The following is a 576,716-nucleotide window of genomic DNA, read 5'->3' on the forward strand; positions in this document are numbered from 1 at the left end:
CAGTTCACCACTGCTGCACGGAAGACATGGCCCTGAAACTGAAGAAGACTGTAGCCCCCAGGTCTCTCGAGCCGTGGATGCCGTGGAGGCCCGGTGGGATGTCCTCTACCCCCACTCTGGCCGCAGGATGGGCGGCAACAGCATTAACCCAGCTTGGGAGATGGTGGCAGCAGTGGTCAGTGCCAACATCCTGCAGAAGAGGACAGCCACCCAGTGCCATAAGAGGATGAATAATCTCATCTGTTCCGCCAGGGTAAGTCACTCATCTCATCATTCAACTCACACACTCATAAAACCTATCACACATCCACACGGCCCTCACTCACTGCCAGTTCAAGGGCCATCACCATTCACTGTCTCACACACACCTTCATTGTCCTCATCCTGTCCATGAGACCACTCACCACCCTCACAGGCAAGGCATACTTGTCATCTGGCCTGGCAGGCATCCTGCTTACACTTTCTCCATCTCTATCCATGTAGGACAAGCTGGCACACAACAGCAGGGAGAGGTCGCTGACCGGTGGCAGAATGCCCGAAATCAAGGTCCTCACAGAAAACAGAGCCATCCAGCTGGCCGGCCACAATCTGGACCGGTCCTGATGGTGAGGTTGGCGCTGCCCTACCAAATGAGGATCCAGCAGTGCAACATCCATCAGACAATCATGTGATGTGTCCCCTTTCACAGGTACTGCCATGCACTAATTATCTTCCTTTGCTTTCACAGGCACGTCTGGGAAACAGCTGACAGAGTCCATGACCGAGGGCCCAGAGGAATCTGGAGGCACCCTCCCTGAAGTCCCGTCACAGCGCTCACCCACACCCTCCATCAGCGCAGAGACACATACCTTGGTGGGACCTAGCTTTAGAGTTGTCTCAGGGTCACAACCTGGTGAGCACATTGCACTGTCTGATCCACAGCAGGTGGAGACAGGGACTTCCCAGGTCCCCGGCACTCAGAGGGCTGCTGGAAACCAGACGTTTGCTGCGTCCGAGTCAGATGACGAGCCTCTGGACTCGGTCATGTCACAGTTTCTGGAGCTGCAAAGGCAAACTCGGGAACATCAGGAAGGGATATCCACTGCACTCCTCAGCTTGCAAGGTATGATGGAGGAGTCCGTCCGTCTTCAGTCTGAGGTGATAGCACCGGCATTGCAATGCACCACCAAGGTCAACACTGGCAGGATGGCAGCCGCCAAGGAGACCTTGGTCCAGGACATCACTCCTGCACTGCTGCGCGGGCTTAACTCCATCGCTGATGCCATAGTTGGCCTCCAACAGTGTGTACGCGAGAGGGGTGCTGGGCAGCTCGATCTCACTCCAGCTACCCCTTCCGCTCACGCAGTCAGCCAGGGGCCCTCAGGCACCCATAGGGGGGAGGGTCAGCAGGTGCACGCTCCGGGGCCATCCATCCAGGTGACTCTGGGAGTGTCCGGCCCATCCGAATCCCATCTTCCTGTGACCTCAGCAGCTCCAGTTCCACAGGCTGAGGAGGGTGCCACTGCCACACAGCAGGACAATGAAAGCAGGCTGGGGCCCTCCAGAGAACACCCGCCAAAGTCATCACAGACAGGGCGTAGCAGTCAGCACGCTGCCTCCACCTCCGCTGTGGATGTCCAGGGAGTACCAAGACGTAGTGGCAGGGTTAGGAAAGTTAAGGAGAATTAGTTGCACAGCCTGGGCATGGGTGTTAATCACTTGTACATAATGTTCACTATTGTCAATAAACTCCCAAGAATGTCTCCCTGGCTATGGGGTTCCTTGTTCTGATGAGCAGTGTTTGTATCACTCAGATTTGAAACCTTTCTGCACAAGATAAAGGCAGGTGTCTCAGTCCAGGGCCTCTTCCCTGTGCTTTGTGCAGCCTTCAGACCAAAGTGATGGTCCGGCCTCACACTCTCTGGATATTACTGATGCCTGCACCTCGACGGTGCTTGTCATTGCTACCAGAATGTAATGGGCAGGCACCACAGAGTTCTCTCATTCTCTCTGTGTGCTCTCAGCACCTTTAAGGTGGGGCTGGCCCCCACCTCTTCAGCATCTGTATCTAGTGATGCTGTGCTCCTGAAGGACTCAAGTGTTGAAGGTGGACAAAGGATCAGATGCTTCTAAAGTTTCATGGCTGCATCTCTATGATATGACCCTGATCATGGAGCGTAAGGGAGCTGCCCTCGGCTAGACAGGAGTCAGATATTCTCAGAGGCTATGTGAAGATTTATGGAGTATCCTCAATGCATGTTGTCATCATCCTCCTGCAATTGAGCGACTATTAGGGCCTCCACTGCATCTCCATGAGAGGAGCATTCTCACAGAGGGTATTCACGCTGCCATAAGCCAGTCTGGAGTCAAATGTTCACAAATGCAATGTGAGGAGCTATGGAGTCACCTCACTGCATGTCGTCATCATCCTCCACAAATCTGGCAGCTATGAGGGCCTCCCATGTGCGCCTGCCTTGTCTAGCCAGTGTGAGGGCCTCGTCCCCATCATTGTTACCTCCGAAGACCTCTTCACCCTCATCCCTGTCGGCATCCTCCTCATCGGAGGAGACTTCCAGCTCCTCCATCTCCTCAGCCAGCTCCTCTCCCTGTTGCAGCACCAGGTTGTAAAGGGCACAGCAGGCAACGATGATGCATGACCCCCTCTGTGGACAGTATTGCAGGGTTCCACCAGACCGGTCCAGGCACCGGAACCGCACCTTCAGCATCCCGATTGTCTGCTCCACCAAGTTCTGAGCTGCAGCATGAGCCTCATTATAGCGTCGCTCTGCTGCAGTCTGAGGCCACCGCACAGGTATCATCAGCCACATCCTCTGCGGGTAGCCCTTGTCCCCAAGGAGCCATCCCCGCATCTTCTGTGGACCTAGGAAGACTCCAGGGATCTGTGACCGATTGAGGATGTAGGCATCGTGCACACTCCCTGGAAACAGTGCGCACATCTGCAGGATGCGTTTCTGGTGGTCGCAGACCAGTTGCATGTTCAGCGAATGAAACCCCTTGTGGTTGATGTATTTCAGCGTGTGCTACAATGGAGATCTGAGCGCCACATAAGTGCAGTGATAGCATCCTGCACCTGTGAGAAACATGAAATCAGGGCAAATCCAATTGCTTTTGCATCTTGGCTCCCTTAGTCCTGGGCAAAATGCACAAAGTTGTGTGCCCTCGTGAAGATGGTATCTGTGACCTCATGGATGCATTTGTGGGTGGAGGCTTTTGATATCCCACAGAGGTCACCTGTGGAGCCCTGAAAGGAGCCACTGGCATAGAAATTGAGCACCATGGTCACTATCGCAGCCAATGGTAGTGGATGCCCTCCATGTCCCCATGGCGCCAAATCCTGCAGCAGCTGATATATACGACTGACCAGTTCCCTAGACATGGGCTATCTTCGGCGACACTGGCTCTCAGTCATCTACAGGAATGAAAGGTGGTGTCTATAGACCCTGGGTGTCACTAGGCACCGACCAGCGAAGGCTCACTGTGGCTCTTGGATGGCGTGTGCAGGAGCCACAGCTGCCCCTTCTTCCTGAGGTTGCTGCTCCTGCCTCTGCACAGCCAGGAGCCTCAGTTGCTTTCTCCTTCATCTTCTTCACTCTCTGTAGGCCATCAGGCATACAGCGAGCTTACCAGGCTCCATGATCCTGATGTAGTCCTCCTGCAGGATGAGCGAGAGACACGTGTTTAGCATGGGTGTACTAAGAACCTGTCCTGGTTAAGCGTGATGGCCTCTCAATACTTCCCAGAGGGTGCTGTCTACCACTTAGATGGCCAGAGATTAGGTGCTGCATGGCTGCCATGTTAGCTTGAACCATGGGGGAGACTGGTTCAAACCGGGATGGTGACATTGCAAGGGGCTGTGAGTGTCTCCAGTTTTAGTGAGGAGATTGCACAACGTGTGCAGTCCAGCTGCTCTGCAGTCTACTAAAGCGCTCATGAATTTGCAGTCTCTGCCATGCAGAACTTGGTGGCACTTTGATGTCTCTGCGTTGCTTGAGTGGGCAGATAAGCTAGGAGCCCAACCCCAAGCATATCAATGTGGCTGCACCTGAACTGTCTCAGTTGTAGAGGAATGGTCACTTTCTACAGGTTTCCCGAATGCATGGCCACTTTCCTTGCCCACCCTACCCCCCCCACCCCGAATGCTTGTTCAACGGCAGGGCTGCCTTTGTAACCCCCACCCCTGCCACCAGTCACCTCAATGGCAAGGCTGCACCTACCCCCTGTTCCCCCCCACCCTCAAAAGTCGCCTCCAAGGCAGGGCAGCACTTAACCCCGACCCTCTGGTGTCCCTGAAGCCTGCAAAGCAGCAGGCGACCCTGGTGAGCTCTACAGAACATTGCTGTGCACTCACATCCAGTTCACCCAAAGTGAAGGCTGCCAAGTGCATGTCGCCTCTGTGGTGTTGTGAAACATGTCAGCGTGCTTTCCCACCTACATGGATGGACGATCCAGCGGGGGTGCAAGAGCCTGGCAGGCTGGCCTGATAATGATATGCTGATGTATTACAATGGGATTCCCGACGATCAATGGCGTGAAACGCGGCCCACTGTTGGTGGGCTGAGTGGATAATTGCGGCCTGCCTTCCTGCTGTTGTGAAACCGATCACGCTATATTGTCCGTACACGCCACCTATCACGCCCGCCACCGGTGGGCATGGAAAATTCCGCCCTTTGTGTCACCCTTACCACTTGTCTTCCCACCTATTTTTATGTCATCCGCAAACTTGGCGATAGTACATTCACTTCCCTCATCTAAGTCATTAATATATATTGTAAATAATTGTGGCCCCAGCACTGATCCCTGTGGCACTCCACTCCATCCTGAAAATGCCCCCCTTATTCCAACTCTCTGTCTTCTATTAATTAGCCAATCCTCTATCCATGCTAATATGCTACCCCCAACACCATGGGCTCTCAACTTATTAAGTAGCCTTATGTGCGGTACCTTATTGAATGCCTTTTGGAAATCCAAATATATTACATCTACTGGTTCCCCTTTGTCTATCCTGCTTGTTACCTCCTCAAAGAATTCTAATAAAATTGTCAGGCAAGATTTCCCATTCATGAAGGCATGCTGACTCTGCTTGATTATATTGTGCATTTCTAAATGCTCTGCTATTACATCCTTTATAATAGACTCCAACATTTTCCCAATGACAGATGTTAAGCTAACTGGCCTATAGTTACCTGTTTTTTGTCTCCCTCCTTTTTGAATAAGGGTGTTACATTGGCAGTTTTCCAATCTTCTGGGACTTTTCCAGAATCTAAGGATTCTTGGAAGACTACTACCAGTGCATCCATTATTTGTGTAGATACTTACTTTAATGAGGATGCAACCCATCAGCTCCAGGGGACTTATCGACCTTTTGCCCCATTAGTTTCCTTAGTATTTTTTCTCTAGTGCTAGTTATTGTATTTATTTCCTCCCCCATTTTTGCCCCTTGATTATTTAGCATTTTTGGAATGCTATTAGTGTCTTCTACCATGAAGACTAAAGCAAAGTATTTATTCAACTTCTCTGCCATTTCCGTGTTCCCCATTATTATTTCCCCAGCCTCATTCTCTGTGGGGCCTATGTTGACTTTGGCCTCTCTCTTTTATATAATTAAAGAAACTCTGACTGTCCATTTTTATATAGCTTGCTCGTTTACCCTCAAAATTTATTGTCTCCCTCTATTATTTTTTGGTCATCTTTTGTTGGTTTTTAAAACTTTCCCAATTCTCTGGCTTACCACTAATCTTTGCCACATTGTATGTTTTTTCTTTCAATTTGATACTATCCTTAACTTCCATGGTTGGTTTATGCCCTTTCTAGAATCCTTCTTTTTCACTGGGATACATCTTTGTTGTGAGTCATGAACTGTTTTCTTAATTGGATGGGTCTATTTTTGAAAAGATTGCTCAGGAGGAGAAGGTTAGAGAGAGTGAGGCTGAGATGATTAGCCCACTGAATTTGGTGGAGTTACAGAAGAAGGACCCAGACCTAAAACAGCTATATCAGACAGCTTATTCTGAGACTGAGGCAGAACACATTCCAGAGTGTTATAACCTTAAAGACAATGTGCTAATGAGGAAATGGAGACCACCTCGTGTCTCTGCAGATGAGAAGTGGGCCATAGTTCACCAGTAGTAATTCCATCTGGATGTTAGAATGAAATTTTAAGAGTGGTTCACGAAATCCCAATGGCTGGACATTTGGGAATTAGGAAAACTCAAGCTAAGATATAAAAATATTTCTATTGGCCTGGACTACATAAAGATGTAGTTAAATTTTGTCAGACATGCCACACACGTTGTGCTAGGAAAACCTCAAGCAGTGATTAAACCTGCCCCTTTAATTCCTATTCCAGCATTTGAGGGCCCTTTTAACAGGGTACTGGTTGATTGTGTAGGACCCCTCTCTAAGACTAAAAGTGGGAATCAGTACTTACTGACAAACATGGATGTACCCACGAGATTTCCAGAAGCAAGACCTTTAAGGAAAATCACAGCAAAGGTGATTGTAGAAGAGTTAACCACATTCTTTACAAGATACGGGTTGCCAAAAGAAATACAATCTGATCAGGGTTTGAATTTCATGTCGCAGCTATTTAAAGAAGTAATGAACAGCCTGGGAATAAAGCAATTGAGGTCGTCAGCTTATCACCCTGAATCACAAGGGGCTTTGGAAAGGTGGCATCAAACTTTAAAAACCATGATTAGAGCATATAGTCAAGTCCTACCCTCATGATTGGGATCGGAAAATTCCATTTTTGTTGCTTGCTATTAGGGACCCCCTCCTAGTGAGTCAACAGGGTTCAGTCCTTTCAAGTTAATTTATGGTGACAAAGTATGGGGACCACGCGAACTGATTCAGGAGAAATTAGTGAATCAGAGTTCTGAAACTACTCTCCTGGATTATGTAGCAAAATTCAGAAAAAGATTAGGTACTACATGTGAGTTGGCCAGGAAACATTTAAAGGTATATCAGCAAGTAATGTAGGCCAATGCAAATAGAAGAGCGAAAGCTCGTAGTTTTTTAACTGGGGGAAAAGTGCTGGTATTGTTGCCGGTCTCAGGCAAACCATTGAAGGCAAGGCTTAGTGGACCTTACCAGATCAAAAAGAAACTGAATGAGGTCAACTATGTAGTGAATATTCCAGATAGGAGAAAGAGTCAGCGTGTGTGCCATGTGAACATGCTCAAATGGTACTTCGACAGGGAGGATGAACAACAGGAGGTACTAGCAACTGTAGGTAAAGAGGAGGATACAAAAATTAAAGATTCTGAAATTGACCTTCCTCTTATTAAATTGGACGATGAGGAAGTACTTAAGAATTTAAATCTAATATTAAGTTACCTTCCAGAGAATTGGTGAAGTGACTTACAAAAGCTGTTGCAGTCACACAAAGCTTTGTGGGAATAGACCAGGAAAGATTATTTTGGCTATTCATGATGTTAATGTGGGGGATTCAGTTTCAATAAGGCAACACCAATGTAGATTAAATCCAATAAAATTGGCTCAAGTGCAGAAAGAAATTGAATTTATGCTTCAAAATGACATAATAGAACCCAGTCACACTAATTGGAGTTTACCCATCGTAATGTGCCAAAACTGGATGGACTGCAAAGACTGTGCATTGATTACCACAAAGTAAATGCAGCAACAAAGGTGGATTCATATCCTATTCCACAGTTCGAGGATTGCATCGAAAGAGTTGGGCAGTCAATATTTATTACAAAAATTGACTTACTTCGGGGATACTGGCAAGTACCATTATCGGAAAAGGCAAAAGAGATATCAGCTTTTGCGACTCCTGATTGATACAGACTATGTAAGATAATGCCTTTGGCATGAAAAATGCACCAGCAACATTTCTGAGACTGACAAACAAAGTGATTGAAGGACTGAGCAATTGTATAGTTTATATTAATAACTTAGTGGTATTCAGTAAGACCTGGAAAGAACATCTACAACATTTGAAGGAACTATTTGACCAACTACTAGAAGCCAATTTGGTTATAAAGTTGGCTGAAAGTTATTTGCAAAGACAAAAGTCACATATTTAGGGCACACTGTTGGACATGGTCAAGTAGTCCCATGGGATGCAAAAGTAAAAGCTATTGTAGAGTTCCAAGTGCCTAAAACAAAATGGGAAGTTTTGCGATTTATTGGCATGAGTGGATTTGATTGAAAATTTGTGCCAAATTTCAGCAGTGTAGTTACTCCACTAACTGGCTTGTTAAAGAAGAACAGAAGATTTGAATGGGTACAGGAGTGTCAGACTGTGTTTGACAACTTAAAAGCTGTACTGATTACTCTACCTGTTCTAGCAGCACCTGATTATACAAAACAGTTTAGAATAGCAGTTGACACCAGTGATGTGGGTGTTGGTGCTGTTTTGCTGCAGGAGGATGAAATGGGAATTGAGAACCAGCAAATATTTTTCACAGAAGTTGAATGTGCATCAGAAGAAATAGTCATCTGCGGAAAAAGAGACTTTAAGTTTGGTTCTGTCTCTGCAGCACTTTGAAGTTTATGTTGCAAACAACTCTTCAGAGACGATTGTATCCTTTGAAGTTTCTGGAGAAATGTTGCCAGACTGTTCCGGTGGAGTTTATTATTTCAACCATTCAATTTGAAAATTATACATTTGGCTGGACGGGAGAATACCATTGCAGATGCATTGTTGAGCTTAAATTCAAAAGGACTTAGATATCAGAAATTTTAAAATGGACTGGAATGAACTTTATTCTTGTCATGGACTTGTGTATATTTTCATGTTTGATGCATGTACACTATAGTGTGATAGTATTTTGCATAGATAAGTATAGTGAGTAATAAGTAGGTTATGAAAATGAAAATGTCTTTAGAAATATGACATTTCATTTTTTGCTTTGAGGGAGGTGTGATGAGAGATGTATATTTTTATATTTTTGTGATTATATTTTCTGTGTAGAAAGCTATGGGATTGAGTGTGCATCCAGGGTTAATTAAACAGGGTCACCCTGAAGAAGGGTCACAATGACTCAAAATGTTAACTCTGTTTCTCTCTCCACAGATGCTGTCAGACCTGCTGACTTCTTCCAGCATTTTCCGTTTTTATTTATTATTGATTAAACAGGGGGAAGATTACTAGAGACAGGTTGCCTGTGGGGGTCCAAGAGATGAAAGGTTAAAGGTGTTAGGTTTGTGCATTTGTAATGCAAGGTTATGCTGGGTTTGAGTTACAAGTAAATAGGTTGGATGGGAAATTTGTATTTTGAGGTAAGTTGAGAAATTGATTTTTCAGCTGTTGAATTTCAAAAGGAAGTTCAGAGATGACAGGGAACATTTGCATCTTACAGGGGCTTTATGAGTAAACAGGGGAAGGTATATTAAATTTTATTGACCCAAAAGTATTGGTAAATTAGAAAACATGAACATTTTTTATATTTGGAGAGGTTGAGTTTCAAAGAGGTGTTTGAGGACAATGGAACCTGAGATAAAAGAGGAAAAGATATTTGAGGAAAGGGACGTTTAACTGTTGGGAGTTGCTGTGGGGGAACCCAGTGAAGGCCAGCTTCCTTGTGTGTGAGCTGCTGAGAAGCTGTGAAAATTTTGAATTGGAAACAGTCAGGAGTGTCTTTGTTTTAGTAAACACTTTGTTTCTGAATCTCCTTTTGGAATTCCACATCAGAGTGGAAGTGTCTGAGAAGTCGTGAGGTGTACCTTTATTAAAGTGACAAAAATTCCTTGACTTGGGTAATATTTACTGGATTTTTATGGTTAAAAATCTATAAGCGGTTGTTGTCAGAAAAGTAGTTTAATTTTCTACTTTTGACCAAGCATGTTTTGGGGGTGGTTGCTGTTGTTGTTGTCATGTTTTGGGAGTTGCTCTGCAAGACTGTGTTAACTGTGTAACTTTTACCTTGGTGCTTAAGTTTGTTTTCCTTTCTAATAAATCTTTTAATTTTTAAAATTCTAAAGGTGTTACTGGAGTTCCATGTTTTTGAGGTCAGTGGCTCTTCCTCCTCATTTTCACAATTAAAAAAAATGATTTATGATCTGCAGACAGACTTCAATCTGGGGTCTGGCTTGCTCAGCAATAACATCAGCTGTGGTTGTAACAGTAAGTAATTGGGCACATAGTGACAATCTGATGTTGATTGCCACTCCGAGGAAGTTCAGGCCTATTAATGCGTCAGCTGCGGCTCACTGGATAACAATCTTGCCTGAGTCAGATTGTCATGGGGTCAAGCCCGCTCCAAAGATTATAGGCACATAATCTAACTTGACACACCAATGCAATACTGAGGGAGTGCAGCTCTGTCTGACTTGCTGTCTTTTAGATGAGACATTAATCGTAGGTGGACATAAAAGATCCCATCACACTATCCAAAAGGGGAGCATGGGGGCTTATTTATCCCCCAACAAACATTATTAAAATAGATTAGTCATTATCACAATGCTGATTGTGGCAGCTTGCCTTCTGCATATTGGCTGCTGTTTTTCCCATATTACATCAGTGACACTTCAAAGAATCCTGCATTGGTTTCAGACTGCTTTGGGATGATTCTATAGACAGTTTCTTGTCAGGGGTCTTGTCTGACTCAAATTCTTCTAAGAAGAATTCTTCTTACTTTTTTAAACTAATAGCTGATAGATTTACCAGAATGCTAGCAGGTCTGCTGATGGATTTCAGTTATGTGGACACTGGAGAAACTGTGATTGTCCTTTGAGTGGAAAGATTGAAGGGGGATTGAATAAAGATGTATAAAATTAATGAGGAAATTGCAATAAATAAGGAGAAACTGGCTTCCACTGGCAGGAGGGCCAGTAACCAGAGTCCACAGATTTAAGGTAACTGGCAAAAGACTCAGAGTTCATACGAGATTTTTTTTAAAGCAATGAATTGCTATGATGACAAAACTCTGCCTGAAACGGTGGTGGAAACAAATTCAATAGTAACTTTTGAAAGGGAATCAGATAAATACCTGACAAAGAAAATTAATTGCAGGTCTTCAGCAAAAGAACAAGGGAGTGTGATTAATTGGATATCTCTTTAAAAGAAATCTCCTTCTGTGCTGTATGTTTCTATGAATTTGACCTGACGGAGGAGTTACCCAAGTTTTCAGTTTTCTCTCTCATACCAGGTTCTGAATTCACTTGAACTGATTCCTCCTGGGAACTTGCTGTTGTCCTGATTGGGGGAAATGGATTGTGAGATACAGTGGGCAATTTAGGAAGACACAGGCTCTCCAGTTGCAAGTGATAATGGGGAAGTTATTGGTTTCTCTGAAGACACGAGTGGGTTGTAAAAGAAAACTCCTGACCCAGATACTTGGATGCTTCAAAGGATTCCTCTGACAAACACAAAGTAAATAAATTATACATGTAAATGTGCATTTTTGAGAATGTAATGTAAATAAATATTTTTTTTCTGTCATGCCAGCATTCAACCAGAAGATGGTAGGAAAGAGGCACAAATTCAACAGGTTAAATTTTCCAAAGCTCTGTTTTTTGCTCTTCTGAAAACACTCGGCTCCTGTTAGCTGTAGTTCCGCGCACTCGATGCCCCACAGTGTCTGCGGGTCACTTCAAAACTGGCAGCAACCAAACTCAGCCAGAAAAGAGTCACACATTGAGCTGGAAGCTGCAAACAATGCTATATTCTTCTCACTATAAAAAATCCTGCCTTTTTTAGAAATAAAAATGGGAATGATTAAGCAGATTATGTATTATTGCACAAGATTGAGACAGTTCCTGAGATAACCATTTCAAGATGTGACTGTAATGCTCCAGAAAGCAACTTTTTTTTTATAGCTAATGGAAGACCGTTGGGTATTTTGACAATTTTAGTGGACAGTGTGCTGCTTTTCTCTATATCTAATCCATGTTGTATCTTTCCTGGGGAGTGTGCAATACTACAATGTACAGGGCAGTTTCCTCTGTGTGTTACGATTCCTGTTGAGACTAACAACTTTTAAAGAGAGATATGAAATTCCCAGTGACTGACTCAAAGAATCACACAACAAGAGTCAGGTTTTAAGACCCTTACAAACTAAAATCAATGCCATTAATTAGTAGGCAACTAATATGCTAAGCTACAGAAAAGGTATTCCAATTAATTTCTTAACACAACCAAAAACCCCACACCGCGTTTATACATTACACTACACTCTCTACAGAGATGTAGTCTTGTGATTAAAGTTCTAAGCTCCTCCAGACTCTAACTGGATCTCTTTTCCCTGCTTCACCAGGATTAACCTTCCAGTATTGTTTTAAACAGAGTCCCCTTCACTCTATCCTTTCAGCATAATCAAATGGACTTCCTGTTGCAAGGAATGATGCTTCCAAGGTCTTTAACTCTTCACAATTCTTGCTTCCTTAAACATGGCTTCCATCTCACCAGCACTCTGCTTGGTGATTAACTCAAAAGCAGTCCTATTCTTTTGCCCTGCAGGGTAGCACCTGATATGGGTATTCTTCCCCAAATCTTTCCTATCTGGCTGCCTCTGAAAGTTTGTGAGTCTGAAAGCAGCAAGAACAACTGCCTTCTTCTTTGTGTTCAGATGTTAAAACTTGCAGCTTATTTTCAATAAGTATCAACCTGGTCTTCTGTCCCCATGGCAACCAGGTCACATGAGCTTGTCTCCAAACAGATTTCATGAGGTGACAAGCCCCTTTCCATTACTCCATTTTACCTTGAATTAAAGGAGGCAATTTAAAACATAAACATCTTATAAAGTCTCAATCATAATATCTGTCTAACTTGTGCTGTAAGTGCAGGAGGCAGGGGAAAGCTAGGGCTCGGGAGTGGGACTGCAAGCAAGAGGCAGTGAAGGCTTGGACCAGCTGCTGGGTGCATAATGACATCAGCAGGGGTGAGAGAAAACGCACATGCACCAGTGCTCACAGTGGGTGATAAAGTGCACATGCTGCGTGCAGCAGATGCTGCCAGACCTGCTGAGTATTTCCAGGTATTTTTGTTTTTGTTTTAAAAGATGCGATGTTGGTTGGGGGAGAAACGTTGGCCATGGCACCAAGGAGAAATCCTCTGCTCCTCCAGTGCAGTGGTCTTATCCAAAAGACAAAAAAACACATTCTGCTTTCTTACCTTTATGCCACTATCAGGACCTTATTTAGCTTTCATTATGCTCCCTTTCTCCTGTGTCTTTGACATCTTTGTCAATCTCTCCTGAGCTCCTACCTATCCCTGACCTTCTATTTTGCTCCATCTGCTCGACCCCCTCTTAAACAGTATAAAATCCATCACATTTCTACTTCTCTTTAGCTCGCACGGACTTGAAACATTAACTCTGTTTGTCTCTCCACAGATGCTGCCAGATCTGCTGAGTTTTTCCACCATTTTCTGTTTTTATTTCAGATTTCTGGCATCTGCAGTATTTTGATTTTATCAAAGCTCAGTATTGCTTTGGGAGTATCAGTCTAGATAATGTACTTGGGTCTCTTGAGTGGCTCTCAACCTCCTGACTCAGAAGCAATAGTGTTACCACTGAACTGCAGTGATGGGTATTAACAATAGGAAGGGGACCATTCCACTTATTTGCCTAATGGTAAACATTACCTGCTGTGTTTGAGCCACACCAAGCAAGAAGGCTCAGTCCCAGGTCTGTGATCAGTTAGCTGATGTCAGCAGGGATTGCAATAGAGAAACAGTGATTGCCTTGTGGATGCACTAATTCCATTGCACCACAGCAAGGATCAGGGTTTTCAGGGAGGAAGAAAATAGAGAGTTTAGAAAATTAGTTCATTGTGTTAATGGCTCTTTCTTTCCATCTGTTGGTTGAACCCTGATGTAGAAACATAGAAAATAGGAGGAGTAGGTCATTCGGCCCTTTTAGCCTGCTCTGCCATTCAATATGATCATTGCTGATACTCTATCTTAATGCCATACTCCCACTCTTTCCCCATACCCCTTGACGCCTTTAGTATCTAGAAATCTATTTATTTCTTTCTTAAATATATTCAGTGACTTGGCCTCCAAGGTCTTCTGTGGTAGGGAATTCCATAGGTTCACCACCCTCTGAATGAAGAAGCTTTTCCCCCTCTCAGTCCCAAATGGTCTACCCATATCCTGAGAATGTGACCGTTTGTTCTCGATCCCCCAGCCAGAGGAAATATCGTCCCTGCATCCAGTCTGTCCATCCCTGTCAGAATTTTATATGTTTCAATGAGATCATCCCTCATTCTTCTAAACTCCAGTGAATACAGTCAGTCCAATTTCTCCTCATACAACAATCCTGCCATCCCAGGAATCAGTCTGGTGAACCTTCGCTGCATTCCCTCTATGGCAAGTATATCCTTTCTTAGGTAAGGAGACCAAAACTGCACACAATACTCCAGGTGTGGTCTCACCATGTACAGCCGCAGTAAGACATCCTTGTTCCTGTACTCAAGTCCTCTCACAACAAAGGCCAACATACCATTTGCCGCCTTAATGCTGCACCCGCATGTTTGCTTTCAGTGATTGGTGTACGAGGACACCCAGGTCCCTTTTGCATCAACATTTCCCAATCTATCACCATTTAAATAATACTCTGCCATTCTGTTTTTCCTACCGAAGTGGATAACTTCACATTTATCCACATTATACTGCATCTACCATGTATTTGCCCACTCACTCAACCTGTCTAAATCGCTTTGAAGCCTCTTAACACCATCTTCATTGCTCACATTCCCACCAAGTTTCATGCCATCAGCAAACTTGGAAATGTTACATTTGGTTCCCTCATCCAAATCATTGATATATATCGTGAATAGCTGGGGCCCAAGCATTGAACCCTGTGGTACCCCACTAGTCATCACATGCCACTCTGAAAAAGACTCATTTATTCCTACTCTCTATTTCCTGTCTGCTAACCAATTTTCAATCCATGCCAATATATTACTCCCAACCCGTGCTTTAACTTTACACATTAATTTCTTAAAAGCTTTCCGAAAATCCAAAAACCACATCCACTTATCTATTCTGCTAATTACATCCTCAAAAAACTCCAGGAGGTTTGTCAAACATGATTTCCCTTTCAGAAATCCATGTTGACTTTGTCTAATCCCATTGATATTTTCTAAGTGTCCTGTTATCACGTTGTTTATAATAGACTTTAGCATTTTCCCCACTACTGATGTTCAGTTAACCGATCTGTGATTTGCTGTTTTTTTCCCTCCCTCCTTTTTTAAATAGTGGGGTTACAATTGCTACCCTCCAATCTGCTGTGACTTTTCCAGAATCTACAGAATTTTGGAAGATGACAACCAATGCACTCACTATTTCCATGGCCACCTCCTTTAGTACCCTGGGATGTAGATTATTGGGCCCTGGGGATTTATTGCCTCTCAATCCTATTAATTTCTCCAGCACTATTGTTTTAGTAATAGTGATTTCCTTCACTTCCTCCTTCTCACTAGACCTTTGGTTCCATAGTATTTCCAGGAAGTTATTTGTGTCTTTCTCTATGAAGGCAGAACTAAAGTAGTTGTTTAATTGCTCTACTGTTTCCTTGTTCTCTATTATAAATTCTCCCGCTACAGACTGTAAGGGATCTACATTTGTCTTCACTAATCTTTTTCTTTTTACATACTTATAGAACCTATTACAGTCCAGTTTTATGTTCCTTGCAAGTTCACTCTCATACTCTATTTTTCCCCTCTTAATCAATCTCTTGGTCCTCCTTTGCTGAATTATAAACTGCTCCCAATCCTCAGGCTTGCTACTTTTTCTAGCAACTTTATATGACTCCTATTTAGATTTAATACTATCCTTAATTTATTTTGTTAGCCATGGTTGAGCCACTTTTCCTGTTGTGTTTTTGCATCAGAAAGGAATGTATAACTGTTGCAATGCATACAGTCATTCTTTAAATATTAGCCATTGTCTATCCACCTTTTAATGAAGTTCCCCAATCTATCTTAGCCAATCCACGCCTCATACCTTCATAGTTTACTTTTTTAAGATTTAGGACCCTAGTTTCAGATCGGACTACTTCACCTTCCATCCTAATGAAGAATTCTATCATGTTATGGTCACTGTTCCTTAAAGGATGCCACACAACAAAATTATTAATTAATCCCTTCTCATTGCACAATACCAAATCCAGGAAAGCCTGTTCCCTAGTCAGTTCCTCGACATAGTGTTATAAAAAACTATCTCGTACACACTCCAGGAATTCATCCACCACAGTATTATTGCTAATTTGGTTTGCCCAGTCTATATGTAGATTAAAGTCACCCATGATTACTGTAGCACCCTTGTTACATACATCTCTAATTTCCTGTTTAATGCCGTCCCCTACCTTATTGTTACTGTTTGGAGGCCTATAGACAACTCCCACTAATATTTTCCGCCTTTGTTGCTTCTTTGCTCCGCCCAGACTGATTCTATATCTAGATTTTCTGAGCCAATATTCTCTCACTATTGCACTGATTTCATCCTTAACTAACAACGCCACCCTGCTTCCTTTTCCTTTTTGTCTGCCCATCCTAAATATAGAATACCCTTGGATATTCTGTTCCTAGCCTTGGTCACCCTGTAGCCATGTCTCCGTAATTGCAATCATATCGTACCTATTTACACCTATTTATGCTGTTAATTCATCTGCATTATTGTGAATGCTCTGTGCTTTCAGATACGGTGCCTTTAGACTTATCTAACATTTTTACACATCCTTTTTGTACTGTGGCCCTAGTTGCTGCTAGCCCTGGTTTCCTCTGCCTTCTATTTTTGCTTTTTACTTTTCATTCTTTCATTCCTATCTTTGTTTCCCTCTCTTGTGTCTCCCAGTTCACGTTCCTATCCCCCTGCCAATCTAGCTTAAATCCTCCCCCACAGTACTAGTGAGTACCCGTGAGGATATTGATCCTGGTCCTGGAAAAACTCAGCAAGTCTGGCAGCATCTGCAGAGAGGAACACAGTTAACGTTTCGAGTCCGAATGACCCTTCAACAGAACTAAGTAAAAATAGAAATAAAAATTTGGGCTCTACTTGTCCCACACCCCCTTTTTTGTTTTTGTTTTGGATTTCCCGCATCCGCAGTTTTTTGCTTTTATTTTGGTCCCGGTCCTGCTGGGGTGCAACCTATCCAGTTTGTATAGGTGACATTGCAGCTGTGCTGTAAATCCAATATTAAATAATCAATCTTTTAAACTGCAGGTTTAAAACCACAAGAAAAACAGTAGCTCTTTTCACCTCTTGTCCCAAAGAGGAATAGATTAATGAAACTCACATAGCTAGGTAGGTAGTGAAAAAATGAGGCTTTGTGGGGTGGGGATGGGGTGCAGGGTTGAGTCACACTGATCAGTGTTAGCTGGACATAGTTTTCTAAAGAAAGCTCCATCAATAAGAAAGGTGTTTCTTTTTGATTCTTTATGATTTTTCTCTTGTGTTGCTCGTAGCTGTGGCCAGATCAATCTTTAATTCCTGGAGACTTTGGACAATCTTGAAGTGTTGGTAATGCTATCTGTTCCACCCAAAGTTGGATTTGCTTCACCAGGTCAATACATGCTGATTATTCTAATCTCCCACATTTAGCAGGGTCCAGATTTTATCACTTCATGTCACAAGGTGGAATAACTGTTAACCACTGAAAATAGTTGGCATGCATTTATGTAGCCCAAGGCATAAACCACAGCTGATTGCTCAAGCTTATGTTTGGACAGTTCATCCACAGAGTTCAGATATCCTAAGACTCACATCATCTTAAAACAAACTACAGATTCCCATCCTAAAGTTAGGTTGCTTAATGGACATGTAAAAAGGATGGAAACACAAGTCTGAAAACCAAATGCAGGAAAAGGCCAGCCGTGAACCATCATGGAGAAACTTAGGCAGACCATTCCCATCTCCAGGGAGACCTCTCCTTCCCGCAACCCCCAACCCCCCGAGAAAATAGAGGGAAAAACAATGGACAAGTCTGGCGGGGGGGCGGAGAAATCAATGAAATTCCTCTCCAACCTCCAGTTAAAGCAAGCATCAGGAAATTACAGTAACTGAGACACATCCTCCAATACCCCATCCACATTTTATCATCAGGTTATATTGGCCACACTCAGTCCAGTTACCTTCTGAACGGAGCGTCTGTTAGCATAATGGTTATGTTAGAGAGGTCTGGACTGATGATCCGCAGACATGAGTTCAAATCCTGCCAAGGTAGCTGGGAATTTAAATAATTAAATAAAATTTAAATTCAAAGATGAGCATTGGCAATGGTGACCATGAAATTACTGAACTGAACCTAAACCGATTTACTCATGTCCTTTAGAGAAGGGAAATCTGCTATCTCTACCAGGTCTGGCCTATTGGATATTCCAGACCCACCAGGTGAAGCTTTTCGCAAGGCTGCGCTCCATTATTTTTGAAAATGTGATTTCAAAACTTTGGACTGACCGGAAGTTTTGCAATTTGAACTGAGACAGAGCACACTGCTTAAAAGCTCAGGGCACATTCCAAGGTGAAGGTTATAAACAAACTAATCACCCTCAGGGGAGTGTGGAGAGAGACACATTTCCTAAAATCCAGACACCCATTGAAACTTGTAATAGTCTAAGGAAGAGACATTAAAAATGCAAAGTACTGGATATTGAAACAATGGCTGCCACAGACCGACACACCCAAAACTTCTTGGAAATAAACGTGAAGTGTTTCAGGGCAAGGTTGGCAAGCCACTAGAGAGATGTTGCAAGTGACACAGGGGCTGTCGAGAAAGTCTTCAGCAGAGGAAACAGTCTGAGGGCCATTCTCTCTCCAGCTCTCTCTTTTGGAATAAGGGTGTTGCCCGGTTCAAGAAGTCAACCATACCAGAAACCTACCAGCAAACCGAGATCTTCTAATAATTGCAAAATCTTCTACATGACTTGCACAGTTTACCCAAATGGCATACCCAAATACCAGTCCAACATCCAAGCCAACAACAGGAACCAGAACCACCAGAGCCTACTACTCTCCCAATAGAATGGTGAACAAAATGTGGAAGGGTTATAAGACCTCCAGATCACCTGAACCTCTAACTTCAAGAACTTGAAGGGGAGAGATGAGGTAGCGAAGTTGTTGTTAATGTTAATACCATAATAGCATTAATGTTGGAATAGCATTAATGTTGTAACAATAAGGTAAATGCACAAAACATAAAATGTAAGACTTGAAGTAAACTAAAGTAAAACTATTTCCATGGGATAAAGACTTGGTGGGAGTGGTGTAGTAGCAGGGTCTGGTACATAACAGGGTTAATGTGGGACTGAGCACAGTGCTGCCCACACAGTGATGTAAGAAGGCACAAGACCAAGAGCCCAGGGCAGTTCAGAGATAGGCAGAAGAGTGTTAAGGTCTAGGATAGAGTCAGCTCCATACCTGTGTGTGTATATGTATTAATAACTCAATTATATATAAAGGCTTGCTGTTAATATGCTCAACATTATGAAGCCTGCTTCCTGGTGTCCAAAGCAGGATTTTTCAGTATGTCCTGTCCACAAAAAGCAGGACAAATCTAATCTGGCCAATCACCACCCTATCAGTCTACTCTCAATCAACAGCAAAATGATGGAAGGTGTTGTTGATAGTGCTATCAAGCAGTACTTGCTCACCAATGCATAGTTTGGGTTCTGCCAGTGGCACTTGGCTCCAGATCTCATTACAGCCTTGGGCCAAACAGATAAAACAGCTGAATTCTAGAAGTGAGGTGATTAACTGCCCTTGATGTCAAGACAGAATTTGACCAAGTGTCGAAGTGCCTTGATGTGTTGCTTTTACTGTCACATATCAAGATTTAAGATTCGTGGCATCAAGGTGTCCTAGCAAAATTGAAGTATATGGGAATCAGGGGAAACCTCTCCCCCCACCCCCCCTCCCCCCCAATGCTCTTTGGCATGGAACAAAAGTGACAAAGGAACAAACTTGAAAGAAAAAATGGTTTCCCAGAGGACCTCAAATTCCAAAAGGCTACTTTTGAATAAGGCAGTCTAGAAAAACCAAATGATAGTTGCAATTTGACTAGAGGAACAATGAATGCTGATCAAAATTTTGGAATCCAGCGAGTTCAATGCCAGTCAAAAAAACAGAATGCTGCAAATCCTGGAAGTTCAATGTCAAATTGATTGAACAACCTGGTTTAATGGACACACAGACTGACTTTCAATAACCCTTGGGCACAACAGAGATTCTTTGGGAGAGGGAGAGCTTTGGCGAATTGGATTAGTAAAAGTCTGTTTAACGTTTGTCCCTTGTTTTCCAAGAAGGACCCAACAGATACATCGTTTTCCTTCACAAGTCACTGCATTTCAAAGATAAAATCGTTGCACGAAGCATGCACTTTCCAAACCTGCGACCTCTATTGCCTAGAAGGACAAGTGCAGAAGATGCAAGGGAACACCACCACATGCAAGTTGTCCTCCAAGCCACACACTATCCTGACTTGGAGCCATATCCCTATTGCTGGGTCAAAATTCTGAACTCCCTTCCTAACCGCACTATGGGTGTACCTACAACACATAGGCTGCAGCGGTTCAAGAAGGCAGCTCACCATGACCTTCTCAAGGGCAACTTGGGATGGGTAATAAATGCTGGCCTAGCCAGCGGCACCCACCTCCTGCAAATGAATAAATAACCTTTCAGAAGTGGCGTGCTGAGACTTCATTTATTCTCTAATTTAAGGTTTTGCTTGCCAGTAATACATTTCAATGTTTCTACGGTCTCTATATATATTTATATCATCTCCCCTGTCAGGAAGATATAATAATTTTCATAATGTTATTGGAATTTATTGTAGAGTAATAGTGGGGTCTGTGCCTGTGTGCGCGTGTTTTGGACTTAATTGAATTAAAGGCAGCTGGTCTGAAGATGTATCAGAAGATAAGTTAGGTTTGAAATGTTAAGTAGGTAGACAAGGAAGAAGTTTTAGAATGTAAGTTGTAAAAGGAACATTTGCATTTTAAAATAAACCAGACTAGCTTGAATTCAAAGGAGGGGTTGAAATGTCACACCTAGCCTGGGGAAGTTAAGAAACAGTGTGTTTATTTTTCCCAAAGATTACTGGTAAAATTAGTGCTATGATGGATTTCTAATTATTAGAGGTAAAAGTCCAAAGACATGGTGAAACAATGGGAATTTACATTCAAAGGGGAAAATATGTATAAAGGAGAGAAGGCTGTGTGCAAGGGATGGCATTCTAAGATCTTACACAAGTGTGAAAAGCCTCCAGCATCTAAGCCTCAAACTGTCCGCAAGGAACTGAAGCTCAGAAAAACTTCCTTTGAATTCAACTGTTCAGGGTATTGTGCATTTCTTTGCCTGGGTCTTTTAAAATATGTCTCACTGTTGCCTTAATGGAGGTGTAACTGGGGTTAAGATTGATTAGGAGATTTAGATGTCACCATAGTAGTAATTTGTCAACCCATGTATGTGCTCAAAATCATTTATTCTATTAAGAAAGGTTTAATTTAGTTTTGTAAGAAACCTATAAGACTTGGTGGCCTTCTTTTACTGAATTCAAAGCCCACATCTCGAATGAAGTACAAATTGCAAATAGTTGTGGCAGCTGCTTCAAGTTTCCCTCTGGGATTTGGGCAGCTTGGCATTTACCATCTGCCTGCCATAACAGCCCCACCCCTCCAACCTCCCCGCACCCCCCTTACGTACACATCATCCAATTGGTTTGAAAACTACCATTTTTCAACCAAGAACTCTCTCTTGATAGTTGCCGTGCTGCTGCTGACCTTCGGGCAACTTTGGCTTTTTGGCGGGCTTTCAAAAAAAGCCAAAAAACCGGAGCCACGCTGCTGCTTGAAGGTTGGAAACTGACAGACTGGCTTTAAAAAGATCGGAACTCTCCGGTTCCGATTTCTTAAAGCTGGTCTGCCAAGTTTGCGGCTCCAGCTGCTCAGACTGGACGATCATCTCGTTGTCACTGAAAACCATCTCGCATTGCCATAGGTTGCCGACCCCTGTTCTAGACCTTCACAGAGAGGCTGTATTTTCTGTTTCTCTACTTCTCGACTGAGAGAAACATTTTAAACGCAAGAGCAAAACAAACATGCTCATCACAAACTTAAGTCAAACAGTTTAACGAGAGCTTTCCTTGATTTTTGCTGGTTGACTCTCCATAACTCTACAGAAGACTATTGGTGACTTTAGTACTGTGTTCACAGGATAAACAGTGTCTGTAGTGCTACCTACCAGCATAACAAAAACTGTACTAAAACAGAAATCACCGCCACTGGGAGAGGCTGGGGTGGTTGAGAGAGAATTACCTTCTCACAGTCTCCTAAATGATGAGCATGGAGACAAGAGATTGCAAAATTATGACAACTGAAAACTTTTCTTGGGTAACTTGCACAGCTGGTTAGCTAAAGAGACAAAAATAATTGGCTTAGAAAAACTTCTGTTTGAATTATTCCATAGAGCACTCTGCTATGACTAACACTATATTTGGCAAAATAGCCAAAATCACAAGAAGAATTTATTTGGCATATTCCAGCAAAGTTGCTTCTTCAAGCCTGAATCAGATACTGGCCTTGATGACACTGGATACCAAGTTTCAGCCCTGAAAACATAAGCCCAACAATGGGTTGCTATCTCTGATCCAGGCAAATAGATTTTGATGACTTTAGTGGAGGTGACACCATCACTATTACCACCACTACAACCATCAGGCTATGGAGCATTTGACATCTAGACATTGATTGGGGAGCTAGATTATACAACAAACACCACAATTTACTCCAAATGTACAGGACTTCAATTTTATTGACCATCCAATTCTCTCCTTCAATGGCTTTTAAAAGGCAATGAATTATGCCAGGATGCAGTTCAATGGATGACGCTGACTCTCCAGCAAACATTCTTCACATGCAATTCTAGACAGTGTCTAAAGGAATACTCAGCTATTGAGACTTGAGGTCAAACACTACATTATCCTCACGTGACACTTTCCAGTTTGTAGGCCATTGGGTTGTGATCATTACATAGATATGGCACAGAAACAGGCCATTCAGTCCAACCAGCCCATGCCAGTGTCCACTCAAGCCTCCTCCCATTTTTCCTAATCTAAATCTACCATTGTAACCATCTGTTCCCTTCTCCCTCATATGCTTATCTAGTTTCCCCTAAAATGCATATATACTATTCGCTTCAACCTCCTCCTGTGGTAATGAATTCCGCATCCCCACCACTCTTGGGGCGAAGGAGGTTATTCCGAATTCTCTATTCTTGGTGACTATCTTACATTGATGGCCTCTTGTTATGCTCTTTCCCACAAAAGGAAACATTCTCTCTGTATTCACTAGATCAAAACCATTCATAATTTTAAACAGATCTATTAGATCACCTGTCAACCTTTTTTCAGGGGAGACCTAGCCAGTCAATCCTTTCCTGATAGGTATACCCATACATTTATGGTATCATCCTCGTAAACCTTCTCTGTGCTCTCTCCAATGCCTCCCGATCCCTTTAATAATATATTGGCCAGAACTTAAGTGTGCTCTAACCAGGATTCAATACAGGTTTAGCACAACTTCCTAATTTTTCAATTCTATCCCTCTAAAAATAAGGCCTAGTGCTTGTTTGCTTTTTATTTAATGGCCTTGTCAACCTATGGCACAACTTTTGGTGATTGATGTATTGGTACTCCAAGATCCTTTTGTTCCTCCACCCCATTTAGACTTGCACCTTCCAAGTAATAAGCAACCTCCCTATTCTTCCTAACAGAATATATCACCTCACATTTATCAAGTATGGAAACCTTAGTTTATTCTTCCCATTCCCACTCTGAACTGAGAAATGTACTTATTTCCCATCTGAGTCAGGAAGCATCACAGACAAGGGATCAAACTAGCGCCTTAATCAAATGACAAATTTATTCACTAAGCTGTCAAGGCAGCCTACGTAGCTCTTTCACAGAGCACCTTTGGTTCAGGATGACTCTGGGCTGAATCTTCCTCATAATCCTCCATAGAGGATACTTGCACTGATCTAACTGAACGTCAAATGAAAGTAAAATGCTGCAGATGCTGGAAATCTGAAAGAGAGAGAAAATGCTGGGATCATTGCAGGTCTGACAGCATCTGTGCAGAAAGAAGCAGAGTTAACAGAGCTCTGAAGAGTCAAACAGAATTGAAATGTTAACTCTGTTTCTCTCTCCACAGGTGCTGCCAGACATGCTGAGTTTTTCTAGAATTTCTGCTTTTATTTCGAACTAAAGCCTGTTCTGTAATGATTCATGATCAAACCACATCTAGAGATTCTACAGAGGACCTACAGAATGAGACTAGTACAGAATTAGCCATTTACCCAAAAGATCATTGCTTCCCTTCTTTCTGCTCTAAGTCTGGAAAGCTCATCAGAGACCAAACATTCCACCAAACATCACTGGCTTCCATAAAGGAGACATGATTTATGTGCCTCGGACATAGAGAATCTTTTGGTAGTACAGAACTCGAGTATTGCTGAGAAAAAGAGACATGCACTCTTGATCTGCAGGAATTCAGCATCTCCATTCCACACCTTGTCAGGCCTGGTGCACTCATCAGGATACTTCGCAAGAATACCAATATAAGGGGAAAACAATAATTTATGCTGTATGAGAAGTGTGCGCTGATTGGTTGGCAATTGGACTCTGACATGTTGCCATGGAGAATGCACCAATTGATAGTGACTGACAGTTAACTGCCATGCATTGTTTGATATTTAAACCAGGCAGTTTGACCCTGATTGGTCAAAGCATTGCATTAAGGAATGAGTCAGCGGATGGCTCTCGCTTATTTTGTTTAATTGAAACAGGCGTAATTGTGTGTATGTGTTCTTTTTGTCTGCAAAGAACAGGGCCTCAACACGCTACCCTGATCAGATCACTTCACACTGTATATCACACAAACTCATGAAAGGGCCTAAGGCTGTCAATTTTGACCCTGAAAAGTGCCCAGGCTACCTCAGATTACCCTGGAAGGGCAAGGTATCTCAAAATTTGAGCAACATGGCTGCTACTATGCAGTAGCAATACAAGTGGCATTTGCCACTAACAAGAATGCTGCCATCAAGCCAAAAAATCATTCTGCTTATCACACACAAATGTTGTATATGAAACAGAGTGATATATGCCAGTGTGATGCTAGGTATGTAGGCTCTACGTCCCAAAGACTGGCAGATCATATCAAACAGCATGTCCCAGCTGTTGTTTGCAATGGGCAAGGTACAGACTGTACCCAGTCAGCCCGTGCTTGCAAAATTCAAAAGTGTCCAACATTAATGTGATTCCGTGATTGGACAACATTTGTTAAATAATCCTCAGTGTGCTAATAATTACCCTGTCAACCAATTTAAGATCATCAGTCAGGCTTGTAGTGTGGCGCATTTGCGTGTACTGGAAACTACATATTAATAAACAGGGCCCTGTTCTTTTCATGTACACACATTGCACCTGTTTCAGCCAAACAAAGTGAGTGACAGTCATTTGCTGACTCGTTCCTCAGAGCAATGTCTTGACCAATCAAGAGTCAAGCTACCTGGTTTAAATTTCAAACAATGCTTGGCAATTAACTGTCAGTCACCATCAATTGGTGCATTCTCCATGTCAATACCTCTACCAGAGTCCACTTGCCAACCAACCAGCACTCTCTTCTCATACAATATAAAACTATTGTTTTCCCCTTATATTGGTATTCTTGCGAAGTGTCCTGATGAGGGCAAGATGAAAGGCTTCATGTCTCTTTTTTCAGCAATATAAAGAGCCTTATTTCACCAAGTCTTCTAACAGAAGATAAACTTCCATTTTAAAAAAATCACAGCTGGCTTGTATCCAAAGAAAATTCTGCTTACTTAAACACTTGGGAGATTGCTTTTGCTACCCTTTGGTTTTAAGTGAACATACCACCCAAATGGTGCTGAACCATACAGACAAATAAGTACTAGGTTTCATTCTTGATTAGTGCCAAGTTAGTTGGTCTCAACAGGCAACAGTTAGCTTGCTGCAATTAGCTTTACTATTCCTGGTTGGCAGTTAGGGAGGGAAATTAGCTAATTTCAAATATAACAACAGATTCTCCTGCAGTAAACATCTATAGTAGAGTCCTTCTGTGGGAACATGAGATAAGGGTATCAGTGTGTTTGGCCCTCCTACTTACACAATAGATCAGATGGACGACCCTCACTTTGTGGTGTGCCTGTGAAACCATATCAAGCAACTGTTCATGCCTGCAGGGAGGAGGACTGGGAAGAAAACTAGAGAACATTTGCATCAAGAGGACATTTAGTGAGGGCAGTATATTATAGCAAATTGGCAATAGGGAAAAAAAATAGGTTTTGGTGTGTCAAGGTTCAACTACAATACAGCTTTTAGATGATTTCATCCTTTGGCATATTGATTTGTAGGCAAGCTTATGGTATGTACTGATGGCTAGAAGCAAAGGAAAAATTCATAAGCAATTGTATGATCAGTTGGTCACCCTCTGTGCCCATTCTATGCAATAGCAGGATACAAAGGTATCTTGGCCATATGTGGCCTTTGTAAATACATTTTTTCAGTGGTCATTTGTTGCTTGGGCAAGTAGTCATGTTATTGAATTTTATAAATTCCTCAGTGGCAGCACTCTCGCCTCGATGAGGTCAAGCACTATTACAAAGACTTGAGTACAAAATCAGCACTGAAATAGAGTGTCGAAGGAGTGCTAAACTGTTAATGTGTTTTCTGTTGAGACAAAGCTGAGGCTCTTCAGGCCTCTCAGATAGATGTAAAAGATCCCTTAGCACTATTTCTAAGAGGAGCAGGGGAGTTCTCCCCAGTGTCCTAGCCAGTTTTTATACCTCAGCTAACATGAAACAGAAAGAAAAATCACATGTTTGTGGGATCTTGCTGTGTGCAAATCGGTCACCTTGTTTTCTACATTACAATAGTAGCTACATTTCAAAGGTACTTCATTGGCTGAAAAGCATTTTAGGATGATGCCAAGGCTGTGACTTGATTTGGAATGTATTGGTCATCAGAAAAGTTGCAAATTTAAAACTTCTAGATTGTGTAGCTCTGTACTTCACTCAAATGTTAAATCACCTACTCTTTATCTCAGCGGTTCCCATTTACTTAACATTGTTTCATCAGACATGTCCATATCTTCACTGAAACAGAATCACAACCGTGCTTTATATACCTTCTGCGACGAGTAACAGATTTAGTAGTGCATAGTACTAATTGCGTGCTGAAATAAACTGGGGGAGTGGGGGGGGGGGAAAGAGGAGAGAAGACAGGTTGGGAGGGGGAGGTGAGTAATATAGGCTAACACTGTACTAGATCTGTTATTACAACTGTAATTTTAGACTTTGTACAAATTGTACAGGTAATCTTAAGACACATGAAAAAGTAACATACTCACAGAGACATAAAACACCTAGGTATAAAATATAAAGCAGTGTAGTAGTTACTAAAATTACATGCTTTCTTATTGCTACAGTGATTTTTGCTTTTTGTACTGTACCACAACTTGTTCTGAGCATATAATTTGCATAAATTATTCAAGTTTAAGAAAAAATCCACACGTCTTCACTTGATGCTACTGTATAGTTAATATATAAACAAAATTTTCTAAGGTATCTCTTTATTAAAAGAGAAATAAAAATGTCATTTGCAACTGGAATTCTGAGGCCAAATACAAGGGGTTACACCTTGCTTTGTATTAACTATACCAACATAGTACACCTGCTGTTGGTTGGACCAGAGGAGCCAGATCTACTGATGATCACCATATTCACACAATGCCTACATTAAAAAAAAACTATTTTTTTTAAAAGGACTATGAATGACCAAAGACTAACATTTATAATTTGTAGCAAAATTTGGTTTATGTAGAAACAAGCCATGTTTGCATTTGGATAGACTGAAATGAGTTAAAGCTAAAATTAAAAAAAGCAAATGATGCTGCAATGTCTGGTCACTTGTTAAAGACCTCACTTCTTAAGTGGTTAATTTGCACAATTTTGTACTTTTTTTTTATATACTAAACAGCATTTTTCCTTCTTTATAAACCAGAAAAAAAAACTAAACTACAGATAAATTCCCTACCTTGAGCTAGTGCTGCAGATAGGGCTGACAAAGCTGTACAGCGCAATCAAACATACTTACATCTTAGCTCATTTTACAGGTACAGCCATAATCAAGGCACAAAGATCTTCTACAAGTTATTTTCAATAAAGTTGTACAAAATAATACATTTTACAGTCTGTACAAGAATAATAATCCAGAAGTAAAATAAACAAAAATGGAGGGAAGAGAAGAGGAATGAAGGGGAAGGGAAGAGGGGAAACCAGAAGAGATAGGAAACAGAAATAATTGGACCAAAGTCCAGTTAATGAACAAAGCTGAAAGGTTCATCTGTGGAGAACTAAAACAGTGTGTGGTTAATTCTTTCTACAATCACAGGCCAAAAGCAGTTCATCACGCTCTAGGTCCAAGGACTGCCAGACTTTATTTTTTTTTTTAAAAACTCCCCTCTAAAAAGCAGTGGGGCTTTATCAGATTTCTCTCTATTTTTTGCACTGTTCAGATCTGCAGGAATTCAGCATCTCCATTCCACACCTTGTCAGGCCTGGATAACATCACAGAGGAGGTCTAGTCTTCAGCGTGGACTTGGCACCTTCGCATTTTCTGTTGCTGTGAATGGATACAGGATCGATATTATGAGCCCACAACAGCGTCGATTACCCTGGAACAGATTTTTCCCAATTGTGTGTGGGTTTTTGTTTGAGTCTTTTTTAAATCCTTCAAGTACTCCTTGTTCATGGCGTTTTTTTGTTTTTCAATTTTGTTAAAGTAGTAGGGAAACCCACACAGAAATGGCCATTTAGGTGATGCCATCTCACACTGTCCGGGGGACAGAGGCAAGCAAGAAGTTCTGCTGTTGTCCAGCAGGGAGAAAAGTGGAGGGGTGCATTCGGAGAGAGACCGCACCAGTTCTCTTCCACCCTGTGTGGGCAAGTTAAATGAGGAATAAAGAGTCCAAGACACAAAGACAAGTGCTCTCCATCACAATAACTCATACTGACGAAGGTGCATACGTTGAATAATGTCCCGACAGTCATTAAACACCCTGCGGATATTCTCGGTATCCACTGCACATGTGAAATGAGGGTAGCAGTAGTGCCTTCCATCACCGCTTGCTGTGCTGATTCTCTGTAAGACAATGTATACAAGTTTAAGACAGCTCAGATAAACTGCAACAAGGTATTTTTGCAAAGACAATTTGCTACAAACACCAGTGGTATAAAATAACCATTCTTTGATTTTCTTGGTAAACATCTTTGTGCTGTAGGTAAATATTTCACTATACTGTAGCCTTTTTAGAAATACATATTGCTGTGCTTTTCACTAGTACAATCCCACAGATCCCTTTAAGCCATTTATTTTTAAACTGGGCTCCAACAGTGGATTTTGAAATTTCCTTTGCTCCAGGTCAATAATGAGGTACGAGTAAAATATGGACAATAACATTTTTTGTTTTGTTTTATTTTTGTGTTAAATGTATTTTCTGTAAACTTAGTACTGTTTCACTTTTGGCAGTGCATTTATTTTGTTTTAGAAGGTATGAAATGGGGTATCCAGAAGTGCATCAATATTTGTGGGAAGCTCTGCCCACAGAACACCTCACATAGTCTAATGCCTATTAATTTCTTTATCTATTTTTCTATTCATCCACTTACAATGGAAATTAAGGATTGCATATTAAAATACTCAGTAGATAGGAAACATCCACCTTTTGGGCTTTTTGGTTGTTCTTTTCTAGTTTTCCGAACCTAGGGGCTGAGCATCATCTGAAAAGTCCTTTTAATGAGCAGGCATCTGGCCAACCACACGTGTAGTAGGAGCTGCCATTTTAAAGAAAGTTTAGAAATTGTCCTTAAATACTCTGAAGAAAGCTTTTCATAAAATTTTCTAGTTTGCCTTCAACTGCAAAGGGCAATTGAAATGGATTGTTGGAACTGTTTTAATGTTTGCACTGTAAAATTCATACAGCGGAAGTGATCTCAAACGGCAGCAGAATGTTGAGCTATCATCATCTGTGTCAGCTGCTGGTGAACAAACAATCCAAGACTTGTATGTTGACCCAAGACTTAATTTGAGATGTGTGTAGAAAGGCTAAAATCAATCAGTAAGGGCTAGGGAAGCACCCCTCAAGCAGCATGGTTGTGGCTAAGGTGCCAAACGTTTCAACAGATGGGGTTCCAGAGTTTCATCCCCTGCTTTGATGACGATCTGTTCATTGTGGAATTTAAACAAGTAAAACCGTCATTTTGAGCATGACTTGTGCAGATAGTTACCAAGGGCATTTACTTCCACCTCTAAATCATTGCCTGTTTCTACATCAACCTATCCAGCAATGAATTCTTTATTCATGCCTTTGTGATCTCCAGGTCTAATGCTCTCCTTGTTTTCTCATCTTTTGACTCCAACTTACACAAAACAGTAAACATTCCATCTCTCACACTATAATTTGTTCACCCATTGCCCTTTTCTCACTGAACTCTGTCTTGATGCATTTAATTCACAGCACTTGTCTTCATCTATAAATGCCTCTATGGCCTTGCAATCTCCTCCAACAAGCATTGTGCACCCATCTGTAGATGAAGATTCCTAGTTCATCAAGCTGTTTCTCATTGCCCATTCTTTCGACTCTGGGGATCAGCCTTGCTATTCTGTGTGGAAGGAACAACACAGGGTATCCTCATATTTATTTCAAACCATTAAGATAGTGTTAGTTACCATTCCATTGTGTTTTTATATAGGTAACAACTCGCATTTACTAGCCACCTTTAACACAGAAAATTGTTCCAAATGCACTTGACAGAGATATCAACAAATTAAGGAGGCCAAAACAAAGATGATGATGTTAGGAGGGGTGACTAAAATCTTGATTGAAGCGTATTTTAAATGGAGGAGGTGGCGAGATTTAGGAAAGTAATTGCAAAGCATGGTGCCCAATGATGGAATGGAGATATATGAGAGGGCGGATTCAGAAGAATGGAAAGTGGGGAAAAATAGGGTAGTTGTAGGGCTGGAGTAGGTTACAAATGTAAAGAGAATGGTACTCATTAAGGGCTTTAATCATGAGGACACAAACCTTAAATTTGATCATAATTATAAAAATTACACTGCACATTTGACTGGCATTCCATCCACCACCCTAAACATTCACTCTCTCCACTACTAGCACGCAGGGTAAGGTTTACAAGATACAATGCAGAAACTTGCCAAGGCTCCACTGACAACATCTTCCAAACCCGCAACCTCTAAAAACTAGAACAAGGGCAGCAGATGCATGGGAACACCACCACTGCATGGGAACACCACCACTGCATGATCCCCAAGTCACACACCACCTTGGCTTGGAAATATATTGGCATTCCTTCACTGTCGCTGAACTAAAATTCTGGAATTCCTTCCGTAATAGCACAGTGATATAACTACACCATATGGACTGCAGCACTTCAAGGCGAAGGCTAACATCCAGCTTCTCAAGAGAAATTATCAGCGTTCACCTAATTCTGGCCTCTTGAGCATTCCTGATTTTAAATGCTCTGCCACTGGTGCCTGTGCCTTCAGCTGCCTAGACCCTAAGCTCTGGAATTCCCACCCTAAACCCATCCAACTCTCTGTTTCTTCCTTTAAGAGCAACTTTAAAACCTACTTCTTTGACAAAGCTTTTGGTCACCTACCCTATCATCATCATCTTATGAGGCTCGGTATCTAATTTTGCTTTATAATACTCCTGTTAAGCATCTTGGGATGTTTTATTACATTAAAGCTGCTATATAAATTCTTGCTGCAATTAGGGATGGCAATAAATGATGACCTTGCCAGTGACATCTGCACTCCCTGCATGAATAAAAAACAATTCCAGGGCTCAAAAACATAACTGCAGGTATACTTACCAGGAACTCATCTCTGATGAAGTACTTGGCCCTTGTGACCCTCGGATCTTCATCAGGCTCTGGTGATGCTGTTATAAATAAGGTAAAAAGAAATTATGCTAATAAAAAGAATTTAGACTTCTGTACCAACTAAACCTGGTTGTATTATTTCTTTTTGAAGTGAGAAGTTAAATATCACTACAAAACACACAGTATTTCTGGAATTTGGAGGTAACCCCCATGTGATCGACAAATCTGCATGACTCACACAGGCAACAGGTTTTGATACTTCCAGTTTTAATCACCCCAAATGTTACTAAGGTAGGCTATTCTACTTGTATCAAAACTTTGCAACATTTACCTACACAGTATCAGTAATTAAAGTGCATGCTTAATGGCAGCTTAGGTTTTAAGAACCTGGTTTCCAATGAAACAGAGCAGACTGCTAAAGCTATTTTTAAATTTTGGGTGGTGTTCCAGAAGAGCGATGTTGAAGTGACCCACAATCTAAGTGTACCACTCTCCCTGTTCTTCCACCACCACTCCAAACCAAGGCTTGTATAAATGCAAGTAGCTTTTGAAGGCTAGATGGGCCATAAAAGCTCTGCTGCATGTGACCCACAAAAATGAAAGCTGCCAGCTGTCACAAGGGGCCGTAACCTCCGACTAGTGTCGGAAAGTGCAGGCCTGCAGAAATTAGAAGATATAAATACCTACTCACCTGGTATTGAAAATTACATTGCTGCTTCCGTTCGCCAGAGCTGCTTGGGGCCTGCATCGAAAGACTCCTTGCAGGCCTCAAGTGCAGCTCCAGCATATTCAAGGAGGCCCCAGAAAGTTTAAAGGGGTAGGGAAATTGGCCAGGACAGGGAGAAGATAAGCGTCTAGGCTAAGTGCATAGGGTTTGTAGGGGCTGTCTGGATGGGGTCGGTCGGAGGTCCAGGGGGGTGGGGGTTGTTGGAGGAGTGGGTAGTGTAGGAGGTCGGGGGGTGGGTGGGTCGGTCGGAAGTCATGGAGGTGGAGGGGACAGTTGGAGGGGGTGGAGGGGACAGTCGGAGGTCGGGGTGGTGTTGGAGGGGGAGTGGCGGGGATGGTGGGAGGTTGGGGCAGTGGGAGGTTTGGGGTTTGGGATTGTCGGAGCTGCGTGGGGTGAGAGGGGTGTCGGAGGAGTGGGAGGGGTGTTGCAGTTCGGGGGGGTTGGGGAGTATCGGAGCTGGGAGGTGTCGGAGGTCAGGGAGGATGGGGGTGCCAGAGGTCAGGGGGGTTGGGGGGCTGTCAGAGGTCGGGGGGGTTTGGTGGGGATGCCGGGGGCTCGGTCGGACGTCAAGGAGGGTTTGGAGAGGTGTCGGTTGTCAGGGGGATGTTGGAGATTGTGGGGGGGCTCAGTCGGAAGGTGGGAGGGTGTCAGAGGTCAAGGGATTTTGGGGGGTGTTGGAGTTCAGGGGTTTGGGGGTTATCGGAGATCAGTGCATTGGGGGTGTCAGAGGTCCGGCGGGGGGGTGGGGCGTTGGGTGGGGGGGGTTGAGGTGTGTCGGAGGTCAGAGGGAGTCCCCTAGGGTTGGTCTGGGTCTTTACAATAGTTATTCAGAAGTTAGAATAGGTTTTAATTCTTCTAACTTTTTCTGATTAACTATTGGTACAATCCCAGTGGAACTATCTGAAGTTAGCGAATTTTCAGATGGTTCCCAGCGCAGTGCAATTGTCCAGAGGAAGTGAGCACTTCTGGGCAATTGCCGTGCAAACCCTTACCTGGGAACTTCCCAGAGGGATTCCCCAGTGCATCTTTGGGGTACCCCCAAATTTGACACTGGGGAGCTCAGAAGTTAGGGCCAATATAATTACCCTCCTTGCTACTGGTCGTACTACAGCACCTTAGTATTACATTGTTTAGCTCGTACAGGAGAAATTCTTTTGCTCCAAACAACTTTTAAGTACAATACATAATAAAACTCAAGTATAAAAATAAGGACACATGCATGATTTCTAAATAGGGGACTGAACATTGACTTCAATTATCCCCCAGCCTCCAAACGCAACTTCACTTGGGTCTGGCAACACCGTGGGAGACTGAATAGCAGTGTGACAAAAGTGAAATATTTTTAGTCTATAATAAATTATTTATTAGATTCTTCAAATGTTGCACAAGGTGGAGGGTTAGAAATTTGGATCAGTTAGCTGTTTCCACAGAATGAAAATAGGATGGCTGATTTATACACCTCAGGACAAGGCAGAGATATAGCCTACTTCAGTGAGCTTACTTCTTTAGTGAAGAAGTATTTGATTGAATTTTACTAATTTCCTTGGGTAGGGATGTGCTTATGGAAACACATGTTTAGAACTGGTCAATGGGGCAAGTTATTCCATTCAGTATATTATGGGGCTGTTTGTGATTGGCCATCTAAAATAACTAAGCATGTAGGATTGGTAACTATTCCAAGCAGTTCAGTTATATTTAAGAACATCTTTGGATAGTTAGCAAAAAGGGCTATAGTAACAGAGAAAATATAGATAATGTATACACTTTGGCACAAGGTTTAGAAATTTAAGAAATGAGTTAGGACGATGAATACAGAAGCCAGTTTCAAGTCAGCTGCACATTAGTGGAAATCAAAATTAGGGGAAATATATAACCAGGAGATGCATAATAGGCAGCTAATTCAATATTACCCATTACAGACTATCGCTCAAAATCAAAATTACCCCAATATGTCTGAACTGGGCTGCTAGTATACTGGAAACAGAGTGGGTATTTACATTGTGCGTATTTCTCTCACGTAAGAAATAAAACTTAAATAAGTATACATGGTGCAACACTGTCACCTACTGGTGTAGTAGCATATTAGAATCATGTCACAGTAGCCTTAGAGTTACTAGGTTCAAAGTAAGTCACCCAACCTTCCTTAGGAACTATTCATTCTAAACAGTGAGGTTTAGAAAAACACATGGCTTAAGTTTGCAAACTGCCTGGTGAGGTGAGAGTTTGCATTCTTAACCCCACTGCTGCCTACTCTCTGTACTTATTTTAAACAAACGTATATCAGATCCCTTGCCGATACATAGCTTTTACAGGAAAAAATCTTAGCCTCCACAAAATGGCAGCTCTGGTTGAAAGGAACATTATTCTCTTTGAATTCAGAACAAAATGATTTTCAGTTGAAATTTCTGATGGTCAGAAAAAGTACAATGAATATTAAGCATATCTCACTGAAACTAGAGTTAATCAAAATTGTTTTATGTCCATGTGGTTCAATAACTTAAATCAGCTTGTTAACAGCACTATAAGAAAAAGGGGAGGGTGAGGAGAAGGGTGAGACAAAAAAAAAAGTTTTTAAATCCACATCTTGTTTTATTTCTCTTTGGGGAGCGGGAAGAAGGGACAAACTGTAAGTAATCTTATTCTTTTCCATGCCTTGCCACTAATACAGTACCAACCCTGAGTTAGAGCATAGGTAACTTGGCCTGCATTCTTCATGTAGGGAAGCTCCTGGCTTCTATTTAGTGCTGCTGGAAATGAATCCCATGTGTGGAAAATCATAAGTCTGCACATCACTCCTGGACAAGGGACTGGAATTGACACAAGAAACATCTTTTAAAGTAAAAGTGCTCACCATCATCAGGTGTAGTGTAACGAGCAAACTCAGGAAAGTAGTCCTCGATTTTAGATTTTCCTGCCAACACCTTCTCTGCCAGCAAATCCTGTTTATTTAGGAAGAGAATTACAGAAATGGTCCGCAGCCACCTAGATTCAAAAAGAAGCTTCATTCAGTGACCAATATCCCACATAAAAAGAACAATTTTTAACATGTATGCCGAATTTGGCTGATCTACAAGTTTGGGTTTTATTGCAGACTTGCAGTATCAATCATTCTCCCATTTCTTGTAATTCAAGCAGCTCAGGATTGCTTCACCTTTACTGCCAATTTCATGAAACCGTTTTACCACCAGTACCCACCCCTTATCACCTCTCCAGTTAAACATTTGATGATCACCTGTAGTGACTGACAATTGCCAATGCTAACACTACCCTGAATAAATTATGCCACCAATTAATAAGTTGTGATGCACCTTGCTGTCTTGCCATTTTCACAGATACTTATGTCTGTTAGCATCGATGGTATTGATTTGACTGGCTTTGACATTGTTTATGCACAGCCAAAAGAACAGGAGTCAATTTCACAAAATAAGTTCCAGTGGATGGCAACTTCATCAAACTACCCAGCTTAGTCCATAAATCATGTAAAAAAAAACTGGAGTTTTGCCACAGTGGCAACTATAGAGTACTCATGTATTGCTAGCACCTGCCAAAGTAAGGGATGTGGAATTGTGCATCTGATGAAATGATTCCAGGATGAGAAACTTGAGTTATGAAGATAGTTTGGAGAGGCTGGGACAGTTCTCCTTAGAGAGAAGGCTAAAAGGACATTTGATAGGTGTTCAAAATCATGAGGGGGCTGGATAGAGTAGAAAGGGGGAAAGTGTTCCAGTTTGTCAAGGGATCAAGAATGAGAGGGTACAGATTTCAAGTGATTTGCAAAAGAAGCAAACGTGATGACAGAAAAATCTTTTTCACACAGCGAGTGATTCGAGTCTGGAATGCACTGCCTGGAAGTGTGGTGGAGGCAGGTTCAATCGAGGCATTCAAGAGGACATTAGATGATTATTTGAATAGAAACAATGTGCAAGGGTACAGGGAAAAAACAGGAGAATGGCACTAAGTCATGATGCTCATTTGAAGACACAATGGGCCAAATGGCCTCCTTCTGCACTGTAAAAATTCTGTGATTCTAGGGCCTGTTTTTCCCACTGCAATTGACACAATGGCAGATTAAGGTCTCCACAACAACCGGTCTCCAAGAGACTAAATAAGGAACAGCAACACACTGCAAAGGTAAATAGGAGATCTTTGTAAATTGTGGATCTCCACTTCAGCATCCTCTACTGAGATACTGAAAGATATAGCAAATGGCATTCATTCAATGAAATGGCAAACAATTTCATTGATTCAATTTTAATTTGGAGGTAGCTTTCAATGCATAATCTTAAAATTACAGCTAGGTCAATCAGGAGTGCAATCAGGATGCACTTTTTAAAAACATGAGAGTATTGAAAATCTCAAACTCTTTCTTCTTCCTCACTCCTCTCCAAAAGAAAGGCTGTGGTGCTGGGTCAATTGGAAATTTTAACACTGAGATTGAGATTGATAACACTGGGTGTTACGTAAGGGTCTGAGGCTCATGAACAAACAAGGAGCGGTGACATAGTGATAATGTCACTGGACAGATAAGCCAAAGGCCCAGGCTAATGCTCTGGGAACATGGGTTCAAATCCCACCACTGCAGCTGGTGGAATTTAAATTCAATTAATAAAAAAAATCTGGAATATAAACATAGTGTAATAGTGATCATGAAACCATTGTTGATTGCTGTAAAAACCCATCTGGTTCACCAATGTCCTTCAGGGAAGAAAATCCACTGTCCTTGCCTGGTTTGGGTCCAGGAACACGGCAGTCCTGTCACATCCAGTTTTGAATGGTGGTAGATAATTAAACAACTAACTGGATGAGGCGGCTCCACAACAATCCCCATCTCAAATGATGGGAGGAGCCCAGCACATCAGGCAAGAGACTAGGCTGAGGCATCTGCAACCATCTTCAGCCAGGAGTGCTGGGTGGATGATCCATCTCGGCCTCCTCCTGAAGTCCCCAGCATCACAGATGCCAGCCATTAGTCAATTCGATTCACTCTATATGATGTCAAGAAATGACCGAAGGCACTGGATACTGCAAAGGCTATGGGCCCTGACAATATTCTGGCAGTAGTACTGAAGACTTGTGCTCCAGAACTAGCCACGCCCCTAGCCAAGCTGTACCAGTACAGCTACAACACTGGCATCTACCCAGCAATGTGGAAAATTGCTCAGGTATGTCCAGTCGATAAAAAATAGGACAGATCCAACCTAGCTATTTACTGCCCCATCACTCTACTCTTGATCACCAGCAGAGTGATGGATGGTGTCGGCGATAATGCTAACAAGCAGCACTTACACAGCAATAACCTGCGCATTGATGCTCAGTTTGGGTTCCACAAGGGCCAGTCAGTTCCTGACCTCGTCACAGCCTTGGTCCAAATATGGACAAAAGAGTAGAATTCGAGAGATGAGGTGAGAGTGACTGCCATTGATATCAAGGCCACATTTGACCCAGTTTGGCATCAAGGAGCCCTATCAAAATTTAAGTCAATGGGAATCAGCTCTCCACTAGTTGGAGTCATACCTAGTACAAAGGAAGATGGTTGTGGCTGTCGGAGGTCAATCATCTCAGTCCCAGAACATTGTTGCAGGAGTTCCTCAGGGTACTGTCCTAGGCCCAAACATCTTCAGCTGCTTCATCAATGACCTTCCTTCCATCATAAGTCAGAAGTGCGGATGGTCGCTGATGATTGCACAATGTTCAGCATCATTACCGACTTCTCAGATATTGAAGTAGTCCATGTCCAAATGCAGCAAGACTTGGACAACATTCAGGCTGGACTGGACTTTGAACATTCGCTCCTCGTAAGTGGGAGGCAATGACCATCTCCAACAAGAGAGAATCTAGCCATCTCCCCATGACATCCATTAGCATTAGCATCGCTGAATCCCCCACTATCCACATCCTGGGGGTTACCATTGACCAGAAACTGAACTGGACCAGCCATATAAATACTGTGACTACAAGAGCAGGTCAGAGGCTGGGAATTCTGCAGCAAGTAACTCACCACCTGACTCACCAAAGGCTGACCACCATCAATAAGGCACAAGTCAGGAGTGTGGTGGAATACTCTCAACTTGTCTGGATGAGTGCATCTCCAATAACACAAGAAGCTCAGCACCATCCAGGACAAAGCAGCTCACTTGATTGACAGTCCATCGACCACCTTAAAAATTCACTTCCTCCACCAATGACGCAATGTGTCCCATCTACAAGATGCACTGCAGCAACACACCAAGGTCTCTTTGACAGCATCTTCCAAAACCATGACCTCTACCACCTAGAAAGACAAAGGTAGCAGATACATGGGAACACCACCTGCAAGTTCCTCTCCAAGTCATACACCATCCAAACTTGGAAACATATTGTCGTTCCTACCCTGCTGCTGGATCAAAATCCTGGAACTCCCTTCCTAACAGCATTGTACGTGTACCTACATCAGAAGGACTGCAGTGTTTCAAGAAGGCGGCTCATCACCAACTTCTTGGGGGCAATTAATAATGGGCAAATGCTGGCCTAGCCAGTGACGCCCATGCCCTTTGAAAGAATAAAGAAAAGTGCAGGTAAATGAAGTGGAGGTACAGATCAACAATAATCCAATTGAAATGATTAACCCTTGTAAAAATAGTATAAATGTGACAGTTATAAATTTACCTGTTGTTCCAGATGCTTTTGAACAGATTGAGCGCTTCTTGTAGGCGATTGGTCTGATTATCTTCTCGTATAACCATGTTGTAGCTACTGCTAGCCACCACAAATATGATAGCAGTGACATCTGAGAAACAAAAAGAGGATCAGAGGTAAATCAATTAGAAAAAGTCAAGAAATCAACTCTATTATATGGCATGAGATAGTATGACACATTTATTCAAGTCAGTATGAAACAAGAATAAGCGCTTATTGTTTAGTAATAGATGTGTTCAGAAAGAACAGAAAGCAACGTTAATATTGCCAAAACATGTTATATTATCAGTGTGATAAGCAAAATAGCTTTTAAGTCAGCAGTTTAGTTCTCCAGTAACTTGAAAAAAAGTCTTTGAGTTTCAAGAAGTGGAGACAATGGAATGCCACAGATCTTGGCAAAGTGAGGAGAGATTAAAGATTGCAGTTCAGACACCCAAAAGGAAGCTAAGAAAATAAACGTGAAGCTCGTAAAAGTAAAACTGAGGAGTACAGAATTAGCATGACAGAAATACATGTAAATAGGAGCTCTTGAAAAATATCAGAAGACAATGTTGAGAGAAGGAAGCATGGAAGCAACGGTTGTTGGCTATGGTAAGATCTATGGTTATTGCTCACTGTGCATTTGATGTTTTCTAAATTTTTCAATATTATATGCATTTATGCCATAAACATTATTTGTAGTGATAAACGTATATTCAGTGAAGGAGCAATATGGCCACCAATTATGTTTTCTACTTGTACAAATTTCAACCAACTACATGGTTATTTGAGGCAATCAGAAAAGTGTAACTTCGTGCTTATGTGACACTGGCTATACACAAGTCATGGAGTTGGCATTGAGGTTGGTATTAACATTTTGCATAAATATTAAGATTAGTTACACAAATTAAAAATAACTTAAGTGACATGTATAATATCAAACACTGGGAGAAGGAATGATCAGTAGTGCACAATGAAGGGAATAGAGCTGGCACTGGGACCTTTCAAAGAGTCAAGACAATATGAAGTAGTAATTAAAAATAAACAAACTGAATAATGGAATACATGCCGATGGAGTACAAATTATGCTTAGGGTTTATAATGCATTAGTCAGGCCACATTGGGGGTGTGAGCACATTCTTATTTGGCATTATTTCAAAAATGACACTCATGGCGGTGAGCGAAGAGAGCATAAATGATTTAAAGTATAAACTTCAGTTCTACAGTCTGAAGAGGTGATCATAAAAGGTGGGAGAGGGCAACTAATAATGTAAATTATTGAAGGCAACAGATGAGCTGAACTGAGAGCATTACTTCAATGAAAGCCAGCCAATGGGACAAATGTAAATTAGTGAATGATAAATTTAAAACAGGTTTTGAGGAAGTTTAGTGGCCTGACCAATTGGAATAATCTCTGATGGAATAAAAGACATTAGAAGAATATAAGATATATTTGGATGCTAGAATATGTGGGATGGAGTAGGGTAGGATGAGTTTATCTTTCTCATTGTTTCTCCTGCCGATGCAATACGGCTGGCTGGAACCAGTCTACCTGCACGCTGATCCGTGCATGTATAGAAATCCAATGACGTGCACACATCAGTTTACCCAGCACACTGCCAACTGATTTTGCTTTCTAACTCGGTCATTGCAATATGCTCTTAATTCGTGAATTCCATGGATCCCACACATCATTTAGTCGGCAGGTTGCTCAGAATATCTAGCTCACAAGCATTTTGTTGACACTTGGAGAAAGTGTTACAGAATTTTACGAGGGGTGACAGGGACAATCCAGAGTCGTTATTGAACGCTGATGCTTCAACTCACTTTAATAATTTCTGTTGTCACTCAATTTATAAGCACTGTGAACATATGCTGCTGAATATTCAGTGATCTGAAAGATTCAGTCAAGATTGGAAAGAAAACTGTTGCAATGTTGTACTGAGCTCACTAATTCCAGCGGTTTTGCGAAGGGGCAGAATCCTGCCTTAAAATGTCTGCATATTTTGTCACATTCTCAAATCTCTTCAGTATAAGGATCAATTAATTAATGATGTTGCGGAACTAAATATGATTTTGTAAAGTACTGACAGCCATTTTATTTTGATGCATGGGAAATAGTTTTTGAAACAAAATAAGCTGGCTCATGTCACATATTGCCTCCTATTAAAGATGGCGGCCACGCATACACTCTGCTGCACATTGCCTCTTATAATGATGGTAGCCGCGCATACAACTACACATACATGGCATTGGCAGCAAACACAGCCTGTCTTTATAGAACACCATTAAGGCTGATGAAATTCCCCAAAGAACTTCATATAGGAAGAAATGGGTGCTGTGCCTTAAGGAGAGGTGACTAAAAGCTGTTTGAGAAGACAAGACCTTTTAAGATAGAGGCTGAGGTTGAATGGCTCAGGGACGAAATTGTACAGAATAAAAGCAATGCAACTGAAGGTTCCATTACCCACCATAGATTGGAGACAGGTGCACAGAAGGCCAGAATCCAAGTCCTGCAGGATCTGGGTCCTGACAAAGGAGCTGGTGCAATAATTCAGGAGGTTGTAGGAGAAAGAGGGGTACAAGCGGATACATACATCTACGATACAGATGAGGATTATATTTGTGATACACTGGAAACAGGGAATTAATGTTCATCATTGAAGATGGCCTAAAATACTTTGTGTGGACAGGATGTGGATATCGGAATTTTTGCTGAGTTGGAGTCGATGGAGTGGGACGTTGGGAAGCAAGCACAGCCAATGTCGGAGCAACCAAGTCTGGAGGTGACAGCGGAATGGATAAGGGTTTTGGTGGTGGTAGGTAGAGGCAGAGATTGATGATAATATGAAGATGGAAATAAGCCATCTTGACAGATGGACAAAATATGGCAATTGAAGTCCAATTCTATGATGAGCAGAATGCCAAATTTGCAAAAGGCCTTTAGGAAAGGAACATAAACACAAATTGCTGGAAAAACTCAGCAGATCTGACGGCATCTGTGGAGAGAAAGACACAGTTAACGTTTTGAGTCCATGTGACTCTTCTTCAGAACTGAAGAGAAGTAAAAATGTGGTGAAATATATACTGTTTAAGGGGTTGGAACAGGTGAAGCTGGAAAGAAGGCCAGCGATAGGTGGAGGCAAAGAAGAGATTGTGAAAGATGTCATAAACTGAAGGTGAAAGGGGTGTTGATACTGGCTAAAGGACATTAAAGGACTGGCTAATGGTGACATTAAGAGTAGAAAGCAGGATGAGCAAGTGACAGATGGCCCTGGGGGGTGGGGGGAGGGCATGGTGTGGGAGAAAAGGTCAGAATAGGTTAGAAGGTGGGGATAAAACAATAAATGGAAATAAATTAAAAAATAATAATAGAAGTAGGTGGGAAAAAATATATATAAAAATTTAAAAATAAATATTTGAAAAAAGGGGATCAAAAAGGGGTGAGGACGAAAGAAAGTTCATGATCTGAAGTTGTTGAACTCGATGTTAAGTTCAGAAGACTGTGAAGTACCTAATTGGAAGATGAGGTGCTGTTCCTCCAGTTTGTGTTGAGCTTCACTGGAACATTGCAGCAGGCCAAGGACGGACACGTGGGCATGAGAGCAGGGTGGTGTGTTGGAATGGCAAGCGACAGGAAGGTCTGGGTCATGCTTGTGGACAGACCGAAGGTATTCCGTAAAGCGGTCACCCAGTCTGCGTTTGGTCTCTCCAATGTAGAAGAGGCCGCATTGGGAGCAGCGAATGCAGTAGACCAAATTGAGGGAAGTGCAAGTGAAGCGCTGTTTCAGTTGAAAGGAATGTTTGGGCCCTTGGACGGTGGGGAGGGGGGAAAGTAAAGGGGCAGGTGTTGCACCTTCTGCGATTGCATGGGAAGGTGCCGTGGGAGGAGGTTGAGGTGTTGGGGGTGATGGAGGAATGGACCAGGGTGTTCCAGAGGGAACTGCCCCTATGGAATGCCGACATGGTCGGGGGGGGGGGGGGGGGGGGGGTGGTGAAGGGAAGATGTGTTTGGTGTTGGCATCATGCTGGAGTTGGCGGAGGATGATCCTTTGAATGCGGAGGTTGGTGGGGTGAAAAGTGAGGACAAGGGGGACCCTATCATGGTTCTGGGAGGGAGAGGAAGGTGTGAGGGCAGAGGTGCGGGAGATGGGTCGGACATGGTTGAGGGCCCCGTCAACCACCATGGATGGGAAACCTCAGTTAAGGAGGAAGGAAGATATGTCAGAAGCACTGTTTTGAAAAGTGGCATCATCGGAACAGATGCGACGGAGGCGAAGGAAGTTGTAGTCGAGGTAGCTGTGGGAGTCGGTGGGCTTGTAATGAATATTGGTGGTCAGTCTACCACCAGAAATTGAGACAGAGAGGTCAAGGAAGGGAAGGGAAATGTTAGTGACCATGTGAAAGTAATGGAGGGGTGGAAATTGGAAGTGAAATTAATAAATTTTTCCAGGTCCAGACGAGAGCATGAAGCGGCACCGAAACAGTCATCGATGTACCGGGGAAAGAGTTGTGGGAGAGGGCCTGAGTAAGACTGGAACAAGGAATGTTCCACATACCCTATAAAGAGACAGGCATAACTGGGGCCCATGTGGGTACCCAAAGCCACACCTTTTATTTGGAGGAAGTGAGATGAGCTTAAGGAGAAATTGTTCAGTGAGAGAACAAGTTCAGCCAGATGGAGGTGCTTGGTGGTGGCGGATGGGGATTGTTCGGGCCTCTGTTCAAGGAAGAAGCGGAGAGCCCTCAGACCATCCTGGTGAGGGATGGAGGTGCAGAGGGATTGGATGTCCATGGTGAAGAGGAGGTGGTTGGGGCCAGGGAACTGGAAATTGTTGACATGATATCGGGCACCAGAGGAATCGTGGATGTAGGTGGGAAGAGACTGGACAAGGGGAGAGAGAACAGGGTGAAGACAGGAAGAAATGAGTTCCGTGGGGCAAGAACAGGCTGACACGATCGGTCTACCGGGGCAGTCCTGTTTGTGGACTTTGGGGAGGTAGAAGCGGGCTGTCCAATGGTACACCTCCATTCCCACCAGGATGATGAGGGCTCTCTGCTTCTTCCTTGATCAGAGGCCCGGACAATCCCCATCCACCACCACTACTCTCCTCCGTCTGGCTGAACTTGTTCTCTCACTGACTATGGGTACCCGCATGGGCCCCAGTTATGCCTGTCTCTTTATGGGGTATGTGGAACACTCCTTGCTCCAGTCCTACTCAGGCCCCCTCCCACGACTCTTTCTCCGGTACATTGATGACTGTTTAGGTGCTGCTTCATGCTCTCGTCTGGACCTGGAAAAATTTATTAATTTCACTTCCAATTTCCACCCCTCCATCAGTTTCACATGGTCCATTACTGACACTTCTCTTCCCTTCCTGTCTCTGTTTCTGGTGATAGACTGTCCCACTAATGTTCATTACAAGGCGACTCCCACAGCTACCTCGATTACAACTCCTCACACCTTGCTTCCTGTAAGGGCTCCATCCCATTCTCTCAGTTCCTTCGTCCCTCTTGCATCTGCTCCGATGATGCCCATTTCCAAAACAGTGCTTCTGACATGTCTTCCTTCCTTCTTAACCGAGGTTTCCCACCCACGGTGGTTGACAGGGCCCTCAACCATGTCTGACCCATCTCCCGTGCCTCTGCCCTCACACCCTCCTCTCCCTATCAGAACCATGATAGGGTCCCCCTTGTCCTCACTTATCACCCCAGCAGCCTCCGCATTCAAAGGATCATCCTCTGCCATTTCCGCCAACTGCAACATGATGCCATCACCAAACACACCTTCCCTTCAACCCCCACATAGGCATTCCGTAGGGACCATTCCCTCTGGGACACCCTGGTCCATTCCTCCATCACCCCTAACGCCTCAACCCTGTCCCACTGCACCTTCCCATGCAATCGCAGAAGGTGCAACACCTGTCCCTTTACTTCCCCCCTCCTCACCGTCCAAGGGCCAAAACACTCCTTTCAACTGAAGCAGCTCTTCACTTGCATTTCCCTCAATTTGATCTACTGCATTCGCTGCTCCTAATGCGGTCTCAACAACATTGGAGACGCCAAACGCAAACTGGGTGACTGCTTTGCGGAACACCTTCGGTCTGTCCGCAAGCTTGACCCAGGCCTTCCTGTCGCTTGCCATTTCAACACACCGCTCTGCTCTCATGCCCACATGTCTGTCCTTGGCCTGCTGCAGTGTTCCAGTGAAGCTCAACGCAAACTGGAGGAACAGCACCTTATCTTCAGATTAGGCACTTTACAGCCTTCTGGACTTAACATCGAGTTCAACAACTTCAGATCATGAACTTGCTCCTCCATCCTCACCCCTTTTTCGAATATTTATTTTAAAATTTTTATATATATATATATATATATATATATATTTCCCCCCCCCCCACCTATTTCTATTATTTAAAAAATTTATTTCCATTCATTGTTTTATCCGCACCTTTTAGCCTATTCTGATCTTTTCTCCCACACTGTCCCCTCCCCCCACCCCCACTAGGGCCATCTGTCACTTCTTCATTCTGCTTTCTACTCTTAATGTCACCAATAGCACCTTCTTTAGCCAGTATCACCACCATCAACACCCCTTTCACCTTCAGTTTATGACATCTTTCACAATCTCTTCTTTGTCTCCACCTATCGCTGGCCTTCTTTCCAGCTTCACCTGTTCCACCCCCCTTAAAACAGTATATATTTCACCACATATTTACTTCTCTTTAGTTCTGAAGAAGAGTCATATGAACTCAAAATGTTAACTCTGTCTTTCTCTCCACAGATGCTGTCAGGCCTGCTGAGTTTTTCCAGCAACTTTTGTTTTTGTTTCAGATTTCCAGTATCTACAGTATTTTGCTTTTATCTTTAGGAAAGGAAGCCTGCCTTCCTCACCTGGTGGCTTATGTCAGACGACTGATCCACACAAGTGAATTTAAAAAGTGATTGTGTCTGAGAGAAGGAAGTGGAGCTTTTAGTAAAGGCTGAAAACGATGGCTTTTATCTGCCCAACGTTCAAATGAAGGAAATTCTGGTTCATCCATGACAATCTCAGATAGGCACTCTTGACAGCAGGTGAGCTGTCATGGCAGACTCTAGCTTAGCACTGATATATAGTCGATAATTGTGTCAAATCTGTGGTTTTGCAATATCTGAATTTAAAATGGTTTACAATGGAAGTAGCTACATGTATGTATTTTGTGCACAGTACATTATAGGTCTCTATTTGTAAATATCATGCATGTCCCAATCCTTTCCTGTTCAACCTACTCGCTGACATTCACTCACTTTCTTCTCTACCAAATTTTTTTGTCAGCTTGCTCCTCTCTTGCATGTATCCATCTTTTTTTCTGATCTGTCCCTTGCTAAACCTGGTTTCTCTCTCTTTCAGGAAGTTCTTGCTTCTCACTGCTCTTCATTTGGTTTCATTTTATAGGGTTCATTGATGGAAACAGTGGGGCCTGTAAACACAGATTAGACTTCCAAAAACATTGATTGCATAACTTCAACTTCCTCTGAAGCAACGTAACATACTAAACAAATCTTACAAAGCAACATTTAAAAAAAATACACACATAGCAGTTGTGGCATATTTCTTATATGTCCAACTTCCTGTGTAATAAGGTTTCCCAATGGTTCAGCATATTTATTCAGCCAGCAGGTCCCAGGTTAAGTACCCAGTTTGAGTTGTATTAGCTGGATTTAGCAGTAGGGGACTCAAATTGATGTCAGTGCCAGTTGAGTTAGCAGTGTAAATCAGCCAGCGTTCTCACCCCTAATGCAATCTCCATGATATTTCTGGAAGTGGAGATGTGAATATTACATAAAAACAGGACTGGGTTTGGCTGTGTTGGACCACCCATGAACACGTCTAGTTTTGGTACAAGGTCCTGTGGAAACCTGCAGAGGCATGAATGCTGGGGGGATTCTCCCATCTTTCAGGATTTACTATGTTATTTACTGTATAAATGACAACAACATAATGCTGCAGATTTTAGGTGCGGTATTCTGCTTACTGACAACCATTACTCTAGAGCTGGGAACAGCCATGTTTCTTCAAGCTCCATCAATTTGTTTATTCAAGATTTATTCAAGCAAAATGAACTGGGTCTACATCAATCTCTTATTTCCAAACAGATGGATTAGTGTGTTGGGCAAAAGCCCAACTGATATCTGGTGAAACCTACCAAACCAAGCTAGATGAACTAGCAGACATAAAACTAGCGACATTAAAACTCATGCACTCTGCCTCCTTGGATTGTTGCTCGTCTTCCTGTCCCCAAACTAACGGATATAGTATTCTTCTTGTCATGGATATGCCCCTGTAAAATACTTCACTACCAGATCTTACCATTGAAACACTGAATCCATTTCCTGCGCTCGTCTCGTTGCCCTCCGACATCAAACATGCTGCAAAAGGAAAGTGGTTGAACCCATTTTATAATCAAATCAGACAAGATTACGCTGTAGGTAAGATCAGTTACCTTAAATGAAGGCTATTCACATTCAAAGAAGTTTAACCGATGCTGACCAGCAAAAAAAAAGACAGAAGAACAAATGAGCTTTGCTAATTTTGTCCCATCAACATTCTAGCTGGCAACCTTATCTCATGGTCAAGGTTAAAACATTCCAGTGTTCGGTTGTTGATTCTTCAACCTGAGACATTGGATTTTCTGGTACTAGAGTCAGTTATAGCTCCTTATAACAATTCCAGTAGATATTGGAACTAAAGTTCCATGTATTCTATATGGACAAAACCAAAGGCATCCTACATAGTTCTAATTTTAATGAAACATGAAGTAAAACATTACAATACAGTATCTGACTGAATGAGTTCCAGAATGGACCTCATTGTTACTTAGCTGCATGGAACGTTACCTTGTTCTGACAGCTTAAAAAGCCATGGCACAATTCATTTGCATATACACAGCTGAAGAAATGAGAAGTGTTAACTACCTATTGTAGGTCTTCTCTTCCTCATTTTTCAAACAAAAATTTCAATCTGTGTGTGACCTGACACAAAATATAATTTTCTTTTTGGGTACATTTAAATTCCTTGTTCTGACTGCTGGTGCCTTTTTTCCAGAAAGAAATTTGAGCAATACTTATAGAATGAAGCTTGCAGCCATCGGAGCAGTGAAGGAAGAACATTACCATATAATGATCCCTTCAAAAAAAAGTCTCTCCCTCTTGCCCAACTCCTTCAATATTCATTTATATGCCTAGACTAGCTACTTGTTTTTGTAGAATTGCTACACTACATTAATTTATTAGAATTCATAATTTTGAAAAAATTTGGGGGTGCTCCATCTTTTTATTAAATTCTCAAAATGGCCTTGTTCACCCAAATACTACAGCCCAAGTTTGATTATTACGCGAGATAAAGTTTCTTACAGCTCCTACGTCAACTTGTATTTCTGGCTTCCACTAAATTCTCCGTCTTAGGTTCTGCACTATAGAGATGAATTACTATGATGGGTGAAGACTGCTAATTGAAGATGAAGGCTACCTTTGTGTTGATTCTTTTAAATGATGTGCAACCTCCGCATACTACAATCCCACCTAATCAGGCTTCCTGGGTTTAAGTTTTGGGATCTTTATTAATTGGTCTGTTTCTATCTGGCTTCAGGTAAAAAGTGTGCTGGCTCTGGACTTTATAAGGCACAAAGTTAAAAACTGATGTGTGGCACGGGACAACAAATGACATTATTTTGTTATGTGTGCGCTAAATCACACGGCCACTTTACAAATATGCCCAGCAAATCATGTACAGTTGATCTGTTCAGACAAAGAAAGAGAACAGCCAATCTTAGCTCATCCATCCTGAGACAAGTCTATAGTTTCATCAAAGCCTCCAACTGTTCTTTTTAAATGATACCAGGGTTGTTGCCTCCATCACCCTGTTTGGAATGTCATTCCATGTGCTGATTATGCTATGGGAAATGTAAATGTGCCTTTTTCCAGATTGAAACTGTGCCCTCATCCTGTCATGATTTAACTTGAATGCTTTAGTGCTACCGATTTATTTCCTTGATCCCGCAATATGAGTGGTCAACCTGCAGCTTCCAAGCCCTGGCAAATGGATCACTGAAATCCCAACAGCAAGATCCTACTTGGACATTCTTATTTTATTTTCTGGTTTATTCTGTTTGACGTCTGTTACAAATTTTTTATTGGCACCTTTTCTTCAATGGTGGATAAATCTGATCCATTAGTCTCAGCAATTTGACTTAAATGGTGAAATTTATATAAAGCTCTATAAGAAGTACTAATGTAACACACTTGATGTAACACCATTGTTTTATGAGAGTCCCTTTATTAGCCTCCAGTTAGCTGGCGGTGTTTGGCAAGGCCAGCGACGATGGAAGCCGCATAGATGAGCATTGGACAACTCGAGTTTGTGATCAGGACATTGCCAACGTGGGTGTATTTGGGGATTAAAATCAGTGTATGTTGGTTGGGCGGGTGTGCAAAAGGAAAGGCTATATAAAGGAGGGCTGCATAGGGAGACAACAAAAGGAACAGATGCATTTATGGACGCGAACATACAAAATCTTATGACAGGAAAAGACCAGCTGGTCCAGCCAGCCAACCCATATATTTGTAAAATCTTACGCAACACAACAACTAATTATATTCATATAGCACCTTTAATGTAAAGAAGCACCCCAAGGTGCATCACAGGAGCAATATCAAACAAAGTATGACACTGAGCCACATAAAGCATAAGGTGATATTAAGGTCACATGACCAAAAGCTTGGTCAAAGAGATCGGTTTTAATGAGTGTCTCAAAGGAGGAAATCAAGGTAGAGAGGTGTAGAGAGAGAATTCCAGTGCTTGGGACCTAGGCAACTGAAGGTATGGCCACCAATGATGCAGCAATTTCTTTTCCATTCATTTAAATGACGTGGGCTTCACTGGCTAGGCCAGCATTTATTGCCCATCCCTAGTTGCCCCTGAGAAGGCTGTGGTGAGCTGCCTTCTTGAACTGCTGCAGTCCCTGTGGTATAGGTAAACCCACGGGGTGCTGTTAGGGAGGGAGTTCCAGGATTTTGACCCAGTGACAATGAAGGAACAGCAATATATTTCCAAGTCAGGATGGTGAGTGGCTTGGAGGGGAACTTCCAGGTGGCGGTGTTCCCATCTGTCCGCTGCCCTTGTCCTTCTAGTTGGTAGAGGTCGTGGGTTTGGAAGGTGCTGCCTATGGACCCTTGGTGAACTTTTGCAGTGCATCTTGTAGATGGTACGCACTGCTGTTACTGTTCGTTGGTGATGGAGGGGGTGAATGTTTGTGGAAGGGGTGCCAATCAAATGGGCTGCTTTGTCCTGGATGGTGTCAAGCTTCTTGAGTGTTGTTGGAGCTGCGCTCATCCAGGCAAGTGGAGAGTATTCCATCACACTCCTTGTGCCTTGTAGATGGTGGACAGGCTTTGGGAAATCAGGTGGTGAGTTACTCGTCACATGATTCCTAGCCTCTGACCTGTTCTCATAGCCACAGTATTTATATGGCTAGTCCAGTTCAGTTTCTGGTCAAGATGTTGATAGTGGGGGATTCAGTGATGGTAGTGCCATTGAATGTCAAGGAGCAATGGTTAGATTCTCTCTTGTTGGAGATGGTCATTGCCTGGCACTTGCGTGGTGTGAATACTACATGGCACTTGTCAGCCTAAGCCTGGATATTGTCCAGGTCTTGCTGCATTTGGGCATGGACTGCTTCAGTATCTGAGGAGTCATGAATGGTGCTGAACATTGTGCATTCATAAGCAAACATCCTTATTCTGACATTATGATAGAAGGAAGATCATTGATGAAACAGTTGAAGGTGATTGGGCCTAGGAAACCACCCTGAGGAATTCCTGCAGTGATGGCCTGGAACTGAGGTGATTGATCTCCAACAACCACAACCATCCTCCTTTGTGCTAGATATGACTCCAACCAGCGGAGAGTTTTCCCCCAGTTCCTATTGACTCCAGTTTGCTTGGGCTCCTTGATGCTACACCAGGTCAAACGCTGCCTTGACGTCAAGGGCAGTCACTCTCACCTCACCTTGGGAGTTCAGCTTTTTTGTCTCTGAACCAAGGCTTTAATGAGATCAGAAGCTTAGTGACCCTGGGGGAACCCAAACTGAGCATCAGTGAGCAGGTTATTGCTAAGCAAATGCAGCTTGGTGGCACCATTGATGACCCCTTGCATCACTTTACTGATGATCGAGAGTAGACTGATGGGGCAGTAATGGCCAGGTTGGATTTGTCCTGCTTTTTGTGTACAGGACATACCTGGGCAATTTTCCAAATTGCTGGGTAGATGCCAATGTTGTAGCTGTACTGGAACAGCTTGGCTAGGAGTGCGGCAAGTTCTGGAGCACAACTCTTTTGTTCTAATGCAGTTACATTGTTAGGGCCCATAGCCTTTGCAGTGTCCAATGCCTTCAGCTGTTTCCTGATATCACGTTGAGTGAATCAAACTGGCTGAAGACTGGCATCTGTGATGCTGGAGACCTCCGCAGGAGGTCGAGATGGATCATCCACTTCGCACTTTTGGCTGAAGGTTGCTGCGAGTGCTCGGCCTCATCTTTTCTATGGTGTGCTGGGCTCCTCCATCATTGAGGATGTGGGGATATTTGTCACATCTGGTAAGGGATAGACAGTCAAGCACTTGCCATGTGCCTCCCCAATTTCGAAAACACAAGAGGCCAGTATTGGAGGAGCACAGATATCTGAGGTTTGTAAGGCTGTAGGAAATGGGGAGGGACAAGGAGATAAGAAGGATTTGAAAACAAGGCTGTGAATTTTAAAATCAAGATGTTATTTGACCTGGAACCAATGTTGGTCAGCGAGCACAGGGACGATAGGCAAATGGTCTTGCTGTAAGTTAAATAATGGGCAGCAGAGTTTTGGATGACCTCAAGTTTACTGAAGGTAGAATGAGAGAGACTAGCTAAGAGTGAGTTAGAATAGTTGAGTCTGAAGGTATGGATGAGGGTTTCAGCGGCGGATGAGCTGGGAAAGGGCGAAGTTGGGCAATATTATGGAAGCGGAAATAGGTGGATGATGGCATGAATGAGGTTGGAAGCTCATCTCAGAATCAAACATGACAGAAAGGTTGCAAACAGACTGGCTTAATTTCAAAATGTTGCTAGTGATCTGTCAAGAGATGTCTTATTCTTTAGGTGCCAAGCTGTCTGCAGGGAGAAGTGATAAAACAGATTGCCAATTCGTGGAGGGGGTTGGTGGATGGAATCTGGAAATTCTCTCTCATCCCTCTAGCCAATGAAGGCAATTAGGAGACCAAAGAGGGGATATGAGAAAGCTCTGGCTCGTAAAAGTAGGGAAAATTCCAAGATATTCTATAAGTATATCAATGAGAAGAGGATAACCAGGGAAAGTGTAGGGCCCATAAGCGACCAAGTGGGCAATCTATGGGTGGAGCCAGAGGACATCGCTAGAGTGTTGAATGAATATTTCACATCCGTCTTCACCCAAGAGAATGAGGATGAAGGTATCAAACTCGGGGAGAGAGACTGCGAGGTTCTTAAGCAAATTGATATAGGGAGTGACAAGGTATTGGAGGTGTTGTGTTGGCAGGCTTAAAAATGGACAAATCTCCAGGTCCAGATGATTTGTGTCCCAGACTGCTGAGGGAGGCAAGGGAGGCGATCGCAGGGGCTCTGACCCAAATTTTTAATTCCTCTCTGGCCACGGTAGGAGGTGCCAGAGGACTGGAGAACAGCTAATGTAGTTCCGCTATTTAAGAAGGGTTGCAGAGTTAAGCTATGGAACTACAGGCCAGTGAGTCTCACGTCAGTAGTAGGGAAACTATTGGAGAAAGTTCTGAAGGAGACTATCTATCTTCACTTGGAGAGGCAAGGTTTGATCAGGGATAGTCAGCATGGCTTTGTCAGAGGGAGGTCATGCCTAACAAATTTGATTGAATTTTTTGAGGAGGTGACCAGGTGTGTAGATGAGGGTAGTGCAGTTGATGTAGTTTATATAGATTTCAGCAAAGCCTTTGACAAGGTCCCACATGGGAGACTTATAAAGAAGCAAATGCACATGGGATACAGGGTAATTTGATAAGGTGGATTCAAAATTGGTTTACTTGTAGGAGACAGAGGGTGATGACAGAAGGATGCTTTAGTGACTGGAAGCCAGTGTTGTACCACAGGGATCTGTGCTGGGTCCGCTATTATTTGTCATTTATATAAGCGACATAGATGACTATGTGGGGGGTAGGATTAGTAAGTTTGCAGATGACACAAAGATTGGCCGGGTGGTTAATAGTGAGGTTGAGTGTCTTGGGCTACAGGAAGATATAGATGGGATGGTCAAATGGGCAGATAAATGGCAGATGGAATTTAACCCTGAAAAGTGTGAGGTGATACACTTTTGGAAGGAGTAATTTGACAAGGAAGTATTCAATGAACGGCATGACACTAGGAAGGTCTGAGGATCAAAGGGACCTTGGCGTGGGCGTTATTAGATCTCTGAAGGCAGAGGGGCATGTTAGTGGGGTGGTGAAAAAGGCATATGGGACACTTGCCTTTATCAATCGAGGCATAGATTACAAAAGTAGGGAGGTCATGTTGGAGTTGTATAGAACATTGGTGAGGCCACAGCTGGAGTACTGTGTGCAGTTCTGATCGCCACATTGTAGGAAGGATGTGATTGCACTGGAGGGGATGCAGAGGAGATTCACCAGGATGTTGCCTGGGATGAAACATTTAAGTTATGAAGAGAGGTTGGATAGATTTGGGTTGTTTTCGTTGGAGCAGAGAAGACTGAGGGGCGACCTGACCGAGGTGTACAAGATTATGAGGGGCATGGATATGGTGGATAGGGAGCAGCTGTTCCCCTTAGTTGAAGGGTTAGTCACGAGGGGACATAAGTTCAAGGTGAGGGGCAGGTGGTTTCGGGGGGATGTGAGGAAAAGCTTTTTTATCCAGAGGGCGGTGACAGTCTGAAATGTGCTGCCTGGGAGGGTGGTGGAGGCGGATTGCCTCACATCCTTTAAAAAGTACCTGGATGAGCACTTGGCACGTCATAACATTCAACGCTATGGGCCAAGTGCTGGTAAATGGGATTAGGTAGGTAGGTCAGGTGTTTCTTACATGTCGGTGCAGACTCGATGGGCTGAAGGGCCTCTTCTACACTGTGATTGTGTGAGAGATTCAGGAATTCCTTTTGTCCAAAGTGAGCACAGTGGGCACTGTGGGGGATGATCAAAGGACATGGCAGCAGAGGAAGATGAGAGGAGATAAAGGTTGGAATTGTTCCTGCTCTCCAGACTGAATTTGGTGTATTAAAAAAATTTCACAAAGGAAGAGAAGTAAAATTATAATTTGAGCTAATGAAGTCAGATCTGGTTAAGGGATAGACAGTCGAGCACTTGCCGTGAGTTTTCAAGTTCACAGCCATAAACTGAGGATACAAATAAATTAACAAAGCTAAAGGTTACGTGTGTAAAAGCCTAGTTAACAGCTGGCTACATCACATTCTTACAACCGATTTTCCTTGGCTGAATCGCAAATTAATGCAACAACTAGTTGTGGGATCATGCAATGATTGCACTCTTTTGATGTTACATACCTTTAGCTGTCACTTAGGCAAACAGCTGGGAAAGTAGAGTTGAAGTTTTCATTGGTTGAATGAACAAAGTGCTGATTAAATAGTTGCAATGAATAAATTTGGTTATCAAGTGGGAATTCAAAACTGCACCGGTCATAAGTTAAGTAAAAATAAGTAATATTCCCTCTTACAGTAATCAGTTGGAGGGGGTCAGGAAACACTGTCTTAATTAAGTGAAAGTGATTGCAAGGGAGAGCAGTTGGATTAACAGTAACCTAGGATTCATAACTCATGACATTGTGATTAATTTACTCATGTTTTCTCTTACTCCCACTTTACCTCCACTGGCCCACTTAAGTCATATTTATGTTACCTTCCCAATAGATGACCCATTCCTAAACGTGTGCCAACATCTCATAGAGCAAAACATTTTTGGGAGTACAAGAGGCATTCACGATGACCTGCTAACTAATTTTCATTTCCTGTGTCCATTCATCACCTCCCCATGATGGGAAAGCAGACTACAAATGCACAAATACTTCATCAGCACCCTAATGGCTCTATCTATACATTGACAACTATTCACAAATCAAGACAAAATGACACTTTCCTACACATCATTACCATGCACAGGATAAAATATCAGCCAAGGAATACTCACTGAAAGTTTACTTTTTCAACTTGAAACCTGGTTTCAAAAATTCCCGATGTCAAAACTCTGCATCGCAGGAGGTCCTTAAAAAAGAAAAGGGAACGTCAGCATAACTAGAAAAGCAAAGAACCTGTTGTTACCAAGTTGCATGTTACTGATTCTTAAATTACAGAAATATGAGTATGTGGCAATGCTTTGAGCCTTGATGTACAGTCACCATATCAGTAAACTTGATTACTTTTTTAAAAAAAAAATCCATCGACTTATTTTGTTTAAGTTACCACCCTTTAATACTGGGTCACACATGGCTAAATATAATTGGATCAATCACTGGGATAGAGATCTGGTCTAACTGTTACTGGCCGCCATGGGTCATCAGCAGCTTTACTGGTCCCAACCCAGGAAACTCTGCAAGGGCTCCCGCTCATGCTGAGTCTGCGTGAACCGACACAGCCTGATCCGGAAATATGGCCTCAACATGTGCTGCCAGTGCTTCAGACAATACGCTAAAGATATCGGCTTCATCAAGCTGGACTAAATTCCAAAAGGAGCAAGAATGCAGTGTGAAATGGAAATGCAGCATGTGTTGAACAACTTTCTACTGTCTTCACCTGGAAGGAGCAAACTTGTGATGCTCCATTTTTGTAAATAAAATTAAATTGTCCTTTGAAAAAAAAGTGATCCAGCAGAGAGACTTAGCAAGACATAACTAAGATCAGATATTGGGACGTAACGAAGTATAACAAGGATGTTTTTTAAATTTCTGTTTTGATGCAGACTTGCAAGCAAAAGGCAAACAACTGATTTAGTCATTTACTTCCAGATCTGACTGGCCCACAAAACACTACTGGGTCCTGTTCTTGTCTGCTGGAAGTTCTCTCTATTCCAAGATTATCCAGAATGCAAAAATAACCCTCTCAACTTTTCTCTACTGTAAACCATCTTAAATCCCTCTCCTCTTTATCCTCACCTCCAACAATAAGTGCGAGGAGCTCATGGCTTTTTTTTGTTACTAAGATTGAGACTATCTGATCAGCTGCCTCTGCAGCTTTCCTCTCTCCCACAAGCCCATGCTTCCCCTAAGGTTTCTCCCTGCCTGAGCCCTGCACTTGCATCATTGTTTCTCTTCTATCTCCCCTCATGCCCTCTTTGTGCTCTTCTTTCCCATGGCACACATGTGCTGTTCCCTCAACCCTATTCCCACAAAACTGCTAGCCAACTTCCCTTCCTGGTCCCCATGTTAGCTGATACAGTTCTCTCTCTTCAGGTGCTGTCTGTACATCTGTTGTCACCACCCCTCTCTTCAAAACACCAACCCTTGTCCCCACCATCCTTGCAAACAACCACCCCAATCTCCAACCCCCAACCTTCCTAAATCTGTGCCCTTCTTTCCCAGAGCTCCATGCTTCAATTCTCCAATGTGGTTTCCACTCATACCACGATGCAGAAATTGCTCTTATCAAATCATAAATGACATCCTACGTGAGTATGACAATGTTCTATTCAGAACTCGGTCCTGGCAGCAGGCTCCCAGGAAGGGGATGGAAATGCTCCAGGGATTTTCCTCAAAGCATCCCTGAAGAAGTCAAACAACCTCGCTGACTCATGGGAGTCCTTGGCTTGTGATTGACCAAAATGGAAAAAAGTCATTTGTGAAGGCCCTGAACAGAGACTTCGTCGAGAGTACACTGAGGCACAGTCAAGACGTCGGACAGACCTCCCAACAACTCATCTACCCAACCCTCCGAGCACGTGGCAGAATCATGCATTGGACTCATCAGCCATCTTAGAACCCGTGGAACCAGAGTGGAAGCGAGTCATCCTCGATCCCGAGAGACTGCCTAAGAAGAAACTTTCCATCCTCGTTTTTCTTGACCTGTCTGCAGCCTTCGATACAGCTGACCACATCATCCTCCTCCAACTCACCTCTGCTGCTGTCCAGCTGGGGACTGCTCTCACATGGTTTCATTCTTACCTATTTAATCATAGCCAGAGAATCACTTTCAATGGTTTCTCTTCCTGCTCTGTTACCTCTGAGGTCGCCCAGGGATCTATCCTTGGCCCCACTCCTGTTTCGCATCTACATGTTGCTTCTTGATGACATCATCCAAAGGCACGGCGTTAATTTACGCTGATGACGCCCACCATAATCCCTCTCGTCTACTCCACTGTTGCTAAATTATCAAACTGCTTATCTGACATCCAGTAGTGGACGAGTGGAGATTTCATCCAATTAAATATTGGGAAAACTGAACCCATTGTTTTTGGTACCTGTTACAAAATCTGCTCCCTAGCTACCAACTCCATCCCTCTCCCTAGCAACATTCTGAGACTAAGCCACTATGTTCACAACCTTGGTGTCACCTTTGAACCCGAGATGAGCTTTCAACCTCATATTTGCGCCATCACTAAGACCGCCTATTTCCATCTCTGTAACATTGCCTGACTCCATCCGTCTCAGCTATCTGCTGCTGAAAGCATCATTCATGCCTTCGCTACCTCTAGACTGGAGTATTCCAACTCCTAGCTGGTCTCCCACATTCCATAAACTTGGTCATCCAAAATACAGCTGCCTGTCTCTCAACTCGCAGTGGTCCCATTCCCCCATCACTACTGTGCTCGGTGACCCACATTCTCGCTTGGTCAAGCAACATCTTGACTTTATAATTCTCATCTTTGTTTTCAAATCCCTCCATGGCCATGCCCCTCACTAATTCTAAACTCTGCCAGTTCCACAAGCCTCCGAGACACTTGCACTCCTCTAATTCTAGCCTCTTGTGCATTCTAAATTATAATTGCTCAACCACTGGAGGCTGTGCCTTCAGTTGCCTTGGCCCCAAGTTCTGGAATTCCCTCTCTACATCTCTCTTCCTCTCTCTCCTCCTCTAAGACACTCCTTAAAAACCTCTGACCAATCTTTTGGTCATCTGACCTAACATCACTTTTTGGGCCTTGGTGTCATACTTTGTTTTATAATACTTCTTTGAAGTGTCTAAAGATGTCTGATTACATTAAAAGTGTCATATAGAAGCTGTTCCTTTTGAGAGGCCTGGGAGCATCGCTATAGATCTAGCTTTGAAGGATATAGTTGTCAGAAAGAACAAACACAAGGGGAAAATCTACTTGACCTCGGTCATACAAATCTATCTGTCACATATGTATCTGTCCATGTCAGTATTTGTAGGAGTGACTACTTCACAGAAATTGTGGAGATAAAATTCCTTCTCACATGGTGGGCACCCTCTATCACACAGTGTGGCACTACCACCATGCTCAAATGGGACATATTCAGATCAAGTTCAGCAGTTCAAACCTGGGGATACTTGAGCCGCTGCAGACCATCATCAACAGCAGAACTATACTCTACCCAATCTGTAGCCTCATGGCTTGGCATATCCATCATCACCATGCCAAGGAACAAATCCCTGATTCAATAAGTAGTATAAAAGAGCATGCCAAGAGCAGCACCAGGTGTACCTAAAATTTAGGGCCATACTTGAAGCAGCTACAGGACAAGACTATATACACACAAAACAGCAGAAACTGCATGTCATAAGCATAGCTAAGTGATCCCACAACCAATGGATCAGAACAAAGCTCTATAGTTCTGCCACATCCAATTGTGACTGATGGTAGACAATTTAACAACCAACAAGAGGCAGCAATTCATGAACATCCCTATGTGTAATGATGGGAGAGCCCAGAAGGTGAGTGCAAAAGACAAGGCTGAACACTTGGAACCATCTTCAGCCAGAAGAGCCAAATGGATGATCCATTTCTGTCTTCTTGAGGTCCCCACCATTGTAGATGCCAGACTTCAGTCAATTTGATTCACTCCATGTGATATCAACAAATTGCAGAGCACACTGGGTACAGCAAAATCTATGAACCCTGACAATATCCCAGCTGCAGTGCTGAATTCTTGCGCCATGCCTCTAGCCATGATGTTCCTGCAAAGCAATAAATTGACATCTATCTGACAAAGTGGAAAATTCCCCAGGTATGCCCTGTTCAGAAAAAGCAGAACAAATCCAATCCAGCCAATTACTGCCCCATTAGCCTATTCTCAATCATCAAATTGATGGAAGAGGTCATCAGCTATTCAGTAGCACTTACTCACTGAAATGCAGTTTGGGTTCTACCAGTACCACTTGGCTCCAGATCTCATTATAGCCTTGGTCCAAACATGGACAAGAGCTGTACTCCAGAGATGCTGAGAGAGTAACTACCCTTGACATCAAGGCAGCATTTGACCGAACCCTAGTAATATTGAAGTCAATGAAAATAAGGGTGAAAATTCTCCAATGATTGGTGTCATATACCAATCACAAAGGGAAAATGGATGTGATTGTTGGAGGCCAATCATCTGTCCCAGGACATCAGTGCAGGGATATCCTCAGGGTGGTGTCCTAGACCAACCATCTTCAGATGCTTCATCAATGGCCTACTTTCTACCATTAGGTCATTCAAGATACTCGCTGATGATTGCACAGTACTCAGTTTCATTTGCAACTCATCAGATAATGAAGCAGTCTGTGCTTGCATGTAAAATGACCTAGGTAACATTCAGACTTGGACTGCGAGGTAGCAAATAACAATTGTGCCACAGCAGTGCCAGGCAAGGAGCATCTCCAACAAGTGAGTCTAACCACCTTACCTTAAAATTCAAAGACATTACCATCATCGAATCGTGCACATTCAACATCCTGGGGGTCACCACCAACCAGAAACTTAGCTGGACCAGCCATATAAACAATGTGGCTACAAGAACAGGTCAGAGGTTGGATATCCTGAGACAAGTGACTCACCTCTTGACTCCTTAGTCTTTTCAACATCTACAAGGCACAAGTTGGCATTGTGCTGGAACACACTCCACTTGCCTGGATGAGTGCGGCTCCAACACTGGAAGCTTGAATCCATCTGGGACAAGTAACTTGTCTTAACATCTACCACCTTAAACTTTAATTTCCTCTTCCACCAGCACTGTGTGGCTGCAGTGTGCACCATCTACAAAATGCAAGGCTTTTTCAGTACCCCTTAAACAGGCAACCTCTACCAAGAAGGGCAGCAAGCGCATTGGGACACAACCACCTTCAAGTTCCTCTCCAGATCATACACCATTCTGACTTGGAAATATATCACTGGTCCTTCATCATTGATGGGTCGAAATCCTGGAACTCCCTATCTAACAGCAGTACGGGGGTACCTTCGCCACACAGACCGCAGCAGTTCAAGGTGGTGGCTCACCACCACTTTCCCAAGGACAATTAGAGCTGGCCAATAAATGCTGGCTTTGCCAATGATGACCACATTGCATGACTGAATACAAAATTGAAAAGATACAGTGCATTTCAACGGAGGTGTTCCTAGTAATGAGGAGTCACAGTTGGGCATTGAAAATTAGAGCTTATTTCACTGGAGCTGAGAAGGCTGAAGGGTGGACCTAATAGGGAGGTTGAAAATTCATGACAGAGTAAATAGTAATAGATTGATTCTGCTGGTCAGTGAAATAATAATGAAAGGGCCAAGTTTAACAATCACAAAAACAGTAAAGAGGAAGTTAGAAAAATATCATGTGAAACAAAATTCTCTGCTGCTATTGTTGAAATAGAGTATAAAAGGGATTAGCTAGTTGGCTGAAAAAGAATACTAGAGAGTATGGATAGCAAGCAAGAGTGGATTAGATTAGATAGTCCATTTAGAAAGAAGCACGTTAGTGCAGACTTGATAGGCTGGACAGCCTGTTTTGAAATATTCTATGATTCTATGTATGGAAATAAGTGACAAAATAGCAATACCAGTTGCAAACCGGAGTTGTGCTTTAATTCAATTTAGACCAAAGCGCCTCACTATCACCTAAAAGCACAACACTATCCACTTAACTAAATGGCAACTTGGACTGTAAAGTAAAAAACATTGTTTCTGAGAATCATGCGTATAGCAGGTGAGAGACCATCATGCTTGGAAATAGGACACTTCTGAATTGCAGCCATCCGGTGTTTGATTCAGGTACTCCCATAGAGGAGAGTGCGAGAGAAGGATCCCGGGACAGGCAGTCAGCAGCACCTAGAGAAGAGTGCGAGAGGAGGGCCTTGGGTCAGGCAGTCAGTTGCACCTCGAGGATCTAGTCTATCTAGAGGATCTAGCATCTAGTCTATACTCAAGTGGGAATAAGGATAAAATAAATGCAATGGTCCATATTCTATTTAGTTAAGATATATCTGGGGAGCTCAGTCCCGTGATTTGCACATCCTGCACTATGTGGGAAACCTTAGACTCTCCTGGCGGTCTGGATGACCATGTGTGCAGGAGGTGTCTCCGACTGGAGCAACTCAAGCTCCGGGTTTTGGAGCTTGAGCAGCAGCTGGGGGCACTACGGTGCATTCACGAGGCTGAGAGGTGGATAGCACATTTCAGGACATAGTCACCCCACAGCTTAAGGAAGTGCAAGACACCAGACAGAAGAAGGGGGACCAGACAGGTAGTGAGGGAATCCCCCGAATGCATCTCGCTTGCAAACCGTTTTTCGACCTTGGAAAACAGCGAGAGTGATGGTTCCTCTGTGGAGGTCAACCAGAGCCAAGGCCATGGCGCTGTGTGCTTGGGGGGGAGGAAGAAATGTGGAATGGCAATAGTGGTAGGAGATTCATTAGTGAGGGGTGTAGACAGGCGCTTCTGTGGCCGTAGACATGACTCCAGGTTGGTATGTTGCCTCCTGGGTGCCAGAGTCAAGGATGTCATGGAACGGCTGCAGGGCATTCTGAAGGGTGAGGGTTATCAGGTCACAGTCCATGTTGGGACCAATGACATAGGAAGAAAGAGAAATGAGGTCCTGCAAGTAGACTTTAGGGAGTCAGGTAGGAAATTGAAAAGCAGGACTTCAAAAGGTAGAAATCTCCAGATTACTCCTGGTGCCATGCAGTAGTGAGTATAGGAACAGAAGGATAGAGCAGATGGATGCGTGGCTGGAGAGATGGGACCTGTACGAGTTGGGCAGGTTACATCTGCTCAGGAACGGGACCAACATTCTCGCGGGGAGGTTTGCTAGTGTTGTAGGGGTGGATTTGAACTAAATTGGTAGGGGGATGAGATCCTGAAAAGTAGTTCAGAGGGGAGAGGAGCTGAGATGGAATTAGAAGTTAAAACAATCGTGAGTGAGTCTGGAAGGCAGAGGAAACATTGGCTAGATAAGAAAGAAGAGAGTATAGCAAGGCTAAATGAAATACATTTTAATTCAAGGAGCTTGAGGAATAAGACAGAGGAGCTGAGGGCACAGATAGGTACATGGGAGTATGATATCACAGATATGACCAAGACTTGGCTAAAAGGGTAGGATTGGCAGCTCAATGTTCCTGGTTATAGGGTATTCAGGTGAGATAGAGCGGGGGATAGAAGAGGAGGGGGTGTCACAATATTGATTAAAGAATCAATTATAGCTATGAGGAGGGATGATATCCTGGAAGGATCATCAAATGAGGCCATATAGGTACAAGTAAAAAACACAAAAAGGGCAAGCACGCTGTTGGGTGTGTACTATAGGCCCCCAAACAGTCAGGGAGAGATAGAGGATCAAATATGTAGTCAAATTTCAGGGAAGCGTAAGAATAATAAGGCAGTAATAGTAGAGCATTTGAATTACTCAAATTTTAACTGGGATAGTATTAGTGTGCAAGGTAGAGAGGGAGCAAATTTCTTAAGTTGCATCCAGGAGAACTGTTTTAGCCAGTTCGTAGAAAGCCCAACAAGGGAGGGGGCAGTTCTGGGCCTAATATTTGGAAATGAGTCCGGGCAGGTGGAAGGCGTATCATCAGGGGAGCATTTTGGAGATAGAGACCATAACTCAGTTGGATTTAGGATAGTTATGGAAAAGGATAGGGTTGAGCTGGGAACAAAAGTTCTAAACTGAGGAAAGGTGAATTTTACTAAGATGAGATACTATTTGGACCAAGTGGACTGGGAGCAGCTACTTGCAGATAAAACAGTGTCAGAGCAGTGGGAGGCATTCAAAGAGGAAATAGCGAGAGTACAGGGCAAGTATGTTCCCGTAAAGATAAAGTGGGGAGACGAAGTCCGGAGAACCCTGGGTGTTAAGGGACATAATGGTTAGGATTAAGAAAAAAAGAGGTATAGGCATCAGGGTGGAGGACTGTGAGACAGCGCGCGTGAGCGAGAGCGCGAGAGAGAGAGAGCGCGAGAGAGAGAGAGCGCGAGAGAGAGAGAGCGCGCGCGCGAGAGCGAGAACAAGAGAGATACAAGCAGATTTAGACGCCTTAAAAAGTGGATAAATCCGCAGGCCTGTTGAGGGAGGCAAGAGAAGAGATACCAGGGGCCCTGGCAGTAATTTTAAAATCCTCTCTGGCCACAGGTGAGGTGCCAGAGGACTGGAGGACTGTTAATGTTGTCCCATTATTAAAAAAGATAGGAAGGGATAGGCCAGGAAATTACAGGCCAGTCAGTCTAACCTCAGTGGTGGGGAAGTTACTAGAAAGAATTCTGAAGGGCAGAATATATCTGCACTTGGAGAGGCACAGATTAATCAGGGATAGTCAGCATGGATTTGCCAAGGGAAGGTCATGTTTGGCAAATTTGATCAAATTTTTTGAAGAGGTAACCTTTTGATAAGGTCCCTCATGGCATACTGGTCAAGGAAGTAAGTAAATGCCCATGGGATCCAAGGCAAAGTGGCATGTTGGATCCAAACTTGGCTGAGAGGCAGGAAGCAGAGGGTGATGGTAGAGGGATGTTTCTATGAATGGAAGTCTGTTTCCAGTGGGATTCCACTGGGGTCGGTGCTGGGGCCCTTGCTGTTTGTGGTGTACATAAATGATTTGGATTTAAATGTAGGGGGTATGATCAAGTAGTTTGTGGATGACATGAAAATTGGTAGGGAGGTAAATAGTGAGGAGGATAGCCACAAACTGCAAGAGGATATCAATGGACTGGTCAGGTGGGCAGAGCAGTGGCAAACAGAATTCAACTCAGAAAAGTGTGAGGTAATGCACTTGGGAAGGGCTAACAAGGCAAGGGATTACACTATGAAGTGTAGGACTCTGGAAAGTACTGAAGATCAGAGGGACCTTGGCGTGCATATCCACAGATCCCTGAGGGTAGCAGGACAGGTAGATAAGGTGGTTAAGAAGGCATATGGGCTACTTGCCTTTATTAGCAAAGGCGTAGAATACAAGAGCAAGGAGGTTATGCTGGAACTGTATAAAACGCTGGTTAGGCCACAACTGGAGTACTGCATGCAGTTCTGGTCACCACGTTATAGGGAGGATGTGGTTGCACTGGAAAGGGTGCAGAGGAGATTTACCAGGATGCTGCCTGGGCTGGAGGGTCTGAGCTATGATGAAAGATCGAATAGGCTGGGGTTGTTTTCCTTGGAGCAGCGAAGGTTGAGCGGGGACCTGATAGAGTTGTATAAGATTATGAGGGGCATAGATAGGGTGGATAGGAAGGCACTTTTTCCATTAGTAGGGACGTCAATAACCAGGGGGCATAGATTTAAGTTAAGAGGTAGGAGGTAAAAGGGGAGTTGAGGAGAAATTTTTTTACCCAGAGGGTGATGGGAGTCTGGAACCACACTTTCAGGCAGTGAGTTAAGAAGTATTTAGATATTCACGTGCATTGCCATAGCCTCCAGTGCTATAGCCCGAGTGCTGGAAATGGGATGAGTGTTGTCAGATCATTGTTGAACGGCACAGACACGATGGGCCGAATGGCCTCCTTCTGTGCTGTAAACATCTATGAGTTTATGTAATACAGTTAGATTCAGAACAATGCTACCTCCACACATCATAAACATGACCAATGCGCCAAGTACAGAGTAGAAATCCAACCTCACAACAGCACCCTTTACTACACTGGTATGCAGTCGTTCTATTTCCTACACAACTGCCGAATGGGATTGCTGATTTAGTATCAAACTACAGGTAGGCCCTTGTGTTGTGGGCCCAAGATTGAAGGGAAGTGAACTGAGACCGACTACATGTCTTCACATAGGGACACTTATACTCCACCCAGCAGATATAAAAGACTTTAATCCCACTGGTCTGCGATTTGAATTCAGGCCACTGCAATGAAGAAACAGCATCAAATCTATTGTAAACTTGCACATTCAACGAATGCTTGTTACCATAAAACAGCACTTCATGAGGCTTCAGGGGCAAAGATGCATAAAATTACTGGCTGTGACTAGTGGTTTAAATATAAAAACCATGGAATTGCAGAAAACATTATAACAGGAATTTTGCTGGACTTTGTTCTGAGTCATGGTGGATACAAGTTACAGCTGTATTGTTTTAAAAACAGAAAATGCTGGAAATACTCAGCATGTCTGGCAGCATATGCGGAGAGAGTAAAAGATATAACTCTTCAGGCTGATGACCTTTCCTCAGAACTGGGAAAGGTCAGAAATGTAACAGGTTTTCAGCAGTGAAAGAGGGAGGGATGGAAACAAAAGGTGAGGCCAAAGGGAGTGGTAATGGGGTGAGTAAAGAAACAAAAGACGTATCTAAAGGGGGGTGTGAATGGCAGGATGATAAATAGTTGCTGTCTGAAAGTAAAAGAGAAAAAAAGAGGGAAATAGCCAATCTAGCTGAAAAAAAGGAAACAAATGGAGATAGAGATTACAAGGTTATGTGGCCTTGTACCCTGAACACTTTAGTCATTTAATCTCTCCTGCCCTCCACTCAATCACAAACCTTCACTTTTGATTTTTCTCCCACTCTCCCCATTTTCACTTGGCCAAAATCTATGACATTTTGAAAAAACTTTTTCCAGTTCTGATCAAAGGTCACAGATCTGAAGCATTAATTCTGTTCCCCTCCTCAGAGATGCTGCCAGACCTGCTGAGTATCTCCAGCATTTTCTGTTTTTATTTTTGATTTCCAGTATCTGCAGTATTTTGCTTTTGTAGCTGAACTATTTTGCCTTGTAGTTTGGAAATGACAACAGAATCTGATTTTCAGCTCATATGAATGCCTGCAGGGTGAGGGGAAGGACCATTGCAATTTCTGCACTGGCACTGTTTTAACTCAGATTCCAGGAAGCCTGATGCCCAAAGACCTGGCTCCAAGTCTTTCTGCTGTTAAATCTGGCTCGTTTATTCTGGTGGCAGACTCATAGACTAGAGATTTTTGTGGATCTAAAAGCTTGGCTCCAGGGCCAGGGAGCTGACTTACGACATGGAATCCAAACTGAACACTAGTATAAAAGCAGATTATGTGCCGTCATGGTTGAAAGCATATGACAATCCTATGGCCAAAAGCTTTTTGCTTATTGCATTTCAGATCTTTCAACATAGCAATTTGATCAAGTCAGTGCTCCAGCTGATCCATTTCAAAAATAGAAAATTTGAGCTGACCACAGTCAAAGTTAATTTTACCATGCCTTACAGGAGAAGAACAATATACAACAGAAAAGTAAAATCGCCAAAATATTAAGTACAGGGCATAGGCCAAAATAATTTCAACTGCTTTGTCTCAGTCAGGGAATGGTGCATGTTACAATGGAGAAATTAAAATGAACAGGGGAACATTAATAAATCAGCTTACCTGGTCTGGAGGTATGTAGTCATTTTGTTTGACTATGTCAATCCGGTCTAGAAAGCTGCAAGACAAAACAAATAAATACACTATTAACAGAACATGCCTATTTGGTGAAGGGAAGGTAGTTACAGCTGATATTTAAATAATTTACTCTGCAACAAATTAATTTAAAAAAAAACAACCTCAGTTAACTCCAGTTGAGCATATTGAAATGCTCCGTTTCCCTTATGCGCATTTTTAAAAGTTATTCTTGGAACTCCCTTGTGTTGCAACAGAAAGAATTATGTCATAAACTTTCAAACTGGGGCCTCTGTACCTTGGGCTGAGGGGTGCACAAGGGAATCCCAGGAGTCTGACAGGTCATCAGATTTCTGTACTGGGTGACTTACTGATAAATTACTTCTGTTGCTGTTATTAAAAGACATTTTCTGCAGCAATACTGTTTCCTTTGGCTAGCTGATGCCATTGCTCAGATAAAAATGATCACACGTGTACTAGAAAATCAATAAGACAAACTTAAAACAAGGCATATGTGCTAATGTTAAATACAGGTCGAGCATCCTTTATGTGAAACCCCCAGGCCTGATTGCATTTCAGATAATTTCAGTTTTCGGATACCGCATATAAGCTTACATTACAATAGCCTGAACCTAGGCTAGCTATCGTCTTAAGTAAATAAAATTGCTAGAAAAGTAAGGTGTATCACTAAATAATAAATACAGGTACCTGTAATAAGTTTCTTTTTGACATGTTCACCGCAAAAATCGCAAGGTAAACAGTACAGACAAACTAGACTTCCCATGCTAAAGGTCGATGAGGTTCAAAAAAAGTGTGTCTTTTGGATGTGTTCAGTTTTCAGATTTTCGGATAAAGGATACGCGACCAGTAGTGTTATATACATGTCATGTTCCATAAGTATCTTGCATTTGATTCTTGCCACAAAAGTAGCAGAAATAGGGCAAATATTAACCTAGCTAAATTTGTCAACATTCACATACATTGTGCACACCTTTGCGCATTCCCTTAACTTTTGAAAAGTCACAACAGCGCTAGGTGTAGGATTCAGCAGCAGCCTGTTTCTATTGTTTATTGCTAGTGCCCTGGTAGCTGGGTGATATCTATTTTGGCCAATGTTATTCAAGCTCAGAAGGTCCTCTTCTTTTGCATAACTGGTCACTAATCCTATTCCATTCAGTATACAAGGGTTTCAGCTAAAAGGCCCGACAATGACACATTTACACTTTGCTAGTGCTGTTGGGGAAGGTTTAAACTAACTTGGTAGGGTAAATAAGGTGTACAAAAGATTTGGAAAAGCAGACAGAACTACAGTAAGAAATAGTAAGGTATTAGGTAGGGTCAGGCTAAGAGGTCGAAATTAGATTTACAGTGCATGAACATAAATGCATGAAGTGTGGTAAATAAAGCTGGTGAGATACTGGTGCAGGTACATGGGAATATGATGTTGTGGATATAGCAGAGATCTGGCTCCAAAAAGGGCAGGGCTGGGTACTAAATATTCCTGGATACAAGGTGTTCAGGAAAGACTGGGAAGGGAAGAAATGAGAGAAAGGAGGGAAGCTATAATGATTAAGGAGAATGGTGGGGAAACTATTGGAAGAAATTCTGAGGGACAGAATTAATCTACACTTGGAGAGGCAGGGATTAATCAAGGATAGTCAGCATGGCTTTGTTAAGGGGAGGTCATGTCTGACCAATTTGATTGAATTTTTCGAAGAGGTGACCAGGTGTGCAGATGAAGGCAATGCATTTGATGTAGTCTACTTTGACTTCAGCAAGACTTTTGATAAGGTACCGCATGGGTGACTGATAAAGAAGGTAAGAGCCCATGGGATCCAAGGCAATTTGGCAAATTGGATCCAGAATTGGCTGAGTGGCAGGAAGCAGAGGGTGATGGTCGAGGGGTGTTTTTGTGACTGGATGCCCGTGTCCAGTGAGGTTTCACAGGGATCGGTGTTAGGTCCCTTGCTGTTTGTGGTATATATAAACAATTTAGACTTGACTATAGGACGCTTGATCAGTGAGTTCGCGGATGACATGAAAATTGGTGGGGTGGTAAATAGTGAGGAGGATAGCCTTAGATTACAGAAGGATATAGAAGGGCTGGTTAGATGGAATGATCAGTGGCTAATGGAATTTAATCTGGATAAGTGTGAGGTGATGCACTTGGGCAGGACAAACAAGGCACGGGAATACAAGATGAATGGTAGGACGCTGGGAAGTACTGAGGATCAGAGGGGCCTTAGTTTGCATGTCCACCTGTCCCTTAAGGTAGCAGGACAGGTAGGTAAGGTGGTTAAGAAGGCATATGGGATACTTGCCTTTATTAGCCGAGACATAGAATATAAGAGCAGGGAGGTTATGCTGGAACTGTATTAAACGCTGGTTAGGCCACAGCTAGAGTATTGCGTGCAGTTCTGGAATCGCATTATAGGAAGGGTGCGATTGCACTAGAGAGAGTGCAGAGGAGATTTACCAGGATGTTACCTGGGCTGGAGAGTTTTAGTTATGTGGAGAGATTGGATAGACTGGGGTTATTTTCCCTGGAGCAGAGGAGATTGAGGGGGGACATGATTGACGTGTATAAAATTATGAGGGGCATAGATAGGGTATTCAGAATAGAACCTTTCCCCTTGGTGCAGGGATCAATAACCAAGGGGCGCAGATTTAAGGTAAGGGGCAGGAGGTTTAGAGCGGATGTGAGGAAGAATTTTTTCACCCAGAGAGCGATGGGAATCTGAAACTCACTGCCTGAAAGGGTGGTAGAGGCAGAAACCCTCATAACATTTAAGAAGTATTTGGATGTGCACTTGCGATGCCATGGCATGCAAGGCTATAGGCCTAGTGCTGGAAAATGGGATTAGAATAGTTAGGTACTTATTTGACCGGCGCAGACTCAATGGGCCGAAGGGCCCTTTTCTGTGCTGTAGGCCTCTATGACTGAGAATATTACTGTACTAGAGAAAGGATGTCCTGGAGAGATCAATGACTGAACCTGTTTGGTTAATGAGTTAAGAAATAATAGGACAATTCTATACTGGGTGCATTCTATAGGCCACCAACTAGTGGAAGGATATAGAGGAGCAAATTTGCAAAGATATTATGACAGGTACAGAAACTATGGAGTAGTCATAATGGGGGGTTTCAATTATCCTAATATAGACTGTGATAGTAATAGCGTAAGGGCAGAGGTGGGGAAGAGTTCCTGAATCATGAGAATTTTCTTCATCAGTGTGTTTTTGGCCCAATGAGGAAGAGTCTTTGCAGAATCTGGTTCTGTTGATTGAGGTGGGCCAAGTCAATTAAATGGCAATAGGGGAACATATGGGAAACAGTGTTCCTAGTATAGGTTAAGGTTAACCATGGAAAAGGACAAGAGGCAATCTAAAATAAAACGGAATCCAAAAGTCTTCCACAGGCATGTAAACACTAAAAGCATGGTAAATGGAGGAGGGGGGCCGATTAGAGGCTATAAAGGAAATTTATGCAGTAGGCATAGTTCAGGTGCTAAACGAGTACTTTGCATCTGTCTTTGCCAAGGGAGATGAAGCTGCAAAAATCAAAGAGGAATATTTTGAGATGCTAGATAGGCCAAAAGTTGTTAAAGAGGAGGTTTTAGAATAGCTGGCTGTGCTTAAAGTTGATAGGTCATCAGGACTAGATGGGATACGCCTGAGGATGTTCAGGATGTTAGGGAGGAAATTGCAAAGGCACTGGTCATAATCTTCCAAATCTCCTTAAATATAGGCATGGTGCCAGGGGACTAGAGAATCACAAATGCTACAGCCTTGTTCAAAAATGAGTTTAAGGATAAATCCACCAACTACAGGCCAACCAGTTTAACCTGGTACAAAAACAAGAAAATACTGGAAAAACTCAGCAGGTCTGACAGCATCTGCGGAGAGAAAGACAGAGTTAATGTTTCAAGTCCATATGACTCTTCTTCAGAGCTCTGAAGATTCATACGGATTCAAAACTTTAACTCTGTCTTTCTCTCCACAGATGCTGTCAGACCTACTGAGTTTTTCCAGCATTTTTTGTTTTTGTTTCAGATTTCCAGCATCCGGATTGAGTATTTTCAAAAGATAACATCACGAGGTTGATAAGGGTAATGCTGTTGATGTGGTGTAGGTGGACTTCCAAAAGGTTGTTGATAAAGTGCCATATATAAACTTTCCAGCAAAGGTGAAGTCCATGGAATCTAAAAGGAGAGCAGCAACATGAGTATGAAGTTGGCTGAATGACAGGAAACAGAGAGAAGTTGAGGTTATTTTCTGGACTGGAGGAAGGGATACAGTTTCCCAGAGGTGAATCCTAAGGACTACTGCTTTTCCTGATACATATTCATGACCTAGACCTGGGTACACAGGGCACAAAACTTGGAACTGTGAACTATGAGAAAGATAGACTTCAAGAGGGCAGAGACATATTAACTAGTGGAATGAGCAGACACCTGGCACGTGAAATTTAATGCCGTGTTGTGTGAAGTGATACATTTTGTTAGAAAGAATGAAGAGACAATACAAAATAAAGGACACAATTCTAAAGGGAGTGTAGGAAGATAGAGACCTGAAGGCATGCGTGCATAAATTGTTGAAAGTGGCAGGGCAGGTTGAGAAAGTGGTTAATAAGGCATACAGATCCTGCACTTTATAAATAGTGGCATAGAGTACAAAAGCAAGGAAGCTATGATGAAAGCAAAATACTGCGGATGCTGGAAATCTGAAACAAAAACAAAAAACGCTGGAAAAACTCAGCAGGTCTGACAGCATCTGTGGAGAGAAAGACAGAGTTAACATTTCAAGTCCATATGACTCTTCTTCAGAGCTAAAGGGAAGTAGAAATGTGGTGAAATATATACTGTTAAGGGGGGTGGAACAGGTGAAGCTGGATAGAAGGCCAGCGATAGGTGGAGGTAAAGAAGAGATTGCAAAAGACATCATAAACAAAAGTTCAAAGGGGTGTTAATGGTAGTGATACTGGCTAAAGGAGGTGACATTAAGGAAATTGCAAAGAAAGCAGAATGTGAATGGCCGGACCAAGGTAAGCACTCTGGAAAGAACAACATGAGCAAGTGAAAGATGGTCCTAGTAGGGGTGGGATGGGGGGGAGGGGACGGTGGTGGCATAAAAGATCGAAAATAGGCTAAAAGCTCAGGTTAAAACAATTAATAAAAATGGAAATAAAATATTAAAATAATAATGTTTGTGGGAAAAAATAAAAATAAAAAAGAATATTGAAAAAAGAGGATCAAAAAGGGGTGAGGATGGAGGAGAGAGTTCATGGTCTGAAGTTGTTGAACTCCATGTTAAGTCCGGAAGGCTGTAAAGTGCCTAATCAGAAGATGAGGTGCTGTTCCTCCAGTTTGCGTTGAGCTTCACTGGAACATTGCAGCAGGCCAAGGAAGGACATGTGGGCCTGAGAGCAGGGTGGTGTGTTGAAATGGCAAGCGGCAAGAAGGTCTGGGTCATGCTTGCGGACAGACTGAAGGTCCGCAAAGCGGTCACCCAGTCTGCGTTTGGTCTCTCCAATGTAGAAGAGGCCGCATTGGGAGCAGCGAATGCAGTAGACCAAATTGAGGGAATGAGGGAAGTGCAAGTGAAGCGCTGCTTCATTTGAAATGAGTGTTTGGGCCCTTGGATGGTGAGGAGGGGAGCAGGGGCAAGTGTTGCACAGGTTCTGTGATTGCATGGGAAGGTGCCATGGGGGGGGGGGGGCGGGGTTTGAGGTGTTGGGGGTGATGGAGGAATGGACCAGGGTGTCCCAGAGGGAACGGTCCCTACGGAATGCCGGTTGGGGGGTGATATTTGGTGGTGGCATGATGCTGCAGTTGGCAGAAATTGCGGAGGATGATCCTTTGAATGCGGAGACTGGTGGGGTGAGAAGTGAGGACAAGGGGGACCCCATCATGGTTCTGGGAGGAAGAGGAAGGCGTGAGGGCAGAGGCTCGGGAGATGGGTCAACATGGTTGAGGGCCCTGTCAACCACCGTGGGTGGAGAACCTCGGTTAAGGAAGAAGGAAGACATGTCAGGAGCGCTGTTTTGGAAAGTGGCATCAACGGAACAGAGAGCTATGATGAACCTTTGTAAACCTTTGGTTTGGCCTCAACTGGGGTATTATGTTCAATTCTGAGCACCACAATTTAAGAAGGGTGCGAAGGCTTTAGAGAGGGTGCAGTAAAGATTTGCAAGACTGGTTACAGGGATGAGGGATTTCAGTTACTTGGATAAATTGGAAAAGCTGGAATTGTTCTCCTTTTGAGTAGAGAAGGCTGAATGGAGATTTCATAGAACGTCAAAATCATGAGGGGTCCAAACAGAATAGATATAGAGAAGCTGTTCACATTGGCAGAAGGGTGAAGAAACAGTGGACACCGATTTAAGGTGACTGGCAAAAGAACGAACAGTAACATGAGGAAATACTTGTTTACATAGCACGCAGTTAGAATCTGGTATACATTCCCTGTGTTGTGGAGGCAGATACAATTGAAGCTTTCAAAGGGAACTGGATAAGCACCTTGAGAGAAAAAAATTAAAGGATTAAAGGGAAAGGGCAGGGGAGTGGGACTAGCTGAGTTGGTCTTGCAGAGAGCTAGAATGGACATGACAGGCCAAATGGCCTCTTCCTTCTATGCTCTAACCATTTTATCATTATGGAGTGGAGCTCACAGCGAGATATATTTCCATAGTTTCTTGGTAAAATCTTATTTTAAAACCATCGAATATTTTAAGAACATACAAAATCTTTCCGAAACTGGAAATGCTTAAAAGCCAATACCTCAACTCTTCAGACCAGAAAGATCCCAAGTTCAGTTGATCTTAGTAAGGACATTATAACCAACCTCTCTTCCCTATGACTGAAGCGTAGCTAAATATGAGAGCTCCTACTCCTCACTGCCGTAATCATTATCTAAGGATCTCACTGAAAAATTTCTACACATATGTCAGGCAGCATCCAGGCTGGTCACCATGCCTTCCATGATTGACAGTCCTTCCCCTCAGCATAAGACATAGACCATAAGACATAGGAGCAGAAATTAGGCCATTCGGCCCATCGAGTCTGCTCCGCCATTCAATCATGGCTGATATGTTTCTCAAACCCATTCTCCCGCCTTCTCCCCGTAACCTTTGATCCCCTTACCAATCAAGAACCTACCTATCTCGGTCTTAAATACACAATGACCTGGCCTCCACAGCCTTCTGTGGCAATGAATTCCATAGATTCACCACTCTCTAGCTAAAGAAGTTTCTCCTCATCTCTGTTCTAAAAGGTCTTCCCTTTACTCTGCGGCTGTGCTCTTGGGTCCTAGTCTCTCCTACTAATGGAAACATCTTCCCCACGTCCACTCTATCCAGGCCTTTCAGTATTCTGTAAGTTTCAATCAGATCCCCCCATATCCTTCTAAACTTTATCGAGTATAGACTCAGAGTCCTCAAACATTCCTCATATGTTAAGCCTTTCATTCCTGGGATCGTTCTCGTGAACCACCTCTAGACCCTCTCCAGGGCCAGCACATCCTTCCTGAGATACGGGGCCCAAAATTGCTCACAATATTCTAAATGTGGTCTGACCAGAGCCTTATAAAGCCTCAGCAGCACATCCCTGCTTTTATATTCTAGTCCTCTCAAAATAAATGCCAACATTGCATTTGCCTTCTTAACTACCGACTCAACCTGCAAATTAACCTTAAGAGAATCCCTAGGACTCCCAAGTCCTTGGCATTCCAGATTTCTGAATTCTCTCCCCATTTAGGAAATAGTCTATGCCTCTATTCTTCCTACCAAAGTGCATGACCTCACACTTCCCCACGTTGTATTCCATCTGCCACTTCTTTGCCCATTCTCCTAACTTGTCCAAATCCTTCTGCAGCCTCCCCACCTCCTCAATACTACCTGTCCCTCCACCTATCTTTGTATCATCTGCAAACTTAGCCAGGATGCCCTCAGTTCCTTCATCTAGATCATTAATATATAAAGTGAAAAGTTGTGGTCCCAACACTGACCCGTGCGGAACTCCACTAGTCACCAGCCGCCATCCTGAGAAGGTACCCTTATCCCCACTCTCTGCCTCCTGCCAGACAGCCAATCTTCTATCCATGCTAGTACCTTGCCTCTAACACCATCTTATCTTACTGAGCAGCCTTCTGTGTGGCACCTTGTCAAAGGCCTTCTGGAAGTCCATGTAGATAACATCCATTGGCTCTCCTTTGTCTAACCTACTCGTTACCTCCTCAAAGAATTCTAACAGATTTGTCAGGCATGACCTCCCCGTGATGAAACCATGCTGGCTTTGCTCTATTTTACCATGCACTTCTAAGTATTCTGAAATCTCATCCTTAATAATGGACTCTATAATCTTACCAACGACCGAGGTCAGGCTAATCAGCCTGTAATTTCCCGTCTTTTGCCTCACTCCCTTCTTAAACGGGGTGTTACATTAGCGATTTTCCAGTCCTCTGGGACCCTCCCTGACTCCAGTGATTCCTGAAAGATCACCACTAATGCCTCCATTATCTCTTCAGCTATCTCCTTCAGAACTCTGGGGTGTAATCCATCTGGTCCAGGTGATTCACCTTCAGACCTTTCAGTTTTCCTAGCACCTTCTCCTGGGTAATGGCCACCATACTCACCTCTGCCCCCCCAACTCTCTTGAACTTTGGGGATGTTACTCGTGTCTTCCACTGTGAAGACTGACGCAAAGTACCTATTCAGTTCCTCTGCCATTTCTTTGTTCCCCACTACTACTTCTCCAGCGTCATTTTCCAACGGCCCAATGTCCACTTTTGCCTCTCTCTTACCCTTTATATATCTAAAAAATCTCTTGCAATCTTCTTTTATATTACTGGCTAGTCTACTCTCATATTTAATCTTCTCCCTCCTTATTTCTTTTTTAGTTGTCCTCTGTTGGTCTTTGTAGGCTTCCCAATCCCCTGGTTTCCCACTGCTCTTCGCCGCATTGTATGCTTTCTCTTTAGCTTTTATGCTGTCCCTGACTTCCCTTGTCAGCCATGGTTGCCTCGTCATCCCTTTAGTATGCTTCTTCTTCCTAGGGATGAATTTTTGCTGTGTCTCCCAAATTACTCCCAGAAACTCCTGCCATTGCTGTTCCACTGTCTTTCCTGCTAGGCTCATCTCCCAGTCAATTCTGGCCAGCTCCTCCCTCATGCCTCTGTAGTTGCCTTTATTCAACTGTAATACTGTTAAATCTTATTCCAGCTTTTTCCTCTCAAATTGCAGGGTAAATTCTATCATATTATGGTCACTTCCTCCTAAGGATTTCTTCACTTTAAGCTCCCTTATCAAATCTGCCTCATTACACATCACTAAATCTAGAATTGCCTATTCCCTAGTGGGCTCCACCACAAGCTGCTCCAAAAATCCATCTCGTAGACATTCCACAAATTCCTTTTCTTGGGATCCACTACCAACCTGATTTTCCCAGTCTACCTGCATATTGAAATCCCCCATGATCACTGTAACCTTGCCTTTCTTACACGCCTTTTCTATCTCCTGGTGTATCTTGTGCCCCGCATGCTGACTACTGTTCGGAGGCCTGTACATAACTCCCATTATGGTTTCTTTACCGTTGCGATTCCTCAAGTCTACCCACACAGATTCTACATCATCTGACACTACGTCGTTTCTTGCTATCGATTTAATTTAATTTCTTACTAACAAAGCAACCCCACCCCCTCTGCCAACCTGCCTATCTTTTCGATAGGATGTATATCCTTGGATATTTAGCTCCCAGTCCTGATCCCCTTGTAGCCATGTCTCCGTGATGCCCACCACATCATACCTGCCAATTTCAAACTGCGCCACAAGCTCATTTATCTTATTTCATATACTGTGTGCATTCAGATACAACACCTTCAGTCCTGTATTTCCCGTCCCCTTTCTCATTGTCGTCCCTTTATCTGATGTGCTTGAAGTTAGATTCCTAGACCTTTCCAAACACTCTGTCCTGTTTTGTGTTCTGGAGAATTTAATAGCCTCTCCTGGGCTCTCCTTTCTTTTCAGTTTTTCCATAATTTTCCATGAAGTTGAATCCACCCCCCCCCACACGCTAACCTGCTGCTTTGTTTCCCATTAGTCGTACTTCTTGGAGTTTTACCCTTCCCTGCCCCCCCACTTTCTAGTTTAAAGTCCTGTTGACCACCCTATTTACCCTTTTCGCTAGAACATTGGTCCCAGATCGGTTCAGGTGGAGACCGTCCCAATGGTACAGATCCCTCCTGTTCCAATACTGATGCCAGTGTCCCATGAAATGGAACCCCTCTTTCCTGCACCACTCCTTTAGCCACGTGTTTACTTCCCTTATTCTCGCGTCCCTATGCCAATTTGCACGTGGTTTGGGTAGTAATCCGGAGATTATAACCCTTGAGGACCTGTTCTTTAATTTAGTTCCTAGTTCCTGATAATCCCCAAACAGGTCCTCTTTCCTAATCTTACCTATGTTATTTGTCCCAACGTGGATCCTCCCCCTCCCTCTCCAAAATCCTTTCAAGCCGGTCAGAGATGTCCCTCACCCTGGCACTGGACAGGCAACATACCATGCGGGACTCTCGATCCTGCTTACAAAGGATGCTATCAATTCCCCTAATTATAGAATCCCCTACAACTACCACTTGTCTTTTTGCACCCCCCTCTTGAATGGCCTCCTGTGCCACGATGCCATGGTCAGCTGACTCATCCTCCCTACAGCCCTGTTCCTCATCCACACAGGGAGCAAGTACCTCATACCTGTTGGACAAGGTGAAGAGCTGAGGCTCCTTTGTTCCTGAACACAGGATCCCTCTACCTGCCTCACTTGCAGTCACACCCTGCTGACCCTGACCACTGACCGAATTTGAGGTACTTAATCTACCGGGTGTGACCGCCTCCTGAAACAAAGTGTCCAAGTAACTCTCCCCCTCCCGGATGTGCCGCAGCTTCCGGAGCTTGGACTCCAGCTCATCAATTCTGAGCTGGAGTTCCTCCAGCAACCAACACTTGCTGCAGATGTGGTCACTATGGCTCGCAATGGGATCTGCCAGCTCCCACATCATACAGCTACAGCACATCACCTGCCCAGCCATCTCGACTTAGTTAATTAATTTATTAATTAGATTTGCAGTGTTTTTTTTTCAAAATTTGGTGCAGATTTCCTACCAACCAATCAGGTCACAGCTTTCCTGTGATGTAACTTTTTCAGTTTTGGCTTCAGTTACTCTGTGCCCCAAAGTCACCGCTTCGGTGCTCCTCCCTCCGAGTATGCTCCCTGGAGACAAGGCCGCGAATCCCCGAGGTAAGCTAGCATACACTGACATGGCTCACAAATAAAGAATGGAAACATGAGGGAAGATATTCAAAGGCATCTGTTGAATTGCACTATAGCAAGTGCCATGTCCTCCCAGGGAGAAGGAACAGAACCCTTCCAGAAAAACATCTAATAGTCTGCTTAATCTATATATACTGTCAGTTTTAGTGATTTCCCTGGTATTTTAGCCCATAACTCTATTATCCTCTGAATGGAAGAAGTTCCACTTGGGTTTCCTTCTTGCTGACTTGGAAATTTTTGGCTTCTGGTATTAAAATCCTCTACCATAGTGAACAATTTGACCTGATTAACTTGGTCAATTCCCTTTGCAATTTTGGAAAGCTTCAACATTGCTTTTCCTGTCAAGGCCATCATTCTGATGCAGGGTTTGTTTGTAGCACTGCTACTAATTTACCAAATTAAACAAGCATTTCCTTCAAATATTAAAACTCTCTTCCTGTGAGGATGGCAATAAGAGCAGATAGCCAGTTTCCAATGAGAAAGACAGGGCAGCACTTCCAAAACACTGTCACACTAAATTGTGATGTGAACAAATTGGTCTCATTATACAAAATACTAAATTCAACATTAAGCTTTTAGTATTAAAAACTGTTAAAAAAAATTCTTACTAGTAATTGGTCTCACCCTGGGTATAGGGTGAGCTTGTACCATAGAGGCACGGAGTGTTCTGGGGAAGGCAAAAGTGAAAGGTCATAGGGCTGGAGGAGGAAGCAGAGATATTGGCATTGACACCATGAAGGAATTTAAATATTTGAGTCTGAATTTTCATTTTGAGGCATTGGGGAACCGGTACAATGAGGACAGAAATAATAGGTGGGCGGGACTTGGCATGGGATAGGATACTGAAGAGTTCTGGATAAGCTGAAGTTTAGAGAGTGCAGGATGGGATGCAAGACAAGAGAACATTGTAATAGTAGAATCCAGAGATGACACAGGTGTGAATGAAAGTTTGGCAGCATGTAGTCGGAAACAGGGAAGGAGGCGGGCAATGTTAGGGAGGGGGAAGTAGGCAGTCTCTGTGATGGAAGAAAATATAGGGTGGCAAGCTCTCAGGAGTAGGGAGAGTTCAAGATTTGACTTAGTGATTGGGGTAAGTGGTGGGAGATATAGTCAGGCGTTTGACTTTAGGAAGAAGTAAGGTGACATCAACTATGAGCCAAGTTTCAGTGAAAGTTATGATGCCAATGTCATCCATATAAAGGTCATGGAAAACAAGTACATGTTTTGTATGTAAATGGACATGTAGCAAACCACAGAGACGGGCAGTGATTGGTGATGTGCTGGTACAGTTCCAAGGTAAGTGGGGTGAACAGGGTAGAAAATAAATTGATGAGATTTGTGCCCAACAGGCAGGCTGGTTGGGAAGGTCAGCAATTGAGGAGTTCGAGGTAATTTGGGGCTTTTTGCTACTAAAGCAGCAGCGGCAGGTGCCTTAATGTTATTCAAAAAATGCTGTTACAGCTGTGAGCTTCATCACAGGTAATTGAGATGGTGGCAGGAGAATTGGAGTTCTGAGGCATACTGATGGATTGGATCAGCAATTTTTTCTTTTATTCATTTATGGGATGTGGGCATCGCTGACCAGGCCAGCATTTATTGCCCATCCCTAACTGCAGGTGGTGGTGAGCTGTCTTCTTGATCCGCTACAGTCCATGTGGTGTAGGTACACTCACGGTGCTGTTAGGGAGGGAGTTCCAGGATTTTGACCCAGCGACAGTGAGGGGATGGCGATATATTTCCAAGTCAGAATGGTGAGTAGCTTGGAGGGGAACTTCCAGATGGTGGTGTTCCCATGTATCTACTGCCCTTAGTCTTCTAGATGGCAGCAGTCGTGGGTTTGGAAGGTGCTGCCTAAGAAGCCTTGGTGAGTTTCTGCAGTGCAGCTTGTAGATGGTGTAACACTGCTGCCACTGTTAGTCAGTGGTGGAGGAACTGAATGTTTGTGGAAGGGGTTGCTTTATCTAGATGGTGTCAAGCTTCTTGAGTGTTATTGGAGCTGCACTCATCCAGGCAAGTGGAGAGTATTCCATCACAGTCCTGACTTGTGCCTTGTAGATGTTGGACAGGCTTTGGGGAGCTAGGAGGTGAGTTACTCGCTGCAGGATTCCCAGTCTCTGATCCAGGGCACAAGGTATGGCAGAGGGGAGGAATGAAAGGTTGGAATAGTGGGTGACAGGAAAGGTGGCAAGAGAAAAAGTCCCTATGAGGAACCAAGGGGAAAAAATTGGTGGAGAGAGAAGTAATGGTTTGGGTCAGGAAGGCAGGCATAATATACATGTTAATGTCCACAGAGAGAATTTAGGTTACACAGGGTTATGGCAGGGATCGTAGAAACCTGCCCTGGGCATAAAGAGGATCGGGAGAAGATATGAGAGATTCCAAGGTTGACTTGTAGATAGAGTGGAGTCAGTTTGAAAATTGCTAATCCAATGTCCCAGTTCAGAGACGGTTGCGAAGAGTGACAGGGAATCCAGGAGGTCAAGGGATAGGGCCACAGTGCACATATTGCTGGAGATTGTCCAGTGGTAAGAGGGCTGAGGAAGAGTTGACCATGAGCCAGAGGTTGTTACTTTCATTACTCTCAATTTTAAATACATGTGTGCACTTCTGTAGTATAAATACTTTTTCCTCATTAAAACTACAATCAGGTAGCAATTTCTGTGTCCTGACACTGTTAAAGGATATCAGCTATAGCCAGAACCTTGGAATTAAAATATGAACAATACTTCTAAGGCTATTTTTAATTTAAGAGTTGCATTATATAAGCCACAGTGATAGTTTCACCAATTATGAAGATTTGAAAATTAAGTGCATTGGAAAAGAATCTTACAAAATCTACTGCAATGTTAAAACATTCTCTATTTCTGTTTTTTGCAGTTGTGACTTTGGCCTGACTCCTGATTTACTTCAATTGAAACCGTGTTCCATTTTCTCTCAGATCCTAATACAAATAGTTAATGTACAGATTTACATTTTCATAGAGCTCCTAACAAGCATTTGAGCTTATCATTCCCTCCAAATGATCCAGAGTACCTGTGTTACCTTGCTGCCCCTATTTCCCTACAGTGTTGGTTGATTACAGTGCTTGTGCACTGGATATGGCTTGAATTTCACAGACCTGACATTATGATGTAAGTTTGTTGCCTCAATAATGATTTTCAGAATTACCCACCAACATAAGAGAAGCACTGGGAACAGATTTGTCCAATCCACTGTGCTATTGAAGTTTAAACATGGCAAAACTCATGAAAACAAATCACTATAGCTAAAGCTCAAGGCTTGCCATTCAGATACTTCAGGCCCAAATGTTGAGTGAGTGGTATGGATGGGTTCTGCACAGCCATTGTCAGTCGCCTTGATGCTTAGTCATCAACATCTGCATCCATGTTTTGCGTAAATATGAAACACGTGCTATTACAGCAAGTGTTTGGACCTAGTTTAAATCTGCTGCCATGCTAACAAGAACGAGCATTTCCTTTATTTAATACAGTATAATGTCCATGTAGTTCACAGGAGTATTTAAGTATTAAAATAAAACTAGACACCGAATAAAATAGGAAATATTAGGTCAGGCGACCAAAAGCTTGGTCAAAAAGTTAGGTTTTAAGAAGAGGTAGAGAGGTTTAGGGAGGGAATTCCAGAGCTTATGGCTGGAAGTGAGCTTCATAAAGGGTAATAGAACTGAAAGACACGAGTGCTTTTTGTGATCAGAACTCTGCAGAGACTTTATGACATCCTTTTGTATAGTCATAAAAGAGACAGACTGATCACAGTAGATTGCAATGTGGATCTGAGGGTTACACGGTATCATGTATTTACGTTTTTTAAATCTCATGGATTACAAAGAAATGAAATATATATTACAGATCTTATCAAAGAACTTAAATCTATTGATACTGAAGCTAAGTCTTACAATGTGAGCCATTTCCCCAGAATTGCACATCATTTTAACAGCACAAAAACAGGCCATTTGGCCCATCAGGTAAAACTGGTGATTATGTCCCACAAGGTTCTCTTCCCACCTCATTTTATGTCACCATATCAATATATCCTTATATTCCTTTCTCCCTCACGTGTTTATCTAGCTTTGCCTTCAATGCACCTCCACTATCCACCTCAACGACTCCACATGAAGCGAGTTCCACTTTTCAGACAGATTACATGCCTTTAAAATAATGTAATCTTGTTCAGCACACCACAATTAGAATGTTTTAATGACATATGCTCTTCAACTGCATGATCTTTTGCTGTGTTTCAACAGTCAAGTCAAACACAGCATTTTAAACAGCTGCAAAATCAAACTTTCCAGCAGAGGGCGAGATGTGTACACTTCTTAAAAAAAAACCAAATATATTCCGCCACATTTTCCACCCTTCAGAGATGTGGTTTGGCAATGCTAGATATGACAAATGCACGCTCACTGTCATAAATAAGCCAAGAAATGGAAGAGAAATGATACTGCCAGGCATTTAAGCATGCCGTACTATTAAATTACCTATCAATCTGGTTGGTAAATCCTAAACAAAGACAACATATTTTGAAGAGTGGTCATTTGTTATAACTAAAAATTTTTTAAAATCAAATCCACTACTATACATCAATTATTTGTTGTTTCAAATGCTGAGCTATTATTGCAGTTGTGATGTCACTGTTGTACTGTGAATTGAGGCACCTAACAAACTGCTATTTTTAATCCCCACCAGAGTTGCTAACCAGAATAGTTTCAGCAGCACCCAATTGTTTACATTTCCAGGAAAATACAGAATTCTGAAAGACACTGTTTACTTTGAATGAGATATGTCAAGGTACAGTAATATGTTTCTGATATGTTAAGAATGATTGTGATGCCACAGGGAGGTGGTGGCGTAATGGCAGTGTCACTGGGCTAATAATATTAGTAATAATACTAGAGGGCCATAGAGGGCCAGGCAAATGCTCTGGGAACACGGGTTCAAATCCCACCAACGCTGGCATCTACCCAGCAAGGTGGATAATTGCCCAGGTATGTCCTATCCATAAAAAGCAGGACAAATTACTGCCCCAAGTGGCACTTATTCAGCAATAACAACTCACTTATGTTCAGTTTGGTTTCCACCAGTGCAACTCAGCTCCTGACCTCATTACAGCCTTGGAGTGACAGCATTTGACCATGCGTGGCATCAAGGAGCCGCAGCAAATGGGAAAATCAGGGGGAAACTCTCCTAGCACAAAGGAAGATAGATGGCTGAGATTGTTGGAGGTCCAGGACATCACTGCAGGAGTTCCTCAGGCCTAACCATTTTCAGCTATTTCATAAATACCTTTCCTGTCATCATAAGGTCAGAAGTGGGGATGTTCACGGAGGATTGCACAATGTTCAGCACCATTTGTGACTCCTCAGATACTGAAGCAGTCCATGTCCAAATGCAGCAAGACCTGGGCTATATTTCGATGGCAAGTAACATTTGCGTCACACAAGTGCCAGGAAATGACCATCCCCAACAAGAGAGAATCTAACCATCTCCCCATGACATTCAATGGCATTACCATTGCTGAATCTCTCATTATCAACATCCTGGGGATTGCCATTGACCAGAAACTGAACTGGACCAGCCATATAAATTCTGTGGCTACAAGAGTAGGTCAGAGGCTGGGAATTCCATGGAGATTAACTCATCTCCTGACTCCCAAAGCCCGCCACCATCTACAAAGCACAAGTCAGGAGTGTGATGGAACACTCTCCACTTGCCTGGAAGAGCGCAGCTCTAATAACATGAAGAGACTCAACACTCTCCAGGACAAAGCAGCCTGTTTGATTAGCGCCCCATCGATCACCTTCAACATCCACTTCCTCCATCACTGACATACAGTGGCACCAGTGTGTACCATCAACAAGATGCACTGCACCAACTCACAAAGCCTCCTTCGGCAGCACCTTCCAAACCCACAACCTCTACCACCTAGAAGGACAAGGACAACAGATGCTTGGGAACACCACCACCTGCAAGTTCCCCTCCAGGTGCTCCCTCATAAAAATGCCCTCACAGCAAGTTGCATGTTTCATCGGAGCCCGGATAGCTCAGTTGGTAAAGCATCAGCCTTTTAATCTGAGGGCCCAGGGTTCCTGTTCATATCTAAGTGCTGCCTTGACGGCAGGTTAACTCAGGTGGTTAGAGCGTGGTGATAATAATGCCAAGGTCGTGGGTTCGATACGCACACTGGCCACGAGACTAACCCACACTGAAGCATGTTGCTGCTGATTCCGTTCAGTTGCTTGTCACACAATAGGACCATTTGAAATTGGGGCATCTACACCTTGCAAAATTTCAAGTCACACACCATCCTGGCTTGGAACTACATTGCTGTTCCTTCACTGGGTCAAAATCCTAGAACTTCCTTCCTAACAGTACTGTGGGTGTACCTACACCACATGGACTGCAGCGGTTCAATGTGGCAGCACACACCACCTTCTCAAGGGCAATTAGGGGTGGGCAATAAATGCTGGCCTAGCCAGTGATGTCCCCATCCCATGGACAAATAAAAAGTCATGTGGCCACTTTAAAAAAAAGCTTTCTAAATTAAAGCAAATGCTCAGCCAGCAATAAATTGTTCTTAAACAAAAACAGAATTACCTGGAAAAACTCAGCAGGTCTGGCAGCATCGGCAGAGAAGAATAAAGTTGACGTTTCGAGTCCTTATGACCCTTCAACAGAACTGAGTACAATTAGGAGAGGGGTGAAATATAAGCTGGTTTAAGGTGGGGGGGGGGGGTGGGGGGAGAGAAGTGGGGGGTGGTTGTAGGGACAAGCAAGCAGTGATAGGAGCAGATAATCAAAAGATGTCACAGACAAAAGAACAAAGGGATGTTGAAGGTGGTGATATTATCTAAGAGAATGTGCTAATTAAGAATGGATGGCAGGACACTCAACGTATAGCTCTAGTGGGGTGGGGTGAAATAAGACTAACAGGGCATAAAAGGTATAAATTTAAAAATAATGGAAATAGGTGGGAAAAGGAAAATCTATATAAATTATTGGAAAAAACAAAAGGGAGGGGGAAGAAATGGAAAGGGGGTGGGGATGGAGGAGGGAGTTCAAGATCTAAAGTTGTTGAATTCAATATTCAGTCCGGAAGGCTGTAAAGTGCCTAGTCGGAAGATGAGGTGCTGTTCCTCCAGTTTGCGTTGAGCTTCACTGGAACAATGCAGCAAGCCAAGGACAGACATGTGGGCAAGAGAGCAGGGTGGAGTGTTAAAATGGCAAGCGACAGGGAGGTTTGGGTCTTTCTTGCAGACAGACCGCAGGTGTTCTGCAAAGCAGTCGCCCAGTTTGCGTTTGGTCTCTTCAATGTAGAGGAGACCGCATTGGGAGCAATGAATGCAGTAGACTAAGTTGGGGGAAATGCAAGTGAAATGCTGCTTCACTTGAATGGAGTGTTTGGGCCCTTGGACGGTGAGGAGAGAGGAAGTGAAGGGGCAGATGTTGCATCTTTTGCGTGTGCATGGGGAGGTGGCGTAGGTGGGGGTTGAGGAGCAGGGGGTGATGGAGGAGTGGACCAGGGTGTCCCTGAGGGAACGATCCCTACGGAATGCCGCCGGGGGGGTGAAGGGAAGATGTGTTTGGTGGTGGCATCATGCTGGAGTTGGCGGAAATGGCGGAGGATGATCCTTTGAATGCGGAGGCTGGTGGGGTGATAAGTGAGGACAAGGGGGACCCTATCATGTTTCTGGGAGGGAGGAGAAGGCGTGAGGGCGGATGCGCGGGAGATGGGCCGGACACGGTTGAGGGCCCTGTCAACGACCGTGGGTGGAAAACCTCGGTTAAGGAAGGAGGAGGACATGTCAGAGGAACTGTTTTTGAAGGTAGCATCATCAGAACAGATGCGACGGAGGCGAAGGAACTGAGAGAATGGGATGGAGTCCTTACAGGAAGCGGGGTGTGAGGAGCTGTAGTCGAGGTAGCTGTGGGAGTCGGTAGGCTTGTAATGGATATTGGTGGACAGTCTATCACCAGAAATTGAGACAGAGAGGTCGAGACAGAGCAATAAATTGTTCTTCATTGAAAAAGGCATATTACTTCCTGGAATTTGTTATTGTCATTCTACAGTTAGTGTGAACTGCCCAAAGAGAAATCTGTAATTTGTATCCCTCCCTTTTTCTACTGTCACATTGGTTTCAGATCTCTGCTTGAGTGTGGCAGTGGGCAATAATCTGCGTTCTATGATTAGGTGGTGCTTCATCACGTGCATTACTGAAATATTGCTGCTTGGACATTAAAGGCAGCCTTACACCAAAGGATCATTGGCAGGAACATGCCATCCCACCATCAACAGCACCCCCTAGTATGAATAAAAGGACCTCCAAGGAACCTACATTGAGAGATCCGGATTTACTCAATTCCTTTAAATGTGCGGAGCTGGTTACATTCCCTTATAGGTGTGCGTTTGGAGCCACAAGAAAAATATATGTAAGAAAGATAAAGGACAGCAGCGCATAGATATCACTGGCTTCTGTTTCAGCTCCTACAGAGAAGGTGCAAGGGTACACTAAGCATCATCCACTGTGGTAGAAAGAACGAGTTTTCTTTAAAAAAAGCTGCAATTGGAATTTTGCAGGGACACTCAAGCACCTGTTTTGGGAGTTTCAAGAGTTACATCATCTGTTCATTGTTTACCTATTCACTAGCAATTAGTAAGTAGACATTTAAATGGGGTGGGGCAAAGCAAAGGGGTGGAAAAGATTGAGAGAGTGAAAGAACAGCACTGGATACAGAAAGAAATACATGCAAGCACATGGTAAAATTATGAATTTATAGCAGTTCTTGTATTGTTATTAGCCTATCACTGGGTCAGTATTACTTTCACACAACTCAATTTTTACTGAATTGCCCTGACTGTATAGTTTGTATGGTCCACATATAAAGCACATAGAACTCCAGAATTTTATTATAAAGGTTACAATATATGGTAAAACACTACTTTTCAGTCAAAAATATAATACAAATTGTTGGCCAGATCAGCTTACAAAACATGTTTCTACTAGGTAATCCAGGGACAGTGCAAGTGGTAATTTTAGGAAATTTGCATTCAGCACTGAACAACTTTTGAAAGACATCAAACATTTCAAGTTGAAATGCATGGTTCAAACTGATGTTATAGGTGAAAGGGATGCATTGGCTAGGTACCTGCTTTTCAGTTTTGACGTGGGAGCATTCAATGGAAAAGTGGTTATGGTGTCAGGCTAGCAACCCAAAAATTTAGAGCTCAAATCCTATCCTAACAACTTGTAAACCCAAATTCAATAAATTTGACTTTTGGCACCAGAAACAACTGGGTTGTCATAAAAATTCAAATGGCTTACAAAATACCCTTCAAAAAATAACCTGCCACCTCTACTAAGGTTAATGCTCTTTGCAGTAGTTTTAGAAAGTTACTTAGTTATGGAAAGGAAAAGAACTGTTTCATTGTCATGGCATCACCAAAAGGACTGCAATTCCAGAAGGTAGTTCACCACAATTAACCTTCTGAAGGCATGATACCTTGACAGAAACAAATTTATACAATCAAACTCCAAGTGAAGGGATGAAAACCACTTCTGCCAGAAGGGTCATGGCACAAAACTATGCTATTTCTGGCACTGACCAAGAATCAGAGACCACCAATCGGATGATATTGTAATAATTTTCCTGGCACCTAGTCTGGGAGTGCTAGATATTAAAGGCCCAAAACTAAAAATGTCCATTCCTGAACATCCTCATTTTGGTGAATATAAAAGAAAATATTACAAGATTTTCTCCCATTTGATCCAATAAATTATTCCTAAAGGCCACTGAACAGGAAGAAATACTTTCATCAGTTAGATTATGCATAATCATAATTTCTGTGCCTGTGATGACCTTTAATTAATATATTTACAGGTTTTTTTCTTCCATTAAAAAAATCAATGTGGTATAATATATATTAAAGCTTCAAGTATTGAACTGCAAAGGAAACAACTTCAGATCCTTTAATTTTATTTTGATAGTTTAATTTATTTCCTGTATGGCTTAGCTCTTATGTAACCAAGAGAACAGTCAATACAAGCTTCTCCCAAGCATCCACCAATACAGCCTTAGTAACTGGTTGACAGGCAGTAGCACAAGGAGGACATGGTTTGAGTTGGGCATTCAATTGGTTGTCCCCATAGCGAAGCACTCAATACCTGCTTGTTGCCTTCCCAATGACACTGCTGAAGAACTGAACTGAGAATACTCCATTATGGACACTGCAGATTGTGAGATAAATGACAGAACAGGTTTGAAGGACTGAGTGGCCTGGTCCTACACTCCCTGCCTATTCATGGCCTTAATATCAATAATTCATTGGATAGTGCAGATACAGAATGGTAAAATACGTTCCTTTTATTAGCATCAAGCTCCATAAGGAGAAAAAAAAGACTTACTTCTACTACAAATATGGATCCAACAGCCCAAACATCACTAACTTGTTTAGATAAACAAGTTTACCCTTTGTTTCTGAGAGGTTAGTTACCTGTTCCCAGACCACTAACACTGCACACTCAGGCCAGCATATGTACCTCCCAGAAAGGTTAGTCTCTTCAGAGTGCAGAGAAGTATCACAGCTTTTTCCCAATACAGCTGAGAAGCTCAATGGAGCAGGTGGTCTATCCACAGCATTGAATGCTTTTGATCAATGTCCCAATTTTTTGCCTATTGCTTTTCAATATTGTCTAGCTCACAATAATGCCCGTCTCAAACATACAAAGATTTTTCAGAAGCAAGCTACCACAATCTTTCCCATGTCTGCGATACATGCTCAAATGATAAACAATCTCATGCTGCTCTTTTTTGATCAAATGATATTATTTATTTTGAGAATAGCAGGAAGGGAAAAAGTTTCTTTTCCCTGCTACAAATTAATTAAAGACGGGGAACAAAATCAAGTCACATTAATTGCGTAAAGATCGTTCCAAGTGCTCAATATTCTCTACTCATTCTGAATACACACTGGAAACCTTAGAGATCACAGTCTCATAGCAATTATAGCAGATCTACGCAAAAGTTAATGCCTCATAAACATGCTATATTCCACTGCATAAAAAAAAGTATGGAAATTACCCAATAGGTCAGCATTGGGTACGTCCAAGACTTCATTAACACAACTACCACTTCATTTCAATGTCCTGGGCAGGAATTGCCTACACAAAAAATAAAATATAATGAAAAATATATGTTTTCAAAATAATAAATTCTTTCTTCTAAACCCTTAAATTAAAATCAACTCAAATTTTGAAGAACCAGCAGTACAGCCACTGTCACATTACGTTGACCCAGAATTTGTGGCCAATGGCAAAGCAAGAAAGCTTACCATTGATCTCAAAGAAAGCTGCCTACAAAGAAGTTATTGTCAGTTTTGTTATACTCCAGATAGCCAGTTGGTGAAGAAAGAATCCAAAGCTAGCCTTTGCTTCACAGAGTGAAGCATTTTTTTTACAGTATACATTTGTTTCCCCCTTTGGGGAATAGTGGGGGAGGTGGTGGAAGGATTTCTGGGCTGATCATCTGTCCGTTGAACCGGGTCAGGAATGCTTTTTATGTGGCCAACAAGTCCTGGCGTGGGACTTGAACTCGGAACTTCTGGCCCAGAGGCGGGGACGTCACCACTGTGCCATAAGACCTCACATAGTGAAACGTTACAGGTATATATTCTTGACTTCACTCAACTTGTGTCAGTAGTCTCTCTTTATATGAGGTCAAGTAACCATCCAATCAATGCCCTCCACCTGTATGAACTTCACTTCAATTAATATAATTAACAAGTTTAAGTGAAGTAATGACAGCAAATGTTTACAGTTTACCATCATTAACACCCTCTTAGAGATCCCCAAAAATACTGAAAGACTCATTGGATGTGACTCAACTGTCAAAACTGGATCAAGAACTAGTAATATCTCCAATTACAGGCCTCTGTTGAACCATGGTCCTGCAGATAAGATCTCAAAGCAACAGCACAATCATTCTCTCTTAAGCCAAGAACATTGGTGTTAGAAGAAATTATTTTCTCATTAATTTTCTCCACAGCCCTTTCTGAATCAGTTGACTGATTCCACAAGTATCTCAGCAAAGTGTGTATTTATTCCTGTGAGCACTGATGGCAAGTGTGAACAGGCTATTTGCTCACAGCGGGAAAATCCACAGCATGGCATAACTCTTTCCTCGCCAGATATTCACATTCACAATTTCAGATGTTGCTGGAACTTCAGTGTGTTTCATAAACAGCAACATTTCTAAAGTGTCAATCATTAAGGAGGGCTTGGAGTTTAATTTTATTCTAATCAGAAATATTCGCAAGCCATCGCCACTCAACACTAACTACAAGATTCTGCTTACTACATTGGATAAAGCCACCCTTTTTCTTATCCATACTTGGCACATAGGCTTTATATGGGCCTGCCATTGGGAGGAGTACATCAGGAAGAGTTATCCTGTGCCTATGTTGCCTATTCAACATTATCACCATCTGAGAACCAACAAGACACCTGCCAGAATAATTTTCTGGGCATGGAGCTGGAATTTGAGCAGATGCAGTGGGAATTTTTTGTCATAGTAAGTAGATAATTGGCCTATGGTGATACACTCAGTTGACTAGAATCCTAAACTCCAACCCCATACATATTCTGTGCACTAATTGGCTCTCCTTCATACAAGAGTTGAGCGATAATTGCCCTCTAATCTCACCTTTTCTCTTTGTGTGAGTTGCAGAGTCCCTAACAGGAAGCACAAGTCAGCTCAGTGAAGGCTGGAGAAGCAGTGTATATAGTGTCATCGTGTGCTACTGACGGTCTACTTTATGCAACTACATAAACACAGTTGGAACAATGCCTAGATTGGGCATGGAAACAAGGGCCTCCCATGCAATTCTCCTACACAGCTTTTTCCTCGAATATGGCCAGGCATCCAGAAACACCCATAACACTTTCCACCCAGAAAGAGGTCTTCTTGAAAATTTGTGGTCCATTGGTCCTTTTCCCTCATCTGGCATAAATGGGCACTCCAACTAAGTCTCTTAACTTGGCACCAGGGCAGACATTGCAGAAAACACTTAACAGAGATGATTACATTTTCTGAAAATTAATTATTGCATTGAAAATCCAATCACAACCTCTCCTTGTTAGAAATGTACCTCTCTTTGCTAACAACTACCTGTAAAGCATATTTTCAAATTAACAAAGCAATACAGAAAACCCAGTAAAGGCTTAGAAGCAAGATGCAGGTACACTGCCAGAAAACAGACCGAATGGAGAGGAATATGGAGGCAAGCCCTCACAACCATAACTTTGGCAGAATAATACATCAAGTGTGGCACTCCCTCTAATCGGCCCACAAAATCCTATCTCTGGACATAGACTAGTGGATCTGCAACAGAGCGATAACACTGCTGCACATGATTTGCCTCCTGCTCAATTCTGGGCAGCAATCAAGATGGCCACAAGAGAGCATAAATGACTTTGCAATCCTCAATCCTACGCCAATCAACTAATGACACCCTTCTCCTTCAGCATGAGTTAGTGTAACTCTCTTGACTAGCTTTAAAACTGTGCACGCCTTATTGTGGAAGAACATAATCCTTTCCACTGGAAATATACATTAAACATCTATACAACAAGTGCCAGTTGGAAACTAACATATGGATTCATCCAATTTTGGGAAATGCCAAGCTGTCTGGAACTAATTTCTAGGATCTCACACAACTCATGGAACTCAGAAAGACCCAGATCATCACTAACAAAATCAGAATGGAGCCACAAACTAGCAACCTCCATAAAGTGGAATGCTCCAATTTGACAAAACCCATCACTGTATGTGCAGTCTTGGATTTCTCCCAGCCAAACCCCAGGAACATTTGAAGTTATTCTGACCCTCCAACCTCTTCTTTATGTCTATAGCATACCAGCAAGCCAATGTGCTAATATATTCCTCTGGAATTACAGCAACTTTACAAAAAATGTAAATAAAAAAAGTTGGAGGAAAAAAATGCACTCATTAAATTGGATAGGAAGCTCAGCAAATTTTGCTCATTGGGACCAGAAAACAGCCAACAATTGGGGCTTTAACAAATGAAAGAAGCACAAGTTAGCTTATTTTTGATATCAGATAACAAAACTTGATTTTTATTTGGAAATTCACAGTTGAGTCGGTGATCTGCTCCACCATATTTCACTCACTTGGCAGGAGGCCTTCATCACTTTGTTTTCAGCCTATTTAACGTAAACGTCACAAAACAAAGACTCATCTGGCGTTACCAAGATTACAGTACCATATAAGCCATATATAACATTAAGGGATGTAACTTCTGTGCTTCACACAAGATTTCAAACCTATACTATTTTTATGATTCAGCCCTGGAAGGAACTAAACCAGTTAACATTCAGGGCACAACATTTAGCTGAGGGTATACTTCTGGTTGTTTGTTCACAAGGTCTTACTGTATTTATAGTAATTGCTACACAGTAACTACAACTCTTTTCTGTAAGGGTCCAGTTACTCTTCTAAGAACTAGCTTGTAAAACTAAACCCAGAAACAGAACAGAAATTAATGTAGTTTAAGATTTGGATAGGGTGGAAATTCTTTGATTTGACACAAAGTACTATATACTCTGTACAAAATCTAGAGCTACATGTCTGATTTGTAACAATATATATTCTAAAGGCATGAACAATCCAAGCCAGCAGTTGTCATATACATATTACATGCACAAAACACAAAACATAATTTTCGGTCCTAAAAAGTTGCTTTTCTTTCTCAAGTTAGCTTAATTCAGACTGCATACTAACTTTTCAAATCAGTTAAACATTACAGCACATGCCAAAAATAGCTTGCAGCCACCCTGGCCTCTGGCTCTATTGCCATGGAGATGGAACCACAAAATCTATAAATAGGCCATCAGCGCCAAATCTTGTGAGACACTGTTGGAATAGATCCAACCCAGCCTAAGCTCCACAAACAGAAAACAGGCCACGTCTGAAAAGTATTTAAGAAGATATTATGGTGGAATGTTTGCTACAACCAGGTACTGTGTTCAGGTTAGTGGTGGCAACAGGTCACAGAGGTTTCATTAAAAAAAAAGTTCAGTTGCACAAAGTCAGAGTTCTGTACAGGTGCCCTAAAAACTTGGGAGGGCAAGAACAATCTGGATGATCTTATCCCCTCCTTCCAACGACACACCATACTGAAACTTTGCAATCTTAAAGGTTTTTTGGGTCAAGTCAGCTGCAAGGCACTGAATTTACTTGCAAAAGACCATGAGCCTTTTGTTTTTATCCACAGTAGATGAAAGCTCTCCCTCTTCCTCAACGCGTCTGCCACCCAACAAGGAAGTTTAATACTTTTGAGACTGATTCTCAAGGATTTAAAGTTATATTCATACACCGCAAAAATTCTACTTTTTGTAACAAATCTTAAGAATTCAGGGTACCCAGCTAAACGTTTTGAACACCTAGCCAATGTACTATTGTGTCAGATGCACCATTATTCAGGCAAAATAACTATGTATGTTTGAAACATTGCAGTATTAATTCTCTTGATAATTTTGGAGGGCAGTGATGTACTATAGGCATTTGTTTGTAATCTACACCACTAGGCCACAAGGTTCTTAATGGTCCCTTCTGTGAAACTAGATTCAGAATTTAGTTAGGAAGTTCGTACATAATGCTTTTGTGCTACTAATAAGGAAGTACTGTAACACAGGAACATACAAAATATGAGTAGGTCCTTTGGCCCCTTGAGCCTACTCCACCATTCAATAAGATCATGGCTGATCTGTTTGTGTTTTGAGTTCCACATTCCCATCTACCCCTGATAATCTTTGATTCCCTTGCCTAACAAGAATCTATCTACCTCTGCCTTAAAAATATTCAATGCTACCACCACCTTCTGAGGCAGAGTTCCAAAGTTGCACAACCCTCAGAAAAAATTTCTCCTCATCTATGTCCTATAAGGGTGACCCCTAATTTTAAAACAGGACCCCAGTTCTGGACCCACCCACATCCTCTCCACATCCACCTTGTCAAGACCATTCAGGATCAATTCAGTTCAATCAAGTCACCCCTCACTCTTTTAAACTCAAGTGGAAACAAGCCCAGCTTGTCCAACCGATCCTCACATGACAACCCACTAATTCCAGCTATCAATCTAGTAAACTTCCTCTGAACTGCTTCCAATGCATTTATTTACATCCTTCTTTCAATATGGAAATCAAAACTGCACACAGTATTCGAGATGTGGTCTCACCAACGCCCTGTATAACCGAAGCATCACATCCTTACTTTTATGTTCAATTCCTCCCGGAATAAATAATAGCATTCCATTAGCCTTCTTGATTACATGCTGTACCTGCATACTAACTTTTTGTGACTTGTGTACTGGAACACCTAGACCCCTCTGCACCACGGAGTTCTGCAATCGTTCTCCGTTTAAGTAATACTCTGCTTTTTTATTCTTCCTGCCAAAGTGAACAACTTCACATTTTTCCACATTATACTCCATCTGCCAGATGCTTGCCCACTCTTAATTTATCTATTTCCGTTTGCAAACTCCTTATGTCTTCTTCACAACATACTTTCCTAACCTATCTTTGTGTCATCTGGAAATTTAGTTACCATGCCTTTGCTCCCCTCATCTAAGTCATTGATGTAAATTGTAAAAAGTTGAGGCCTCAGCACAGACCCCTGTGGGACTCCACTCGTCACATCCTGCCAATCAGAAAAAGACCCATTTATGCATACTCTCTGTTTTTTGCCAGCCAATCTTCTATTCATGCTAATATGTTGCCCTCTACACTGAGCTTTTATTTTCCACAACAACCTCTGATGAGGCACCTTATCAAATGCCTTCTTGAAATCCAAGTACAGTACATCGACAGACTCCCCTTTATCCACAGCACATGTTACTCCTTCAAGGAACTCTAAAAAAATTGGTTCAACATGATTTCCCTTTCACAAAACCATGCTGACTCTTCTCAATTGCCTTGAGTTTTTTTGAGTGCCTAGCTATAACCTCTTTAATGATCAATTCTAACACCTTCGCTCCTCTCATCTAAATCATTGATGTAAATTGTAAAATTTTGTGGTACCCACACAGGGGTGGTGGCATAGTGGTATTGTCACTGGACAGTAGGGGAGGGAGGTGGTGGCGGAATAGTATTGTCACTGGGCTAGTAATCCAGAGATCAAGAGTAATGCTCTGGGACCCGGGTTCAAATCCACCATGACAGATGGTGAAATTCGAATTCAATAAAAAGCCTAATGGTGAGCATGAAGCCATTGTCGATTGTTGTAAAAACCCATCTAGTTTACTATTGCCCTTTAGGGAAGGAAATCTGCTGTCTGGCCTACATGTGACTCCAGACCCACAACAATGTGGTTGACTCTTAAACGCCCTCTAAATTAGCCTAGCAAGCCACTCCAAGTTATAGCAAACCATGACAAAGTCTAAAAGGAATGAAACTGGATGGACCACCTAGCATCGATCTAGGCACTGGAAATGACAATGGCAAACTCAGCCCTGACAACCCTGGAAAGTCTTCCTTACTAACATCTGGGGGCTGTGCCAAAATTGGGAGAGCTGTCTCACCGACTAGTCAAGCAACAGCCTGACATAGTCATACTCACAGAATCATATCTTATAGACAATGTCCCAGGCACCACTATCACCATCCCTGTGTATGTCCTGTCCCACTGGCAGGGCAGACACACCAGAGGCAGCAGCACAGTGGTATACAGTCGGGAGGGAGCTGTCCTGGGGGTCCTCAACATTGTGTCCGGACCCCATGCAGTCTCATGGTATCAGGTTAAACATGGGCAAGGAAACCTCCTGCTGATTACCACGTGCCACTCTCCCTCAGCTGAGTATTCCTCCATGTTGCACACCACTAGGTGGAAGCACTGAGAGTGGCAAGGGCGTAGAATGGTGGGGGACCTCAATGTCCACCACCAAGAGTGGCTTGGTAGCACCACTACAGACGAGCCATAAGGGACACAGCTGCTAGATTGTGTCTATGGTAGTTGCTGTGGGAACTATGAGGGAAAAACATACTTGACCTCATCTGCACCAACATGACTGCCACAGCTGCATCTGTCCATAACAGTATTAGTAGGAGTGCCCACCGCACAGTCCTCGTGGAGGCGAAGTCCCATCTTCACACTGAGAATACTATCGTGTTGTGTTGCACTATTACCAGGCTAAATGGGAATGATTTCAAACAGGTCTAGCGACTCAAGACTGGGCAACCATGAGGGGCTGTGGGCCATTAGCCGCAGCAGAATTGTACTCGATCACGATCTGTAACCTCATGGCTTGGCATATTCCTCACTCTATGATTACCACCAAGCCGGGGATCAACTCTGGTTCAATGAAGGGTGCAGAAGAGTATGCCAGGAGCAGCACCAGGCATACCTAAAAATGAGGTGTCAACCTGGTGAAGCTATAACACAGGACTACTTGCATGCTAAAAAGCATAAGCAGCAAGTGATAGACAGAGCTAAGCAATTCCACAACCAACGGATCAGATCTAAGCTCTGCAGCCCTGCTACGTCCAGTCGTGAATGGTGGTGGACAATTAAACAACTCACTGGAGGCGGAGGTTCCACAAACAACACCACCCTCAATGATGAGGGAGCCCAACGCATCAGTGCAAAAGATAAGGCTGAAGCATCTGCAACAATCATCAGCCAGAAGTGCCAAGTGGCTGATCCATCTTAGCCTCCTCTGGAGGTCCCCAGTATTACAGATGCCAGTCTTCAGCCAATTCCATTCACTTCAAGCGATCTCAAGAAATGGTTGAAGGCATTGGATACTGCAAATGCTATGGGCCCTGACAATATTCCAGCAATAGTATTGAAGACTTGTGTTCCAGAACTTGCTGCGCCCCTATCCAAGCTGTTCCAGTACAGCTTCAACACTGGCATCTACCCAGCAGTGTGGAAAATTGCCCAGCTATGTTCTGTACACAAAAAGCAGGATAAATCCAACCTGGCCAATTACCACCCCATCCGCCTACTCTAGTAAAGTGATGGAAGGGGTCATCAACTTTGCTATCAAGTGGCACTTGCTCAATAATAACTTGCTCAATGTTGCTCAGTTTGGGTTCCGCCAGGGTCACTCACCTCCTGACCTCATTACAGCCTTGGTTCACACATGGACAAAAGAGATGAACTCCAGAGGTGAGGCGAGAATGACTGCCCTTGACATCAAGGCAGCATTTGACAAAGTGTGGCATCAAGGAGCCCTAGCAAAGCTGGAGTCAATGGGAATCAGGGGCAAAACTCTGCTGGCTGGAGTCATTCCGAGCACAAAGGAAGATAGTTGTGGTTGTTGGAGATCAATCATCTCAGTTCCAGGACATCACTGTAGGAGTTCCTCAGGGTAGTGACCTAAGCCCAACCATCTTCAGCTGCTTCATCAATGACCTTCTTTCCATCATAAGGTCAGAAGGGGAGATATTCGCTGATGATTGCACAATGTTCACCATTCGTGACTCCTCAGATACTGAAGCAGTCCATATCCAAATGCAGCAAGACCTGGACAATATCCAGGCTTGGGCTGACAAGTGGCAAGTAACATTCATGCCACACAAGTGCCAGGCAATGGCCATCTCCAACAAGAGAGAATCTAACCATTGCCCCTTAACATTCAATGGAATTACCATTGCAGAATCCCCCACTATCACCATTGACCAGAAATTGAATTGGACTAGCCATATAAATACAATGGCTACAAGAGCAGGTCAGAGGCCAGGAATCCTGCAGCGATTTACACACCTCCTGACTCCCCAAAGCCTGTTTACCATATACAAGGCATGAGTCAGGAGTGTGATGGAATACTCTTCACTGGCCTGGATGAGTGCATCTCCAACAACACTCAAGAAGCTTGACGCCATCCAGGGCAAAGCAGCCCACTTGATTGACACCCCATCCACAAACATTCACTCCCTCCACCATTGACGTACAGTGGCAACAGTGTACACCATCTACAAGATGCACTGCAGGAACCCATCAAGGCTCCTTAGGCAGCACTTTCTAAACCCACGATCACTACCATCTAGAAGGACAAGGGCAGCGGGCAGATGGGAACACCACCACCTGTAAGTTCCCCTCCAAGCCACTCACCATCCTGACTTGGAAATATATTGCCATTCCTTCATTGTCGTTGGGTCGAAATCCTGGAACTCTTTCCCTAACAGCACTGTGTGTGCACCTACACCACATGGAGTGCAGCAGTTCAAGAAGGCAGCTCATCACCACTTTCTCAAGGGCAATTAGGGATGGATGGGCAATAAACGCTGGCGTAGCCAGCGAAACCCACATCCCATGAATGAATAAACAAAGCTTCCCCAATACAGAAGTCAAGCTAACTGGCCTATAGTTTCCTGCTTTCTGCCTTCCTACCCCTCCCTTCTTGAATAGAGGGGTTGTATTTGCTGCTTTTCAGTCTGATGGAACCTTTCCAGAATCTAGGGAATTTTGGAAAATTAACACCAATGCATTTGCTACCTCATTAGTCACCTCTTAAGAACATAGCTGAAAGAACCATTCTCTGCAATCAGTAGTTCTCACCTATTAGCCTTTTATACAAATGGATTTTCAAGTAGTAAAACAAAGCAATCTTTTCTGATTTCCTACATTTAATAAATTTTGGTTTTAAGTTAGGGCAGTTTGAAACCTTGGCTAAAATTTTGTAACCTCAACTGTAACAAATGGACAGGTACACAAACATTTAGAATTTCTATAGCGCTTCTAATGTGAAAAAATGTTCCATATTAGAGGTATAATCAGACAAAAATGGAAGGCAAGACAAAGAGATATTTAAAGCAACCACTAAAGACTTCTTCAAAGAGGTGGATTTTGAGAAGGATCTGAAAATGAGAGGATGAAATAGAAAAGTATGAGAAGAATTTCTAGAGCATGGGCCTAGATAGCTGACGGTACAACCATCAATGGTGGGAGGAGACACAAAACGTAGCATTTAGTAAATTTATTTTTCCAATGCATATATCACATCACATTTGATTTTAGAAATACTAATTTTGTCAACTAGTGGTCAAAATTTCCCTTAAAGTAAATACTGTTGAGCCATACAGGCCAGAAAAATCCAAGATCCAGTCTCTGCTCTATTCAGTGATTTCAACTAAGGCCATAACTGTGATGGGTTTGGGATGGGGGGGAAAGAAAAAAAAAAATCAGTCACAGCTGGCACTCCTAATCACTATCCAGTGACTACTGCTGTAATGCCCTCTGTGATGGAACTGCCTGCCAAAGCTGGCTGTGTAGGTTGACACAAAGGATTGCCACTTGAAGCTAACCAGTGTCCATAAAGATGTAACATGGGTCAGTATTTTTAGGGTGGGGGGAAAGGTGGTGAAAAAAATTTAGAAAAAAGCAGGGTGACTGATATAAATTTGTTACAAGCATAAAATTTCAAGGTTGCAGGAATGACTACACTCTGAAAACCACTCCTGTAATGCAGGGGACTGTAGTAAACAACTTAACAAAATAATTGTTGTACTGATGATCAATGTTTTCCTTAGTTGCAATTTGATTTTTTTAATTTAGCGTTTAGCTCAAAGGAAATTCCTGCTCACCAGTGCAAAGGGCAGTCATTTGACTAACATATGATAGAAGTAACAGCATTTTTCTGTTACTTCTAAAAACTTGCCATATGTATTTTGGAACGTAAAAGCATTGTCCAGCAACTAATACAGTTGGGTAAGTTAAAGCTTTGTCAACTCAACAAGCAGAACTTTCATGGATTGTTAACAGCAGCATTATGCCATGTCACATACTATGTTTTACTTTGTACTTTTGTGTGTTTCGTAAGTCGTTTCATGGCACATTGTATAACTGCTGTAAATAGACACATCCTAAGATCAATTATAAGTTAAGTTGCGAGAACTTTATAGATCAGCAGTTGCTTATAAATTTCAAGCTTCATGTCACAAGAAACCAGAGGGAAATGAATGGCTTTTTGTTAATAAAAAATGGATACACACAAAAATAAATATACTACAAACATGCAAAATTATGACATGTTACAGAAAGCAAGCCATTCAGTTCACTTAGACTACTGGCATTTTTCTCCACAAAGCTACAAATATAATTCCATTCACATGCTACTTTTCCATAGCCCTCTTTATCAACCATCTATTTAGTTCCCTTTTAAAAGTACTTAAGTACTTTGCTTCAACGGTTTGTAGCTGAAAATGTCAAATTCTAATCGCTCTCTGTACAAAGAAGCTTATTTCTCACCTCTCCTTTGATTGTATTTGCAATTCTTTAGTCACATATAGGTGAGTTTTACAACTCATTATAAAATGCACACACACATTGTCATCATGACACCTTTGCCGACATCTTTTACCATCTCAGAAAAAGGTAATCATGGACACAAATGACACTTTGATTACCTGTCACATCATGTCCCTCAACCTCATACAATACTCATTCCTGACCAAGTACTCTATTCCACTCTCACTCATTTTGCCTCAGTACCAATGAAGTAATTAAAGCTAAGAGAAGAAAAAGCACTGGAGAAATTAATAGGATTAAATGCTAACGGAACCAATGGGACAAATCCACTGGATCTGATGGCTTATATCGAGGGTTTTAAAAACAGAAGCTGCAGAAAATACGGGTGCATTGATTTTGATCCTCTAGAATTTCCTAGATTCTAGAATTGTCCACATGAATTGAAAGGTAGTAAATGTATCACTGCTCTTCAAGGAAGGCAAGAGAAAACAAAGAACTAGAGGTTAGTAAGCCTGAAACCAGTGTCAGGAAAGTGCTAGAATCTATTACTATGGACATAGTAACATGGCACTTGGAAAATCACTACGAATAGGCAGAATCAGGGTGGCTTTACGATAGGGAAACCATATTTTGCAAATCTCTTATCAAGTTTTATTTTAAGGGTGCAACTCGGAGCCTGTGGATTTTTAAGATGGCATTTGATATGGTAACACACAAGATGCATTGCACAAGATTAGGGTTCATGGAATTTGGGGTAATATATCAACATGGGTAGTGTGAAGGTGGATTTTTAAAAATATTTTGGAAATACTTTGATGGATGATTCTGCAAAAGATTCAAATATTTAAACTGAAGAAAGGTAGGAAAACCCCAGACATTTTAAATGTGATTCCGACAATACTCTAGTCCTTTAATTGCTCATATTAACTTCAATTTCATCTGCACCAGAAGTTTCCAAGTACACATTTTTCACTAAAATTAAAGTAAAATACTGTGGATGCTGGAGATCCAAAATAAAAGCAAAAAGTGCTGGAAAAACTCAGCAGCTCTGGCAGCATCTGTGGAGAGTTAATGCCTTCTTCCGAAGAAGTGTCTTATTGGATTCGAAACATTAACTCTGTTTCTCTCTCCACAGATGTTGCCAAACCTGCTGAGTTTTTCCGGTACTTTTTTATTTCACATTTTTCATTAGACTGCTTTGAAGAGATGGTTTGTCGCTTTTTGTTTCCATTTGGGTTATTTTGATCAGCATTATAACTTTGAGCTTTACCCCTACTCCACAGGGTGTAGAACAATCATTTGCTGTGAACTCCTGTTTAAGCATCAGTGGAAAACAGCATTTGGTTAACGTTTTTAGATTTTCCTGAGCATTTCTCCCAGCATTGTGACTGAAGAGGTGGTCAGATGCAAAGGCTCGCAAATTATCCTTGCCATCAGCAAGTTAAACATTTACTTTGAAACTTTGGTTTTACTCTGTAAAGATATTAATTAGTGCTAGGGAACAAAGTGTTGAAGGAATAGTCTTCATGTTAGACCGATTGGGAACAATTTTACCTCTTAAGTGAATGGGTTTTGAGTGAGTTAAAATCGGGCCCATTGTGTTTGCAACATCAAATTTTCCTTAATGGTAGATAATACTTTTCTTTGCAATGAAATTATGACACAGCTTATAACCAGCATGACATCGGGGATACATCAAGAAGAACTGCTGGATAGAGTTTAAAATGTACACTATGCAACCAATTAGTATTCTTTACTAGATTAATGCTTCATCAGATTAGGGCATTCGAGGATGCTTAAGGCTGCAATTCGTCCAACAGCTTCTTCTAAAAAGTGTGATTAGTTGTACTATACCCATAATCACATTGTTAAAAACTTTAATGTGTCAGGACTTATTCCAGGTATTTTATTTGGAGTTTATGCAGGAGGATAATAGGTTCTTATTCTATGCAATATTTCTTGAATAACCATCTTTGGTAATTGGGACTATTAAATTATTTTTGGCTAAAGGAGATAGAGGTTTTTTCAAGCTAACCTCAATGGTATTTCTGTACTTGACAGAAGTTGGACTAGCACCTATCAAATTGTCTACTGTGTTATCAGTTGGCCATTCATACTTTATAAGATTTAATTCAGATTACATTATACTCCAGATGGTATTTCATACAAAACTGCTCAATATTGAATAAAAAGGACTCCATCCTAGTTTTTGGGTGGTAGCATCTCATTATTGGGAAGACCCATGTTTCTGATCAGATCTTACCGAGGTACAGTGAGTGCTCTTCAAAAAAAAATGAAGCTGCGATTTCAAGATTTATCAACAACTTTCTTCTAAGTCCATAATTCATAGCAATACTTGACACCATGCAGGATATCACAAACATAAACACACTATGGATCTGTACAGTTGATATACACCTGGAAACAAAAACAGAAAAGGCTGGAAATACTTAGCAGGGTAGACAGCATCAGTGGAGAAACAGAAGTCAATCATTCAAGATTTCAGGTCCATGATCCTGCCTCAACAGCTGCAGTATTGTGTTTTTAGTTCCAGTTGTAGGTGACCCAGGACTCCTCAATAACAACACTAGGCACAAACAGTGAAAATTCTCTGCTCTATCATTCAGTTATAAAAGGCATATGGGGTACTTGTATTCCATGCCTCGGCTAATAAAGGCAAGAGCAGAGAGGTTATGTTGGAACTGTACAAAACGCTGGTTAGGCCCACAGCTGGAGTACTGCGTGTAGTTCTGGTCACCACATAATAGGAAAGATGTGATTGCACTGAAGGGGATGCAGAGTGGAAATTTACCAGGATGCTGCCTGGACTGGAGGATCTGAGCTATGAGGAAAGATTGGATAGGCTGGCATTGTTCTCCTTGGAGCAGCGAAGGTTGAGAGGGGACCTGATAGAGGTGTATAAGATTATGAGGGGCAAAGATAGGGTGGATAGGAAGGCACTTTTTCCATTAGTAGAGGGGTCAGTAACCAGGGGGCATAGATTTAAATTAAGAGGTAGAAGGCTAAGAGAGGAGTTGGGGAGAAATCTTTTCACCCAGAGGGTGGTGGGAGTCTGGGACTCACTGCCTGAAAGTCTTGTAACATTTAAGAAGTATTTAGATATTCACTTGTGCTCCCAAAGCCTCCAGGGCTATGGGCCAAGCCCTGGAAAATGTGATTAGTGTTGTCAGATCTTTGTTGACCAGTGCAGACATGATGGGCTGAATGGCCTTCTTCTGTGCTGTAAACGTCTATGAGCTATCATGAACAGTATTAAAGCATTGCAGTATTTACGAAAAAAATGTAAGCCTCATTAAAGTAATCATGGACAATCAGAATAATGAAATAGTTATAACAATTAAGAAAACCAAAATGTAAATTATTACAAAACTTCCTTATCCAAAGACTTCAGAACAAAACTCATTAAAATGGTCCATCTCCACTATTTTGTGCAGGAATATAGTTAGTTAAAATCCACAAGCTACTGTACAATTTAGCATTTAATAAAAGGATCAAGTCAGAATCCTTTTCATTTAAACAAAATAATTTCCCTAGCTTTTCCCAAAGCCAAAAATGTGCCTAGCCTAATGGAAAATTAATCCCGGCAGCAGCAGAGAAGTGTAGATTAGAAATGGCTTAGATGGGTTTCCAACAAAAATAATCACATTCTTTTTTAAGTCACATTTTAAGCTTGCTTCTCTACTCATTAAAGTTACTTTTGATATTAGGTTTTAGTCAGCATCAGTAATGCTAATGGTAAAAACTTGGGTTAGGAATGCCATTCTCAAGTTCCCCAAAAGGGGAAGCCCATTCAAAATTAACATTTAAAAAAGAACTGAACCAAGAAAACTCCCAATTTATAACTATCCATCTGTAGTAGAAACCTAGTTAAGTGAACTGTAACCCACATTTAATGTCGCATGCCATTGATTTTTTATCAGCACTTTCATTGTAGCACCTATAAACCCAAATCTTCTGTCACATAGATAGCTGACTGACCAGGAGACAGGAGAGAAGCCCCAGTTTCAAAATTATCTATTTCTGGAAATAGATAATATGGGATATAGCAATTTTGCAGATTTAGACTTATAAAGTGCCATCTACCAAACACCCAAATGCATTTGAACCTAGCAGCATAGTCCAGAGACGACGCATCTTTTTGTTGCAGGTTATTAAAATGAGCCATATTGCTGCAATGTTGGCAGTAATTTTTGTCTGTGCTGAATACTCTCTTCTGGGAAATCAGGGAACTAGATTGGAAAAAATCGCTAGGTGCCAAAGATTAAAAGGATTCAGAATGGATTCCAGACATTCTCACCGTCAGCCAAAAAGAAAAGACTGAAGCATGAAGTAACAACCGCTTCATTTTAAATACGAGGTAAATTTCTTCAGGAAAAAAATATCAGCTTGAATTATTTTCCATTAAACAAATCTAATATGCTACTATAATTTCACCAGTATTTTGTGTAAACTGCTTATTTGGGCAGAATTGTGAAGACTTGTCCATGACTGGCAGAGCAGCAAAGAGACCTGTGTAGAATAGAGCAATAAACTATAATTTCAATAGTGCGCTCTTGGAGTAAATGGAACAGCTCACAAGAGAACACTAGGACTGAAAAGGTTAAATGGCAGTTAAAGTCAAAGCAAATAGAATTCACTGGCTTCTGAAAATCAGAATTTAGGGCAATACTAGTTTGCTATGTCATTTTTTTCAGGCTGTTCTACTTTTTTGTCCCACACAGGCCTCGTTTTGATTTTCCCCTTACAGGTACCTAATTACTGCTATCACTCTGATTAAAGAACACTAGCAACAGTAAAGCAGCAATCAAACAATATACATTAGCAAAGATGCTTGCACAAGAAAGGCAAACGTTCTGCAATTCCTATAGATATTATTCCATGCTATTCCATCACTTTAGAACATTTAGCCAAGAAGGAAAACAATCCAATTTTTTTTTTTTTAGCAACTAATGTTAACACACACTGACGAAAACATCAAAACAGCAAACTGAAAACACCTGATAAACTCATCATGTGAAATGTTACATTTTTGTTTGACCAGTAATATTTTATCAGCTTCTAGTCATTAATCCAACATTTCCCTCCAATTGGAATCTATAAATATTATTTGGCCTGCAAACAGAAAAGCTGATTCTTCCGCAGAAACAGAAACTATGGGGAGTATTTGAGCCCTACCAAGGTAGGGAATGGAGGCGACTGGGGCCCAAAAATACAGAACCCGGCTGGCTTCTGTTTCCTTCTCTCAAAGCGAAAATCCTGCCTTGTGTGTCATTTTCCTCCTAATCCTTAGGTTTTACAACTCTGTACTTTAAACATTTCAAATTCGTAGTATATTATTAATTAAAATAATTTAACTGAGTAATTCAAAATATCCGAGGTTTTCATTTTGTTAAATTGCTTAATTCAGGTTAGTGGGTAATTTGAATTTTCTTTAGATCTTAATTGACTGAATTATTGGGAGTAGATCGCACACAAAAAGGCAACACACTATTCAGTTTGCCCAACTTCTATATAATACCGAAACATAATTGTTTTTTTAAAAATTTAATGGTCAATATAGCTGGTTTTAGTTTTTGGCATAGTTTATCATTTTTTTGCATCAACACATGACATAACATTTATGTCACAGAAACATTGGCACAATGTCATTATTTTGTTCGCACGTTGGGCAGTGTTTATGATAATAGCCGACTGTGGCTGTGGACTCCAGTATTCGATACTATACAGTACTCTGCACTATATATGGGGTCACGACCTGGGGGTTGAAGGTCAGATAGCACATATTGGAGTCTATCTTGATAGAGTTCTGACACTGCAGATATATGTTCATGTTAGGAAAATGTGTTGTCAATAAAGTTAACTCAGCTACAATGTCAACGGCCTGTGTGCATCATTAAAAAAGAAACAAGAATCAAGACATGGTGTCAGAAGTAAACTCAATGCAATAATGGAGGTTCTGAAACCACCGACACAGCTCAGTTTGAAACAAAATGCCTTGAAAGAAATGAGGGAAAAATTTGAAGCCTACTGCAGCCTTAAGAAAAACATCACATATGAAAGATGCGTAACTAAGCTGACGAAGCGAGCTAAACCGTGTGAATTTGGAGAGCTTGAAGAATCACTCATCCGAGATAGAATAATTTGCAGCATCGCAAATGACTCTCCGAGAGAAGTTGATCTCACACTGGCGAAAGCAATAAATATCTGCAGAGTGGCAGAGGCAATGAAATGCCAGATTAAACAGATGATATAGAAGATGATAAGCCACACACGGTCAAGCAGTTAGATGCAGTTAAACTGAATCAGTCCTGGGAAAGAACAAATAGACAGCCTGAAGGTAAAATGAACAAAACTGCTATTAAAACATTTAAATGCAGCCAACATGGAACAAAGCATTTACCATATAGCTGTCCAGCCTACAGAAAGCAGTGTAAGAATGGTGATAAATCACTTCGCTAAGATGTGTAAAATCGAAGAAAGTGCATATGATTGCAGATGATAACACAGACACTGGAACTAAACTTTTCATTGGTGCGTAACAATAAATTCCAAAGGCAACAAATGGAAGGTTGATTTAAAAATTGTGAACATGGTGAATTGAGCTTGACACAGATGCACAAGGAAATGTCATTCTCATAAGCCTGTATTGTAAGATAAGCAATGAAAAACAGCTAACCAAAACAAAAATGAAGCTGTCTACTTATACAGGTGAAAGAAATGCTGCAGAAGGCAAGTGCACACTTAAAAAGCGAACTACAAAAAACAGCTTCAAACACTTCCATTCATAGTGGTGAAAACTGATGTAAAACCCATTTTTGGAATCAAAGCTTGTGAAAATCTGAAGCTAATCAAGAAAATAATGACTGTCATCATTGATGACATCCTGAGTGAGTATAAAGATGTGTTCCAGGGGATTCTGCCTAAAGGGAGAACACACCATTAAGATTGACGAACTGTGACACCCAAAATGCACCAGCCCGGGAAAATGCCTGTAATGCTGAGAGATCAACTGAAAGCAGAGATGGACAGAATGGAGAAACCTTACATCATCAAGAAAATTGAAGAACCGACAAAGTGGGTTAATCCAATTATAATTGTAGAAAAATCAGATGTGAATCTGTGAGTCTGTCTGGATTCCAGGGACCTAAACCAGGCAGTACAAAGAGAGCATTACCAGCTTCCCACAGTAGAAGAGATCACATGTAAGCTAGCTGATGCTAAATACTATTCAGTCTTGAATGAGAGTTCAGGCTTCTGGCAGGTCAAACTGGATGAACACAGCTCCTGTCTCTGCACCTTCAACACATCATACAGGTGATAAATGTTTTTACGCTTACCTTTTGGTGTTAATTCAGCTCCAGAGGTGTTCCACAGAATAATAAAGCAGCTGTTTGAAGGGTTAGAGGACTTGGAAACCTATATTGATGATGTGTTGGCCTGGGGAGCCTCACGTGAAGAACATGACCACAGACTGAGGCAGGTGCTGGCCAGAGCTAGAGAAAGAAGCCTCAAGTTGAAGAAGGAAAAGTGTCAAATAGTTCATGAAATCAAGTACTTGGGACACGTACCAACAAGTGAGGGACTGAAGCCGGACCCGAGTAAAATTGAAACAGTCGTGAACATGTCACTCCCAGAATGTGAGAAAGACTTGGAGAGGTTTTTGGGAATGGTCACCTATCTTGGGAAATTCATTCCGAACATGTCAGACCTGAAAGCACCACTCAGAGAACTTCTACAAAATGATATGGAATGGCATTGGGAACAAAGTCACCAGGAAACTTTGACCAGTCTGAAGAGAAGACTGACCCAGGCACCAGTGTTAAAGTGTTACGATGTCAGTCAGCCAGCCGGTCAATTTCTCAGTGGACACTTCACAGACTGGCCTAGGAGCTGCCCTCTTGCAAAATGAGGCACCAGTGGCATACACTTCAAAGGTAATGACTGAAACATAATAACGGTATGCCCAGAGAAAAGAATGCTAGGAATTGTGTTTGGCCTAGAATGCTTCCACCAGTCTGTCTATGGCAAAGACATGGGGAATAGAGACTGATCATAAGCCTTTGGAAGCTATACTTAAAGAGCCCATGAACTGTGCACCACCGAAAATCCAAAGATTACTAACGCATCTGAAGAAGTACCAGGTCAGAGTTGAATACAAACCGAGCAAGGAAATGTACGTTGCAGACACTCTGTCACGTGCATACCTACCCATCACGGAGGAAAAGGGTAAAGAAATGGAAGCACAGGTTCACATGCTGACAAAGAACTTACCTGTGGCTGTAACCAAACCGGATGAGATCAAGGAAGCAACAAAGAATGACGCCACCCTGAGAAAACAGCAGCAGATGGTGCAAACTGATGGGTCCACACATCGGAACAGAGCCTATTCTGTTGTAAAGAGTACTGGAGTTTTTGTGAGGAAATTAGTGTAGCAGAAGGAATGCTTTTCAAGGGAGAGACAGTGAGGATTCAGCATGAAGGGATCTGGAATCCTGCTGTTGTCACAGGAATCACAGGAGAACCAAGGTCTTCCATAGCGCAGACTCCAAACGGACAACAGTACAGGAGAAACTGGAATTTCTTATGGAAAACAAATGAAACACAACCCTGCTCTGAACCAGAAAGTGTAGCTGAAGATCAAAAACCAGAATGTACCAATGAAGCAACAGATAACCAGACAAAGCCTGAGAGTCCAGAAAACTATCCAAGGGGTGATAGTGACACAGAGAAGGAGAAGGCCCCATGTCCTTCAAAATCACCTCTGTCACCATTCAGAACATCCAGTGGAAGAATTCTGAAAAAACTCTGCTGCACTCTGGGCCCTGAATGGAGGTGCTGGAGCTCCGGTCAGGGAGTCGCCCTCAGTGTTAATGGGAGTTGCCACTGGCTCGTGGGCATTGCAATGAAGAACTCTGACGTAGGGTCATTAATATGATAAAACTGAAGGAGTGCAACATAGGCAACATCCTTTGCAACAATGAGCCAAATATTTATTTTCTATTTGAATTTATGTTGGTCACTATCTGTAGGCGCTTTAGCAGTGGTCAGATGTTAGATAACAAGATACTTTTGTAGCCATGTCATTATAGAATGGTTAATGAATGGGAGGAGGCCATTTGGCCTAATCGGGTCAGTGCCAGCCCTCTGCAACAGCAACTCGGCTAGTCCCATACTCACTCTTTCCCCCTAGTCCTGAAAATGTTTTCTCTTCGAAGGTTTATCCAATTCCCTTTAAAAATCACAACTGAATCTGACTCCACCCAATTAGAACAATTACTACCTTATCCACTCTGACTAGGCATCTCATGATTTTGAGCATCTCTATCAAATCTTCTCTTCTCCAAGAAGGAGCAGTCCCAGCTTTACTAATTCATCCGCAGTACTGAAATCCTTCATCCCTGAGACCATTCTCGTAAATCTTTTCCACATCCTTCCTAAAGTATGCCCATTACTGGACACAGTACTCCAGTTGAAGCTGACCAATGGTTTATAAAGATGCATCATAACTTGCTTGCTTTTGTACTCTACGCCTCTATTTATAAAGCCCAAGGATCCATATGTCTTTTTTTAACAACTTTCTTAATCTGCACTTCCACCTTCAATGAAAGGGGCATTTGATAAGGTGCCACATCAAAGGTTCCTACGCAAAATAAGAGCCCATGGTGTTGGGGGTAACATAGTTTGGCAGAGGATTGGTTAGCCAACAGGAGACAGAGCAGTCATTTTCAGGTTGGCAAGATGCGACAATCGGAGTACCACAGGGATCTGTGCTGGGGCCTCAACTATTTACAATTTATATCAATTACTTTGATGAAGGGATTAAATGTATGGTTCGTAAATTTGCTGATGATACAAGGACAAGTAGGAAAGTAAGTTGTGAAGAGGACATAAGGAGTCTGCAAAGGGGCATAGATAGGTTAAATGAGTGGGCAAGAATTTGGCAGATGGAGTATAATGTGGGCAAATGTGAACCTGTCCACTTTGACAGGAAGAATAGAAAGGCAGCATATTATTTAAATGGAGAGAGATTGCAGAACTCTTGAGGTACAGAGGGATCTGGGAGTCTGGTACATGAATCACAAGAAGTTAGTACAGCAAGTCATTAGGAAGGTAAATGGAATGTTATTGTTTATTGCAAGGGAAATGGAATATAACAGTAAAGATGTTTTGTTACAGTTGTACAGGGTGTTGGTGAGACCACATCTAGATACACTTTGTCTCCTTATTTAAGGAAAGATATAAATAATTTTGAAGCACTTCAGAACATTTTCACTTGACTGATGACTGGGATGGGGTGGGGGTGGGGGGGTGTGTGGGTTATCCTATGAGGAAAGGCTGGACAGGCTGGGCTGTATCCATTAGAATTTAGAAGAATGAGAGGTGACCTTATTGAAACATGTCAGATCCTGAGGGGACTTGACAGGGTGGATGTTGAAAGGATGTTTCCCCTTCTGGGACAGACTAGAACTAGGGGACACAGCTTAAATTAAGAGGTCTCCCATTTATGGTGGCGATGAAAAGATTTTCTCTCTCTGAGGGTCATAAGTCTTTGGAACTCTCTTCCCCGAACAACGTTCGAGACAGGGTCACTGAATATTTTCAAGGCAGAGGCAGATAGGTTTTTGACTAACAAGGGAGTCAAAGGTTATTGGGGGTAGGCGGAATGTGGAGTTGAGGCCACAATGAATGGTGGAGCAGACTTGCTGGGCTGAATAGCCTACTCCTGCTCCTAATTTGGATGTTTGTATTTGTGTACATCAAAACATCCATGCTTCTCTGTTCCTGCACCCCCTCCTGCTTTCAAATAGTACCCTCTATTTTATATTGCCTCTCCTTGCTTTTTCTACCAAAATATATCACTTCACAGTTATCTGCATTGAGTTTCATTTATCACGTGTCTGTCCATTCTATCAACCCATCTGTGTTCTTCTGAAGTCCATCACTAACCTCCTTACATTTCACAATACTTTCAAAGTTTGTATCATCTTTAAAATTTCAAATTGTGCCCTGTGCACCCAAGTCTAGGTCCATAATATATTCAAGAAAAGCACTGGTTCTTGTTAGTGTCAACCCCTGGGAACACCGCCTTTCCCCAATTGGAAAAACAACCGCTTACACTGCTCTCTGCATCCATTCTGCCAGTGTTCCTTTTATTCCAAGTTATGCTATTAATCATACTTGAATGAAGCAAAAAAATTAAAGAACTTACTCTAATCACGACAAAACATTTGATCTTGATATGTAATACAAACTCTTGAGTGAATGTTTGCCAAAAAATTCACTGAGCATTTTTAGAGAAGTGCTCCATCACTTCCAGGGTCCCACAAGATTTCATCCATGGCCCTTGCCTTTTCTTCATCTATATATTGGCGTTTACCATAATCTACAGCTATGGGATCAACTTTCATACGTGTGCTGGTGAGATCCTGTTTTATCTACTACTCTTCTTGACCCAGTTACCACCTCCTATACTATAAATCTGCTTATCCAACATCAAGCCATGGATAGGATGATACTTCCTCCAACTTAGCAAGGCGAACTAAACAACTTTTTTTGTTCCCTGATACAAACCATGCCCCCTTAACTTCATCCTTCCTGGTCACTTGCTTAGATCGAATTAGACTGTGTGAAAACCTGGTATTTCATTCAACACCTAACTGAGCTTTAAACTTCACATCCTATCTGTCATCAATCTGCCAACGTTACCCATCTCTGACCCAAAACCCTTATACATGCTTTTATAACCTCTAGTTTTGATTATTTCAATGTCCTTCTTTCTAGTAGTCAATCCTTCATAATTTTCCAAACGTAACCACTTGCAAATCATTCCTTGTCTTTGCTGGCCTACACTGGTTCCTTCAACCTTGATTTCAAATCCCTGCAAGGCCTTACCCAAGCTAGTTCTCCAAACTCCTCCAACTTTATATACCCTCTGCCTCGAGTCTTTCATGTGCACCTGTATTTCCTTCATCCCATTAATGGCAGCAGAGCTTTCAGCCACATAAGCTTCACTCTCAAATTCATTCGCCAAATCCTTCACAACTCATTTCTCTGTCCTTTAAAGGCTTTCTCAGAAAATATTTGTTCAGTCAATCTTTGGTTCTTTCACACTTTATTTCCATTTGTGAAATGCTTTTCAACATGTTTTAACTTAAAAAACGTGTTATAAGTGCATTTCATTGTTGGCAAGCCTGTCACCTAGTTGCTTACTACATCTGCAGATTTGTGTACGTACAGAGAAGGCACGCGCAGTTTTAGATGGATTAATTTGCCACTATTCCACCTTGCATTCAACTAAGTTTATTGGTAGTTTGCTCTTGCTCTAGAAAATACAACCCAGCAGAGGTTACCAGAAACTATATCACAGAATCACAGGGCAGAAGAGGCCCTTCGGCCCATCGAGTCTGCACCAACACGTGAGAAACACCTGACCTACCTACCTAATCTCATTTACCAGCACTTGGCCCATAGCCTTGAATGTTATGACATTGTGTGGTGTTATGTGGTGATAAAACTGAAGATCATGCCCTAGACTTAGAATTAACAGTGAAATACATTATTTGCAGGAGAGAAATTTTGTTGAGATTTCAAGACATTCAATGTACCAAGTTTTTTTATGTTATTGATAAAAATGTGTATCTTCAAGGGATTTAAATGTCAAACGAATATCAAAATTGCAAATATATCAGGTATTCCACATAAATCACCAAAACCTTATAGCAGAGGGAAAGGCTGAGGCAATGCTACATAATCATCTACTACAGAAAAATGGTGGAAAACATTCTCAAGTAGGTATACATTTCATTGGAATTGCATGGGGTTTGCTTGCAAAAGGTAGATATATTAGTGCCGAATGTTAGCACCATGTGATGTTAGGGATAAGTAACAACTTGCATTTATATAGCACCTTTAATGTAGAAGACATACCAAGATATTTAATAGAGGTGTACGGCAAAACAATGATTAGTAAAACAATAGTGATATCAAGAGGGATGCTGAGAAGAATGGTCAAAGGTGCCAGTTTTAACAAATACTTTTTAACAAGGTTCTTAAGGTAAAGAGAAAGGTGAAGTGACACAGATTTTAGGGAGGAAATTTTATGAGAGGCCGAGGCAGCTGAAGACACAGCCAATGGTGGGATGAAGGGAGAGGAAATGCTAGAAGTGTGGAGCATTTGGAAGATAAGGGAGGAGTTTGTAGGCCAGAGGGTACAGGAATAGGCAAGGGCAAGCTATGGAGGGATTCAAATATAAAGGATGAGAGTTTTAAATCTGAGGCTTTGGAGCACCAACACAGGTCAGGGAGGGCAGGAATGATAGAGGAAGACAAAGTGGTGTGGAACACAATTAGGGTAGCAGTCTTTTGGATAAGCTAAGTTTGTGGAAGATGTGATGCCAACAAGGAATGTAGAGTTATTGAGTCAGGAGTTGGTAATAGCATGGATAAAGGGTTTTAACAGCAGGTAGGTTGAGGTGAGTAATTTTACAAATGTCACAACAAGCGCTCCTCATGATGAAAAGCATGTAGAGTTTAAAGCCAACGTAGGACAATCATTTATCCTCATTCTGAGCATCATCTGCACTATCCTCTGTCTAAAGTAATTACATTATTCTCATAGTCTGGAGCTCATGCTGCACAGAGTACTCTATTAGAGTTCTTAAGGTTCTGACAGAGGTCTTAAACTCATCACTTCTTGACATTCTCTCTCTCTTCTGATGAAACCTAAAATTTTACAAATATTTTATAACCTTATCTACCTTAGGTGCTGTCTCTAATGCCTGTAAATCTGTACCCACAAATCCATTTGCTCTTCCACGGCACTGAGCATATTTTGACTCAGTAGAATTACTGAAATTATATATTTTTAAACACAATGGTTTAACAGAATTCCATCTGCCACTGGTTAGTCTACTTCCCCCAACTTATCAGTATCCCTTTGTGGTCTTCTAAAAAATTAAGTATAGCTCCTATTTTGGAGTGGTAGCAGAAGGGTACGCTTGGCACAAATCGGCTTAATGGATGAGATGATGTCAAAATGCCACTTTGCTGTAGCTTTGCGGTACAACAAATAGAGAGGTGACAGTTGGGAATTAATCTTCCAGGATACCTAGTTGGTCTCACTGCAGAAACTACAGTTTGTACATGGATTAGGCCACAAAAGCAAGAACATAGGTGACAGTTCTTCTGTTCAAGAAAATACTCATTCTTTTTACAGTTGATCACAAGAAAGAAAATGCGGTTTAATATGTGCGTAAGATCTTAGATTTATAACTAATGTAATAATGACGCAAGGATAAAAGTGCTTTAAGTTTCACTAGCACATGTGCTACCAGATGAGTCCTAATGTCTTCCATAAGAATTCATCTAAGCTGTTATGATTTACAAAAAATGGGAATTTTATGTTTTTATAATCCTTTGTAAACATTGGATCGTTTTAACTTGTGCTCACTATCAAAGATTAGTCTATTAGAAATATGGACATGATGCAAAATCCATAGCTAACAGCCAAATCCACAAGAAGCCTCTTCCCCTCCACTAAAATAGTTAAATATTTCCTTTGTTACTGATGGAGTGATCACTACATCCCAAATAAAATATTGTACGTAGTGCAGTCTGCCCGATAGGAGGGATGATGAACTTTAAAGTATTTTCTTATTGGACAAAAAGCGTTACCAGACTAATAACATACAGAAACCCGTTTCAGGTTAGCTTCAGGCTGATGTGTTTGGTCCCTTGCAAGTGTCTTCAGTTTTATCAACAAGAATTCCTTCCACAAGATAGGAAGTTCAAGGACATTGGTGCATGAGACCATTGGGGAACTCCACAAAGATAGCATGGATGCAGTCATGGTCTATGCAACGAAGTTGTCCAAGATGGAATGTTGGGAGAAATTTAGTTAAATTATCTATATTAGCCTGGAAACTGTTCCCATTGCATTTTATTATTTCTGTTGTAGCTGCATTAATCTGGGTTAAATACAGAAAATGCTGCAATCATACATTAGGTAGGCATCTGTGTAGAGATGAAAGCGGGGTTAATGCTTTAGGCCAAAGATCTTGGTTTGGGTGTTTTGATTATTTAAAATTGACTGATTGAGCTTTGTACAACTATATTCTTATTTTTAGAACGTTTTGTGTTGTCAAACCGGGAATGCTTAGCACGAGTAGGAATTTGGCAACAAGCTAAGTAAACAAGCTTTTTGAGAGGCTTTGCTGGTCCAGTTGAAAGTTATACCAGTTCTCCCACATTATTTTAGCAGTAGAGTGCACAAGTGAATTGAGCTGTGATCTTGAGATGCCTTAACTGTGGGATAACCGAGCCAGGTCTGGAATAGAGTTACAACACTCAGGGGTTGCATGTGGGAAGACATGTGAGAATTAAATACATTGGATATGTGACTGTAACCTTAAATGAAGGAATGTTCACACTGTTTCCTTTTTCTCCATGTATTCTTCAGGACCATAATACTTCCCTTAACCTTCTCTTCTCCTTCAACAAAGATGGTTTCTTAGTCCTACCATAATGGATAAATCCCACTGGCTTCAAATGAGTCAGTCTGCATTCTAGGATCAACAAAATTAGATGGTGTAGACACAAATTTGAGGCTACCAGGACCACACATTACACTCAATGTCAAAAGAATAAATCGGTCCTTTAAAAAGCAAAACTTATACGTGCCATTTGCTGAGATACTTCACACAGCCAGTGTTGACATGTGATTGCCATTTTACTGGATATTATTTTCTCAGTCCTACTTGTATTTGTAGGTGCTAACACCTCGAACCTAGGGGAGAATTTGTCAACCAAGGTAAACCTGCATAATTATTACACAGCCACAATTGATTTTCTATTTTCATCCACATGGGAGTTTCTCTAATTTTCAATTGAAACTAATTATGCTGTGGAATGTAGTCTACTGATCCTCAGTGTACAGGCCACCCAAAGGAATTTAAGGCAAGTAATGAGTTACTAGTTCTGGTACCTTCATACCATTACTGCAGCACACCTGAGCCTCTTTCAAAGCAATCGCGAACAAGAGCATCATTGTAAGTCAGAAAATGGAACAAAAAGGCATATCAATCTGTTTAGCTCTTGGATAAACTAAGCATTACAAAATTTACGATCATCATCAACTATTCAGATTAAAAGCATTGCCATGATGTATTTACGTATTGCAATGCTATGTACTAGATCATGTTAACTGCTCTGTTATGAACCTTGGCCAGACCCCAGGTCGTGGGGGGAGATACTGTTAGGGACCAATAAGGTTTTGTTTAAAGTGGGTAAAGTTTGAAATTCAAGATGCTTACCAAGTGAATAAAGCCACAAGGTTCCATGGGTTTTGAATAGACAGCAATAAACTTTACAAGTTCAGAAAGATATTCAGGGTAAGCATAAGGTACATGTGAATTAGCAGGGAAACTATGGTTGAACACACCACAATATACAATAAAAGACAGACGCGACCAAAACAGATTCCATGGATTTCTCAATAACCCATCCAGATGTTTAATCCATTGTGAGCCAACTAATCTCACTGTAAGTTAGTCTTTCTCACGAGGGTTTCCAATCTCCACATTTGAAGATAATACCTTGGAATTCTCTGCTAAAATTGCTCCCACTCAGATGGCTTCAACAATGGCCCATCTTGCGGGGTTTCAATCTCGCCTTCCGACATTCCTTTCCCCCGGATCTTCGAGTATACTCAGGCTTCACCTTCTGGGCACAATTTCAGACCTTCAGCCCTGCCAAGCGGAATACCACTGCTCCAAAGGGATACCTTTGCCCTGACGGCCCACAGCACCAAGTGACCAACCATCGGCTGCCTTCTCAGGTCTTCAGGGGTTCTCTCAAGCCCACTTTGTTTAAAGTCTACCCTCTGCAGCTCTTTCTTTAGCCTATTTCTCTGCTCCTGTCTTTTAACTTAATAGGGCCTATTTCTGTCCCCTGTCTTTGTCCCTTGCCTGGGACTTCTCCCTGCCCCCCATCCCTGCTCCCCTCATGTGACACTCAAGTCAACAACGGCACTCCGTTCCAGGTCATTTGACCTGGGTTTTTACGCTGTTCTTTTTTTCTTCTGTGCAGGGCTGGTCCTTGGCCTGAAGAGCCTAAAATAACAGCACTGCGCATGCGCAGCCAGTTCCTGCTGGCGCATGCGCAAAAGGCCTGAGGCACGTCAGGAATCAAAGTTCCTGACCTCCGAACTCAGGTAAGTATAGGTTTCATCACAGCTCAAACTGTGAATCTTGGCGGTGGCGAACCATTTTTGGTTGATCAAAAGAATGGACTACCACAACCAGGCAGGAAAGGTAGTTCAATTAATACAACATTGCATCGAAGCTTCGTTCAGGGGCTGAGGTTGCGGCCAAAGCCTTAAATGACATTTAAACTTGCCTACTACTGATGTAGGTATAGCTTGTTTTTAGTGAGATGGATAAAGAACACACTTGTTAAATAGATGGTTACAGATCACATTTCCAAGTGTCCACGATGACCTACAAATAGGCTCAACAACACTGCATTCTTCAGTGATGTGAAAGTTTCAGGGGCATTGCCTCACTGAGAATTGTCCGCAATTCCATGCTGAGACTGCCTCCAGAACTCCTGTGGCTCCAGCTTTTCTTTACTGTTCCTTGCTACTTCTTTAACCAGTTAGAAGAGTTAGGGTTATATTGCTTCGATAGTTGATCGCGTTCATCACCAGCGTTCTTTACTCATTTCCGTTTAATAACTAATTCAGTTTAAAGTCACTGGAGAATAGAGATCATATACCAAGCATCTCAGTGATTTGTGCAAATTATTTTGGATTCTAAAGTTCCATTTGAACAACGAGACTGCAGAAAAGTCCAAAAATGCAAAACTAATCTCAACAGGTTTGACTGCAATAGGTTAAAGAAAACCTTTTGTAACAATGGAGTTGATTACACGTGTGAAGTCCCGGTGCCATGCTAACACACTGGCACCTATGATGTGTGTCTCACTTTGTCAAAAAAGGTTAGCTACTGCCACAGTAATGTATTGAGTGAAATAATCATTTATTTTAGGAACACAGAAACAGGAGCAAGTCATTCAGCCTCTTATGCCAGCTCCATTGTTCAAATAGATCATGGCTGATCTGTATCTCTATTCCATTAACTCGGCTATGCGCTATACCCCTCGACACCTTTACACAATGGAAATCTACTGAACTCAAGTCTTAAAAAAATTCAAATGACCAAGTATCCATAACTTTTTGGGGGACAAATTCTAGATTTTCACTATCTTTTGTGTGGAAAAAGTGCTTCCTGATTTCACTCCTAAGTGGCCTAGCTCTAATTTTATCATTTCACCTTGTTCTGGATTCTCCCACTAGAAGAAATAATTTCTCTGCATTGATCTTAACGAGTGCTTTTTATTATTTTAAATGCCTCAGATAGATCATCCCTCGCCCTTCTCGACTGAAGGGGATACAAGAAAAGGTTTTGCAAATTATACTCAGAAGCCCTTGTGCTAATCTGGTGAATCTGTGCTGTGCTCCTTTTTCCTAAGCCACAATTCCCCAAACAGAAGTGTTCAGGTAGGGTTGATCAAGGCTCTAAAACTGAAACATCACTTCTTGACTTTTCATACAAGACCAATGTTCCATTAGCTAGCCTTGCTAATTACTTTTGTGTCTGTGCACCAACTTTTACCTCGAGCACTAGTTAGTTTTTGAATTGCAACCCAAACTGCTGAAAGTCCAATGGATTTTCTGGAGCTTGTTACTGTTCATAAGCTTTATTTTTGAAACGTGCTTTTAATATAAATGGTCAGAATTTCTGAAAGCTGACTCAGCTCCTGTGAAATTAAATCTATGCCTGTTTTGTGCTGCACCAACTTATCATCTCTCAGGTCTATAAATTAATTATGATCATGGGTAAAACCAACTACTGCCACATAGGTACACAATGTAGTAGATGCTCCATGTACAAATATCACAATGTTATGCTGCTTTGAAGAGTAGTTTACCCTGGGCAAACTATATTCACAATTTAAAGTACTTTACAGAAGTAAATCAAAACTACTAAACAGGACAATACTTATAAACGAAATGCAAGAGTTAATCTTCCCTTTTCAAATATTGGGCTTTCAATGGTTAAAGTCAATCAAGGCGATACATGCTGCTTTCCGCTTTTCTTACAGGTTACTGGCTGAATCAGGTGAGTTTTCTCTTGCTCCTTGGTAAAGAGCATGCAGTTTCAAAGTCAATCTCTCAGGATGCGGTGCAAAACACAAGCTCTAAATGCTCAGGAAATTTGATCTGTTCTGAACATCTATTCAGCTTCCATACCATCAAAATTACACTTCTCATCACTTTGAAGAAAACTGTCAATCAACAGTGACAAAAGGCGCAAACTGTCCTTATCTGCACTATTAAATACAATGATCATATGGAGTGCTCAGAAGTAAAACAAACATCGTCTTCGATCCAACTACTAGACATTTACTCCAGTCCCTATAGCATACAATTCAATTCACAACCAGATCAAAGGACATTGATTTTAATCAAACCTTTATGAAGGTTTTCTTTTTCTTGCATGATTCCATGGGTGAATCAAGACATAAGGGAACAATTGAGAGCTGGGAAAGAGTCATACATTAAGCACAAAGACAGCAGAGGCATGCATGATAAGAGAGAGTATAACGCTATAAGGAGAGAAGTCAAAAAAAATTAAGAAAAACAAAGAGGAGCTACGAAATTAAATTATCAAGGAACATAGAACAAATTTTTAAATATTTTACAGATAGATCAATAAAAAAGGCAGGCTGTGATCATTTCGGATAATACCACAGGTAATGATAGGGAGGTGGCAGAAATGTTAAATAATTATTTCAATTTGGTATTTAAAAGCAAGATAGGATAGATAGACATGACATTGAATGTGGAGTTGAGTAATGAGCGCATTTAAAATGAACAAAAAAATGTCAATATATTGAATAAATTAATCATACTCAGGATAAAATCCCTGGTCCAGGTGGATTGCATCCATGCACTTTAAATGAATCTAGGGAAGAGGTAACAGAGATATTACTACACATATTTAATAATTTTTTAGAAAAAGATGTAGTGCCAGGGGACTTGCAGATATGGGGGACGGAACATGTTCAGGAAGTTTTATGCCGGTCAGCTTAACATTGGTGATAGGTAAAGGAATGGAATCCCTACTAAAGAAGAAAACAGAAGAACATCGAAGAATGAAAAATGTAATAATGAATAGCCAGCATGGATTCCACAAGGGAAAATCTTTCTTGACCAACCGTATTGAATTTTTTTGAGGTGGTAACAGAGAAAGTAGGCAATGGTTAGGCCGTAGATTCAATTTATCTGGATTTTCAAAAGGGCTTTGATTAGTAACCCCATAATAGACTAAGGCATAAGGTCAGAGAACGTGGTGTCAGGTGATAAGTTGCAAAATAGACTGGCAGTGATTGCAAGACTGAAAGCAGAATGGGAGTAAAGGGTAGTTATTCAGAGTGGTAGAAGTGGGAAATCTTCCACTGGCTAGTGCTGGGACCACTGCTGTTCACAATTTACATTAACAATTTAACTTTGGAATCAAAAACACAATTGCTTAAGTTTCAGGTGTCACCAGTTTGGGGGTATAGTTAATACTGAGGAGTCATACAACAAATTACACAAGGACATTAATACAGTTGCAGAATGGGCAAATAATTTGCCACTGAAGTTCAACACAGATTAATATGAGGTAGTACATTTTGTAAGAAAGAATAGGCAGGTCACATTACTTGGAAGGTGCGAGTCTAGGTGGGGTAAAGGAACAAAGGAATCAGAGTACAATTGCAACAATCTTTAAAACCTGTGTCACAATTAGCAAGGCCATTAAAAAAAAGCAAATCAGGCACTCTGCTTTATTTCTAGAGGGATAGAATTGAAGGGAAAATAAGTGATGCTGAACCTGTATGGAACCGTCGTTTGGCCACACTTAAGAGTACTGCACGCAGTTCTGGTTGCCATATTACAAAATGGATATAGAGGCACTGCAGAGGATGGAGAGAAGATTTACAAGGATGATACCAGAAATGCGTGGGTGTACATATCAGGGAAGGATGGTCAGGCTGGGTCTCTTTTCTCTTGAAGGCTGAGGGGTGACCTTATAGAGGTCTTTAAAATTATGAAAGGTTTTGATAGGATGGTTACAGAGAGAATGTTTCGTCTTGTGGGGAAGAGCATAACTAGAGGCAATCAATATAAGATAGTCACCAAATAAAAATAGGGAAATCAGAAGAAATTTTTTCATCCAAAGAATGGCAAGAATGTGGAACTTGCGACCACAGAAAATGGTTGAAGCAAATAGTATAGATACAATTAAGGGGAAGCTAGGCAAGCACATGAGGGAAAAAGGAATAGATGGTTATGATGGTAGATTTAGATTAGAAAAGATAGGAGGGGGCTTGCGTGGAACATAAACACCAGCATGGACTGATTGGGCAAGTGATCTATTTCTCTATGGTGATGGATATATAAAACATGGTCCCTGTGTGGTTAAAGGTTTTCTTCAGAGAGTTAAGGTGCTTGGTTCAGTATAACAGAATTAAGGTCCCAAATGAATGAAAGCACAACTTCTAAACTGCATAAATCACACCACCAATTTTAGATATTTATCAAACAAGTCTGGAACATCCAAATTAGTCACAAAATAAGCCCATACAGAACTGGGTTAAAAAGTACTAACTGTAAATCAGAATGTGGGAAACTCGTTATCCCACTTCATAGATTACTACACAAACTTGGTCCATCTTCTAAGACCTATTATTCAATGTCCTAAATTAACCAAGTAGTTATTTACAAAGGTTGAAAATCTTGTCCTAACTATTGCTGCATTTCAACAACTAAACCATCAACTGGAATGCCCAAATGTAAATAACCCTTCGGTTAAAGAGGAGGATTTTCACGGGGGACAATGAGACCCTACAGCTGTTCAATGTCAGGATATTTAATATCCACAGATTGCAAGGGTAGGATGTTCCCTTCAATGCTTTTTTTTATTATTCATGGGATCAGAAGGATTATATATTAAAAAAATGTTTTCAAGGAAAGAAGGCTGGAGGCAGCATGCAGCCTTCATGTAGGGCATCCTTAAATAAACATGCGGTAGTTACCTGAAACAATGAACGGAACCATCGAGGGGCATCTTAATTCCTGAATATGTTTTGAACCATCTCAGGGTAAATTCCGAGTGTGAAATGCAATTTGGTTGCAAGAATCTACTGTTATTTTGTCCATTTCGGCTAAATGATAAGTTAGAAGCGTGATCGCTTAGATCCTTTCAAGCTAACTTTACTATATGCTAACAGATTAAAAGTGAGCCTTTTCCTACTTGCTACCGCAGCACGCTATCGCAATTCCTACACATACCCATGTGGCCCCATACTAAGAATTTGGGATGGTCCAGAGCCAATCTGACAAAATTCAGACAATTGATAAGTCAGGTGGATTGTTCTGTTGTTCGCCGCCCTGAACAATCAACACTGACCAGGACAAATCTGTTACCAATTGCAGAAAAGGTCTTTCCTTAGATAGGGTACAAAAATAGCCACATGTTGAAAGGCTGAAACATCTGAGCAAGGAATGTTTTGTTAGATGTCCCGCTTCTCACTGCCATTCCAGAAATTCTATTGAGACTATTTTCTTTAAATTTAGTGACTCCTCCACTTGCCTGCCAAAAATATAATTGCTGTGGGAACTCAGAGCCAGGAGCACACCATTCAGTCCTTTGACTCTCTTCTGCCATTCAATTTGATTATGCCGAATCTGTATCTCAACCCCAATTGACCAGCATTGCTTCATATCCCTTGATACCTTATGTAACAAAAATCCATAAATCTATCTCAAAGTTCAATTGACCCAGCTTCCACTGTATTTTGGGAAAGCATGTTCCATAATTCCACTACGTTCTGTGTGAAAAAGCATTTCCTGATTTCACTCCTGAATGGCCTAAACTGGACATTTATGCCTACTTGACTAGGGATTCCCCAACAGAGGAAGTAGTTTCTCTGCATCTGTGCTATCAAATCCCTTTATTGTTTCAAAGATCTCAATTAGATCATTGTCTAAACATAAGGGAGTACATACCAAATTCATGCAACCTGCCCTCATAATTTAACCCTTTAAACAAGGAATGAAGTCATTCTGCCAAATCACATCACTGAATGGAATGTATCTCATCCCAAATCCAAGGTGTGAAATGTGGTCATTAGTGCAGCAATCGGAGTTTGTTTCCACTGATGGGCAGTGAAAAGGGATAGACTTTGTTTAAGCAGCTACCTGTACTTAAGTGCATCTTTGATGAAGAACTGTGCCCATCAGGTCAAGATCTAATTAAACCCTTTCCAAGTAAATCCTTCACCCAAGTGTAGCCATACAATGAGGGAATCAAGATTTAGCAACCAGCATGATGAATTTCCCATGCTGGACGTGATGGAAGGGGAAAATCAGCTTAAGTTTAACTCTTGCAGTTATGGTGGATGCTTAAATGAAGAATTAAAATTTAGAGCTCACTGATCATCTTGCAGAAAATTCCATAATCACAACAAACTGTTTCCTGTTGGACTTCATACCAATGTAATAAGAGTTTGGCATTCTTCCATGATGAGGAACCTGTATTTCAGCCATTAGAGGCAAACCATCATAACTCAGATGATCAAAATTTTTTTCATGAAGCAGTTCAGGATTCTGCCAATTCCATCACTAATTGGGTAATTATCATGAACCAGCTGACAGAAAGTTCAGATGGCTTGAACTTTATGCCTAGTCACCTTCAACTGTTGGTATAAAAATTTCAAATATTCAAAATGGTTTAACTATTTTTTTTTAAAGCCACAAAAAGATAGACACAAAGTGCAACGTAATAGCATATACAAAAGTTTTACTCTAAAATAAAAGCAAAATACTGCAGTTGCTGAAAATCTGAAATAAAAACAGAAAATGCTGGGAAAACTCAGCAGTCTGGTAGCATCTGTGGAGAGAGAAACAGGGTTAATGTGTCGAGTCCGTATGACTCTTCTTCAGAGCTGAAGTGAGGTAGAAATGTGATGGATTTTATATTGTTGAAGAGATGGGGTGGAGCAGATGGAGCAAGTAGAAGGTCAGGGGTAGGTCGGAGCTCAGGGGAGATTTGACAAAGATGTCATGGACACAAGGCAAAGGGAGTGGTAATGATAGTGTTAAAGACTGAGGCAGGTGTTAATAGTGGCATAAAGATCAGAAAGTAGAATGTGTTAATAGCAGAACAAGGGTTGGTGCTCTCTGAAAACAAAACATAAGAACAATTTATGGACTGCCCTTGTGGGGGGAGGGGGTTGGGAAAAAAAATCAAAATGGAGGATAGAGTTCATGGTCTGAAATTTTTGAACTCAATGTTAATTCCAGAAGGCTGTAAAATGCCCAACTGGAAGGTGAGGTGCTATTCTTCCAGTTTGCGTTTGGCTTCACTGGTATATTGTAGCAGGCCAAGGACAGAAAAGTGGGCATGAGAGCAAGATGGTGAATTGAAATGGCAAGTGACAGGGAGGTTGGGGCCACGCTTTCAGATTGCGCATAGATGTTCCACAAAGCAGTAACTAAGTCTGCGTTTAGTCTCTCCAATGTAGAGACCACAATGTGAGCAGCAAATGCAGTAGACTACACTGAAAGAAGTGCGAATGAACTGCTGCTTCACCCAAAAGGAGTGTTTGGGGCCTTGGATGGTGAGGAGGGAAGTGGTAAAGGAGGTGTTACACCTCTTCTGTTTGCATGGGGAAGGTTCCATGGAAGGGGTTGAGTGGACCAGGGTGTTATGGAGGGAATCGTTCCTAAGGAATGCTGACAGGGGAGGTGGGGGAAGATGTGTTTGGTGATGGCATCATGCTGGAGTTGGCGGAAGGTGATCCTTTGAATGTGGAAGCTGGTGGGGTGAAATGTGAGGATGAGGCTGGTGGCATAAAATAAAGAAAACACTGCAAATACAGAGAAAGTCTGTCTAAATTTAAAGAGGGAAAAAAAAGATTAATGTCTTGGTGGTAGACCCTCACCAGAAGATAAAAGGGAGCATTTTTATAGAAAACGAATGCGAAGAGGTGAGAGGAGAACAGCAAGTAAAAGTCTAGAAACAGACAGTAGTTGACAGCCTTGAATACCTTTTGGAACAAAATGACTTATTCAGTCTAGTAAACCAATGCATGTATTTATTTGTTATTCCCTCCCCTCTTCATTCAAAGTCCTTACAGGTGTCTTCATATTTGTAGGTTTTATAGAAAGCAACACTCATGTGCCAGCTACGTGCGATTACCTCACGTAAACAAATTCCCTTATTTGACAGAAGATTCACCCACAAATATGCGAGTCCACGATTCCCCTTTTGGGGTAGAAAGGGACTTCCACGTCTTCTAACAGTCCTCTGATGAAGAATCTGTATTGCACCTGAAATGCTAACCTGTCTTTTCACAGGTTCACAGAACATTCTCTTTTATGCCAAACACATAGCACAAATGCTTATCAACAGAATTTAAACCCACACAAGATCGACTGTGATCCCATTAAAAATACAATGTTCAAAACCTTATAAAAGTTCATTGAGCTGTTGAAATTTACATGTGTTGTACACAAAAATACTCCAATTTCCTGCACCCCCTTTCATAAATCAATTTCTTTTCCTAGAATACATTTATTTTCCCCAAATAAATGAGCTTTCTGGCAGGTTGACAGCAAGTTTTTTGTGTGTTAAATTCTAAGCCAGTGTAGGCCTGTGAATATGCAGCTTGATCTCCTTGACATCTTCCTCCCAATGATAGGACTGCTGGATGCATTTTCGATGTCAAAGAAAAAATGAAACTAACAAGTTTCACAGGTGCAGAAGATGATGCAAGGGACGGTGTGGTGAGTAGTTATGGAGGGGGAAAGGGGTTCAAGAAATCCACGTTTAAGGCAAATTTGGCTTTACTCAAGATCTAAGACTGCAGCACCACAAGCCCATCTGACTGCTGCTTGTTAAAGCAGACTGCAGGGATACTCGCTTTGATTTGCCCTCCTACATGACCCTAGGATTTCTCCTCCCGCTTCTGCAGCAAAGCTGCTAAAAATAGATCTTCACTGGCTTTGGATCTGCCTTTAGTTTACATAAACACTTTGGGAAAGGGAGCTTTCCGATGGATGACTTACTTAATAGTGTGCACACAGAGAGCCCCTCAGACTGCCCTTCCTGCTACATTGCAAGCAGGCATTACACAAAATATCTTCTGATTTAAAAATAAAGGCCTGCACATTACATGCATATTGGTCAAATACCATCTTGCGGACTTTAATGAAAATACAGCCTTGTATGCAAATATTTCACACACACGGTTCTACGCAATATTACAGGCTTTGAATATTTTGTATTACTTGTTCCTCCCTCTCCACAAACCAGCTCCTGATAGTGGCCATTAATGACCACTAAGACTGAAGTATATACTACCATGATCAAAAGGGAACAAAAATAATGCAATCTACTTGCATACTTCTCATCATGATATGAAGTTGTTACATAAGCATTTCAAAGAAATAAATCCTGCCTAAAATTAGCAACATTAACAGGGGATTAACAATGGTGAAAATAGAACTCTAAAGCTTGATTGGAGACTGTAAGGATTAACAGTTTAACCATTACTGCTTGATATCAGTAAACCAATAACTCAAGTCATTCTATTGTGCTATGCTAGGCAACAAAAACAATGAAAAAACACTGTCCAATAACTAATAAGCCTTGCTCAGCAGACCATTTTAACGAAATAGCACACCTAGGAAAGTAAAATATAGAAACTTGGCATAGAAACCTATTGTACACTTATGAAAATAGATCATTAATCTGCACTCAAATGGATAAACAGTCAGAAGTGAATCCATCTTTAAACATACAACTCCTAACATTATGTTTTTAAATTACATGTTTACTAACTTCTTACTCTGCTGTTACTGCAGTACCGATTTCCAATGGCAGATACAAACAGCCATCTTTGTAGTGCAAGGTGGCACATTTTTCAGTCTATAAGTCGACCAAGCTTTCCACCCACCTACACAATATAGTTTTTACATCACTGGCTTTACAGAACTTCTCCTGACAGCAGGCTGAGTCCTCCAAACTGGCATTTATAGAAGGTGCAAAACAATAATTGAGCGACTACACTTTTTCTTCAACAATGCCACTGCTCTGAACCCAATACTCAAATTAAATATTTCCAAATCAGAGTACCAGTTGCCTGGCAATCATTGTAACTGAAGATAATAACTTTATGAAATGATATGCATTCAGTTAAGAACCTGGAGGAATATTCCATGAGTTAAGCTATTTGGGAATGTAAAGCAAGGTTGTAAAACCACCTTCATTAACAATTGTTAAACATAATCAAAAGCTTGATTTACTTAAAAAAGCACCTGCACCTGTATTAACCAACATCTGAGCATATTCAGAAGCATGAGCATATTCAGAAGCATAGGGAGAAGTTAAGACAGGTTAAACAAATCTTAAGACATTGTTAACAAAACAAAAATAAAAATACCTGGAAATACTCAGCAGGTCTGGCAGCATCTGTGGAGAGGAACACAGTTAATGTCGAGTCCGTATGACTCTTCAACAGAACAAAGTAAAAATAAAAGAGGGTTAAATATAAGCTGGTTTAACGGGGGGTTGTGGGACAAGTAGAGCTGGATAGAGGGCCAATGATAGGTGGAGATTGCCAAAAGATGTCATAGACAAAAGGACAAAGAGGTGTTGAAGGTGGTGATATTATCTAAGGAATGTGCTAATTAATGGTAGAAAGCAGGACAAGCAAGGTACAGACAGCCCTAGTGGGGTGAGGTGAAGGAATCGAAATAGGCTAAAAGGTAGAAATAAAACAATGGATGGAAATACATTTAAAAATAATGGAAATAGGTGGGAAAAGAAGATGCCACACCTGCCCCTTTACTTCCCCTCTCCTCACCGTCCAAGGGCCCAAACACTCCTTTCAAGTGAAGCAGCATTTCACTTGCACTTCCCTCAATTTAATCTATTGCATTCGTTGCTGCCAATGCGGTTTCCTCTACATTGGAGAGACCAAATGCAGACAGGGTGACCGCTTTACAGAACACCTTCGGTCTGTCCACAAGCATGACCCAGGCCTCCCTGTCGCTTGCCATTTCAACACTCCACCCTGCTCTCATGCCTACATGTCTGTCCTTGGCCTGCTGCATTGCTCCAGTGAAGCTCAACGCAAACTGGAGGAACAGCACCTCATCTTCCGACTAGGCACTTTACAGCCTTCCGGACCGAATATTGAGTTCAACAATTTTAGATCATGAACTCTCTCCTCCATCCCCACCCCCTTTTTTCCCCCCAATAATTTATATAGATTTTTCTTTTCCCATCTATTTCCATTATTTAAAAATATATTTCCATCCATTGTTTTATCTCTACCTTTTAGCCTATTTCGATTCCTTCACCCCACCCCCACTAGGGCTATCTGTACCTTGCTTGTCCTGCTTTCGACCCTTAAAAAGCACATTCCTTAGATAATATCACCACCTTCAACACCTCTTTGTCCTTTTGTCTATGACATCTTTTGGTTATCTCTACCTATCACTGGCCCTCTATCCAGCTCTACTTGTCCCACACCCCCTTAAACCAGTTTATATTTCACCTCTCTTCTATTTTTACTTAGTTCTGTTGAAGAGTCATATGGACTCGAAACGTTAACTGTGTTCCTCTCCGCAGATACTGCCAAACCTGCTGCGTTTTTCCAGGTATTTCTATTTTTATTTTTGTTTTGGATTTCCAGCATCCGCAGTTTTTTTGCTTTTAAGACATTGTTAACTTGATTTGGGCCCTTGGCACAGGTCTCGGGGGAAATGACCTATGTGTAATAATGGAACAAAAACCCATGACTCCTTTCTGCTAGCCCGTGAGCACTGACTTATGCAAGGGGGGGGGGGGGGTAATTTCACTGTAGATTGGACCCATGTGTCAGTGTGGTTAAGTTAGAATCTTTCTTTGCATGATGAGATAAAGCATGTCATCAGCACTTTTGCAAGGTTAACTAAAATGTAATGAGTGCAACAAGTTCAGAAAAAACAGGGGGGAAAAAAAAGACACTGCTGATGTTGGGTGAAATTAACTCATTATTTTTGGCGATATGGGTGTCAGGAGTCAATAGCAGATACTATAATATAAAAATATATTTAAATCATATGGGAATTGGATTAGTCTGAAAAAAATGCATGCCTCATTAGAAAACAGCTCTCAGTGCTCACCATTTATATTTAATAACCACCTGCTTTGAGCAACTAGCTCTGTTAGATTGAGTGTACAATTTAAAGCAAATTTCCTTCATGCAGCCGGTGAATAATTTAGGGCAAACAAGAAAGCACCTAGAAATTTGCCATTTCTCCAGTGCATTCTGGCAACATTTGAATTGAAGTAAGTTTCACATTAAGTGCTTGAGCGGAGAATAAACACTGACATAGACTGGTTGCGCCAAATGGCCTGTTTCTGTACCATATATGCTATGTAGGGGCTACTGAAGAGGCTCTCTGTGTTGAAGGATGAACTCTCTACCCTCTTTTGTGATGCAGTAATGTCATACAAGGCAATTGAATAGCTTACATCTTAAAGAAAAAACTCGATGCTCAGTTCATTATTTACAAATCAGCACTCGGTAAAGTCTAAACCTAAATAAGTTCAGCAGTTCTGTGGTGAAGGTCCAGCCCTTCCCACCAAAAATGCACACTATAAAATTCCATCTGAAACTTTAAACATATTCATGAATTAAGAGCCTCTTTAAAGGTCTCGGCGTCCAGTAAGAAAGAATTAAAGAGAATATACAGCACATAAACTGGTCATTCAGGTTGCACAACAGTTGTCTGCTATTTGCAACAGCTGCCATTCCACACAAAGCTAATGTGAGTCAGCGAGCATTGGATGATAGATGAATGGGACTTTGTGCTAGGTATGGCCAGATTCTAGCCAGCAGAGAGCTGCACTCCACAACACGATTCCCACAGACTTCAATTTTCTAGGGATCCTTGATGCCACATTCAGTCAAATGCTGCCTGATATCAAGGGTAGTCACTCTCACCTCATTCATGAAATTCAGCTTTTTTTTCCCCCATGTTTGGACCAAAGCTGTGATGAAGACTGGAGCCAAAACCAAAACTGAGTGTTGTCAGGCAGTTTATTGGTGATTAAGTGCTGCTTGGTAGCAATGCCGATGACACTTTCCATCACTTTGCTAATCTTCGAGAGTAGTGTTACTTGGCTGGATTGGTTTTATCCTGTTTTTGTGGACAGGACAAATCAGGGCAGTTTTCCACTTTGTTGCCTAGATGCCAGTGTTGTAGCTACACTGGAAAAGCTTGGTTAGAGTTGCAGCTAGTTCTGGAGCCCAGGTTATTAGGGCCCTAGGCTTTGCTGTGTTCAGCTTACTCAGCCATTTCTTGATATCACGTGGAATGAATCAAATTGGCTGAAGGTTGGTATCTGTGATGATGGCGACCTCAGGAGGCAACTGAGGTGTTTCATCCATTAGCATTTCTGGCTGAAGATGGCCACAAACGCATCTGCTTCGCCTTCCAGTGCTGGGCACTGTCATCAGTCGATGGGGAAGTTTGTGAAGCTCCTTAAGCTAGTTGCTTAACTGTTCAGCAAGACTGCAGAGCTTTGATCTGATCCATTGGTTGTGGGATCGCTTAGCTCTATTAGCTTAGCTCTAGCATTCTACTTCTGCTTTTAAGCATGCACGTAATCCTGTATTGTAGCTTTACCAGGTTGGCATCTCATTTTTAGATATGCCTGAATCTGCTCCTGGCATGTTTATCCACACTCCTTATTGAACCAAGGTTGGTTCCCTGGCTTGATGCTAGAGTGAAGGATATGCCAGGATACAAGGTTACAGATTGTGACTGAATACAATTCTGCTGCTGATGGCCTGCAGAGTTTCATGGCTGCCTAGTTTTGAGCTACCAGATCTGTTCTGAAGCTATTCCATTTAGCACGGTGGATGTGCCACACAGCAAGATAGAAGGATACCCTTAGTGTGAAGATGGAACTTTGTCTCTTCAAGGGTTGTGCGGCGGTTACGTCTACCAATGCTGCCATGGATAGGTGTAGCTGCAACAGGCAAACTGGTGAGCATGAGGTCAAGTCAGTTTTTCCCTCCTGCTGGTTCTCTCATCACCTGGTGGTGCTACTGAGCTGCTCTTGGTGATGGACATTGAAGTCCTCCACTGACAATACATTCTCTGCCCTAATACAGTTTGCCATTCTAAAGTGACATACTAAGTGCAACAAGGACTATTAAAGGCAATACTCCACAGTAAGAATCAGCAACACTTTACAGACCCATTTGTAAACTAGGAAAAGGGAAGAGTGCGAAACTATCATAGTTTACATTATATAAGCAATCTTTACTCTGAGATAAGGCAGAGAAATAATTAGAATAAATCAATTTCCTTCCCAAAAACAAATCTGGGGATGCTTGAGTATCAAAGTTTCAGTCCACAATTCACCTTTTTTCAAGCACAACCAACCAATTCAGGTCCCCAAGTAATGATATTGTAGATATGTACTGTAGATCACAGCACATAAGTCAACCCGGCATTTAAGACAACCCCATTTTGCAGCCCAAAATTCATGTTTTAGCATATACTCGGGGTATAAGTCTACCCCTGTTTTCAGCCACAACATATTATACTTGCACTGGTAGTCAGACAAATGGCATGCTGGCCTTTACTGCAAGGGGTTGGAGTACAAGAATAAAGAATACAATTGTACAAGGTTTTGGTGAGACCATAGCTGGAATACTGTGTGCAAATTTGGTCTCCATAATAAAGGAAAGATATACTTGCATTGTAAGTGGTGCAATGAAGGTTCACTAAATTGGTCCTTGGGATGAGGGGATTGCCCTATAACGAGACACTGAGTAAATTGGGCTATATTCTCTGGATTTCAGAAGAACGAGAGGCGGTCTCATTGAAACATAGAAAATTTTGAAGAGGCTTAGTAGGGTGGAGGCTGAGAGATTGTTACTGCTGGTCGGGGAATCTAAAACATGAGGCACAGTATCAGGATAAGGGGTCGATCATTTAGGACTGAGATGAGGAGAAATTTCTTCACTCAAAGTGTTGTGAACCTTTAGAACTCTCTAACCCAGAGGGTTGTGAATACTCTATTGTTAAAATATTTAAGGCTGGGGTAGACAGATTTTTGGTTTCTCAGGGAACTAAGGAAAATGGGAAGCGGTCAGGAAAATGGAGCTGAAGCCCAAAATCAGCCATGATTGTATTGAATGGCTGAGCAAGCTCGATGGGCTATGTGGTCTACTCCTGCTCCTATTTCAGCCTCAACGTTTCACCTCCCAAATGTACGTCTTACTTACCAGTACCTTGTAAGCGCAAGGTATCAGATACGCAATACTGTATTGTGCACTCTGGCACAGCAGAATGTGCAAGGCAAACAACAAAGAGAATGAGTCTTCCACTATATCTATGAAGTTGGTTTCAAGCTAAAAGTCGTAGCATTTGCTAACTCATCAAATAATTGTGCTGCAGTGAAGGAATTCAGTTTTAGTGAAAAACTGGTACGAGAATGAAAGGAGGAACCCGCCCTGAAGATGATGCCCAAGGCCAAATATGCTATCAGAACAGGGACCAGCCAATGGCCTTATCTTGAGAGGCATGTATTGGAATGGGTCCTTGAAAATTATTGAACGGTTACATAGTCATTAGAAATGCAATGCACATTAAGAAGGCCAAATGAAACCCCAAGTCCACCAAAGATTTCAGAGCAACAGCTAGTTGGTGTAGCTGCTTTAAGAAACAAAAATGTCTAGCTTTGTGGCAGAAGACAATGGTTTCTCAGAGACTGCCAAAAGACCAATGTCAAAATTACCAGTTTCCAGCGATTAATCATCAGGCAGTGGCAAAAAATTGAGTACCACATTATGCCACATCATCAAAATGGATGAAACACCTACGAATTTTGATATATCCAGCAATCGAACTGCAGAGTGGAAAGGTTAGAAAACAGTTCTAGTGAAAACCACGGGGCATGAGAAGACACGCTACACGGTTGTTACTAGCTGGCATGGCCGATGGAACGAAATTAAAGCCTATGGTAATTTTCAAACATAAAACCATGCTGAAAATCAAGTTCCCTGCAGGAGATTTTGTGCACGTCCATGACAATGATTGGAAGCCTGAGGATGGTGTGAAGCTGCGGGTTGATACTGTGCGGAAGAGGAGGCCCAGGGGCCTATGCAAAGAATGCAGCTTACTAGGGTGGGACACGTTCAGATCCCATTTATCCAATGACATCAAGAGGCACCTTTGAAGAAATAACACCTAAATTGCAGTTATACCGGAAGGTCTAACATCCGTAGTTTAATCTTTGGATGTGTGCCTCAACAAGCCATTCAGGGATCATGTTCATGCTGAATGGAATAGGGGATAGTTGACAGAGGGAAAAACCTTCATAAAGAGTGGAAATATCACGCTGCCCCACTTGATATTGTGTGTGATTTCTTCACCAAATCGTGGGATACTATTAATGCACAAACTGTCAACAAATCATTCAAAAACTGTGGAATGTCCAATTCAATGGATGGATGGGAAGATTTGCTGCGGACGGATGATTATGAAACCAAAAGTACCACATCTAATCCAGAGTGGAACCCTTATGACGATGACATAGCCAAAGCGACTCAATGAATTCATTGAACTCTTTGCATCGGATGCCGAAGACAATGAACTTGATGGTTTTTAAAACATTTTGATTGTGGTTAAAGGCATCTTTTAGAATTAATTAATTCAATAAACTGTGCCACATTAATTTTACATGAATTACCGGTGTTACATTTTTTTTCTTTCACATTTCAAAATGGCCACCATCCACACCGGCACTTAACATCTTATAAATAGTCAAACAATTGAAGTAGCCTCTTAAAGATCAAAAAAAACAGCGCAACGACATAACTTTTATATTACAACAATGTGCTTCCAACTCGAGTATTGGTGCTGCGATAGTTAATAGTTAAAATAGAAAACTGTAGAGAATGGATGTCTCAAGAGGGAATTAGAAGATGCCCTTGGAGGAATGAGGCATAAACACAGTCCAGGCACTGATCACTCCCAGTGCCAATTAAAAATCTGAGTTAGAAGGAAAACTAAGGAGATAACCAGCTCTAGTATCAACCATTACAGTAGGCACCACAACATCACAGGGGCCAGAGAATGATGTGAATCATAACTCTGAGTTCAGCTCAGAAGTTAAACACATTGTAATATGAAAATTATGTTGTTGCACTGTTGTTTTTGATCCTTAAGAGGCTATTTCAATTGTTTGAATGGGTCGGATTGTCTCTTCCACACACTTTGCTCCTCCATTCAAACTCTGAACTCTTTTCCGCTCTCACCGAGACACCTGAACCTGCAGCTATTCAGCCATAATATACACTAATATGCATGAGGGCAATCTTTCTTCAATTTTGCACCCGTCTTTGGTTTCTCACGGCTCATTGCCCCCATGTATTTTGAACCCTGATAGTTGCCATCTGAAATGAAAGGAAAGAGAGAAACAACAGAGAAAAAAGGTAAAGAGAAACAAAACAAAATGGAGGCAGAGGTCATGAAAGTTAGAAAAACTAATTGGGTGGGTGAGGTGTGGTTTATTGGATACAAAAGAAGCGCACAAAGCTGTGGAGAGTTAATTATACTTAACTAGAAATTCATTGACGTCAGGAGGTAAACAAAACTTCCACGTTAAGAAAAAGGCATTGGACAGAATGCATATTTTCAGAGTGGCAGATTCAAGTCGACAACTTAGTAACATGTTGGAATGCTTTCGTACAAGGATTGCTCACAAATATAAAACTCCTGAGAATGAGGCTTTGATGACCAGACGAGAAAGTCTGGTGAACAAAGCCAGAAAGTCAACCATGTGATATAATAATTGCTTAAAATAAAACAATTCTAACAACATATTTTTAACAAGATAATGCATACCACCATAACTGCCCCCTTCCCCCATGAAATAGTGGAGTTTCCTTTTTATATTATTCACTCAAGATGGAGGGAATGGGTGTAATGTGCCTCAGCTGTAGCAAAGTCTTTGGCAATTTCTAATGTTTTATTCAGGAAAAGTTGCTGAATTTATTTTGAGAGAGAGAGAGAGAGAGAGAGAGAGAAAATATTCATATACACTTGGTATAGCTTTAATTCATTTTATGAACTTATTTTTCTCACGCTCATTTGAGTAATTTTCCCTTTTGTTTAAAGAAGAGTAAAGGCATTGAATTGTAAAAGCACACAGAAAAGCCTTCATCATCTGTTCAACATTCCAACAAGGCATGGCATTGAGATAGAGATAGAGAGAAATAAAATTATTACAGCCATGAGGTTACAAATGGAACTGGTTGACAATGCCAGTGATGGGAGGTCTCCAATTCCAGGCTGATGATTCAAAGCAGTAAAGTTATGAAATAAGTAATTTTGCTTAATGTCTTATTTTGGACAATTGAAATTTCGATTAATGAGGAAAAAAACTGCCAGTATAAAATTTTCAAATGTAAAGTTTCATAAAGCACCAAGTGATTCAGATGAAAAGTCACTCAATGGCAATACAGAGCGATGAATTTACAATGGTGATTTCCATTAACCATGTGGGCATGGAAATTTATAAGTAGAAAAATGTTGGCTTTTGACTGAAATATTGAGAACAAAAGTAAAATCTTGTAGACAGAAAGTGCATCCAGGCATTATCTTACCTTCTGAAAAAGCATAATGTAGGTATAATGAGCTTAAATTATTAGCTTGGAAAATTCTGAATACCAGAGACTTGGAGCTGTTGCATTCTGAAATATACTGTATCGGGGGCATGTATAAACTTTGGATATTGTTATGACATGGTAGATGATGTGCGCCAGGCGGACCAAATCCACAAGGGAAACTTGGCCACGCCATCACAACAGTTTTGCAATTTGTATTTATTATGAGATGTGTGCACTGAATTCAGAAGTAATGAGTCCACTGAGACCTTTAAAGATTTTAAAAATTAAAGTAAAATATTTATTAACAAAATAAAAGATTTCAAGCACATACAAAAGACTACTCCTAAAGTTCCTAATTAACCTGACTCCCAGTTACACACCCTCTTAAGACAACAGTCCAAAATAGATTTTAAATTTAAAAAAAGCAAGCTAACACAGCACCCATTTGACAATGGAATTCCAAATGGCTTTCTCCAACTTCAGTTACTGGACATAACAGACTTATGCACAAATGGCTGGAGGCTTCTTCAAGGTTGTTTCACACACTCCTGTTAGATTTTACATGGCCTCCAACATAGCCTTTCATTCTCCTTTATATATGTTTCTCTCTCTTCAATATGTAAATTCCATTGTTCCATATGTCTTTGGAACTATACCTTTCCCATAATATAAAAACCCGCATGATGCCAATATTGTCAGCAACCTTTGGGAAAAATAAATACACTCCTTAGCCTCGCTTATCTGGCTAGTTGTAAACAGACTAACATCCCTTTGAAATCCAAACAATCCCTTCACTTATCTAAAAATGCAAATTCCCTTCACACCTTACATGCTAAGATAGCATCATGTTTACTCATTAGCATTTCAAGTACATTTCTACACCTAGCTTCTTTAGATAATTTCAAACTTGCAGTCTCCCTGACTCCAAATGTAATTAAATCACACAGACAGAACCATCTACACTCACACCCATAAACCTACTTTACACAGCCAGAAATTTATGATGCAAATTATTGTTCTTTCATAATAATATTGAAGAGAGGCCAAATTAGTTAGTGCTCGAAATTGAAACAAAAACTGTATTCTCCCAACCTTTTTTGGGGGCTATCTTTAGAAGAAGCCTGTCCTCTGCTGCTCGGCAAATCCTTTAGATTGCACCTCATACTAGTGACTTTTCAATCTTGGCAGACACTGCCACATTCATTGAATTACCCAGCAAAACTTCGAAATCATGATAAAGAAATTAGCAAAACATTAGTGTCAGACCTACAAATTTGTAAATGACTATTCCTCACTTGATTATGAATTGCTGGAGAAACTCTGGCCACCACCGACCCTCACCCCCAACCCAATGTAGTTCCTTGGGAAGCAGGTGTTAATCAGGTAGTCTTCGCTTCAAAGAAGCCTGGAGCCATGCTGAATGCCACTTGGTGTAGCTATCATCCTAAAGTGGTAGGCCATTCTACATTGTGGGGCTCAAAAAATCCAGGCAGTGATATTAACTGCTGTTGTGCTAGAAAAAATTGTATCATAAGAGTGGAGAACACCAATGAAAGTCATCCTGTTTTTATGGAAATTTCCCAATTATCTGCATGGTTTCCTGGTATTTAATAAAAGCTTTCAGATACTCCTCCCTGTTAAAAATAACCTTCCTATCTAAAGATAATTGCTGTTGCAAATTCTATAGGAGTAACTTCAAAAGTCATGCCACAAACAGAATAGCAAAAGCCTTGAAGACAAGCAAAGAAGCACTCTGCATATGCTCTTCGTTAGGAGTATGGATTGATTGCAAAGGCATCACGTGGAACAAAATTTGCTTTGAAGGTATGTTATCGGAAGCTGGTTATGCCATCATAGGGGGTTAGTCAACCTAATGCATCCACATTGTTAAAAATCACAGTTGAGGAATTTAAGATCAGTATCTTGTGTGGTGTTTATTCCACATCAGGAAACCAAATGCATGACCAGATTACCAAACAAATGTACCATTATCTCCTGGTGGATGTTGAATGCTTGCTGTTTTCTAGAAGTGGCTAATAATTGTTACAATTATCATAAACAGCTATTGACCACATTCTAAATGACAGTGGGCATAACAAATATACAGAGGAGTTGGCATCTGCATCTATGATAGATCAGTAGGAGTTTCAGCATCAGGGACTTCAAGAGTGAGCTTTTGAGTGCTTTGAGTGCTCAGTCAGTTCCCTTGTCCAATATGTACGAGGTTCTTGCTCCTAGTGTGGACGATGGCACAGACTGCAGGGAAGATGAGCGAACTGACCGCAGCACCGTGGTACAGAGTGCCAATCAAGTGGTGGGAGAAAAGAGAAATGTAGTAGTAATAGGGGATAGCACAGTTAGAGGAATAGATACTGTTCTCTGCAGCAAAGACAGAGAGTCCCGAAGGTTATGTTGCCTACCTGGTGCCAAGGTGTAGGGCATCTCTTCTGAGCTGGAGAGGAACTTGGAGTAGGAGGGGCAGGACCAGTTGTCGTAGTCCACGTAAGTACCAACGATATAGGTAGGACTAGGAAAGAGGTTCTGCTGAGGGACTACAAGTAGCTCGGGGCTAAATTAAAAAGCAGAACCACAAAAGTAATAATCTCCGGATTACTACCTGAACCACATGCAAATTGGCGTAGGGTAAATAAGATTAGAGAGGTAAATGCGTGGCTCAAAGATTGGTGTGGGAGAAATGGGTTCTGATTCATGGGACACTGGCACCAATACTGGGGAAGGAGAGTGCTGTTCCATTGAGACGGGCTTCATTTGAACCATGCTGGGACCAGTGTCCTAGCGAATTGTATAATTAGGGTTGTAGATAGGACTTTAAACTAATTAGTGGGGTGGAGGGCTCAAGTGAAGGGAGGTTTAAAAAAATCAAAAAGAAACGAGAGAGAGCAAAGATGCAGGGTAGTGAAGAGGCGAATGATAATCAAAGTGCGACAGGAAGGGGCAGAAAATATAAGCAGAGTGCAGCAGAAATCAGAACCAGAATGAGTAATAATGGTAGAAAGTCAAAGCTTAAAACTCTTTATCTGAATGCATGCAGCATTTGTAACAAGATAGATGAGTTGACTGCACAAATAGAAATAAATTAATATGATTTGATAGCTATTACAGAGATGTGGCTGCAGGGTGATCAAGGCTGGGAACTCAATATTCAAGGGTATTCGACGTTCTGGAGAAATAGGCAAAAAAGAAAAGGAGGCGGGGTAGCGTTGTTAATAAAGGAAGGAATCAGTGGGGAGGTGAGTAGTGATTTAGGTGCAATAGATCACGATGTGGAATCAGGTTGGGTGCAAATAAGGAATAGCAAGCAGAACAAGTCACGGGTGGAAGTTGTCTTTAGGCCCCCGAAGAGTTGGCTCACTGTAGGACAAAGTATAAATCGGGAAATAATGGAAGCATGTAAGAAGGGCGTTACAATTGTCATGGGCGATATTAATCTGTATATTGACTGGACAAATTAGATTGGCAGGGGTAACGTGGAAGACAAGTTTGTTGAGTGCATCAGGGATTGTTTCTTAGAGCAATACGCTGCAGAACCTATCCGGGAACAGGATATTTTAGATCTAGTAATGTGTAATGAGGCAGGATTAATAACAGATATCGTAGTTAAGGATCCTCTAGGAGGTAGCGATCACAGCATGGTAGAAGTTCAAATTCAGTTTGAGGGCGAGCAACTTGGTTTCAAACCAGTGTCCTCAACTTAAATAAGGGCAATTACAGAGGTATGAAGAAAGGGCTGTCTTAAAGTGGGCTGGGGAAATAGATTAAGGGGAAGGTCAGTGGCAGTGGCAGATATTTCATAATGCTCAGCAAAAAAATGTTCCCGGTCAAAAAGAAGAACTCGATGAGAAGGATGAACCACCCGTGGTTAACAAAGGTGGTCAAGGAGAGCATTCAATCAAAAACTAAGGCATACAAAGTACTGGCCAGGGAACTGGGAATTTTTTAAGAACCAGCAGCAGATGACTAAAAAGCTAATAAAGAGGGAGAAAATTATGAAAGTAAATTGGCAAGAAATATGAAAACAAACAGCAAGAGCTTCTACAGGTATATAAGGAAGAGAATGGCTAAAGTGAGCGTGGGACACTTGGAGAATGCAACTGGAGAATTGATAACAGGGTACAGGGAAATGGCAGATAAGTTAAACCAATATTTTGCATCGGTCTTCATGGTGGAGGACACTATAAACATCACAAAGATATCAGGTAAGCTAAGAGCTAATGGGAGGAAAGATCTTGTAACAGTCTCTATCACGAGGAACAAAGCAGTTGACAAACTAATGGGACTAAAGGCAGACAAGTCGCCAGGACCTGATGGCCTGCATCCAAGGGTTTTGAAGGAAGTGGCTGCAGAGATAGTGGAGGCATTGGTCGAAATATTCCAGAACTCACTGGATTCCGGGAGGATTGTAAAACCGCTAATGTGTCACCCCTGTTCAAGAAGGGAGGGAGACAAAAAAGCAGGAAACTATAGGCCAGTCAGCCTAACATCTGTATTTGGGAAAATGCTAGAGTCCATTATTAAGGAAGAAATAGGACATTTAGAAAAGTTTAAGACAATTAAATAGAGTCAACATGGTTTTGTGAAAGGGGAATCATGTTTGAAAAATTTGCTAGAGTTCTTTGAGGATATAACAAGCAGAGTTGATTAAGGGGAACCGGTAGATGTAGTGTATTTGGATTTCCAGAAGGCATTCGATAAGGTGCCACATAAAAGGTTATTGCACAAGATAGGAGCTCACGGCATTAGGGGTAATGTATTAGCACGGATTGAGGATTGGTTAACACACAGAAGACAGAGTCAGGATTAGAAGGTCTTTTTCACGTTGGAAAGATGTAACTAGTGGAGTGCCACAAGGATCAGTCCTAGGGCCTCAATTATTTACTATCTATATTAATAGACTTGGAGGGGGCAGAGTGTAATGGATCCAAATTTGCTGACGATACAAAAATAGGTGGGAGGACATGTTGTGATGAGAACATAAGGAATCTGCAAGGTGATACAGATCGGTTGAGTGAGTGGGTGAAAATTTGGCAGATGGGAGTTTAATGTAGGAAATTGAATGGTCATGCACTTTAGTAGGAAGAATCAAAAAGCAGACTATTATTTAAATGGAGAGAGACTCCAAACAAGTGCAGAACAGAGGGATCTGAGTGTTCTTGTGTACGAAACACAAAAAGTTAGCATGTAGGTGCAGCAAGTAATTAAGAAGGCAAATAGAATTTTGGCCTCTATTGCTAGGGGGTTGGAGTTTGAAACTAAGGAAATCTTGTAACAACTGTGCAGGGTGTTGATGAGGTTGCACCTGGAGTACAGTGTGCAGTTTTGGCCCCCGTATTTAAGAAAGGATACACTGGCATTGGAGGCAGTTCAAAAGAAATTCACTAGACTGATTCCTGGGATGAAGAAGTTGACTGATCAAGAACGGCCAAACAGGTTAGGCCTTTATTCATTAGAGTTTAGAAGAATGATGGATGATCTTATTGAATAGATTCTGAGGGGGCTTGCCAGGTGTTTCCACTAGTGGGGGAATCTCGAACTAGAGGACAAAGTTACAGAATAAGGGAACACTCATTTAAAACTGAGATGCGAAGGAATTTCTTCTCTTAGAGGGTAGTGAATGTCTGGAATTCTCTACCCCAGTGAGTTGTGGAGGCTAGATCACTGAAAGTATTTAAAGAGGAGGTAGATAGATTTTTGAAATATCAGGGAGTTGAGGGCTATGAGGAGCTGGCATGAAAGAGGAGTTGAGGCTTGGGGCAGATCAGCCATGATCTCATTGAATGGGGGGGCAGGCTTGAGGAGCTGAATGGCTTACTCCTGCTCCTATTTCTTGTGTTATGTACGTTGATTGACTCTTCACATATGGAATTTGGTCTGGCAAGTTTGATTCAGGCAATTTATCAACTTCCTCCTCGCATACATCCTGTTCCCAAATGCATGAAGCTGAAAGGAAAGTTACCGAGTGAACCTTTATGGATTAGCTAACTGGGGAAATCTACCAATGGGAGTACAGCTCTCGCTGGTGACCTCGAGTACAAATAGATTGATTAAGGGGATTAAATCCTGTAACAGAACTTCATCATTCTAGTCTTTTTTTTTACTAGAAATCCCACCATCCTCCATGGGCCTAATCAACTGTACTTAGATTCAACTCAGGACTCGTTTTAAGCAAGCTAATGGGTGCATGGGACATTAGTTTTTGACTCCAACTAATTTTTTCCTAGAAAAGGTGCCAGGTTAGCATTGCCTTTTTCAACTTCCTGTTCCCAGCATCCACCTTTTAAGGGGGAATCTATGAGTGCTTTGGAGCACTGCCAGTGGATAACATGTTCACTGTTACTTATTTGATGCTGTAGCACTGTTACTCAGCATGAGTTCAACAATTTTATTCACTACTGATAGAATGAGATCACTAATATGTTACGTCTGGTCAATGTCACTCTACGGATGCAAAAGTTGGATGCAAGACAGTGGAAGATAAATTAAAGGCAACAGAGATGTGGTTTCTGAACCAGCTGATAAGGATTACACACACAACCAATGAGAAGTTTTGAGCAAGAAAACAAGAAAAACTTTTACAGGTAATCACCAAGCGACAACTACAATTCTTTGGGAATGTACATTGTAGAGAGAAATTAGAACACCTGGTGGCGACTGATAAAATTGAGGTTATTAAAGTAAGAACATGACAAAGTAGGAAACACACTGATAATTCAAAAAGCAGAACAAGTATAAGATTTGAGAACACCACCAAGTTGTTGGCTGCTATCAGGTTGGAGAGCCATGATCACTGATGTTGTACCACATGGGACCTGAAGATGACGATGTCTGATAAAAAATACCCACATGCCTGTGGTTACCTGGATCAGATTTGCATCTCTTTTAAATATTGACAATATATTTGCATTTTTTCAATCCGGGAGGACTTTTCCAGTAACCAATTAATCCACTGTAACTGTGTCTGGACCTCACAAATTTCCTCCGAAGTTTTTTGCCCAAGGCATTTATTAGCCTTCTGTGCTTTTAACTGTTCAGGCATCTCCTCCTCACATTACAAAATATATATTTCTTCTTGTATAATAATAAATTGGAAAACTAATATTTTTCTCATTAATGAATAATCACTTCGCAAGTCTATTTTCCTTGAACCTAATTTGATCTTTTTGAAGATCTACTCAAATCATTCTTACTGTTGCAATACTGAAAAAGTCCTTAAAAGTCCTGCACTATATTTCTCCAGTGCCCTTTTGCATCTGCAGTTGAGTTTAACCCATTTCAATGTTCTTTCGCTTAGCTTACACCAACTTCTTTGAACATTGTCTATTCAGGTATGAAGTGCTAAAGCTTCAACAGGCTGCATTAATGTTCCATATTTCAACTTTATCCATCATTGTAAATTCTATCCGAATTGAAAACTAACCATTAAAAACAAATGCTCGACTCTACCCTTACCTCATCTCAACTACTGCTAAAACCCTCAGCCATACCTTTGCTACCTCTAGTCTGGGCTATTCCAGTGCTCTCCTGGCCAGACTTCCACCCTACATAAACCTGAACTCTTTCAAAACTCTGCTGCCTGTATCCTAACTTGCACCAAATCACCCTTCATATCTGTGCTCACTGATCTACTTCAGCTCCTGGTCCTATACGGCCTCAATTTTAACATTTTTGCTTTCAAATCCCTCCATGACCTTATCCATCCTTTACTCTGTTGCCTCCTCCAGTCTTACAAGCCTTCAGGATCTCTGCACTCCTCCAATTCTGGCCTTATGCATCCTAGATTTTAATTGCTCCACAGTTGGTGGGCATACATTCAGCTGTTAGGTTCCTAAGAGCTGGGGTTTTTTCCACAAACCATCACTCATTCCTCCTTTAAGTTGTTCCTTAAAATCTACTGTATTTTCCATGCTTTTAATCTAGCCTAATATATCATGTGACTTGGTGCTAAATTTTGATAATACTCCTGTGAAACATCTTAGCACATTTACCTTAAAGGCGCTGTATAAATGCAAATTGTTATTGCCCTCTTACATCCTTCAAAAAGGATTGACATTAACTTTAGAATTCTTGAATTCTGCACCAAGTATACTTATCCAGACATTTTTTCATTACATAATGTAGCATAATCATTTTTCTAGAATATTTGTATTGTAGAATATTTCCACTGCACAGAGCGCAGTGAAAAGCTGTGCAGCACATGGTGTTCAGTCTATAATGTGAATATTTTGAAGCATGCTGTGAAGAATTAATGTTATTTAGGATAGGACCATTTCTACCAAAACAAACTGCAAATTATCTTAATGTCAAACCGTAAATTTTTTTGTAACAACCAACTCAGCAAGGTTGCATGAGCTGCTACTCTTTGCTGCATCTAGTTTTCCCCTACTATTAAATATCATAATGCAAGAATAAGATAAAATACTGTGTTACTGAATTACTTTATAGTTCATGTGCCATTATAGATAGTACGGACTATCAAGAAACATATCCATTGGAAACTGCTATAGGAAAAAGATCTGGGTAAATAATGTTCCAACCGTAATATGCAACCAATTTTACAAATCCAAGTGTTTAAATAGTTTTAATGATTTTTGCCCTAAATCTCATTTCTAATACTGCCACTAATTTTCTCCTCTACATAGATCATTAATTTATTAGCACAATACAGTAAGCTTTAACCTAACTAAACACCCCAAGGCATTTAACAGGAGAGTTATAAAATGAAATTGGACGTCAAGCCACAAAGAAGATATTAAGGAGGGTGACCAAAAGTTTGGCCAAAGAGGTAGGTTTTAACAAGCATTTTAAAGGAGGAAATCTGTTAGAAGTCTTTGAGGAGGTAACGAGTAGGTTAGACAAAGGAGAGCCAATGGATGTTATCTACTTGGACTTCCAGAAGACCTTTGACAAGGTACCACACAGGAGGCTGCTCAATAAGATAAGAGCCCATGGTGTTAGAGGCAAGGTACTAGCATGGATAGAAGATTGGCTGTCTGGCAGGAGGCAGAGAGTGGGGATAAGGGGGTCCTTCTCAGGATGGCGGCCGGTGACTAGTGGAGTTCCGCAGGGGTCAGTGTTGGGACCACAACTTTTCACTTTATACATTAATATCTAGATGAAGGAACTGAGGGCATCCTGGCTAAGTTTGCAGATGATACAAAGATAGGTGGAGGGACAGGTAGTATTGAGGAGGCGGGGAGGCTGCAGAAGGATTTGGACAGGTTAGGAGAATGGGCAAAGAAGTGGCAGATGGAATACAATGTGAGCAAGTGTGAGGTCATGCACTTTGGTAGGAAGAATAGAGACATAGGCTATTTTCTAAATGGGGAGAGAATTCAGAAATCTGGAATGCAAAGGGACTTGGGAGTCCTAGTCTAGGATTCTTTTAAGGTTAATTTGCAGGTTGAGTCAGTAGTTAGGAAGGCAAATGCAATGTTGGCATTTATTTCGAAAGGACTAGAATACAAAAGCAGGGATGTGCTGCTGAGGTTTTATAAGGCTCTGATCAGACCACATTTAGAATATTGTGAGCAATTTTGGGCCCCGTATCTCAGGAAGGATGTGCTGGCCCTGGAGAGGGTCCAGAGGAGGTTCACGAGAATGATCCCAGGAATGAAAGGCTTAACATATGAGGGATGTTTGAGGACTCTGGGTCTGTACTCGATGGAGTTTAGAAGGATGATGGGGGATCTGATTGAAACTTACAGAATACTGAAAGGCCTGGATAGCGTGGACGTGGGGAAGATGTTTCCATTAGTAGGAGAGACTAGGACCCGAGGGCACAGTCTCAGTGTAAAGGGAAGACCTTTTAGAACAGAGGTAAGGAGAAACTTCTTTAGCCAGAGAGTGGTGAATCTATGGAATTCATTGCCACAGAAGGCTGTGGAGGCCAGGTCATTGAGTGTATTTAAGACCGAGGTAGATAGGTTCTTGATTGGTAAGGGGATTAAAGGTTATGGGGAGAAGGCGGGAGAATGGGGTTGAGAAACTTATCAGCCATGATTGAATGGCGGAGCAGACTCGATGGGCCGAATGGCCTAATTTCTGCTCCTGTGTCTTATGGTCTTATCAAATCCTTTTAAACAGAGTACTTAGTCCCTTAGACAACATACAGCAGTTCAGCTTCTTCAAGTTACTGTTGTCAGGCTTTCGAGTTTAACTAATAAACTACAGGTAAACACTTTTCAGTGTTGGTTTCAGAAGTAATGTCAGCAAACATCAACAAAACAGGAATTAGATTACCAGATTCCTCTGAGTGTTTTTTTGTTAAATTGCCCAACATATTGCATTAGTTTCTGTCTACAACATTTTATTCAAGTTTTTGTATTCCTAGTTGAGTCCTTTCCTGATTACCAATTTGCCAAGCACCAAAAGTACTTACTAGTGTGCGCAGTCAATGAGCTGATACTCATTCGACCTTTCGTAGCATGCTTTCACACCTTCATCCTGCCAGAGGACTGTTGTATGTTCATAAAACTCCTAAAACAAAAACATTAAAAAATTTATTAGCATCTTGACAAGCACAAATCAGAATTGAATAGCAGATAAAATAATACACAAGCATGGTACTTTATGCACTGGTGGTTACTTTCACACAATGACTGGTTTTAGATATTAATATCAGAATGGTGTTGCATAACCAAGTGGTCCTGCACGATAAGTTGCACAAAGAAACAGGAATAGGCCATTTAGCCCCTCAAGCCTGTTCCGTCATTCAAAGAAATCATGGCTGATCTGCCACCTAACTGTATACACCTGCCTTTCATCAATCTCAGATTTTAAATCACCAACTGATCTAGTATCAGTTGCTGTTTGTGGAAGTGTGTTCCAAACTTATGCCAACCTTTGCATGCAGAAGTGTTTCCCAATTTCACCCCTCAAAAGGTCTGGCTCTAACTTTTAGATTATGGTCTCTAGTAATAGACTACGCAGCCAGAGGAAATTGTTTTTCTCTATCTCCCCTCTCTATTTCTCTTATCTTGAAAACTTTGATCAAATCACCCCATAACCTTCTAAATTCTAGGGAATACAACCCTAGTTTGTGCAACCTTTCCTCGAAGCTTAATCTTTGGAGTCCAAATATCATTCTGGTAAATCTATACTGCACTTCCTCCAATACACCTTTCCTGGGGTGTGGTACATGCATTATCTCACACAGACAGACATATGTATATTTGTACTTATAAATGTAAAGCAAAAAAATTGTGTATGCTGGAAATATGAAACAAAACCAATTAGGATGGAAATAGTGAGATCAGTCAGCATCTGTAGGGAGAATGGATAAGCTACCTTTTCATGAATTTAATCCCTCAGTTAACCAACCTCAAATGTCAGCTCATCGGTTTTTGTCATAAATGCTGATCAACCTGCTGTGAGATACCAGCATTATCTGCTTTTATGCACAAATACACAATATTTGTTTGCTCCAGAACTTCAAGAGCACACTAAAATTGTGTTGAAAGTATTCCCAGAAGACAACTTCAAACACGCTGAGTGTAACGAATCCTTATTGCCCAACCCCCAAGGTGGGAGAGGTTGAAACTCTTCACACCACCCCCCGCTTCAAAAGCCTTCTAAAAATCTGGCTACAATTTTGGAATCCTTCCTTTCTTCCCTTCTAAAGTTGTCCAAGATCATCTTGTACCCGGGGGCTATATGAATGCAAGTGGTTATTGTTCTGAAACAAAATGATCAATAAACAAGCTGGAGAATGGGACTAATGCAACAGCTCTTTCAAAAAGAGCTGGGACAGAGATGATGGGTCGAATGGCTTCCTCCTGTCCTACATCATTCTATAAGTACTCCTCAAAAATTGATCACATTCAAGGAAAAATTAGTTCCTGTGGCAATTTTGGATGATTGCACTGGATATTTTCTTCAAATCTGCACCAGACACTCCTGGAAGCAGACCTCTTATCCCTGATCCAGAGTGTGCAATAATCTGCCAACCTTTAAGGTAAACAATAAATAGACCCAAGGATCACAACAGTGAACCCTGGAATGCATCACATGACTCTCCTCTCGTTGAAAACCAGACTAAATATACACCAACAAACCACAACTCAGTTTCTAAAGATAGGATTTAAAGAAAAACAAATAACTGAGCAATATAATAGTGAATCATACACTTTCGCTAGCCTTCATATATAAAGGTGCCACTCATTTTCTCTCTACAGAAATTCTTTGAAACAGAAACTCCCTTCCTACAGTGTGAAATATACTGTAGTTTCCAAATTAGTTCACTGCTGGTCAACACAATCTTAAACACAAGTTTCGACAAAACAAAACAGTTTCATTGTGACTCTGACTTTTAGGTAAATAGGTTTCCCTTCCTTGAAAGGACATTAGTCCAGATGGGTTTTTATTAAAATGACAATTGACAATGGTTTCATGGTCATCATTATACGTTTAATTCTATACATTTATTGAATTCAATTTTGAATACTGAATTCAAATTCTACCATCTGCTGTGGTGGGATTTGAACCCTGAGTCTCTGGATTACCAGTCTAGTGACAATACCACTATGTCACCGCCTCCCCCTAAACTTTCCTCTGAAATGGCCAAGCTTCAAGCGCTTGTATCAAACCGCTACAAAGTCTAAAAGGAATGAAACTGGACAGATCACCCGGCATCAACCTGGGCACCGGAAGCAACAAAGGCATACCAGCCCTCTCGATCCTGCAAAGTCCTCATTGCTAACATCTGGGGACTTGTGCCAAAATTGGGAAAGATGTCTCACAGACTAGTCAAGCAACAATCTAGCAGTCTTACTCATGGAATCATACCTTACAGACAATGTCCTAGACACCACCATCACTGGATATGTTTTGTCCCACTGACAGACCCAACAGAGTGGTATACAGTCGGGAGGGAGTTGCTCTAGCAGTCCTCAACATTGACCGGACTCTATGAAATCTCATGACGTCAGGTCAAACAGGGGCAAGGAAACCGCCTGCTGATTAACACTTACCGCCTGTTATGACAGATGCAGTTGGGAAAGGGGAGTTATTTTAAAAAATCCCAGAGGGAAACTTTAAACAACTGTCATAATCTATAATTATAAGTGTTATGTTTGAGGTGCGACTCTAAATTCAGGAATCAGACCATTAGTTCTTGAGGTTTTACATTAAACTAAGTGAAACATTTTATTAATTTACAGAGGTTAAAATATATGTACACATGGCTACAAATTACGACTAACATAACTTTCAACAAATTCCCAAACTAATTTCCATTAAGGCAACAGCAACCCATAGACTTAACTGAACACCAGGCAAAGCATTTTCACCTTACGAATTCAAAATGAAGTTCTTTTCACTGTGGAGCCAGTTGGAGGCTTACCTTTTGATCTTATATTGCCTCTGCCCTGCACACCCGAAAACTACTGAAAGTTATACCTACCAACATTGATTGAATTCAAATTCTCACTGTCTCAACAGTCTCTTTGAATTTTACCTTTTAACAATGAAACCCCATTCATTGTACCAATTTTATTAGTAATATAAACATATTGCTTGGTAGCTGCGAGACAGAAGTCAAGTTTTCACCCCACTTCTTGAATGCTCCATTTAAAATTGCAAATGCAAAACGCTATCTCTCTTACATATCAAAACTAGTACATATCAAAGCACCTAAGCTAGCTGGCTTTAATCCAATTAAGACAGACTATAGACTAAACTTGTATTTTAAAAGAAAAATACTTTCCAAAATATTATATACATTAATAACTTCATAACACCGTCCCACCTCAGCTGATGAATCAGTACTCCTCTGTTGAACACCACTTGGAAGAAGCGCTGAAGGTGGCAAGGGCACAGAATGTACGCTGGGTGGGGGACTTCAATGTCCATCACCAAGAATGACTCAGTAGCACCACTACTGACCGATCTGGCTGAGTCGTAAAGGACATAGCTGCTAGACTGGGTCTGCAGCAGGTGGTGAGGGAACCAACAAAAGGGAAAAAACTATTTGACCTCATGCTCATCAATCTACCTGTCACAGATGCATCTGTCCACAATAGCAATGATCGGAGTGACCACCGCACACTCCTTGTGGAGACAAAATCTCACCTTCACATTGAGGGTACCCTCCAAAGTGTTGGAATTATCTAGCTGGGATCGGTTTTGAACTCAAGCAACTCAAAACTGGGCATCTACTAGGCACTGTGATCCATCACCAGCAGCAGGATTGTTTTCAACCACAATCTGTAAACTCATGGCCTGGCATGTTGCCCACTCCATCATTACCATCAAGCTGGTGCATCAACCCTGGTTCAATTGAGCGCGCAGGAGGGCATGCCAAGAGCAGAACCAGGCATACCTAAAATTGAGGCGTCAACTTGCAGAAGCTACACGACAGAACTACCTGCATGCAACTGTCAGAATAAGTGACCCCACAACCAACGGGTCAGTTCTAAGCTCTGAAGTCCTGCAACATCCAATCATGAATGGCAGTGGACAATTTAACAACTCACTGGAGGAGGAGGCTCCATAAATATCCCCATCCTCAATGATGGGGGAGCCCAGCACTTCAGTGCAAAAGGCAAGGCTGAAGCATTCACAACCATCTTCAGTCAGAAGTGACAGGTGGATGATCCTCCTCCTGAAGTCCCCAGCATCATAGATGCCAGTCTTCAGCCAGTTCAATTCACTCCACGTGATATCAAGAAATGGTTGAGGGCACTGGATACTGCAAAGGCTATGAGCCCTGACAACAGTGCTCCAGAGCTAGCTGTACCCCTAGCCAAGCTGTTTCAAAGCATGTACAAGACTGGCATCTACCCAGCAACATGGGAAATTGCCCAGATATGTCCTGTACACAAAAAGCAGGACAAATCCAACCCGACCAATTACCGCCCCATCAATCTACTCTCGATTATCAGCAAAGTAATGGAAGATGTCGTTGACAGTGTTATCAAGAGCAGTTCCACAGCAATAACATGCTCATCTATGCTCAGTTTGGGTTCTACCTGGATCATTCAGCTCCCGATCCAATTTCAGTCTTGCTCCAAACATGGACAAAAGAGCTGAACTCAAGAGGTAAGGTGTAAGTGACTGCCCTTGGCATCAAGGCTGCATTTGACCAGGCATGGCATCAAGAAGCCCTAGCAAAGCTAAAGTCAATAGGAATCAGGGGGGAAAACCGTCCACTGATTGGAGTCATACTTAGCACAAAGGGAGATAGCTGTGGTTGTTGGAAGTCAAGAATCTCAGTCACAGGACATCGCTGCAGCAGTTCCCCAGGGTAGTGGCCTAGGCCCAACCCTCTCCAGCTGCTCCATCAATGACTTTCCCTGCATTATAAGGTCAGAAGTGAGGATGCTTGCTGATGATTGCGCAATGTTCAACACCATTCACGACTCCTTAGCTACTGAAGCAGTCCATGTCCAATTGTAGCAGGACCTGGACAATATTCAGGTTTGGGCTAACAAGTAGCAAATAACATTCGCCCCACACAATTGCCAGGCATTGACCGTCTCCAACAAGAGAGAATCTAACATTTCCCCTTCACATTCAATGGAATTATGATTGCTGAATCCCCCACTAACAACATCCCGACCAGAAACCGAACTGCACTAGCCACATAAATGCTGTGGCTACGAGAGCAGATCAGAGGCTGGCAATTCTGCGGAAAGTAACTCGACTTCTGACTTCCTAAAGCCTGTCTGCTATCTACAAGTCAGGAGTGTGATGGAATACTCTCCACATGCCTGGATGAGCGCAGCTCCAGCAACACTCAAGAAATTTGACACCAACCATAAGGGGGCGTGCAAGGAGGCAGGCGACTAAGCTGGACTGAGACAGAGACTGAGAGAGTAGCAAATTAGGTTCACGTGGGAATTTGGTGCACGGGGGAAAGAGGTGTGGTATACATCAGAATTGTTCTAAGTTAATTAAGTGAGTAATTAAATTAAGTAGACTAAATAACATAAGTAACAATGGCAGGACCGGTGTTATGTTGCAGCTGTGAAATGTGGGGGCTTTTGGACGCCAAGGCGATCCAGGACAAACACTTCTGCAGAAAACGTAAGCAGCTAGGGGAATTCCAGATCAGAATTATTCATCTGGAAACAGAACTGCAAGCACTGCACAACATAAGGGAGGGGGAGAAATACCTGGACACTTTGTTCCAGAAGATGGTCACGCCTCTTAGAATAGAGTCATCTGTTTTGGTCAGCAGTGAGAGACAGGAGGATGTGACCATGAGTAAGGCAGGTAATGGGACCGAGCAGACAGTAGCAGAGGAGCCCCAGGCTTTGCAATTGTCAAACAGATTTGAAGTGCTCACAACCTGTGGACAAAAGCGAGGTCTGCAAGGTGGATGAGCAGGAACGTGGTGGTAGTAGGGGATAGTATAGTGAGGGGGGGGGGTGGTTAACACTTGTTCTCTGCAGCAAAGAACAAGAGTCCAGAAGGCTGTGCTGCCTGCTGGTGCCAGGGTTCAGGACATCTACTCAGAACTGGAGAGGAAACTGCAGTGGGAGGGGTGGATCCAGTTGTTGTGGTCCATGAAGGTACCAACAACACAGGCAGGACAAGGAAGGAGGTTCTGCATAGTCAGCATGAGAAGCTGGGTACCAAATTAAGAAGCACATCCTCAAAAGGTAATAATCTCCGGATTATTACCTGAGCCACGTGCAAATTGGCATAGGGCAAATAAGATTAGACAGATGAATGAGTGGCTCAAACACTGGTGTGGGAGAAGTGGGTTCCAGTTTGTGGGACACTGACGCCAGTATTGAGCAAAGTGGAGGTTGTACTGTTGGGACGGTGCTGGGGATGAGTGTTCTTGCAAATCACAAAATTAGGGAAGTAGAGAGGGCTTTAAACTAAACAAGGGGGTGGGGTGAGGGATCAAGCTTGGGTAGATGTGGCAAATCAAGGGGGCTGCAGGATGACAAAGATTGGGTCCTGAATATTGAGGGGTATGAAACATTGAAGAAGAATAGGAAGCTAGGTAAAGGTGGAGGGGTAGCACTGTTGATCAAGGATGGAATTTGTGCAATAATTAGAGATGGCCTTGGTTCAGGAGATCAGGATGTATAATCAGTTTGAGTGGAGATGAGGAATAGTAGGGGAACCACAATTCAGGACAAAGTATACAAGAAGAAATATTGGGTGCCTGTTAAAGGGACAGCAATAATCAGGGGTGATTTTAATCTACATATAAATTAGAAAAACAGTCTGGCAGCAGTAGCCTGGATGAGGAGTTCATAGAATGCTTTCGAGCTAGTTTCTTAGAGCAGGATGTTTTGGAACCAACCAGAGAGCATATTAGACTTGGTGTTGTGTAATGTGACAGGATTAATTAATGGCCTCAGAGTGAAGGCACCCCTATATAGCAGCGAGCGCAATATGATTGAATTTTACATCCAGTTTGAAAGGGAGAAGAGTGGATCTAAGACTAGTATTTTAAATTAAAATAAGGGCAACTATGTGGGCATGAAAGTTGAGCTAGCTGAAGTGAACTGGGACACTAGGTTAGGGGATAGATCAACAGAAAAGCAGTGGCAGACATTTAAGGAGATATTTCAGAATAAGTATATTCCTACCGTAAAGAAAAATTCTAAAGGGAAGACCCACCATCCGTGATTCACCAAAGTAGTTAAGGAAAGCATCAAATTTAAGGAAAAAGCACATAACTGCACAAAGATGAGTGGCAGGTCAGATGATTGGTCAGAATATAAAGACCGGCAGAGAATGACTGAAAGGTTAATCAGAAGGAAAAAATTAAGAGTATGAGAGGAAGCTAGCTAGAAATATAAAAACAGATAGAAAGAGTTTCTACAGGTATTTAAAAAGGAAAAGAGTAAGTAAAGTGAGTGCTGGTCCTCCAGAGAGTGATAATGTGGAGTTAATGGTATATAATAAGGAAATGGCAGATGAAATGAACAAATATTTTGCTTCTGTCTTCACTGTAGAGGATATAAAAAACATTCCAGTAATAGCTGTAAATCAGATGGTGGATGGGAGAGGGGAACTTGGTAAAATTACAATCACTGGAAAGCAGTACTGAGCTGTAGGCTGACCAGTCTCCAGGTCCTGATAGATTTCACCCTAGGGACTTGAAAGACATGGCTAATGAGGTAGCTATGTTGGTGTTAATTTTCCAAAATTCCATAGATTCTGGAAAGGTTCCATGAGGCTGGGAAGTAGCAAATATAACCCCTCTATGCAAGAAGGGAAGGAGGCAGAAAACAGGGAACTACAGGCTAGTTCGCTTGACGTCTGTCGTGGGGAAGGTGTTAGAATCGATAATTCAAGCGGTTATAGCTGGGCACTTAGAGAAACTCAAGGTAATCGGGAAGAATCAGCATAGTTTTGTGAAAGGGAAATCATGTTTAACTAATTTATTGGAGCTCTTTGAAGCAGTAACATGCGCTGTGGCTTAAAGGGGGGCCTGTAAACGTGCTGTATTTGGATTTCCAGAAAGCATTTGATAAGGTGCCACATCAAAGTTTATTGTGGAAAATAAAAGCTCATGGTGTAGGGGGTAACGTGTTAGCATGGACAGAAGATTGGCTGGCTGGCAGAACACAGTATGCATAAATGGGTCTTTTTCTGATTGGCAGGATGTGACAAGTGGAGTCTTGCAGGGGTCTGAGCTGGGGCCTCAACTTTTTTACAATTTATATCGATAACTTAGATCAGGGGAGTGAAGGCATGACGCAAAATTTGCAGATCGCATAAAGGTAGGTAGGAAAGTGTGTTTTGAAGAGGTCATGGGGGGTTGCAGACGGATATAGATAGGTTGAGTGAGTGGGCAAAGATCTGACAAATGGAATATAATGTGGGAAAATGTGAAATTGTTCACTTTGGCAGGAATATTAAAAAAAATCAGAATTCCAAGCTGCAGAGGGATCTAGGCGTTCTAGTGCATGAGTCACAACAAGTTAGTATGCAGGTACACCAAGTAATTAAGAAGGCTAATGGAATGCTATCCTTTATTATGAGAGGAATTGAACATAAAAGGATGTTTTCTTTCAGTTATACAGGGCATTGGTGAGACGACATTTCAAATAGTGTGTGCAGTTTTGGTCTCCTTATTTAAGGAAGGATGTAAGTGCGTTGGAGGCAGATCAGAGGAGGTTTGCTAGATTGATACCTGGAATGAATGAGTTGTCTGGTGAGGAAAGGTTAGACAGGCTGGGCTTGTTTCCACTGGAGTTTAGAAGAGTGAGGGGTGATTTTATTGAAGTGCACAAGATCCTGAACGGTATTGACAAGGTGGACGTGGAAAAGATGTTTCCTCTTGTGGATGAGTCCAGCACTAGGAGGCACTGTTTTAAAATTAGGGGTTGCCCTTTCAGAACAGAGATGAGGAAAAATATTTCCTCTGAGGGCTGTGCGACTTTGGAACTCTGTCTCAGAAGGCGGTGGAAGCAGGGTCATTGAATATTTTTAAGGTGGAGGTAGCTGATTCTCTTGCCTAACAAGAATCTAAGGTTATCGGGGATCAATGGCAATGTGGAATTCGAAACACAAACAGATCAGCCATGATCTTAATGAATGCCGGAGCAGGCTCGAAGGGCTGAATGGCCTACTTTTGCTCCTATTCCACAAGTTCATATCCAGGACAAAGCAGCCCACTTGACTGGCACCCATCCACCACCTTCAACATTCACTCCCTCCACCAGCGTTGCACAGTGACAGCAGTGTGTACCATCCACAAGATTCACTGCAGCAATTCACCTAGGCTCCTTCAACAGTATCTTCCAAACCCATGACCTCCATCACGTAGAAGGTCAAGGGGAGCAGATACATGGGAACACCACCACCTGGAAGTTCCCTTCCAAGCCACATGCTATCCTGACTTGGAACTATACTGCCATTCATTCACTGTCGATGGGACAAAATCCTGGAACTCCCTTTACAACAGCACTGTGGGTGGTCTTACAACACATGGATTACAGCGATTTGAGAAGGCAGCTCACCACCACCTCCTCAAGGAAAATTAGGGATGGGCAATAAATTCTGGCCTAGCCAACTCTGCCTGCATCCCATGAATGAATAAACAAAAAAATCCCATTGCAAGTTAAATTAAAACAAAAGGCTGCATTTTCTTATCAAAATTAAAGGTAAAATCAACTTTGGAAATGGGAACAAAAATTTGCCTTGGAGAAATCTGTGACCATTTAACCAGATTAGCATCTTATATCAGTCATGGCCCAGGAGTAGCAGTCTTAGCTTTAAATCAGAAAGGTATTGCATTCTAGCCCCATTCTGGAACCACATGCATATATGCATACACTTTATTGCTGTGCTGAAGGAGTGCTGCCTTGTCAGAAGTACTTCCCACTTTTTGAATGAGACATTAAATCAAGCCCATGTCTCTGCCTCCCATCTGATGGATGTAAAAAAATACCCTGACACTGTGAAGAGCAGCAGAAGCATTGTCCTGGGAGCATCCAACACCACTAATGATGACGTGGTGTTATGACATGGCAGATGATGTGTGCCAGGTGGATCAAATCCATGAAGGAAACTTGGCCACACGGTCACAACGATTTTGCAATTTGTATTTTATTTCAAGATGCGTGCCTTGAATTCAGTAGTAATAAGTCCACCAAGACTTAGAGATTTTTAACAAAACTAAATTAAATATTTATTAACAAAATAAAAGATTTCAAGCACAAACATAGGTCTACAAATTACATCTATAATAACTCCTAAAACCCCTAATTAATCTGGCTCCTGGTTACAACTCCGTTAAGGCAACAATGAAAACAAATAGATTTAAACAGATCCAGGCAAAGCCACAAATACCCTGAACAGTCGAATTCAAAGTAAATTTTCTTAGCTTCGGTTCCTGTAAACAGCAAATTGATGCACAGAGGCTGGAGGCTTTTCACACTTGTTAGATCTTAGAATTCCTTTTCTTCTGACACATAGACCCATCTCCTTTATACATGTTTCTCCCTTTTTAATGTAAATTCCATTGTTCCCATATGTTTCTGCAACTTTACTTTTCTCATAATATAAATCTTTCATGATACTAATTTTACCAGTAAACGTTGAGAAAAATATACACACAGTTTGGCTTGGTTTCTTCTGGCTAGATGTAATATCTTACCATCTCTTTGAAATTCAAACTACTCTGGTTTATCTAAAAATGCAAATTTTCCTTACACCTCACATTCTAAAACTTCAGCCATGTTTATGAATTTAGCATTTCAAACCGAGCTTCCTTTTTGATAACTCAAAACCTCCAGACCAGCTGTCTCCAACCCAATTAAATTCCCCCCACACACATATACACAGAGAAACTAATCCAAACCCCGCTATTAATCTACCTTTACAATAAATCATCCAATATTATGAAGATCATTATATTTCCATGACAGTGGTCACCTATTTAATTTGTCTTTTGGGCCCAGTGCACTAATTGACTGCTGCATTTGCCTAAATTACAAATGACAATACTTCAAGGATGCGACTGGCGCTATAGAAATACAAAGTATTTCTTCATGTGCATTCATAACACATCATACCTTGCGAGGTCAAACACACACACACACAGTCAGACACATAATTTAACAGGTTAAAAAAGACATTTTGTCACAGTGCTCACTGCAATGTTAAATTAAATTGTTCAAAAATTAATCCAAGCTGCAGGCAGAACAGGAACAACGAAATTCTTTCTTGGTAGCAGCTCCCGATTTCAAAGTTACGAAAATTGTAAACACTCCACAAATATCCCCATCCTCAATGATGGCTGAGCCCAGCACATCAGTGCAACAGATAAGGCTGAAGCATTTGCTACAATCTTCAGCCAGAAATGTTGAGTGGATGATCCATTTCGGCCTCCTCCAGAGGTCCCCAACATCACAGGTGCCAGTCTTCAGCCAATTCAACTCACTCCACGTGATATCAAGAAACGGCTGAAGGCACTGGATACTGCAAAGGCTATGAGCCTCGACAACATTCCGGCAATAGTACTGAAGACTTGTGCTCCAGAATTTGCCACGCCCCTAGCCGAGCTATTCCAGTACAGCGACAACACTGGCCTCTACCCAGCAATGTGGAAAATTGCCCAGGTATGTCCCATACACAAAAGGCAGAACAAATCCAACCCAGCCAATTACCGCCTCATCAGTCTATTCACGATCATCAGTAAAGTGATGGAAGGGGTCATCAACAGTGCTATCAAGCAGCGCTTGCATAGCAATAACCTGCTCACTGATGCTCAGTTTGGGGTTCGCCAGGGCCACTCAGTTCCTGACCTCATTACAGCCTTGGACAAACATGGACGAAAGAGCCGAACTCCAGAGGTGAGGTGGGAGTGACTGCCCTTGACATCAAGGCTGCATTTGACCAAGTGTGCTATCAAGGAGCTGTAGCAAATCAGGGGGAAAACTCTCCACTGGTTGGAGTCACACCTAGCACAAAGGAGGATGGTTGTGGTAATTGGTGGTCAGTCATCTCAGCTCCAGGACATCATTGCAGGAGTTCCTCAGGGTAGTTTCCTAGGCCCAACCATCTTCAACTGCTTCATCAATGACCTTCCTTTCATCATAAGGTCAGAAATGGGGATGCTCGCTGATGTTGCACAATGTTCAGCATCATTCGCAATTCCTCAGATACTGAAGCAGCCCATGTGCAAATGCAGCAAGACCTGGACAACATCCAGGCTTGGGCTGACAAGTGGCATTTGTGCCACACAAGTGCCAGGCAATGACCATCTCCAACAAGAGAGAATTGAACCGACATTCAATGCCATTACCATCGCTGAAGCCCCAACTATCAACATCCTGGGGTTACCATTGATCAGAAAAAGAACTGGACTAGCCATATAACTACTGTGGCTACAAGAGCAGGTCAGAGGCTAGGAATCCTGTCACGAGTAACTCACCTCCTGACTCCCTAAAGCCTGTCCACAATCTACAAGGCACAAGTCAGTATTGTGATGGAATACTCTCCACTTGCCTGGATGAGTACAACTCCCACAACACTTAAGAAGTTTGACACCTTCCAGGACAAAGCAGCCAGTTTGATTGGCACCCCATTCACAAACATTTACTCCCTCCAAAACTGACACACAGTAGCAGCAGTGTGTACCATCTACAAGATGCACTGCAGAAACTCACCAAAGCTCCTTAGACAGCACCTTCCAAACCCATGACCACTACCATCTAGAAGGACAAGGGGGCAGCAGATACATGGGAACACCACCACCTGGATGTCCCACCCTCCCACAAGCCACTCACCAACCTGACTTGGAAATTTATTACCGTTCCTTCACTGTTCCTGGGTCAAATCATGGAACTCCCTACCTAACAGCACTGTGGGTGTACAACACATGGACAGCAGCGGTTCAAGAAGGCAGCTCACCACCACCTTCTCAAGGGCAATCAGGAGTGGGAAATAATTGTTGGCTTAGCCAGCGAAGTCCACATACCAATGAATACATTTTTAAAAATGATTACTTTGGGGCAGTTTAACATTTAATGTCAAACAATTTCTGTGTCTCTGGACTCGAGAGAGCAGAAAAACAGAAAAAAGCTAGCATTCATGGCTCTGCTCATTTACCACAACTTCTGCTGGAAAGAACACATGTGAACATTGTCTGAAGATAGATCAGACTCAGCTGTAAAGCTCTTTCTGATCAAATAGTCTGCTACACATACTATGTAGGCTCACACTTGAAAAACAATTCCTTTGCCGAGAAACCAAAGGATTTTAGTAGAGTACGGAAAACAATAGGCAAATTAATTCCGGGTTAATGCACATAAACAATAGTTGAGAATTCAGATCCCACCATGACAAGTTGGGAAATTGCATCCAGCATCGTCGATTGCAGTGTATAAGTCGACCCTGTGCATAGAACGACCTCAATTTTTTGGTGGCAGAAACCCCCATGTTAAAACCTATGTTGGGCGTAAAAGTCAACCTCCCTGTTCTGCTAAGACATGTTATTCTCGCATTCGGGGTTGACCTCAAATTTTCACCTCAGAAATCCATGCTTTACTCAACTTATAAGAAGATGCATGAGATCAGGCAGGCAATAAGGGCCAAGGCCATGCATGGGGAGTTTAAGATGCCCACACAGAGCAGACCGTGTATGGCAATGATTAGAAGTAGGTACCCCAGCAAAAAGAATTGGTTTCAAGCTATAAGTCATAACATTGCTAACTCATTATATAATTGTGCTGCAATGAGGGAATTCAAGGGCAGTGAAAAAATGAATGGAAAGTGGAGGAATGGGCCCTGAATATGATGCCCAAAACCAAATGTGCTATGAGAAGAGGGACCAGTCAACTGCCTGTTCTTGAGAGGCATCCATTAGAATGAAACAGTTTCGATATGCCCAGCAACCAAACTGTTTGAGAGGAAAGGCTCGAAAACAGTTCTGGTGAAAACCACAGGACATGAAATGGTTCATGGTGGAAGTAGCCTGCATGGCCGACAGAGCGAAATTAAAGCCTACAGTAATTGTCACATGTAAAACTATGCTGAACTCCAAGTTCCCTGCAGGAGATTTTGTGTAAGTCCATGACAACAGTTGGATGGATGAGGATAGAGAAAATAATGGATTGAAAATGTGTAGAAGAGGTGCCCCGATGGCCTAAGCAAAGAATGCAGCCTATATAGTGTGGGACATGTTCAGATCCATTACAACTGATGAGACCAAGTGACACCTGCAAATAAATAACACCCAAATTGCAGTTGTACCATTAAAAACATAGAAAATAGGAGGAGGTCATTCGGCCCTTCAAGCTTGCTCCGCCATTCAATATGACCGTGGCTGATCCTCTATCTCAACGCCATACTCCCACTCTCTTCCCTTGATGCCTTTAGAGTCCAGAAATCTATTCAGTAGCTTGGCCTTCACAGTCTTCTGTGGTAGAGAATTCCTTAGGTTCACCACCCTCTGAGTGAAGAAATGTTTCCTCAACTCAGCCTCAAATGGCTTATCCCCTATCCTGAGACAGTGACCCCTTGTTCTGGACCCCACAGCCAGAGGAAATATCATTCCTGCATCCTGTCTGTCCACCCCTGTCAGAATTTTACATATTTCAATGAGATCCCCTTTCATTCTTCTAAATTCCAATGAATACAAGCTTAGTCAGTCCAAGGTCTCCTCATATGACAATCCTGCCATCCCAGGAATCAGTCTGGTGAACCTTTGCTGCACTCCCTCTATGGCAAGTATAACATTACTTTGGTAAGGAGGCCAAAACTACACACAATATTCCAGGTGGTCTCACCAAGGCCCTCTATAGCTGCAGTAAGACATCCTTGTTCCTGTACTCAAGTCTTCTCGCAATAAAGGCCAACATGCCATTTGCTTGCTTGTTTTCAGTGATTGGTGTACAAGGACACCCAAGTCCCTTTGTACATCAGCATTTCCCAATCTATCACCATTTAAATAATATTCTACTATTCTGTTTTCCCCACCAAAGAGGATAACTTCACACTTATCCACATTATACTACATCTGCCATGTATTTGCCTACTCACTCAACTTGTCTAATTGGCCTTGATTGCTCTTAGCACCCTCCTCACCGTTCACATTCCCACCAAGTTTTGTGTCGTCAGCAAACTTGGAAATATTACATTTGGTTTCCTCATCCAAATCATTGATATGTATTATGAATAGTTCGGGCCCATGCACTGATCCCCATGGTACCCCACTAGTCACCGCCTGCCACTCCAAAAAAGACTCGTTTATTCCTACTGTTTTCTGTCTGCTAACCAATTCTCAATCCATGCCAGTAAATTACCCCCAATCCCATGTGCTTTAATCTTACACACCTCTTACGTGGGACTTTATCAAAAGCTTTCCAAAAAACCAAACACACCACATTCACTGGTTCTCCCTTATCTATTCTGCTAGTTACGTCTTCAAAAAACTCCAGTAGGTTTGTCAAACTTGATTTCCCTTTCATAAATCCATGTTGACTTTGTCTAATCCCGTTGATATTTTTTAACTTGGCTCTTACTGATTCCCCCAAGAAACCATCTCCCCATCTGTATCCAAAACAGAAAATCTGTTGGAGAGGAAGATGGACCCAGGGGTCTCCTGCATTACCTGCCTAGTGCTTTTACTCTGACAGGCAGTCACCCATTCCCTTTCTCCCTGTGCACTCTTTACCTGCGGTGTGACCACCTCACTGTACATTCTATCCACGAAGATCTCATCCTTGCTGATGCTCTACAGTGACTCCAGGCGGAACTCCAGCTCTGAAAGATGGATTTTGAGTAGCTGCAGCTGGAGAAACCTCCAGCACACATGGTTGCCCTGGTCACTGGAAGTATCCCTGACTTCTCACAGCATACAGGAGAAACATTCCATTTGGCCGAGCTGACCTGCCATGATTTACCCTTAAATTACTCCCTTTATCTTTTCTTCCTCTAGTTTAGAAAATATGAAGGACAGATGAAATACTTACCAGGTCCTACTTGCTAAGGTTATCGCTCTTCTAACTGACAAAAGGTAGGAAATGAAAGGCTCACTTCCTTCCCTCTTCACCAAACTCCAACTGAAGCACTCTAATGCAGCCCAAAGCAGCACTCCAGTGCAGACAAAGCTTTCAGCTGTTTTCTTGGATCTTCAGGGCTTCTTCTGAGCTCTCTTGGATTACCAGAGCTTTATTTGCCACATGAGCCCTCTTCACTTCTGTGCCCGCAGCCCTTTTCTTATTTGGAGCCACTTATTCTCTGCTCCTCTGTTTTTAACTGAGCTGGGACCTTTTCGTGCCTGTGCCCTCTCTGAGACTCTTCTTTTAGGACCTCTCCATGTCCCCTCTCACTTTGGGACCTCTCCCTATCCCCTGCCTGGGACTCTTCTTCTTGATGGCACAGTGCTCCCGATCACCTGGCCCCGGTTTTCCTTTTCTTTCTTCATGTGCAACTGCTCTGGGCCTCTCTTGGCCCCAAAGAAGTTACACTGCAGAAATGTGCACATGCAACCCGTTCCCAGCCTGTGCATGTGCGGAAAGTCCGAAATCCGTCCTGAGTTCAAGTTCCCGACTTCAATTCTCAACACAAAGTTTGGGTTTCATAACAAATGGGGCATTTTCATTGCTAAAATTGTTCTGTTGTTGCAGCTCTGAAGACAAACCTGTTTGAACAACTGACATGTCTTTTCATCTGATACTAGCTTGAGTATTTCTCATGTTTTTAGCTTTGGTTTTAAGTTTCCAGTATTTGAGTTTTTTTTTAAAAAGTTGTATATCATTCACTAGCACGAATCCCTTCCCAGCCTTTTAAAAAGCCTTTCTAAACATGCATCAACTACCTCTCTGCAATAGGATTCAGAGGCTTGAATCTCAAGATCCATCAGTTCTCTTCCCCCACTCTCCTACTTCTTCATTCCCTTGTTTTTGTTCAGTCTATAAAATACTTTAAACTTGACTTTTCTCTTTTGAAGTGGTAATGCACCCAAGTATCTTTATATTCATGTAAGGGAAAGAATGAGGCATCGTTGTCCACTGGCACCCATCCTGATCATCGTCACGTATCAATGATGCAGTGAATGGTAGCAGAAATGGTTTCAAAGTCTCCGTTCCCAGCATTCTTGAAATAGTGGTGTAGCTTCTCAGAAACAGAATGTATTGTCGGGAGACTTGCCGAAGGAACCATCTTGCTCAGTCTCACCAGTAGAATACAGTAGTGGATAATTATAGATTTATATGAAATAACTTACATTTATATTCTACCTTTAATGCAAGGGAATATCCTCAGGCTCTTCAGAAGTACACAAAACAAAACCAGACATTGAAACAGGAAGAAAGATACCAGGAGGGGTGACCGAAGCTAAATCAAAGTGATAGATTTTTAGAATTTAAAAAAAAAAGATGGACAATGTCTTAGCAAGGCCTTGACCGAAAAGAGCAAGGCTGTGGAAGGTTTTAGAAGCCAATGATGGATCACGATTTAGTGGAGGGTGGGGGCGGAGCAGAATGCACAGCAGGCAAAGAATCAAATTAAAGATTTATTCAGGAGCGGATTTCAAACTGGACAGATTGAAATTAGGGCAGGCCACAGAAGGATTTAAAGATGAAGGAAACGATGTGGAAGTTAATGGTGGTATGGCCAGGTAGGTCAAAAATGATGAAAGTCTTGGGTCAGTGACACTTTATGGGAGGCAGGAATAATATTGTGAATTTTGGAGGGATTGAAACTCATGAAGCTGGAGGTCAGAAGGCCATCAAACAAGTGTTAAGGACAAGTGGAGTGTTAAGGAGTTTGCAGATTACTAAGGATTGCAAGAGGGTTTAGGCAGCGGAGTCAGGCATGGAGTTGGACAACATTATACAAGCATGTAAGGTGGTACGTGATACAACAGGGTTACCTGGAGTCAAATGTTAAGTGCAATGCAATATAACATGCAAGCCAAGTATCATAGGTAGCAATTTTAAAAAAGTATTAAAAAGTACAAAATTAAGAGTTCTTGCTATTTTTTTTTTCTCTCCCTAAAGTTCCACAAGGACCAACAGGCTTACTGAGCATTTTCTTGCTGGAGTCACTGTACAGCCAATGCCTGATCAATCTTTCTCCCTTCTTTAATTCTCTAAGAATAACACAAAGCAGACTGTAGCACTCATCAGGGATCAGCTAAGTCAGCAGAGATCAAGAATCAAACCTTCAATCAGGTTTGCAGACTATGAATTAGGGATATTAAAGAGAGATAATGTACTTTCACTAACTTGTTGCCTGATTTTTTTCCCACTACTTTTATAAGTAACATTTAGAGCGTTGGTGTATCAACTGCCATGTGTTTTAGCACCCTTTGTGTTTTAAATATAATGCAAAAAGGTCTGCAGCCTGAAGTGTTAATAAGCAATTGTGAGTCTTCATAAGTCACAGGTATTTTGAACATGCGAGTGAATCATAACGTTGGGTGGATTATTTGTTACTTAAACTGTGGTTAAATGTGATGGAAAGGATGGAATACACTAAAATGCTATAAAGTTAATCAAATGCAAGAACTTAACTTTGCTTGTGGGGGGATTTTGGGGTGGGGGGGGGGGGGCGGTTGGAGGATATGATTTAACAGTGTTGAGAACTGCTATACTGCTTGCTCAATTCCACTGAACTTTCTGCCTATTTCCCGAGTGCCAAGTAAGTGCTTTAAACTCTACGTTATATCGAACTAAATCAATACTAAACTTAAGGAAAACCACCTTGCACCCCCCCCCCAAAAACACAAAAAAGATGCAGTTATCGTATTATGATTACAGTTCTGCACTATTAGTGGTCAGCCTTGGATTTATGATCCAGACTAAAACAGATCTCATTATGGTAATTTGAATTTGAATTCAATTTCAGAGGAAAAAAATGATCATGAAGTTACCCGATTGTCGTAGAAGTCCAACTGGTTCACAAATATTCTTCAGTGAAGTGTCCCTGTTTTGACCTATGTAACCATAAGTCTGCATGCAGCAAAATTGGTTGACTCTTAGTCAGCCACACAGTTGTATCAAACTGCTTCAAAGAAGGGCCGCCATCACCGCCTCTTCAGAACATCTAGGAAAGGGTAATAAATGTTGGACTTGCCAGCAATACCTACATCCCTGGAGAGGATTATAAAAGATAAAAGCAAAATACTGTGGATGCTGGAAATCTGAAATAAAAACAAAAAATGCTGGAAAGACTCAGCAGGTCTGGCAGCATCTGTGGAGAGGGAAACAGAGTTAATGTTTCAAGTCCTTATGATTCTTCAGAGCTCTGTTGCTAACAGGAGGGGGTGGTATTTTAAACCACAAGCATCGCTTTCTACATTGCCAGCCCTTAGGTCAGTTTGAACCCCTACCCTGCTGTTTGCAGTGGAGCTGCTCAAGGACACTGCCCAGAATTGCACTGCGTTCTTCAAGAAAGTGAGACTATTTTTCTTGCTAATTCCAACTAAAGGGCAGACTCAAAAGTGTTATTTTACCTGCTGATTTGCCTGTTTCTGCTCTAACATTCCATGATTCTGTTCATTAAATATTCCAACTATAAATATTTCTGCATTGCAACAAAGAATATGTAACAGTTTTACGAACCATTAATGATCCAGCATATTTTCTCATTTCTGCCTGTCAAAAACCTGGATAATCGCTAAGTTAATTACATCTGATGCTACTCAAACCAGACCAAAGTACCTTGATTTAATTTCTGCTGGTACCCAATTGCATAAACTCAAGATATTCAGCATTAAATTCAGATGAAACATCTACTGAACCATATTAATATTCTCAAGTGATCATCTGTTAATTTGAAGTATGATGGAGACTTCCATTCAACCAGCCCATTGGGCTAAAGAGCATTTCATAAGAACATGAACTAAGGTCAGCAGACCATACTTGTGCACATGCAAAGCTCTGTTGCCTATCTTAACTTGCTCCAAGTCTTTTCAACCATTATTCTTGCACTTGTTGACCTGCGCTTGCTCCCATTCAAATAATTAGACCTTGTGTCTGTAACCTCGCCTAGCTTTTCAAAATCTCTGTGCTCCTCCAATTTTGACCTCTTGCACATCCCCGATTTTAATCGCTACATCATTGCTAGCGGTGCTTTTAGCTGCCTTGACCTGAAGCTCTGGTATTTCCCCCTCTGAACCTCTCCACCTTTGTCTCCTCCTTTAAGATTCTAGGTAAAACCTACTTCTTTAACCAGTGTCTCCTTCTGTGGTTCAGTGCCAAAAATGAATTTGTTGGTATCACGCTTGTTAAGCATCTTGGGATATTTTGTTACTTTAAAGGTGCTATATAAATGAAGGCTGCTGTTGCATTTTAAAATATCCATAATAAGAAGTCCCATCAAGATGCACATTTCAAACTCAAATCTTTGTTTGTCAGATGCTACAATGCCACAGATAATATGCATCGACACCCAGCATGTTTCACATCTGCTCCTAAACACATCCAATTCTGCTCGAAATGCGTGTACATGGTATACGTGCATTATTTCTGACTACCCGTAAGCCAAAATTGTCAAGACAGAGCATGTGCAGGCAATTTTTAAACAGAAACTCTGATTTTGATTATTTACAAAATCCAGAAATTGAAAACAATTCTGACAGTCCAAAGTTGTGCCAGTCAGAAATGCTGCAGTTGGTATATGGATTCATGCCAACGATTTTCAGCATTGCATTTCTGTCAATAGGGGATACTTGCAAAATATTTTGAAGTGAGACACAGGGTTTATGCATAATGAACGTTGGTATCAAGTCAGAGTTTTAGTTTAGCAATAGAACAAAGGATTTTTTTCCTGTGTTTTTTAAAACCTCAAAGCGCCGAGTGGTGGAATGGATAAACACAATGTCAGTTAATCACTAGGTTCAAATTGCACATTTAAGTAGCATCCTGAAGATAAAAACACCACAGAACCCATCACAGATAAAGGCAGATATGGGAACATATATGCAACGAGGGAAGAATTGAGGTGACCATTAGCCTAGTCAAACAAGAGGATTTTCAGAGGCAGAGAAAGTCCTTTGAGGTCAAGGAAGCTGAAGTTCAGTTATCAATTACTGGCTAAAGGGGAGAAGGGCTGAACGCAATTTTAGAATCTATGTACTGGGTGGCGTAGGAGTAGGGGCAAGGCCCCTGATGGCTTTGTAGATGAAATCGTTAACTGTAGTACTTTGGGTGACGGAGCCAGTAGGTGAGTGAGGAAAGGAGACAGACATTTAAGTTTTGAACTTTGTGAAGTTTTGTGAAGTCTAAACTTTATGAAGGATGGGAGACCAGCAAGGATAGCCCTGGAGCAATGGAATGCACGTATCTTAAAAGTGCCAATAGTGATTTCTGCTGCAGATGGGATTGAAGAGGCAAACAATGTTGTAGTACTGGAAATAAGTGATCTTGCTGAAGGACAGAATGTGGCAGTTGAAGTACATCTTAGGGCTGAATCAAACATGTTTCACAGGACTATCATGCACCATTACTTCACAGAAGACTGACTGAAAAACACCATCAAGGCAATGCAGAATTTTAGACCTCCAGCTGTTTTTTAAACTACACAAAATACATGACTGCATGATTTTCATGGAGAAAAATCAATTTCCCTACATTCCTTAGTAATGGAAAACAAAAACTAAACTTGCTATCAATATGGGTTCACTATTTCCAGATGCTGCAGTGCACGGGAGCAAGGAGAAAGTGTGCGAATGACAAGAAAGAAAAAAAAAACTTGCATTTATATAACACCTTTCATGACTAATGATGTGCAAAAGTGGTTTACAACCAATAAAGTGCTTTTGAAATGTAGTCACTGTTGTAATGTAGGAAATATGGCAGCCAATATGTACAGCAAATGCCCACAAACAGCAAAGTGATAATACAGATAATTTTGTAATGTTTAGTGATGTTGGTTGACAGATAAATATTGGCCAGGACACCGAGAAGTCAAAAGATCTTCTGCAAAATAACACACACACACACACACAGGTTCTTTTCTTTCCCCCACCTTAAGGTGAAGAAATGTACGCTTGATATGCCAAGCTGAAAATCACAGTTGCTAGTCCGAAATGCACACCTACCCTTTGATGCCATCGCCCCCACAATGTACAATGAAATAGAACATTTGGACTCCGAAGTCACACAAGGCACTCTGTCATAACATGGATTGTTTGAGAACTGCCCACAAGTACCCTATTCTCTGTACACTAATTGCAACAAATCCCCATTGCAAGCCTAAAGGAACATACAGGCTTCTGACATTCCTGAGAAAAATGGTAGTATAGTGTTCAGCCACCACTGATCACTTCTTTGCATCTCTCAAAACCCATATCCCCCAGGCCCTTCTAATTGCATCATCCATGAAAAAAACTTCAATCACTTCCAACTGCACCCTCAAACTTCCAACTGCCTAGTCCTTGGCCTTCTGTATGTTACAATACATCTGCTCAACCACTCCCTCATTTTCACCTTTGGTGTCTTACATCCCCTCTCCATAGCATACCAGTTTATCCACTGTCCAAATACAATCCCACACCAAGCTCTGTTAACCAATCGCTCCTCACCTACAATGGGTCCTCGGCTGTCCAGGCCCCGAGAAATAGGAATAAATCATTTGGTCCATCAAGCATGCTCCACCATTCACTAAGATCATAGCTGATCTGTCTGGCTTTAATGCCATTTTCCTGCCAGCCCCCCTATAACTGTTGACTCGCCTGTCAATCAAAATTCCTGTCTAACTCAGCCTTGAATATATTCAATGACCCAGCATCCACACTCTGTGGAAGAGAATTCCAAAGGCTAACAACTCTTGAGAAGAAATTACTCCTCCTCTCCATCTTAAATGGGTGACGTCTTATTCTGAAACTATGCCCCCTAGTTAAGATTCCACTCGAGGGGGTAACATCTTCTCAGAATCCACCTGGACAAGCTGCCTCAAAACCTTATAAGCTTGAATAAGGTTCTGTCATTTTCCTAAACTTCAATGAGTGTAGGTCCAACCTGCTCAACCTTTCCCCACAAGACAGGAATCAAACTTCTCTGACCTGCTTCCAATGCAAGTATATGTCTCCTTAAGTAAGAGGCCCAAATAGTGTACATTAGGTGCGGTCTCACCAATGCCATGTACAATTGTACCAAGACTTCCCTACTTTTCTACACCACCCTTGCAGTAAAGGCCAACATTCCATTTGCCTTCTTAATTACTTGCTGTACCTGCAGGCTAACTTTTTGTGATTCATGTACAAGGGCACCTGGATCCCTCCATACTGCTGTATTCTGCGGTCTCTCTCAATTCAAATAATATTCTGCTTTCCTAGCCTTCCTGCCAAAGTGGACAGCCTCACATTTTCCCAAATTATACTCCATCTGCCAAATTTTAGCCCACTCACTTAATCTATCTGTATTCCTTTGCAGACTCTTTGTATCCTTTCTCACAACATGTTTCCCTACCTATCTTTGTATCATCGGAAAATTTGGCTACAATGCAGTCGGACCCGTCAAAATCATTAATCTAGATCGTTAATAGTTGTGAACCCAGCACTGATCCCTGCAAACTAGTTACAGTTTGTCAACCTGAAAAAAGCCCATTTACTCCAAATGCTTTCTGTTAGTTAGACAATCCTCTATCCATGCTAATATATCGCCCCCAACACCATGAGCTCTTATCATGTGCAGTAACCTTTTTAATGTGGCATCTTATTGGAATGCCTTTTGGAAATCCAAATACACCACATCTATTGGTTCTCCTTTCTTCACCCTGCTGGTTATAAACTTGTGAAATCTGGCTTCCATTTCACAAAACCATGCTGACTCTGCCCGATTGTGTTATGATTTTCTACATGCCCTGCTATTACTTCCTTAATAATGGATTCTAGCATTTTCCCAATGACCGATATTAAACTGACTGGCCAATGATTTCCTGTTTTCTGTCTCCCTCCTTTCTTGAATAGTGCTGCTACATTTATGGTTTTCTAACTCTAGGGACCTTTCCAGAATCTAAGGAATTTTGGGAGATTACAATCAATGCATCCACGATCTCTGCAGCCACTTCTTTTAAGACCCTAGGATGTAGACCATCAGGTCCAGGGTACTTGTCTGCTTTTAACCCCTGAGTACTTTTTCCTCTCATGATCATGATTGTTTTAAGTTCCTCCCTTCCTTTGGTCCCCTTTTTTTTGTGTCTTCTACTGTGAAGGCTGACAAAACACACTTGTTCAAAGCCTCTATCATTTCCTGTTTCCCATTAATTTCCCAGTCTCATCCTCTAAGGCACCAACACTCACTTTAGTTACTCTTTCCCTTCTTATACACTTGTTGAAGTCTTTACTGCCTGTTTTTATATTTCTTGCTAGTTTTCTCTCATACTCCACTTTCTATCATTTTTCTAGTCATCCTTTGTTGGTTTCCAAAATGTTTCCAATTTTCTGGACTACCATTAATGTTTGTACTATTGTACATCTTTTCTTTCAATATGATACCATCCTTAACTTCCTCAGTTAGCCACGGATGGTACATCCTTCTCATAGAGCCTTCCTTTTTCAATGGAACATATATCTTTGTTGAGTTACGAAATATCTCCTTAAATGTCTCCGCTGTGACGTGCCTCGGGTGATTTTCTAAATTAAAGGTGCTTTATAAACAAAAGTTGTTTTACCTGAGTTCAAAAAAGGCACAAGTCAGGAGTGTGACGGAATACTCTCCACTTGCCTGGAAGAGTGCAGGTCCAATAACACTCAAGAAGCCCAACACCACCCAGAACACCCCATCCACAAACATTCACTCCCTCCATCACCGACACACAGTGGCAGCAGTGTATGCCACCTACAAGACACACTGCAGGAACTCACCAAGCCTCCTTAAAGAGTACATTCCAAACCCACGACCACTACCAACTGGAAGAACAACGGCAGCAGACAGATGGAAATACCACCAGCTGGAAGTTTCCCTCCAAGTCACTCACCATCTTGACTTGCAAATATATCACTGTTGCTGGGTCAAAATCCCGGAACTCCCTCCCTAACAGCATTGTGGGTGTACCTACACCACATGGGCTGCAGTGGTTCAAGAAGGTAACTCACCATCTTCTCAAGGGCAATTTGTGATGTGCAATAAATGCTGGCCTAGCCAGCGACACCCACATCCCATGAACGAATAAAATACATACAGGACATTCAGCCCAGCTAAAATCAAATTTGCTACAGATGGCTTTGGTATTTCCACATTGAGTTTATAAACCAAATTGTGACTCAACTGCGATAAAAGTCAGACAATGCAGTCTGCAAGAATAATGGTGAGGTGAAGAAATAGTAGAAGCAGAATTGAGTGAATGATTTTTCTCCTGTTAGATTTCCAGTTTAATCTAGGTACCACAGGGGTATGAATTCAGCATAAAACTGCATCTAACTTGGCACTATTTCACAATTCACTCAAAAAGCAGAGGATGGCTGATACAAATGCAAGAAGCTGCAGATGCTGGAAATCTGAAATGAAAACAGAAAATGCTGGAAGCACTCAGCAGGTCTGTGGCAACACCTGTGAAGAAATAAACAGAGCTAATAATGTTTCAGGTCTGTGACATCCCATCAAAATAGATGAAAGGTCACAGAACTGAAACATTAACTCTGTTTCTCTCTACACAGATGCTGCCACAGACCTGCTGAGTAGTTCTAGAGTTCTGCTTTTATTACAGAATGGCTGATGCTGGATATCCTGAAATGCCATGGCAATGGAGACAGGCTTGTCATTCTGAGCTTGGGTTTAAGGGAAATTGCTGGGTTAGAGAGCACTTAATTCTACTCTAACCATAATGCAGCTGATCCAGGAGTGTCAAGCTGATTTTGGGTGGCTGAAATGGCAGTGTTCTATCTCTTGGTGCTAAAGTTCTTAACTTAAGGCGAGCAAAATAAAAATCTTTCTGCTCAGATCTTGCATTTGATTACATTTCACTTTGTTGAATAGTCGTGAAAGTTGAAATGTAACCATTTTAGATAAACAGGGGGGCAGGAGAATGAAAGTGCGATCATATTCAAGTAAACTTTTACATAGCTCAGTATGCCAATACCTCCACTTTTGGTTCATTAGCAGCAAAACTGGTGGGCTTGGTACAATGCATTCCATTTTGTAGTGTCACTATTACATATTGAGTTCAATTTTCATAAGCTAACCGTGGCTACCTCACTATAATTCTACAGTGCTAAAATCGCTATCATATTAGAACATCCTTCACAAAACCTGCAATTTTCCTATAATTACATTTGTTAGCAACTTAAAAGTTAGAAAATGATGCATGGAAGGTCAGTTATTAAATTACTCTAAATAAGTGCCAATAAAATCTGAATCTCCCACCATCAATTAGATAGCACCGCACAGAGGAGTTTATTCACAAGGATTTACATTACTGTAATTTTAGATCACAAAAGCACGCACCATTTCTTGAGAAGACTGCAAAACGCACCAAGTTGTGGCATTGTGCAAGAATTCTGGTTATTTTCGATATATTTTGTGCCTCTATGTTGTGGGATTTACTGACATTCTAAGTCCTAGGTGATTTATAAGTAAAAGTAAACAGGCAGGAGCATATTGCCACAAGCAGAAAGAGGGACTGCAGCATAGGAATTGCTAGAAGACCAAAGACCATGGCCCACCTCGTTCATTTACCATCCTCATAGTCAAACGATGTGATAACGGTGTTTTTGGTTAATCATGGCAATCAGTTTCTTTCAAGTAGTTACAACAGATCCAGACATGAAAGTCTCCTATATGGTGGAGAGGCTTTGGGAACCTTAGGTCCAAAGTCACCTGTCTTTCCCAAGCACAATGCATTTGCCATGTCTCAAGTTACTCATACTCATTCCAAAATATTAATTTCTATGAATCAACAATATACATCTGCTTTCACCATCCCACTAGCAAGACTTCCATATATTGACCACTTGCTCACTGAAGAAATGCTTCCATAGAATAATTCTGAAACAACACACAAGGCACAGGCCATGTCCTCTGGATCGAATGTTTTGGGCAGGCTGAAACATCATGATCCACATTATTAGTCCCTTCAGAGTCCTAAAATCAGCAATCATATTGTCTCTCATCTGGTTACTCAAACATTTAGGGGAGAAAAGTTGGTGTAGATAGTAGAGGGGAGCAAAAGGCATGAGAAAGTGAAACATCCACATAGTGAGCCCCAATCACAGATTCTGCTAAGAGACACCGCAACATTTAGCAATATTTTTTAGTGCTTGGAAAAAAAATTTCTCCCCACTACTTGCACGAAAAAATGTGCTCAACTCCAACACTTTAGGCCTAATATCCAGGATCATCACTTTAAACGCAAATATCAGAAAACAAAGAATTTCACTGTAGACATGTACATTGCGCAGAGTATAAAGGACCCAGTAAAAACATTTCTGGCTTCACTACCAGTATATGCATTATTGAAAATAGCTTCCAGGATACAGTGGAGCTATTATACATTTAAACCCCTTTTACAGTAAAGTATATTATTGATTTCAAGGGCAGCACTTTTCATTGTTGGGTTATTTTTAAAAGAAGGAGACTCAAGATCAAAGTTAGCTGAGAAAAACTTCAGTCACAAAAGAAATTTAGTGTAGTGAGAAAAATCGCTGTTCCTACGACAATAATTTGTATTTATATAATGCTCCTAACATAATAAAACATCCCAAGGAACTTCACAGAAGGGCTATCAAACAAAATTTGACACTGAACCACATTGTAACACATTAGGACAGATGGTCAAAAGTTTGGTCAAAGATCTTTAACGAGGCAAGTCCAACAGCTTCGGATCTTGGGGGTGGAAAAGGTTGGCTGATGTTATGGAGTTGGAAATAGGCACAGATATATGGTTGGAAGTTTATCTTTGAACAAATATGACACCAAGGTTGTGAACAATCTGGTTCAGCTTCAGACAGTTGCCAGGGAGAGGAATGGGGTTGGTGGCTATGGAACAGAGTTTGTGGCAGGGACCAAAGACAAAGACTTCTGTGTTTATAATATTTTGTTGGAGAAAACTTTTGCTCATCCAGTACTGGAAGGTCAAGCAATCTTACAATTTACAGACGGTGGAGGATGTTAACTGTATAAATTAATGTTAAGTTTATACAGGTTGAGGGTCTCAATTGGGTGATTACATGAACATATATAAAAAAACATTCATTCATTCACACTGGTGTGGGAGCAGAGTTAGGAGCTATTCACTTGTAATGTTTCACACTGCTGATTAATGCTAAAACTGCACAAAGACTGGATTCTGGTTTCCTACTTCACTGTGGCTGTTAAGTGGCTGTTACGAGTTTAACAGAAGGGTTGAGACAGGTAGTAGTGAGGTGGTACATATAAGTGAAAAATGGTGCTGTGTCTTTTTATTATGTCACCAAAAGGCCAACATTTAAATGAGGAGTTTCTGGCCAATGGTAACCCCTAGATGCTAATGGCAGGGGAATCAGCGATGATAACTCCTTTGACATTCAATGGCATGACCATCACTGAATGCCCCAAAGTCTAGGGGGTTACCATTGGCCAGAAATTTAACTAGGTGAGCCACATAAATACTTTGGGTACAAAAGCAGGTCAGTGGCCAGGAATCCTTCAGCAAGCATCTCAGTTTCTGGCTCCCCAAAGGCTGTTCCCTATCTCCAAGGCACAAGTCAGGGACTTGATGGAATATTCTCCATTTACCTGGATGAGTGCAACTCCAACAACACTCAATGAGCTCAACACCATCCAGGTGTTGCAAATATCTAGTTCATAATTCATTTGATTTAGAATATAACTTTCAGTTGTTGAAGGTAAAATAATCAATTTACATGTCTATTTGAGGACATCCCAAACTATACAACATTGTCACAGAGATGGGGTGTGGGGGTTAGAAGGTTCTTTTGTTTATTGTTTTTTCCCTCACAGAAGGCAGTTGCAGTTTTGGTTTTGGTGTAGGCTGCAACTCACTGAGCTGGGAGAGCCCAAGGAAATTAATGTTAATTAGGCCTGCATCTTTAGTAGAGAAAATACCAATTTTATTGTTCACTGCACCGAAAGCAGGTGAGGTTTGAGCTCAGTTTGGAATTCATGAGGGGTAAAGAAGCTGGAAGATTTGCCTAGCTTGATGATAAATGAAGAAATCTACAGTGGTCCTCACAGTGAAAGGCAGTTAGCCTTGTGGCAGAAGTCAGTCAGTTTGGAGACGTGGGATCCGTGAGCAGGAAAGGACCTGGAAGGTTTGCCTAGCTTGGAGCTACAGAAAATTTACAGAAACCCGCATAGTAAAAACGAACAGTCAGCTTAGAGAATGGAGTGAAGCTGATGTTTGAACTGATAAATCCAGTCATGAGGTACTAAAAGTTGGAGGGTCGCTTTGCCAAAAAGCTATGGAAGGATCCCCATGAAATTTCACACCTCGGAGAAATCTGGAATACTGAGGAGAACTAGTGAATTCCAGAAGGCAGTAGCATAACTTGTTGGTTGATCCCTAATGAAGTGAGGTTGGGGTGGGGGTGGAAATAAGAAGTAGAAATTAGTTCATAGCATTAGTGCCTTCTTTGTTTGATTCTTAAATGCAATACAGTTTGTTTTTGTTTAAAAACATGACATCTTGTGGCATAGTTCTCTCAGTTAATTAGGGGGCATTTGGATTTCTCTTTAAACATTAATCTCAAACAGAAGCAACACGCTTGTTTGGTGCCCCATACATCACATTAAACATTCCATTCTTCCACCAACAGCACACCATGGCTAGTGTATGCCATCTGCAAGATACACTGCAACTCAAAGGCTCTTTTGACAGCACCATCCAAACTCACGACCTCCAATCCAAGGAGGACAAGGGCAGCAGGCACATGGAAACAACCTCACCTCTAAGTTCCCCTGCAAGTCACACACCATCCTGACTTGGAAATATATTGCTGTTCCTTCCCTGACATTACAGTGGGTGTTACCTACAGCACAAGAACTGCAGCAGTTCAAGGCAGTGGCTCACTGGACAACTAGGGACACACAATAAATGCTGACCTTGTCAGTGATGCCCACATTCCACAAATGAATAACAAAAATGCTGGCCAAGGATAGATTCTTGAGGGAAATCAGAGGTAAGTGTGCGCACAGGAAGTAAGTCATTGTAGGTATAAAATTAGAAAATGCTGGAAATACTCAAGTTGGCCCAGCAGAATCTCTGAAAAGAGAAACAGGAGTTAGTGTTCCAAGTCTGTGACCTTTCATCAGAACTGGGTAAAGTTAGGAGCATAAAAGGTTTTAAGCAACTGAAAAAGGGGAGAAAAACAACAAAAGGGGGAGGTCTATGAAAGGATGGAGAGGAGAGATTTTCCAGATCAGGGTGAGAACACTAGGAAATTTCAAATTTGTTTCCAATTTCCACCCTTTTATAGCCTCCACATAGTCCCTCACTGACTAGGCTCTTTCCTTCGAAAAACAGAATACTGCATATTATGGAAACTGGAAATAAAAACACAATACACTACAAATACTCAGCAAGTCAGGCAGCATAGGTGGAGAGAGTAACAGAGTTGTGTTTCAGGTCGATGACCTTTCATAAGTGGGAAAATTTGAGATGTAATAGGTTCTGAGCCAGGGGTGACTCAAACAAGGACAAAAGGAAGGTCTGTGACTGGGTGAAAGATGGAGGGTGAATGACAAAAGAATTAGTCTTACAGGACCAAAGGGGGTGGTTATGGGGCAAGAAAGGAAACAAAGAAACAAAAAGATGTGCCTAAAGCAAGCTCGCTACTGTCTGAAAGTGAAAATGAGGGGAAAAATCAAAACATGCAAAGAAAAGGAAACAAAACAGACCTTAAACTCTGTCCCCCATTTTATTTCCTTTGCATGTTTTGGCTTTGATCTTATTTTCTCACTGAAGAGGTTTTGTATCAATTCGCATCCAACAATCTGCTCTGAAAACTCTGCTCACATTTTGACAGCTGTGGCAAATTACATCACATTTTCCTTTCTCCCAATGTTAACAATCCTTTTAAAAATTCCAGGATCCGGATTTGTATATTCATCAAGTCAGTTCTTCCTTGGGCAATACCCTGTGTACCAAGTTTCGTTGAAATCAGTGTATCAACTTTTGAGATAAATTGTTTGCAAACAGACTAACAAACAGGGGTGAAAACATTACCTCTGCAATGGTGAAGGTAATTAGGAAGGTCTGTTGGCCTTTATTGCAAGGGGACTAAAGCACAATAATAAAGAATTTTTGCTACAAGTGTACAGGGCTTTGGTGACACCACACCTGGAATTTTGCACGCATTTTGGTCTCCAAATTTAAAGAAGGATATTCTTGCACTGGAGGCAGTACAGCAAAAGTTCATCAGACTGATCCCTAGGATGAGAAAGATGTCTTATGATGAAAGGTTGAGTAAATTAGGTCTATATTCTCTGGAATTTAGAAGAATGAGAGGTGAACTGACTAAAGCATAGATGATCCTGAAAGGGCTTGATAAGGTAGACATGGGAGAGATTCTTATCCCGGGCTGGAGAATCTAGAACAAGGGGCATAGTCTCAGGATATGGGGACAATTATTTAGCTCTGTGATGAGGAGAAATTTCTTCACTTAATGGGTTATGAATCTTCGGAATCCTCTACCCCAAAGGGCTGGCGATGCTCCATTATTGATTACATTTAAGGCTGAGATGGACAGATTTTAGTTGTCTCAAGGAATCAGGGGTTATGGGGAGCGGGCAGTAAAAGAGTTGAACTGAAGTTCAGCCATGAATGGCAGAGAAGGTTTGACAGGCTGTATTGTCTACTTTTACTCCTATTTCAATATTCTTACTTGTTGCTGAAGGTGAGAATAGAAGAGACAAGGATGTAAAAACAACTGAAATGGTGGGTCAAAAGTACATCTCCAGCCTCAAGCATGGCTATTTTTAAGAGGAAGTCAGGCATAAAGCATCAAGTCTATCAAAAAGGTTTAGGAGGCATACAAAATGGGAACAAACACAAAATCCTCCATTCATTTCAAAATAGATGGAGATATACATTAAATTTGTTTAAAATGGAGTCACATTTTTGTTAACAAGACAGAAGTCAAAGATAAAGTGAACAGTATGGATTCCCCTCTAATATCCAAGTCCCGAAAATGCCAAAACCACAAATGAAAGCTAATAAGCAAGTAACGTTCTGAAGTTAGCTTATATGGTTTAAGTTAACTGTATGGCTTGACTAGTAATTGCTTTGTGACCCACTCACACTATACGAAAATCTTACTTAACCATTTATCAGGTTCGTCAACCATATAAGATTTAGTTTTGTGATTCCACAGGCCAGCCTCTGAATTCTGAAGCACGTATTTAATAATAATTTACTGCATTCTAGTAAAATAAGATTCTTCCTAGTTGCTGTCCACTATTGCTTCAACCAGAGTTGTTCAAGCTGCTATTTAAGTAGCAGGCTTTTTCTTCATCTTTCACTAAACATTTATTCCATCTCAACAGAATGATTGGCAAATCCAGATTGATCAGTGCAGCTATGACAGGATTGCAGCAGTATATATTCATTAACTGTTAAATCAATACTTATAAATGGTGCGGTTTCCACAGGTCTACCAGATCAAAAGGGAAATGAATTCTTTCTGAGGCAAACCAAGGGAAGAAACGCAGTATGAATTGTTGCCAGGATTGGCTTTGAGGTAAGCAAGTGTGGCACTCTGTGGTTGCTAATGGCTCACTGACCTGAGGTCACCAACAACAGCGGCAACTCCCCAGCTACCTGAAAGCATTGAAAGCAAGACAGCTTATTCGCCTGGCCAACATTTATGCTGCAACCTAGTTGTTGTTCATTCTAGATATTTTTCATTACTATACAGTATAATCTCTAAGCGTCCAATGTCTTACAACAGTCCAGCAAGGAGACCACACTGATTTAAACACAATTTGCGACTTCTGCTCTCAGGTCAGCAATATGCAGAGAAACAGTTGAACCTCAAGGTTGAGAGGGTGTGGAATATTGCTTCCTGGATTTAACTAGTGGCATTTTAAGGGACTATTAGAGCAGTCACTAGTTGCATGAAGCTTTTACAATTTTTATAAACCGACAGAACTATATTTCTTCCAGCACATTTAATATTCATAACAGGGGTTAGAAAAGTGAATTTAGTCTCAGTATCTCAGGAAATTCTAAGCTGAAGTTTGAAGTTTGAACCACACAAGCCCAAATAATATTTTTAAATCCTTATTATAAAGCTTACAGTCGGTGCAAACAACTTCGTGGAATGGAAGTATTGTTGGGGGAAAAAAAATCAAACCTCTGTTTAAAAGCTACACAAAAAGTTGCAAAAGTAAAAATTATAAAAACACTATGACTTAGTAGGTCATCCTATAAAATACAATATTTTATCCAAGTTTGCAAACAGTAAAGATGTAGCAATGGGAAAAGGTAGCCAGGTAGTTTCCAATACAAGGCTCCTGTAAGCATCAAAGGAATGAACTGACCTCCACATGGATGTTAAACTTAAGAAACTGCTCCAGTACCATCTCCACCCCTCAGGGCAAACTTTCTCCCCCTCCTTCACTCAACATCCATTCCATTTCAGCAGGAAATGAGTAAACTCTGATATTACAACAATGGCAGAATTACAGCATAAGGCATAATGGCCTTGCTTGCATAGCTAGTTTAAACAGAGAAATTGGGTAACCATAGACAAATAAACCTGAGAACATTAGTGGGCAAGTTTCTAGAGGCTATGAAATGCTCTAAATTAACACACTCAAAGTCATGTATTATTTCAGGGCTACGAGTATGAACTTGTAACAGGCAGGTTGTATCTTACATAAGTTAAGATTTTTTGAAAGAAATAAAAGTGCACTGATAAAAGAAATACAGTTGACATTGTGTACATGGATTTTCAAACATGCGTTTTAAGGTACTGCACAAGAGGCTTGCTGGTAAAATGAAGATACAGTATGAAAGGCAATGTGACAACATGGAGAAGAGGTTGATTTGTGGACAGAAAACCTTGGGCAGGGATTAATGAATATTTTGTTGAACTTCTGGAATGTTAATAGAGCCGATCCCAGGAATCAAATGTTGGGGCCACTGCTCTTTCTGATACAAAAATAAGGAGCAAGGTTAACTGTGAATGGAGTCTTAAATGACTTCAGGACACAGTGTGGGCCTGAGCAGGAGCAGCATCGAAAAAAAGAGCAGGAGACAGGGCCCAGGAAACACAGAGCACAGAAGCAGTAGTAGCAATGAATGGAAATGGGACTCTGGACATGCAGACTGCAGGCTGGCAGCAGCAGAAGTAGAGCAGGAAACAGAACTTCAGACACAGTGCGGACTGGAGTGGCGCAGAGTACATTCAATGAATAAAAAAAAAATCAAGGACTGACACATCACAGAGGAACAGGTATGGCAATTGGTTAATGAGTATTACCATTGTCTATTTCTCTAAGTGCAGGCATTGGGTTCAACTAAGGAATTTAGTTGATTGCCAAATAGGCTTTAAAGATTGATCAGTTTTAAATTTGACACATTTAAGTAGGTTTAAGTCTAACCAAGTCTTATGTTTTATTTAAATTGATCTCCCTATAAAATAAAATTGTTCTAGCACAAGGGAAGTAGCTGATTGGCGAGTAGCTGATGAGTGTTTCTTTAAGTTTTTTCTGTTAAGTCAGTTAATAGTCTAATAAATTGAGTCATGGCAAAGCACCTTGGTCCCATTCAATGCGCATTAGCTCTTTGTAGGGACTCCAGGAACCTTCTCGTGGTTGTCCAGGACACATGTTCAGCAAGTTTTGTCAGCTGAAGGAGTCTGAGCTCCAGGTTTCGAAGCTTGAGCAGCAGCTGGTGTCACTACGGTGCATCGTGATGCTAAGAGCTACATAGGAAGCAAGCTTCTGGATATGGTCACCCCGCAACTTAAGGATGCGCAGACAGGCTGGGAATGGGTCACTGCCAGGTGATCAATGAGGGCCAAGCAGGTAGTGCAGGAGTCCCCAGAGTGCAAGGCACTCACCAACTGGTATTCAGATTTGAATACTTGTGACAGTGATGGTTCCTCTGGGAGGGAGGGGTGGGTGGGTGGGAGGCAGCCAGAGCCAGATCCATGGCACCGTGGGTGACTCAGCTCTACAGGCTAGCGGAAGGAAAATTGGGGAAGAAATAATGTTCGGTGATTCTATACTTAGGGGAACAGACAAGTATTTCTGCAGCCACAGATGTGAATCCAGGTTGCATCCCAGGTGGTAGGGTCAAGGACGTTACTCAGCGGCTGCAGAAAACTGATGAGGGTAGATGAACAGCCAGTGGTTGTGGTCCATATAAGTAGGAAGGAGGATGAGGCCCTGAGGTAGAGTTTAGGGAGCTAGGAAATAACCTAGCAAGCAGATACTCAAAATAGTAGTCGTCTCTGGATTACTCCCCAGCTTAAAGTATAGAAATGAAGAGGATAGAGCAGATGAATGCGTGGCTGGTGAGATGGTACAGGAGGGAAGGTTTTAATTCCTGTGGCATTTGGACCAGACCACCAAAGGCCAGACGGGTTGTACGTCAACTGAGCCGGATCAATGTCCTTGCAGGTGGTTTGCTAGTGGTACTGGGGGAGTTTAAACTATAAGAAGATTTACATTAGCTTTGGAGAAGGATGAGGAACAATACAAAGCAAAAAATAATGAATTGAGGGGGTGCCACATTTCAGTGGGGTGAGAATGGATCTGGTCCAGGTAAATTGGAATTAAAGATTGGGAGGCAAAACTGGAACAAAACAATGGGCTACTTTTAAAGATAAGAAAGTTTGTGCACAGTCGAGGTACATTGCCATGAAGGGGAAAATTAGGACAAATAGGCCTAGAGTTCCCTGGATTGTGAAAGAGATAGAGAGGAAGATGAAGCAGGAACAGCATGCTTACTTCGAATGTCAGGTTGGTAATACAAGTGAGGACCAGGTTGAATATAGAAAGTTGAGAGGGAAAATGGAAATAGAATAAGAGAAGCAAAGACAGAGTACGAGAAGAGACTGGCAGCCAATACAAGAGGGAATCCAAAAGTCTTCTATGGGCATATAAATAATAAAATAGTAAGAGATGGAGTGGGGCCGATTAGGGATTAAAAGGGGGTGCTACACACAGAGACAGAGGGCACAGCTGAGGTACTAAATGAGTACTTTGCATTTATCTTTACCTAGGAAGACAACACTGCCAAAAGAGAAGCTAACTGAAACACTGAATGGGTTAAAAATTGATAAAGAGGTATTAGAAAGGCTGGATGTACTTTGTCAAGTCACCTGGGCTGGATTAAACGCATCCAAGGATACTGTGGGGACTAAGGGTGGAAAATGCAGAGGTACTGGCCATAATCTTCCAATCCTCTTTAGATACAGCAGCAGTGCGAGAGGACTGGAGAATTGCAAATGTTACACCCTTGTTCAAAAAAGCTACAACAGGCAAGTCAGTTTAATCTCGAAGGCGGGAAAGATTTTAGGAACAATAATTCAGGGTAAAATTTTAAAAATTAAGGAAAGTCAGCAGGGATTTGTCAAAGACAAATTATGTCTAATTAACTTGATTTGAGTTTTTTGATGAGGTAACAGAGTGTTGATGTGGTGTGCATGGACTTGCAAAAGACATTTAAGTGCCACATAATAAGTTTGTCAGCAAAGTCAAAGCCCGTGGAATAAAAGGGACAGTAGCAACACGGATACAAAGATAGCTGAGTGACAGGAGACAGAGAAGTGGACAACAGTTGCTTTTTAGGCTTGAGGAAGATAAACAGTGGAGTTCCCCAGGGGTCAGTATTAGGACCAATGCTTGATCCATTTTAACGTAGACTCGGAAGCAAAGGCCATAAGTTCAAAAATTTGCAGATGACACAAAGCTTGGAAGCACTGTGAACTGAAGAGTGTTCAACTTCAAAAATATATAGACAGGCTGGTGGAATGGGTGAAAACATGGTAAAATGAAATTTAATGCAGAGAACCGCAAGTGATATATTTTGCTAGGAAGAATAAAACAAAGCACACAATGTTGAAAAGTGCAGGAGCAGAGGGACACAAATTGCTGATGTCAGCAGGGCAAGCTGAGAAAATGGTTAGAAAGGCATTAGGGATCCTGTTTAAGTAGAGACATAATGTACAAAAGCAATAAAGTTATGATGTCCCTTTATAAAACATTGGTTCGGCCTCAACTGGACTATTGCTCCTAACTCTGGGCACCATGCTTTAGGAATGATGTGAAGGCATTGGAAAGAGTGCAGGAAAGATCCATGAGAATGGTTCCTGGGTGAGGAGCTTCAGTTAGGTGGAAAAATTGCAGAAACTCAGATGTTCTCTTTAGAAAAGAGGAGATTGAGAGGAGATTTGATAGAGGTGTGCAAAATCATGAGTCTAGACAGAGTAGACAGGGAGAAACTTCTCACTGACAAAATGGTCAAGAACCACAGGGGAGAGATTTAAGCTGAATGGCAAAAAACCCAAAAACAACATGATGGAAACTGTTCTTTTTTATGCAAGTAGTTTAGGATCTGGAATCCATTGCCTGACAGTGTGGTGGAGGCAGATTTAATCTTGGCTTTCTAAAGGGAATTGGATAATTATCTGAACAGAAAAAAGTTGCAGGGCTATGGGGAAAGAGCAGGGGAATGGGATTAGCTGAGTTGCTCTTAGACAGCAAGCACAGACGCGACAGAATGAAAGGTCTCTATGCTGTAATCACGCTACGATTCTGGGAGGTTATGGATAGGTTAATCATTTAGATAGATAAATGTCAGATTAAACTTAATGTGGAGAAATACAAGGCAATATATTTTGGGAGAGGAATAAGGAAGGAACATATAAATGTAAGACTTCAAAATAAACAAAAGCAGACAGAAAGCAGTGACATGAGCTTTCTATAATAAAAGGATACGTTCAAAGATGTTTTAAAAAAAATCAAAATGGGGCACAATGTACAAAAGAGAGGGAATATTAAACTAAATAAATTATTTATTGGTTAAGTCATGTTATATCACCTACAATTTTGAACTCTACTTTAGAAAGAATGCAAGGGAAAAGGAGAGAAAACAAAGGTAGTTAAGGGTGTGACAGAAATTCAAAAAATTGTGAAGTTTTCATTTAACAAATCAGAAAAACCTATTTCCATTAGTTGATTGGTTTGTAACTAAATTACTGATTTACAAAAGAATGGAGGAGAGGTGAAGAGATTTTTTGTAAAACCACAGGGCTTTATTAGTCATGGGAGTGCTCTACGAGAAGCAGTAGTGACATCAGAATTCATGAAGTGAAATTAGATAAATATTTGAAAACATTTGTAGACAATGAACAAGGGAATGAGACCAGATGTACTGCTCTTTCAAAGAACCTGCATAGGTGAATTGGGTCGAATAGCTTCCTTCTGTACAGCAAAATTTTACAATTATAATAAACAATACTCTACATGACTACTGTAATTGGCTCACCCTTCAGATGTTAATCAATCATTCCATAATTCAAAGCACCTATAGGACACCATGGGTACTTAAAGAGGTGAAGAAGTGACTAAGGAGGAACGTTTGATACAAAGTTGTCAAGTCTGCCTCTATTATTTTGAAATTTTTCCATCACATTGCTTACCATGGCCAGGAACAGGGCTTTTGGGATTTCCTGGATTAAGGGGAGCAGATATCGGCAGTCAGGTTGAGCGGGACATGGGCGGGTAAGGGTAAAGATCACATTAGAGTGGAACTGAAGGCCAGGGAGAACACAATTTTGGGTCAACAAGAGAAATGGCAGGAGGAAGCGTCTTCTGCTCAGTGGGAGGGAAATATAATGAACAGATTAAATTTACGCACGACAGTAGGTTGCTGATGGAGCTGGCAGCGGGAGGAGGAGCTGCCGATGGATGGATGGAGCCAGAGGAGGAGGGGGCCACCAATGCAGCCAAAGGAGTGGAGGCTGGGGGCAACGGTGGAACCGGGGCAACTTAAAGCGAGGACTTACTGTACTGGGAAGGCATATTACACTCAGACTAATTGATCTGCCTTGGCGTAGCATACAGAGTCAAGACCAGTGCAATATCGAAAAGTTTTATTGCCATGTGCCCAAAAATCGTTTACAAGTTACAACAGATCAGCCATGACCTTAAAAGGGTAGAGCAGGCTCAACAGGCTGAATGGCCTACTTCAGCTCCTAAGTCCCATGTTTCTAAGAGTGGACGCTACTATAACAAAGAAATTACAAATCAACATGATAAAACTGAGGAAATTAGATTACAAAATGTATTTTTTTTTATCCTGCAACCGCAACAGTAAAACTGGACCCATATTATTCAACTTATAATAAATGTAGCACCACATACCAAGTGGTTACTTATAAATAACATAGCATTGCTAAACAAGTAATGAATTCATAAATTTATAGGGCAACAACTCTGAATTCAATAATTCAGAGAAATTGGCATGAACAAATTAAGACAGCAGAAAATTAATGAAGCAATATGCACCAACAAATCAATAAATTAATAGAGCTATGACAGCTGTGCATTAGTGGAACACCAGACATCATGAATCAATAAATTAATTTGAGCAACAGGTACCAATAAATTAATATGGCAGTGAATTAATAAATTAATGGAATGGCATACACTAGGGAAATAATGGAGCAGCAGCATCCAATAATGGATACAGAACAGAAGGCAGAACCAAACAACAAGCAGCACATTATCATAAATAAAAGCAAAATACCGCGGATGCTGGAAACATGAAACAAAAGCAGAAAATGCTGGAAAAACTCAGCAGGTCTGGCAGCATCTGTGGAGAGAGAAACAGAGTTTATGTTTTGAGTCCGTATGACCATAAGACATAGGAGCAGAAATTAGGCCATTCGGCCCATCGAGTCTGCTCCGCCATTCAATCATGGCTGATAAGTTTCTCAACCCCATTCTCCCGCCTTCTCCCCATAACCTTTGATCCCCTTACCAATCAAGAACCTATCTACCTCGGTCTTAAATACACTCAATGACCTGGCCTCCACAGCCTTCTGTGGCAATGAATTCCATAGATTCACCACTCTCTGGCTAAAGAAGTTTCTCCTTACCTCTGTTCTAAAAGGTCTTCCCTTTACTCTGAGACTGTGCCCTCGGGTCCTAGTCTCTCCTACTAATGGAAACATCTTCCCCACGTCCACTCTATCCAGGCCTTTCAGTATTCTGTAAGTTTCAATCAGATCCCCCATCATCCTTCTAAACTCCATCGAGTACAGACCCAGAGTCCTCAAACATCCCTCATATGTTAAGCCTTTCATTCCTGGGATCATTCTCGTGAACCTCCTATGGACCTTCTCCAGGGCCAGCACATCCTTCCTGAGATACGGGGCCCAAAATTGCTCACAATATTCTAAATGTGGTCTGATCAGAGCCTTATAAAACCTCAGCAGCACATCCCTGCTTTTATATTCTAGTCCTTTCGAAATAAATGCCAACATTGCATTTGCCTTCCTAACTACTGACTCAACCTGCAAGTTAACCTCAAGAGAATCCTGGACTAGGACTCCCAAGTCCCTTTGCATTCCAGATTTCTGAATTCTCTCCCCATTTAGAAAATAATCTATGTCTCTATTCTTCCTACCAAAGTGCATGACCTCACACTTGCCCACGTTGTATTCCATCACCACTTCTTTGCCCATTCTCCTAACCTGTCCAAATCCTTCTGCAGCCTCCCCGCCTCCTCAATACTACCTGTCCCTCCACCTATCTTTGTATCATCTGCAAACTTAGCCAGGATGCCCTCAGTTCCTTCATCTAGATCATTAGTGTATAAAGTGAAAAGTTGTGGTCCCAACACTGACCCCTGCGGAACTCCACTAGTCACCGGCCGCCATCCTGAGAAGGACCCCCTTATCCCCACTCTCTGCCTCCTGCCAGACAGCCAATCTTCTATCTATGCTAGTACCTTGCCTCTAACACCATGGGCTCTTATCTTACTGAGCAGCCTCCTGTGTGGCACCTTGTCAAAGGCCTTCTGGAGGTCCAAGTAGATAACATCCATTGGCTCTCCTTTGTCTAACCTACTTGTTACCTCCTCAAAGAATTCTAACAGATTTGTTAGGCATGACCTCCCCTTGATGAAACCATGCTGACTTTGCCCGATTTTACCATGCACTTCCAAGTATTCTGAAATCTCATCCTTAATAATGGGCTCTAAAATCTTACCAACGACCGAGGTCAGGCTAATCGGCCTGTAATTTCCCGTCTTTTGCTTCGCTCCCTTCTTAAACAGAGGGGTTACATTAGCGATTTTCCAGTCCTCTGGGACCCTCCCTGACTCCAGTGATTCCTGAAAGTTCACCACTAATGCCTCCACTATCTCTTCAGCTATCTCCTTCAGAACTCTGGGGTGTAATCCATCTGGTCCGGGTGATTTATCCACCTTCAGACCTTTCAGTTTTCCTAGCACCTTCTCCTTGGTAATGGCCACCATACTCACCTCTGCCCCCCGCCAACTCTCTTGAACTTTGGGGATGTTACTCGTGTCTTCCACTGTGAAGACTGACGCAAAGTACCTATTCAGTTCCTCCGCCATTTCTTTGTTCCCCACTACTACTTCTCCAGCATAATTTTCCAGCGGCCCAATGTCCACTTTTGCCTCTCTCTTACCCTTTATATATCTACAAAAACTCTTGCAATCTTCTTTTATATTACTTGCTAGTTTACCCTCATATTTAATCTTCTCCCTCCTTATTTCTTTTTTAGTTGTCCTCTGTCGGTCTTTGTAGGCTTCCCAATCCCCTGGTTTCCCACTGCTCTTCGCCGCATTGTATGCTTTCTCTTTAGCTTTTATGCTGTCCCTGACTTCCCTTGTCAGCCATAGTTGCCTCGTCCTCCCTTTAGTATGCTTCTTCTTCCTAGGGATGAATTTTTGCTGTGTCTCCCAAATTACTCCCAGAAACTCCTGCCATTGCTGTTCCACTGTCTTTCCTGCTAGGCTCATCTCCCAGTCAATTCTGGCCAGCTCCTCCCTCATGCCTATGTAGTTGCCTTTATTCAACTGTAATACCGTTACATCTGATTCCAGCTTTTTCCTCTCAAATTGCAGGGTAAATTCGATCATATTATGGTCACTTCCTCCTAAGGGTTCCTTCACCTTAAGCTCCCTTATCAAATCTGCCGCTTTACACATCACTAAATCTGGAATTGCCTGTTCCCTACTGGGCTCCACCACTATGACTCTTCTTCAGAGCTAAAGAGTAGAAATGTGATGGATTTTATACTGTTTAAGAAGGGGTGGTGCAAGTGGAACATGATAGAAGGTCAGGGATAGGTGACAGAGATTAACAAAGATGTCATGGACACAAGACAAATGGAGTGTTAATGGTAGTGGTAAAGAGTAAAGAAGGTGCAGATAGTGGCATAAAGGAAAGGTAGCAGACGGTGTTAATAACAGAACAAGGGTCAGCACTCTGAAAGCAAAACATAAAAACAAGTGACAGATGGCCCTATGGGGAGAGAGGGGTTTAGGGAAAAATGATTTAAAAATGAACAAATAAACAGAAGAATAAAATAAAATTTAAAAAATAAAAAAATACATAAAAATTGGATTTAAAAAGGGGTCAAGTTTGAGAAGAGAGTTCATGGTCTAAAGTTGTTGAACTCAATGTTAAGTCTGGAAGGCTGAGATATCTAATCCGAAGATGAGGTGCTGTTCCTCCAGTTTGTGTTGGGCTTCACTGGAACATTGCAGTAGACCAAGGACAGGCATGTGGACATGAGAGCAGGATGGTGTGTTCAAATAGCAAGCAATAGAAGGTCTGGGTCATGCTTGCGGCCTTAGCAGCCAGTGCTTCCTGACAGGGAGCATAACTGACTTTCGGGCACATTGCTTTTCTCGTTATAGTTAGCCAACAGATTTTTATAAACTATAAAAACTCTTTGACCAAGCCAAAATGTTTTTCTTTGCTGACACAAACAGTTAAAACAGTAAATTCATCTAGTGTTAAGGAGTTTAAGTACTTTCAAATTCTTCCTTTCCTATCATAATACAACTGTAGTATAGTGAAGAAGAAAGGATGCTGGAAAGAAACAACTCAGGGAGCTGAGATGCAGGTAAGAAGAGGCCTCAGGACATTATGTGCTTGAGCCTAACCAAAATGGCACCAACAAAGAAAGCTGAGCAGGTTGATAGGTTTCAGCCAGAAATTGGATCATCATAAACAAGTTGAGTGGGAGGCCCATAACTTGGCATTGGGTACATTTATTGAGTGAGAAACATACATACACAAAAAAATCAGGTTTTAAGTACTGGAAAAACAGGGAACCAATAAATGAAAACTCAAAGAAAAATACAAAATGGCAGGCAGACCTATCTAGCTCAGCACAGCACGATGGACCTACAACTGCATCTTGACAGGTAGAATGATGTTTCCCACAATATAATTAACTACTGGCAGAGAATGTTAGAAAACATAATAAAATGTTCACCTGTTGAGAGATAATTTCAGCATTATAAAGTGCTGCCAAATCTTCAAAAAATTGTAACAAAAAGCCTAAGTGACACTTGCAGGACTTACTGAATTAAAAAGCTACATTCATTTGAAAAAAATATCCTATTGTACTTAAAAGTTCAAATCATACAACCTAAAAGGTTTTTAATTTGACTGACAAAATTTATTACTTCATATTCTTCTAGTTTTGTTTAAAAACTGGGAAAAATTTAGAATTAAAATGGAAAAAAAGTGACAAACATTTATACAAGCCCTAAATTGAGGTAGCAAATTTGATATTGGCATGATTTGGCTGGTACTTCAAATTGACACTCTCAAGTTAGCCTGCAGAGGAATCTCGATCACAATGAACTACCTTCTGAAGCCTGCACATTCCATCGCTCGAAAAGTGGTTAGATTCATCCAAGGACTGAACTGGCCCGAGCTCCACTCCCTAACCTAATAAAAATGCAACAGTCTTTGCTTTCAAGAATGTATAACTGGAGTGTTTTTTTTCAAAAGCAATGTGCAGAAAGGGAATACTCTGGAGGGGAAGGTGTAAAGATGCTGGTGCAACGTGGAGAACACTGAAATCCAGACAATACAAAAAAAAAATTTATTAGAGAAAAATAGTTTACAATGTTTCAGTATACAGTACCTTACATTCACATAGCAAAATTTCCCAAGGCGTTTAAGCATATCATCAATAAAAATGTTCTAACACTGAGCCATGAGGAGGAAGAATCGGGGAAGATGACCAGAAGCTTGATGGAAAAGGTAGGTTTTTAGCAAAGTCTTAAAAGAGGAGAGAGGTACAGAAGTTTAGGGAGGGAATTCCAGAGCTTAGGGTGAATGGTAAAGCGATTAAGACCTGGAGGTCAGAATTGAAGGATCACAAGATTCAAAACTTGTAAGGCTGGAGGAATGGAAGGAATTGAAAATAAAGATGAGGATTTTTAAAGTTGGACAGGGAGCCAGGTGTGATGGGTGAATGAGTTTTAGTTGGGTCTATATACCTCAGACAAAAGACGAAGAGGCAACTATCAGCTTGTCCTATTACTATTTGTATTCCCATCTAAATTGCTCAAACTACTTCATACAAAGAATTACTTTTGGAATGCAGATTATACCGGCCAAGAAAAGTCATTCTTCTCCATCAGTGTGCCACAAGTAGCAATCAGGCAGATTTGCTTTTTTTTTGTATTGGCTGAAGGCATACTTTTGACTAAGGCACCATAAACACTGAAGTCTCACTAAAGGAAGGCACTTTTGACAATGCAGCACTCCCTCAATGCACAGCACTGAAGTGGAGCCCAGATTCTCAGCTCAAGATCAGTGCCTGAATCCACAACCACCTGACCCTCAGGCAAAAGTGATAATCGATGAGGCAAGGTGACACAACTAGCATAATAAGAAAAGCAAAATACTCTGAATACTGCAAATCTGAAATAAAAACTAAATGCTGGAAAAACTCAGCAGGTCTGCAGCATCCATGGAGAGAGAAACAAAGTCAATGTTTTGAGTCAGAATCGAAAAAGACTAATTCAACTCTAAACGTCAACTCTTTCTCTCTCTACAGATGCTGCCAGGCCCAGAGTTTTTCTTGTTTTTAATGACACAACTAGCATCCTGAAATCACTACAATTATGATCTTCACGAAATACATTCCGTTACTTCAATATACATAATCAACAAAAGGAAACCATATTTAATATTAGAATAATTAAATGGACAGTAACTTATAGGAAGCATTTAACAGTATTGTGTGGTAAAATAGTACATTAAATTGCATGTTGCCTGTGTTTTTGACTGGTTAATGTGATAACACATGAAAGCTTGAAACATTTTGGCAAACAGTTCAATCAAGAGTATTACGTCACTGTCCCACAACCAGAACTTACAAAATATTTATTTCCATGCATTTTAAACCATCAAAGTAAGCTATTTTCCTCAAACCAAAGGAATATAAAACATTATATTTGAGAATAATTTTCAAACAGAAATTTACTCAGAGTGCATCATTTTCAAAAGCAATTTACACTCCTATCATTAAGCTCTGTGTGATATATTATAGTTAACCATAAAAGGATCATCATTGTAGATCGTAAAGCATTGTGGCTTGAAGAAAACTGACAACAGCTCACGATAGCGTTACAACTTCGTACTATAGAATTTAATTGTATGGGGAGGTCCATACAAGAAGCAAACTTGCATATAATTCTTCTGCCCGCTACCCCCGAACCAACTCCTGTATGGAATGTCAGCCTTTCAATGAAGTTACAAAGCATGAACTATTTTCATCCATGGTTAATCAGAGACCAAGTATACCCTAACTGAACTATTAGCATGTATATCAACATATGGGTGTGTACGTCTTGCTTTAATCTCTTTCTTTGCTGCCATGGCTTTGGCATTTGCAGATTACGAAGCACTGGTATTGAGGGACAATTAATGGCCTCAACTGCAGCAAAAAGATGATACCAAAACCAAGAGACCAAGTGCCAATGGTTTATAATATGATTAGACTTCCAAGATCGAGTTCTAGCTGATATGTTTCCTGTTATTTTTATTGCTGGTCACATTTAGCTTTCGCCATACAGATTCAGTGAGTTTTGTCATGTAGACTTATAACAACACCAATCATGACATCATGGAGCAAAAAAGCAAAACTTACGCCTAAGTGTTTGTTTCCTATGCCTTTTGAACAATTACAAGGTAAGCTAGTTTACTCAAACCATTAAGGAAATAAACACTGCATTCCTATGTATAATTTTCCACCAAAAACTTTATGACTTCCACTATCACTGAATATTACTTGAATTGTTACCTCGTCATAGCTAAGTTTTGTCCACAGAATAAGAACACAAGACTCATGTTACAACACAGGTCAAGGAGATGACATTGTATCAAATGACATCTAACTTTTAGCAGTTTTGTGTGCAAAAGATATAACATCTAGATGAGGGGTGTGCCTAGATTCACATCTTTAGTTCAAGTTAAGGTAAAATCGGTGCGTTGAATTATTTTATGATTTGATTAGAAATTCAAACAACGAAGATATTAAGTTACATACAATAGGTTTGGTCTTCCCCATACTCTGAAAAACATTAATCTTGACATACAATTAAGACATTGGCCTCAATGGGAGATGGAACAAAAAGTGGCAACATTGTCCATTTCAGTAACTTGTGCTCTGCGCAGCCAGGTGTCCCACTCATCAATCTAAGGACTTGTTTCAGGTTGCACTCTTCAGCCTTTTGACTGCAAGAAGGAGCATTAATGCCCTAAGTGACAGCAAAAGTATTCAACCATTGAACTATAGAACAGAGCTCCATGGAAAATCATGACCTGTCAGCAAGAAAGTGTACCAGGAAGGAGCTTTGAATATGGAGGCTGAAGTACAAAAAAATAGTGTGCCCTCAATATTTAATGTAAAACGCTCTGTATATGGATACTGACATGCTTCTGTTTGCGTTCAGCCAAACTAGTATAAAAACTGGCAGCTGATACTCTCAGGGCCTACATCTCGAAGTTACCTTGAATGATCCCAATCAGTAAAGGAGAAAAACCATGCAAACTAAGTGCCTTCTGCGCACATTGTTTCAAGAGGAACTACTCCATTCCAGTCTTAGAAACAATCATCATTGCAGCAGCGAGAGTTCCTGCTTTCCATAGCGGGTAATGCATTCCTGGGAAGATGGTAACATAAAACATGAACAAATTAGTTGACTTTTTGTTCACTGGGTTTACCAAAGTCCACTGCACATGAATAAATACTTTCTTTTCAGAGAATAAACACAAGGTGGTACCTAATATTCAACATCATGATTTTCTGATTCAATTCGTAGATAATACTTTTTGTAAGAAGTTACTCTATCGTTGCAAATATGTACAGCAGCTTGCACTGGTTTGGACACCTGACCAATAATATTGTTTTTCCATTAACATACTGCAAAATATCAATGAGGATGATTTCAGAACTCAAAAATTTTAAATAATGTGGAGACTAGGTGTATTTATTTCCAATTGGAAAGATGAATTGAGTGGAGATAATATAGATTGTCAAAAAGCTAAGAGTTACAAATGCAGCAGGCTGTAACAGTGAGCACAGAACTGCTGGACAAAAGTGACTAAAGCAATTTCCCATAGAGCAGTATCGCATGTGAATCATTCTACCTGCAAGTTAGCTACTTCTAAACAGAAGCTAGAAAATATCTGGTTAGGAAAAAGATTGGAGATTGCAGAAATAGATACAGATAGATGGTTGCACAAATTATGATACGCAATGAGTCCTGCGCTGCTGGGGTGGGGGAAAGTGAGGCTGTCTGAGAGAGGGGCAGGTGAAAGGAGCGTAGGTGAAGAGTAGAGATTTGAAAAAGAATGATCAAGCATATTATGTAATTTGTTAGTGATTTAGGACAATACAGAAACTGGTAGATTACACATGCCTTATGGAAGTGACAAGCTTCATGGCCTTTTCTCAACCCAAGTTGCATTTTTTTTAATATCCACGTGTTCCCATCAATGTTTACTGAACAGAAACGGGAACCTTGGCTATGACTGTTCCTCCTGCCACCCCACCCCATTCACCAAACTAGGACTAGCATAGACGTAACAACCTCATTAGTGCATCTGTCACTCTAGCCGATTTTAGGGGAGCCAAAATCCGTCAATGGACAAACAATAAAATACATTCAACAGCCTATTTTGGTCAGGCAATGTTTAATAGTAAATTTACTTCATATTTTGTCACAAAACAAACCAAGTAACTTCCAAGATAGGCAATGGTCTTTAATTATTTTCACATAAAACAATGATGCACGGTGAGCATTGATGATAGATATTTCTTTCCAAGGGATGAACATGCTGTAGCAGATAACATTTTGGCACAATTTCTTGGTGCAAATGAAAATCGAAACAATTATACAATTTAAATTTCTATAGAACTAATGATATAACACCTGAAGGTGCTTCACAGGCAGGCACAAGGGTCACAGATGCTGAGCCATCAAAGTAAAAGGATTAGTAGGTTTGGCCAAAACCTTCAAAGGTATTAAATTTCAAGGCCATTTTTCAAAAAGGAGAGAAAAGTGGAGAGGTATGGGGTGTTTAGCAGTATGTCATTAAGGTTAACTTGGTAGCACCTCTCTTCTTATCCCACCCCCAGTGTGTCTTAAACTTAAATAAAGGCAATTATAAGGGCATAAAGAGGGAGTTGGCAAAATGGAATGGGAAAATATGTAAAAAGGAAGATAGCAGTGCCAGACATTTAAGGAGATACTTCATAAATCTCAAAAATATTTTCCATTGTGAAAGGAAGATGCTACAAGGAGGATATACTATCCTTGGCGAACTATGGAAATTAAGGATAGTATCAAATTGAAAAAAGATATACAATACTGCAATGATTAGTGGTAGCCCAAAAGATTTGGAAAATTTTAGAAACCAGCAAAGGATGACAAAAAAAAGGGGGAAATTGGAGTACAAGAGAAAATTAGCAAGAAATATAAAAAGTTAAAAGCTTCTACAATTATACAAAAAAACAGGGAGTAGGTCAAGTAAGCATTGGTCCCTTAGACAATAAGACTGAGGAATAATAGGAAACAAGGAAATGGCAGAGACTTTGAACAAGTATTTTGTATCTGTCTTCACAGTGGAAGACACAAAAAGCATCCCAAGAATAGTAGAAAGTCAAGGGGCAAAAGGGAGGTAGGAACTAATCATAATCATTAGAGAAAAAGTACTAGGGAAACTAATAGGACTAATGGCTGACAAGTCCCCTGGGCCTGATGGCCTGCATCCTAGGGTCTTAAAGGAAGTGGCTGCAGAGCTAGTAGATGCAAAGACTGGAATCTTCCAAAATTCCCTAGATTCTGGAAAGGTCCCAGGGGATTGGAAAGCTGCAAATATGATACCACCATTCAAGAATGGAGGCAGACAAAGCAGGAAACTATAGGCCAATTAGTCTAACATCTGTCATTGGGAAAATGCTAGAATCCAAATTAAGGAGATAGTAGCAGGACGTTTAGAAAATCATAATATAATCAGGGAGAGTTAACATGGTTTTGTAAAAGGGTAATAATGTTTCAGAAATTTATGAGAGTTCTAAAGCAGGTGGATGATGGGGAACCCATAGATGGAGTGTATTTGGATCTCCAAAAGGTATTCAATGAACTGCCACCATGGTTATTGCACAAGAGCTCATAGTGTTGGGGGCGATATATTAGCATTGATAGAGGATTGGCTAGCTGACAGGAAACAGAGAGTTGGGATAAAGGGGTCAATGTCAGTTTGGCAAACTGTAACTAGAAGAGTGCTGCAAGGATCAGTGCTGGGGCCTCAACTATTTATGATCTATATTAATGACTTGGTTGAATGGACAGGCTTGTTGAGTTTCACAGATGGAGTAAAATGTGGCGTTGTCTATTTTGGCAGTAAGAAAGGAAAGCAGTATTTTGTTTAAATGGAGAGGGACTGCAGAATGCTGCAGTTCAGAGAGATCTAGGTGTCCTTGCACATGAATCACAAAAAGCATGCAGGTACAGAAAGTAATTAAGGAGAGAAATAAAATGTTGGCCTTTATTGTAAAGGGGATGGAGTAAAAAAAGTAGGGAAGCCCTGCTACACTGTACAGGGCAATGGTGAGGCCACACCTAGAGTACTGTGTACCGTTTTGGTCTCCTTACTTAAGCAGGGATATACCTGCATTAGAAGCACTTCAGAGAAGGTTCAAGAGGCTCATTCCTAGGATGAAGGGATTGTCTTATGAGGAAAAGTTGAGCAGATTGGGCCTGCTCCTATACTCACTGAAGTTTAGCAGAATGAGAAGTGTCTTTATTGAAACATAAGCTTCTGAGGGGCTTGACAAAGTAGATGCTGAGAGGATGTTCATGGGACTAGTCCAGAACTAGGGGACACAGTTTAAAAATAAAAGGGTCTCCTATTTTCAATGGAGAAGAGGAGGAATTTCTTCTCTCAGAGGGCCGTTAGCATTTGGAATTCTCTTCCATGGAGAGCAATGGAGGCTGGGTCATCGAATATATTCGAGGCTGAAGCTAGACAGATTTACAATCCACAATGGAGTTGTGTTATGGGGGACAAGCAGGAATGTGGTGTTAAGATCACAATAAGATCAGCCAAGACCTTATCAAATGGCACAGTACCATTGATGGGCTGAATGGCCCACTCCTATTTTTTATGATCTTATTTCCTACTTAGCATCGCCATGGGAACACTATTGCCACAGGGACAACAGCAGTTCACATAGAAGGCCCACCACCACCTTTTCAGGACTCATCAACATCAACCACATCCCAAGAACAATGTTTTTTAAGTTTGACAGTGCAGAGCTGTTGAATGAGACAGTGGATAGATATGTTATATGTCAACAAACGTGCCTCTTCTAAGGAGCATTACGTAGAACAACAATTGAGGATAGATCCTCATGTGACGACAGTGGATGAATTGAACCCATCAAAATCAGTCTCATTTAGCTGGAGGACATAGAAGAGAGACTGGAAGATGGAGAAAAGTTGGAGAAGGAAGATCTGGTCAACTTTACTGGATGCTGTGGAGAGAGGCAGGAGGAGGACAATGCACCATAATCAGAAGATATCATTCGTGACCAGCAGGTTCTGATGAAAGGTCACAGACCCAAAACATTAACTCTGTTTCTCTCTCCATAGATGCTGCCTGACCCGCTGGGTATTTCGACATTTTATGGTTTTATATATATTCGATATCATTTATGACTGTAGTAAGAAATGTGAGTGGCAGAAATCAGGCTGAGGGATTCAAACAAAGAGTTTTCTTTATATTTGCTCTTGGGATGAGTGTGTCACTGACAAGGTCACCATTTATTGCCCATCCTTAATTGCCCTCGAGAAGGTGGTGGTGAGCTGCTTTCTTGAACAGCTGCAGTCCCTGTGGTGTAGGTACACCATAGGTGTTGCTCATGAGAGAGTCCCAGGATTTGACCCAGCAGCAGTGAAGGAACAGCAATATAGTCCCAAGTAGGGGTGGTGTGCAACATGGAGGGTGGTGTTCTCATGCGTCCGCTGCCCTTGTAGAGGTTGCAGGTTTGGAAAGTACTGTTGAAGAAGGTTCGAGTGAGTTGCTACGGCACATCTTGTACATGGCCTACACTGCTGCCACTGTCCGGTGGTGAAGGGAATGAATGTTTAAGGTAGTGGATGGGGTGTCGTTCAAGTAGGTTGCTTTGTCCTGGATGGTGTCAAGCTTCTTCAGTGCTGTTGGAGCTGCACTCATGCAGACAAGTGCAGAGTACTCCAACATACTCCTGACTTGTGCCTTGTAGGTAGCAGACAGTTTGAGGAGTCGGAGGTGAGATTCCCATCACAGAATTCCCTGCCTCTTCCAGTTAGGTTTCTAGTGAATGGTTATCCCCCAGGGTATTGATGGTGGGGTTTCAGTGATGGTAATACCATTGAATGCGAAGATGAGATTGTTTGATTCTCTCTTGCTGGTGATGGTCATTGTCTGGCACTTGTGTGGTGTGAGTGTTACTTGGCACTTATCAGCCCAAACCTGAACGTTGTCCAGGTCTTGCTGCACGCGGGCACCACTGATTCAGTATCTGAAATGTTGTCAATGGTACTGAACATTGTGTAATCATCAGCAAACATCCTAATTTCTGACCTTATGTTGAAGAGAAGGCCATTAATAAAGCAGTTGAAGATGGTTAGACGTGGGACACAATCCTAAGAAACCCCAGCCATGATGTCCTGGGGCTGAGATGATTGGCCTCCAGCAACCACAACCATCTTGACTAGGTGTGACTCCTGCCAGTTGAGAGCGCTTTCCCCAATTCCCACTGACTTCAACTTTTCTAGGGCTTTTCACCGTCCCCACTAGCAACGCATCAAGGCAATCACCTGGGATATTCAACAGGGGATTCCCAGACACCAACTGATTAAGTTACAAGGAGGAATACAATGGCTCTTTACTTAAATGCACGCAGTATTCAGAACAAAATTAATGAATTAACGACACTAAGAGAGGTTAATGGGTATGATCTTATAGCCATTGCAGAGACATGGTTACAAGATCATCAAAGCTGGGAACTAAATATTCAGGGGTAGGTGGCTTTTTTGAAATGACAGGCAGGAAGGAAAGGGTGGTGGGGTAGTTTGTTAGTATGAGATAGTAATGGGGAACAAAGAAATGGCAGAGGAGTTGAATAAATACTTTGCATCAGTCTTCGTGGTAGAAGATGCTAATAGCATTCCAAAAATACTAAATAATCAAGGGGTAAAAGGTGGTTGTGGGGGTGAAGAGAGAGAGAATAAATACAATAACCATCACTGGAGAAAAAGTACTAAGGAAACTAATGGAGCTAAAAGCCGATAAGTCCCCTGGATCTGAAGGGCCGCATCCTAGGATATTAAAGCAAGTAGCTACAGAGATAGTGGATCCACTGGTAGTAATCTTCCAAGAATCCTTAGATTCTTGAAAAGTTCCAGAGGAATGGAAAACTGCCAATGTAAGACCCTTTTTCAAAAAGGGAGGGAGACAAAAAACAGTTAACTATAGGCCAGTTAGCTTAACATCTGTTATTGGGAAAATATTAGAGTCTATTATAAAGGATGTAATAGCAAAGCATTTAGAAATGCATGATATAATCAAGCGCAGTCAGCATGGCTTAATCATGCCTGACAAATTTATTATAATTCTTTGAGGAGATAACAAGAGGGATAGATAAAGAGGAGCCAGAAAATGTAATATATTTGGATTTCCGAAAGGTGTTCGATAAGGTACCGCACATAAGGCTACTTAATAGGATAAGAGCCCATGGTGTTGGGGGTAGCATATTAGCATGGATAGAGGATTGGCTAACTAATAGAAGACAGAGAGTTGGCATAAGGGGTGCATTTTCAGGATGGCAACCTGTAACTAGTGGAGTACCACAGGGATCAGTGCTGGAGCCACAATTATTTACAACATATATTAATGACTTGGATGAGGGAAATGAATGTACTATTGCCAAGTTTGCGGATGACACAAAAACAGGTGGAAAGGCAAGTGGTGAGGATGACACAAAGAGTCTACGGAAGGATATAGACAGGTTAAGTGAGTGGGCAAAAACTGGGCAGATGGAATATAATGTGGGAAAATATGAGGTTATGCACTTTGGCAGGAAGAATAGAAGAGCTGAATATTACTTAAATGGAGAAAGATTGCAGAAAGCTGCAGCACAGAGGGATTTGGGGGTCCTTGTGCATGAATCTCAAAAAGCTAGCATACAAGTTCAGCACGTAATAGGGAAGACAAATGGAATGTTGGCCTTTATCTCAAAAGGAATGGAGTATAAAAATAGGGAAGTCTTGCTAAAACTATACAAGGCACTAGTTATATCACACCTAGAATACTGTGAACAATTTTGGTCCCCTTATCCAAGGAAAGATATACTGGCATTGGAGGCAGTCCGGAGAAGGTTCACTAGGTTGATCCTGGGTATGGAGGGATTTTCTTAAGAGGGGAGGTTGAGTAGGTTGGGCCTGTACTCATTGGAGTTCAGAAGAATGAGAGGCAACCTTATTCAAACTTAAGATTCTTAAGGGCTTGACAGGGTAGATGCTGAGAGGTTGTGTCCCCTTGTTGGAGAGTCTAGGATCAGATGGCATAATCTCAGAATAAGGGGTCGCCCATTTAAGACAGAGATGAGAAGGAATTTCTTCTGAGGGTAGTGAATCTGTGGAATTCTTTACCGCAGAGGGCTGTAGAGGCTGGGTCATTAAGTATATTTAAGGCTGAGATAGACAGATTTTTAATCAGTGAGGGAATCAAGGGTTATGGGGAAAAGGTAGGAAAGCAGAGTTGAGGGTTTTCAGATCAGCCATGATCTCACTGAATGGTGGAGCGGACTCAATGGGCCGAATGGTCGACTTCTGCTCCTATGTCTTACGGTCTTATATCTGAATCACTGGGTGATGGTCATCTGACAGCCCCACCCTTTTTGTGTTTAAGCTTCTGCTTTCTCTGCAGGTCAAGCAGCCAAGATGTCGTCTAGAGAACACCTGAGTGGGGTCCCCCCTTCCTCTCTCTTCAACCCAGCTTACAACCTTTCGAATAAAAGCAAAATACTGCGGATGCTAGAAATCTGAAACAAAAGGAGAAAACGCTGGAAAAACTTAGCAGGTCTAACAGCATCTGAAGAAGAGTCATACAGACTCGAAACATTAGCTGTTTTTCTCTCCAAAGATGCTGTTAGACCTGCTGCATTTTTCCAGAATTTTCTGTTTTTGTTACCACCTTTTGAACCTGGTTTGCTGACTGTGAGCATGCAGGCACACCCCTGGTGAAGACAGAGATTTCATGAAGGAAATCGACCCCATACTATTGTCTCTAGGAGGGCAGTCAAATCAGCCACATATATCCTTAAATCACCACAACCCTAGAAGCATTGGGACCACCAAAGGAAAGTCGCAAGACCGTCAAATTCAGCCTGAAGCCAGCTGAACCACCAACCTCCACAGGCCACATACCCCTTTTATTTCTGTGTGGGGGAAAGTGTATTATTTTCACTTAGATCAGGTTAAATGTACCAAAGATAGCCTCTTTCTTTGTTAAAGCTCAAGAAACGCTGTCTGATTGGTTCATTTATGATCACCATGCGTAAGCAGTTAAACACTGAATTGGCAAGTATATCCTGCTTGATAGCACTGTCGACAACACATTCCATCATTTTGCTGATGATTGAGTAGACATATGAGGCTGTTAATAGATGGATTGGTGTTGTCCTGCTTTTGTTGAACTGGACTTAGCTGGGCAATTTTCCACATTGTCAGGTAGATGCCAGTGTGGTAGCTGCACTGGAACAACTTGGTTAAAGGCACAGCTAGTTCTGGAGCACATGTCTTCAGTACTACAGCTAGGGTGTTGTCAGAGCCCACAGCTTTTGCTGTATCTCAACCTCGGCACAGACCTTGAAGCTAACACTGACTTCCTTCCATCCCCTAATCTTAATGATCTGGCTGCAGACCACATCCTGTCTTTGTTTCAGGTGAACACTGTCTACCACCACTACGAACAAGTATTTTTATATAGCCATACCTGGTATATTTGAAACACTCAAACCAATTTCCAGGTGCCTTAGCCCCAAACACCCTGATGTATATCTGCACATGAATAAACAACTGGCTTGGTCCAAGACTGCTATGCAAACCACAAAATCCAACTGCTGGACTCCCTTTCCTTCTACACCTAAGCTTCAGCTGGTGAAAATTTTACAGCATTGTGTACAATGGTAGCTGCCTCTGATCCAAGTTCCCCATGTCAAAGTCCTATCTTCTTCTCCTTCCTCACCTTTCAGCCCACTGCTACCATCGCCAGCTCCTACAAACCTGTAATTCTTCCCTTCATTTTCAGCAACTTCAGTATTCATTTGAACCCATGCTCGCCTTCCTCTACTATGCTCTGCTCTCTGTTCTCAACTCCCTTTCTACATTAACTCTCCATCCACCTTCCTTGTCCAACCCTATCTGATTTGATCTAGCCATCAAATAGAACAGGCTTTAGGGATATTCCAATCCTGGTGCTGATTTCTGCATCAAGGTACAGGTTGCTGGTAATTGTTTATCAAAGGTATGTGAAGCTGTCGACAACTGCCAGAGTGAGGTTTCCATCAACGCTGATGGAAAGTGGAGTCTCTATGTCCTGGCCCATAACTTTGGTGTTCCTGTCACTGATTGTCAGTCCAAACTCCTTGAAGGCTCTGGAGAACCGATCTACAAGCTATTGCAAGTGAACTTCAGTATCGGTGCCAGTGCTGTGTCATCAGCAAACAACAACTCACAAACACGGACATTTTGCACTTTGGTCTTGCCGTGCAGTCTTGCCAAGTTGAACAGCTCGCCGTCGGCTCTGGCATGCAGATAGACACCTTCATTTGAGTCGCTAAAAGTGAACCATAGCAGCATGGAGAAAAAATGCCAAAGAGAGTTGGGTGCCAGGACGCAGCTCTGCTTTACCCCGCTGCTGATTTTGAAAGCGTCTTTTGTTGCTCCACCGTAACTGACGAAACTGTGCATTTTCTCATGGAAAGAAGAAATGACGCCCAGGAGTCCAGGCAGGCAGTCTATTTTCCGCAGCAGTTTAAAGAGTCCGTCTCTGCTGACAAGATCGAAGGCCTTGGTGAAGTCTATGAGAAATGTAGAGTGGTCTGCGCTGTTCACAGCACTTTTCCTGTAACTGTCAAACTGTCGATCTGCCAGCTCTGAACTCGCACTGAGACTCAGGGTGGATGCGTGATGACAGGGTCTACAATCCGGCAGAGTAATGCGAGCCAAGGACGCAGCTGTCACGTCAAAGTTGAGAAGTCAAGTGTGGGCCAACAGAAAACTAACTGAAATAAAAGCTCTGTGTACCAGATTTGTGTTCTCAGCACCTTCTTTACAGTAGTGATGCATGGACAACTTATGCAAGCCAAGAAAAGTAACTGAACCATTTCCACCTCTGCTGCCTCAGACGAATATTGGGCATCTCCTGGCAAGTCGGGATGCCAAATATGGAAGTACACCAGCAAACAGGGATCCCCATCATGTTTGCCCTCGAGGCAGCGGTGACTCCACTGACTGGGTCACGTGAGCTGAATTGACGGCTGCATTCCCAAAGACATGCTTGATGGTGAGCTTGTTATCAGCACAAGACCAACAGGTTGCCCATCCATGATACAAGTCTGCAAACAAGATTTCAACCTGACCGTGATCAGTGTCGATGCATGGGAAGCCATTGCTCCTGAACAGAGTGCCTGGAGACAAGCAGTCAGGAAGGGCATGGAAAAAAAAAAGACAAAGGAAATGGCCAGATGGTGGAAAAAGAGAGCCTGCTGGAAGGAACTGCCACTTACAAATCAACCTCTAGAGCCACAACAGACGATGTTCAATATGGTAGTGACATACAACCCGGGCGCAGTCCATTTTCTCCCAAGATGGACGGATGCCAATAAATAGGGATATTACAATTGCCAAGAACATGCACTCCTAATTCATTCTGCATTTCCATACCCAAAATCTCCATCTACACCTAATTTCCAAACCTGTGAAGAAAAAAGCCTCAAAATTTCCCCTCGTGTCCTTTGATTTCCTACACCTCTGGCCTGCCACCTGCAAGGGCAATGACATCTCACACGTTTTCTCTAATCCTGACTAGGCTCCAACTTCACCTCCACTGTCTGCCTCAGATCCCAGCATTCACCAATTAGAATAGCCACCTCCATAATTTCATTTCAGCAGGCCATAAACTCAGGTGCTATTTGGACTTTTCTGTTCAACTGAGATTACAATAGTTCTGGTTGGATTGCCTCAAATTGTACCTTCCCTCTCTCTTCCCAGTTAAAATCACATGCTACTCCAACATTATTGAGAGCAAAAACAAATTCAAATTTATTTTCTCAGTAAATGAATCCTCTGACCTCAGCCCCACCTCAACCTTCAGGGGCAACGTTAAGAATGTACAATTAGTGCAATCATAAAGGGCCCAAGCAGATCCAGTGAAAGGATACCCAAGCAAATGCTAACAGCCAACTTCTGATAATTTTGTCAATTTTTTTTTGTATTAGTTATTGCAAGCATGCAATAGCTATCGTATATGCGTGGATCTGACATCAGATTAAGTAGGTGGTATTAAGTATTGTTTATTAAAACACAAGAACCCCAAACTGATCTTTGCATGGGCCCACACAAGGCAAATGCTACTGGAGTTGCAAAATCCAGGAGTAAAGATGTCTTGCTGCAATTGTAGACAGCCTTGGTGAGAGCACACCTGGAGGATTGTGGACAGTTTTGGTCTCCTTATCTGAAGGAGGATATACTTGCGATAGACAGAGTGCAATGGAGGTTCACCAGACTAAGTCCTGGGATGGCAGAATGGTCTTTTGAGGAGAGATTGAGGAAACTGTGCCTGCATTCTCTACAGTTTCAAAGAATGAGAAGTGATCTCATTGAAACTTTATAAAATTCTTACAGGGCATGACAGGGTAGAGGTGGATAGGATGTTTCCCCTGGCTGGTGAGTCTAGAACCAGAGGTCAAAGTCTCAAGCTAAGGGGCAGGTCATTTAAGACTGAGATGAGGAGGAATTTCTTCACTCAGAGGGTGGTGAATCTTTGCAATTCTCTACCCAGAGGGCTTTGGAAGCTCAATCATTGAGCATGTTCAAGGCAGATAGCGATAGATTTCTGGATACGAATGACATCAAAGGATATGGGGATAGTGGGGAAAATGGCATAAAGGTAGGTGGTCAGCCATGATCTATTTGAATGGCAGAGCAGGCTCGAAGGGTGAATGGCCTACTCCTATGTTCCTCAGTAATACATCTTGGACTTGTGACCAAAATCAAGACCATTAAAATTCCAGTTATTGCCAGCTTTAATGCATCCTGGCTACACATCCACCCCCAACTCTCCTCGTCTCCTAGCTCTCTGATGTGTGCTCCAAACTGTGCCCGCACTTTACCTTCCTTTGCACTTTACCACACCACCACCCCTCCCACCACGTCCACTTTAGCTCATCCATCTCAGCCACAAAACCAATTATCTGTTCCCTCAATCTCTTCCATTCCAACCTCATCTAACTTACACTCCCCACGTCCTTCTGAACAATTAGACCCCTGAAGAAATTTCAATCCTCCAACTAGCGCTTTATCAAAATCCTTAACTTTCTGCTTCAAAATCCAGAGACACTTCATTGCCTTGTAACCACATTACCCTTTCTCTATCCATTTGTTATTCCTTTCAATCTGGCTTTCACCCTACCCACAGTACTGAAACTGCACTGACACAACATTTCTATCATCTCCACATGGAGTTGGAACACTGAATAATTCATACACCTGACATTCAATTGCATTTCTAGTATCAGAATGTTAATTGTCCATCTATTGCATTTAATTGTTGGCAGGTGTTGGGCATTAATTGGGGATTCACTTGAACCCATATAAATAGACAGAACCCATGTTGTTTGTGGGCAAGGAGGTGTTAGCGTGTAACTCTAAATATAAAAGCATGTAAAAATTGGCTCCAGTTCTATCCTTCAATTGGCTTTCTGAAATAGAAAACCTAACTTTGCTTTATAAAACAAGTCTCAAAAGGTTCATAGAAAGCTAAAATGATACAATATGTAGACCCATTGTAATGTCAAAGTTCGTCTGTGGCTCTGGTCAAGCATCTTTTTCCAATCAGCAAGTTACCATGAAAACTTATTTTGGTGCAGTCAACGTGAGGCTAATATTTAGACAGCTCTCTCACTTTTAATTCATTTAAAAGAAAAAAATAAATCCATGTAAGCTATTGTAGTTAGTGATGGAAGTATTTTGAATGTTGCGATGTCAACAGAGCAGCGGTAACATACAGGTTCCTGCAGCTAAGGAAATGGGATTACATGAAACTAGTTTAAATATATAAAATATCCACTCATCATTTTATTACTGTAAATATAACAGTTTGTAACATAGGACTTCAAAGAGCCATGTGTGGCTTTAGTAATGGACCCATCATAATAGTTCATTTCCTGAATGAATTGTCATATATTGAACTGTGGATAGTTTCATGCTCAAAGGACAAATTCTGTATTTTACTAAACTTCAATATTTGTAGTTGAGTATACTTTGAGTTTCATATTTAACAGGCTATGTGTTAATAGAAAAATGAGAGAAAAGGGTGGGGGTGGGGGAAGGAGGGAGGAAAAATGTTTGAAATTGAAGATGGATAGATATGAGCAAAACAGGAAACAAAATCAGATTTAATGGTTAATTGCATTACATTGAAAAATTGATCATACTTCCGCAACAAGGCAAAAGTCAATATTTGATCTCAATAAATTTAAATTAGTTCTGCATTTTACCTGTGGCTCAGTGATAATGCTAAGGAAACAGATAACGCTAAGGAAAGCTTGCACTCCACATTAGGGTAACTCCTCCAGCATCCATGCTGGGAATTTGTTGATCTAATTGAAGAGTTTATTTTCTCACTATTCTGTTAATGCACAGTACCAAAAGTAGGTTTGACAGATCCTTATGCAAGGAAAAGTGCTTTTGTTTGCTTGGGATGATCTCAGTATGAGGTGATAATACCCAAAAGCTGTTGGATGTATAATGGCAACACAGAAACACTGTTCTGTCCTTCAGCTGCAGAGATGGCTGAGATTAAAAATCAGTGTTGACAGCCTCAAAATTTTAGTAAAGGCCAAACCCTGAAGTGCAAATCTATCTCAGTGGTCTAAATCTTGAGACTTCAATGAGCTTTCAAGCTAACTGTTAAAATTAAAATCAAGGGAATCTTCAACTGAACATGTAATTTCTCACCATTTAAAGAAGGGCTGACCATTTTCCTATACAATAGCTAGTTACTCTATGCTGGACTCTCTTCCATCAGTAGCATTTAGGCAGTTTGCAGTGAATGAGCAGAGGTTTTGTAACAACTCCTTCAGTTAAATGCCTTAGGAACTGAATAAGTTGGAAAAATTGTCTTGAATTCTTAATTTTGGCCTCTGGATTCATTTTTTTAAAAATTGGAGTTCATTAGGGTCAGAAAGTTCTGGCTTATTTTAGAACTCCTGGCTCTTAGTCAGTATACAACCTTTCTTTCTAGCTGTTTAGTTTTGAAAGATTATCATATTTAAATGATGATGGTTTAAAACTGTATAGTCCTGTAGAATATGGGATATTAGCTGTTTGACAGAGCAAGAGCTGCGTGGTTCCCCTCTTAGCACTCAAATAAGATAAGATTAAGTGATTTAGGCCATAAAGTAGTCACTTAACACGATCAAAGATTATTACATTCCAGATGACAGCTTTGGTCAGATAGTTCAGTGCTTTCAACTGTGTAACTTTTCAAAACATCAACGCTGTCCAATGTTCATTCTTCCCCAAGTCGCTGATCCTGATTTTTACTCTTGTTATATACTAGTTAATGTTTGGACTGGACCAGTAAAGATCCTATTAACTGTTTCTGAATGATGTTTAGTAAAAATTTTATAAAGGAATAGCATTTTAATTTTATGGATAATTTTTGCTACAGGATCAAAATGAGTTAATTCTGTACTAGGGAATGGAATCTTGTGTAATTCTTGCCATCCACAATGGCCAGGTACATCAGACATTACATCTGAAAAGTACTTCCGATCTCTAGTGGGGATATTACATTCATAATTTTAGGACAGTTTTCCATTGCAAAATAATTTAAAATGACAATTCAAATCAATGATCCAAAATTCAACTTTGTACATATCTGTACACATCTATACCATCTTTAGCTGACCTGCAGTCAAGTTTCAAGGTGCACCATTAATCTTTATTTTTAAACTGCATATAAAGATATATTCGGCCTTCATTTATCAGGTGTAGATCTTTATCCTATACTCGTGCTCTGCCCTGACGTACATCATCCCCAATCGCAAAATATACCTCCAAGCTCCACTAAAATGAACTTTACACTGTCCCCACACAAGCCACCTTGTGGTCTATTTGGAACTGGAGTTTCACTTAATGAAATAATTTTCTGTTTGGAATTTCACCAATAAGACAATACACAGTAATTTTACTTTGCAGCAAGTACAACTCCACCCAACCTAAACTGAATATAAATCTTTGACTCGGAGAAACAGGATGCAATGTTGACTCACTGTCCTACTAAATTTCCTTGCCTTAAAAAAAATCAATACTTTTCAACAAAAATGATGTAAATGCATACAATATCTACTGGAATGTGAAGGAGAAATAAAATCGAGTTCTGATGGAATCTTTCTTCTGAAATTTTCATCTTTTCCTCTGGCACACCTGAAATATACTTTGTTTCATATTTCCAGGAATTTTGGTTTAATTACTTACTTACTACTTTTTATTTCTTTGGGGAGTTTCCACTGGATGATGAGAATTTGTTTTAGTATTCACCTGTGGAAATGAAGGCAAGTCACTTCCCATTTGAATGAAGTTAGTGTTACCACTGCTCCAGTTGAAATTGACTAACTCAATCTATTAAGGATTATCCCTCAGCTTCTCATGGGGTGTTTTCAGCAACATTACAAAACATGCATTTGCCCACTGAAACTCACGAGTGCTAGGTAACCAAGCATCCAAACATCTGACCCACAGGACAACTAGCATTAACGGTTTTTAATGTGCACAATATTTAGAATGCTTTAATCAAAATTGACTAACAGATGCTCCACTGTATAGAATTGTACTAATACTTAAAATAATGAACACCATCATGGAATATACCACATGTACATCACATCAGATATGGGTGTTTGGTGCTGAGTCATTACTACTGTTGTTATTTAACAAAGGATTCAATCCCATAAAGACCCAACTCCTCCTGTAGATATGATTAACAGCAGCTTACTGAATGCCATAACTAGAAAAGCAGGCTTTTGACATAAAATACAACAATCTTTCTCATGAACTTCTGTCTTACTTTGCAATCCAAAATGTATTAGCATTTGAAATTAAAACTTTTAATGAATACTGTTTGGTTTCTTATCAATTTCCCAAGGTCCCCAAAGAGCAAGGCATAAACACAGCAGCACACCTGCAGGAAAGATTATACTGTCACCCACCACCAAGTAACCAAAATAGTAACTGTAATTTTGTCTAAGAGCTCAGAACATCCAATCTCAGGAATAAAATGTAGTATCCATTTTACTTTAAGGCTGAAGAGGAGCAAAGTAGTTTTTAAAAAAAAAAAAATCACAATATAATCTATACACAGGTTGCGAGAACAATGATAGGCCGACTTCAGTTTCCCTCATTAGCTAGTAAATCACAGTTCACAACAGTATTTTTGGTGGCACCAAGTATGTCTGAGTGCACGAGGACCCAACGTAAATCAGCAAGAACAGGAATGATGGGTGAGTGGAACTTAGTGCAGCAGAGTTTTAGCTGAACCAAGATTTACAGAGCATGGAGAATGGGAGGCAGGCCAGGTGAGCACTGGCATGAATGAGGGCTTCAGCAGTAGGTTGGCTGAGAAAGGAGCAGAACGAGCTGATTTTACAGAGGTGAAAGATGACTGCCTTTGTGCAAATACAGTAACTTAGAAAAACCCAGGAGGCATTTTATGATTTTCCTTTCAGTAACTGTAAACCTCAATACCCAAAATTAGTGTTTTAACAAAATATTAAATAGAATACATATTTCAGAATAACATGATTAAGTTTATCCATTCCACTTGTGTCTTTAAATCTATCCATTAACAATTTACTTTAGGCCTCGGAGTAAAGAAACAAATCGTGTTGTGTGGCGCTACCATCATGCTAAATGGGATAGATTTTGAACAGATCTAGCAACTCAAAACTGGGCATCCATGGAGGCGCTTTAGGCCAGCAGAATAGCATTCAACCTCAATCTGTAATCTCATGGTCCGGCATATCGCCCACTCTACCATTATCATCAAGCGAGGGGATCAACCACAGTTCAAAGCTCCTGGGCATGCCAGGAGCAGCACCAGGAATACTGAGAAATGAGGTGTCAACCTGGTGAAGCTACAACAGGGCTACTTGTATGCCAAACAGCGGGAGCAGTTAGCAACAAACATATCTAAGCAATCCCACAGCTAATGGATCAGATCAAAGCTCTGCAGTCCTGACACATCCAGTCGGGAATGGTGGTGGACAATTAAACAACTCACTGGAGGAAGAGACTCCATAAATGCCCCATCCTCAATGATAGGAAAGCCATCACATTAGTGCAAAGGACAAGGCTGGAGTATTTACAATCATCTTCAGCCAGAAGTGCTGGGTGAATGATCCATCTTGACCTTTTCGGAGGTCCCCATCATCACAGATGCCCTGCCTTCAGCCACTTCGCTTCACTCCATGCAGAATCAAGAAATAGCTGAAGGCACTGGATACTGCAAAGGCTATGGAGCCCTGACAACATTCCAGCAATGGTACTGAAGACTTGTGCTCCAGAATGAGCCACACCCTAGCCAAACTGTTCTAGCTACAACACTGGCATCTACCGGACAATGTGGAAAATCGCCCAGGAATATCCGGTCCACAAAAAGCAGGAGAAACACAACCCGGCCAATTACGCCCCATCAGTCTACTCTTGATCAGCAGCAAATTGATGGAAGGTGACATCGACAGTGCTATCAAGTGGCACTTACTCAGCAATAAACTCCTCAGTGACACTCAGTTTGGGTTCTGCCAGGGCCACTCAGCTCCTGACCTCATTACAGCCTCGAAACAAACATGAAGAAAAGAGCTGAACTCCAAAGGTGAGGCGTGAGTGACTGCCTTGTCATCAAGGCAACATTTGACCACGTGTTGCCTTAAGGAACCCAAGTAAAACTGAAGTCAATGGGAAACAGGGGGAAATCTCTCCTGTGGTTGGAGTCATACCTAGCACAAAGGAAGATGGTTGTGGTTGTTGGAGGGCAATCATTTCAGTCCCAGGATATTGCTGCAGAGTTCCTCAGGGTAGTGTCCTACACTAGTTGCCCAACAATCTTCAGCTGCTTCATCAATGCCCTTCCCTCCATCATAAGGTCAGAAGTAGAGATGCTTGCATTTGACTGCACGATGTTCAGCACCATTCGCTACTCTTTAGATACTGAAGCAGTCTATGTCCATGTGCAGCAAGACCTGGACAATAGTTAGGCTTGGGCTGAGAAGTGGCAATTAACAATTAACACGAGAGAATCTAATCATCTCCCCATGACACCCAATGATATTACCATTGCTGAATCCCCCACTATCAACATCCTGTGGATGACCATTGACCAGAAGCTGAAATGGTCCAGCCATTTAAATACTGTGGCTACAAGAACAGGTTAGAGGCTGGGAATTCTGCAAAGAGTAACTCACCTCCTGACTCCCCAAAGCCTGCCCACCATCTACAAGGCACAAGCCAGGAAACTGATGGAGTACTCTTCACTTGGCTGGATGGGTGCAGTTCCAATAACAATCAAGCAACTTGAGACCATCCAGGACAAAGCAGCCCACTTGATTGGCACCCCATCCACCACCTTCAACATTCACCCCTCCACCACCTACACGCAATGGCAGCAGTGTGTACTATCTACAGAAGCACTGTAGCAACTCACCAAGGCTCATTCGACAGCACCTTCCAAACCCACAACCTCTCCCTCCTAGAAGGTTAAGGGCAGCAGATGCATGAGAACACCACTACTTGCAAGTTCCCCTCCAAGCCACATATCATCCTGACTTGGAACTACACTGCTGCTCCTTCACTGTCACTGGGTCAAAATCCTGGAATTCCCTTCCTAACAGCATTATGGGTGTACATACACCCATACACATGGACTGCAGATGGCTCACCACAACCTTCTCGTGGGCAATTTGGGATGGGCAATAAATGCTGGCCTAGCCAGTGAGGCCCACATCCTGTGAATGAATTTTAAAAAAAGACAGAGAAGCATAAAGTTAGGATAAACTGGATAGATGAGACAGGGATAGAAATAGCATTAAGATGATGTCAGGCACATACATGTAAGATAGCATATTCCCTGACTTACCATCAAGATCAATGGAAACATTATATATTAAACCATTATGCTTGCATACACTTCCAGTCAACCTTTTCCATTATAAGAAAAACTCGTGTATGCCATCAGTTGAATGTCAGTAACATTATTTGCAATTTTTGATATTCATAAAACAGCAAATCACAACTTAATAGATAATTTATAAATCAAATGCAAGAAAAGTGGGGAGGTCTACAGGAGGACGGGACTTGTATTTATATGATGCCTTTGATAGCTTCTGGACATACTTAAGTGCTTTACATCGAACAAAGTACTTTTGAAGTGTAATTACTTATATAATGGAAGGAAATGCAGCAGCTAATTTGTGCCCAGCAAGGTTCCACAAACAGCAATTAAATAAATAGTTAGATCATGTGTTTTCGATGTTGGATGAGGGATAAGTTTTGCCCAGGACACTAGAAAAACTCTGCTATTCTTCTTAGAACAGTACCATGGTATCTTAATGTCCAGAAGAGGGCAGACAGGGCCCTCAGTTTAATGTCTCATCTGAAAGACTGCAACAACAACTGGTAAAATAGGCAAGAGACTATAATGGACGTAAACATATTGAAAAAATGCCAAGAAATGGATTAAACTGACAATATTATTTGTGTCTCAATACCTATATGTTTTCCATCACTGCTTTATGTCTTCATGAGAAGGTCATGCAAGTCCTTGTGATCCAATACTGTTGCGTGAAGTGACACTAAGAAGCTACAGTTTCGAAAAAGTATCTGCATGTACAATATCTTGAAACTTTTATAAGAAAGCATTCACAGGACTTGCGCGTCATAAGTTCTTCCCTCTTCCACTCGTGTGAATTAACAGAAAATTACTGTGAAATTCATTTTATTTGCATAAATTCTGACTTTTGCCTCCCTAGGTGGTTTCCATGAAATAACAACGCAAGTACTATATATTCAAGAGCTATTCACAGCATGTTACGTGACTTACTTTAAACAATGTGAAATTTCAAAATCTGATAAACATTTAACGTACATTGTTCCTGCAGCTGCCTTTCTTAAATTTGTTTAACGAGAACTCAAATTGAATTATTCATATAAACAAAGCAGGTAGCAAAAAAGGAATAACAGTACCATTATTCAAGTTTGCAGGGAGGTTCTGAACATGGGTTCTTAATTTTAAAAGATGTTTCCTGAAAATTCTGATTAAATAGAAGTCTTGTTTCAGAGCAATTTGGTGAAGGGAAAATGCAAGAAAAAGAAAATGAAGAATAGTTTAGGTTATTTCAAAACCTAAATATTTAGACAATAAAGATTCCTAAATGTTATGTAATTTAAGTGTTTATTTCTCTACTTGCAGTGGATAAGTAAAGACCATTCCAAAAATAATCTGGGTAGATCTTTCAGGAAGAAGTTTGGAAACAAGATTATAACAGATGTGCTGCCAGATCTAGTTATCCTTTTGTAATTGCGTAACCTTCGGCTTAACAGAAGCAAAGACGTGGGAGATTAACAAGTGTCTGCAAAAAGTACAATGTGTCAACCAACCTGAAAGGTTGAGGAAAGATCTTCCCAAAAATATCAAAAGGAAGTTTGTTGTAAACTTATTTCAGATCTTCTGGCTGGAAAAATTGCATTAAACTGAATTATCCACTGAATTATTCTTTGATGGAATGCCAGTACATAATTTTAAAATCAGCACACTTTCTGGTCTTGGATGTTGAATCTGGCTTCCACTGGCAAGTCATTCAGGCACTGTGTACTTTCCATGGCTCAGCTGCTGTCGTGCAAAAGCAACCATGATAGGAAAAGAACTCAAGAGGGAAGACTACACTTGTACATGTTCTATGAACTAGTTCTTAGCCTTAAAACACAAGTCACCTATCTGCCTTTTTTGGTTACAGTTAGTGAATGACCAGGGTAGGGACATAACTCTGAGGAGTGAGAGTAGAGACAAGTGTTAGTTTACGCACAAAAAAAAGCTAAACACCATATGGCCAGCTTCATGTGGAAAGTGTGTATATACACTGTGGCCTCTCCAGTCTGGAAATCTATTGTATAGAAACATCTGCTGCCCGCAAACTTTTTGAGCAGAATTATCTATTCCCTCGACATCGTTGGCTTCATTTCAGTACAGTACTTTGGGAGCAGAAACATAGAAGACTGGTGAGGTTACAGTGTATATCAAAGTTTGCAGTTAGGAAGCACATCAAGGTTTGTGGGTGGGAACAATAAATTACAAAAGGGGCTAAGTGACAGATAGGAACACATGACTTAGGAGCAGGAGTAGGCCATTCAGCCCTTCAAGCCCGCTCCACCATTCAATAAGATCATGGCTGATCTGGTTGTCTCTCAACTCCATTTTGCTGTCTGCCCCCCAAAACCCTTTACTCCCTTGCTTATCAAAAACGTGTCTAACTCTGCCTTGAATAAACTAAATCATCCAGCCTCCACTGCTTTCTGGGGAAGAGAATTCCACATACTAATGCCCCTAGAGAGAAAAAGATTCTCATCTCCACCTTAAACGGTAGACCTCTTATTCTTAAACTGTGTCCCCTGGTTCTAATCTCTCCCACATAAAACTATGACAAATAGAATTCAATGTGAGGAAGTAAAAAAATCAATCATTAGATCCGTGAAAGATAAATCTGAATATTTTCTTGACAGTGAGACACAAGATGTGGAAAAGCAAAGGATTTAGATGTCCATGTACACGAAATGACTAGAAGCTAGTGCACCTGCCCAAAAAAAGATTGTTAGCCTTTATCACAAAGGAGTTTGAATACAAAAGTGATATTTCAGGTGTACAGAGAATTAGATCCCAAGAACTGCATTCAGTTTTGGGCCCCAAACCTCAAGAAAGATTTAGTGCCCTTGGAGGGGGTACATTACAAATGAATCAGAATGATGCCAGGGCTCAAAGGGTTAAAATACAAGGATGGGCTGCATAAACTTGTTTGTATTTCAAGTTTAGATGGTTGAGGGATGACCCAACCAAGATGTCTAAAATAATTAAGATTGATAGGATACAAATAAACAATATCCTCTTTTGGGGGAAATCCAGTGCAATGGAGAATGATCTTAAAATCAGAGTTGGGCAATCTGAGATGCAATTTGGGATGAAACGAGTGAACGTTTTATCAGAAAAGAGGTTTGCGGATATCTGGCAGACTTGTCCTCAAAAGGTCGTGGATGCTTGGTTAGTTGGAATTTGCAAGACAGAAATCGATCGATTTTTAAGGGATACGGTGCAAAGCAAGTAAATGGAGATGATCAACAATGACCCAGTGAATGGCAGAAAATACAGAGGTGAATAGTCTATTCCTGCTCCTACACTCCTAAACATCTCTTCCACTTCTCCTTTTTGATATGTTGCCTTTCATTTTAATAAGTGGTGCACTGATGGGCTGAATTCAAGTGTTCAGTACACCATTTCCAATGATGATTCTTGTATCAATTACAGTCCAGTACAAAAGAACATCTGGATAGATCACTATGTATTTGCCAGCTTCAGTGGAGGCAATTTTCCAATCAAAAGTTGTTACTCTTCAACTAGAATTCTACACTGCATGAAATTTAAGCATAGTATTTCATCTGGCAGCTTTGTGTTTTTTTGAAAAAACACGCTCTCGTTATTTGCCACTGAGAAGTTACAGAATAATACTGTGGCAATTTTAAAACAAATTCTGCTCTCCCATCCCCAACTCAACTGACATTCAACCTCTCCTTAGTTAGTTGTAACTCTCCACTCCCTGTCTGTTGGATGGAGTGTTCCACATTAGCAGGCATGGAATGGAATCTGTCACATGGACTATTTCCACCTTGTAAGCACACCACTAGCTGGCTCTTTGTTCGTCTGCACTTAAGGCATTTACATAGGGCTATATGAGATATGTGGCACAGAAATAGGCCCAACCAATCCATGTCAGTGTTTATGCCCCAGTCAAGCCTCCACCCATCTTTCTTCATCTAAATCTACCATTGAAATCATGTATTGCCTTGTCTATCAAATGCTTGTCTTGCTTCCCCTTAAATTAATCTATACTGTTTGTTTCAATCAATCCCCTCCAGCAGCAAGTTCCACATTCTTACCATTCATGGGTAAAAAACTTTCTTCTGAATTCCCAACTGGGTTTCTTGGTTACTATCTCATTTCAATGGTGCCTAATTATGCTCTTTTCCCACAAAAGGAAACATTCTCTCTGTATCCGCTCTATCAAAACCTTCCATAATTTTAAAGACCTCTGTTAGGTCATCCCTCAGCTTTCCTTTTTCAAGAGAATAGACACGCAGCCTGGCCATCCTTTCCTGATATGTATACCCATGCATTCCTGATATCATCCTGGTAAATCATCTTCTCTTTGCCCCCTCTGGTGCCTCTATATCCCTTTGGTGACCAGAACTGCACACAGTCCTCTAAATGTGGTCTAACCAAGGATTGATACAGGTTCAGCATAACTTCCCTTTTCAATTCTAGCCCTCTAGAAACAAAACCTAGTGCTTGTTTTTTTTTAAAATGGCCTTTCTAACCTGTGGCACAACCTTTAGTGATAGGTGTATTTGCACACCGAGATTCCTTTGTTGTCCTGCCCCACCTAGACTTGTGCCTTCCAAGTAAAAAGTGATCTCCCTATTCTTCCTATCAAAATGTATGACCTCACATTATTTCTGTGCTGAACTTCATTAGCCAATTATTTGTCCATTATACATTAATGTCTTCCTGTAATTTGTTTCAGTGCTCCTCAATATTGACTATCCCCACCATCACCCTGAGAAAGTAGGCACTTGGATAAGAAATGGACTGAGTGACAGGAAACAGAGAGTAGTGATAAATGGTTGTTTTTCAGATTGGAGGAAGGTTTGTAGTGGGGTTCCCCAGGGAACCCCTGCTCTTCTTGATATATATATTTATGACCTAGACTGTGGTGTACAGGGCATGATTTTTAAATTTGCGGATGATAGGAAGATTGGAAATGTCATCAACTATGATGGGGATAGTCTTGAACTTCAAAAGGACATGTTGGGTAATTGGGCAGGCAAGTGGCAGCTGAAGTTCAATACAGAGAAGTCTGAGGTGATTCTTTTTGGCAGGAAAAATATGGTGAAACAGTATAAAGGGAGAGCCTCTAAAGGAGGTGCAGGAACAGAGGGACCTCGGTGTATTCGTACATAGGTCATTGAAGATGGAAGGCACGTTCAGAGAGCAGTTAATAAAGTATACAGTATCTTAGGCTTTATTAATAGGGGCATTAAGTGCAAGAGTAAGAAGGTCATGTTGAACTTGTATAAGACAGTTAAGCCTCATCTAGATTACTGCGTCCAGTTCCGGGCGCCATACTGGAGGAAGAATGTGAAAGTATTAGAAAGAGTACAGAGAGGGTTCACAAGAATGATTCCAGGGATAAAGAACTGTAGCTATGAGGACAGATTGGAGAGGCTGGGACTCTTTCCCTTGGAGAAAAGGCAGCTAAAAGGGGACTTGTTAGAGGTATTCAAGATCCTGAAGGGTATGCACAGGGTAAATAGTAAGAAACTGTTCCCACTCAAGAGAGCATAAAGGAGAGGGGGCACAGATTCAAAATAATTGGCAAAAGGAGTAAAGGTGAGAGGAAAAATTTTTTCATCTATGTTGGAGTCTGGAACAAACTTCATGAAAGGGTGGTGGAGGCAGGTTTTATTGAGGTACTCAAAAGGGAATTGAATTGCTACCTGAAAAGAATGAATGTGCAAGGTTACGCGGATAAGGATGGGGAGTGGAGCTAGGTGGAATGGTCTTTCAGAGAGCCAGTGCAGACTCGATGGACTGAATATCCTCCTTCTGCACTGTAAAGATAATGAGATACCGTGATCACCCTCAAGTTGGTGTCATCTGCAAATTTGGAAATTATGTTTTTGATTCCAAAGTCCAAATAGAATAAAAAGCTATGGTAAACAAAAACAGAATTACCTGGAAAAACTCAGCAGGTCTGGCAGCATCGGCGGAGAAGAAAAGAGTTGATGTTTTGAGTCCTCGTGACCCTTCAACAGAACTGTTCAGTTCTGTTGAAGGGTCACGAGGACTCGAAACGTCAACTCTTTTCTTCTCCGCCGATGCTGCCAGACCTGCTGAGTTTTTCCAGGTAATTCTGTTTTTGTTTTGGATTTCCAGCATGCGCAGTTTTTTGTTTTTAAAAAGCTATGGTAGTTTGGAAAGAAGTGAAAGGTGTTAAACAAAATTATCTGCTGCACTTTATTATGATAATTAAGTAGAAATAAGTGATAGATCAATAAATGCCTATTTACAGGAATAAAGATACTAATTACTGCTTGAGAAGAAAATAACTGGATATAACCTAAAAGCACACGGTTTTCACTGCAGAAAAAGGTTACTGTACAAGAACAGGCAAAACACAAATCTGACAAACGGACAGAGATTTAATGTCCTGGCAAACCCATCACCGCACCCCCCCCACCCCACTGCACCACACTAACCTTCCCCAAGATCCCCTCAGAGATCGCAGTTTAAAAATCTATCTGCAATTTTGGCAGGGTAAAGAGTAAACAAAGAGACAAATTGTTTCCTGGAAAAATCTTTCAACTAGAACTTTTCAGTGAAATCCTCATAATTTGTTCAATTCCTTCATCCTATATACTGCCATTTTAATTTTTCAATTGAGCTAACTACAGCATACAGTAGCAAAGAACTACAAATATTTAGTAAACACTGTATAAAATAAATGTATGAGAGTTAAATAGTGCTCCTATTCTGTGATTTAGAAACTGAATCTCCTGATTAAACTACAAGCTTGTAACTTTATCCCATGAGTATTTATATGGTATTCTCCATACATAAAATTGGTGCGCAGGCAAGACTTCTAAACTCATTTAATCTCCAAAAATATACTGCAATTCTGATTAATAACTGTACATAGACTAAATTTCAAGGCAAGTCAACTTACAAGCAACAGCGTTGAGAATATTATCAATAAATTTAAGATTTTAATTTAAAAATTCATACCCTACCCATAAATGTTTACTAGCTTGGCATTCCCATAAAAATATTTGTGTGCTCCACTGAATCTATGCAGTCAGTATTTTTTCACAACTTGCATTTTGATCAAACCCAAATAATGATTTCATGTTTTTAACGGGAATATTTTGTATAATAATTAGAATCTACAAAGAAAACAGATATTAGTGCAGATGACCTAAAGCTTAGTCAGAGGTGGTGGCATAGTGGTATTGTCAATGGACTAATATACCAGAGACCCATGATAATGCTCTGGGGGCTTGAGTTTGAATCCCACCATGGCAAATGGTGAAATTTGAATTCAATAAAAATCTGGAATCAAAAGTCTGATGATGACCATGATTGTGGTAAAAACACACCTGGTTCACTAATGCCCTTTAGGGAAGGAAATTTGCCGACCTTACCTGGTCTGGCCTACATGTGACTCCAGACCCACAGCAATGTGGTCGACACTTAAATGCCCTCTCAACAAGGGCAATTAGGGGGATGGGCAATATCCAGCAAAGCCCACATCCCATGGATGAATATTTTTTAAAAAGATAGGTTTTAATGAGTGTCCTAAAAGGGGGAGAAAGAGGCAGAGAGGCACAAATTCTTAGGGAGGGGATTCCAGAACTTAGGGCCTTAGCAGCTGAAGGTATAGCAACCAATGGTGGAGTAATTAAAATCAGGGATGCTCAAGAGGCCAGATTTAGAGGAGCACCGACATCCGAGTTGTAGGACTGAAGATTACAGTGATAGGAAAACAATACTGACACTGTTGAAATTGAGGCATTGCTTAACTGGGAGCTAATGTAGATCAGTTAACAGGCAGCAGAGTTTGCAATGACTTCAAGTTTACAGAGGGTAGAATGTGGGAGGCCAGCCAGGAGTGCATTGGGATATTTAGAAGTACCAAAGGCATGGATGAGGGTTTCAGCAGCAGATGAGCTGATGCAGGGGCAGAGTTGGATTGTGTCACAAGAGGTATAAATAGGTAGTCAAGTGAGGCTGTGGATTTGTGGTTGGAAGCCCATTTTGGGGTCAAATATGACACCAAGGTTACGAACAGTCTAGTTAAGTCTCAGGAAGCTGCCAGGGCGAGGGATGGAGTTAGTGGTCAGAGAGCAGATTTTGTGGCGGGGACAAAGGCAATGAATTCAGTCTTCCCAATATTTATCTGGAGGAAATTCCTGCTCATCCAGTACTGGATGTCAGACTGCTGTGGAGGAGTTGGGTAAGGTAGTGATGAGGTAGAATTGGATGGAGTCAACTGTGTTGACTCTGTTTTCAGGTGATGTTGCTGAGGGGCTAGACATCAATAAGAAAATGGAGAGGGCCAACAGAGGTAATACTACAGGAAAGGGAAAAGAAGCCATTCCAGTGATTCTCTGGCTATGGTCGGACAGATAAGAATGGAATCAGGCAATTGCACCCACCCAGCTTGAGGATGGTGGAGGCTTTGGAGGAAGATGGTGTGGCCAACCATGCCAAAGATTGCATTCAGGCCAGAAAGGACAAGACTCAGTTTTATCCCTCCACCTCCTTCTTCCTTTGCGCTCATGTCTTTAGGCAGGAATCCTCCTCCACCCCTCTTCACATACCCTTCATCCGTCTCCAATCCCCTCCCTCCACCTGGATCCCTCCCTCTGGTCTTTTACCGGTCCTTGATCTTTTCATTAAGAACCGTCATCAGTGTGGCGTCAGCCATCTTAATTTTTCTGCTCCCCTCACTCACTCAAACCTGTCCCTCTCTGAACTTGCTGCACTCTGTTCTGCCAGGTGGAGGGAGGGGATTGGAGACGGATGAAGGGTATGACTTCGTTATCAAACCTGCAGACAAGGCTTGTGCTGTTGTCTGGCATGCCAACCTCTGCCTTGCAGAGGCTGAGTGCCAACTCTCAGACATTTCTTCTAACCTACCCCTGGACCATGACCCCACCACCGAACATCAAGCCATTGTTTCAAAGGCTGTCGCTGACCTCATCTCCTCTGGAGATCTTTCCTCCACAGCCTCCAAACTCTCAGTTCCCCAAACCCGTAAAGCCCACTTCTGCCTCATTCCCAAAATCCACAAACAGGACTGTCCTGGTAGGCTCATCATTTTAGCCTGTACCTGCCCCAGTGAACTGATTTCTTCCTATCTTGACTATTATTTTTCCCTTTGTCCAGTCTCTTCCCACCTATGTTTGTGATTCTTCAGGCGCCCTATAGTGTCATTTTCCAGTTCCCTGGCCCTAACCGCCTCCTCTTCCCTATGGACACCTAACCCATATACATCGTTATCCCACACCAGGATGGTCTGAGGGCTCTCTGGAGGCCCGAACAGTCCTCAGCCACCACCCTCCTCCGTCTGGCTAAACTTGTTCTCTCATGAAATAATTTCTCCTTTAACTTTCTCTCACTTCCTCCAACTAAAACGTATGTCTATGAATACTGCATGAGCCCCAGTAATGCCTGTGTTTTTGGAGGGTAAGTAGGTCATTCCTTGTTCCAGCCCTACTCAGCCCCCTCCCCCGACTCTTTTTCTAGTACATTGATGACCGTATCGATACCATTTCCTGCTCTCATCCAGAGCTGGAAAATTCATAAATTTTGCTTCCAATGTCCACCCTTCTCTCACCTTCACAATGCCCATCTTTGACACTTCCCTTCCTTTTCTTGACTTCTATGTCTCCAATTCTGGGGATAGGCTGTCTACTAATATTCATTACAAGCCCACCGATTAGGCACTTCACAGCCTTCTGGTTTCAACATTGAGTTCAACAACTTCAGACCATGAACTCTGTCCCCCATTTTGAATATTCCACCCCCCCCCCCGCCCCACCAAAAATGCCAGTCTATATCTTGTTCTCATGTTTTTACTTTCAGACAGAATTGACCTTAATTCTGCTATTAACATCTACTTTGGATCAATGCTTTATGTTTCTTTACTACCATTATTAACACTCCCTTTGCCTTTTGTTCCATGACATCTTCTCACCCTCTAAACTATCCCTACCCTTTTGTTCCACTTGACCCTCCCATCTTTTTCAACATCATAAAACCCATCACATTTCTACCTCTTCTCTGTTCCAAAGAAGAATCATGTTGGACTTGAAGCATTAACTCTGGTTCTGTCTCCAATGCTGTTGCCAGACCTGCTGAGTTTTTCCAGCACTTGTTTTTTATTTCAGATCTCCAACATCCACAGTATTTTGCTTTTATTAAGGCCAAGGGGGGATAGTATGCCTTTGTCACGGTCACAAAGTATCATTTGTGGGAAATTTGATGTAAGGACTGTACACTAATAGGTATTCCAAGCTCTTAAATAAAAGCAAGCCTTTATAAATAGATTACCTCAAGTCTAATAAGTGCATTCATGAAGCATTTAATTCTACAATTATATGCTTTCATTGAGAACTTGATCCATCTAAAGATACTGCATTTACCTTGCATGGTGCAAGGCTATGGCCCTTTATTTTTGAAAATATGATTGTTCAACTTTCAAATGGCTGGAAATTTTGCATTTCAACTGAGACAGAGCAAACTGCTTAAAAATGCAAGGCCACATTCCAAGATGATGGCGAGAAACAAATAAATCCCCTTCAGGGCTGTGTGGTGTGACATTTCCTATAATCCAGACACCCATCGAAACCATAATTGTCTAAGAGACATTAAAAAAACAAAAGTACTGAATACTGAAACAATGGCTGCCAAAGACTGACACACCCAAAACCTCTTGGAAATACACAGTGGGTGAAGCACTTCAAGGCAAGGCTGCCCAGCCACGAGAGAGAGATTGCAAGTGACACAGGCAGTGTCAAGAAAGTCTTCAGCAGAGTAAAAAGACTGAGGGGTGCTCCCTCTCCCTCTTTTGGAATAAACGGGTTGCCTGGTTCGAGAAGCCAACCCTACCAGAAACCTGAAACAAAAATAAAAATAGCTGGAAAAACTCAGCAGGTCTGACAGCATCTGCGGAGAGGAACACAGTTAACGTTTCGAGTCTGTATGATCCTTCATCAGAACTGAGGAAATATAGAAATGAGGTGAAATATAAGCTGGTTGAGAGGGGTGGGACAGGTAGAGCTGGATAGAGGGCCAGTGATAGGTGGAGGCAAAGAAGAGATTGCCAAAGATGTCATAAACAAAAGGGCAAAGGGGTGTTGACGGTGGTGATATTAGCTAAGGAGTGTGCTAATGGTGACATTAAGGATAGAAAGCAGGACGAGCAAGTGACAGATGGCCCTAGTGGGGGGTGGGGTGGGGGGGAAGGGGTCGAAATAGGCTAAAAGGTGGAGATGAAACAATGGATGGAAATATATTTAAAAACAATGGAAATAGGTGGGAGAAGAAAAATATATATTTTTTAAAAATTATAAATTATTGGAAAAAGGAGGATCGGAAAGGGGGTGGGGATGGAGGAGAGAATTCATGATCTAAAGTTGTTGAACTCAATGTTAAGTCCGGCAGGCTGTAAAGTGCCTAGTCAGAAGATGAGGTGCTGCTCCTCCAGTTTGCGTTGAGCTTCACTGGAATATTGCAGCAGGCCAAGGACGGACATGTGGGCATGCGAGCAGGGTGGTGTGTTGAAATGGCAAGCGACAGGGAGGTCTGGGTCATGCCTGCAGACAGACCGAAGGTGTTGCGCAAAGTGGTCACCCAGTCTATGAATCGAGATCTTGTAATAATTGCAACATCATCTACATCTGACCGCATTCAAGAAACAAGCTAACCCAAATCAGCTGCAGCTTTTAAAACCTATGCTTCAAGGACAATCAAAGGGCACTTAACCATATATCCTTTTCCCTTTTTTTTATATACTGGACTCTAACTCCCCTTATTTCTGATGCCTCTGTGCATGTGTGCGTATAAGGGTATGCCCCCGAATGTGTTCATGAGGGCCCACAGCTTAACATCGCATTTTTATTATTTTTCTCAGGTTTAGTAGTTAATAAGTTTGCTCCTTTTTTGACTCAAGAAAACCTTGTTTAATTGGCTCCGCTCACAGCTTTAATAGTTATATACATCCTGATTTGGAAAAGGTACATCCTTGTGAAAAAGAAACTTACACCTTTGTTGTGATCAAATGAGGAGTTAAATAGAGAGGAGCCAGTTCACCCCTCCTTACCCAGTTGTAGCAATCTGCACTAAGCTTTTAAGGGTATGCACAAACTGATGGAGCATCAGTGGTCTGTGTTGATGGTCTGTGTTCATTAAAAAATGAGAGTGTAAAGCTAAAATATAGCATTAGGTCATTGGGCAGTTGGGTCCATACCACACAGGCCAAAATCAATATAGAGGGATGCTAGAAACCTGAAATATTGTTTTCTACAGTCAAGGAATCATTCTGGAGGTTATGCTCAAAACATGGTAGCTTGTCGGGCTACGCAGATAGAATGAGACTGACTGGTTTGCTGTACAGAGAGTTGGCATGGAATTGATGGGCTGAATGGCTTCCTCCAGTGCTGTAATGACTGGCTCGATGACTATATTGCAAAGTGGTCATTAAGGGCATGTTTTACATTACAACTCTTACAATTCAACCTAGAAATTTTGAATTCCACATGTAGCTTTGTGTAAAAGTATAAGCAAATGTCAGCTAAGTGTTAAAAGGACAAATTGAGAGTCTGATGCAAGAAAAGGTCACAAAATAAACCATTGCGGGTCATATTTAACTTTATTGCCATTTATTCTTACCCCAACCCCATTCATTATATTCCAGGCAAATCGGGTTTCTAAGGAATAAAAGAGAAATAAGTAGCTGTTGAAACTTAGATGTTTAAGTGTGAAAATGTAATTAAATGAGATATGAAGTGTTCATAGAAACAGGAAGCAGGCACTTGTTTCACGGTGTATTTGGCAGCATTTCCGAAAGCCACAACATCCACCAATGGGAAAGACAAGGGCACAGAATGCATGCAGCACTTTCAGCTCCAATTTGAGAGACAGCGAGCAAGCGAGAGACACCCAGACAAGGAAGGGAGAGAGAGAGGGCGAGAGCGAGAGTGAGCCAACGTGACCATGGGGTAACTAGAAGCGGGGGCATGGGGAGCAGGTGTGCAGGGTAATGGGAGCGCGAGGGCAAAGGGGAGTGGGGACATGGGGAAGCGGAGTCCAGGAAGAGGGGAGTGGGGTTGGAGAATTGGTGAGTGTGGAAATGGGGAGCGGGGGAGCGCAGGGTGTGGGGAAGGGCAGAAGAAGGGCATAGGGTTCCGAGGGGGGTGGCGGGGGGCCTCGTGGGGCATGGCGGAGGAAAAGAGATGGGACAGAGGTACTTTCCAACACATGCATTAATTAAACTATCCTGTTTTTAGACCAATTCCAAGCCACCTTTATTTATCTTTCAAATGTAGCCGAATTCTTTAAGGTTAGCAAAACAATATTGGCCAATCCCAATAACACTCCCAACCTATACCCCAAGTCCTAGCTTTTCCCAGAAAAAAAAATGGATATTTTTAAAACTAGTTAAAAAAAATCATGTACATTCCAAAAAGAGTAACTACTTACTAGGTACTTTCCTCATTCAAATTTTAACTCAATATTTTCAGAAATATATAATCCAGTACAGCTCATCTCTCTATGATCATTCTAGAGGCTACAGGATGATTCTCTTGATTATATTAATCCATTTGATCAGAGGCATTTTACACAAGTGGTATATTGTCCTCCAGTCATTATTCAGAGGGAGCTCTCATGCGAACAAAAGATTGCAATTCACAGGTGTGAAGAGATTTCATAATGAACAACACAAGTGGGACTAAGAGTTATTTAAATACTTGATGCAGATTTAATTACCATACACAAATAGTCCCGCAGTGATTATATAGTATGCATCTCTAATTGGAACTTAAAATGAGATCCATACCTTTGCGCTTCTGCTCAGGTACGTATTCTAAATCTTATATTGGTCAATGAATCTGTGAGCACACCCTTGTAATCTGGAGAGAACATTATAATGAAACAATCTTTGTGGGAACTCAAGGACAGCAGGACTTACTGAAACAGTTAAATTGGAGAAAGTAGGCTAGGCACAACTTCACCTAGTTAATATCAAACAAAACTCAAAGAGTGTGCATCTAATAGACAGCAGGGCTAGGTTTAAATGAGGGCTTTTGTTCCAAGTCTTCTAGCTAGTAACAGGCAGGTTAGAATCATGACTGGGAGATAATCCCTCGTTTGGGGATGCTCGAAGAATAGTATTTACCTTAGATCAAAACAACTCACTTTGCAGCTGTTCTTCTGAGGGAAGGGAATTAGATCCTGTTTTGAGGCACAGGTTCAAGTTCAATTGTCATTTCTGTCTACAGGTCAGCTGGTGTATTACAATTTGATCTTCCCACTATCCTGAAAGTTGATATCAATTACGTAAACTGATGAGTCTGTGACTTACAATATCAGCTGCTGAAAAGCAGTGTGTGTGGATCAAATATTTGAATAAGCTTAAAAATCCAGTATTCTGTGGGGTGGTGGGCCCAAGTCCTGTTCCGTGACTTGGACAGACAATCTTTAGTGCAATAATGAAAGGGGTGCTGCAATATAAAAGGTGGCTTTTTTTTTTGGATGATGTGTTAAACTAAGGCCTCATCCACCTGTTCATGTAGATATAAAGGTCGCAATGCTTTATTCAAAGAGGAGCAGTGAGTTTTCCCGTTATCCAGGCTAACACTCCTGCTCAACAAACATCATACCACTTAGGAAGAGTTCCTGGTGCCTACTGGATCAGATGCATGATTTTCTTTCTAGCCAAGTGTGGAAATAGTCACATTTTTTAGGGTGTGCTTGTCTTCAGTAAAATGATTATGTTGGGAGTGGCATTCAGCAAGGGTTCGGGAAATTAACATGTTTGGCCTGTGTTTTTCTGAGAAACCCTTCATCTTAGTTGGTCATTAACCATTTCTAAAATGCAAGATCAAACTTGCCTCATGGGTAAAGGCAAATGAGGTAATATTAACTCCAAGGTGGCACATCTTATGTTTGTGAATTACAATAAATGTGATTCTTTGCGGTAATCTTTGCAATCAGATAATGAGCCTGGCTGAATAGCCATGCAATATTCCCAGGTGTTGTTGATGATAGACCAGCTAGACTGGCTCATAGCTCTGTCCCTCCAGATCAAATCAATCACTCAGGACTGATATTTTTGTGTCTCAGCCCGAAAGAACCCTGCAAGGAAATGTCCTGATGGAGTAAATGATCTTAGCTAGTCAAGCAATGAGAATTTTCTTGATGCCCTGTGCTCAGAAGCTACAAGATTTAGACAGTTAAATTCCTGTAAGACAACTTTGTGGATTTGGGGTCATTAAACCCATATCCAAGTGTGCATATAGATGTGTTTATAATGCAACCTCAGCATCACTGCTTCACATTGATGTAAATGTTGTATAAATCCAGCATCAGTATTTTTATAACACTTGGACTTAATACTGCTATTCCAGTACAGTGTCAACAAGGTTTAAAAATTGCTCAAGATCCCTTGCACCTCCTGGACATAATTCACATACATTGGGAGTTAAATGTTTAGATATCTACATGTTTAAATTTTGGACTGTGGGAGTCAAACTCTGCACATGCGGCTACACTCATGCATTGAGCTCTCCCCAAGGCAGAACTGCAATTCTTAATTGGGATTTCAGCCAGGCAGAATAAGTGGCATAGTTCCTAGCATGAACCCATGCTGCAGCATTTTAGCTAAGGAATGTCGCTAAGGAGCGAGCATTTGATTCATCAAGCTCTGCTTGTGTATACAGAGTTCATGCATTATAAGGTTCATTACTGTAGGGCTAGGTTAAATACTAACAGTTCTTTCACCAGAGGATAGGCGCCCTATGGGATACCGAGCAAGATGGAGAAATTAGACATGAAACAATACATTGCGATGCCAAGATGGCAGGGCAAGGGTGTCCAGGTATATGCACCTGTGACATTCTACCCAGTCAACAGCTGATGCACAATTAATGAGTTTGCCAAATTTTTAATGAATACATTTTCGACAAACTAAAATTACCTCATAAAAGGCATAAATGCCTAATGAAGTTAACCCTGGTGTTTGCTATTATTAGGTTGTCACATATTTCCCATATTCAATTTCAAAATTTGCAGATGGCACAAAACTTGGAAGTGTTGTGAACTGTGAGGGGGATCGTTATAAACTTTAGGAAGATATTGAAAAACTGATGGAATGGGCATGTGGCACATGAAATTTAATGCAGAGAAATATGAAGTGATGCATTTTAGAAAAAAAGAATGAGGAAAGACATTATAAAATAAAGGGTACAATTCTAAAAGGGGTTGCAGGAGCAGAAGGCATATGTGGACAAATCATTGAGGTTGCAGAGCAGGTCGAGAGAATGGCTAATGAGGGATATGGCAACCTGGGCTTTATAAATAGAGGCACAGAGTACAAAAGAAAGGAAATATAAAATACTGCCTCAACTGAAGCATTGTGCCCAATTCTAGGCACCGCACTTTAGGGAAGGTGTGAAGGTTTGACCATTGTGGTTATATGGGAACGGGACGAAAGGTAAGATAGCGCATACATGCTTTTATATTTAGTCGGCTTATGAAAAGGTTTTTTATTTTAAAAAGAACACATTTCATGTCATGTGTATGTGATGTAATAGCACACCAAAACTAAGATGAGCATTTTTGCCATAATCTAATAATTATTCAAGAACCTTGACAAGTTGTATTGGTCTACATGCAGGGAAAAGGCTACAATTAAAACTAAGTGCCTAAATCGCACAATGCTGGATTTAATTAACAGGGTTCAAAACCACAGTAATGTGAACATTTCTACCTGATGCTTGGTAGATGCCAAAGCTCAGCACTGTGAACCATGCAGCCTAATATAGTTACCATTAATCATTACATTTTTCTAATGAAATCATCCTTGTGACCTGTTGATTCATATTTCTCATTGATCAGCATATACACAAACACTCAAACACAAATATTTCTGTTTGGGCCAACTCCAATGGGTAGCTATTTCAGGGAGTGTTGGTCAGAGAATTAGCAGAGTTAAGCTGTAGCCCAACTTTGACCCCCAGCTCTTAAAATGAGGCTTTCCCACCAGGAGTACAGGATTGTTGAATTATCTTAAGATGTGCATATTACAATTCTGTTATTATTTGCATGCAATGCCCTGCAAGGATGATCTTAAAGGAAATCCACCTCATCTGAATTCACCAAATTTCATTGAAGAATCAACCTTTATGACTGAAGCAAATTCCAAAGCTGAACTAGAAGGAAAACAAACTATTAACGTCATAAAATGGACCTAAAGATCTCTGCATTTTTCATATCCTTGCCAAGGAAACTAACTTCTCACTGTCAACCTCTGTGTTGTTGCTACTAAGCCACTCTTGGTGATGGACGTTGAAGTCCCCCACCCAGAGTGCATTCTACGTCCTTGCCACCCTCAGCACTCCCTCCAAGTGGTCTTCAACATGGAGGAGTACTGATTCATCAGCTGAGGGGTAGCGGTATGTGGTAATCAGCAGGAGGCTTCCTTGCCCATATTTGATCTGATACCATGAGACTTCATGGGGATACGAATCAATATTGAGGACTCCCAGGACTCCCTGACTGTAAACCACTGCCCCACCTCTATCCTGTCAGTGGGGCAGGACCAGGGATGGTGACAGTGGTGCCTGGGACATGATCTGTAAGGTGTGATTCCATGAGTATGACTATGTCAGGCTGTTGCTTGACTAGCCTGTGAGACAGCTCTCCGAATTTTGGCACAAGTCCGCAGATGTTAGTAAAAAGGACTTTGCAGGGTCGCTAATCCCACACCCAATGGATCAGATCTAAGCTTGGCAGTCCTTCCACATTCAGTTGGGAGTGGTGGTGGACAATTGGACAACTCACTGGAGGAGTCAGCTCCACAAATATCCCCATCCTCAATGATGGGGGAGCCCAGCATATCAGTGCAAAGGATAAGACTGAACCACTGACAACAATCTTCAGCCAGAAGTGCAGAGCGGGTGATCCATCTTGGCCTCCTCCGTAGGTCCCCAGCATCACAGATGCCAGTCTTCAGCCAATTTGCTTCACTCCACGTAATATCACGAAATGGCTGAAGGCATTGGATACTGCAAAGCCTATGGGGCCCTGACAATATACCAGCAATAGTATCGAACTGTTATGCTCCAGAACTTGCCACGCCCCTAGTCAAGCTGTTCCAGTACAGCTACAACACTGGCATCTACCCGACAATGTGGAAAATTGCCCAGGTATGTCTGGTACACAAATGGCAGGATAAATCCAACCCGGCCAATTACCACCCTATCAGTCTCCTCTCCATCATGAGTAAAGTGATGGGAGGAGGTCGTTAACAGTGCTATCAAGCGGCACTTGCATAACAGTAATCTGCTCACTGACAGCCTTGGTCCAAACATGGACAAAACAGCTGAACTCCAGAGGTGAGAGTGGCTACCCTTGACATCATGGCAGCATTTGGCTGTGTGTGACATCAAGGCGCCCTAGCAGAACTGGAATCAACGAGAATCTGGGGGAAACTCTCCGCTGGTTGGAGTCATGCCTAGCACAAAAGAAGATGGTTGTGGTTGTTGGAAGTCAATCATCTCAGTTCCAGGACGTCACTACAGGAGTTCCTTGGACTAGTGTCCTAGGCCCAATCATCTCCAGCTGCTTCATCAATGACCTTCCTTCCATCACAAGGTCAAAAGTGGGGATGTTCACTGATGATTGCACAATGTTCAGCACCACTTGTGACTCCTCAGAGTCCAAATGCAGCAAGACCTGGGCTATGACCAGGCTTGGGCTGACAAGTGGCAAGTAACATTCACACCACACAAGTGCCAGGCAATGACCATCTCCCCATGCGATTAAGTGATATTACCATTGCTAAACCCCCCACTATCAACATCCTGGGAGTTATCATTGACCAGAAACTGAACTGGACTAGTCACATAAAAATGGTGTGGCTACAACAGCAGGTCAGAGGCTAGAGATCCTGTGGAGAGTAACTCGCCTCCCAACTCCCCAAAGCCTGTCCACCATCTACAAGGCACAAATCAGGAGTGTGATGGAATACTCTCCATTTGCCTGGATGAATGCAGCTGCAACAACACTCAAGAAGCTGGATACCAACCACGACAAAGCAGCTCGCTTGATTGGCACCCCTTCCACGAGTGTTCACTCCCTCCACCACCGACGAATAATGGCAGCAGTGTGTATCATCTACAAGATGCACTGCAGAAATTCACCAAGGGTCCTTTCACAGCATCTTCCAAATCCACAGCCACTACTGTCTAGAAAGACAAGGACAGCAGACACATGGCAACACTACCACCTGGAAGTTCCTCTCCAAGCCGCTCACCATCCTGACTTGGAAATATATCGCCGTTCCTTCACTGTCACTGGATCATATTCCTGGAACTCCCTCCCTAACAGCACTGTGGGTGTACCTACACCACAGGGACTGCTGTGGTTCAAGAAGGCAGCTCACCACCATCTTCTCAAGGGCCATTAGGGACGGACAATAAACGCTGGCTTAGCCAGCAGTGCCCACATCCCGTAAATGAATGATAAAGGAAGATGAAATCCAAAACATCTGTCACAAAGTTCACACACACAAATGAACAAAGAGCATGACTGCCGTATCCTTATTATAGGTGTTGGAGATAAAACCCAACTGTTACTGTGTTTCTGAAGCCTTTTAACTTAACCAACCATTTGCGCAAGAAAGGAAGCCATTGTGCCAAATAATTCTCAACTTAAGAGCAACTACTCTTACTTTTATTAAGCCTGCAAACAAAATGAATCAGCACGGGAAGATTGCTTCACATACCCAACTGAACATGTTTGCAGCAGTTTGTTTTGTTATTTCAAGCTAAATATACATTCCTGCGGTAACCAAAATTCAAATAGATTGCCAGTTCCTATACATCGATATGAAAACATATTAGTTCACAATTTCAATGGAAACAGACTCTCTATTTGCTATCATGTCAGAATTGACAAGTACAATACAACGTTCCCATCTCAGGATATTCAGTCCTGCTAGCACAATTAAGACTAAGTGATAGGTTTACACTAACTTTTCATTCTACATTAACTATTTTAAGCACTACAAATCTGACAACAAAAACATTAACTATAATGAAACATATAAAAGCCCAGGTTTCATGTTCATTGGCCAAGATTGAGCTAAACAACCCTAGGTGGTGATAACAACATCATTACATTTTTGGAAAAAGTTGCAGTTAAGCCACTGCTTTAATATTACGGCAGGTCCTTCTCTGATGTTGTTGTTCTGTGATGCTAATTCACCTCTTAAAACGTTTGTAGAAGTAGCAGACAACTAACTACCTTGATATATCACATCACTGAAAATGCTCTCTCCAGACAACCTAAACTTGGAAGGACGAAAATCTATAATCCAAACTGTACCATTGGATATTTTTCACAGTTTAAGTGGAAGTAATGCAACATCTTTTACACCCACCATTATATGAAATCCTATTGAACACCACCAATATGATAGTGCAGAAACACATCATTATGCTTGCCTAAAATTGTCTAATGCTGCTAACACAAATTAAAGTCAGAACAAATTTAAATACATATGGTATTTGCTGTAGCATTCAAGTGAAGGGTTAGAAGGTGGGTGATAATTGGGCTAGGGCATGCAGAGTTATTATGCTTAATAAAATGGGTCAATGAAATGTGACATTGCACAAGGAGTTAAGACTGTAGATTTCAGATGAAGCAGAGCGAGAGAACAGAGGATAGTCTTTGATTTTAAATTATTGGCAGGTAACTAGCAAAACTTACAGCGGGTAAGTAAAGTTCAAACACAAGAGTTAAAGCACAAGAGTTCCTCTGAAGTACTGGATGAAGAGTTGCTACAGCAACACTATTGGTTATAGGATGCAATTACACTGTGACACGTTTATAGAGGCAGCTTCCACTAAAAATGTGGACATGGAAATTTGCAATAATAAAAGATGATATACAAACAAGTAAAAATGTAAAATGCAGTTAAGGTTCGGTAGAGGAAGCTTGTGCAGATGTGGAAATTTTAATATACTTAGATTAGAAAACTATAAACACAGAGAGGTAAAAAAAATCCAAGCATGAGTGAGAGAAAAAAAACCAATGGCAATAAAGGCTCATTAGCTGCAGGAGAGTAGTTGAGATAAGAGGTAGGTTTGCAAAGAGATGAACTTGAAAACAATGGAATGGTACAAGTACTTTATTTTCACACAGGAAGTCAATATTTTGGAACCATGAAAAATGTAGAACCCAGTTAGTGAGGTTATTTATTCAAAGAGGTATGGTACCAAGAAGTTAGAATTTAAACGGCAGAGAAATCAGTGGGACCTGATGGTTTGCAGCCAAGGATCCAAAAGAAAGCAGGAAAGAAATGGTGGTAGCATGCACTATAACTTACAAAACTCTAAGGAAAGGCAATTTTTGTCACAAAACCAGAGGGTGGGAAATGTGACTCCATTCTCCAAAAAAGCAGCTGTCAGGGTTAAGTCAGGAAATTATATGCCAGTTAGTCTTATTTCAGTTGCTGGTAACTACTAGAGTCTATAATATTGAATGAAATTAACAACTTATTGGAGGTCTAGTGACATTCCACTGAATCCAGCATTCCAACAAAATTACTGTAATCCATATTGCACCTTTTATATATTTCTTATATTGTAACACAATACTTCAGCTGCAGGTCTTGAACTAGATCAATGTGACCTCACCTTTATATTGTAAGCCTCTGTGCACAAGACGTAGGACTTAATCACAGGCAGTCAGTAGTGTTTTCTAAAAGGCATGACAACCTTGACCAACCTTATAAAATTATTTGAAGAAATCAATAGTCTAAAGAAAAAATCATGGTCATAGTTCATATAGATTTTGACAAGACATCACATAAGAAACTTGTTGCCAAGCTGTGACACAGAATTGAGGAAAATGTGGTCACATAGACAGTGGGTTGGAGGGCAGAAAGCAAAGGTAGAGGATATTTCTCAGAAATGCTTGGTAAGTGGTGTTCAACAGGGGATTTCTGATGAAAACACTAATTTACTAGATACATAAACAATGGTAATTTAATAATTGAGAAAATAGTGAAATTTGCTGGATGATGACTAATTGTGGGAATGACAAATTGCAACTAAGATTGTTGAATTCGGCAGGGGAGCATAAATAGGCTAACAAGATGGGAAGATACAGTTCAACGTAGACAAATAGATTCTGAAAAACTCAGCAGGTCTGGCAGCATCTGTAGAGAGAGAAACAGAGTTCTCGTTTCGAGTCCATGTGACTCCTCTTCAGAACTAAAGAGTAGAAATGTGATCGATTTTATACTGTTTAAGAGGGTTGTGGAGTACGTGAAGCAAAACAGAAGATCAGGGATAGGTGGGAGCTGAAAGAGAAGTTTGACAAAGATATCATGGACACAAGACAAAGGGAGTGTTAATGGTAGTGATAGTGGCATAAAGGTAAGAAAGCAGAATATGCTAATGGCAGAACAAGAGTCAGCGCTCTGAAATCAAAACATAAAAAGTGAGAAGAGCAGTACTTCTTCAAGGTTGGCATTCCTGGAAGAGAAGTGGCAGTGAAATAAACACCAAGATCAAAGCAAAATACTGCAGATGCTGGAAATCTGAAACCAAAACAGAAAATGATGGAACAATTATCTTGCCTTGACTTCCTCCAAATAAAAGATGTGACTATGGGTACCCACATGGGCCCCAGTTATGCCTGTCTTTTTGTGGGGTATACGGAACACTCCTTGTTCCAGTCCTAATCAGGTCCCTTCCCACGACTCTCTTTTCAGTACATCGATGACTGCATCAGTGCCGCTTCATGCTCTCGGGTGGACTGAGAAAAATTAATTGATTTTGCTTCCAATTTCCGTGACACCCTGGTCCGGTACTCCATCACCCACTTCCCATGGCACCATCCCATGCAATCGCATTTACCTCCTCCCTCCTCAACGTCCAAGGCCCCAAACACTCCTTTCAGGTGAAGCAGCATTTCACTTGCACATCCTTCAATTTGGTCTACTGTATTCACTGCTCCCAATGCAGTCTACTCTACATTGGGGAGATTAAATGCAGACTGGGTGACCACTTTGCGAAATGCCTTCGCTCAGTCAGCAAGCATGACCCAGGCTTTCCTGTCACTTGCCATTTCAACACACCAACTTGCTCTCATGCCCATCCTTGGCCTGCTGCAATGTTCCAGTGAAGCTTAATGCAAACTGGAGGAACAGCACTTCATCTTCCGATTAGGCGTTTTACAGCCTTCTGGACTTAACATGGAGTTCAACAACTTCAGACCATGAGCTCTCTGCTCCATCTATACCCTTTTTTATATTTTTAATTCATTTTTTAAAAAGCTTCTTTTATCCTTTTTCCTCAACCAGCCCCAACCGCCTCAACCCGCTGCACCCCTCACCCCCCCAAACAGGGCAATCTGTCACTTGTTTTTATGTTTTTTTATGTTTTGCTTTCACAGAGTGCCCTTGTTCTGCCATTTATACATTCTGCTTTCTTCCCTTTATGCAGTCAACACCTTATTTCCTCTTTAATACTTCCATTAACACTCCCTTTGTCCTGTGTCCATGACATTTTTGTCAAATTTCTCCTTAGCTCCCACCTATCCCTGACCTTCTATCTTGTTCCACCTGCTCCACCCCCTCTTAAACAGTATAAAATCCATCACATTTCTACTTCTCTAGCTCTGAAGAAGTCATATGGACTCAAAATGTTAACTGTGTTTCTCCCTCCACAGATGCTGCCAGATCTGCTGAGTTTTTCCAGCATTTTCTGTTTTTGTTTCAGAATTCCAGCATCCACAGTACTTTGCTTTTACCTTACTAAAAAAATAGGATCAGGTTTAAAAAGTTAACAAGCTGTGAGCACCCTTTGTAAAATTATTCTATTATACAATATATAGAATTTAAAAGAGCTCCTTATCATTGTTGTTAAATATAAAAGGCAGAATTAAAAATCTGTTTTGCTTTCAAGTACTAGGACAATCTTGGCAGTACTGTTACAACCATGTTTCTGGTGAGGCACCTTCAATCCTGCAGATAATATACATTCTAGGCACCATTTTTAACAAATATATTTTTGTACCCACAATGCACAATGACACTGATGACACTTCTGAAAATGCTGTTTGTGATGTCAGTTTAGTTACACCTGCACCAACCAGGTAATTCAAAATACTCCATAAGCAGTCACGGCTCCATTACCTTTGCATAATCTTGAACAAAGATCAATGACCTTTTTAAATAATCACCAACTTAACTAACTCCTAAGTACGAGAGAACTATAAGAGTGTATATCTATCGACCTGTCTTATATAGACTCAACAATTGAGCACCAACACCCTCTGGGTTAGAGAATTATAAAGATCCAAAACCCTTTGAGTGAAGAAAGTTCTCAACTCAAAGGGTAATGGCCAATCCATTATTTTGAAACTGTGACCCCCCCCACCCTGGTTCTAGACTTCCCAGCCAAAGGAAACAGCGTTCCAACATCTACCCACTCATGCTGAAGAATTCTATATTTCAATGAGATAGCTTCTCATTCTTCTAAATTCAAGGAAATATTGGCATAGTCTACTCAATCTCTCCTCATAGGACAATGTCCTAATCCCAGGAATCAGTTGAGCGAACTTGGTTGCATTCCTCTCCAAGGCAAGGAAAGGAGACCAAAACTATACGTGGTAGTCCAGGTGTGATGTCACCAAGGCCCTATACAATTGTAAGAGGCTTTGTCACTCAGACTTCAATCTCTTTGTAATAAAGGTTAACATACCATTTGTTTTCTTAACTGCTTGCTGCACCTGCATTTTGAATGTCTGATGTGTGTACAGTGACACCCAAACCCCTCTGAATACCGACACTGCAGCTGCTCACCACCACCTTCTCAAGGGCAACTAGGGACAGGCGATAAATGCTGGTCTTGCCAGCAACACCCACATCCTATGAAAATACAAATTCCAACTATAAAAAGGGACCTCTGGCCTGTTAATTTCCAGCTTCAGGCCTGCCCCTTAGTCTCCTGCTATTATCTGACTGACTGCACATTTCATTTCTCCTCAGCAAGTCGGAGGAGTGGATCTTCTTGGGGGAAGAAAGCAGAATGGCTAAATGGCAGAACAAGGCTGTAAAGTGCCTAATCACTGGGTCTGTCAATCAAACAGATCATCCCCTCTTGCAAGAGTATTTTTTCAGCAGACAACTCTTTCTGGACTCATTGGAATAGAATTATTCTCATGGCAGGTGTGGTCTGCTTGTTAGACTCTCAGCAATGAGATAACAAATTGCTTAATGTCTCTCAGCTGGTCTACAATAAGGATAGTTGGCTCATACCAAACCTCACTTGCGTCAGCAGCCTATGATGTTTCAAACCTGTGCAGATTCACACTGGTATTACAATGTAACATATTCCCAAGTCCAGTCCATGAATTAAAATCAAAAATTTCTTAATTGACATCAAACTAATGCAATCTACCACACTCTACTTCTATCTTTTGGACACTGCTGTTTATATTATTTTACAATAGAGTACAAATGTCAGAGTAACTGCCCGCACTTTTTGCTCACACGAGTATTTCTTTAAAGATTTGGTTTAGTCCTCATTAAACCTCCAGAGACATGCATATTCAGCAGGGATCTCTGGAGCGGGGTAACCCAAATTGATTTTTCTCTCCCTAGCCAGGGGTGGGTACACTGTTTAAAAAAAAAACTAACTCAGCACATAAGGATTGAGCCTCCGATCTTCCTGGGTCGTAAACCTCAACTCAGCACAGTATAGTGCATATAGCAAGCACAGATTGATAGAATGGAATGCAGCCACTGAACCCATCATGACTGTGTCAGCTTTTTGAAAGCTATCCAGTGAATTACATTTCCAAGAACACAAGAAATAGGAGGAGTAGACCACACAGCCCAGCAAACCTGCTCCACCATTCCTTATGATCATGGCTGATCCTGGGTTTCAATTCCGCTTTCCAGCCCTATCCCCATATCCCTTGATTCCCTGAAAGACCAAAAATCTGCCCATCCCAGCCTTAAGTGTATTCAACAATGGAGCTTCCACAACCCTCTGGGGTAGAGAATTCCAAAGATTCACCAACCTTTGAGTGAGGTCATTTCTCCTCATCTCAGTCCTAAATGATTAGCCCCTTATCCTGCTCTTTCCCCATAGGCATGCAAATTTTTCAATTATTTATTCCAATTCCATTTTCAAAAATTATCACTGAATCTGCTGCCTATACCCTTTCAAGACAATGCATTCTATATTATAACAACGTGTTAAAAAAACCTCTCACCCCCTCTGGTCAATCACCTTTAAATCTGTGTTCTTAGGTTACCGACCCTAATGCCACTGAAAAAAGTTTCTCCTTACTTACTCCATCAAACCCTTCATGATTTTGAACACCTTTATTAAACCTTCCCTTTGTACTCTTGCCTCATTATTCAAGAACCTTGTAAGCATTTTTAACAGCCTCTCAACTTGTCTTTCCACCTTCAAAGATTTGTGTGCATATACCCCAGTCTCCCTGTTCCTGACACCTACTTTAAAATTATGCCATTTAGTTATATTGCCTCTCTTCATTCTTCCTCCTAAAATGAGTCATGTTACACTTCTCTGCATTCAATTTCATCTGCCATGTGTTTGTCCTGTATACTCAAGTCCAGATCACAGATTTCTCAAAGAGGCTGATCCCAACCCCACTCTTGGGGAACACCACTGGATACTTCCCTCCAGTCTGAAAACCATTCACCATTATTCTCTGCTTTCTGTCCCTTAACTAATTACATAACCAAATAGCCACTACCACTTTAATCCCATGGGCTTCAATTATTCCAACAAAAAAACAAACTTCCATTTATATAGTGCCTTTCCAGAGCACTCATCAGCCAATGAAGTACTTTTGAAGTAATATGGGAAACCAGACAGCCAATTTGCGCACAGCAAGCTTCCACAAACAGAACTGGAAATGATCTGATAATTTCTTTTGAGTGATGTTGATTGAGGGATAAATATTGACCAGGAGATTATGCCCTTCTTTAGATAATGGCATGGGATCTTTTACTTGAGGACTGTTTTATGTCAATTCCAAAATACAGTGACAGTGCAGCACTTCCTCTGCAGTGTACTGTTGTACCAGCCACAGGTAAAATACTCTATTCAGTCTTCAGATCACTAACCACTCCAAGGTTTATTTTGCATTCTTGAGAAGCGGATACATTTGTGGAAAAACAGGTTCACTAAACCTGAGGCAGGTGATTTACGTAACAGAAGTCACTGTAGTTCTGCTACATTCTTTTAAACAAGAATCATTGTTCCCTGCATACTATGCAGAATTACTTGCAGCATATTCTTTTGCTTAAAAAGGAGCCAGGAATTCACTGCTGGTGATAGTGCAAGCATTTGGAGCTGAAATTTACCTCAATAATTTACATGATTGGAATTCTAACACTGAATCTTGGCATCTGCCTGTTGGACACCATTACCTTGGCACCTTTCATAAAAGTATTTGAAAGATTACCTAGAGAAAGTCTGGCTTGTGCTATTCATAAATGGATCCTCAAAATAGTTTGATTCATTTTGGTAAACTGCACCTTGTGCAGTAATAAGCACTAGAGGTTGAGAGATTTCAGTTGTCCGACTGATCAACGAAATTTCAATACATTAAGATTCTAAATGAGGAAGCTGAAAAGTTCAATGCAGTCTCGAAGTTTTCTTGCTATACATTCAAAAAGCCAAATTACACTGTCCCATGTGGTTTCCAAATGTATCTGTTTGACTGTTCACCACTGAACATAACGCACCAAACTTTATACTGTACCAGAGTCACACACTAGGCTTACAGTAATAACTTGAACCATAAATCTTTTAACAGGTATAGACATATACTTTGCAAACTAGTCTTATTCAATGATGTGCATTACACAAAGTACAATTAAGTATCAATCTGTCATGTCACATCACATACCCTCCCAATTTTTTCTATGGAAAAAGATCCATTTGTTGACAGTTCAAAACTATTTTGTATGAAGCAATTAAAAAAACATGTAAATATTTTGTAACTCACATCCCGGATCAATATTTACAGCATTCCATAAAAAGCAATGCATTTAATACCACTAGTATTTTAAAATAAAACATTACCAATCCCTGCCGCTTCAATTTCACAACCGGTTTAAGTCTCTGAAACGTCAATCTAGTTCATACATAATCTCAAACTAGTTATTTATAACAAAAAAAGCTGTTAATTTGAATGGCATTTTGCCACCAAGATCGTGTTATCATTCAGTGTTAACAGTCATCATGTTTCTTGAGCAATCTATAACAGTCCCAGCAAAGCATTGCAATGTGAAGGAGGCCTCCCTGTTCATTACATACTAAATACCATAATCACCAGTCCTGAAATTCGACAACAACTCTTCCTGTGCCATCACCATTCTCTTTTAAAAAATGACAAAATGACAGCATCATGTCTTAATTACAACCAATTAATTATTTACACACGATTGACTGTAAAAATAGAGAGCCTATTTTCAGCCAAACACCAACATTTTCCAATGCAGGCCCAACTCAGAAATCAACAGTAGAAGTCTTCAATTTTTTAAATTAAAAGCATCAGCAAAAATCACAAGATGCTTGAATAGTTTTCAGAGGCTCAGAATGAACAAAGAAAATACAAACCATTTATAACTGTAGTTGTGACAGAAACAGTCTCCATAGCTTTAGGTTGGATCACACAGGCTTGTGTTAGGCACTGTGCAATTTTATATTAGGAGGCAATTTAATAAAATATCCAATTTTCCCTTGTGCTGTCCATGGTGCAAAAGCATAGGACAATGCTCTGGTACTTGGTCCTCTATTGCCACCAAATCAGATATCTTAACAGCTACCACATCATCCCGGTAATAGCTGCAGTGAGAGTACTGAACAAGCAAGAGATCACCTAAGGCTTAACAAGCATTTTAAAGAATATTTTTAAAAATAATTCTCTAATTGAATTTATCAATAAGCAACCTGTAATGATTCTGCCAAGGTACAGCAGAGCTGGAAGAAAATTCTCATTTAATTTCAGTGTGTTCATATTGCAACAATTAGCTTTTGTCAAGAAATTACATGGGCTGAGCAGGGAAGTTCACCTGTACTGTCTCTACTTTCTATCTTGGTTTGGGATGTTGGGCAGTTTGAACTGTAAAATCACAAAATAAAAAAGGTCCCTTATACAATCAGACAAGATCTAAAAATAACAGAACCATTTCACAAAAATTTCTTCACATATTTTTTGAAATTATCCTGACTAACTTTTTTTGCAACTGCTTATCAAACTGATAGTTAACAGTTCAGATCACAACTGCATTCAATCCTGACAATATTATCCTATATTTTCCTCAATGTCAAAATATATACAGGCATATTTTACAAATGTTATATAAATACCACATTAAAAATGTTTTTAAAGTGCCTTCATAACACACCAATATAAAGTACCTGTGAAGACAAACAATAACAATGAAGATTTCAAAGACTATATCTGAACATAGCATTGTCATACATTGCAGTGAACTTTCAGCTTTGAGGCCCAATCACAACATGATAGAATGCCAAGAGGTAGCATGCGATATCATGCACAATGTCAAACTTTAATGTTATATTTTGTTCCTAGCTTGGTGCAGTTTTAATGCTTCAGTCTAAAATGCTAAAAGAAAAGCAGATGCATCAATGTTCAGCCTTCTCTTTGTCAACACAATCATAAAGGTAAGCAATTCACATCAAGTGATTTCTCACGGCACGTTTCTAACTTCAATACTGGGCAAAAAGTCAGTTACAGGACCCAAGAATTCCCTCATGCAAACCTTCACACAGCCTGTTCAAGAGCTGCACTGGCCCAGGTCCACAAACCGATATATTTCCTGTTCCTTAACTAGATAAAGTGACTGAAGGGATAATTGGTAAGTAAAAGTCACCTCTTCATTTTCCACATTCTGGGAACAGATCATCACAATTAAGACAGTGGTGAAATTCAATAAGTAAAGTACGATGCAATTTGGCACATGAAATACTTCTTTAGGTACACTATATCGAAAAAGGAGGCTCCAGTAGATATTAATTACACTGCTACTATTTGTCTAGTTGTCCATTGTAATCTGACAAATCAGGTCAGAAGTGGATCTAGAAATTAAGGTCTTGGCTCCTCAGTCCTGCCCAAATCAACACTTTCAATCAACGTTTGCTATCTTATTTGCTGAACAGATTTCACATGGATACATTCACATCAATAACAGGTGGGTGGATTACTTAACAAGTTTCTATTCTTCTGACATGCAAAATGCAATTAGTACATTAATATGTGAATAGCAAAGGTACCATAGCCATTGTAATCCTCAACAAAACAGGCCACAATAGTCCCACCTGGCTGTGCTAGAGGTCACACGATATATTCCTCTGTACAATTATTCAGTCAAACTAAGCAAAATATACATGCTCCTTTATTTGATTTGGGTGACTGCAGCTTGTACGGCTTACCAAATTACCCAATTTATATCAATTATAAGTGGAGCTGCTGACACTCTACAGACACAAAGTGTATTCCTCTCACACATGGCTAATGTCACACAACATGCAGCTGCAGGCGGGTAAAGCACAAGAGATTTTGCACAACAAACAGGAAGTAGCAAAAACCTCAACTTTTAAAATCACTGGACATATAAAAAGTGTAGCGTTGAGTGCAAATGTTATTCGAGAAAGTCAACCCAATGAGATTATTTCATTAGGAGATGAAGTTGGATCCAAACAAATCTGACCCATTTTGTTTTATTGCACCATAGTGCTGCGCAAGATGTTTCACCTTTTATTTACAACCACTGTAGGATTTTAAAATGATCATGCATTTGCCAATATGGTCTCACTGTATTTTGGCAGCAATGTCATTTAATAAACTGACACATCACTTCACAATTGAAATTTACATTTATTCCTAAACCTTCAACACAATAGGGCTAGGCAGATTTGATTTTAATCACCATTTTACTGTACGTCAATTGAGAGATTTATCACGTTTCATTACGGCAGATAAGTGTCTGTGAAGCTTATGCGACTGTATCTGGACATGTGGATCACATCTAGAACAGATCATTTAAAAACATTACAACAAATCAACTTACATAAAATAGCATCCTTAACTGAGAAAAAACATCCCCTTCACAGAGGCATAATCAGACAAAACTGAATGCGGAGTTCAAGGATGAGATATTAGATGGGGGTGACCAAAAGCTAAGTCAAAGAGGTGGGTATTAAAGAAGTTCATAAAAGGAGGAGGGGCTGGAAAGGCAGAGGGATTTAAGGAGGAAATTTCAGATGTGAGGGCTAGAAACAAGTGCGAGGGCTAGAAACAAGTACTTATATTAAAACAAACTGTTTAGGAACAACTCCCAAGACTGCACAATTCACACATTAGAGAAAATGTTTGCCAAAGAATTCTTTTCACCATAAAACCAGGATTATGTCTAACTCAATGTGAGACTTCATGAATTGAATAATGCAGTTAGGTTATGAGTGGTGAAAGGACTATCAACTGCAACAGCTTTCCTTTCTGTTTTTAAACCACTGATAAAATGGATCATAACACCTAAATAATAAAGAAGTATCAATAACAACAACCGAGTTAAACTCTAAAAACCTTCAATGGAGCAAACTAAGAGCCAACAAATTCAATTATACACTGCAACACACCCAAGCACAGTGTTATCCATTAAAGCTTTGCTATATCTAGCAGATTGATTTACGAATGACTCTTCATACATGCAATAGTGCAAGGACAAACTAAATCGTAATATTTAACATTGCGTAACAAATCACAGACCTGAAAGAAACTATCAGAGAAGGAAAAGGCATCAAAGATGCTTCATGTGTAGTTAAAGGTACTATACAAATACAACTAGTTGTAAAGGCAAAATGTGAGGGGAGAAAAAAGACAGCAACCAAAGATTAAGATGTAGCACATCCTTTGCTGAAGTTATAATAGATTACAGTATCAAAGCAGTATTTATAGAGCACAAGCAGTAATTGCCAGTTATGCTGCTGGTTGCATCTCATAATAATCAATTAATTTTCATGCTAGCAAAAGCAGTGGCTGCTCTCTCAAGCAAACTCCATACCTGGCTCATAAAGGTCTAGGTGATCCAAGAGCACAAAGACACTGGCTTAAAAAACACCACACAGTTTCACTGTCAAATACAAAGCTTATCTGGGACACAAAACTTGGGTCTCTTTCAGAAGAATTCAGCCTTCACAGAAAGCAAGTCTATCATTAATCAGCTGTTCAGAAGATTACATTGCTTGAAACATTCTACACAGGCTAGGCCAATACTATCAGCGAAAATGAGCAGAATTAACTGCCATGGTATGAACTTCAGTCAACAAGGAATAGTTGCTACTATTTTATCTACTAGAAGAGACAGCAGGATGGCAGGCAGCTGGACAGCTAAAGAGAAAGGATTCAGTTCAGTACTTGTTCAGTTTTTCTCTAATTAAGCATAACCCAATTGTGTAGTCATTCAGAATTAAAACAAAAGATAGCACGATGTGAAAGGCGACTATACTAACATTTTCCATGAATTTGAAAGGAATTACTACAGCATCCAAGGGGTAATAGATCATACTTTCAGTATCTTTTGGTTTTCTGTATCACAGCAACTATCCATAATCAACCATTTCATCCTTGACAACAATGCTTTCAAAATTACAAGATATTGTTTTGGGAGTCTTCTCCTTCCCCAGTCTTGCACTGCTTACTCCCTGGAGGTTGTTCATTGCAAAAATGATACAAATCTGCTCCAAAAATGGGCAGTTTTTTCTCAACTCATTCTCAAACTAAAATGATCAGTCACAATTATAGAACAAAAATTAGTTTATCACAAATATGCTACCAGCTACTGTAGAGCAGGGAAGGTGGTTTTACTGTACCTTGACTCCACTTTTTCTAACGAAAATAAATAAATAGACTGTTCTAATCAGTTCAGAAACCAAGAACCATAGAAGTGGCAGAGTATAAATACTTTTTTTTAAATCTACCATTAAATTTAACAGCTACTATATGCAATTGAAATATCAGAGGCAGAATAATTTCACCACAAGCCAAACTGCTCCCTTTTCAGTCACAATCCTCAATCTCTGCTAATCTGCTCCATGTTCAACTGGTATTGAACAATGCAGGCCTGACATATAAATTTGAAAGCTCAAAATGTCCTCCCCAATGTTTCATCAAATAACACACCAATACCAAACACTTTGAAAGGTTTTTATTATTTAAGACTGAAAGGTCTTTCAATAGAATCTGGTAGTCCACACCCCCATTTCCCTCTTCTGTCTTTTTCTGCACTCTTCCATACAAAATGGCACTCAATTATAACAAGAAGAAGCACTTACAGCACAGAAACAGGCAATTTGGCCCATCTGTTCCATGCTAGTGTTTATGCATTGTACAATTATTTTATTTATTAGATTTTTCCTTCTTGTACCCACCTCCAAAACATTTAAGACAGCATTTAGGCAACAGGATCCCATGCATAAAAAGCAGAGAGAGTCCTTGAAAATCATTTTCAAATGTTAACATCCTTTGTATAGGAACCTCTGAACTGTACTATGCCCGCTCCTCAAAAGATCAAAAATTATATTGCATACTTTGTGGCAACATACGAACAGTGAAAAATTCTAACTGCAACAATTTAATAATTGTACGCTTTGACACATTCCATTTCTACACTGCTTCGTGGCACTCAAAGTATTTTCTGCACACTGCAAAAAGGAAACTGTGGCATTTCTTAAAATGCACTGCTTTTGGCTACATTCAAAGTTTCAAACAGCATTAAATCTTAATTTGTAACAATTTCTCCAAGTTACTTTTTTATTCATTCATGGGATGTGAACGTTGTTGGCAAGGCCTACATTTGTTGCTTATTCGTTATCCTCAAGAAGGTGCTGGTGACCCAACTTTTTGAACCGTTGTGGTATGAGTGGGGTAGGTACACCCACAGTGCTATTAGGGAAGGAGTTTCTGGTTTGGTCCAATGACTGTGAAAGAACTGTGTGCCAGTGGCAGAGGGAATGAATGTTTGGTGGTCAAAGAGGTGCCAATCATGTAGGCTGCTTTGTCCTAGATGGTGTCTAGTTGCTCATGGTGTAGGAGTTGTGCTCATCCAGTAAAGTCCATCACACTCCTGAATTCTGCCTTGTAGATGGTGGACAGGAGGGAGTCAGGTTGCGAGTTACTCACCACAGAATTCCCAACTTCAGACCTCCTCTTTTTTATTTATTCTTTCTTGGGTTTTCTTTGGGCAAAGCCAGCATTTGATGCCCATCCCAAAGTGCCCTTAAGATGGTGATGAGCTGTCTTCACCAACGACTGCAGCCTACTATCTAGTGTAGGTACACCCAGCGCTGTCAAGTAGTGAGTTCCAGGATTCTGACCCAACAGTAGTGATGGAAGGGAGATATAGCTCCAAGTCAGGATGGTGTGTAGCTTGGTGGGAAACTTGCAGGTGATAGTGATCCTGTGAATCTTGCAGCCACAGTATTTATATGGCTGGTCCAGTTCAGTTCCTGGTCAATGGTAACTCCAAGGATACTGACGTTTGGGGATTCAATGATGGTAAAGCTTTTGAATGTCAAGGGGAAATGGTAAGATTCTCTCTTGCTGGAGATGGTCATTACCTGGCACATGTTACTTGCCAATTATCACACCAAGCCTCAATGTTGTCTAGGCCTTGATGCATACAAGCATGGACCGCTTCAGTATCTGTGGAGTCACAGATGGTACTGAACACTGTGCAATCATCAGCAAACATCCCCACTTCCGACCTTACGATGGCGGGAAGATCATTGACAAAACAGCTGAAGATGGTTGAGCCTAGGAGACTAACCTGAGGAACTCCTACAGCGTCATCCATCTTCCTTTCCAATAGGTATGATTCCAACCAGTGGAGCTTTCCCCCTGATTTCTATTGATTTCAGAATTTCTAGGCTCCTTGATTGTATATTCGGTCAAATGCTGACTTGATGGCAAGAGCAGACACTCTCAACTCACCTCTGGAGTTAAGGTCTTTTGTCCATGTTTGGATCCAGGCTGAAATGAGATCTGGAGCCAATTGGACCTGGCAGAACCAAAAGTGTGCATCAGAACCAAAACTGAGCATCAGGGTTGTTGCTGACTAAGTGCCACCTGACAGCATGGTCAACGACACCTTCCATCACTTTGCTGATGATCGAGCTTAGAATGATGGGGCAGTGAATGGCCAAATTGAAGTTATCCTGCTTTTTCTGGACAGGACATAGCTGGGAAATTTTCCACATTGCCAGGTAGATGCCAGTGTTGCAGCTGTACTGGAAAAGCCTGGTGAGGGACACCACTAGTGCTGGAGCACAAGTCATTGGTGGGTTGGCGGAGAGCCCATAGCCTTTGCTGTATCAGCCATTTCTTGATATCACGCAGAGTGAATTCAATTAGCTGAAGAATGGCATTTGTGATGGTTAGGACCTCAGGAGGTGGCCCAGATGCCTCATCTACTCAGCAATTCTGGCTGAAGACGGTTGCGAATGTTCAGTCTTTTTTCCACTAATGTGCTGGCTCTACCATCATTGAGGTTGAGGATGTTTGTTTTTATTTTTGTTAGGTGCCCATTATTTCCTCCAATTGTTACTCCATAACCCCACCACCCTCAAGCTTCTCTATTCTCCTCAGAAGCAGTATAAACAATAAATAATTCCACAGCCACCAACATTTCTCCCTTAGTTTCACCTTCCAGCAAATTGATTTGACCTTAATTCCCTGCCGAAGAGACCGGCAAACTCAGTCTCTTTTGAGTTCTTGCTTGCTCACCCTAATTAAAATGGAGATTTAGATTCAGGTCCCAAACTTGAGAATTCAATGTTATAGCTTTGTTCGCAGGAACTCGACAGATTCAATTTCAAAAACCAGAAAAGCAAATCCAATACACATCATTGTCCGCACACATTTCTAAACCTTCTCGGATCCAGCCACTTTTCTTGTGCCACGCACTCCTCTATAACCTATAGATATCGAAATGTGCCAAACTATAAAATATAAAATGAACAAAGCAGAACTTACAAAATTCACCAATATTGTTAATGAATATACTAAGTCAACTGGTGCAGAATTTTAAATATGTAATAGCTCTCATTAAGTTCAGATTTTATTGCCAATGCTTCCACAGTGAACATGAACGAAAGCAAAGTATCCAAGCAACTGGTTATACAGCCATTTCAACGGCTTTCCATATTTAGTGGCCTCGAGAACTGGATCGGAACTCAGTCTTAGTGATGCCCCACCCAGATTTCACAGGGATTACGGACTGTCACATAATAAATACTAACATGAACGAATACAACATTTAACGCTTCTTGTGGATGAGTACCAAAAACAATTAGAAGAGGATGTGTGAAGATAAATCACAATTCAATATATACTATTAAGATATATAGTATGTATCAAGACAAATTAAACACCAACAGGTCCTAATATTTGTATATCCTTCTTACTCCAAAAAAACTTTCACCTTCCTAACTAAATAGACAAATCTTTTGATCGCAATAACCTCCTTTCTTGGAACTAGTTGTGACTGTTTCCAAGGAAAGTAAGGTTTTGAACTTGAAACATAAATGTAACAACAAAAAAGTATAATATGCCAGGGATTAGAATAAGGAATAAACAGAAAATAGGAGGAGTAAGTCAATCGGCCCTTACAGCCTACTTCAATATGATCACAGTCTATCCTCTACCTTAACGCCATACTCCTGCTCTCTCCCATACTCCTTGACGCCTTTAGAGTCTGGAAATCTATTTCCTTCTTAAGTATATTCAGCAACTTGGCCTCCACAGCCTTCTGTGGTAGAGAATACCATAGGTTCACCACCCTCTTTGAGAAGTTTCTTCTCATCTCAGTCCTCAATGGTCTATCCCGTATTCTGAGACTGTAATTTCTTGTTCTAGACCCCCCGGCCAGAGGAAACATCATCCCTGCATCCAGTCTGTCTATCCCTGTCAGAATTTTATATGTTTCAATGAGATCACCTCTCATTCTTCTAAACTCCAGTGAATACAGGCCTAGTCAGCCCAATCTCTCCTCATATGACAGTCCTGTCATCCCAGGAATCAGTCTGGTGAACCTTTGCTGCACCCTCTCTATAGCAAGTGTATTCTTTCTTAAGTAAGGAGGCCAAAACTGCACATAATACTCCAGGTGTGGTCTCACCAAGGCCCTGTACAGTTGCAGGAAGACATCTTTGCTCCTGTACACAAGCCCTCTTGCAAGAGGGCCAACATGCCATTTGCCTTCTTAACTGCTTGTTGCGCCCCCATGCTTGCTTTCAGTGATTGGTGTACCAGGACACCCAGGTCCCTTTGTACATCAACATTTCCCAACATACTACCATTTAAATAACACTGCCATTCTGTTTTTCCTACCAAAGTAGATAGTTTTACAGTTATCCATGTTATACCATATCTGCCATGCATTTGCCCACTCACTGAACTTGTCTAATTGGCCTTGAAGCCTCTTAACACCCCCTCACTGCTCACATTCTCACCAAGTTTTGTGCCGTCTGCAAACTTAGAAATATTACATTTGGTTTCCTCATCCAAATCATTGTGTGTGTGTGTGTATATATATATATAATATATATATATATATATATATATAAAAATATATAATATATATATATATATATAGTGAATAGCTGAGGCTCAAGCACTGATCCATATGGTACCCCACTAGTCAATGCCTGCCACTCTGGAAAAGACCTCTTTATTCCGACTCTGTTTCCTGTCTGCTAATCAATTCTCAATCCATGCCAATATATTACCCCCAATCCCATGTGCTTTAATTTTGCACACCAACCTCTTATGTGGGACTTTATCAATAGCTTTCTGAAAATCCAAATATACCACATCCACTGGTTCTCCCTTATCTATTCTGCTAGTTACTCCAGTAGGTTTATCAAACATGATTTCCCTTTCATAAATCCATGTTGACTTTGTCTAATCCCATTGATATGTTCTAAGTGTCCTGTTATCACATTCTTTAAAACAGACTCTAGCATTTTCGCTGACTGATGATTTGGCTAACCAGTCTGTAATTCGCTGTTTTCTCCCTCCCTCCTTTTTTAAATAGTGGGGATACATTTGCCACCCTCCAATCTGCTGGGGCTGTTCCAGAGTCTACAGAATTTTGGAAGATGGCAACCAATACACCCACTGTTTCCATGGCCACCTCCTTTAGTACCCTAGGATGTAGATTATCAGGCCCTGGGGGTTTATCGGCTCTCTGTCCCATTAATTTCTCCAGCACTATTGTTTTAGTAATACTAATTTCCTTCACTTCCTCCTTCTCGCTAGACCCTTGGTTCCCTAGTATTTTCTGGGGAGTTATTTGTGTCTTCTGTGAAGACAGAACTGAGTGGTTGTTTAATTGCTCTGTCATTTCTTTGTTCTCTATTATAAATCTCTCGTTTCAGACTGTAAAGCACCTACATTTGTCTTCACTAATCTTTTTCCTTTTACATACTTATAGAAGCTTTTACAGTCTGCTTTTATGTTCCTTGCAAGTTTACTCTCATACTCTATTTTCTCCCCTCTTAATCAAACTCTTGGTCCTCATTTGCTGAATTCTAAACTGCTCCCAATTCTCAGGTTCGCTACTTTTCTAGCAACTTTACATGGCTCCTTTTTGGATCTAATGCTATCCTTAAATTTATTTTGTCAGCCATGGTTGGACCGCTTTTTCTGTTGTGTTTTTGCGCCAGAAAGGAATGTATAACTGTTGCAATGCATACATTCGTTCCTTAAATATTAGCCATTGCCTATCCACCGCCTCAATGCCTTTTAATGAAGCACCTCAATCTATCTTAGCCAACTCACACCTCATACCTTCGTAGATTTCCTTTGTCAAGATTTAGGACCCTAGTTTCAGATCAGAGTACTTCACTTTCCAACCCGATGAAGAATTATATCATGTTATGGTCACTGTTTTCTAAAGGGCCCTGAACAACAAGATTATTAATTAGCCCCTTCTCATTGCACAATACCACATCTAAGATAGCCTGTTCCCTAGTTAGTTCCTCGACATACTGGTCTAAAAAATCATCTCTCACACACTCCAGGAATTCATCCACTACAGTATTATTGCTAATTTGGTCTGCCCAGTCTATCTGGAGATTAAAGTCACCCATGATTACTGTAGCACCTTGTTACATGCATCTAATTTTCTGCTTAATGCCATCCCCTACCTTATCACTGTGGTCTGGAGGCCTATAGAAAACTCCCACTAATGTTTTCTAACCCTTGTTGCTTCTTAGCTCCACCCAGACTGATTCTGCACCTGGATTTTGTGAGCCAATATCCTCTATTGCACTGATTTCATCCTTTCAAGCTAACAACGTCATGCTACCTCCTTTTCCTTTTTGCCTGTCCTTACTAAACATCGAATAACCTTAGATATTCAGTTCTCAGCCTGGGTCACCCTGCAGCCATGTCTCTGTAACTGCAATCATATCATACCCATTTACATCTATTTGCGCTGTTAATTATTCTACCTTATTGCGAATGCTCCGTGTATTCAGATACAGTGCTTTTAGAATTGTCTTTTTAACATTTTTACACATTTGTTTTGCACTATGGCCCTTTTTACTGCAAGTCCTCATTTCCTCTGCCTTCTATTTTTGCTTTCTACTTTTCTCTCTTTCATTCCTATCTTTGTTTCCCTCTCGTGTCTCCCCGCTCAGGTTCCCATTCCCTTGCCAGTCTGGAATGAAGTACAACTGCGAAGTAGTTTACCATCAATTTTAAATTATTTTTTTGTTTCCCTCCCTTTGGTTCTGAGGCAAATAAGACAACTAATGTACATTTAAATCAGTGGCAGGTTTACAGTTAGTGGGGCCTGTGCTCTGCTTCATTTTTGGGCCCGCCGCCCTTCCAGCATAACGGGATGTTGGTTATTTCACTGGCTATATTCACCTTCCAATACAATTGTTCTCTTTAAAAATCCTCAACAGTCTCCTCCTTCTTTGAAACTAATTAAAACACAAAAATGGCTCAATTTTCAATTCAAAGAGGACTGTTGCGTTTCGATCTTTATTTTGCTTAGACAGGTTATTGAGATCTGAAGGTTGGAGTTTATTTGAAATCTATTCCCCTCGGAAGCAACCAAAAGCAGGTTCAGACAGCAATGGAATCGATGGGCCAGGTAAGATCCACTCTCTTTCTGTTGACATCAAATGTCATATTGTTCATATTAAGGCTTGTATCAAAATTACCGAATTGTAATATGGCAATTAATTAAAGTCTTATCTGCCAGGAGTTTTTAGGGTATGAACTGTATATTTTAAAAATCCTTTCAAATCTATATATATGTTTCACTTGCCGTTTAGAAGGAGAGATATACAATTCTTCAAACTTTGAGTGTGATAAGGAGAACACTTCAGCCCCAGCACAACTGTACAAGCCCAACATAACCGCAGCAACCAGATTAATTCATTAATTAAAATCACATTAAAGAATCCAAAATAAAATCAGAAAATGCACATCAGGCCCGTCAGCAGCTGAAGTAGAAAAACAGGCAGCTCCATGACTGAGAACTGCAGATTCTAAAAGGAATTCTACTGAAAGACTCAACAATGCAGTACCTGCTCCCAGCATGTTCCCTTGGGTTCAAGTTCCATTGCAAAGACTTGAACACACACGCGATTAAAACATCGAGGCTGACACTCCTGGCACAGTACTGAGGGAGTGCTCCACTGCTGGAGATGTCATCTTTCTGTAATGACGTTAAACAGAGGCCACTCGGCCTCTCTCAGGTGGAGGTTAAAATATAAATCCTATTGCATTGTTTTTAAGAGAAGCCGAATCTTCCCAGCGTCCTGACCAATATTTATCAATCAACATCACTGTTTCATAGGATCTTGCTATGCGCAAATTAGCTGGCGCATTTCCTACACTTCAAGAGTGACAACATTTCAAAAGTACTTCATTGGCTGTAAAGCGCTTTGGGATGTCCTGAGGCCTTGAAAGGCACTATATAAATGTAACTCTCTCCTTCCTTCTGGAGTCAGGATGATGCGAAGAAGCTCAAAAATTGTTTCCGTAAATGGCCCATTTGTTATCTGATCTTACTCCATTGCCCTGCTTCCAATTGTATCGTCTCCCCACTCACCGCAAGGCAATGGCCCCTGAGACCCAGTTCTGAATCTTCTGTTCCTTACAGATTCCCTCCAGATCAGGATCTGGAATTTTCCATCTGAGCACCAGGTATACTGTCAATTTGGACTCAGTGATACTTTAGCTTGTTCAGATTACCCAGAGTGGCCAAAGTGGAGCCGAGAGTTAATCTGTCGAAGTGATCATTCACGTTACAAATTCCTGTGACCCAACATTAAATCTCACATAAGAATCTTATGTCAAATCAGCAAATTTGCTCCTTTTGTAAGATACAAATACTGCTGCAGCTGACTAATAAAGAGTTATTAAGGCCCCTGATACCTGTCTAAAGGAGATCAATAGTCTTTTAACTGGAATCAGCAATGAAATTTCAAGCCACTCATCTTAAAATTCATTCAAGAGCAGGACTTCGCCAGCACAGGTCACAGCAGGTGCTCAAACCCTTGGCTGGAAACTAAAGTTTTTTCTAGTTTTAAGGCTTCTATATAAATGCAACTCTCTCCTTCCTTCTGGAGTCAGGATGATGGGCAGAAGCTCAACAATTGTTTCCGTAAATGGTCCATTTGCTATCTGATCTTACTCCATTTCCCTGCTTCCAATTGTATCATCTCCCCACTCACCGCAAGGCAATGGCCCCTGAGACCCAGTTCAGATTCAATCTGAAAGTGGGCGTTTATCATGTAACATGAATAATGGATCACAAGAATCGTGATCCAGTGGAGGATCTTTTTAAAAAAATAAATATTACAATAGTGACTGCACTTTAAAACTACTTCATTGGCTGTCAAGTGCTTTTAAGACATCCAGTGGTGGTGAAAAGTTCTTTATAAATGCAAGCATTTCAAGAATGTATTCTTCAGAAACTACAAAGATAATTAATGTCCTTTATGGGACAGATTTTCTATTAGGCAGATACTACTATATCAGAAATCCACCTGTTCGTCCATCTCCTTCAGATAGGAAAAGAAAACCTGGTCACAAGAAACTCCACGCATTTAATATTACCTCGGGCGAAACTTACACATTTTCTGGCAATCTTTCAGCTTTAATGTTGCCGTTTTTCTCTCCTTGATAATTCTGTAGTCACTAACACAGGACTCGAAGTTCATGCACTTCTCAAAAGTGACAGAACTTTTCCCAAGCTTTGTCAGTTTCCAGCCTCCACTTTGATACTTGTAGCTTGTTTAGACTTACAGATAAATGGACTCTATCAAAATGACCAATTCCTTAAGAGCCCTGCAGGATGCAGATATTGGTGTTACACACACAAGACAAAATTAAACTGGACACTGAAAAACTGAGGTGCCACAACCTATTCAACCAATTAAATTCTCAGCTACTTTTGGGTTTCTTACTGTGTTTAAAACGATAATTCAAAACCCGAGTACTTTATCTGGGAATATATATACGTAATAGACAATATCTATTTGTAGAATGGAAACTTATCAAGTCACTTTTCCCCTTTCCATACCCTAACAGAATCCAGATTTCATTGGCTGTAAAAACGGCTGATCAGCTCTAGGACCCAGAGGAGGTTAACTTGTTGCCGAGGCCCCACCTCCTGTCAGTGTTGCTAATTCTTGCTTTTTCTCATCACTGGGAACTTTGTAGACACCTGAAATTTACCGATCTAAAACACTCCAGCTAACTTTGCAGTTCTCCCACTCCTCCCCTTCACTCCAGCCCACATCAAGCTCACAAATCGCATAATGGTTTGTTTTAGTGTCTTGAGAGGGAGGAAACTGCCAGGAGATTTTTTGTACACAGCCGAGCAGATAGTTTAACGTCTCAGCTGAAAGACGGCACTTCCAACAGTTCAACACTCACTCATCATTTTAGGACCGCCCTGTCATTTGGGGCCCTGTGCCATGGCATAGTATATTTTGTTGTAAATCTGCCCCGATTTAAATTGGTAAGTGGTTGTTTGCAATCAGCTAAATTAAAAATTCACGAAACAATTCACATTATAAAATCTGCAAATGCACAATTTGGGTGGTTTCAATCTGAAGTGAGAAATTGTTATACTTGTGCCACAGTTATATTCTATAAACTTGATGTAAATGTAGAATTGCCAGCCAAAATGCACATCTACTTTTGCCAGATTTATATGGACATACACTACTAGTAACAAAAGTGCAATTCCAACATGTAACTGACATTAGCTGCCCTGCTCCACAGTGACATATTCCATCAAAATTCACACAAAAACTATCTTAAAAATTCAGCAAATGTTTATCTAAATATAAAAAGGAAAAGAGACCATTTTTGAAAAACAGGTCATTAAGTCAATCTCCATTTTGTCAGTGTCACTTTTAAAAAAATGTTTTTAAGTACATTACATTGCATTTTTATATCTATGCCCTTACACATGACTGACTCTTGCTTCAATTCAGTTCCAGTAATTCAATTTAAAAGGGGACCACTAAAAAAAAGTATGGTTTCATTTCTGTTAGTAGCTTAGGAGTTATTTACACAAACCACTTCTTGTTCCTTTTGGTACAGCTATTTCTACTAGCCAATCCTTTTCAAGTTTTTGCAGTCATCTTAATCATTAAATTTGACCATTGAATACTACAGTAAAAAGCAAAATATTCAATCTTCCATCTTATCTAACACCCATTAAAGCTGCGACAGCCTGGTGATATCAGACATCCACACATTTCTGCAGTTTACAAAGCATTGTGCATGCACACACATATATGCTGTGCATAATTTTAAAATTTATACATATTTGAAAACAATTCACTCCACTCCTAATTTGACTGTTTAACAGTAATTTCTTAAATTGGGCATCTCTGAAAATTCCAACATTTAAGGGTCAGGTATTAACCTACAACAAATTTGCATTAGCATTAATTTTCACAACAAGATGTTCCCTGCACAACAAATCATTAACTAATCCAAATCAAACCATCAGGGGTGGGGCACAGGATCCAAGTATTATACACATACACAATATCCCCACTACATGCAGTAATGCTGACAGTGCTTCACTACTTGGACCAAATCAGAAGATAAAACAGTAGTAACAGAGAAATTGGTGAGTTGCTACATACTTCGTGGACAAGAAAAACTTATTTCCAAACCGATTACAAGATTTCAAAGATCCAAAAAGTATTTGAACCTGATGATATAAAGAATAAAAAGAACCTTAAAGTAGAATGGAGCCTTGAAATAAGCTGTATTTTGAATGGAGTGTTGCATTGCAAGACAAATTGTGACTTGGTTGGACTGCAGTTACAAATTAAAAGAGTCTGAATAAGAAATTGATACAGGTTCCCGTGGTTTATTTGATTTGATGCCCAGAAGGGGAAAAAAATTTGATGCAAAGCCTGAAGAAAAATACATTAGTTGCAATACTTCACTTCTGTTCTTCACAATCCTCAATAATTTGCAACTTTTCCTTGATGGGGTCGGAGGTGGAGTGTGGGGAGAAGTTACAAATGAGGAATGTTAATGTTGGAAAATTGAACATCTTTCTACCTTAGGCATCGGCTCTCAGCAATCAACCACTACCACACCCTCCAACACCAACCAGGAAATTAATTCAAATATTGGAAAATATTTTTTAAACTTGAGTGATACATTAAGGTTGGTTATTTTTACTTTGTCCTCAACTTTTATTATATTCTACAATTCTCCAGCAACATGCTGTAACTCCTGCAACTCCAGTCAGAGGTCTAGATGTATGACCCACAGCAAGGGTCACTCTACCTGGCTATCTCTTTTCCACATTCTTGTCCATTCCCTGGGTGGCCCTGGAGGGAGGTCTTGTAATGTCCACCCGTACCCTTGAGGCCTTTCAATCGAGATAACGAGACCTTGCTTTCCTTTTTGCTGAATTCTTTTAGTTTAATTGAACCCATTGGACTTTTTTATTCATTCATGGGATGTGGGTGTTGCTGACAAGGCTAGCATTTGTTGCCCATCCCTAATTGCCCTTGATACCAAATGGCTTGATAGGCTATTTCAAAGGGCAGTTAACAATCAACCACATTGCTGTGGGTCTGGAGTCACATGTAGGCAAGAGCAGGTAAGTATGGTTGATTGCCTTCGCTAAAGGACATTAGTAAACCAGATGGGTTCACTTTTTAATTAGGTGCTGCCCTCCTGCATTTGAGAGTGGTGCTGATTTCTCTCTGGTGACACTGGTGTACACTTATCAGTCCAATCAAAATAGGCAAGTCACAACCCCCATTCCCAAAGGGTATTGCACCGTAGATCAATTTATTATTTCCAATTCCTCTACCAGCCTCTCTTGTAGCATAAGCAAGATGGTCAGTTTGAGCTAAGTTATGGGTAGTATGTGATGTGCCCACACAAACTGGATAAGATTGCCCAAATCTATTTCATATAGGGTCTTTATAAATGATAGAGAAGACTTAATTTTTTCTGCACCTACCAGGAGAAACTGCAGATGACAAATGTCAGCAGCCCAGCAAAGGTCCACCATATCCAGGTTCTCTGCCAGCATTGGGATCCCTCTGCTCAGGTTGCAGTTGGGTTGCCGGTGTGCAGCACTCATTCTATCATACATGATTGGATGTCAATCACCAAGCGACAAAAGAGCTCAAAAAATTATTGGCCAGAAAACTATATGGACAAGATACACTGAGGAAAAGGTTTGGCATAGAACTTTTCACTGTAAAAGGTCTTCCATAATTTTGCACAACTTCACCATAACAACAAATTAAGGGAAAATACAATAAAAATACCAGATATGTACCCCATCCCAGTCAATGCTCTAAAACAGTACCATACACAAAATTATCCACTCCAAAATGCTAAGTGTAAATTATAAATTTGGTATTTTAACTCAAAACATTCATTTTTAAAACAACATATTGGCAGCTGTTTTTCACATTGCTGAACTGTGCATTCACATATGAAAATTCATCCATATTACAACAGATCATGCCGAATGCTCAACACCGTCCACTGAGGAATCAATATTCAGGGTACAAAATTAAACTGGACACGAAAACAAGGCAGGAAAACCTATACAAATTCTCTTATGTACAATTCAAACCATGTTTTCGAAACAGAGTTGTTAAACTTCACATACTGAAAAGTATGCTACACATTCCAACAAAATTGCCTATACTGCAAAGCATTGCATTCTCACTAGTTTTTATAAAAAATAAGCATTAGGGCACATTTGTGTCGATTTTGCATGCACAACTATCCATCCTCCAATGATATGCAGGGTGAATACGCTAGAGTAAATTTTGGCAGAAAATGAGATTTGAAGTGGGCCACTCCCAACTGGTATACATTTGTAGCCCTAAAATAATTACAAAGTTTTTACTTCAAGTCTTGAAATAAAATGTGTCGTTATCTTGACCATCACCCAACAAGTGGATACATAGTTGAAGTACCCCACCTGATTTCTCAAAAAACAGAACTTGGGAGATTAAACTCAAATAACTAATCAGCTTCCAATTTCCAAAAGGCGTTCAATGAGATGCCACAGAAAAGGTTACTGCACAAGGTATGAGTTCACAGTATTGGGGGTGATATATTAGCATGGATAGAGAATTAGCTAGCTAACAGGAAACAAGGAGTCAGGTTAAATGGGTCATTTTCAGGTATGCAAACTAGTGGAGTGCCACAGGGACCAGTGCTGGGGCCTCAACTGTTTACGATCTATATTAATGACCTGGATGAATGGACCAATCGTATTGTAGCCAAATTTGATGATACCAAGATAGATAGGAAAGCAAGTTGTGAGGAGGATACTAAGAGTCTGCAAAGGGATATTTTTGTGTAGGTTAAGTGAGTGGGCAAAACATTTTGCAGAGTATAATGTGGGAAAATGTGAGGTTGTCCATTTTGGCAGGAAGAATAGAAAAACAGATTATTATTTTAAATGAAGTAAGACTAAAGCATGCCGCCTTATAGAGAGATCTGGGTGTCCTTTGTACATGAATCACAAAAAGTTAGCATGCAAGTAATTAGGAAGGAAAATTGAATGTTGGCCTTTATTGTAAAGGGGCTAGAGTATGAAAGTAGGGAGTGTTGTGTAGTGTTTTGGTATCTTTACTTAGGTGATACACTTGCATTCAAAGCAGTTCAGAGAAAGTTCACTAGGCTGATTCCTGGGGTGACCAAGCTGTCTCATGAGGAAAGGCTGAATAGGTTGGGCATATGTTCACTAGAGTTTAGAAGAATGAGAGATGATTTTATTGAAACATAAGATCCTGAGGGGACTTGACAGTGTGGATGCTGAGAAGACGTTTCCCCTCATGGGGGAATCAAAAACTAGAGGACAGAGTTTTAAATAAGGGGTCTTCCTTTACGATGAAGATGAGAAGGAATTTCTTCTCTCAGAAGGCTGTTAACCTTTGGAATTCTCTCCCACAGAGGACAGTGGAGACTGGGTCATTGAATGGGTTCAAAGCGGAGACATTTCTTTGTTCAACAAGGGAGTCAACGGTTATTGGGGGGCAGGAAGGAAAAGAAGTTATGGTCACAATTAGATCAGCAATGATCTTATTGAATGGCAAAGGAGGCTAAATGGGCCAAATGGCTCATTCCTTATTTAATGATCTGAGAACACACAGGTCTGCATTCCTGCAATAAAATCAGCAACTATGAATTCCAAGTAGCATCCAAAGAATGGGTTTTGCCAAAAAGCTCCAAGAAAATTCTGGTTTACACCATCAGCCTTTAACATGATGCTGAAACAAATACAAAAAAAGATAGGCAAATGTCACGTGAAGGTTTTTTTTGTTTAAATATGTTAATTTTAAGAAAGGTACAGAGAGTAGAATTAGAATACGTCACAATCCATTTTGAAGTAACTTCACATTGAGATTTGGCAGTTTTTCAGCCCCATATCTAAAGACTAATACAAGCATGTAATCTCGGGTAGATAAGCATGCATGAAGATAATGTCAGGCTGCAGACAAGCAAACACAAAACTGGCTAATACCAAGGTGAGTAAATTCATCCTCAGTGCATTAAGTATCAGATCAAGTATAGAAACTTGTTTCACACTTTTCCATGTACCTGTGGATTAGTGAGTCCAGGCAAACAGATTTTACTCTGTATTTCCCCTCTAAATGCCACCTGAACAGGTTTTGTGGGTTCTGGTGCAGTCGCAAAAATACACACACAGTGGTATGCATCCCAGGTAACAAATGTCTTAGCATTAAGCTTTCACTATTTTAACTTAATATTCAGGAAACATGTAGGAGAGAGTTCTCCAAGAGTTTACAAAACCTATTATGTTACAGAGCAGTATACTGGTCAAAGAAAGTAAAAATCACTCACATGCCCACTATTTACCAACAGCACCATTAAAAATCATTCTTCAGAAATAGGAATTCTAAATTTAGCATGTAACGATTCCCCCTTTTAGCTCCAGAAGTCCACATAGTCTTTACAAGGATACATTCATTTAATCAAGGTATAGGAGCAAGGTCAGGGTGGCATGGGGAGCAACCACACTCAAACCAAGGTCTCAGTCCAGGAAAGCAGAACGAGATTCAATGTTACTTTGCCAAAGCCCTAAAACTCAAGAAGTTGACTGCAGGTCATTAAAATACAAAAATAAATCTGCTTTTCAAGTGTCATTTCCTGGAGGGCAGGATAAGGCACTTACCTGTGTAAATTCAAAGTTTTTCTGATTTGCTAAGTTTAGAATGTACTCCAATCGAAACTGGTTCTCAGGATGGGCTAATGGGACTGGTGGTACCAACGTATTCATTGCGCCCACTATTGTCTAAACAAAATGAGAAGAACAATCCGGGGTCAAACATTTATATTATTGTCCCCTTCTTCCCACACCCCACCCATTCTGGGTATCCCAAAAAATCCTAACCTGTTCTCTAGCCTCATCAATGATACTGTTAAGCATTCAAGAACGACTCAGGCACCATCAGCTAGCTACTCGACAATGAGAGTCATTAAGAGCCAGGGCTGATTCTGTCTCGTTCCAAAAAGTATCACATTTATATTTTCCATAATGGGTCATGGATAGTGATCAAAAGCAGGAAACTGGATTAATTTTTCCCCCGTTTCTTAGCTCAGGGGCACCGAGTCCAAATTTCATACAAGCTTCTGCCAACTCAGATTGACATTAATTAACTTAGCATACACTGGTGATAAAACCTGGGACATGCCCAAGACATGTTCTAGAATAGTAATGAACTCTTTGAGTTATCAGAAGGGTGTCTATAACTCAAGTTAGAAAGATAATGGAACAGAGCACAACAATTTCAGCAATATGGCATCACTGATGCAAGAGTCACAAAATTCTAGGACTTCTTGCTCTACAATCTAATATTCATCATTCAACAAGTGAGCAAAGCTTCAATAGTTATTACTAACTGAAGTAGAGCAAGCAGAATGTGAGTCACTCGAACCAATTCTTATTTGATCGGTTATAATACTGGAAAACATTACATCATTATGGGCTTTATATGTTATGATCCACTTGTACATTGTGTTCAATAGTTCTGACTTCAGAAATCACAAACAACCAGGTAAGTATTTCATAGTAAGAGCTGGATTTAGTTTTTGCACATTAGTTTACTACAATCTAAATTATGAAAAATAAATGTTAATGATTACATCTTATACTAAACGATTTTGTGCAAAAAGTTAAACTGTAACACTGTTGTCTAAATGTTAAACATGCATAAACAAGTTAGGTTGAGAGGCGAGAAGAGCTTACCTCTATAGCTTCTTTAATATTATTTTTAATATCTTGAATTTTCCGTTTTTTCTCACTAATGAAGAGAAATGTTGAATTATTATTCTTTTAAAAACTCAATTACAGTAGCAGTTACAATTGACAGTTAAAAGGCTTTAGCCATTCGTAAGCAGTTTCTATTTTTTGGCAAACATCTTCAAAAAAGGATAAAGAAAAACACTACCAATCAATTTCTTAAAAGCCATTAATACACGGAAAAAGACTAAGAGCTTACACTTCACATCCATACTAAAGTTGTAGTATAACTCTAAAGTTGGGACTCTCACATTATTTCACAGTAAGAGGAGGGAGTCACAACCACTGTTCTTTTTATTCATTTACAGGATGTGGGTGTCGCTGGCTAGGCCAGCATTTATTGTCCATCCCTAACTGCCCCCACTGCAATCCATGTGGTGCAGGTACACCCACAGTGCTGTTAGGGAGGGAGTTCCAGGATTTTGACACAGTGACAGCGAAGGAACAGCGATATATTTCCAAGTCAGGATGGTGTGTGGCTTGGAGGGAATCTTCCAGGTAGTAGCACTCCGATGCTCTGCTGCCCTTGTCCTTCTAGATGGTAGAGGTTGTGGGTTTAGACGGTGCTGTCTAAAGAGCCTTGTTGAGCTCCTGCAGTGCATCTTGTAGATGGTACACACTGCATCGCTGGGGGAGGGAGTGAATGTTTGTGGACGGGGTGTCAATCAAGCTGGCTGCTTTGTCCTGAATGGTGTCAAACTTCTTGAGTGTTCTTGGAGCTGCACTCATCCAGGCAAGTGGAGAGTATTCCATCAAACTCCTGACCTGTGCCTTATAGATGGTGGACAGGCTTTGGGGAGTCAGGAGGCGAGTTACTCATCACAGGGTTCCTAGCCTCTGACCTGCTTTTGTAGCCACAGTATTTAAATGGCTAGTCCAGTTCAGTTTCTAGTCAATGGTAGCCCCCAGGATGTTGATTGTGGGGGATTCAGCAATGGTAATGCCATTTAATGTCAAGGGGTGATGGTTAGATTCTCTCTTGGAGATGGTCATTGCCTAGCACTTGGGTGGCACGAACATTACTTGTCAGCCCAAGCCTGGATATTGTCCAGGTCTTGCTGCATTTGCACATGGACTGCTTCAGTATCTGAGGAGTCATGAATGATGCAATCGTCAGAGAACATCCCCACTTCTGGCCTTATAAGAACATAAGAACTAGGAGCAGGAGTAGGCAATTCAGCCCCTCGAGCCTGCCCTGCCATTCAATACGATCATGGCTGTCCTCAGTTCGGCCTCAACTCCAATTTCCCGCTCTCTCCCCATAACCTTTCAACCCATTACTAATTAAAAATTGGTCTATCTCTTCCTTAAATTTATTCAACGTCCCGGCATCCACTGCACTCTGAGGTGGTGAATTCCACAGATTCACGAACCTTTGAGAAAAGTAATTGCTCATCTCTGATTTAAACCAAACACCCCTTAGCCTAAAACTATGGCCTCTCGTTCTAGAATGCCCCACAAGGGGAAACATCCGCTCCACGTCTACTTTGTCTATCCCCTTTAACATCTTATATATATACCTCAATTAGATCTCCTCTCATCCTTCTAAACTCTAGCGAGTATAAGCCTAAACTGCTCAATCTCTCCTCATAAGACAAGCCCCGCATCTCTGGAATCAATCTAGTGAACCTTCTCTGAACAGCCTCCAATGCAACTACATCCTTCCTCAAGTAAGGGGACCAAAACTGTGCACAGTACTCCAGGTGCGGCCTTACCAACGCCTTGTACAGTTGCAACAACACTTCCCTATTTTTATACTCTATTGCTTTAGCAATAAATGCCATAAATTCCATTTGCCTTCCTTACTACCTGCTGTACCTGCATACTAGCTTTCAGCAATTCATGCATGAGGACACCCAGATCCCTCTGTGCTGAAGCATTCTGAAGTTTCTCTCCATTTAAATAATGGAATCAATTATGATGGAAGGAAGGTCATTGATGAAGTGGCTAAAGATGGTTGGGCCAAGGACACTACCCTGAGGAACTCCTGCTGTGATGTCTTGGGACTGAGATGATTGACCAACAATCACAACGCTCTTCCTTTGTGCTAGGCATGACTAAAACCAGCGGAGAGTTTTCCCCGATTCCCATTGACACCAGGTTTGCTAGGGCTCCATGATGCCACACTCAGTCAAATGCTGCCTTGATGTCAAGCGCAGTCACCTCTGGAGTTCAGCTCTTTTGTCCATGTTTGAACCAAGGCTGTATTGAAGTCAGGAGCTGAGTGATCCTGGCAGAACCCAAACTGAGCGTCAGTGAGGTTTGACTCTGTGTAAAGTGTAATCCCAATGTGGTGTCAAATTGAGTTTAATTAAGTGCCCAGGGGGTTTGCACTCTGTAAATGTTTAAAATTAAACCATTGGGAGCAGGGATCTGTGTATGCGGGTATCACACATGCACATAACTCTCTCCTGAGCAGAACACTCAAATTCCAGTCAGGCAGTGAAAATCTACCTACTGGAACCAACATAACAGCTACCAATCTGAGACCAATAGCCGCAGTCTAAATACAGTATAAAAAGCAACACAAGTAAGCTACAGTTGAGAGTACATTTCTCACTGTTTAACCTACTTCCTTTTGCAGAAAAAAATTACTTTGTTAATCCACTTGTTTTTCCTAGGAGAAATGCCCAGGTTTCAAAGGATCTTCACTTAAGGAACTGATCAGGGTCAGTGAAAATAAAAATCACAACCATTTTCTTTCATTGGCCCAGTTTCAATTGACTAAACCAAAAATCAGTAAAACTGGTTGAATATATATAAAAATAGCAGCAAAAGATGATGACAGTTCTCAATATGAACAAATCTGATTCAACGTAGCAGTGGCAAGTTCACGAGTTAGTCAAGCAAAATCAGTGTAAACTTTCAAACTTAAGAACTTATATTTAATAGCACCTTTAATGTATAACATCCCAAGCTGCTTCACAAAAGCATTATAAAGCAAACTTTGACACCAAGTCACATAAGGAGATACAAGTGCAGGTGATCAAGAGTTCAGCCAGAGATAGATTTTAAGGAGCGCAACTCCTACATGGAAGTCCATTTCAATTTCTATAATTACATCATCTCCTGCAGAAACAGTTTTTGGAAAGTGGGAAGAAAACAAGTACTTTTTCAAAGATATTGGACCCCTGGCTGCAAATCTATAGATCACTGGACTACTAAAATTTCTACTCGCGGTCCAGCCTGATTTTTGCAGGAGCCAGGGCCACTGTATCCACTAAGCCTTCAATTTTGAATGCAGCAGTTACATCAAGCAAATACTTTTCTGTGTCTGTAGCACTTGCTGAGGTGTATTACATATACACACACACACATATAAAAAAAACACAAAAAGTACACACACAATGCAACTCACTATCCAATGAACTGCAATCTGGGGACGGCATTTTATTGTGCAAACTACCTGCTTCCAATGCTAGCTTTGAGAAATTAATTCAAGCTCTCATTTATATGCTACTGCATAAAGTGGAAAGGTTCCAGCAGGTAAACTTAAAAGCAGAACAGATAACCGTAGTTTACAACGAGAAGGGTGTACAAAATATAGCACATTTATGTCAAAAATGAATACATCTAAATACGTTCTAATATGGGCAGCCATACTGGAGAAAAATGGGACCATGGAAGGAGGGGACAGCAGCAGAGAAACCAGATCCAACAGAAAAAAAATAGAAATACACAATAATGGCAAACCCCAGCTCAGCCACACCGATACGAAATAAGAAAACTCCGCTGGCTTCGCAAGAAACCTTAAAAACAATATAGTCACTTACTCGGCATGAAATCCATTGACGTGTAAAATTCGCATCTGCTTGACGATAGTGCTTTTACCAGATTCACCAGCTCCTGCAATAAAGAAATGCGATTTTGAATAAAATAATTCTCAACTCAAAGCACAATATTTCTCATGCAGTGTTGTTTCTGTTGTTTCTCTCATATTTTCAAAAGCCTTGTAACACATGTAAAAAGAACATTCCAATCAATTCGTACCGTTTCTCAATGTTTCTTTTAAATATAAAATTATTTTTATTTAAGTACAGAATCCTCTCTATTATCCTTCAAAACTCCATCAATCCTTATAATTTGTGTAGCAGTCAATAAAATCATGAATCTCCTCCCTCGATTTACACCATTTTAATTAATAACATAAACAGGCCTCAAAAAATATATAAACCTGTTCACCAAGCCTAACATTTGCAGCCTCCCTCGAGCAACTAATAATATATATTATCTCTGTTTAATACTTGGACCCATGTTACATTAAAACCCATTTCCAGCAGCAACCGGCCTCCATGTTTATGCTGTTAACAGGCCTTCCACCTCCTCAAACCGCCCCCCCCCCCCCCCCCCGCCATTCAAAAAGCAACACACATCTCAAAAACAAACAACGCAACAAATTTACTGTTTTGGAAAAGAAACATCCAGAATTTGATGGGCCACACAGGCAATAACAAAAAAAAAAGTCCCTTCCAGCGACGACAGCAGCAAGCCTCCATGTTGTATTATTTTTTTGAAGCCAAGGACCTGCAGCGTTTTTAAAAATCCCCACCTTTCTCTGTTCAAAGGGCTTGAATTAAAGGTTTTCTTTATTGTAAAACAAAATGAGGGAAATGTAATTATAACCCCCCCACACCCACACAAATAAATCATTTAATTCACACCATCAGGCCCTCTTCTCCCCCACCTCAGAAGCCATTTCCCCACCATGGTCTGTCAGTATTGCGGCTTCTAGATGTTTCTACAGCCGGTTTTTTTTTGGGGGGGGGGGGGGTATTGGTGGCCTTTCCAGCCCAGCCTACCCCCCTGGGGGGTTCCAGCTGTCCCTCTCCACCACCCCCCCAAAAAGCCCGGCACATACCCAGCAGCAGGAGCCGGTGTGTAGCCCGGTAGATCTGCTTGTCCTTCTGCAGCTGCTTCTCGATTTTCTTGTTGGCTTCGCGCTGCGCTTTCTCCTCGTTCCTCTGATCCTCGGTCTTGCTGTTCCCCAAACACCCCATGGTCATCCGAGAGATGAGCGGCCAGCAGCAACCGCCGGGCCCCCGCTGCACAGCCACCCTTCAGAGCCGGGGACAACACACAAGGGAACCGGAGAGAGGGAGAAGGGGGAGGGAGAGCGAGTGCCGGGCTCCCCCCTCCCTCAGCCGCCAGGCCCCGGACCAACCGCGTCGAGAGCGCGCCCGCCCGGCCCCCCTCTCTTCAAAGCCACCGAGAGCAAGCGAGAGGCCCCGGACCCCCGGCCCAGCCTTCCCCCCCCTTCCCCTTCTCACCGCCCAAATAATAAAGATGGAGAAGGGGGGGAACGGGGAACCCAGCCCGGATTCTATGTAAATTAATGAATAATTCCACTCGGCCTCCGCCTCCCCGAAATCCAGTCAGGATGAAGGGCCCCCCCACCACCCGGCCTGTCCGCCCGCCCGACCGCTTCACTGGCGACTCCCCGCCTGCAGGCGGCCGCCGCTCTCGCTTTTTTTTTAGGGAGAAGACTGGCTGAGGTGGGGCTCCCGGGCACAGGGTGGGCTCGGCTGGGGAGAGCGGGGCTTCCTGTGTCGGTGAGAGATGGGCATAGGCTGGGGAGAGGCCCCGGCTGCACTGTTCCTGCTCCCCGGCCTGGGGCTGGGCCCGGAGATCCTCTCAAATGTAAAATATCCTCTTGGCTCCTTCTTTTCTGTCCTTTAGTCGCTCTGGATTTTTTTTTGTCGGTGCTTCTTCCTCCTTTTTCTCCAGAAACAATATTGCGAAGGTAAGAAATGGAGGTAAGGCGGCGGCTTTACTCTTCTCGCTGTTAATTCCTCGCTCCCTTTTCCTCCGGCTGATGTCCTCCTCTCTTAATTTGCCACGATGTAAATTTTCTCGCTGAATTCTTCTTATTTTTCTCCCCCGAGTGGATTAGGGTTTTTTTTTCTCTCTCCTTTCCCTCCCCACAGAATAAGATATGCTTTTCCCCTCCCCAGGGTAAACTAGATTTTCTTTCGGGTTGTCTTCCCACTGTATGAAGCTTCTGCTTTTATTTCTCACACCACCGGTGGTTTTCTTCCTTTTTTCTCCCCGGGTGAATATGCTCTTTCCCGGGTGTAAATCCTCCCCCTTTGCTGGCAGCCTGGTTTGTAGTAAACACGAGCCCCAAGTCTTCTGGATATATATTAAAAAAGGCGTCTCCTCTCCTTGTCCCCAGGTATGTAAAGTTTTTTTTTGTTGTTGAATATTTCTATATATAATATTTATATTTTTACAGGGAGCAGCTCTGGCTGCTGCTGCATATGTAGAGAGGCGGAAAGAAACAGAGAGACAGACACAGAAACGGGTGGGGCAAACAGCAAACTGTACCATGGGTACCTCCACTCTCACATGATAACACAGCGTCACTGCACTACATGCCAAGGCGCCCTCTTTTAAAAAATTCAGACAAGGGCACCAACACAGACAATATATACAATTAGGGAAAACCAAATGCATTGAATTTTGCCCTTCAGGATAACACGTTTAGCATACTTTCACTCGACTTTGCATTCCACCAAAAAATAACTTATTTAGATTTAATTTCTTAGATTCTGGGAAGGTCCAATCAGATTGGAAAATAGTAAATGTAACTCCTCTATTCAAGAAAGGAGAGAAACAAGACAAAGCAGGAAACGACAGGCCAGTTAGCTTAAAACTGTAATAGGGAAAATACTAGAATCTGTTATGAAGGAGGCTATAGCAGGGCACTTAGAACATCTCAACATAATCAGGTATAGTCAACATGGTTTTGTGAAAGGGAAATCATGTTTGATTAATTTATTTATTTGCAGAAGTAACAAGCCTCATGGTTAAAGAGGAACCTGTAGATATGATGTGCTTAGATTTCTAGAAACCACTTGACAAGGTGCCACATCAAAAATTACAACACAAAATAAGACAACCCATGGTGTAGGTGGTAACATATTGGCATAGATAAAGGATTGGTTAGCCAACAGGAAACAGTAAGTATAAGTCTGTCATTTTCAGGTTAGTAAGATATAACATGTGGAGTGTCACAGGGATCAGTGCTGGGGCCTCAACTATTTAAAATCTCCATCAATGACTTGGATGAAGGGACCGAATACATGGTTGCTAAATTTGCTGATGACACAAAGATAAGTAGGAAAGTAAATTGTGAAGAGGACACAAGGAGTCTGCAAAAGGGATATAGATAGGTTAAGTGAGTGGGCACAAATTTGGCAGATGGAGTATAATGTGGGAAAATGTGAAGTTGTCCACTTTTGCAGAAGAATAGAAAAGTAGTATATTTAAATGGATCAAAATTGCAAAACTGAGGTACAGAGGGATCTGAGTGTCCTAGTACATGAATCACAAAAAGTTAGCATGCAGGTACAGCACATAATTAGGAAGGCAAATAGTATTGTCATTTATTTTCCATTCCCCTTGCAACAAAAGTAGGAATGTTTTGCTACAGTTGTATAGGGCATTGGTGAGACCACATCTGGAGTACTATGTACAGTTTTGGTCTCCTAATTTGAGAAATGAAATAATTGCATTAGAAGTAGTTCAGAGAAGCTTCACTCCACTGATTCCTGGGATGAAGCGGTTATCTTATGAGGAAAGGTTGGACAGGCTGAACCTGTATCCATTAGAGTTTAGAACAATGAGAGATGATCTTATTGAAACATATAAGATCCTGAGGGGAATTGACAGGGTGGACGCTGAAAGGATGTTTCCCCTTGTGGGAGAGACTAGAACAAGGGGTCATGGTTTAAAAATAAGGGGTCTCCCATTTAAGACAGAGGTGAGGAGAATTTTTTTTCTCTGCAGGTCGTGAGCCTGTGGAACTCTCTTCCCCAGAATATTTTAAGGCTGAGTTAGATAGCTCCTTGACTAGCAGGGGAGTCGAAAGGTATCAGTGGTAGGCAAGAAAGCAGAGTTGAGGCCACAATTACATTAGCCATGATCTTATAGAATGGTGGAGCAGGCTCAAGGGGCCAAAAGGCCTACTCCTGCTCCACCATTCATACGTTCCTATGTTCTAGGCAAGAGAAATTCTGTTTTAACTCATTTCCATGCTGAGGTTTGCAAGAGTACTACTTCAAGCATACCTGTAAACTATGCTATATTTTTCTGTATTTGAAAACTTGCTAGCATAATTTCAGTCACATTTTCATGTTTGACTTTTAGTAGCGTTCCTTTCACTGTGTACTAATTTTCAAAATACAGTTCTTGTGTTAATAGCCATAAAGGTTCCTCCCCACACATAGTTTGAAAACCAGTAGTTTTATTCAATTTATTTGCACAATTTGTTTTCTGCAAAGGTTCATAGTACATTTTGTTATTTGTACATAAAAAAAATCATAAACTGACATTGTGTGCCCATTTCAGTTTTAGGAAGGTCCAACTGAGAACAAGCTAGGGGGAAATAAGGTTAGCCAACATTTTATTTAAAGCAATACCATATAGAAAATTTTAAATATGATGATGGATTTGTTCAGAGAGTTGTTCTTTCCCAAGATGGCATTATTGATGTGAAAGAATCATACCAGCAGTCATTATGATGGTGAAAATAATATTGTACTGGAGGTTGTTGGCCATTTTTCTAGGAAGAAAATTCCACCCCTCAACTTGGGACTACTAACATGTGAGCATTGAGAGTTGGAGGCATATTGGAATGTTTGAAACTGCAGCAGGACCTACTTATAACTAAAGTTAATGTTTTTTTCTTTGCCTTCTCAAGCTAGGGATGCAGTGAGGTAATGTCCAATTAGTTTAAGGACTTGTAAAGTAACAAATCTCATAATACAGTTTCTGCATGCAACGGTTGTAGTGATATGCAATTATCCCTTAAATTTGCTGGCTGGAGTATGGTTCCAGGAGCATCTACAGGCCTCCAGTATCTCAATGAAGTGGTCATTCCTGTGTGTCTGTTTAGACAAGGAAATCAGCACTGAAATGTTGTGAAGTATAGGACCTTTCACTGATTCCCCACCGCCACCAGTCTAACACTATAGAGCACAAATAAATCAGTTAAGTTAGCATACATTCAGGTTTGAACCTGGGACCTTCCTACGTAGCTCAGATCCAGACTCTATGGTCTACTGAGCCACCAGTCAAACTCAAAGTGGTGCATCCCATAAATATGCTAGCATATTTAATACATTGATCATATAAAAATCTTTTTCTGAATCTGCACAAGAACAACAGGATAATAATTAATTGTTTTTTTCACAAAAAAAAATTATGTCCCCTACTATCATGCAGATGCTGACTTGTACTGAGGTATATTTCCAAAGTCCATTGGCACCTCTCCATGTAGCCAGTCTTTATTTCCAAACCTTGAAAAACTATTGAAACATGCTGAGTATCATGACTGAGTCTAAGTCTCTCCTCACCCAGATCATTGAATACTGTAGGAATCCTGGTTTACTTTAACCATCCCTAGAGGTCAATTGTTGAACCCCAAATACTCTCTTGACTGAGATCAGCTAAGTCAATATAAACTAGGAATGAATCCACATGTTGGGCCAAATATTCCTGGAAAAATAGCACATGTTAGCAATGCATGCAATAATTAATCCATAAATTGGCCAACAAGTTCAGGGGATGTCAAGATATTCTGAGTTGCGCATCTCCAGAGTTTGCTGGTCAATTTGCATCACTCTGCTGTTTGCCTTGCACAAGCAGCATCTCAAAACTTCTTTAAAATAACTGGGGCTAAGGGTGAGATTTTTACATTAATGCCTCCTTCTGTGCCATAATGACTGTATTACCCATTATACTCACACAGAATAATATATATATATTTGATATATATGTAGTTAAAGATTGGGAGAATCTCTACAAAATTTTACAGCTTATGCACGCAACCATTACACTGTGGTCTAACTGATTACTACTAATTAACAGCGCAAGGTATCCTCTTAAAAATGTGATTATTGTTCATACGAAGCTAATCAATCTCTCCAGTCCAGAAAAGGAACAATTTAAACTAGAGTCTCATTCTTACAGCATATTGTTTTTAGAGATTTTAACATTTTCCTATTTTTAAATTCATTTACTTTTACTTTGTCTCTTCTATCTGGGTCCAATGTTTTCCCCCTCTCTATTTCTATTTCTTTACTTGATATGACTCTCTTTCCCAGTCGTTCCTCTTACTCAATTTTTGAATCTCATTGGTTGAGATACTGTTGGGCCTGTCATTCACTAAGATCCTAGATGCCCTCACAATGCCATTATCAGCACGTCCAGCAAGTTATGGCACAAATTACTGTATATAAATTATGTTGCTGGAAAAAAATCTCACTAAGGGCGTGAACTACAAGATGCCCCACTCCAGCAAGATGCAACCTTTTATTCCTAGCTCAGCAGAGTGCCTTCACTCATAATCCATTGAAAACCTCGGGTTGACAGCCCTGCTACAGGACTGAAACAGTTCTCACCAAAGTCACAAATGACATCCTGTGTGACAGTAAAGTTCCCTCCCTGTCTTTCTTGAACAGTCTGCAGCTTTTGACACAGTTAACCACACCATCCTCCTTTAATGCCTCTCTACTGTTGTCCAGCTGGGTGGGATTGCCCTCACCTGGTTCCATCCTTATCTATCTAATTGTAACCAGAGAATCACTTGCAATATCTTCTCTTCCTGATCTTGCACCATTACCTCTGGTGTTCCCCAAGGATCTATCCTTGGACTCTTCCTATTTTTCATCTACATGCTGATCCTCAATGACATCATCTGAAGGCACAGTATTAGCTTTCACAAATAAGGCTGCTGACACCCAGCTCTACCTCATCACCATCTCGCTCGACGACTGCACTGTTGCTAAATTATCAGACTGCTTATTTGGCATCCAATACCTAATGAGCAGAAATTTCTTCCATTAACTATTTGGAAGATTGAAGCCATTGTTTTCCATCCCCGTCCCAAACTTTGTTCCCTAGCTATCATCTTCATCTCTCTCCCTGGCAACTGTTTGAAATTACGCCAGTCTGTTTGCAAACTTGGTGTCACTTTTGATCCTGAGATGAGCTTCTGATCTTGTATTTATAACATCAACTGACTTTGCCCAGTCTCAGCCCATCTGCTGCTGAAACCCTCTTTCATGCTTTGTTACCTCTAAACTAGACTTTTCAACCACACTCCTGGCTGGTCTCCCACATTCTACCTTCAATAATCTGAGGTCATCCAAAACTCTGCTGCCCGTGTCTTAACTACACCAAGTCCCCCTGTGCTCACTGACGTACACACGCTCCCAGTCAAGCAACGTCTTGATTTTTAAATTCTCATCCTTGTTTTCAAATCCCTCCATGATCTTGCCCCTCCCTATCTCTGCTGTCTCCACCAGCCCCACAACCCTCCAAGATAATTGAGCTCTTCTAATCTTGGCCTCTTGTGCCTCCCCAATTTTAATTGCTCGACATTGGTGGCCATGCATTTAGCTACCTAGGCCCAAAACTCTGGAAACCCCCCCCCCTTACACCTTTACACCTCACTTGCCTCCTTTAAGATGCTCCTTAAAGCCTACCTCGTTGACCAAGCTTTTGGTCATCTGACCTAATATCTCTTTATGTGGATTGGTGTCATAGTTAGTTTCATAATGCTCATGTGAAACGTGTTGGGATGTTTCATTACCATATAAGTTATTGTTATTATTTCTGATCAATCACTAACTTCTCTTTCCTCTTCATTGTATCAAATACTAAAAGCTGAATAGATTTCTTGCCAGAATAGTATTTGTGGACTCTTAGTATTAATCAATCAGCAGCAGTATTCAAGGCTATAAAAACACCTTCTTCAATATTATTTATCGAACTGCTGTATATAATACACATTAGCTATGTGATAGAATGTGTATATGACATGACACACTAACTTTACATTTGCAAATGACATAAGCTAAAAGAAAAATGAATCTCCCACCATCAATGTTGGACTCGAGTGCAAGGGTGGGAACTTGAGTATCGAAGCATGACCTCACTCAGAGTCACACTGGATAATTATTCATCTTCAATAGAAAAATGAATGCAACACTTATTTGAAATAGGATGCACATCAAAAATTGCTTTAGTCAGGGAATTCTGTTTGAATTATTAACTTTCAGGTAGAATATTCACATTAATAGTGATACAGATTTAAACATTGTAAGAGAAATATTTTTTATTAAAGGACAAAGTAATATCATTCCCTCCAAAGGGTTTGATTAGATAAGTTGTTTCCTGTTAAAAGTACTATCAAACAACACCCCAAAGCAGTTGATCACAGATACCATTTCTGGGAAATTCAGCTTTGACATAAGTTAGTAAGACCAGAGATTTTTACTAGGATATCTTGAAAGAAATGCTATGATCAACTTTTGGAAAGTGAATTAAAGATACTATAAAACATAACTAAAAAGTGCTTCAAAATGTTGAAAAAATTGATTTTGGTCAACAAAATTTCCCAAGCATCCAATTACCCAATCAGACTGAATTATTGAAGTTTGCATTAGAATGTATGCTGGCATCTGGTCGAGAGCTTTCCATTTTTATTTATTTTTTTCTGACATGTCAATCAGCTGTCTAATACCAATAAGGTTACCATTCCAACAGTTGATAAAAATCACACCATTTCAACCCAACATAAGTTATAAATTCATCAATATTAATTGAGAATGATATAAATTTTTGCTTTGTTTCATCTGTTGGAACTCCAAATGTATTATCTGAGGCACTGTAGACAAATGGAATACAGCTCAAGTCAGAGGAAAGCACATACATTCACCTTATTAACACAGTTGTAATGTTGTAAAATACTTGCCCATACTCTAAACTGAAACAGTGAACAGAAACGATGAGAAAACCTGTATATGTAGGAATTTTAAAAATATATTTTGGGGGGAAAAGATTTCTGAAAATAAATTGCTGCAATTAATACAGGAGGCATACAAGATATTTATTAGGATGCAAATGAGAATTCAGTGTCTTTTCAGATTAGCCCCAGCCTGTTTAGTCTTTCCTGATAATCATACCCTCTTGGCTCTGGTATCATCCTTGTCAGTATTTATTTTTATGCAGTTTCTCCAGTGGCTCTGTATCCTTTCCTTAATGTTAAAGTTGGAACTTGTACAGCCTACATTTTTAGCTTTTGACACCTAGCAAATACTCACCGTGGACAATTAATAGACCTTAAAGGTATAACAGTGTGAATAATTACAATTCTGCACTGTTATTTTGTATAGACTTTAAACTCTTTTTCACTATGTTACAGTTAACTGGACCACTGAAATGAATGACAGAATTGTATTTTAACTTATATAACAAACTAAGCTTTCAAGTCAGTTATTTACTTAGTTTTCAAGTGTCCTGTTACCAACACAAATGTGCATTTCTAGGTACAGAGTCCTCTTGTGCATCACTGGAAAGAATATTATTGATTACAAACAGAGGAAAGCAAAAATGTATTCTAAACTAATCCTGTGCAATGTGTTAACTCAAACTATAACACAAAAAGCCATTCCACTCAAGCTCATTTCCCCCACAAGCCATATATAAATTGGACTTTCCCTAATTTATTTGACCTCCTTCTGGAAGTAACTAACCACAAGCACAACTGTGAAGACCATCAAACCTGTGAAACTTTTGCTGACCCTGCCAAAGGTAAGTGATATAACAATTCCAAGATTTCAGTCAAATATTATAATTCACATTATGGAACCAGCAGACCCATTCTGCAGGGGACTTATCCACGTTCACAGGGCCAGACCACATTATTCCTGAGTATTTATTTATGGCTACAATCTACAAACTCATTCATAACCAAATATTTATTTACCTTATTTTTAAAAAAAATGCCATAATGTCACTTGTTTTTAAATATCAGAGGAACGTTATCAAGGAAATGGTCGGACAAGGATTTAAGATCTGCAAGAAAGACTGAGTTGCAAACCTGTTTAAACAAAGAAGTTATATTAATGTTCAAGAATTACCTACATAAAGACTAGCCACAATGTAAAACCAAAATGAGTGTCAATAATAAGTAATGCGTGACAATATTCACCAATGCGTCTCTGAATTTAAATATTTGGACCTAAATGGCAGGCTTACTGGTCAAAATCAAAATAGGTTGAACAAAGGAATCCAAAAACTGATACTAATTATCAACTTTCTTTTGGAAAGTTCAACACGTGTTACAAGTTAGTAAGGTCAGAGATTTCAAGACATTTTTTAAAATCAGCCCGAACACATTCTTGTGACTAAAATTTGAAGAGGAAATATGAGCACACCTAGAGGCTATGCTCCAAGCCACTTGGAGAGCCACTGAAAAGCAGCAACCAGAAGATTGCATTGGAAGGGGATGGAGTGGATTAGGAATAGCAATTAAATTTTACTGACTTATCTGCCTCCTCGTTGGTCTATATTCAAGCCTTCCAGACTGTCCAATCCTGAGGGTGAAATGCCATGTTTATAACACTGAGATGTTTCGGATGCCCTTGCCAAGGTACCCGACAATCCTCGAGAAAATGAGGGGAGGAGCTAGAACAACAACACCCACATCATTGAAATTCAAATTTCATGTCACAGGGAAGTCCAAGGAAATCTTAGGCATTGTGTCAGGCTGAGACCTGACACTACAAATCTCTTCCTTTCCTTGCACCCAGGGCAAGGAAAATATATCCTTACAAATCTTCCCTGATAGGGTACATGTGGAACTGCTTACTGGTAATCTAGAACCTCGCCTGCAGTTTTTGACTTGCACCACACCTCAATGCACTCAAAATTTGAATGGTGCTTGTCAACGCTATAATTCAACAAATTTACAGAAGTAATATACAAATCTGACAAGATAAATATTCTTTACTAATACTGAAAGGTATAGGTCTTGGATATAATATTCATAATATCCTTTTCCCATTACTTCACTAACAATACATGTTGACCTTCCAACCCCAAAATCTCATATTCCTAATTAGTTATAAAGAGTTTTTTTCTGTCCAAATTCCCAATGGAGTGAATAGGATGAACCTTATTTAATTATTCCTCCATCTCAAGACCTTCCTTTCCTTTTCTTGTTATGATTTTTAAAAAATTCTCCTCCCCTTCCTTATTTCTCACAGTAGTCTGCTGTTGGGCAGGGACAACGAAGGAGGAAGGATAATATAAGTCAGGATAGTGAATGACTTGGAGGAGAACTTGCAGGTGGTTGTATTCCCATGCACTTGACCTTCTAGGTGGTAAAGGTCATGGGTTTGGAAGATGCTGTTGAAGGAGCCTTTGCAAGTTGCTGTAGTACATCCTTAAAATGTTACGTACTGCCGCCAGTCTGCCAGGAGGGAGTGAATGTTTAAGCTGGTGGAAGAGTTATCAATGAAGCGGGCTGCTTTGTCAAGCTTCTTGACTGTTGTTGGAGCTTGACTCATCTGGGCAGGTGAATGGTATTACATTACACGCCTGACTAATGCCTCATAGATGGTGGACAGGCTTTGGGGAGTCAAGAGGCGAGTTACTTGCTGCAAAATTCCCAGCCTCTGATCTGCTCTTGTAGCCACTGTATTTATGTAGCCATTCTAGTTAAGTTTCTAGTCAATGGTAACCCCTTAGGATGTTAATGGTGTGGGATTCAGCGATGGTAATTTTTGTTAAAAGTCATGGGAAGATGGTTAGATTCTTTCTTGTTGGAGATGGTCATTGCCTGGCACATGTGGCACAAATGTTACCTGCCACTTATCAGCCCAAACTTAAATATTGTCCAGGTCTTGCTGCATGTGTGTATGGACTGCTTCATCAATTGAGGAGTTATAAATGGAACTGAATACTATACAATGAGCAAACATCCCCACTTCTGAGCTTATGATGGAGGAAAGGTCACTCATGAAACAGCTGAAGATGGCTGGGCTGTGAATACTACCCTGGTTGAATCCCTGGTTCGATGGTAATGTTAGAATAAGGATTATGAGAGGCCACGAGGCCATAGATTGTGGTGAAATATAATTTTGCTGCTGATGGCCCACAGCACCTCATGGATGCCCAGTTTTGAATTGCTAGATCCGTTCTGAATCTATCCCATTTGGCTCACAGCATGATGGTGTCTGCAGGATGAAGATCATACAGGTAGATTGGTGAGGATGAGGTCAAGCAAGTTTTTTCCTCGTCGGTTTTGTCACCACCTGCTGTAAGCCCAGTCTGACAGCTATATTTGTCGGGACATGTGCCATTCTTAGTTTTGGGTGTTGAAATCCCCTTCCTAGAGTACATTCTGTGCCCTTTCTACCCTCAGTGCATCTTCCAAATGATGTTCAACATGGAGGGGTACAGTTTCATCAGCTGAGGGAGGGCTGTAGCTGGTTTTCTTGTCCACGGCTAACCTGATGCTGTGACTTCATGGGGTCAGAAGTCAATGTTGAGGATTCCCAGGACCACTCCTCTTGACTCTATACCGCAGTGCCACCAGTTCTGGTGGGTCTGTCCTGCCTTTGGGACAGGATGTACCTAGGGATGGTGATAGAGTTGTCTCAGACATTGGCTGAAAGGTTTGCATTTATGAGTATGACTATCTTTTTTTCTGTGGGCATTGCTGTCAAGGTCAGCATTTGTTGCCCATCCCTAATTGCCCCTGAGTGACTTGCTAGGCCATTTCAGAGGAGAGTTAAGAGTTAACCACATTGCAGTGGGTCTGCGGTCATATGTCAACCTGACCAGGTAAGGACGGCTGATTTCCTTCCCTAGAAGACAATAGTGCACCAGATGGGTTTTTACAACAATTGGTGATAGTTTCATGACACCATTACTGAGACTAGCTTTATATTCCAAGTTTATTGTTAGAATTCAAATTTCACCAGTTTCTGTGATGGGATATGATGTCCCCAGAGCATTAGTGTAGGTTTCTAGTCCAGTGACATTACCACTATGCTACCATCTCCCCATAAATGTGTCAGGTTGTTCTTGACTAGGCTGTGAGACAGCTCTCCCAATTTTGGCACAAGCCCACAGAAGGTATTAGGAAGACTCTGTAGGGTCCACTAAGTTGTCTCCACTTTGTCTTGTCTGGTACCTAGGTCAATGCTGGGTGGTCCATCGGTTTTATTATTACAGTTTTATGCAGTAGCCTGATACAACTTCCTGGCTTGCTAGGCCATTGCAAAGGCAGTTAAGAGTCAACCATATTGCTCTGCGTCTGGCGTCATGTGAAGGCCACATTGGATAAGGACAGCAGGTTTCCTTCCCTAATGAGCATTAGTGAACCGGATAGGTTTGTATGGCAATCTGGTAGCTTTATGGTCACCATTACTGACACTAGTCTTTTGTTCTAGATTTTACTTAATTAATTCAATTTAAATTCTGAGCTGGCATGGTAGGATTTGAACCCATGTCTCCCGTGCATTAGCCCAGGTCTCTGGATTACTAGCCCAATAACATGCTACCATAGCCTCAACTTCAGCTTTTGTGCACACCACCCCTTCCTTCTCAACCCCACTATAGTCTAAGTTTCAAACCCTCAATTTCCTTCTAAACATCTCAGAGTTCTAGCTCCTCCTATAGGACCTTTCTTGAAAAGCTTTGTCACAGAGGTGGGCTTCGTCAACCCTCCTACTGCTTCCTTCTTGGGTTCAGCATCCGTCCTTTTTCTTTTCACATCATCCATGGGACATTTCTCTACTTTAAAAGCATTGTATAAATACATATTGCAGTCATTCTTAAAACGGGCCCATATAATTGACCTCAGCACTTCTGGGCTAAGACAAAAGTTTAGCAATGTCCCTGCTCTTAATGATTTAGTGATCCCTGTGGGAAAAGTGTATGCACTAAGGTTGGGAATTAAACAAATTGGGTTCAGTTATAATCTGCCTAGCCATCAGCATTCAATCTTGGTTTTTCCGGGGCTGGCCATCCAAATTTTTGTGGGGGTAGGGGGGAAGGGGCAGTTCTGGGGATTATAGATGGCTATCTTAACCTACCTTCACCACTCCCTTGGTTTCTTGACACAGCTGCACCTCAAACAGATGGATGCTTCATTTGAATAGTCATTTGTTGGAATGTACACCATTTCCTGCCATTTTTATAGACATGACTCATTAATCACATTCAGGTAATGGGGTATCCAGGATTCCAAGATGGCAATAGTATAGGGGGACCATGGAAAGGAATAATAACGTGAATAGTAACGTTAATGTACATTTATTTTGACCATTTCCTCTATTTATTTTTGGCACTTTATTCCCTCTGGTACTTTTCCTTTGTCTCAGTTGTTAATGTACTATTATTTTTGTATTCTGTGTCTAGTACCATGATTAGCGTCAATGGATTTCCCCAATTGAAATTCCCCTACATGATGTTTCTTTGGAATCAAAGGACTGCCTAAAGGGTTGTCAGTTATGTCAGGCTGCAAAAAAGATGCTCTGTGCTGAAACACACCTACACTCACATTTGCAGACTGTGAATATACCCTGCGTTGGTCGATAATTAGTCGTAATAAGAGGTTCCTCCTCTCTGAACCTGGATAGCAGAACCAATATATGTTGATATATATTAATAACCAGAACTTGAGCATTTAGGGCATAATTTCAAGTTTGCAGATAACACAAAACTTGGAAATATACTCAGTGAGGAGGATAGTAACAGACTCCAGGCAGGCATAATAAGACTAGTGAAATTGCTGAATCCCCCACTATCAACATCCTGGGGGTTACCATTGACCAGAAACTGAACTGGACTAGCCACGTAAATACTGTGCCTACAAGAGCAGGTAAGAGACTAGGAATCCTGCGGCGAGTAACTCACCACCTGACTCCCTAAAGCCTATCCACTGTCTACAAGGCACAAGTCAAAAGTGTGATGAAATACTCTCCACTTGCCTGGATGAGTGCAGTTTCAACAACAATGAAGAAGTTTGACACCATCAGGACAAAGCAGCCCGCTTGATACGCACCCCTCCTGATATGCACCCCTCCATAAACATTTAATCCCTCCACCACCAATGAACAGTGGCAGCAGTGTGTACCATCTACAAGATGCACTGCAGGCACTCACCAAGCCTCCTTAGACAGTACCTTCCAAACCCACGACCGCTACCATCTAGAAGGACAAGGGCAGCAGATACATGGGAACACCACCACCTTCAAGTTCCCCCCCAAGCCACTCACCATCCTGACTTGGAACCATATCACCGTTCCTTCACTGTCGCTGGGTCAAAATCCTGAAACTCCATCCCAAACAGCACTGTGGGTGTACCTACACCACATGGACTGCAGGAGTTCAAGAAGGCAGCTTACCACCACCTTCTCAAGGGCAATTAGGGATGGGCAATAAATGCTGGCCCAGCCAGCAACACCCGCATCCCATAAATGAATTTTTTAAATATCTTATGAGGCAAGATTGGGCCTGTATCCATTCGAGTTTAGGAGAATGAATGGTGATCTTATTGAAACATATACCATGGGGAATTGAGAGGTTGTTCCCCCTTGTGCGAGAGACTAGAACTAGGGGACGATGTTTAAAAATAAAGGGTCTCCCATTTAAGTCAGGGGTGAGGAGAATTTTTTCTCTTGTGGATCGGTGATTGGTGGAATTCTCTTCCTCAGAGAGCAGTGGAGACAGGGTCATTGAATATTTTTAAGGCTGAGTTGGATGGATTCTTGATTGACAAGGGAGTCAAAGGTTATAAGGGGTAGACAGGAAAGTAGAGTTGAAGCCACAATCAAATCAGCCATGGATTTCATCAAATGACAGAGCAGGCTTGAGGGGCCGAATGGCTTACTCATGCTCCTAATTCATATGTTCATATGGATACCAGGCAAAGGTGAGAAAATTGAGTGAAGTACAGATCAGCCATGATCTAACAAAGACAGAGCAGGTCCAAGGGACAGAATGGCCTACTCCTGTTCCAATATGCTTATGCCCTATTCCATGTTCCTAAATGCTGGGTAATGTTGGATGCTTGCTTTTTCAACTGCATTCCAATCATAGTATGTCACATCAAAGAAGGTGTGAACATAGGAACTTAGGAGCAGGAAGAGGCCATTCGGCCCTTCGATTTTGCTTTGTCACTCAATAAGATCATGGCTGACCTAGTGTGGTCTCAAATCCACTTTCCTGTCTGTCCCCAAGAACCCCCTTGTCGATTAAAAATCTGTCTAATACCGCTTTGAATAAATTCTATGACCCAGCCGCCACTGCTTTCTTGGGTGCTAGGATCAAAGTAAGTGCAGTCTGACTGATGTGGTCAAACATTAGTGCAAGTTCTGGCACACCTAGCTAGCAATAATAGTACAGTCAGAAACAATGAAAATAGCAACTTCCATTTATATAGCAAAGTGACTTGGGGCACTTCACAGCAGTGTTATCAGATGAAACGTGTAACTGAGTCACCTAAGGAGATAATAGGACAGGTGACCAAAAGCTCAATCAAAAAGGTAGGTACTAAGAAGCATCCTAATTAAAGAGGAAAGAGAGGTTTATGGAGTTATTTCGGGAGCTAAAGACCTAGACAGCTGAAGGTACAGCTGCCAGAGAGGGCAAAGGAAATTGGGAATGTGCAAGAGGCCATAATTAGAGGAATGCAGTGCTCTTGGAGGGTTGTAGAGCTGGAGGAAGTTGCTATCGATAAGGAGAGTACGGCCAGGTCACAGATTCAGGATTTGAACACAAGGGTGAGAATTTTAAAATGGAGCCCCCCCCCCCCCCCAAACACCTGCTCACTTGACCCTCCACTCAATCGTGCATGATATGTTTTCCCCTGACACCAATCAATTCACCAATCACAGAAAGGTCCTAGTAAAATGTTGATGCCCATTGTTGGCATCAAGTTATAAATATCATCCAATATTTATGTAGCATAGATCATTAGTATTAACAGCAGCAATGAAATAATGAAGTGTTAGTTTGTGCACCTCCTGTAGGTGATCCTACTGTGACTATTAAACCAGAGTGTACAAATTTTACTTTAACTGCATCGTACAATATCGTTAATTTGACAAGAAAATATCCCATTAGTTATTTATAACACTGCAGATGATAACACTGATTTTGGTCACTACCTTGGTCTTCATTAACACAATCTGCACATTGCACCATATGAACATGGTGACAGTAAATTTGTATTTGGGGGAAAAGATTCAATACTTGCAACCTAGATAAACCGCGTAAGATCTTCTCCATTCTGTAGAAGAATTAGATGACTTTCTCCTGTCTGGGTGCATGATATTATTCAATGTAACTATTTCAAACAAGGGGTGTAATTGGACTCTATTTTATCAATAATCTCTGTAGAAAGATCAAATGACTTCTGAACAACAAAGTGAAATGACTGAACAACATAATTCTACACTGTCAGTGAGAAGCACTGGAGCCCTCAGCTGTCTCTGTGCGACACAATTTTTAAAGAGGCCAGAGGACAAACACAATTGTATCTGTGTTTTCTTAATCGACAAGTCTGAAGACTCCTCAGATTGCTACTTCTCCCGACAATATATCTACAATGCAACACAATTTTATCACGATATTTCATTCCTTGAAAAACTCACAGGTAAGTAAACAAAAGGACAAGATTGGAGTCAACGGAAGAGCTCTTGAGAATCCTGTGCAGGATAAAACCAGTTGCTGATTCACTGAGCCCATTATGCACTCCTGTCCTGGCATTTCACTCCACAAAGTCTACTCACAGTAAACTTCCATTAGCAACAAAATAAACAGAACTCCAGGCATGATTCCACCCTATGTTCGCAAGATAATTATGGATGACAAAGGCCATCTAGCCCAGTTCATCTCATCCACCCAGAATGACATACGTATTCTGAGCAGGAGTAAGCCATTCGGCTCCTTGCTGCTTCTCTCGACAATATATCTTCAATATCTACTATGAAGATATTGCTCCTCCATTTGGTAATGTTGCCTACATTATCCAAGTGACTATAACTCAAAAGTACTTAATTGGCTGTAAAGCAATTTGGAACAGTGTGAAGAGTGTTGTATAAATGTAGGTTTTGTCTTTCTTTTATTACACCTGCGTGCAGTAGGGAGAGTGACTGTAGCAATGGTGACATTGGAGGCCCAATGCTGATTCTCTAATCACAGAGCAATCAACTGATGTTAGGAAAGTGGCTACAAAGAAATCACTACATTTAGAAAACGATTCAACTCAGTAGCTAATACCATGTTACCACTCTGACTTCACTGGCACCAACCCACAATACACAATGGCATCTGCTCCTTTTATGCTCATGACTCTATCCCCAGGATTTGCCAATCGAAAATGTACCAGCAGCTCAGGAAAAATATAGACTGAATTGTTGATCTGAATTTTTCAGAGAAGAATGATATATGGGAAAAAATTCAGTGCAACCTTAACTCAAGAACTGGATTTCCGTCCCCCTCCCCAGAAACTGACATAAAACTTGAATTGTACACTGTGAATTTACAGCCTAAAATGGAAAAATATAGTTATTAAGAAACTCTAACAACAAAAAAAGTGAGAGCAATATCTTGAGAGAAATCATTTCTAGAAGCACTTCAGTCATAGGATTGGGTTTCTATAACGGCCCTTTATGGTCAAAGCCCTTTATGCTGTTTCTCTGGGATTTCAATGTATTTTTTGGCCAAAGTTACAATGGATAATTGGGATACCTCACCCCCAGAGACATTTTAAAACCTTTCTTTAAGTAATCTCTTTGTGACAAATACAAATTTCTTTCCCAGGCTTTGCAAACAGGCTATAGTGAGTCAACACCCTGTTTTGCAGCAATCCCGGTTTTAAGTTTCTTACGTTTATTTTGATGAGGCCCAAGATTCTCAAGCCTCTGGTACATCAACACAGCAAGTCATCAGAATTGTGTCTACTTTAGTGCATAATGAAAATTTTGACTGCTATTTATGTGCTGGTTTAAATTCAAAAGAGAATTTCAAGAAGTGTACAATATTGAATGTTGTGGTACTAAATGTTAAAAGTGACACCCCCACCCCATCCTCACCCTCTTCCCCCCACCCCACACGAAGCCTCATCCCAACTTCTTCCCAACTCTCTTGTCCACTACTCCGCCGCCCCAGCCAGCAGCATCTAACTGTCTCTAAAATAATTAGAAATTTCACATGAAAATTTTCAACCAAGAACACACTCAGTTGCTGTGCTGCTGCTGACCTTCGGGCAGCTTTGTGGTTTTCTGGTGGGCATTTAAAAAAAAAATCAGAATCACAATGCTGCCTGAAGGTCAGAAGCAGCAGCGCAGCAATGTAGCAAAACTGACCTGACAGACCGGCTTTTAAAAAAAAAATTGGAACAGTCAGTCTGACAGTTCTGATTTTTTTTTTAAGCCGGTTTTCAGGTCTAAAGCTTGTCTGAAAGACAACGAGAAACTCCATTTAAACACCAAGCCCGGGGCCCCACCACCACCCCAAACACCTAGTGTTTGGCACCATCTACACTCTCCTCTCTTGGGCCCTGGCTGGAAGATTATTGGTCAGCCAGGAGAGCACTGGAATAATTGTCTGAAGGTTACAAAAGTATGGATGAGGGTTTCAGCAGCAAATGTATTGAGGCAGGGACAGAAATGGGCAATATTAAAGGTGGAATTAAGCGGTCTTGGTGATGAAGAGTTTATGGGGTTGAAAGCTCAGTTCTAGGTTAAGTAGGGTGCCAATGTCATCAGGGCCAGAGAGGCAAATGCAGGCTTTGCTATCTGCTGCAAAGACATTGGCAACTACCATGAAGAATAGAGCCAGCAAATGCAAATCCACTCCCTATGGGCATGGGATCTGATATTTTGGAAATGGTACAGTGAAGTGGCAGAGGACAACCCTTCTTCCATCGGTCTCATGGAATACCACCTCCTACTGCAAACAAGGAATCAGGTCTTGGGCTGCTCATTTACTGCCTGCAGACTCATGTCTGCACCTTGGGTGTTCCTTTCATGTTTGCTTGGCAACAGCTGATAGCAGTTTGTGTTGATGTTTCAGAATTTTTGACCCTACTGCAACACTATCTTGTGTCTCCATGAATAAGGTCAACAGACCTGGAGACGATTTTTGTTTGTCAGGAGTGATGGAGAAAAGGGGAGGAAAACACTACCTCAAGCCAAGTTTTCCTCTTCCCCCTTTTTTCCTGTTTCTCTCCGCACTTCATCCCTTGCAATTAAAGGCTGGAAGGCAACATGCTCCTAGATCATTTGCCAATGCTACACTGAAACCAGCTACAAGGAACAGAAAGAAATCAAAGGAACTTTCCATTTTCCACCCTAAATGGGGTAGTACTTAGTACTTGGCAACTTCCATCATTAGCTAAAATAAGAAACTCTTGTTAACAATGGGGCACAACCCCCACTACTACATTAGAGCTCTTTGGAAGAGATGTATAATTTGGCTCTGGAATAAAGCATTCGGCTTTGGCACCAAAGTTTCTTTTTCTTCCACGTTTTGCTCTTTATCAGCAGCACAATTATTGACTTCAAAACTAGATGCTGAACATTTCACAGTATTTTGTGGCTGCTGCAAGGCTTCATTCAGGAATGTGAAAACCATTTTGGAACAATGAGTTTACTGTAATTTCCCCCATAAGAACTTCAGGGAACTGCGCAAGGAGGGCAAGATGTGTAAAAAATGATTTGACAATTTCAATAAGCGAGGATCAAGTTTCTAAAAATAAATGTCATGAGACAATGTTTTTGTGGTTTTGTATACTGTAGTAATCCAGTTGGCCATGTAACAGTAAACATATAAGCACTTGAATATGAAAAGCAACATTTATTGGTACTAATTATATAAAGATGGAATAGTTGACAGGATGCAACTGTTCAGAATATTTACCTATGTTTCTTCGTACTCTGGGTTTAAAGTTATGCTTAGTAATAATACTGCGAGAGAGTAAATGCATTTAAGGGTACAAAATGTCAACTGTTCAAACAAGTTCTTTTAAGCACAAGAGTCTTCATTTTGGGACTCGCCTCCCTGAAATTACACAAGAGCAGCAATCGCTCCCGCATTCTTCGGTAATATTATACTGAAATTATCCACTAAGGGAGCACATGAAAATGTCGGAAAAACTCTCCCAAATTCCTTTCCACGTGCATAAGGAGTTTGGTTCTGCTCATTGACTCCTCATGGTGGTGCAGCTCACGTTATTAATTAAATATATTGGGATCACAGGTGCAAGTTTATTCCTGACCGCTCTGGAGCATAGTGTTTTAATACTCAATACACTGTGCTATCTTTGAAAAAGAATTTCTGTTCAAAACACTTCTAAATTCTTACCGATTGCTGCATCATAAAATTGCCTAACTCGAGTATTTGAGCCAAGCATCATGTAAAAATTAGACCAGCATTCAACCTTTACAACATAGCCTATCTGTGCTTCTGTCTGCCCTACCTGTACCACCTTGATGCTTAACTTCTCAAATGTTCTACTAGTCAGCCAACACAAATTAGAACTTATTCAGAATATTGTGACCCATATCCTCGCTTGAGAAAATTCTGACACTTCATCACTTCTGTGCTTGCCATTAACTCTGCAACTCAGCAAATTTGATCTTAAAGGTCCCTTTCCTCTCTTTCAAATCCCTCCACTGTCTAGCTTACTTTATCTCCGTGATCTAGAATCATAACACAGAAGGAGACTATTTGGCCCATCAAATCAATGCCAGCTCACTGCAAGATCAATCCAGCTAATCCCACTCACATCTTTCCACTGCAATTTTTTCCCCTTCCCATTAGATGTTCCCACATGAACCTTATTCTCCTCTGACACTGCTGTACTCCTTGTCTCCCATTTCTTCTGCTCCACCCTCACGGCAAAGTATTTCAAGACATCCTAGTGGATTGAGAAACTGCTGCAGGAATTACTGATGTTGATTCATCACATTCTCTCTTTAAATGTTATGGGAAAAATTACAATATAATATGGAATAATAGGACTACTTTCCTTAAAATTACATCAATAATTTTAAAACCACAATATAAACAAATAATTGAAAACATTTTAGAACACAAAGGAAGACAAGTTTGCCACGAAGGATGGAGTGGTCCAAACAATCTGCCTTTAAATCAACAGCCACATCATACTTTATGTTAAGAAAGGAGTTCCAGGATTTTGACCCAGCGACAGTGACAGAACAGCAATATAATTACATGTCAGAATGGTGTGTGACTTGGAGGGGAACTTAGAGAGGTGGTGTTCCCATTCATCTGCTACCCATGTCCTTCCAGGTGGTAGAGGTCATGGGTGGAAGGTGCTGTTAAAGGAGCCTTGATGTGTTGCTGCCTTGTGTATCTTGTAGATGGTACACAATGCTGCCACTGTGTGTCAGTTATGGAGGGGATGAACGTTGAAGGCGGTGGATGAGGTGCTAATCAAGTGGGCTGTTTTGTTCTGGATGGTGTCAAGCTTCTTGAGTGTTGTTGGAGCTGCACTCATCCAGTTGTTGGAGCTGCACTCATCCAGTTAAGTGGAGAGTATTCCATCACACTCCTGACTTGTGCCTTGTAGATAAATGACAGGCTTTGGGGAGTCAGGAGATGAGTTACTCTCTGCAGAGTTCCCAGCCTCTGACCTGCTCTGTAGCCACAATATTTATATGGCTGGTCCAGTTCAATTTCTGGTCAATGTTACCCCACAGGATGTTGGTAATGGGGATTCAGTGATGGCATTGAATGCCATGGGGAGATGGTTACATTCTTTCTTGTTGGAGATGGTCATTGCCTGGCACTTGTGTGGCATGAATGTTACTTGCTACTTATCTTCCCAAGCCTAAATGTTGTCCAGGTCTTGTTGCATATGGACACGGACTGCTTTAGTAGCTGAGGAGTTGTGAACGGTGTTGAACATTGTGCAATGATCAGCAAACATCCCCACTTCTGACCTTATGTTGGAAGGAAGGTCATTGATGAAGCAGCTGAAGATAGCTGGGCCAAGGACACTACCCTGAGGAACTTCTGGAGTGATATCCTGGAACTGAGATGATTTACTTCCAACAACCACAATCATCTTCCTTTGTGCAAGGTATGACTCCAATGAGCGGAGAATTTCCCTCAGCTCTTGAGTTCAGCTCTTTTGTTTGGATCAAGGCTGTACTGAGATCAGGAGCTCAGTGGCCCTGGTGGAACACAAACTAAGCATCAGCCAGCAGGTTATTGCTGTCAATGCGCTGCTTCATAGCACTGTCAATGATACCCATCAATTTACATGATCGAGAGATGGGTCAGTAATTGGCCATTAGATTTGTCCTGCTTTTTGTGTACAGGACATACTTGGGCAATTTTCCACATAGTCAGGTCAATGTCAGTGTTGTAGCTATACTGTGACAGCTTGGCTAGGGGTGTGGTTAGTTCTGGAGCACAAGTCTTCAGTACTATTGCTAGAATGTTGTCAGGACCCATATCCTTTGCAGTATCCAGTGCCTTCAGGCATTTCTTGATATCACATGGAGTGAATCAAATTGGCTAAAGACTGGCATTTGTGATGCAGGGGACCTCAGGATAAATCTGAGATGGATCATCCACACAGCACTTTAGGCTGAAGATCGTTGCAAATAATTCTGCCTTGTCTTTTGCACAGATGTGCTGGGCTCCCCCATCATTGGGAATGGGGGATGCTTGAGGAATCTCCTCCTCCTGTTAGCTGTTTAATTGTCCACCCCCTTTCATGACTGGGTGTGATCTGATCCATTGGTTGTGGGATCGCTTAGCTCTGTCTATCACATGCTGCTGCTGTTGTCTGGCATGCAAGTAGCCCCATGTTGTAGCTTCACCAGGTTGACGCCTCATTTTTAAGTATTCCTGGCATGCCGTCCTGCACTGTTCATTGAACCAGAGTTAATCCCCTGTCTTGATGGTAACGGTAGAGTGGGGAATATTCCGAGCCATGAGGTTACAGATTCTGAATCAAGTACAATTCTGCTGCTTCTGCTGATGGCCCACGGTGCCTCGTGGATGCCCAGTTTTGAGTTGCTAGATCTTTTCGAATTCAATTGCATTTAGCACAGTGGTAGTGCTATATGGCATTATGGAGGTATCCTCAATGTGAATTTGGGACTTCTTCTCCATGAGGACTGTGCGGTGGCAATTCCTACCATCACTGTCATGGACAGATACATCTGAGATAGGTAGATTGGTGAGAACAAGGTCAAGGTTTTTTCCCCTTGTTGGTTCCCTCACCACCTGTCGCAGACCCAATCTAGCAGCTTTGTCCTTTCAGACTCGGCCACCTCGGTCAGTAGTGGTGCTACCGAGCCACTCTTGGTGATGGACATTGAAGTCCCCCATCTAGAGTACATTCTGTGCTCTTGCCACCCTCAGTGCTTCCTCCAAGTGGTGTTCAACATGGAGGAGTATTGATTGATCAGCTGAGGAGGGGCAGTAGGTGGTAACCAGCAGGAAGTTTCCTTGCCCATGTTTGACCTGATGCCATAAGAATTCATGGGGTCCAGAGTCAATGTTGAGGTTTCCCAGGCCATCTCCCTCCGGACTATATACCACTGTGCCGCCATCTCTGGTGAGTCTGTCCTGTCGGTGGGACAGGACATACCCAGGGATGGTGATGGTGATATCTAGGACATTGTCTGTAAGGTATGATTCTATGAGTATGACTGTTGCTTGACTGGTCTGTGAGTAGTCTCTCCAAATTTTGGCACAAGCCCTCAGATGTGAGTAAGGAGGACTTTGCAGGGTCGACAGGACTGGGTGTGCCATTGTCCTTTCACCACAGCTAGGTCACTGTGAAGGCCATTGTCCTCATAAGGGACAAACATCAGAAAACATTTTCTTGTTACAGACATCAACAAAGCAACTGGCAGCTTCAATGAATTCTGTGATCAGCACAGCACCATCCTCATCCAAAGCAAAGATTGTAGCCCTGGAGATTCCTTTGGAGACACTCAACAGGGCATTGCATTCTGATACTTGGAGCTGGCTTGAAGCCAAAACTCTACTGGGGCTTTTATGATCTGATGCAAATCATCAGATTTGCATTTCACTAAACACTGGCTAAATTGACTGTGGGTCCAAAAAATGGTACAGCTGGAAACAACCCATATATTTTTATTGCTATTGGCACCTTAGCTATTCTCTGCTCATTGCGTAGAAAATAGCATAGTTCATACAGAGCAAACAATAGGTGAAAGCACATCTTCTCACTCACTCCACCCTAAGATCTCAGGGGTCTACAGGCAAGTTATTTCAGAGTTGTGACTGTATCCATACAATCAAGTAGTGAGTATTCCATTACATTCCTGACTTGAGCCTGGTCTTTAAACATGAGAATGCCCACTCTGAGAACCGTGATAAATGAGACTAGGCTGGGACAATTAGAATCAAGGTTGCACTGATTCTGTGTGTAGTACTGTGGAAATCAAAGTCAATGAAGCATCACTTAAAATTCTTGGTCTCAGGAGAATAGCCTGTTCAGTTAAAGTTCTCAATAATCGACGACTGAAGAGTTCTGCTGGAGGCAACTGTTGAACCCCCTTCCTGCTTCCACACTCCTCCATGCCATTAGTATGTTCTACCTCATATTACTGAATATAGAAAAACAGGATCAGGTTTTTCGTCCCCTCTAGCCTGCTCTGCCATTCAGTCAAATCATGCTTGACCTGTACCTCACCTCCATTTACCCACATTAGCTCCATACACGTTTTTACTCTGAACTCCCTGCAGGTTTTCCACTGGGAGACTAAAATCAACTCTGTTATCTCAAACTTACAAGGATAAATATTACACCGCTTCTTTTGCAAACCTCACTCCATAATAAGCTCCCCTGCATAAAACCAAAAGCAATTATTTACTAATTAAAAACATTTGGAAAGCAGATGTGAATTTAAAAAGGGATCTGAAAATACAATTTCAAGCTTGTGATTTTCCCTTTTCAATCCATTCGTGTGGAATTCTGTTCTAATTGTTTTGTTAAAGAAATTACAGTTCCCTGTGTATACCTGTTTAAACTCTGCACATACACAGAATAGATAATGTAGTTTTCATCAGATTCTGATCAGAAGCAGAGACAATGGTTGAATTTTCTCCTGCCAAAGATCAAGGGCATTAAAGCCGCGAATTATACTCCTACTCCAACCTCACCAAGATCAGCCAGCTCAGTACAGGCCAGAGATTAAACCTCAGGGCTGTGTGCTCTTTATGGCTCAGTACTAGTTTTTGATCAGTCATCTACCCAGAGTCCTGATAGGACTTAGTTTGGACATTTTAAAAGCATTCTGGTCATATCATTATGTGATGATGAGAAATTATGCAAAAAAATTGCCTACAAAAATAGTGCAGCGTACTCGAACTTAAACAGGTTTAAAATGGTGCACAAGAACTTGCATTTTGAGTTAACATAAATTTTCACACCGTGTAATTTTGTAAGAGCTGGCAATATTAGTCCCAAGGTCTCCAGCCATCATGAATATGGACAAAACTATTTTTCTAAATAAATCTGTTCTACTACTATGCACTTTGCAAGAATTCTATTCAAGATTATACAAAATTATGGAAATCAGTCAGGCACTTGAGACAGCTGAACCTTGAAATAGATTTACAACAGCATGAAAAACGCAAATTCAGATTTGTGCAAAAATTTAGTATTAAGAATTTCTGGCTGCTCTTGGGATGCTTTGCTGCTCTGATGACTTGATGGATTACCACCTAATGTGTACTAAGCCACATAAACCAGGAAGAGTCCTAGGTTCAACTGCTGGACTATGTCAAGTTAACCTCAGTCAATCTTGGCAATGTTGAGAAAGGGATATGGAGAAAATCAGAAAGGTTATAGTAGTTGGAGGGTATGTGGGGACAATGAACAAGAACAAGCTGTAACTTCATTGTCAAACAGCCTGATGACCATTACTGTCTAGGCTCAAGCCAAATGGCTGCTTCAATGAAATAGTGGAAGCATGTAACTGCCCATGGAACTGTGCAGGAGTTATCACCTTTGGAAAGAAAAAAAAAGCAGGTAGAAGCTTTAGACTTTATACAAGCATGGTTCAAGTGTTTTGACACGTTTCTGACACAATCTTCTATGTGGACAGTATACAATATTTAATAAAATTGTACACTGAAAATCAATCCCTACAATAGGATCTTTTTAAATTTATCATAACACAGGTTCAGAATTAGGGGCAGGCTATTTAGGACTGAGATGAGGAGAAATTTCTTCACTCATGGGTGGAATTCTCTGCCCCAGAGAGCTGTGGAGGGTCAGTCGTTGAATATGTTCAAGACTGAGATTGATAGATTCCACATATTAAAAACACCAAGGGATACAAGGATTGTGCAGGACAATTGTGTTGAAATAGAAGTTCAGCCATGATCTCATTGAATGACAGAGCAGGCTCAAAGGGCTGAATGGCCTGCTCCTAGTTCTTATAAGTTAATTTAGTTTAAGAATGATTACAAAACCAGTGGAGGTGATTAGATGTTTGTTGTACATAGCTATTCAGGGATATAGGAAAAAGTTGAGGAAATGAACTTGAGTCAGTGGCAGAATGGGATCAAGAGGCTAGATGGCCAGCTCCTGTTCATAAATTCCCAGCCTCCCAAATATGCTCTATGTACATTTAGTATATAGTTCACTTACTTCCCGTCAATATTTTGTCATCGTGGATGTCACTATTTTGTTTCAATCGCCATGCCTGAATATTATTATATATTTGCTTTTTACAATACTGTTCCTTCAAGCTCTGTCTCAGATTTGATCCCTCAGAGTGGATGATCTTAGCTGGAGGAAGAGTGCTTTCATTGGCCTCAGAGTTCCTCAGCTAGGGAGGGGAATATCTAGAAGAACATCTGTTCCCCACTGCTATCAACCAACATCTCTTCTGGAAGGTACACACGTATGAACCTTCAGCAAGTTCAAGATACACTGTCCTAGTCTGCAAATGAAGAACAGCCACTCAGTACCAATGGCACTGTCTCCCATCAAGCACCAAGGATAGGATTTGTACAAAAATTGCAAAAATACCACCACTTGGAAAGACTGCAATCATAAGAAATGTAAGCCATTCAGCTCCTCGAGCCGATTTCTCCATGGGTGGCAGCTACCAAGCTGCCTTCATTTGATGATGCTCGTTTATTCCTCCACATTTCTACACATCCAGAGGGGGAGATTAGTTTTTTTTTTAAATGCAGCAAGTTGTTATGATCTGGAATGCACTGCCTGAAAGGGTGATGGATGCAGATTCAATTAAATTATGACTGATCTATCAGTCATCGACTCTGCGACCATGGTGGATAGTACTAAACAGGTATTTTCTTTACATCAGATATTTCTGGCTCGATAGCCAAACATTATAGACACTAAAGCCTCTTTGAGAATTAGAGTGCAAGACAACACAAAGCAACATTGAAAGATAAGCATAATAAAAACCACCACCTGGAAGTTCCCCTCCAAGCCACTCACCATCCTGACTTGGAAATATATCACCATTCCTTCACTGTTGCTGGGTCAAAATCCTTGAACTCCCACCCTAACAGCACTGTGGGTGTACCTACACCATGTGGAATGCAGCGGTTCAAGCAGCAGCTCACCACCATTTTCACAAGGGCAATTAGGGATGGGCAATAAATGCTGGCCAAGCCAGCGATGCCCACAAGCCATGAATGAATTTTTAAAAAAGCTAGGCTAGGGGATGGATCAATGGAGAAGTAGTGGCAGACATTTAAGGGGATATTTCAGAATACTCAGAATAAGTATATTCCTACTATAAAGAAAAATTCTAAAGGGAGGACCCACCATCTGTGGTTAACTAAAGAAACTAGGCAAAACATCAAACTTAAGGAAAAAGCATATAAATATGCGAAGATTAGTGGCAAGTCAAATGATTGCTCAGAATATAAAGAACAGCAGAGAATGACTAAGAGGTTAATCAGGAGAAAGAAATTAAAGTATGAGAAGCTAGCTAGAAATATAAAAACTGATAGCAAGAGTTTATACAGGTATTTAAAAAAGAAATGAGTGAGTGAGTGTTGGTCCTCTAGAGAATGAAAATGAGGAGTTAATAGTAGATAATAAGGAAACGGGGGATGAAATGAACAAATATTTTGCTTCTGTCTTCACTATAGAGGACACAAAAATATTCCAGCAATAGCTGTAAATGAGGAGGAGGAAGGGATAGAGGAACTTTGGTAAAATTACAATCACTAGAGAAGCAGTACTGAGCAAACTAATGGAACTGCGGGCTGACAAGTCTCTGGGTCCAGATGGACTTCAACCTAGGGTCTTAAAAGAGGTGGTTAATGAGGTAGTACATGCATTGGTGTTAATTTTCCAAAATTCCCTAAATTCTAGAAAGGTTTCATCAGACTGGAAAGTAACAAATATAACCCCCCTATTCAAGCAGGGAGGCAGAAAGCAGGAAACTATAGGCCAGTTAGCTTGACTTCTGTCATGGGGAAGGTGTTATAATCGATCATTAAGGAGATTATAGCTGGGCACTTAGAGAAACCCAAGGTAATTTGGAAGAGTCAGCATAGTTTTATGAAAGGGAAATCATGTTTAATTTATTAGAGTTCTTTTGAAGCAGCAACGTGCTGTGGATAAAAGGGAGCCTGTGGACGTACTGTACTTGGATTTCCAGAAGGCATTTGATAAGGTGCCTCATCAAAGGTTATTGCGGAAAATCAAAGCTCATGGTATAGGGGGTAACATATTAGCATGGATAGAAGATTGGCTGGCTGGCAGAAAACAGAGATATGCATAAATGGGTCTTTGTCTGATTGACAGGATGTGACGACTATAGTCCTGCAAGGGTCTGTGCTGAGACCTCAACTTTTTACAACTTACATCAATGACTTCGATGAAGGGAGCAAAGGCATGGTAGCTAAATTTGCAAATGATACAAAGATAGGTAAGAAAGCATGTTGTGAAGAAGACAAAATTTTGCAGATAGATATAGATAGGTTGAGTGAGTGGGCAAAAATCTGGCAGATGAAGTATAATTGTGGGAAAATTGTGAAGTTGTTCACCTTGGCAGGAAGAATAAAAAAGCAGAATATTACTTGAACAGATAACAACTGCAGAATTCCAAGATGCAGAGGGATCTAAGTGTTCTAATGCATGAGTCATAAAAAGTTACTATGCAGGTACAGCATGTAATCAAGAAGGCTAATAGAATGCTATCCTCTATTACAAAAGGAATTAAACATAAAAGTAAGGATGTTATGCTTCAGTTATACCAGCCATTGGTGAGACCACATCTCAAATATTGTGTGCAGTTTTGGTCTCCTTATTTAAGGAAGGATGTAAATGCATTGGAGGTGTTCAGAGGTGGTTTACTAGATTGATACCTGGAATGAGCAGATTGTGTTATTAAGATAGGTTGGACAGACTGGGCTTGTTTCCACTGGAGTTTAGAAGAGTGAGGGGTGACTTGATATTTTTTTTATTCATTCATGGGCAGTGGGTATCGCTGGCTAGGCCAGCATTTATTGCCCATCCTTAATTGCCCATCCTTAATTGCCCTCGTTCAGAGGGCATTTAAGAGTCAACCACATTGCTGTATTGAAGTATATAAGATCCTGAATGGTCTTGACAAGATGTACGTGGAAAGGCTGTTTCCTCTTGAGGGTGAGTCCAGAACTAGGGGGCACTGTTTTAAAATTAGAGGTCGCCCTTATAGGACAGAGTTGAGGAGATTTTTTTTTTCCTGAGGGTTGTGTGACTTTGGAATTCTCTGCCTCAGAAGGCGGTGGAAACGGGATCATTGAATATTCTTAAGGCAGAGGTAAATAGATTCTTGTTTGGAAAGGAAATCGAGGGAATGTGGAATTCAAAACACACACGGATCAGCCATGATCTTATTGAACGGTGGAGCAGACTCGAGGAGCCAAATGGCCTACTTCTGCTCCTATTTTGTATGTTCATATAATCAATAATGGTTGGTGAAAAGCACAAATTTGTATCTGATTACATTTTTAAAACCAAATCAAATTATGACATGTGGACTAAATTGTCACCATGTGCAATGAACACTGGCACCTATGGACACTAAATAAGGGAACACTGGTAAAGTAGCTGATCACATCACTCTTTCACCTTTCCAGAATTCTAATTCAATTCAGAATGAAATGCAAGTCTTTAATTGCACCAGTCATGAAAGTGTCCCAATTTAGGAAGAACGAAAGAAAAATTTGCATTTATATCGTGCCTTGCAGGATGTCACAAAGTACTTTACACCAAATAAAGTACTTTGTGAAGTGGAGTCAGTGTTGTAATGTAGGAAGCACAGCAGCCAGTTTGCACATAGCAAGCTTCCATGAAAATCAAAGCCATAATGACCAGATCATCTATTTTACTTATGTTGGTTAAAGGGATTAATATTTGCCAGGGCACAAAGCAAACTTCAAAAAGCAGTACTTCGTTAAGTTGCATGGGATCTTAAATCCACTTGAGGGAGCAGACAGAGCTTCAGTTTAACATCTCATCCGAAAGAATCGCAACCCAATTGTGGATCCAGTTCAAATCTGGCACAAATTAGTAAATTTAATTCAAAGAAAGCACGAGAAAACAAGCTGCAGAAAATTTAAAAGGCACTCAGGTCTGTAAGCTATTGTGAACAGGGCAGCTCTAGGGAGGTTTTGAGTTGTTTTCCTGCATTCTGTATAACTTGGTAACGCAAGGACGACTGCCTTTGGAGAAGGCACAGCAAACATAATTCTTCCTCATCTCACACAGTCTCTTTAAGTCAAGGTGTGGGCAAACACACAAGAAGGATGTGCAGCAGAGTATATTGCAGCTGGAGGCCAGGAGGATAAAGCAGCGCCTTCAGTGACCTGAAAAGAGATTAGGTCAGTAATGGTCTGGGAAATGGTGGCTTGACTTGGTGTTTAGTAGTGAGTTGTCATCTGGGCAGAAGTAGGGGGAAGTTAAAAGAGAGTTATCTTTCAGCCTCATCAATGTGAAAGTTATTCTTTCATACAATTTCTCCTTTGTGAACAGGTTTGACAATGATTTTTTAAAAATTATTCTTCCACAGGATGAGGACATCGCTGGCTAGGCCAGCATTTATTGCCCATTCCTAATTGCCCTTAAAGGTGATGGTGAGCCGCCACCTTGAACTGCTGCAGTCCATGTGGTGTAGGTACACCCACAGTGCTGTTAAGAAGGGATGTCCAGATTAGACCTGACAGGATAAAACATTGCAAGTTTGGAGGGAGATGGATTACAGTGAGTGAGGGAAGCGAGAAACTGATAAAGCCGATGTCACACCAGTAAAATTTCTAGAGGCCAAAAGGAGGAATCCAGATGGACCAGGAAGACCGAAGAAAAAGTCAGGTAGGCTGGTAAGTGTTTTATCTTCTCTATTCCTGCAAGACATAGCACTGTAATGGCTGATAGAAATGACTGACTAACCACAAGTGTGGATACAGCAACACCATTTTGGCCACATGCACTAATTTTAGTATCTATGCCCATATATTCTAGTTACTTCAGATGTGTACATTGACATTAGCAAACATCTACCGCCATTCAGTAGCCAATCAAAACACTTGTCCAGTCTGCTTTTGTCTTACCATTTTACCAAATGCACAAAACAGTTTGTGTTCACATGCAAAATGTGAGTATTAAGACCATTTGTCTAACAACTGAGTTTATTATTCATTTTTTATTTACCGATCGTAAATGCAATCAACCACATCTGGATTCTCAATTTATCACATATGGATTCCCAAATTGCCACATGTGATGAGTTGTTAATGTATAATGACAAAAGAGGTATACAACCAGGATCACTGCCATTAGCTCCCTATGTGCCACCCTGGGAAGCAAAAAAAAAGCATTACTATGAGCTCACTTTCCTAAAACACAGTTAGCAAGGATGTTAGGTGGGTGTATTTAAGATGGCCAAATCTGGTGATAATGCCTGACCACAGGCTGCCTTGATCATTGTCGTTAGCTGGTTGAAAGAAGTTTAACATCAGATGTAATGCTGACAAGAGGTGGGGGACCTGGAGTTGAGTAGGCTGGCTGTTAGATCCAGCTGGTAAAAATAGACACTCTGAAGCCTTCAGGCAAAGAATGCCATTGGATATTTAGCATCTTCAATCCTCCAAGGGAATGCCAAAAAAAAAAAAAAAATTCTGGTGATGCTGAAGGATAACTGAACTCAGTAGACCAACGTAGTAGGGATCAAAGCTGCTTATTTCTCCACAACTCTCAGTCCTGCGCTCTCCCCTTCAGTTGCTCGTAAGAGCCTCCCATTTTCAACTTCAATGAGAAGTTCAAGGGAAAAGAATACATGAGGTGGTTTCATGTTGCCTTCCTCATGTGTGCTGAAAAGCAACAGAAGTCCTTTTCCCAAAGGATCCTCTGCCTGTAAGCAGTTGTTGTCCCTCTAGGTCCCTGAGATCTCAAATGACCCTGCTATCCTGAACCTCCTAGGAGCAAATACAACAGTCATCATCTGGCTGAACAGCACCAACCCCACTGAATGATGGATAGGTGAAATCCATCAGTGGCTAAATAGGTAAATCACAGCATGGGGTGTTTCTAAGCCAGGAGGTCTGAAGTTCAACCTTTGATCATCCAGTTCGTTGGGATAGCAGCTAGGAGGGTTGGTTGGGGCAGGCGGTACTTACTGCAGTTCACCTCAGCACCTGTGGACTGGGGAGGAGTCAGGCAGGATTCCTGCTCGCTGCTGGATAACAATGCATGTCAGGTCCGTTCAGTGAACACAGAATTCGGAAGATGTTTCAACTGAGCCCAATAGTCTATTAATACTAACATATAGGTTCAGATGAATGGTGATTAAGATACCAGAGGATTAGTACACTGGGGCGTAGGTTCAAATGAAGTTCAGGTTAAGGGGATAAAAGAGTGAAACAGAAAAGTAGCAAAAAACAAAGTTAATCCTCTTTTTCAAATTTTTCCACCAATAGCTTCTAATCAACCCCATGTGTATATGCTACTTTAAAGAAAAAACTCTAATTGGTCTGTTTAAGTTTACAAGAACAGTTAGCATATTTGTTTCATCCAAGTTGTGTACTCCTGGTCTCAGCCCAAGGTAGCAGCCACAATTGAAGCCACTGTTGCAGAGGCTTTTGTAGGAGCTGCAAAGTATGGATCTGTTTCCCGCCCCCCCCACCCCAATGTAGCCCTGGAGGCGGTTAAGGCTCATCAAGGTAGTAATATCAGATAGGCAGTTGTAAGGTGGGGTAATAGTACTCGGAGACAGCAGAGAAGTTGAAGGGAATATCAATTGTGTGCATGTGGTAGCTGATACATTTCTGGTTAATGTTCCCTAGGAGCAGCACGTAAAGGGAGCTTTGTGGTACGCCACAGATGATTCTTTGGCTATAGGATGAGAACCCATTTGAGGCAATATAATGTGGATGATGCAGCGGTTAAAAACAGAACCATGAGCAGTGCCATGAGGCTTTTTCCTACATGAGGAGGGAAATAAAGCTGGCAAATCATCTCAGGCTTTGATTTGCCTCATACAAGATTAGGTGGAAACCCTGTTTCTTATGTGGTTAGTAGCTAACATACTGGACACTTCTGGGTTAGGAGGGTTTTATTCTTTGAGTCTTTAAACTTATTCAATACTCAACTTAACTGCCCCCTCAGAATAAGATTGGAGGCATGATTCGGGTCAAGGCCATTATATGAAACTAGGATTTTTAATAGATGGTGTTCTGGGTGGATATCCTTTCTCCACTCCAGCCCTCTTGTGGATTAGCTGCACTAATTTGTTTGGCGGCTAAATGAAATTCAAAGAGGGGGGAATCAAAAGTTCTTTACAAAATCTACCTGCTGCAGTTTTTAAAGTTTAAAAATCAAAGATTTAAAAGGAGTGGAATTAGCTCAACTTGGCAATAATTTGCCAATTTCACTTGGTCCATTAGAATGGCTTAAAGCACCTTTTTAGGTCAGAACATAGCAGCTTCACTCTTGTATTTATTGATCAGTGGAACTGCCCGACAAAGATTGCTGTCTAAGACCTTTCTGCCAACGTGTACCGAGGGACTGGGAATTGTATAGACCCCTCGGGCTGTACAGCTCACAATGAATGTATGCATTGAATACTAATTGTATTATAATTGTATTGAAGCACCTCAGAGTGCAACATGATATATGTTGATAGTGCAATGGTATTGGAGTTGTCTGTAATGACCATATCGAAATGATTGTAATATTAATTGATTGTATTGAAGCACCTCATGATCCATGTGCAAAAGTTGAATCTGATTGCACTTTTTGTGATGGCAATTTAGAAATGTTTTGTAATGTTCTTCCAGTTATTTTATGAATAAAGTATTTTTTCAAAAAAAAACTGCTCAACTTGGATCTCAGTTGTAAGGGTTTTAATTTTGTATAGCAGTGCTTAAAACCTGCAAATGATCCTTGCCATCCATCTGGCCAATCCCAGTGTCTAGCAAATATATTCCACACCACTAGTCATACCACTCAAATATTTAGAGTCATAGAGTTATATAGCACAGAAACAGGCCCTTCGGCCCATCGTGTCCTTGTCGACCATCAAGCACTTATCTATTCTAATCCCATTTTCCAGCACTTGGCCTGATAGCAGCTCAAAATAATTTCACTAAGTTGGCCCTTTTATTTTCTTTGGCTGCCTATTCCTAGGTTCATGCCCAAAAACGATGGCAACTCACCATGTTTTGATTAAAATATTACTTGTAAATTTTTTTTTCACAAAGATGGAAATAACAATACAAAGCAAAATAAACTGTATAAAAATATTGAAGTAGAAACATTATGGAATTGTACTAACAGTAATGTCACAAATGCTGGGATAAAAGTCATGAGTCCCTCAGTGTCAAGTATTCTATAGTCAACAAGAAACGCTGGATTCAGAACAGCCAATAAATCTCCAAAACTCAGAGCATCCAAGAGGATGCACAGAGCTACAGAAAATGAAGTTGTTCTTCCTACAAGTGCCTACATGGAATAATTCAGATTCCCACTCTTGCAAAATTTGGCTTTTTTGAAATTGCAGTAGATTTTACAAGGAACTATTCCATTAAGATCTTCTATTTGAATTCCATTCAGCTTACAAACAAAATGTATCTAATCCACAAGGACGAAGGAAAGTTACCCAGAACAGTGTCCAGCTTTACAATAGCCTTGTCCCAAATTAGACCCTTGTTCTTCCACGGACGCAGCTAAGTCGATTGTTCAACAAGTTAAAAAGAAAAAAACCTCCTAGTCACAACATACAAGAGCCAAGAATAGAGCTTCATATAGTCATAGAATGTGAAACATTATAGTGAATGTTTAGGAATTCAACTCCCTCTGTCTTTTTATCCTTGGCATCACTTAATCACTACTTTATTTTACCTTGTCTCTTTTCAACCGTGGTTGTGTATGCATTAGAAACCTTGGGCCTTCACCTTGAATAATTACAAATAATTCCTCCTAAGTGCTTCTGTCATACAAAAAGCACATCAGTCCCACGACAGTGGTTACAACTCTGGAAGATGACAGAGTCCTCCACCCCTCAGATATTCACCTGCCTCAGCATGGTCCCAATGTCTCTGTCCAACACATCTGTAAACTATCAGGAGTTAAATTACTATTGGATGAGACAACCAAAGTTATCTTAAATGGACGCAAAAGATAACATGGCACTAGTTCAAAGTGGAGCAAGGGAGTCCTCCCCAGTATCCTCAAACAACATCGCTTAAACAGATTATTTGGTCTTTATGTCATTGTCGTTTGTGGCAGCTTACTGTGTGCAAATTCTAACCGTGCAGTATGAGATTGCTACACTTCTTATGTTACAATGATTACACTTCAAAAGATTCTTCATTGTAAACATAGTCATTGCCCATGATGTTCCATCCATTGACGTTAAGCAGATAAAAATATCACAGCATTTCCCAATTGTTGTATGCCAAGACCTCAATGGTGGTGTGGAGCTTCAGAAAGTTCTCCCCAAAGGATCTTTCAGTCTTACAAAATATATCTTCCACATTAATGGACTGGACCATATGGCCAGCTTAGTTGTCCAAGTCAAATTCAAGACTAGTTGGGAATGAACCCACAGGAATACTCTACCACTCTGAAGAATACCTAAACCAGTTTCTCAGCTGTTGGGTGCATCCATTGCAACAGTGTACCTTCTACTTCAGCCACGCAGATGACATCATGAGTATAATGCCTCAGCCATGCCAAAGTTGCACCTCTCAATCTTAACAGTCAATTTTGCTTTGTTAGTCAGCCAGCAATTTGGACAAGGTGTTTTCGTCATATTTGACAATAGATAGTGATCTCATCCATGTACATCAGTATGTAATCAATCCCTGGTTATTGTTGAAACAAATTCCACCCGGTCACCTGGTACTTCTGGTGCCTGGCTTTGCAGTTATATCCACTTTTCTGTCACATTCAAAATTCTTGCACAGACTCAGCAAGCTGCTCAGAACATCCCTTCATCTAAGCGCATACTCCAGTACTTGAGTGGGCTTTCCAAGACTGTCTCTTTCCAATTAGAAGTAACGGACCATACACTCAGTGTCCATACAGCAACTCAATTGGTAGGAACTCATCAATTCTTGCGGCACCTCCCTATGTGTGAACATTAACATCGGTAAAATGTATCTCAAGTCTTTGGGATACTGCTCAGCATAAGTACATTATCTGTCAGTCAGGACGCCATTAAATTTCCTCCAGCAGTCCATTCATCTGAGGTTGGTATAACATGAATCAAAATAGTTTTATTCCAAGGGTACAAAGTGCCCTGGTGGTACTGGAGCAACAAATCACAAGTCAAGAGTTCTTAACCAATGACAAGTTGCGAAATGCAATTTTTAGATAAAAACTTATGGGTTGGCACTAAAAAATAACTGCAGAATTATTGTACAAACCCATTAGTGTACATGCCTGTGCTTCCTGGCCTGGCATGTTGGGATTGAAGGGTAACTATGGATCATCAATAATTACTGCCTTGTCAATATCGAACACATCCTCCAAGAAATGAAAAGTTTTTCATAGCTATTCATTTGTAACAAATGTACCAACTAAGACATAAAATTAACATCCTGATCAGAAAGAGTCTCTGCTGGGAATCTAAATCAAGTGAAAAGTCCTCATCATACTAATCTACTGCGGATGCTTGAAATCGGAAATAAAAACAGAAAATGCTGGAAAATCTCAGCAGGTCTGGCAGCATCTGTGGAGGTAGAAACAGTTAATGTTTAGAGTCCGTATGATTCTTTTTCAGCTCTGAAGAGTCAAACAGACTCGAAATATTAACTGTTTCTCCCTCCACAGATGCTGCCAGACCCGCTGAGTTTTTCCAGCATTTGCTGTTTTTATCCCTCATTTATTGGCCTGATCTTTAGTCAGTTTGAATGCATGCCAATGGCCCTTCTGTAGAATCAACATAAAATTGCTACTTCTTTTCCTCAATCTGTATTGGCATTCCATTCACTGGGCGTTGCATCATTCTTTCTTTCTTTTTTTGGAACCTCTTGTTTAACTGTGAATGCATGTTCCTTGTCCTACTCCTCTGAAACCTAGCTCTCCATTTATAAATTTGGAGCCCTTGAGAACACTTGCATTGTACGGCTCAATTATGCTTACTTCACATTTAACCATGGACATTAAATGCTACCTGCTCAGGCACCAATCAAAACCTGAGCTCTCAACACTACTTTTCCCATACCAATACAAAAGGTCAGCATCATAGGCCAACACATGCACTTCCCATGAGTAGAGGTGTTCTCCAAGGTCTCCTGGTCAGTATTTATCCCTCAACCAACATCATTAAGGATATATTATCTGATCACTATCTCACTGCTGTTTCTGGGAGCTTGGTGTGTGCTATTTTGGCTATTGCATTTCCCACATTACAGTGACTATGCTTCAAAAAACTGGCTGTAAAACATTTTGTGATGTCTGGAGATGGTGAAAGATGTTATATAAACTCAAGTCTAGCATTCTTTATAGCTAAAACATGACCTAGTGTACACTGGATGAACAATAGATTCACTATTTTCTCTGGATTAATGTATGAGAATTTCACAAGGTATCATCATTTGAAAGATCAATCATACCAGACAGTTTCATACCAGGCTAAACAATCAAACAGCTTTTCTAATGGATAAGGTTATTTTTTTAGCAGTAACAGTTACAGCCAGTTGTCGAAGCCAGCTTAAATAACACAGTAGCTTTGTACCAGTTGTTAACAAGGGTTAAACAGATAAACCAGTCAATTAAATCTGCATCAATGGCTCTATCTACTGTCCTTTCAAATTATCAATAGTAGAATACTTCTCAGTAAGCTTCTAGTACCCTGATCCATTCTGATAAGAGTCTTACTTGGAATTATGTGGGTGAGTGTTTGCATCTGGTCTGTGTGTTTTGGTCAAAACCAAAAAACAATCCAGAACATCAAAACTGACTTGACAATTATACTCCTGAAACTTCTAAACCTTTGAGAAGCCAATCTGTATTTACTACTGTCATGAAGATGTGCTTTGTGCCAAATAATCTTTTTTTAGTCCACAGGCTGAAAACATGAATTCAACTTTTAAAAACAGTCTTTTTAAAACACAAGCTAAAGTGACTTGAACTCCCAGCCAAGAAGGCTTCCCAAGTTGCATTACTATACATTTCACATTTCAATTGCACGGAGATAGAGATGACATGTCTGCAAAACCCCATCACAGACAATGACCTTAAAGGAATGTGAATGAACCATATTTACTATTCCAAGAGCACAATGTCCAGATACATAACCAGGCAGAGACAAATTATCAAACCCCTAATCACTTGACCAATGGGATCCGGGCTTAGAGGAGAAATTCCTAGAACTGACCTAATCAATTGGAATACACAATTATCTTTGAATTACTGGCCAATTGGAGAGGGTGGTCACATGGCAAGCCAATTCCTTTGTATGTTTTAAGTACATGTTTTCTCAGCTGAGAAGCTGAGAGAGATCCTTCCTTTCTCTCTCCACCCAACTTGCAAGCTTTTGAACCCTTCTGCTACTGTTTGCCTCTCTCACCCTATGTAACAGACAGACATTTTAAACAAAGAACACAATTCCACAGCTGTGTCTCCAGAAGAATAGATAGATCGTCCATCTGTAGTTGGACTGCCTCGACACTGAAGACAGCAGGACCACCAGATTTAGCCCTAAACCAGCCAAGTCACCAAACTACGGACTGTGAATTCTTTTTAACTTTTATGGACTCCAAATTGTGTGTGTGTGTGTATGTTACTGCTCTCTTATTGTATGAATGTATAAAGGGGCGGACGTTGCGAAATCCCTTTCCCACGCTTTGTGTGTGTAAAATAAACTACCCCTTTTATTTTACCTTATCTCGAGTTTCTTGTGGGGTTATTAATAGTGGATTGGATAACTCCAAAACTGAAGGATTGGGGAAAATACTTATAAAGGGGGAAATCAAAAACACCTTTCTGTTTACAGATAGGTAGTGAGTGGAGGAATCAGGGCTGTTTAAATTAATCCCCCCTCCTGTCTGTAACAATTATTTAGTTTGTTAAACAATGACCTTAAAGGAATGTGAATGAACCATATTTACTACTCCAAGAGCACAATGTCCAGATACATAACCAGGCAGAGACAAATTATCAAACCCCTAATCACTTTACCAATGTCTCAAAAAGCCTCAGCGGTGAGGAGCATGCATGGAACCTTTGTGGGATGGTTAGAATAGGTGACCAAAACTTAATCAATGGGATGGTGAAATAAAGGAAATCTTCACTTCTAGTACTTAGCTTTCTCCCCAACAACCTTCAGGCTTTTACACCCAAGCTTGGTCACACCTAGTTATCTTTCTGGTAATACTTTGGCTTTGTTGGGGAGTGGGTGTCCTTGCCTATGGGACTAACCTGTTTTACATAAGAAAAGTACCAAGTGAGAGCTCAAATTATTACAACTAATGCCAGCAAAGATGGCTCTTAATCTTCATTCAGTCTAGCAGGTTAAAATCATAATTCTCTAATAATAACTGCTGGTCATAATCCAAGTCCCCTGACCAGTCAGTCATAACCTGCATAAAACATTACTTTGACACCAATGACAGTATTGTTTCCAATTCTAGACACCAGGAAGGTCATGAAGACTCTAGAGTGGGTACAGAATAGATGTACTGGAATGGTTCCATGGATGAGGGATTACAGTTTTTGGGTAAACTGGAGAAGTTGGGGTTGTTGTCTTTAGATCAGAAAAACTAGGTGTTTAAAATCATGAAGGGTTTAGTCAGAGTAACTAAAGAGAAATTATTGCCAGTGGCTGAAAGGTCAACAATCACAGCACAAATTTAAGGTGATTAGTAAAAGAACCAGGGGCAACATGAGGAAAATGCTTTTTTATGCAGCAAGTGGTTGGGATTTGGGATGCACAGTCAAAGAGGATGGTGTGTACAAATTCAACAGTAGCTTTTGGAAGAAATCGGATAAATACTTGAAAAAGATAGTGATTGGGAGCAACTGGATTGGTCTTTGAAAGAACCGCCACAGACTACGGGCGAACAACCTTCTTCTGATTTGCATCATTTTGTGATTGCCCTTTCAATAACTGCAATATCTTTTCCACACAGTGGCAACCAGAACTGTACACAGTATTCCAAGTATGATCACACCAATGATTTATAGAGTGGCAAGATTACCACACTATTTTGGCTCAATATTGACTTCCAACATCTGATTTGTTTTATTCACTGCCACTGAGCATTGTGATGATAGCTTCAATTTGTCAATCAGAACCCACAGATCTCTCTGCTTTTCCACATACTATTTTCTTTTCAGTTAAGTAACAATGAAAATGTTTCTCCTTACATTGAATTTCATCTGCCACCTGTCTGCCCAATTCCCAAATATACTGAAATCCTCCTGTAGTGTCAGCTTTGGAATCTACCATCTTCATTAGTTTTCTATCAACTTCACAATTAGCCATTGTATTCATGATTCCAAAATCAGGAACAAAGAAGGTGTCCAAACAGACCCCTATGGGACCCCATTGGTAACATTCTCCCAGACTGATGAAAATACTTTACCCCCACTCTCTATCAATCAATTATACAGTCACTATAAAATGCTTTCAGAGATCCTCTCTTTCTATATTTTCAGTACCAGCTTTTCCAAGGGATTGCTGTTCAGAATAAATGCATTGTGGTATTGTCAATAGACTAATATTCCAGAGACCCAGGGTAATGCTCTGGGGACCCAGGTTCAAATCCCACCATGCAGATGGTGAAATCTGAATTCAATAAAAATCTGGAATTAAAAGCCTGATGATGACCATGAAACCATAAAAACCCACCTAGGTCACTAATGTCCTTTAGGGAAGGAAATCTGCCATCCTTACCTGCACAGCAATGTGGCTGACTCTTAAAATGCCATCTGAACAAAAGCAATTAGGGATGCCAGCGATACCCACATCCCATCAATGAATAATTTTTTTAAAATGTTTTTGCTTATTTGATGGAAAAGGAGTCCTGCCCACAAGGGAAGAAAAAGAATAGAATTCTGGTCCCACCATACAGCTGGGTGGCTGAAACCACATAGCCGATAGTACACTGTCTCTGATTTTTTTGCTTGTTTCAGTTGAGATGTATACTTTAAATGGAATATGAATCATAATTATTGTACAACCTTGAATATGATAGATACACATCAATTTAATATTTTCTGCATTTTAATGTATTTATCCAAACTTCTATTTTTAAGAAAGGAATTTTCTTGTGAGGAAAAAGTGCTGTAAAATGCAACATTAACTCCCAGGTAAGATGGGGTATTCTATTTTGCACATGGGTCAGCACCCACCCCCCCGGACTCAAATCTCTCCTACAAGATGATCATATGTGAATACAAAAAAAATAGGTTCGGAGAGGCTATACATGTGCCCTCCCAACCAGAGAGGCAGCTTTCATTCCATCAGTGGAGAAATGGTGGCAAAGTGGTAATATCACTGGACTAACAATCCAGAATGCTCTGAACGCATGGGTTCAAATCCCACCATGGCAGCTAGTGGGATTTGAATTCAATTAATAAGTTAGGAATTGAAATCTAGTCTTGGTGACTGTCATTGTTTCCCATAAAAACTGATCTGGTTCATTAATACCCTTTAGGGAAGGAAATCTGCCATCCTTACCTGGTCTGGCTAATCTGGTTTACTTGGTGTGGCCTACATTCAACTCCAAACACACAGCAATGTGGTTGACTCTCAAATGCCTTCTGAAATGGCCATTCAGTTCAAAGGGCAATTAGAGATGGGTAACAAAATGCTGGCCTTGCCTGTGACACCCATATCCCATGAAAGAATAAGGTCAAACTCAACCTCTGATTCAAAGACAAAAGAGCTGAACTCAAGTGGTGAGGCAAAAGTTGATACACCAAGTGTGACATCAAGGAGCCCTAGCAGAACTGGAGTCAATGGGAATCAGGGGGAAAACTCACTGCTGGTTGGGGTCATACCTAGCGCAAAGGAAGATGGTTGTGGTTGTTGGAGGTCAATCATCTCAATTCCAGGACATCACTGCAGGAGTTCCTCAGGGTAGTGTCCTGGAACCGTCTCCAGCTGTTTCATCAATGACCTTCCTTCCATCATAAGGTCAGAAGTGGGGATGTTCGCTGATGATTGCACAATGTTCAGTACCATTCGCAACTCTTCAGATACTGAAGCAGTCCATGCCCAAATGCAGCAAAACCTAGACAATATCCAGGCTTGGGCTGACAAGTGGCAAGTAACATTTGTGCCACACAAGTGCCAGGCAATGACCATCTCCACCAAGAGAGATGGCATTACCATCGTTGAATCCCCCACTATCAACATCCTGGGGGTTACCATTGATTAGAAACTGAACTGGACTAGCCATATAACTACTGTAGCTACAAAAGCAGGTCAGAGGCTAGGAATCCTGCAGCGAGTAACTCATCTCTTGACTCTCCAAAGCCTGTCCACCAGCTACAAGGCACAAGTCAGGAGTGTGATGGAATACTGTCCACTTGTCTGGATGAGTGCAGCTCCAACAACACTGAAGAAGCTTGACACCATCCAGGACAAAGCAGCCTGCTTGATTGGCACCCCTTCCACAAACGTTCACTCCATTCACCACCGACGCACAGTGGCAGCAGTGTGTACCATCTGCAAGATACACTGCAGAAACTCACCAAGCTCCTCAGGCAGCACCTTCCAAACCCACGACCAATACCATCTAGAAGGACCAGAGCACAATCTTGAAGTTCCCGTCAAGCCCCTCATCATCCTGACTTGGAAATATATCACCGTCACTGGGTCAAAATCCTGGAACTCCCTCCCTAACAGCTCTATGGAAGTGACTACACCACAGGAACTGCAGCAGTTCAAGAAGGCAGCTCACCACCACCACCTTCAAGGGCAATTAGAGATGGGAAATAAATGATGGCCTAGCCAGCGATGCCCCATCCCATAAATGAATTTTAAAAAAACAATGCCACAGACTGTGGTTACCATTGTGCCAGAGTCATCAAAACTTGATCTGATGTAAAAAAGGTGCAGACCTAATTTCTACTATAGAATTGTTACAGCACTGGAGGCCATTCAGCCCATTGTGTCCGTGCCTGCTCTCCAAGACAACTCAGCTAGCCCCACTCCTCTGCCTTTTCCCCAAAACCCTGCAAATCTTTTTTCTTCAGATAATTATCCAATTCCCTTTTGAAAGCATGCACTTACTATGCCAATGTTCTCAGAAACTTCCCAGAAAATAGAGAATAGCAGCAATTTTCCATTGTTGTAAACACACGTGTTAAAATACGTCAAATTAGAAAGTCTAGTGTTCCTTTAACATGCAATTTCCAACTTGGATGTAAACGTATCATAGCTAGACTTATCCTATTGATGGACATCTGTGCTCCTCTGATTCTGACCTCTTTTGCATTCCCAATCATAATTGCTCCACCATTTGGTGGCTGTGCCTTCAGTTGCCTAGGCACTAAGCTCTGGAATTTCCTCCTTACATCTCTGCACCTCACTTTCCTCCTTTAAGACACTTCTTAAAACCTACCTCTTTGGCCAAGCTTTTGGTCATCTGACCTATCTCCTTATGTGGCTTGGTGTCATATTCTGCTGTAAAATGCTCCTGTGAAGTGCTGTGGGATGTTTCATTACGTTAAAGGTGCCATATAAATGTAAGTTGTTGTTGTTTGGATAAGAACAGAAAAGTTATGCACGCTTTGATGCCCTGCTACTTTCTCCAAGTTTCAGTAATTTGATAAAGGCAAAACACTGCGGATGCTGGAAATCTGAAACAACAAAAAATACTGGAAAAACTCAGCAGGTCTGACAGCATCTGTGGAGAGAGAAGCAGGGCTAAAGTTTCGAGTCCGTATGACTCTTCTTCAGAGCTCTGAAGAAGGGTCATACAGACTCGAAACATTAACTCTGTCTTTCTCTCCACAGATGCTGTCAGACCTGCTGAGGTTTTCCAGTAATTTAATGCCCAGGCAAAACCTATTTCTCCTTATGAGCTGATCCCTTAGACCATCACTCTGACATTCAACTTGAAGACCCAACATATAGCTGGCCACTCAAAAGGCTAGTGTGGTTCAGTTGGCACCACGACCATTCAGGTCAGAAAGTTGTAGGTTCAAGTCCCATGCCAGAAAAGCTTCAATGCAGTGCTGAGAAAATAATAAATTGTCCACTGTTCTGACTTTTGAATGAGATGTTGAACCGTCTAAGGTAGGACACCTACACATTCCTGTGGTTTTTATTAAAAGAGGAACAGCAAGTTCACCTGGTGTCCTGGCTAACATTTATCCTTCAACTAAAACCCAAAACAGATTAGCTGGTTATTTATCACATTTGCTGTGCACAAACAGGCTGCAATATTGGCCTACATAACAACGGTGACTGCATTTAAAATAATTCTCAAGCTGTACAGCACATTTGGAGATTGTAGAGGTATAAAAGCGCAATATACATTTATGAAGCATGATTCCCCCCTTTGTTTCACCTCATCATTGGCTGTGCCTTCAGTTGCCTAGAGCCCACTGTCTTGAATTTCCATCCAGACCTCTTCACCCCCATTGTCCTCAAAACGCACTACTTTGACTAAGCTTTTGGTCAGCCTTTCTGATTTCTCTCTCTCTTTTTGGTTTTGTGTCTGTTCTCCTTCTGACCATGCAGAGCTCCCTTGGGATGTTTTCCTCCATTAAAAGGCGGTAAACGCAAGTTTTTGTGATTCGCTAACTTTCATAATTTGTGGTTTTGCTTTGTTCTGGAAACATTACGTCATCAAATCCAGCTGGACCCAATCATTGGATCTGAAGGAACATAAACACATTTCAAACATTGTGTCTTAAGTGAATAAAATATAAATATATGCCACAGTCTACAAAGCAAAGTGCTCAACTGATTCAAAACTCCTCAGGTTTTCTGGCTTACACCAAATGGCTTGTACCCAATAGTCTATAAATTTAGCTACTTGACCATAAGTGAACGTAAATCACCGAGCCTAAAAGTTACATGGGACAGTAGTTCTGTGGTTATATTACTGGATTAGCAATTTAGAGGCCTGAATTAATGATCTGGGCATATAAGTTGAAATCCTACCATAGCAGCTGGGGAATTTAAATTCAGTTAATTAAATAAACCTGGAATAAAAAAGCCAGTATCAGTAATGGTGAAACTACTGAACTGTCATAAAAGCCTCTCTGGTTCACTAATGTCCTTCAGGGAAGAAAATTTGGCGTCTGTACTTGGTCTAGCCTGTACGTGACTCCAAACCCACAGCAGTGCGGTTGGCTTTTAACTGCCCTCTGAAATAGTCTAGCAAGCCACTCAGTTATAAAGGTGGCTCACCACCATCTTCTTAAGGACATTTAAGAATGGGCAATAAATGCTGGTTTTGCCAGTAGCACCCACAGTCCATGAATGAATAAAAGAAGTCACTCATTGGAACCAAAAGAAAGTGTTTGTATCGGTCGAGTATCCTTTATCCGTAAATGTTAAAATGGAACACATCCAAAAACTGAACTTTTTTTGATACTCATCAACCTTTAGCGCAGGAAGTCTGTGACCCAAGCCGACATGAACCTCACCGACCACACCCTGTATTTATTACTCAATGGTACATCCTACTTTACTAGCCATTTTATTCACTTTAGACTATAGCTAGCCTAGGCTTCAGCCATTGTAATGTAAGTAGGCCCACGCCTACATACGGTATCCAAAAGCTGAAATTATCTGAAATCCAAAATGCAATTATCTGAAATCCAAAATGCAATCGGCCCCCAAGGGTTTTGGATAAAGAATATCCAACCTATAGTGGAGGGTGGAAGTAACGAACATTTGTGTTGTTCACGTCCCTGAAGGGGAAATGGTAGTACGGCATTCGGCTAAAATGCTTCTGTTCACATTCTTCTCCAAAGTGTCGAAAAAAGACGTCAGTCACTAAAGCAGCAATCCCAATAAGAACATTGTGCAGGATTTGACAGCCCCCTCTAATTCCTGCAAGTTGCATTACTTAGTTCATCTTAACTAATGTTAATCCAGCTCCTACCCCGTGGGAAAAAGGAGGCCATTTAGCCCTTCAAGTTCATTTTACCAATCAGCTGGTTAATGGCTGATTTGTACCTTAACTGTTTACCCACCTTTGCTCCATATCCCTCGAAACGCTTTGATCAGATTCAGTGACAGCTTCAGTTTATACAGTGCCTTCAGTGTAGCAAAATATCCCAAAACACTCCACAATTCAAGATTCAGAACCCAATGGAAATAGCTGGGAGGTTACCAAAAGCACAGTCAAAAAGTTAGTTTTAAAGCATCACTGAAGGATAAAATAAGGTGGAGAGGTTTGAGGTGAATGAGATGGCTTAAAGCCCTGCTATGAGGGATTGAACATATGGGCAAGAGAGTATTGAGACAAGATAGACCAGGGGATGCAAACAAATAAGAGCTGCAAGGTTTAGGAGGAGTGGAGCTCAGGAAGCTGGTAATGAAAAGATTAGTTTGGTGACAAAGAAATGATTAAGATTTTTGGCAGGCTTTTTCAATGTTAAGGGTCACTAAATAAATGTAAGTTGCTGTGGAGAAGTGGACTGAGCAGTTGTGATAGAGACTGGTGATATTTCAGAGGTGGAAAAGGGGTAGCCTTGAGGATAAGCTGGATGTGGAGTTTGAAACTAAGCTTAAGCTTCAAAAGGACAACACAGATTTCCCACTGCCCGGCCTAACTCCATTTCTTATCCTTGAATTATGGGGAGATGATGGCGTAGCAGTAACATCACTGGACTAGTAATCCATAGGTGCAGACTAATGCTCTGGGGATATAGATGCAAATCCCCCCACAACTGCTGGTGGAATTTAAATTCAATTAATAAATCTGGAATTATAAAAAAAAGCTAATCTCAATAATGGTGACATGAAACCATCATTGATTGTCATAAAAACCCATCTGGTTCATCAATATCCCTTTAGGGAAGGAAGTCTGCCTACATGTGATTCCAGACCAATAGCACTATAGTTGACTCTTAACTGCCCTCTGAAATGGCCAGGAAGGACTCAGCTGAAGGGCAAATGTGGGTGGGCAACAAATGCTGGCCTTACCAGCGTTGCCCATATCCCATGAAATAATATATATTAAAAAAAGGGGAATGGAATCAAGGTATGGTGTATTTCTGTAGCTTATTTTTCAACATTGACTGAACAGAATGGCTTCAATTCTGCCAGGGTTAAGCCGCAGCGAATTCAGATTCATTCACAACTTAATGCCAGACAAGAAATTGGACAATACGGCAATAATAAAAATGGTAGTGGAAGCAGGTTGAGTCTCACTGACATAAGCATGAAGGTTTACTCAATGTTCAGACAATGTAGTGAAGGATAGTATCTCAGAAATAGAGGGACCAGGAATGAAACTTTGGAGCACATCAGAAACAACAATTCAAGGCATAGGAGGAGAAACAGTTGCAGATGTGCTGATGGCAGTGGAACAGGTAAGATTTGAACTAGGCAAGGGCAAGATTATAGAGATGGAGCACAGAAGGCCTGAGGAGGAGCATGGTGTGGTCAACACTGCATAAAGATGAAGTGACGTACAGTCACACAGAATACCACTGGCAACTTTGAGCAGGGCAATATGTCTGTCCTGAACAGGACAGAACCAGTAAAAACTGGAGACGAGGGTGAGTAATGGCCTTGGAGTAGCAATGAAATGGTGCAGAATATTAGTGATGGCACTAAAGCTAGAAAGGACAGAGGGAATAGAGAGTAGACGTTTTAAGTGGAGTGATAATGGCACTTTTTAAAGATGGTGGGGGGAAGACAGTTTATGAAGAGAAGGAGCAGTCAACAACATCAATCATTAGGTCAAAGATGTGCAGTTGAATGGTCAGGAAAAATGGAGAGTGGTGCTTAAGGCACACAAAGGAAAAGATAAGTCTCAGAAGAGATTAAGCAGAGGAGCTGAAAGCACATTAATGGATCTGATGCAAAAAAAAGTCAATGAGTTTCTAGCATTCAGTAGGGGGAGGCAATGGCGTAATGGTATTGTAGCTGGACTAGTAATCCAGAGACCCAGGGTAATGCTCTGGGGATCCAGGTTCGAATCCCATCACAGCAGATGGTGGAATTTGAGTTCAATAAAAATCTGGAATTAAAAGTTTAATGATGACCGTGAAACCATTGTTGTTAAAACCCATCTGGTTCACTAATGTCTTGTCCTTATCTGGTCTGGCCTACCACAGACCCACAGCAATGCAGTTGACTCTTAAATTCCCTCTGAACAATGGGCAATAAATGAATAAAAAAAAAACAGATATGAGGGCAGAGGGGGCATAGAGGGAACTGGAAGGAGATGATTTGTGGTGGTGAAGAGGTGATTAGGATTCCTTCAAGATGGTCCTGGTAAACTTTGCTTTCGGGTTATTCAGCCAGTAATGACAGCCAAGCTAAAATGGAGAGCCCATTGATAACCACAGAAAAAGGGCCCGTGTTACTGGATCACCCAGAAACAAAATGAGGAGGCCTTAAACACCTAGAAGGCCTTATCCAAATGAGTTCTTTGCATTTACTTCTATCACTGGGTACCAAATAGTTTAAAATAGGACCAGTTATCACAGAGGTATAATAGGTTGGTACCATCTTTTCTTTACACAAAAGTTAGTGGAAATCTGGAACTCCTCCCCAAAAAGCTGTTGAGGCTGGGGTCAATTACAATTTTCAAAACTGAGATGGATAGATTTTAGGTAGGCTAGAGTTTAAAGGGATGTGAAACCAAGATAAGTTAATGGATACAGGATCTTAGTAAATTATAGAACAGGCTTGAGGGGCTGAATGGACTACTATACACACAAGCATCTGTGCGTTGTAAAGCATAACACAGTTATCTTTCTTGGCAGCCTTCCATCTCATGAGACAATGGTCTGCACCGTGGCAGCCAACTCAGTGTTAAACATCGCCTGTTATGGCCCAGGAGCCCCATTATAGCCACAGTTACAAAACAGTGTATTCTCCAACTCACTGTAAGCAATGCCACTGGAGGTTTATTTAAGAACAAGATCTAGACAGTCATTCTTGTCCATCGCAATCTGTAATAAATTTCTGTTTTCACATTTTAAAAGAAAACAAAGGCAGCCATTTGTATTGTCCTGGAAAATTTTCCAGGAACATAATATTCTGAAGCCTTAATATCTGCAAGCTCTTAAATTGATGTCTTAAAGCCAAATTTTTTAATGACCAGTCTCCATAGAATTCACATTTGAATAAATGTAAAAGCAAAAACAAAACTGTGGATGCCAGAAATCTGAAATAAAAACAAGAAATGTTGGAAATACTCAGCAGGTCTGGCAGCATTTGTGGAGAGAGAAATAGAGGAGTTAATATTACAGGTTGATAACCTTTCATCAGGACTTCTTTCATTATTTATCATGAATAAATGTGTCTATTATTTATCAATTGGACTTTGTAGCTTCAAAAAAAAAGACATCTACATTTTAGAAGATATTGTTATTTTAAATTGTGGTTTTTATACAAACAGTACCACAAGAGATTCACTGGCTTATGTACTAACGCCTAAAGGGTTTTGATGAAAGATCATAGACCTGAAATGTTAACCCTGTTTCTCTCTTCACAGATGCTGCCTGCCCTGCTGAGTATTTCCAGCATTTTCTAGATCTCTGCAATATTTTGCTATTGTACGATTGCCCTGAGTCTACCCTACATAACTAGGATAACTAGGTATTGCACTTTGTTACAGATGCAAAACCTTATTTCAAAAAAAAAAGTTGTTTCTTAATGATTGAGAGCTTGAATTTACAACAGCTCTCTAACCTCAGAAGGTCATGCATGGCTAGAATTATCTAGAATTGCCCATTTTGGACATTAGAAACTTGCTCCAGGCCAAAATTAGCAGAGGTAATTCCACAGAATATCCATGAATATATTTAAGAATTTATATCTCACATTCAAAAGGTTTAATTGGTCGCAATTGCTCAGGCAATATTTTAAAATGTTTTAACAATCAAAAAAGGGAAATTCACAACAAAATTTGCTTTTACAGACCATGAGGATAGAAATAAAAATTGTCATGAAGAGATATTGTCTATAATGTTATTGTAAATTATTTTTTAAAATAGAATTATAATGGGGTGTGTGTCTTAATTGGATTAAAAAGAGCTAGTGTGGGTGTTTTGATGTATAGTAGTTTGAGATGTTAATTAAATAAACAGTAAGGAAGTTAAAAAGGTTAAGTGTACATTTGCATTTGTTGAATAAAGCTTTCAAGAGTGGGAGTAAAATCTTGCACCTAGCTGGGAGACGCCAAGCAACATGTTTATATTAATAAAATAAAATTAGTGGGATGAAAATGTTATTGTTAGAAGATGTGAGGTTAAAAGCCTAGGATACCACGGAAAATTTACATTCAAAGGAAAAGCTAAACAGAAAGGAGTTTGTGTGTGTAAGTCAGGGCATTTAAGATCTAACCAGCCTGTAAGCCTACAACTGTGTCTGCAGAGGAACCAAGCTGCAAGGAACCTTATTTTGAATTTGTAAGGTTAAATGTGCTTTGCCTGGTGTCTTTTTAAAGTCTATGGGTTATTGTTGCCTTGGTGAAGATTTACCTGGGAGTGATTAATTTGGGGATTTGTTTAAAAGTTATTATGGTAGTAATTTATAGACATGTGTATGTGTTTAATTTGTTGTTAAATTAATAACTTTAATTTAGTTTTATTTAAAAAAACCTCTTGAGGCTTGGTGGTCTTATTCTTGAATTCAGAGCTGCATCTCAAACATACCGATTGAAAATATAGTTATGACGGTTGTTCAAGTTTCCCTCTGGGATTTAAATAACTCAGCCTTTACAAACTGCTGTGTCATTACAAGATTTGAAGAAGAAAAAATTAAGAACTTAAGACAATGGGAATAAGGTTCTGAGAGCAACACTACACAAAGCTATCCATTTGGGCTTTCTTGGAATACTCCTAAAGGGTTGAAAGACAGTTTATGTAAGACTACCAGTCTCCAATGAAGCAAAATCTTCACCTTGATACTTGCTGAGAGTAGGACCAATGTTAATTCCAATGCAGCACTGCAGCAGTTACATAGGATGCACATACCTCTCATCTTCCAACCACACTGTCATACCACTATGTTCTGGCTAAAATGAATGGATTATTTAATAACCAGTCAAGAGAAACAGTGAGATTCTGCAGGAAATTTAGCTCAATACCTAAAAACAAATCTAGAAATTAGTCCACAAGGGGTTACAGTAGCTGCTTTAGAACATATTTATTATACAGCCCAGTATTCTGTAGGAGTTTTAGATGAGAGGAAGTCTTTTCTAGACTTAGAAGCATTGTTCTAGTACAGCAGCACCTTGAGGAATGAAACTACACATGTGTCCTGAACTGCACTAATGATAAAGGTCAGCAGTTTATATTAGAGATTCAGAGACCTGGGGGTAGGGTGGGGGGGGGGGGGGGGCGGGGCGGTGGAAGAGCAATCAGTCAATCAAGTTCAAGAGAATTTCCTGTGTGTAGGATGACTCCAGCAAATGTTTCCACCTCACCTATGTTCACATCTTTATTGCTACTTTGACCATTTACAATTTAAATCAGCATGGAGAACAAGTCTCCTGTATCTTAAGTAATTTACAGATCAAATAATCTGGCCAGGTCCCACAGCCAAGTTATATTCAGGCCATCTCCTTGTAAATTGACTTCTCTTTCCCAGCTTCACGTTATAATTTAGTAATAACTAAAGTTATGATTCAAGACAAAGAAATGTCCCATTTGACGAGAAAATAAAATCTTTCTTCACACCATCCTCCCTGGCATTGGCAGACAATAAAACGGCAATGCTGCAGTGAAATTTAAACTTGGAGCTCATTGATTGCAAAAAGGAAAATAATGTTCAAAAGCATGAATTACAAAGCTTGTTTATACAAAGCAAGGCAGTATACTGCACTGTACCGGGGAGCTTCAGCACACTGAGCGTTCCTGCAAAGGAGTCAGTGAGTGAATCAACAAATAAAAAAGTCCTTGTGGTAGTTCTGCCTTGGTCTCCTGACCTGGTATTTCTGATGCTATTCCAATGGCTGTTTTGCTAAAGGTGTTGTCCAATAGAAACCCAACCATATAGCCCATGGATCAACCCCCAGTATGTATCAAGCCAGCTGATCTCAGCCAGAGCAGGGCAAAATTGTCTCCAGTACCCTAGTTCCCTATGGTGCTGGTGGAGAAGAAAATTCAGCCAAGATTCCTGCTCCTGATTACTACCCAATGAAACCAGCTGCAAAGAAAATGGTTTCCACTGACTAAATGATTGATAACCAGAGCACACAGATTTAAGCTAATTGGTATAACAACCAGAGGGGAGATGAGGAGAATTTTTATTTATGCAGCAAGTTGTTTTGATCTAAATGTACTGTCTGAAAGGATGACGGAAACAGATTCAGTAGTAACTTACAAATGGGAATTGAATATATATTCAAAAAAAGAATATTGGGAAAGAGTAGGGGAAAATGGGACCAACTGGATAGCTCTTTCAAAGAGCCAGCATAGACATGATGGGTTGAATGACCTCCTTTCATGTTGTATCCTTCTGTATGTGCAAGTTGCAAATTAGTCTCAGTTCAAAACCTCCATGGAAGTATAGCCTGCTGACTTTCGCTATCTACAATCACACATGAAGAATAACTATTTGGATGAGATACTAGGTTGGCAGAATCAAATGAAAGCACAAAAAACAATTATTGGCAATTTCACTTCTTGGCTGTACGTAAGATGGCAGTGTTTCTTCACGCGCAACTTTCAAAGCATTCATTGTATATTCATTGAACTTGAGTGATGTGTTATAAAGCCTGTTTATTAAATACCATTTTAAAGAGTTATGAAAGCAGCTAATCATGCAAAAGAAACCAATGTTTCAAAATCATACACCTCTAGGTAACACACCTCAGGCTGTTAACAGAGTTCCTTAAAGGTCTATATTAGAATGGGTCCAGAGTCACCTCACTAACTGAAGTGATGGTCAGTCACTCCTTGGGTAAGTTCGATGACAAGAAATAACATGCCATTATCAAAGCGATTTCAGTTTTAATGATAAGCAGAGCAAATAGATCTTTCGTCATTCAACAGATGACCACTACACTACACTTCCCCAAGAGTAACAGAGTTCTGCATATACGTGCTTGCATTCATGTGCAGAGTTCTATTCAGTGGTTTCCAAATGCTGGTTAAATTATAAAATTGGAAATGAGCCAGAGGGATCATTGGCTATTATTGAAAATTATTTTTTTCAAACATCCGAATTGAATTTTAAAAGTTCCCAGGTGATCGGAGAGGAGAGCTGGAAATGTTCAATTCAACCCTCCAAGTATTTAAGATAAGAACCAACAGGGACCATGATGTGCGACTGATCCATGCTCATTCACTGTGTTGCAGGCAGCATGGTAAATTTGTGCTGCCTGCTGTTTTACATGATGACTGCATGCATTGGTTGCATATATCAACAGGGGACTTTGCATCGAAGTGGCTAGCACTACTTAATGAATTCAGAAGTGAGTCCATCCTGTGAAAGAGTGAGAAAACATGTACCATGCTGCATTGCAGACCTTGGTGGAAGATGTGGAAGGAGAAGTGATGTCCTGTATCTGGGGAAAGAGATCTGGGGAGAGGGCAGGAGAACGTCCTGACACAGCACAGGAGGCAGAGGGAGCAGTTAGTAATAGAGGTTAATGCCAAGGTTGTGGTCCTGGAGCCTAGATGCTATGCATTAAGTTCAACGATCTTGTGAGCGGTCATGGCTACTGCATTCATTCTCACATGTCATATACCACCAACTACACCAATATGCCTTCACTCAGCTACCTACAGTGTCTGTCAATCAGGGTTTATCCCTACATTCCCATATTTTAGCTCACACTCACATTTAGCACGGTTGTAAATGTAGCATCCACAACTCTCACACTGGCAGCTATTCAACCATGATAGCCACATGGGCACTCAATGCACACTTCCCTCTTTCTTGCAGGAGAAGGTGGTACATAACTGTAGGTAAAATTGGAGGATGACAAATGTACTTGTATGAGTTAACCCCCAATGAGGTGATCATGCTGGCCATCATGAGAAGGGACATCTGACACAGTGGTGCTGCTAAACCAATGATGAGGGTATTAGCCTACCTACTCATCCTTCTCTCATCCCATTTGTCCCTCATCCATCAAACACTCTTGCATGAGAGGCTGCAGGGGGTGTAAATATGCATAACTTAATTTCTGCTGTCCCCTCATCACAACCCAACCCTTGCCCCTTTTTTATTTCAGTTAACCAAGACTGCAAACTGCCCAGTGAAGGAAGGGAAGACAACAGTGAAGATAAATAGACACAGTCATTCGATCTTGCATTTGCAGCCACAAACTCAGATACTGACACCACATATTTCAGAGGCTAAAATGGGAATAAGCACACAGGGGCCAGAGCCTGAGGCAGGGAGTAAGGCATACCGCAGGAACCAGCTCGCTGGAGGAAGAGTTCGGATGAGTTCTGGTGCAGAGGATTTTGATAGACCAGTCTAAACTAGAAGGCTGATTGGTCTGAATGACCAAATTCTGGAAAGCCTGTCAGAAAGCAGGAGCATGGAGGAGTCCACTAGCAATTTGGTAGGTGTTGAGCAAAGCAACTCTGCTGAAGTCAGTCCCAAGCCTGGTAGAAAAAGGAGGGTTGGATGTGGGGCTAGGAACTTCACCCTGTAAAAACTCATCAATGCTACAGAAACAGCAAGAAGTAGCAGTACCAGCAAACCCCGCCAAAGAAAGAATGGCACATCCAAGGATATACGAACGATAAGATTGGATGGAAGCCAAAAGGAAGTCCGACCCTTGACAAGCCCAATCTTCAACACCAAAACCATCGCCAGAACCAGCACCTGGAACATTCAAACACTCTTCCAGAGTGGGAAGATGTCCTAGTGCTACAAGAGATGAGAATCTATCGATTTGGTATCTTTGGCGTCTGCAAGGTGTGTTGCATGGGCCAAGGATGAATTAGCAGTAAGGGTATGATGATCCTGCACTCTGGTCAAGAAGAACACCACACACATGGAGTTGGCCTCATACACAACAGATGCTCAGCACAAGCACATCCACCTGAAGTTGAAGACGACAACAACCACAAAGTCACAATGGCCATTTGCAATGGAGAAACTGAAGGTCAAGGGCACGTCGGACAGTTTTCAGCTGGCCCTCTCCCAACAGATTCAAAGTACTACTGAGGTTGGGCAACATTGAATAACAGTGGGAAATCTTCAAAATATGGATTAAAGAGAATACAGAACACACCATCGGGCGGAGAAGAAAAACCTACAAAGAACGATGAATCACTAACCCAATGAGGGAATTGATTAATTTTTCAAAGTTGGTAAAGAGCAAGAGGGACCAGGAAAAGAATATTGAACAAAGACGAGAAGACAATGAGAAGTACAGAAGACTGGATAAAGCTGTGAAGAAGAGCTGCAGGCGGGACAAATGAGGATGTATAGAGTTAAAAGGCATGGAGGCACAAGCAGCAGCAAATCTGAATAAATCCAAGGTGCTGTACAAGATTGTACGGGAATGATTGGTACAAGAAACAACCCGTCGATACCGATCAAGGGCAAGGATGGTAAGATGCTATTGAATGATGAGCAGCAGGAGGCAAGGTGGGTGGAATACTTTCAGGAGATCCTCAACCACCCAACCCAGCTCCATGTTTGAGTTTGATGACAGCACCACCTTAGCAGCTGAACATCAACAACTGCCAGATTAGAGGTCCAAAGAGCCATCAAGAGCCTGAAGAACAACAAGGCTTCTGGGATCAATGAGATACCAGCAGAGCAATTAAAATACAGCAAGAACACCATCACAAAAGAGCTCATGGACCGGTTCAACAAGATCTGGATTGCAGCAATGTCCCAGATGACTGGAGGCGAGTAGTAATCGTCAGACTGCCAAAGAAAGGGAACCTCAGCAACTGCAACTGGAGGGGCATAACACTGATGTCAGTACCTGGCAAGGTCTTCAGAACAGTGTTCCTCAACAGATTGAAAGCATAAGTAGACAGTACCACTCGTTAAGAACAGGCAGGTTTCTGGGGTGGCAGATCATGCTGTGAGCAGATCTTTATGCTCAGGAACATCAGAGCAGAGCCTAGAGTATCAGAAGCCACTTAATCAACTTCATTGATTTAAAGAAGGCTTTCAACAGCATCCATCAGGAGTCACTCTGGTACATTGCAAGACAGTTTGGCATCCTGGGCAGCATATTAACATCTTCAAATGCCTTATACTGTGACTCCAGTTGCTGTGTCAAGACCAGCATAGGCACCATGGACTCTTTCAGCATCATCATAGGAGCACAGCAAGGCTGCATACTCTCCCCACTCCTCCTTCCCTTGGCTATTGATTTCATCATGAGAAAGGCGATGGTGGGTGCAGACTTTGGTATCCTGTGGCAACACCACCGGTTGACGGACCTGGATTCCACAGATGACACTGCCTTGCTGGCTGAAGAATTGCACGCGCGCTCCACGACATGACCACCACTCTTGAGAGTAGTGGTACCAAGGTTGGTCTACGCGTCAGCTGTGAGAAGACCAAGACAATGAGAACTGGATGGTAACAAGGCCCTCCCATCACCATCAGGCACCAGAACATTGAGGACATTGACCACTTCCCCTACCTAGGAAACAACAGCTCCAGAGAGGCGATGTAGAGATCGACATCCACACAAGAATCAGCAAAGCTACATCGGTCTTCCAGCAGCTCCACATGGTCTGGGCAGCCAACACCATCAACATGGCTATGAAGCTGCGACTCTACATATCCATAGTAGTACCAACCGCAAACCATGTCAGCGTGACATGGAAGAAAACAGCAAAGATGTCATGTAAGTTGGACGTATTTCACCAGTGTTGCCTACGTAAGATCCTGGGCATCACATGGAGAGACAGCATCACCAACAAAGAAGTGCTACAGAGGCACCAGCAAAACAATTGTGACAAAGAGATGGCCGAGACCGGCAGGACACATATTTCGTCTCCTAGACATAGGTCCCATCAGAGTGGCAGTAGAATGGACAACACCAGATGGAAAAAGAAGACGGGGTTGGTCAAAGATGACCTAGCGAAGTATATTTAAGGAGGACCTACAAGAGTGGGAAAACACCTGGGCTGGAGCAAAAGAGATTGCGATGGACCAGGGCCAGTGACAGAGTCTTGCTGCCCATTATCCCACATCAGAATGGGGGAGCTAAGTCTAAGTATGTAAGTTGAGCAGAGCTTGGGAGTGCATACTTTCCAATGTGGAATGGCCGGTCACCTCCATTACATACGACGCGATGGTCAGTGATAGAGGAAAGATGAGGAGGGTGGGACTGTAGGTGAATGGGCAGGTATGGTTGAGATTACTGGTATCGCTCATTAATTATTTGATGATGTACAGCCCAGGCAAAATGGGGCCATTTGTAGCCTCACCTCCTCTTCCTGTTGCACTTTCTCCCTCGCCATTCCCCCGAGCTTCTCTACTGATAGGCGGTGGGCAAGTGCTGTTCCCTCATAACAGCCAGGTGTACAGCATGCAGCATACTACCACAAATGATACTGACTCAGATGAGTACAGCAGAGCTCCTTCTGAGCGGTCCAGGAAGTGGAGGTGTTGCTTGAGGACATCAATGGTGTGCTCTATAATATTTCTTGTAGCAGTATAGCGCTAACTGTATTCCTGCAGTGCAGGGGTGTGTGGGCTCTGGACTAGAGTTGCCCAGTAGTCAGCTTTTGACTTGGCATGAAGTTTCCAGTGCAGGTGCAGGGAGGACTGCCAAAGAATGAAGGAATCATAGCCACTGCCTGGATAATGGGCATGCATCTGCACAGCCGTCTGTGATCACACACCAGCACTTTGAAGCAGCAGATTCCCTTACCATTCAAAATGCAGACTGGTTCGCAGGAGGCGCTCACAAGGTGATGTGCATATAGGCCATGGCACCCTGAACCTTGGGGAAGTCTGCAATCTGTGCAAACACTTGTATTCACTCCTATTTCTCTCTGGGAAGAGGAAATGAGGTGAAACTGTCTCTGTGTGTGTAGATAGTCTGAGTGACCTCCTTTACGCAACAATTTATTGTAAACAGCAGACGTTGCTTACATCTCTAACAGCAGCCTGGAAGAAACCGGACAGATAAAGCTGAAGAACCACGGTCACCTTCACAGTTACATGCAATGCAACCTTTGCCCTTCTCTGAGGTTGCAGTTGTGGCTGGAGCATTCGGGAAATTTCAGTCATGACCTTTTCAGCGAAACAAAAATGTCCCAAGCACTGGTCCTCACTGAAGTTAAGGTAAGAGAATTGCTCCCCAAATATGCTCAGTGGATATGGCCTCTGCTGAAAGTCCATCTTGCCGTCCTTCTCTTCCCTCTAGCAGTTCTGCATGACCTCTCCATTTCCCCAGTCATACTCAATTTCAAGAGGAATGTCTACCAAACCACCCATGTCTATAAGAATTTGTTGATTTAAAAACTTGTGCTGAAACAATGAGGTACGTCAGTCCCAGCTAGACCACCCTCTTTAACATGTTAAGAGCATATAATATGTGCAGGTAAAATGGCATTCACAGAGGCTGAGGCCCAGGGAGCAGAGAGGGTGTTCAAGACCAAAGTCAGGATCAAGAGCAAAACTTGGGAGCAGAGCAGGATAGAAAACAAGGCCTGGGAGTGAAGTGGCACAATTTGAGGAGCAGTCTTTCTCTGACTGAGTCAGTGAACAGCACAGGAGAGAAAAAAGAAGCATAGTAATGTCATGGCACCAAGAGGTAGGTAGGGCTAAGTTTACAGCTCAGCATATAGTTCATGTAATCAACTTATAAAGTAAGTTAGATCAATTCATTAGTATATACACTAACAGACAATTGGATAAAATACAAACTTTAACTTATATTTTATATATTGTATAAATCATATAATTATGATCAGCATTTGATCATTCAGATCTAGGGAGTAAAGTTAAAATTAAATGAAGAGGGATGGTAACAGTAAAGGATTCCTAATTTCCCACTAAATTAAAATGAGACATATAGATAATAAGAGTTCAGTAAAACATTTAAGTTAACCTACCTATAAAATAAAGCAGTATCAGCACAAGGGAAGGAGCTGATTGGTAGCTGATGAATCTTTATTTAAATCTTAAATTTAATACACTTAATTTAGTTAATAATCTAATAAATAGAAGTATAGCAAACCACCTCAGTCCCATGAAATGCACATCCTGTCTCCTGTGGGAACTTCAGGATACTTTTGTGCTTTGGACAACCACATGTCTAGGAACCATCATCAGCTGAAGCAGCTCAAGCTCTGGGTTTCAGGGCTTGAGCAGTACCTGATGCACATACACAAGTGTGAAAACTACATGGATAGCACTGTTCTGGATGTAATCATCCCACAGCTTAAGGGTATGCAGACAGAACGGGACTGGGTGGTCACAAGACAGTCAAGGGGGACCAGGCAGATAGTACAGGAGTTCATCTCGCCTTCCAGCCAGCGTTCAGTTCTGAATACTGGTGAGCAACTTCTGGTGTCAAACAGATTATCCCTCCATTCCCCCAAATAAATTATTGGCCCCATTCTATAGACCTAATGCATTTCAAATGTGTTGGGAACGCATGTTATCCAAAGCTAAAGGCTGTCAAAACATTTGTATCAAATGTAAAGCATTTTAAGATTTAAAACAAAAATGGGAATGAAATTATTGCCTGTACTTCTAAATTATTGCAAAGAGTCATCTTTTACTTTCCTTATTTAGAAAGGATGTGTCAAAACTTGTATGGAAGCTACACTAAAATGCGTCTTGCCTAAACAACACAGAGTAAATTTATAAATATTTTGGAAAACAGCAGAGGGAAGAGGATCAGCACTGTAAGCAACTTCTTCAATGACTCTCCTACTTCCACAATTGCAAAGGATTAGCTGAACCCATGAGTTAAATGCCTCCAAGCGCAGTCTTAATTTTTGTTTTAAATTGTTCCAGAATGCAAGAATGCAATAGGAAAGATGATTTCTATCTTGCATTTCATGAAAGGGACAAAACAAAAGGCCATGTTTGACTTTAAATATGTTATCTTTCTAAAAAAGGATAAAATAGGACATCCAATTCTAATACCTTAAAAGGTATAAGGCAAGTAAGACTCCAAGATGAGTTTTTTTTAAAGAAAACAGGCATTTAGTTTTACATTTTGAAAATCAAACGGTATTAAATAAAGTTGCTGGCAAATCTCTGGTTTGTAAATGGTTTTTACGGCTTCAGAATCACTTGGGATATAAAACTGATGCAATAAATAGAAAAAAAATGAAATGCCAGTGGAACTAGAAAAAGCTGTAAAGATGTAAAGATGAATACTTTTGAGAAGCATTAAGTTGCAAGACATTCTCCAAAGTTCAACATTTTTACTGCAGAACTTCATTTTATAAATTACGTTAAGCAGAGCAGTTCTTTAAATTGCAAAGTTAACATTTAGTCGTGAGAACACCAGTCACAGACAAAAATTTCAGTATGTAATTTATTCAAGCGTGAAAATAAAATATTCTATATCTAGATGGACTTGGAGAAGTTCCAACATTCATTCCATTAGAAAATGCTGACAAAAATCCAACTCCTCTCAGCAGCAGGGGATTGTGAACTGAAAGCTGCCTGAGGATTCTCAGGAGTTAGATTAAGGCAAATAGTTGGGAGATGGAGATTCCCGTGTGCCTGTCCCAATCCTAGAGTGCATGCAAAAGGGCATTATAGCACTCCTCTCTACCCTCACTGTGATAAATGTCAAACGAGGGCTCGGGTGAATCTCTTTAGCGACAAGGCTACAGCTCAGCACAGGCAAAGTGCTGGAAGGTAATCAGGCATGACACTCAGACAACAACTTGCATTCATAGAACGCCTTTATTATTGTAAAAAGGCCCCAGAGCACTTCACAGGAACAAAAAAAAATTCTTGTTGAGCCAAAGCAGGAGACAAAATCGGATAAGCGAGGAGAGAGAAGGGGAGAGGTTCTGGGAGGGAATTGCAAAGCTTAGGGCCTAGACAGCTGAACAAGGTATGAATTCCATTAATAGTAACACAATACTCAAAATCACAACAAAATCATTCCAACATTTGGTCAAAGTTTTAATTATGGATAGAATCAGACAACACCAGTTAATCAATTGACCTTCAACAGCTCATTAAGAATACCGTTTGCAATGTTTCTTTTAAATAATTAAATTTTTAATTTTGAGCAGTACAAGGGCAATATTTACAAATGAATAAAGTTCTCAAGGTAACATTAAAACCAAATTTGTACCCTACACTGGGGGAAAAAAAAATCACATCTGGGCAACGTTGCCAATTAAAATTCAAATCGCCCAGAAAGAAATATAAGAAATAAATGAAAAACTGCAGCCATTTAAAAAGGTGTGTACACCGTCATTGTGCTTCCAGATTGATTTCACTTCTTAATGTGTTGATTTGCATAAAAAATGATATATTCTGGCTACATATGGGCAAGCAAGAGATTTAAAAAGTTAACTTTGAGTAATTTCCCAGTGATAAGCAGCCCCACAAAATTGACTCCACTGCACTGACTATATTATTTTAGATTATTTCATTAAAAACATTTGAAAAAGAAAAGCCTTTCACTACCTCAAGACATCTGGAGATTAAAAGACAAAGATTACAGAAATGAGTCCCCATCTATCTCAACAGCTTTTCTTTACTACAATAAACATAATCCCCATTATTATTTAGCTAAACAAGGCTGCCTTCATGCTGCACATGTAGGGATGTTGCTTTGCACAGAGCCTGCAGTTACTGTTAAATGCAGCCACCAGAATGAGAATCGTTGGGGAAAGTCATTTCACTAAGATTTAGGTAGAAGTCAATTCAGGCCTGATTTACACAAAGTTACCACCAGTAAGAAGAGAAAACTGCTCACTCCAGCACTAACCTCATGCAAATAAACTGCAGGATGAAATAAGTTTTATTAATCATCGTGTCCCTCTTTACATACTGACTTGCCGTTGTGTGGATTAGGCTTGAAAATATTAGGATGTTGAATGGTTAAAAATTTAGCAATAAATATTTTATTCTAATTCTTAATATAAAGTCAGGTTATGTCTTGGGGTAGTGAAAGGCTTTCCTTTTTCAAGCATTTTGAAAGAAATAATCTAAAATAATATAGTCAGTGCAATGGAGTTAATTTTGTGGGGCTGCCTATCACTGGGAAATTACTCAAAGTTAACTTTTTAAATCTGCTGCTTGCTCATACTCAGCCAGAGAAAGTCTATCATTTTGTTTTTGCAAATCAATACGTTAACTAACGAAGTCAAACTGGAAGCACAATTAAGGTGTACACTGCACAAATTCCTGGCTTTTGTGTATCTTATAACACAGAAAAAGTATTATGAAGACAAAATCAGCCATTTTTCACTCCCAAATACTAAGACCTGCTTTACTTTTCCCCTTAAAAATCACCCTGCAGCAATTTTTCCTTCTCTTTTCAAAAAAACCCAACATATTTGTTTAAATAAAAGTGGACTTAATCTTTCAAGATCTTTTATAATTAAAAACAAAAACCTTTTTTTAAAGTGTTTTTAAAAAGGGGGTTGGTGACAGCTGCATTTTTTGTAAGAAATAAATTGTTATTCAAATGTTTTTTTTGCTTCAGGATGTAGTTTTCAAATAGAAGACAATAATTAAAGTCAAATGAAAGTTTGACAAAAAACATCATACTTGTTTCAACGAAAAGTTCTTCTAGGTTTTTAAACTGACTTGAGTTAAGAGAATATGAGTAAATGCGCTGACATTCGGTTTACAACAAAGTTAAAACATTTTCCTGGATCAAAAGCTCATCTGAGAGTGAGAAGATCTTTAAAAATAGCCGACCAGAGTAGAGAATGGTGAAAAAGTATAAGTCTGTCCTAACAAATGCCTTCAGATAATTCACTTTTACAAAATCAAAATTCCTCTCTGCCCCCACTGCAAACAAATGACTGCTGTTGCTAAGTTTTCCCACTTTATCCGACTTGTATTTACAATCTATTGGCTAAAAATAGCAACAAATGATCCATTTATAACTCAGGACGTGGTCTGCTTTCCAACCCAGCACCGCCTATAATTTGAGTTCCTTACATTCTTCAGGAATTAAGTCAGCCATTCACTTAAAGAGACAGTAACTCCCAAGTGACTCTCTCTCCCCTTCTCAATTCACTTTTTGTTTCACCAAAAAGGTTAAAAAAAATCAAGTGCAGATTTGAGAAAGGACACTAACTGTTCAATTCTACCGAATACAGAAACTATCAGTCAAACTGCTCACAAAAAGAGGATCCCTTTGAATTCCAATGAAGTTTAACGTCCATACTATTGTTTGGGAATTATGAGTTTCTTCAACTGGTATTCATGAAGAAGTCGAACTTTTCTACATCTTCCCCCTCCCCCCCAATCTTTACCTTCTTACAGTGTAATTCTGAAGATTTTACTCATCATTGTAGAATTTAGAATAAAAATCAGAAGTCTGTGTAGACAAAGCAGCTAAGCCTTCATTTCCAAGCTACATGGCAATTCCACAAATTATTGAACAAAATGCATTACAAGAATTTGCAAAGTCTTTCTGCAAATCAGCTGAGAAAACTACACTTCTTAATCAGTAGTTTTAAAATGTAATTTTTTCCCTTCTCCCTTGCTTAGGTACAGTTTAAAAAACACCAGTTTGGTTAATTGCCACTTTGAAGCTAAATGAACAGAAACAGAGTGAACAAAGGTAAGCTATTGAACTGTGAGGGCTATCACAGCTGGCACAATTCTGTGCTCACTTAACAGCCACAAACATGTACTTTCCCCCAGTGGAAAATGGATAGTTCTAGAGCCATCTGCACTGGCTGTTTTATCTCCTCCCTAGGCAAGGAAAACTAAGGCCAAACGTACTACTAGAACTTAACATTTATCGAGCATCTGTAGCGTAGGAAATATCACAGGGCAGCTCAAAGAGAGGACAAACAGACACAAAATCAAAGGACAAGAGGTCTGAGCAAGGATGTCAATAAGTTTGGTTTTAAGGAGAGTCTTTAAAGTAAGAGAGGGATATTGAAGGGGTTTAAGGAGGGATATCCAGACTCTGACCTATGCGGTTAAAGATACAATTGCCAATAATGGCAAACAAGAAATTGGAGTCAAAGAAATCAAGTGTTCAGCAGGGAAGGCACTGTAGAACAAGGGGTTACAGAGATGGAGACAGGCAAGGTCAAGGAATGATTTAAATGCAAGGATATGAATTTTAATTTTGACAACTGGGTGACCAAGAGTTAATGTAGCTCAGAAAAGATGGGGGTTATGGTAAACATAATCTATTCTCGTGTGCAATAGTATTTGGACAGCAGAGATTTGGAGGAGCTGACAGTTACAGAGCGTGGAAAATGGGAGGCTAGCCAGAAAAGCATTGGAGTAATTAGGTCTGGAGGTGACAAAGGCACTGATAAGGGTTTCAAGTGAAGCTGGGCTGAGTCAGGGGCAGCAAAAGGCAGTATGTGTGATGGAGAATATGGGGTCAGAATTTCAGCTGGAGATCAAGCAAATAGTCTGGTTCAGCCTAAGATAGCAGCTGGGCTGGGGAGCGTAGTGTAGAAATGGTGGGGCTTGGGGACAATGGAGGATGGTTGGTGGAAAGAGTAAGCAGTTTGCAGCAGGGGTGCGGGGTGGTTAAAATGATAGTTCTCAATGTTTAGATGAAGAAAGTTACAGGCCAACCAAAATTGGATGCTGGGCAAGGAGTCAACTGAGCCACAGCTGATACATATCTATTCAGGCAAGAAAATTGGACAATCAGGAGTTTATTGGGAATGGGGTTGTGGAAGCAGAAAGTAAGTCTCATGGATAAGGTAATCCTGGGGAGGTTAGGGGTGGGGTGGTAATGATAGGAAAAATACAGAGGATCAGGGCTATGGGAAAAAAATAGCAGAGAACTGAACCAGCAGATCCCTACTTTGGAGATGAAGAAATCCCAACTCCTCCAACTTTTTAAACAGTTAGAAGGGGCAATGCAGGGTGGTTTAAAGAAGGAGTTGGTTATCGTGAAAAGGAACCTGGGGTTATCTTTGACCTCCAAGATTCTAGAGTAATTTTTTTTTGGAAAAATATACTTTATTCATAAAATATCTGAAAGAACATTACAAACTATTTAAATATGGCCTTCACAAAAAGTGCAATCATATTCAACTTTTCCATATAAATCATGAGGTGCTTCCATACAATCAATAAACATTACAGACATTTCAATATGGTCATTACAGACAGACAGTGCAATGGTATTCAAGTTATCGACATAGATCATGTTGCACTCTGAGCTGCTTCAATACAATTATGATACACTTAGTATTCACCGCATACATTTCTTGTGAGTTATACAGCCCAAGGGGTCTATACAATTCCCAGCCCTTTGGTGCACCATGGCAGAAAGGTCTTAGACAGTGACCTTTCCCCATTGCGCCTTTGCAGTGGCTGCCCCAAGCTTTAGTGCGTCCCTCAGCATTTGGTCCTGGACCTTGGAATGTGCCAGTCTGCAACACTCGGTCGGGGACAATTCTTTGCACTGGAAGGCCAACAAGTTTCGGGCAGACCAAAGAGTGTCTTTCACCGAGCTGATGATCCTCTAGCTGCAGTTGATGTTTGTCTCAGTGTGCATCCTGGGAACAGCCCGTAGAGCGCAGAGTCCTGTATCACAGATCTGCTCAGGATGAACCTCGACAAAAACCACTGCATCTCTCACCAGGCCTTTGCAAAGGCACATTCCACAAGCAGGTGAACAATGGTCTCTTCCCCACCACAGCCACCTCAAGGGCAATGTGCAGAGAGGGTGAGATTTCTGGCGTGTGGGAAGGATCTGACGGGGAGGGCCTTTCTTACCACCAGCCAAGCTACATCTTGGTGCTTGCTGGAAAATTCTGGCGATGAGACATTCTGCCAAATGACTTTGACAGTCTGCTCGGGGAACCATCTGACAGGATCCACCATCTCCTTTTCCTTCAGGGCCTCTAGGACGTTACGTGAAGACCACTGCCTGATGGACTTGTGGTCAAAGGTGTTTCTCTGCATAAATTTTTTCACGAGGGACAGGTGGTACGGCACGGTCCAACTACTTGGAGTGTTCCATGGCAGTGTGGCCAGACCCATCCTTCGCAACACCAGGGACAGATAGAACCTCAGCACCTAGTGACACTTGGTGCTTGCATACCAAGGGTCTATACGCACAGCTTGATGCAGCCACAGACAAAGGTGGCCATCAGGATGAGGGCGATGTTGAACACGTTTCTTCCCCTTTTATCTAGAGACTTGTACATTATGTCCCTGCGAACACGATCCATTTTGGACCTCCAGATTAAACAAAAGATGGCTCGGGTGATCGCCATCGTGCAGGAGTCTGGAATGGGCCAGACCTGCACCACGTACAGCAACACCGAGAGTGCCTCACACCTATGACCAGGTTCTTACCCGCTATGGAGAGCGTCAGTACCACATGCCAAGTTTTCTTTTCACCATAGCCAGTTGCTCCTTCCAGTTTCTAACGCATGCCCTGGTCCCTCCGAACCATATCCCCAGCACCTTCAGGTCATGTGACCTGACGGTGATGGGGACAAAGGATCGGTCAGCCCAGTTACCAAAGAACATGGCCTCGCTCTTTTCATGATTTACTTTGGCTCCTAAGGTCAGTTCAAACTGGTCACAGATGTTAATCAGTCTGCGCACCGACAGCAGATCAAAGCAGAAGACGGTGACATCGTCCATGTACAGGGAGGCTTTGACCTGAGTGCCCCCACTGCCTGGGATGGTCACTCCTCTTTTGCCCGGATCCTTCCTGATGGACTCAGCAGAGGGTTCTATGCAACACACAGACAGGACAGGACAGGACAGGACAGGGGAGAGGGACAGCCCTGCCTGACTCCAGGTTTAATTGGAAATCTTTCTCATTCCCATCCATTGATTGAAGCTGCACTACTGACGTTTGTGTAGAGCAGTTGGATCCAGTTGTGGATTCCCTCCCCAAACCCCATTTTGGAGAGCACGTCCACCATGTAGACTCTGTCAAAGGCCTTCTCCTGGTCCAGGCTGATGAGGCAGGTGTCCACACCCCTGTCCCACACATAGGCAATCATATCCCCGAGGAAAGTCTGAGATCTTCCTGCCGGTTACAGCGCAGGTCTGGTCAGGGTGGATCACCAACTCCAGAGCAGACCTGACCCGACTGGCCTTGAATGAATCTTATAGTCCACATTCAACAGTGAGATGGGTCGTCAATTTCTAATTTCCTCCCTTTTCCCCTTCTGCTTGTAGATGAGGGTGATGATGCCTTTCCTCATGGATTCCGAAGTGCTGCTGGCCAGGAGCATACTCTCATCCAAGATTCTAGAGTAATGGGCCAGCAGGAGAGTGAAACATAGTTGAGCTCAATGTGGTTAAGCCAGTTATGCACCAGGTATATTCAAGTTTCCACCCCTTTAAGGTGAAGGGCCAAAGATGCATGACCCCACCCTCAACACCCCAAGAACTATCCCACGGAGATTAGTTAACTGAGTAAACTGAAATTCCTTGAAAAGTTCCTGTAAAAAAATTCAAGGATCTACACAAAGAAAAGAAAGCTAATTCAGTCTTGGCTATCACCTGAGAGGAGCAGAGGGCTCAAAGCTGGTTATTAACCTACCATAAATCAGGACAATGTGCTCAGGAAGGGTCAAAAACACCTTGAATTTGAAAGCATATGGCAAATGAGGGTTTGTAATTTGCCCTTCCAAACTGATCAACAAAAAAAAAAGCTAATTTAATTTCTGTGGCAATTAGAGGGCATTTTGAAACTAATACCTAAAGTGAAGGACAGATAAAAGTTGTCTCGCTTTCTCTGGCTCTGTTACTGCATCCCTCCTTGCATTATCAGGTATAATTCTAAAAAAAAATTAAGAAAGCATTATTCCACAATAAATCTGATTGCCACAGGAGGTGCTAACTAGTTTTCTGGCTTCTAGAATTTAGGGAAATTCTGGAATCCCTCCCTTCTTCAATCATCATTTTAGTGTAACTTGATCCCATGGGAACAAAAATATTTGAATGACTGCTGGGGGGCGGGGAGGGGTGGGGGGAGGTTTTGGGGGGGAGCAAAGTTAACCAATTCTGTAACCTTTACCTTCCCTGAAAATGTTTCACTGCTCCTTCCTGCCAGCATGTCCAAAGCTTTTCAGAATATCCCATGACTCATAACAGTTTAAGCTCCACCATCCCCATCCCCCCCTCACTTCCAGTAATACCAACATTCTTTATAAAAGACTCACTTTTGTTGATTATGAGGTGCTCTTAGTCTTGCATTCTTCTCAAAAGTAATGCAAAAGTCTCAAGAGTCTCTGCTGACTTCAAACTCTGAACATGTTTAAACTTGCTCCTGGATTACTCGTCAGATGGATAGCTTTCCCTTACATTTATTCCAGTATTCAAGTAACAAACAGCCTCGACTTCTATCTGCATCTTTAGCACTGCTTTGGCAATTGTTGTAAGAATGTAATAAAAACAGAAAATTCTGGAAAGTCTCAGCAGGCCTGACAGCATATGTGGAGGGATGCTGTCTCCACAGATGCAGATCTCTCCACAGATGTTGTCAGGCCTGCTGAGTTTTTCCAGCATTTTCTGTTTTTTTTGCAGATTTCCAGCATTGGGCAGTATTTTGCTTTTATCATAGTTGTAAGAATGCAGTTGCTCATAGTCCAAGTTTTGTTTTAGCGCAGTGATGAAAGAACGCTGCATTGTTTGAGGTGCCATATTTCAGATATGACATAAAATCAAAGATATACAGGTTACATAGTTAGCCAAATCTTGACCATAGGAACATAGAAAATAGGAGTAGGCCCTTCAGCCCCTCGAGCCTGCTCCACATTCATTTAGATCATGGCTGATCTTCTACCTCAATGCCATTTTCCTGCACTTTCCCCATATCCCTTGATGTCTTTACTATCTAGAAATCTATTGATTTCTGTCTTGAACATACTCAATGACTGAGCCTCCACATCCCTCTAGGGTAGAGAATTCCAAAGATTTACCACTTTGAGTGAAGAAATTCCTCCTCATCCAAATTCCTAAATGGCCTACCTCTTATTCTGAGACTATGTCCCCTGGTTCTGGATGCCATCCAGGGACAAGGATGACTTGCTTCCACACTAAAACTGAGTTCTCAGGTGACTGAAGAGTCTAATGCGTGACCTACAGTCTCTGTCATAGGTGGGGCAGATGGTGGTAGGGGGAACATGTGAGTGGGGTGCCCAGGTTGCCACGCACTCCTTTTATTGTCAATGCTTGGCTTCAGCTCGCCCTTGGCAATCAGACATGAGGTGTTCAGCTCCTTCCTGGATGCTTTCCTTCCACTTCCGGTGGTCTTGGGCCAGGGATTCCCTATGTCGGTGGGGATATTATACTTTCTCAAGGAGGCTTTGAGGGTGTCCTTGAAGTGTTTCCTCTGCCCTCCTGGGGCTCATTTGCCGTGTTGAAGCTCCGAATAGAGAGCTTGTTTCGGGAATCTCGATATGTAAGGCACTATACAAGTGCAAATTCCTTAATTCTTTCTTTCTTTGAAACTGTAACCACAAGGGATGTGGGTTACAGCTTTGCGATGAGACTCAAGAAGGTGGGTCAGTGAAGGTGAAGAGGTGACCTGATAGAAGTCTAAAAGTTAAGAACTGAAGATCAATTTCCATTGATCTGCAACTCTATGATGAGGGGATAAAAATTTAGAATAATCACAAAAAGAGTTAAAGGGAAGGTACAAAACAAAATTGTTGAGTGTGTGGTTGGAATGTGGAGAACCACAGATTGCATTAATAGACAGTTCATAAAGAATTTTAAAATAGTAATTTAAATAGTTATTTGAAAAAATCCGTCTCAAAAGGAATGGGGGAACAAGCAGGAGAATATAATTACAATTAGTTGATGAGAAAAACTCAATAGTACAGCCTCTCATTGGGCCAAAGTGGCTCATTTTATGTCGTGACATTCTGCAAATAGAAAAATTGTGCAAAATTGCCTTAAAATGAATATGAGCTATAGATGAGCATTTTTAGACTGAATGATTGAAGACTTTAATGCAGTTTGATTATAATCAACTTCAGTAATAGATTTAGATGAAACTTTGGCATGCTGTCCTCATTCCCAATGATAAATGAATGCAGTCTTTGTGTTGTCGCTCAAGCCTGTTCCTTTTCCCCCACCCACTTGAGTTTACATAATGCACACTTCATCACAAACAAAATTTCTCCATATAACTTTGTTAATGATTCTCTTTTTAAGCACAAAACTGGATTGGTGTCACTTACCAAATCATCTTCCCTAATACTCAGTTGATAAATGAGGTACGGTAGTGTAGTATTGCTCAACTAGTAATCCAGAGGCCCAGACTAAAGATTTAGAGAATGAGTTCAAATCCTGCCATGGCAGTTTGAGAATGTGAATTCAATTTAAAAATCTAGAAATAAAGAGTTGCTATCAGTGAAAGCAACCATGAAGTTGTCAGACTGTTGTAAAAACCCAACTGGTTCACTAGTGTCCCCTAGAGAAGGAAATATGATATCCTTAACCAGTCCAGCATACATGTGACTCCAGTCCCACACCAACTGGTTGACCACCTTCTGAAATGGCCTAGCAAACCACTCTGTTGTATAAAATCACTTGGGCAATTACAGGTGTGCAATCAATGACAGCCTTGCCAGTAACAATCGTATTCCATAAATGAATGTTTAAAAAGCTAAAGAACAGAGTTTGGGAGTCTGAGGTTCGGTGCACTGTTTGTGCTAGAAGATTGCTGGTGTGAGAAATGGGAAATATGCTTGTATGCTCCTCTTGGTTGAGGCACACTATTGGAAACCTGCCTCTGCATCAACTCAGAGCTGGGCCTGCTTCATGCCTGAAACCAGATAGTGCTCTACTTTGCCTACAACCATAAGATTCAGCAAAAAGAAACCGAAATTCTGGATCCTTCAAAATAAAAAATTATTTTAACTTGGATCTGAAAGGGTTAAAAGGTTCGAGTCACCCCCATAACAGAAAAGTGTTGTTAAAAATAGCTTAAAAAGACACAGTCTGTCTATTCTCCACTCCAGACATCAAGAGTCTTCCTCGCATTGTTCACACATAACAAGGTGATTCATTCGATATTTAATTTTGTTGTTGCTTCCAGCACTGCCAAGAAGTAAGTTGTTGGATTAAGCGCTGTTTCTCAGCTATTATCACAGAGGTCGTCCAAAAAAAGAAAGTAAAGTATAAATTGAAACCAAACAATGGCACAGCATATGACTGAAAATAGTCTCTGGCAAAAAAATGTTTTTCTGTACAAGATAAACTTGCATTTCCACGAACAATAGTGGGCTGGAATTCATCCTTTCCAAAGTAGAGATCATCAATGTCTGTTTGCTGCATAAAAACAGCTCTTATTAACACTGGGCTTGTACGTACCAGAGTCATTAAGACGAGCCCTGTACCAGTTTGGCCTTTGTCCCAGCACCTGATAGCTTCACAGTAAAAACATTAGTTCCCAAAGGAAACACACAATCTTCTGGCTCAATTTATCAACTCTCCATCATGGCCTGGCACATGCATTAGTTGGATAATAAAATCATAGAAAGTTGGGTGGGTAGAGGGAAGCAAGACGAGGGAAATGAATAGAACATGGAAAAGGAAAAGACAAAACCATTTAACCCTGGGTTTTTGCTGAGTTAGCCAAACTTTCACCATAGAAATACTGGAGTGGGATTAAGCCATTCAGCCCCTCGAGCCTGCTCTGCCATTCAACTAAATCTTGTCTGAACTTCTACCTCAATGCCATTTTCCTACACTATCCCCATATGCTTTGATGTCTTTACCATCTAGGAATCTATCGATCACGGTCTTCAACATACTCAGTGACTGAGCCTCCACAGCCCTCTGGGATAGAGAATTCCAAAGATTTACTGCCCTCTTGTGAAAAAATTGCTCCTCATCTCAGTTCTAAATGGCCTTATTTTGAGATTGTGTTCCGTGGTTCTAGACCCCATACCAGCAAGGGGAAACATCCTTCCTGCATCCACCCTGTCGAGCCCTGTAAGAATTTGGTATGGTTCAATGGGATTATCCCTCATTCTTCTAAACTCTAGAGAATACAGGCCCAGTCTCCTCAATCTCTTCTCATAGGACAATCCCACCATCCCAGAAATAAGTCTTGTGAACCTTCATTGCAAACTCTCTATGGCAAGTCTATCTTTCGTTAGGTAAGGAGACCAAAACTGTACACAATACTCTAGATGTGGTCTCACCAAGGCTCTGTACAATTAAAGCAAGACTTCCTTACTCCTGTATTCAAATCCTCTTGTAATGAAGACCAACAAACCATTTGCCTTCCGAATTGCATGCTGCACCTGCATGCTAGCTTTTAGTGGACTTATGAACAAGAACACCCAGGTCCCTATGGACATCAACACTTCCCAATCCCTCACCATTTAAGAAATACTCTGCATTTCTGTTTTTCCTAACAAAGTGAATAACTTCACATTTTTCCACATTATACTCCATCTGCCATGTTCTTGCCCACTCATTTAGCCTAAATTCCCTTGAAGCCTCTTTGCATCCTCCTCAACTCATATTCCTGCTGAGTTTTGTGTCATCAGCAAACTTAGAAATATTACACTAAGATAAAAAGTAAAATACTGTGGATGCTGGAAATCTGAAACAAAACAGAAAATGCTGGAAAAATTCAGCAGGTCTAACGGCATCTGTGGAGAGAGAAACAGAGTTAACGCTTTGAGTCCGTATGACTCTTCTTCAGAGCTCTTCCCCAGCAAGAAGAGGAGCTCTGAAGAAGAGTCATACAGACTCGAAACATTAACTCTGTTTTTCTCTCCACATATGCTGTTAGACCTGCTGAGTTTTTCCAACGTTTTCTGTGTTCGTTTTAGAATTTTACATTTGGCCCTCACATCCATATCATTGATATAGATTGTGTGTAGCTAGGGTCCAAGCACTGATCCTCGCAGTACCTCACTAGTCACAGCCTGCCAACCTGAGAAAGACGCACTTATCCCTACTCTCTGCTTTCTGTCCGATAATCAATTCTCAATCCATGCCCATATATTACCCCTAATGCCGTGTGCTCTAATTTTGCTTACTAAGCCTTCTGAAAATCCAAACACACCACATCCACTGGTTTCTACTTAACTATTCTGCTAGTTACATCCACAAAAAACTCCCACGGTTGTCAAAGGTGATTTCCCTTTCATAAATCCACATTACCTGCCAATCCTTCCTACCATTATTTTCTAAGTGTTCAATTGTCACATCCTTTAAAGTAGATTCTAGCATTTTCCCTAATACTGATGTCAGGCTAACAGATCTGCATGTTCGCCGTTTTCTCTCTCCCTCCTTTATTAAATAGTGGGGTTACAATTGCTACCTTTCAATCTGCAGGAACCATTCCAGAATCTATAGAATTTTGTAAGATGACCATCAACGCATCATTATCTCCACAGCCACCTCTGGGATGTAGATCATCAGGTCCAGGGGATTTATCAACTTTCAGTCCTTTTAATTTCTCCAGTACTACCTTATTTTTTACTATTACTAATTTCTCAGTTCTTCATGGTCACTAGTCCCTTCGTTCTCTAGTACTCCTGGTGGGTTTTATGGATCTTCCCCCCTGAAGACAGGTACAAAGTATTTGTTTAGTTTGTCTCCCATTTCCTTATTCCCTATTATAAATTCTCCTGTCTCAGCATATAATGGGCCCACAGAAGTCTTTGCTAATCTTTTCCTTTTGCACACCTACAGAAACTTTTACAGGCTGTTTTTATTGCTCACTAGCTTACATTCATATTCTACTTTCTCTTTCTTTATCAATTTCTTGGTTTTCCTTTGTTGAATTCTAAAATGTTCCCAATCCTCAGGCTTACTACATTTTTTGGCAACTTTATAAGCTTCTTCCTTTGATTGAATACAATCTTTAACTTCTCTTGTTAGCCATGATTGGATCACACTTCCTGCTGGGCTTTTGTGCCTCAAAAGAATGTAAATTTGTTGTAAACCATGTATTAATTCTTTAAATGTGCCATTGCCTGTCTACCATCATACCATTTAATGTAGTTCCCCAATCTACCTCAGCCAACTTACCCCTCATGCCTTCGTAGTTTCCTTTGTTTAGAGTAAAGACCCTAGTTCAATTCAAAACTACATCACTTTCAAACTTCATGTAAAATTCTATCATATTATGGTCTAGTAGGTCCAGAGCTGCGATTGACTTTAGCAGCCTATGCCAAGAGGAAAGAAAAAGTTACAAAGTAAAATGTAATCTAATGAAGTTAACTGCTCATTTATTTGCATAGGAAATTGTGTGTATTCATTTGCGTAAATTGGTTTTATCATGCTGACCAGCATACAATGATTATTCACCTGATATTTCTTGCACGATCTAAAACAAAAAAAAACTTCTGCCTGTTGCACTGTGCAACTCTTATTCTTTGGAATTTTCCACCAGAAGATGAGGACTTTGAAATTCAGTGGTGAACATTTTTGGGTGCGCAGGGAACCGCAATGGTGAGGCTCAAGGTGCACCTGATATTGTGCCTTAAGCCTCGCTTCCCTTAAGCTGCCTTCTGATCTCTGCAGCCAAGCAGGTTTAAGGATCAGGTTGCTGCAACACCATCAGTGACCCTCAGGTAAATGAGGAAGGAGAGGCGGGATAAATGGTAGACGTGGCCAGGCATGGAGAAAGAGTGGCAGGCTGCAATGTTTGACCTGGCTCCGCAGTCAAGTACTTATATTTTAGAAACTTGCCTTATTGGTTGCAGCTATTTAAGGATAGACCATCGGGCTGCATGTAGGCCTGGTTGCCCCCCACCCTTGACTGAATGTGTTATGGTGCTACTGAGAGCAAATTAATCTTGTAATGGGGGCCTCAAATATGGGCCAGATGCCATGTATACCTTTGCAAAGAGCCCAAAACCCATTTCAGGCTTGGCACTGGTGGCAGTATTTCTGGCTGTGTACCAATATCATGGTACCTCCGGTTTGTGATGAGCATGCGATATCTGCCTGTTACACTGACATCTTAGGAAGTCAATTATAACCTGAGAAAGGGGTGCTGTGTAGACAAATTTCTAGGTGGGGGTGTCTTTTATTCTCTACTTCCCACTTGCAGGACAGAAAAGGTTGCCTTAGCTTGGGCCTGTTGAAAAAAACAAATTCTTTTCTCCCCACCCTCCACAAGCTGCTTATAATTATGACCTTCTCCTCAAGAGTCCATTTAAAATACTGAACTTTATAATGCAATGTTAACAGAGGTTTGTTACACATATTGGACCACTCAGTAATCTCAGAATCTCAATGCATTAAGGTTCAAACACTTATTTAGATAGTGCAAACTATAAATTTAAAACAGGGAATTATAGCCATACTGATCCAGTTCCACTGATGATAAAATTGTCACATAGCACTGGAAATAAAGCGCCAGAGCCAAATTTCAACCTAACAATTGATAAGCAAAAAAGATTTGCTGTTGTGTTAAAGGAGTCAAAAATAGTGACCACACCAGCTGGACCACTGGTTTTAACTCAGCTATTAACTATTAATTCATCTCTGCTGCATGGTTAAATATAGTAACTTGTCCAGCCACTTTTTTTTCCTAAAGCTATCACCAACACAGACTGTTTCAATAAAAATATCCAGAGTTGGAGAAAAATGTTAAAAGACATTCATAAATCTCTATCTACACAGTTTTTTTTTCAAAGAGTTGAAATTTCTACTTTTATTTTAAATATAAACTACGTGTTCTATATCAGCAAACTTTGATAATCCAGATTTTAAAATTGCTCAGTGCCCCTTTTGAGTAATTTCATTAATCTACAGCAGCCATATTCCAATTATGATGTGTCTGTTTTACCCTTCTTTTCACCAAGTTCCAATGCCACTTGCTCCACACTCTCCATCACATTCCTACACAACAATCGAGCCAAAGCAGAGAGGACACCTTCTAACAAACCTCTTGTCAACAACGTTCTGAAAGTTGTCAGTGGAGGCATTCACATCAATTTCACTAACAGGGTTATTCTCTTCCACTCCAATGATTCGTTCTCCTTTTCCAAGACATTGGTTTTGACAAGCACACCAGCTTTCTCTTAGTAACACACTGAGGTGAATGTTAATCACAATCATTGGGAGCGGGGGCCACGACTGAGTTTCCCTTTCCCAAAGGCACTATGAACAATTATAGTGCCCTATCTGCTAGCTACTAAGAAGGGTCACTGATGGGAGGCAGGAGAGGCTATAGGAAGGGAGGAAAGGAATAAAAGTTCTTCGTAAGACTTGGTGCTCAACAAGATATGCAATGAATCTGGGAAGCTGCTATTGAAAAGAACTCCTCTCAACTAGTTATTTGCAAATACACAATATAATTTATGTCGCTGAGTGTTTTTTTACAAGGCAAACATAACGAACAGAACAGAATATAAACAACATTTAACCATTTAATCCTCTATCTGCCCAGTTACCTGTCTGAAATAGAGTTTGAAAATGTCAGAGAAGAAAGCAGCTCCCAGGACCAGCATGAAGAGAGCCTTGAAGAAAGTACCAGCAAAAGACAGCATGAAGTGGAGAAGGTTAAGGAAGGAGAGTTGCTCCATCTTCAAAGTAATAAAGTAAGTTCAACCGACTGTCATCTCCAAAGTCATGAATTCCTTTGGGAATAATATTGAGCATATCATGCATGAGGCTTCCTGCTGAGCCCATTCAAAGGAAAGACTTGCATTTATATAGCATCTTTCAGGACCATAGGATACCCCAAAATACTTCACAGCCAATGAAGTGCAGTAACTCTTGTGATGTAGGAGATGCAGCAGCAAACTTGTGCACAGCGAGCACCGACAAACAGCAATGTGCTAATGGCCAGATAATCAGTTTTGTGAATGTTGATTCTGTGATAAATATTTGCCAGGACACCAAGGACAACTCCCCTGCCCTTCTTCAAAATATTGCCATGGGATCTTTTACATCAACCCGAGAGGGATTTAATGTCTCATCTAAAAAAACACACCTCCAGCAGTGCAGTACACCCTCAGTATTGCACTGGGATGTCAACCTTGATTTTTGTGCTCATGTTGGAAGGGACAAAGGCCATGACCAAGTACACCAGCTCAGAATAAAATTCCACAATGCACTGAACAACACACAAATGGACTCCAGCTACACTAGATGGATTGAAAAGAAATCTCAAGGAGCCATAATCACTAAGAAACTCCAATAGGTCTTCATGGTGAAGAGTCATACAGACTCGAAACATTAACTGTATTCCTCTCCGCAGATGCTGTCAGATCTGCTGAGTTTTCCAGGTATTTTTGTTTTTGTTTAGGTCTTCATGGTTATTCATTGTAAACTCAAAAACTATCCAGAGCTTAAGCTTGAAAATAGTTTTCAAAAATATTATGGTAGGGAACAGAACGTAAGGGTGGGAATGGGTTTGCACACACAGATCTGCTCACGATCAACTGTTTCTTTTACTTGTACCGCTTTGTTAAAATCATCCTAAAACACTACCCTCCATTCTGTATGTTGTGTAGCACATGTTCATTCTCACGGAAATACTGTGGCTAAGTTTCCAATTCAGAATCAGTTGGCCTCAGTCTTATAAAAGGGCCTTTCAGAATCTTTCTCGGGGCAAAAAAAATACTTTTGATAAATAAGTGTTCTTTACAACTGTTTTTCAGGTTTAAAATACCTCTATTGTCTTTTTGTTTTGTTGTCAGTGTGACAGCTTACGTTATCTCCCTTTACCCAACTGTCTCTCTCTATCTTGCCTATCACCTGCAGTCTGGAATTGAAAGAAATACACATGGTCAAGCAACGTGATGATACATTCAATTTTTCCCTCGCATGGAAAGCTCCAGGCATTGTCGAAGCCTCTCCCTACAGATATGCCATTAGACATCCAACTACATGTGGAACTCTATCTTATTCTAGGCATCAGCCATGGCTCACCCTAATGCACTCTCACCTTACATTCAGAAAGTTGAATTCAAGTCCCACTTCAGAGTCTGACTGATATTTCAGTATTGAGGGAAGCCATCGGTGAAGCCATCTTTTCATTGATGTGTTAAACCGAGGACCCTTCCACTCTCTCAGGTCAACATAAAAAGATCCCATAACACTGTTTTGAATAAGAGTTCTTTTTAATGTCCTGGTCAACATTTATTCCTCAAACCACATCAGTTAAAAAATCATTTTGTCATTGCTGTCTGTTGAGGGTTACTGGGCACACATTTCCTCTATCACAACAGTTCTAACACTTTAAAAGTATTTCATTGGCTATGAAGTGCTTTGTGATGTCCTGAGAATGTGAAAGATGCTATCTAAATGCAAGTCCATTTACTACATCAGGCATATTTGTAACCTATGAGTGTATTAAAAATCATGGCATTTTAAAACTATGCACTTACTTCCACCAGCAGGTATCAGAATCTGTATTCAGCTTACCCCCAAAACTAACTTTTTGGAACCCTTAGAATGAGCAGAGGGGGTAGTCTGGTTCCAGCTTCTGGAAATAAATGGGCAGTTCAATAGCTCAAGGGCTACCCAAGTTGCACATTGCTTTGACAAGAATCTGCAAATAAAGTTTTCACTGTGCAAGAGTACAGTGTAAAATTCCAAGTCAATAACAAGCATTGCTGCTTGTATCAGTGGTTACAGCAGGTCAGTTTCAATGGAAAGTCTTCAAGCATCTTATACTCCAATATTCCACAATAGTTCTTGGATGCAAATAAGAGGTTAATTTCAGAAAATAAGATCTTGGGATTATAATTTAGGAGTAATTTGATATATTACACGTGGCAAGCGCAGTACACTTGGGAAAGGTGACTTAATACATATGGTTCCCAGTGCTGACAGCTGCATTCATACAGGAAGGTAGAACATGGATTTTTTTCTGAAGCCAAGAATACATGCACTATAAACATATCCTAAAATATCCATCAGCATTTCAATAAGTCAATTGAATGGATTGCTTTTCCTTTGACATTGTGAAAGGCACATCGCTCAATTTAAAACTTTTGTTGCAATGATCATTCTTCATTATAAACAATTACAATAAACCCACAAGGATATACTTAAAATTTAACAATTAATGCCCCATTAAAAGCCAGAACCTCTTGCTTAGTTTAATTGCCAAAGTCTCGTTCTTCCCTTTTTTGCATGAATTATTCCAGAATTCGAGCTTAAGCTGCCAAACAGTTAAGCAGTAATGTTGCTAAACAATAGTTTTAACAGGTATTTTGTAAGTCCACTTCACAAACAATTTTCTACGACATCATTTTGGAGTGAGACAGTCCAATGCACTGCATTACTAAAACCTTCAAAGCAGGGCCTTTGACAGTGCGTACTCCTCGCTCAGCTTCCCCATTAGACTGGGTATTTTGGGGACCTTGTGGCATGTACAAATCCATACGACTTTGTGAAGGATTGAAAGTACTCTGACAAATTATGGTCCGTTATCAGAGATGACAGACAGGAAATGCCATATGTTGAGTACATTTTCTTCAAGGAGGTAATAACAGCTTCAGAGGTGGGGCCATGTAGTTTTTACACCTCTATCCAGCGGGAGTAATAGTGTACCACTGTAAGAAATATTTTCCCTTTATACTCGAACAAATCCAGGCCAAGACATTCCTAAGGCCTTGATGGGGAGGAGGAGGACAGGAGTGGCTATTTCTGCTCCTGCCTGTGGATGGCACAGGTGGCACAGCTGGAGCCCATCTGTTCAATGGAGTGCAAAATCCCTGGCCACCATACAGACTGCTGTGCCGTGGCTTGACACTTGGTTATGCCAATAGGCCCTTAATAGATCTTCTGGAGGACTTCCAGGCAGAGAGCTCATGGTACCACCACTCTTGTATCATATACCAGGAGGTTGCCTACGACACTGAAGTGGTGCTGCTGTTCAAAATCTTGCCTAAAGACAGGGCTGCTTGGGATGTACTGTGGCCACCCGCCAAGGCAGTACATGCAAATCTGGGTGCACTCTTCATCTTGTCTTTGAGCTGTACAAAATTCGCACAACTTCTGGTCTGTTGCCAGCAAGTATTTGGTAGTCAAGGCTGTGAAAGCTTGGGTCTCTGTCCTGGACAGTGTATCGGCTGTAGTCTGATATTTACCCTGTAGGTATGCCGTAGTAGCATCATATCGTTTGAGTTGAAGTCAGAATTGCTGAACCCCGGGTGGCATCTTTGCGATTTCCTTTGTGTTTAACGACAAGCTTGTGATCAGTCTCAATCTTAAAGTGAAGGCCCAGTACATAATCAGAGAATTTTTCACATGCTGAAATCACTGATCACAGCATAGCGCTGTTCAGTGTCAGTTAATGACCTGGATGCGTGCTATCACTTTGGACCTGGAATAGCACTGCTCCCTATCCCATTGCAGATACATCAGTTGCCACAATCGTGAAAAGTTCAGGTTGTAGTGGGCTAGGGCCTCCGAGGATATTAGCATCATTTTAATTTGTTCGAATGACTGCTGCTGATGCTCAGTTCAGCACCACACTTGGTCCTGTCGTAAAAGATGTCTGAGGGGTTCATTTATCTGGGCTAAGTGAGGCAGGAATTTGCCTAGTTGGTTGGCCATGCTCATAAACCTTTGGAGTTCTGTTATATTTCTAGGTGACAGGAATTCATTTATTGCCTTTTTTTGAGAGTCTGCGGCATTCCCAGTTGCTTGAATAATGCACCCTAGGAACTTTATTGTTTAAAAACTCACATTTGTCATTGAATGTCAAGATTTCCCTGACCTGTTTGTCATGTTTCTGTTTCATTGACACATGAATCAAAATGTCATCCATGTGGTATATAATACCCTCCATGTACTGCAGGACATTGAACAATGTCCCTTTGTGATATTTCAGCGGCTGTGATGTCAAATGGCAGACAGTTAAAACAGTACCGTCCAAATGGCGTAATGAAAGTAGTTAAGAGTTTGGACTCCTTGTCCAAATGGCAATTGCCAAAACCCACTGTTGGCATCAAGTTTGGTGAAGACGGCGCTGTTGGCAAGCATGACCAAATTCTCATCCATCAATGACATTAGATGTATTTCCCTTTCAACTGCCTTGTTTAGGTGTGTTAGATCAACGTAGATACAAATGGAACCATTAGGCTTTGAGACTGGTACCATACCAGAGCATCATCGGGTTGGTTCAGTGACTGGGGAAATGACTCCTTGTTACAGCAGCGCCTCAATCTGACTCCTGATTCTTTTCAGAAGTGGGTGTGGGACCTTCCTTGGCATGAATAAATAAAGGGCTCTGTGTCTGAGTGCAATGAGATATACAGTTTTCAGCTTACCCAAGCCTGTAAAAATGTGGCATTCTCTCCTAAATTCATTATTGTGTGTTTTTTGCATTGACCTCACCAAATCTTAGAAGCAGGTTCAGAGCTATGCAGGCTTGGCTGCTCAACAAAAAGCATTCTTGATTCTTGATAACATAAAATGTGTCAGAAATGTTTCTATCTTTGTATTTTAGTGTCATATCTAGCTGGCCTTGAACATTCAACTTGATCCACACTGCACCTTGAAGTTGAATAGAGGACGTCTACAGTGTCACTTTATTCAGCCTTGGAACCCTGTCTGATAACATTGAGACACCAGCTCCCGTGTTTAGCTTGAATTCGGTTAGATCAATATCAAGACTCCAAAGTTGGATTGTATTTTCCTTTATTTCTCCTAGGAAGGTACTTTACTGGTTGTCAAGGTCTTGAATGGGGGTTCCTTTAACAGATTTCTCCTTCTGTCTGGTAAAAACTGATTTCATGTAATGGCAAACCACTTTAAAATGGCCCAATTTGCCACAGCCATGGCACTGCACAATTCAGGTGGGGCATTCTTGCCATCTGTGAAACTTCTTGCGCCACAGCAGAGACATTGGTAAATAGTGGTTGGCACCTTTTCAGGGAGTTTCCCTGGTTGCTGCCTTGTATACTTTTGGATTTATAACCCACAAATTGAACGGCTTCGTCAGGCTTCTCCTGAGAAACTTCCCTCTCGTCTCTGACAAAAGCCTTATTCTGCCTCCACTCCTCAGCTTGTCAGGCCAGTTGTACAGGTTTGCTTAAATTTAAATCTTTCCAAGGTTATAAGAAGTTAGAGATTCTCATGTAAAACATCAATGACGATTCTATTTTTGATCAGGTCATCTTTTAGTGTTCCGTACTCTCAATTTTTGGCTAGGCAGTATAATTCATTGATGAATGAGTCAATCCCTTCACCCTGTTTTTGACTGCACCGATTAAATTTTGCCCCCTTAATGACAATAATTTTACGAATACTGAAGTATGAGTCAGAAGCTTCTATGACATGCGCATAAGAGGTTGTCTCTTTGTTGACCCCACTGATTTTTAAAAATTCATTCACGGGATGTGGGCTTTGCTGGCTGGGCCAGCATTTATTGCCCATCCCTAGTTGCCCTTGAGAAGGCGCTGGTGAGCTGCCTTCTTGAACTGCTTCAGTCCATGCAGTGTAGGTACACCCACAGTGCTGTTAGGAAGGGAGTTCCAAGATTTTGACCCAGCAACAGTGGAGGAACGACAACATATCTCTAAGTCAGGATGGTGAGTGACTTGGCGGGGAACTTCCAGGTGGTGGTGCTCCCATCTATCTGCTGCCCTTGTCCTTCTAGATGATAGTGGTCATGGGTTTGGAAGGTGCCACTTAAGGAGTCTTGGTGAATTCTTGCTGCTATTGTGCAGCGGTGGTGGAGGGAGTGAATGTTTGTGGATGTGGTGCCAATCAAGCGGGCTGCTTTGTCCTGGATGGTGTCAAGCTTCTCGAGTGTTATGGGAGCTGCACTCATCCAGGCAAATGGGGAGTATTCCATCACACTCCTGACTTGTGCCTTGTAGATGGTGGACAGGCTTTGGGAGTCAGGAGGTGAGTTACTCGCTATAGGATTCCTAGCCTCTGACCTGCTCTTGTATCCACAGTATTTATATGGCTAGTCCAGTTCAGTTTCTGGTCAATGGTAAGCCCCAGGATGTTGATAGTGGGGGATTCAATGATGGTAATACCATTGAACATCAAGGGGTGATGGTAGATTCTCTCTTGTTGGAGATGGTCATTGCCTGGCACTTGTGTGGCATGAATGTTATTGCCACTTGTCAGCCCAAGCCTGGATATTGTCCAGGTCTTGCTGCATTTGGACATGGACTGCTTCAGTATCTGAGGAGTCATGAATGGTGAACATTGTGCAATCATCAGCAAACATCCCCACTTGAGTTTATGATGGAAGGAAGGTCATTGATGAAGCAGGTGAAGATGGTTGGACTGAGGGCACTACCCTGAGGAACTCCTGCAGTGATGTCCTGGAGCTGAGGTGACTGACCTCCAACAACCACAAACATCTTCATTTGTGCTAGGTATGACTCCAACCAGTGGAGAGTTTTCCCCAATTCCCATTGACTCCAGTTTAGTTAGGGCTCTTTGATGCCACACTCGGTCAAATGCTGCTTTGATGTCAAGAGCAGTCACTCTCACCTCACCTCGGGAGTTCAGCTCTTTTATCCATGTTTGAACCAAGGCTGTAATGAGGTCAGGAGCTGAGTGGCCCTGGTAGAACCCAAACTGGGCATCAGTGAGCAGGTTATTGCTGAGCAAGTGCTACTTGATAGCACTGTTGATGACCCCTTCCATTACTTCACTGATGATCGAGAGTAGATTCATGGGGTGGTAATTGGTCGGGTTGGATTTGTCCTGCTTTTTGTGTACAGGACATACCTGGGAAATTTTCCACATAGCCGGGTAGATGCCAGTGCTGGAGCTGTACTGGAACAGCTTGGCTAGGAGCATGGCAAGTTCTGGAGCATAAGTCTTTAGTACTATTGCCGGAATATTGTTAGGGTCCATAGCATTTGCAGTATCCAGTGTCTTCAGCCGTTTCTTGATATCATGTGGAGTGAATCAAATTGGCTGAAGACTGGCATCTGTGATACTGAGGACCTCTGGATGAGGCTGAGATGGCACTTCTAGCTGAAGATTGTAGCAAGTGCTTCAGCCTTATCTTTTGCACCGATGTGCTGGGCTCCTCCATCATCGAGGATGGGGATATTTGTGGAGCCTCCTCCTCCAGTGAGTTGTTCAATTGTCCACCACCATTCATGACTGGATGTGCCAGGACTGCAGAGCTTAGATCTGATCTGTTGTTGTGGGATCGCTTAGCCCTGTCTATCACTTGCTGCTTATGCTGTTTGACACGCAAGTAGTCCTGTGTTATAGCTTCACCAGGTTGACACCTCATTTTTAGGTATGTCTAGTGCTGGTCCTGGCATGCCCCTCTGCACTCTTCATTGAACCAGGGTTGATCCCCTGGCTTGATGGTAATGGTAGGTTGGGGGATATGCCAGGCCATGAGGTTACAGATTATGGTTGAGTACAGTTCTGATGCTGCTGATGGCCCACAGGACCTCATGGATGCCCAGTCTTGAATTGCTAGATCCGTTCGAAATCTATCCTATTTAGCATGGTGGTAGTGCCACACAACACGATGGAGGGTATCCTCAATGTGAAGGCAGGACTTTGTCTCCACAACGACTGCGTGGTGGTCACTCATACCGATACTGTCATGGAAGGTGCATCTGTGGTAGGCAGGTTGGTGAGAGTGAGGTCAAGTATGTTTTTCCCTCTTGTTGGTTCCCTCACCACTTGCTGCAGACCCAGTCGAGCAGCTATGTCATTTAGGACCCCAGCCAGCTTGGTCAGTGGTGGTGCTACCGAGCCACTCTTGGTGATGAACATTGACGTCCCCCATCCAGAGTACATTCTGCGCCCTTGCCACCCTCAGTGCTTTCTTCAAGTGATGTTCAACATGGAGGAGCGCTGATTCATCAACTAAGGGAGGGTGATATGTGGTAATCAGCAGGAGGTTTCTTTGTCCATGTTTGACCTGATGCCATGAGACTTCATGGGGTCCGGAGCCGATGTTGAGGACACCCAGGGCAACTCCCTCCTGATTGTATACCACTGTGCCGCCACCTCTATTGGGCCTGTCCAGTCAGTGGGACAGGACATACCCAGGGATGGTGGTGGTGGTACCTGGGACATTATCTGTAAGGTATGATTCTGTGAGTATGACTATGTCAGGCTTGACTAGTTTGTGAGACAGCACTCCCAATTTTGGCACTAAGATATTAGTAAGGAGGACTTTGCAGGGTCAACAGGGCTGAGATTGCCGTTGTTGTTTCCAGTGCCTGGGTCGATGCCAGGTGGTCCGTCCGGTTTCATTTCTTTTTTGTGACTTTGTAGTGGTTTATTACAACTCAGGGCATTTAAGAGTCAATCACATTAAGGGTCTGGAGTCAAATGTAGGCCAGGCCAGACAAGGACAACAGATTTCCTCCCCTAAAGGACATTAGTGAACCAGATGGTTCAACAATTGACAATGGTTTTGTGGTCATCATTAGACTTTAATTCAAATTCCACCATCTGCCGTGGCGGAATTCGAACCCAGGTTCCCAGAGCATTACCCTTGCTCTCTGGATTATTAGTCCAGCGACAATACCACTACGCCATTGCCTTCCCTGTGATGGGCCAGCACATTGTCTGCTTTGCTCCCAACAGCATATAACAAAGTGCTAACTTGATCTTTGTTCTCTTCCATTGCATTGTATTGTGATACTGGGTAAAATGTCTTCGCCAATTTTGCCATTGCTCAGCCTGTCTGGGACCCTCAATATTTTGAAATGATTCTGGTAGAGGCAAAGTTGCAGCCATTTTTTGCCCTGATTCGAGGCTGTCTTTCCTGTGCTGCTCGTCTTGCCAGCTGCTGGGCCACTCTCGTTATCTTGTCATCTCCGGTGTGATCGCTGGGTTGGCCTCGAAGCCCTTCATCCGCTGAGCTGCACTGTTGCGGGGCCTCACTTGAGGCTTTTCCCCACCATTTTCTACTGTTTCTCTGTGGGGGTAGTCACTGCTGCCACCATCTGTTATCGTGGGTTTATCACGGGATTCATTAGCTTCTTACTTTAGAAGAGATCTTGTTGAGGCAATGGTCTTTTGTTGAACACGCATTTATTTACAATGGTTAAACAAGAGCAAGGCATAGCTGGAGCTATTCTCTAAGACGCTTCTCAGTCATCTCCTCGCAGTGAGTGACATCACTGTGACATAGTCTCTTCTGCACATGCTTAGTAGCTGTCATCAGAGTTAATCCCTTTACTTTACACCCACTTCCTGTAAACAAATTAAATAAGGAAAAATAACAGATAATTTGTTTTTTGGTGGGGGTTGGATGTGGGATACATTTCAGCCAGGACACTAGGGAAAACTCTCCTGACCTGCTTCGATTAGTGCCATGGGATCTTTTACATCTATCCGAGAGGGCAGACAAACTCTCCGTTTCACATCTCATCTGAAAGACAACACCTCCAACAGTGGAACACTCCCTTGGTACTGCACTAGAATATCAGCCAAGATTATGCGCTTAAATCTCTAGAGTAGGACTTCAACCCCCGATCCTCTCACTCAGAACACCAAAAGGAAGGGAAAAAATAAAGGACATTTCTCAACTAGAAGTTTCCTCTGTCATTTACTCATTCCAATCTCATGAAACCCAATCTTACATCATTAATAGCACCCTTTTCTACTTGCTAAAGATTCACAGTCATTTTACAATCCATTTTACCCAAGTTATTATAGCTCTCAGTCAAAAACACCTTAGCTTCATTATAAAACTCTTGTTACAGATTTCTTTATATACATCCTATCCTCGCTTTAAAGTTCTCTGCTAGAACTCCACTAAACCTTGAACACCATTTGTTTCTGCATTTATATAGCACTTTTCATGACTTCAGGATATCACAGAGTGTTTTACAGCCAATGAAGTACTTTTTAACTCTAATCACTGTTGTAATGCAGGAAACATGACAGCCAATTTGCACACAGCAAGTTCCCACAAACAGCAATGCGATAATGACCAGATTACCTGTTTCTAGATATTGCTGGAGGGGATAAATTTTGGCCTGGACATTGGGAATAAGTCTCCTGCTCTTGTTCAAAATTGTGTCATGGTATCTTTTATGTCCACCCAAGGGGGTAGACAGGGCCTTGGTTTGAAGTGTCATCTGAAAGATTCCACTGCCGAATGATGAGTTGTGTATCATTCCAGGCTATGTACCACAGGTCCTCCATAATAACACACAAAATACTCAACTCTCAGGTAGCAGTTTACAAGGGCACAGTTTAGTTAGCAACCAATGCTGCGTTAGATTGGCTCAGTTGGTAGCACACTCATCTGATTGAGGGGATTGAGAGTTTAAGCCTCACTCTAGTGGTGCAGACGAGCTGACCAGTAGAATACTGAGGGTGTCCTGGATAACATTTACCCCTCAATCAACATCTGAAACTGATGAAAAATCATCAACCTGAGACATTAACTCAGTTTCCCTCTCCACAGACGCTGCCAGATCTGAGTATTTCCAGCACTTTCCGTTTTTATTTCTAAAACTGATTATCTAGTTATTTACCACATTGCTGCTTTTTGGGACATCACTGTGTGCAAATTAGCCGCCACGTTTCCAACATCACAACTGTGGCTCTACTTCAGAAGTACTTCACTGGTTGCCAAGCGTCTTGGAATGTTCTGAGCCTCTGAAAGGCGCTTTACAAATGCAAGTCTATGTACTTGGCAAGTAACAAAATGGGTTTAATAGGCAGAGGGAGGAGGAATTTCTGACAGCCTAATATCTGCAGCGCTACAAAACAGCCACACAGACTCTTGCTTTTATGCATTACATTGCACAGTTCAAACAAACAGTAGCTGTTCTATTTGTTGACAAAGCAATCAAACAGATAGGGAAGATGGGTGTCACATGAATGCTGGGAATAGCAATACTAATTACTGTGAACAGATTGTATAAGAACCATGTGGCCACTTGTGATTTGCACTCTTACTTACACATTACAGCCCTTTCACCAGAAGTAACAAGTAGACCTGTATAGAATGCCCCCAGGATGCGAGAAAGCCACACACATCAAGACTTGTGGTGCTGGGCTCTCACTTTAAAATAGGGGCTCTACAGTGATGCCTCTGTGTAGTTTTTCAATACTAGAAGGGTTGAGCGGAGATACACCAAACATGGTTGTCCAAGATTCAAAATAAGAAGAGCTTTTCATTAATTTGTGCCTTTCATAATCTCAAAATGTCCCTTTTTTATATAAAGTGATGTTGGCCGAGGGATAAATCTTGGCCAGGACAACAGAATATCAACCTGCATGCCTCACCAGCAGCAGCCTAAAGGAAGGTCCCAAGGGGAATGGAGTGGCAACAGGTAGGGAGCTAATCACAGGTGCTACAGAGGGAAGGGAGCACTCCTGTTCCTCCTGGCTTCAAAGCAAAAATTACTGAAAGACTTTTTAAAAAATCATATATTTTGCAGGCAGCCAACGAAGTGCAACCCAGCACATCCTCTTGCCAACCAGTTTTGGTGAGGGAACCTGAAGCAGGCACTAAGCCTTTCATTTGCATATGCAAGGGGACCAACACCTGTTTTAGACAGTCGCCCAGTATGCTTACATAGCTGCCTAGGGTGGTGCCAGTAATGCTGACACTGATCAGAAGTCACACCCAGAAATTAGACATTTGCTCTCCCATTTTCCACTGGGAAAACAGGGACAACAAGAACCAATTTCCAAACTTTTTTTTTACAGTCACTGAAGCAGGATGGACTGGAATCGATACCAGGCTAAACGTTATTCAGCAGGCCTATAGGCCCAGCTCAATATTAGTATGCATCTCGAACAAATTTTTAAAAAAACACCCTTCCGCAACTATTTTCTCTTTTCAAAGCTTCTGTGGTAAGAGCTGTGATATCAGCTAGTACCTCTTAGTACCTAAGAGCGCAGATTTTTCTTTGAATACTTAATTCATGCAATCATCATTCTTACCACAGAAGCCATTTTAGAGATTGTAAAACAGAGCAGGAAATCACTTAAAAACAAACAATTTTTTAGTATTGTTGAAAAGAGACATGTTATGGAAGCTTTCATCAGGACAGATGTAAGAATACCAAATTGCAAAGAAAGCAATAATTTATATTGCATGAGAAAAGGATGCTGATTGGTTGGCAAGTCAACTCTTGATTGGTCAAGGTGCTGCCATGGAGAATGAATCAGGGAACTATTGTCCCCCATAATTTTTTAAAAACTGATTTCAACCAAAATTCTTGGTTTCTTTTTAAGGATGATGTATCTCAAATTTTAAAAAAAGGAAAAAAAAAATCTGGATTTTTTCCAATATATGAGGCATGTGGCTCTTTTAGATATTTCTATTCAGATGATACTCTTTATACTGAAGCTTTTTACTTCTAGTTATATATGAAGCAGTGAACTGACACAGTTAGCACACAGCTAGTCCCTGAAGAATGTGATCATCAATCAAACGTCGACTTGGGTCCCACACCAAGGTATTGCTCACTAAAGCAAAGATTACAATAGTCCCCTGAGAATACTCTGCAACTGTTCTCACTACCCAACAATCTAATATTCCATAGATCCATTGCTGGACTTACCATATGTAGACAAGGCAGAGGCAGCATGGTTTTGTGAAGGGGAGGTCGTGTCTCACTAACTTGATCGAGTTTTTCGAGGAAGTGACAAAGATGATCGATGATGGAAGGACAGTGGATGTTCTGGATTTCAGTAAGGCCTTTGACAAGGTCCCTCATGGCAGACTGGTACAGAAGATAAAGTCGCACGGGATCAGAGGTGAGCTGGCAGTATGGATACAGAATTGGCTTGGTCATAGAAGACAGAGGGTAGAAGTGGAAGGGTGCTTTTCTGAATGGAGAGCTGTGACTAGTGGAGTTCCGCAGGGATCAGTGCTGGGACCTTTGCTGTTTGTAGTATACATAAATGATATGGAGGAAAATGTAACTGGGCTAATTAGTAAGTTTGCAGACGACACTAAGGTTGGAGGAGTTGCAGATAGTGAAGAGGATTGTCAAAGGATACAACGGGATATAGATCAGTTGGAGACTTGGGCGGAGAAATGGCAGATGGAGTTTAATCTGGACAAATGTGAGGTAATGCATTTTGGAAGGTCTAGTGCAGGCAGGAATTATACAGTAAATGGCAGAACCCTTAAGTGCATTGACGGGCAGAGGGATCTGGGTGTACAGGTCCACAGGTCACTGAAAGTGGCAACGCAGGTGGATAAGGTAGTCAGGAAGGCATATGGCAGGGCCTGTTCCAGTGCTGTACTTTTCTTTGTTCTTTGTTCTTAAAGCCTCAGATATGCTTTGGCTTAATTTGCCTAAGTAATCAACTTTGATGTTATATACAAATATCCAGTGGTAATTAGAACACCAATGCCTAAGTCGAACGAGAGTCATACTTGGAATGAAGGGATTTAACTGTGAGAAGACACCACTGAAAATGGATTCTATTCCTCACCACTGAGATGCATTACAGGTTTTGAATCTTTATATATTCTCTCGGAGTCAGCTCACTGATAAGTGGGCCTCATCTTCCCCAGGATCTGACATGCACTTATTTCTGTCCAATGCCCCAATAAACAATAGCATGATCTAGGGATCGTAGCAACAACTTATATTTACATAATGCCTTTAATGTAATAAAATGCCCCAAGGTGCTTCACAAGAACATTATAAAACAAATATGACACCAAGCCACATAAGCAGCTATTAGGTCAGATAGCCAAAAGCTTAGTCAAAGTTGTTAGATTTATAGGAGTGCCTCAAAATAGGTAGCGAGATAGGAGGTGTAGGGAGGGTATTCCAGAGCTTGGGGCTCAGACAATTGAAGCCACTGCCACCAATGGTGCAGCAAGTAAAACTGGGGATGCGCAAGAGGCCAGAATTAGATGAGCACAGATACCTCAGAGTTCTAGGGCTGAACAAGATTACAGAGATGGTTGTTGCAAGGCCATGGAGGGATTTTAAAATAAGGGTGAGAATTTTAAAATCAAGACATTTCTCAAGTAGGAGTTCTTGCTATTATAGACCAGCTACCTAGATGAAACATCCTTTCTTTATGAAAGGTGAACTTGAAAAACCTTCAACCAAGTGGACACACTTGCCTCCAAGCAGCTAGTTTATCTAAACACAATAAAATTAAAAATTTAATTATATATTTCCTACATTCTTCAGTATGTGAAAAGAATGAAATGAAACTTGCTTTCTCCATCAAGTATAGGAACCGAAAACCCTTCATGTCTGTTCTGTTTCAAGCTTTTGTACACAGATATTTTTGGATGCTGGATACCAAATCCATATGCACTCTGACTGACACTACATCTCTGTGAAGTCACAGAGGGCTTCAATCAAGGACATGTCCTTTTCCTGTAAAGAACTCAAGTAACCGTCATACACATCACCCTGGACCTTAACATGGAACCAAAAGGGTTCTAACTGAGGTGCTTTTTTTATAAAAAGAATTAGCAGCAAAGATAGGGCATGAATTTTCCCTACAATAGGGACAGTGAGAAAAAGACGATTTTGAAATCTAATTAAGCTGTTTCTTTGCTTTTTTAAAAAAAGTGAATACTGGAAAAACTTCATATAGAATAATTGTGTGAATGTAAGATGCAGAATGGCTGACCTGGTCATTGACAGAGCACCAAATAAGATGCCTGAAAACAGAGATAGACATATTATTAATGATATTGCAGAAAGGGCACAAAATGGGTGGAAAAATGAAAGAATATACACTTCCATCTTTGCTAAGAAAATGTTAAGAGCAAGCAAGATGGGCTGAATGACCTATTCCTGTTCCATCATCATGACCAGGATTTCTTTCAACCACATTTGTTGATGATGTATTGTTAAAGTTAGGGTTGCCAACTCTGGTCGGACATATTTCTGGAGGCTTCATCAACACTTCCAACCATCCCGCCTCTTCTTTAATATTTTTAAACTGATAAATCAAAATCGTGCAAAGGGAACACACAATTATTTTGCTTTTTTTCCCTCAAGTCCTGTGGGTTTTCTTCCCAGTTTGCTCAAAGCTGTATCCAGGGGATTAATATTTAATTCCTGGAGATTTCAGCAATTTTAGTTAATGGATTGAAAGACTATAGGATTTTAAAAATTTTAATTTAATACACTAATCAGACCAAATCTTCAAGACTACAAGCACTAATATAATGGTGTCATCTACCATTTAGCCCAATATGGAGGGTGGGGTGGTGGTGGAGGGTTAGAGGGAGAGCTGTTCCTGTTTCCCATTTTAAAGAAGTTCCGTCAATGATGGAGCAAGATTTAAAACAGTAGTGAATAGGAAGAGTTGTATTCAGCCTCGTGGACAGCATGACATTACCCAGAGCCAGGTGCCAAGTCAAACACGATGGCTACCCTCTCACATTAACTGAGTTATTAAGGAAGTCAGATCAAAAAAACAAATTGACACCAAGTTGTTTAACATAGATCAAAGGTGGCAATCAGATGACATTGCAGCATCACACCTCTACAAGTGGTGTTTGTTTTAAAGCGTGTTGTTCCCTCAGGTTAATGGCAGACATTTTAACCCTGCTGAAGTTAAATACAGTAAGATTAGCTTGTTCCTCATCACTGCTTATGCGTGCCTCCTGGTGGCCAACTCATGAGAAGACTGGTGTGAATCAGAACAGACTGCATGCCAGCTCCCGAACAACGATTTTCAAAAATTACTTCTGTTGAACCAGTTGTTTTACTTCTTATTTGAAACATATTGTTCATGCACCTTCACAAAATGCTCAAAAATGATGCCAATCCTTATAAAAGACGTAAATTAAAAAGCAGATTAAAGGAATATAGGTTCTAAAATCTCTCAGAACCTCTTTGCAAAAAGAGCTTGCATTTATTTAGTGACCTTCCAAAATCTCATGACATCTCAAAGAGCTTCGCAACCAATTCTGCAGTGTAGTCACCATTTTAATGTAGGAAAGACACAGCCAATCAGCACAAAGCAAGATCCCAAAAACAGCAATAAGATAATGACCAGATAGGACTTTTTTTAATGTATAGATGCCAAATGAGGACCAAGATTCCGGGGAGAACTCCCATGCTCTTCCTCAAATAGTGTCATGGGATTTTTTTTAAAACATTCTCCCAAGAGGGCAGATGGGCTGCGGTTTAACTTCTCATTCTAAAACGGAATGCTCCCTCAGTATTGCAGATGATGAGCTAAAGTCTCTGGAGTGGGGCTTGAACCCACGACCTTCTGACTCAGCTGCAAAAATGCTACCACTGAACCATAGCTGACATAATTCAAACAGGATACCTAGCTCCCCCAGTGATCCAATTGGTAAATGCACTGCCAGTGTAATTCAAAGTCATTCACACCTGGATTCATTCGGAGGCCTGTGTAGAGTTAACTGGTTTGGTGCAGCAATACACTGCTTCAACTGGTGCCAGCACCCTTCGGATTGGGCGAGGGGGAGGGAAGGAAAACGCTCGTTTGATCCATAAGCGTTGCTCAAAAGTGCACACGTGCAGGTTAAAGACAGGACCTGCCCGCCCCCGCTCCCCTCACCTTGTCAATAGTCAAACAACCTGTGAATACTTACAGCTGAAGAATGGGCAGATGGGTAATGCATCAGCTGGTTCTGCGCTGCAGGATAAAGTTGTGGCTTCAGGGGAGCGTGAGTGAAACAATGTATTGAAAATAAAGAATTCTTACAAACAGCTGCTAAGTAATAAACACTGAATGTTTCCAAACCTAATTAAAATCTGTAAACATCCAGGTCAGACTATGAAATGTTTGTTAAATGTCTTTATTGCAAGATAGTCCAATAGATTCTTTATATTCCCTATCCAATGAGGTCAGACATGTAGCAGAACACATGTTGCACCCAAGACAATCTAAACTCTGTTTTAATTTTGATATCAATATTATAAAATGCATTTGATTGCTTCTTGATACAAGCATGTGCCTTGCTGTGCTTTGGTTGCATTTAAGTATTCATTTTCTTTTAAAGTATTCATGTGGAGGTTAAACTCTTAGTAGGGAAGGAGGATCGCAAGTCTTTCCAGGTGGAGGTCAGACAGCTCTAAATTAAGGAATAAAACAAAATTAAAATACAAGGGGATGTTGAAAACCCAAAATAAAAACAGAAAATTCTGGTATTCAGGCAGAGAGGGAGGGACAGCAGTTTTGAAATGAGGTATTCGACCTGGAATGTTAACTCTGCTTCTGTCTCCACGAATGCTGCTTGACCTGCACCAAGAAACGTTGAATAAAAACAGAAAACACTCAGTAGAAGTGGTCAGCACATCAGGCAGCACCAATGGAGAGAAGTTAGAGATTTAACAGTTAATGAATAGACCTAGGAAAAGTGGTGTGACGGAGGGTGGAGAAGGAATATTGGCTGTTCAAGGACCACTGATGCATCACTCACTGTGGGCCCTCTTTATTCAATGAATCCCATTCAATTTCATATACATTGCAAAAAGAAAACTGCCTGCCATCATATGTGGGACAGAAAAATGTCAGAGACACTATCCCTTTAAGAATTTGGCATACATTAAGCACACCTTCCAATCCTGTACTTCATTAGCAAATGCATTTTGACTTCATCCAGCAGAGGCAGCAGAGATTCACAAATGTGATATGATAATGTGCAAATATAAATAATTCAAAGTAACACCAGATCCTAAAGAAAACAGAAGGGTTGGGAGGAAGTCAGCTTCCCACTTGCAGCTGAATAACATTTTCAGAATGATAAAGACCTAAGCTACTGTACGTAATCCATGTTTTTGTTACTTCTGGATTCGCCATTCCAATCATTTCCTGGTTGGCCTCCAACCTCGCTCTCTTTGTAAATTTCAGCCCATGTTTGTATCCTAATGCACCAAATTCCATTCACTCCAGTGGCCTTTGAACAGCCAATACCTCTGTGCTTGCTGACCTACATTGGCTCCTGGCCTAGTAATGCCTGGTCCACTGACGCCTCAAATGTAAATTTTTTCTCTCGAAGGGCTGTAGGTATGTGGATTCTCTTCTCTAGAAAGCAGTGGAGGATGGGTTATTGAATTTATTCAAAGCTCAGTTCGACAGATTTTTCATAGACAAGGGAGTCAAGGGTTATGGGGACGGGGTTGAGACCACAACAAGATTAACCATGATCCTAATCAATGGTGGAGCAGGCTCGAAGGGCTGAATGGCCTTCTCCTGCTCCAAAGTCCTTTGTTCCTAAAATTCTCGTACCTTACTGCCATTGTAATGTAAAGGTGCTTGGCAGAGCAAGGGTTAATGTGGGACTGTAGAACAGCAGTGCCCATGGTATGATGTATAGGATCACATGGTAATAGACTCAGAACAGACTAGAGAGAACACTCTGGGACTAGTCTGCATGGAGGGAACAGCACCATGCCCAACAGTAACAAGAACCCATATTACAACACTAGTGTTCAAATCGCTCCATGGTCCTGTCCCTCCCTATCTCCATGGCTTTCTCCTGCCCTACATCCATCCAAAAAATTTACATTCCTCCAATTCTAACCTCTTGTGCATTCCCAATTTCCTTTGCCACACTTTTGGTGGCTGTGCCTTCAGTTGCCTAGGCCCCAAGCTCTGGAATTCCCTCCCAAAACCCCTTTCTCTTCATTACGACGCTTCTTAAAATCTCCCAAATTACCCAAACTTCTGTTCACCTGTCCCAAAATCTCTTCATAGGGTTGAGAACAAACTTTTGTCTGTTAACACTGAGATGTGCCTTGAAATGTTATGTTAAAGGTAGTATATAATACAAGTTGTAATTGTCATGTCTCACTGGGGATAGTGCGCTGTAATATCAAGCCCCACTGTTCCCCGAGCTGTGATAAATGTTAAAAGTTTGACCAAACCACCAGATTGCCCCAATTCTACCTAACTGTTTAATTTAGGTTAACAGAATATGAGCACCAGGTTTGTAAACTTAACAAGTAAATAACTGTTTATTGAACAAATTGTCTTCAACTAGTGGCAAAAGAAAGAAATATGAACTGCTAACTTCTAACACTATACCTTAAACTCTACCCCTTCTTAAACCCCTATACACAAACAAACACACACACACAAAACATAGACTTTAAGGGTGAGATAAAACAGTTCAATAGCACCAATCCGGAATACAGGATTAGGTGGGTTGATTTTGATTGATGCCTTCCAAATTCCTTGCAGTTTGTTGTTGATGTCACAAGGTAGTCTCCCAGCACTCTCAATCTATGGTTCACTGGTTGAAAAACCTGCCTATCCATGTCTCTACTGATGATTTTTCCCCTTTTCCTCTTGACAGGGGTTTTCAGAAAAAAACAGGTTCCAGAGATGTAAGGAATAGCCAGCTGGCTACTATGGCAGAATTACTGGAATCTTACAAAAACACAGGAGAGAGAGGTTTTGGGTCTTCCTTCTTTGCAGGCTAGGAGCTATACTGCCTGCACTGTGACCACACAAAACCCTGGTCACCTGGTCAGGAGCCAATTAAAATGCTGTGGTCAGGCAGTTCCCCTTAGTCTAGGGCTCCTTCCCGGCACAATCCTGTTCTTTTATGGCACACGCTGTTCCAGGATAGCAACATTGTAGATATTCCTCATCCTATTCCAATGAACATGTCTTTCAACTGCAGCCATGGTAGTTTTTAAAGCCACAGTCCAAGAAAAAGAAAAATAGGTTCTTCACATAATCTTAGACTCATTCATTCAAATCCTTCATTGTGACAATGTTAAAATGTTAAAGAATGGCAGTAGGATGCTGAGGTTTTAACTCCCAGACCAACCTGGAGCACTCATCACTTTTATGCATCTGTTTAATGCTATAACTCAGCTGAAAAGGTAACTGTGCTGCAGGCAGGGAGGACAGAAACTACTGCATATGTCATGTGGCAATCATAAAAGGTTAAACTGGTCCCCAGCTTTTTCCTTGCATTTTCTGGTTAGTAAAGGAGTAGTGAAGCGACATTTAAAAGTTTGTTTTGTCTTAGGTTATATGAATAGAAGAAACAAGTTACTGAACTAAGTTTTGTCTTAGTTACTTAGGCTCTTAAAAAGATAGTATGCCTAGCCATATTTCTTCTCATTTTCTCCTTCCCCATGGCCATCCTTCAAGTTCTGCTTTTCCAGGGTTGCAAGCTGACTCACCCCGGTTACTATATCTGGTTTAAATGAAGTCTACACTTTGTCTTCTATTATTACCTACCGACCAGCCCTAATTAGATGCAATCCACCTCTCCTGTGCAAGGCAATAGCAAACCACTACTGACAAAACGAAACAGCTCAGGATGAATAGACAATGGGCCAAGGACCTGCCTACAGGCAGAGCACACATACCATACCACCTCTCCTATGCCAACCAGCTTTACCACAAAAGCTATTTATAAAGTTAACTCCCCTTTTAATCTGTCTGAACAAGACAGCCACAAACATTTTACAGGACTCACAATCCCAACCAAAGGATTGTCAACAGCCCAAAAACATAACTTTATAGCCTTTAAATTTCCAATTTCCGGGGGACATTTACTTCTAAACACTTCTAGCTGCAACTTCCCTACGTCATTTATTTTGTTCAATTTTCCCCAAATCCTTGTTCTTGCTGGCCTACATTGATTCCTGGTCTAGCAACACATCAAATTTAATATTCTCATCCTTCTGTTCAAACCTTTCCTTGATCTCACCCCTTCCCATCCTCCAGCCCTACAACCCGCTGAGAGCTCTGTGTTCTTTCAATTCTGGCCTTGTGCATTCTCGTGTCCCCTCACCCATGTCATCAGCCATGTCTTCTGCCATCTTGTCATCTCAAATTCCCTCCTTAAAGCTCTCCACCTCCATTCCCTCCTAACCTACCTCTCTAACCGAGCTTTTGGTCAATCATCCTAATATATGCCTTGATTGATAATCACTCCTGTGAAGCTCCTGGGATATTTTACTGCGTTAAAGATGTTATATAAATTCAAATTGCTGTGTAGGGAACACGTTCAGACTTCTTAACTGCTCCTTCCACCCTCTCTGCTGTCTTAAACCTTGTCACCCACAAAGCTAACACACTGCCCTATTTGCTTTATCCTACCCACAAAAGGAAACCATTCATAATTCTTACTAATGAATCCCCAACCTCCAAATCTTCCCTCCCAATTCTTCTCCTCATTCCAGTTCCCTTTACAGATTCCTCATCACTACCTCCCCCTTTTCCTGTGTTCCTCCCTTGCTAGCCTTTGGCATCAAAAAAATCCTCTTTGAATCAACTTGGTTTGTGCTTGCTTTCACGGCATTCATTCATTTACAAGTTCTAAAAAAGACTCAAAATAATTTGCTTAAACAAGTAAAAATCATTAAAGGCAGGCTGTGATCTCCTTTGCTCAGAGCTTGAGAATAATCTAATCTAAGATGGGGAGAACACAAACCAAGTTTTTTAAAAATTTATTCATGGGATGTGGGCATCGCTGGCTAGGCCTGCAATTATTGCCCATCCCTAATTGCCCTAGGGCAGTGCAGTCTCCAGGTGTGATTGGCTAATTCTCGCATCAGTATTCTCCATTCTGGCCAGGACTTGTCACTATATACAGTCCTAAAAAGAAACTAGTGAATTACAAAAGGCAAAATGGATCCAGAAATTTGACAGAGGCTTTTTTGGGAGCAGATCTGGCATGGGAGGAACATTCACCCATTGCATGGATGGCTCTGACACTCTCTCAAATCCTATGGTCTGGTGCCACCTGCATTAACTGGGCATGTACTGCTGTGGCATTAATGGCACCAATAGGATGGCCACCCTCCAGAGAGCGAGAGGGTGGCATTTACTGCAGCATTTTGCACATCAGTAAGAATTATGAATAGTTTCTTTATGATACCCAGCCTCCATGACCTCCCTCCCAACTCCCTTCACTGTGTAAGTCAGCCAAGGCACCAAGAGAGCTAAATTTAAAAGCAAGACTGCTGCCACTTTACCTGGAGACTGGTCTTACAGGAAAATGGTCTTTTAAATTTTACCACAGGCGCTGACTGTAACGTGAATGACAGTAAATAAGCCATTACAAGTTATCTATTGTCTACCATCAGTACCTCCAGAATTTCTGACAGTCGGACAATGGAGTGGGCACATGATGCAACTGAATCCTACTCCAAATTCCAACTACATTGCTTTTGAGGCCCCAAGATGAGGGTGGAAGCAACAGCACATTGTTGGCTCAATGAGAAAACAGAGAGAATTAAAGACACAGCAACAACAACAAGGCCTTTAATGAGTACAGAAGCAAAGGCCTGGAGCAGAGAAAAGCCTAAATAGGTACCAATCTCACTAACAGTACATTCCTGCACAAAAGCAAAACACTGCTGATTCTGGGAATCTGAGATTAAAAACAGAAAATGCTGGAAATACTCAGCAGGTCAGGCAGGATCTGTGGAGAGAAACAGCATTAATATTTCACGTTGATCTTTTATCCACAGGGATCAGTGCTGGGGTCTCAACTATTTACAATCTATATTAATAACTTGGATGAAGGGAGCAAGTATAACGTAGCCAAATTTTCTGAGGATATAAAAAGAGGTTGGAAAGTAAGTTGCAAGGACACAAAGAGCTTGCAAAGTGACATAGATAGGTTAAGTGAGTAGGCAAAAATTTGGCAGATGGAGTATAATATTGGAAAAGGTGAGGTTATCCACTTTGGCAGGAAGAATACAAAAGTAAAATATTATTTAAATAGGGAGATTACAGCATGCTGCTGTACAGAGAGATCTGGGTGTCCTTGTACATGAATCACAAAAAGTCAGCATACAGGTACAGCAAGTAATTAGGAAGGCAAATGGAATGTTGGCCTTATTCCGAGGGGGATGGAATATAAAAGTAGGGAAGTTTGCAACAACTGTACAGGACATTAATGAGACCACACCAAGAGTACTGTGTACTCTCTCCATCTGTATTCATCTTTGCATTGGAGGCAGTTCAGAGAAGGTGCACTGGGTTGATTCTTGGGATGAAGGAGTTGTCTTATGAGGAAAGGTTAAGCAGGTTGGGTCATTGGAGTTTAGAAGAATGAGAGGTGATCTTATTGAAACATAAAAGATTCTGAGGGGATTGAAAGGATAGATGCTAAGAGGATGTTTCCCCTTGTAGGGGAATCTAGAACTAGATAGAACACAGTTTCAGGATAAGGGGTCTCCCATTTAGGAAGGAAATAAGGAGGAATTTCTTCTCTCAGAGGGTCATTAGTATTTGGAATTCTCTTTCCCAGAGAGTAGTGGAGGCCAGGTCATTGAATGTATTCAAGGCTGAGTTAGGCCGATTTTGCATCGACAAGAGAGTCAAGGGTTATGGGGAAGGCAGGAAAGTGGAGCTGAGGCCACAATCTGATCAGCCATGATTGTATTGAATGGTGGGGCAGGTTGAAGGGGCTAAATGGCCTACTCCTGCTCCTATTTCTTATGTTCTTATGTTCATCAGAACAGTTCTGATGAAATGCCATTGACCTGAAACATCAACAGTACAATCTTGTCTGTATACAAGAACAGAATTTTATTTTTGAAATCTTGGAGACTTTTTTTGCCCACCTCTTCAGCAATTATGATTTCTTTCCAAATAAAAGTTTATTAAAACTATAAAACCAGGTCAGAAAAAGTGTGTCCTCCATGGCTCAGTTGGTAGCACTCTTGCCTCTGAATTAGAAGGGTTCAAGTTTCATTCCAGAGACTTGAGCACAGATATCCAGGCTGACACTCCCATGCCGCACTGAGGGACAGAGCTGTTGTCTTGAGGGATGAGAAGTGAAACTGAGGCCCTGTCTGCAGTTTTACAACCAATTGGATGCTGTGTGTGTAAAGGGGGTGGGGGGGGGGTTGTGTGGGGAGAGGCTATCTGAATACGTACTGGACATTGGAAAGCTCAAGCAAGGGCAAGGATCACAGTGAACTGTTAAGATTATGGTAATTATATATAGAGATCTTTTAAACGTTAAAATGTATTACTGGTATGCAAAACCTTAAATTAGAGTGAATAAATGAAGACTCGGCACGCCACTTCTGAAAGGTTGCTGACCTCTGCTTTAACCTAACTAGTTGCACCAATCCATGTGCCATCCATGGGCAGGGTATAGTGTGGAGGCTTACTTTATTTATATTTAGGTTCTTCATGTAATTTAACTGCCCACTGGAAGTACAGTTACAATTATCACCATGAGATGCATATTTACACATCTGTTTCTTATCCTCCTTAATTCACCATCACCTTTGCTTCTCTTCATGGTCGCAGTTCATTACACAACTTCTCCAGGCAAGGTTATAGGACAGAGGCCTCAGGCCTCCTCAGGTCCCAGCCAGTTCTGCTTCATTGCAGTTTCCACAAAGCGCATGTGGCTAACCCATGGCAACCCTTCTGTTTTTGTTTTGGATTTCCAGCATCCGCAGTAGCTTTTAGCTTTTTGTTTTTATCTTTGTGTTTGATTGACTGCCACCTCTCTTCAAAAAATGCCCTCTTTGAAGAAGTATGGTTCTGTCCTCCGACAGGATTTCCGACTGTCTCTTCTGCCCTGCTCACCTTCATTGCTTTCCATTTCTCTCCTGGTGTTTGACAAGGTGTTTACTAAAAACCGCTTTCACAGCCATATCTCCTTTCTCAGTGACTGTCTACCCTTTTGTCTGTGACATCTTTTGATTATCTGCTCACACCACACCCTCAATGTGTCTCTTACCCCCCCCCCCAACCCACCTTAAACCAATTTATATTTCTCCCTTGTTGAAACTATGCTGCAGTTCTGCCGAAGGGCCATGAAGGCTCGAAACGTTAACTGATTTCTTCTCCGCCGATGCTGCCAGACTTGCTGAGTTTTTCCAGGTAATTCTGTTTTTGTTTTGGATTTCCAGCATCCGCAGTAGCTTTTAGCTTCCTGTAACTTTGTTAGATTTCTACAGGGAACAGTTGACCTGGATTCAGTACAGCACCACTCCACACCAACACTGACGAGACTGCAAAATTAATGTACAGGTGATCCTACACTCAATAGTACTGACCTTTCAACAGAAGACACACTATGATGTGTTGCTCCCTCAGCAATTCATGACAACACAGTACATATCCCTCACAATTCAATCGTGAAAGGCACTGTGTGAATGCAAGTTTTTCTTTTCTTTACTTCCTGATTTGCCTCATGTTCTTTACCCAGGATCCTTGACAAGAAAAGAAATATGCAAACACACAAGAATTTGTGCACAATTGCTGACCTCTGCACTTGGTCCTTTGTCCCACAAACCTTTGGTGTCTGTGGCTGAAATCAGCATTGCAGATGCACAAAAAAAGCACATTCCTGTGACCAACCTCCGCTGCAAGAGCTTCTGAATGAGTGAAGATTTTTCACAAGGCTGCTCCAGTTGCGACTGCTATGTTGAGTGAAACACAATGGGCTACAATGAAGGAGCTGCACTTTCAAATGCAGAGGTATGCCCCTCCCACATGGCCCTATGTGACCTTGCTTTCACATGGAAAGCTCAACATCATTTTAAGCCAAGATTCTCAAAATAAAATACCTCTGATGGTTCAGCAAGTTTATCCAGTGAGTAGCTGAGCCCTACAACTAGGAAGGTCGCTGGCTTAACCTTGGTGCATGATGAGTTAGCCCATTTCAGTCACTGTGCCAGTAAAAGATATACACACACAAACAACTGACTTACACTGAGCATTTCATCTTCCTCTGTAACATCGTCCAACTCTGCCTCCATCTCAGCTCATCTGCTGCTGAAACCCTCATTCATGCCTTCGTCAGACTTGACTATTCCAATGCACTCCTGGCTGATCTCTCACATTCTACTCTCCATAAACTTGGGGTCATCCAAAACTCTGCAACACATGTCTTAACTCAAACCAAGTCCCATTCATCTATCACTCCTGTGATCACTGACTTACATTGGCACCTGGTCAAATAAACTCCTTGATTTTACATTTCTCATCCTTATTTTCAAATCCCTCCAAAGCCTCACCCCTCTCTATCTCTGTAATCTCCTCCAGCCCCACAACCCTCGGAGATATCCGCTTTCTCCAATTCTGGCCTTTTGAACATCACCAATCTCAATTGCTCCACCACTGGAGGCCATGCCTTCAGTTTCCCAGGGCACAAGCTCTGGAATTCCCTCCCTACATCTCAGTTTCCTCCTTTAAGACAATGCTTAAAACCTCTCTCTTTGGCCAAGCTTTTAGCCTTCTGATCTAATATTTCCTTACATGGCTCAGTGTCATATTTTGTTTTATAATGCTCTTTGAAGAGCCTTGGGATGTTTTATTTTGTTAAGGCACTGTGTAGTATAAGTTGTTGTTGATATAATGTAGCAAAACATCCCTGGGTGCTCCATAATTTGGTGTCTTTTGAAACCAGACAGTAGAACAACCAATATAATGGAGAAGAGTTAGGAGGAAGAATTAGAAAATCCAAGTAATGGGGATGCCATGAAGGCATAGAATAATGATTGATTGATAATAGATAATGCACAAAGTAAACCAGGAAGTAAGGCCGGAGTTAATCAATTTTTTTTAATGGAGATATTTAAATACATTTGTATATATACACAAACACACACATATATATATACACACATATCAATAACCACTTTAAATACTAAAAAAACAAAAAACTAATTGGACAACTCTTTCAAAGAGCCGCCACAAACTAAATGGCTTCCTTCTGTGCTGCATAATTCTATGAACAATCTGCCAAGTGAGCCAGTGGTGAGTTGTGAGGAGTTGGATTCTGTGAATAGACAATTAAGGTGCCAGTGGGATGAACTTTGAAGACACTAATGGTCTTCTTACATTTCAGATTTTTCTTCAGTTCTTCTTCCAATACCAACCGAATACCCAGCTATTATGAATTGCGTAGAGTCCAGGCTGGTGACTTGGGGTAGGAATAAAATTGATGACTAAGGATCTATTGTCCAACAGCATAGCTGAAATCAGAAGCTCAGAGGGGATAACGAAATACATTAACATAGAGGAGGATCGGAGCTGTACGATGCATAGACACCCCTCTAATCCACATAAACTCACATCTTCTACAGAGCAAAAAAAGACTTATTTATATATCATCTTTCACAACTTCAGGATGTCCCAAAGCACGTTACAGCCAATTAATTATTTTTTGAAGTGCAATCAATGTAATTTCAGTGTTGAAATGTAGGAAACACAACAGCCAATGTGTGCACAACATGGTCGCACAAACAGCAATGTGGTAATGACCAAATAATCTGATTTTTGTAGTGTTGGCTCAGGGATAAATATTGTCCGGGATATCCAATGCTCTTCTTCGAAGTAGTGCCATGGGATTTTTTACGTTCACCCATGAGAGCAAACAGGACCTTGGTTTAATGTTTCATCTGAAAGACAGCACACCTCTGAAAGACAACATCCCATTAGTATTGTAATGAAGTGAAGTGTCAGCCTAGAATGTGTGGGACTTGAACCCACATCCTACTGACTCAGGGAGGCAAGAGCCACTGAGCTGCAGCTGTCACCCAATACTCAGTTACTGTTAGGCTACACCCAGTTAAACTCGATGCACTGACAGTCCCATTCCATACACAGCCACAAACCTACAGAGAATTTATTCAGTGTTCTGTTAATATGAACCCACACCCAGTAAAATGTAAGGGTCATACTAATACGCATCAAGGACATGAGATACACAGGGAGTCAATGAAGAGAGAAAAAGAATAAAACGTGAGTGTAACATTAATAAAATGATACCAAGATACCAAGAAGCAATTTCAAGGCACATTATGGTACAATGCAGTGATCTACCAAATACCTCGTGCACTTGGGGAGGAATCCATTCTGGATTGATGTCTCCTCTCTCTACTTACTTTAACAGACACAAATACTTGAGACAGTTTGCTGCACATTAGAGATTTCTGAATTCATGAACAATCTCCCCAATAGAAAGAAAAGCGGCATCAGAACCTGCAGATCACTGCCTCCAATGATAGACATAATGGTACTTTATCTCCAGCACAGAAACCAAGATTAGTCGAGATTCTTTATTTTATACCAGCTGGAAACATTTAAAATTCTTTCGAGTTATCAACAGTCACAGATTGCAACTCTTTCGAGTACAATCACAGTTCTTGGTTTCCGGGAGTGGGACACGAACCCACAACCCTCTGATTCAAAGGCGAGGGTGCTATGAACTGAGCCACAGCTGACACCATATACTCTTTTGAGTTATCAACAGTCACAGATTGCAACTTCTTTTGAGTACAATCACAGTTCTTGGTTTTCCGGGAGTGGGACATGAACCCACAACCCTCTGATTCAAAGGCGAGGGTGCTATGAACTGAGCCACAGCTGACACCATATAGTTGCTCTGATTTGTAATCATTGCTAATTGCTGGTGTCAGCTGTGGCTCAGTTCATAGCACCCTCGCCTTTGAATCAGAGGGTTGTGGGTTCGTGTCCCACTCCCGGAAACGAAGAACTGTGATTGTACTCAAAAGAGTTGCAATCTGTGACTGTTGATAACTCGAAAGAATTTGAGGTGTCAGCTGTGGCTCAGTTCATAGCACCCTCGCCTTTGAATCAGAGGGTTGTGGGTTCATGTCCCACTCCCGGAAACCAAGAACTGTGATTGTACTCGAAAGAGTTGCAATCTGTGACTGTTGATAACTCGAAAGAGTTTAAACAAAAGTAATTAAAAATAGGAAGCAGGTGATAGGAGAAAGCCAGGATCTACTCATCTCCGGTTGCACAATGATGGAATATTGTAGCAGTGATTAGCAGATAACAACTATTCCTGCAACACTCAGTTCAGCGTGATGCCATGTGCATCAGTAGACTCATGTTGCAATTGGGAACCAGAATCTGATTAAAGGATGCAGAAACTGAATCAAGAATTATATTCTTTTCTTTCATTCTCTGGATCACTGCCAAAGTACACCCATTGACCGAGCCTTCTTCGTTATGAGAGTCTTTTTGGAAGGCTGTGGATTCGAAGCTGCGGACATCTACTTCCTCCAGGATTTCCCCAGCACTGGATACTTCAATCTTCAAAAATGTCGTTGCATGTACAAAATTCTTCAAGACGTTGAAGGAAAAAGGAAACCTGGCACAGCTGAGAATCCTCACAGTGGAGTCGCTATTTAAGCTGCCATTGCAACGAACCCAGGTCGTGATGTGCATCTTTACATCCCCCCATGTTGCTGTTGTGTGCGTGTTTACCTTCCTCGCCAGATATGTTGCACGGTCGGGAACAGAACAGAGGTCTGGATTTGGATTTGGGATTTGGACCAGCAAATAGCAGGTCAAGGTGAGTTTGAAGGTGGACAGGCAAGGGAGCAATCCTCCACCCTCCCTCCAACTTTGCTATTGGGAGAAGCCGAAGCTACCTTGTCTACATTGGGCAGCCCAGAGTTTGTTGCACTTGCGGCAAATCTTGCCACATTGTGGCTAACTGCACCACCATCATCTGTAAGAATTGCAAGCAGATGGCCATCAGACCAAGGACTGCTAGCAGACTAAATACTGCAACCTGTTGTGGTGGGGCAGGCCACCATCCACAAGACCTGCCCAAAACACTGCTTCTGTTATGGACAGACAATAAGAACCCATGAGGGGCATACAGGCGGAACAACGAGCACAATTACCAAGAAGGAGACCTGCAAACCTCCACCCACCAAGCCCTACAGTGAACAAAACTGGGACAAAAGAGGACACAGGAAGGGACAAGGAGGAGGAAAAGGGTGAGGCAGCAGACTTCCAAACACCAGCACTGTCCCCTGAGCCTCCCACTCCTCGGCATTCTGGATCAATGGAGGAGCCAGTAGAGGGTCAACTGAGCTGGAGAACAAGTTTAAAAAGAAGAAAGGGCCAAGCCACCTCCCACCAGTGGCAAAAGATGACTCCCATCCGACATGACGACAGGGGCAGCTGCTCTTCAGATGAGGGAGGACAAGGATGGCACCTGCAGAAGAAGCAGCAAAACACTAAAGAGCTGGAAGAGAAGAAACTCAAGCTCCAAAACACAGCAAACAGCACCCCAACCTCAAAAGCAAAAAGGCAACATGCCCCAGCTCTGGGAAGTTGGGAGTGGCAACTTCCTCAAGGAGGAATGGATCAGAAAGACCAGGGGATAGCCCAAACCCCACTGTTTGCATGACCCCCCTCTCCCCCTTTCTGATGTCACCTGGGTGGAACAATGCTAGCAGGTGGACCTGCCTGGCTTTCTCAGCCCAGCAAAAGTGAAACCGTTTCCGAACATTATGCATATGCAGGAGTATACCCAAGGGCCAAAACTATCAAAGACAATGGCTCTGGTAAGTCACTTTAAAATGTAAAAAGTATGCTTCCATTAAGACGCATCGCATTAAGTCCACCATGCAATGTGTTCCAACCTTGGATTACCTTGCCAAGTTCAAAGCTGACCCGCTGTTTCCGCAAGAGTGATGGATACTGCACCTCAGGTCCCACAGGCAATAGTTGCGATGGTGTCCATGGGTCATCGATCTGGTCAAGGGGAAACGATTCCCGTTCCTCCAGCCTGGGTATTCTGCTGAGAGGAGGCAAATTCACCATCTCCAAAGTTAAGGAAATGGTGGGCAAGCACCTCCTCGTAGCAAACATAAATATACAAAAACACTCCGCTCTGGTTAATTAACATGTACACCGCGGCTTAAAAGAGGAAGCAGCAGGTCGTCCTTCAGCAGCTTCCACTGCTGCTACCAATGACATCCTGAGCGGTGACTTCAACTGCATCAATATGGCTGGACGATACTCCAGGGCCAACAGTAAACTGGACGCCACATCTGAACTCCTGATGGGAATGGTAACAGGTGCCAAGTTGCACGATGTCTTCAGAAACTCTGCAGATGGAGCGCTGCGCAGATAAATCTGGGCAAGACCAGATGACTCCATTCATTCCAGGATAGACTTCTATTTTGTGTCCTGAGCAGTCACAGTCAGATCCACTGACATCAAGCTGGTGTTCTTCTCTGACCACTGTCTCCTACTAGCCGACTGTCACCTATTAGAAAACCAGAGGGTTGGCAGGGCGACATGGAAGCTAAGCGTGAAATCGTTAAGTTGGCTCAAAAGGAATTACAAAGATTTGAGAACCATGAAACCCCTCTGAGACACTAATGGACTGGTGGGAAACAATTAAGGTGAACATCAAGAGGTTTGTCTTCTTCAAAGGTGCTCAGAAGGTAAGAGAGAGAGACAGAGCAAAATGTCCCAAATCCGGAAAAGCATACAGAATTTGCTCCGACTGCAATCAATAGGAATCATTGTCAAGATGGAGAGCCAGCAAGCCTCACTCTTTGCTGTGGAGGTCTCCATGATCACCTTTCAGCCCAGAGTCCACTCAGTGGTGCAGGATAAGACATGCTTGTGTTTCTAAGGTACACATAGAGAGCTCCTAAAGGTACAGAGAGAGAGCTCTGTGATCAGCAGCCTGAAAGAAGATGGTGGTTCGGTAACATCACTGCAGCCTGACATACTAAGGATCAATAAATCCTTTTATGCTGGACTGTATGATGTCAAGCCCACAGACAGTATGGGCTGCCAGTCCTTCCTGTCCTCTATCACAGAGGGTCTTAGATGACAGTAATGGGAGAGTATGGACAAGCTGCTAACTCTGGACAAGCTGACAAAGGCTGTCAGGTCTATTGAGATGAGTAAAATTCCTGGATGCGACAGCTTGCCAACCGAGTCACATTTGACCCCATGGGACATCAGCCCAGGCCTGCTGGAGGTGCACGAGAATATGTTCCTGGATGGCAGCGTGTCAGAATCCATGAGAAAAGGCATCATTACCCTCATTACAAGCGGAAGGAGGAGAGGGAGGAAATCAGAAGTTAGCGACCCATTTCACTGCTCAACGTAGACTACAAAACTCTGTCCAAGGTCATCGCCAATTGAATCATGCCTGCTTTGGAGTTGGTGATTCCTGACCAGATCTGCACTGTACCTGGCAGGAATGTTTCTGATAGCCTCATGCTACTCAGGGATACTACTGCCTATGTACAGGACAGGGGTGGTGGACACTGCCTTGTCAGCCAGGACCAGGAGAAGGCCTTTGACAGAATATTACAAACCTATATGATGGATGTGCTCTCCAAAATGGGGTTAGGGGGGTGAAATCTGCAACTGGATCCAACTGCTCTTCACAAATATCAGCAGTGTAGTTTCAACCAATGGAAAGCTTTCTGATTCCCACCGAATCAAGTCTGGAGTCAGGCAGGGCACTGTCCTCTCCCTCGCTATCTTGTTCGTGTATTATATCAATCATTTTGCTGGGTTCATCAGGAAAGATGTGGTCATAAGAGAGGTGACAATCCAAGGCAGCAGAGACACTCAGGTCAAAGCCTCCTTGTACATGTATGATGTCACCAAGTTCTGCACGGGTCCGTTGTCGATGCACAGACCGATGAACATTCGCAACCTGCTCAAAGGGCCTCGGGAGCCAAAGTAAAGAGCGAAGCCATGTTCTTTGGGAAACTGTGCCAACTGGTCCTTTTCCCCTTTCATTGTCAGGTCAGACTGCTTTAAGGTGTTGGGATGTGGTTCAGGGGAGCTGGGGCAAGTGCTGGAAACTGGAAGGAGCATGTAGCCATGGTAAAACAAAAACTGGACCTGTGAGAGCAACATTCTCTCTCCCTTTCAGGTAGGAACCTGGTCAACAGGTGTGAGGCTCTCTCAATATTGCTATACATGGTGCAGGTCTGGCCCATACCCTAGTCTTGTGCCATAGTGGTCACCTGAGCCACCTTCCGCTTTATCTGGAGATCAAAAATGAACTGTGTTCACAGGGACATGATGTATAAACCTCTAAATAAAGGGGGAAAAAATGTATCCAACATTGCCCTTGTCCTAATGGCCGCCTCTGTGTGCGGCTGCATCAAGCTGTGCCTAGCCCCTCATTACGCAAACACCAAGTGTCACCACATGCTGAGGAGTCACCTGTCCCCTGTGTTGCAAAGGATGAGTCTGGCCACATTGCCACAGAACCCTCCGTTCAGTTGGATTATGCCATACCATCTATCCCTTGTGGAAACGTTTATGCAGAAAAGGATCTTTGATTACAAGTCCATTAGGCAGTGGTCCGCATGTAACGTCCTAGAGGCCCTGTGGGAAAAGGAGATGGTGGATCCTGTCGAATAGTTCACTGAGCAGACTGTCAGAGTCATTTGGCAGAATGCCTCATCACCAGAACTTTCAAACAAGCACCAAGATGTAGCTTGGCTGGTGGTGAGAAGTGCCCCCCCTGTCAAATCCTTCCTGTATGCAGAGTCTTACCCCCCTCCCCACATTGCCCTAAAGGGGTCTGTGGTCAGGAAGAGACCTTTGTCCACCTCCTTCTGGAACTTGCCTTTGCAAAGCAGGTCTGAAAAAAGATACAGTCATTGTTGTCAAGGTTCATCCTAAGCAGCTCTGTGATGCAGGACTCTGTGCCGATGGGTTGTTCCCAGGGATGCACACCGAGATAAACATTAATTGCAGCTGGAAGACCATCAACTCAATGAAAGATGGTCTTTGGTCTGCGCGAAACTTGTTGGCTTTCCAGTGCAAAAAGTTGTCCACAGCCGGGTTTTACAAACTGGCACATTCCAAGGTCCAGGACTATGTGCTGAAGGATGCACTAAAGCTTGGGGCAGCTACTGCAAAAACTCAAGGGGAAAGTCATTGTCTAAGGCCCATCAGCCATAGTGCACCGAGGGGCTGGAAACTGGAAAAACCCCATGGCTATATATCTGATACGTAATGAAATTGTATATATTGACTGTAATTTTAAATAAAGTAAGTAACAATACAGCATTTGAAGAAATTGTTGTTTTGAACTTTACATGATTGTTCAATGTTGGCATTATATAAGGTACTTTTATAAATTTTAGGAATAAAGTATATTTTTGGGAATAAAAATGCATTTCAAACTTGAGTCACATGTAATACAGACTGGGCAAAGATAGCAAGTTACTGTCCCCAAAAGGACATTAGTTGTATTATTTCAATAATCAGACAGCTTCATGGTCACTTTTACTAATACCAAGTTAATTTTTTTATTTTTAAATTTCCAGATTTTTTTGTTTTAAATACCGAATTCAAAATTCTCAAACTACCATGATAGTACTCATGTTCATGTTCTCTGGGTTATTAGGTCAGGTTTCTGAATCACATCAGATTTTGAAAATCCATTGGAATAATATTAGATAAACACACTGACCTGTGATGTCACCGTCAACTTGAGAACACTAACTTCATTTCAGGAAGATCTCACATTAACACTTCCAACGCTTCTAACAAAAATCTCAACACTACTTCTTGTAAACTCTTACTGAGCTTTGGAAACAAAGAAAAACATGTCTACCTACATTAAAGTCTGGCATCTAGTTCACACCCCAACACCAAGATATTGTAATCTGTTACAGGTACAATAGGAGCCTCAAGAGAGACAGACCGAGAGTAAGAGATGTAAAGCTCCGTTTTCCTGATCTGGAGCCTGAAATCTACAGGAAGCCACAATTGCCAAGGTTTGCTTAGTGAGACCACTGCCTACACTAAAAGCTATTTTGATGATCCAGTGGTACTGTCTATTTGCCAACATATAAACGCCACATCAGAAAGAACACAGCTCGATTCCAATCATTGCTGAGTTTCTAATCTCAGCCCTGATGCCTGTTCATGTACAATTAAATGGGTTTTTAAAAAGAAAATTCAGTAAATATGGTACAATTTTGAAGGGGATGGAGAAACAGAGAGACCTGGGGGTTCATAAACACAAATCTTTGAAGATGGCAGGACAAGTTGACATGGCTGTTAAAAAACATAATGGGATCTTTGGCTTTATGAATAGAAGCATAAGAGTATAAAAGCAAGGAAGTTACACAAAACCTTTATAAATGGCTGGCTAGGCCTCAGCTGGAATATTGTGCCCGGCTCTGGGGACCACACTTCAAAAAGAATGTCACAGCCTTGGGGAGGGTGCAGAGAATAATTAACAGAACGATGTCAGGGATTGAGGATTTCAGTGATACAGGGAAACTTATGAGGGAGAAGGTTAAAAGTTAGATTTAAAGACGTCTTCAAAACGATCAAGGGTTTTGATAAATGAAGAAAAACTGTTTCAATTGGCAGGTGGGTCGGCAACCAAAGGACACAGATTGAAATAACTGGCAAAAGAACCAGAGGTGAGATAAGGAGAACATTTTTTTTTGCAAAAATGAACTCAGTGAGCTGTTGTGACCTGGAATTAACTGCCAGTGAGCGTGGTGGAAGCAGATTCAATCATCACTTTCAAAGGGGAATTGGAGATATACCCAAAAGATATCAAGAGCCCTTAATCATTTTGAAGACCTCTTTAAATCTCACTTTTAACCTTTTCCCTCCTTATAAGCAGCATAATCCCAGTTTCTTTAGTTTCCCTGTATCACTGAAATCCTCAATCCCTGACATCATTCTGTTAATTATTCTCTGCACCCTCCCCAAGGCTGTGACATTCTTTTTGAAGTGTGGTCCCCAAAGCTGGGCACAATATTCCAGCTGAGGCCTAACCAGCCATTTATAAAGGTTTAGCATAACTTCCTTGCTTGTATCCTCTTATGCTCCTATTCATAAAGCCAAGGATCCCAGCATTTTTTTTGCAGGGCACTAGGGAAACAACAGCAGACTGGAACTAATTGGATTACCCTTTCAAAGAGCTGGCACAGGCACAATGGGCCGAATGAGCTCCTTCTGTGCTGCTCAGGTTCCATGATGTTATCTTGTCTGCACCTTTAGGCGGACACCCTTTCTGCTACACCTCTGTGGATGTCATTCAGTGGAGGATCATGCTGCATGTCACTTTACTTGTAGAAAAGAACCATGACCCCACTTCAAGCTCCAACTGTACAGAATTGCAGGCCCGACCCAGAATCCACTGAAAGCTATACCATCTATTCTGCATTTTAAAAAATATGTATAATAACACAAAGATCCTGTTTGCAAAGCCTCACTAATCCTCAATTAAGAGGACAAAACCTGAGCCAGCTAGGATTCTGCCCCATATACATTATGTAAAGTAAACTGGGTAATGTACACCAGTAACAGATGTGGTTGGCTCCACCATTATCACAGACCAGAGCAGCCAATATCTCATTAGAAGTACAGGCCTTGAACAACATTCACAAAGGTGTCAGGCAATTTACCACACATTTTTATATTTCCGAATGCATTCAGAAACACAAAGATCAGCATACCAGCTGCCACCATGTTGGCTGCTTGCACATGTTCTCTGTCTCAAACAAAGGCTTTGGCCTATGGGGTAGATACAATGCTCACAGAGAAGGACGCATCATGCATTTGGGTTACCTGGTAGCAACAATATGTTAGAATTGCCTCAGCTCCCCGCGAAGTAAAGGGGGATTGGGGTAAAAAGAATAATTAGCCGATATTCCCAGTCCATATCACAATCCAGTGCTTCTCCTGCTAAGTGCATGTGTCAGGCCAGGGCTGGATTGGGCCCTATTAGCATTCCGACACTCAGGGATTAATCTCAATTTTTGCAGCAATTCTAAAACTTATTGATAACGAGCTGGCAACCCATCCAACATTTCCTCTGATTTTTATTTCCACTGACTTTGATGTGATTAAAAATTTGGAAAGATGTAAATCGAGAAGGATGAAAAATAAGCTGTCAACTATTAACTGTTCTACAATTATCGCACAAAGTCAAGGTTTACCCTTCACTGTCCAGACCACACATGAAGATTGGTCCCTTGGGTAAGGTTGGGGAGGAGCAAAGGTACTCTCAGAACATGACATGCTGGGCAGGAAAAAACTGAGAAAAGAAATTACTTTGAGGTACATAACAGCCTTAAACATGACATCTTACATTTAAATAGGCTTTCTATCAGGGTGGTTCTTGCCAATTATGAAAATCACTCCGAGCATTTCCTTGATAATGACAGCTCTTGGAAGAGGACATTTTCACCACCTCATCGTTAATGAGCTGTGTAACCAGGGCTTTGTGTTAACACCTTTAGATACAACAGTTCCCCACACTCTGATATATACTCAAGTTTTCAAAAAGGAGAAGTCAACCAAACTACAAAATGTAACCATGTAACCATCAAAACATCAACAAAGTTAAATGAAAACAAAAGGCATGTTGGAATATTGGTTACAAAGCAAGAACATGCTCAGCAAGTCAGCCAGCACCTGAAAGAGGTCAACATTCGAACTGGGGCTATCACCAGGCTCTTACCTGATATATTAGCTCATAGAAACCTTCACACAGTGCAATATACCATTCAGAAATAACAAAGACTGCAGCCTCTTAGCATACGACAACCTGATACTGAGAATCAATAGAACAAAGCAAACTGTCAAGAGAAGCTACCCCATTCCTCTGTCATTCCACCCCTTAAAGTAAGACTGGGGCATTGTTTGTTATAGTTATGTCTCAAAGAAATGGTCCTTAGACTATTATTAGTCAGTGTTGTATAAGCAGAATACCAATCAGATTCTTGTGTAATACATTTACATAAAACACCTTTTCAATGGCGAAACATCCCAAGGTATTTCACTGAGGAGTAATCAAAGTAAATTTTGTCAAGCTAATGGAGGGGCCATCAAGCAGAGAATCCAAAAGGAGTGGGTTTCAAGGAGAGTTTCAAAGAAAGAGAGGTGGAAAGTTTTATGGAGGGAATTCATAAACATTGGGTCTCAACAGCTGTAGGCACAGCCACCACTTGTGGCGCAAAATGAAGCGGGGGTTGGAGGAGGGGAAAGGGATTTTTACAACTGTCCCAGGAATGGGCACTTCGGTGGGGGGGAAGAGGTGTTAGAGGAAGAAAGTGGGAGGCATGCAGGGTTTAAACACGAGGATGAGAATTTTAAATTTGAGACATTGGCCCACTGGGAGATCTGGTGTAGTATAGAATACAAGCACAGTGTTGAGTGAATTTCATTTTACAGAACATTGGGAGACCAACCAGGAGGTGGCAAAGCCATGGAGATGTGGGTTTTAGCCACAGATGGTCTGAGGTAGGGGCAGAGGGGGATAATACTACAGGGGTGGAAACAGGCACTCTTTGTGATGGTGATAATATGGGACCACATGCTAAGCTCTAGGTTGAACAGCAGTTTGAAACAATCTGGTTCAGCCCAAGATGGCACCTGAGGAGGGGGAACATAGTCAAAGGTCAAGAGGATGAGCTTCATGGTGGGGGAAGAAGGTGTTAGCTTCAATTTTTACAACATTTAGCTGGAGGAATTTGCAACTCACCCAGGATGGGAATGTCGAACAAAATCTGACAACACAAAGGCACCAGAGGAATTAGAAGTAGCAGAAAGGTGGACCTGGTTGATTTGACAACTTTTGCACATGATGGGGACATGACACAACACAACAGATTACATTTACAAACCACCTTCAAGGTAGTAAAACATCTCAATGCGCTTCACCGAAGGGTAATCAGACAATAATCAGCACTGAGCCAAAGGAGTCAACATTAGGACAGGCGATCAAAGAGGCTGATTTTAAGGAGGGCCAAAAGGTTCAGGGAAGGAAATCCGGAAGGAATTCTGAGGCCTAGACAGCTGAAGGCATGGCCACCAATGGTGAGGTGAAGTAAGTGAGGTATGGACGAGGGCCCAGATCTGCAGGAACGCAACACTCACAGAGGGTCGCTGGACTGGAGGAAGTTACAAGTTTAGAGGAGGGTGAGGCCATGGAGCAATTTGAACATGACAATGAGAATGAAATGTTGCTGAACCAGGAGCCAATCTAGGCCAAGGAACACATAGGTGTTGGGTGAGTGGGACTTGGTGCGAATCAGGGCACAAGAGACACAGTTTTGGATGACTTAAGGTTTATAAGAGGGTGGAAGATGGGTGGTTGGCCAGGAGAGTTGTGACTTTATATCACCCATGTGTGACAGTCGATCCATGGATTTAAACACATTACACCACAGTCCCTTTCTCCCAACTATCCACCCTTATCAAAAAAAAGTCTGTTCTCACAATGATCGACTTCTGTCATCCAAGAGACTGTAACCCTAATTTAAAATAAGAACTTGTTAAAATGTAAACTTTTCAAGTACTCGTGTTCACAGGGTTGGCTCCTTAAGTCAGTCACCAGCTTTTTCAAGGCCATGACAGTGCCAGTTTAAAGCAATTCATCCCAACTTTTTGTCTTGGCCCCTTAACTGGTTAGAAGATCTGTGACAGCCCTTGGAGTTGGCCAAAAGAAAAAAACAAGACCAGGAGGAATGAAGTTACAACCTGGTGATTATTTAGGAGGGTTTGAGGTGCAGTGGAAATCATGAAAGAACAAATTGCCATGCAGGGGGAGAGATGAGCATGATGGAGCCGAGGGAGACTCACCGAGCAGCAGCAGCCGGTGTGTCTGTTTGTACTCGCGTTTCTCCGCCTTCAGGCTCTTGTCGATGCTCCGGCTCCGTTTCTTGTCGGCTTTGAGGCGGGCTTTCTCCTCGGCCCGGAGCCGCTCTCTCAGTTGCCCGTCCGGATGCTCCTGTTGCCCGGCTTCCCCTTCCCCTCCGCCGGCATTGGCGGCGGCATTGGCCGGCCGGCCCCCTGAGTAAGCGATGCTGGAGGCGGTGTGGGGACCGATGAGCCGCGATCTCAGACTGTAACACGTCCCCATGCTGAAAGAGTGTGACCGAGTGCTGGGTACAATCACTCGGCAAGGCGAGGCAGCGGTCGGCGCCTCCCAGCGATGGAAAGAAGGCAAAAGGGACAACTTCAGCTTCAGCAAGAGCCTGTCACCATCGCAGCCCAGAGAGAAGGAGGAGGAGGAGAAGCCCAGCTCCCTCTCTCCTTCCCTTTCCTCTCTCCTTCCTTTCTTCCCTCTCTCTCGCCTTCCCTACACCAAAGGAATGGCCCAGATTCCTGGCCTTGATTCCTCTACACACACACACACACTTTCCCCCCTCCTCCTTTGGCGATTTTTTTTATAAAACAAGATAACAGTTCCCTCAGTGCCACGTGATCAGGAAATGAACCCTTTTTTTAAAACACACACACACACATTACCGTAAATGACTGGAGCACCGAGCTAGGTAGGAGGGCTCTCGTTCTCATTGTGGCTTCCCACGTTTAAACCTCTCCTTCTCCACCTCAACTTTTCTCTCCCAGCTCAAGGAGAGTTTAGTTACACTGTGCACATCCCAATGGTCTTTCTGAAACACCTGCCAAATCACAATCGTGTTGGTTTAAATGACGCTTGAGTTAATTCTTTTACTGCATGGTTCGCGATAATGAAAAGACACTCATTGTAATTTTTTTTTAATATTAAGAAGTTATAACGTATACGGATACCACACTCTGGGGAGATGTTGACAAATTTAAAAATTTGTTCAAGACCCAAAACAAACTTCAAATGCAGGAGGCTTCAGCTCTAACTTGAAACTGAATAGCATGGGGTGAAGTTTCCGCTTGTTACCACTAGTTTTGAAAATGAAAAAAGACTTGTATTTATATAGAGCTTTTGTATAACGCGTTTTGAAGTTCAATCATTGCTGTAATGTAGGAAATGCGGTAGTCAAACAGCAATGTAACTATGACCAGATATTCTGTTCTGTTGAAGGGTCGTGAAGACTCGAAACGTCGACTCTTTTCTTCTCCACCGATGCTGCCAGACCTGCTGAGTTTTTCCAGGTAGTTCTGTTTTTATTCTGTTTTCGTGATGTTGATTGAGGGATAAATATATTAGCCAGGGCACCGGGGAGAACTCTCCTGCTCTTGTTCACAACAATGCTCTGCGATCTTTTACATCCACCTGAGAAGGTAGATGGGGCCTCAGTTTAACATCACATCCAAAAGACAGCATCTCTGATAGTGCAGCACTCCCTCAGTACTGCAGTGGAGTGTTGCCTGTGACTTTTGTGCTGAGGCTTCAGAGTAGGACTTGAACCTACAACCAAGAGCAGTACCAAACTGAGCTAGAGCTGACACCTTGTAGGTGCATTCCAGCACAATTTAGACAGAACCGGCCAAACCAGTACAAACGATCCAAAACATTTAAAACGCACAGGACTTATGCCCAAACCACCTACTGGTGCTTACCACATTTTTCCTCCAGTCCAAAATTCAGTTCACCTGAATCAGGTCTTGCATACCAGACTGGGAATACCTCCAGGTTGAAATTGTGAGATTGGCTCAAGTAGGCTCCCTCATATTGTAAAAGCAAAATACTGCAGATGCTGGAAATTTGAAACAAAAACAAAAATAGCTGGAAAAACTCTGAGTTCTGATGATGGGTCAGATGGATTCAAAATGTTAACTGTGTTCCTCTCCGCAGATGCTGTCAGACCTGCTGAGTTTTTCCAGCTATTTTTGTTTTTGTCCCTCATATTGTGCTCATTATCTTAGGCACACGGGCTCTTGTAGGCAGATATTAAAGATTTTTCACATCAAAAATATTTAATTTACCAAGAAGTATACACCAATGAAACTATTAGATGGTTCATTCAGTATAGTTTGTTTGTAGGCATTATCAGTCATTTTAAATCAGTTACTCACAGGCGGGTGGAAATGTTTATTTTGGTAATAAACCCATTTTCAGCTGTATTGACAGAACTACATCAAATTATTTCTTTTAAACACATCAAGGAATACCTTTTAAAGAAAGAAAAGAAACAATTATACTGCCTGATTACACTGTATCATAGAAGATTATACATTTATGATTACCAGAGACTTGAAGTGGAAGGTATCTGGTGCAATTTCAAGCGCATTTTGCTGCAATTTCCTAATTACATCCGAACTAGAAACTCTACCTCAAATCTGTCTCCAAAGTCCTCTGTAAAACCTAATTGACCCAAATTGAACCTTGTGGGCTACAACTGGACTTAAAAAACAAAAACATATAACAATCCATTACAGTACTTTAAAACAGTGAATTATCTGACTGATATGGGGAGATTCATTAGTCTCTGTCTATCAGTCTATATTATGTTCATTTTAAGTACATTGAATGGGGTGTTTAAATGAAAACTTTTAAATTCCTACAGTACCTGTTAGTCCTGTAGGTGGTGCTATGCTAGGTATTTTCATGTAAGGATGTCACACAGTAGGATTCCCCACAACCCCACACCAACCCACCCTCCCCCTCCCCTCCCCCTCCCCTCCCCCCAACAGGAATGCCAGCTGCCCCACAGCCATTTAATGGTTATTTAGACTGCAGGTGGGATTTCAGCCCCTCAGGGTCAGGAGGCCTCACGTCAGAGCACTTAAGGTGTGCAGTGCTGAATGGTTGGGGGTCTTGCTGGGTGCCAACCCGGAGGGGGAGGAGGAGGAGGGGGAGGAGGGGGAGGAGGGGGAGGAGGGTGCCGCCCCCCCCCCCCCCCCCCCCCCCAAGTAAGACAGGGACTGGAAATGGAAGGACTCTCCCCTGCCTGCCAGCAGACTGAGCAAGGAAACCTGCTGGGAGCTGGGCCACTTGGCCTGGGCTTCTCCCACTTCCAGTTAAAGCCTATCAGTGGAGCTGACTGATCACAACTGATGCAGCCTAGGAAATCAGGTGCCCTGCACATTAGGCACATGTTCAGATTGCACATTCCAGCTTCAACTCACAAAGGCTCAGCTCTGAGCAAAAGTATTTAATGAATAAGGTTAATTCTATCATTGTGACACTTATAACTTTGTTTACCACAACAACTTGTATTTATATAATGCCTTTGACAAAGTAAAATGCCCCGAGGCGCTTTACAGCAGCATTATCAAACAAAAATTGACACCAAGCCATATAAGGCGATGTTAAGTCAGATGATTAAAAGCTTGGTCAAAATAGGAGGTTTCAAAGAGTGTCTTCAAACAGGACAGAGAGATAGAGAGGCTCGGAGATTTACGGAGGGAATTCCAGAACTTAGGGCCCAGGCAGCCAAAGACTTGATTGCTAATGATGGAGTGATTAAAATCAGGGCTGCTCAAGATGCTAGAATTGGATAAGTGCAGATATCTTAGAGGGTTGTGGAACTGCAGGGAATTACAAGGATAGGGAGGGGAGAGGCCATGGAGGGATTTGTAAACAGGATGAGAATTTTTAAATCAAGGCATTGCCAAACTGGGAATCAATGTAGGTCAGTGAAAATAGGGATGATGGGTGACTGGAATTTCATGCGAGTTAGGATGAGGGCAGGAGAGTTTTGGATGACCTTAAGTTTACTGAGGGTGGAAGATGGAAGGTTGACCTGGGGTCGGCGGGGTGGGGGGTGGGGGCACTCAAATTGTCAACTCTAAAGGTGACACAGGCATGAATGAGGGTTCCAGCAGCAGTTTGAGCTGAGGCGGGTTGGAATCAGGTGATGTTACAGTGCTAGAAAGAGGTAGTTTTAGGGATGGCATGGATATGTGGTTAGAACCTAATTTCAGGGTCAATTACAAAACTAATGTTGCAAACAGTCTGGTTCAGCATCAGACAGATTACATAGCGAGGGATGGAGTTGATGGCTAGCAAACAGATCTTGTAGTAGGGAGCGAAGACAATGGCTTTAGCCTTCCCAATATTTAGCTGGAGAAATGCCCTGCTCATTCAGTACTGGATGTTAGATAAGCAGTGTGACAAAATAAACACCGTGTAGGGATCGGGAGAGGTGGTGGTGAGGTAGATCTGGGTGTCATCAACATACATGTGGAAACTGACACTGTGCTTTTGGATGAGGTCGCTATGGACAGCATGCAGATGAGAAATAGGGGAGGCCCAAAGGGAGGTTCTTGGGGGACACCAAGAGTTAAGGTGTGAGAGCTGGAAGAGAACCCATTGCAGGTGATTCTCTGGCTAGCGGATACATGAGAATGGAACTAGATAATTGCAATCCCACCCCTAGTAGGGAGGTACTGGAGGGGGTAGCTGTGATCGGACATGTCAAGACCGCAGGTAGGGTGAGAGGGACAGTCATTTGTGACTTTAATAAGAGCTATTTCAGTAGTTTAACAGGGGAAAAAACCTGATCGGAAGGATTCAGGAGTTCTGGGATGAACACGGATTTGGGAGGCAACGACATGTTCAAGGGCTTTAGAATGGGACGTTGGAGTTAAACAGTGGTTTGTGTAGTGTAATAGGTTAATAGAATAACCATGATAATGTGTGATGTAGGCCATGATGTAATAATAGTGACATCAGCAGTGTGCTAGACTCCCAGGAGAGAGATTGTGGATCTCTCAGTTCTTTACAAAGCTCAGCCAGAGGCGGCGGATACAGAAGGCACTGCAGCAGACATTGGCCATCAGCAAGAAGACCTTTTGGACCTGGGTTGGCTCTTTCCTGAAGAAGGTAATGAGGAAGAGGTCGTTGTAGAACCGAGTGATCTGTTGAAGGATGAGGTCCTTGAGGTTGATTCAGCATTCCAACCTACTGCTGAGCCAGATGAAGCCTTTGTTGTTTTTTTTGAGGAGTCAGCTGTGTTTACTATGGCAGAGCAGCATTCAGATCTTTATCCCACTGAACCTACCAATGCAATTCCTTGTGTATCTCTGGTTAACCATGAAGAGTTGTCTATGGAAAACAACATGCTTAATTCCATTCTAGGGTCCTTAGAGGATCACACTGTCAGAAAGTTGGTAGTGCCTTTTTCCATGGGTGAAAGTAAATTGACACCCACACTTCAGTCTCAGCTGAAAATATTCTTCACATTAGAGCTGTTCTTCAGCTCAGAAGACAAGGCAGAATCTTCAGAGCTTTTACAGTGTCAGAATCCTGTACAGGAAATTCGTCTTCACATTGTCTTGGAGATTCATCCCATTGTATAATATGATGTTTCCTTATCCTCAAAAATTCTTCCCATTGCCCACAGTGGAGCAGCCTCACACAGAGAAAAGTGTAGCAATATTACTACCGCCAACAGAAAGAGTACGTCCTTTCCGAAATGTCATTGGGAAATCATCTCTTTATTACTTGCAATGTGTACAGGAATTTTGTCGGTTTTCTCCTTGTCATCTAGATTTGTTAGAATCTCAGATCTTTAATACTTTCTTCGCCTTCAATGCAGCAGTGAATGATACAGCTGTGAGAATCTTCATTGGAGTTGAAGATCCTTCATCTTCTCATCTTCACTATCTAACCTATTCTTAAACATTCACATTGCCTCTGTTTAATCACTGCATTCCACAGACTCAAAACACCTGGCATAAAAAAGTCCCTCCTGCTGTCTGTCCTAAATTTCTTATATTTAATTTTATACTTATATCTTGTCATTAGATAGCTCTTAAGCATTTGGAACAGTCTACTTCTACCTATTCTGACACATCAGTTGATAATTTTAGACACCAGGGACCTCATTTGTTATAATGAAAACAAATCCAATTTTTCAAGTCTTTTTGGATATTCGTATTTCCTCATACCAGGCAGCATCCATTTAACCTGCATCATGCCTTCTACTGCCTCAACATCCCTCCTGCAGTGTAGAGCTCAGGAGTGAACACAACACTTCAATGTGATTCCTTTCCATTGGCTCTCCTTCTGCTTACTTCTTTAAATCCTGGATTTGACTGATTCCTCCTCTGTTGTTGTCACATCTCTTTAACAATCCCTCATTATTAGTTTTTTTTTAGCTTTTTTTCTAAAAATCCATAAGTAATTAATAAATTTCAGATGTAGGACAATAGGAATTGCTAGAAGAAAAACTATTGCAGTCCACCTAGTTTATCTTCTAAAATCCTGATAGTCTCATTTGTTGGAGAAGGAAACAGTTAACTCACAAGGAGTTCAATTGGTAATTATCAGCTAACTAGCTAAGTACTCATTTGAACGTGGCTCAGTTCATAGCACCCTCGCCTTTGAATCAGAGGGTTGTGGGTTCATGTCCCACTCCCGGAAACTAAGAACTGTGATTGTACTCGAAAGAGTTGCAATCTGTGACTGTTGATAACTCGAAAGAATTTTTGAGGTGTCAGCTGTGGCTCAGTTCATAGCACCCTCGCCTTTGAATCAGAGGGTTGTGGGTTCATGTCCCACTCCCGGAAAACCAAGAACTGTGATTGTACTTGAAAGAGTTGCAATCTGTGACTGTTGATAACTCGAAAGAGTTTGAATGTATAAAAGAGGAAACGGATGAGGCAAGTTCTCTATAGAATTTTATGGATCGAAAACAAAACTCTGTTGGAAGAAGTCAGTCTTAGTCTTTATCTTTATTTCAAGCAGGTATTGTAACTTTATCAGCTGGTTCTTGCTTGTAAGTAAAAGATTGGAAACTAAGCCTTCTTCAGGCAAAAGACTCTATTTGGAATTAACTTTGAGAAGACCGGTTTGGATTAACTTTGGAGAATGGCTGAATCAAAGTGTAGAGTTTCGGGGTATGATTACCCACCAATGTTTTCTGAGAGTGAACCCTATGAGCAATGGAAGAATGAAGTAACTATGTGGACACTGGTTACGTCCTTGTCGAAGAAAAAACAAGGAATGGCCTTGGCATTTTCACTACCATACAAAAGCAAAATAAGATGCATAGTATTTTCGGAGTTGGAGCCTGAGCATTTGAACACGGATGATGGTTTGGAAACGTTATTAGATTTTATGGATAAGATCTATCAGAAGGATGACTTATTAAGTGCTTATGAAGTGTGGTCAGATTTTGACAAATTTAGAAAGTTGGAGGCTAGTTCCATAGAAGATTACATAATGGAATTCAATAGACTATATGCAAGATTGCAAAAGTTCTGTCTAGAAATTCCCCAACCAGTGCTGCATTTAAGTTACGAGACTGCGCCAGAGTATCAAATATAGATAGATTTCTAGTTTTGATGGGAGTTAAATTTTCAGAAAGACACACACTGCTAGAACAGATGTCAGAAGCTCTAAAAAAATTCCTCAGAAAACATTTGTTTCTGGTGCATTCATGGTGCAAATGAGTCATTCGGCGGTAAGACAAAAAAACGGAGGATACAATGTTAACGGGATGGCGAGATCGTCTAGAAACAGGATGCAGGCGTCAGTACGAAAGGCGACTTATAACTAGAAACAATGAGGACGGAAACACCTTTGACAATCATGGCAGGAGAAAAAATTTGGAGAATTACAATAAAAGGATGAACCCCAGAAATGCCTAGGGTGTGGTCAATTGATGTTTTAGATGTGATTCAAAATACCATCATGCAATAAACTGTCCTAAATGATATAATAAGGTGTTTGAAATTAAACATGAGACAAAAGACTCAGAAGAAGAAAATGGAGATATTGACCAAAGAGAGGGCAGTGTATTAGTTGCAAGAAGTTTCAGCCTGGTGATGAATGTCTTGGTTGCAGAGTCCTTCAACTATGCGGTGCTAGATAGCGGGTGCACGTCTACAGTCTGTGGAATAGACTGGTTAAAATGCTATCCGGACTCCTTAAATGATCGGAATAAGTTTAAGGAATTTGGGATTTCCACCAGCTTTAGATTTGGAGATGATAATACCCTAAAATCTTTTAGAAAGGGTAGTGATTCCCTGTAAGATAGCTGGAGTCAATCATTTCACTAGTCCGGACATAGTGTCTAACAAAATACCATTACTGTTGAGCAGGCCATCGATGAAGAAAGTGCAAACGAAGCTGGGCAAGGAGAACGACAAGGCTATTGTATTTGGAAAACACGTGGATTTGCAATTTATTCAATCTGGACACTATTGTATTCCTTTGATGAAACCTAACTTTTCTGCGAAGGAGATTAAAGAAGTGTTATTAGCATTGGGCGATAGGAATTTAGAAGACAAAAAGCAAATTGTGTTAAAATTGCATCAGCAGTTTGCCCACCCTTCTTCACAAAGATTAAAAATTTTGCTAAGGGATGGAGAGCACATTAAACTTATAGAGGAGATAAGCGATGTGATATATGTAAGAAATACAGAATGACACCGTTGCGGCCTATACTGAGTCACCCTTAGCGAAGGATTTCAATGAAGTTGTGGCGATGGATTTAAAGGTGTGGGATAAAAAGAACATTTTTATTTTACATTTTGTAGATTTGGCCACAAGGTTTAGCCAGTCGACAATCATACACAATAAAGAAAATAATTTTGGATCAGGTAATAGAAAAGTGGATAGGGACCGGATTGGGACCAATAGCAAAATTCCTCACTGATAATGGGGGGGAATTTGCTAATGGTGAGTTCCGGAATATGTGTGAAAACATGAATATAATAGTTATAAATACAGCAACAGAAAGCTCTTTTAGTAACGGAGTGTGTGAAAGGAATCACGCGGTGATGAGATGCTTCGCAAAATATTGGCAGATAGACCAAGCTGTAATTTAACATCAGCTCTAGCCTGGGCTGTCCATGCCAAGAATTCACTGCAGATGGTTGGGGGCTACAGTCCATATCAGTTGGTTTTTGGTAGAAACCCAGAAAATTCCTCCAGTCCTGAGTGATCATCCCCCAGCTTGGAGGTTACTATGATTAGCTCTATCTTTTCTGAGCATTTAAATGCACTATACGCAGGTAGAAGAGCGTTCCTTAAAGCCAAAGTTTCAGAAAGAATTCGGCAAGTTCTAAGACACAATGTCCGACCATCGGAAACTATTTTTAATCAGGGAGACATGGTTCACAATAAAAGAGAAGGACTTAACAAGTGGAAAGGCCCAGGAAAGGTTCTAGGTAAAGATGGTAAAACAGTCATTTTACAGTATGGGAACCAGGCTAATCAGGTACAATCATCGAGGTTAGTTGGCACGGATTACAAATTTGTGGGTCCGGAAAGGGTTGTGGGAAGGGATGAGGAACGATGTACTTCTCATACCCTTATGTTGCATGATTGTGAGGACCAGGTAGCTGAAGTTGACAGGGTGTCTGAAGGTGGACACAGTAATTTGGACGAATGGGATGAGGCGATTTGTCCCAGAGGACAGGTGCCAAAAGCTGGCACTAAGGTTACATACTTGCCAGAAGGGGCCTGTCAGTGGCGGGATGTGACGATTGTAGGTAGAGTAGGGAAAATATAGAAACTGGTTAAATATACGAGATAAAGGACAGGAGGTTAGGCCCATATATGGATTGAGAACAATAAGTACAAAAATGGAAGGCACAGAAATGTAGTGTCAGTTCTGACAGTAGGTCTAGGAGTGAACATGCTTCTAGGAAGAGATCACAAACGGTTGAAAGAACATCTATAAATAGGGGAGAGATCAAGCTGTAACAGTCCAGAGTGGGATAGAAAGCAGGATAGAGGACATAGCTTAATAAGGTCAAGGTATATGGCACAGACTGGTAATGCTACAAGGAGCAGAAGCCCATGTGATTGAGAAGTCTTAATAACTTCAAACAAATTAGACAATAAATTAATAAAGGATGCCAAACAGCAAGAACTACGTAGTTGGAAAGAATTTGGGGTATACACAGAGATGCCAGATAGGGGATAATCAGCTCTGTCTCATAGATGGATATGCACGGAAAAGTTATTTCCTAATGGAACTTATAAAGCTAAAGCCAGGCTAGTGGCATGAGGTTTTGAAGAAAAATTGGGTGACCAGGATATAAGAGTAGATTCACCGACAGCAGAAAAAGTTATTCTGAAGATCTTCTTGGCTCTGTTAGCTACAAATGCTTGGGAATGCAAGTCAATTGATATTAAAGCTGCCTTTTTGCAGGGATGTCAACTTCAAAGGGAAGTTTTTCTGTGCCCACCAAAAGAGGTGCCAAATGCAGAAGGGACTCTGGGAGCTAAATAAATGTGTATGCATTTTAAATGACACCTCCAGAGTTTGGTATTTCTCAGTGAGGTCAGTTTTGTTAAAGTTGGGTGTCTTCAGTTGGAAGCAGACCCAGCAATGTTTTATTGGCACCATGGAGGGAAACTTGCAGGCATCTTTATGATGAATATAGATGATTTTTTGTGGGGTGGTAGTAGCAAATTTGAAATGGTTGTCATTAATGGGCTCAGAATAGAGTTTGAAATTGGAAGTCAGGCTTCTGGTGCAATTAAATACATAGGATTGGAAACCAGGCAGAGTGGATCACATAACATTTTGCATCAGCAATCCTACTTATTGCAATGGGATTGACATTCTCTTAGTCATGGTGGGGCCTCCCAGAAAGATACAGCGGCTTCTGAAATGGAAAAAGAGGAACTCAGAAGTCTAAAACAAAAACAAAAAGTGCTGGGAAAACTCAGCAGGTCTGACAGCATCTGTGGAGAGAAAGACAGAGTTAATGTTTTGAGTCTGTATGACTCTTCTTCAGATTTCAGAAGTCCAGTTGGGCAACTCAATTGGCTAGGCAAACAAACAAAGCGGACATCAGTTTTGATGTTTTGGAATTGAGCACTAAAATAAATGATCCCAGGGCTGAAGAAATCATTTTAGCAAACAAAATATTGACAAAATTAAAAATGGAGCAGTGTGTTTTGAAAGTCTCATCTTTGGGTGATCTTAGAAAAGTGAAACTGTGTTTAGTGACAAGTATTATGCAAATCTATATAATGGGTTTTCAAGTGCAGGAAGATTTTATAATTTTATCATGGGAGATAAAGGTAAATGTTACCCTTTGGCATGGGAAGTAAAAAAAAATACAAAGAGTTGTTAAAAAGTACGTTAGCAACAGAGACTCTTGCTCTTGCTGAGGTGGTAGATATAGCATTCTTTATATCAAAGATGCTGGCAGAAACTTTAAATGGAAAAGGGTATTCCGGAACAGTCCCTATTGAATGTCTTATAGATAGTAAGTCACTTTGGGGGAAATGTTCACTGTACAAAGTGTGTTAACGAAAAGAGATTGCGAATTGACATTGCAAGCTTAAAACAGATGTTAGAGAATAAGGAGATGGCCAAGATGAAATGGGTTGATAGCAGCTACCGATTGTCCAACTGCTTCACAAAGAGGAACAAACTCCAAAAAGTTACTGGAGTTCCTCAAAGAGGGGCATCGTTTCCTATGAGAAGAGAAATAAAAGCAAATTTATTTTTGTGTGGACATTTCTATACATGTGTTTTTTAAGAAGGGGGAATAAGATGGATTTATTGAATGGAAAACTACATTGATTGAAAAGGGGAATCTGTTGGGCAAAGGAAACAGTTAACTCACAAAGGAGTTCAATTGGTAATTATCAGTTAACTAGCTAAGTACCCATTTAAATGTATAAAAGAGAAAACAGGTGAGACAAGTTCTCTGTAGAGTTTTATGGACCACAAATAAAACTCTGTTGGAAGGAATCAGTCTTAGTTTTTATATTTATTTCAAGCAGGTATTGTGACTTTATCATTGTGGTTACTGGATGTATAGTCACTCCCTCCTACCAATCACAGGTCATGGGATGTACTATGGGGGTTCTGACCAGTGAGCTCTTAGCGCGGGCAATCTGCAGGGCGGGGCTTTTCTGATGAGAGATCAGGTCGAGCGTGCAAGTACTAAAATGTTTCTGTAACAAAGTTTAACTGTTTCTTGACGAAACCAGCCTGCTCCATAGAGTCATCACATTTGGCGACAAGGGTAAAATCAACTTTGACTGTGTACCTCGCCCTGTTATGGTGAGTAAATCAAATTTTTTAAAAAACTACTCACCAGCCATGCCATTGTTTGGCAACCGATCCATATGATTCTAATATTGAAGATTGGAGCCGGTATGTTGAGTGCCTCAGATTTTACTTTGTAGCAAATGAAATAACTGCTGTAGAGAACCGGAAAGCGATCCTCTTAAGCGTATGTGGTAGTAAAACATACAACCTGATTCGCAACCTGTCTGCCCTGAGCGCGCCTGATTCCGAGTTGTATAGTGAATTCGTGAACTTAGTGAAAACACACTTCCAGCCGAAGCCATCCGTGATAATGCAGCGCTTTAAATTCAATTCAAGAGTGCAGGCCCCGGGAGAGTCCATCGCAACCTATGTAGTGAACCTCAAGCAGTTAACAGAATACTGCGACTTCGGAGATGTTTTAAACAATATGCTGCGGGACCAATTGGTATGTGGAGTCAAGGACGACACCGCTCAGCTCCGATTGCTTGCCGAGGTCAATATCAATTTTAAACGAGGCTTAGAAATCTTCCTCGCCATGGAAAGTGCTGCGAGAGACTGGCAGGCTTTGCAACACGAGGATAATTGCACGTTACTTTATGTGGGTGGGAACCTGCTGCCGAGCGTGGCGTGAAAACCAGACCTGCAGAATTAAAGCGCGGTTCCGTGGCCGCTGTGAGAAACATTAAGCAGCCTAACAGAAACGCTTCATCATCGGTTTCAAGACAAAATTGCTTTAGATGTGGAGGTGACCACGGAGCAGATACCTGTAAATTTAAAGAGGCAGAGTGTCGCCACTGTCATAAGAAGGATCACATGGTTAGGCATGGCCAGACAAAGTTGAAGCAGTATGCAAAACAGCAAACAAACATGATAGAAGTAACAGGCACAGCAAAGGCTGAAGCTGCTGCTCCTGACGTTTACTCCTTATATAATGTGACTGCTGTGAAGACTGAGCCTATTACAGTGACAGTACAAGTAATGAGAAGCTACTGACAATGTAAGTGGATACTGGTGCCTCAACTAGGAAAGCACACTTTCAGGTACCTTAATGAAGGAAGACAGCCATTAAGCTTTGAGCAGACAACAGCTAACGTAAGAACTTATATGGGAGAATCTATTCAAGGGCATTGCCATTGTCCCAGTCTCTTACAAGCAACGGACAACCCAATTGCCTGTAATAATAGTAAAAGGAGAGGGACCCAGTCTTTTACATTGGGATTGTCTACAGATGATCAAACTCAACCGGCCTGAGATATTTCGCCTAAAGTCAGATGGAATCCCAGGGCTTCTAAGGAAATACAACGTGGTTTTTTGGGATAAATTAAAGAAGTTAAAGGGCATGCACGCCAAGATACGTGTTGATCCTCAGGCGACACCATGTTTCTTTAAGGCCAGGCCTGTGCCTTATACTTTGAAAGAAAAGGTGGATGTGGAACTGTGCCAGTTAGAAAAGCTGGGCATCATCCAACCTGTCCAGTTCTCGGAGTGGGCCACAACTATAGTTCCAGTGGTTAAGCTTGACCACACCATACGCATCTGTGGAGACTATAAATTGACTGTAAGTGAGGCAGCAAAACTAGACAATTATCCCATTCCAAGGATAGACAACTTATATGCCAAGCTGGCTGGAAGCAAGTCCTATACGAAATTGGATGTGACCCACGCCTACCAACAATTAGAACTGGATAGCATGTCAAGAGAATACATGATTATTAACACACAAAAGGGTCTTTATCAGCACACTTGTCTACACTTTGGAGTCTCGTCAGCATGCGTTATTTTCCAGAGAACAATGGAGAGTCTTTTGCAAGGACTCCCACGAATGGTAGTATACTTGGATGATGTTCTCATTGTTATGATCCCCACTGAGGTTACCCCTGGACAAACCTGATCCCAGAGTGGGACCCAGCTCCCTAGATCCTAACTTTTATTTGTTTGTTTAGATACGTGGAGAGAGGCTACTGAACAGAGTCAGCTAATGAACTTTTAACAAAAAAATAAAGTATTTATAAAACAAGAAAAGATGAACCATATTACAATACACCTTCACCCACATCTATACCTGTACAGATATATGCAGGTTTGTAAGGGTAACACAAGTTATAAAAGCTATCTTATACTCTAATGTCCACAGTAATTACACAGTCTAAGTACCACTAGGCACATGTGGTCAGACATATCACACTCTGAAACCAAGTGACAGATGCCACCTCAACCAATTGCTATGTAGCTTTCCTCAACTCACTCCAGACATTTGTTACACTGTGAGCCAACCGGTCTCACTGCACTCCATCTTTCACAGGAGGGTTTCCAATCTCCACTCTTGAAAAACTCATCTTGGGATCTCCTCCCAAACTGATGCTTTCTCTCAGATACCTTCCACAAGGGTTCACCTCCAGGGTTTCAAACCTTCCTTCCGATGTTCCTCTCCCCTGGGTCACCACATGCATTCAAGCTTTCTTCCACACTCTCTCTCTCACTGACTCATCTGTCAACAATACACCATTCTCCACATGCCCACAACAAAGAGTTACAGGCCTTCAGTTGTCTCTTTGGACCTTCTTGCCTCTTGCAAGCTGTTCTCAGTTTAAATCCGCTTTCTGCAGCTTTTGGCTCTTTAAATCTGAAGGTTGGTGCCTTTCTCTCTGCCCCTCCCTCTTAACAGGACCTTTTTCATGTTCCTGTCCTTCCTTTGACTAGAAGGTCTGCTTGAGGCTTTCCCCTGTTCCGCTCCCCTAGATTTTGGGGTCTTTTTTAGCTTGGGACTTGCTATCTGTCACTTTTTCTCCAGTCTCTCCTGGCAGCTACTTTCAACCAACTTTAGCTTTGGACTGGCTATCTGCCCCTCCTAGGTTTCTTCTGCTTGATGGCTGTCTTCAAAACCAGTTCAACTCCAACAGCTTCCAAATCAAACTACTGTTTCTAGCTTTTCTGTGTATGGGTCTATAGGAGGGACCTGCTTCTTTGGACCCCTGTTGCTAGGCAACAGCCCAATTCTTCTACTCTTGCTTGTTTACCTTAGCTGCAACAGTCATAAAACTCTCATTAGAAATACAAGCACCTTTTAAAGTGAAACTAAAACTCATTTTGACTTTTCTTAACACACAGATACAGAATTACAAATCAAACTTAAACATTAAAGCTAAAACTCATTCCTAACGCCCACAAATACCAATATAACTTACTTAAACTGTCTCTATTTCCTAACATCATCACTGGGTCAACCCAGACTGAATACTTCGACAACCTGGAGGAAGTGCTAAGAAGGTTCATGGAAACTGGCATAGGGTTAAATAAGGAAAAATGCACATTTTAAGCACCAGAAGTCACTTATTTAGGTCACAGGGTGGATGTCATTGGTTTGCATCTGGTAGAAGATTAAGTTCAGGCAATAAAAGATGCATCATCACCATCCAATGTAACAGAACTCAAGTCCTTCCTGGGTATGATCAATTACTATAGCTGCTTCTTACCCAACCTGTCAACTGTTTTGGCACCATTACACTCGCTGCTAAAAAGGAAACACTGTTGGTCTGGGAGTTCACAACAGGAAGAAGCCTTTTTGAAAGCAAAGAAATTGCTGCATTTGTTGTGTTTATTGGTACACTACGGCCCATCGAAAGAGCTGGTATCTCTCATGTGATATCTCTCTTTACAGTGTAGGAGCCATGTTATCATGGAAAATGGATCAGAAAGACCCACTGGCTATGTCTCAAGAACCCTTTCCCGAGCCGAGAAGGGCTATTCTCAGTTAGAAAAAGAAGGGTTATCAGTAGTACTCAGTTTAAAAATATTTCACCAGTACCTACATGGACGGCATTTTATCATGGTGCTGGACCATAAACCATTAACGGGATTATTCGGCGAGGATAAGCCCATTCCGCCAAAAGCATCAGCAAGAATACAATGCTGGGCTCTGACATTATCTGTGTATGAGTATACTTTTATGTACCACCCTGGCTTACACTTTGCAAATACAGATGCACTCAGTCATCTCCCATTACCAGATAATATTGTAAATGCTCCCATTCCACAAGAATTAGTGCTATTATTAAATTTCTTAGATTCTTCGCCTGTGTGTGCAAAACAAATTAGAAATTGGATGAACAGAGACCCAATATTGGCGAAAGTCAGAGACTTTGATTTGCAAGGATGGCCAAACTCACCTGTATCTGAAGAATTGAGACCATTCCAGGTCAGAAACACGGAATTAAGCTGTCAAGACGGAATTATGTTGTGGGGTTCAAGCTTTGCCATACCTTCACAAGGTAGAGAGCCACTCTTGACAGGGCTCCACAGTGCGCATCCAGGCATATCAAAGATGAAAATGCTTGCGCAAAGCTATGTATGGTGGCCAGGCATTGACAGGGACATTGAAAGCATGGTCAAGCAGTGTCTCCATTGTCAGCAACAACAGAAGTTGCCTGTTTCAGCTCCCCTGCATCCGTGGGAGTGACTTGTTGATCCTGGGTTCGACTACACATTTATTATGTAGGACCATTCTTAGGTACCATGTTCTTGTTAATTGTAGATGCACATTCAAAATGGATGGATGTGTACGAAATTAAATCGTCAACTGTCAAACACAACTATCGAGAAGCTATGGCACTATTTCAGCATACATGGCCTACCTGAAATTGTTGTTTCTGATAATGGTGCAGCCTTTACCAGCATCAAGTTTCAGAAATTTATGGATCCAAATGGAATCGACATACTTAAACAGCTCCTTGGAATCCCTCATTGATTGGTCTAGCCGAGATGGCGGTATGAACTTTTAAGTTTGGTATGAAAACATTATCAGAAGGCTCTCTGGAATCTTGACCTTCCCGCCACATTCGACTATGGGTTCAACGCTGTTGGAGTTATTAATGAAACGCCATCTGTGTACACGTTTACACTTGGTGTTTCCGAATTTAGAGGGGAAGGTAGCGTAGAACCAGAGTAATCAGAAATTTAACCATGACATATACAGTAAAACTCACACATTCAGTGTAGGTGACACAGTATATGTGCAAAATTTTGACACTGGATCCTGCTGGGCTCCGGGAGCCATTGTTCAGAGACTGGTCCATTATCTTTCCAAGTGCAAGTGGGAGATAGAATCATCCATAAGCATGTAGATTATATCCATGCCAGAGAGCCATTCCAACAATTGACTGATCATTCTGTGATTAACATTGAACCATCGACTTCTGAGGATTGACCTTGAACAGACATTCCAAATGTTTTGGAAGAGTTGCCAAATCCTGAACTGCCTAGTTCCGATGAAATGTCTCATAGTGCAGCTCCAGATCCGGTTGATCCTCTTCAGGGTAATGACCTAGGGCCAACTATCTTCAGCTGCTTCATCAATGACCTTCCTTCTATCATAAGGTCAGACATGGGGATGTTCGCTGATGTTCAGCACCATTCGAGACTCTGCAGATACTGAAGTAGTGCATGTCCAAATGCAGCAAGACCTGGACAATATCCAGGCTTGGGCTGACAAGTGGCAAGTAACATTTGCGTCAAACAAGTGCCAGGCAATGACCATCTCCAACAAGAGAGAATCTAACCATTGCCCCTTGACATTCAATGGCATTATCATCATTGAATCCCCCACTATCGACATCCTGGGGTTACCATTGACCAGAAACAGAACTGGATTAGCCATATAAATACTGTGGCTACAAAAGCAGGTCAGAGGCTAGGAATCCTACAGCAAGTAACTCACCTCCAGACTCCCAAAGCCTGTCCACCATCTACAAGGTACAAGTCAGGAGTCTAATGGAACACTTTCCACTTGCCTGGATGAGTGCAGCTCCAACAACACTCAAGAAGCTTGACACCATCCAGGACAAAGCAGCCCGTTTGATTGGCACCACATCCACAAACATTCACTCCCTCCGCCACTGACACACAGTAGCAGCAGTGTGCACCATCTACAAGATGCACTACAGGAACTCACCAAGGCTCCTCAGACAGCACCTTCCAAACACAACCACTATTATCTAGAAGGACAAGGGCAGAAGACAGATGGGAACACCACCAGCTGGAAGTTCCCCTCCAAGCCACTCACCATCCTGACTTGGAACTATATCACCGTTCATTCACTGTCGCTGGACCAAAATCCTGGAACCCTCTCCCTAACAGCATTGCGGGTGTACCTACACCATATGGTGCAGCGGTTCAAGAAGACAGCTCACCACCACTTTCTCAAGGACAATTAGGGATGGGCAATAAATACTGGCCTAGCCAGCAATGCCCACATTCCATGAATGAATTAAAAATACATATTTTCTAGAAGAAATCTAACTAATGTAATCAAAATGGAAGAACATGAAGGCATTTACACATTTGATGCTTTGTGTTGAACACCCTGTATTTTTGCCTATATCGACCTGTACTCGCAGTCAGAGAACCGTGTATGTGAACCCTCTATTCCCATGCAATATTTTTTGATTGCACATAGACTGCCATTCCTTGTTTTCCTCCTGAGATTCATCACTTTACTTCTCACATGCTTATGTTGGGTCCACCACCTGTCCATCCATCCCGCCAGCCATCCTATTCCTGCTAAAGTCTTTTACAATCCCTCTGATTATTTGGCAAACTTTGTGTTGTCAAAACATTGCTCCCTTTATGCCCAGACCACCTTTGTATATCTATTAAAGGCAAAAGTGAATCCAGCACAGCCCTGGGGTACATCACTACCAAGCCATCAACAATCAAGTGAACTGTATGTAGCATAAGGATGTTTGGGTTAGTAAAGGTTAATGTGGTTCATTATGATGCAGAGTCACATGATAGTAGACTGTGTGTAGAAAGAGTCCGAGAGAAGTCGGCATGAAGATAGTACCTAGTTAGGGCTATACCTTGGAGATATGTATATAATTGTGTGTTAACAATAAACAGTTTATGTTCAACCACACAAGCCTCCAGACCTCTTAGTGAGACATCAAACAATGTTACAACATGGTGGCAGGTGGCAGCATGTGAAGGACCCCAAAATCCCAAGAAATGAAACAGTAAAGAAAGCAGCCTGACCTGAGCTAAGTGCACCTAATTTGACAACACAGCTGAAGATTGTCTAAAAAAACTCCATAGCAGGCGTGGAGGCTGAAGGGCAGAAGAAAGATTGACTGTGCGGCTGGAAAGGACCCACCAGTGCACATGGAATGATCGAATGCAGTGTCAAAGGACCAAGCCAGGTCATAAAAAGGGTGAGAAAAATTCAGAAAAAGGCTGAACAAATCTTTTAAAAACTAATCAGGGCACTAATCAGGCAGAGCATCCCAATTGTTTAACCAGTGCAGCTGAAAGAACGCTGCAGCCGGGTCCATGCGACCACATGGCTGCTGAGCTCAAATGAATGAAAAAAATATTAAAACAGAAGACAGAGCAAAGAAATCACCTTCAAATCAATTTCCCGAGCTCAAAGAAGCAAATGGCTGGCCAAAACTGTTAAAAGGTTTCCTGCAGATTCGTGAAGTTTTAAAGACGGCTCTGAGAAACTTGACAAGCGCAGGAAGAAGAGAAAAAATGATTACTGTGATGCCATCTTGAAAAAAAATTAAAGCTCTCCTTCCCTGTTCTGCAAAACAGCTGTGGATAGTAAATTAAAACCACCAGACCAATTCGAGCTCATGCAATAGCCAAACCAGGCGCAAACTTGGGCATCATGGAGAAGTAAATTTTTTAATTATAGGAGTACATCAGGATTAAGTAGGAAATCAGAGGAAGTGCAAGCTAATACATTATTGTACTTATTTGGTGAAGTTGCTGACAAGGTAATCATAAGACAAGGTATAGATGAATCCCCAACCACATGTGGTGAGGTATTAAAAGGCTTTGACAAGTATTTTTAACACCAAGTTGTGGAGAGTGCAGGGCTTAAAAAAAAGTATAGAACACCCCAATACAGCACCAAAAAGGCAAGGAAACCCCAGGCAATGGAGACAATACACAAGCAAAACACAAGATGGTAACTGACCATGTCAGCGCAATTAAGTTCACAAGCCAAAGAGGTTGGTGCAGAAGAAAGAAGAGACTGAGAATCAGCCAGAAGGCTTAAAAATAGTGTTTTTTCAAATTTTTTTTTCTTTATTCATTTTTTTAATGGGATGTGGGTGTTGCTGGCTAGGCCAGCATTTATTGCCCATCCCTAATTGCCCTTGTTCAGAGGGCATTTAAGAGTCAACCACATTGTTGTGGGTCTAGAGTCACATGTAGGTCAGACCAGAAAATGACAGCAGGGCACTAGTGAACCAGATGGGTTTTTTTTTATATGACAATCATATCATGGTCCACATTAGACTTTTAATTCCAGATTTTTATTAAATTAAAATTCCACTGTCTGCTGTGTTGGGATTTGAACCAGGGTCACTGAAGCATTACCCTGGGTCTCTGGAATACCAGCCCAGTGACAATAGCACTACGCCACTGACTCCCCTAGGGGATGTGGGTGTCACTGGCTAGGCCAGCATTTATTGCTGATCCCAAATTTCCCTTATTTAAAGGGCATTTAAGAGTCAACCACATTGCTGTGGGTCTGGAGTAACATGTAGGCCAGACCAGGTAAGGACAGCAGGTTTCCTTCCCTAAGGGACATTAGTGAACCAGATGGGTTTTTACAACAATCAGCAATGGTTTTGTGGTCATCATCAGACTTTTAATTACAGATTTTTATTGAATTCAAATTTCACCATCTGCCATGGCAGGTTTCAAACCCCAGTTACCAGAGCATTACCCTGGGTCTCTGAATTACTAGTCCAGTGACAATACCACTACGCCATTGCCTCCCCTCTACCAATGCCAACACGGTACCAAACCTGCAACAGCAGGTGGTAGTGTGGAGCAAGCAGGTGGCTGTGAATGAGGGAAAATTATCTGATGTAACCCAAAAGCAACAAAACCTGCAAAAAGAAAATGAAGCTATTCCACAGGAAAATGTTCATATCAAAGTTGAGTTGGAAGAACACACACAACAGCAGGCAGAAAAGGTATTCAAAGAAGTTGCTTCCCTGAAGGACTCTTCGAAGAATCAATGCATGACCCTGGAAAAACATGAGGAATTAAAAAAGATGTTGAATGCTACTTCAGAGAAAGCTGCATTGGAACTATGAGTAGCGACAAAGCAATACACTGAGGCACAGCGTGAGTTGGAAAGAAGTGAACAAGAAAATAAACAGCTGAAAGAACAGATAATTGTCCTTCAAGATCAAATGTAATAGGAGCACATAACTCTTCAGCAGCATGAAGAAATTAAGACGGCCTTGAACAGCAGAATGGCGGAACAGCAGAAAAAAAGTCAAGAAGACTCTGTTGAATTACAAGAAAACTCAAGACAAAGCAATTGAGCTTTGCAAGAAAAGCAAACCTGTTGAATTACCTTCATACACTACAAGGATCCTTCAGATCAAAGTTTTTTCCTCTGCAAGAATATAGAGAGAAGCAAATGAATTTAATGTCACTCTGAAAGAACTGAAGAACCAGTTTGCAGGGAAGATTTAACAATGTTCAATATCCCAGGAGGAAGCCAAGAGATACAAGAAAGAGACTGCAGAGCTGAAGAAAATGGTTGGAAATTTGGAAGAAAACTTGGAAAAACATTACATTTCCAAAACAAAAACAGAAAATGCTGGAAAAACTCCTGTTTTTGTTTCAGATTTCTAGCATCTGCAGTATTTTGCTTTTACATTTCCAAAGATATAGATGAAGAAATGGAAAGCAAGTTTAGCACAGAGGAATTAGGCTCCACTAAGGAGAAACTGTTCAGGGTAGGGAACCAACTTTCACATATGGAAGATGAATTTGCTAAAGAAAAATTAGAACTTGATGAACTTCAAGTATCAGAAGTCACTATTAAGTATTATGAAAAATGCCTAGAACAGGAAAAGGAACTACTGATGAATCAGAACAGTTGGCTGAATGCAGAATTAGCAACTAAACCTGATGAAATGTTGGAACTTCTTCATGAAAAGAGCAATGAAATTCTTGAACTTCATTCCAATCTGAAGAACATGAAAGATGAGATGCGCAATGTGGAAGAGCAAATCCATACATTAAAATCAGAAAAGGAAAATTCTATGAAAAAGATTGAGGATCTAACAAATGGATTGAATGAGCCTAAGGAAAAGTCAGTGACCATGGAAGAAAGACTCTGAAAGGAGCTGAATGCCCAGGTGAAATTGTTAAGCTTGTAAAAAGGTTCCACAGATAACTCTGAAACAAAGACAACTGAAGTCACCAGAGTAGTTGTTGAGCTGAATGAGAAGGTTAATCAACATGAAAAAGAACTGGAAAATAAGAGAGTAAACAAATATTTAGCTAAAATTGTGAAGCAAGTGGAAATGAAGATTCAATTTTTGAAATGTCAACTTCCAGGAAGAACATAGCGGACCCGGTGGAAGAAGAAAACCCAAGTCCATTCTCTGAATGAACCAAGTGAACATTCCTTCTGGAAAGAATGGATAAGCCCATGTTATCCAATCAAACAAGATGGATGGTCGACAAGGAAAAACATAAAAGAGCGCAAGAAGTGAAGCAGACATTGAAACCCGAATATTTGAAACACCAAGTACTACAATTTCAACTCAGAACCAACAAAGTCAATCTAAAGCAACTGAGACTACCACTCCTCTGAATGGGAAGAGAATGAGATCTGAAAGAGTTGTAAAGCCTCTGGACCATCTGAATTTGTAAAGTCAGAGATTTGGGGGAGAAGGGGTAAGCATGGAAATATTACATTGTACATATATTTGGGTAAGGACTTAGGGGAAGTTGTAGTATATGGGTGTTTGGGTTAGTAAGGGTTAATGTGGGAATGGTGAGACAGTACTGCCCATATTATGATGCAGAGTCACATGATGGTAGACTGTGTGTAGGGAGAGTCTGTGAGAATTTGGCATGAAGATAGTACCTAGTTAGGTCTCTACCTTGGAGATATATTATATAGTTATGTGTTAACCATAAACAGTTTTTGTTCAACCACACAAGCCTCCAGACCTCTTAGTGAGCACCTAACAACTTTACAATACTGCGACCTTTTGTTTGTTATCTGTCCTTCTATCCATTTTGCTGCACTCCCTTTTATGTCAGATGCTTATATTTTTGTAAATAAGCATCCTGTTCATATTATCGAATGCCTTCTGAAATATTAATATTACAATTACTGCATGCCCTTTCTCTATCCAACCACTGCATTGCTAAAAATCTTAAATTTGGCAAACGTTTTTTGCTGATTGTTCTGATTTTTCAGATGCGCCACAGAATACTCCCTGATAGGATCTTGTACTTTGGAATCTAAGAGTTTTCCCACCACTGACATTGACAAATAACTTGCACAGGGTACAAAATACATATATTTGTAAAAGGCAAATTGAGGATTGCTTCGAAGGATAGAGATCTGTGGGTAAATAGAGAGATTACTGGAGTTATGGTCTGTGCTTATCCAGTTTATTCTTTTCTTCCTTTTTGGACACAGCTATCCTCCAGACCCCTGGCACATTTAGTATATTTATGGATTGAGACTTTGTGACCAGAATCTGTACCATCTCTATTCTGTTTTCTTCCAACACCTTGGGAGCAGCCATTAGGACTTAATGACATACCTAACTTGAGTTCTACTAATTTTATCACAATTAAATCCTCTTGTACATCTCTAATGATTTTTAAACATTCTTCTCTGGAACATCTATAATCTCAGTTCCACTGACATTTATAAGAACAAAATAAATAAGAGCTGGACCAGGCCATCAGCACTTTGAGCCTACTCCACCATTCAACGAAGATTAAGGCTGATCTTCTGTCTCAGCTACACTTTCCTGCAGAATCCCCATATCCCTTGATTCCCTTAGTATCAAAACATTCGTCAACACTTAATGACTGAGCATGCCCAGCACTCTGAGGTAAGGAATTCCAAAGGTTCACAGCCCTTTGGATAAAGATACTTCTCACTATCTCAGTCCTGAATAGCTGACCACTTATTCTGAGATGGTGTTGCTATATTTCAGATCCCCTGCCAAGGAAAATACTTTCTCAGCATCTACATTATCAAGCCCCTTAAGAAGTTTACATATTTAGATGAGATCACGTCTTGTTCCTCTAAACTCCAGGGAATTCAGGTTAAGTCTACTCAATCTGCCCTCAGAGGACATCCCCTCTTCCCAGGATTCAGTCTAGTGAATCTTCTTTGCACTTCCCCGAAACAAGTATATCCTCCCTTAGGTAAGGAGATCAAAACATAGGAATATAGAAACATAGGAACATAGGAGCAGGAGTAGGCCATTTGGCCCATCGAGCCTGCTCCACCATTCAAAAAGATCATGGCTGATCATCTACCTCTATGCCATTTTTCCCACTATCTCCATATCGCTTGATGGCATTAGTATCCAGAAACCTATATTTTTCTGTCTTGAATATGCTCAATGACTGAGCTTCCACAGCCCTCTGGGGTAGAGAATTCCAAAGATTCACCACCCTCTGAGTGAAGAAATTCCTCCTCATCTCAGTCTTAAATGGTTTGGCCCTTATTCTGAGACTGTTCCCTGGTTCTAGACGCACCAGCCAGGCAAAACATCCTATCTACCTGTCACACACTCTAAGAATTTTGTAAGTTTCAATGAGATCATCAATCATTCTTCAAAATTCTGGAGAATACAGGCCCAGAACTGTACACAATACTCCAGGTGTAGTCTCACCAAAGCCCTATACAATTGCAGTAAACTTCTTTACTCTTATACACCGATCCCTCTGTATTAGAGGCTAACATACTATTTGTTTTCCTAACTGCTTGCTTTACCTGCATGTTAACTTCCTTTGATTTGTGTACAAGGACACCCAGATTCCTCTGAAACCAATATTTTCCATTTATTTATTTAAAACATATTCTTCTTTACTACTCTTCCCGCCAAAGTGGATTTCATATTTCTCCACATTATGTTTCATCCGCCAAGTTCTTGTTCACTCATTTAACATAAGTCCTTTTCCAGCCTCTTTGCATCTTCCCCACAGCTTACTTTCCCACCTAACTTTGTAACATCAGCAAACCTGGATACAATGCACTGGTCCCCTCATCTACGTCATTGGTATTGATTGTAAACGGCTGAGGCCCAAACACTGACCCCAGTGGTGCCCTACTAGTTAAATCCTGCCAACCCAAAAATAATCTGTTTATTCCTACTCACTCTTTTTTTGTCCATTAAACAATCTCAGTCCATGCTAATATATTATGCCCAATCCCATGAGTCGTAATGTTGTGTAACAACCTCTCATGCGGCACCATATTGAATGCTTTTTTGACAATCCAAATATACTACATCCATTGAGTGCCCCTTATGCACACTGTTAATTACACCCTCAAAAATCTTTAATAGATGTTTCAAAAATGATTTCCCTTTGGTAAACAGACATAGAACATTTCCACCATCTTCAACTGCCTAAAGTCTATCCTTCATTACTGGGCAGTTCCATGATCTTTGTTATGCCCATAAGCCATGAAGGGGATCATAAACTGTTTAATCAAACCTTACTTTCTGCTTTTTAAAAAATGAACTTTGCTGGACCAAAAACATGGCTGCTCCAGGACACATGATTTACAAATTGGCTACAGTTCTCAAAACTTCCAACAATAATTACAGGACAAACTCAACCCTCATCCTTGTGAAATCTCATACCTATAATTGTGGGAACACATTACAATCAATGAAACAAGGGAGCAGCAGACAGTCTGTTTCCCCAGCCTGGACTTATAGCAAAGAGAGAGAGCCATCAAAACTCGTTAGACCTGTGGAGGCACTGATAACCACCATCTATCTCCTAAGATGAACAATTGATTTTGACCAGAGACATAGAAACTGATTGTTAACTGAAAACTGACTCATCAATGGGCAACACCATGGGCAGAATTTTCTGCCTGCCAGGCGGGTGGGCCTGTCCCAATCTCCAGCAGGTGGGGAGCTGATCCCAGCCAGAGAAGCAGGCCCTGCCACCATTTTACGTGGGCGGGCCAATTAAGGCCCGCCCAGCATGACGTCCAGCGGGAAGTGCTGTGCGCTTCCTGTGTGGGCAGGGGGGTTTCCCCAAAAGCGAGAGTGCGCTAAATGCTGCCTCAGGGAGATCGCTGACACTTTTAAAAACATTAAAAATAGAAAAAAATCCTTAACATGTCCCCCTCATGTAACAATGTCACATGAGATGGGACATGTTCATAAATTACACTTAAACTTTATTAAACTGTTTAAATCCCAACATGAAACCTCATCCCGCCTGTAGATGAGGTTTCATGTTTTTTCTAGTTCGCGCCGGGGCTCCTGTCTTGCCCACCAACATTAAGGTTGGACGGGCAGGTCCTTTAATTGTTTCAATGATCCTGTCAATGGCCTCAATTGGCCATTGACAGGTCAGCGGGCGGACAGCTGATTTGGCTGTGCCCCCACCTTCCTGAAAATTTAAATGGGGCGGGATGACATGGGGGGTTCCCCCCGACATCATCCCGCCTCATTTTACGTGTCGGCGAGCGGGCCCCGCCCCCTGCTCGCCAACAGCAAAATTCTGACCCATTTGACCTAAGCTGTTTTGGCCTTTGGAAAGTTTTACTGTTACATTCCTGTACTCTCAGGGCAGTCTGCCGTTAACATCCAGCCTGTCAACACCAAAGCAGGGCTCCAGGCTGATAAGAAAGCCTGCCTTAGGTCTAAACTGCCTTGAAGCCTAGTTCAAGGGTAGAGTGAACCAAGGTCTGTATACCAACCTCATCTTGCTGCATCATCCCCAACTTTGAAGGAATTTGACAACTTCTGCTTTCAACTAGCTGAACCCACCTGAACTTTAACTCCTACGTGAAGGAACCCTCACTGGACTCTGACATTCTGGACTCTAACATTCATACGAATTAATGTTTGTTGTTTTTTAATTTTAAGTTGTTCCTAGTTGTAAAGCTCTTCTTTCCTATCTCCTTCTTGTGTGCTTCTGTATGTGTATGTTGTTGCAATGATCATCCCGCAGGTTTGAATGTATGAATAAACAATATTTCTGATTTAACTCTAAGGAGAGTTTGCTGTGAGTCACTTTAAAATTGACCTCACAAACAGAGGGTTTGGGGAAGCATAGCACAGCCTATTTCAAAAATTCAAACACCTCTGCTTATGGAGAGACGGCGAGAAAATAAAGGACAAAACAAAAACAGAATTCTGTTGAAGGGTCATAATGGACTCGAAACGTCAACTCTTTTCTTCTCCGCCGATGCTGCCAGACCTGCTGAGTTTTTCCAGGTAATTCTGTTTTTGTTTTGGATTTCCAGCATCCGCAGTAGTTTTTTGTTTTTATCTCTGAGAAAATAAAGGAGTTCAATTTGCCTCTCTCCCCTGTCTATAACATTTTTATAATTTTTATCTTTAACATATGTAAAAAAAACCTTGTCTCCTTTTTATATTATTGGCTAATTTTCTTATATTGCCATGTTGAGCCCTTCTAGTTTAACCTTTCACCTCCCCAATATACTTTCTCTATTCTTCATGATTTTCTTTAATATTGTTAGCCCAAGTTTTATTACTTGTTTCCTTTAAAGTTTCACTTTAGTTGTAATCTCTCTATTTATCCAAAGATCTCTGTCCTTTGAAGCACTCCCAATTTACCTTTAAACATATATCTATTTTGTACCCTGCCCAAGCTAATCGAATGTTCCTCACTGCTGATCTGCCGCCCTGTTTGCTGTCCTTTCTGCCCATTTAATGTGAGCCAAGTCTTTTGGAATGTTATTTTGTGAAATCTTGCATTTTTCCTACCCAACACTCATGTTTTACTCTTAAGTATCATTTTCACGTTGAGCCAAACTATGCTGCGGTTGTGATTTCGCAATTGCTATCCTGCTGGCGGTGCTTGTTTGTCTCACCTCATTTCCGGGGATGAAATGAAGCCTGAGCCTATCAGTGGCCCTCTCTGATGAGCAATTCTTTAGTTATGCTCCTGAAGTGCTGCGTTGGATAGAGGAATGCACATTGAGGTACATTATTTTCCTCATAAATGCCATCAAGGTGATACAACACTATGAAAGCTCTAACATGGTAATCTTGGTATGGGACTTCCCCGCCCCGTGGATGTGCTTTCTTATGACTTGGGAGAAGAGATATAAATACTGTCGTCATCCATGGGAAATCAATCCAATTTGTCCGAGCAGTTTTCTTTTGCCTTTACTTGCAGAACAGGAGACCACATCACACTTACAAAGGAGAAAGGTCAGTGACCTTTCTAGGCTAAATGTTATGACCAGTGAACAATGGCAAAGCACGTGGTTGCCAATCATAAAGAACAATCGTAAATTCATTGCAGTTCGGTTTTTACTTTGGGCGCCAAATATAGCCAATATCGGATCAGTCGCCTGTTAAATATTCTGCCCATTCTCAATTCCACCGATCGGGAGAAATGTGCAGTTGACCTAATATCTCCCATTCTACACAATGGAGCGAAGTCGAAGTTTCCCCCGTTGACATTGGACGCAGAGACTACGATTGTATAAGTCAATCTTTTCACATAACCTAAGTAATGTGCAAGAATAGCCGACATTACATAGCATTGGCCGAATTCCCCTAACCAAATTTAACGCAATTTTTCTCTCCTCCCCTGAAAGAATACATGGAAATATTTCGTTTGCTGGAAAGTCATTTCCGATAAGTGGTCTTGGTGGGATCGATCGGCTTCCCAATGAAAGTGCGAAATTGGAACATTACTCTTCTTGTGGGAGTTTTGTTGACCACTATTTGTGAAGAATAGGTTAGTATTTGATGTTTCATGTTTGAGACATTATGTTTACTCGCACTTTCTGACCATTGAAGCAGATTGTTCAGCTGAAAATAACTGGTGAAAAGACTGAAGTCAGTACGACCTGTGCTGCCTTGCCACCATAATCAGAATCAAAATGATGTTCACATAACTTCCTTAGCCCTCGGCCAACATCTTCAGTCATGCCAAACGTCAGTTCTCAAGCCTGATTGTGTAAACTTCATTCAATAATTGCTCTAACCTTTTATATTACATGCTTATAGTTTGCCACACAGCCAATTTATAAATAGTAGCTAAATCTTGATTCATTTCAGTATCTTTGACATATGATACAAGTGTATAAATTATAACGCACAAAAGAATCATAATGTGTGGGACAGGCTGGATGAACCTAAGAGCCTTTACCTGTTCCTATGTTTGTATATTCAACAATTCTTAACAGTGGTTACAATCTATCAGCTTTGAAAGGCTCTACATGAACAGATGTTAGAGTGCTGAAACTGTACCGTGATAACAATGAAGGATTTTATCCAAGATTTTGATTTCTTTAATTTTGTCGTTATGCTTTAGGAAGTGAAAAACCAGCTTCACTGACAGAAATCATATACCCACCTAACTGGATAAAATCATTGCAACACTTAATCAGTTTGTCTGATGGAGTGGCCAAGCCATTCTATTCAAATATAAACACCTTTTGGAAGTTCAAATATGTTGTTGACTTTTTTTTAAATGAACTGAAATCTATGTATGTGAACTTGGTGCAGGTCACTATTTTGGAAAGTATTTATCAGCTGGTCTTTTTAAATCAGTAAATTTATCTGTGGCCCTCTACAAGAAATATTAAAGCTTCTGTAGATGATGAGAAATGAGAAGAATGACTGCATAAGATTATTACTTATAGCATAGTTTAATGCAGAAGTTGCAAGCCATTTATTATTTTCAAAGCTTAACTATAAAAATATATGATGTGTGTCTGCTATTATTTGCTTATGATTTTATTATTTAATAAATGTGGCACTTTAAATCAAAGTCTAGTGCAGTGTTATTCTGCTAGCTCTTGAAGACATGGAGCATCACATGAGGGCATGTGACAAACCAGTTACTGAAATAAACTGAGGAGGGTTTCTGTTTGATCCTTGGGCATGCTGCTTGACCGAGTTAGCAGGGGAAGTGAAACTCCCTGGGACATGAAGAATTATGGCTCACTGATGAGAGTAGCCTATGATAGAAGCCTGAAATAAATCTCTTGTAGGAAAGGTTAAAGATGCACCAAAATTATAACATGTCTCTGTGGCAACCATGTCACCCGACAGCAAAGCATTGCCTTCAACTCTTACAAAGTGAACAACTGCTTCAATGTCCAGTATTATTGCTTCACGGGAATTCCTCTGATTCCTTCCCTTTCATACAGAAGCAGGCAAGTCCATCCCCACACCTGCTCATAAGCTTTGCTCAGCCTTCATAGCACTCTCGTCTGAGCCAGAAGGTCATGGGTTCAAGTCTGATGGCAGACTTGAGAACCTAATCCAGGCTGACATTTCATTGCAGTAGTGAGGGGGTGCTGCAGTGTTGGAGGCCTGTCTTTTGGATGAGATTTTAAACCATGCCTTGTTTACCCTCTCAGGTGGATTTAACAGATCCCATGACACTTTTGGAAGAAGAGCCCAGCAGGGGAGTTCTCCCTGGTGTCCTGGCCAATGTTTATCCCACAAACATCACTCAGAACAGATTATCTGATCAGTTATGAGTTCTGTGGGACCTTGCTGTGTACAAATTGACTGCTGCATTTCCCTACTGTGGTATGTTTTAAAAGTACCTCATTAACTGTAAAGTGCTGAGATAGTGAAATGTGAGCTCTTCGATTCCTTCCTTTCTTTGGTTTACTTGCATTAAACTCTCAGATGTGTCAAGCCATCCTCCTTTGCTAGGTTAATATTTCACACAGTTGCAGTGGATTAGTCTTGAATTTATTGCTACAAGTGCATAATGAACAGTAGTAATATTCTCTGCAACCCATCTTTCATTGAGTGAATGTAAATGATTACAGTCAGCATGTAATCCAATTCTTGAATCTTAGTCAAAAACAAAAATAAAAATACCTGGAAAAACTCAGGTCTGACAGCATCTGCGGAGAGGAACACAGTTAACGTTTCGAGTCCGTATGACTCTTCAACAGAACTAAGGAAAAATCAAAGAGAGGTGAAATATAAGCTGGTTTAAGGGGGGGTGGTGGGACAAGTAGAGCTGGATAGAGGGCCAGTGATAGGTGGAGATTGCCAAAAGATGTCATAGACAAAAGGACAAAGAGGTGTTGAAGGTGGTGATATTAGCTAAAAAATGTGCTAATAGGTGACATTAAAGGTAGAAAGCAGGACGAGCAAGGTACAGATAGCCCTAGTGGGGGTGGGATGGGGGGAAGGGATCGAAATAGGCTAAAAGGTAGAGATAAAACAATGGATGGAAATACATTTAAAAATAATGGAAATAGGTGGGAAAAGAAAAATCTATATAAATTATTGGAAAAAAAGGGGGATCGGAAAGGGGGTGGGGATGGAGGAGAGAGTTCATGATCTAAAATTGTTGAACTCATTATTCAGTCCCAAAGGCTGTAAAGTGCCTAGTCAGAAGATGAGGTGCTGTTCCTCCAGTTTGCGTTGAACTTCACTGGAACATTGCAGCAGGCCAAGGACGGACATGTGGGCATGAGAGCAGGGTGGAGTGTTGAAATGGCAAGCGACAGGGATGTCTGGGTCATGCTTGCGGACAGACCGAAGGTGTTCCACAAAGCGGTCACCCAGTCTGCGTTTGGCCTCTCCAATGTAGAGGAAACCGCATTGGGAGCAGCGAATGCAGTAGACTAAATTGAGGGAAGTGCAAGTGAAATGCTGCTTCACTTGAAAGGAGTGTTTGGGCTCTTGGACGGTGAGGAGTGGGGAAGTAAAGGGGCAGGTGTTGCACCTTCTGCGGTTGCATGGGGAGGTGCCGTGGGAGGGGGTTGAGGTGTAGGGGGTGATGGAGGAGTGGACCAGAGTATCCCGGAGGGAACGATCCCTGCGAAATGCCGCCAGGGGTGGGTGAAGGGAAGATGTGTTTGGTGGTGGCATCATGCTGGAGTTGGCGGAAATGGCGGAGGATGATCCTTTGAATGCGGAGGCAGGTGGGGTGATAAGTGAGGACAAGGGGGACCCTATCATGGTTGTGGGAGGGAGAGGAAGGTGTGAGGGCGGATGCGCGGGAGATGGGCCGGACATGGTTGAGGGCCCTGTCAACCACCGTGGGTGGAAAACCTCGGTTAAGGAAGAAGGAAGACATGTCAGAGGAACTGTTTTTGAAAGTGGCATCATCAGAACAGATGCGATGGAGTCAAATGAACTGAGAGAATGGGATGGAGTCCTTACAGGAAGCGGGGTGTGAGGAGCTGTAGTCAAGGTAGCTGTGGGAGTCGGTAGGCTTGTAATGAATATGGTGGATAGTCTATCACCAGAAATTGAGACAGAGAGGTCAAGGAAGGGAAGGGAAGTGTCAGAGATGGACCATGTGAAAATGATGAAGGGTGGAAATTGGAAGAAAAATTAATAAATTTTTCCAGGTCCCGATGAGAGCATGAAGCAGCACTGAAGCAGTCATTGATGTATCGGAGAAAGAGTTGTGGGAGGGGGCCGGAGTAGGACTGGAACAAGGAATGTTCCACATACCCCTTAAAGAGACAGACATAACTGGGGCCCATGCGGGTACCCATAGCCACACCTTTTATTTGGAGGAAGTGAGAGGAGTTTAAGGAGAAATTGTTCAGTGTGAGAACAAGTTCAGGCAGACGGAGGAGAGTAGTGGTGGATGGGGATTGTTCGGGCCTCTGTTCGAGGAAGAAGCAGAGAGCCATCAGACCATCCCGGTGGGGGATGGAGGTGTAAAGGGATTGGACATCCATGGTGAAGAGGAGGCGGTTGGGGCCAGGGAACTGGAAATTGTTGATATGATGTAGGGTGTCAGAGGAATCACAGATGTAGGTGGGAAGGGACTGGACAAGGAGAGAGAGAATGGCGTCAAGATAGCAAGGAATGAGTTCCATGGGGCAGGAACAAACTGACACGATCGGTCTGCCGGGACAGTCCTGTTTGTGGATTTTGGGTAGGAGGTAGAAGCAGGACGTCTGAGGTTGGGAGACTATGAGGTTGGAAGCTGTGGAAGGAAGATCTCCAGAGGAGATGAGGTCAGTAACAGTCCTGGAAACAATGGCTTGATGTTCAGTGGTGGGGTCATGGTCCAGGGGGAGGTAGGAGGAAGTGCCTGCGAGTTGACGCTCAGCCTCTGCAAGGTAGAGGTCAGTGCACCAGAAAACAACAGCACCACCCTTGTCAGCAGGTTTGATGACAAAGTTAGGGTTGGACCTGAGAGAACGGAGTGCAGCAAGTTGAGAGAGAGACAGGTTAGTGTGAGTGAGAGGAGCAGAGAAATTGAGACCATAAGGCCATAAGACAAAGGAGCAGAAATTTGGCCATTCAGCCCATCGAGTCTGCTCCGCCATTCAATCGTGGCTGATAAGTTTCTCAACCCCATTCTCCCGCCTTCTCCCCGTAACCTTTGATCCCCTTACCAGTCAAGAACCTATCTATCTCGGTCTTAAATACACTCAGTGACCTGCCTCCACAGCCTTCTGTGGCAATGAATTCCATAGATTCACCACTCTCTGGCTAAAGAAGTTTTTCCTCATCTCTGTTCTAAAAGGTCTTCCCTTTACTCTGAGGCTGTGCCCTCGGGTCCTAGTCTCTCCTACTAATGGAAACATCTTCCCCACGTCCACTCTATCCAGGCCTTTCAGTATTCTGTAAGTTTCAATCAGATCCCCCATCATCCTTCTAAACTCCATCGAGTAGAGACCCAGAGCCCTCAAACGTTCCTCATATCTTAAGCCTTTCATTCCTGGGATCATTCTCGTGAACCTCCTCTGGACCCTCCCCAGGGCCAGAACGTCCTTCCTAAATTGCTCACAATATTCTAAATGTGGTCTGACCAGAGCCTTATAAAGCCTCAGCAGCACATCCCTGCTTTTATATTCTAGTCCTCTCAAAATAAATGCCAACATTGCATTTGTCTTCCTAACTACCGATTCAACCTTAAGAGAATCCTGGAGGAGGACTCCCAAGTCCCTTTGCACTCCAGATTTCTGAATTCTCTCCCCATTTAGAAAATAGTCTATGCCTCTATTCTTCCTACCAAAGTGCATGACCTCACACTTGCCCACGTTGTATTCCATCTGCCACTTCTTTGCCCATTCTCCTAACCTGTCCAAATCCTTCTGCAGCCTCCCCAGCTCCTCAATACTACCTGTCCCTCCACCTATCTTTGTATCATCTGCAAACTTAGCCAGGATGCCCTCAGTTCCTTCATCTAGATCATTAATGTATAAAGTGAAAAGTTGTGGTCCCAACACTGACCCTTGCGGAACTCCACTAGTCAGCGGCCGCCATCCTGAGAAGAACCCCCTTATCCCCACTCTCTGCCTCCTGCCAGACAGCCAATCTTCTATCCATGCTAGTACCTTGCCTCTAACACCATGGGCTCTTATCTTACTGAGCAGCCTCCTGTGCGGCACCTTGTCAAAGACCTTCTGGAAGTCCAAGTAGATAACACCCATTGGCTCTCCTTTATCTAACCTACTTGTTACCTCCTCAAAGAATTCTAACAGAATTGTCAGGCATGACCTCCCCTTGATGAGACCATACTGACTTTGCCCTAATTTACCATGCACTTCCAAGTATTCTGAAATCTCATCCTTAATAATGGGCTCTAAAATCTTACCAACGACCGAGGTCAGGCTAATCGGCCTGTAATTTCCCGTCTTTTGCCTCGCTCCCTTCTTAAACAGGGGGGTTACATTAGCGATTTTCCAGTCCTCTGGGACCCTCCCTGACTCCAGTGATTCCTGAAAGATCACCACTAACGCCTCCACTATCTCTTCAGCTATCTCCTTCAGAACTCTGGGGTGTAATCCATCTGGTCCAGGTGATTTATCCACCTTCAGACCTTTCAGTTTTCCTAGCACCTTCTCCTTGGTAATGGCCACCATACTCACCTCTGCCCCCCGACTCTCTTGAACTTTGGGGATGTTACTCGTGTCTTCCACCGTGAAGACTGACACAAAGTACCTATTCAGTTCCTCTGCCATTTCTTTGTTCCCCACTACTACTTCTCCAGCGTCATTTTCCAACGGCCCAGTGTCCACTCTTGCCTCTCTCTTACCCTTTATATATCTAAAAAAACTCTTGCAAACTTCTTTTATATTACTGGCTAGTTTACCCTCATATTTAATCTTCTCCCTCCTTATTTCTTTTTTAGTTGTCCTCTGTTGGTCTTTGTAGGCTTCCCAATCCCCTGGTTTCCCACTGCTCTTCGCCGCATTGTATGCTTTCTCTTTAGCTTTTATGCTGTCCCTGACTTCCCTTGTCAGCCATGGTTGCCTCGTCCTCCCTTTAGTATGCTTCTTCTTCCTAGGGCCGAATTTTTGCTGTGTCTCCCAAATTACTCCCAGAAACTCCTGCCATTGTTGTTCCACTGTCTTTCCTGCTAGGCTCATCTCCCAGTCAATTCTGGCCAGCTCCTCCCTCATGCTTCTGTAGTTGCCTTTATTCAACTGTAGTACCGTTACATCTGATTCCAGCTTTCTCCTCTCAAATTGCAGGGTAAATTCTATCATATTATGGTCACTTCCTCCTAAGGGTTCCTTCACCTTAAGCTCCCTTATCAAATCTGCCTCATTGCACATCACTAAATCTGGAATTGCCTGTTCCCTAGTGGGCTCCACCACAAGCTGCTCCAAAAAACCATCTCGTAGACATTCCACAAGTTCCTTTTCTTGGGATCCACTACCAACCTGATTTTCCCAGTCTACCTGCATATTGAAATCCCCCATGATCACTGTAACCTTGCCTTTCTTACACGCCTTTTCTATCTCCTGGTGTATCTTGTGCCCCACATCCTGACTACTGTTCGGAGGCCTGTACATAACTCCCATTATGGTTTTTTTACCTTTGCGGTTCCTCAACTCTACCCACATAGATTCTACATCATCTGACCCTCCGTCATTTCTTGCTATCGATTTAATTTCATTTCTTACTAACAAAGCAACCCCACCCCCTCTGCCAACCTGCCTATCTTTTCAATAGGATGTATATCCTTGGATATTTAGCTCCCAGTCCTGATCCCCTTGCAGCCATGTCTCCGTGATGTCCACCACATCATACCTGCTAATTTCAATCTGCGCCACAAGCTCATTTACCTTATTTCGTATACTGCGTGCATTCAGATACAACACCTTCAGTCCTGTATTTCCCGTCCCCTTCCCCCCCCCCCCCCCACCTCCCCACTTTCTAGTTTAAAGTCCTGTTGACCACCCTATTTACCCTTTTCACTAGAACATTGATCCCAGATTGATTCAGGTGGAGACCGACCCAACGGTACAGATCCCTCCTGTTCCAATACTGAAGACAGTGCCCCTCGAAATGGAAACCCTCTTTCCCGCACCACTCCTTTAGCCACGTGTTTACTTCCCTTAATCTCGCGTCCCTATGCCAATTTGCACGTGGCTTGTGTAGTAATCCGGAGATTATAACCCTTGAGGACCCGTTCTTTAATTTAGTTCCTAGTTCCTGATAATCCCCAAACAGGTGTTCTTTCCTAGTCTTACCTATGTTATTTGTCCCGACGTGGACCACAACAACTGGATCCTCCCCTCCCTCTCCAATATCCTTTCAAGCCGGTCAGAGATGTCCCTCACCCTGGCACCGGGCAGGCAACATACCATGCGGGACTCTCGATTCTGCTTACAAAGGATGCTATCAATTCCCCTAATTATAGGATCCCCTACAACTACCACTTGTCTTTTTGCTACCCCCTCTTGAATGGCCTCCTGTGCCATGGTGCCATGGTCAGCTGGCTCATCCTCCCTACAGCCCTGTTCCTCATCCACACAGGGAGCAAGTACCTCGTACCTGTTGGACAAGGTGAAGAACTGAGGCTCCTCTGTTCCTGAACACAGGATCCCTCTACCTGCCTCACTTGCAGTCACACCCTGCTGACCCTGACCACTGACCGAACTTGAGGTACTTAATCTACCAGGTGTGCCCGCCTGAAACAAAGCGTCCAGGTAACTCTCCCCCTCCCGGATGTGCCGCAGCGTCTGGAGCTCAGACTCCAGCTCATCAATTCTGAGCTGGAGTTCCTCCAGCAACCAACACTTGCTGCAGATGTGGTCACTGCGGCTCACAATGGGATCTGCCAGCTCCCACATCATACAGCTACAGCACATTACCTGCCCTGCCACCTTGACTTAGATAATTAATTTATTAATTAGCTTTGCAGTGTTTTTTCTTTAAATTTGGTGCAGATTTCCTACCAACCAATCAGGTCACAGCTTTCCTATGATGTCACTTTTTCAGTTTTGGCTTCAGTTACTCTGTGCCCCGAGGTCACTGCTCTGGTGCTCCTCCCTCCAAGTCTGCTCCCTGAAGACAAGGCCGTGACTCCCCGAGGTAAGCTAGATTTATACTCACCGCTCCGGTGCTCCTCCCTCCGAGTCTGCTCCCTGGAGACAAGGCTGTGAATCCCTGAGGTAAGCTAGATTTATACTCACCACTCCGGTGCTCCTCCCTCCGAGTCTGCTCCTTGGAGACAAAGCTGTGAATCGCTGAGGTAAGCTAGATTTATACTCACCGCTCCAGTGCTCCTCCCTCCGAGTCTGCTCCCAGGATTTACTCACCAATCAGCTGCTTTTTCTTTGAAATCCACTTTCAGAAGAGTGTCCCTCGCAGGTCTGGTCCACTCCTGAAGGCACTGCCTCTTCCTCTCACTTTTTTTTAGGTTTGAGGAGGAAGGAGGGATGGAAGCACTACAGCAATGTAATGTTTGGGGCTATTCTGTTCTTTGACAGTGGGTCCGCCTCAATTCCCTCCTGAGTCACGGTGTCTGTAGTGACTTCTCCCAGAATGCTTCACCAGCGCCCTCTGTTGGATGCTCTTCCTCCTGTTGAGTGCAAGAGTCCTTCTCCTCGATTCCCTCCTGAGTCACGGTGGCTGCGGTGACTTCTCCCAGAATGCTTCAGTCACTTCTCACCAGAGCCCACTGTTGGATCGACTGATGTCACGCCGACAGTTCTCAATGAAAAGATCAAGAGAAGGTAAGAATCCAGAGGGAGGGGTCCAGGTGGAGGGAGAATATTGGAGGCAGGTAAAATGATCCGTTGAACGGGGAGAGGACTTCCGCCCAAAGAAGTGAGCACGGAGACGAAGGCGGTGGAAGAAAAGTTCAGCATCGTGCTGAGTCCGAAGTTCATTGAGATGAGGGCATAAGGGTATGAACCTGAGTCCTTTGCTGAGCACTGAATGTTCAGCATCAGAGAGGGGAAGATCAGGGTGTATGGTGAATACACGGCCAGGGCTGGGATTGGAAGACGGGATGGGGACAGAGGGACGGGCAGGGGTGGAGGGTCCTGGATGGGCGTTGGTGTCGATGAGTTGTTGGAGCTTGCGTTCCTTTGCACCTGAAAGAAAGAGACAAAGTTTCTTGTTGAGGCATCGGATGAGGCAAAGAATAAAATGAAACTGGGGGCACGGGCAGTTTAGAAATAGGGTGCGTCGGTGCTGCTGGAGGGAGAGGTCGAGTGTGTTCATATGGCAGCGCATGGCACTGAGTGTGGATCTCAGGATGCGACGAGAACAGCAGTCCGAGGAGCATTGGATGTCCCGGAGACACCTGTAATCCTGGGTGGGTTCGAAACATGAGGGATGGAACTTTAGTTGAAATCCACGTGGGGTAAGTCAGAGACGGAGCCAGTCACTGAGGAAGGAAATATGGCTGTGAAAGCGAGTTTTAGTAAACACCTTGTCAAACACCAGGAGAGAAATGGAAAACAATGAAGGTTAGTAATGTTTTCTGTCAATGTTCTGTATCCCACACCAATGTTCTTCCTCTTAGCATTTTCCAGATACCGTAAATATTTGATTGTTTCTCTCAGCACAGCTTACACAAAGGCTTGTCACTGTACAAGGCATAGTTAATTAGCTTAGATGTTCTGACAAGGCGTTGACATTCCTTAGCATTCAGCTTTTCGTTGGTCATTCTCTTATTTCATCTTGAGTTTTCCAGTATGTTATTGACTATCTTGAGGCCTTGAAAGTACAAAATTATCAAAATGTGTGTCAATCAATTTCAGTCAGCGGTTTAAAATCTTTTCTTTGAAGGGATCCCTTATCAATATTGACAGACGTCAGGGGATTTCTGTCCTAACATCCTGAATTCGTGGCCTAGATTCTTCACAATTGGCACATTTGGGACTAATCTTTCAGTGTCCTGGAACATCTGTCTGTCACAAAGATATGACCTTGGCCGCCAAGCAATCACTCTATCTTAAGGTCATCAACATCTTGAAGGTGGGCTCCCCAGCCTCTGTCAGAGAACAGCTGGCTGGAGTTTGTGTGTGCATGTGTGTAAGATGGTCCCATATGTGAAAATATTCAGCATCTCCTACAGTATTATTACACCTAATTTCATTACTTTTGCACAAATTGCAGATTTCAGGTGTTTTTTGGAATCTTACATATTATTTTGGATTATTTATGGCATTCCCACCTCTGAGGCAGAAGGTGCTGGATTTGAACCTCTAACCCAGGCACTCCAGCCAAGTTAGATGGAAAATAAGGAAAAAATTAATTTTGGGTGGTCCTTACCCTTGGGGGCCATCTAACATGCCTATTCCTTGGCTCAATCTCAAAAGGCCCCAAAGTACCAGAAAAAAGGCAACACTTTATAGGCAGCCAGCAGCCCTTTATTTGTTGCAGGGGTCTGAAATTCCAACCCCATGTCCAACCCTGCTCCCCACGTGCTCTGTGCATGTCATGCACTACACACCATAAGTGGCAGAGCATCTCTGAGCAGAGAGCTCCAGCTGTGATAGTTCTGTGCAGGGACCTATGTTGTTCTAAAAAGACTTCCACTGCGCAATGAGATAGCAGAGTTGTGTTGTGGGATTGATGTGATCTGCTGAATACACATTCAAACACTACCATTTTCACAACATAGCGGGGGGACTTTGAACTGTCCTGGCTGTCAGTACATGGGTTACACATTGGACTGAGGTATTAGTCATGTAGGAGTGCTGCAGCTGTTTGCAATGCTGATTTGACAGCTGACTGACATGAGTTTGTGGTCAGTCTCAGTATTACGTGGCTCGCAAAACTGCTCATAATTTACATCATATCTTAGCTTGAGAAAGAAAGACTTGCATTTATAAACTGCCATTTCATATCTCCAAGCAATGTCCCAAAGCATTTCACACACAACAAATTACTTTGAAGTGCATTGGTGACTATTTTGCACACTCCAGGATGCAACAAACAAGAGATAAATTGACAGTTTATGGTTAAAGAAACATGACCAGGGCATCAAATGAGTTCTCATCAAATCAAGTAATGAGTCAAGTCATTTACAACACAGAAGGAGGCCAGTCAACCCATCTCTCTGCAGAAAAATTCATCATGGAATAACTCTCTACCCTTCTTTAGATAGTGCCATCAAATCTTTATTGTCCACCTCAACCTTACAGGTGGTTTCTCAGTTTAATGTCTCACCTGAAAGGCAGTAGCTCTGACAATGCATCACTCTCACAGCACTGCATTGGAGTGTCAATCCGGATTATGTATTCAAATTGCTGGATATTTTGACTCAGGTGGAAGAACTATCAATTGAGCCAAAACGTATAGAGAAAGATGCCCTTCAAATTGATTGCTTTGTGTGTTTTCTGCAGATTATGTGTGTGAATGTTTGTAAAAGGAAAGAAATGACATGTGATTTGACCATGGGGCCATACAATGCTGTTGGCAGACAGCTATGATATCAATGTGATTGCTGAGGTGAACTAAGGACAGCTTTACACACAGAAAGACTTAATGAGTTGCTGGCTGCAGAAATCATATCCCCAGCTTGTTATCAATCCTAGTGCTGAATACAACATCTAAAATATTTAAAGTGGTTGACCTTGTGTTATCTGGCAAGGCCAGACCATGGCCCAGTCATTGCACTCAACATACTGTGTTCCCAGCACATGAAAAGTCTAAGGGTGCCGTGGCATATTGGTTATGATACTGGAATATTAATCCGGAGGCCTGAACTAATGATCCAGAGATATGTGTTCAAACCCTACCATGGCAACTAGGGAATTTAAATTCAGTTAACTAATTAAATAAACTTGAAATAAAAATCTACTGTGAGTAATAGTGACCATAAAATGACTGGATTATCATTAAAAACCCATCTGGTTCAATACTGGTTCTAGGAAGGAAATCTGCTGTTCTTATTGGTCTTGTGTTACTCCAGACCCACAACAATGTGGCTGACTCTTAATTGCTTTCTCAAATGACCTAGGCAAGCCACCAAGCCACTAACATTGCATGATAAGAGAGAATACAAAGAGATTAGGAGAGAAGTCAAAAAACAATTAGGAAGGCAAAGAGGAACTATGAAATTAAATTATAAAGGAATATAAAATAAAATACAGAAGTGTTTTACTGACAGATCAGTAAAACTAAGAAGGCTAAACAGCAGAAGCAGCATGAGACAGACAGAACTAAGTGATCCCACAACCGAAGGATCAGACCAAAGCTCTGCAGTCTTGCTGGATCCAGTCATTAACGTGCTGGACAACTTAAAAAAAAAAGGAGACTCCTATGAACATTATCACCTTCAATAGCAGGTGAGTGCAAAGGTAAGGCTGAAGACTGGGTCAAAATTCCCACCTAATAACACTTTAGGTGTATCTACACCACAAGGACTGCAGCCATTCCAGAAAGCGGTTCATGATCATCTTCTCAAGGGCAATTAATGATGGACAATAATCTTGCCACTTTTCATGAATGAATAAAAAAAGGGTTCCCTGAATCAGTCAATATGTGTGATTCCTGACTTTATTTTTACCTGAACCTGACAATATATCGCACAATGTGCCATATGAAATCAAAATTAAATCAAAGTAAGCAATATTGAAATAAAAACAGAAAATGCTGGAAATACTCAGCAGGTCAGGCAGTATCTGTGGAGAGAAACAGAGTTAATGTTTCAGGTCAATGTTCCTTCATCAGAACTGAGAAAAGATAGAAATGTAATATATTTTGAGAAAATGAAAGGAGTGCGGGATAGGGTGCACAAAAGGGAAGCTCTGTGATAGGGTGGGAGGGGGGTGCAGGAGAGATTAAATGACAAAAGATTTCATGGTGCAACAGTGAAAGGGATTGGTAGTGGGTATGGTAAAGAAACAAAAATATGGCCAGATGAGATCCAAATTCAAAGTGAAGAAATAAAGAATGAAATGAAAATAAATAAACAAGCAAAGAAAAAGAACATGAAACAAAATGGAAGCAGAGGTTATGATCTAAAATTGTTGAAACAAACATTTTTATCTCAGATTTCCAGCATCTGCAGTATTTTGCCTTTGTCAAAGTAATCAATTTCAGACCAATTTAATAGGCAATGTGAATTTTGGGATCAATGGGAATTTTATTCTGACAATTGACTCTTGCTGTGTCCCTATTTTAAAAAAAAATTTTCTCCCTGTATTATTATCTTCTCCCATTTCTTCCAGCTGGATCTGTACCACCCACGGAGGGCATTTGGAAAACTTGCTCCCAAGTCTTCATCAGTGCTGCTCTGAAACTAACATCATAAACTACACAAGTGCAAGCTGAAAGCAACTGACCCAGTAATTTTCTCTTGTGTAGGACAGTGCATAACCTGCAAATGCGTGTTTGCTTGCCCCGAATGCAGCAATGCAACCAAAACTGAGAACTCAGGTATGTGGCAAATTGCCATTAGTCACAGAGGTTCATAGCTCAGAAGAAGCCTATTCATTCCATTGCATCTATCTGTCTTTTATTAGACCAATCCAAAAGTAATTCCACTACCCTGATACTTTCCTATAGTGCTGTATCTTCCTCAATTTAGTGCCTAATTAAGCTCACTAAGGAACCTGAACTGTACATTGATCTATGTTATTGGTCCCAACATGGACCATAACTTTTGACTGCTTTCCTTTGCTTCGCAGGAGTTTTTCCATCCATTCTGTAATGTTCTTCATGTTGGCATTAGGGAATCAACATATAGCCATGACTGGTGCAGCCAGTCATGGTTATGGAATCTCCCATGTCAACCGCTTTCCTATTCTTTCCATATACCTACCTCTTCCTCCACCCCTCCAGTCCCTTGCTCCATGATGTCAAAGTATTGCTCAAGACCACCCTCCTCTAAGTCATCCTTACCATCCATCTCACAGCTTTTCAATGTCATATGTGACATCCTATGTGACTACGACAAAGGTAAACTTTCCCCCTCTTCCTTCTCGACCTGTCTGTATCCTTTGGCATGGTTGAGGACTCCATCCTCCTCCAAAACCTCCCCACTGTCATCCAGCTGTGTGAACTGCTCTCAATTGTTTCCATTCTTATCTACCTAATCCTACACAGAGTATCATTTGCAACCAAACCATTATCTCTGGTATCTAGTTACCAAGGATCTATTCCTGGCTCCCTCCTATTTCTCATCTACATACTGCCCCTCCATGATATCATCTGAAAATACTGCATTAGTTTTCACATATACCTCACCACTACTTCTTTTGACTCCTCCGCTGTTGCTAAATTATCAGACTGCTTGTCAAACCTCCAATACTGGATGAGCAGAAATTTCCTCACTGAGAAGACTGAAGCCTTTGTCTTCAGTCCGCACTCCAAACTCCATTGCCTAATTATCGACTCCATCCCTCTCCCTGGCAACAGGCTGAGGCTGAACCAGTCTTTTCACAAGCTTGGCTTGACCCCGAGATGAGGTTCCAACCACGTATCTACACCATCACTCAGGCTGCCTACTTCCACTTCTGTAACATCACTGACTTCACCCCTATCTCAGCCCATCGAAATACTGAAATCCTCAGCAATGTCTTTGTTACCTGTAAACTTGACAATTTAATGCACCCGTGGCTGGTGTCTACTCTCTGTACACTTCAGGTCATCCAAAACTCGCTGCCTGTGTCTTAACTCTCATCTTAGAACCATAGAAAAGTTACGGTGCAGAAAGGGGCCATCTAGCCCATCATGTCTGCACCATCCCAAAAGAGGAAAAGGAAACTAGCAGCTTATTTTAATCCCACTTTCCAGCACCTGGTCCATAGCCTTTCAGGTTAAAGCACTTCAGATGCAAATCCAGGTACCTTTTAAATGAGTTGAGCATTTCAGCCTCAACCACCAACTTAGGCAGTGAATTCCAGACACCCACCACCCTCTGGGTGAAAAGTTTTTTCCTCATGTCCCCTCTAATCCTTCTACCAATCACCTTAAATCTGTGCCCCTTGTTAGTTGACCCCTCAGCTAGAGGAAACAAGTCTTTCCTGTCTGCCCTATCTAGGCCCCTCATAATTTTATGCACCTCAATTAGGTCACCCCTTACCCCAGGTAATTCTGTTTTTGTTTTGGATTTCCAGCATCCGCAGTAGTTTTTTGTTTTTACCCGTTAGCCATCTCTGTTCTAAGGAAAACAACCCCAGCCTATCCAATCTCTCCTCATAGCTGCAATTTTCAAGCCCTGGCAGCATTCTTGTAAATCTCATCTGTACTCACTCCAGAGTAATTATGTCCTTCCTATAATGTGGTGACCAGAACTGTACACAAAATTCCAGCTGTGCCCTAACCAGCATTTTATACAGTTCCATCATTACATCCCTGCTTTTGTATTCAATACCTCGCCCAATAAAGAAAAGCATTCCATATGCTTTATTGACCACCTTGTCCGCCTGTCATGACCTGTGGACATGCACTCCAAGGTCTGTAATTTCCTCAACCTCTCTCAATAACTTCCCATTTATTTAGTATTCCTTTGCTTTGTTTGTACTCCCCAAATACGCTACCTCAAACTTTTCCGTTTTTCCAACAATTCCATTTGCCAGTTCTCCGCCCACTCAACCAAACCATTGACATCATTCTGGTGTTGATAGCAATCCTCCTCACTATCAACTACATGGCCAATTTTTGTGTCATCTGCAAATTTCCCAATCATGCCTCCCACATTTAAGACTGAATCATTAATATATACAACAAACAACAAGGGCCCCGACACTGGGTCCTGTGGGACATTACGGAAACTATTTTCCATTCACAAAAACAGCTATCGACCATTACCCTTTGTTCCCTGTCACTAGACCAATTTTGGATCCAACCTGCCACTTTCCCCTGTATCCCATGAGATCTTACTTTCCTGACCAGTTTGCCATGCGGGATCTTGTCAAATATCTTACTGAAATCCATGTAGACAATATCCACTTCACCACCCTCATCAATCCTCCTTGTTACTTCCTCAGAAAATTCTATTAAGTTAGTAAGACACAATCTTCTCCTAACAAAACCACGCTGACTACCCCTGATCAATCCATGCCTAAGTGACAGTTTATCCTGTCTCTCAGAATTGTTTCCATTAATTTTCCCACCACCAAAATCAGACTGACCAGCCTATAATTTTCTGGCCTATCCCTCACATCCTTTTCAAATAATGGTACAACATTTGCAGACCTCCAATCCTCTGGTAACTCGCCTGTACCTGGTGAGGATTGGAAAATGATCCTCAGAGCATCTGCTATTTCCTCCCTTGCTTCCTTCAACAGTCTGGGATATAATCCACTCTGGCCCTGGTAATTTATCTGCCTTCAAGGATGCCAATCCCTCTAGTACTTCCTCTCTCATTATGCTTATTGTATCTATTATTTCACACTCCTCCTCTTTAACTAGAATGTCTGCCGCATATCTCTCCTTAGTGAAGACAGAGACAAAGTACTCACTGAGAACCCTGTCCACATCTTCAGCATCAACCTACAAGTTACCATGTACATCTCTGATAGGCCCTAACTTTTCCGCAGTTATTCTCTTAATGTACTGGTAAAACATCTTAGGATTTTCTTTGATTTTACCTGCCAATATTTTTTTCGTATCCTCTCTTTGCTTTCCTAATTTCCACTTTTACTTCACCCCTGTAGTTTCTATACTCCTCTAGGCTTTCTACAGTATTAAGTCTGTTGTGACACCAAGTCGTGTTGCCTCCCAGTCAAGCAATCTTGATTTTAAAATTCTCATCCTTATTTTCAAATCCTTCCATGGCCTTGTCCCTCCATGGGCTGGATTTTATGTGCTCCCACCTGGCGTGTTTTCGATGGGGGAGCACATAAAATAGGGTGGGTGAACCTATTCCCACCCACTCTCAAGCTCACCCCCATATCACGGTAAGTGGGCAGGAGCTGAAATCGGCAGCCTGCCTGCTGTATTTAAATAAATAATCAAGGATCAAGTGATAATACAATTGGTGTGGGCAATTGGGTGAGAATGGACAGGCTGTTTTTGTCAAAAGGTTTTCAAAAGGGCAGGAAAAAGGAGGTTTACTATTTAGACATAGAACTTAGAAACTAGGATCAGGAGTAGGCCATTTGGCCCTTTGAGCCTGCTCCGCCATTCAGTATGATCATGGCTGATCCTCTATCTCAACACCATGTTCCCACTTTCTCTCCATACCCCTTGATGCCCTAATATCCAAAAAATTATCAATTTCTTTCTTGAATATACTCAGTGACCCAGTCTCCACAGCCTTCTGTGGTACAGAATTCCACAGGTTGACCACCCTCTGAGTGTAGAAATGTTTCCTCATCTCAGTCCTAAATGGCCTACCCTGTATCCTGATACTGTGGCACCTGGTTCTGGACTCCCCAACCAGGGGAAACTTCCTCCCTGCGTCCAGTCTGTCTAGCCCTTTTAGAATTTTACACGTTTCAATCAGATCCCCTCTCATTCTTCTAAACTCTAGTGAATACAGGCCCAGTAGAACCAATCTTTCCTCATACGACAGTCCTGCCATCCCTGGTATCAGCCTAGTGAACCTTCGCTGCACTCCCTCTATGGCAAGTATATCCTTTCTTAGGTAGGGAGACCAAAACTGCACACAATACTCCAGGTATGGTCTCACCAAGGCCATATATAACTGCAGTAAGACATCCCTACTTCTGAACTCAAATCCTCTTGCAATGAAGGCCAACATACCATTTGCCTTCCTAATTACTTGCTGCACCTGCCTCTTTACTTTCATTGACTGGTGTACAAGAACACCCAGATCCCTTTGTACATTTCCCAATATATCACCATTTAAGTAATACTCTGCCTTTCTGTTTTTCACACCAAAGTGTATAACTTCACATTTATCCACGTTATATTGCATCTGCCATGTGTTTGCCCACACACACAACTTGTCTAAATCGCCCTGAAGCCTCCTTGCATCCTCCTCACAACTCATAACCCCGCCCAGTGTCGTTAGAAAACTTGGAAATATTGCATTTGGTTTCCTCATCCAAGTCATTTATATATATCATGAATAGCTGGGGCGCAAGCACTGATCCCTGCGGTGCACCACTAACCACCGCCTGCCATCTGGAAAAAGACCCATTTATTCCCACTCTGTTTCTGGTCTGTCAACCAATTCTCAATCCATGTATATTATCCCCAATTCCATGTGCTTTAATTTTGACCACTAGCCTCTTGTGTGAGACCTTATCAAAAGCCTTCTTGAAATCCAAATACACCACATCCACTGGTTCTCCCTTATCTACCCTACTTGTTACATCCTCAAAAAACTCCAGTAGATTAGTTAAGCATGATTTCCCTTTCATAAACCCATGCTGGCTTTGTCTAATCCCATTAATGCTTTGCAAGTATTCTATTACCATGTCTTCTATAATAGACTAGCATTTTTCCCATTACTGATGTTAGGCTAACTGGTCTGTAATTCTCTGTTTTTTCTCTCCCTCCTTTTTTAAATAGTGGGGTTCCATTTGACACCCTCCAATCTGTAGGAACTGCTCCAGAGTCTATAGAATTTTGGAAGATGACCACCAATGCATCCAATATTTCCAGGGCCACTTCCTTTAGTGCTCTGGGATGTAGATTAGCAGATCCTCAGGATTTTTCAGGCTTTAACCCCATTACTTTCTTTAGCACCATTTTTTTTTACTAATACTGATTTTCTTCAATTCTTCCTTCTCACTAGACTCTTGGTTCCTTAAAATTTCTGGGAAATTATTTGTGTCCTCTTTTGTGAAGACAGAACCAAAATATGCGTTCAATTCTTCTGCCATTTCTTTGTTCCGCGTTATAACGCGTTCCCCCGTTTCTGACTGTAAGGGACCTACATTTGTCTTTGCTAATCTTTTTCTCTTCACATATTGATACAAGCTTTCATAGTCAGTTTTTATGTTCCCTGCAAGTTTACTCTCATATTCCATTTTCCCCTTCTTGATCAATCTTTTTGTCCACTTTTGCTGAATTCTAAACTGCTCTCAATCCTTAGGCTTGCTGCTTTTTCTGGCAATTTTATATGTCTCCTCCTTTGGGGGGGTGCCCTTTGTCTATTGGGTGGCAGCTCTCCTAAGATAGTAACCCCATTTCTTCCTACACACCTGCTCCCTAAAATCTATCACCCACAACTCCCACCCCTTCTCCTGAAGCCGGCAAAACCCTCCCTACCCAATGCCCCAGACTTACCTTACCCCAGGATCCAGTGGGCCTCCTTGAAACTGGTTGCATTCCTGGCAGCGCCCACTAATGAGACCTTGGCATTACTGGGACTGCTGGAGCTGCCAGCCAATCTGATTGGCCATCTGCTCCCAAGAATGGGAGTTCCTCCCCACTGAGGGGTGGAAGTCCCACTGTCAGGCTATTGAGCCTGCCCACAGTGCATTATGGCTGTGGGGTGGGCTGGCATGGAGGGAGTTGGCTTCCAGACGACCTTGCTTTCGGGGGACAGGGTGAGTCGTCCGCATACCCGTAATTTGCAGCCCCATATCTCTGTAACCTCTTCCAGCTCCACAACCCTCTGAGATCTAATTCTGGTCTCATGAAAAAGAAAGAAAAGAAGGACTAGCATTTATATAGCATTTTTCATGTAGCCTATAGGTCACCACCGAACGGGAAAGATGTAGAGGAATAAATTGCAAGGAAATTACAGAGAAGTGCAAGAAATAATGAACTAATGAAATTATTACATGCAGCTTCAAATATAGCAAAAGTATCATTACGTATCAGAAATATGCAAGGGGTAGGAGGTTGGGATACCGCTCAAGGAAGCCATAAACATTTGAACTGCAGCACTATATCATGGTGATCTAGACCCGCTACCATTTTGTGAATCAGTATTCAATGAACTTATGAAATCAGCAACTTGCACAGTTGAGTTCAGTTTTAACGACACCATATATGCCCAAATAGATGGTGTTCGCATGGCATCTCCTCTAGGCCCAGCTCTCACAAGCGTTTTTATTTGGTTCCACGAGAAATGCGCCTTCGATGGAATGACACCCAACCTTCTACCCCTTGCATGTTTCCGATATGTAGTTGATATGTTTACATAAGAACTAGGAGCAGGAGTAGGCAATTCAGCCGTTCGAGCCTGCCCCGCCATTCAATACGATCTTGTCTGAGCTCATTTTGGCCTCAACTCCTATTTCCCGCCCTCTCCCCATAACCTTTCTACCCGTTACTAACTGAAAATCTGTCTATCTTCTCCTTAAATTTATTCAGTGTCCCGGCATCCAGTGCAATCTGAGATAGTGAATTCCACAGATTCACAATCCTTTGAGAAAAATGTTTGAGAAATGTTTGCTATATTTGAATCCACAGCTGCATTTAAGGCTTTCCTTACACGCCTTAAAGGGCTCCATCCTGCACTCAAATTCACCATTGAAATAGAGCAGCCAAATGAGCTCCCTTTCCTTGACATGCTAATTGAGAAATCTGCCAGGGGTTCACCATCACTGGTCAATATACGCGTTGGTATTCTTAAGGTTCCACATGCTATAAGATTGACCTAATCGGCAACCTTGTAAATAGGACCCGAGCAATTTGCTCACTGTGCAAGCTTGATGTTGAAATAGGGGGCACCAAAGGCATCCTGCGAGTTAATGGCTACCCTGACCGGATCATTTTGTGCTGTATATCACGCAAACTCATGACTGAGTCGAAGGCTGCCACATATGGTCCTGAAAAGTGCCCAGTCTACCTCAGATTACCCTGGAAGAGTAAGGTATCTCAAAAATTTGAGCAACAGCTGAAGCTAACAGTTTCACACAATGCTGTAGCAAATATGAGTGGTATTCTCCACCAATGCTGCTGTCAAGCCAAAAAGATGTTCTGCCTATTACACAAATGAGTAATATGGTATATGAATTTCAGTGCCAGTGTGTTGCTAGGTCTGTAGGCCGTATGTCCTAAAGACTTGTGGATTGTTTCAAACATGTCCCTTCGGCTGTTTGCAACAGGCAAGGTACCGATGGTACCCAACCAGCTCGTGCTGGCAAAACTCAAAACACAGTGTCTAACATTAGATGTGATTCCGCGATTGGACAACATTTGCTGAACAATCCTGAGTGTGCTAAGAATTACGCTAATAACCAATTCAAGATTATCAGTCAGGCTCGAAGTGTGGCGTGGTAAACGTGCTAGAAACAACATATATTAATACACAGGGCCCTGTTCTTTGCAGACAGAAAGGACATGTACACACATTGTTTCAACTAAACAAAATAGGTGACAGCCATTTTCTGGTTCATTTCCCAGGGCAATGCCTTGACCAATCAAGGTCAAGCTGTCTGGTTTGAATTTAAACAAAACTTGGCAGTTAACTGCCAGTCATCAATTAATCCTCCATGGTAACACCTCTGCCAATCAGAGTCCACTTGCTAATCAATTAGCACTCTCTTCTTATGAAGTATAAATTGTTCCCTTTACATTCCCTTGGCATTCTTGCAAATTGTCCTGATGAGTGCAAGGCGAGAAGCTTTGCCACCAAGTGTCTTTTTTCAGCAATACTCAAGTTCTATACTACAAAATGACTAATTGTAAAGTAATTATTATGGGGTTTTTAGTTATCCGAATATATACTGGGATAGTGTTAGTGTAAAAGGCACAGAGGGGTAAGAGTTCCTAGAGTGTTTTCAGGAGAATTTTCTACAACGTTATGTTTCCAGTCCAACAAAATAACAGGCTTCGCTGGAACTGGTTCTTGGAAATAAGGTGTGCTAAGTGGGTCAAGCTTCATTAGGGGAACATTTAGATGACAGTAATCACTGTATTATAATATTTAGGTTGGCTATGGAAAAGGACAAGGAGCAATCCAGAGTAAGAATAATTAACTGGGGAAAGACAACTTCAAAAAGAATGGATCTGGTCTAGATAAATTGGAATCAAAGACTAGCAGGCAAAAACTGTAACTGAACAGTGGGCTGCCTTTAAAGAAGAGATAGCTCAAGTGCAGTCAAGGTACATTCCCACAAAGGAGAAATGTAGGACAAGTAAATTCAGAGCTCCCTGGATGACAAAAGAGATAGGGGAGAAGCAGAAAGAGTGTGCTTATGCCAGATGTCAGGTGGATAATACAATTGAGAATCAGCCTGAATATAAAAGGTTCGGAGCAGAATTGCAAAAGCAAATAAGAGAAACAAAGAGAGAGTATGGGAAGAAACTGGCAGCTAACATCAAAGAGAATCCAAAAGTTTTCTATAGGCAGATAAATAGTAAAAGTGTGGCAAGATGAGGAGTGGGGTTGATTAGGGACCAAACAGGGAATTTAGGCACGGAGGCAAGAGGAATGGCTCAGGTATTAAATGAATACTTTGCATCTGTCTTTACCAAAGAACAGGTAGTTCAGATGCTAAAAGGGTTTAAAATTGACAATGAGGAGTTATTGAACAGGCTGCCTGGATTAAAGTTGATAAGGCACCAGGACTGGATGAAATATATCCAAGGATACTGAAGAAAATGAGAGTAGAAATTGTGGAGACACTGACCATACTTTTCTAATCCTCCCAGGACTCATGGGTGCCAGAGCACTGGAGAATTGCAAATATTATACCCTTGTTCAAAAAAAAAGCTTTCTAAAATTCATTGATGGGATGTGGGTGTCACTGGTTAAGCCAGCATTTATTGCCCATCGCTTATTGCCCTTGAGAAGGTGATGGTGAGCTGCCTTCTTGAACTGCAGTAGTCCATGTTGTCATGAGACTATCATATTTTTCATAATGGCATATTGTAAAGTAGGCTTATGTGTGTGTGTGTGTGTGTGTGTGTGTGTGTGTGTGTATGTGTGGCTGATTTAATTAAATTAGAAATGGATAGACTGCAAGGTTGATATTATCAAAAGAGGTGTAAAAGGCATTTGAAATGCTAATGAGTGAGCTAGGGTAAAGTCAGTAGATAGGGTGTGAATGAAATTTGCATTTTTAGATAAAGGGAAAAGTTATTGGATTTTCAAAGAGACATGATAAGATTCTTATGACTGGCAAGATAAATAGGGCAAGATTATTAGGTTGATTTTTTCCCAAAACTGGTGACCATAATGACAACATAAAATATTTTTATATTATGGGAAAAGTAAATTCCAAAGACATGAGGAACAATGGGATTTACAAATCAAAGAAGGAGAAATATATTTAAAGAAGGATGGAAGGCTGTGTGGGGTGTGGCCGTGTGAGATCTGAAAGGTACACCATGTGAAACAGACTTGTGGAAAAGCCTCTAGCCACTTTTCAGAAGTCTGCTATTCTAGTAACCAAAGTTGTGTTTAAAGTCTTTGTAACTCCACTGTTGAGTGGGTGCTTGTGGTAACCTTGCTGGATTGTCTCTATAAATTTAAAATCTACTTTGGACTGTTGCCTTAAAGGGGGTGTATAGTTGGGAGTTAATTAGGAATTTTGGGAATTGTTATAACATTAAGTAACTGTGTACCTGTATCTTGTGTGTGTTTTATTCTTTTCATTTGTTAATAAATGTTTTAATTTTTAAAATCTCTAAAGATGTCAGTGTACTCATTACTTCTGAATTCAGTGCACAATCCTTCTTGTAAGAAATGCAAATTGCAAAACCAGTGTGTTAGCGTGGTCAAGTTTCCCACGTGGATTTAGTCAGCCTGGCAAATACCAACTGCCGTATCATAACAATGTAGTGTAGGTACAGCCACAGTGCTGTTAGGAAGGGAGTTCCAATATTTTCACCCAGCGGCAGTGATGGAATGGCGATATATTTCCAAGGCAGGATGGTGAGTGGCTTGGAGGGGAACTTCCAGGTGTTGGTGTTCCCAACTGTCCTCTGCCCTCGTCCTTCTAGATGATAGGGGTTGTGGTTTGGAAGGTGCTGCTTGAGGAGGTTTGGTGAGTTCCTGCAGTGTATCTTGTAAATGGTACACTCTACTGCCACTGTGCGTCAGTGGTGAAGGGAGTGAATGTTTGTGGATGGGGTGCCAATCAAGTGTGCTGCTTTGTCCTGGATGATATCAAGCTTCTTGAGTGTTGTTGGAGCTGCACTCATTCAGTGGAGAGTTTCCATAACTCTCATGACTAATGCCTTGTAGATGGTGCATAGGCTTTGGGGCATCAGGAGGTGAATTACTCACCGCATGATTCCTAGCCACTGACCTGCTCTTGTAGCCATGGTATTTATATGGCTCGTCCAGTTTGTTTTCTGGTCAATGGTAACCCCCAGGATGTTAATAGTGATGGTAATGTCATTGAATGTCAAGGGGCGATGGTTAGATTCTCTCTTGTTGGAGATGGTCATTTCCCGGCACTTGTGTGATGGAATGTTACTTTCCACTTGTCAGCCCAAGCCTGGATATTGTCCAGGCCTTGCTGCATTTGCACATGGACTGTCTCATACCGGAGGAGCCACAAATGGTGCTACCCCTTGTTCTAGATTCTCTCACAAGGAGAAACATCCTCTTCACATTCACTCTGTCAACACCCCTCAGGATCTTAAATGTTTCGATCAAGTTAACTCTTACTCTTCTAAATTCCAGTGGATACAAGACTAACCTGTCCAACCTTTCCTCATAGGACAACTCATGGTATTAGCCGAGTAAACTTTCTTTGAGCTGCTTCTAATGCATTTACATCTTTTCTTAAATAAGGGGACCAATATTGTACACAGTACTCCAGATGTGGTCTCACCAATGTCCTGCACAACTGAAGCATATCCTCCTTACTTTTGTATTCAATTCCCCTTGCAATAAACAATAACATTCCATTAGCTTTCCTAATTACTTGTTGTACCTGCATACTAGGCTTTTGTGATTTGTGATGTTGACTGAGGGATAAATAATGGCCAGGAAACTGGGGATAACTCCCCAACTCTTCGTCAAAATAGTGACGTGGGCTTTTTTACATCCAGCCCCCAAGCAGATAGCTGGGGCCTCAGTTTAACATGTCAGTTGACGGACAGCACCTCCACCAGTGCAGCATTTACTCAGTACTGCACTGCAGTGTCACCCTTGGTTTTTGTACTCAAGCACCAGTAGGACTTGAACCCACAACCTTGTGAGGCAGAATCAAATCCAAGCATCTTCCACTTTAATCACTCCACCATTAGTGGCTATATCTTCAGTTGCCTAGGACTTAAACTCTGGAATTTCCTCTCTACCTCATATTCTTTGACCAGGTTTTTGGATATCCGCCCCAATAAGTCCTCATGTTACTTGCTTGCTTTATAAAACTCCCATGAAAGGTCTTGGAACGTTTTATACTGTTAAAAGCGCTATAGAAATATAAATTGTTGTTGAATGAGCATTGACTGATGTGTATTCTTGCAGAAACTGTAACTGTATATGCTCCTTCGCTGCCATTGATGGCGCTGTAGGCGGAGGTCAGCCACAGGCCAGCGCCTCATTGCCGTCAGCGGCTGTTTGTATCTCAGTCTATGAGCGACCTGCGGGAGAGCAGTGGACCGAGCGGTGTGTGTGCTGGAGGCGGTGGTGGGCTCCGAGGGAAAGGGATGAGCGAGGAATATTTCGGGAGCGCTGCGGATTGGGAGGAGCAGGACGGCTCCATGGTGAGGATGAAGCCTCCTCATTGTTTAAAGATAGGCCGCGAGTGGAGGAAAGGCGCCGTTGGTGAGGAGGTGGGGCCAATGGAGGAGGCGGAGTCAATGGTGGAGGCGGTCCCAATGGAAGTAGGCGGTCCGAAGAGTGCAGGGCCAACGAAGAGGGGCGCGGCCATGACGCAATGTCGGAAGTGGGGCTAATGGTAGTGGCGTGGGCGTGGTCAGTGACTCAAGGGGCGGTACCAACTGTGGTTGAGGTTAAAAGCAAAAAACTGCGGATGCTGGAAATCCAAAACAAAAATAAAAATACCTGAAAAAACTCAGCAGGTCTGACAGCATCTGCGGAGAGGAACACAGTTAACGTTTCGAGTCCGTATGACTCTTCAACAGAACTAAGGAAAAATGGAAAAGAGGTGAAATATAAGCTGGTTTAAGGGGGGGATGGGACAGGTAGAGCTGGATAGAGGGCCAGATAGGTGGAGATAGCCAAAAGATGTCATATTAAAAAGGACAAAGGTGTTGAAGGTGGTGATATTATCTAAGGAATGTGCTAATAGGTGACATTAAGGGTAGAAAGCAGGACGAACAAGGTACAGATAGCCCTAGTGGGGGTGGGGTGGTTGAGGCTAGTTTGGATGACGTGAGCAAACCCAAATCCAGCCTATGTCACCTTTTTAACGTCTTCACTGAGCTCACATCCACGCCCCGCCGCCGGCCCCACTGTATGACCTGCCCAGTGTCCTCATATCCCTTGCTCCACTGTCAAACAGTCCCACTGTCCATATCAACATACGAAGTAGGAGTAGGCCATTTGGCCCCTTGAGCCTGCTCTTCCATTTGATAAGATCATGGCTGATCTGATTATGTCCTTAACTCCACTGTCCTGTCTGCCCTGCATAACTCTTGACTCCCTTGTCAATCAAGAATCTTTGTAATTCATCCTTAAAAATATTCAATGACCTTGCCTCCACTGCTCTCTGGGGAAGATAATTCCATGGATCAAGGACTCTCAGAGATAAAACCTCTCCTCATCTCTGTCTTAATGGGAGACCCCTTATTTTTAAACTGTGTCCCTAGTTTTAGTCTCCCTCACAAGGGGAAACGTCCTCTGGATCATATATGTTTCACCTCTCATTCTTCTGAGCTCCAATGGATACAGACCCAATCTGTACAACACTTGCTCAGATGATAAACCCTTCATCCCAGGAATCAGTTGAATGAACCTTCTCTGAACGGTTTCTATTGCTATTGTATCTTTTTTCAAGTAAGGAGACCAACACAGTACTCCAGATGTGGTCTCACCATTGCCCTGTACAACTGTAGCAAAACTTCCCAACTTTTATATTCCACCCCCCTTGCAATAAATGACAGCATTCCATTTGCTTTCTTAATCACTTGCTGTACCTGCATGCTAGCTTTTTGTGATTCATGTACCAGAATACCTAGATCCCTCTATACCGCCAAATTTTGTAATCTTTATCCATTTAACTAATATGCTACTTTTTTATTCTTCCTGCCAAAGTGGATGAGTTTTTCTACATTATACTCCATCTGCCAGTTTTTTGCCCACTCGTTTAACCTATCTGAATCCCTTTGTAAACTCTCTATGTCCTCCTCACAATTTATTTCCGTACCTATCATTGTGTCATCAACAAAGTTAGCTCCAATACATTTGGTCCATTCATCCAAGTCATTGGTATAAATTTTAAATAATTTGAGGCCCAGCAGGGATCCTTTTGGCACTCCACTTATTGTAGCTTGCCAAAATGAAAAAGACCCATTCATCCCTACTCTCTGCTTCCTGTTAGCCAACCAATCCTCTATCCATGATAATATGCAATGCCCTACATCATGAGCTCTTCTTTTGCCCAGTGTCCTCCTGTCCCCTGCTCCACTGTCACCCAGGCCCTCTTTTCCCCAGAAAAATCTATAATTAGTGACTGTTAATCAAATCTACCAGCATTAATGAAAAAGACATGTACTCAATTAGAGTGTTGTCATATGCATTTATTTAGCACCTTTCACAACCTCAGGACCTGTCAAAGTGCATTACAGCCAATGATGTATTTTTTGGAGTGTAGTCACTATGGCAGTGTCGGAAACTTGGCAGATAATTTATGCACAGCAAGCTCTCTATATCAGCAATGTGGTAATGACCAGGCTGGTTAAGGTCCAAGACTCAAGGGGCTTGAGTTTGTTATTAGAACATGACAAAGCCCAGTGTGTATCCCTCATTGACAGGTAAATATTAAAATGTGTCATTGCCTCAGCACTCCTGGGCTGGCTTGGGGAAGAATCACCCAGAGTTCTCATTCCTAGCTGCGAACTGTACAGCCCTCCTGATAGTGAACAAATTGTCATATGAAGATGGTGTTGGGTTGTTTGTGCTACCACCTGTAGTTAAATACCAGAGTTGTCCATGGAGCTGGATCCATGGAGCCAAGGAGAGTAGATTGTGGAATGGAAGGAGGAAATGCTTGATATACAGAAATAATTTTCTGGTTAATGTTAAAAGTTCAGAACTCTGCACAATGTTCACTGTTGCCTGTGCTGTTTACCGCTCCGTATTCACCATTGTTTCAGACACTGACATTGAGTGATGCTGCCAATCCCACTAATTTCCATTCTTGAAATGTGTTTTCTTGTTAAGGACATGACATCTTCTAAACATAGACAAAATAGCTGACTTCCTGACAAATTATTATGGTTACCAAATATTCCTGCATTGAGGTGACCCACAAATACTGACCCAATTCCAGGGACTCCTGCTATATACAAACGCACTCTCAGGGACCCCTGTATATACTGACCCACTCCCAATGACCCCCTGTATATACTGGTAATCCAGAGACCCCGGGTAATGCTCTGGGGACCCAGGTTCGAATCCCACCACAGCAAGTGGTGGAATTTGAATTCAATAAAAATCTGGAATTAAAAGTCTGATAATGACCATGAAACCATCGTTGATTGTCGTAAAATCCCATTTGGTTCATGAATGTCTTTCAGGGAAGGAAACCTGCTGTCCTCATGTGGCCTGGCCTACATGTGACTCTAGACCCACAGCAATGTGGTTGACTCTTAAATGCCCTCTGAAATGGCCTAGCAAGCCACTCAGTTATATCAAACCGCTACAAAGTCACAAAAAAGGAATGAAACCGGACCCAACACCCGGCATCAGCCTAGGCACCTGAAATGACAATGGCAAACCTAGCCTTGTCGACCGTGCAAAGTCCTCGTTACAAACATCTGGGGGCTTGTGCCAAAATTGGGAGAGCTGTCTCACAGACTAGTCAAGTAACAGTCTGACAGAGTCATTATCTGTAAGGTATACATTATCTGTAAACCTTACAGATAATGACCCAGACTCCATCATCACCATCCCTGGGTATGTCTTGCCACACCGTCAGGACAGGCCCAGCAGAGGTGGCGGCACAGTTGGGAGGGAGTTCCCCTGCAAGTCCTCAACATCGACTGTGGACCCCATGAAGTCTCATGGCATCAGGTCAAACACAGGCAAGGAAACCTCCTGCTGATTACTATGTACCCCCCTCCCCCCACACCTCCACCTCAGCTAATGAGTCAGTGCTCCTCCATGTTGAACATCACTTGGAGGAAGTGCTGAGGGTGGCAAGGCCGCAGAATGTACTTTGGGTGGGGACTTCAATGTCCATCACCAAGAGTGGCTCGGTAGCACCACCACAGACTGAGCTGGCTGAGTCCTAAAGGACATAGCTGCTAGACTGGGTCTGCAGCAGCTGGTAAGGGAACCAACAAGAGGGAAAAACATACTTGATCTCATCCCCAACAACCTGCCTGCCGCAGATGCATCTGTCCATGACGGTATCGGTAGGAGTGACCACCGCACAGTCCTTGTAGAGATGACGTCCCGTCTTCACATTGAGGATATCCTCCATTGTGTTGTGCTAAATGAGATAGATTTTGAACAGATGTATCAAGACTGGGCATCCATGAGGTGCTGTGGGCCATTAGCAGCAGCAGAATTGTACTCAACCACAATCTGTAACGTTATAGCCTGGCATATCCCCCACTCTACGATTACCACCAAGCCAGGGGATCAACCCTGGTTCAATGAAGAGAGCAGGATGGCATTCCAGGAGCAGCACCAGGCATACCTAAAAATGAGGTGTCAACCTGGTGAAGCTATAACAAGGACTACTTGCGTGCCAAACAGCATAAGCAACAAGTGATAGACAGGGCTAAGTGATCCCACAACCAACAGATCAGATCTAAGTTCTGCAGTCCTGCCACATCTGGTCGTGAATGGTGGTGGACAATTAAACAACTCACTGGAAGAGGAGGCTCCACAAATGTACTCATCCTCAATGATGGAGGAGCCCAGCACATCAGTGCAAAAGATAAGGCTGAAGCATTCGCAACAATCTTCAGCCAGAAGCGCTAGGTGGATGATCCATCTCGGCCTCCTCTGGAGGTACCCAGCTTCAGCCAAGTCTATTCACTCCACGTGATATCAAGAAATGGCTGAAGGTACTGGATACTGCAAAGGCTTTGAGCCCTGACAATATTCTGGCAATAGTACTGAAGACTTGTGCTCCAGACCTTGCTGCGGCCCTAGCCCAGCTATTCCAGTACAGCTACAACACTGGCATCTACCTGGCTATGTGGAAAATTGCCCAGGTATGACCTGTACACAAAAAGCAGGACAAATCCAACCCAGCCAATTACCTCGCCATCATCTAATCTCAACCATCAGTAAAGTGATCGAAGGGGTCATCAACAGTGCTATGAAGTGGCACTTGCTTAGCAATAACCTGCTGACTGACGCTCAGTTTGGGTTCTGCCAGGGCCACTCAGCTCCTGACCTCATTACAGCCTTGGTTCAAACATGGACAAAAGAGCTGCACTCCAGAGGTGAGGTGAGAGTGACTGCCCTTGACATCAAAGCAGCATTTGACCAAGTGTGGCATCAAGGAGCCCTAGCAAAACTGGAGTCAATGGGAATCAGGGAGAAAATTCTCCACTGGTTGGAGTCATACCTAGCACAAAGGAAGATGGTTATGATTGCTGGAGATCAATCATCTCTGTTCCAGGGCATCATTGCAAGTGTTCCTCAGGGTAGTGTCCTAGGCCCAACCATCTTCAGCTGCTTCATCAATGAACTTCCTTCCATCGTAAGGTCAGAAGTGGGGATGTTTGATGATGATTGCACAATGTTCAGCACCATTCGCGACTCCTGAGATACTGAAGCTTTCCACATCTAAATGCAGCAAGACCTGGACAATATCCAGGCTTACAAGTGGCAAGTAACATTCACGCCACACAAGTGCCAGGCAATGACCGTCTCCAACAAGAAAGAATCTAACCATTGCCCCTTGACATTCAATGACTTTACCATCGCTGAAACCCCCACTATCAACATCCTGGGGGTTACCGTTGACGAGAAACTGAACTGGACTAGCCATATAAAAACTGTGACTACAAGAGCAGGTCAGAGGCTAGGAATCCTGCAGCGAGTAACTCACCTCCTGGCTCCCCAAAGCCTGTCCACCATCTACAAGGCACAAGTCAGGGGTGTGATGGAATATTCTCCACTTGCTGAGATGAATGTAGCTCCAGCATCACTCAAGAAGCTTGACACCATCCAGGACAAAATAACCTGCTTGATTGGCATCCCTTCCTCAAACATTCGCTCCCTCCACCACCGATGAACAGTAGCAGCAATGTGTACCATCTACCAAGATGCACTGCAGGAACTGACCAAGCCTCCTTAGACAGCACCTTCCAAACCCACGACCACTGCCATCTAGGAGGACAAGGGCAGCAGACACGTGGGAACACAACCAACTGGATGTTCCCGTCCAGCCACTCACTTTCCTGACTTGTTTCTTCACTGTCGCAGGGTCAAAATCCTGGAACTCCCTTCCTAACAGCACTCTGGGTGTACCTACACCACAAGGACTGCAGCAGTTCAAGAAGGCAGAGCACCCCCACCTTCTCAAGGGCAATTAGGGATGGGCAATAAATGCTGGCCTAGCCAGCGATGCCCACATCCCGTAAATGAATGAAGAAACTCCCAGGGACCCCCTGTATATATTGACCCATGGCCTGGGAACCCCTGTATATAATATAAAAACTGAAAATGCTGGAAAAACGCAGGTGTTTTGGCAGCATCCGTGGAGAGAGAAACAGACTTAACATTTCGAGTTCATATGACTCTTCAGAGTTAAGGAGAAGTAGAAATGTGATGGATTTTATACTGTTTAAGAGGGAGTGCAGCAGATGGAGCAAAACAGAAGGTCAGGGATAGGTGGGAGCTAAGAAGAAATTTGGCAAAGATGTCATGGATACAGGACAAAGAAGTGTTAATGGTAGCGTTAAAGAATAAAGAAGGTGCTGATAGTGGCATAAAGTTAAGAAGCAGAATGTATTAGCCCATGTATATACTGACCCACTCCCAGGGATCTCTGTGTATATTGACCCACCCCCAGGAATCCCCTGTATATACTGACCCACTCCCAGGGACTTCCTGTATATACCGACCCGCTCGCAGGGACCTCCTGTATATACTGACTGACGTCCTTGATGCCTTGGCAGTGGTTTAATTCTGCATGTTTATTTGACAAATGGAAACATTACGTTGGAGTCCAATACTGTTCTTGTCCCAACGTGTTGTGGATAATGGTCAATATTGCAGACCCTGTTTATTTTCTCCTTACAAACACAGGGGTGATGGGGCCAGTTTCAATGCTTCTGCTGCCATGCTAACCAACACCTAATTCAGTTCAGATTCGGCGTTGAAGCTAGGACCCTCCTGATCTCAGTGGCACGTTCTGAGAGTAATGTTTGCTCTCTTCATTCATGTCTTGCTTGAGGTCCCTGTTTCTGTAATCTCCTCCTGCCCTACAGTGCTCTGAGATCTCTGCATTCCACTAATTTTGGCCCTGTGCATCCTCAGTCACCATTGGTCCACCATGGGTGGCTGTGCTTTCAACTGTGTAAGCTCTGAGCTCAGGAAATCTCTCTGTAAACCTTTCTACTTCTCTGTCCCGCTTTAAGACGCTCCTTAAAACCAATCTCTTTGATAAAATTTTTGGTCACCTGTCCTAATATTTCCTTATGTTGCTTAGTGTCAATTTTGTTTGCTAACACTCCTGTGAAGCACATTTGGACACTTTACTATGTTAAAGGCACTATATAAATGCATATTGTTGTTGTACCTTATTATTTACTCTTCCATCAGAATAAAAGTTCTCACTCATTAGGATGACCCATCCTTTTGGGTTTTGAAGTTTCAGGTTTGAAGTTTAAATCAGCATCGTCAGGGCGGGAGAGGGGAAAACTACAAAGAGAGAGAAGGAGGGGGCTTTCATGGGAAGTGCATCTCTGGCATCACTAACAATTTGATATTCTCACACAGCATGATGAGGATGAAGGAGAAGGTGAAGATGATGCAGAGGTTCAGCAGGAGTGTTTGCAAAAATTCTCCAGCCGAGATTACATAATGGAGCCACCTATTTTCAACACACTGAAAAGGTAACAAACATGCAGCTATGAACCAGTCTGGCACTGGTCACACCCAGCACGGCTTCATTCACAACTAGAAACCAATCACACGCCATATTGTTTCACTCACACTGTGGACAGAAACTTCCAGAATTTTTTTATCCCTTTTGGTAAGTTTTAGCTTAACAGGCTTTGTCAAAAAAAAAATGCTAACTGCAGCAACACTCTCTTTCTGTCTGTTCCCCCTACACCGTGTATTTAGCTTGCAGTTTGTATGTTGTAACAGTGATGATGTACAGACTTTACAAGTGTTTGGACAGATACACGGGCAATCCTGTTCTCCAAGTATTAAGCCCACTATATAACCAGTGCCTCCTGCCCTTGTGCAGTTCCCCCAGTGACACGTATCTGTTCTTCATGTAAGGAACTGGACTATTGAGTGTTCCCAGTTGAGATCCGTTAATTTGACACAGACTAGTATTGAACCTTTTGCCTCAGTATCACACTAGTGACGCCCTTACTCGCTAGAAGGAAAAGCTGATAGGGTTAGATGAAGAAGGTTGGGAGGAGGCTTGTGTGGAGCATAAATGTCAGCAGCGACCAGTGGGATGAATGGCCTGTTTCTGTGCTGTAAAATCTATGTAGAAGGCCAGTGGGGATCTTGGTATTGAGTTTTAAAGATAGAGCAAGGGGATCAACTTCCACGACTGGGAATGACCCTGAAGCATGAACCAGCAGCCGGCTGCATCTGATGCTCGTCGAGGAGAATGTACCCAATCTGAGATCCAACTTAGATCTAATCCAATTCAGAGCAAGGAAAAGGTAAATTGTTCCTTACAAGTGCACAAATGCTGAACATATTCTCACTCCTATACCCCTCCAACATCCAAAAAAAAAGTTTATTTTTTAACATCATTTTTGTTTAACTTCTATTGGATTATGTGCTATTTTTGTATAATTAAAAGTGAGCAGAAGTGGTGCCAGAGCAGCACTCTGTGGACCATCCACTTTCAGCCACTCTGAGAAACTGCCTTCTCTTCTTCTTCCCTTCTAACCTGTTTTTCATCCACTTTGCTACCCTCCCCGAATTCAGCCTTCTCCAACAGGCCCTTCTGTGTTGCCTTATCAAAGGTTTTCTGAATGCTCAAGTACCCCACATCCACTGCACTCCCCATCTTCCACCACATCTGTCACCTCCTCAAAGAACTTAGTAGGTTTACCAAGCATGATTTTCCTTTCAAAAATCCCTGTTGAATGCTTCTACAAGCTCTGGCTTGTATCCAGTGGAGTTTAGAAGAGTAAGATCCTGAGGGGTCTTAACAGGGTGGATGTGGAAAGGATGTTTCCTCTTGTGGGAGAATCTAGAACTAGGGGGTCAATGTTTAAAAATAAGGGGTTGCCCATTTAAAACAGAGATGAGAAATTTTTTCTGAGGGTTGTGAGTCTTTGGAACACTCTTCCTCAAAAGGCAGTGGAAGCAGAGTCTTTGAATGTTTTTAAGGCAGAGGTAGATAGATTCTTGATAAGCAAGGGGGTGAAAGGTAATCGGGGGGGTGGGGGGGGCGGTGGTAGATGGGAATGTGGGGTTGAAGTTACAACCAGATCAGCCATGACCTTATTGAATGGCAGAGCACGCTGGAGGGGTCTAGTGGCCTACTCCTGCTCCTAATTTGTATGTTCTTTTCATCTAGTTATTTATAATTTAATTTTTTAATTGAAGTTTTCAAAGTTTCCCCCAGCATGGATGTTAGTCTATCTGGTCTGTAATTACTTGGATGAGTTCTCTCTCCAGTTTTTTTTAAAGATATGGCTGTTAAGCTCCAATGGCTGCTTGACAATAAAGACAGAGACCAAGACTGATTCCTTCAAACAGAGTTTTATCCTGGTGTATAAAACTCTACCCAGAACTTCTCTCACCTGTTTTCCCTTTTTATACATACCAAATGGGTACTTAGCTTGTTAACTAATAATTACCATTAAATTCCTCGAGAGTTAACTGTTTCCTTCCCAACAATGGTTACTACATTGTTTTTTTTTCTCCAGTCCTCTGGCACAGATCTAACTCTCAGCAGGACCCTCATTTCTGCAATTCCAGAGCATTGACATAGACCCCCTTTGGAAATTCAGTCTAGCTTTTTGCATCTTGTTAGTTCGATAAAATCATTTCAATTACTTAAAGACACTTAAGGCCAGTGAACAGTCCCAGAACCAAGCCCTGCGATACTCACTTCTAACCACTTTGCCCATTTTACTGCCCATTTTTCAGATTCACTATGTCCTCCCTTCTGGCCAGTTTTTCATAGAACTTGCTACCACCCCCCAAATTCCATACCACTTGATCTTTTTCCATAGTCTCCCATGTAGGAACCCTGACAAAGGTTTGTTTTTTTAACATCTTACGAGTTTGCAGTATGTACTCCTGACCACAGTGTGGCACCAAACCTCCAACTATTTTATCTACTCAAGAATTTCAAATCTTGACATTGAACAGGAGATGTAACCTGTGCATTCTGGAGATGTAACCTTGGTAAAAGTTATTGAAAAGGTTCAAACTTAACATCTAAAACCTAGATTGAATTTCAGTCAATTGACTATCATATTAACACAAAGTCCAATCAGCCGTTTTCATCAGCTACACGACTTCTGGAACATCCCTCAGGCTTTATAGGCTAACTTATCAGGAAATAATACAATTCACAAAGTACAAAGCAGTCATAGTGCTACTGTCATCTCTGGTAGACACACACTGAATCCTAGAGCTGACCTTGGGCCGTGTGGGATGTGACGGTGTCTGACTCTGGGCCGTGTGGGATGTGACGGTGTCTGACTCTGGGCCGTGTGGGATGTGACGACGTCTGACCCTGATTGTATCGTTTCATTTCCACAGGTACTTTCAGGCTGGGGGTTCTCCAGAACATGTCATCCAGATGCTTTCTGAGAATTATACAGCAGTAGCGCAGACTGTAAATCTGCTGGCAGAGTGGCTGATTCAGACAGGTAATGCCTGACCAGTACTGGGTAATCTGATAAAGCTGAGAAATACAAATTGAACACATATTTGATGTATTGAGGATAACTGACTAGTTTTTCCTTATGGAGGGCATCAGATTCTTTCTGCTGGTGCTCTGAGAGTGCCATGCTGGGCCCATGTGCTCTCAGTAGCTGTGGTTTAGTAGAGATTCAGGCTTGGCTCTCCTCTGAGTTTCTTTCTCTATCAGCCTCCTACAAGAGTGGGAATTAAAAGGGGTCTGTGGTGATGTATACTCGCAACCCCCCCCCCCCACCCAACTCCTTAATCCATGGACGGAGGCAGAGGGAGATCCCACCATTAACTCTCTGAGCTATGGGAGGAGCTTGTTGGGTTGTCCTCTGGCTTATATCCCCGTGTCTGGCTGGCCTGGATTGTGAGGTCCAAGTCCTTTGGTGTGGTTGAGTTGGTTTGTACCCACCCCTATCCTAAGTCCTTGGGTTTTGGTGAGCTTAATCTTTTCTCTCAAATCTTTATATCTGGCTAGACAATGTTGTGTTGCCTAGGTACAGGCCCATATACCTGTTTCATTCGTCTGAAATCTGTTGCAGCTTGTGCCTCTTTCTTTCTCAGGGGTCGAACCATCGCATGTTCAGGAGACTGTTGAAAACCATTTGAAGAATTTGCTGATTAAACACTTTGATCCTCGGAAAGCTGATTCCATCTTCACAGAGGAGGGGGAGGTACTGCTCCGAAAGCTTTTCCAAAACTAGGTCATGTATTTACAGTATGCTACATACAAATAATGGTTCAAGCAAAAAAAAACACAACAGACCCTCTGCACCATGCTACTCCTTTAGAATAGGCCAATCCCAATTCTATGTTAAGGCTTTATCTAAATGTGGATGGACCTCCTTGCCACCTTTGCCATTTTGTATGCAGCAGTAGAGGAGTTCCTAGTTGCATTACATCATCATGTCACCCTACTTTTCTTGCTCGTTCCACGTGGATCGAGTTGTGTGATACTCTCAGCTCATTCACTGAGCACCTGCCTTCAGCACTGAATAGACTGGATCACTGGAAGTGAGGTGATCTAATTGACAATGTTAAGTTCAGGAAGGGGATTGGCAAATGTAATCCCAGCAAATTTCTCACTCCGGCAAAGAGTAATCAGAATTTATGTGGGATCCTGACATACCTGGAATTTTCTATTGATGAGAGGTTTCTTTGTAGGCTCACATTGATTTGCTTTCTATCTTTGTCATTTATTATATAACAGCCGATTTGCATTGCTTGAATTGCAGCCTTCAGCTGAAGTAGGTTTTGAGAGCGGAGGACCATTTGGACCTGGGAGCTCAGACACATTCAGTCCCATTGTAAAGTCATACAACCTGCTCTTATTTTTATATTCTAAATTCCCAAGCCCACATTTATAATGGAAGTTGCCTATGTAAACTTGTCATGCTGTAATTTCATGCTCCTGCAAGAGGTGGGGATGCAGTGCATCCCTTGGTAGAATAGTGTAATTCAAAAAATTTCTTACATTATTCCTTATACTTTGAGAACATGAGTTAATGTTGGATCACTTTTGAAATCAGCACAGAATGATATAAATCTGCTGACCAGTGCCCCTGAATCATTGTCAGCCCTTCGACTTGAGTTATTCAGTCTAAGTTTAGAAAGCATTGTGTGGCTGCTGTTACCTGCCGTCCTGTAAACACCTTTGGATTTTGGCTGATCCTGAATGACTGCTCTCATTTCACTGAACCTGTCCTAACTACATTGCCTCCAAAAGGTTGACGGTGACTGTTAAGAAGGACTCTGATCTGTTACAACAATCATAAATATGTGTTAACAAGGCTGACCAAATGTCATGGGGCTTTTTACACTGTTATCTCTGCTTATGAGATTCAGCCTTCTCTTTTGAGATAAGCACTTCTTTCAAATGTATACTTGTGGTTTAACACTTTTTTAGCAAATTTACTTGGCGGTTTTTTCCCCACATATTCAAATGCCAGAGAATGCAAGTCTAAAATGGAGGAGTTAGGACTAAAAGCAGAGTGAGGTGTAAGAATCTAAAATTTACAGCAGCTACCAGTTGCTTTCTGATTGCCCTTGAGTTTCAACATGACTATAGTTACCCAGGATATGTCTGATTCAATTTCTTTCCAACAGGAATGCTTGAGTTGTGGAGTTGCAAGGGCAGGCCCGACTAGAGTCTAAGCTTCGCAACCATTATCTAAACCCTAGACTACCTGTGAACTACACCATGAGAAATTGACTGGTTACAAACAAGGGTAATGGTTGAAGGTCAAGAGACCAAGAAGAAAGACGAATGCTTGGAAATGCTGTAGATACAAGAACAGAGGAGAATGCTTTGAGAGAGATGTTTGAAATTATAACACGATGGGACAGAGTAGATAGGAACAGTTGTTGAAAATTTGGGAATGAGAAGACATAGATTTAAGATAGTTAGGATAGAGAAACCTATTTTACACAGTGGGCTGCATGGCTGTGAATGGACCACCAGTGTGTGTGATTGAAATAGAGACCATGTTAACATTTAAGAATAGGTTAGAAAGGCTGTTGAAGAACAGGGGAATAAAATATGCATCAGATTGGTGCAACAGTACTGAAAAAATACAGTGGCCTCAATGTTGTAATTTTAACAGCTGAAACTGATGAAATCACTGTAACATTAAATACATGTACTGTTTCAAAGAGAATGGATAGTTTAGAGTGTGTTGTGAAAAGACACTCAGACAGTCAGCGCAGCATGTTAAAATGTCTACTCAGCTTTTAAAAGCACCCAGTTCACTTCAGAGACCCTATGAACAGAAGGAACACATATGGAACACCAGAAATTGTGGCTTTTTATGCAGTCAGGGAGAATGTGTGAAAGCTATCATTTACAAGATGCACTGCAGGAATTCACCAGGCTCCTTAGACAGCACCTTCCAAACCCACTACCATCTAAAAGGACAAGGGCAGCAGACACATGGGAACACCACTACCTGGAAGTTCCCCTCCAAGTCACTCACCATCCTGACTTGGAAATATATCGCCATTCCTTCTAGGTCAAAATCCTGGAACTCCTTTGCTAACAGCACTGTGGCTGTACCTACACCACATGGACTGCAGTGGTTCAAGAAGGCAGCTCACCACGACCTTCTCAAGGGCAACTAGGGATGGGCAATAAATGCTAGCCCAGACAGTGAAGCCCAGATCTCTTGAATGAATAAAAAAAAACTGTCAGCCATGACTCAGTTGCTAGCACTCTTACCTCTTGAGTTCAGAAGGTCTCGAAAGTCCAACTGCAGAGCCTTGAAAATGTAATCTAGCCCGACACTCCATTGCTGTCCTGAAGGAATGCTGCACAGTCGGAGGTGGATGAGATGTCAAATCGAGGCCCCACTGATCCTCTCAAACAGACGTGGAAGATCCCATAGGGGAGTCCTCCTGATACCTTAACCAATCTTCAGGCCTCAACTAAAACATATTATCAGATCATTTATTTCTTGTTTAAGGTAGCTTACTGCTGTGTTTCCTCCACCAAATTCAAAAGTACTTAATTAGCTTCATTTGGGACATTCTGAGGTTCGCTGTATAGATGAAAGTTTTTTTCTTTCCACCCACCACATGTGTTTGAGTAGGCAAGCACGCACTGTTTGAAATCAATCTGATCTGGCAGCCATTCGAGCTGAGTAAGACACTGTAGTCTCCATTGTAGCTGCTTATATAACTGCATGATTTAACTCTCAAGTGTTTCTTTTTTTTTCAGACCCCGGCCTGGCTGGAGCAGATGATCGCTCATGTGACTTGGAGAGACCTCTTCTATAAACTAGCAGAAGCTCATCCTGACTGTTTGATGCTCAACTTTACTGTGAAGGTATAACCATCCCTGTACTGATGTTTGTAGTATTTACAGCACAGAAACAATGCATCTATGCTTTTTACCTCAACTACTCTTTGTAGTAATGAATTCCACTTTCAAAACATGCTCTCGGTAAAGAAGTTTCTCCTGAATTCCTTATTGGATTTATTATTGATTATATTTTATTTCTGTCTCCTAGTTTTGAATTCCCAGCAAGTGTAAACATCTTCTCTATGTCTATCCTGTAAACACCTTCATAAGTTTAAAGATCTCTATTAAGTCATCGCTTGACCTCTTTCTAGAGTAAAGAGCCCCAGGCTGTTCAGCCATTCCTGCTAGTTTTAACCTCTTGGTCCTGGTGTCATCTTTTAAACTTTTTTTGCACCTTCTCCAGCTCCTCCAGATCTTTTTTGTAATAAGAAGATCAGAACTGAACACAGTATTCTAAGTGTGGTCTAACCAAGGTTCTACAGAAGTTTAACATAACTCCTTTGCTTTTGAATTCTATTCATCTAGAAATGAGCCCCAATTGTTTTGTTGCATCTTAATGTTACTTTTAATGATTTGTGAGCGTTTACGCTTAAATTCTCACTCCTGTGCTGCCTTTAGACCTAGTTTTAAGGAGTTTCGAGGTTTCAAGGCCTCAGAATCACAGAGAATCACAGAGTCACATAGTGCAGAAGAGGCCCTTTGGCTCATCAAGTTTGCACCGACACGTGAAAAACACCTGACCTACCTACCTAATCCCATTTACCAGCACTTGGCTCATAGCCTTGAATGTTATGATGTGCCAAGTGCTCATCCAGGTACTTTTTAAAGGATGTGAGGCAACCCGCCTCCACCACCCTCCCAGGCAGCGCATTCCAGACCATCACCACCCTCTGGGTAAAAAAGCTTTTCCTCACATCCTCCCTGCCCCTCACCTTGAACTTGTGCCCCCTCGTGACTGACCCTTCAACTAAGGGGAACAGCTGCTCCCTATCCACCCTGTCCATGTCCCTCATAATCTTGTACACCTCGATCAGGTTGCCCCTCAGTCTTCTCTGCTCCAATGAAAACAACCCAAGTCTATCCAACCTCTCTTCATCCCAGGCAACATCCTGGTGAATCTCCTCTGCACCCCCTCCAGTGCAATCACATCCTTCCTATAATGTGGTGACCAGAACTGCACACAGTACTCCAGCTGTGGCCTCACCAAGGTTCTATACAACTCCAACATGACCTCCCTACTTTTGTAACTTATGCCTCGATTGATGAAGACAAGTGTCCCATGTGCCTTTTTCACCACCCCAATAACATGCCCCTCTGCCTTCAGAGATCTATGGACACACATACCAAGGTCCCTTTGTTCCTCAGAACTTCCTAGTGTCATGCCGTTCATTAAATACTTCTTTGTCAAATTACTGCTTCCAAAGTGTATCACCTCAGACTTTTGAGGGTTAAATTCCCTCCGCCACTTATCTGCCCATTTGACCATCCTGTCTATGTCTTCCTGTAGCCCAAGACACTCAACCTCATTGTTAACCACCCGGCCAATCTTTGTGTCATCCGCCTTCTTATTCCTTCTACCAAATGTACCATCCCGCCCTTATCTACATTAACATTCATTTGTCATTTACATGCCAATTCTGCAAGTTTGGTATATCCTATCAGCAGTATTTGGAATTTATACAGATTTGCAGTTTTACTGACGCCACAACCTTTCACAGCCTGACTGCATGTTCAACTCGAAGTCTGTAAGTCAGTTTGTAATTTATTGGTGCTCACAGTGAATCAGAGGATGCGTTGTTAATAATGGAAAATAAGGAGATCGTGGATGAATTAAACAAACATTTTGCATTGGTCTTCCCTATAGATGATACAAGTAACATGCCAGAAATAGCTGTGATCAGGAAATGGAAGGGAGGGGGGATCTCCGGAAAATTACAATCACCAATTGAGCAAATTGTTGGAGCTCTGGGTTGACAAATCCCTGGGTCCTGATGGACTTCATCCTAGGGTCTTAAAATAAGTAGTTAGTGAGATAGTTGATGTGTTGCTTTTAATTTTCCAAAATTCCCTAGATTCGGGGAAGGTTCCATTAGATTAGAAAATAGCAAATGTAACCCCATTATTCAAAAAGGGAGGGAGACAGAAAGCAGGAAACTACAGGCCAGTTAGCTTAACATATATAATTGGGAAAATTAAGCTATCATTAAAGATGTTATGGCAGGGCACTTAGAAAAATTCAAGGCATTCGGGCAGAAGCAGCATGGTTTTGTCAAAGTGAAATCATGTTTAACCAATTTATTGGAGTTCTTTGAAGGAGTCACATGTGCTGTGGATAAAGGGAAATTGGTGGATGTGCTGTACCTAGATTTCCAGAAGGCATTTGATAAAGTTCCACGTCAAAGGTTATTGTGGAAAATAAAAGCTCATGGTGTAGGGGTTAACATATTGGCATGGATAGAATGCTGGACAGCAAACAGGAAGCAGAGAATAGGCATAAATGGGTCTTTTTCTGGTTGGCAGGATGTGATGAGTAGTGTGCCACAGGGATCAGTGCTGGGGCCTCAACTATTTAACAATTTATATAAAAGACTTGGATGAAGGGACCGAAGGTATAGTTGCTAAATTTGCTGATGACACAAAGATAGGTAGGAAAGTAAGTTGTGAAGAGGACATAAGGAGGCTATAAAGCGACATAGATAGGTTAAGTGAGTGGGCAAAGATCTGGCAAATGGAGTATAGTGAGGGAAAATATGAAATAGTCCACTTTTGTAGGAAGAATAAAAAAGAAGCACATTATCTAAATGGTGAGAGATTTCAGAGTTCTGAGATGCAGAGAGATCTGGGTATCCTAGTGCATGAATCACAAAAGGCTTGTATGCAGGTACAGCAAGTAGTTAAGAAAGCTAATGGAATGTTATCATTTATTTCAAAGGGAATTAAATACAGAAGTAGGGAGGTTATGTTTCAATTGTACAGGGCACTGGTGAGACGATATCTGGAGTACTGTGCATAGTATTGGTATCCTTATTTAAGGAAGGATGTAAATGCATTAGAAGTAGTTCAGAGAAGGTTTACTGGATTAGTACCAGGAATGGATGGGTTGTCTTATGAGGAAACATTGGACAGGCTATGCTTGTATCCATTGGAGTTTAGAAGAATAAGAGGTGACTTGACTGAAACTTTTAAGATCCTGAGGGGTCTTGACAGTGTATGTGGAGAGGATGTTTCCTCCTGTAGGAGAATCTAGAACTAGGGGTCACTGTTTAAAAATAAGGACTTGCCCATTTAAGACAGATGAGGAGAATTTTTTTCTCTCAGAGAAGTGAGAACTTCCTTCCTCAAAAAGCTGTGGAAGCAGAGCCTTTGAATATTTTTAAGACAGAGCTAGATAAATTCTTGATAAACAAGGGGTGAAAGATTATCGGGCATAGGCAGGCGGTTACCATCAGATCAGCCATGATCTTATTGAATGGCTAAGTAGGCTCGAGGGGCTGAATGGCCTACCCCTCCTCCTAATTCATATGTTCGTATGATTTATAATGGTAGGAAGGTTTTTTTATTCTTTCAAGGGATGTTGTTGCACATCCTTAATCTCCCTTGAACGGACGAGCTTGCAAGGCCATTTCAGAGGACAGTTAAGAGTTAACCACATTGCTGTGGTTCTAGAGTCACGTATAGGTGTTATGACCGATGCAGTTGGTAAAGCAGAGTTATTTAAACATCCCAGAGGGAAACTTTAAACAACTGTCATAACCTATAATTTTAGGTGTTATGTTTGAAATGTGACTCTAAATTCAGGAATCGGACCATCAGTTCTCCAGGCTATACATTAAACTAAGTGAAACATTTTATTAATTTACACAGGTTAAAATATATATATACACATGGCTACAAATTACTACTATCATAACTTTTAACAAATTCCCAAACTAATCTCCATTAAGGCAACAGCAACCCATAGGCTTAACCAAACACCAGGCAAAGCGTTTTCACCTTACGAATTCAAATTGAGGTTCTTTTCACTGTGGAGTCAGTTAGAGACTTGCAGCTGCCTTTTAATCTCACATTGCCTCTGCTCTGCACACCCAAAAGCTGCTGAAGTTATACCTACCACCACTGATTGAACTCACCAGCCTCTTTGAACTTCACCTTTTAACATGAAACCCCTTTCATAGTACCAATTTTATTAGTAATATAAACATATGGCTTGGTATTCGCTAGATACGCGTTAAATTTTCACCTCACTTCTTGAATGCACTATTCAAAAAGTGCAAATACACTCTACCTCTCTGTTTACATCTCAAACTAAGCATATCAAAGCACCCAGACTAGTGGACTTTAATCTAATTAAGACACACCCACAGACTAAACCTCTATTTTAAAAGAAAAATATTTTCCAAAATATTATATACATTAATAGCTTCAGACCAGGTAAGGACAGCAGATTTCCTTTCCTAAAGGGACATTAGTGAACCAGGTGGGTTTTGATGGCACTTGATGATAGTTTCATGGTCACCATTGCTGAGACTAGCTTTCAATTCCAGATTTATTAATTAATTGAATTTGAATTTTGAACCTATGTTTCCAGAACATTAGCCTGAACCTCTGGACTACCAGTCCAGTGATATTACTACTACACCACCATTTCTCGAATGTCACACTATAGGCTGTGAATTTACTCTGACTTAGCTGAGAGAGTGACACAAACCTCATCAAATCCAGATTAAAGAGGTGTGCGCCTGCATATGGGGACAAAAATTTATTACAACTTTATCAACTTCAAAATTAGTTTTACATATTTGTAGGCTTTGGTGTGGGGGAATATGGGGTGGAGTGTGCAGTTTTGGGGAGAAGCCTCAGGTGTAAATGAAGTAAAGGGAAACCCAATGTGGAGCCCCAAAATTGATTTTGTTTACAAGTGGATTAGTGTGAACAAAAGCCAAACCCTTATTTCAAGGTCACTCAAGTGCATGAGGTGGGTGTTGGGGCATGTGTCCAATTTGGAACTTTGGGATACTTTTTCAAGAAAACAACAGGGCACTGTTCATACCAATAGGTGATGAGCCAGCTCAGCACAGAGCACACTACCTGCAGGACCTGGCATCCAGATAGAGAAGAGTTTAGCACACAAATGAAATCTCATAATGAATCAAAACCCAACATGTGTCGCTTTGACAGCTCAAAGGTTGATACTACTAAACATTGCCCATTTCACATGCACTCCACACCCAAGCAGAGCCTTCTTGCAACCCTACAGCTTGTTCCTTACATGACCATGGCTCGGGATTGCACTTCTTCAAGGTGCAATGTGCATTCAGAAACATTGCCACACTCACAACTTTCAAGACCCTAATACCTCAAGTCATTTAGAATATACATTGGTATGTGCTGACACCCAGGTTGCAAGTGCGGCTATCTCTGTGTGTATATCAAATGACTTCCAACCTTTTGAAGCCTCCTTTTTTTAGTGATATGACACCTTGTAAGCTCAATCCCGACAGGAAGGATGGTTTCCCTTGTCCAACCTTCTGCATTATTCCCTGAAAGCTCTGACAGGTTCTGTGGACCACCCTACCTTGTTACTGATGGGTCTATGTTGCCCACCTCCATAACAGGCAGGCATCACTCTGATGATTCCTCTGGAGCTTCTTCTTGCCCTCCATCTCTTAGGAATGGAGGGGTGCCATTCCTACCAGCAGGGCCTTTTGTATGTGGGGTTGAAATGCCTGTAACTGGTGCGGGCCTAATATCAAATAGATTAGTAACTAAAACTGGGATAGTTTAAAACTAAAGTTAAACTAACAGGGAAAAAAAATCTCAAAATAAATTTAAAGAAATTATGCTGATCAGCCAGGGTGATACAGCTGCAAGAGCAACAAAGAAAGATCTGCATTCCCATTTTGGATGCCAGTGAGTGAGATGGTTCCTCAGAGAACGGTAGCAAGAGCCAAGTTCATGGGTGGTTCAGCTGCAAAGGAGGGGAGGAGGAAGTGTGGAAGTGCTATAGTGGTAGGGGATTCTGTAGTTAGAGGAGCAGACAGGCATCTCTGCAGCCGTAGAGATGACTCCAGGCTGGTATGTTGCTTCCCTGGTGCCAGGGTCAAGGATGTCACAGAGCGGCTGCAGGACATTTTTTGGGGGGAGGGCGAGCAGCCAGAGGTCATGGTCTACATTGGGACCAGTGACATAGGCAGGAAAAAGGAAGAGGTCCTGAAAGCAGATTTTAGGGCGTTAGGAAGGAAATTGAAAAGCAGGACTCAAGAATAGTAATCTCAGGATTACTCCCAGTGCTACGTGCTAGTGAGCATAAGAATAGGAAGATTGAACAGTTCAATACGTGGCTGGAGAAATGGAGTAAGAGGGAGGGCTTTAGATTTCTGAGGCATTGGAACTGGTTCTGGGGCAGGTGGGACCGGTAAAAGAAGGACGGTTTACACCTTAACAGGACTGGGACTAATGTCCTCGCAGGGAGCTTTGCTAGTGCTGTTGAGGAGGGTTTAAATTAGGTTGTCAGGGGAATGGGAACCTGAGGGGAAATTCAGAGAGGAGAGGAGAAAAACTGGCAGTAGGAAGTAGATAAGTGTTGATTGATAAGGAGGATATATCAGAGAGTAATATCAAGGTAAATAGAACACTTGGAGAGTTTTATAGAACTAGAGTAGGCTATAGTAAGTCATTAGATGGGGTCCGAGCAAGGGGGAAAGTTAAAAAACCTAAATCAAGATTAATGTGCATGTATGTGAATGCACGGAGTGTGGCTAATTAGATTGCTGAACTATAGGTACAGGTTGACAAATGGAGCTATGATATTATTGCTATAACAGAGACTTGATAGAAGTATTCAGGATCCTGAGGGGTATGGACAGGGTAAATAGCGAGAAACTATTCCCTCTCAAGAGTACATCAAGAACTAGAGGGCATAGATTCAAAATAATGGGCAAAAGGAGTAAAAGTGATGTGAGGAAAAATGTTTTCGCCCAGAGGGTGGTTGGACTCTGGAACGAACTTCCTGATGGGGTGGAGGCAGGTTCGATCGAGGTTTTCAGAAGGGAACTGGATTGCTACCTGAAAAGAACGAATGTGCAAGGTTATGGGAATAAGGCAGGGGAGTGGGATTAGGTAGATTGCTCTTTCAATGAGCCAGTGCAGACTCGATGGGCCAAATGGCCTCCTTCTGTGCTGTAAAGATTCTGTGATTCATACTAGTGCCTTTCATGATCTTAGGACACGTTAAAGAGCTTTACAGTTTGAAGTACATTTGAAGTGTAGTCACTATTGTAATGTCGGAAATAGAACAGCCAATTTACTCACAGCAAGATCCTGCAATCTGCTTTATTTTAGTGATGTTGGTTGAGTGATAAATATTGGTCAGGGAACCAGGAAAGCTCACCTACATTTCTTCACAGTAGTGCTGTTTTATTTCCACTGACAGGGCCTTGGCTTAACACCTTATGCGGTGCTGAGAGTCCGCCTTGTGCCTTTGCAGTTATAGGCAAAGGAATCCTCATCAGTGTATATTAAGTAATTGGTACTGATAAAGTGAATCCAGGGTAAGAAATCAGGACAGTGCGATAAGGGGGCGAGTTTATAATCAGTTGTAAAAGTTTGGAAAACTCTAGCTGATAAGAGTCAAAGAATTTGAGGCTGTTCAGAGTGCAATTGGGATGGCCAGGAGGATGAGCACAATGTCCTTTTCTTATGATGTTTTTCTTTAATTTTACTAAATTATCTGCTTGTCAAGAAGTGGGCTATTAATGCTGGGAAATGGAACTCCTTCAGGCACTGACCTGTATCAAACACTCCCAGGGCAGGTACAATGCAGGTTGGATACGGATTTCACCCCTCTCCTAACTATACTCAGTTCTGCTGAAGGGTCATGAGGACTCAAAACGTCAACTCTTTTCTTCTCCGCCGATGCTGCCAGACCTGCTGAGTTTTTCCAGGTAATTCTGTTTTTGTTTTGGATTTCCAGCATCCGCAGTAGTTTTTTGTTTTTATCTCCCTCTATACCGTCCCATCAATGTGGCTTAGCCCCATGCTCAGATGACCATTGTAGCATTTCCAGTTAATATACAAACTGTCCTGAACTGGAGAAGTAATTAGTACTGAGTTATAGATGCCTTTGTGCGTGGAAGATGTGCCAAAAGTATTACGCCTGGGACTGTTTCTGATGGAAGCGTTTAACTATTTTGACTGCAGAATTAAAGTTCAGGTCTTAAAATGGAAGGCCAAGAACCCCTAAGTGGCTCAGTTGGTAAATGCACCATTATATATGTACAGCTATTTGCTGAGGTTCAATCCTCGATCTTTGCTAATTTGGCCAATCTATGTTGGGCTATTGCAGGAACACTTGCAGTTTGCCTCAGCACCCATGCATTTGGAATGGAGAAATAAACCTTCCAGATTCCCACTATCCACTAATCCCTCCTGCTAATGAGTAATTGTCAAGTGAAGACACAATTGGACTCAGCACTAATGCCCCTATAGTCAGAGAGCCAGTTGATACTCGCTGTCTAGTTAGACATATGAAGAGCGACTACTTGAAAGGGAAACAGTGGCATTTGTGGAACTGTAGCCCAGCAAAAGTCAGCACCTTTGGCAGAGGAGGTTGAGAGTGGAAAGGTGTTAAAGCTTCATGATAGCCAGCCCTGGGATTGCAGGAGTGGCACAGACTGAAAATATTACTGCTGTAGCTAGCAAATAGTTGCCAGGTCTTCCCAGATTAAAGTGGGAGGGCCGACTGTCTTTGGGTTCTTCGAATGGTGCCTCATGTCCTTCTCTGCTGTCTCTTTGTCTCACTACAGCTAATCTCAGATGCTGGATACCAGGGTGAAATAACCAGTGTGTCAACGGCCTGTCAGCAGTTGGAGGTCTTTTCCCGCGTTCTCCGCACCTCGCTTGCCACGCTCGTTGATGGAGGTGAAGAACATCTGGAGAAAAACTTGCCTGAGTTTGCAGTGAGTGTCCCCTGGTCAGGTGTAGGTGACACATGGGAGTTAATTGGTGTTGTTTATGGCTGTGTTCGTGGGCAGTTGGTGCAATGACAAAGAGCTCCCTTTCTAAAGAGGAAAATTCACCAACAGGTCCGTTTCTTGTTTTTCTTTCTTTCTCCACATTTCCACTCTCCTGATCCTGATGGTGTTAACTCTTGCTCAGGTACCTGGTGACCCTCAGCACCTTGCACAAACAACTATTCTTCATGTGTGAGCTCAGATTGTTACTATAAGCAGATTGTTCACCTGGAGGGCAGCACAGCTAAGCCCATTCCTGTCCTTATCCAAAGCCATGAGCATGTTTTCTCCGTTTGGAGCCTCAGATAGTGATCAGAGTCGAGATCCTGATTGATTCCCTAACCCAGGACAGAGGGACCAATTGTAGCATCTCTACTAGTTTCTTGATTTAGATTAGCTGAGATTATATTGTACTGAGGGAAGATTATCCTCCCTTTATTGTCCTGAGGGGGATTGTCCTGACTGTGTTGCCCTGAATGGGGTTTGTCTTGTATGTATTGTTCTGAGGGGAATTGTCCCATCTGTATTGCTCTGAGCAGAATTGTCCTGTCTCTTTTGTCCTGAGGGGGTTATTATCCTGTCTGTATTGCACTGAGAGGCGATTGTCCTGTCTGTATTGCACTGAGAGGCGATTATCCTGTCTGTATTGCTCTGAGGGGGATTGTCCTGCCTCTACTGCCCTGAGGGGGATTGTCCTGCCCCTGTTGTCGTGTGGGAGGATTGAACTATCTGGATTGCCCTGAGGGCAGATTGTCCTTTCTCTATTGTACTGAGGGTATATTTTCCAGGGATGCTTTGTCCTTGCTTATACTGCTTTTTCAAAATAATCTTTGAACACTTACTCTCTTGTTTAAGGGGTATATGAACGTATGAAATAGGAGCAGGAGTAGGCCATTTGGCCCCTCAAGCCAGCTCTGCAATTTGATAAGATCATGGCTGATCTGATTGTGGCGTCTTCTTTCAAATCGACTTTCCTGTCCACCTCCTATAACCTTTGACTACCTTGTCAATCATGAATCTATATAACTCGGCCTGAAAAATACTCAATGACGCTGCCTGCACTGCTCTGTGGGGAAGAGAATTCCACAGATTTAACGACCCTCCAAGGGAAAAAATTTCTCCTGACCTCTCTCTTAAATGGGAGATCCCTTATTTTTAAAATGTATTGCCCAGTTCTAGCCTCTCCCATAGGGGGAAACATCCTTTCAGCAATCACCCTGTCGAGCCCCTTCAGAATCTCATATGTTTCAATAAGATCACCTCACATTTTTCTAAACTCCAATGGATACAGGCCCAGCCTGTGCAACTTTTCCTCATAAGATAACCCCTTTATCACAGGAATCAGTTGAGCGAACCTTCCCTGAACTGCTTCTAATGAAATTATATGCTTTTTTAAGTAAGGAGACCAAAACTGTACAAGTACTCCAGACGTGGTCACATCAAAGCCCTATACAACTGTAGCAAAACTTTGGCTATCTCCACCTATCACTGGCCCTCTATCCAGCTCTACCTGTCCCACCCCCACTTAAACCAGCTTATATTTCGCCTCTTTTCTATTTTTCCTTAGTTCTGTTGAAGAGTCAAACGGACTCGAAACATTAACTGTGTTCCTCTCCGCAGATGCTGTCAGACCTGCTGAGTTTTTCCAGGTATTTTTATTTTTGTTTTGGATTTCCAGCATCTGCAGTTTTTGGCTTTTTTCCCTACTTTTATGTTCCATTTCCCTTGCAATTACCACCAGCATTCTATTTGCCTTCATAATCACTGCTGTGTCTGCATACTTTTTGTGTTTCATGCACCTGGACTCTCAGATCCCTCTACCACAGCATTCTGCAGTCCTTCTCCTTTTAAATAATATATCCTTCCTGCCAAGGTGGACAAGTTCACATTTTCCCACATTATACTCCATCTGCCAAATTTTTGCCCACTCCCTTAACCTATCTATATCCCTTTGTGGATTCCTTATGTCCTCTTCTCAACTTACTCTCCTACTTATCTTTGTATCATCAGCAAATTTAGCAGCCATTAATTTAGTTCCTTTGCCCAAGTCATTGATATAGATTGTAAATAGTTGAGGCCCCAGCACTGATGCCTGCGGCATTTCACTAGTTGCAGCTTGCCAACCCAAAAATGCCCCATTTATCCCTACTTTCTGCTTCCTGTTCGCTAACCAATCCTCTACCCATGCTAATCTGTTACCCCCTACACCTTGCACTCTTATTTTGCGTAGTAACCTTTGACGTGGCACCTTATCAAATCCCTTTTAAAAAATCAGTGTACCACATCTACCAATTCCCCTTTATCCACATGACTTGTTATTTCCTCAAAGAACTCTAATAAATTAGTCAAGCACAATGTCCTTTGAACAAAACCATGTTGACTCTGCCTGATTACATGAAGATTCACTAAGTGTTCTGCTATAACCTCCTTAATAACAGATTCTAGCATTTTCTGTATAACAGATGTTAGGCTAACTGGCTAGTAGTTTCCTGCTTTCTGTCTCCCTCCTTTCTTGTACAGGAGTCACGTTTGCTATTTTCCAATCTGATAGGATCTTTCCAGAACCTAGGGAATTTTGGAAAATTACAACCAATTTATCTACTATCTCAGCAGCCACTTCTTTTAAGACCCAAGGATGAAGTTCATCAGGGCCAGGATTTTTACCTTGTTGGGCGGGCGTGGAGGACCCGGGAGTGGTCGTGAAGCCGACAATCGCCCACGATCAGGCCCCGATATTGATTTCACGCTGGCTGGCCAATTAACGGCCAGCCAGTGTAAAATGCGCGCAGCAGCACTGCCGGGGTGGGGGCGGGAGGAGGGCGAGGGTGGAAGCTCGCAAGTGCGCGCAATGAAAGCTCCCTAAGGCACACAGCTGCCTCCGGGAGCTGAAGATTTATAACATTAAAAATAAAAAAGTTAGCAATGTTAAAAACATGTCCTCTCATGTAACTCTGTCACATGAGCAGGGACATGTTATGAATGAATTTTTAGTAAATTTTTAATTGCTGTTGGAAACCTCATCCCACCCATGGATGAGGTTTCCTAAAAATTCCAAAGGCCACTGGGTCTTTTCGCCTGCCCGCCAACTGTAAGGTTGGATGGGCAGCAAAAAATTTCATATAATTGGAACTTTAATGGCCTTAATAGGCCTGTTAATTGTCGGCAGGCGTGCTGCAGACCAAACTATCGTGCGAGTGCGCGATGACATTGGGATGCTCGCCCGATGTCATCGTGTGCCATTTTACGCTCGAGTGGGTTGGGCGCCCACCCACTCAGCGCAGATTTCTGCCCCAGTTCTGGGGACTTGTTAACCTATAGTTATAATGATTTTTTTCAGTATCCTTTCCCTGGCGATTGTAATTGTTTTAAGTTCCTCCCTCCCTTTCTCACTTCTTGATTTACAAGTATTTCTGGGGTGTTATTTGTGTCTTCTACAGTGAAGACAGACTTCTTTTTCCTGTTTTTACATTTCTAGCTTTCTCTTATTCTCTAATTTCTTCCTTTTCTTTAGTCATTCTATGCTGTTTTTAAAATTTTGACCAATCTTCTGACTGACCATTAATTTTTGCAAAATTTTACTCTTTTTCCTTCAATTTGATACTTTCTTTAACTTCCTTAGTTAGCCATGGATGGTGCACCCTTCCCCGAGAGTCTTTCTTTCTCATTGGGCTGTAACTTTGCTGAGTATTATGAAATCTCTACCTAAATGTCTGTAGCTGCATCTCTACTGTATTGTGTCTGTATTCAATAACACTGTGCTTTCTAATTTCCACAGAAAATGGTCTGTCATGGGGAGCATACGTACTTGTATGCGCAGTCCATAATGTCTGTCTTAGCCCAGGAGGAACAGGGTGGGGCAGCTGTCCGAAGAATTGCGCAGGAAGTTCAGAGATATGCGCACGAGAAGTAAGTACATAAGAAATCCTTGAGTCTTTGGGAAATTTTAAAGACCTTTTTTTTTCAAGTACACACTGAAAACTCTTTCCTCACTAATTTTCTCCCCATTTTCTTAAAGTGCTGAGGGTAGAGTTCCATGGGCGCAGGTAATCTTCCATTACTTCATCCATATAGCTATTGCTCATATGTGATCATGGACAGTGAGCCCGACTCTCGCTCGACATCCCCATAGTAATGCTGTCATAGGGAAATAGGTGATAAGAACAGCGAAAGGCCATTTAGCACCTCGAGCCTATTCCCCTCTTAGTGAGATCATGGTTGATCTAAGCACTAACTTCATATGCCAACCGTTGCCTCATATCCCCTAATAACTTTGGTTTACAAAAATCTATCAAAGTCTGATTTAAAATCAACAATTGACCTAGCATCAATTGAGATTTTCAGAAGAGAGTTTCAAACTTCTATCACCCCTTGTGTGTGGAAGTGTTTCCTAATTTCAGTCCTGAAGTCCAAGACTCTGTCTAATCTGCTTTGATACCTTGAAAACTTCAATCAAATCATCCTTCTAAATTCTTGGAAACATGAACCTGGTTTGAGTAATAAAAACAGAAAATGTTGGAAATACTTAACTGGCCCAGCAGCATTTGTGGAAAGAGAAACAGAGCTAAAGTTTCAGTTCGATGACCTTTTATCGCACAGATGCTGCCTGAACTGCTAAGTATTTCCAGCATTTTCAGATTCCCAGCATCTGCAGTATTTTGCTTTTGTTCCCCATAGCTTAACCTACGGAGTCCAGGTATCATTCCGGTCAATCTACTGTGCGCTCTCTCCAAAGTCATTATATTCTTCCTATGGAGCGGAGCTATTCTCAGTACTCTAACTGACAGGATGTGACTAGCAGCATCCTGCAAAGATCGGTGTTAAGGCCTCAACCATTCACCATATTTATTTATGACTTAGATGATGGGATAGAAAACAATAGTTCAAAATTTGCTATTGACACCAAGAATTGTAGGATGTAGTTCAATCAGGGTTTTGTATATCTGAAGCATGACTTCTACCCTCTTGTATTCCAGTCCTCTAGATGTAAAGGCCAGCATTCCATTAGCCTTTTTGATTATCCTCTGTACTTGGTCATGACATTTTCATAACCTATGTACCTGGACACCCACACCTCTTTGGACCTCTACAGTTTCTGCAGCATTTCACCATTTAGAAAGTACACTGTTTGTATCCTTCTCAGATCCAAAGCGGATGGCCTCATATTTACCTACTTTGAAATCCGTTTGCCACAGTTTTGCCCATTCACTTAATCTATCAATATCGCTTTGTAATTTTAGCTTTCATCGTAAAATTTGGTTATCGTGGTGTCAACAACAAAGTATGATCTGTGGTTTTCTATCCTGTCATCCAAATTATAAATAAGTATGGTGAATAGTTGAGGCCTCAGCACAGATCCTTGTTTGCTGCTCATCACATCCTGCCAATTAAAGTACCTGCCCATTATCCCTGTTCTCTGTCTCCCACCACCCTACAATTTTCCAATCAGGTCAATAATTTGCCTTTACTTCCAGGAGCTTTAACTTCAACTAACTGTCTTTTATGAAGCACATTATCAAATGCCTTCTGGAAGTCCATAAAATTACATCCATGGACTATGTCGACTACTTTAGTCACCTCTTCAAAATTCAATTAGCTTCATTGAAGCAAAGCTACAAATCCACGCTGGTTTTCTTTGATCAGCTGAAAATTTCCAAGGTGTTCAGTCATTCTACGCTTAATTATAGACTCCAGTAATTTCCTGACAACAGATGTTTTGGTAGCTGATCTGTAATTCCCTGCTTTCCTTCTTATCTTTCAGCCATTGGAGATTGCTGAATAGTGATAAAGAATAGGGAACGTGGCTGTTTATTTTCCCTTCCCCAATGCTGCAGTGCCCCCAAACGGCCCTGCCCGTTGGTGCTTCAGATTGCAGTCAATGTTGTAATGTAGGAAATGTGGCAGCCAATATGTGCACAACAAGCTCCCACAAACAGAAGTGTGATAATGAGCATATAATCTGATTTTGTATTGTCAGTTGAGGGATAAATATTGACCAGGACAGCATGGATAATTTGCCCACTTTTCTTTGAAGTAGTGTCATTGGATCTTTTATGTCTGCCTGAGAGGACAGATGAGGCCCGAGTTTAGCCTTCAGCTGAAAGTTGCAATCTCCAACAGTGTAGCACTCCCTCAGTACTGCACTGGAGTGTCTGCATTGATTTTTGGCCTCAAGTCCTGGAGTAGGACTTAAACCCACAATCACCTGACTGAGGCGAGTGAGTCACGGCTGATGCTTAGAAACACAAATGCTGGCTGACTTTTACCTCAGTAACCCTGGGATGATGAGGCCCATTCTACCACTGAAAACGAGATCAGCAGACCCAGCACAGTAGTGCCTCCCACTTCCCAAACCTTTATGTTTCTCTTTTATGATGATTAACTAGCTGCTCAGTAACTTCAAACACAGATTCCCAACCCTTTTCACAATCTTTCTTTTGTGTCATCAGGAAAAATAATTATCTTTGTACTACCTTCCCTCAGAGGCCATGACGCAAGCCAGATCACCCTAGCCCTGGGCACAGCTGCATCCTACCCTCGAGCTTGTCAGGCACTGGGTGCCATGCTCTCCAAGGGAGCTCTGAATCCAGCCGACATCACTGTGTTATATAAGATGTTCACGAGTATGGATCCACCTCCTGTGGAACTGGTAAGAATAGCACTCAGTCACTTGTATCACTGAGACAAGAAGCCATTCTCTCTAAAATAAAATTACTCACCTTTAATTTCCCAATTATCTCTACTCATGTCCTGACTTGAGGTCAAGTATGATTGTTGGCAGTGTCTCCAGGAGCTTGCATTCCAAGCAATCCTGTATAGTGAGTGAGAGCAAGCTATTCGACTGTGTGGAGAATCATGGCTAACCTCTGTACTGTCCAAGGCTAACCATGGCTAACCTCTGTACTGTGCAATTTCAAGCAGGAGTTACTGAATCCTATACAGGACCAAGAAACCTGGTTATTGTGTTTTATTTAAAGTCTTCTTATCCCAAGTGACCGATTATGTTTCATTTATTGAGATCCTTTAACTCAACATAAACTAAAGCTGGAAACTTGGAAAACATGGCTAAATACCACACTGGGTGCCATCAGGATAGTTATCCTTAAATAGAAATTGGCTTGCACTTTGCGCGCACAAGTCCCTCCGGCCCAGTTTGAAAATCGATGTCACAAATAGAGGCTGATATTCCTCCTATTTTCTATTCCCTCAGATTATTGATCTACTCCCTGTAAAGCATATTCTAAATTTGTACTGGTGTGTCTAAATCTAACTGTGACCCTTTGTGTCTCTTTTCAGATCAGAGTCCCTGCCTTCCTCGATCTTTTTATGCAATCTCTCTTCAAGCCAGGCTCTAAAATCAATCCTGAGCATAAACACAAGTACATCTACATTCTGGCCTATGCAGCCAGCGTGGTGGAGTCATGGAAAAAGGTCAGCTCTGCATTTCGCAAATGACTTGCGAGTAACATCAGTGGAATTGATGGTCTTTAATACACACTACATTCATGTAACAGACTGTAACTCAGCACACACAGTGCTCACATAGTAGTGCACAGACTATTCTTTGAACATCTCTCTTCTAACTCTAGAACAAGGTGGAAGGAAAAGCTGGTGATTGGTTATTATCCTCTCCTTCCATCACAACCTTTATCATCTCTTCCCATTTTATTGGTTCTATTAAAAGGGATTATGGTCCTTTGAATTTTCCTGCCTGGTTCCTTCTGTACTTGGTTCCACACGTTCCCCACTGTGTTGAAATGATAGCTGATTGCATGGTCTCATACTCAATCCCATTCCATTTCGGGATTTTAAAACTGGCAAACTCCTGACCTGTCTTCCTCCTCCAGTCTACAAGCTGTTGAAATTGGCATTGCCAATCCCAATTTACCTCATCTCTTGTACTCAAAAAGAAGTGACCAAAAGAGGGAAAACACATGAATAAAGGTTTTTGTTTTAGGGATGTAGCCAGTCTCTGCTAAGACTGATGATGCTGTAGTAGAACATAGGATCAGCAGGAAAAGAACATCCTAGGAGGTTGTCTAGGGCAATCTGCAATCAACTGCAGAATTACCTGCATTTTATATATTTAGGTATTGTGTCTAGTACCCCCTATCATAACCCAGATATCATATTTAACGCTGATGCAAAGCAATTTTTAAAAAAGGCATCCAGTCATTGACCTGGAGTAAAATCTTTGCAAGCTATTTACTGAATTCTAAGTGACTTGTGAGTAACTTACAAACAGCATGAAGAATGTGGTAGGAGCTACACATCACCATGGTGTTCCAGACTACCCATTCCCAAATCCTTGGGAGATCATCTAATTTATGTAAGAAAAAGAGAAAGAGAAAGTAAATCATACTGACCAAACGTGATGACGTTTCAAGTGTCAGTTTGGAACATTCCCGCTTTGGAGTTAGAGATCATGGGTTCAAGCCCCACTCCTGGTCTTGAGCACGTAGCCTTGACTAGCGTTCCAGTGTAGAATTGAAGGAGTGCTGCATTGTCAGAGCTGCTGACTTTCACTTCAGATAGTAAACTACCTGGTTCAGAGGCGAAGGCAATGCTTTTGGATGTCGGGGGGAGCTTTCTCGACTCACTTTTGTTGGAGATGGTAATCCTCGGGCAATTGGGGACTTGACAAGGTGAATGCACAAAGGGTGTTCCCCCTTCTGGGAGAGACTAGAACCAGGGGGTCACTGTTTAAAAATGCAAGATTGAGATGAGGATAATTTTTTTCTCTCAAAGGGTCATTAGTCTTTGAAGCTCTCTTCCCCAGAGAGCAGTAAAGGCAGGGACATTGAATATTTTTTAAGGCAGAGATAGATAGGTTCTTGACTAACAATGGAGTCAAAGGATATTGGGACTAGGTGGTATGTGGAGTTGAGGCCACAATCAGATCAGCCATGATCTTATTAAATGCCAGAGCAGGCTCAAGGGGCTGAATGGCCTACTCCTGCATTTGATTTGTGTGTTCGTATGTATTTATATAGCACGAATGTTACTTGCCACTTAATAGCCCAAGCTGGAACATTACCTGGTCTTGCTGCATGCGGGCATGGACTGCTTCAGTATCTGAGGAGTTGTGAATGGAAGTGAACATTGCAATCAACAGTGAATGGCCCCACTTATGACCTTACAATAGAGGGAAGTCATTGGTGAAGCAACAGAACCTAGGATGCTGTCCTGAAGAACTCTTGCAGCATTGTGCTGGTGCTAAGATGATTGGCCTTCAACAACTACAACCATTTTCCTTTGTGCTGGCCATGGTTACAGCCAAGGGAATATTTTCCCCTGATTCCCATTGATTTTAGTTTTGCTAGAGCTTTTTGATGCCACTCTTGGTCAAGTGCTGTCTTGATGTTGTGGGCAGTCACTCTCATCTCAGCTCTAGAATTCAGCTCTTTTGTCCATGTTTGTACCAAGGCTGTGATGAGATCTGGAGCTGAGTGGTCCTGATGGAACCCAAACTGAGCACCAAAGAGCAGATTATTAGTGTGTAAGTGTCACTTGCAACACTGCTGAATCCTTTCTGCACTTTGCTGATGATTAAGAGTACATTGATGGGGTGGTAATTAGAAGGGCTGAAAGCTCTTTGCAGTTCAGTGCCGGGACAGTGATTTAAGAGTGGAAATTTAAGTTTCTAACACGCAAATCTAAAACAGTTACAGAGTGAACTTCTGATTGACAGGTTTGAAAAGCTAGCAAGGATTTTGGGCGCAGAATGTACAAGCTGCAAGTGTGTCCTAGTGTTTTGTGTCTGTTTAACCCAGAGGTGCTTTTTTTTTGGCAGAACAAAAGATTTAACATCAACAAAGATGAGCTGAAATCAACATCGAAGGCCATTGAAACGGTTCACAACCTGTGCTGCAATGAGAACAAAGGGGCTTCAGAGCTGGTTGCAGAACTGGGGACCCTCTATCAATGTATTCGGTGAGTCCCACAGGCTATAGAACGCTCTTCTGATTGAATTCAGTGAGTACCACAGGGTATGTATAGGGCCCTGCAGACACTCTATCAGTCTATTCAGTGATTGCCAAAGGGTATGGGAGCCTCTGACCATTGCCACCCCGTCCTGTCCATTATATAACTTAAATCCCCTGCCCCACATCTGTCTGCATTATATTGCGCCTCCGCTCCTCCTCCTCTCTATACCTGACTGAACCACAGATTTCCCTCACTCCATCTCTATGTAATACTAACCCTCTGCCCGCATCCCTATTTTATCAGCTATATAAAACTGAATCCCTGCTGCCCCATAACTGTATAACACTGAATCTCATTCCTCCTTCTCTCTGTATAAAACTGAAGGATTTGCATTTATGAACTGTTATGAGTCTAGTGATCGATCTGGGAATCAGTGCCCTAACGTTGGAGTATTTGATGGAACAGTGTAGAGCTTTATTCTATATTTAAACCTGTCCTATACTTAGCCTACAGCAGAGTGTAGTAAATATCCAGCACTTTTGTTACCATGCTGGATGGTAATACTGGGTGCCTGAATTGCTGGAAATTTTCTAAGCTCTGTCACTGACCCCTTCCTTGATGGATACCAAAATGGCTAAATTCCAGGAGTCTCTGGGCTTGAAATTTAGTGTTGCAATGGAAAGTGTTAGAATGGTGATGACTGAGTGCTCTACTGGTCTCTGTATGATGAATTGTGGGAGACATGCATTTGTATTTTACATTATGTTAGTTGATGATTCCTTTCTGATTATCAGGTTCCCAGTGGTAGCAATGGGAGTGCTGAAATGGGTTGATTGGACTGTGTCAGAGCCCAGCTATTTTCAGTTGCAGACTGACCATACGCCTGTTCACCTGGCCCTACTGGATGAGGTAACTGAGCTGTGTATAATCCCCATGCCAAATCATTAGGGTAATTTTAGATCGCAGTTTATTTTTTGTGTTAGAAGTTAGGAGCCCTTCCCCGTGATGAAGGACATATTTTATTAAATATCCGAGATTCTATCCCCGTTCTGTGTTGAGTTAGCGGATCTTGGCTGGGGCCCATAGTTGGTTCATTATTATCAGCCTCATTGCCCCTATCTCAGGGAGATGAGAAAAGTGAGCAAAGCTTCTGCTCGTGATAGCTATTCTTTTACAAAGTACATCTGTGGATGTCAGGTGAGTTCACTGACTGAAAACACTTCCTGTTGTAACCCTGAAAAGCCCAAAGTGATCATCAGCTACCCTCTCAAAAGCACCACCAGCGTGTTCCAAACATTTCAGTAGTGGTGTTTCTGATATCTATTTTAAATGTATCTTTCATTAATACCCATTCTGTGATTTACTTTTGAATATTAATCTGACTTTACTTTACCTACCTGTAATATAATGTCAGTTTTAGCTCAGTGGTAGCACGTTGACTTTGAGTCATAAGGTTGTGGCTTCAAGCTCCAATGCTGACAGTGCAGCACTTCCTAAGTAGAAATCCTCTTTCAGGCCCCATCTGTCTTTTTAGGTTGTTGTGAAAGATCCAATACCACTATTCAAATATGAACAGAGGAGTTCTCCCACTATCCTAGTCTGCATTTATTTCTCAACCAGCATATCAGAAACAGATAAATCTCAGTGTTTGAGAGAACTTGCTAAATAGCCCTACATTTCGGCACTAAATTGGTTATCTCACTGACAAGACAGAGGGTGTAAAAAACTGAAAACTTACACCAGAGCAACAGGAAATGCTTTTCTGAGTTTGTGACTGAGTGATATTAGTGTGGGGTGGAGCATGGGCAGTTTTATTTATGCTACACCTAATCTAGGAATGCCTGATATTGACAATGGGAACCCTGGGACGAAAAGTGTCCCATTATTTGGCAATATGTCTCACACCTCAGTGAGCACAAGATTCACATAAACAGCAGCAATTGCAAACCAGTCAGCTGTATATGCCCAGCACACTCTGTAAGTGTAAGTAAAGTTACTGGCGGATGGATTCCATGGTGGGTTATAGAATCCATGCTGGGTGGAACTAGGAACATTCTGGAACCGATGGGACAGGAGGTGATATAAACCAGGAACCAGTGTTCCATGTGAACTGTGTGCTGCGTGTGCACGACCATTCAGCAACCTGGAAGGCACCATGCAGGTTGCTCACAAGCTATCCCCTTTAAGATATCACCCAAAATGTTTAAAGCTACTGTGCATTCAAATGAGCAAGCACAATGAGAAAAATTTAGAGGGAACATTACCAGGGATATTCCAAATCTGCGAGGACTATAATGAACTGGAATGGGATCCGTGGCTGACGTTTTTGTTGGCTCACTTGAGTCGTGCTGAGACCAAGTTTAGTGTTCCTACTGCTACCCCAGCAGAGATCAGCTAACATGGGACTGACCAGTGTTGTACCTCTTTACCATTTGGGGAACTGAGCTGTAGTATTGCTTATTTTTGAATGAATTTAGGACTTTGATTGTAATTGTCTTCATTTGCTTTTGTGTCTTTCTCCAGATCAGTACCTGCCACCAACTCCTCCATCCCCAAGTATTGCAGCTCCTTGTAAAACTGTTTGAGACTGAACACTCCCAGCTTGATGTCATGGAGCAGGTAATCCCTCCTGTTGCTTGGGGATTGGCAGAGAGCTCTTGGAGCAGGAACAGAAATACCGTACAAAAAAGAGTGCCAAGCAATTGTTTGTTTGCTTTTTTTTTAACTACTGGACTGTGGCTTAAGAGCAGCCATATAGACAGGATGAAGGTCCCATTTTTGGTGGAGACTGGAAAACATTGTGTGATCCCTCTAGCAGGATTTTAGCTGAGCCTTGTCATTGCAAAGAGGATTAAGGCTCCATTCTGCATCTGTTAAGAGTCCTTCTAAGAGTCAGTTGTCGTTCAGTGTTCACAAGATATGAATCCATTGGAAGAACTTTTCTGGAAATGCAGCACAATTGACACAAATGAGGAACCCCATGTATGGTGTAAGGATGTAACTTGTGGTAAATGGTAAACTCTTTCTGGAACAGTGAGGGTAATTGGTAGTAGAGCTTTATGTGCATTATGACAGATGGAATTCCTGTGTAGTTACACTATACTGTGTATCTGACAAGGTACCTTAATGCTACTGGTCAGAAACTTTCTGTTCCTTAGTTCTCTCTGAGGGAGTTCTCTTCCATCCTGAGAAGGTGAGACTCCCCACTAGCAAGCAACATTTGGGCCTTTTTCCTAGAATGATTTGGAGTTAGGGAACAGTTAGAGTAAGTATCTAGATAAAAGCAAAATACCGCGGATGCTGGAAATCTGAAACAAAAACAAAAATACCTGGAAAAACTCAGCGTAAGTATCCATGTAGCTTCAAGGATCCTCTGCTGATTGGCTGGTGAGGCCCTCTGGTTGGGTTTTCTGTCTATCCTCAATAAAGGTTTGCCGTGTATCTACTTGCACTACCAGATACTGGCATCAACTGTCCCCTTTTCCGAAAGAGCTGCTTAATGCTTTATTTCAGTTTCTCCACCCCATGGTAACCCAGTGCACAAGGCCAGTTGTTCGGAAGACCCTCTTGGTGCCTGTACATCTGCAGCAACCCTAGAGCCTTGCAGCTTTCTCCTGACCCTCATTTCCACATCTCTGACTTTAATCTGATAATTGGGGTAGTCGGGTATGGGTAGAATGTGTTGGGGGTGCAGTTCATTCAATGTTTAATATGTTTTCCTTGTGTTTACTGCTAGCTGGAGTTGAAGAAGACCCTGCTGGACAGGATGGTCCACCTGTTGAGTCGTGGCTATGTCCTGCCTGTGGTCAGCTACATCCGCAAGTGTCTGGAGAAACTGGACACAGACATCTCACTCATCAGATACTTCGTCACAGAGGTTAACAGTTTGCGCACTGATTTCTTGCAGTTGGTTGCTGAATGCACAAGTGCATCAGGCAGACTGTAGATTCTGGGTTTGCAGTGTGTGCTGTATTTGTAGCTGAAGGTTTTCCCTTGCTGTACTAAAGATGCCGACTCAGGCAGGGACGCAGCCCTGTGGGCACCACCTGCCCCTCGCCATTCCACCCAAGTGGCCATTCTTATGAATGAGCTCAGATGGCCAGTGTTGGCACAAGCTGAGTTGCCCTAGGGGACGTCATAGCGAGACCTTACCCTGTGTTTACCTAATGTTCAGAGGCATGTACTATACAGCAGACAGCAATGAACAGAAATTTGGACTTTCAGCTGTAGTGGTGGAACATTGTGAAGGTTTGATCACTATCTGAGAAAGTCTGTCTCAAATGGAGCTCAGCAATCGATACAAAATGTTGTTTCATGGATTCAGGACTTTTTTACTTCTCCATGTCATCCCCATATCATTGTAGGGTGGGAATTAAAGGGGCAGCAGCAGCATGGAAATGAAATTGGCTCAGGGACAGAGAGCAGGGAGTAGTGGTGGATTGCTGATTTCCAAATGGAGGGAAGCGTACAATGATGAGGGGTCAGTATTAGGATCACTGCACTTTTTGATATACAGCCTGGGCTTGGATACACAAAGCATAATTTCAATGTTTGCAGATGATGCATAAGTCAAAAATGTAGAGGATAGTAACAGACTTCAAGGGGATATAGACAGACCTGTGAAATGGGCAGATGAAATTTAATGCATGATGTATGAAGTGACATATTTTTGTAGGAAGAATGAGGAGAGGCAATATGAACTTAATGATACAGTTTTAAAGGGCGTGCAGGACTAGAGATGCCTGGGGTTATAAGTACACTAATCTTTGAAGGTGGCAGGGCCACGTGAGAGAACTCTTTAAAAAAAAAAAGCATATGGGATCCTTGGCTTTATTAATAGAGACATAGATTATAAAAGCAAGGAAATAAGTCTTTATAAAGCATTTGTTAGACCCCAGTTAGAGTACTGTGTTCAGTTCTGGGTACCACACTTTAGGAAAGATGTCAGTGCTTTGGAGAGGGAGCAGAGGAGATTTACTAGAATAGAAACATAAAAATATATTACACAGGAGGCAATTCTGCCCACTGTTCCAGCGTTGTTACAAGGGATAAGGGACTTCAGTTATGTGGAAAGGCTGGTGAAACTGGAGTTGTTCTCCTTAGGATTGAGAAGATCAAGAGGATGATGAACAGTTTTGATGGATTAAAAAGGAGAAACTGTTTCTGTTGGTAAGAGGCTCAGTAACCAGAGGACACAGGTTTAAGGCGATTGGCAAAAGAACCAGAGGCAACTTGAGGAAACTTTTCTTTTACACAACAAATTGTCGTGATCCAGAACATACTGCCTGAAAGGATGCTGGAAGTAGATTCAGAAGTGATTTTCAAAAGGAAATTGGAGGGGAAACATTTGCAGGGCTATGGGGAAAGAGCAGTGATGTGTGACTAATTGGATTGCTTTACTAAAGTGCTGACACAGGTACAATGGGGCGAATGCCACCTTCTGTGCTGCATAATTTTTCGATTCTATTATGTGCTTGCAGGTACTGGATGTCATTGCTCCACCATACACCTCAGACTTTGTCCACCTGTTTCTTCCGATCTTGGAGAACGACAGCATTGTTGGCACTATTAAAACAGAAGGGGAATGTGATGCAGTGGCAGAGTTCATCGGTAAGTGGGGTACAGGTTTTAATGAGGGTGGAGAGAAAAACCACAAGTGCTACAAATCTGAAGTAACTAAAAGGGGCCATCCACAATGAAAGAGAAAAGCCTGGTTTGGATGTGGTGCTTCATCAGTGAGTTATTGCTCGATCCTGAAATCTAAGCTGACGCTCCAGTACAGTACTGAGAGAGTGCTGCACTGTCAGAAATGTTGTCTTTCAAATATTACATTAAACTGAGGTGCAGTTTGTCCTCTGTGGGCATAAAGGTTTCTATGGCCCTATTTCCAAGAAGAGCAAGAGGGTTCTCCCTTGTGTTCTGACCAATATTAATCCCACAACTGACATCACTTAGAAAAAAAAAATCAGCTTGTCTGGTCATTATCACATTGCTGTTTGTGGGATCTTACTATTTGCAATTTGGTTGCTGTATTACAACAGTGACTACACTTGGTAGGTTCATTAGCTATCCTGAGGTTATGAAATGTGCCAACTAATTACAAGCACTCTCTTACACAGCTGATCTACTATTCGAAATTCTCTCTCACATAAGGGTGCATACCAGTTCCGTCCCACTGTACTTAACCCCCAGTAAAGTATCTGTGAATAGGTGTTCACGGAAGCATCATTGCACCTGCTCATTCAGACCTGACCTGAAGTCTGGTGTTCAATGTATTGTTGAATCAAGTTAAGTTGAGCTCCTCTCGCAATTGATAACATTTCTTGTGGAGCTGTTTGTTGCTTTTATTTATTAAACAAGGGAATAGGTTAAAATGTGACTTTTTGCCACGCCTGCCTATTTTGATCCTATTTTTCCTGAATCTTTCTGGTGGGCACTTCCCCTCACACTGACAACTGGCCTTGCTCCATAGATGAGTCTAGACAGTGAGTTGTTGCCAGGCTGGTTTTCTGGGCCCCAGTCCTGGCCCTTGCACAATATCCACACATGCACTTTCCAGCAGTGGTGAAGAGATAACGCGCCCCCCCACCTGACCCCTCAAATTACTGTGTGTCAGATATGCTGTGAAATTTTGCCCATGAGGATAGGAGAACAGGCACAACGGGCTGAATGGCCTCTTATGCAATATAGTCTATCATAGACCTGGGGAAACTATGGCCTGCGGGCCACATCCAGCCTGCGGCTGCACCAGGTATTCCAAGGGAAGGACTTCAAGGTAAATTGGAGTTGGCCAGTGATCGGAGGCAGGCTTTTCTTGAGGGAGTGTGTGTGGCATGTTGGAGGAGGTGAATGCATGTGGAGAAGCAGTGAACACAAAGTAAGTGTGCATTCAAGATTACTTATTAGATTACTGCAGTTTTGAGTTGCATTTTGGCTTTGCAAGAATATACACAGTAATTTCAAAACTTCAATTTATTTTTCACTTAGGTTTTAATTCTCTTTATGAAAAGTAAGTCAACTCTTATATAGTTTTGTTCCCCATTTTTCTCATTCCCTCATTTAAGGTGCTAATTCTTGCTGTGAGGTCTGCTGCCATGGGTATTGGCAGTCCAAGATCTGAACATAAGAACATATGAAAAGAGTAGACCATTCGGCCCCCCGAGCCTGTTCCACCATTCAATAAGATCATGGCTGATCTACTTGTGTTTCAATTTCCACATTCCCATCTAACCCTGATAACCTTTGATTCTCTTGCCTAACAAGAATCTATCTACTTCTGCCTTAAAAATATTCAATGACCCCGTCTCCACCACCTTCTGAGGCAGGGTCAGTCCTTCAGGTTTGCATTGACATAGTAATATATTAAGGAGAGCCTGCACCTACTGGAAAGTATATATATCTATAATCTATATAAAAATCTTGCATACGTGTATTTGTCCAGTCAGCTTTTTACACTATAAATTCCTATGGCCACGTTTATGATGGTACCAGGAATGGGGATAGTAGCAAAGCTGGGGTTGTTCTTACAACAAAGAAAGTTAAGTGTAGATTTAATAGAGGTGTTCAAAATCATGAAGGGTATTGATCAGGGAAATAAGGAGAAACTGTTTCTGGTGGCAGAAGGGTCGGTAATTAGACAACACAGTTCTAAAGTCATTGGCCTAAGAACCAGAGGGTAGTAGTTTTGTAGACCTTGCAAAAACTTAAGCTACATTTCTGCTGGGGTTGAAAGGATTGAAATGTTGAAACATAAATGCTGCTACCCGCAGCAAGTTCCAAAATATGTATGATTGAAGGTCTCCTTTAACATTTTGAGATGGGCCTCTTCATGATTAGTTGTTTATGCACTTCCAAAAATTAAAGTTGTAAAAACATCTTCTGTTCCTGCCAGAGGTACAGCTAAGGTTTAGATTGTTAGAAGAAGGATGATGAATGCATTAGGAAGTGAAGTGTGTGTGGCTTTAGGTTAGGGTTTGTGAAAATTGAAAACTAGGAACAGATGTGAAACAAATGACAGATGCACTTGGTAGCACCTCTTTTAAAATATGCTGACAGGTTATTACATCCCAGCTCTAGGAACGAGAGGTAGAGAGAAGACACAGAACACTACTCCCCACAAGATGTGTTGACTGCCTCAGAGATACCCCTTGGTCACCACATTTTCTTTTACAGTTTTTCCCTTGGTGCTCCTTGCAACACCATACTGTAGATCACAGTAAAGCAACATTTATATTGGCAAGACAAAAGCAAAATACTGTGTATGTTGGAATGTGAAAGAAAAACAGAAATTGCTGGAAATATTGAGCATTTCAGGCAGCATCTGTGGAGAGAGAAAAAGACTTTGATGCCATTGTAAAGAGGGGTGACCAAGTGCATTGTTCATTAAGCCAAGAGATAATGAAAAGGAGAATACATTATTGTATGTAATGCATCATTACCACGGTATAATTATCATAATACTAAAGGTTTTATGTTTATTTGTACCAAAATTTATCTTAATGATAATTGTTCATTTCTTGAGTGTTTATGGCCACCTCCCCCACCCCTAACAATTTCCACGTGGGCCTCTGGTGGAAAAGTTTGCCCACCCCCCCCGATCTGCTATCAGAATACCTTTCCTTTAGTTCAGCAACATTATGGAGCTTTAGAGTGTGGCTTTCTTGTGATATTCCAATTGGTGAAATGCTGACCTCAATCAATCAATCCAAGGGAACACTATGAGTGAGGTCAAAATAGGGGTGCACACCTCCTAATGGCTGGGTCAAAGCAGCATTGGCTTTGATCCTGGGAATAGATTACCAGATTCTTTCTTGAAATCAAAATACTGTGGATGCTGGAAATCTGAAATAAAAACAAAAACTGCTGGCAAAACTCAGCAGGTCTGGCAGCATCTGTCGAGAGAGAAACCAATAAACCGAGTCTGCATGACTCTTCAGAGCTAAAGAGAAGTAGAAATGTGATGGATTGTACACTGTTTAAGAGGGGTCGGGGCAGATGGAGCAAAGTAAAAGGTTAGGGATAGGTGGGAGCTAAGGAGAAACTAACAAAGTTGTAGCAGATGTTAACAACTTCAGAACAGGAACTCTCCTCCATTTTTACCCCTTTTTTCATCCTGTTGCTTTGTTTTTTTTTTGTTTTTTGAATTTTGATTACATTTATTTATTTATTTTTATTTTTTCATTTTTTTAAATCCTTTTTCCCCACACCCCCAAACAGGGCCATCTGTCACTGGTTTCTACATTGTGCTTTCATAGAGCACTGACCCTTGTTCTCCTGTTACCACATTCTGCTTTTACCTTTATACCACTAACAGCACGTTCTTTAGTCTTTACTACTACCATTAGTCTTGTGTCCATGACATCATTGTCAATCTCTCCTGAGCTCCTACCTATCCCTGACCTTCTATCTTGCTCCACCTGCTCCACCCCCTCTTAAACAGTATAAAATCCATCGCGTTTGTACTTCTCTTTTGCTCTGAAGAAGAGTCATATGGACTCAAAACGTTAACCAGATTCTTTCCCCTTAGCTGGACAGATGGGAATGCGTTGATAGCTTTAGAGTTTTACAGCACGGAAAGAGGCCCTTTGGCCCATCGTGTCCACACCGGTATCAAGCCCCTATCTACTCTAATCCCATTTTCCAGCACTTGGCCCATAGCCTTGTATGCTATGGCGTTTCAAGTGTTCATCTAAATACTTCTTAAATGTTGTGAGGGTTCCCGCCTCTACCACCCTTTCAGGCAGTGAATTCCAGATAATCCCCTGGGTGAAAAAGGTTTCCCTCAAATCACCTCTAAACCTCTTGCCCCTTACCTTAAACCTATACCCCCTGGTTAGTGACCTCTCCACTAAGGGGAAAAGTTTCTTCCTATCCACCCTATCTATGCCTCTCATAATTTTGTACACCTCAATCATGTGCCCCCTTCTCTGCTCTAAGGAAAACAATCCCAGCCTACATAGTCTCTCTTCATAGCTGAAACGCTCCAGCCCAGGCAACATCCTGGTGAATCTCCTCTACACCCTCTCTAGTGCAATCACAGATCTACACACAGAACTCTAGAACTGCACACACTACTCCAGATGTGGCCTAACTAACTAGCTCCATCATAGCCTCCTTACTCTTGTATTCTAGACCTCTACTAATAAAGGCAAGTATCCCATATGCCGCCTTAACCACCTTATCTACCTGTCCTGCTGCCTTCAAGGATCTATGGACATGTATACCAAGGTCCCTCTGGTCCTCTGTACTTCCTAGGGTCCTACCATTCATCGTGTACTCCCTTGCCTTGTTAGTCCTCCCAAAATACATCACCTCACACTTTTCACTCACCATTTGCCACTGTTCTGCCCATCTGATCACTCAGTCTATATCACCTTGCAGTCTAAGGTTTTCCTCCTCTCTATTTAGCACACCACCAATTTTGTGTCATCTGTGAACTTACTGATCATACCTCCTACATTCATGTCTAGATCATTAATGTACACTACAAACAGCAAGGGACCCAGCACTGAACCCTGCAGCATGCCACTGGACACAGGCTTCCAGTCACAAAAACAACCATCGACCATCACCCTCTGCCTCCTGCCACTAAGGCAATTTTGGATCCAACTTGCCAAATTGCCCTGGATCTCATGGCCTCTTACCTTCTTGACCATCTCAAGACTGTCTGCAGCCCTCATTGCATTGTGTAATCTATTCAAGCTTCAGCCTCTACTTGCACTTCAATGTTTCTTGGGACAAATACTGTAAAATCCTCTCTTACGCAATTGGAGACTCTCCAATATGAGATCGTCTTCTAACAGTGTCATTTAAAGGCCCACTATTAGAACTTGAACTGTGCTTTCTTACTTTCTATTCTTTTACCCCATTCTGCCAGTCCACAGACCTCAACTCTTGGCCATCATCTTGGACATTTAACCAATAGTTAAACTTGCCAGTAGCTTTTCCTGCATCACCTACGATAGTTGCATCACTCCATTCACTGAACTCTTCTGGAACATATGTCATCCAAGTTCCCACTTTAGGCAAATGGCCTTTGGATGTGATAGAACTATCCTGTCTGTCATGATCACTCAGCCTACCACCATTCAACATCGATCTATTTCTAAACACATGAATATTTGAGGTACAGGATGCCTCATCATTTTCTATCAGCTGCTCAGATTGAGGGTTTGTAATCAATCCTGATTTACTGTGAGGAATGAATCTTAATAGTTTGATTAACATGTTGGATAACCACCGTCTTACCATCAATTCCCTTACCAGGATCTTTCCATTCCTAATGGCCCCCTCTTTTTTAATGCATAATATCCCCAGAATCAAAGATAATCTCAGACTGTCTTATGCGATGCATTGGAGCTCTCTAAATTTTCTCCGAGATCTCAGCTGTGATGAAAGCCCTTTTTCCTGCATGTAAAGCATTCAAAACATGCAGAAAAAATGGAATGAATCATAGTTCCCTCTACGGCCCAGCACAGAAGGTAATTTGGGATTCCTCCCATAGACCAACTGATGGGGACTATACCCTCCAACCACCTGAACCGAATTCTTAGCAAGAACCGCCCATGCCAGTGCAGTCATCAACTTGAAGTTTGGTTGCTTTGCTAAGATTTTATGCAGCATGTCATCTACCACCATGTGATTCCTTTCACAGGTTCCACTGCTGAAAGGACTTTCATAACCACAATGTTCATATTTTCGCACATCTCTAAAGTTGTCATTAGCAAATTCCCCTCCATCATCAGTCAGAAAGTCAGTGCTCCAAGTCCAGTCCCTGTCCATTTCTCTTGGACTTTACCTACAATTACCTTTCATCCTTGCCATGCATTACTGTTGAAAGACTAAATCTGGTTACCATGTCTATAAAGTGTAAAATGTAAATATTTCAGTCTTTGTCCCATACCTTTAGAGCTACAGCAACTACCTCATTAAAATCATGTGCCAGTGGAAGGCTTACAATAGGACATGCCGTTTGTGCCGATACCTTTTACGTATTTCAAATTTTGCACTAATTTCGATAAGCCTTGTATACTCCTCATTAACAGCACCCACATCTTTTAGCAGCATTTTTAGTCTTTAACAAGGGTGAGCAAATTGTCAATGCAGCTTTAAGACAATATCACCTGACGCCTTTAACACTTTTCTAATATTCTGATTAGAAATAGAAGGTTTCATTAAAGGGATACAATTACACCCTGATTGGGAAAACTGCAGGTCCACTGACCTTCCAAAAACAATTGCTTTAGCATACTCCAGGTTCAGTTCCATTTGTGCCTATTTCATGGAAGGCTTACCTAACAGCAAAGGTATATCACTGGAGACTACATTAGTACTAGCCTACTGCTGCTGTTTTGCATAGCACCGCCAAACTTTTTAGTGGCCTCAATGTGTTGTCATGCCCGAACCTAAAACAAGTAGAACTTTCATACTTCCTGACCTTATGCCATCCTCACCACTGAGTGAATCTAGGTAACATTTTAGCCAATCTGTTCCCCACACACTGCCAAGGCGCAACCACTATCTAACATTGCACAGTTAAATGAATCTGCGACTAATACACTCATCACCGGATTAACACTTCTTGTGAGTAGTACAATTCCTTCAGACTGATCATTGTCGTCTTCAGCCTTTGAATTGTCTGTGTCGTATGTCACTTCAAGAACTGTGCTGTTCTGCTTTGGGCAGTTCATCACATAATGATATTTTTGAGTCACACGTGAAGTATCTGTTAATTGTTCCCCATACATTCCAGGGGTTCATTCACCTACTATTGCTGCTCCAATCCTGGCATCTACAGAGGTATCCAATTCTGCCAAAAGTACTTTCATCCTCATTGCCTCTGTCTTTAGCTCTTCCTTTGTGCTGGCAGCTGCAACCAGTATCTGGACGATCTTGAAATGCCACAATCATTGGCTCCTCCATCCTTAGTGACACTGCGGAATGTCCCACTCGTGCCATCAAGGCTGCTGGAAAGGAATGCTTTCTCAGGAATTTTTTCAAGGCCCCAGCCATCTGCTCCAAGAGTTAGTCTCTTTCCGAGAACCAAACGCCAGTTAAGACCAGAAGTCTGTTCATGTTTGATACTTAGCACAATCCAATAATTTAAATGCAAGCACTGAACAAGGACTCTCCAAATGGAATTTCTGCAATCCTTTATACAGTCCGTTAAAGTCTATGATATAGTAAGTGACTATAAACACCAAATAAACATTCTGTGTAATGTTTACTTCCAGCACACTGCAAATCCAACTTCATCATGATGAACTAGCACTCTGAAGAAGGCAGAGCAATGGTGACAGGAGCAGAGAACCCGACCAACAAGAGGATGGGAGAGTGACATTCTGAGCAGTAAGACTGATGAGACATGGTGGAATATCTGCAGAGTGTCTGTGGCACTCATCCACACTGTAAAACTGACACAGGAATTATTGAACGAGAGCTATTAAGGGTCTGCAAGAGAAATAATTGGTAGATTTTATATATTTTTACATAATTAATGGTTAAAGAGGAAATGTAGAAACAGTGGTTTTCCTTTTTTCTTTAACTGGGTCTGAAAATTATACGGCATTTGTAAGTTGTATGATCAAAATAAAGATTCATTTTCATGAATGACTTGACTTCCAAATAGTTTTTTTTAAAAAACGTTCCCTCATGTTTTCTCACTTGTATCCAGCTGAGAAGTGGGGCTTCCAATGCAAGCTGTTGCTCCAAGTGACTAGTGGTAATAGAACACTGGCTGTGTAACTTTGCTAGTGTTGCTGTCCAATTGAAGAAGGAAAGATATTAGGAGATGCGACTAAAGCGGCATCCAATGTAGCAGGGATTTGCAACCTGTGGCTCCGGAATTGCATGCAACTCTTTAGTATCTCATCAGCAGCTCCCAACCATTTCCCATCTGATTGCATTAACATGAAAAAAGCCTAAAAAAAATTAAGTCAGGAAAAGTAAGAGCCATGTTTTTATTGTGAGGATAAAAGGCTAATCGTTATCCTGTACCTAACAGTTTTCATCATCATTCCAAAGAAAACATCATTGTGTCTAAATAAACCTGTATAGCTACACTGCGATTATAGATAATATTTTTGGTACAGGTTTCATGGTTACCACCATTATTGTTTCTAATATGATTGAGATGATAAATTATTCTGAATGTGTGCTATTGGAAGCTTTTTTAAAATCACTAGAATCAATAGCCGAAGAAACTGTCTAAATTCTACTCATTAAATTAAATGAAAACAGAAAGTACTGGAAAAACTCAGTAGCTCTGGCAGCATCTGTGGAGAAAGAAACAGTTAATGTTTGTAGTCCACTTTGGAACTGAAAAGAGGTAGACACATGATGGGTTTATACTGTTGAAAAAGTGGGGGAGGGTCAGGTAGAACAAAAGGGAAGGTCAGGGGTACGTTAGAGGCTGGGAGAGGTTAAATAAACATGCCAGGAACAAAAGGGAAAGGGAGTAGTAATAGAAACAAAGCATGGGTCCAGAGTAAGTGTTAATGGCAGAAATAAAGGACAGCTCTGGAGAAAGCAAAAACATGAAAACAAGATACAGACTGGCACTTGGCAAAAAAAAAACAAAATGGAGGACCGAGTTCATAGACTGAAGTTGTTGAGTGCAATATTGAGTCTGTAAGGCTGTAAAGTGCCTAATCGGAAGATGAGGTGCTGTTCCTCCAGCTTATGTTGTGCTTCACTGGAACATTGCAGCAGGCCAAGACAGAGATGTGAGCATTAGAACAAGATGGTGAATTGAAATGGCAAATGACAGGAAGATCTGGGTCATGCTTATGGACTGAGTGAAGGTGTTCCCAAAGCGGTCATCCAGCCTGCGTTTGGTCTCCCCAAAGTACAGGAGACCGCATTGTGAACAACAAATACACTATACTAAATTGCAAGTAAATCACTGTTTCACCTGAAAGAAGTGTTTGGGGCCTTGGACAATGAAGAAGGAGGAGGTGAAAGGGCAGGTGTTACACTTACTGCCATTGCATGGGAAGGTGCTGTGGCAAGGTAAGGAGGGGTTGGGAATGATAGAGGAGTGGACCAGGGTGTTGCGCAGGGAACAGTCTCTTTGGAATGCTGACAGGGGAGGGGAGGAGAAGGTGTGTTTACTGGTGGCATCACGCTGGAGGTGGCAGCAAAGGCGGAGGATGACTTTTGAATGTGGAGGCTGGTAGGGTGGAAAGTGAGGACAAGGGAAACTATCGTAGTTCTGGGACGGAGGAGGAAGGGTGAGAACACAAGTGTGGGAAATGGGTCGGAAGCAGTTGTCACCCACAGTGGATGGGGAATCCTCGGTTCAAGAAAAAGGAAGATATGTCAGAAGTGCCATTGTGGAAGATAGCATCATTGGAACTGGGAGAATGAAATGGAGTCCTTACAGGAAGAAGTGTGTGAGGAAGTGTAGTCGAGGTAGCTGTGGGAGTCGATGGGCTTATAATAAATATAAGTAGCCAGTCCATCCCCAGAAATGGAGACCGAGAAGTCAAGGAAAGGAAGGAAAAAATCAGAGAGGGACCATGTGAAGATGAGAAGGGTGGTAGTTGGAAGCAGAATTGATTAATTTTTCCAGTTCTGGAAGAGTAGGAAGCAGCACCAATACAATCATCGATGTACTGAAAAAGGAGTTAGGGGAGGGGACCTGAGTAGGACTGGAACAAGGAATATACCACGTACCCTACAAAAAGACAGGCATAACAATGTATCACTTTAAAACACTGCTTTTGTGGTGTAGTGAGTTGTCTTCTTTAGGATCTGTACTTTCTTTCTCTTCTAGTGAGGAATTTTTAAATTCATTTATGGGATGTGGGCCACCAGCATTTATTGCCCATCCATAAAAGTGAGCTGCCTTCTTGAACCGCTGCAGTCCACAGTGCTGTTAGGGAGGGACTCCCAGGATATTGACCCAGTGACAGTGAATGAATGGTGATATATTTCCAAGTCAGGATTGTGTGGCTTGGAAGGGAACTTCCAGGTGGTGGTGTTCCCACATGTCTGCTGCCCTGGTTCTTCTAGATGGTAGCGGTCATTGGTTTGGAAGATGCTGTCTCAGAAGACTTGGTGAGTTCCTGCAGTGCATCTTGTAGATGGTACACACTGCTGCCACTGTATGTCAGTGGTGGAGGGATTGAATGTTTGTGGATGGGGTGCCAATCAAGCGGGCTGCTTTGTCCTGGATGGTGTCAAGCTTCTTGAGTGTTGTTGGAGCTGCACTCAGGCAAGTGGAGAGTATTCCATCACACTCCTGACCTGTGCCTCGTAGATGGTGGACAGGCTTTGGGGAGTCAGGTGGTGAGTTACTCACTGCAAGATTCCTAGCCTCTGACCTGCTCTTTTCGCCATAGTATTTATATGGCTAGTCCAGTTCAGTTTCTGGTCAATGGTAATATTGATAGTGGGAGATTCAGCGATGGTGATGCCATTGAATGTCAAGGGGCAATGGTTAGATTCTCCCTTGCTGGAGATGGTCATTTCCAGGCACTTGTGTGGTATGAATATTACTTGCCATTTGTCAGCCCAAGCCTGGATATTGTCCAGGTCTTGCTGCATTTGCCCATGGACTGCTTCAGTTTCTGAAGAGTCACAAATGGTATGAACTTTGTGCAATCATCAGCGAATATCTCCACTTCTGACATTATGATGGAAGGAAGGTAATTTGTGAAGCAACTGAAGATGGTTGGGCCTAGGAGCTACCCTGAGGAACTCTTGTAGTGATGTCCTGGGATTGAGATGATTGTCCTCCAACAACCACAACCATCTTCCTTTGTGCTAGGTATGCCTCCAACCAGTGGAGTTTTCCCCCGATTCACATTGACTCCAATTTTGCTAGGGCTCCTTGATGTCACACTCGGTCAAATGCTGCCTTGTTGTCAAGGGCAGGCACTCACGCCTCACCTCTGGAGTTCAGCTCTTTTGTCCATGTTTGAACCAAGGCTGTAATGAGGTCAAGAGCTGAGTGGCCCTGGCAAAACTCAAACTGGGCGTCAGTGAGCAGGTTATTGCTAAGCAAGTGCTGTTTGATAGTATTGTTGATGATCCCCTTCCATTACTTATGATCGAGAGTAGGCTGATGGGGCAGTAATTGGCTAGGTTGGATTTGTCTTGTTTTTTGTGTACAGGACATACCTGGGCAATTTTCCACATTGCCAGGTAGATGTCAGGGTTGTTGCTGCACTGGAACAGCTTGGCTAGGGGCGTGGCAAGTTCTGGAGCACAAGTCTTCAGTACTATCGTCAGAATATTGTCAGGGCCCATAGCCTTTGCAGGATCCAGTGCCTTCAGCCGTTTCTTGATATTACGTGAAGTGAATCGAATTGGCTGGAGACTGGCATCTGTGATGCCGGGGACCTCCGGAGGAGGCTGAGATGGATCATCCACTCGGCATTTCTGGCTGAAGATTGTTGCAAATGCTTCAGCCTTGTCTATCGCACTGCTGTGCTGGGCTCCTCCATCATTGAGGATGGGGATATTTGTGGAGCCTTTTCCTCCAGTGAGTTGTTTAATTGTCCACCACCATTCACGACTGGATGTGGTAGGAATGCAGAGCTTTAGATCTGATCCGTTGGTTGTGGAATCGCTTAGCTCTGTCTATCACTTACTGTTTGGCATGCAAGTAGTCCTGTGTTATAGCTTCACCAGGTTGATCTCATTTTTAGGTATGCCTGGTGCTGCTCCTGGCATGCCTGCTTTATTGAACCAGGGTTGATCCCCTGGCTTGGTGGTAATAGTAGAGTGCAGGATATGCCAGGCCATGAGGTTACGGATTGTGTTAGAGTACAATTCTGCTGCTGCCCCACAGCGCCTCATGGTTGCCCAGTCTTGAGTTGCTAGATCTGTTTGAAATCTATCCCATTTAGCATGGTGGTAGTGCCACACAACATGATGGAGAAGACTCAATGTGAAGACAGGACTTTGTCTCCACAAGGACTGTGCAGTGGTCACTCCTACCAATACTGTCATGGACAGGTGCATCTGCAGCAGGCAGGTTGGTGAGGATAAGTATGTTTTTCTCTCACCACCTGCTGCAGGCCCAGTCTAGCAGCTATGTCCTTTAGGATGCTACCAAGCCACTCTTGAGGGTGGACATTGAAATCCCCCGCCCAGACTACATTCTGCACCCTTATCACCCGCAGTGTGTTCAGCATGGAGAATTCATCAGCTGAGGGTGGGGTATGGTACATGGTAATCAGTAGGAGGTTTCTTTTCCCATGTTTGACCTGAAACTATGAGACCTCATAGGGCAACTCCCTCCCACCTGTGTACCCCTGCTGGGTCTGTCCTGCTGGTGGGAGAGCATACCCAGAGATGTTGATGGCAGTGTTTGGGACTGTCTGATCCCGTGTTGCTGATTCTGTTGCTTTATTTTGGCACTAGCCCCCAGATGTAGTAAGGAGGACTTTGCAGGGTCAATAGGGTTCGGTTTGCCTTTGTTGTTTCTGGTGCCTAGGTCAATGCTGGCTGGTCCGTCCGGTTTTATTCCTTTTAGACTCTGTGGCAGTTTGGTACAACTGAGTGGCTAGGCCATTTCAGAGGCTAGTTAAGAGTCAACTACATTACTGTGGGTCTGGACTCACATGTAGGCCAGCAGATTTCCTTCCCTAAAGGGACAATCGACAATAGTTTCAAGGTCATCATTAGACTTTTAATTCCAGATTGAATTCACATTTCATCATCATGGGATTCGAACCCAGGTCCCCACGCATTACCCTGAGTTTCTGGATTATTAGTCCAGTGATAATTCCACTACACCACTGCTTTCCGCATGCTTGATTTAGAACCAAACCAGGTTCATGCATTTGAAATCAGGATCTCAGGATGGGATAGATCTCTCTCCTGGAGTTCAGGATGGGAATATCACAGGCAAGGTGTTTGTCCTGGGGCCGAATGTTGAGATTTCTGTGGCGGTCTAGCACAGATCAAAAAACTTATGCTGTAAGGAGATTTAAGTTCCTGTGACTGAATGCAGCAGGGTGTACCCACTGCTGTTCTGGTTTCCTCTATTGTAATTAAAGCCCAGTATACATACATGTGTAGCTATCAGGCACAGCACATATTATGTCAATGCAGTGATATTTAAGTCTCGGAGGACATTTACTACCATTGACTGGCCCACAGGTGGATTTGATATACTGCCCACTAAAATAAAAAGGGAGAAAGAAACCCATTAGTGCTCTGCACTGCATCATTCACATGAGCAGTTATTACCTGAAGAAAAGCTCAGACTGCAGCTGCTGACATTCAGCCACTTTTTGTTCTCAATTTAGTGACTTTAAAAGAAAAAGTCAGATCAGTTCCTCGCAGTGAAGCATCAGCCGTAAATAGCAAACAAGGATCACCTGAACTTACTTTCCTTCTTTAAAAGCAAAATGCTGCGGATGCTGGAAATCTGAAACAAAAACAGAAAATGCTGGAAAATTCAGCAGATCTAGCAGCATCTGTGGAGAGAGAAACAGTTAATGTTTTGAGTCCATATGACTCTACTTCAGGTCTCTGAGCATGTCTCCCTCCAGCCTCACCCAATTGCCTAGTCATGCTCTTGTGAAACAATACAGTGAATGCTCACACCTAGTTATCCACTTGGATGACTCAGTCCTACAGCCTATTTCCCCATCTCCAATTGTGTTGGTAACTAATAAATAAGTGTGCAAGAAAATGAAAGCACACTTTTTAAAAATGCCCCTTTAATTTTTATCCCAAGGATGGTTGCAGTAATATCTAGGAGTTTTAATCATTAATTCCTGGAGACTCCAGGACAATTCTGGAGGGTTAGCAACTAGATTGAGAACAACATCAATCTCTCATGTGTGCCTCACCATCACATGATGCAGTGCAACCTTTCACGATGAGTTTAACTTCTGCATTCTAACAATGTCTGTTGCAGTATCAACCTTGAAAGAGGAAGAGAATTTGGCAATCCTTACTAAAATAGACATCGTTTTATTTAAATATAAATAGTGTCTGGGAAATAGTCCTTGTGGAAATCCCCATTGCCTGCTTGTTATAAATTAGCAGATTTTTAAAATCTTCGAGTAGCCAATGTACCCTAGAGTTTGTAAAATACGTTGTTTTTAATTAATTTGCCACAAAATATCTTTTTTAAATTAGAGTGAACCCCATCCTAATGCAATTATAAAATCAAACCGCCCGTCATAGGCGCAATTCTCTTGCTCATTTGCATAAAAATAATGATCTGTCCTTACATTGTTGCTTACTTACATTAAGTCAGTGCAGTTTTATAAAAAATAGATGTATTATATCATTGTAATAATGCCTGAACTCTATTTCTAAATGGATATTAATTCTGCAGTATTAAAATCAGCCAGTTGTCTCAAACATTCAGCCAGCAGAAATGAAACCAAGCTGGTTTCCTTGGCAGTTAGGAATGTTAACTAGCTACTCTGAGAGGGAGTCACAGCTGAGACATGCCTGTGGCAGTACTCCCTCTTTATACAAAATCCTATGGTTTTCAAACAATGGGAAAACCCCAGGAAATAAATCAGTTGAAATGTTCAGTCATTGACATTAACTGTCTTAGGCCTCAAATGGTTTCCATTTGATCTTGATAGCTAGCTAATGTGGGTGTTTGTTGGCCTACATATATAATGGTCAGTCCATTTTGGAGCTTGGTGACTAACAACTTAGAAAGCCAAACACCCATCATCACAGAGTAAGGTGGATGACAAGAGTGAAAACAGGCTGTGTTTATTTGTGCCACAACACTAAGGGAGCATGTCCTGCATATGCGCAGATACATGTCAGTCTGTGACTTTATCATTTACAACTAGACAGACATCCTAAATTAAGTTTTGAAAGGCAAACTGAAACCTGGCATTAGGGAATAAATTAAAAAAGAACCATATTGGGTTTATGACTGTTCCTAAAATGTTCTGTGCATTTGTTAGTCATTATTAAAATTCTCATCAGAAATGTATTGGGTTATTGCTTTATGAATATGACTTTTAGCAGATGCATTCAAAAGCATTTATTCTATTTTCTACAAATGTATTCTTTGGTAAACAAACAATACTAAATTTGAAATATCATCATCCAATGAGGAGTCTAAGACCATACGAACATACGAATTAGGAGCAGAAGTAAGCCATTTGGCCTACTCTGCCATTTAATAAGATCATGGCTGATCTGTTTGTGTTTCGAATTCCACTTTCCCGTCTATCCCTGATAGCATTTTATTCCCTTGCCTAACAAGAATCTAATTACCTCTGCCTTAAAAATATTCACCTTCTGAAGCAGAGAGTTCCAAAGTTGCACAAACCTCTGAGAGAAAAACATTCTCCTTATCTCTGTCCTAAAAGGGCGACTCCTAATTTTAAAACAGGGTCCCCAGTTCTGGGCCATCCACAAGAGGAAACATCCTTTCCATGTCCATCTTGTCAAGACCATTCGGAATCTTATATAGTTCAATGTCACCCCTCACTCTTCTAAACTCCTGTGGAAACAAGCCCAGTCTGTCCAACCTTTCATCATAAGACAACCCACTCATTCCAGATCTAGTAAACCTTCTCTGAACCGCCTCCAAAGCATTTACACCCTTCCTTTAATAAGGAGACCAAAACTGTACACAGTATTTGAGATGTGGTCTCACCAATGACCTAACTGAAGTATAACATCCTTATTTTTATGTTCAATTCCTCTTGTAATAAAGGATAGCATTCCATTTGACTTCTTAATTATTTGCTGTACCTTCATACTAACTTTTTGTGACTTTGTACTAGAACGCCTAGATCCCTCTGCACCTCAGAGTTCTGCAGTCATTCTCCATTTAAGTAATACTCTATTTTTTTATTCTTCCAGCCAAAGTGAACAACTTCACATTTTCCCACATTGTACTCCATCTGCCAAATTTTTGCCTACTCACTCAACCTATCTATATCCATTTGCAGCCTCCTATGTCCACTTCACTACATACTTTCCGACCTATCTTTGTCATCTGCAAATTTAGTTACCATGCCTTTGCTCCCCTCATCCAAGTCATGGATATAAATTGAAAAAAGCTGAGGCCCCAGCAAGACTCCTGTGGGACTCCACTCGTCACACCCTGCCAACCAGAAAAAGACCCATTTGTGCATACCCTGTTTTCTGTCTGCCAGCCAATCTTCTGTCCATGACTCAGCTTAAGAGCCAACTGAGCTAGCTGGGAATTGCCTCCATAAAGCCTTTCCAACTTGCTTCAGAAGACTATTACTTAAACCTGCAATCATTATTTCTATTTCGTACATCTGTATTGCACTGGAAATTCAGCAAGTTTATTCCCAATAATAAAGCAGAAATATGAAGTGCTCTGCAGGCATGCACGCTCCTCTGATGCTTCTTAAGCGAATGGAAAGGTGTCGGGGTTAGTTGCGCATGCACTGGCAACTGCGTTGTGGGTGAGCGCGCTTGTGCAATCCTTCCCGATGCCTTTCTGGTTGGCAGCAGGAGTTAACAGTGAAAGAGAAATTGCTGAACTCAGCAGCTCAGGCAGCATGCATAAATGAATTAATGTTAGTGCTTCTGGTGGATGACCTCTCATGGTGACTGAAGTGTTTGTACTTTTCTCAAAGTGGGAAAAAGACTTCTAACAGCAAGCAACAGAAAGACCAACTAGCTTTTGTAGATTTTCATAGCATTATGAAGGACAGAATGAGCCCATTGTTCCTGCTGTTTGTTAGACAAGTCCCATTATCTCATTCTTTTCCCATAGCCCTGCACTTTTTCATGTATTTATCCAATTCTCTTTTGAAAATTACGATTGAATCTGTTTCTACCAACCTTCCAGGCAGTGCATTCCAGATCACAACAACTCTGTTTAAAGAAATGTTTCCTCATGTTGCTCCTGACTCTTGCTAATCACCTTAAATCTGTGCCGTCTGGTTGCTAACCCATGTGCTATTGAAAACTGTTTTTCCTTACTTATTATCAAAAATATTCATGATTTTGAAACCTCTATCAAATCTCTTCTTGACCTCCTCCGCTCTAAGAACAATCCCACTTTCCCTTGTTCCAGCACATATCTGAATCCCTTCATCCCTGGTGCCACTTGAGAAAATCTCTTCTGTACCCCTCTCTTAAGGGTGGGATCTTCCTGTCCTGCTGAAGTCAACGGAGATTTGAAAGGCTTGCCGCGTCCGCCACTGCGGCAGGACAGGAAAATCCCAGCCTAAGGCATGCCAAGTGCTTCCTAAAACGTGACGCCCAGAATTAAACACAATACTCCAGCTGAGGCCTAACCAGTGTTTTTAGAAAGCTATAGCATTACTTTGCTTTTGTGCTCTATGTCTTTATTAATAATGCCAAGCATCCCAGATGTTTTTTCAACAGCCTTCTCCACTTATTGGCCACCTTCAAAGACCTATGTACATACACCCTCCCAGGTCACTGTTCCTGCACACCCTTTAAAAATGTATAATTTGATTTATATGCTTTTCAGCATTCTTTCCATCAAATGTATCACTTTGAAATAACCTAACTTGAAAGTGGGCCTACACTTAGAGACATTAATGGTATAGGAGGAGGCCATTCGGCCCATTGAGTCCATGTCGGCTCCCCACGGAGCAATACAGTCAGTCCCACTTCTCTGTTCAAGAAGAATAGGACATTGACCATTCTCACTGTCAAACTCTGAACAATTAATTTGTATACTTTATAATAAACTAGTTTAATGATTGAAAATTGTGAATAATCTTGTGTTTTTCAGTCCAACTTTCTTGAAGGGGGAAATGTACTTTGCAGCATATGACATATTACAGTAGATGATATAGGGAGTAAGTACTAATGCTATTGTTTAACCAGATACAGCTCAAAGCTCAAGCATCCGATCACTGAGATTATCACAGTTAAAGAAGGTGCAAAGAACTGGTTGAAGTTGCTGGAAAAAGTAACTTTGCCTGAAATCAAAAAGTAAAGACAGAGGATGCAGGGAGTGAATATTCAAAGTGGTGGATGTGGTGCCAATCAAGTGGCCTGCTTTGTCCTGGATGGTGTCGAGCTTCTTGAGTGTTGTTGGAGCTGCACTCATCCAGGCAAGTGGAGAGCATTCCATCACACTCCTGGCTTGTACCTTGTAGATGGTGGACAGGCTCTGGGGAGGTGAGTTATCCACTGCAGAATTTCCAGCCTCTGACCTGCACTTCTAGCCACAGTATTTACGTGGTTATACACCTGACACTGTACCACAGTGCTGCCATTTCTGGTATCTGTCCTGTTCATGGGACAGGACCATACTGGATGATGGTGATGGAGGAATCTGGGATGTTGATCGATAGTCATACTCACAGAATCATCCCCGTCAGGCTGTTGCCATTGGTTCAGCTCTCCCAGCTTGTGGCACAAGTCCTCAAGTTAGTGAGGAGGATCTTGCAAGGTCGACTGGATTGGGCGTGCCTTTGTCACATTCAAAACTGATGCCTAGCTCGAAGTTGACTGGTCCTTCTACTTTTATTATACAAAATGTATAATACAAAACCAGTGTAGCACTTCACTGAGGAAGTTACAGTTCATGCCAATTTGGTTAAATTAGGAAATAACACAGATGATAACTTAAAAGAACATAAGAAATAGGAGTAGGCATCTCAAATACTTAGGAGACTGGCAACAGCCAGCACCACAAAGGCCTGCTACTCAAAGATATGATTATTAATCATATGATCATCAAAAGTCAGGCTTTATAGTGGAGGCCGACAGTGATACACTAAATATACACTTGAATCACTAAAATCAGATGGAATTCTATATTTAGATAGGGTGTTACAGAGTGAAGCACAGTTAATGGTGACATGTTGTGCAGTTTACAGTTAGGTTAATGATGTGCTTATGATGATTTAGATCTTGTTGATGGTCCAAAAGAATCACTTAAGCTTACAATAGCACTGCTGCATCATTGCATTTCCAGTTTAAATTTCAGGTTGTGTCAGTAATACATCTTTGCATACAACCAGTCTGGTAAGAAATGGTTAAGTTGAACTTTACTGTGGTCCTGCTCTTGATGGATTTGATCAGGTCAACAATCATTATCGTTGAGTTGAGATTACATCAGGTAGTCTAGAGCAAAGCAATCGAGGCTGTGCATAAATACACTAGACGTAGATCCTCAACTACTTTCCCACTGCATACATTTTAGGAAAAGATAAGATTGATCTTATACCCTTTTACCCACAAAGCTATATGCAGAGATTTTTCAGTACGAAAAACGAGATACCTCTGTTGCGCTGGAACCATCTTGAATGAATAGTTTGTCTATTCTACAAGGCATCAAGCTTAAATACAAGTGACATGGACTTGGGTCCAAAAAAAAAAATCACCTGTGATTTTCAAAAGGACCTTTTAATGCATATTGTGGCCTCTGTAAAACAAATAACATTCTCTTTTCTGCAGTTACAGCTTTCTTTTAAAAAGAAACTTCCTGTGCTCAGTTCAGCTCTGAGGCACAGAATGTAAAATGATTTGTATACCTCAATGATTTACATTTTAGATTAGCACTTTAAAAAATATATATATTTTAAAAGTTGCATTCCTATGAAGAGTAGACTTGCAGTCAAACCCGTACGCAACTACAAGATAGGGTCTCCGTAGGCACAGTCATCTTCTAGTGCCAGGTTATAGAGTTTTCCTTTTCCTCCCTTGTAGGTGCTAGTGACGATCCGCAGCCAACCTCTTTCCCCCTGAAACAATAATCCATAGAGTCAGAGTTAATGTGATCTCGACTGAGGACGGGTGAAATCTCTCCATGAGAGAATAGCATTTACAAAGCACATATACTGTAGCTTGGGAAGCCTCCCCTAATCCTCAGCTGGCCGAGACAGCATTTTCTTTAATAGCTGGAGGCTGAATCGCAGGGACATGCATTACTGTGGTCAACAGCTTTCAAACCGAGCTAAATCCATTTGTTAGAGGGTTAAAGGGTCAAATTATAGGGCCAGGTTGCTTAAACTTGGCTTGTATTCCATTGGGAGATATGATTGAGGTGTTTAAAATATTGACGGGGTCCAACAGGTTTGGTACAGAGAAGGTATTTCTTCTGGTGTGGGAACCTGGAACAAGGGGGTATAATCTTAAAATTAGAACTGGCCGTTTAGCAGTGAAACCAGGAAGTGCTTTTTCCACACAAAGGGCAGTAGAATTCTGCAACTCACTCTACGAAAGGATTGCAGATGCTGAGGGAGAATTGAAACTTTACAGCCCAAAATTGATAGATTTTTTTTAGGTGAACGTATCCCGGGAGATGGAGAAACTTTTTCTCTCAAAGGGTCATTATTATGTGGAATAGTGTGAAGTGCACATCTACCATGATCTAATTGAATGGCAGAGCAGGCGCTAAGGACGATATGGAATGTACTCCCTGGAGGAATGCACCCCACTTATTCACGTCCTCGGCACAGGGTGGCAAGGACCAAGGTTTGTGGACCCATATTTTTCCCCCCTCAGCCAAGTATATGGAGAGTCTCTACAGGATCTACCCAGCTAAAACCACAAAGCCCAGAGCACTGGTAAGATTCTTGTCATTTATCTAGTTAGGACATTAACTGGCTCATTGGCTTTTAGTGTCATCTTTATCTGAAACTGAGTAGGAAGAATCCCAGCCCCAGTGATGATATTTATATCCCATTAATGAGCCAGTCATGTTGGTTCACTCTTAACTGGCCTGGGGTACTGCAGACCTGCCTGGTTCAGATATTGGATTATCAAGGCCGCCCAAAGAGTGGTTTCAATCTTACACTGCCAGGCATGTCATCTTGGATCCATATTGGCCCAAAGTGAATGAATGGTCATAAGTTGGTTATCAGTGTGGCTTTATGGCTTCACAAGGTAGACCAAATCGACAAAGTTCAAGGCTAATTGCTTAGCAATGAAGAATCTGGCCAGCACTTACCCATGGTTCACCCCAAGAGTTGCGCACAATCCAATATTCAACTCCATTCTCATCTATGCTCCAGCCTGCCACTGACACGATATGGTTTATTGTAGGCTCTGTGTGGAACTCCTCATACACTCCTCCAGTGTAGGCATCCAGCTTTTCTGTAGCCATAATGCCACAACTACAAAGAATCAAATGAAAGAAATCACCAAACACAAACCAGTTCTCCAAACAAGTATAGGATAGAGTACCACACATACTGAGCAGTAGGTTACAAGGCTCTCAAATGGCAGCCTTGGGTCAGAAGCAGTACTGTAGCCCCTGTCAACTGGTTGTGGGTTTAAGGCACACCTAGGCTGACACTTCAGTGCTGTATTCTTGAGGTGCTGCCTTTTGGTTGAGATGTTAAACTGAGACCCCTGTCTTCCTTAAGGTGAATGCCATTATTCAAAGAGAAGAGGAGTTCTCCCCAGCGTGCTACCCAATGTTTATTGTTCAACTAAAATCACCAAAAAACATTATGAGTTGGTCATTTAATCATAGTTATTTATGGGACCTTGCTAAGTGCAATTTGGGTCCTATGTTTCCCTACATTATCACAACACAGAAACAGTATTTCATTGGATTAATGAAAGGCAAAGATCTTATTAATTGATATTATAGCTTTGCTGCTAAATTGAGATTGTATTAAAGGTCTAAAACCCCATTTTTAAAGAAATGCTCTGTTGATATTGAAATCATTTTAAACCATATTAAATAATTCACATGGTGAATAGGGGATCCATGACAACAGACCACAACTCTTCTAATTGTTGCCACAAGAAAAACAGAAACATAGCAGATGTTGGTTTTGGTAATGCCTGGGCATGGCCATTGTAAATTGACACAAGGCTCGGTGCAGGCTGCTGACTTTGCCACTTGATAACCTTACATTCATTGGATCTTTCAAGCTCAAGAGAACATAAACATATTGGTCAAATGGGCGTTTACACGCTGGATGAACTTTAAGGCCAAGTTGCGTGAAATGATGCATTTTGGCAGGGACAATAAGGAGACGATGTAAACTGAATAGTATTTTAAAGGGGATTGAGAGCGAGAGCAAGCGAGATGGTAGTAGAGGGACACAAATCTTTGAATGTGGCAGGACAAGTTGAGAAAGCTGTTAAAAAAACCCTGGGATCTTTGACTTTGTAAAAAAGCATAGGAAAGGATTTTAAATATGGAGGTGAATTGGTGAGAAGGTGGGGGGGTGCGGGTAGGGTGGGGCTGCTGAGAGGTCAGGAAGCCTAAAGAGCGGGTTTCCCGAATGTCCTACAGAATTTAACTACAGGGCTCCTTTAAAAAAGTTTCACTGGCTAGATGCCTTTCAGGTGGGAAGCATGTTTCACGGGCCAAAGCTCTGAGAATAGGTATGCGTATTGGGGGATTTTGAGATCTTGGGGGAGAGGGCTGGTGGTCGGGATGCCCCGATCCTGTGGGGAGGGCTTGCTGGGTTGCTTGTTGGTCCTGGAGGAAATGCTCCTACTCCTCTTGGCCCACAAGCTGTGCTGTAAAGGCACTTGCCTCATGATTCAGTTCCTTTCACCTCCTTTAAACCTCCCAGTTTCCTGAGGGCTGGGAAACCCAGTCACCTGTGGTTAAAAATAGATTGACCCTGTTAAAATGAAGACAAGCAGCCTCATTATAACATGTAAATAATCAACCCGCTCACAGGAAGCAGGTTGGTCACCTGCCTTGTGCCCTACCTCTGCTAAAACTGTAAGTGGGTAGGTTCGGTTCCTGCTTCAGATTTTTTTTTAAGATATGGGAGTTAAGATTCAACCCATTGAATATAAAAGCAAGGAAATAATACAGAACCTTTGTAAAATACTGGTTTGGCCTCAGCTGGAATACTGTGCTCAATTCTGGGCACCACGCTCGAGGAGGGATCTCAATGCCTTGGAGGAGAGGGTTCAGAGGAGATTTACTAGAATGGTGCCAAGGATGATTTAGTTATGTGAAGACTATGGACAAATTGAGTTTGTTCTCCTCCGAGCAGACAATGGGGGAGGTGATAGTGTAGTGGTATTATCGCTGGACTAGTAATCTAGAGACCCAGGGTAATGCTCTGGGGACTGAGGTTTGAATCCCACCATGGCAGATGGTAGAATTGAGTTCAATAAAAAAAAATCTGGAATTAAAAGTCTAATGACTCTGAAATGCTCCCTGAGCAGGGGCAGTTAGGAGATAGGCAATAAATGATGGCCTGGCCAGCAACGCCCACATCCCATGAATGAATTTAAAAAAAGACAGTGTTAAGAGGGGATTTGATAGAAGGGTTCAAAATCATTAACTGTTTTGATGGTTTCTTCTTACTTATTCTGTTTCCAAAAAAGTCAGAAGACACATTGAAGTTGATTGGCAAAAGAACCAAAGACAACATGAGGAAATTTTTCTTAAATAGCTAACTGTTGTGATATTGAATGTGCTGCCTGAAAGGGTAGTGGAACCATACTCAACAGTAACTTTTAAAAGGAAATTGGATAAATACTTAAAGGAAAACATTTAAAGGAAAAAAAACAATGACCTATGCGGAAAGGACAGGTTGGATAACTCTACTGAAGAGCCAGCACAGGCCTGATGGGCCTAATGGCTTCATTCTGTGTTGTATAATGCTGTGGATCTGCCTTGCATGTGCTGTTTGAGGTGTAGACTGAGGGAGAGTTTCACCAACTCTTTATTGTCCATACAGGTCAGTGGATTGTGGATAACTTTCTCCAATCTTGATGTCATAGGAATGTTCTGGACAAAATGTCTTCTCCCAGGCAGTGTGTAACTACAGGCTTGAACATCATAAAAAAAAAAGCCAGCTTGGAAGTCTGAAACACAGCTGTGAATGTACATCTATTTTCTTTTAAAAATGTAGAAGTAATTTAGCAGAATGCACCTCGTTTTAGCAGATGAGACTATAAACATAGCATCATCTGATTGGGTAGTTTAATAGCTAATCATGTAGTAAAAATATCCAAAGAAAATCTGGCTTGGATTGGATGGTAGTCAGTTAGGTGAAGCAAGATCCATCTCTGATCGGTGCAGATTTAGTAGATCTAAATCAAAGTAATGGTAAAGCATTATCATTGGTCTCAGTGTTCTTAGGTTAGAGAGGGATGGTCAAAAACAATCTAACCTGATTTCTAACTCCCAATTGTTGAAAACTGCACGTGGGCATAAATTGAATGAGGCTAAAGCTCACGTTTAATCCCTCATGGTTGAATAACTTGCCAACTCTCAATGTCAATGCTCACACATGAAGGTGGGCCGCTCTCATTGTTTATGGACAATGAGTGTAAGTGCCTGCTTGAAAACTCCTTGCTCTGATTCCCACAACTGGACCAGTGATTGTTGCGCTCAAGATTCCTTCATATCTGCTCATACGTTCAGTCTCTCATTTTATATTATTCTTATGAGAACAGCATTATAGGAAGGGATGGACCTGATAAAATACCGTACCTGATTGGACCATTGGCATAGATCTCCGCCATCATCTTCTCTCGCCCACTGATGCTGCCATAGTCACCAACCTTCCAGAGCGTGTAATTCTTGATAACGTGGCAGACATTAAAAGTTGTGCAGGTACCACATTCGTTAAATGGCAAACAATCTAAAGCCAGGACAAGAATCAAGCTGGGATCAAACATTTAGATGCTGTTCATTTCTGCTGCTCCGTACAGTGGGTTTCTTCGACGTTACATTGATGTTAGTTGTCCCCAGCCTTAGAAATGGTCAATCAGCAACGGTGAAACATCGTTAATCTGACTTAATCTTTCTAGAATTACTTCTAACAGTCAAGTCAAACACAAATTCCCTAGAAAGGAGGAGTCTGGGGCAGGGTGTAACCTGATAGAGCTCTTCAATAGTACAAAAGGGTAGATATAGAGAAGAAGTTTCCACTTGTGAGAAAATACCAAAACTAAATATAAAATAGTCACTAATAAATTCAATAGAAACATCTTTACCCATATAGTGGAACTCGCTACCACAGGAAGTGGTTGAGACAAATTGCATTCATGTTTTTAAAAGGGAAACTGGATAAATACATGTGGGAGAGAGTAACAGAGTTAGATGAAGAGAGCTGGTAGCGGGCTTTTGTGGAGCATAAACACTAGCATGGACTAGTTAGGCCGAATGCCCTATTTCTGGTTGAAGAAGTTTCTCCTGAATTCCCTTTTGGATTTATTAGTGACCTTTTTTTATATTTAGCTTTGGTCTTTTCCCACAAGTGGAAATGTCTTCCCTATGTCTGCCCAATCAAACCCTCTTGTAATCTTAAAGAGCTCCATCAGGACACTTCTCAGTCTTCTCTGTTTTTGTGCTGTAAATTCTATGTAGCTCCACACAAGTGCTTCAAATAGAAGTGGACTAATAAATGTAATCAATGTGTAATACAGGGTGAGCACAGAGAAATTTACCTTGGTCCTTGGCCTGGTAGTTATTGCAGGTTTCATCTGGAATGCCATGCAAATTTGCATATGTCCAAACCCCCAAGTGATCTCCCCCCTCACAGGAACCTGAATTAGCACAATCAATGATGTGCTGTACTGACAGGTAAGCAGATGGCCAGGCGCCCTTACGTTTAATATTGATCCGATCTGGAAAAAAAAGGAACCATTTGTTAAGGCAGTCACAGTCTGGGTGGCAGAACTGATGCAATCATAGGGACCATGAGGTGACATCATGAGGGCTGGGAGGTGCTGTAGGTTATCACACTGGACTTCACCACTGGATCAGAGTTCTAATCTAACAGGCTGGTGCGATGAGGGAGATGTGTGAAATGAGTTTTGCAGTATCAACTAGTTCCTAGTTGGCATGACCCATCAGTACAAAGTTCTCCTTATTTCAGCACTAAATTGGCACCTTCCCTCAGAGGCACTCTCCTGTGGCCTGGACTGCACAGAAGAAGTTTTCCTCTCTAGCCAACCCCTTGGTGCACTTGATAGGCCAGTGTTTAGAAGGAGTGGGAACTCAGTGGTTGGGGAAAGCAAACTTTATTGGTCGAAGTGCCGTAGATGTTTAGATGCTCAGATCCTGGGAGTGTGAACTGAAAAGCGGGTGCCTGCTGCTTTCGCAAGCAGATTCAAGGGTGTGGCCATCAACAAGGGTACCAGTAATGTGCTAAATATGGTAAAAATGTCTTCAGTAAATACAGCAGCCCTGCTGGCTATGGATGTACTCTGCTTCATATTTCTTTGTTAACTTGGGATACAGCAACTGATTGAAGCTGAAAGATTTTAGTTTTCAAAAACTGCACTAATTCCAGCAACTAATAGGAACTTGAGAAGACCATTGAGCTCCTTGGGCCCATTTGCCTCTCGGTTAGATCACAGCTGACCTGCACGTCAACTCCCTTTACACAACCTTTGAACTATAACCCTTGATACTGTTTTATCCAACAAAAACTTATCTATCTCAGTTATGAAAGATCCATTTAACCCTTAGCATCAGTGGCCTTTTTGGGAGATCATTCCAGATATCTACTACAATTTGTATGAAATAGTTCTTGCTGATTATGTTCCTGAATGGCCCAGCTCTAACTATAAACTTCTCTTGCCACCTTCAAAGATTTGTGTATAACGGCTTGAACATGGTACAAGAGACTGATATGTGCTACAGAGGGTAAAAGAATTAATAATTCTAATTGTATTCTGGCCTATGGCCAAATTAGATCCATTACCTCCCTGTGGCACTGACAGCTTTCCCTGCAATGTGCCTGCAAAAAACTTGTCTGTTTCTACATTTTGCCTCATTGGCACTGACTCATTCTGGGCAACAGTTCTACTGGAGCCACATAATGTACCTATCAGGTCATACCTGCCAGAGCACTGGTGCTCCCATGGGCCCAGCATGACCCACAGTACTGGGGGATGTGTTGGTTCCTGGTGGTGCTGACAAAGCTCGTGCCGTTCACGTTGCGCCAGTCCCATACCTTCGGCAACGCAGCAATGGGAAGGTATTCATGGGGTCGAGGGTAAGACCTGGAGAAAAGTACAAGTGAAACAACAGGAATTTCATAAAGTGTCTGAGTCCAACTTTATACAACAATATTAAATTAGAAAATGCGCAGTAACAGCTAGGAGTTTTATTGTGAAGCATTGATCCATTGTCACCACAATGTGGAGATAAACAAATTTCTTACTTTATCTTGGGAAAATGGTGCTTAGGATCAGAGAGAGCAGAGCTGGACAGACACAGATTATCAAGGCAACAGTTCAACCGACTGCTCTCTCATGTAGTTTAAGATATTCCAAAGGTTCAATGGATATCACCTGGTGTTCTACTGTGGCATTCATATCAGGTTTGATCTCAGCTGATGGGGCTGTTACAATGGCTCTTGGGGGCCCTGAGCTATGACATTGAATATCAGCCAAAGCTCCCACTCCTGACTCCTATCTAGTGAGCCTTGCTGGTATGAGGACAGAGTTGGGTTTGACAGCTCCCCATCATTGAGTCAACCACGATAATGAGACTGAAGTCACATCCAGGCCAGACAGTGCAAAGGTCACAGGTTTCCCTCTCCAAAGGAACATTAGTGAACCAGCTGAGTTTTTAACCACAATCAGATTGGCCGGCAGCTCCCGAGGGTAGGACTTCCTCTCCGGTGAGGGGGTGAGGTCCCACAATGGCCTTGTTTAGCCCGCCCACAGCGCTTTGTGGCTGCGGGGCAGGCCAGCGCTTTGTGGCTGCGGGGCAGGCCAGCGCTTTGTGGCTGCGGGGCAGGCCAGCGCTTTGTGGCTGCGGGGCAGGCCAGCGCTTTGTGGCTGCGGGGCAGGCCAGCGCTTTGTGGCTGCGGGGCAGGCCAGCGCTTTGTGGCTGCGGGGCAGGCCAGCGCTTTGTGGCTGCGGGGCAGGCCAGCGCTTTGTGGCTGCGGGGCAGGCCAGCGCTTTGTGGCTGCGGGGCAGGCCAGCGCTTTGTGGCTGCGGGGCAGGCCAGCGCTTTGTGGCTGCGGGGCAGGCCAGCGCTTTGTGGCTGCGGGGCAGGCCAGCGCTTTGTGGCTGCGGGGCAGGCCAGCGCTTTGTGGCTGCGGGGCAGGCCAGCGCTTTGTGGCTGCGGGGCAGGCCAGCGCTTTGTGGCTGCGGGGCAGGCCAGCGCTTTGTGGCTGCGGGGCAGGCCAGCGCTTTGTGGCTGCGGGGCAGGCCAGCGCTTTGTGGCTGCGGGGCAGGCCAGCGCTTTGTGGCTGCGGGGCAGGCCAGCGCTTTGTGGCTGCGGGGCAGGCCAGCGCTTTGTGGCTGCGGGGCAGGCCAGCGCTTTGTGGCTGCGGGGCAGGCCAGCGCTTTGTGGCTGCGGGGCAGGCCAGCGCTTTGTGGCTGCGGGGCAGGCCAGCGCTTTGTGGCTGCGGGGCAGGCCAGCGCTTTGTGGCTGCGGGGCAGGCCAGCGCTTTGTGGCTGCGGGGCAGGCCAGCGCTTTGTGGCTGCGGGGCAGGCCAGCGCTTTGTGGCTGCGGGGCAGGCCAGCGCTTTGTGGCTGCGGGGCAGGCCAGCGCTTTGTGGCTGCGGGGCAGGCCAGCGCTTTGTGGCTGCGGGGCAGGCCAGCGCTTTGTGGCTGCGGGGCAGGCCAGCGCAGAGCAGGTCAGCAGCACACTGACTTTGCTTCTGTGGTGGAGATGTTCTTTGCTTCATGTTTCTTTGTTAACTTGGGATGCAACAACAGATTGAAGTTAAAAGATTTTAGGTTTCAAAAACTGCACTAATTCCAGCAACTAATAGGAACTTGAGAAGACAGGAGGCGGCCATTCAGCTCCTTGGGCCCATTTGTCTTTCAGTTAGATCACGGCTGATCTGCACCTCAACTACCTTTACACAACCTTTGATCTATAATCCTCGATACTGTTTTATCCAACAAAAACCTATCTATTTCAATCATGAAAGTTCCATTTACCATCCCCCCCCCTCCCTCCCTCCCTCCCTCCTCCCCACCAGTAATATTCAGCCCATAGAAAAAATGTTGGAATCCAAAACTTTTGAGGCCATAAATATAAGATAGTCACAAATAAATCCAATGAGGAATTCAGAAGAAACTCCTTTACAAGAGAATGGTTAGAATGTGGAACTCACTACCATACGGAGCAGTTGAGGTGTATAGCATAGATGTATTCAAGGGGAAGCATGTTGCAGTCTGAAGCAGGGAGGAAGAGTAAGGATCAGGTGACCCAAGTCACAGTCAGAGGTGGAGGAGAGGGAGGCTATAAGGTTAGGGCAGTGCCGAGTTAAGAAAAGCAGAATATCGGCTGTGCCCCTGGAGGCCAGTCAGTATGTGCTGGATCCTCGCTGACCTTATCCAGTTCAGAACAAGCATCCCCTTTCTATGTTCCTGCTCACTAACATTGTTCAATTGCCATTCTGGGGGGGGGGGTAATCACTGTCCAAGACGAAGGGAATTCGGTCACACACACCAACTCGAGAAGCAGTTACATCAAACATACCGGCACCCTGAAGACCAGCAAACACGCAAGAGCCAACCCCCAGCTCCCGCCTGCACCGAACTCGCTCTGGACATTTATAGAAAAATCACATCTCGCGATCAAAAAAAAATCCGATTTAAAAAAACAGGAAGTCACGCGTAGGACGTAAGTGCAGAGAATAAATGCAGGAGCTCTGCTTTAAACCATCCGTTGAGCCTTAGGGGAACTGGAAAAGGATGAAACAGCAGCAGGAGTGTCAGTCTTTCAGCAGTGAGCAGAGTCTCCGACTCACCGCCTCCTTACACCCCTACACCGACAGCTTAATAAGGGCATCCCAGCTCCCTTCTTCTCATGCAGATTTCTCCCTCCTTACCTGACCCCTTGAAACTTTCTGCCAGGCAGTGCCTTGTGGCAGGACTGACTGCCCCTGAAGTGGAGGGCAGCCGAAGCGCAGCTCAGGAGAGACAGAGCTAACAGCGAGGAAACCATGGCGAGACTGGAATCTCCCGGCAACTTGGGGAGGTCCCAACAACGTGCTGGCCGAGGTCAGTGCCAGTAACTACACCGCCTGACTTAAATGGGAGGAGGAACTTGCTTGATTTTTCATCTTCCCCACAATGTCATGTGAGAATGATGCATTTCGGTGCATGTTACGTATTGATAAGATCTGGCTCAGCACATTTTTCCACATGTCACAAAGCGATTCGCAATTATTTTTTTAAAGTATAATGCGGGGTAATGTGGCGTTAGCCTCAGCAATGTGTCCCACACACAGCAGCCAGATCAATGAACATGTACTATCATCTAAAACAGAATTACCTGGAAAAACTCTGCAGGTCTGGCAGCATCGGTGGAGAAGAAATCAGTTAACGTTTCGAGCCTTCATGGCCCTTCGGCAGAACTGAAGCATAGTTAGGAAAGAGGTGAAATATAAGCTGGTTTGTTGGGGGGGGGGGGGGGTGGGGGGGGGGGAGAGAAGTTGAGGGTGTGGTGATTGTGGAGATAAGCAAGCCATGATAGGAGCAGCTAATCAAAAGATGTCACAGACAAAAGGATCAAAGAGGTGTTGAAGGTGGTGATATTTGTCTAAGAAAAGTGCTAATTAAGAATGGAAGACAGGACACTCAAGGTACAGCTCTAGTGGGGGTGGGGTGGACAGACTAACAAGGTTTTAGTTTTAGATTTAAAAATAATGGAAATAGGTGGGGAAAGAAGAATCTATATAAATTATTGATCTCTCTGTCTCAATTTCTGATGATAGACTGTCCACCAATATCCATTACAAGCCTACCGACTCCCACAGCTACCTCGACTACAGCTCCTCACACCCCGCTTCCTGTAAAGACTCCATCCCATTCTCTCAGTTCCTTCGCCTCCGTTGCATCTGTTCTGATGATGCTACCTTCAAAAACAGCTCCTCTGACATGTCCTCCTTCTTCCTTAACCGAGGTTTTCCATCCACGGTCGTTGACAGGGCCCTCAACCGTGTCCGGCCCATATCCCGCGCATCCTCCCTCACGCCTTCTCCTCCTTCCCAGAAACATGATAGGGTCCCCCTTGTCCTCACTTATCACCCCACCAGCCTCCGCATTCAAAGGATCAACCTCCGCCATTTCCGCCAACTCCAGCATGATGCCACCACCAAACACATCTTCCCTTCACCCCCCCTGATGGCATTCCATAGGGATCGTTCCCTCCGGGACACCCTGGTCCACTCCTCCATCACCCCCTACTCCTCAACCCCCACTTATGGCACCTCCCCATGCCCACGCAGAAGATGCAACACCTGCCCCTTCACTTCCTCTCTCCTCACCGTCCAAGGGCCCAAACACTCCTTTCAAGTGAAGCAGCATTTCACTTGCATTTCCCCTAACTTAGTCTACTGCATTCGTTGCTCCCAATGCGGTCTCCTCTACATTGGAGAGACCAAACGCAAACTGGGCGACCGTTTTGTGGAACACCTGCGGTCTGTCCGCAAGAAAGACCCAAACCTCCCTGTGGCTTGCCATTTTAACACTCCACCCTGTTCTCTTGCCCACATGTCTGTCCTTGGCTTGCTGCATTGTTCCAGTGAAGCCCAACGCAAACTGGAGGAACAGCACCTCATCTTCCGACTAGGCACTTTACAGCCTTCCGGGCTGAATATTGAATTTAACAACTTTAGATCTTAAACTCCCCCTCCCCCCATCCCCACCCCATTTCTCCCCCACCCCCACCCCCCCTCTTTTTTTTCCAATAATTTATATAGATTCTTCTTTCCCCACCTATTTCCATTATTTTTAAATCTAAAACTAAAACCTTGTTAGTCTGTCCACCCCACCCCCACTAGAGCTGTACCTTGAGTGTCCTGTCTTCCATTCTTAATTAGCACTTTTCTTAGACAAATATCACCACCTTCAACACCTCTTTGATCCTTTTGTCTGTGACATCTTTTGATTAGCTGCTCCTATCATGGCTTGCTTATCTCCACAATCACCACACCCTCAACTTCTCTCCCCCTCCCCACCCCCCCCCCCCCCCCCCCAACAAACCAGCTTATATTTCACCTCTTTCCTAACTATGCTTCAGTTCTGCCGAAGGGCCATGAAGGCTCGAAACGTTAACTGATTTCTTCTCCACCGATGCTGCCAGACCTGCAGAGTTTTTCCAGGTAATTCTGTTTTTGTTTTGGATTTCCAGCATCCGCAGTAGCTTTTAGCTTTTTGTTTTTATCTATGTACTATCATCTGTTTTGGTGATGCTGGGTTGAAGTTGACCAGGCCACCTGGAGAGCTCCCCTTCTAATAGTGCCACGGGTCCTTTTATGTCCACCTGAGAGGGCAGAGAAAGCTTCAGTTTAATATCCCATCCCAGAGACACCCGATAATGTAGCACCCCTAACCCCCCAGTACTGCACTGGAGTGTTGGCCTAGATTCTGTATTCCAGTCCTACAGTAAACCACTACTCTCAGTTCAGAGTGATAGTGCTAAGTCATGGCTGAGCCCTGAACTTGCCAAGATAGAAATGCATGTCAGAGGTGAAGCAAATAACACAATAGGGCAATTCTGTGACCCACACACTCATCCAGTAAGCGTCTACCTGGGAACCATATAAAATGACAGTGTGTTTTGGTTCTTTACTGTGTCTAAACCATCACCAACCGGCTTTCCCAGCCATAACCACATTCAAAGAGCCCAGGGTGGATGCAACTGGACCTTCAGATTCTGGATTCTCCCTCTCCAGTGTTTCTATCCTGCTGATGGTCATCAAGGGTAATGGGCTGTTGTTATTGGACCCCTGCCATAAAACATTATCTTATCTTCAACTCCCTCCTCCCTACTCAACTGCTTGTTCAGGCTGAACCTACAATCTAGAACCCCAATCTCCTGTTCAACTCTGAACTGAGTTTCAAATCCCATATTCTGTTAACCATCAAGATCATCTACTTCAACCTCTGCAAACCTCCGCCCACCCCACCATGTCTGTCTCATCACCAGGTGCATCAATTTCTTGAGGATGTGAGGCAACCAAAAGAACATTGGGGGTGGGACCAGAAACTATGGCTATATATATTCTGGTTATGATCAAATAGGTAAGAGTAGAACCAACCCATGGGAATTCCATTTAACTAATTAAAAGGGTAGAGGTGTGATTGACTATACCAAAGACTGCAGAGAGCTTGAGGAGATACAGACACATAGGATGTCATTGGTGACTTATATAAGAACATAAGAAATAGGAACACAAGTAGACCATTTGGCCCTTCGAGCCTGCTCCGCCATTCAATAAGATCATGGATGATCTGCTTGTGTTTCAAATTCCACTTTCCCATCTACCCCCCATTACCTTTTATTCCCTTGCCTGACAAGAATCTATCTAACTCTGCCTTAAAAATATTCAATGACCCTGCCTCCACCACCTTTTAAGGCAGAGTTCCAAAGTCACACAACCCTCTGAAAGAAAAAAAATCTCCTCATCTCTGTTCTAAAAGGGCTACCTTAATTTTAAAACAGTGCCCCCTAGTTCTGGAGTCACCCACAAGAGGAAACATCTTTTCCACGTCCACTTTGTCAAGGTCGATCAGGATCTTATATGCTTTAATCAAATCACCCCTCACTCTTCTAAATTCCAGTGGAAACAAGTCCAGCTTGTCCAACCTACCCTCATAAGACAACCCACCCATTCCAGGTATCAATCTCGTAAACCTCCTTTGAACCGCCTCCAATGCATTTACATCCTTAAATAAGGAGACCAAAACTGCACACAGTATTCAAGATGTGGTCTCACCAATGCCCTCTATAACTGAAGCATAACATCCTTGCTTATATGTTCAATTCCTTTTGTAATAAAGGATAGCATTTCATTAGCCTCCTTAATTACTTGCTGTACCTGCAAGCTAACTTTTTGTGACTCATGTACTAGAACACCTAGATCCCTCTGCACCTCAGAATTATGCAGCCGGTCTCCATTTAAGTAATACTCTGCTTTTTTGTTCTTCCTGCCAAAGAGAACAACTTCACATTTTCCCACGTTAAACTGCATTTGTCAGTTCTTTGCCCACTCACTCAACCTATCTATATCTGTCTGCAACCTTCTCATGTCCTCTTCACAACATACTTTCCTGCCTATCTTTGTGTCATCTGCAAATTTAGTTACCATGCCTTCATTCTCCTCATCTAAGTGCTTGATGTAAATTGTAAAAAGTTGAGGCCCCAGCACAGACTCCTGTGGGACTCCACTCATCACATCCTGCCAATTGGAAAAAGACCCATTTATGCATATTCTCTGTTTTCTACTTTGATTATGGCCATATCAGTGTTGAGGCAGAGATAGAAATCTGATTGGAAAGATTCAAACATGGAATTTCTGGGGATGATGGGCATGGATTTGTGATGTAACAACACATTCAAGGACATTGGAGAGGAAAGGGATTTTTGAAATTGGCATTACATTACGGGAACAGAGGGTTCAGCATGGGTTTCCTGAGGAGGAGAAAAGATGACGGCAGTTTTAGAAGTGAGGGACATAGTACCCTGATGAGAGAAAACCATTAAGCATTTCAGCTAACATGGGGGTTGGGCCAAGAAGCTGAGTCATCACCAGTTTAGTGGGAACTGGTCAAAAGTGCAGTTTACGGGTTTCAGTGATGGGAGGAGCTCAGACAGAGCAATGAGGAAACATAACAGAGAAATTAGAGACAGGCACTGGATCAAGTGGGGTAGGGGGGAATCTGCTGGGTGATTTGTCTAGGTGGGCAAGGGGAGAGGAAGAAAGCAGCTGATTTCAATCTTAGTAACCCAGTAACTACAGGCCAGTCAGTTTAACCTTGGTTGGGGGCAAGCTTTTAGAAACGCTAATTCTGGACAAACTTAACAATGACTTGCACAAATATGGATTAATCAAGGAAAGCCAGCATGGATTTGTTCAAGGCAAATCATGTTTAACTGATTTGATTGAATTTTTTGGTGAGGTAATGAAGAGGATTGTTGAGAGTAGTGTGGTTGATATTGTGTGCATGGACTTCCAAAAAGCATTTGATAAAGTGTTACACATCAAGCTTGTCAGCAAAGTTGGAATAAAAAGGACAGTAGCTGTATGGATATGAAGTTGGCTGAGTGACAGGAAGCAGAGAGTAGTGGTGAATGGTTGTTTTTCGGACTGAAGGTTGTTATATCGTGCGGTTCCCCAGAGGTCAGTGCTAGGACCACTGATTTTCTTGATATATATTAATGACCTAGACTTAAGGTGTAGAAGACACAATTTCAAAATTAGCAGATGACACAAAACTTGGAATTATTGTAACTATGAGGAGGATAGTGATGGACTTCAAGAGGACATAGACAAGTGGGTGGACTGGATAAACATGTGGCAGATGAAACTTACTGCAGAGATTATTAAGTGACACATTTTAGAAGAACAAGGAGAGGCAATAAAAAAGGAAACAACTCTAAAGTGGGCGCAGGGCTACTGGGAAAAGGTGGGAGAGTGGAACTAGCTGAGTTGCTCTTGCAGAGAGCAGGCATGAGCATGATGGGCTGAACAGCCTCTTTCTGTGCTATAACCATTCAATGATTGTGCAGCCCTTCCCTTTGACCCACCATAGTCTTAGGCTTCATGCTCTGCAATTCCTTCCCTATACCCTACCCCTCCTCCTCACTCTTCTGCGTAATAAACACCTCTTTGACCAAGATTTTGCCTGCCCTCCTCTTGGCATCTGTTATTTTCTGAAACACGTGGGAACATTATTCTATGCTAAAGGCACTATATTAACAGAATGTTGCTGTTCCTCCCTCTCTTCCATACATCCATCCCATTGCCCCCCACCCTCCTCCATATCTCTGCTTCTGAAAGAATAAAAGATTGACATTTAGGTGGCACCTTTCTCAACCACTAGACATTTCAAAGTGCTTTACAGCTAATGAACTACTTTAGAAATGTAGTCATTGGTATATTGTAGGAAATGTGGCAGCCAATTTGTGCACATCAGGATCCCACAAGTAGCAATGTGATAATGACCATACAAACTGTTTTGGCAATGTTGGTTTTGGGATAAATATATTCCAGGACATCAAGGACTCTCCTGTTATTCTTCAAAATGATGCTTCTGTTAACGATCAAGTGGAGACTTTTCCTGTTGGTGCTTCAAATAGTATAAATACAATTCACTTTTCCTGCTCTGTTCCTTTTTAAAATTGTCTGATTCCACATCATTGTTGCTGTGAACAAGAGTTAAATCTTTCATTGCGATAGATTTGAGTGTAGGAAGTTCTCCTAACATTTCAGCAGATATGTGAGTCCTTTGGTGTGTCACTGAGACATCAGTTTTGGTGAAAGGTCATCGGTCTGAGACATTAACTCTGATTCTCTCTCTTTCCACAGATGCTGCCTGACCTATTGAGTGTTTCCAGCATTTATTCCAGATCACAAGGGGTCTGTGCTTGAGCTACTGAATGCAGCAGGGCTGCTATTAAGCTTTATGCTGTTAGATACAAGTTACATTGCTCAGTTATCCTGCTACCCTGTACAAGTAGCCTTTCCATTACTACCTTTCTGATTGGACCTTCTGAAATCAAATCTTAGATTTAAACTGTGTTCTATTTGCTTTCTCACAGATTGTGGGAAATAAGGAATGACAGAAACAAGATCTAGTGAGGTTATATTGATGGAAACTAATCACTGAAACAGTAGAATACAAGCCAGATGAAATCACGGTCAAACGGAACAGTCCCCAGTTCAGAGTGCAACTCGAGTACTAGGACCAGTTCTGGTCAGTGAGACTCAAGGGAGACATTTCAACTGTCAAAGGCAGTGCAGAGAGGAGCCATGAGGTTGCACACTTGTGTCAGGCTGATTAATGAGGAAAGACTGGGCTATTTGGCATGGAAAGGTGGTGTCTGAGAAGTGACATTACTGAGTTAGATAAGGTAGTTAAAGGGCAGCAAAAAGTAAATACAGAAAATTTAAATTGTGTGAATAGAACAAGGGAAAACAGTTTGAACTAGTAAATGGACATTTACAGTCAGATACTAGGAGATTCTTGTTCACAGAAGGAGGGATCAAAACTTGGAATGGACTCTCAGATAAAGCAGTGGAAGCATAAAGTCTGGAATAATTTAAAAATCAATTGGATACAACAATGAGGTAATTTGAGGGATAACTGTTGGACAGGGTGCTGTGTCCTTTTGCATCTACTCAAGAGATCAGACAGGTCTTTGGTTTAATGCCTCTGCTGGAAAACAGCACCTCCAACAGTGCAGCAATCCCTCAGTACTCTACTTGGGTGCCAGCCCAGATTTAATGCTCAGGTCCCTGGTGTAGAAATTGAACCCTTAACATTCTTATTCAGAAACGAAAGTGCTGCCACTCTGCCACAGGTAACATCTGTCTAAGAGTTTGAGGTAGAGAAAAGACTGAATGTAAAGTCATTTATCAGACTGAAACACCAGTGTGATCTCAGAAGCAAATTTCAATGTCAGTGTCATTGGTGCCAAGGATATGGCTTGAATTTGCTTGAAATGTTAACAGACTTTGAACAACGTGCATTAGCAAAACAAGAACTCAAGGAATGTCATGAGACTCCACAGCCTTGTAAAGGGGCCCAAGGGTTTTCAGTCACCAGATTTCTGTATTTATTAACTTGCCAGCTCATTATTTCTGGTGCTCTGCCCTAATAAAAGCTTTTTTTTTAATCAATGATAGATAGCATCGTTTTCCTTTGGACAGCTAAAACTAATCTGTTCAGATCAAGTAAATAAAGAGAAACTGTTTCCAGTGGTAGAGAGGTTAGTAATCAGATGACTGGCAAAAGAACCAGAGACAACATCAGCAAAAAAACAAAATCAAAACACTGCAAACAGAAAGTACTGGAAATACTCAGCAGGGCAGGCAGCATCTGTAGAGAGAGAAACAGGGGGCAGAATTTTCCCCCTGTCGGGGGGGGTTGTGCGGGGGCGGGCGGGAGAAGGTGCGAACCCAATCGGTGTCCCCGATCAGGTCTGCACCGCCATTTTATGTTGGCCAATTAAGGCCCACCCAGCGTGACGTGCACCCGGAAGCGCTGAGTGCTCCCTGTGTGAGTGGGGGAGATTCCCTGAGTCGGGGCCTGCGCTCTTTCACGCATGCATGCGAAAGAGTGCAGAGATCTCCCTGAGGCACGGAGGTGTCACATGAGCTGGAACATGTCAATGAATTTAAAAAAAAATTTTTATTGAATTTTTAAACACTTCATGAAACCTCATCCTGCCTGTGGATGAGGCTCCATGAAAAATGCGAAGGCCACCTGGGCTCTTTGCCTGCCCACCGCCAGCACCTTAAGGTTGGACGGGCAGCTCATTTTATTCGTTCAATTAGTTTTTGACAGGCCTTAATAGGTCTTTGACAGTTTGGTGAACTGGAAATCTAAATGATGCACAGTGATGTCAGGACGCCATTTTGTGCATTGGTGAGTGGGCCCCACCCCCGCTTGCTGACCCGAAAATTCTTCCCAGGGTAAATGTTTCAGGTCAGTGAATACCCTACATCATCAACCTGAAACGTTAACTCTGTTTCTTTCCACAGATGCTGCCTGATCTGCTGGAACTTAAGTAAATACTTATTTACACACTGAGTTGTTGTGATTTGGACTGCACTGCCTGAAAGGGTGGTGGAAGTGATTCAGTAGTAGCTTTGAAAAGAGAATTGAATAAATACTGGAAGAGAAAAAAATTACAGAGCCATGGGAAAAGAGCAGGGAAGCGGGGCTAATTGAACAGCTCTACCAAAGAGCTAGCACAAGCACGACGGACTGATCGGCCACTTTCTGTGTTGTATCATTCTGTGATTGAGTTGGGTCAGATGGAGTTCAGGGTTTGTGCCTCTATTTGCAGGGGACACTCACACAAGGCACATACACAATGAGATTAAGAGCTGCAGGCCAAGCACATAGTAAAGAAAGCACAGAGAGGAATTAGGGTTCCGAAGCCTCAGTTTCCCCTCTTCACCTTCTCATGGATGGCGTCTAGCAAGATATAGCACAGCAGCTATACACCATCAAGGCACCTTCCAAAGCCGTGACCTCTATCACCTGGAAGGACAAGGGCGGCAGATAGATGGGAACACCACCACCTGCAAGTTTCCCTCCAAGTCACACAACATCCTGACTTGGAAATATATCACCGTTCCTTCACTGTTGCTGGGTCAAAATCCTGGAACTCCCTCCGTAATAGCACTGTGGGTGTACCTACACCACATGGACTGCAGTGGTTAAAGAAGACAGCTCACCACCACCTTCTCAAGGGCAATTAGGTCGAGCCAGGGATGCCCACATCCCATGAAAAAAAAACAAAAATAAAAAGCTGCTGACCAGAAATGAAAATAGCCAACTACAGGGGGCCAACATTTATAAAGGAAATGAAATAACATTTGTGGAAGCCATGTGAACAAATGTTATGCAATCAAACATCACATAATCGCACATCACGCTGTCAGGTGTCATATTGTCAGAATGTCATATGACCAAGCCTCCAGGAATACCTTCAACCAGAGTAGGCAACCCTAAGAGGAACTAGTTAGAAAATTAGGCTGTTCTGACCAGTTACTTGGAACTAGTGACACACTTCCATTTGTTTTTTGCTATGGGTAGCACCATTCTTTATGGGAAGTAAAGGAGTTGAGCGATGAGCTTTTGGCAGTTTGAGACAAGGTAACTAAAAACTTAAGATGGCTGCCTTTTCGGAGTGTTGAATTAGTCTTTTTCATTCTTAATATGTCATACGGCCCCAGATCTTTCTTTCTGGCAGGTAGGGCAGAGAAGGAGAATTAAAAGAGTCATATTACTAACAAGTTTAATTTAATACTGCTCCCATTGCACACAGTGTTGATATGATTTGCCCACTGTTCATGGTGCACAATAAAACCAAAAAGGGAAGTAACCAACAATTTTTTTAAAAATTGGGAATCTTATTTAGCAACTGCCTTTGCTAATTGTCAGCTATTGTCTCTGAATCTCATCACAAAGGTAATTATGAGGGATTTTTTGAGTAAATGAAGACAAATTGTTTTCATTAGCCGGAGGGTCGGAAACCAGAGGACAAACGGTTGAAGGTAATTTGCCAAAGAACTAGAGGGGAGGTGAGCAGCTTTTTTCTAATGCAGCGGGTTGTTATGATCTGGAATGCACTGCCTGAAAAGGTGATGGAAGCAGATTCAATAGAAACTTTCAAGAGGGTTTGGGTAAATGCTTGAAAATGAAAAACGAACAGGGCTATGAGGAAGAAAGCAGGGGAAATGGGATTCATTGATAACTTCTTCAAAGAGCCAAATAAGGCATAACAAATAAGGGAAGATGGTGGTGTTGTGGTAATGTCACTGGACAAGTAATCCAGAGGCCCAGGCTAATGCTATGGTCTTGCCCCCATCCCCTTAAAGAATAAAGTAAAAAATAGCAAGATGAATGTTCTATGTATTTTGAATATGAAATTTATGGAATAGAAAAAAAACAGGTAATAGCTTGAACTATTATGGGATTGCCTTACCTATTTCAATAAGATCTCTCCTTAATTGTCTTGTCTCTTGTACAGTGTAAACTTCCCCAGTCTTCTCTGTCACACTTCAGATTAGTCTTGTAGCTGCCTTTCCTTTTTGCATGTTGTAGCTGGAAAGGCTAAGCAAGCTGCAACCTTCATGGAGCATGATGGTAAAGGATGTCAACGTAGAAGCAATGTGCAGGAATGGAATGTGCACTATCAGCAAAAGGGGAAGGGGCGGTTGATTGCAGGGGACAGAAGGTGCTATTGGGATTAAAGGGTGACAAGTCCCCAGGACCTGATGGCCTACATCTCAGGGTCTTTAAGGAAGTGACAGCGGAGATAGTGGATGCATTGGATATGTGATTAAGAACGTTCTCAATGCTGGGTGCAACTGTATAAAAGAAGGAACTTCAGAGACATCGACAGTGAAAACCTTCAGGAACAACCCTTGCAAAGTGGACCCTGAGTCAGGGGCTCAGCGACAAGATCTACCGCCAAGCCAGAGACTGATCACCTCTCCTTGAATGGGTAGTATCATTACATTCCAAACTGTGTAAGCTTTTAGAGTTATTTTGGTAAAGAGCTTTTAAGTAAATCTGTGTGATATAATAAAATTGACTTAAAATGAACTACCAGTAGTAAGACTTGTTTGTCCGTACGTCAGCTGTACTCAAAGACAGAGTCAACAACGTACAATGCAAACACATGTGAAAACCAGAATTACCCATCAGCGTGACAATAAAATGTCAGCACTCTTTGCTCTACATAATCCCAGCTTTCTGTTTGCCTCTTTAATTGCTGCTGCAAATTCTCTTGACATTGAAAATGATGAATGTGCTGAGACCTTCTGAAGCCTTCCAGTGATACTTATGTAGAATCTCAAGCATAGGAACAGGCCATTCGGCCTAACAAGTATATGCTGACATTTGTCCTCTGCACAGACATCCTTCCACTCCAGTTACCCTCTTCCCACCCTTCACATCTCTGCCTGATCAGCCTTTCATCCAATACTTTGAATTTAATGGTATTAAATTTCACGTGTTATTTGTCTGCCAGTTGCATAACTGACCTCAATCCTTTCACAAAATCGATCCCTGTTGCACTCCCGATATTCAACTTTTAAAATTGACACTTGCAATTGCTTTCTAAGGTCCTTGAATGTGCTGCTTTCTCCCAAACCCATCCCCATCTTTCCCAGAACCCCATATCTGAATTCCTCCAGTTAAGTTTCTGCCCCTGCCACAGTAGCAAAATGGCCCCTATCAAAGTCACAAATGACAACCTGTGTGACTGTGACAAAAGTAAGCTATCCCTCCTTCTCCCTCTCGACCTGTCTGCAGCCTGTGACATGGTTGGCTACACCATCCTACAACTGGGTGGGGGCAGTTGGAGATCATGTGATGAAGTCTGCAGGAATACACCCAACCACTCAGTTGGCAATCCTGTGGCTCCTCAAGTACTTCAGGACCAGGGGATTAAACAATACTTCCTGAGGAACTCCATTAGCGGTTCTCCCAGCCCTAGTGTGACACCGTGCCTCGGAGATATCCCATTTCCCATTTTAATCCAATTTCCTATCCACTTTCCAAGTACTACCCTGAATTTTTATGGATTTGCATTTCACAGTAATCTTTCTCGTGGGACTCTGTCTGATTTTCCAGAAATCCAAGTAACTCTATTGTAGGGAATTACACTACCTATTTGTGATGGTGTCTGGCTGCTTGGAGCAATGAACTTGCTGGGGGAGGTGACCGCTTCCTCATTCCTGTGGCCGGGGCTCTGAGGAGCTGGAGCATGGAGAGGCTACGCTTGGTGCCTGAGCCTTGGAGCCAGCCCTGATGCTGCTGTGTGAAACCGAGCCTGAGCCGGGTGGTTAGTGTGTCAAATGGTGGCCTGTCACCCACCATGCTGAAGCAGAATGAGAGCAAGAAGCCATTGTGGGTGAAGAGATTCAACAAAACATGCTAGAATTTCAAGTTCAGTTTGAGAGTGAAAAACTTGAGTCCCACACTAGTGTTCTGGAGTTAAACAAAGGTAACTACATAGGCATGAGGGCAGATTTAGCCCTAGTGAACTGAGCAGGAAGACTACAAGGTAGGACAGTTGATGAACAGTGGCAGATATTTAAGGAGATATTCAATTCCTGCCAAGTAAAATATATTCCAAAGAGGAAGAAAGATGGTAAGAGGGGGAAAAAACATCCTTGGCTAAGCAAGGAAGTTAAAGATAACATAAAGACAAAAACTAAGGCATACCAAATTGCAAAGGTCAGTGGCAGGCTGGAAGATTGCGAAACTTTTAAAGATCAACAAAGGGTTACTAAAAAAATAATAAATAGAGCAAAGGTAAATTATGAAAGGAAACTAGCGCAAAATGTAAAAACTGATAGCAAAAGCTTCTACAAGTATACAAAAGGAAAGAGAGTAGCTAAAGTGAATGTTGGTCCCTTGGAGGGTGAGACTGGGGAGTTAATACTGGGGAACGCAAAAATGGCAGAGATGCTTGATCAATATTTTGCCTCAGTTTTCACGCTGGAGGACACCAGTACCACCCCAATAGTAACAGGTAGTGCAGAGGGTATAGAGAAGGGGGAACTTAGAACAATCACCATCACTAGAGAAAAAGTACTGAGCAAACTATTGGGATTAAAGGGTGACACGTCCCCAGGACCTGATGGCCTACATCCCAGGGTCTTAAAGGAAGTGACAGCGGAGATAGTGGATGCATTGGCTATATTATTCCAAAATTCCCTGGATTCTGGAAAGGTTCCAGAGGATTGGAAAAATGCTAATATAATGCCCTTATTCAAAAAGGGGGGTGGTGGGGGGGTGGTGGAGGCAGAAAGTGGGAAACTATAGAGCAGTTAGTTTAACGTCTGTCGTTGGGAAATTATTGGAATCCATTATTAAGGAAGTAGTAATGGGGCATTTGGAAAGTCAAAGTGCAATCCATCAGAGTCAGCATGGTTTTATGAAGAGTAAATCGTGTTCGACTAATTTGCTAGAGTCCTTTGAAGTTGTGACAAGCAAAGTGGATAATGAGGATCCTGTAGATGTAGTATATCTGGACTTCCAGAAGGCCTTTGATAAGGTGCTGCACAAAAGATTAATACACAAGGTAAGATCACATGGAGTTAGGGGTAATATATTAGCTTGGATCGAGGATTGGTTAACCAACATAAAGCAGAGAGTCGAGGTAAATGGGTCTTTTTCTGGATAGCTGTAACTAGTGGGGTGCCACAGGGTTCGGTCCTTGGGCCCCAACTATTTACAATCTATATCAATGACTTGGATTCAGGGATAGAAGGTACTATAGCTAAATTTGCAGATGACACCAAAATAGATGGGAAAGTAAGTTGCAATGAAGAAATAAGAAATTTACAAATGGATATGGACAGGTTAGGTGAATGGGCCAAAATTTGGCAGATGGAGTTTAACGTGGATAAGTGTGAGATTATCCATTTTGGTTGGAAGAAAAAAAAGCCACTTATTATTTAAATGGAGAGAAACTTCAGAATGCTTCAGTGCAGAGGGATGTAGATGTCCTCATGCATGAATCACTGAAAGCTAGTATGCAGGTACAGCAGGTAATAAGGAAGGCAAAAGAAATTTTGGCATTTATTAACAAAGGAATAGAGTATAAAAATAGGGAAGTGTTGTTGCAACTGTACAAGGCATTGGTGAGACCGCACCTGGAGTACTGTGCACAGTTTTGGTCCCCTTACTTGAGGAAGGATGTAGTTGCATTGGAGGCAGTTCAAAGGAGGTTCACTAGATTGATTCCAGAGATGCGGGGCTTGTCTTATAAGGAGAGATTGAGCAGTTTAGGCCTATACTCACTTGAGTTTAGAAGGATGAAAGGAGATCTAATTGAGGTATATAAGTTGCTAAAGGGGATAGACAAAGTAGACGTGGAGCGGATATTTCCCCTTGTGGGGCATTCTAGAATGAGAGGCCATGGTTTTAGGCTAAGGGGTGGTAGATTTAAATCAGAGATGAGGAGGAATTACTTTTCGCAAAGGGTCGTGAATCTGTGGAATTCACTACTAGTGGATGCCGGGACGCTGAATAAATTTAAGGAAGAGAAAGACAGATTTTTAGTTAGTAATGGGTTGAAAGGTTATGGGGAGAGGGCAGGAAATTGGAGCTGAGGCCGAAATGAGATCAGCCATGATCGTAATGAATGGCGGGGCAGGCTCGAGGGTCTGAATTGCCTACTCCTGCTCCTAGTTCTTATGTTTTTATCTAAGAGGTTTGTCCCAAAATATTTGGCAACCGTCAGAATTGACTATGGAGTTACAAAGCTGCAGGTGAGGGATAGAGAGATTAAAATTAACATTGTTGATATATCAGGTCACCCTCACTTCTATAAGGTGCGCAATAAGTGATCAGATGACATGAAAGAAAAGAGCATGAAAACAGGCCCATGAGACCTGTGTCTGGCATGAGAACAGCCCCACGTGGCCAAGTTTGTGTGGGAGAAGGAGGCTTGGCATGGTCGGAGAAGGAGAACACCAAGGCTGGATCCGAGAGCACAGATAAGAAAAATATGGTTACTGCTGATGTTTCTGTTACTTTAAAGTAACTGATTGACCAGAACCAGCCACACTGAGCCCAGGGTCATCGCTACTGATTTGGATAAAGGTAATACTGGTGAATCTAGGCAGTTGTGAGCAAGAGCTAAGAGGGTCTGGAGAAGTATGCCATTTTGTTGAGGATTGTGTCTGTGTAACTTGGATTGAGGGGGAGCTGCTGTCTGATGAGAATCGGTGGCTAAATCTGTGAAGAAGCTGGAATTCCACCAGAGGAAGATCAGAGCTTTGAAGAACTTTGTGGATGAACTTTGTGGATTTATCAGGCAGCCAAAAATGCTGCGAGGGCTGCCTGATAAATCTGAGATCTACCTTTGTGTGTAATGTGCAATTTCTAATTTAGACTAACCATGATCAACCTGTTAATTCATGTTTAATATATGTTAATTTTAGTTTGATTGTTGAAATAAATTATAAAATGGATAAATCTTATCCATTGGGGTGGTTCAGTAAATTTGGCTCTTTTGGTTTGTTGATCTCTATGGGGATCATAATATAGTTTATTTGTAAGATCCTCAATAGTTGGAGGAGAATTGAGAAGCAGAAACTTCCCCTTCTAAGTTCACGCTGTTACTCATTAAACGTAGGGCCCTTTAACTCAGATGGTATTTCATGGTGCCGACAGTATGGGTTCACTCTCTGTAGTGGTTGAGGTAGTTCTCGGTACCTGCCTCTTCTACTTGCCCCATTGTGATGTCATGGCATTGTTGAGCCTTGCTTAGCAATCCTGTGACACTGAGGCCACTACATGAAGAGCAACTTATTGAACAATTACTGTACAGACATCTCCAAATTCTTAATTTGGTTTCTAATATTTTACCAATGATTGATGCAAAGCTAATAACCCTGGGTCTAGCTTGCTTGTCCCCTTGGCACTATGTTTGCTTGCTTCCAAATCTGCAGGACCTCTCCAGTTTCCAATTGATAATTCATTTCTATAGCCAATGTTCATCAAGTATTCTCCTGTTCCCCAGTCTCCTTCAGCTCCTTAGATTATATGACAACTGTCTTGGGAGACTTGTTAGCCATCAATTCACTTCAGATATCCAGTACTTCAATCTACGCTAATCTCCAAATCCTTTACGACACACTGGAGGAGGAATGGCCTTACATCTGTCCTCAAAATAGATTCACAAGTTAAACTGGATGATAGGAAAGGCAAGGGCTAATATTAATTAAACTATGAAGATTTATCTAAAGAAAGCATTCCTTACTAGGGTTAGAAGACAAGTTGTCAAGATCACAGGCATGGAGATAATTTGTTAAGGGGTTAAAAATATATCCTATCTTATCTGAACCCAACTGCTAACACAGAATTGAAAATCTAGGGAGTAAATGAGTGACCTGGCATGTCTAAATGCTGATGCTTCACTGATGTTGAAGTCATCTGGGGCACCAACAGGGGTGTGTGAGGTAGCTGACATTAGAAAGCCTGACCTCATCTAGCATGTCATTCAGATTGATGATTAGAACTAAATTTTATTTGGAAATTTCATATACGAGTGTTTTTTTGACACCGAAGCCAGCAGTAATACAGTATTTAGTTTTAGTTCTTTTTGTGATCTTTGCAGAACAAACTGTATAAGTTCTTTGTAATATAGTATATGTAGTAGGATGACTGTAAGATCAGAAAGTGCATCTCCAACAGAAAAATTACAGACATTAAGATTGAACAGCTATACCAGCCTGATAGGAGCCTGTCACTTAAGCATGCATGTTTAGTCAGCTGGTGTTGATACAGCAGATAGTGAATTTACCCAGGAACAGAGGATCCAAGAGGATCCTCAGCACCTCAACAACTGAAGTTCAATACTCTGATGTTTCAGGAGGCTAAACACCACTCCTCTGGAAGAAAGCAAAGCCACCAGCTTATACCAGTGGATAAGGATGAGCTCATACAGGTTCTGGAAACAGCTAACTACAACTATACAGCCTTTAAAAAAACTTGTTTGGTGCCCTCGATTATTTTGGTCTGATTGATTCTTGAGTTCTTACAATCACTTGTACCACAATATCTGGATGTGAACCAGTGTTTTTCTTAAAATTCATTGAACATTTGTACTTTCCCTTTACCTTTAGTTCCTCCAGTACTTCTAACTAGACTTTTAATCTTTTGTAGGATTAAGCATTTGAAAAAATACTGCATTTAACAGATGCTAAAGGGGATAGGCAAAGTAGATGTGGAGTGGATGTTTCCCCTTGTGGGGCATTCTAGAACGAGGGGCCATAGTTTTAGGCTAAGGGGTGGTAGATTTAAATCAGAGATGAGGAAGAATTACTTTTCTCAAAGGGTCGTGAATCTGTGGAATTCACTACCTCAGAATGTAGTGGATGCCGGGACGCTGAATAAATTTAAGGAGGAGATAGACAGATTTTTAATTAGTAACAGGTTGAAAGGTTATGGAGAGAGGGCAGGAAATTGGAGTTGAGGCCGAAATGAGATCAGCCATGATCGTATTGAACGGCGGTGCAGGCTCGAGAGGCTGAATTGCCTACTCCTGCTCCTAGTTCTTTGCTCTGTTTCTCTCCAGTATTCTTTTTATACTCAGACTACTCTTTTAAAGCCTGTTAGCATTTTCCTATGTCTCCTCATTGTCTGAATTAGCTTTGTATAGGTTTTTCTTCCAGATCACCATTCAAATTTCTGTGTTTATCCATCTGGGCACGGCTCGTTTAGCTTATTTCTCCTTGGCCTTTACTCAACTTACATAACTAAACTTTTTTAGATGTCTTTCGTTGAGTTCTCTCAGCAATACGTTTCACTTCATTGCTTTAGTTTATTCTCATTCCATTAAAGCTTTTTGTAGTCGCATGTTACTGTTCTGCTTCTTGCTGACTCTGATCTCAAAGTTGACCATATTATAATCACTTGTTTCAAGAAGTACCCATACTTCTAAATTAAGGATAGATACCATGATTGTAAGAACCAAGTCTAGAGTTCCTCCAAGTGGAGTTTCTGACACAATGCAACTAGAAGCAGCCTTGTACCAACCATTTCCATGTACCACATCAAATTCAGTTGCTACACTTCATTTAGGACAGACATGGACTATATTGAGCTTGTTGAATTACATTAATTGTACAAAACTTTCTAATCTCATAAAATGTTGCATTTGATATATAAAAAAAAAACAAGGGGGAAGAAAGTGTTTTTTTTTAGGCAGCAAGTTATGATCTGAAATCCATGGCCTGAAAAAATGGAATCAGATCCAATTGTAACTTTCAAAAGGGAATTGGGTAAATATTTGGAGGGCTGTGGGGAAAGAACGTGGGACTACTTGGATAGTTCTTTTAAAGAGCCATCCCAGCCGAATTGGGCCAAATGGTGCAAGATTCTACAATTCATTCACCTAGCAGATCCCAATTTTTTAAATTAAAAAAATAAGTTTCATTTTGTCTCCTCCTGCCCCAAGATATCATTTTGACTTCCAGATTTCCCCTGTATGTATTCAGCCATCTCTCCTACAGTTTTTCTTGCACAATCTGTGTGTACTGAATTGTCTCCCATTCTTTGTGGCTCCAATTGCTACATAACTGTATGTGGTAGATATTAATTTTCACATAGTCTGGGAGAAGAGCAGCTGAAGTAGTAAAGGCAATGAGTTTATAGAATAATGCATTTTAGAAGCAAGGAACAAGTCATACTAGGTTGAGTGTTGAATAATGAACTAGAAGTAAACAACCTGACGCTAAGGGAGCAACATGCAAATAGTGTCCAAATAGCGTTCCAGCCTTGTCACCCTTGCTCTTCCCAAGGTGTGGTGACCCTCAGGTTAACTCACCACCAGTCGAATCTCTCGAATGAGAGAACAGCCTATGGTCCTCTGGGACTACTGTGACTTTCATTTCCATTCAAATTTGATATTAGGTTTGCGAGAGAGGAGTCACAAAGCAAAGGTTTAAGTAAGATAAATGATGGAAATAAACTGAGAATGGTTAAACCTCCAAACAGTGGAAAGTATTGAGAACGGTATTTGGTACATTACAAAACAGTACATACTACTAAAAGACAAAGGACGCATGGTATAAATAAACAATCATGGTCAGCAAATAAGGAAAAAGGTATCAAGCTAAAAGGCTTGCACAATTGCCATGAAAACTGGAAACTCAGCAGTAGGGGGGAGCCAGAGAAAGCAAGAAAAGGGTAGAAAGAAAATAAAATGGTACTAAAATGTAAATTTTTTTTTGCAAGGGCTATCAAAGCTAACAGAAGTAGTAAGAATGTTAATGTGGGGCCATAAAAGATGGTGCAGGTGGCTATAATAAAAGTAAGGAAACGGCAATCGCTAAAGGAATACTTTCTGTTTTCACTGTGGAGGAAAATGACAAAATATCAGTGGTAGAACTGAGTCTAAAAATAAGTCAGTGGGAGTAATTTCATAGATTAATAAATTTAAAAAGTAATGGAGATGATAATGGAACTTTGACACATGTGCAGGACCTGATAGTTTCCACCTATGGGTATTAAAAGAAATGGGTGAGAAAATTACAGATGTGTTAATCAAAATTTTCCAACGGAGTCAGGAATTGTGCTGTTGGATTAGAAAGCTGCAAATACCACTACACCATAAGAGAAGAAACCAGGTAACCGCAGATTTATCAATTGTTGGGAAAGCCATTGAAATCTCAGAGGACACAGGTTGATTCATCACTTGGACAAGTATAATCTGATCAGAGTGTCAGCATGGATTTGTGAAAGGCGGATTAACTAATTGAGTTGACCTTTTTCAGAAGGTCACTGCCATAGTGGATTAGGGAGTGTCTATTGATCTTGTCTATATGGACATCCAGAAGACATTTGATGAAGTTCCACACAAGAAATTAATAAGAGCACATGGAATTGGAGATAACCTTATGAGGAGTCAGTAATTGTTTGGAGGTAGGAGACGAGTGGGGTAAAGGAATGTTCTCTGAATGGTAAGATACAGCATATGGTGTTCTACAGGAACCTGCATAGGGGCCTCATCTTTTCATTACAGAACAGGAATGAGAGAGATAAAATATGTATAGGCAGATGTAGGAGTGAGGTGGTGTATATCCAAATTTACAGATGACACTGAGTTAAGAAAACTGAGAGTTACTTAGTTGTTTGGATGGGAGCAGGAAGTTACAAAGAGATCTAGACAAAGTGAGTGGGCAGCAGTATGGAAGACAGAAGTCAATGTAGATAAATGCAAAGTCATCTGCTTTCGATCGGAGAAAGACCAATTGGAATATTTCCATAATGGTAAGAAACAAGTTAGTGAGGTTACAAAAAGTAATAAAAAAAAGATAATGGAATGTTGGTCTTTTCTGAAGGGGCAGGAATACAAAAATGAGGCTGAATGGTTTATTGCAGTTTTCAATTCAGCATTTTATTTTTAATGCTTCCAGCAGTCAGGTAAAGACAGCTGACTTTGTTCCTGATTTTTGTCTCAACTTATTGTCTCCAAGTTTATTTTTAAATTAATTTTCTCGTTTATCTCATTCACTGCTTCAACATGACCATGTGTAAGTGTTCACAAGAACACAAGTAGGAGGAGTAGACATGGCTTGTTGAGCCTGCTCCACCTTTCATTGTGATCATGGCTGATCTTGCGCTTCAACTCTACTTTCCCAGACACTCCCCATATCCGTTGATTCCCTGAAAGATCAAAAATCTGTCTATCCCAGCCTTAAACATATTCAACGATGGAGCATCCACAACCCTCTGGGGTAGAGAACTCCAAAGATTCACAACCCTTTAAATGAAGTAATTTCTCCTCATCATCAGGCCTAAATGATTGACCCCTTACCCTGAAACTGTGCCCCCATGTTTTAGATTGCCTGACTAGCAGAAACAACCTTTGTGTCTATCCTATCAGGCCACTTCAGAATCTTGTATGTTTCAATGAGATCACCTCTTGTTCTCCTAAACTCGAGAATATAGGCCCAATTTACTCAGCCTCTCAGCATAGGACAACCTGTGATGCTGTTGCCCCATAATCCTAAACCCTCCACATCTAGTTTCAAAAAGACCTAAATATTTCCATTAATGTTAATTTTACCCGTAAATGACCACCCAGCAAAGTGGAATTCATTCTGTAGGAAAATCCAAAAGCAGCAATAAGGTACAACGTAACAGTGAACTCTTCCTTGTGTTAAACAACACAATTAAAAGCTTATTTAACAGTCTCCAGCATAGCCAAAAGATAATACTTGAAATTGGAGAAGCAATTAGTATTGTCAGAAAAAAAATCACACCATTCCATTGGATGCTGACCTTCATGGAGATGCATGGTTGTAATACCATGAAAACCAGGTCCAAACAGGAAGAGTTCATGAGTAATTCCTCAACTTCACAGATCAGTCAGCACACAAGGTCATTCAGCCCTTCGTGTCTCTACTGGCTCTCTGAAGGACAGTACCTAGTGCCATTCCCCTGCCATCTCCCTGTAGCCCTACACATTCCTCCTTTTCAGATAATCTAATTCTCTCTTGAATACCTTGATTGAACCACCACCCTCTCAGGCAGTGCCTCAAATCCTAACCATTCACTGCATGAAAGTTTTTCCTTGTGTCCCCACTGTTCCTTTTGCCAATTACCTTAAATCCATGCCCTCTTGTTCTTGATCCTTCTATCAATAGAAACAGTTTCTCCCTGTCTACTCTGTCCTGACCCCTCACGATTTTGAATAACTCTATCAAATCTCCTCTCAACATTCTCTTTTCCAGGGAAAACAGTCCCAATTTCTTCAATCTATCTACGTAACTGAAGGTTCTCATCCCTGGAACCATTTTCATTAATCTTTTCTGCACTCTCTCTAATGCCTTCACATCCTTCCTGATTCCTAGAACTGGACAAAATACTCCAGTTGAGGTTGAACCAGTATTCTATACAAGTTTAACATAACCTCCTTGCTTTTGTGCCCAATGCTCCTATTAAGCCTCGCATGCTATATGCTTTAATAACCACTCTCAATCTGTCCTGCTGCCTTCAATGACTTATGCACGTATACACCCAGATCCCTCTGCTCCTGTACCCACTTTACAACTGTGCCCTTTATTTTATACTGTCTCTCCATGTTTTTCCTATCAAAATGAATCACTTCACACTTCTCTGCATTAAATTTCATCTGCCACTTGTCTGCTCATTCCACAACCTATGAGCTTTTGAAGTTCTACGGTATCCTCCTCGTAATGCTTCCAAGTTTTGAATCACCTGAAAATTTTGAAATTGTCCCCTGCACATCAAGGTCTAGGTCATTAATATATATTAGGAAGAGCAAGGGTCCTAACACTGACCCCTAGGGAACTCTAATACAAACCTTCCTCTAGTTTGAAAAACATTCATTCACCACTACTTAGTTTCTATCACTCAGCCAATTTTGTATCCATATTGCTACTGTTCTTTTTATTCCATGAGTTATAACTTTGCTTACAAGTCTGTTTTGTGGCACTGTATCAAATGCTTTTTGGAAGTTCATGTGCACCACATCAACAGCATTGCCCTCGTCAGCCCTTTGTGTCACCTCATCAAAAAATTCAAGCAAGTTAGTTAATCACGATTTGCCTTAGTTAACTTAGGTGGCTATGACTCTATTTGATATGCTAGCAATTTCATCATCTGGAGCTCGTTCAATAATTCTATCACTGGTCAAGCAGAAGTTTGCTGGCACAGGCCTTTAATGTTGTCTAGACTTACATCATGAAATGTGGCCAAGATACTGGAGGTGGGTTGCAGAATCCAAACTGAACCTTAGCAAGTATTGAGGGGAAGTGAAAACTGGGGTGGGGAGAAGGGTAACACAGTGGCGAGGGAGCAGGTATAGAGAAACATGTCAGGGCTCAGGATCTTTCAATGGAATTGATCTGAATCAAGAACTAAAACATTTAACTTTAAGCACTGCAATAGATTTATTCCTCAGTGACTTTCAAATAAAATAGAGATTAAGTTGTGTACCCTGCCAATAAAACATGGCACAAGGGTCATGGACTGCGGCCTCAAGTCAGTCCTGAAGTCTAGGACCAGCCTTTAGTTTCAAAGTGCTTTTACCTTTTCATTACTAAACTATTTTACACCAATCAATAGATTTATCTCAATATCAAAACAAGGGTGCTTAATCTTTCCCTAAAATCAGTAGGAACTGTGCAATGCCAAATACACCCAGTATTACAATAGGTTCCAGTCTCTCATTTGATGACTGAAATAGTATTCCTTACCTTTCCAAGTGTTGAGTGGATGTTATGAGACATAGATTTCAAGTTTAAAAGCGCTCAGTGTGTATAAGGGTTCTATGTCCAAATTTGAAGGGCATTTAGATCAGGAAAAGAAACAAAATCGTTGTAAAATCTGGGAACATTCCAGCTTGTTTACAAGAAAGGGAGCGAAGACACTGGGCTGGATGATGGGATCTCACCACTGATGAGATGTAAAAGCAGATTTCTGCAATAATTCCAGCATGCTTGAAAATTCAGCATGTGTGAAAATGTGATTCAATCCACATCCGGCTTAGTTTATAAAACCACAAATATCTGTACGTGTGAACTCTGTCACCAACCTTCAACTCTGCCAACCAAAGCTACTTCCAGATTTTGAACAGATACATGCTTAGAAAGGCTTATTTTCAAAAAAAGTATGCAGTTTGCAAACAATTTTCACTTTACATAACAGGTTATATAATATAGTGACCAAATTAAGAATTTGAAGTGGTCGTATTTTGTGCAGAAAAGTTTTGCTAACATTGAAATAAAATATTTAATGTTACAATCTGTTTTAACACTGGTCATTGGGCAAGTTTCATTCACGAATGAACAAATCCGAGGTGCTGAGTACTCAAGAAGCCCATGATTCTGCACAATCTGTTACAGATTAGATTTGGGCCCAGTGTTCACAGGGATCGCCCTCAGTTCTGTCCGCATACACAAGTACTCCCCTATCACAGCCATCAGTGCAATGCACACGATGTTCACCAGCCACCAACTCAGTGCTGTGGGAAAGTGTAAGTTGTAGATCCAGCAGCCCACAAAGTGGAAGATATGGATGGTCACAGTAAAATCCAAACACTGCTTCCCTCTTCGGATAAAATACCACAATCCAAGCGCACTGGTGAAGGAAACAGGAAAAAGGTCATTAGATGTACTATTTACACACAACAGACCGTAACATACTTAAGAATCTTTCCACTCCAGAAACTAGAGTACTTTGTGTATATTCACACTCAAGTGCAGTACTGAAACATTAAACCAAGGTGTGCCTACTTGGTTTGATGTAAAAGATCCAATGAGGCTATTTTGAAGAAGGGCAAGGTGTGGTTGGTGGGTGGGGTGGTCTCCTGTCTTGTCCAACTTAATCAGCATCAAGTAAAACAAATTATTTGGTCATCATCACACTGCTGTTTGAGAGAGTTGGGTGTGCACAAACTGTCTTCCTCACAAGAGTGACTACACTTCAAAACTACTTCACTGGCTGTAATATGCTTTGGCACATCCTGAAGTTGTGAAAGGTGCTGTATAAATGCAAGTCTTTTCCCCTTTATTCTTTGCTGGGTTTTTAATGCTCATTGAGTCTAAGAAATTGAGAACTTTCCATCATAGACATCCACTGTCTGCATCATACTCCTAGAGCAGGTATAGTGTTGCACCAATACTTCAACCTATGGGAAGTACTCTCTACTTCACCAGTGTATAATTTTCCAGTATCCTTATGGGCTGTTTGACAGACTGCCAACTTAGTGTCAAATTCAGGTCATGTGTGTTGTGGGTCATATGCACTCACTAGGAGCTGTGATCCTGAGGGGTCTTGACAGGGTGGATGTGGAGAGATTTCCTCTTGTGGAAGAATCTAGAACTAGGGGTCATTGTTTTAAAGTAAGGGGTCGCCCATTAAAAACAGAGATGAAGCAAAAAATTTCACTCCAGAGGATCATGAGTCTTTGGAACTCTCTTCCTTAAAAGGTGGTGGATGCAGTCTTTAAATATTTTTAAGGCAGAGGTGGATAGATTCTAATTACCAGAAAAGGTTGTATTGTTCAATCGAGAATTTTTGGATCGCGATGCTCAAGCCTGTCCCCTTCTCCTTACTTAAATGCTATCTAGGGAAGAGTGCCATGGCAGACACGATAGCAAATCTAATTACACCTGTCCTCCTACAACAAGTTGCCTGAGAAACATCAGCAGAATTAAAGCATTCTTGCTTTGAAATTACCTTTTTCTAAAGAAAGTAAGGCATTTCCTCTAAACTGCAACATTTTGTCTAAATATTCAAATTACAAAAACAATTAAAACACTAGGATCCATGATACTTCAGCATCATAGGTTACTGCAAATCAGGGAGTCAATTGTGACACCACATATTAAAAAATTCTGGGGAATTTGAGCTGACCACCTTTTTAAGTCAAATATTGTCTATAATCCAGGAACTATAACATCTGAGTCTCATTTCACAGAACTTAAGTCCAATATCCTGTAAGTTTTCAATTTCAGTTCGTATTGGTACATCTGGTCAGAGATATCTATTAAAAAGCATACCTGTGATGTATGAAAAGAAGCAGAGATAGACCCTATTTTGGTAAGCTGCTGGTGATGGTAGCTCAGTTATGTTGTTTTATAAGGACAAGAGTGTTAACAAGCTGCATTTACATAGCACCATTAATGTAGTGAAGTTGCCCAAGATGTTTCACAAAAATGTTATCAATCAAAATTTGACACAACCACATCAGGAGATATTAGGATAGATGACCAAAAGCAAAGAGGTTGGTTTTAAGGAGTGTCTAGAGAAAGAGTGAGAGAGGGCACTAGGGAGGCAGAAGGGTTTAAGAGAGGGAATTCCAGAGCTTAAGGTCTAGGTAGCTGAAGGCATGGCCACCAATGATAAAACAATAAAAATAGGGGACGCGCAAGAAGCTAGTAATAGGGCAATGCAGAGATCTTCAAATGGTGAAGAGGTGGAGGAGGTTAGAGATTAGGATGGGTAAGGCCATGGACAGATTTGAAAATAAGGACGAGAATTTTAAAACTGAGGAGTTATCAGACCAAGAGTCAACATGACTCAGTGAGCACAGAGGTAGTAGGTGAACAGAAGATGGTAAGAGTTAGGATAAGGCAGAGTTGTGGATGAATTTGACTTTATGGAGGGTAACCTGTGCTGCTTATGTGTGAACTGAAGGCCACTGGATTTCATTGCATTGTCAGTTAGAGGTCGATGGCTCTTGTACAGCAGTTAGAGACTTGATGTGCTTTTTATTTTAAATTATTTTACATGTTCTGCTGTTTGGAAACCTCTAAATTGGAAATGATGTGCGAATAAAGAGCCAAATAAACAGGCATCTTTAAAAAGGTTAAAGGAAGATAGAGCTATCACCATGTCTACAGATATCCGACTTAAATGTAGGTTTAAATGGCAATTCAAGTGAACAGTTTACTTTTAATCCTTTGGTAACTTTGTTCTTACACATTACAATGTATGGGAGTGGCACTAGGTAAACTGATCCTATGGAGGGTTGGTGCAGATACGACCAAATGATATAATGTCATCACCAGGAATTCAGTTAAGCATATAGTCGTGGAATCATTTATAAATGAAGTAAGGGAGGATGCAGCAAGGATCAGTCTGAGAGGGGGATAAGATTCAAACTTTTTAATGTAATCCAATTGATATCTTCTAGATTACATTAACAAGTCACTACCAAGACTAATTGAAATATCTCATTATACATTGTTAATTGGTTTGCTATTCTCTATCTCAACACTCTTAATCTTTATAAGAACTCACCATGTGAGTGAATTGAGGATAAATGCCATCATCGACAGTCTCCCTTGAGCTGTGGAAAATCCAAGCACCTAAGTCACAAACAAACTGGGTTAGTATAAACAGAGTATTAAAACAAAAACAGCACCTCCAAGAGCCAAACCTCTATCCAGGTACTTCCCAAACAGCACAAGCAGACAGCACATTTCAGTTCACTCCCACACTCAAGAATTTGATGCTGGTAACAAGGTTTACCACATATCAGCTGTGTTGCAAATGGTAACCTGAATTTAAAAAAAAGGGGGCAATAATTTGTCTGAAAATGTCATGTGAACATGTAAGTAATTAGATTACACTGCAATGGGAAATGTGATATGTACGGTGCTTCCTAATACGCATGGTACTCAAAACCATGCTTTCCCCTTCCTGCTTCCAGTTTCCATGATGCAATTCAATCCAGTGTGCTGTGCATCAGTGCTGAATGCAATAGTGTAGACCAGTCTAGGTTGGAAAATTATTTACAGGGCAAAGGCTGAATGACAAAATGGTGATTAAAAAATAAAATCTGGTAAGTAGTTCTTTAAGTGCAGGGGAAGTTATGTTCCCTTGCTGACCACCAACAGCAGTTTTGAATTAGAAAATGCCGGAATAAGGGAAAACCTAGAGAAAACCACGTCTACAGACACCCCTCTTAAATGTAGATGCAAATGATCATTCAAAGAACAGATCACTGAATCCTTCAGTGACTTTGTTTTCATGTTACGATGCTGCCACTGCCATTGTAAAGCATAATGGGGATGTACAAAGTTATCAAAGCGTTTCTCTTTACAGACATTGATGGACCTACAGAGCATTTCACATCCCTTCTGTTTTTGATTTTGCTGAAATCCTGTAGATAGTTAGAATTTTTTTTGAACAGTGATGTATAAGGGCAGGAATCTTAAGACTACTGTGAGATATATTACACTGTTGCAAAGTTAGAGCTATGTTTAAGCGAGCTTGTTTCTTTAAAGCCACAAGTTTTAATTGCTGTAAGATAAGAGACTTTTTACTGTTTGGTAACAGAAATGTATAGATTGTAAAGTTTTAGTGAATTCGCAGTTTAGGAAAAGAACAAAAAAAAAGCCTTTGTTTTAAAAAACGATTGCCTGAAGTATAACAGAGCCTCTCAAAGTTTGATGTCGATTAGCTGCTCTCTGTACTTTGATGTTACAGATTATACTGCAACCATCTGCTCCCAGACTGAATAGCTGCTCAGTACTAAGCTTCAGCCTTCCATATTCTACTTCCTATCTGTCCCACATGGTGCAGTTGTCACCTTTCACAAAGTAAATGAAGAGGGAAGGGGAGGGATAACAGGTAAAGTTGTGATGTTTGCATTACTGCTGATGAAAATTCATTAAAATCTTATTGGCGACAGTCAGTGGTTTCTCTACACCACAAGAAACAGGGAGATTACTTTTAAAAATCATGTTAAAAGTGCAGTTACATTTGGTTTCTATAAGATCCCCCCTCATTCTTCAGAACTCCAGCAAATATAATCCTAATCGACTCAATCTCTCCTCATATGTCATTCCTGCCATCCCAGGGATCAGTTGGGTAAACCTTCGCTGCACTCCCTCTACAGCAAGAACATCCTTCCTCAGATAAGGAGACCAAAACTGCACACAATATTCCAAGTGTGGTCTCACCAAGGCCCTGTATAATTGCAGCAAGACATCCCTGCTCCTGTACACGAATCCTCTGGCTATGAAGGCCAACATACCATTTGCCTTCTTTACCGCCTGCTGCACTTGCATGCTTACCTTCAGCGACTGGTGTACGAAGACCAGGTCTCGTTGCACATTCCTCTCTCTCAATTTATGGCCATTCAGATAATAATCTGCCTTCCTGCTTTTACTACCAAAATGGTGACCTCACATTTATCCACATTATTCTGCATCTGCCATGCATTTGCCTATTCACTCAGCTTGTCCACATCACGCTGAAGCATCTCTGCATCCTCCTCACAGCTCACCCTCCCACCCTGCTTTGTGTCATCTGCAAATTTGGAGGTATTACATTTAGTTCCCTCATCTAAATCATGAATATATATTGTGAATAGCTGGGGTCCCAGCACTGATCCATGCGGTACCCCACTAGTCACTGCCTGCCGTTTGGAAAAAGATCCGTTTATTGCTACTCTTTGTTTCCTGTCTGCCAACCAGTTTTCCATCCATCTCAATACACTACCCCCAATCCCGTGCGCTTTAATTTTACACGCTAATCTCTTATGTGGGACTTTGTCGAAAGTCTTCTGAAAGTCCAAATAAACCACATCCACTGGCTTCCCCTCATCAACACTACTAGTTACATTCTCAAAAAATTCCAGTAGATTTGTCAAGCATGATTTCCCTTTTGTAAATCCATGCTGACTCTGTCCGATTCTGCCACTGTTTCCCAAGTGCTCAGCTATTAAATCTTTTATAATGGACTCTAGAATTTTCCCCACTACCGACGTCAGGCTGACTGGTCTATAATTCCCTGTTTTCTCTCTACCTCCCTTTTTAAATAGTGGGTTACATTAGCTACCCTCCGATCTGTAGGAACTGTTCCAGAGTCTATAGAATCTCAGAAGATGACCACCAATGCATCCACTATTTCTAGGGCCACTTCCTTAAGTACACTGGAATGTAGATTATCAGGCCCTGGGGATTTATCGGCCTTCAACCCCATCAATTTCTCCAACACCATTTCCCTACTAATACTGATTTCTTTCAGTTCCTCCCTCTCACTAAACCCTGTGTTCCCCAACATTTCTGGTATGTTATTTGTGTCCTCCTTTGTGAAGACAGAACCAAAGTATGTATTTAGTTGGTCAGCCATTTCTTTGTTCCCCATTATAAATTCCCTTGTTTCTGACTGTAAGGGACCTACATTTGTCTTCTCTAATCTTTTTCTCTTCACATATCTATAGAAACTTGTACAGTCAGTTTTTATGTTCCCTGCAAGCTTACTCTCGTACTCTATTTTCCCCTTAAATCAATCCCTGGGTCCTCCTTTGCTGAATTCTAAAGTGTTCCCAATCCTCAGGTCTGTTGCTTTTTCTGGCCAATTTGTATGCCTCTTCCTTGGATCTAATACTATATCTAATTTCCCTTGTAAGCCATGGTTTGGCCACCTTTCCTGTTTTACCTTTGTGCCAGACAGGAATAAACAATTGTTGCAGTTCACCCATGCGCTCTTTGAACGTTTGCCATTGCCTATCCACCGTCATCCCTTTAAGTAACGTTTCCCAATCCATCATAGCCAACTTGCGTCTCATACCATCGTAATTTCCTTTCTTAAGATTCAGGACCTTAGACTCAGAATCAACTACGTCACTCTCCATCTTGATGAAGAATCATATTATGGTCGCTCATCTACAAGGGGCCTCGTTCAACTAGATTGCCAATTATTCCTTTCTCATTAGACAATGCCCAGTCTAGGATGGCCTGCTCTCTAGTTGGTTCCTCAACATATTGGTCCAGAAAACTATCCCGTATACACCCCAGCAATTCCTCCTTTATGGTATTATTACTAATTTGATTTGCCCAATCTATATGCAGATTAAAGTCACCCATAATTACAGATGTTCCTTTATTGCATGCGTCTCTAATTTTCTGTTTAATGCCATTCCCAACATCACCACTACAGTTTGGGGGTTTATATACAACCCCCACTAACGTTTTTTGCCCCTTGGTGTTTCTCAGCTCTACCCATACAGATTCCACATCGGCGGAGCTAATACTTTTCCTCACTATTGCGTTAATTTCCTCTTTAACCAGCAATGCAACTCCACTGCCTTTTCCTTTTTGTCTGTCCTTCCTAAATACTGAATACCCTTGGATGTTCAGTTCCCATCCCTGGTGACCCTGCAGTCATGTCTCCATAATCCCGACTATATCATACCTGTTTACAGCTATTTGCGCGGTTAATTCATCCACTTTATTGCGAATGCTCCTTGCGTTAAGGCACAAAGCCTTGAGGCTTGTCTTTTTAACATTACTTGTCCTGTTCCCATGATTTTTCACTGAGGCCCTGTTTGATTCTTGCCCTATTGATTTCTCTGCCTATCACTTTTCTTATTCCCCTTTCTGTCTTTTGATCTTGTCCTTGATTCCCCTTCTTCTGACTCCTTGCATAGATTCCCATCCCCCTGCCATTTTAGTTTAAACCCTCCCCAACCACTTTAGCAAACGTTCCCCCTAGGACATCAGTCCCGGTCCTGCCCAGGTGTAACCCATCCAGCCAGAAAACTTCTCCTTTTTTTCTTTGTTTGCTGCTTAGCCTAGGCATGGTTCACATTTGCTCAGCATCTGATTCCACTCCCCCACCACCCCACCCCCCCACCCCACCCCGGACTTTGTCGTTCCTCTCAATATTAGCCTCAAGCCTGGGGCCTAATCAGTTGCAGGAGGTGCTGGAAAGTGCTTGAGAGAAACACCCAACTGCGTAATGGGACACCACTCCAAATTCCATGTTGGATTTACTCCCCTAGCCTTTAACTCTTGATGTTGTTGTTAATGTTAAGGGTGCTGTCCAGCAGTGTCTGGATCACCGAAGACATAGATATGAGTAAAAAGAAATGTGAAACCAACAAAAAAGGAATGCCTCTTGAGGCGGTTCCAGTGTTGAATCACTCAAGTGGGCCAGCTCATGGCCCCTCTAGTGACCAACCCCATCCCCTACTCCTGGTGAGACCCAATCTCACCAAAAATCCCCCTCGATAAAGCCCCCACCTCAATTAAAATCTCTCAATAAAATCCCACCTCAACAATTTAACCCCTTCAATAACACCTCCATCACAACAATTTAACCCCCTGAATAAAACCTCAATCCTCACCACTCTCTCAAAATCACTAGCATTTTCATGTCTTAAGCACTACAGCCAAAAATGTCTGAAAAACAAATAGCTTGGCGGTACAGAACTTGAGTATTGCTGAACACAAAAGACATGCTGTCGAAGCTTTTTTGTCTTACACTCATCAGGACAGAAGCAAGAATGCCAAAATTCAAAGGGAACAAAAATTTATACTGCCTGAGAACAGGGGGTGCCGATTGGTTGGCAAGTCAACTTTGATTGGTTGAGGCGTTACCATGGTGAATGCACCAGGGAGCTATTGTTTCCCATGCTTTTGTTTATTCAAAAAGGTGCAATGTCTGGACATAGTCCTCTGCAGACAAAAGGAAACGCATATGAATAAGAGAGCTACATTGCAAGCCCGATTGATAATCTTAAATTGGTTGTTAGTGGAATTCATAGCACACTCGGGATTCTTCAGCAATTGCTGCTCAATCGTGGAACCACATCTACTATTAGACATTATACTGAACAACATGTCTTTTTTCAATAGTGAATACCTTCCTACAACAACTTATCCCCAGCAGGTTTCATTTCACCTTCTTCTCAGAAAATAGGATAAATTCACTATGTTTCAAACTGCAGTAGAGATATTTTTTGAAGCTTCTGCAAGAAAAAGCACACTTCACAAAAACTTTAATTTCATTTACCTCATAACTAAACACTTGATCGAGTGAGCGACTGTTCTGTACCAGACTGTCCACCACAGCCAACCAAATACCGAGGAAACTGTAATAGATGCACTGCATCAGGATAATCTGAGATATGATGAGGACGGGATCCCACACATAGCTGCGGAAGTGCCCAGCCATTCCCACGGAACACTTTGCGAATTGCAACCAGCAGCAAGGAGGACAACCGCTCAGTCTTTAATTATCAGGAACATGATACGCGCTGGGCAAATACTAGGAGAAACATCCGAAACACCAGGGCCCCAGAATCCAGAACAGAGATGTGCTTAGAACCCCTGAGGAAAAGAAAGAGAAACAAATGTTTTCAGATGGCAAGTCAACATTACCACATCATTCATGTGCCAGTATGACAGTCATTGCTTCCTGGAGAGAAAAAAGTTTGCAAAAGAATTTTTTGCACAAGGAGGCTAAAGCTTGCAACAACTCGAAGTAATGTTAGGACAGCCGAAAGCCATTCAGTCCCTCGAGCTTGTTCCGCCAATCAAGTTGATCCTAACTGATCTGTATCTCAACCTCATTTACTTGTCTTTGATCCCTTGATGCAATTACCCACCTACCCGTTCTCCAAAAAAATCTATTGATCATAGTCTTGAAAATTTCAGCATTCAGAGCCTTTTGGGGGTGGGGAGGGGTTCAGTAAGATTCCAGGCTTCAATTCTAACTGTCATTATTCTAATTTTATTATGCCCCCTTATTCTGGATATTCTACCAGAGGTGATAGTTTCTCTATATCTACCCTAGGAACTATTATTTTAAACAACTCAATTAGATCATCGCTCAATTTCTAAACTCAAGGAAACACAAGACAAGCACATAAAATGTCTTCACTTTAACCCTTTTAAGAGCCAATATCATTCTGATGAATCTGCACTGTAACCCAAGGCCATAAATCCTCCTGGCAATGCTTCACTGCTTCAGTATTGCACTGTTACCCTAGATATTTGTGCTCAGGGTCTGGTGTTGGACTTTAACCCACAACCTTGTGACTCAGAAGCGAGTGCACTACCAACTGAGGCACAGCTGATTTGAAAAGCATGTAGTTAAAGATACACTCAGTCATTACTGCAAAACACATTGAAAACGTATTTTTTCAAATCACACTTGGTTCCAATCTACTGAAACTGGTTTGTTTCCATTTTTACAGCAACATGCGATAGGGCTGCCACACACCATGCTGACTTGGAACTAAATTGGTGTTCCTTCACAGTGTTTGTTAGAAGGGAACTCCCCTCCTAACAAGCACTGAAAATGTACCTGCTATAGGCGCACTGCACTGCTTGAAGAAGGCAGCTCACTGCTACCTTCTCAAAGGCAATTAGGGACGGACAACAAATGCCGATCCCGCCAGCGACGCCCACACCACACGAAAGAATTAAAAAAGTCTCCCTTAATCAATGGCTTCAAACGTCTGTCCTGTTTAGAAGCAGGAGCTGAAAGGCACATGCACTCCAGAATGCTGCACTGTAATGGGCAATGCAGAAGCCTTAATAACTGTCCATTGAAATTCAAGCTCGCAATACTGAAATCAGACACTAGAATTCAGAGTAGACAAGATACATTACATAGCAACTAGGTGAACAAAAACAGAGACACAACAGGGAAGTTGCAGTTAGGAAAGTAGTTTCAATTACTTCAAATTTGGACTGTGGTCAGGGACAGGAGGGTGTGACTGCAAGTAAGGCAGGTATGGGGATCCATAATTTAGCTTTGGAGGAACCTCAGCCAGTGCCCTTGTCCAATAGGTACAAGGTTCTTGCTCCCGTGTGGACGAGGGCACAGGCTGCAGGGAGAATGAGCAGACTGACCACAGCAGTGTGGTACAGAGCGCCAATCAAGTGGGGGGGAGAAAAAAGAAATGTAGTAGTAACAGGGGATAGCACAGTTAGGGGAATAGATACTATTCTCTGCAGCAATGACAGAGAGTCCTGAAGGCTCTGTTGTCTACCTGGTGCTAAGGTTAAGGACATCTCTTCTGGGCTAGAGAGGAACTTGGAGTGGGAGGGGAGGATCCAGTTGTCGTGGTCCACATAGGTACCAACGACATTGGTAGGACTAGGAAAGAGGTTCTGCTGAGGCATTACGAGTAGCTCGGGGCTAAATTAAAAAGCAGAACCACAAAGGTAATAATCTCTGGATTACTATCTGAGCCATGTGCAAATTGGCAAAGGGTAAATAAGGTTAGAGGGGTAAATGCGTGGCTCAAATATTGGTGTGGGAGAAGTGGGTTCTGATTCATGGGGCACTGGCACTAGTACTGGGGAAGGAGAGAGCTGTTCCATTGGGACGGGCTTCATTTGAACCATGCTGGGACCAGTGTCCTGGTGAATCGTATAACTAGGGTTCTAGATAGGACTTTAAACTAATTAGTGGGGGAGAGGGTTCAATTGAAGGGAAGTTTAAAAAATCGAAAAGAAACGAGAGCGCAGAGATGCAGGGTAGTGAAGAGGCAAACAATAATCAAAGTATGACAGGAAGGGGCAGAAAACATAAGCAGAAGAAATTAGAACTAGAATGAGTAACAATGGTAAAAAGTCAAAGTTTAAAGGCTCTTTATCTGAATGCACGCGGAACTTGCAACAGGATAGACAAGTTGACGGCACAAATAGAAATAAATGAATTTTTAAAAATTCATTCACGGGATGTGGGCTTCGCTGGCTGGGCCAGCATTTATTGCCCATCCCTAGTTGCCCTTGAGAAGGTGGTGGTGAGCTGCCTTCTTGAACTGCTGCAGTCCATACTATTACAGAGACATGGTTGCAGGGTAATCAAGACTGGGAACTTAATATTCAAGAGTATTTGGCGTTCTGGAAAAATAGGCAAAAAGGAAAAGGAGGTAGGGTAGCTTTGTTAATAAAGGAAGGTATCAGTATGGTGGTGAATAGTGATATAGGTGCAATAGATCGTGATGTGGGATCAGTTTGGGTAGAAATAAGGAATAACAAGGGGAAGAAATCATGGGTGGGAGTCGTCTATAGGCCCCCAAAGAGTTGCCTCACTGTAGGACAAAGTATAAATCAGGAAATAATGGAGACGTGTAAGAAGGGCACTACAATTGTCATCGGTGATTTTAATCTGCATATTGACTGGGCAAATCAGATTGGCAGGGGTAACATGGAAGACGTGATTTCTTCCCCTTGTTATTCCTTATTTCCACAGAAGACAGAGTCGGGATGAATGGGTCTTTTCCGGTTGGAAAGATGTAACCAGTGGAGTGCCACAAGGATTAGTCCCAGGGCCTCAATTATTTACTATCTATATTAATGATTTGGAGGAGGGGGCAGAGTGTAATGGATCCAAATTTGCTGATGATACAAAAATAGGTGGGAGGGCATGTTGTAATGAGGACATAAAGAATCTACAAGGGGATTTATATAGGCTGAGTGAGTGAGCGAAAACTTGGCAGATGGAGTTTAATGTAGGAAAGTGTGAGGTAGCAAGAATCAAAAGGCAGACTATTATTTAAATGGAGAGACTCTCCAAAAAAGTACAGCACAGAGGGATCTGGGTGTTCTTGTGCATGAAACATGAAAAGTTAGCATGCAGGTGCAGCAAGTAATTAAGAAGGCAAATGGAATTTTGGCCTGTATTGCTAGGTGGCTAGAGTTTAATAACAGGGAAGTCTTGTTACAACTGTACAGGGTGATGGTGAGGCCACACCTGGAGTACTGTGTACAGTTTTGGTCCCTGTATTTAAGAAAGGATACACTGGCATTGGAGGCAGTTCAAAAGAGATTCACTAGACTGATTCCTGGGATGAAGGGGTTGACTTATCAAGAACGGCTAAACAGGTTAAGCCTTTATTCATTAGAGTTTAGAAGAATGAGGGGTGATTTTATTGAAACATACAAGATTCTGAGGGGGCTTGCCAGGGTAGATGTTGAGAAAATGTTTCCACTAGTGGGGGAAATATCGAACTAGGGGACATAGTTACAAAGTAAGGGGACACTCATTTAAAACTGAGATGCAAAGAAATTTCTTCTCTCAGAGGGTAGTGAATGTTTTGGAATCCTCTACCCCAGAGAGTTGTGGAGGCTAGATCACTGAAAGTATTTGAAAAGGGGGTAGATAGATTTTTGTATAGGGGAGTTGAGGGCTATGAGGAGCTGGCATGAAAGAGGAATTGAGGCCTGGGGCAGATCAGCCATGATTTTATTGAATGGCGGGGCAGGCTTGAGGGGCCAAATAGTCTATTCCTGCTCCTATTTCTTATGTTTTTATGTCTGGGGTGGAAACACTTTATCACTGCTTCATGGCAGGTTAACTTGGAAGGAACATCGGTGTTGTTTGTAATTGGACCTCCAAGAACAGCATGGAGTGGGTGAGAGAAGGAAAAAAAGGAATAGTAGCTTTAGGAAGCCAAGTCCCTCAGTGATTGATCATACAGCCTTTTGGGGCATTTCAATTTTCAAAAGTCTTCCACTAGTCATCGCAACTCTGGATGCCAAAGATGATATATGGACTTTTCAGGCACTCAACCCAGACACAGTGCCATCATTGGTTATTATCCCAAATGCACAGCCATGTATGGATATTGGGAATTGTTGGAAGTCATGCAGGTGAGAGGGGGTCATAGATTGGGTATTGTTGCTTTTTTGCCCTGTTGTACCAGGGAGCTGATCTTGAAGTTCCAGCTGGAACCCATGTACCCACAAGTCATTCAGCAAATGCAAAAATATTTCAATAAATGCTATTAAATTCCATTTGCAAATTGTAATGTCAGATAAAATTCACAAACAGCCACATACTACCTGAACAATAATAAACCACCATCATACAAACCACCATTTAATCTCTCAGAACGAAACAGTCAAAAATTTAGACTCACTTCACTGTGACCTTTTATTTGAGATTTGGCTTCAAATCCAGCTGAGACCAAAGGATGAAAGTTTCCTCCATTGCTGACTCAAGTCCTACAAGAAAACTGGTTTGAGAAGTCTCAATCTAGTTCCAACAGACATTGGACTCGGTTCAACCACAAGAACACAAGGAGGCGGCCATTTGAGGCTGCTCCACTGTTCAATAAGATCATGGCTGATCTAATTGTAGCCTTAACCCCACTTTCCTTACAGCCCCCCATAATCCTTGCCTTCCTTACTGATCAAAAATCTATCTAACACAGCCTTGAATATATTCAATGATCCAGCCTCCACTGCTCTCTGGGGAAAAGAATTCCACGGACTAATGGCCCTCAGAAAAAAATATCTCCCTTCCTCAGTTTGAAATGGGAGTCCCCTCATTTTTAAACTGTGTCCCCTGGTTCTAGATTCCCCCACAAGGGGAAACAACTTCGCAGCATCCACCCTGTCAAGTCCCCTTAGGATCTTCCATGTTTCAAAATGATCACCGCTCAATCTTCGAAACACCAATGAGTATATGCCCAACTTGTTCAACCTTTCCTCACAAGATAACCCCTTCGTCCCAGGAATCCGTTGATTGAACCTTCTCTGAATTGCTTCTAATGCAATTATATCCTTTAAGGAGGCCAAAACTGTACACATACTCCAGATGTGATCACACCAACACCTTGCACAGCTGCAGCAAAACATTTCTTGTTCATTCTTGGAATGTGGGCATCACTAGCTAGGCCAGCATTTATTGCCCATCCCTAATTGCCCTTTGAAAAGGTGGTGGTGAGCTGCCTTCTTAAACCACTGCAGTCCCTGTGGTGTCGGTACACCCACAGTGTTATTAGGGAGGGAGTTCCAGGATTTTGACCTAGTGACTGTGAAGGAAAGCAATATATTTCCAAGTCAGGATGGTCAGTGGCTTGGAGGGGAACTTCCAGGTGATGGTGTTCCCGTGTGTCTGCTGCCCTTGTCCTTCTAGGTGGTAGTGGTCATGCATTTAGAAGGTTCTGGGAGGAGCCTTGGTGAGTTCCTGCAGTGCATCTTATAGATGCCTTGTAGATGGTGGACAGGATTTGAGGAGTCAGGAGGTGAGTTACTTGCCACAGGATGCCCAGCCTCTGTACTGCTCTTGTAGCCATAGTATTTATATGGCAAGTCCAGTTCAGTTTCTGGTCAATGATAACCCCCAAGATGTTGATAGTAGGGGATTCAGCGATGGTATTGCCATTGAATGTCAAGGGGCGATGGTCAGACTCTCTCTTATTGCAGATGGTGATTTTCTGACACTTGTGTGGCACGAATGTTACTTGCCATTTGTCAGCCCAAACCTGGATTTTGTCCAGGTCTTGCTGCATTTGCACATGGGCTGCTTTAGTATCTGAGTCGTGAATGGTGCTGAACATTGTGCAATCATCAGCTGACATCCCCACTTTTGACTTTATGAAGGAAGGAAGGTCATTGATTAGGCAGTTGAAGATGGTTGGGCCTAGGATATTACCCTGAGGAACTCCTGCAGTGATCTCCTGGAACTGAGATGACCGACCTCCAACAACCATAACCATATTCCATTGTGCTGGGTATGACTCCAACCAGCAGAAAGATCCCCCCCGCCCTGCTCACCCCCGATTTCCATTGACTCCAGATTTGCTAGGGCTCCGTGATGCCATACATGGTCAAATGCTGCCTTAATGTCAAGGGCAGTCACTCTCACCTCACCTCTGGAGTTCAGCTCTTTTGTCCCTGGTTGTACCAAGGCTGTAATGAGGTCAGGAGCTGAGTGGCCCTGGCGGAACCCAAACTGAGTATCCGTGACCAGGTTATTGCTAAGCAAGTGCCAATTGTTGATGACACATTCCATCACTTTACTGATGATCGAGAATAGACTGATGGGACATTAATTGGCTGGGTTGGATTTGTCCTGCTTTGTGTGTACAGGATATACTTCCCTACTTATATATTCCATTCCTCTTGTACTAAACAACAACATTTCATTTACATTCTTAATTACTTGCTGTACCTGCGTACTAACTTTTTTGTGATTCATGTACTGAGACTCCCAGAGCCCTCTGTACCTCAGAGTTCTGCAGTCTCTCTCCATCTATATAATATATTGCTTTTCTATTCTTCCTACCAAAGTGGACAAGTTCACATTTTCTCACATTATACTCCAACTGTCAATTTTTTGCCCACTCATTTAACCTATCTATATCCCTCTGTAGACTGATGTCATCTTGACAACTTACTTCACTACTTATCTTTGTCATCAGCAAATTTAGCTGATTTGCTACATTTGGTCCCTTCATACAAGTCATTGATATAGATTATAAATTGTTGAGGCCCCAGCAGTGATCCCCGTGGCACTCAACCCTGATTTAACGACTCACTCAAGATGGTGGCAAAGGATGGCTGGCATGGAAAAGTAGCACATGGTGCAGGAGGAGGTTTAGACTGAGACACACAGTTGGACAGATTGCTCTACACTGCACTTAACCATGCCATACCTGATTTAGCTGTACTTGTGGATCTAAGGTGCCTGAAATAAGACATCTCGCCGGAAAAGCACAAGGTTCAACAAAATAACTAGGTGAAAACTCACATACGTGAAATGACGCATGGCAACTTTGCATGGAATTTCATATTTCACTGTATACAGCATCCAAATCCTATGATTTTGGCCACAGAAATTTGTATGTTGCTGGGCAATGCTCACTAAACCTACTTCATCTTCAGCTACACAGTGCAAATGTCAGCACATGCATCAGTGTGGCACACAAGCTGGGATTGGCTGAATAAATGGTAGGAACAGACAGAGCTGGAATACATCATTTAGATCCATCAGGCCAATTTTGAGTTCATATATAGAATATACATTTCCTTTATCTGTACACACTGATTTTCTTGCCCAATCAGTCTTGATTATCCACTTACGCAGATCATTCTCAGGACAAATCTAGGCTGACATCCCAGCACAATTCTGGAAGAGCAATGCATTGTTGGAAGTGTTGTCTTTTGAATGAGGCCTGACTATCCTTTCTGGTGAATGTAAAAGATCCCTTTGGCATCACTTTGAAGAACAGTATAGGAATTCAAACCAGTGTCCTGGACAATGGTTATCCTTCAACCAATGCCACTGAAACATATCGCCATTAACACACTGCTGTTTGTGGGATCTGGCTGTGTGCAAATTGGCTGCTGCTTTTCTTACCTTACAAAATGACTAAACTTCATTGGCTGAAAAGCACTTTGGGACATCCTGAGGTTGTGAAAAGCGCTATCCAAACTCAAGTCCTCCTTTCATTCCACTCACCACTGCAAAATACATCTTCCCTTTTCTCTCTCTCACTCGTTTCATCCCATACACCTCCGACATTGCTGGGGGCATGGTAAACAGTCTCTTGGAATTCAACTTATCGATACTCTTAAACATTGAACACTTCAATAAAATATCTTAGTTGCTCACTTTAGTGTAAACACACTCACCTTCACAAATTCTATACAAAAAGATTGAAGACATCTCAACGCAGTAATGCAAACTCTGGGTGCAGCTATCAGTTAAAACTGCTCAAGCTTTGCATATTGCGGGTTTCTATGCTCAGGCGAGCACATTAGTATTTACAGATTCTACAATCATTTTCTTTTAGTTGCTCGATTCATAGATTGACTTGTTAAAAATTAATAATAAACATTTGCAGTACATGTTATTGGTGCAGAACCAATGAAATCTGAAAACTGGAAGAGATTTTGAGCTATCTTGATGCTTCCTCCTTCATAACAAGTGCGCTGGTGGAGTGCCAGGCACATTCACCTTACACTAAGGCTTAGATTAATTCAACTTTCATGGCATTATGCATTTCATTTGGATTGGTTAACAGAAAGGAAGTAGAGAGTAGGGATAAAAGGGACATTTTGAAGTTGGCAGGCAGTGACCAGTGGAGTGCCACAAGGATCAGTGCAGAGGCCTCAGCTATTTACAGCCTATAGTAATAATGAAAAGACAGTTGATGAACAATGGCAGACGTTTAAGAAAATAGTTCATGACTCACAACAAAGTTATATCTCAGTGAGCAATAAGGATTCTAGGAAGGGGATAAACCAACCATGGTTAACCAAGGAAGTTAAGGATAGTATCAAACTGAAAGAAAGAACATACAATGTGGCAAAGGTTAGAGGTAAGCCAGAGGATTGGGAAAGTTTTAAAAACCAACAAAAGATGACCAAAAAAAAGAGGGAGGGTAAACCAGCAAGTAATATAAAAACAGACAGTAAGAGCTTCTTTAAATATATGAAAAGGAAGAGAGAGCCAAAGTGAACATAGGGCCTTGGGGAATGAGGCTGGGGAAATAACAATGGGGAACCAGGAAATGGCTTTGCATCAGTCTTCACGGTAGAAGACACTAATAGCATTCCAAAAATATCAAATAATCAAGGGGCAAAAGAGGGGGGGGGGGGGAAGGAAATAAATACAATAACTATGACTAGAGAAAAAAGTACTAGGGAAGCAAATGGGGCTAAAGGCCATTAAGTTCCCCTGGACGTGATGGGGTGCATCCTAGGATATTAAAAGGAGTGGCTAGAGATAGTAGATGCACTGGTAGTAATCTTCCAAGAATCTTTAGATTCTGGAAAAGTCCCAGAGGATTGGAAAACTGCCAATGTAACATCCTTATTCAAAAAGGGAGGGAGAAAAAAAAACAGGTAACTATAGGTCAGTTAGCTTAAAACTGTCATTAGGAAAATATTGGAGTCTATTATAAAGGATGTAATAGCAGAGCATTTAGAAATGCATAATATAATCAAGCAGAGTCAGCATGCCTTTAAGAAGGGGAAATCATGCCTGACAATTTTATTAGAATTCTTTGAGGAGGTAACAAGCAGGATAAAGGGGAACCAGTAGATGTAATATATTTGGATTTCCCAAAGGCATTTGATAAGGTACCACATATTAGGCTACTTAATAAGATAAGAGCCCATGGTGTTGGGGGGTAGTATATTAGCATGGATAGAGGATTGGCTAATTAATAGAGGACAGAGTTGGGATAAGGGGCATTTTCAGGATGGCAACCTGTAACTAGTGGAGTGCCACAGGGATCAGTGCTGGGGCCACAATTATTTACAATATATATTAATGACTTGGATGAGGAAAGTGAATGTACTATCACCAAGTTTGCAGATGACACAAAAAGACGTGGGAAGGCAAGTGCTGAGGATGACGTAAAGAGCCCACAGAGGGATATAGACAGGTTAAGTGAGTGGGCAAAAACTTGGCTGATGGAATATAATGTGGGAAAATGTGAGGTTATGTACTTTGGCAGGAAGAATAGAGGAGCTGAATATTATTTAAATGGAGAAAGACTGCAGAAAGCTGTAGCACAGAGGGATTTGGGGGTCCTTGTGCATGAATCCCAAAAAGCTAGCATACAAGTTCAGCAGGTAATAGAGAAGGCAAATGGAACGTTGGCCTTTATTTCAAAGGGAATGGAGTACAAAAATAGGGAAGTCTTGCTAATACTATACAAGGCACTAGTTAGACCACACCTAGAATACCGTGAACAGTTTTAGATCCCTTACGTAAGGAAAGATGTACTGGCATTGGAGGCAGTCCAGGGAAGGTTCACTAGGTTGATTCTGACCGGGTATGGAGGGATTTTCTTAAGAGGAGAGGTTATGAGGACAGGTTGGGCCTGTATTTATTGGAGTTTAGAAGAATGAGAGATGACTTTATTGAAACATATAAGATTTTTAGGAGGCTTGACAGGGAGATGCTGAGAGGTTGTTTCCCCGTGTGGGAGAGTCTAGGATCAGAGGGCATAATCTCAGAGTAAGGGGGCGCCCATTTAAGACAGAGATGAGCAGGAATTTCTTCTGAGGATAGTGAATCTGTGGAATTCTTTATTGCAGAGGGCTGAAGAGGCTGGGTCGTTAAGTATATTCAAGGCTGAAAAAGACAGATTTTTAATCAGCAAGGGAATCAAGGGTTATAGGGAAAAGGCAGGAAAGTGGAGTTGAGGATTATCAGGTCAGCCATGATCTCATTTAATGGCGGAGCAGATTCGATTGGCCGAATGGTCTACTTCTGCTCCTACGTCTTATGGTAACTATGGTCTTATGGTATCAAGAGACAGTGAGTAATGTTTCTCAGTTTGCTTATGATACCGGGATGTGCGAACAACACAAAGAGGCTTCAAAGTGAAATACACAAGGTGGCAGGTGGCATATAACGTGGGGTAAGTGAGAGACTAAAAGAATGGAAAAATCTGAATATTTTTAAAAAAGGCATGAGAATTTTAAATATTGATGCTCAGAGAGACTTGGCATAAACATCAGCATGCATTGGATAAGCTGAATGGCCTGTTTCAATGCTGCATATTCTATGTAACTCTTAATAACACGAAATGTTCAAACTGGTCTGTAAGTCAGAATGTTGCTTGGTTATTATACGTAACACAACGACATTGCAAACTCTCTTTACTCAGTGAGAATATTCCAGGACAGATTGTGCGACCTGTAAATGAAGCTGTTGATCATTTGTAAAGTGCCAACCACATAAACAGAAAGCTATTTCCCCATTTTGTAATCGCGTTGCCAAGATTTCTGCTCATTATTTACCTAATTTAACAGTTCAAATGGAAAATCAAGGCAGTAAAAGTAGCGCTTCATTTAATCCTCAAAATAAGAAATACTGTTGGCCAATTAGGCACATTAAAAGGCAGAAGGTAAATCTTTAAAGCTGTCTTTGGATAGTTACAGTACCCGGCAGGAATGGGGAGGCACCTCCAGCACCCGAGAACCACATGAAGAAACACTAACCTGGGGAGGCCCGACCAGAGCAGCCGGGACAGTGGAGTCCTGTCACTGTCGGCCCTGACCCTGCGGGATGGAGTCGTCTCCCGAGCCGGAGGATTTGGTGGTCGCTCGGGCCGGGCCGGGCCGGGCCGGGGGGTGGGGATTTGGTGGTCGCTCGGGCCAGGCCGGGGGGTGGGGATTTGGTGGTCGCTCGGGCCGGGCCGGGGGGGTGGGGATTTGGTGGTCGCTCGGGCCGGGCCGGGGGGGTGGGGATTTGGTGGTCGCTCGGGCCGGGCCGGGGGGGTGGGGATTTGGTGGTCGCTCGGGCCCGGCCGGGGGGGTGGGGATTTGGTGGTCGCTCGGGCCGGGCCGGGGGGTGGGGATTTGGTGGTCGCTCGGGCCGGGGCGGGGGTGGAGATTTGGTGGTCGCTCGAGCCGCCTCTTGGACCTTTCAAATAGCGACGACGCGGCTCAATCCAGGACGTCAGAGCGGCCACCGGAAACATCGGATGTCACATCCGGCGCGGCCTGCTCCTCCAGAAGCATCCACACCTGACAGGCGGCGGCATTGGGCGGTATCTTCTGATTCAGAACAATGGAAGGGAAGCATTCACTGGTGTCTTGTGCGGGGAGTGATGACTTATCAACACACCGCGTTAAATCTGTAACAGACCAACTTTTGATCCAATAGTTATGTAAACAAAACTGTCCCCCCCCCCGCCAAACAGCAGAAATTCAAAATGGCGGCTATCGGTTACTATGGCAACATATTTAAAGGGACAGAAAATTGTCCCTAAAATGCGGGGGTAGGGGGTAACCATCGGTATTTATCCAAATAGCATAATCCTTTTGTCCCGTTTGATGCTTTAGACATCCTAGAAACAGACAATTATGTCAATTTCCCAATAATTTCAGATCATAGCCTCTACCTCTTCTTCGGTTTGTTTTCAGAGAGCAGTTGTCTTTATGATTATCTATTTTCCCATTTACACCTGCAGGCGTATCTTCTGTGTCTTTCGCCATCACATCTGTTCCGACGATGCAATCTTCCACATTAATCTTTTCAAGCATTATCTGTTTATTTTTCAGATTTCTAGCATCTGTAGAATTTCGCTTTTCCCTCCCCGGTGACATGTTTTATGGGACAATTGATTGGTTATTTCCCTCCTCGAGTTACTGAGGGAGAAAGAGATTAAGATATGAACTGATGTTTGCCTCAAGCCAGCATTTCTAGAACAAAGAAAGACAAGCTGACTGGGAAATACATTAAGTTATAGATATTTTCCTTTTTCAATATTTAGGACGGAAGACAATTGCGTAACTATTCCCAAGGAGTTGGAAAAAAAACTTACATTTATATGCAGTAAGTGCTCACATAAAGTTGTAGTTGCATTCCTGAACAGTGTAACTTTAAGTGAAACAACTTTAAATGAATCAAATTTTACAATTACAACCAATGTAAAAGCTGTAGTTAGGTTTTGTAGGACTTTTCTCAGCAGAAAAAAAACATTAAAACATACCCTGTAAGCTGAAATATTTCACATTGCTAAATTCCTATATTGGTATATGAAATAAATTTTAAAATGAAATAAATTGAAATATATAAAAGAAATGTGCTAACTCTTTCTTCTAACCTCCTGTTCACTGCCTCTCCTGCTCGTCACCGATCCAGTCGCCAACCCTCCGGCATGCTGCCTCTCCTGCTTCCTATCCATCCCAGTTGCCGCCAATCCTGCTTGCCGATCATCCGGCTTGCCATATGTCCTGAACCCTGACTCTCCCTCTTGCCGAACCTCCTGCTCTCCATCTCTCCTGCCTGCCGCTTCTCTCTCCCAAACACTTGAGGACTCTGGAGATGAGTGTCGAGAGGCAGGAAGAGCATCTTCGAGTTGCAGGAGGTAAGCCACAAGCTGGAGAGGGAGTGAGAGGAAGGATCGGCAGTGACTGGGGGGGGAGGGGAGGGGTGGGAGGCGGTAGTGGTCAGGGAGCAGTCGAGGCCATAAGCTGGAGGGTCAGCAGCGACAGAGAGGTTAAGGAAGCAGGAGAGGCTGTGAGTGGAGGGTCAGCTGGAGGAAGAGTCAGGGAGTTTGAGTAGGCCACTAGAGGGAGTGTCAGGGGACTGGAGACAAAGTCAACATGGATTTATGAAAGGGAAATCATGTTTGACAAACCTGCTGGAGTTTTTTGAGGATGTAACTAGCAGAATAGATAAGGGAGAACCAGTGGATGTAGTGTATTTGGGTTTTCAGAAAGCTTTTGATAAAGTTCCACATAAGAGGTTAATGTGCAAAATTAAAGTACATGGGATTGGGGCTACTATATTGGCATGGATTGAGAATTGGTTAGCTGACAGGAAACAGAGAGTAGGAATAAATGGGCCTTTTTCAGAGTGGCAGACAGTGACTAGTGGAGTACAGCAGGGACCAGTGCTTGGGCCCCAGCTATTCACAATATATATAAATGATTTGGATGAGGGAATCAAATGTAATAAAGTTTAATGACGAACAAAATTTGGTGGGAATGAGAGTGGTGAGGAGGATATTACGAGGCTTCAAAGCGATTTAGATAAGTGGAGTGAGTGAGCAAATACATGGCAGTATAACGTGGATAAATGTGAAGTTATCCACTTCAGTAGGAAAACCAGAATGGCAGAGTATTATTTAAATGGTGATGGATTGGGAAATGTTGATGTGCAAAGGGACCCTAGTGTCCTTGTACACCAATCACTGAAGGCAAGCATGCAATTGCAGCAAGCAGTTAAGAAGGCAAATGGTATGTTGGCCTTCATTGCGAGAGGACTTGAGTACAGGAGGAAGGATGTCTTACTGTAGCTGTACAGCGCCTTGGTGAGACCAAACCTGGAGTATTGTGTGCAATTTTGGTCTCCTTACCTAAGAAAGGATATACTTACCATAGAGGGAGTGCAGTGAAGATTCACCAGACCGATTCCTGGGGTGGCAGGATTATCATTTGAGGAGAGATTGGGCTGACTAGGACTGTATTCACTGGAGTTTAGAAGAATGAGAGGGGATCTCATTGAAACATATAAAATTCTGACAGGGCTGGGCAGACCTGAGGCAGGGATGGGAGGGGTCTAGAAAAAGGGGTCACAGTCTCAGGATTCAGAGTAGGCCATTTAGGACTGAGATGAGGAGAAACTTATTCACTCAGAGAGTGGTGAACCTGTGGAATTTTCTATCACAGAAGTCTGTGGAGGCCAAGTCACTGAATAAATTTAAGAAGGAAACAAATAGATTTCTAGACTCTAAAGGTGTCAAGGAGTATGGGGAGAGAGCGGGAGTATGGTGTTGAGATAGAGGATAAGCCATGATCATATTGAATGGCAGAGCAGGCTCGAAGTGTAAAATGATCTACTCCTGCTCCTATTTTCTATGTTTCTGTGGGAGAGGCCATGAGCCAGAGGACCAGAGAATGGGAGAAGCCACGAGCTTGGGAGTCAGAGGGCGAGAGACTGTGAGCCGGAGGGCCAGGAAGCGGGAGGAGCAGCGAACTGCAGGGTCAGGGAGTGGGAGAAGCCTCGAGGGAGAGGGTCAGGGAGTGGGAGAAGCTGTGATGGAAAGGATCAGGGAGTGGGAGAGGCTGTGAGCCCAAGGGTCAGAGAGTGGAAGAGGCTGCATGAGGGAGGGTCAGGGTCCAGGAGAGGCCACTCCAAAATTACGCCAACTGGGTCATGCAACCCTATGCCAGACCTGGCATGAAACAACTTTAAAATGAAACTCCCGATGCTAAATACAAATACCCTTAGCTGACTGACGTTAAAGCAGAACGACTCATAATGGGGCAACTTAAAACAGGGACTTACTGTAGTGCCTTTCAAATCTTTAGGATGTTCCAAAACGCTCTACAGCTATTGGAGCCTTTGAATTGTAGTTACTGTTGTAAGGTAGGGAATTGCTTTGCCAAATCCAAGAAGTGGGCAGAAGAACCATTGATAGAAATGCTTTGGCTATGATCAGATAGGTAAGAAATACATAGAAACATTAAGGCCTAGAAGGAGGCCATTCAGCCCATTGTGTCTATGCCAGCTGGAGGAATGCCCTTGCTGTTCCCTGTCAGTCAGCCAGACCATGCCAAAGTGTAGCAGTGCAAAACTGGGCCTTCTAGGGCCAGAATTGTGTGAGGTCATCCTGCAAGGCCACCTGCAATCTTCCCCACTGGAAATCAGCAGCCTTCTACCAGCCATGCTGCAGCCATGGAGGTAGCACTGCGTAGGAACACTGGGATAGACAAAGGCACACAGAAGACAGGTACCAAGGGAATGCACAAGGGCTATTAGTTGACTTTTGTTTGCAATATTGGATGGTTTGAAAAAGTTGGTGTTAAATGTTTATTTTGTGGTGGGTTTTATTTCAGCATTGTATCTAAGAGGACTTTGTAATGTTCAGTAACAAGGGGGAAGGTAAGGTGTGGGGCTGTAATTGAATGGATACTTTGGGTTATGTTCACTAGCACCACAATCAGATGAGCTGATCAAGGCAACCTGACCAGAAATGGGCTCTGTTGGTTACATCCTCTGACCTTTCTCCTGCATTGTTGTGCAAGATTAGGCAAACCATGAAGAATCATTACACGTGCTCTGGTGAGTACTGCAGGGCTCCTCCAGAGAAGCCCAGGAAGCAGATGAATTGCTCTGCTCAGTGTCATTTCCTGAGGTAGCATGGTTTTCATTATACACGGACTGCTTACAGGTGCATGGGTTGTGTACTGGAGTCATGAACCAAATGATCAATGGTTAGTCCTTGTTACCCAGTAGCCACCTTGTTTTCTTAAGGTGGCTCAAATGTAGATAGTAGTGGACTGCTGTAGAATGAAGGCGACTGTTCCTAAAATACTGGAGTTTGATTTGGATGATGTGCTGAATATGATGTCACCCCAGCTGGACAGTGAGGGAGTGAACCCCTTTGCAGTTGCAGCACATTTTTGTGTTTACATGCTGAACAGGCAAAATGATGCATGTGCAGTCAGTGGCACTCTGCAGCCTGGGATGCCTGTCATGTGCTCACTCTGCCTGCTTCTCTCTGGAAAAAGCGACTGCAATGTATTCACTTCTCTTTGCAGAGTGTCAGTGACCTCACTTACACAAGTGAATGGCAAAATGCAAACTGTTGGACATGGCGCCTGCTTCATTCTGGAAAGAGCCCACCATGAAGAAGTTCAAAATCATGGTCAGCTTTACAGTCACTGGTGTGCCATCCTCCCCCTGCTCCAAGTCTACCTGCGCCAGGTGGCAGATTTCAGCGACCACCTCCTAAATGAAATGGCGATGTCGCATGAAATCCTCATTTATGTAAGGATTACACGGCATTTGCTCGGAAGTTCAAACTTCCCTTGGGCAATTGCCCCCAAGACAGATTTAAATCACAAACTTCGGATGGTTCTGACTGTCTTATAGTAATAGTTATCCAGAAAAAGTTAGAAGAATTAAAACCACTTCTAACTTCTAGGTAACTAGCACTGACCAACCTCCTCGACCTACAACAGGACTCCAACCCCCGCCCTTCCCGACACCCTCATGGGACCCCCTAATTTCCCCCACCCGCCCACTGCCCTTCCCACCCTTGACTGCTCTCCCCACTCCCGACAACCCCATCCCTCTAACTACCCTCCCCACCCTGCGATTACTCCCACCCCCGACTACACCTCCAATCCCCGACTACATTTCCCACCCCCGATTGCACCCCCCCCCAACTAGCCTCTCCCCAACTACCTTCCCCAAGCCCCCACTGACCATCCCCCCCACCCACTCCCGCTGACCATCCCTCACCCCCTATCCAACCTAGCTAGTGCTGTAAAAAAGAGGACGTATCTTTCTTACCTTCAACTCAGCTGCCTTCGACACTAGGCTTCGGAAACCTGCCGCACTGCACCTTTCTCACGCTGAGTTGGAAGGTTGGGCGAGAAAGGTGCAGCTGCATTTCAGAGTAAGTAACTAGGAGTGGAGTGGCAATCCGACCTAGATTGCCACTCAATGGAAGTTATGGCCCATTGTGAATTGTGAGGAGGATAATGATAGATTTCTTGAGGATATAGATAGGCTGGTGGAATGAGCGACCACCTAGCAGATAAAATTTAATGCAGAGAATTGGGAATAATGCATTTTGGCAGGAAGAATGAGGAGAGGCATTATAAAATAAAGAATACAATTTTAAAGGGAATCCAGCAGCAGGGGACTTGGCCGTGTATGTGCACAAATCAGGTCAGCAGGGTAGGTTAATGAAGTGGTAAATAAAGTGCACCATATCCTTAGTTTTGTCCATAGAGGAATAGAGTACTAAAGCAAAGAAGTTATGGTGAACATTTATAAAACACTAGTTCGACTTTAACTGGAGTAATTCCGAGCGCCACCCTTTAACATGAATGTGAAGGCATTAGAGAGTGTGCAGGCACGAGGGATTTCAGTTACGTGTATATATTGGAGAAGCTGGAGAAGTTGGAGAAACTTCCCCCAGTGGTGGAAGGGTCGAGAACCAGAGGACGTCAATTTAAGTTGAATGGCAAAAGACGCAAGGGCAACATGAGGAAAACTTATTTACACAGTGAGTGGTTAGGATTTGGAAAGCACTGCCTGCAAGTGTGGTGGAGACAGATTCAGTCATGGCTTTCAAAAAGGAATTGGATAATTATCTGAATGGAAAAGAATTGCAGAGCTACAGGGAAAAAGCAGGGGAGTGGGACTAGCTGCGTTGCTCTTGCAGAGAGCTAGCATGACACAATGGGCAACTGGCTTCCTATGCTGTAACCGTTCTATGGACAGGATTTTTCAGATGGCGGGGTTCTCCCCACCCCATCACCTGAAGAGTCAGTGGGAAATGCATTCCCTCCAATACTGGCTGCCCTGCAGCCATTTAACACTCCAAGAAGCCCCTCATTCGGGAAGAAGTCCCACCTCAGAGAGCTGCCGGCCAATCTGATTGACCAGCTGCTCAATAGTCTCAGCAGCACCAGTACCCAGAACTGGGGCTACAAGCAGTCCCCCGATTCTAAGTATTGGAATCCAGTTAAGTGCAGGTGGTCACTCGCAGGCAGAGGGGGACTGCCTGATGTAAAAAGGGAGCCATTGAACGATGCACCCAAGGCCTGAGTGCACTGACTTTCTGGTCTCCCACCCACCTACTCCTGAACTCCTCCTGCCTGCATAAAAATTGATGTAATTAGTTGACAATTTAAGGAGATCAATTGGAGCAAAGACAGGCCTATGCCTCGCCCATCCCAGCATAAAATTGCAGACAGGTCGGGTCGGTCGTGAGGATGGTGGGAAGGCCATCTGGGGAACTTTACAGACCCTCCCTCCACCTGCAAACCCGCTGGCGGGGGAGTGTAAAATTCTGCCCTATGACTCTACATATGCACGAATCATTGAAGGCGCCAGGGCAGGTTGAGAAAATGGTTAAAAAGACATACGGGATCCTGGGCTTTATACATAAGGAAATAAAGTACAGAAGCAAGGAAGTTATGATGAACCTGTACAAAATACTAGTTCGGCCTCATGTGGAGTATTCTGTCCAGTTCTGGGCACCACACTTTACGAAGAATGTGAAGGCATTGGTGAGTTTTCGGAAAAGATTTACGAGAATGGTTCCAGGGATGAGGAACTTAAATTGTGTGCATGGATTGGAGAAACTGGGGTTAATCTTAGAAAAGAGAAGGTTGAGAGAAGATTTGATAAAGGTGTTCAAAATCTTGAGAGGTGTAGACAGAGTAGATAGAGAGTAACTGTGCACATTGGCAGAAGATTCGAGAACCAGAGGACACCGATTTAGATCTTAGTCATTGGCAAAAGAACTAACGGCAATATGGGAAAACTATTTTACACAGCCAGTGGTTACAAACTGGAACCACGCTGTGAATCTGTCTCCACCAGACTCTGTTGTGGCTTTCAAAAGGGAATTGGATAAGCACCTGAAGCGAAAACATTTGCAGGGCTACAGGGAAAGGATGGACACAATCAGCTGAATGGCCTCCTCTGCTGTAACCATTCTATAATTCTACACACCTTGTTGAGATAGGAGAATTGCTCCTTGAAGACCTTGGATGGATATGGTCTCCTTTCCTCTGTTTTCATTCTCCTCTGTGTTGCCTATGCTCATTCTCCCTTTCATGCTTCAGGCTAAGGGGGATAGAAATTACGACACCCACATCTGCGAGCAAGTGGTGTGAGCTGACCCTTTGAAATGAAACCAAGGCTTCACCACATACCATACCACTCTCTCTAGACTCCAATCAAACTTAAGTAGCAGTACAAACCTCCAAACATTACTGCTAGCTCAGTAACAGCCAATAGAAATAAATCAGCAACTAACCTGAAAGTGGTTCATTATTGCTTTAAATAGCACTGCTGGGGAGTTCTTCCTGCTGCTGAATGCATGTTCAACTGTGCGAGGCTGGAGTGCTGAAGTCGAAAATGGCACCGCTAGCATTGAATCAATGTTACATGCTTCTAACGTTACAGTATGTAGGTGCTGCACACCTCCAGTGCATGCTCCCAGTACCTGTGCTAACAACCTACCCAGAATGGCATCTGGCGCATCCAAGACTAAAACTGCTTGAGTGGTGCAGACACCATTTTGCATCTGAAACATCACCTGCATCAGTGAAAATAAGGTGCCATGCAGCTGAATTTTGAGGCTCCTGTGTGTATGATGCCAGAGAATGTTAGTATTTGTGCAACAGTGACTTATTGATTGTCACAATAGGCATGAAATGGATACCAAGAGTTCCCTGAATTGAGGAGGGGGATCAGAACTTTAGTCATACACCCATGTTAATTTTCTACACCCATTCATGGCTGACTTGGGCAAATATGCTCACGGCTTGAGAGAAGGTTAAGGGTTGTCTTTGATGTCAGCTTGGGCTAATATCAATCATGTTTCAATTGCAGTCGAATGGCTAAGTTGGACAAAAACACCTAGCTTACCTTTGACTTCTTATTTTATTGAAAGTGCAGTGCTGCAGTATGGAGGAGCGGTGGTGTAATTTCTGATCTTTGCCACTAGATGCCAGAATTGTACTTTATCCATATTGGGACTAATTTACACTTCAGAAACAGTGGAGGGAAGTTTTTCTGTCAGGAAAATCGGGCATAAAGCTCGTACCGCACCTTTAAATCTGCCCCCCACCAATCCAAAACAAAAACAAAAATAAAAATACTTGGAAAAACTCAGCAGGTCTGACAGCATCTGCGGAGAGGAATACAGTTAACGTTTCGAGTCTGTATGATTCTTCAACAGAACTAAGGAAAAATAGAAGAGAGGTGAAATATAAGCTGGTTTGGGGGCGGGGGGTGGGGGTGGGGGGGGGGGTGGGGGGTGGTGGGACAAGTAGAGCTGGATAGAGGGCCAGTGATAGGTGGAGATTGCCAAAAGATGTCATAGACAAAAGGACAAAGAGGTGTTGACGGTCACCTATTAGCACATTTCTTAGCTGGCCCTCTATCCAGCTCTACTTGTCCCATCCCCCCTTAAACCAGCTTATATTTTACCTCTCTCCTATTTTTCCTTAGGTCTGTTGAAGAGTCATATGGACTCAAAACGTTAACTGTATTCCTCTCTGCAGATGCTGTCAGACCTGCTGAGTTTTTCCAGGTATTTTTATTTTTGTTTTTATATTAGTAGCACGGTTACTTCAAGCTTCCTGCTTTTACACAGAGAATGAATTAGCTTGGTAACCTAGACTGAGAATCCCATGGTTCGTTATTTGCCAGGATAGGCTGGCTGGGTGGAATTGAGGAGATTCTGAGCCTGAACAACCTGGAGACTATCATGATTTCAGCAGTGATTTTTATGCTGTTCTGTAGACAGCTACCTGGACTTGCTGGTCAGAGCACCAGCAGAGTTTCATCCACCCACAGTAGGGGCTTCTGAGGAGCAGGTATGGCACTCACGATGAGTGTACCCTGATTTCCCATTGTCCTAAGTAATGGAGGAACAGAATAGAATGGAGCAAAAGGGAACAGCATTAAAAGGAGATGAACCCCGTGAAATATTAACCACCCCACATGGAATATAGAGGAAGCACAGGTTGTATAAGGACTTGACTTAGAAGATGTGTACAAGAAGAGTGTGCATCACCAAAGAGGCAATAGAGAAACAGTGCCAACCACTGCATGAGGACCTGCAACCATGGTCATCTGCTTGCAATGCTCTCTCTCTCTGGCTGTGTTGACCATCACACTCAACTCTTATGACACTGTCTGATTTTCAAGTAGGCACGAACCATCTGTGCAATGTTAGCCAGTGTCACTGTTATATCAGAATATTCATCACTAACTCATTATCATTACTATTAACCCATTATACTACACCTCCCCCAAGTATAATGTCAACTTCTTTAATAATGATAGAACCACAGAAAAGTGATGGCACAGAAAGAGGATATTCAGCCCATCATGTCTGCACCAGCCAAAAAAGAGAGGGAAAAAAATTAGCCACTCATTTTAATCCTACTTTCCAGCACCTGATCACTTCAGGTGCAGACCCAGGTACCTTTCAAATGAGCTGAGCATTTCAGCCTCAATCACCAATTCAGGCAGTGAATTCCGGATGCTCACCACTCTCTGGGGAATAAGTTTTTCCTCATGTCCCCTCTAATCCTTCTACCAATCACCTTAAATCTATGCCTCCTGATAATTGTCCCCTTTGCTAGGGGAAACAGGTCTTTCATGTCTACCCTATTTAGGCCTTCATAATTTTGTACACCTCAATTAGATCACCCCTCAGCCTCCTCTGTTCTAAGAAAAACAACCCTGGCCTATTCAATCTTTCCTCATAGCTGCAATTTTCCAGCCCTGGCAACATTTTTGTAAATCTCCTCTGCTCTCTCTCCAGAGCAATGATGTCCTTCCTGTAATGTGACCAGAACTGTACACAAAACTCCAGATGTGGTCTAACCAGCATTTTACACAGTTCCAGCATAACATCCCCGCTGTTAAACTATTTCTTAAACTGTTTACATTACTTTTCTGTAACCTCCTTTACTGTCACAGATTCTGTCCAACTCCTACGTCTACTCTTCCCACCCCGCCCTCCTGAAGTCACTATTATAAGGGGTTCATCTCCCACAGTGTTCTCGGCTCTCTGGGAAGAATTTGTGGATACATGCGGTGCTTGTCTAGCCCGTGGAGGACATCATCATTGACAAAATGGGACAGCAGCTTTCCAAATTGCTGGAAATTGAGCTGCAATCTTTCAGACAGCTGAACTGTAAGGACTGTGGAACCTTTTCAAGGAAAGACTGATACAAGAGACTTTCTCACCGTGGGCGTTCTGTCAATGGCACCAACCCATTGTTAGATTGGTGTCACCACCACTGTTATCATGTTGGGTATGTTGGTTGCGTGGTCTATCTTAAGTTCACTAACTCTGGTCTGAATCAGGCAGTTACTTCAAACAGCTTTACTAACATTGTATATAAGATAGGCTACAGTGTAGGTATGTCTCTTATGAGTACAGACTGTCTTATCTGCTCTACAGAATCTCTAGCACATGACTTGATTTCACTGTTACATCATGATATACATCACTAACTCATTACCATGGGCGGAATCGTCCCAGATTTGCACTAAGTGTGGTAGCGGGTGGGTAAAACAATGTTTTACCCACCTGCTGTGATGGTGGGTTTTCACGCTGTATCACCCCAAACCCACCACATTATTTATGCATTCCTGGGAAATACGCTGTTTCCATGGTGGGCAGGCTCTCATTCATCTGCCCACCATCACCCCGCCACTGCACCTTGCCAGGCACCATATTTAAAGTCCAGCCGCAAGCACACATCTCAGTGCTTACAGACTACTACTGGAAGACATGGCCCTGAAGCTGAAGAAGACTGCAGCCCCCAGGTTCAGTGACATGCCCCTTGAGCTCCTTTTGGATGCTGTGGAGGCCCGCTGCGATGTCCTCTACCCCCACTCTGGCTGCAGGATGGGCAGCAAATGCACGAACCCAGCTTGGGAGGCGGTGGCAGTGGTGGTCCGTGCCAACACCCTTAAAAAGAGGACAGCCACTCAGTGCCACAAGAGGATCAATGATCTCCTCTGTTCCGCCAGGGTAAGTCACTCTTCTCATCACTCTCAACTCACACTCACAAACCCATCACACATCCGCAGGACCTTCACTCACTGCCGGTTCAAGGGACATCGCCATTCACTCTCTCACACACACCTTCATTGTCCTCATCCTGTCCATGGGACCACTCACCAGCCACATATGCCAGGCAGACTTATCATCTGGCGTGGCAGGTGTCCTGATTGCACCTTCTCCATCTCTATTCATGCAGGACAAACTGGCACACACCAAGAGGGAGAGATCGGTGGTGGAATGCCCGAAATCAAGGTCCTCACGGACTTTGAAAACAGAGCCATCCAGCTGGCCGACAAGGATCTGGACTGGTCCTGTGCTGATGGTGAGGTTGACGGTGTTCTACCAAGTGAGGGTCCAGCAGTGCAACATCCATTAGACGACCATGCTGTGAGTGATGTGTCCTGCTTCACAGGCCACTGCCATGCACTAATTATCTCCCCTTGCTTTCGCAGGCACATCTGTCAAACAGCCGACAGAGTCCATGATCCAGGACCTCCAATCAAGCCCTGAAGAATCCTCTGAAGAGGAGCCTGGAGGCACCCTCCCTGAAGTCCCATCACGGTGCTTACCCCCACCCTCCACCAGCACAGAGGCACACGCCTTGGTGGGACCTAGCTTTAGTGTAGCCCCAGGATCAAAATATAGTGAGCAAATGCACTGTCTGATCCACAGCAGGTGGAGGCAGGGACTTCCCAGGTTTCTGGCACTCAGAGGACTGCTGCAGGTCAGAACTTTGCTGAGCCCAAGTCAGATGACGAGCCTCTGGACTCAGTCATGTCACAATTGCTGGAGCTGCAAAGGCAAGCTCAGGAACATCATGGAGGGATGTCTACTGCACTCTTCAGATTGCAAGGCACGATTGAGGAGTCCATCTGCATTCAATCTGAGCTGATAACGTCAGCATGCCGATGCACCGACGTCAACACAGGTAGGATGGCGGCCGCCGTGGAGACCTTGGTCCAGGACTTTTCTCCTGAACTGCTGGGTGGGCTCAACTTCATCGCTGATGCCATAGTTGGCCTCCAACAGTGTGTATGCGAGAGAGGTGCCGGGCAGCTCAATCTCACTTCAGCTACCCATGCTCCTCAAGGAGTCAGCCTGGGGCCCCTGGGCACCCATAGGGAAGAGGATCAGCAGGTGCACACTCTGGGCCCATCCATCCAGGTGACTCTGAGAGTGTCCGGCCCATCCGATTCCCCTCTTCCTGTGACCTCAGCAGCTCCAGCTCCACAGGCTGAGGATGGAGACACTGTCACACAGCAGGACCCCGAAAGCAGGCCAGGGCCCTCCAAGTCTCGGCTCTGTGAGTGATGTGTCCAGAGGACACCCACTAAAGTCATCACAGACAGGGCGTCATAGTCAGCAGGCTGCCTCCACCTCTGCTGTGGATGTCCGGGGAGCACCAAGAGGTAGCGGCAGAGTTAGAAAAGTTAAGGAGAATTAGTTGCACAGCCTGAGCACGGGTGTTAATCACTTGCACATGCTGTTCACTATTGTCAATAAACTCCCAAGATTGTCTCCCTGACAATGGCTCCTTGTTCTGATGAGCAGTGTTCTTGTCACTCAGATATGAAACCTTTCTGCACAAGATAAAGGCAGGTGTCTCAGTCCAGGGTCTCTTCCCTGTGCTCTGTGTAGCCTTCAGACCAAAGTGATCATCCAGCCTCACACTCCCTGGAAGCGTTACTGATGCCTGCAGCTCGGCAGTGCTTATCATTGCAGCCAGAATGTATTGGGCAGGCGCCACAGAATTCTTTCATTCTCTCTGTGTGCTCTCAGCACCTTTAAGGAGGGGCTGGCCCCCATCTCTTCAATGTCTGTGACCAGTGATGCTGTGCTCCTGAAGGACTCAACTGTTGAAGGTGGACAAAGGATCAGATGCTTCTAAAGTTTCATGGCCTCGTCTTTATGATATGACCCTGATCACAGAGCGCAAGCGATCTTCCCTCAGCCAGACAGGAGTCAGACATTATCAGAGGCTATGTGAAGATTTATGCAGTGTCCTCACTGCATGTCGTCATCATCCTCCTGCAATCGAGCGACTGTTAGGGCCTCCATTGCGTCTCCATGACAGGAGCATTCTCACAGAGGGTATTCGCGCTGTCATAAGCCAGACTGGAGTCAAATGTACACAGATGCGATGTGAGGATCTATGGGGTCACCTCATCACATGTCATCATCATCCTCCACAAATCTGGCAGCTAGGAGGGCCTCTCGCTGCCTCGTCTAGCCAGTGCGAGTGCCTCATCCCTGTTATCGTCGCCTCCGAGGAGCTCCTCACCCTCACCCCTGTCAGCATTCTCCTCATCGGAGCAGATGTGCAGCTCCTCCATCTCCTCCTCAGCCAGCGCCTCTCTCCTTTGGAGCGCCAGGCTGTAAAGGGTACAGCAGACAACAACGATCCGTGACGTCCTCTGAGGACTGTTTTGAAGGTTCCACCAGACTGGTCAGGCACCGGAACGTCATCTTCAGCATCCCGATGGTCTGCTCCACCAAGTTGTGAGCTGCTGCATGAGCCTCATTATACCAGTCTGAGGCCGCTACACGGGTGTCATCGGCCACGGCCTCTGTGGGTAGCCCTCGTCCCCGAGGAGACATCCCTGCAGCTTCTGTGCACCCTGGAAGACTCCAGGGATCTGTGACCGACTCAGGATGTAGGTGTCGTGCACACTCCCTGGAAACCATGCGCACACCTGCAGGATGTGTTTCTGGTGGTTGCACACCAGCTGCATATTCAACGAATGGAACCCCTTGAGGTTTATGTAGTCCACCATGTGTTGCGACAGAGGCCTGAGTGCCACATGACTGCAGTTGATCCCATCCCGCACCTGTGGGAAACCCAAGATCTAGGCGAATCCAATCGCTCTTGCATCCTGGCTGTCCTGGTCCTAGATGAAATGCACAAAGTTGTGTGCCTTTGCAAAGACCTCATGGATGCATTTGTTATTGGCGGCTTGTGAGATCCCACAGAGGTCACTCATGGAGCCCTGAAAGGAGTCACTGGCATAGAAATTGAGCACCATGGTCACTTTCACGGCCACTGGCAGTGGATGCCCTCCATGTCCCCTTGGTGCCAAATCCTGTAGTAGCTGGCAAATGTGGCCGACCAGTTCCCTAGACATGCGCAATCTTCGGCGACATCTGCAGGACTGACAGGCGGTGTCTATAGAGCCTGGGTGTTGCTATATGCCAGCCTGCAATGGCTTGCTGTGGCTCTTGGGTGGCATGTGCAGGAGCCCCAGCCGCCCCTTCTTCCTGAGGTTGCTGCTCCTGCCTCTGTGCAGCCTGGAACCTCAGTTGCTCTCTCCTCTGTCGTCTTTGCGCTTTGTAGGCCATCAGGCATATAGCGAGCTCACTAGGCTCCATGATCCTGATGTACTCCTTCTGCAGGATGAAAGAGAAGGACACGTGGTTAGCATGGGTGTACTAAGAACCTGCCCTGGTTAAGTGTGACGGCCCCTTAATGCTTCCCAGAGAGTGCTGGCCACCACTTGGATGGCCGGAGATTAGTGCGCTGCATGGCTGCCCTGTTAGCTTGAAGCGTGAGGGAGATTGGTCCAAACTGGAATGCTGACATTGCAAGGGGCTGTGAGCACTAGTAGCTGCTCCATGGCCAGCTTTAGCCAGGAGATTATACAACTTATGCAGTCGTCCAGCTGTTCTGCACTCCACTAAAGCACTAAAGTGCTCATGAGTTCGCAGTCTGTGCCAGGGGGGTGGGAAGCTCTGGAGCACTTGGTTGCACTTTGATGCCTCTGCATTGCTTGGGTGGGCAGATAAGTTAGGAGCCCAACCCCAAGCATATCAATGTGGCTGTGCCTGAACTGTCTCAGTTGCAGAGGAATGGTCACTTTATTTAGGTTTCCCGAAGTGGCCACTTCTCTCACCCACCCTACACCTCACCCTGAATGCTTGTGCGCTATGTTCAATGGCAGGGCTGCCTTTAACCCCCCCACCCGCCACCAGTTGCCTCAACGACAGGGCTGCCCTTAAACCCCCATCCCACCATGAGCCACCTCAACGGCAAGGTTGCCCTTAAGCCCGACCACCCGATGCCCCTGCAACTTGAAGTCCAACAGGCAAGTGCTGCACAACATTACTGTGTACTCACCTCCGGGCTCCCCTCAAAGTGCAGGCTGCCAAGTGCACGTCTTTTATGTGCTGTTGTGAAACACGTCGGTGTGCTTTCCTGCCGATGTGGATGGATGATCTAGCGGTGGGGCGTGGGGAAACGATTTTGGTGGGCTGACCTGATAATGGTATGCTGATGTATTACAATGAGGTTCCCAACATTAAATGGCGGGATACATGGCCCACTGTTGGCGGGCTGAGCGGACGATCACGAGCTGGTTTCCCACCATCGTAAAACCGATCGCGTCATATTGTCCCGCTCACGCCACCAATCACGCTCTGTGCCAGTGGGCATGGAACATTCCGCCCCATAATCCTTTAGGGAAGGAAATTTGCTGTCTGGCCTACATGTGACTCCAGACCCACTGCAATGTGGTTGACTCTTAAATACTCGCTGAACTTGGAATGGGTAATAAATGCTGGCCTGGCTGGCGATGCCCACATCCCATAAATGAATAATAAAAAAAAAAATTAAAATTAACCCATTTTAACAAGTCTTGGGGGACCAAGATGGAAGGCTGGTTGGGGGGCTAGTTGGTGGGGGAGGGGAAACAGGTTGGGGGAGACCTTTGGAGGGCATCTCTGATGAGCCGAAGGGGCCCATAAAGAAGGTACCTCCCCCTTGCCTGCCACCAGCCCGAGCAGTGAAAGCTGCCGGCTTTCACACTTGGCATGGGCCTCCATCTGCCACGGGAAAATCTGCAGTGGGATTGAGAAGAAGTCCTTAAGGGACCATTAATTGGCTATTAATGGCCTTAATTGCTCCACCAGCCAGGCTGGACACACGACACCTCTCCTGCCGCATGTAAAATTGCTTGGAATGGCATCCATTGCACTGCACCCAATTTAATGTCTCTGCCTGTCTGCCAACCTGCACCTGGGGACGCATAAGGTTAAGCCCCATGGTACTCCTGACCTGGTTGTCCTTGAAAGCTATTTACTCAATGATTAAACAGAATAAAAGAGAGATACCGTACAGCAGTGACAGTCTTTCATTGTGGACTTAGTGAAAAAACCTGAAACATCACACAGTGATGCTGTCAGCAACTAATTATTTTCAGATATGACCAGCTAATGTCCCCAGTGGTGATCAATTGTTTACCTGCCAAGGGGCCTTGGGAAAGAAAATTGTAGAAAGAATATTTCATCGCCTGAATTGGTTGCATCAATTGGAGCAGTAAATTGCTTGTAAAGGTAAGACTTTCTTTATTTAAGCATACACATTACACCTTCATTTTACATATAATTCAAACTTTAACACCAATGAAACGATAAGATATACACCATGAAAAGGAAGACAATTGCAGCTAATTTTAGAAACACAAAACTGACATTGGTGAGAATAAGTGATTTCAGCCTTACCAAATTGCCAATATAAAAAATTGGCAATATTATCCTAATTCATTTTATACACAGTGCCAATAGTTCAGTCTTTGATTCATTCACTAGAACAGAAACACATTCAACTCTAAGGCATCAAAAGCCAGAAGCACAGCACACTTTTTCTCAGCGCTCGTGGGTGCCATTTGCTCCCAAATTGGCATGCATGGTGAGCATGCATGCTTCTACTGCTTACTGCACTGTACGCCATTTTGGTGAGGACCTTAGCAGGCACATAGCGCGCATCTGCCGGAAGTATGCAGTGTATGCAAATTGTGATGTCAGTCAGCATTTAGCATTGCTTTGATGCCAGTGCTGCCGTTCTGGATTTGATGCTACAGCTAATAGCCTCTCTTAACTTTGCACAGCTGAATGTGCATTCAACAGCAGGAAGGTCCCCTCACCAGTGCTATTTAAAGATATCAGCAACTATAACAACTTTAATTTCATGGGATGTGGGTGCTACTGGCAAGGCCAGCATTTATTGCCCATCCATAATTGCCTTTGAATTGAGTAGCTTGCTTCAGAGGGCAGTTAAGAGTCAACCACATTGCTGTGCATCTGCTAACAAATTTTCTCGTCCAGCCACATGTATAATTCGTAAATTGAACGGTTACAATAATAAACTCCACCAAAACAGCCTTGTGTTTCTGTTCCAGAACTTCAAAGGATTGTGGTCAGCATATATAACTCTCTGAAGAATTGTTTGCAACATACACTTTAAAATGCTTCAAATTTCAAACTTCCCATTTAATTTCAGGCACTGGGAATTGCACAATAGCTTTTACTTTTGCATCTTGTAGGGCCACCTGACCATACCCAACAGTGTGGCATAAATATGTAATTTGTGCTTTTGTAAGTTCACTTTTAGCAAAATTCACAACCAAGTTGGCTTCCTGCAGTCGATTAAATAGTTCCTTTCAGTGTTATAAGTGTTCCTCCCACTTTCAACTGACTACTATTAAGCCATCAATATAAACAGCACAATTACTCAGTCCCTCAGTCACTTTGTTAGTCTCTGAAATATTGCTGGTGCATTTTTCATACCAAAAGGCATTATTTTGCATTGATATAGACCATCCAGCGTCACGAAAGCTGATATCTCTTTTGCCTTTTCCAATAAGGATAATTGTCAATACAAGTCAATTAATGTGATAAATGTTGACTGTCCCACTTTCTCGATACAATCGAGGAATAAGATATGAATCTGCTTTTGTCACTGCATTCACTTTTCGGTAATCAATACATAGTCTTTGTGATCCATCCGTTTTTGGCACCATTACAATGTGTGAACTCCAATTACTGGGACTGGGCTCTATGACGTCATTTTGAAGCATAAATCCAATTTCTTTTCGCACTTGAGCTAATTTTACTGGATTTAATCCATATGGGTGTTGCCTTATTGACTCTGAACTCCCCACATGAACATCATGTACAGCTAAGTCTGTTTTCCCCAGTTTCTTTCCACAAATTGTGTTGTGTGACTCCTATAGCTCTTTTAAGTCACCTCGACACTTTTCTGGAAGGTAATCCAGTATTACATCTAGATTCTTAAGCATTCCCTCATTGTCCAATTTAATCAGAGGAAGATCAGTTTCAGAATCCTTAATTCCTACCCCTGTTTCTTTACTTACAACTACCAGTACCACCTCCTGTCTATTCTCTTGCTTGAAGTATTTTTGAGCATATTTACATTGCCCATTCACTGCCTTTTCCTTCTATTTGGGGCACTTACTATGTAGTTTACTTCACTCAGTCTCTTTTCAATCTGGTATGGTCCAATAAATCTTGCCTTCAACGGTTCACCTGACACTGGCAACAATACTAACACTTTTTTCCCAGTCACAAATCTATGAGCCTTTGCCCTCTTGTCTGCATTTGCCTTCATCACTGGCTGAGAAAACTTTAAATGTTTTCTAGCTAATTCATACGCCTTACTTAACCTCTCTCTAAATTTCATCACATAATCCAGGAGATTTGTTTCAGAACTTTGACTCACTAATTCCTCCTGAATCAGTTTGAGTGGTCCCCTCACTTCATAAATCGAAAGGACTGAACCTTGTTGACTCATTAATCCCTAATAGCAAACAACAAGACTGGAATCTCTCGATCCAAATCATGTAGATTGTCTTGACTATATGCTCTAATCATAGTCTTTAAAGTCTGATGCCGCCTTTCTAAGGCACCATGTGATTCAGGGTGATAGGCTGATAACATAAATTGCTTTATTCCTAAGGTGTTCATCACTTCCTTAAACAGCTGTGACATGAAAATCAATCCCTGATCTGACCGTATTTCTTTTGGTAATCCATATCGTGTAAAGAATTTAGTTAACTCCTCTACAATCGCCTTTGCTGTAACTTTCCTTAAAAGTCTTGCTTCTAGAAATCTTGTGGACACATCCATGATTGTCAGTAAGTACTGATTTTCCTTTTAGTCTTAGGGAGGGGTCCTACATAATCAATTAGGACCCTGTTAAAAAGGTTCCTCAAATGCTGGGATTGGGATTTAAGGTGCAGATTTAATCACTGCCTGAGGCTTTCCCATCACTTGACATGTGTGACATGTTTGATAGAATTTGACTAAATCTTTATATAGCCTAGGCCAATAGAAATGTTTTTGTATTTTAGCTTGAGTTTTCCTAATTCCCAAATGTCCAGCCATTGGAATTTCATGAGCCACTCTCAAAATTTCATTTTGGAACCCAGATGTCAACACTACATGGTGCACTACAACCTGCTTCTCATCTGCTGGAACATGAAGCGGTCTCAATTTCCTCATTAATACATTATTCTTAATGTAATAACACTCTGGAGTACATTCTTCTTCTGTTTCAGAATAAGCTGCCTGATATAATTTCTTTAAACCTGAATCCTTCTGCTGTAATTCCATTAACTGCACTGAACTAAACACCTCAACCTCATCCTCTTAACTCTTCTCCTCCTGAGTAATCTTTTCAAAGATTGATCCAGCCAACTGAATTTCAATATCCTCCCCCCGTCTTTTAGATTCCTCCTCTTCCTGTTTAAACTTGTGCGCTTGTGATCTCGTTACCATACAATCTAGAAACAATCCAGGTTGCTCTTTCTGTAACACCTCTGTTGATTGTGTCTCAACAGGCTGCTCTACTACAGTAGGCATAATCAATATCTTTGACCCAGCTATATCATTCCCTAAAAAAAAATTGAACCCCTGCAATGGGTAATTTCTCCACTACCCCAACAATCACCTCCTATTTTCAAAGCACTTTTAAAATTTACCTTACACAATGAAATAGGTTTGACTTCGCCATGAATCCCTTTAATTAATACCTTGTCCTGCAATAACCCTTCTGAACAACATATGGCACTATCCCATAACATTAAGAACTAACTAGCCCCAATATGCCTTAAAATTTTGATATCATTTCCTGCTCTTCCCTGTACACATGGATATATTCTCCCTTCGCATACAGAATCTTTAAACATCTCTGCAACCTGCCCTTCAGAACTCCTTTGGGTAAATTATGAACACATTCCCACTTCTACAGCTACCACAGATTATTTCTTCTCCACCTGTACAAAACCCATTGGGTTCTCTTGCCTTTGGATCTCAGAGCCCACAGTACTCTTATTTCCAGAACTTTTCTGAGTTCCAATTACTGCAATGTTATGACACAGCAGTTGGTAAAGGCTGAGTTGTTTAAATTCCAGAGGGAAACTTGAACAACTGTCATAACCTATATTTTCAGTTGGTATGTTTGAGATGCAGCTCTGAATTCAGGAATAATACCACCGAGCCTCAAGAGGGTTTTTATATAAAACTTAATTAAAGATTTATTAATTTAACAACAAATTAAACACATACACATGTCTACAAATTACTATCATAATAACTTTTAAGCAAATCCTCAAATTAATCACTCCCAAGTAAATCTTCACCAAGGCAACAATAACCTATAGACTTTAAACAGACACCAGGAAAAGCACATTTGGTGTTACAAATTCAAAATGAGGTTCCTTTCAATTTGGTTCCTTTGCAGACACCATTGTAGGCTTACAAGCTGATTTGATCTTAAATGCCTCTGACTTACACACACAAACTCCTTTCTGTTTATACCTAGCTTTTCCTTTGAATGTATATTTTCCAAGGTATCCTAGGCTTTTAATGTCACATCTTCTAACAATAATGTCCTTTCATTCCACCAATTTTATTAGTAAGTTGAAAAAAAATGAACACATTGCTTGGCATCTTCTAGCTAGGTGCAAGATTTCACCCATTCTTTTGAATGGTTTATTTAAAAATGCAAATTGCCCCCTTGACGCCTATGTTTCTAAACTTCTTCATGTTTATCTAATTACCATTTCAAACCTACTTTCTATACATCAAAGCACCCAGACCAGCTGGCTTTAATCCAATTAAAACACACACAGTCAAACACATAGACACCACTGCAATTCAATTTCAAAAATAATTCCCAATAACATAATAGACATTAATATCTCTTCATGACTGCAATTCCAGTTTAACCTCCAACAACTTGATCTCGTGTGTCTAGACTTATTACATTGATAACATATCAGTTTCCTTCCTTCAACCTTACTTTCCACCTTTCCACCTTTAATAGACTGGTGTCCTTCAGCTTGATCCTTATTACTAACATTTTTACCATCACTAGGTTTTCTAAATCTCCAGCTTCCCTATTGATTTCCATGTGACCCTTTTCCTACATTTAACTATTTATGCGAAATATCGTACGTATCAACTAAAACAGCAGCTTCCCTGATCTTTTTACTTTGTATCCTAAATTTGTCTTAATGTTTACTGGAATGCTATTTTTATAATCATAACCTCTCTTATATTTTCAAAAGTCTTATCTAATTTTAATGCCCTGAGCCATTTATCCCAGATAATTTATTTTTCTCTTGCAAACTCTACATAGCCCGAGTAAGTCTTTTCCTTAAAGTCCTAAACTTCAACTGATAAACTTTGGGACAAACTCATAAGCATTTAATATTGCCTTCTTTACTATTTTGTAATCTGCAGACTGCTCCTCTGATAAGCCAGCGTACACATTTATTGCTGTACCTGAAAAAAGCACTCTAACTGATAACCCAAGCATGTCTTGGCCAATTCAATTTCATACCTATCTTTTCAAATGAGGTAAAATATCTTTCAACTCCATCCTCTGTAAATTTAGGCACTAACCGCAGATTTTTAGTTAAATCAAATTCCTCAAAGGAATCAAAACCACCATCTGAATTACTATCTCTCCTTTCTTCCTTCATTCTAAGTTTCACTTTAGACAATTCATATTGTCTGGCTTCTTTCTCTGAAGCTCCCTATCGCTTTCTCTTTCTCTTTCCTCAATTGCTAACTTCTCTCTCTGAAGTTCAAGTTCAAGCCTTCGCATTTCTATTTATTACAACCCTTTCTTTTCATTTTTCTGCTCCTGTCTTTCCCATTGAAGCTTTTTTATTTCTAGTTCTTTTTCAAGTTTTTTTCATTTCTCTTTCTTCTTCTCTTTCTTCCATTTCAATTCTTTTCAGTTGCATTTCCTATTAAGTTCAAGCTTCTTCATTTGCATCTGAAGTCTTAGTACCACCAGCTGTGACACATTAGTTTCAGGTGTCCCTTCCTCCAACTTTAAATGCTGGGTATATACTTTAACCATATCAGCCTTATGAAATTCCGCTTTTATTTCTACCTGCACTTTCTCTGCTAATTCTTTCAACTGAGTTTTAGTCAGAGATTTCAAATATCCCACAGATATATTTTCCACTCCCAGAAAAGTTGTAGCAATTGCCAAAGCCATATCGCAGTCTAATCACTTTAAAACCTCTCAAACAAAACTCCGGAGTTCAGCATTCCTCTTGTATTCGTATCCCTCGGATTCACAAACTCCAACCCAATCAAGGAATTTTAATAATCCCACTAAGAGCCCCCAAATTTGTTATGACCACAGCTGGTGTTAATTGCTGCGCAAACCAAATTCCAGAGGGAAACTTGGTTTACGGGCCTCAACCTTTTTTTTAAATCTCTGATGATGAGAAGCAGTAAGAGGTCCAGTGACAATTTTGGGATTTTAAATAATTATAAGTAAAAGTTTTATTTAACAAAAATAAAAGAAAACTTAAGCTCAAAAGATTACAGTTACACAATTAAAGTTAATCTTACAAAACATTCCCCCAAACCCTCTACTTGGTCAAACACACAAGGGAACACCTTCCAGGCAGCACTCCCTTATTGATGTTAACTATAAAAGAAATCCAGTAATGTTACACAAGGCAAACTGCTGTGTACCACATGACCTTTACCCTCTTCCACTCTTTGGTGGAATTCACTTCAGAATAAACCTGCTTGGTTGCAGCCCAAGACATTTCTGGCTTGACTGGGTAGGTGATTCAAACTGCATCCTCCTCCTGCCCAGTGCTCTAGCTATCTCAACAGCTCCAGCTATCTCCAACCATCTCTAGCTCTCTCTCCAGCACAACAACTATCACAGTAACCCTAATATACCTTTTCTCTCTTTCATCTTTGTTCCATTGTTCTCACACACCTTTTTGCAACTCAAACCCTTCAAAATGTAAGATCTTTCATGTTTCCATCTTGTCTTTACTTTTGGGACAATAAAATATCATATCCCCAATACTTGTTTACCTATGAACTCCTGCAAAATGCAAACATTTTCCTTTATACCTCTGACTCCCCTTTGATATTCAAACAAACTCTCAACTTATCTAAAATGCAAATGTTAGATCTAACCTATTTACTTGTACCTCAAACTTAACACCTCTATCCTTTTCATGTTTCCAAGCCTCCAGACAACCTGATTCCTATCAAACTCTGCTCAGCTTAATTAAATCTCAGACACAGACATCCAGCCTTCTTTACAGAATAACACAATATTCCCCAAAATATTAAAGAAAATAACATCAATTCTCAGTCAGTGGGCAGAATTTTGCCCTCGGATGGCGTGTGGGCCCCGCTGGCTTGGCTAT

General features: G+C 42.0%; 5 protein-coding genes across 7 annotated transcripts; 2 read left to right on the forward strand and 3 right to left on the reverse strand.

Annotated features, from left to right (window-relative positions):
- Positions 1-27,243: 27,243 nt before the first annotated feature.
- On the reverse strand, positions 27,244-384,956 carry gnas (GNAS complex locus). 3 transcript variants are annotated; one of them, XM_078555457.1, is made up of 12 exons: positions 384,370-384,956; positions 266,464-266,536; positions 262,637-262,691; positions 261,563-261,682; positions 146,851-146,948; positions 67,035-67,089; positions 55,489-55,562; positions 47,614-47,672; positions 39,255-39,375; positions 35,461-35,591; positions 31,874-31,941; positions 27,244-29,117 (listed from the first exon to the last, which is right to left on the reverse strand). In XM_078555457.1, exons 1-12 carry the CDS (start codon positions 384,647-384,649, stop codon positions 28,971-28,973), a joined length of 1,281 nt encoding a protein of 426 aa, XP_078411583.1. In that variant the 5' UTR covers positions 384,650-384,956; the 3' UTR covers positions 27,244-28,970. The 3 variants fall into 3 exon arrangements, with proteins under 3 accessions (XP_078411583.1, XP_078411584.1, XP_078411585.1); XM_078555458.1 differs by lacking the exon at positions 384,370-384,956 and adding an exon at positions 267,549-269,557; XM_078555459.1 differs by lacking the exon at positions 384,370-384,956 and adding an exon at positions 267,352-267,429.
- LOC144688648 (small ribosomal subunit protein uS14-like) lies at positions 50,915-56,032 on the forward strand. The gene is made up of 2 exons (XM_078555460.1): positions 50,915-50,969; positions 55,911-56,032. The coding sequence occupies exons 1-2, from the start codon at positions 50,915-50,917 to the stop codon at positions 56,015-56,017; spliced, it is 162 nt and encodes a 53-aa protein (XP_078411586.1). The 3' UTR covers positions 56,018-56,032.
- Positions 384,957-438,918: 53,962 nt separating the features above from the next.
- nelfcd (negative elongation factor complex member C/D) lies at positions 438,919-485,966 on the forward strand. The gene is made up of 15 exons (XM_078555461.1): positions 438,919-439,117; positions 446,505-446,620; positions 449,478-449,587; positions 450,192-450,301; positions 453,340-453,447; positions 462,228-462,380; positions 466,210-466,340; positions 468,915-469,080; positions 469,728-469,862; positions 472,225-472,364; positions 473,153-473,267; positions 474,882-474,977; positions 476,095-476,235; positions 477,839-477,968; positions 485,591-485,966. Exons 1-15 carry the CDS (start codon positions 438,986-438,988, stop codon positions 485,623-485,625), a joined length of 1,818 nt encoding a protein of 605 aa, XP_078411587.1. The 5' UTR covers positions 438,919-438,985; the 3' UTR covers positions 485,626-485,966.
- An 11,607-nt stretch (positions 485,967-497,573) lies between these two features.
- ctsz (cathepsin Z) lies at positions 497,574-508,246 on the reverse strand. Its single transcript, XM_078555462.1, has 6 exons — positions 508,013-508,246; positions 505,054-505,217; positions 503,655-503,834; positions 502,696-502,846; positions 499,222-499,387; positions 497,574-498,013 (listed from the first exon to the last, which is right to left on the reverse strand). The coding sequence occupies exons 1-6, from the start codon at positions 508,126-508,128 to the stop codon at positions 497,903-497,905; spliced, it is 888 nt and encodes a 295-aa protein (XP_078411588.1). The 5' UTR covers positions 508,129-508,246; the 3' UTR covers positions 497,574-497,902.
- A 22,591-nt stretch (positions 508,247-530,837) lies between these two features.
- On the reverse strand, positions 530,838-552,272 carry sys1 (SYS1 golgi trafficking protein). The gene is made up of 4 exons (XM_078555463.1): positions 552,152-552,272; positions 540,456-540,772; positions 534,948-535,015; positions 530,838-532,280 (listed from the first exon to the last, which is right to left on the reverse strand). Exons 2-4 carry the CDS (start codon positions 540,615-540,617, stop codon positions 532,040-532,042), a joined length of 471 nt encoding a protein of 156 aa, XP_078411589.1. The 5' UTR covers positions 540,618-540,772; positions 552,152-552,272; the 3' UTR covers positions 530,838-532,039.
- Positions 552,273-576,716: the final 24,444 nt, after the last annotated feature.

Source organism: Cetorhinus maximus, chromosome 13 (genome assembly GCF_964194155.1).
Source record: "Cetorhinus maximus chromosome 13, sCetMax3.hap1.1, whole genome shotgun sequence".
Classification (NCBI taxonomy): domain Eukaryota; kingdom Metazoa; phylum Chordata; class Chondrichthyes; order Lamniformes; family Cetorhinidae; genus Cetorhinus; species Cetorhinus maximus.

Excerpts from the sequence above, each read along its gene's own strand:
- ctsz (XM_078555462.1), bottom strand. The coding sequence starts at position 508,128 with ATGGTTTCCTCGCTGTTAGCTCTGTCTCTCCTGAGCTGCGCTTCGGCT. Across the intron at positions 505,218-508,012 it reads AGAAAGTTTCAAGGGGTCAG|GTCTTACCCTCGACCCCATG; the intron begins GTAAGGAGGGAG and ends ACTTTTCTCCAG. Across the intron at positions 499,388-502,695 it reads TATGCCAATGGTCCAATCAG|TTGTGGCATTATGGCTACAG; the intron begins GTACGGTATTTT and ends GATTCTTTGTAG.
- gnas (XM_078555457.1), bottom strand. The coding sequence starts at position 384,649 with ATGGGGACGTGTTACAGTCTGAGATCGCGGCTCATCGGTCCCCACACC. Across the intron at positions 146,949-261,562 it reads AAAACTTTGAATTTACACAG|GAGTTTTATGAACATACAAC; the intron begins GTAAGTGCCTTA and ends TTTTTGTTTTAG. Across the intron at positions 55,563-67,034 it reads ACTACATACCTCCAGACCAG|GACCTCCTGCGATGCAGAGT; the intron begins GTAAGCTGATTT and ends TTCTTTTTTAAG.
- sys1 (XM_078555463.1), bottom strand. The coding sequence starts at position 540,617 with ATGGCTGGGCACTTCCGCAGCTATGTGTGGGATCCCGTCCTCATCATA. Across the intron at positions 535,016-540,455 it reads ATCAAGTGTTTAGTTATGAG|GTGCTTGGATTTTCCACAGC; the intron begins GTAAATGAAATT and ends TTTGTGACTTAG. Across the intron at positions 532,281-534,947 it reads ATCCTCAATTCACTCACATG|TGCGCTTGGATTGTGGTATT; the intron begins GTGAGTTCTTAT and ends TTCCTTCACCAG.
- LOC144688648 (XM_078555460.1), top strand. The coding sequence starts at position 50,915 with ATGGCACTTGTCAGCCTAAGCCTGGATATTGTCCAGGTCTTGCTGCAT. Across the intron at positions 50,970-55,910 it reads GGTCTTGCTGCATTTGGGCA|GAGTCTGCGTGAACCGACAC; the intron begins TGGACTGCTTCA and ends CCCGCTCATGCT.
- nelfcd (XM_078555461.1), top strand. The coding sequence starts at position 438,986 with ATGAGCGACCTGCGGGAGAGCAGTGGACCGAGCGGTGTGTGTGCTGGA. Across the intron at positions 462,381-466,209 it reads AAAACTTGCCTGAGTTTGCA|AAAATGGTCTGTCATGGGGA; the intron begins GTGAGTGTCCCC and ends TAATTTCCACAG. Across the intron at positions 466,341-468,914 it reads CAGAGATATGCGCACGAGAA|AGGCCATGACGCAAGCCAGA; the intron begins GTAAGTACATAA and ends ACCTTCCCTCAG.